This window comes from Pongo pygmaeus, chromosome 1, assembly GCF_028885625.2.
Source record: "Pongo pygmaeus isolate AG05252 chromosome 1, NHGRI_mPonPyg2-v2.0_pri, whole genome shotgun sequence".
Taxonomy (NCBI): domain Eukaryota; kingdom Metazoa; phylum Chordata; class Mammalia; order Primates; family Hominidae; genus Pongo; species Pongo pygmaeus.
This window is the reverse complement of record NC_072373.2, coordinates 95500085-96002676: the sequence shown is the minus strand read 5'-3', so window position 1 is coordinate 96002676 and position 502592 is coordinate 95500085. Positions and strand designations below refer to the sequence as shown.

Genomic DNA, 502592 nt, shown 5'->3' with positions numbered 1-502592 from the left:
CTAAACTTGCAAGATAGAATAATGGATTTTAATGAACAAAAAAATATGAAAACTTAGCTGGGTGCGGTGGCTCACACCTGTAATCCCAGCACTTTGGGAGGCCGAGGTGGGTGGATCACGAGGTCAGGAGTTCGAGACCAGCCTGGCCAATATGGTGAAACCCTGTCTCTACTAAAAAAAATTTAAAAATTAGCCGGACGTGGTGGCATGCACCTGTAATCCCAGCTACTCGGGAGGCTGAGGCAGGAGAATCGCTTGAACCCGGGAGGAGGAGGTTGCAGTGAGCCAAGATCACGCCACTGGACTCCAGCCTGGGTGACAGAGGAGACTCCGTCTCAAAAAAACAAAAAGAAAAGAAAACTTTATGAATTTGAAATTTGGTTTCAGATTCCATATTGCAACTAGTCCTTAAGGAAATACCACTTGTTGACCAGGTGCAGGAGCTCATGCCTGTAATCCTAGCACTTTGGGAGTCTGAGGTGGGTGGATTGCTTGAGGCCAAGAGTTCGAGACCAGAGTGTGCAACAAAGTGAGAGCACTGTCACTACAAAAAATAAAACAATTAGGCCGGGGAGGTGGCTTATGCCTGTAATCCTAGTACTATGAAAGGCCAAGGCAGGCAGATCTCTTGAGCCTAGGAGTTTGAGGCCAGCCTGGGCAACGTGACAAAAGCCAGTCTCATACAAAAATTAGCTGGGTGTAGTGGTGCACACCTGTAGTCCCAGTTATTAATACTTGGGGGGTGCTGAGGCAGGAGGATTGCTTGAGCCTGGGAGGCAGAGTTTGCAGTGAGCCAAGATCAGCCATTGCACTCCAGCCTGGGCAAAAGAGACCCTGTCTCAAAAAAAAAAATTAGTTGGGTGTGGTGGTGCATACCTGGAGCCTTTGCTACTTGGAGGCTAAGGCAGGCAGAACATGTGAGTCCAGGTGATGGAGGCTACAGCGAACCACGATCATACAACTACACTCCAGCCTGGAAGATAGAGTGAGACCTTTGTTAAAAATAAATAAAATGAAATAAAATAAACTACCACTTGTTGAGTTTTACATCAAAAAAGAAAATCCACAATTATCTGAAAAGGCTATTAAAATTCTCCATTTTCCAACTACATATCTATGGAGGGCCAAATTTTCTTCGTATACTTCACCTAAAACATCATATAGGAACAGATTGAATATAGAAGCCAAAATTAGATTCATATTGTCTTTTATAAGCCAGACATTAAAGTAAAAGCAAAAATCGTAAAACAATGTCTCTCTTATTTCTCTTTATTTTAAACAAACAAAAATTTGGCGGGGCCTGTCTCTACTAAAAATTACATGCCTTTAATCCCAGCATTTTGGGAAGCTGAGGTGGGCAGATCATCTGAGGCTGGGAGTTCAAGAGCAGCCTGGCCAACATGGCAAAACCCTGTCTCTACTAAAAAACTAGCCAGGCATGGTGGCATGCACCTGTAATTCCAGCTACTTGGGAGGCTGAGGCAGCTGAGGCAGGAGAATCATTTGAACCCAGGAGTCAGAGGTTGCAGTGAGCCGAGATCACACCACCGCACTCCAGCCTGGGTGACAGAGTGAGACTCTGTCTCAAAAAAAAAAAAACACCAAAAACAACAAAATTTAAAAATATACATTTATAGTGGTTTAATTGTTATTATTTCAGAATTCATAAAAATATTAATGAATTAATATTTTAAATTCTCAATTTTAATATCTTTTTGTTTTGTTTTGATTTTTGAGACAGAATCTCACTCTGTCACCCAGGTTGGAGTGCAGTGGTGCAATTTCGGCTCATTGCAACCTCCGTTTCCCAGATTCAAGTGATTCTCATGACTCAGCCCCCCAAGTAGTTGTGACTACAGGTGTGTACCACCACACCCAGCCAATTTTTGTATTTTTAGTAGAGATAGGGTTTCACCATGTTGGCCAGGCTAGTCTTGAACTCCCGGCCTCAAGTGATCTGCCCTCCTCAGCCACCCAAAGTGCTGGGATTATAGGCATGTGCCACTGCGCCCACACAATTTTTTTTTTTTTTTTTTTTTTGAGACAGAGCCTCTGTCACCCAGGCTGGAGTGCAGTGGTGAGATCTTGGCTCACTGCAACCTCCGCCTCCCAGGCTGGAGTGCAGTGGTGAGATCTTGGCTCACTGCAACCTCCGCCTCCCAGGCTCAAGTGATTCTTCCACTTAGCCTCCTGAGTAGCTGGTTCTACAGGCGCACGCTACCATGTCAGGCTAATTTTTGCATTTTTCTTAGAGACAGGGTTTCACCATGTTGGCCAGGCTGGTCTCGAACTCCCGATCACCTTGACCACCCAAAGTGCCGGGATTACAGATGTGAGCCACCACTCCTGGCCTGTGCCTGGACACTTTTAATTTCTAATATGGTAAATATTCTTAGACATAACTCACATAAACAAAGGCTCTTCGGAGTCCTCAATATTTTTAAAATTGTGGTAAAATAGATAACATAAAATTTACCACTGTAACCATTTCAAAGTGTACAATGCAGTGGCTTTGTTCAACCATTACCATTTTTTTTTTTTTTTGATATGGAGTCTTGCTCTGTCACCCAGGCTGGAGTGCAGTGGTGTGATCTCAGCTTACTGCAACCTCTGCCTCCTGGATTCAAGCAATTATTCTGCCTCAATCTCCCGAGTAGCTGGTACTACAGGCGCCCACCACCATGCCCGGCTAATTTTTGTATTTTGAGTAGAGACGGGGTTTCACCATGTTGGCTAGGCTGGTCTCAAACTCCTGAACTTGTGATTCACCCGCCCCAGCCTCCCAAAGTGCTGGGATTACAGGCGTGAGCCACTGCATCTGGCCTCAACCGTTACCATTATCTAAGTCCCAGGTCTCTCATTGCCCCAAGTAGGAACTTCATACCTAGAAAATAGCCACTCCCACATCCCTCTGCCCCCCAGATCTCGGCAACCACTCATCTGCTTTCTGTTTCTATGGGTTATTTCTATTATGGAAATTTCATACAAATGGAAATATAATATGTGACCTTTTGTGTCTCTGGCTTCTTTCACTTAGCATAATGTTTTCAAAGTTCATCCATGTACTATTACTTAATCCTTTCTATGGCCAAATAATATTCCATTGCATGAATATGCCACATTTTGATTATCCATTCCTCTGATGGACATCTTACGTTGTTTCTACCTTTAAAAAATATTTTTTTTTAGGCTGAGGATGGTGGCTCAAGTTTGTATTCCTAGAATTTGGGAGGCTAAGACAGGAGGATCTATTGAGCCCCAGAGTCTGAGACCACCCTGGACAACATGGCAACACCTTGTCTCTACAAAAATTTTTAAAAGACAAGGCGTGGTGGCTCATGCCTCTAATCGCAGCATTTTGGGAGGCCAAGGCAGGTGGATCACCTGAGGTTGGGAGACCAGCCTGGCCAACATGGCGAAACCCTGTCTCTACTAAAAATACAAAAATTAGCTGGGTGTGGTGGCGGGCACCTGTAATCCCAGCTACTCAGGAGGCTGAGGCAGGAGAACTATATTTCCATTTGTATGAAATTTCCATAACAGGCATAACCCAGAGAAACAGAAAGCAGATTAGCAGTTGCCCAGATCTGGGGCGGGAGAGGGACATGGGAGTGGCTACTTACTAGGTATGAAGTTTCTACTTGGGGTAATGAAAGAGCCCTGGGACTTAGATAACGGTAATGGTTGAGGCCGGGCGCGGTGGCTCATGCCTGTAATCCCAGCACTTTGGGAGGCTGGGGCGGGCGAATCGTGAGGTCAGGAGTTCGAGACCAGCCTGGCCAATATGGTGAAACCCTATCTCCGTCTGTACCAAAAATACAATTCTCCTGCCTCAGACTCCTGAGTAGGCGGAGGCAGGGTTGCAGTGAGCCGAGATTGCGCCATTGCACTCCAGCCTGGGAAACAACGGTAAAACTCCATCTCAAAAAAAAAAAAAAAAAAAAAAAGAAAGAAATTGAAAAATTAGCCGTGCATGGTGATGCACGCTTGTAGTCCCAGCTACTCAGGACGCTATTAAGCAGGAGGATCACTTGAACCCAGGAGTTCCAGGCTGCTGTGAGTGTGTTCACACCACTGCACTCCAGCCTGGGTGACAGAGACAGATCCTATGCCAAAAAACCCCCTTTTTTCTTTCTTTTCTTTTTTTTTTTTTTTTTTGAGACAAAGTATTGCTCTATCGCCCAGGCTGGGGTACAGTGGCGCAATCTCAGCTCACTGCAACCTCTCCTTCCTGGGTTCAAGTGATTCTCCTGACTCAGCCTCCCGAATAGCTGGGATTACAGGCGCATACCACCACGCCCTGCTAATTTTTTGTAATTTTAGTAAAGACGGGGTTTCACCATGCTGGCCAGGCTGGTCTCAAACTCCTGACCTCGTGATCCGCCCACCTCAGCCTCCCAAAGTGCTGGGATTACAGGTGTAAACCACTGTGCCTGGCCAAAAAACCATTTTGTTTAGAGACAGAGTCTTGCTACGTTGCCCAGGCTGAGTGCAGTGGCTGTTCACAGGCATGATCATACCATACCACACAGCCCGAAACTACTGGGCTCAAGCGATCCTCCCTCCTCAAACTCCTGAGTAGCTGGGACTACAGGCACACCACTGCTCTTAGTTTTGTTTCCACCTTTGGCTAGTGTGAATAGGGCTGCTATAGACATTTTTGTGCGGCCAGGTGCGGTGGCTCACGCCTATAATCCCAGCACTTTGGGAGGCCAAGGCAGGTGGATCACCTGAGGTCTGGAGTTCGAGACCAGCCTGGCCAACATGGTGAAACCCTATCTCTACTAAAAGTACAAAACTTAGCTGGGCATGGTGGTGGGTGCCTGTAATCCCAGCTACTTGGGAGGCTGAGACAGGAGAATCTCTTGAACCTGGGGGGCGGAGATTGCAGTGAGCTGAGATCATGCCATTGTACTCTAGCCTGGGCAACAAGTGCAAAATACCGTCTCAAAAAAAAAATTTTTTTTTGTGCAAGTTTTGATTTGAACACCTGTTTTCAATTATTTTGGTTATATACTAGGAGTAAAATTGCTGGTCATAAGGCAATCCTATGTTTAACTTATTGAGAAACTGCCAAATTGTTTTCCACAGCAGCTGTACCATTTCATAGTCATTTTCCATTCCCCGGCCTACTTTCCTTTTTAAAATAATTATTGCCGGACGTGGTGGCTCACACCCATAATCCTAGCACTTTTGGAGGCCGAGGTGGGTGGATCACCTGAGGTCAGGAATTCAAGACCAACCTGACCAATGTGGCGAAACCCCGTCTCTACTAAAAATACAAAAATTGGGCCAGGCGCGGTGGCTCACACCTGTAATCCCAATACTTTGGGAGACTGAGGCGGATGGATCACCTGAGGTTGGGAGTTTGGGACCAGTCTGACCAACATGGAGAAACCCCATCTCTACTAAAAAATACAAAAAAATTAGTCAGGTGTGGTGGTGCATGTATGTAATCCAGGCTATTCAGGAGGCTGAGGCAGGAGAATCGCTTGAACCCAGGAGACAGGGGTTGCAGAGAGCCGAGATCACCCACTGCACTCCAGCCTGGGCAACAAGAGCGAAACTCCATCTCAAAACAAAAACAAAAACAAATATTAGCCGGGCGCAATGGCGGGTGCCTGTAATCCCAGCTACTAGGGAGGCTGAGGCATGAGAATCACTTGAACTCGGGAGGCAGAGGTTGCAGTGAGCTGAGATCATGCCACTGCACTCCAGCCTGGGCAATAGAGCAAAACTCCATCTCAAAATAAATAAAATAAAATAAAATAATTATTATGGGCTGGGTATGGTAGCTCACACTTGTAGTCCCAGCACTTTGGGAGGCCAAGGCTGGTGGATCACTTGAGATCAGGGTTTGAGACCAGCCTGGCTAACATGGTGAAATCCTGTCTCTACTAAAAATACAAAAATTAGCCGGGCGTGGTGGCAAATGCCTGTAGTCCCAGCTACTTGGGAGGTTGAGGCAGGAGAATCATTTGAACGCAGGAGGCAGAAGTTGCAGTGAGCGGGGATCATGCCACTGCACTCTAGCCTGGGCGACAGAGTGAGGTTCTGTCTCTAAATAAATAAATAAATAAATAAATAATTAGCCAGGCGTTGTGGTGCCTGCTTGTGGTCCCAGTTACTCAGGAGGCTGAGGTGGGAGAATCGCTTGAACCTGGGAGGTGAAGATTACAGTGAACTATGACTTTGCCCCTGAACTCCAGCTTGAGTGACAGAAAGATACTGTCTCAAAAAATATATATATATTTTTTAATTCTAGCTCACTATGGTCTCAAACTCCTAGGCTCAAGTAATCATCTTACCTCAGCCTCCCGAGTAGCTGGGATTACAGGCGTGGATTACTCCACGCCCTGCTAATTTTTGTATTTTTCATAGAAATACAAAAATTCACTGTTTTGGCCAGGCTGGTCTTGAACTCCTGACCTCAAGTGATCGCCTGTCTTGGCCTCCCAAAGTGCTGGGATTACAGGCGTGAGCCACCGTGCCCAGCCCCAACTTCATTCTTTTACATGTAGATATCCAATTGTGTTCTCAACAATCTTTGTTTTTAGTATAATTATGTTGTCTTTTTATTTATTTATTTATTTTTGAGACGGAGTCTCACTGTCGCCCAGGCTGGAGTGCAGTGGTGTGATCTCGGCTCACTGCAAGCTCCGCCTCCTGGGTTCACGCCATTCTCCTGCCTCAGCCTCCTGAGTAGCTGGGACTATAGGCGCCCGCCAACACGCCCGGTTAATTTTTTGTATCTTTAGTAGAGACGGGGTTTCATCGTGTTAGCCAGGATGGTCTCGATCTCCTGACCTCGTGATCTGCCTGCCTCAGCCTCCCAAAGTGCTGGGATTACAGGTGTGAGCCACTGTGCCCAGCCTTAATTTTTCTTTTTTTTTGGAGACAGGGTCTTTCTCTGTCTTATGATGCACTGGCATCATCATGGCTCACTACAGCCTAGAACTCCTGGGCTCAAGTGATCCTCCCACCTCAGCCTCCCAAAGTGCTGGGATTACAGGCATGAGCCACTGCCTATGACTCAAAATTTCAGTTAGACTGTAGTTAACAATGTATGTTGGCTGGCGCGTTTGCTCATGCCTGTATTCCTAGCACTTTGGGAGACCAGGGAGGGCAGATTCCTTGAGCCTAGGAGTGCAAGACCAGCCTGGATAACATAGCAAAATCCAGTCTGTATAAAAAAAAATTTAATGTATATTATGTATATGAAAATCAATAAGTAGATTTTAAATGCTCCCATCACAAAAAAATGAAAAGTATGTGAGGTAATGCAGTTGTTAGATTGATTTAGCCATTCCACAGGGCATACGTATTTCAAAACATCATGTTGTACAACATAAATATTTATTTTCTTTATTATTTATTTATTTTCCTGAGACGGAGTCTTTCTCTGTCACCAGGCTGGAGTGCAGTGGCACAATCTGGGCTCACTGCAACCTCCGCCTCCCGCGTTCAAGCGATTCTCCTGCCTCAGCCTCCCGACTAGCTGGGACTACAGATGCCCACCACCACACACGGCTAATTTTTGTATCTTTAGTAGAGACGGGATTTCACCATGTTGGCCAGGATGGTCTCAATCTCTTGACCTCGTGATCCACCCGCCTCAGCCTCCCAAAGTGCTGGGATTACAGGCGTCAGCCACCGCGCCTGTCCAGTGAGCTATTATTATACCACTGTACTGCGTCCTGGATGACAGAGCAAGACCCTGTATCAAAAAACAGAAAAAACAAACAAACAAACAAAAAACAGAAAAGAATTTTTTTTTTTTTTTTTTGAGACAGTCTTGCTCTGTTGCCCAGGCTGGAGTACAGTGTTGCGATCTTGGCTCACTGCAAGCTCCACCTCCCAGGTTCACGCCATTCTCCTGCCTCAGCCTCCTGAGCAGCGGGGACTATAGGCGCCCGCCACCATGCCCGGCTAATTTTTTTGTATTTTTTTAGTAGAGACGGGGTTTCACCCTGTTAGCCAGGATGGTCTCTATCTCCTGACCTTGTGATCCACCCACCTCAGCCTCCCAAAGTGCTGGGATTACAGGCATGAACCACCGCGCCCGGCCAGAAAAGTTTTTAATTATTTCATTCCCAGCCTACACCCTAAATATATACAATTTTTATTTGTCAATTTAAAAAATAATTAAGGCACAGGGCGCAGTGGCTCATGCCTGTAATCTCAGCACTTTGGGAGGACAAGGTGGGTGGATCACCTGAGGTCAGGAGTTTGAGACCAGCCTGACCAACATGGCGAAACCCCGTCTCTACTAAAAATACAAAAATTAGCCGGGCATGGTGGTGCATGCATGTAATCCCAGCTACTTGGGAAGCTGAGGCAGGAGAATGGCTTGAACCCAGGAGGTGGAGGTTGCAGTGAGCTGAGATAGCGCCATTGTACTCCAGCCTGGGAGACAAGAGTGAAAATATGTCTCAAACAAAACAAAACAAAAATAATAATTAAGGCTGGCTGGCGTAGTGGCTCATGCCTGTACCCCAGCATGTTGGGAGGCTGAGGCAGACGGATCACCTGAGGTCAGGAGTTTAAGACCAGTCTGGGTATCATGGGAAAACTGCATCTCTACAAAAAAATACAAAAATTAGTTGGATGTAGTGGCGTGCACCTGTAGTCCCAGCTACTTGGGAGGCTAGGGTGGGAGGATCGCTTGAACCGGGGAGGTTGAGGCTATGGTGAGCCAAGATTGCACCATTGCACTGCAGCCTGGGTGACAGAGCAAGACCTTGTCTCAAAAAATAGTAATAATAATAATAATAAAATTGCTGCTCTAGGATAATCAATAAAAATAGTAAAAGAACGTATAATTGGGCTGGGTGCAATGGCTCACGCCTGTAATCCCAGCACTTTGGGAGGTCAAGGTGGGCAGATCACAAGGAGGAGTTCGAGACCAGCCTGGCCAATATGGTGAAATCCCATCTCTAATTAAAAAAAAAAAAAAAAAAAAAAATTAGTCAGGCGTGTTGGCATGCGCCTGTAATCCCAGTTACTTGGGAGGCTGAGGCAGGAGAATCGATTGAACCTGGGAGGTGGAGGTTGTAGAGAGCCAAGATCGTGCCACTGCACTCCAGCCTGGAGACAGAGCAAGACTCTGTCTCAAAAAAAAAAAAAAAAGACTTTAGTTTGCATGGGAAGTGAATACATTGCCAACATGGTACCTACTGACTGTAATTTCAGTAGCTCTCTCTTATTTCCCTAGCTGGGTGTTTGCATTACACCATGGTACCCAAAGGCAAAGTGGGCCCAGGAAAGAAGAAGCAGACATTTGAAGAGAACACAGAGACCCTGAAGTTCTACCTGTAGATTTTACTGGGGGCCAAGGCCATTTTTCTCCTTTATTTCTAAGGGAGGAGACCACCCCTTATATTGTCTTATGCCCAATTTCTGCCTCCACAGAAAGAAAAAGTGAAAACTAAAAGGCAGAAATGGAATCCACAGGCAGATAGCCAAGCACCATGCCCTGGGCCTGGTACTTAAAAATCAACCCCTGACCTAACTGCTTGTGTTATCTATAGATTTCAGACATTGCATGGAAAAGCATCGTGAAAGTCCCTGTCCTGTTTGTTCAGTTCTGATTACCAGTGCATGCAGCCCCCAGTCATGTACCCACTGCTTGCTCAATAAATCACGACCCTCTCATGTGGACCCCCTTAGAGTTGTAAGCCCTTAAAAGGGACAGGAATTGCTCAGTCGGGGAGCTCGGTTTTTGGAGACGTGGGTCCATCGATGCTCCCAGCTGAATAAAGCCCTTTCCTTCTACAACTTGGTCTCTGAGGGGTTCTTGTCTGTGGCTCGTCCTGGTACATTTCTACTAATACTGCTTGTCTTAATACTCTCTTGTGACCTTAATACTCTCTTGTGACCTTGATACTCTCTTATGACCTTGGTCTTCTCAACTGCTTCATTTTGGGCCTGGTTGGCCCTGGACTTTAGTCTTTAGTGGGCGGATCATGAGGTCAGGAGTTCGAGACCAACTTGGCCAACATAGTGAAATCCTGTCTCTACTAAAAATACAAAAAAAAATTAGCCAGGCGTGGTGGCGGGTGCCTGTAAATCCAGCTACTTGGGAGGCTGAGGCAGGAGAATCGCTTGATTGCAACCAGGAGGCGGAGGTTGCAGCGAACCAAGATCTTTCCACTGCACTCCAGCCTGGTGACAGTGCGAGACTCCGTCTCAAAAAGAAAAAAATATACAAAATAAAATAAAATAACACATATGGGGCAGGTGTGGTGACTCATGCCACCTCAGTCTCCCAGCATGCTGGGATATAGGCATGAGCCACCATGCCTGGCCAGCCTTAATTATTATTTTTGTTTTGTTTTGTTTGAGACGGAGTTTCACTCTTGTATTCCCAGCACTTTGGGAGGCTGAGGCGGTGGGTGGATTACTTGAGGCCAGGAGTTCAAGACCAGCCTGGCCAACATAGCAACATCCCGTCTCTACTAAAAATATAAAAATGAGCCGGGCTTGGTGGCACACGCCTGAAATCCAAGCTACTAGGGAGGCTGAGGCAGGAGAATGGCTTGAACCTGAGAGGTGGAGGTTGCAGTGAGCTAAGATCATGGCACTGCATTCCAGCCTGGGCCACAGAGCGAGACCTCGTCTCAAAAACTAACTAACTAAATAAAATAAAATAAAAAACACATAGGGCCAGGCGCGGTGGCTCACTCCTGTAATCCCAGCACTTTGGGAGATGGATCCCCTGAGGTCAGAAGTTCGAGAACAGCCTGGCTAACATGGCAAAACATGTTAAAACCATGCCTGGTTAATACGGCAAAACCCCGTCTCTACTAAAAATACAAAAACAAAAATTAGCGGGGGTTGGTGGTGCATGCCTGTAGTCCCAGCTACCCAGGAGGCTGAGGCTGGAGAATTGCTTGAACCCAGAAGGCAGAGGTTTCAGTGAGCTGAGATGGCGCCACTGCACTCCAGCCTGGGAGACAGAGACCCTGTTTAAAAAAAAAAAAAAAAAGGAAGAAGGAAATAATAAATCTAAGAACAGAAACTAGTGAAACAAAAACCAAACATAGCTTAGTATAAATTAACAAAGCAAAAAGTTGGTTTGTTTGAAAGAACTAAGATTAATAAACTTTTTTTTTTTTTTTTGAGACGGAGTCTCACTCTGTCGCCCAGGCTGGAGTGCAGTGGCACAATCTCAGCTCACTGCAAGCTCCGCCTCCCGGGTTCACGCCATTCTTGTGCCTCAGCCTCCCGAGTAGCTGGGACTACAGGCGCCCGTCACCACGCCCAGCTAATTTTTTGTATTTTTAGTAGAGACAGGGTTTTACCGTATTAGCCAGGAAGGTCTCGATCTCCTGACCTCGTGGTCCGCCCACCTTGGCCTCCCAAAGTGCTAGGATTACAGGTGTGAGCCACCACGCCCAGCCATAAAATTTTTTTTTTTTTTGAGACAGAATCTCACTCTGTAGCTCTGGCTGGAGTGCAATGGCGCGATCTCGGCTCACTGCAAGCTCCACCTTCTGGGTTCACGCCATTCTCCTGCCTCAGCCTCCCCAGCAGCTGAGACTACAGGTGCCCGCCAACATGTCTGGCTAATTTTTTTGTATTTTTAGTAGACATGGGGTTTCATCGTGTTAGCCAGGATGATCTCGATCTCCTGACCTTGTGATCCGCCTGCCTCGGCCTCCCAAAGTGCTGGAATTACAGGCATGAGCCACCGCGCCCGGCCTCATAAACATTTTTCAAAGGCACAAAGTGCCAATATCAGGAATGAAAAGGGGCTGGGCATGGTGGCTCATACCTCTAATCTAACACTTTGTGGGGTTGAGGCAGGAGGATCGTTTCAGGACAGGAGATTGAGACCAGCCTGGGCAACATAGCAAGACCCTCATCTATAAAAAAGCAACAAAAAAATTAGGCCAGTGTGGTGATATGTACCTATAGTCCTAACTACTTGAGCCCAGGAGTTCAAGGCTATAGTGAGCTATGATTGTGCCACTGCACTCTAGCCTGGGGGACAGAGTGAGACTCTGTCTCAACCACCACCACCACCACCACCACCACCACCACCACCACCGGAAACAAGAAGTAGGAAATATGGGCAGGGTGTGGTGGCTCACGCCTGTAATCCCAGCACTATGGGAGGCTGAGGTGGGTGGATCATCTGAGGTCAGGAGTTTGAGACCAGCCAGGCCAACAAAGTGAAACCCATCTCTACTAAAAATACAAAAATTAGCTGGGGTTAGTGGCAGGTGCTTGTAATCCCAGCTACTCGGGAGGCTGATGCAGGAGAATCACTTGAACCCAGAAGGCAGAGGTTGCAGTGAGCCGAGATCACGCCACTGCACTCCAGCCAGGGTGACAAGAGCGAAACTCCATCCCCAGCCCCGCAAAAAAGAAGTAGAAAATATGAATCTGAAGAGTCCTATATCTGTTAAAGAAATTGGATCTAAAATTTAAAATCTTTCAGTAAAGAAAACTCCAAGCACTAATGACTTCACCAGAGAATCTTCAAACATCGAAAGGAGTCACATTAATCTTAATCAAATTCTTCCAATTCATTTTGGGAGATCAGCAGAACCTTCATAACAGCAACAGAAAAAAATTACAGGCTAATCTCTCTTAGGAACATAAATATAAAAATTCTGAGCAAAGTAGTAGTAACTACACATTAGATTCTAACCATATACTATATTATAATATTAATCTAATTGTAATAATATTAGATTCCAACTGCATATAAAGAGCTTACTCATTACAATAAACTTGAATTTATTCTAGGAAAGCAAGATTTGTGTAAGAGTTAAAAATTTATGATTTTTGGCTGGGTGCGGTGGCTTACAACTGTAATCCCAGTACTTTGGGAGGCCAAGGCGGGTGGATCACGAGGTCAGGAGTTCAATTGAGAGCAGCCTGGCCAACATGATGAAACCCTGTCTCTACTATAAATACAAAAATTCGCCGGGCGTGGTGGTGAGTGCCTGTAATCCCAGCTACTTGGGAGGTTGAGGCAGGAGAATTGCTTGAACCGAGGAGATAGAGGTTGCAGTGAGCCGAGATTGTGCCATTGCACTCCAGCTCTGGGCGACAGAGCAAGACTCCATCTCAGAAAAAAAAATATATATATATAAGTTTTGATTCTGACACTGATGATTCATCATGATAACAGAATAAATGAGAAAAACACATGGCTCTCTCACTGTCTCAATAGATACAGGAAAAGTGTTTGATAAAATGCTATGCCACCTTTAAAAAAAAAAAAAAAAAAGCTCCCACCTGGTGCGGTGGCTCACGCCTGTAATGCCAGCACTTTGGGAGGCCAAGTGGGGGCAGACCACTTGAGGTCAGGAGTTTGAGACCAGCCTGGCCAGCATGGTGAAACCCCATCTCTACTAAAAATACAAAAATTAGCGGTTGTGGTGGTGGGCACCTGTAATCCCAGCTACTTGAAAGGCTGGGGCAGGAGAATGGCTTGAACCCTGGAGATGGAGTTTGCAGTGAGCCAAGATTGCTCCACTGCCCTCCAGCCTGGGCGACAGAGTGAGACTCCATCTCAAAAACAAAACAAAACAAAACAAAACTACAGAGTCTATAGATAAACTATTAACATTAATAAATGCATTTGTAAGATTATGGATACAAGGGTGAATAAAAATTCATTATAATTATCTATTTATTTGAGATGGAGTCTCGCTCTGTCACCCAGGCTGGAGTTCAATGGCATGATCTTGGCTCACTGCAACCTCCCCCTCCCGGGTTCAAGCCATTCTGCTTCCCTAGCCTCCTGAGTAGCTGGGACTACAGGCAAGTGCCAGCACGCCTGGCTAATTTTTTGTATTTTTAGTAGAGACAGGGTTTCATCGTGTTAGCCAGGATGGTCTCGATCTCCTGACCTCGTGATCCGCCCGCCTCGGCCTCCCAAATTGCTGGGATTACAGGCGTGAGCCACCGCACCCGGCCTATATTTCTTCTTTTTTTTTTTTTAAGTGTACTCATTTCATTAGAAAATTGGGTAAACCTCGGATCAGAAAGCCAAAGCAAAATAATTTTGCACGGTTAGAATGTGGTCAAGAAACCAGCTACAATTTAACTGGATTAGACTTCAACATGGTGTTCCTCTAAATAACCTTCATTTAGAAATATTACATTCCTCCAGTATCTGGACAGACAATAAATACACTTCCTTTTTTATTTTATGATTGTGATTATTATTTATTTTTGAGACAGAGTCTCACTGTGTGCCCCAGGCTGGAGTGCAATGGTGCCATCTCAGCTCACTGCAACTTGTCTCCTGGGTTCAAGTAATTCTTGTGTCTCAGGCTCCTGAGTAATTGGAATTATAGGAGTGTGCCACCATGCCTGGCTAATTTTTGTATTTTTAGTAGAGACAGGGTTTTCACCATGTTGGCCAAGCTGGTTTCAAACTCTTGATCTCAGGTGATCCATCTGTCTCGGCCTCCCAAAGTGCTGGGATTACAGGCATAAGCCACTATGCCTGGCTAATAAATACAGTTTTTTCTGTCACTGAGGAGGAAATTTTCCCTCTTGATGGGCCGACACTATTTCGTTTTTGCTGCTCTTTTTTTTTTTTTTTTTTTTTTGAGAGGGAGTCTAGCTCTGTCGCCCAGGCTGGAGTGCAGTGGCACGATCTCGGCTCACTGCAAGCTCCGCCTCCCGGGTTCACGCCATTCTCCCGCCTCAGCCTCCCAAGTAGCTGGGACTACAGGCGCCTGCCACCATGCCCGGCTAATTTTTTTTTATTTTTAGTAGAGATGGGGTTTCACCGTGTTAGCAAGGATGGTCTCGATCTCCTGATCTTGAGATTCGCCCTCCTCGGCCTCCCAAAGTGCTGGGATTACAGGCGTGAGCCACCACGCCTGGCCCACTGCTCTTTTCCCTTTTCCTTTACTTGGTTTCCCCCTTCCATGGAGCTTCTTTTATTTATCTATTTTCTTTTTTCTTTACAGAGGCAATCAAGTTACACAGAGCTTCTTTAATTTCCCATTTAGAAAAAAAGTGCAGCTCACTGCCAGCACTCATTTAATTTTACATAAACATCCTCTTTGAGGCTGAAGCAAATCTGACTGATTTTCAATATGAAAATAAAATATCGAAACTGTTCTTGGAGTTATTTCTGAACAGAGCTAACATCAGAAGTGCCTGAATCATCAGAATTATCTATTTTGGAAAAATCCGATTCATCAAATGAATCTTCAGCCAGCAACTGTTCCAGAATGATGTTAACATCACATGTAGGAATGCTACATTTTCTAGGATTTGACATTTTCAGTGATCGAGAATTACTATATTTTGTAAATGGAACTACCGCTACTAGAAACAGAATGCTATAAATAGAATGATGCCTTTTGTTTCCAAAGATGTGATATACTAGAGCGATGTGAAATAATAATAAAAATGAGATATCGGCCGGGTGCGGTGGCTCACGCCTGTAATCCCAGCACTTTGGGAGGCCGAGGCAGGCGGATCACCTGAGGTCAGGAGTTCAAGACCAGCCTGACCAACATGGAGAAACCCCGTCTCTACTAAAAATACAAAAAATTAGCCGGTCATGGTGGCGCATGCCTGTAATCCCAGCTACTCAGGAGGCTGAGTCAGGAGAATTGCTTGAACCCGGGAGGTGGATTGCAGTGAGCTGAGATCGGGCCATTGCACTCCAGCCTGGGCAACAAGAGTGAAACTCCATCTCAAAAAAAAAAAAAAAAAAAGAGATCTCTCCTGGCAAAGTTATCTCGAGGTAAACACTGCAACCACAAGCACTGCTGGCAAATATTCCTGGGGCAGACAGGAAAAGTGTTAAACACATTTGTTTATCCTTAATTTTTTTTTTTTTTTTTGAGAGATGTGGTCTCTTTGTTGGCCAGGTTGGTCTCTCTCTCTCTCTCTTTTTTTTTGAGACAGAGTTTTGCTCTTGACGCCCAGGCTGGAGTGCTGTGGCGCTATCTTGACTCACTGCCACCTCTGCCTCCCGGGTTCAAGCAATTCTCCTGCCTTAGACTCCCAAGTAGCTGGGATTACAGATTCTTGCCACCACGCCCGGCTAATTTTTATATTTTGAGTAGAGACGGGGATTCACCATGTTGGCCAGGCTGGTCTTGAACTCCTGACTTCAGGTGATCTACCCACTTCGGCCTTCAAAAGTGCTGGGATTACATGCATGAGCCACCGTACCTGGCTCATCCTTAAAATCTTGATGCTCATCTCTGTAGAGGCCAAGGCATAAGAATGTCCCCATGAGTACAAAATAAGTATTGTAATCTGGATACCAGTCATAAGTCTTCTTGGCCAAAGGCTGTTCACTAAACAGTTTCACCACTTTCTTTCTTTCTTTTTTTTTTTTTTAGAAACTGATGTTTATTTATTTTCCATCAACCATTTTTCCATGTTGCTTAAGAGCCCGTGCAAGAACAGCTTAAGATCATTCAGTGGTTGCTCCTACCCATTCAGTGGCCTGAGCAGTGGGAGCTGCAGACCAGTCTTCCGTGGCAGGCTGAGCGCTCCAGTCTTCAGTAGGGAACTGCTGAATAGGCACAGAGGGCACCTGCACACCTTCAGACCAGTCTGCAACCTCAGGCTGAGTAGCAGTGAACTCAGGAGCTGGAGCAGTCCATTCACCCTGAAATTCCTCCTTGGTCACTGTCCACATAGCGCAGAGGAGAATCTGTGTTACGCAGAGCAATGGTAGGTAAGTTAACATAAGATGCCTCCGTGAGAGGCCAGCCCTGGGGTCAGTAACCACAAGAAGCCGTGGTTCCCTGAAGGCTGCCTGGATCTGGTTAGTGAAGGTTCCAGGAGTGAAGTGGCCAGCAATTGGAGTGGCTCCAGTGGCAGCAGCAAACTTCAGCATGGCCCTCTGGCCGGTATTCCTGGAGGATGTAACACTGACATCAGCAGGGTTTTCAATGGCGACGATGGCACGAGCTGCCAGCAGAAGCTTCTCGCAGGTCCTCTTCAGATTTATGATGTAGATGCCATCACTTTTCCTTTTATAGATGTACTGTTCCATCTGGAAGTCAAGATTGGTGCCACCTAAGTGGGTTCCTGCTGCAAGGAACTTCAGGACATCCTCCTCCTTCATTTGCAGGACATCAAGGGCTCCGGACATTGTGAAAGTTTCCCTTTAAGTTACGACGGGGATCCAGAACAATGCCGTATGGACCCCTCTGCAGGTAGCGCTGAAAAAGCAGTTTCACCACTTTCATAGACTAGGAATCAGTAGGCCAGGCAACTTCACCAAATAGCCGGGCATTCAGAAGAGCACGTGTGCAAGGCACATTCTGAAAGGGCAGACTTTTCTTTTTTTTTTTTTAATTTCTTTTTTTAATTAAAAAGTGAACTTTAATGTCAAAAATGCAAACTTGGGGAAGACAGAAAAGATCACACACAAGGCTATCACTTCACATTTGGAAGGTTGCACAGAGGCCCGGCAGAGGCGCTCCTCACTTCCCAGAGGGTGGGGCGGCAGGGCAGTGGTGCTCTTCACTCGCCAGACGGGGTGGAAGCCCGGCAGAGGGCTCCTCACTTCCCAGACGGTTGGCGGCCAAGCAGAGGCCCTCCTCAGTTCCAGATGGGGCAGCAGCCAGGCAAAGGCAATCCTCACTTCCCAGACGGTTGGCAGCTGGGCAGAGACGCTCCTTACTTCCCGGACTGTGGGCAGCTGGGCAGAGGCGCTCCTCACTTCCCAGATGGTTGCTGGCCAAGCAGAGGCGCTCCTCACTTCCCCAGATGGGGCGGCAGCCAGGCAGAGGCCCTCCTCACTTCCCAGACGGTTGGCGGCCAAGCAGAGGCGCTCCTCACTTCCCAGATGCGGCAGCAGCCAGGCAAAGGCGATCCTCACTTCCCAGGCGGTTGGCAGCTGGGCAGAGGCGCCCCCTCACTTCCCAGACTGTGGGGAGCTGGGCAGAGGCGCTCCTCACTTCCCAGATGGGGCGGCAGCCAGGCAGAGGCGCTCCTCACATCCCAGACAGTGCGGCGGCTGGGCAGAGGCCCTCATCACTTCCCAGATAGTTGGCCGCCAGGCAGAGGCGCTCCTCACTAAGGGAAGACATTTCTTAAGCAGCAAGGTGCCAGAGTCCCTGGACCTGACCTTGTTCACCCATGCCAATTGTATTCCTTTTTTTTTTTTTTTTTTGGACACAGAGTTTTGCTCTATCACCCAGGCTAAAGTGCACTGGCACAATCTTGGCTCACTGCAACCTCAGCCTCCTGAGCTCAAGGTATCCTCCCCACCTCAGCCTCCCGAGCAACCGGGACTATAGGCAGGTGCCACCACTCCCGGCTAATTTTTGTATTTTTTGTAGAGATGGGGTTTCCCCATGTTGCTCAGGCTGATCTGAAACTCCTGGACTCAAGTAATCTACCCACCTTGGCCTCCCAAAGAGCTAGGATTACAGATGTGAACCACTGAGACTAGCCAATTAATTCTGTTTCTATATACTATAAACAATTAGATGTTCTTTTGAATAAATAGTGCTGGAGTAGTTGGATATATATGGAAAAAATAAATATTGACCCCTACCTCACATCATGTACCAAGAAAAATTACTTCAAAATGAATCATAGGCCAAAACGGTCAAGGTAAAACAATATATCTTCTAGAAGAAAACAAGACTATTTTTATGACCTTGAAGTAGAGAAAGATTTAAAGAAGACACAAAAGTATTAACCATAAAATTAAAATATCAACAGAAAGAAATTTTATTAAAATGAAGAACTGTTTCCTTTTTTAAAAATGTATTTTTATGTATCTATTTTTTACTGCTCCTTGTAGAGTAGGGCTAACTCATAGGCAGTGCACCCAGTCAGCCAAGAACTGATGTTTCTTTCTTTTTTTTTTTTTTGAGATGCAATCTCACTCTGTCACCCAGGCTGGAGTGCAGTGGCGCAATCTCGGCTCACTGCAACCTCTGCCTCCCGGGTTCAAGCGATTCTCCTGCCTCAGCCTCCCAAGTCACTGGGACTACTGCTGTGTGCCACCATGCCTGGCTACATTTTTGTATTTTTAGTAGAGACGTTAGCCAGGCTGGTCTTTTTTGTATTTTCACCACGTTAGCCAGGCTGGTCTTGATCTCCTGACCTCATGATCCGCCTGCCTTGGCCTCCCAAAGTGCTGGGATTACAGGTGTGAGCCACCGTGCCAGGCCCAGAACTGCTGTTTCTTGTTTTCTCTTTTTTTTTTTGAGACGAGTCTCGCTCTGTCGCCCAGGCTGGAGTGCAGTGGCACGATCTCAGCTCACTGCAAGCTCCGCCTCCCAGGTTCACGCCATTCTCCTGCCTCAGCCTCCTGAGCAGCTGGGAATACAGGCACCCTCCACCATGCCTGGCTAGATTTTTTTGTATTTTTAGTAGAGACGGGGTTTCACTGTGTTAGCCAGGATGGTCTTGATCTCCTGAACTTGTGATCCGCCCGCCTTGGCCTCCCAAAGTGCTGAGATTATAGGCATGAGCCACCGTGCCCAGCCACTGCTGTTTCTTAAAAGTCATCAATGGCCAAGCACGGTGGCTCATGCCTGTAAACCCAGCACTTTGGGAGGCCAAGGCGGGCGGATCTCCTGAGGTCAGGAGTTCAAGATCAGTCTGACCAACATGGAGAAACCTCGTCGCTACTAAAAATACAAAATTAGCAGGCCGTGGTGGTGCATTCCTGTAATCCCAGCTATTCAGGAGGCTGAGGCAGAAGAATCGCCTGAACCTGGGAGGCGGAGGTTGCAGTGAGCCGAGATCGCGCCACTGCACTCCAGCCTGGGCAACAAGAGCTAAACTCTGTTTCAAAAAGAAAAAAAATAAAGTCATCACTGGGTGAAGATGCAGCTTCACTGGCAGAAGATATTTGAATTACACATACCCAAACAATTTACATTGGAATATATAAATAACTACAAATAAATAAATACAAGACAATCCATCTAAAAAATGGGCATAATATTTTAATGGGCATTTCAAAAAAAGATGATATCCAAAGGGCCAATAAATATGAAATGTATTTAACCACTGGGAAATGTACATTAAAACCACAAGTAGACACTGCTACATACTTACTAGAAGAACTAAAATAGAATGGCAATACCAAGTGTTGACAAGAATGTGAAGCAACTATGACTTTTATATTTTGCTGGTGGGATTGTAAATTGGTTCATGCACTTTTTAAAAACTTGTTTTAAATATTTTTTTAAAGCCGGTCAAATCTAGCAGTGTTTTTGTTTTTTTAAGAGACAGGGTCTCATTATGTTGTCCAGGCTGGTCTTGAACTCCTGGGCTCAAGCCATCCTCCCCCCTCGTATTCCCAAAGTGCTAGGATTACAGGCGTGATCACTGACCATGCCTGGTGGGTTCATACACTTTGGAAAACAGTTTGGCAGCATCTACCACTGTATTAGCTAACTACTAAATCTAAAAGTATGCCCACCCTATGACCAGAAAATTCACTTCTTAGGTGAGAGAAGGACGTGCATATGTCCATCAAAAGACATGTTCAAGATTGTTTACAGCAACATTACTCACAGCAGCCAAAATGTCAAAATAGCTCAAGAGTATCAACTGGAGAATAAACACATTTTGTATTCATATAATGAGGTAATATATGGCAATAGAAAGAATGAGCAATAGATAACCCAACAGCATGAATTAATCTCACATTCATTCTGCTGAACAAAATAAGCCAGACACAAAAGGTTACTGTGTGTGTGACTTCATTTATGCTAGAATCAAGACAGGCAAAACAAATCCATGGTTAACCTTTCAGGGGGTGGAGGGTTGGGGGTAGGGAGGAACAATCTGTGATGTCTTTATTAGATACAGAAATGTTCTATATCTTGCCAGCCTCAGTGGCTCACACCTGTAATCCCAGAACTTTGGGAAGCCAAGGCGGGCGGATCACCTGAGGTCAGGAGTTAAAGACCAGTCTGACCAACATGGAGAAACCCTGTCTCTACTAAAAATACAAAAATTAGCTGTGCGTGGTGGCACATGCCTGTAATCCCAGCTACTCCGGAGGCTGAGGCAAGAGACTCGCTTGAACCCAGGAGGTGGAAGTTGCGGTGAGCTGAGATTGTGCCGTTGCACTCCAGCCTGGGCAACAATAGTGAAACTCCGCCTGAAAAAAAAAAAAGAAATGTTCTATATCTTAATCTGGGTGGTGCTTTCCTGGATGTATTCCTATGCAAAGCTTTATTGAACTATGCACTTCACATTAATGCACTTCACAGCTACGTATAATATATTTTAATAAAAAGGTATATAAAAATACTATTTGGCCGGGCGCCGTGACTCATGCCTGTAATCCCAGCTCTTTGGGAGGGCAAGGCAGGTGGATGACCTGAGGTCAGGAGTTCAAGACCAGCCTGATAAACATGGAGAAACCCCGTCTCTACTAAAATACAAAAATTAGTCAGGTGTGGTGGTGCACACCTGTAATCCCAGCTACTCGGGAGTCTGAGGCAGTAGAATCGCTTGAATTTGGGAGATGGAGATTGCAGTGAGTCAAGATGGCACCACTGCACTCCAGCCTGGGTTACAAAGCAAGACTCCATCTCAAAAACAAACAAACAAACAAACATCCCTTTGTGTCCTGTCTCAGACACTATTCCCCATCTCCCCAAAGGTAGCCTGTATCCTGATCCCCAACACTATAGATCATTTTTGCACCTTATATAAATGGAATCATGTAGTATGTACTATTTTGTAACATGTGCCTGTGCGTCTTTTATGTTCATGAGATTTACCATCACATGCTGTATAAAAATAGGTAGTGGGCCAGATGTGACCCGAGGGCAATGGTTTTCTTTTCCTTTTTCTTTCTTTTTTTTTTTTTTTTTTGGAGACAGAGTCTTGCTCTGTCATCCAGGCTGGAGTACAATGGCGTGATCTTGGCTCACTGCATTCTCCACCTCCCAGGTTCAAGCGATTCTCATGACTCAGCCTCCCGAGTTGCTAGGAATACAAGTGTAAGCTACTACACCTGGCTAATTTTTGTATTTTTAGTAGAGATGGGGTTTCACAATGTTGGCCAGGTTCGTCTCGAACTCCTGACCTCAGATGATCTGCCCGCCTGGGCCTCCCAAAGTGCTGGGATTACAGAAGTGAACCACCGCACCTGGCCCTTTTTTAAGACAAAGTCTCCCTCTATCGCCCAGACTGGAGTGCAGTGGCGCTGTGGCTCATTTCTGTAATTCCAGCACTTTTGGAGGCCAAGGTTCGCAGATCACTTGAGGTCAGGAGTTCAAGACCAGCCTGGGCAACATGGTGAAACTCCATCTCTACTAAAAATACAAAAATTAGCTGGGCATGGTGGTGCACGCCTGTAATCCCAGCTACTGGGGAGGCTGAGGCAGGAGAATCGTTTGAAACCGAGAGGCAGAGGTTGCAGCAAGCCGAGATCATGCCACTGCATTCCAGCCCGGGTGACAGAGACCCTGTCTCAAAACAAACAAGCAAACAAACAAACGATCCAACCAACCTCCAAATGGCAGGTGTTTGAGCTTTAGCTCAGCTATCTCCAGTTGTCTTTGGGTAATGGGGGCGTCAAGTGGCAATGTTCCAAGTCTGGCTTATCTTGGGGGAACTAAATGGCTATTATCATTCCCAGGCCTCACGTCTACACTCTGCCCGATTCAGATCAAGGGAGGGGGGTGTCTCCTGTGCCATTCACTGCTCTGTCCTCAATTGAACCAAGCCCTTTGACCAGGGAAGTGCTGTGCCCTGTTTGTGCATGCTTGTGGGTACAGGGAAGAGACAGGTGGAGGGAGATCCCCTGACTAGCTTATATCAACCTGGCTCATTCCTGGAACTTGGGATGGAGTCAAACCCAACAACCCCTGGGCCTGCTCCAATGAAGACAGGGAGTGTTTATCAAAGAGCAGTAACAATTACTACCACTCCTGAGAGCAGATGAGTAGGTTTCAGGCATGGGGTTTCTCTAGGTCAGCAAAAAGCACCCGATCCCAAATGACAGAGGAGCAGTGTGTATTAAATGTGTGTGTGCACATGTGTGAATAATTCAGGGCCCTCTAACCATGAGGCCCAGGAAAAGAGCCACACTTGCCCACATCAAGTCAATGCTCTTGTCTGCAAGAACATTGTTTATTGTGGCTGGAGCCCAGATAACAAGGAGAAAGTGGCAAGAGATGAGGCAGGAGAGAAAAGCAGGGTGACTTCTGGAGAACCCTTTTCTCGGTGAAGGACTTTCAGCCTTATTCTGGGAATAAGCCAGAGCCCTGAGGGGTTTTAAGTGGAGGAGAGCCAGCCCCACCCCAGCTCAATGGCTTTAGGGGTCATTCTTCCCGTGCTACCATTTCCCATGGTTCAAAGATTAACAATGGGGCTAACTTCCAATTTATTCAATTCTCAGGTTATTTATTCAATAATCTAGTGTTCTTCCTCTCTACTTCCCTTACCTCCTTTCAGTACCTTGTTGTGGGTGGAGCTCCAGGAAGAGGATGGGGTGTGGTGCCTGGAGGCGGAAGTGTGTATCTTGATTGTTTAACCTGGGAACCCTGAGGGCAGAGGGCGTAGGGGTTGGGAGAGGAAAGGAAGGCGCTAGGAAGACACTGGAAAGACCCCATAAGACTAGCAGCTCCTAAACCACAGCTAAGCATGTCTGGAGAAGCCCGAATCCGAAAGCGATGAGCAAATGATTAGTGGTTTCATAGTAGGTTATCTGTTGCTGCAGACACACAGGCATTTTTGTACACAGGTAAATACAGGCCTGTTCTGTTATTGACCACACGTTTGTATGAAGCTCCAAACTCATGTGTCCTTCTGTTCTGTTTTTTTGTTTTTTGTTTTTTTTTTTTTGAGATGGAGTTTCGCTCTTGTTGCCCAGGCTAGAGTGCAATGGCACAATCTCGGCTTACGGCAACCTCCACCTCCTGGGTTCAAGCGATTCTCCTGCCTCAGCCTCCCGAGTAGCTGGGATTACAGGCACGCGCCACCATGCCCAGCTAATTTTTGTATTTTTAGTAGAGATGAGCCTTCACTGTGTTGACCAGGCTGGTCTCGAACTCCTGACCTTAGGTGATCCACCTGCCTCAGCCTCCCAAAGTGCTGGAATTACAGGTGTGAGCAACTGTGCCCGGCCTCTCTGAAGTATTATTTGATATTTTTCTTTTGAAGTTTTCTTCTTCCTGCGTAGAATCTATTTCTGCAAATTGCTTTTCAGTCTGCTTTTTGCTCATTTGTTTTTATCTTCCATGTCTGAGGTTTTTTTCAGCTGTCTGGTGATCTTTGACTGATTATTTATAAGACAGGCAAATATCAGTTAAGTCCTTACAGTAAATATATGGTTTACTCAAGTTAGGATTATTTTAGGAGGATTTCTTTACAAAATGGCCATTTACAAAGACAGAGTGTAGGAGAGCTATAACCTTTGGTTGAGAGACACAGGCAGCCTAAGAGAGGAACCCTCTAAGAGAAGAACCAGAGGAACAGATACCTTGATCTCACGCCCCTCCTCCCTCTGGTCTTCTGGGTTCTGTGTTGTCTAGACCAACTGCAAGTCACAGGGTGTGGGGTATTGCTCATGTGGTCTCTTCCTGGAATACCCCCAGTGCAGAGGGCCAGGCAGCGTGGGTGGGGAGTAGCAAAGAGAAAGCTCTGACATGGGAACGAAGGCGCTGATTGGAAGCTCACGTGATGGGCATCTGGACGGGACTGTTTGCTGGGGGAATCCCCACGTCTGGATCTTTAGGTCCTTCCTCTGGGGCCAGTCAGGTTACCCAGAGAAGAATCTCCTTCTAGGAGGGAACAGGCCAGGCTGCCAGTGTTCTGGCCCCTGAAAGGAGGCAGAGGGCTGTGGGTCTCAGCCTGGGGCATTCGGCATACGCAGTCCCTTAGTTCCCTACTTTACAAGCCATAGCCATGCTGTCAAATGTGCCTGGTATCACCCAGTTCAGAGACCCTCTGTTTTATCCTGTACAGAGAACAAGCTTGCAGATTTCTGTGGGAGGGAGGGAGGGGTAGTTACTCAGTAATGAAGGGTGCTTCTCAAACAGCTTTCAACCAGTCCTCCTTGTTTACACACTCACACACTCAGAGACATACAAACTCAGTTCCAGAGGTACTTGGAGCTGCCAGTTCATGAGCGTTTTGAGGATTTTATGAATAGATGGGTTGCTTCTCAGTTTTCACTGCTGGACGTTTAGGATTTGGCCTTTTTTGTTTTTTTTTGAGACAATAGTCTTGCTCTGTCGTCCAGGCTGGAGTGCAGTGGCACGATCTCGGCTCACTGCAACCTCCACCTCCCGGGTTCAAGAGATTTTCCTGCCTCAGCCTCCTGAGTAGCTGGGGCTACAGGCGTGCACCACCACACCCAGCTAATTTTTGTATTTTTAGTAGCGAGGGAGTTTCACCATGTTGGCCAGGCTGGTCTTGAGCTCCTGACTTCAAATGACTCGCCGCTTCAGCCTCCTAGAGTGCTGGGATTATAGGCGTGAGCCACTGTGCCTCGCCAGGATTTGGATATTTCAAGTTGGCTACATCAGTTGTCACCTAAACCCAGAGGGTTTTCTGGTTCCTGGACTACATCTGGAATTTTCAAATCTTCTTTGGCTGAAACACAGTATATTTGAGAGAGGGCTCACAAGAAAGAGGAAGAAAAGGCATCCTGGGGCCAGACAGGTAAGTGTTTGAGTAGATTGTACTTTTTTCTTTTTTTGAAACGGAGTTTTGCTCTTGTTGCCCAGGATAGAGTGCAATGGCGTAATCTTGGCTCACCGTAACCTCCGCCTCCCAGGTTCAAGCGATACTCCTGCCTCAGCCTCCTGAGTAGCTGGGATTACAGGTATGCACCACCACGCCAGGCTAATTTTGTATTTTTAGTAGAGACGGGGTTTCACCATGTTGGTCAGGCTGGTCTTGAACTCCGACCTCAGGTGATTTGCCCACCTCGGCCTCCCAAAGTGCTGGGATTACAGGCGTGAGCCACCGCACCCGGCTGAGTAGATTGTGCTTAACTCTAGAGACCATGGGTTTAGGGGTGGGAGATAGCAACTGAGGTCTAGGTACATGGGTCCTTTGAGAAGTTTATTATCTATTAGGTCCCAATTTTCTCTGTTTTTTTGAGACAGAGCCTCGCTCTGTCGCCCAAGCTGGAGTGCAGCGGCACAATCTTGGCCACATCCGTCCAAGTCCCAATTTTTTATTGCTTCCTATATGATGCCTTAATAGGGTATGTGGAAACAGTAAACTATAAAGTGCTGTACTAATGTGATGCTTTATTTTTTGAATGCAGCCAGAATTTTCCTGTCTTTGTCTTTGCTCATACTGTTGCTTCTGCTTGGCGTTTTCTCTATCTTCTCCCTCACCTCTCCAATCCATCCATCTATACTTAAAGAAATGATATCTTTGGCTGGGTGCGGTGGCTCATGCTGTAATGCCAGCACTTTGGGAGGCTGAGGCGGGTGGATCACAAGGTCAGGAGTTCAAGACCAGCCTGGCCAAGATGGTGAAACCCCGTCTCTACTAAAAATACAAAAACTTAGCTGGGCGTGGTGGCGCCTGTAATCCCAGCTACTTGGGAGGCTGAGGCAGAGAATTGCTTGAACCCAGGAGGTGGAGGTTGCAGTGAGCCGAGATCACGCCATTGGATTCCAGCCTGGGCGACAGAGTGAGACTCCATCTAAACAACAAAAAAAGAAATGATACCTTTAAGGCCCAGCTGAAGGTCAACTCTACTATGAGTCTGCTGCCCTCAAACTAAATGAGAACTTTCAAACTTTAATGATGGCCATTTTTTTCTCACCTCCATTCCTGCCTACCTGTATTAGTAAAGGTTCTCCAGAGAAATAGAATATATATTTATCTTCTATATATACGTATATATATACAGAATATATCTTCTGTATATATAGAATATATATCTTATATATAAATACATATCTATATATGTTATACATATCTTTTGTATATATAGAGTATATATCTTCTCTCTATATACTATATAAAACATATTATTAGTATGTATATATTACATATAAATATATTAATATAATAATATATTACATAATATATATTAATATTTTATATATATATAAAGGAATTGGTTTGTGCAATTACGGAGGCTTGGAGGCTGGTAAATCCCAAGATCTGTAGGGTGAGTCAGCAAGCTGGAAACCTAGGAGAGCTGATGGTGGAGTTCCAGCCTGAAGGGCGAAAGTCTTGACACTCAGGAAGAGCCGATGTTCTGTTCAAAGGTAGGAAAAAGCCAATGTTCTCTATTTCAAAGGCAGTCAGGCAGGAAGAATTCTTACTAGGGGAAGAGTCAGACTTTATGCTCTATTCAGGCCTTCAACTGAGTGGATGAGAACCATCCACATTAGGGAGGACAATCTGCTTTACTCAGTTTAATTATTTAAAAAAAATTTAAATTATTAATTAATTTATTTATTTGGGACAGGGTCTCACTCTGTCACCCAGGCTAGAGTGCAATGGCATGATCTCAGCTCACTGTAACCTCCACCTCCTGGGTTCAAGTGATTCTCCTGCCTCAGCCTCCCAAGTAGCTGGGATTACAGGCGCCCACCACCACTCCCAGCTAATTTTGTATTTTTAGTAGAAATGTGGTTTCACTGGCCAGGCGTGGTGGCTCACAGCTGTAATCCCAGCACTTTGGGGGGCCGAGGCAGGCAGATCATGAGGTCAGGAGTTCGAGACCAGCCTGACCAACATGGTGAAACCCCATCTCTACTAAAAATACAAAAATTAGCTGGGCATGGTGGTACGCACCTGTAATCCCAGCTACTCGGGAGGCTGAGGCAGGAGAATCGCTTGAACCCAGGAGGTGGAGGTTGCAGTGAGCCAGGATCTTGCCATTGCACTCCAGCCTGGGCAACAGAGCGAGACTCCATCTCAAAAAAAAAAAAAAAAAAAAGAAATAAATGTTTCACCATGTTGGCCAGGCTGGTATGGAACTCCTGACTTCAGGTGATCCGCCTGCCTTGGCCTCCCAAAGTGCTGGGATTGCAGGCATGAGCCACTGCGCCCAGCCTTTTTTTCTTATTTTTTTTTTTTGAGATAGGGACTCTGTCACCCAGGCTGGAGTACAGTGGCATGATCTCAGCTCACTGCAACCTCCACCTCCCAGGCTCAGGTGATCCTCCCACCTCAGCCTCCTGGGTAGCTGAAACCACAGGCGCATACCACCATGCCTGGCTAATTGTTGTATTTTTTTGTAGAGATGTGGTTTTGCCATTTTGCCCAGGCTGGTCTCAAGATCTTGCACTCCTGGGCTCAAGGGATCCACCTACCTCAGCTTCCCAAACTGCTGGGATTACAGGTGTAAACCACCACACCTGGCCTAAATGTTAACCTCATCCAAAAACACCCTTACAGGCTGGGTGCGGTGATTTATGCCTGTAATCCCAGCAGTTTGGGAAGCTGAGGTAGGTGGATTATTTGAGGTCAGGAGTTTGAGACCAGCCTGGCCAACATGGTGAAACCCCGTCTCTACTAATGATACAAAAATTAGCCAGGCATGGTGGCAAACGCTTGTAATCCCAGCTACTTGGGAGGCTGAGACAGGAGAATGGCTTGAACCCAGGAGGCGGCAGTTGCAGTGAGCCAAGATGGTGCCACTGCACTCCAGCCTGGGTGATGAAGCGAGACCCTGTCTCAAAAAAAAAAAAAGCTACCCTTAAAACATCCTTACAGAAACTCTCACAATAATGTTTGAGGTATGCCATGGCCCAGTGAAATTCACACTTTTTTTTTTTTTTTTTGAGACAAGATCTCACTCTGTCACCCAGGCTGGGGTGCAATGAATTGATCATAGCCTCGAACTCCTGGGCTCAAGCGATTCTCCCACCTCAGCCTTTTGAGTAGGTATGCCACCACGCCTGGCTAATTTTTTTTTTTTTTTTTAGACAGAGTCTGGTTCCGTTGCCCAGGCTGGAATGCAGTGACAACACTCCACCTCCTGGGTTCAAGAGATTCTTGTGCCTCAGCCTCCAGAGTAGCTGAGATTACAGGCACGTACCACCATGCCTGGCTAATTGTTTAGTAGAGACAGGTCTCGCTATCTTGCCCAGGCTTGTCATGAACTCTTGGGCTTAAACAACCTTCCCACATGGGTCTCCCAAAGTGCTGGGATTACAGGTGTGAGACATCACACCCAGCAATTTAAAATTTTTTGTAGAAATGGGGTCTTGCCACATTGCCCAGCCTTTTCTCAAACTCCTAGCTTCAAGCAATCATCTTGCCTCTGTCTCCGAGTGCTAGGATTACAAGCATGAATCACCATGCCAGCAACACATAAAATTAACCATCACACTGCACTTGCTTGCTTTGGTTGTATTGTAAGGAACTGGGAACCTACAAGCTACTTTCCTCTGACTCTCTTTCCAGCTGACTTCTGGCTAGGTTCTGCAATGGGTGTCCCTGGTGAAAGATTAGAAGGGAAGCTAAAGGAAGAGGTCTTCTTGTTCTCTTCTTTTGGCAGTTCCTCTGACAGTGGCAGCAGCAGGTGGATGTAGGCTCCTAGATTCCTTGCTTCACCAGCACAGTGATTGTGGCCACAGCAGCACAGTGATTGTGGACTCTGGGGCTGGAGGAGGCAGCAACAGTGGTGTGACTTTGGGCTCCTGTAACAACAGCAGGAATGCACTCCTTCCCTGCAAGGTGATATGTGCAGTGATTCCAGTGAGAATCATTGCAGCAGCAGAGGCTCCAGCAGCCTTGATGGCGCAGTCATCATGGGCTTTAACACTTTCTGGCCAGGTGCGGTGGCTCACGCCTATAATCCCAGCACTTTGGGAGGCCAAGGAGGGCAGATCACCTGAGGCCAGGAGTTTGAGACCAGCCTGGCCAACATGGTGAAACCCCATCTCTACAAAAATTACAAAAATTAGCCACGCATGGTGGCAGGCGCCTGTGGTCCCAGCTGCTCGGGAGTCTGAGGCAGAAGAATTGCGTGAACCCAGGAGGCAGAGTCTGCAGTGAGCCGAGATCGTGCCGCTGTACTCCAGCCTGGGCGACAGAGCGAGACTCTGTCTCAAAAAAAAAATAAAAAATAAAAAATTAAAAAATTAAAAAAATAAAAATACAGAAAAATTAGCTGGGCATGGTGGCACGCGCCTGTAATCCCAGCTATTCGGGAAACTGAGGCAGGAGAATTGCTTGAACCTGGGAGGCGGAGGTTGCAGTGAGCTGAGATCGCACCACCGCACTCCAGCCTGGGCAACAGAGCAAGACCCCATCTCAAAAAAAAAAAAAGAAAGAAAGAGAGAAAATTAGACTTGTCTGGGTTCTTTAAATTTTTATTTTTATTATTTATTTATTTATGTTGAGACAGAGTTTCGCTTTTGTTGCCCAGGCTGGCGTGCAATGGCGCGATCTCAGCTCACCACAACGTCTGCCTCCTGGGTTCAAGCGATTCTCCTGCCTCAGCCTCCCCAGTAGCTGGGATTACAGGCATGCGCCACCATGCCCAGCTAATTTTTGTATTTTTAGTAGAGACGAGGTTTCTCCACGTTGGTCAGGCTGGTCTTGAACTCCTCAGCCTTGGCCTCCCAAGGTGCTGGGATTACAGGTGTGAGCCTGTACAGGTGTGGGCTTTTTTTATTTTTTAGAGACAGGATCTTGTTATGTTGCCCAGGATGGACTGGAACTCCTTGGCTCAAGCAAGGCTCACTGTAGCCTCCTGAGTAGCTAGGACTATAGGTGCACACTATTGTCCTGGGCCATATGGTAATTCTACTTTTAATTTTTAAGGAACCACCAAACATTTCCCCAGATGCTGCACCACTTTACACTCCCACCAGCAATGCACAAGGATTCCAGTTTCTCCACGTCCTCACCAAGAGTTGTTATTTTCCTGTTTCTTTGAATAGCAGCCATCATCCTAATGGCTATGGTCTCATTATAGTTTTGATTTGCATTTCCTTGATGGCTAATGATGTTGATTGAACATATTTTTATGTGCTTGTTGGTCATTTGTGTATCTTCTTTGGGGAAATGTCTATTTTAGTCTTTTGCCCCCCACCCCAACCTTTTTTTTTTTAAGGTCTTGCTCTATCACCCAGGCTGGAGTGCAGTAGTGCCATCTTGGCTCACTGCAACCTTCGCCTCTAGGGTTCAAGTGATCCTCTTACCTCAGCCTCCCAAGTAGCTGGGACTATAGGTGTGCGTCACCATACCTAGCTAATTTTTGTATTTTTACTAGAGATAGGGTTTTGCCATGTTGGCCAGACTGGTTTTGCCCATTTTTTAATTGGGTTGTTTCTTTCTTTCTTTTTTTTTTTTTTTGAGGCGGAGTCTCGCTCTATTGCCCAGGCTGAAGTGCAGTGGCAGGTTCTTGGCTCACTGCAACCTCTGCCTCTGGGGTTCAAGCAATTTCTGGCTAATTTTTGTATTTTTAGTAGAGATAGGGTTTCACCATGTTGGCCAGGCTGCTCTCTAACTCCTGACCTCAGGTGATCCACCTGCCTTGGCCTCCCAAAGTGCTAGGATTACAGGCATGAGCCACTGCACCCAGCCAAATTGGGTTGTTTCTTCTTGTTGTTGAGTTGTGGGAGTTCTCTATATATTCTGGATATTAATCCCCTTACCAGATATATGATTTGCAAATATTTTGTCCCAATCTGTAGGTTGTCTTTTGTTTTGTTTTGTTTTTTTGAGATGGAGTCTTGCTCTGTCGCCCAGGCTGGAGTGCAGTGGTGTGATCTTGGTTCACTGCAACCTCCGCTTCCTGGGTTCAAGCAATTCTCCTGCCTCAGCCTCCTAAGTAACTGGGATTACAGGTGCCCACCACCATGCCTGGCTAATTTTTGTATTTTGAGTAGAGACAAGGTTTCACCATGTTGGCCAGGCTGGTCTCGAACTCCCAGCCTCAAGTGACCTGCCTGCCTTGGCCTCCCAAAGTGGTGGGATTACAAGCATGATCCACCTTGCCCAGCCTCCCATATTGTTTTGAGTACTGTAGCTTTATAGTGAGTTTTAACATTAGAAAATGTTAAGCTCTTCAACTTTGCTCCTTTTTCCCAGGATTGTTTTGGCTATTTAGGATTTTTTGAGATTTTAGGATTTTTCCTATTTCTGCAAAAATTGCTGTTGAGATTTTTTTTTTCTTTTACATAGTCTCTCTCTGTTGCCTCGACTGGAATGCAGTGGCACAATCAGAGTTCACTGTAGCTTTGAACTCCTGGGCTCAAGTGATCCACCTTAGTCTCCTGAGGTGGTGGACTACAGGTGTGCATCACCATGCCTGGCTAATTGCTGTTGGGATTTTGATAGGAATTACATTGAGTCTGTAGGTTATTTGGGGTAGTATTGTTGTCTTAACCATATTAAGTCTTCCAATCCAGGAACTGAGATGTCTTTCTATTTATTTGGGTCTTCTTATTTATTTCAGCAATGTTTTGCAGTATTCTATGTACAAGTCTTTTACCTCCTTGGTAAAATATATTCTCAAGTATTTTACTTTTTTTGATGCTATTGTAAATGAAAAAATTTTTTAACTTCTTTTTCTGATTGTTCATTGCTAGTGTATGGAAATGCAACTAACTTTTATGAGTCAATCTTGTTTTCTTCTAATTTTTAAAATTTAATTAAAAAAAAATTACCATCAGGAAGTCATATGTGTTGATTTTGTGTCCTGTAACTTTACCGAATTCATTAGCTGTTTATTTGTATTTGTGTGTGTGTGTGTGTGTGTGTGTGTGTAATCTTTAGCAATTTCTTTTTCTTTTGGAGTCTCGCTCTTTTGCCAGGCTGGAGTACAGTGGTGCAATCTTGGCTCTCTGCAACCTCCGCCTCCTGGGTTCAAGCGATTCTTGTGCCTCAGCCTCCTGAGTAGCTGGGACTGCAAGCGCCTGCCATCACGCCCAGTTAATTTTTGTATTTTTAGTAGAGACGGGGTTTCACCATGTTGGCCAAGATGGTCTCGATCTCCTGACCTCGTGATCCGCCTGCCTCAGCCCTCCCAAAGTGCTGGGATTACAGGCGTGAGCCACTGCACCCGGCCTAGAGTTTTCTACGTATCAGATCATGTCATCTGTGAGCAGAGATAATTTTACTTCTTTCTGGCCCGGTGCAGTGGCTCATGCCTGTAATCCTAGCACTTTGGGAGGCCGAGGCAGGCGGATCATGAGGTCAGGAGATCAAGACCACAGTGAAACCCCATCTCTACTAACAATACAGAAAATTAGCCGGGCACGGTGGCGGGCGCCTGTAGTCCCAGCTGCTCGGGAGGCTGAGGCAGGAGAATGGCATGAACCCGGGAGGCAGAGCTTGCAGTGAGCTGAGATCGCAACACTGTACTCCAGCCTGGGTGACAGAGCGAGACTCTTGAGACTCTGTCTCAAAAAAAGAAAAATTTTTTTTTTACTTCTTTCTTTCCAATTTTGATGCGGTTAATTTCTTTTTCTTGCCTTATTACTCTGGCTACAAATTGTTATATTATGTTGAACAGAAGTGGCAAAAGTGGGCATACTTGTCTTGTTTCAGATCTTAGAGAGAAAAGCTTTTATTCCTTCACCATGAAATATGATGTTAGCTGTGGGTTTTTAAAAATACGGCCTTCATTCTTACTTCCACATTTATTAAATAGAGACCTTGAATAAAGTCATGAATATAACTTTTTATTCATAAAACAATTATTTATTGAGTGCCAACTCTGTGCCTAGTATTGTTTTATGCACTGAAGATAAAGCAATGGCTAGACAGACACAGTGCCCATGGGAATGTGTAGAAGGATTTTAAGCAGAAAAATAACATGATCTAATTTACATATTTTTAAAGCATCCTGGCTGAAATGTGGAGAATAGATTGAAGCACAAATACTTAATGGAAGAAATCAGTGGTTAATACTTTAGAAGTCTGAGAGAGATGGTAGTAACTTGGACATGTATGGTAGCAGTGAATGTGGAGAGAGGCAGATGGATTTGAAATCTCTTCTCGAGGTTGAAGCAACATTGTAAGAACTGGATGACAGAGGAGAGGAAGAAGGAGTTAAGAATGATTCTTAGGTTTCTGACATGAGCAAATGGTGGGGCAAGTCCCTTAGATAGAAAACATAAGGGGAGAGCAAGTAGTGACAGGAAGATGGGGGTCGGGTTTGGATATGTTGAGTTTGAGATGTGTATGAGATCTCCAATTGCAGATGTCAGGCAGGTAGTGGTAGCACAGGGAAAGTTGCTTCTTAAGATGGGAGAGACTAGAGCATGTTAAATGCTGATCGGTAGGATTCACTGGAGAGGGAGAGGTTTAATACAGGAGAAGAGAGGGATAACTCATGGCTTACGGTTCTAGAGAAGGGGGGTAGGAGTAATCCTTGGAGATAATAGCATTAGATGAGAAGGGCAAAATCTGTGCCTTATTTATCTTTCAATTTGTTGTAGTGGGGAGAGGGGCAAAAAAAGGCTGGCACATGGCTGTCATCTAAGGAATAATTATCAGGCTGGATGCAGTGGCTCACGTCTGTAATCCCAGCACTTTGGGAGGCCGAGGAGGGTGGAACACCTGAGGTCAGGAGTTTGAGGCCAGCCTGGCCAACATGGTGAAACCCCATCTCTACTAAACATACAAAAATTAAATTAGCTTGCCCACCAACACTTGTTATTATATGACTTTTTGATTATAGCAAGTTCAAATACTTTATTTATTTGAGATGGAGTCTTGCTCTGTCACCCAGGCTGGAGTGCAGTGGCATGATCTTGGCTCACTGCAACCTTGGCCTCCTGGGTTCAAGTGATTCTCATGCCTCAGCCTCCAGAGTAGCTGGGATTACAGGATTACAGACATGCAGCACCACGTCCAGCTAATTTTTGTGTTTGCATTTTTTTTTTTTTTGAGATGGAGTCTCGCTCTGTGGCTCAGATTGGAGTGTAGTGGCGGTGGGGGATCTCAGCTCACTGCAACCCCCGCCTCCCAAGTTCAAGTCATTCTCCTGCCTCAGCTTCCCAAGTAGCTGGGATTACAGGTGTGCGCCACCACATCCGGCCAATTTTTGTATTTTGTATTCACCATGTTGGCCAGGCTGGTCTTGAACTCCTGACCTCAAGTGACCTGCCCACCTCAGCCTCCCAAAGTGCTAGGATTACAGGCGTTAGACAGCGTGCCTGACCTAATTTTTGTAATTTTAGTAGCAACGAGGTTTTTCCGTGTTGGCCAGGCTGCTCTCAAACTCCTGCCCTCAGGTGATCCGCTTGCCTTGGCCTCTCAAAGTTTTGGGATTACAGGCGTGAGCCACCGCACCCAGCCTTATTTTTATTTTGTTTTTTACCTTTCCTATGGTGCTGAAAAAACTTTTAATCTTTATACTGTATTGCTCCAAATTTATTAAAATTATGGTCAGCCTAATCCATTTTATGGGCCAGAAAATTGTACAGCATGTTTAGAAAAAAAGATTTATGTAATGGTTAATATAAATAAGGTTTTTTCCTTGGAGGGAAATTTCACTTAACAGAAAAATATCGATTCTAACTAATATCCACCTTCTTCCTCTTCTCCCTGGAATGGATGAGGTTATCATATGTACAGATTATTGTCATTATCAGGCTGAGCATTTACTGGGTGCCAGGACTGTATTAAGTACTGTAGGTAGTTTTCTCAGTTAATCCTCACAATAACCCTGTGCAGTAGACACTCTTAATATTCCCATTTTATAGAAAAGGACAGCGAAGTTTAGATAAAATTACAGCATCCAAGGTCCCAGCTGGTCAATGGCAGAGCTAGATTTGAACTCAGGCAGTTTGGCTCAGGAATCTGCTTACATGTCTGTGTCTACATAAATAGCTCGGCATAGACAAATGATTGCTAAAGAGCATGCTAATAATGAATGCAAATGGAACACATGATTGGCAAATGAAGGGTAATTATTACTCAACCCTCATTCTGCACAAATCCACAGCGTAATGCAGCCTCTGCTGGGAAGTGTAAGAGCAAATAGCTCACGCATACTTGTGAAGTCCAAGTTTAGACTATCTTCCAGGAAAGGTAAAATGGCAGGCAGAGGTAGTAACTGCAGGGCCCTAGCTCTGACAAGAGATTACTGTTAACAGCAGAAGCAAACCTGACTGAAACTGTTAAGTCAGCTAGTACAGTAAGTCCTCACTTAACCTTGTTAACAGGTTCTCGAAAACTGCGACTTTAAGCAAAACAACGTATAACGAAACCAATTTTACCATAGGCCAATTGATACGAACTGGAGTTAAGTTTCTACGACATTTCTGGTCACAAAGATGTAACCAAACTTCTAAATAAAGACCCCAAACACTTCTAATATCAAACATTGAAATAAATGTGAGCTATATATACATTTAAGAAAGATTAATAAAAGCAACGAAGAAAATTATGTACCCAGTTATTTCAGTTTACTGTCTCTGTTGTGGGTGGCGGAGCCTGGAGCTTATCACAGCAACTCGGTGCAAGGCAAGAAACAGCCCCAGACAGGACGCTATCCCATCACAGGGTACACACACACACACACACACACACTCTCTCTCTCTCTCAGACTGGGACAGTTTAGACATGCTAATTAACATAACGGGCACATCCCAGAGTACCAGAAGAAAACCCACACAGACATGAGGGGAGCATGCAAACTCCACACAGACAGCGTCCCAGGCTGGGAATCTATTTTTTTTCCTTATTAAAATTATCACTTAGCCTGGTGTGGTGGTGTGCACCTCTAGTCGCAGCTACTCGGGAGGCTAAGGCAGGAGAATCGCTTGAATCCAGAAGGCAGAGGTTGCAGTGAGCCAAGATGGCGCCACTGCACCAGCCTGGGCGGCAATGGAGCAAGACGTCGTCTCAAAAAAATATTATTTCGGCCGGGCACAGTGGCTCACGCCTGTAATCCCAGCACTTTGGGAGGCCCAGGCTGCTAGATTACCTGAGGTCAGGAGTTGGAGACCAGCCTGACCAACGTGGTGAAACCCCTTCTCTACTAAAAATACAAAAATTAGCCAGGCATGGTGGCACATTCCTGTAATCCCAGCTACTTGGGAGGCTGAGGCAGGAGAATCGCTTGAACTCAGGAGGCGGCGGTTACAGTGAGCCGAGATGGCACCACTGCACTCCAGCCTGGGCAAGAAGAGTGAAACTCTGTCTCAAAAAAAATATATATATATATATTATTTCAAAACATTGACCTAAACGATGTCATCGGAGGACCCGCTACCAATGGCCTTCCATGTTAAATCCGTGCAGCTTCTGAGAAGGGGCCTCACAGAGCAGCTAATGACCAAATTCTACTTCAACATCTTCATTTTATGGGTGATATAATGAATTATATTTTAAAAAACATTTGGATGAGCTTCTGTGTCTAGAAATAATATGTTTTGGGAAAGTTTACTTATTTATATTTATTTAACAAACCCTCATATAGAGTTTATCATGTATTGTCACTGTTATAAATGTTTTACATATGTTAACTAATTTAATTCCCATTAGAATTCTATGAGGGTACTTCCCCCCTATTTTTTAGATGACGACATTGAGACACAGAGAAGTTAAGTGACTTGTTCAGAGACAAACAGCTGATAAGTGGCGGAACTAAGATTTGAACCCAGGCACTTTGGCTCCAGAGTTTGTGTTCATAGAATTATATTGTATAGTGCACCAAAAAAAGTCCACTATCTTAAAGGAATCTCATTATATACCCTTTAAAAATATGAGTTATCTTCCCTTCCCCGCCAACTCAATAATGCAATCTGTTTTCTGGATTTCCAAGCATCTAGCTTGTTTAATTTTATAATTGCGATGCTTTATTAAAAATGTGGTAAAATATACAAAACATGAATTTCCCATTTTAACTTTTTATTCATTTATTTAAGATAAGGAAGGTCTTTTTCTGTCCCCCAGGCTGGAGTACAGTGGCGCCGTCATAGCTTGCTGCATCCTTGAACTCCTTGCCTCAAGCTATCTTTCCAAGTAGCTGGGACTACAGATGTGGGTCACCGTGTCCGGCTAATTTTTAAATTTTTTGTAGAGATAGGGTCTTGCTATGTTGACCACACTAGCCTTGATCTCCTGGCCTCAAGCAATCCCCCTCACTTGGGCATTTTAACCATTTTTTAAATGGTTCAGTGGCATTAAGCACATTCACGTTATTGTGAAACTATAACCACTATCCATCTCCAGAACTCTTTTCATCTTGCAAAAACGGAAGCTCTGTACCCATTAAACAATAACTTCCCACTCTCCTCCTACTAACCCCTGGCAGCTACCACTCTGCTTCCTATCTCTATTAATTTGACTACTCTAGGTACCTCATATAAATGAAATCATATAATATTTGTCCTTTTGTGTCTGGTTTATTTCACTTAGCATAATGTCTTCAAGGTTTATCATGTTGTAGCATATGTCAGAATTTCCTTCCTTTTTAAGACTGAGTAATATTCCATTATATGTACATACCACATTTTGTTTATCCATTTATCTTTTTTTTTTTTTTTTTTTACCATTTATCTCTTGATGGACTTTTGAATTGTTTCTACTTTTTGGCTATTGTAAATAATGCTGCTAAAACTATGGGTGTACAAATATCTGTTTGAGTCCCTGTTTTCAATTTTTTTGTGAATATATCCAGAAGTGGAACTGCTAGATTATATGACAATTCTACAGTTAATTTTAATTGTGATGCTATTTATTTATTTATTTATTTGTTGAGGCAGAGTCTCACTCTGTTGCCCAGGTTGGAATGCAGTGGCGCGATCTCGGCTCACTGTAACCTCCGCCTCCTGGGTTCAAGAGATTCTTGTGCCTCAGCCTCCCAAGTAGCTGGGATTACAGGAATGCACCACCAGGCCCGGCTAATTTTTGTATTTTTAGTAAAGATGGGGTTTCACCATGTTGGCCAGGCTGATCTCAAACTCCTGGCCTCAGATGATCTGCCCGCCTTGGCCTCCCAAAGTGTTGGGATTACAGGCGTGAGCCATTGTGCCTGGCCTTATTTTTATTTTTTTTTTAAAGACAGGGTCTTGCTCGGTGGCCCAGGCTGGAGTGCCAAAGGTGTGAGCATAGGTCACGGCAGCCTTGACCTCCTGGGCTCATGCAGTTCTCCTGCCTCAATCTCCCAAGCAGCTAGGACTACAGGCATGTGCCACCATGCCCAGCTATAACTGTGATGCTTTTTAGCAGTTAAAAATCATAACATTCTCTAAATATTACAAGAAGGGGATAAACTTTTATGAACTCTTTCTGAGAATGGTGCTAAACAAATCCCTTTTCTGGGTGTTAACTCACCTGGTGATGCAATGGGGAGCCAGACTGTCATGCTGCCAGAGCCGGGGATGCTGCATTCCTCTACTGTGAAAGTGAGGGTCTCCACAGGCAGGCTGAGGCCCTCAATGGGCCCTGGCTGGGGCCTGACTCTGAGGGATGCCACTGGCCAGACACTGAGTTCTGTTATTAGACCTCTGTCTGTCCACGTAACCTCCTCCCAGGCTGATGAGAAAGCAGGAGGGGAAGGTTTCAGAGAATAAGGAGCACCTTCCTGTAATTATTGATTAACCAGGGGCTGGCTCCAGGGCCAGAGGCCAGGGAGGGGTCTGCAGGTCAGTTCAGCCCTACCCCACTGCACTTCTCAGAATAATCGTTGTCCCTAAAGATGGATTCACATGGTGAATAGAGAATAAAGTGCATAGTTTTAAACTCTCACAGTTGAGAATGGCCCCAACACATCAGCCCAGACCTGGAGGTTGGGGGCAGCGTGGGAATTTAAAAAGACTACTTTGAGTCAGGGTATCTGGGATCTTGACCAGCTCTGTCACCAACTGCCTGTGCCATCTTTACCAAACAACTTCTCTTCTTGAGGCCTAGCTCCTTATCTGAAAAGTGAGGGAGGAGAAGCAGCGATGATGACCAAGTCCCTTTTGGTTTCAAAATAACCTTACATATTTATTCTGTGGGTCTCCTATAGACTTGTGCTTTTGACAAACTTTAAGATGCTTCATCGCTTCAGGTGAAAGGTGAGAGAGGACTTGCTTGCTGGGAGTCAGCCTAGGGCTTCCTCCTTTACAGGAGACGGAGGGTCCCTGCAGGAACACCGGTGAAGGAGAGGGTGTCCCACACACCAGGTTCTGCTCTCTGCTCTCCCCTCACAGACTACAGAACACCAAGTGCCTGCTGCCATGGTCTGTAGTGTCTTTGGTCCTGGGTGCCCACCGAGCCCTTGCTCAGTGAGAGTCCTGGGCCAGGAGCCAGACCTCACCCTAGAGCTGCCAGTTACTAGTAGTGCAGTTTTGAACAAGCCACTTTACCTCTCTTAGCCTCAGTCTACTCATCTGAAAATTGGGGGCAATGCCTCCCAGCATTCAGGATTGAGAATTTCAGAGGAGATTGTGTATGTGAAGCAATTTGTAAGCAGCACAGTTATCTGAGAAGTGTTCTGGCTCAGACAACTAAAGTCTTCATTGTTCCTTCTGTTGTCTGGGTGAGGGCAGGTCAGGCTGAATTGTGCAGGTATGCTTTCTTCTCTTTCTTTTTTTCTTTTTCTTGAGATGGAGTTTCGTTCTTCTTGCCCAGGCTGGAGTGCAGTGGTGCCATCTCGGCTCACTGCAACCTCCGCCTCCTGGGTTCAAGTGATTCTCCTGCCTCAGCCTCCTGAGTAGCTGGGACTACCGGCATGCACCACCATGCCCGGCTAATTTTTGTATTTTTAGTAGAGATGTGGTTTTATCATGTTGGTCAGGCTGGTCTCGAACTCCTGACCTCGTGATCTGCCCACCTTGGCCTCCCAAAGTGCTGGGATTACAGGTGTGAGGCACCGCATCCGGCCTGGCCAGGATTAAATTTTTTCATGTGAACCACAACACTAAAAATTTGTTTATTGCTGCTCTTATCTTACAAATCAGGAAATAGGGGCTCAGAGAGGTTAAATAACTTGCTTAAGTCACACAGCCAGCAAGTGGTAAAGCTGGGATGTGCATGACTACAGAGCACACAGGCTTCCCACCAGTAGATTAGAGAGGGGGAGGTCTGCTTTGGTGCAGAGACAGGTGGGATCTGTGATGCCCGTTCTTGGTTTCAACATTCTTTTAAACTCTCCTATCTGAGCCTAGGACTTTCTGCAGCCTTCCTGTTTTAGGCTGGCAGCTCGCAGTCCCTCTCTGGTTATTTTCAGGTCTGTGTGTGCTACAGAGAGGAAGGGGGCAACCACAGTGGGAACCGCTTTCCAGCCCTGCTGCAACCCCTTTTGAAATAGCAGGCAAGAGGGCTGGTGGCCTCCACCGTGCTCTTCTGTTCCTGTCTGTGGGCATGGCTAAAGCAAACAAGCCCACCCACACCAGCTCCCATCATGCGGTGGGTCAGTGCATGTGCTTGGTTCTGTCTGGCACCGCTGATGGGTGGCTCCTACAGAAAGATCCAGATGCACGGGGTCTGAGGACTGTTTCAGAAGCTCTGTCCCTCCATGCCTGGCCCTGTCCACTTGGGAGTTCCATTAGGCCATGCCTGTTCCAGCTGTCCCAGGATCTTTGATCTGGGTTAGGATCGGCCTGAAACCAAAGGTAGAAAAACACATTCTAATGAGCAGTTGCTGGTCTAGAAGCTTCTCAGCCTAAACTTTATTTCAGCATTTTTCTTTCCCTCCAGATTTAGCTATGAGGCCATCCTATCAGCTTTAGGCTCTGGGGGGATCCTTGAGAGAGTTCCCCTCCAAGGGACGGACAGATGGTCCCCTTCAAAGTCCTCGTGGTTGCTCAAAAGCCAAGTGCTTGTTTCTTTCTTTTTTTCTCTCCTTCCTTTCCTTCCTTCCCCTCCCTCCCTCCCTCCTCCCTTCCTTTTCTTTCTTTCTTTTTTTTTTTTTCCAGACAGGGTCTCACTGTCATCCAGGCTGGAGTAGCAGCCCCTAATCACGGCTCACTGTACACTGGATCTCCCGGACTCAAGCAATTCTCCCACCTCAGCTTCCCTAGTAGCTGGGACTATAGGTGTGCACCACCACACCCAGCTAATTTTTAAGTTTTTTATAGAAATGGGGGTCTCACTTTGTTACCCAGGCTGGTCTAGAATTCCTGGACTGAAGCAATCCACCCACCCGGGTCTCCCAAAGTGTTGGGGTTACAGGCGTGAGCCACTGTCCCTGGTGTTAGTGTCTGTCTGTCAAGTCAGGAGGGCAGCCATGCACGTTCTGATGTCTACTGAGCACCTGGGGCCCAGACCGTGTGTCGGGTGTTTAGGTGCCATCCACAGAACCTTCCTAATAACCCTGGGCAGCATAGGCTTTCTTATCTCTGACAGATGAGGAAATGGAGACTCAGATTCTGAACCGAAGTCACAGACACAGTAGATGGTAGGTCTAAATGGGGACCCAGGTCTATCTGACTGCAAAGTCCAAACTGTTTCCTTGCCTCTGCTGCAGCCTGCGAGGAGCAGCTGGGCAGAAAGACTGTGCCTTTACGGTGAGTCTTCCGATGCCCAAGCCTCACCCCAGACCGATGAAATCAGAATCTCTGGAGACCCGACCCAGACGTTGGTGGGTTTTAGGGCTCCTGGCTGATTCCAGTGGGCAACCGGGCTACCAAGGACTGCTTTACCCTAAGGGTAAGAGGCACATCGCCTCCTCGAGGGCTCTCCAGGTGTGCCTTTCACAGGGTAATCCTGTTCACGAAACCAAAAATCAAAACTAGGCCACTGCCCACTGGTGGCTGATACGCCCTTTTCCCATCAACAGAACCGGGAGGAAGGGCTCTGGTGGGGCTGGCGGTCCCCTGTTCTCCCCGCTCAGGTGCGGCGCTGTGGCAGGAAGCCACCCCCTCGGTCGGCCGGTGCGCGGGGCTGTTGCGCCATCCGCTCCCGGCTTTCGTAACCGCACCCTGGGACGGCCCAGAGACGCTCCAGCGCAAGTTCCTCAAATGTTTTCCTGCGTTGCCAGGACCGTCCGCCGCTCTGAGTCATGTGCGAGTGGGAAGTCGCACTGACACTGAGCCGGGCCAGAGGGAGAGGAGCCGAGCGCGGCGCGGGGCCGAGGGACTCGCGGTGTGTGTAGAGAGCCGGGCTCCTGCGGATGGAGGCTGCCCCCGGGGCCTGAGCCCGCCTGCCCGCCCACCGCCCCGCCCCGCCCCTGCCGCCCCGTTCCCATTAGCCTGTCCGCCTCTGCGGGACCATGGAGCGGTAGCCGAGGAGGAAGCATGCTGGCCGTCGGCTGCGCGCTGCTGGCTGCCCTGCTCGCCGCGCCGGGAGAGGCGCTGGCCCCAGGGCGCTGCCCTGCGCAGGGTAAGGGCTTCGGGCGCACCTGGAGGGCTGGGGCAACTGGCGGCTGGGGGAAACTGCCTTGGCCACCGCAGTCTGGGGGAGGCTGGAGGGAGGAAAGGAGGTGCGACGGATCCCCTTTTCTGTGGCTGCCTTGAGGCCCCGCGGGCACCTTAGCTGTGTGGTCGCGGGTAGTGGCTCTTGCGCCCCCTGCTGCGCTTGCTCTCTTGGCCCGGAGCTCTCCCCGGAATGCCCGGTGAAGCTGTGCGGGAACCCTGCGGTCTGTGTACAGGACTGTGTCCTTGCAAACCTGACTCTCGAGTCTCCTTCCCAGTGCCCCCATGAGCCTTTACACAACCGCGTCCCAGGTGACTCTAAGGGGAGACGGCCCGAGAGGGCGCGCCCCAGCGGGGTGATGTACCCGCCTGGGGAGTCCTTTGTACCAGCGCCCCTCTTCTCCCTCTGCGTTGGGGTCCACCTCGCCTGGTCCTCCCTCCGCCCCCACGGGTGCATGTGTGGATGACAGTGCCCTGACTATGAAGGGACTGACATCATGGGCGCTGAGTCACGGATCTTCCCGCGGCACGGAGTCACTTTGGCAGCCACCAACTCTGGGAAGCCAAGTGCCCCAGTCCTGGGAATTGAGTCGGGAGACTGACAAGGGAGTGAGACCTCCTGGGGCTGGCACGTGCTGGACTGCCCTCTAGAAAAGAGAAGGAGCCGTGAGGGAGAGGGCAGAGGCACTTATTGCTCCTGTTGACTGTAATCTGCCCCTGGCAAACCAGGCTTTTCTTGGGCTCTGGCCGCATGCCCAGCTGCGTGTCTAGTCTCTCTTCTGGAAGAGCTGGGCAACTGGCTCTCCAGAGGTTTATTTTAGGGTCCAAGTGCTTCTTTGAGGACACAGCAGAAAACTAAAGGGCAGCTGACAGACTTCTGGAACAGCTGACGAGGCTGGGGAGGCTGAAGAGGCTGAAGGCTAAGATTTTCAACCACTAGATCACACTGAGTTCCAGTCCTAGGTGAACATTGATCTTTCCCTTTGAGGAGGTGACTTTCCGCAACTAGAGGCTGAGCTGGAGTGTCTCTCTTTGCTTTGTGGATGGTTGTGGTCCTATGATTGGAAGAAAAAAAGAAGGGATTCCTTTTTCAATACACATTTATAACTCCTGCCAGTAACAGCCACTGTTGATTGGGGCACCCATTCAATGTTTTCTAATCCTCCACTGTATCTACATACAACTTTGTTTGAAAGAGGAGACTGAGGTTCGGGGAGGTTGGGATGGCAGGTTGTCAGGCCCCGGTGATGGAGGCCAACCCCTCCCGTGGCTCTGTGCTCCGGTGTGGTAGATGTCTAAGTCTCTCAAATATAGAACTAGATCAGCAGGCAGAGCTGGGGGCATTGGGGCAAGCTGAGAGTCACTCTTGTCTGGCTAAGTGCTGGGACAGAAAAGGCTGAGGGAGGGAAGTGGAGGCCCAGGCTTGCCCATGGTGGTGTTAGAGGGATGCAAGACAGGTTCCAGGACTCGGATGGCCTCAGGAGCAAGCAGGGCTCCCTTGGCTGCCTCTGTTGCTGTCACGCCAGCCCAAGGCTCCTGCCCCAGGGAGGTTACTGTTACTGCTGTAGTTGCCACCACCTATTGCTCCTGAGTGGATGCTAGGCCCTTCCAGGGCAGCCAGTTACAGTCAGTTTTCCATTTCCCTGGTGCTCAGGAAGGATAGGAGAGGTGGTCTCATGGCCTGGACAGCCCATGAAAGGCAGAACTGAGAGATTGGGGAGGAAGTGAAAGTCCTCCCAGCTCAGAAGGAAAACGCAGAGAAGCAGAAATACGCAGCCCCTCTCCCACACCCACACAGACTCAGCCCACAAACTGGAGAGTAAAAATAAAGAAATCGTACAGGAAGCATGGAGCAAATGACTGTGAGATGTTTCGCTTTAGAGAAGTGAGGAGCAGAGGGGGAGCAGAGGTTGGAGTTGGCTGAGAGGGGAAATCCGCAGGTACAGCCTGCGGGGCTCTTAGAGCCCAGAGGTTTGTTTTCCTCGGGATCAGCTGCCTCCCACACACCCTGGAGCTGCCAGGACTTCTCAGGTGTACTCCTTGTCTAAGGGCCTGGACTAGCTGGGACTTAGGCTTCTGCCAGTTCCAACACTCTGGTGTTGGAAGGCTGGACTTGGGTGACTCAAGTTCCCTATTCCTACTGCAATGCAAGAAAATACACAAAAGAAGTATGTATACCTTTAAGTATCTCAAAGACCTATCTCAGCTTCTGAATTTCCTTCTAGGGCAACCTCTTCCTGCCCCCAATACCCACATACATGCCTAGCCTCACCCTAAATCAGTATTTCTCAAAAGCTTAGTTCTGAGCCTAGCATCAGATTTGGTGTGTGTGTTGGGTGAGAGGGTTTTGGTAAACATGATGATTTTTGAACCCTAACCCAGATTTATTAAATAAGAACACCTGGGAATGAGGCCTGGGGCATGTCCTTTTAAACAAACTGCCCCTTGTGATTCTTAGGCACTGTCAGGTTTGAGGACGGCTGCCTAAATGGTGTTATTGAGGAACTGAATGAAGGCCCTCCCCCCTCGGGCTGTCTGTTGCCAGAAATCTCTCCTTGCTTTGGCTTGCTGCTTGTTTATTCATTGCAGCAAACATTTCTTGAGTCCATGTAAAGCCTATGAGGCCTGTGTAGGATCAGCTATGCAGACTCCACCCTAAAAGGAGCCTGAAAATGGTCATGGGTAAATCCTGAGAAGGACTGAGGAACCCCAGACTCTGACCGGGCCACTGGGTACCAACTACCCGTGAACAGATTGTCTGGCTTGGGGTGGGGGGTGGTTAGAGAGAGGAAGTTCCTCTGACTGAGGACCAAGATTCCAAGGCAGCAGGCACACTGATCCTGACCCTGACCCAGCCCTCAGCAGCCGGGGTAAACAAATACTCCCCTCACTGGGTATTTGTAGATTACACAAAGTAACCTAGGTGCTCACTGCTGAAAATATACACTCCCTTCCCCCCTGTCCTGAATCCCGGTCCCACCTGGCCTGGAAGCCACAGACCCAGCAAGCAAAAGAGTTTCCAGTCAATGAATCTAGTCTGGATTGAAGCTGTGCTCTGTAATACGGTAGCCACTAGCCACGTGTACCTATTTAAATTTAAATTATGCCAGCGCAGTGACTCACGCCTGTAATCCCAGCACTTTGGGAGGCTGAGGCAGGAGGATCTCTAGAGCTCAGGAGTTGGAGACCAGCCTGGGCAACAGGGTGAGATGCCGTCTCTACAAAAAGATTTAAAAAATTAGCTGGGCACAGTGACATGAGCCTATAGTCCCTGCTACTCAGAAGGCTGAGGTGGGAGAATCACTTGAGTCCAGTCTGCATGGGGCCATGTTTGCACTGCTGAATTGCAGTCTGGGCGACAGGAGACCCTGTCTCCAAAAAAATTAATTTAAATGAAATCAAATAAAAAACGTAGTTTCTTAGTTGTACTAGTCACATTTCAAGTGCTCAACAGTCACGTTGCTAGTGGCTGCCGTACTGAACAGTGCAGATACAGATCTCTTCCATCATCGTGGAAAGTCCTACTGGACAGTGCTGGGCTAGAGTGCTAACCAGTTTCTTCCAGAGGTTTTCTGTTCTCTTTTCCTTTATCCCCCTCTGCCTTCTGCTCTCCTCCACCTGAACACAGCTCATTTTGTATAGGTGACAGCTAAGGTCTTCAAGCCAGACACATCTCTGCCCTGCACTGCCAAGTAAAAATGATAACACCTTGGGCAAATGATTTAACTTCTCTGACAGCCAGTGTTCTAGAAAATAGAAATAATTGTATTACCTCGAAGGGTGGTTATGAAGATGAGATGAGCTAAGTAAGGTATTAAATAGAGTGTTTACAGAAGTCCCTAGCACACAGCAAGTGCTTAAATAAGTGTAGGTGATCATTCATTCACTCCAAAAATATATTTTGAGCTCCTACTCTGTTCCAGGCACTATTCTAGGAGCTGGAGATACACCGTGAATAAAAGAGACAAAAACCCCAGGCTTAGTTGAGTTTCCTTCTAGTGTGGGAGACTATTAACAGGATGTAAATTAAGTATGTGGCATGCCAGCGCGTAGTGCTAAGGAGAAAAACTAAAGCCGAGAGGGAGACAGACCCCATGTGTCTGTCTTGGATGGGAGGCCAGGGAACGCCTTGCTGAGAACGTAATATTTGAGTGAAGGAAATATACAAATCTTTAGAGATTCCCTATATGTCCATCTTGGGCAGGAAAATTCTTGCCTCCTCTTTAACAATGTGTACTACCTGAGGGTGTGTTATGTTCTGGTGCAGAGGGCTCTGTGGGGACACATGGATGTTCCCTGCCCTGGAGAAGTATCTCTGGGGTAACAAGTCCTCGGCCCTTTAGCTCCTTGAAGTCTAGCAGAGGGAAGTGCTAAATGCCAGGTCATAACTGCAAGTCTGCAGGTGGGATCCTTGAGGGCTGCATTGGCAAGGGGGAAGGTGGCAAAGAAAAGCCTTTTTTTTTGAATACAGGATCTTACTCCTGTAGCCCAGGTTGGAGTGCAGTGGCACAATCACTGCTCACTGCAGCCTCGACTTCCTGGTCTCAGGTGATCCTCCCACCTCAGCTTCCTGAGTAGCTGGGACTACAGGCGTGCACCACCACGTCTGGCTAATTTTTTGTATTTCTTATAGAGACAGGGTTTCGCCATGTTGCAGGCTGCTCTGGAACACCTAGGCTCAAGCAGTTCACCCGCCTTGGCCTCCCAAAGTGCTGGGATTACAGGCGTGAGCCTTCGTGTCCAGCTGGGAGGTTTTTTTGTGTAGTTAATCTGTGTTCTTTACTCTCTTCTCTTGCCTGGGATCTGAAGAGGTCAAAAGTCCCTGGCAAAGGCAGAGGCTTTTCTGCCACTGGGTTCAGGCTTGACGTTAGCTGGACCTCAGCAGCCTCCCCCACTCCTGCTCATCCCTTGCCAGCTCTGTCGGGTGCTTTCTACTCTTAGGAGTGTGTCCCTGAGGCCCTGCATCCAGCCTATTCTCCCCAGCACCTGTTCTCTGAATCAGTTCCCACTCCACTTCCCAACCGCTTTCCCGAAAAGCATCCTTTGGTCTTCCCTCTCTATATGATGGTTACAATAACTGTTACCATTTATGGTGTGTCAACTGTATGCAAGCAGCTGTGCTAGGCCCTTGGCATCTGTGATCTCATGTAATCTTCAAAACAGCCTCAGGTGAGAGAAGTGCTGGCCCCATTGCATAGATGGTGGGCTGCAGGACAAGATGAGAGGCCAGTTTTGCATATATAGAAACAAATGTCTTTTGTTTTCATTTTTGTTTTGAGGCAGAGTCTCTGTCTCCCAGGCTGGAGGGCAGTGGTGCAATCTTGGCTCACTGCAACCTCCGCCTCCCGGGTTCAAGCGATTCTCCTGCCTCTGCCTCCAGAGTAGCTGGTATTACAGGTGCACACCACCACACCTGGCTAATTTTTGTATTTTTAGTAGAGATGGGGTTTCACCAAGTTGCCAGTCTGGTCTCGAACTCCTGACCTCAAGTGATCTGCCTGCCTCGGCCTCCCAAAGTGCTATAGGATTGCAGGCGTGAGCCACCGCGCCTGGCCGCAACGGAAATGTCTACTAGACAATCAAGAGAGGATGCTGATAAGGAGTTGGATATGGGAGTCAGAAATTTGGGAATGAGGACTGAGCTTGAGATGTAAATGTGGGAGTCATGTGCTGGCAGACATTATTTCAAGCCCTGAGAGTGGCTGAGGTCCCCCACATCTATTCATATGCCTTTTGGTCAGTGGAATGTTTTGCAATCCACATCACTATAAATGAATTTCCTCTGTCTCTGAGAGAGGCAGCTGAGGTAGCAGAGAGAAAACAGCTTTGGGGGCAGGCAGTCCAGGCCTGTCTCCCCTTTAACTGCTTCACCAGCTAGGGGACCTTTGGGCAAGTCACTACAAGCTTTAAAGGATAAAATACTTTTTGAGGCCGGGTGTGGTGTATCATGTCTGTCATCCTAGTGCTTTAGGAGGCCAAGGCAGGAGGATCACTTGAGCCCAGGAGTTCGAGGCTGCAGTGAACCGTGACAGCAACACTGCATTCCAACCTGGGTGACAAAGCAAGACCCTGTCTCAAAAAAAGAAAAAAAAGTATGAAATACTGTAACAGACAAAAATGCATGCTTGATAAATGTTATTGATCCTAAGAGCCTTTTTTTTTTTTTTTTGAGACGGAGTCTTGCTCTGTCGCCCAGGCTGGAGTGCAGTGGCGTGATCTCAGCTCACTGCAACCTCCGCCTCCCAGGTTCACGCAGTTCTCCTGCCTCAGCCTCCCGAGTAGCTGGGACTACAGGCACCCACCACGACGCCCGGCTAATTTTTTGTATTTTTAGTAGAGATGGGGTTTCACCATGTTAGCCAGGATACTCTCGCTCTTCTGACCCCATGATCTGCCCACCTCGGCCTCCCAAAGTGCTGGGATTACAGGTGTGAGCCACCATGCCTGGTGAGCCTTTTTTTTTTTTTTTTTTTTTTTTTGAGACAGAGTCTCACTCTGTTGCCCAGGCTGGAGTGCAGTGGCACAGTCTCAGCTCACTGCAACCTCTGCCTCCCAGGTTCAAGCAATTCTCCTGCCTCAGCCTCCTGGCCTCAGCTGGGATTACAGGCGCCTGCCACCACACCCGGCTAATTTTTTTGTATTTTTAGTAGAGATGAGGTTTCGCCATGTTGGCCAGGCTGTTCTCGAACTCCTGACCTCAGGTGATCCACCCACCTTGGCCTCCCAAAGTGCTGGGATTACAGACGCGAGCTACCGCGCCCGGGCTTTAAGAGCCTGTTTTGATGGGAGGAAGGGGATGCTAAAATGTGAGGACTTTCTCCCAGAAAAGGAGAGAGAGGCACTAATGCAGTGGGGATAATAATTACAATCGCTCACATTTTTTTTGAAAGATTAGGTATGTTCTGAAAATAGTGCTGAGGTTTTTGCATTAATTATCTAATGTAATCCAGACAACATTTGAAGTGCCTATGGTTATTATTTCTATTTTATGGTTGAGAAAAGTGAGGCCTAGAGAGGTTGAGAAACAAGCCCAAAGTCACACAGCTAGTGAGTGACTGAGATAGGGTTGGAACTTGGGTATATCTGAATCCTGGGCTTGACCTGTAGACCCCTGCTCCTGTGGACTAGGAAAGAGTTTACTTATTTTTATTAAACAAAGAACTTCCTCTTTTTTTTTTTTTTTTTTGTATTTCATTATATAGATGTACTGAGTTTATGTACCTGGTTCCCCTTTTTTTTTTTTTTTTTTGAGACAGTCTTGCTCTGTTGCCCAGGCTTGAGTGCAGTGGCACGATGTTGGCTCACTGCAACTTCTGCCTCCCGGGTTCAAGCAATTCTCCTGCCTCAGCCTCCTGAGTAGCTGGGATTACAGGCATGCGCCACCAAGCCAGGCTAATTTTTATATTTTTAGTAGAGATGGGGTTTCACCATGTTGGCCAGGCTGGTCTCAAACTCCTGACCTCGTGATCCACCCACCTTGGCCTCCCAAAGTGCTGGGATTACAGGCGTGGGCCACTGTGTCCGGCCACCCGGTTGCCTTTTGATGGATGTTTAGTTGTTCCCTTCTTGCTCTTGCGGCCCCTGCTGTGGGGAATAACTTTGCATATGCCTCTTGTCGTGTGAGTGCAAGTACACCTGCAGGATATATTCCCCGAAGGGGAACTGATGGGCAAAGGCCATGAGATTTGTCCTTGTGAGACAGAATAGAAGTTGCACCATTTTATACTTCCAGCAACATTGTGGGAATGCCTGTGTCCCTACGCCCTTGCCAAAAGTGTGCTATTAACCTGGTATCTACACAGACAATGGCTTCTGTGTGGAATTAATTTGCATTTATCTTATCTGAATAAGATTGTATGGGTTTTTTAATGTATAACTGACATTTGCATAATCTACTATGACCTGCCTGTTCATATTCAATGCCAATTTTATTTTGATTGGGTCATTAATCTTATTGTGTACAGGAGTTCTTGACATATTAACATGTCATACATGAGTTGTATATTTTTCCAATTTTGTCTTTGACTTTTTTTTTTTTTTTGGTGGTGGGGGTGGTTTTTGCCAAGAAATTTCTTTCTTTCCCTCTCTCTCTCTCTCTCTCTCTTTCTCAGGGTCTCACGGTGTCACCCAGGCAGGAGTGCAGTGGCATGCTCATGGCTCACTGCAGCCTCAATTTCCTGGGACTCAAGCGATCCTTCTGCCTCAGCCTTCTGAGTAGCTGGGACTACAGGCGCACACCATCACACTTGACTAGTCTTTGTATTTTTTGTAGAGACGGGATTTTGCCACGTTGCTCAGACTGGTCTCAAACTCTGGGTTCAAGCGATCCTCCCTCCTTGGCCTCCCAAAGTGCTGGGATTACAGGTGTGAGCCACTGCGCCTGGTTGCAATTTTTTTTTTCCAACTAGTTGAATTTACCAGTCTCTTTTATAGCTTCTAGGTTTTGTGTCATACTTAATAACATCCTTCCCATTCCAATATTTTATTTTATTTATTTTTTGAGAGAATGTCAATCCACCTTTATTGGAGGAAACCTTGCACTGTAACTGTTTTAAATAATGTGTGCCCTGCCCCAACCTGTGCCTGGTGGGCTCAGAGGATCGTCTCCAGCTGCTGGGCATACTCGGTGACCTGTTTGGCCAGTTCTGTGGAGGGAATGGTAGTGTCTTCTGGCTCCTGCTGCTGGCTGGCAAAACTATATTAGTTGTTGGGGCCCAGGACCCACCCTCACTTCTTGGTGTAGTCGGTCATCTTTTTGGGTGTGTTGAAGAAGAGGATCTGGTGGCCTCGGTAAAAGGGATTTTCTCATAGGCTTTCTTGATGCACCCGGCGATCTCATCTCTGATAGTGTCAAGCAGGATGTCGATGAAGACAGTGTAGCTCCTGGCGAGGATGTTACCCTTGGCCAGGAACACTTTGTTGTAGCTCCCCTCCATCAGGTATTGCTCCAGGGACACAGGGTTTTTGGTGTAGACATTGGTCTGGATGTCCTTGGCAGGCAGCCACTCCAGCTCCATGTGGAACTCAGCCACCCGCTTTTGGGACAGCAGGAAGAGGAGGTTGAGGCCCAAGAGCTGGTGCATGTAGGCGACTGGGGAAGCTGTTCCTTGTAATCAAAGTAGCAGCATTTGAGCTGGGTCATGTGGCGCTGGAAGGAGGGGATGACCTTGCATAGGATGCTCCACTGGCCCCGATCTTCAGTATGTCACGGGCCGGAATGAGCTACTGTTTGGTCAGCTTGGTCCCTGTGGTTGGCAAGAAGTTGAGCTCCAGAAGAACTAGCTTGAGGCGGCCCAGCTCTTCCCTGCGCTTGCTAAGATTGGGGCTTTTACGGTTCCACTCGCCCTTGAGTTGCTTGTACTTCCCGTCCGCAGCCTGCAGGACAGGGCCCTAGGTCGCCTTGGGCCCGGAGCTCAAGGCACCGGCTGCACTGTTCACCTCCACCCCATTCCAATATTTTAAAAGATTCTCCTTTTCTGATATTGTTAAAAGTTTTAAAAGTTTAAATATTTGATCCATTTTGAATTTATTAATATTATGGATGAGGTATAAAGTCTGACTCCAGCTTTTTCTTTCCAATTGTCACCTGACATCCCTAAACAGTTTATTGAATCCATCTTTCCCCCACCAATTTTCAAAGTTACATTTTAAATCTACCAAATTCCTGTATACTTGGGTTTATACTGCCTCTTGGCATAGTGAGTAGTTAAAAGCACAAATTCCGAGGCCCAATTGTCTGGACTTGAATCCAGGTCACCCCTAATTAGCTATATAACCTCAGTTTCTTCTTCTGTCAAATAGACTATTGAGAAGATCAAGTTAGTTAATCTATGTAGCACACTTAGAAACTGCCTGTATGTGTAGCAAGTACTTAGAGTAAGTTATTTTTTTAATGTGGTAAAATACACATAATATAAAATGTATCAGCTGGGTGCAGTGGCTCACACCTGTAATCCCAGCACTTTGGGAGGCCGAGGCAGGTGGATCATTTGAGGTCAGGAGTTTGAAACCAGCGTGACCAACATGGTGAAACCCCATCTCTACTAAAAATACAAAAATTAGCCAGGTGTGGTGGCGGGCACCTGTAATCCCAGCTACTCCGGAGGCTGAGGCAAGAGGGGAGGCAGAGGTTGCAGTGAGCCACGATTGTGCCACTGCACTCCAGCCTGGGTGACAAGAGTAAGACTCCATCTCAAAAAAAAAAAATAATAATAATAACCATTTTAAAGTATACAGATCAGTAGTGCAGACTAAACAATTTTTTATTTTTATTAGTTCCAAACTTTCTAGTCTCTTCCATAATTTGGTCTCCCTATCCATGTGCCAGTATCGCACTGTTTTAATTATGTAGTTTTAGTTTTTCCTTCTTATTTTTTTAGAGACAGGGTCTCACTCTATTGCCAAGGCTGGAGTGCAGTGTCTCGATCATAGCTCACTGCAACCTTGAACTTCTGGACTCACGCAATCCTCTTGCCTTAGCTTTCTGAGTAGCCAGGACCACAGGTGCGTGACACCATGACTGGCTAATTAAAAAAAAAATTTTTTTTTTTTGGTAGAGATGGAGTTTTGCTATGTTGCCTAGGCTGGTCTTGAGCTCCTCGTCTCAAGAGATTCTCCCACCTCAGCCTCCCAAAGTGTTGGCATTACAGGCATGAGCCACTGCACCTGGCCAAGTAAACTTTAGAGATTAATTAGGGAACATTGATGTATTTATAATGCCGAGTCTTCCTATCTCCTGGTAGGCCTGATGGGGCTTATGATGAGGGAGGAGGAGCTGGGGCAGGAGAGCCCGACATTCAGGTCTCACTGAGGGGAGACGTGCCCATGACACTTCCATTGGAACTGCCTCCTTGATGGTGATGTGGAGTGAGCTGGACCAGTGTGTGCGTGCATGTGTGTACCCAAGCTCGTGGCACATGGGGGTGCGGAGGGGGTGGGGATGGCTCAGCAGTGATTGGAATGCAAGAGTGGGGACTTTGGGGCCTGTATGAAAAAGTGTTATGGCAGAGTGACACACCTACAAAAGAGTGTGGTCAGCATAGGTCTCACACTGGGTGAGTTTTTACAAACTGAACACATGCATGGAACCACCACTCAGAATAAGAACTGAACAGAAGCATCCTCAGGGGAGCCCTGAAATCCCCCTATGCACACCCCTCAAACCTCCCCTTATCCCTCCCAGCTGCTCCATCCACACCTCCACGTGACTTCTTAAATCTTCAGCTTTGCTGCCTCATAGCTAAGGGGGTCAGGGAGGGGAAGCTGGGGGGTCTGTAGATATGGAATGCGGGTGCGTACATCAGGTCCCTACCTCTCCCTGCCCTCCTGCCACCTTCCAGAAGCACATAAAAAAAATCTGACTGAGGGCCAGCCTCCTTGTTATGCTCTGAGACTGTGCTCAGAGATAGAAGACAAGACCCCCTGGGCCATGCTTCTGGGAAGGCAGAGGGCTGCGTGTTAAGCCTGGACCGAGAGTCCCAGAGCCCAGCTCCAGTCCTGGCTACACCATGCACTGTTGTGTGACTTCTGGGCCCTGGTTGTCCTCATCCACCAAAATGAATAGGTTGGCCTGAGTCGTCCTTAAGAGTCTTGTATAGCCTTAAAACAGTGCTCCTTATCTCAGCACCCTACTCCCTGGCTGTAGCTTCTCCTCATTGTCCCTTTCAGGACCAAAATACTGGGTGTATCCATCTGCGGGTACCAATGGCTTTCTTCTAAGGCCCTGCTGCGTCCTGCCTTTAATCTCTTTATTTCTCTATCTGCTCCTGGGGTTAGGTTTGGGCCAGGGAGTGGATTGTTTGCCCTCCTTAGATATCCTTTCTTTTTTTGAGACAGGGTCGCCCAGGATGGAGTACAGTGGTGCGATCTCGGCTCACTGCAAACTCCATCTCCAGGGTTCAAGTGATTCTCCTACCTCAACCTCCCGAGTAGCTGGGATTACAGGCATGCACCACTATGCCCAGCTAATTTTTGTTTGTTTGTTTGTTTGTTTGAGATGGAGTATCACTCTTGTTGCCCAGGCTGGAGTGCAGTGGCATGATCTCAGCTCACTGCAACCTTCTGGTTTCAAGCGATTCTCCTGCCTCAGCCTCCCAAGTAGCTGGGATTACAGGCACCCGCCACCATACCCGGCTAATTTTTGTATTTTTAGTAGAGACAGGGTTTCACCATGTTGGCCAGGCTGATCTCAAACTCCTGACCTTGTGATCCGCCCTTCTCTGTCTCCCAAAGTGCTGGGATTACAGGTGTGAGCCACTTCGCCCGGCCTAATTTTTGTATTTTTTGGTATGGATGGGGTTTCACCATGTTGGCTAGGCTGGTCTTGAACTCCTGATCTCAGGTGATCCGCCAGCCTTAGCCTCCCAAAGTGCTGAGATGACAGGCGTGAGCTGCCGCACACGGCCTTAGATATCTTTTCCTCTAATTAGTTTATAATCTCTGAGAGTTGACCCAGGTTGGACCTTCTTGGACTGGAGCCAGGTGGTTATCTCTGATGCTGCCAGGGGAGGATTAAATGTTTTATCTCTTGAGTTGGTCACACGCGCACATGGGTCTCTGAGTCAGCATTGAGCATTACCTGTTCATGGGTCCAAAGGAGCCTCCCTCCCAGACCCTCTCTCCAGCAGTATACAGTCCATCGTGTGGATGGGAGGAAGGCAAGGCCAAGGTAAATACTGACTCAGACAAATACAAGCAGGTACAAGAAGTACAAATACATATGTGGGGGAGGAGGGAGCAGGGGCCTGCCAGCCAAAGCTAATCATCTGAGAAGAGGGGGTTGCGGACAGGTGGGGCTGGGAGCTGAGTCAGAGAAGGTCGCTGGGCCTCCGGTTAGAGCCTGGGAGCCTTGACTTGCTGCAGCCTGCGGCCTTGCCTCTTCCTGGACAGTGGCCGAGGGTGCCCTCTGAAATGTTAAGGAGAAATGAATGGGCCCAGATGGTGGGGTGACCTGGGGAGGATGCGAGATTTGGAGTCCAAGGGGAGGCAGTTTTAGGCTCTAACTCATCCTATACATGCTACGGCTGTGGGGGAAGGGAGAGAAAGGCCAAGGGCACGACTCCTGGCTCCTGAGCGTCCCCAGTGCCCCATTAGGTTGGCAGCTGCAGTGATGGCGCTGACCCCCCATTGTGCACACCCCTCAAGCCTCAGCATTCCCTTCCCTGGGCCTCTGAAGGGTGGAAAGATGTGAGAAGAGCGGAGAAGAGGAGAGGAAATTGGGAGAGGGGGAGAGAGAGGGTTGTGGGGAGCCCAGAGAAGGGAGCTGGGGGTGGAGCATGGAGAGGTACCTGGGCCAAGGAGAGAGAGCCTTTGGCCAAGGCTCACCTGGGTCCAGCATGGATTCCCTCACGCATGAGCTGTGTGAATTTGGGCAAGTTCCCTAACTTCTCTGATCTCTTGTTGCCTCAACAATGAAATGGGGACAAGACTTCCTCCCTGGCAGACTTTTTGTGAGTAGTGTGCTCTTAGGGAAAGCCCAGGGCACAGGGTAAGTGTCCCAGTTGCTAATGATTGTTATGGTTATTATCACATCAAAGCCAGGAGTCAGTCTCGGTCCAAAGATGGAGAATGCAAGAACAGGTGACCAAGAGCACTGGGACTTGTCCTAGCCTTCGTGGGACCAAATTCTATACTTGTTTCCATGTGGACACAAGGTGTCCACAGGCTTCTCCTGGAGGCTTCTCAGCACCCACCTACTTTTAGATCAAGACCATTATTGCTGACAGGGGACCTTTGTTTCCTCTGTGGCCCCTTCTGAAATCCTATGCCTTTGCAGCCCAAGAAGCTGGGTTAGGCTGGGGGCCTCCTGTGCTGCCAGCTGGACTGGGCAGCGGGGACCTGCGTCGCGGCTCAGAAACCGGGGTGGTGGGATGGGATTAGCAGGCACGAGCCAAGCCTGTGTCCTCAGTGGCAGGCCAGGCAGCTGGTTCACCGCTTACATAAACGGGGCCAGGAAGCTGAACTTGTTTTTGCTGGCAAGAGCTGCGGCAAGCTGCAAGAGAGTTGAGAAATATGTGTCTCCGTGTGCGTGTTTTTCTCTGGTTATTGACATTTGCAAGTTTACTTGAAGAGGGGGAAAAAGTAGAAAAACAACAAAGCTGTTTGGATTCCTGGCACCCAAACTTAGGTCCCAACTGGGGAGGAACCCCACTTTCCCAGAGCTGTGCTGCAGGGTCCCCAGACCAAAGGGTGTCTGGGCCATGGTGGGGGTCCCAGTGTCCCTGGGAGGGGGATTCCTAGGCCACCGGGGCAGGGAGATATGGGCTTGCTTGTTGGGAGTTACTAGGACCTAAACTCTCTTTCCCTTGAGGAATGGGAGGCAAGGGAGGTTGTGGGAATTTTCCCTCCCCTAGAGCTCTCCAGGGAGAAAGAAGCATTTTTCTGAGGGCACTGGGATGATCTGGTCATCATCCTTCTCCCAAAGCCATCAACTATTAAAATAATAAATCCACTGATTAATTATGTGTTTTCAAGCTGAGTATTGTTTGCTTCCTGCCCTCTGAGAGCTAATGATTGGGCGCGATGGGATGCTAGACCGCAGGAGTGGGGGCCTGTGGGGGACCTACAGGTCACAGTCTGAACCCTTATTTCACAGAGAAGGCCAGTGGGCTCTGCCAGGGGCGGTGACATGCCCATGGCTGCCTGTGAGTCATCACAAGACCAGGAATAGAACTCAGGTCACCTGACAGCACAGAGCTGTTTCCTCTACACCAAGGGGCCTCCTGCTTGTGGAGATGTACTTTATTTTATTTATTTATTTATTTATTTATTTTCGAGAAGGAGTCTCGCCCAGGCTGGAGTGCAGTGGTGCGATCTCAGCTCACTGCAGCCTTCGACTCACTGCAGCCCCTGCCTCCTGGGTTCAAGCGATTCTCATGCCTCAGCCTTCTGAGTAGCTGGGATTACAGGCACACGCCACCAAGCCTGGATAAGTTTTGTATTTTTAGTAGAGATAGGGTTTCATCATGTTGGCCAGGCTGGTCTCGAACTCCTGACCTCAAGTGATCCACTCGCCTTGGCCTCCCAAAGTGCTGAGATTACAGGCGTGAGCCACTGCACCCTGCTGAGATGTACTTTATATTAAAGAACAAATCAAGGCAGACTGTACGTTTGTGTCAGCCCAACCCCACACAATTAATAGTCAGTGATTAAACTGACCAGACCAGACCAGGCACCAACACTGACTGTTGAGGAGGAGCTTGGGGGTTTGTTTTTGGGAGGCAATACTGCCTCCTTTTGTGATCTTAGTCCCAGGTGAGGTGCTTCCTTGTCCTCTCTGCAGAATCCCATTCCTTCTTAGCCTGGGCTGAAGGTGCTCCCTCCCTGTATGTGACCCCGGCCTTGGCGCAGTCATTGGGTGCTCTTCCTCCCTCCTGCCTCTGTGCTGCTTCATGATGCACAGGAGCCAAGGAGGGGCAGGGGACAGTCGGTTTTTTCTCAGGGAGATTGGAAGAGAACAGAAACAAGAAGCAATGGAATGCTCCTGTCCTGGAGGCTGGTGGGGCAGCGGGGAGAGGTGGGGAAGCCATTGAGCTTGCACATACTTTTGACAGGCTTGGCTGGTGCCTGCCAATCCCATCCCACCGCCTGGGTTTCTGAGCAGGGGCATGGGTCCTCACTGCCCAGGCCAGCTGGCAGCACAGGACGGCCTCCAACCTAACCCAGGCTCTTGGGTTGCAAAGGCAGCATTTCAGAAGGGGCCACAGAGGAACCAAAGGTCCCCCTGCCTGTGGAGTCAGGCCTGATCTCCTTGAGGGTGCTCACACCCTCCATGTTGCCCTGTAGGTCCTCCTTCCCTCCTTACTGCGTTTCAGATACTCCAGACACCAGCCCTCCCCAGAACTCTCACTGTTTTTTGTTTATTTGAGACACAGTCTTGCTCTGGGTCCCAGGCTGGAGTGCAGTGACATGATCACAGCTCACTTCAGCCTTGACCTCCTGGGCTCAAGTGATCCTTCTGCCGCAGCCTCCCAGATAGCTGGGACCACAGACATGTGTCACCATGCCCAGCTAATTTTAGAGTTTTTTGGTAGAGATGGAGTTTTGCCATGTTGCCCAGGCTGGTCTCAGCCTCCTGGGCGCAAATGATCCTCCCATCTCAGCCTCCCAAAGTGCTGGGATGACAGGCATAAGCCACGATGCCTGGTGACTCTCAATTCTTTTTTTAAATTATTATTATTATTATTATTTTGGAGATAGAGTTTCACTTTTGTGGCCCAGGCTGGAGTGCAATGGCGCAATCTCAGCTCACTGCAATCTCCGCCTCCTGGGTTCAAGTGATTCTCCTGCCTCAGCCTCCCGCGTAGCTGGGATTACAGGTGTGCGCCACCACGTCTGGCTAATTTTGTATTTTTAGTATGGGGTTTCTCCATGTTGGTCAGGCTGCTCTCAAACTCCCGACCTCAGGTGATCTGCCTGCCTCAGCCTCCCACAGTGCTGCGATTACAGGCATGAGCCACGGCGCCTGGTGACTCAGTTCTTAATGCCTTGCACATACTGTTCTCTCTTTATGGAATATAACTCCCTGTGGCTCCACTTATCAAACCCCCACTCATTTATCAAGGCCCCAATAAAATCTCTCTTCCCCCTTTAGAATAATTCATCCCACTTCTTAGTTCCCTCAGTATATTGGAGACATTTATATCAGGTTGGCCTGTATTATAGATAGTTTTAAGTTCTAGGGCTTTGTGAGGTTTAAAGAAGATTACGACATGGAAACGATAGGAAGGAGTGCCAGTGCATTGTAGATGCTCGGTAACTTCAATATGGAGTTTTTTTTCCTGGGTTAGGAACTTCTGAACTTGCACATCATGGGTGCACAAAAATTATTGAATTCTTGAAGAAGGGACAGGCATAGGCTTGCAATCCTGGCTCTAAATGCTGAGCAATTGCTCACGGACAAATGCTCAGTTGATTGTGTGCTCTTTGCTAAATTTCAGTGTGTGTACCAGCCACGCCTTCACCCCCGCCTGCCCCGTCTCCTAGGGCCTACTATGCAAGGCCTGTGTCAGGCTGGGGCGGGAGCATGAGAATGACTGGGCATATCTCCCAGGAGCAGGAAGGACTGCTCTCAGGAGCCCCCTCCTCACCTGGTTCCTCATCGTGTCTCTTCCTTTTGGCCCTTCTCTTTGGTAGGGCCTACTTAGGGAGGGCCCCAGCAGATTCCCAGGGAACAGAAAAACAGTGACAGATGGGAGGAATCAAGGCGAGCCCAGGGATGGTGTCTTGTGTCCACCAGGGAATCAGGCCTACAGGGGAAGGCTGGGCTATGGGTGCAGAATTCAGTGACAGTGACAGTGAGAGAACTCAGCAGTGCAAGGGCAAAGTGGCACTGTCTGGCCTGAAGGTGCTCGGAAGCTGCTTGTATTGAAAAATCCGCCCTCATCCCCCCACATCCCTCAGTGCCCACTGCGCTCTGCCATGCCCTCTCCCTCTTTCCTAGAAATCCTAACTCAGGCAGACCCAGGCTATGTAGCTTGTTTAATTAAATATATATATTCATTATAAGAGCAATACAGGCAACTTATAGAAAAATTCAAAAACTACAGAAAGACACAGGGAAGAGAAAGAAATCACCTCTAGCATCATCATTTGGAGAGGAGGGCAGAGGTAGTGAGAGGACACTTCTATGAATGTTACTTGTTCTGAGAGTCACGCATGAGGCTTCCCCACTGCCACCCGGCTGTCAGGGGTACTGAGTCAGAGATTTGGGTCAGGAGGCAGAGGGCTGAGTGGGTGGGAGAGGAGGGGCGGTGCTGCCCACTCTGACTTTAGCAAGTATATTTTCTTATGGTCTTTATGAGTATTTCTTTGATCATTCTGCATACAGTGCTTTTAAAAGCATAGTTAACACAGTGTTGTTCACAGGTTCTAGAGGAAATATATTTTGAAGCAGGGCTGTGACAGGCAATACTTGCCAATGGGTGGTTTATAATTAATCATTCCCTGTTTTAAAAAATAGTGACTCAGTTTTAAAGATTCAGAAAGCCATTACTCAAGTTCCTTGGCAGAGGAAGTGGCCATTATGTTGCTCCCTGCAGCTCTGCTTTTGTGGAAGAAGGAAAAAAAAAGTATTTTTATTTGGTATTTCTCTGAGCTCCTCAGATACTTTGGCCATTGTTAGTGAGTGCAGGAGCAGAACAGCCCCTGCTATTGTTCAGGCTGGCCGCTAAACATGGCAAGAGCTTCCCGCTGAACTGGGGTAGGGGAAATGACCAGAAAGACATTTACTGGATTTGGCAAAGGCAGAAGCAGAAAAGAGAGCTTCCTCTGGCTCCAGGAGTCTATTTCTTGCCTCAGCGGGCTCCTCTGCCCCCCAGCCTGGGGCCTGCCCATCACACAACACGAGAGGGCACCACTTAGACTCCTTCACCTGCAAACCGTGCTCCTGGGAGTTTTTGGTGCCCAGACCCTGTCCCTGTGGGCACCCCTAACATGCCCTATATTCAACAAACGTTCATTAAGCACCTACTGAGTTCTCTGACGAGTGATGATCAGGATCTTCCAGTGTTGTCACCATGCTTCGGGAAGGGACCTTTATATAGTTGAGGACTGTGCCATGTGAAAAGTGCCAGTGATTGGATGAGCCGCAGTGGTCCTTGACCCTTACCTTAGACCTTCGTGCATCCTGCACTTGTGTCTGTTGCGTGCCCTGTGAATTCTGATTTCTGCTAATCAGCTAATCAGCTGAGGAAGGGATATTGCAAGCATTGCACTGGGAGCAGTTCTCTTTGGGCACTGTTTCCATCTTTGTTCCTACAAGTTTGTCATTTGTGCAGGAACTTGAAATCCGTGTTAGGTTTTATCCTGACAGTTGCTTTATCAAGTGGAAAATGGAAAAGTGGAAATATTGATGCATTGATTAGAAATGTCGTTGCATCTTCCATATGTAATCGCATTCAGGCACTGATGGACTTCAAGATGTGGACTGGATGTGGTAAACTGCTGCCTCCATCAGGTGCTCATTGGAGTTCAACGCACTGGAGCGTGTGTTCAGTTGTGATGTAGCAGCACAAGCCACAGACAAAACCCCTCAGACACCAAGTTAAAGAAGGAAGAGCTTCATTCGGCCAGGAGCTTCGGCAAGACTCACATCTCCAACAACCAAGCTCCCAGAGTGAGCAATTCCTATCCCTTTTAAGGGCTCACAACTCCAAAGGGGTCCGCGTGAGAGGGCTGTGATTGATTGAGCAAGCAGGGGGTACCTGACTGGGGGCTGCATGCGCCGGTAATTAGAATGGAACAGAACAGGACAGGGATTTTCACAGTGCTTTTCTATACAATGTCTGTAATCTATAGATAACATAACCGATTAGGTCAGGGGTCGATCTTTAACTACCAGGCCCAGGGTGTGGCGCCGGGCTGTCTGCTTGTGGATTTCATTTCTGCCTTTTAATTTTTACTACTTCTTTCTTTGGAGGCAGAAATTGGGCATAAGACAATATGAGGGGTGATCTCCTCCCTTAGTGAAGGAAAAGGACACATGTCAAACACGCCAACACCAGCAGTTTCACTCTTAGGGAAGTTCTTGGGCAAGTGCATTGAGTGATGAGAAAGTTGATAGCCACCCTCTTTGATATGGCAAAACACTGGGAATGACCACAAACCTCCCTCAGTGAGAGAATGATAGGGTCACACAACGAAATATTACAAAGCAGTGAGACTGAATGAACTACATGTCAGTGAATCGGAGAAACATATAAATGAGGCCGGGCCAGGTGGTCATCCCTCTAATCCCAACATTTTGGAGGCCCAGGTAGGAGGATTGTTTGAGGCCAATAGTTTGAGACCAGCCCGGGCATGGTGAGTGAAACCTCATCTCTCCAAAAAAAAAAATAGCCAGGCATGGTAGCATGTACCTGTAGTCTCAGCTACTTGGGAAGCTGAGGTGGGAGGATGAGTTGAGCCCAGGAATTAGAAGTTGCAGTGAACCATGATTGTGCCACTGTACTTCAGCCTGAGTGACAGAGTGAGACCCTGTTCCAAGAAAAAGAAAAAAAAAGCAGCCAGGCACAGAGCCTCATGCCTGTAATCCCAGCACTTTGGGACGCTAAGGCAGGAGGATGGCTTGAGGCCAGGAGTTGAAGACCAGCCTGGGCAGTATATTGAGAACTTGTCTCTAGTAAAAATTAAAAAATTAGCTGGGCATGGTGGTGTGGACCTCCCAGTTACTCAGGAGGCTAAGGTGGGAGGATTGCTTGAGCCCAGGAGTTTGAGGTTGCAAAAAGCTATGATTGTGCCACTGCACTCCAGCCTGGGCAGCAGACTGAGACCCTGTATCACACACACACACACACACACACACACACAAACAAAGGAAGTTCACGAAAAGCACCAGCTGGGCGTGGTGGCTCACGCCTGTAATCCCAGCACTTTGGGAGGCCGAGGCGGGTGGATCACCTGAGGTCAGGAGTTCAAGACCAGCCTGACTAACATGGTGAAACCCCATCTCTACTAAAAATACAAAAAAAGAAAAAGATTAGCTGGGCATGGTGGTGTGTGCCTGTAGTTCCAACTACTCGGGAGGCTGAGACGGGAGAATTGCTTGAACCCGGGAGGTTGAGGATGCAGTGAGCCAAGATCGTGCCATTGCACTCCAGCCTGGGTGATAGAGCGAGATTCTGTCTCAAAAAAAAAAAAAAAAAGAAAAGAGAAAAGCACATCACAGCAGAAGACTATATTCAAACCATTTATATGAAGCTCAAAAATGAAGCAAAGTTAAGAAAAATGTAGGGATCCATGGGTGGTGAAAGTTAGGTTGGTGGGCTTTCCTGGGTATTTTATGCTTCATAAATTAACTTTTATGTATGTAGCTTTTACATACATTACATATATGAATTTGCATGTATTCAGTATTATGTAATACATTAAAAACAATGTTTGCAATGCTAAAAATATATTGTTGAAGATTCTGTGTGAAAGCTATACTGTAGTTGCGGCTTTTTATAACCCTTTCAAGCCCTCTGGGCAGTAGCAGTCCACCCCTTATTGTCCTCAGTGGGCTTCACCTTCTAGGGGACTCAGAATTTTTTTTTTTTTTTGAGACGGAGTTTCGCTCTTTTTGCCCAGGCTGGAGTGCAGTGGCGTGATCTCGGCTCACTGCAAGCTCCGCCTCCCGAGTTCAAGCGATTCTCCTGCCTCAGCCTCCCAAGTAGGTGGGATTACAGGAGCCTGCCACCACGCCTGGCTAATTTTTTGTATTTTTAGTAGAGACAGGGTTTCACCATGTTGGCCAGGATGGTCTCGATCTCTTGACTTGTGATCCGCCTCGCCTCGGCCTCCCAAAGTGCTGGGATTTACAGGTGTGAGGCCCAGCTGGGACTCAGATTTCGCTGAGGACCAGGAGAGTACTGTGTGCTGTGTCCTGGCCTTGCAGCAGTGAATGTGTCTCCCGTTTCTCAAGGGCAGGTCTCTGGGATGCCTGATTGTGTCTTCCTCGCCAGTGCCTGGCTGCTGCAGCCTCCTCAAATGTTTATCAAACACAGGACTTGCCCACCGTGGGAGAAAGTAAGGCCATAGGTGTCTCAGGAACCTGCCCAAACTCGCCTGGCTGCACGGTGACAATTCAACCAGCTTTCTTACCCAAGGTCTGTTGGTGACCAGAGAAAACCTTAGATGACCGGCTGCCATGATGGCCTTATATCTGTCCCTTTTCTGCCAGCCTCGAGGTAGAGGGTGCCAGGGAGGAGGGCTCTGGCTCCAGGTGTTAAAGTGAGAGGGAAATGTGAAGGGTATCTGTATAGCTAGACAGGGCCCAATGCCAGGCAGAGCTGTCTCTGCCCCTTTGATGTCTATGTCTCTGTCCCTGGACTGTGGCCAGTAGCCAGTGTGGACTCCAACCTCACCAGCTTTAGGGGTGTTATCTGCCTGGGAGTCACTGATCCTTACTCCCTCCTCTGACAGCCACCTTGGATGGGGTGAAAAGAAGGACAACCTCCAAGTATGAGATAAAAATGCCTCATAAACAAGAAGGGATTTGAAGGCCAGGCAGAGAGCCTTGTGCTGCTTCTGAGTCCCAGGAGCATGGGCGAGGAGGTGAGGTTAGGCACTCAGCAGCTGCTGGTCCTCTCTGAAATCTTTGGCCAGATTTATTGCTACTGCTTGCTAATAAATGGTTATGCATTTGGTTCGAAGAACCAAGTGTGCTTACATGAAAACTGGCTGTGTTCCCTGGCCTGTTTCCTTAGCTGGTTGGACTAATTTGATTGATTGGTTAATAAATGAGTCCAAGGTGGTTGGGCTAATTTTTATCTTAGATTCTATGACTCTATAACTGCTACTCAAAAAAAGTGTACTTGTTCCTTTAATCTTTAATCTCATTTTTCTTGAGTAGTAGAATACACCCAATTTTTTTCAAGGGGTAGAGAATGCATTTTTTTTTTTTAACCTTCCAGTTTGATCCCTAGAGTAAACACAGCATTGCTGTAGTAGATGTAGGGTACTGGAGGGAGCATGGAGCAGGGAACCAGAAGCCCTGGTTCCTACCCCAGCTGTGCATCTGGGCCAGTCTCCTGATTCCTCTGTGCCTCGGTTACCAACTGTATAACGGGCATTCTGCCATGAATACCCTACGATTTGGAAACCTGTGTACGTGTGCACTTGGGTGCCCGGCATTCATTCCTAACGGCATCCATTCATTCACACATTCATCCAGTACTCAGCAGACTCCTGCCATGGGCCAGGCAACGTCCCGGGCACTGGAATATAACGGAGAACAAAGCAGGGTGCCTATTCCTGTGGTGCTTGGAGTCTTGAGGGGAAGAGAGACAAAGAATTCGTAATTACCTGGCAGTGTGTGGGTGACGTGGCGCAGAATGAGGGCCTAGTGGAGCTGGGGGACCGGAAACGATCTTTAGGCCGAGACCTGGAATAGGAGGAATTGTCGTGGGGATGATGTAGGAAGAACGAGTGTGAGGAGGAGAGCGAGGGGAGCTGAGAGGAGGGCTCCACACCTTCTAAGGAGTGGGGAGAGATGAGGCCTCCAAGGACAGAAGGGCCCTGCAGGCCACGCTGAGGAGCTCGGGCTTCATCCTGTGGATGGTGGCAGGCCCTTGAAGGGTTTTCTAATCCAGGGAGTGGGGCGGCTGGATCGTGGCTTCAGAAGGCTCTCCCAGGCAGCTGGATGGTGAAGACCAGGTTGGTGAGGCCACCAGGAGAAAGCTGCCCTAATCCAGGCAGAGGTGACGGTAGCCTGGGCCACTTCATGATTATCACTGAGGCCTCTCGTGGCTTCCTCAGACTAGAACGAAGCCCCCTTCTTCAGTGGCTATGGGCTCACCGAGTGTCTTCTCCCTCCTCCAGAGGTGGCGAGAGGTGTGCTGACCAGTCTGCCAGGAGACAGCGTGACTCTGACCTGTCCAGGGGTAGAGCCGGAAGACAATGCCACTGTTCACTGGATGCTCAGGAAGCCGGCTGCAGGCTCCCATTCTAGCAGATGGGCTGGCATGGGAAGGAGGCTGCTGCTGAGGTCGGTGCAGCTCCATGACTCTGGAAACTATTCATGCTACCAGGCCGGCCGCCCAGCTGGGACTGTGCACTTGCTGGTGGATGGTGAGTTGTGCCTCAGAGCTCCCGGAGATAGTTCCCGTAAGAAATGAGGCTCTGTGCATTCCAGACAGTCCCTGTCTGAGCCTTCAAACTCCCGCCATTTCCTTGAAACAAGAATTTGGGGGAAGGCCCACCAATGTCTGCCATCCAGATGCTGGCAAAGACTGCTGCTGGGTGGGAGTGGGAGCGTCTGACTGGTGGGGAACATTGGCTTTGGGAGTTAGGACTTCTGGTGAACTGGTGAATAGCCTGGGGCCCGGAGTCAGGCAGCCTGGGTTTGAATCCTGCTCCTTCACATACAGCTTAACTTCTCCGCCCTTCAGTTTCATCTTTGGCAAAATAAGGTTAATTTTATTACCTTAACTTAGAGTTGTTGCAAAGGGGGTGTATGTGAATTTGCGTGTGTGTGTGTGTGTGTGTATCACACACATATGCTGCTAAAAAGTCTGCATAGCACATCCTAAGCTCTCTCAAATTAGCTATTCTTATTTTTTTAGAATTAGCAAGTTCTTAGCTCCCTCATACCTAGATAAAGACTTCCTGGAACCAGTGTCCTGTGTGCCGAGCCCTATGCAAAGGCACTTTCTTCCTTGTATCTCTTGTAATCCTTCAGCAGCCTTGTCAGGGAAAGCAGGCTTATCATCATTTCCATCATCATTATATTATCATCAGTTTAATTTATTCATGAGGAAACTGAAGAGTGGCTAGGACTTGCCGAAGGCCGCACAGCCAGGTCTGTGTGACTCCAAAGCCCTTTTTTTCGATCATCCTCTCTCCTCTTCAGACAAGTTGGCCCTGAGGTTCTTCCCTTCCCCTGTCCCGGATCCGTGTCCCAGACTGACAGGAGGACTTTGGTGTCCTTTAATTTCCCAGCTGCGATTTCATTCATGTGTGCCTGAGTGTGGCCAGGGTCCTGACTGGCTCCAGGGCTGGGGCCGAGGGGCCTAGCCACGTGCTCCCCTCAAGGGAGGCTGCCCTGCCTGCAAGGTCAGGTGCGCCCCAGGATCCCCACCCGCCTGCTCACACCTGCAATGCTTTCCTTTCAGTTCCCCCCGAGGAGCCCCAGCTCTCCTGCTTCCGGAAGAGTCCCCTCAGCAACGTTGTTTGTGAGTGGGGTCCTCGGAGCACCCCATCCCTGACGACCAAGGCTGTGCTGTTGGTGAGGAAGTTGTAAGTATCTTGGGCTGAGCTGTGTGCATGTTGGCTCCCTCCTTCCCAAGGCCCCCCAGAGAGGGGCTGGTTCAGGTGATTTCAAAACGTTATCATTAGGAATTCCTTCAGGCTGAGGAAGAGGAGATGAGAGGGGACTGAGATTTACATCTGACTGCCCCCCTGAGCTAGGCACTGTGCTTGTGCTTGGAACCTTGTCCTATTCACTTGACCTTGGTTATCACAACAGCTATGGGAAGTGGGTGTTATTTTTCTCACTTAACAGATGGAGAGACTGAGGCCCAGAGACTGATTAACAGATTTGGGTCACTTAGCTAGTAAGTGGCTCTGCTGGGAATTCAATCCCAGTCTGTCTGATTTCATTCAAAGTCCAAAGATTATGGGCGTTGCTCTGAAAAACACGCAAATGTCCCTGGATGGGGGTAGCACAGCCAGACCATTATCAGTATCTGGGCCCTTGTGGGCGTATCAGGCTATTTCCATGATAAAGGCACGAGAGAGAAAGCGGTGATGGGCGGGGGAGAGGGAGCTTGGGGCCATGGGGCGAGAAGTCACGCCTGCCTGGGGGCTCTGCATCATCACCGGAAGACGGCTTAACGTGGGAAGACCTGGGATGGGTACAGGCATGGATGTAGAGGAGGTGGAAGATGCTGAAAACAAATCTCCTTCTGCAGTTTTGCCGGTCTCCATCGCAGAGCCACAGTCTCCCTAGTCCAGAGGTTTACAATTGAGTTTGAGCTGTCAGTCATCAGAATACAGGGCAAGGAGGACGCATTCCAAGACCCCTAGTGGATGCCTGAAATCGCAAATGGTGCTGAACCCTATATATACTATGTTTTTCTATAGATATGTACTTATGATAGTTTACTTTATAAATTAGGTGCAGTAAGAGGTTAACAATAACTAAAAATAGCATAGAACAATGATAACAATATACTGTAATAACAGTTATGTGAATGTGGTCTCTCTGTTTCTCAAAACGTCTTATTACTGTACTCACCCTTCTTGTGATGATATGAGGTTGTGAAATGCCTGCATGATGGGATGGAGTGAGGTGAATGATGTAGGCATTGTGACTCAGTGTTAGGCTACTAGGACTTTCTGACCATGTGTTAGAAGGAGGATCACCTGTTTTGGGTGACTCTGGGTCACCAAGCCATGATGATGGCGGTGGATGTCAGGACGAGTGATGGGTAGCATGCACAGTGCAGGAATGCTGAACAAAGTGATGATTCACGTCCTGGGCGGGACGGCGTGAAATCTCGTCACACTTCTCAGAACAGTGGGCAGTTTAAAATTTCTGAAGTGCTTATTTCTGGAATTTTCCATTTAATATTTTTGGACCGCAGTTGACCACAGGTAGCCGAAATCTTGGAAGGCAAAACCTCGGATAAGGCAGGACTACTGTATCAGAAAGCCAGAGCAGTGACTTCAACAGGGTGGTTCGGCTCCCACTTGCGTCTGTTTCCATAGAGTTACTGGGCCGCCTGGCAGTCATATTTTTGTTCTGTCCTCTATGATGAAAAGTGCGGATTACCATCTGTGAATGATGCAGCTGCCATTAGCACTGTCAGCTCATGCCCCAAGCCTGGATAGCTTCACAGCCCAGCGAAGGATACACCTTGTTTGTACCTCAAAGGCTTGTACCATAGATAGGATTAGGCAGGATAGAGACGGTGGCTGGCAGCTTCCCAGGCCAGCCTGTGGAAAGCTCTGTCATTTCTGACGCTTCAACAGAAATACTTTTTTTTTTTTTTTTGAGATGGAGTTTCACTCTGTCGCCCAGGCTGGAGTGCAGTGGTGGGATCTCGGCCCACTGCAATCTCCGCCTCCCGGGCTCAAGCGATTCTCCTGCCTCAGCCTCCTGAGTAGCTGGGATTACAGGCGCATGCCACCACGCCTGGCTAATCTTTGTATTTTTAGTAGAGATGAGGTTTCACCATGTTAGCGGGGCTGGTCTCAAACTTCTGACCTAGGGTGATCCACCTGTCTCGGCCTCCCAAAGTGCTGGGATTACAGGCGTGAGCCACCGTGCCCGGCTTGACTGCAATACTTTCCATGTTGACAGCGGGAGTGGGAGAGAGTACAGTGCTTGTCTTCCTGAGCAGCCTCGTGCCTTTGCTTCCATCTGCTTTGAAGAGTCAGCATGGCCACTGGGCGCCTTTGAAGTGAGGAAAGAGCAGAGGAAGTGGCTTCGAGAGCCTCAGGGGCCCCAGCCCCCACTGAGGCCCCACCCAGACCTCAGGCCACTGCAGGCCCTGGAAGAGACAGTCCCCTGGAAAGGGATTACTGGGAGCTCTGCTTTTTCTCTTGTGTGTCTGCTTTCACACCCTTGCCCAACTGCAGCACTGCTCCCTCCTTCTTCCACAGGCATGGGTGAGCTCAGCCTCTGCCTTGGACCAGGCACGGTGCTGGGGCAGTGGGAGGAAGCAGGCCAACAAGACTGAGCCCCAGCCCTCTGACCCCACCTGGGCACACACGTAAAGCAGTCGGTGACCCTGCCTTCGTGGCTGGGTGGAAGCCTGGGTGGTGTTGGGGGAAGGAGGAAAGGGGCTTTAACTTAGCCTGGAAAGGTTGGGTTTGTCCCATGTGCTGGATTCAGCAGGAGCCCAGGGTTCGATCCCAAGTCACAGGTGGCAGACTCGTCACCCCAGCCGGAGGGTGAGTGCTTGACATGGCCTCACATGCCCACATGTGTCATAAGAGGGTGAAGCCTCAGGTTTCCAGGCCAGGTGGGATGGTGGCTGACTCACCTCGAATGTCTTCAGTCACCCAGAATTCTTTTCTGGACTCACCTGCCAGAACCCCTCTAGCACTTTTTGTGTCTCTGGAGTGGCATTTCTGCTGGGTGTCTAGTCATCTGAGGACAGATCTTTTTTGTTAGTGCCTTGAAGGCAGGGTGGGGCCGCTCTTGATTCATTTCTGTATCCCCTACAGTGCCAAGAGCACAGGCCCAGCGGGAGACCAGAGCTGGCCAGCCAACCAATGCCTGAGTGACTAGCTGAGCCCTCCAGCCTAGTTCCCCTCACCCCTCGTGCCAGGCGCTAGGCTACATGTTTATATATATTTGTAAATCCGGCTAGTTTCCTCATCTCTAGATTTTACATTTATTGCTCAATTTTTTTTTTTTTTTTTTTTTTTGAGATGGAGGCTCTGTCGCCCAGGCTGGAGTGCAGTCTCTGTCACTGCAATGTCTGCCTCCTGGGTTCAAGTGATTCTTCTGTTTCAGCCTCCTGAGTAACTGGGACTACAGGCATGCGCAACCACGCCAGGCTAATTTTTTTTTTTTTTTTTTTTTTGTATTTTTAGTAGAGACAGGGTTTCACCAATTGGCTAGGCTGGTCTCGAACTCCTGACCTCATGATCTGCCCGCGTTGCCCTCCCAAAGTGCTAGAATTACAAGCGTGAGCCACCGCACCCGGCCTTATTTCTCAGTTTTAACAGAACCAGCCAGGTGTGATGGCTCACGCCTGTAATCCCAGCATTTTGGGAGGCTGAGGCGGGCAGATCACCTGAGGTCAGCAGTTTGAGACCAGCCTGGGCAACATGGTGAAACCCCATCTCTATTAAAAATACAAAAATTTGCTGGGCACGCTCAGGAGGCTGAGGCAGGAGAATCTCTTGAACCTGGGAGGGAGGCAGAGGTTGCAGTGAGCCGAGATTGCGCCACTGCACTCCAGCCTGGGTGACACCGTGAGACTCTATCACAAAAACAAAACAAAACAAAACAAAAACTTAACCCCTACTAGGTAAGTAGTATTAATATTCCTATTTTCAAATGAGAAAAGGAGACTTAGAGGTACAGGGCTCATAAGTCTGGAGCTGGGATTCAAACCCCGGGATTCCACTTCCCCCTTCTCCCCTTCTCCCCTTCTCTCCCCTCTCGAGTCTGTGCGAAACTGACAGGCGAGCCCTGCCCTTGTTTTGTGTCTAACAGTCAGAACAGTCCGGCCGAAGACTTCCAGGAGCCGTGCCAGTATTCCTGGGAGTCCCAGAAGTTCTCCTGCCAGTTGGCAGTCCCGGAGGGAGACAGCTCTTTCTACATAGTGTCCATGTGCGTTGCCAGTAGTGTCGGGAGCAAGTTCAGCAAAACTCAAACCTTTCAGGGTTGTGGAATCTGTACGTAAGCTATTCCCCATCTCCAGCAGTTTCCTTCTCTTTTGATTTAATACTCCTTATCGACTTCTCAGAGTGGCAGGGAAGGGGTGGTTGAGGGGTTTGGTGAGTTGGTGCCTTTTGGGCGTTGCTTGCCGGGAGGTGTGGCAATGATAAAGCAGGCCCTTGTGGAGCTGTGCATGGGGAGTGAACGGGGCTGGGTGGGGCCCTGCCTGCTGGGATCTCAGCCCACATGGGCTTCTCTACACTATATTTGGTGCTGCAAAGGAGCCATGCTCCCTTTTTCCACAGTGCAGCCTGATCCGCCTGCCAACATCACAGTCACTGCCGTGGCCAGAAACCCCCGCTGGCTCAGTGTCACCTGGCAAGACCCCCACTCCTGGAACTCATCTTTCTACAGACTACGGTTTGAGCTCAGATATCGGGCTGAACGGTCAAAGACATTCACAACATGGATGGTAAATTTATGTTTTACTTCTGGTCAGAGAGGTGCCCCTAGATGCTCAGGCGTAGTAGAAAGGGTACTAGAGGCCAGGCGTGGTGGCTCATGCCTGTAATCCCAGCCCTTTGGGAGGCCAAGATGGGCGGATCACTTGAGGTCAGGAGTTCGAGACCATCCTGGCCAACATGGTGAAATACCGTCTCTACTAAAATTACAAAATATTAGCTGAGTGTGGTGGCGCATGCCTATATCCCAGCTACTCGGGGGCTGAGACAGGAGAATCCCTTGAACTCGGGAGGTGGAGGTTGCAGTGAGCGGAGATCACACCACTGCACTCCAGCCTGGGCGACAGAGTTAGACTCCATGTCAAAAAAAAAAAAAAAAAAAAAAATAGAAAGTGTACTAAAAAGAAAACCATAGGCTCTACTTCCTGCTTCACAATTGGCTACCTTTGTTGCTTTGGATAAATGTTTTAAGCTTTCTGAGCCTTGGTGGTATATCATTTATTAAATGAAAAGGATAATGCCAGGCCAGTCTCCTCTTCCCAGGCTTGTCTGTGAGGAGAGCAATGTGGGAAGAGATTTGGGCTGTAGACATGTCAAGGGTTGTGGCTTGCAGGATTCTATAGTGCATTCGTGGGGCAGGGACTTTCTGCTTCAGCTTCCATGGGCCCTGAGGGCAACCCCCTCTCTAGCAGAGCCTCTGGGGTTGTGGGAGCCTCTAGATGCCTCTGCCAGCTGAAGCACAGGGCTGGCCAAGGCACCAACCTACTGGGGTGCTACCTGCCCAGCACCATCCTGGATCCCTCCCCAGAGTCACTGTGCCCTCGTCCTCAGGTCAAGGACCTCCAGCATCACTGTGTCATCCACGACGCCTGGAGCGGCCTGAGGCACGTGGTGCAGCTTCGTGCCCAGGAGGAGTTCGGGCAAGGCGAGTGGAGCGAGTGGAGCCCGGAGGCCATGGGCACACCTTGGACAGGTACTGTGGTGGGCACTGAGGAAAGAAGGGATGTTTCAACTGTCATTGCATCAGGTATCCATTGCTATGTGACAAGTTGCCTCAAAACTAGTGGCTTAGGCCAGGTGTGGTGGCTCACACCTGTAATCCCAGCACTTTGGGAGGCCGAGGCGGGTGGATTGCCTGAGGTCAGCCTGGCCAACATGGTGAAACCCCGTCTCTACGAAAAATAGAAAAAATTAGCTGGACATGGTGGCAGGTGCCTGTAATTCCAGCTACTCAGAAGGCTGAGGCAGGAGAATCTCTTGAACTCAGGAGGCGGAGGTTGCAGTGAGCCAAAATCGCGCCATTGCACTCCAGCCTGGGCGACAAGAACGAAACTCCGTCTCAAAACAAACAACTAGTGGCTCAAAAACGACAATCATTTATCGGCTTGAAATTTCAAAAATACAGTCAGGCAGCTCTTCTGCTGGTCTTGCCCGAATCAGGAATGCAGCTGCCCTCAGATTGGGATGGTCTGAGGTGGCCTCGGTCACATGTCTGACGATGGTGCTGGCTGGTGGCGGAGGCTCTGGGTTCTCCCTGTGGCTTCTCATCCTCAGCTGCCAGCCCAGACTCAGGGCAGGCAGGTAGGGATCCTACCACAGATGGAGGGATGCACTGCAGAGAAGTTAGCCGTATTTAATCTAGGGCTTTTTATTTTTTTCAAATGTTAAAGGTAGTAATAATTGCCATTTGGGGATTGTTGAAATTAGAGCATGAAAAATTCCAGAAAAATATGAAGAATAATTATTACCAGTATTTTTACTCCCTAGAGAAAACCAGTGAGAACATGTTAGTATGCTGCTTTCCTTTTTCTAGGTACATGTATATGTGTGTGTATTTATATATATAAATGTAATATTCCCCATGTTGTCAATTACGTTTGGAAACTTATTATTTAGGAACTGCCTGATTAATATATATATTTTAAAACTCCATGGAAATTTGTTGTTGTTGTTGTTGTTTTGTTTGTTTGTTTTGAGAGGGAGTCTCGCTCTGTCGCCCAGGCTAGAGTGGAGTGGCATGATCTTAGCTCACTGCAAGCTCCGCCTTCCAGGTTCATGCCATTCTCCTGCCTCAGCCTGCCAAGCAGCCAGTACTACAGGCACCCGCCACCACGCTCAGCTAATTTTTTCTATTTTTTAGTAGAGACGGAGTTTCAGTGTGTTAGCCAGGATGGTCTCAATCTCCTGACCTTGTGATCTGCCCACCTCAGCCTCCCAAAGTGCTGGGATTATAGGCATGAGCCACTGTGCCCGGTCGGAAATTTTTTTAAACTTAAATTTTTTTTTTTTTGGAGACAGGGTTTCTCCTCGTTGCCCAGGATGGAATACAGCAGTGCAATCACAGCTCACTGCAACTTCTGCCTCCTGGGTTCAAGCAATCCTCCCGCCTCAGCCTCCTAAGTAGCTGGGACCACAGGCATGTGCCACAATGCTAATTTTTTAAAAATGTTTTGTAGAGACATGGTTTCACCATGTTGCCCAGGCTGGTCTCGAACTCCTGGCCTCAGGCAATCCACCAGCCTCAGACTCCCAAAGTGCTGGGATTACTGTAAGTGTGAGCCACTGCACCTGACTAAACTTTAAATTTTTTTTTTTTTTTAGACAGAGTCTCGCTCTGTCGCCCAGGCTGGAGTGCAGTGGCATGATCTTGGCTCACTGCAAGTTCTGCCTCTTGGGTTCATGCCATTCTCCTGCCTCAGCCTCCTGAGTAGCTGGGACTACAGGTGCACACCACCACACCCAGCTAATTTTTTTTTTTTTAGTAGAGACGGGGTTTCACTGTGTTGGCCAGGCTGGTCTTGAACTCCTGACCTCGTGATCCACCCGCCTCGCCCTCCCAAAATGCTGGGATTACAGGTGTGAGCCACCGCGCCTGTCCTAAACTTCAAAATTTTAATCAAATTAATACATGCACGTGGCAAAGAAGTAATAAACAGCTTATAATACTGAGCAGTGGTCCCTTGTCCCATGCCTTCCGTTTCTAGTCCTGCTTTCTAAGGAAGCTGCTTGACTCTTTCTGTTTCTAGTTCCTCTGTTGGTGCCCTCCTTACCGCTAAACAACAAGCTTATATGGCTTTTTTTTTTCCTGATAAAACCACTTGAGACATTATCTATCAACGCCCTGCTATGAAAGGTTAGGATTTAGCAGACCTAGAATGCAGGAATCTCCCTGACCACAACCCAGAGAGTGGTCAGCCAGCCTCTGCTTAAATGCTTCCAGAGATGGAGAGCTTACTACCCCTTGTAGCAATCTGTTTCATTGTTCCCAGCGTTTTTGTTGTAGAATGGCTTCATGGCTCACTTTGGGGTCAAATGTTTCTAGCCCTGTGGAGTAGTTGAACCAAATTAATCATTCTTAAATACTTGGCAGTTAGGAAAAAAAAAGAATAAGATACCCATTTATTTGAGTAAGTACGGATAAAAAGGAAAAGGTAGAATTGACATCAGTCCCATCCCTACCCCTGCCACTTTCTCCCAGCCCTGGCCCCAGGGAGAGAAGGCTTTTATCTATGGGCTGCACATTCTTCCCCCAGATTGGATGGTGTGGGGTGATGGCTCTTCCTCCTGCCTGGCTTTGTACTGTGGGGTCCTTGTCCCTTGTCTTTCCTGTCCTGGGGAGAGCCAGAGGAGTATGCTGGTGCTTAGGGTGTAATCCTAGTTAGATGCAATAATATGAAGTGCAGGCTTCCATCTTTGTTGGCACTTTCCCCGTTCATCAAGTATAGGAGGCAGCTTTCTATTGGGCCCTCTCCTCAAAAGCTTTTTTCCTGCTCAGACCTGGACAAGGAGTGGGGCCTAACTACTATATCTTACTTAGGGAGACCATTTTAATAAATCAGTGCATCCTTCAGGGTAGATCGTATTGACCTGTCCATGGTTTTCTTTGATTTGTGTATACTTTGAGCCATACACATTCATTTATCTGAATGCTGAGCATCAGTATGGCTTTGGGGGTCTTTTTAAGGGGGGAAAAATCAGCTCTAACATCGTGCAGAGGACTAGGAATTCCAAATATAGGCTGACCCCTATTTTACCTTTTATTCCAACCACTTAGTTCAGACAGCTTAAAGCTTGTGACAAGCAGCTTAAAAGCAATCTTGTTTTTTTTTTATAAAGTCTCTTCTTCTAAAAATTTTCAAATTGTAAAGTGTACATAAGATTTACCATTTATATTATTATTATTATTTTTTGAGACAGAGTCTCGCTCTGTCGCCTAGGCTAGAGTGCAGTGGCGTGATCTCAGCTCAATGCAACCTCTGCCTCCCGGGTTCAAGCAATTCTCCTATCTCAGCCTCTCAAGTAGCTGGGACTACAGGTGCCCGCCACCATGCCTGGCTAATTTTGTATTTTTAGTGGAGATGGGGTTTCACCATATTGGTCAGGCTGGTCTTGAACCCCTGACCTCAGGTGATTCATCCACCTCAGCCTCCCAAAGTGCTGGGATTACAGGCATGAGCCACCGCGCCCTGCCCATTTATATTATTTTTAAGTGCACAGCTCTGTGGCATTAAGTATTGTTGTGCAACCATCACCACTTTACTTCTCCAGGACTTTTTTCATCTTGTAAAACTGAAACTCAGAATCTGTTAAACAGTAACTCTCCTTTCACCCACTCCTTCCCCCAGCTCGTGGCAACCACCAGTCTACTTGCTTTTTTTGTGAGTTTGACTACTCTAGTACTTCATTTGCTTGCTTGCTTGCTTGCTTGCATGCCTGCCTACCTGCCTGCCTGCCTTCCTTTGTCTCTTTCTTTCTCTCCCTCTTTCTCTCTCTCTCTTTTTTTTTTTTTTTTTTTTTGGTGAGACGGAGTCTTACTCTGTCACCCACCCAGGGCTGGAGTGCACTGTTATGACCTTGGCTCACTGCAACCTCCGCCTCCCGGGTTCAAGCAATTCTCCAGCCTCAGCCTCCTGAGTAGCTGGGATTACAGGCACCTGCCACCATGCCTGGCTAATTTTTGTATTTTTAGTAGAGACAGGGTTTCACCATGTTGGCCAGGCCAGTCTTGAACTCCTGACCTCAGGTGATCTGTCCACCTTGGCCTCCCAAAATGCTGAGATTACAGGCATGAGCCACTGCACCTGGCCCTCTGTCTTTCTTTCTTTCTTTTCTTTTTTTTTTTGAGATAGGTTCTCCCTCTATCACCCAGGCTGGGGTGCAGTGGCGTGTGATCATGCTCACTGCAGCCTTGACCTCCCAGGCTCAAGCAGTCCTCCCACCTCAGCCTCCCAAGTAGCTGGGACTACAGGTATGCACCACCATGCCTGACTAATTTTTGTATTTTTTGTAGAGACAAGGTTTCACCATGTTGCCCAGGCTGCACTCTAGGTACTTCAAATAAGTGGAATCAGAGAGTATTTGTCCTTTGGTGACTGACTTATTTCACTTAGCATAATGTCCTCAAGGTATAACATGTGTCAGACTTTCCTCACTTTTTAAGGCTGAATAATATTCCATTGTGTAGAGATACCACATTGTGTTGATTCATTCATTTGTCAGGGGACACTGGGTTTGCTTCCCCATTTTGGTTGTTGTGCATAATGCTGCTATGAACATGGGTGTAAAATATCTGTTTAGATTCCTGCTTTCAGTTCTTTTGTGTATATACTCAGAATTATAATTGTGGCATCATATGGTAATTCTATTTTTAAATTTTCATGGAAATGCCGTACCGTTTTCCACAGTGGCTGCACCATTTTACACTTATACCAGAATGTATAAGGGTTCCAGTTTTTCCACATCCTTGCCAACACCTGTTATTTTTCATTTTGCTGCAATAGTCCACCTTATGGATGTGAAGTGTTATCTCACTGTGGTTTTGATTTGCATTTCTCTAATGATTAATGTCTTTTTTTTTTTTTTTTTGAGACAGAGTCTCACCCTGTCACCCAGTCTGGAGTGCAGTGGGGCGATCTTGGCTCACTGCAACCTCCGTCTCCTGGGGTTCAAGTGATTCTCGTGCCTCAGCCTCCCGAGTAGTTGAGATTGGCATGCACCACCACACCCAGCTAATTTTTGTATTTTTAGCAGAGATGGGGTTTTGCCATGTTGGCGAGGCTGCTCTCGAACTCCTGACCTCAAGGGATCTGCCCATCTATGCCTCCCAAAGTAGTGGGATTACAGGCGTGAGCCACCACGCCCAGGCTGAGCATCTTTTCATGTGCTTCTTGGCCATTCATATATCTTTGGAGAAATATCTATTCAAATAGAAAGTTCTTTCTTATGTGAACCTAACTCTGGCCTCACTGGCCCTTGCTCTGTTCTCAGGGATAACCGGTGACAAATTTCCTTGTCTGCTCTCTCTGAATTCTTTTGGAGTTCCCAGACCTGCATCTGCTTGGGCTCCTCTTCCCAGGCTGTTACATGAGATGGTCTGTGAATTCTTCACCTTTCTGGCCCCCTTCCCCTGAATCTGGTCCCATTTGTGGATGTCCCTCTTTAAGTTGCTGACACTCTCCTTCTATTGGAAGATGGTGTGGTGGGGGCTGTCTGCCCAGCACTGGGTACGGTCTCCACTTTCCAGCCTCAGGTGGATGTGCTTCTTTGGCATAGACACAGCTTCTGTGGGAGCTCAGAAAGAACAGTCGGTTTCTTCTCACATAAGGAGCGGAAGACTTTGAGCCCTCCACCCTATACATGTGTGGTTTGAGGCAGGGGAAGTCTTCAAAACCCAGTGGTGAATATATCCAAGAAAGAAACCTGCTGCTCCCTCTCTGCTGAGGGCAGAGCAAGAGGAACTTGGATGATTCTGACGCAAGAGGGGGATTCAGGTTGGAAATTGGTGGGCAGTTCTGAAAAATAAGAGGAAGGTTAGAACACTAGATGAGGTGTGTGTTATGGACCACGGTTATTTGGCTGTTAGGGACGCATCAGTGTACTAAACACTGTATCACCCTGTGGGGTGAACTTACCCACCCCAAGGACCTTCAGCTCTCAAGGCCCAGACAGACGGATGCACCTGCCTCCCAGCCTAGGTGTGGGAGTCGTGGCCTTTGGGAGACACAGAGGTCCTGGGAAGCACCTGGGAGTCAGGTTGTATGACATTGGTAAAGTTAGTTCAGCTCTCAGAGCCTCAGTCTTGTCATCTGTAAAGTAGGGATGATAGCACCAATCTTATTCCTTTCAGAGAGTTTTTGCGAGTCTGATGAAAAAATATTCTTTAGAAATGCTAAAGCATACTGCACTTGTAAGGGGATCAGCAATTACAGGACAGTGCTGGTTCTTGGGAGGAGAGTGGGACCAGGGGCATCCCAGAATCACTATCCTGGATGCCATCGTGAACACACTGCACTGGAATATGGAGGAGGAAGTAGAGTGGGTGGTTTGAGAAAGCTTTCCTGGTGGTTTTAGTATGTGCTTGAGGGGGCTGGAGGAGGGTGCGTGCCCCACCGTAGTATACCTAATACATAATAGATGGTGTTCACAGTGCGATAAGGCCGTAAGCAGACTGTTCTGTTGGGGCAGTTTAGAGATAGCAGGAAAAGCTTCACGGAGGAGGTGACAACTGAATTGTGTCTTGAAGGATGTGCAGGAGGGTCCCAGACAGAAAATGGGGATTGTAGGCAGAGTACAAGGGCATGGAGCTGTGAGCAAGGGGAGGGTGGCAGGGAGCTGCTTGGTGAGGCTGACACGTGTGTGGGTGGGTGGTCTGAGTGGGACAGGTGGAGGCCGGCCTTGGTGGGCCCCTGTAGGAGTGGAAGTGGAATGCCATAGAGGGGGGCTCTGGAGCCTGGACTTCAGCAGGTGCTGCCCCCTTGAGGCTGGGGCCTGGCCCCCGCACAGACTGTAGCCCAGGATAGCCTTTTGTATGAAGTTGGGGGTCCCAGGGTCACTCTGTCTTAGCCCTGCTTTGGCCAGCAAGGCCAGGTCACGTCTGTCAGCACCTGCAGCAGCGGCTCATGGAAATTGTGCAGGGCAGGAAAAGCAGGCTGGTAACTGTGGACAGGGCGCGTAGTCGGCGGCTTTCTCTCAAGCAGGAGTTCTGAATTTATCCTCTCCTGATGGGAGTTCTCCCTGTCACATCAACATTGAGTCTGGGGGAATCTCAAAATCATTTTCTTCTTCTTTTTTTTTTTTTTTTTCGGAGACGGGATCTCATTCTGTTGCCCAAGCCAGAGTGCAGTGGCATAATCATAGCTAACTCCAGCCTTGAACTCCTGCCTCAGCCTCTGAGTAGCTAGGACTATAGGCATGCATCACGATGCCCGGCTAATTTTTTAAAAAATGTTTTACAGAGATGAGGTCACCCTATGTTGCACAGGCCTTGAGTGATCCTCCTGCCTCAGCCTCCCAAAGCTCTGGGATTTATAGCCATGAGCCACTGTGCCAGGCTGGAGCCCCTTTTCAAAGAGGGCGTAGGGCAAAATGCCTGGGAAAAGCCCATTAGGCATAAGGGGGTTATTCCTTGCTCCTCACAAATAATCCCTTTAACTCCCTCTCCTATTCCCCAAGAATGGGAATCACACCTGTTGGAGGAGGTGATACCAAAGGTTTGCATTTGCACATGAGGGGGTGCCCTGAAGCCAGGACTGGGCGGTCAGTGCCTCCAGCTACATATTATCTTCTCAAACTCTTTGGCCTCCATTCTGGAGGAGTTTGTTTTGTTCCTCTCTGCAGCACTCCCAAGTGGGACATTCTGGGGTTAAAGAGCCTTGGTTACACATTTCCGGAGAGATTTTGCCCTGTTCACTTATCCATGTGGCATCCCCGAATTCCCTCTCTGCCCTGTTTTCTGCAGCTTTCTGGAACATTCCACTGGGGGCCCCGCCCACTTCCACTGCATCACCTGCCGCTTTGTGCAGAGCACTGGCTCTGGAGTCAGGCAGCATTGGGTCTAGTTGCTGCCCTTGCCCTTGACTAGCACGACCCTGGGGAAGTACCTCACTGGGACTCAGTTTGCTTATTTGTCAAGTGGGAATAATAATGCCTGCCTCGAAAAACCCAAACCCCAGCCTTGCTGGGTTGTGAGGCTTCAATGAGGTGAGAAGCAATTAGCACAGAGCCTGGCACATGACAAGGGTGCAATAAATGCCAGCATGACTGCCTTTCACCGATGTCTCCTGCCAAGCCTGTCTCTCAAGCTTTGGATTCATGTCTTCAACTCGGCCCAGACTTCTGGCCAGATCCTCCCTCCTGTGCCAGGTGCTCAGCATGACCCAAAGCAAACATATCACACCCCTCACAGATCTCCCTGCCCTGCTTGTCCAGGGGACACCCCACCCACCCAGCTACCCAGCCAGGAGCTTGCACATCGCGCCAAATGTCTCTGCCTTGGTTTGGGTTCTTGCCACATCTCAGTAGCATCTAGCAGTCAGCCATTCTGTTGCACTCCACTCTTCGTGCCCCTCTCCACGACCCTCCTCCCGCATCTTCCCCTTGCCTACTCGCCTGACATCCCTGTGCACAACTGGGCGATTCCTAAATGTTGGGATTTCACGGGTCTGTAAAATTTCAAAAACAATTCTGGGGACCAATTAAAGTTGCTCGCTTTTTTTTTTTTGAAATGGAGTTTTGCTCTTGTTGCCCAGGCTGGAGTGCAATGGTGTGATCTTGGCTCACCGCAACCTCCACCTCCTGGGTTCAAGCGATTCCCCTGCATCAGCCTCCCGAGTAGCTGGGATTACAGGCATGCACCATCATGCCTGGCTAATTTTGTGTTTTTAGTAGAGATGGGGTTTCTCCATGTTGGTCAGGCTAGTCTTAACTCTTGACCTCAGGTGATCCACCCACCTCGGCCTCCCAAAGTGCTGGGATTACAGGCGTGAGCCACCATGCCCGGCTGGTTGCCGGCTTTTAATTTTGCTAAGTAAGGACATAAAATGTAACAAGTAAGTAATAAATAGCTATTAGCATTTAACATCACCATAATTTCATAAAAGAAAGGATGCTTGGTCAGGCGTGTTGGCTCAGGCCTATAATCCCAGCACTTTACGAGGCTGAGAGGGGAGGATTGCCTGAGCCCAGGAGATAGAGACCACCCAGGCACCATAAGGAGACCCTGTCTTTACAAAAAAAAGTTAAAAAATAATTAGTTGGGCATAGCAGTGCACACCTGTAATCCTAGCTAAGTGAGAGGCTGAGGTGGAAGGATCACCTGAGCCCAGCAGTTGGAGGCTGCAATGAGCTATGATTGCACTACTGCACTCCAGCCTGGGCAACAGAGTGAGACCCTGTCTTAACAACAAAAAGACTCCCTAATTGCCCCCCATGCCCGCCCCCCCAAATGAGGAAGGGTGAAACCTCAAAATGAGGGGTGCTTTTGGCACCCAGACAGTGTGGAGATGTACACACAGCCTTTTCTGTACTTGTCTCCACTAGGCTTCTCTCCACAGACCATCCCGGGTGGCATTTGGGACCCAGCTGGAGGTGAGTCATTTCTCCTCAGGAGGCTCCTCAGTGAGGTTTATTTATTTGTTTCTTCTATAGGAATAGAGGAGCAGTGATGAGCTGTCTGTTGGGTGGTTTAAAGGCTGCGAGGAAAGGTGTGAAGTAGGGTCCCCTTGCTCAGCATGGAGGAGCTGCCTGGCGCTGCTGAGCCTGTGGGTCCCACGGTCTCTCCTCTCCTCTTCCTGTGGCTTTGTGGTTCATTCCCCCTTTAACCCCAGAAACCTGAGCCGCCAGAGGTTACTGGGCATTCTGTGGGCCACAGGCTGTGCTGGGGGTCAGGACTGAGGGTAGAAATTTTCTTCCTGAAGCATCTGTCTTTAGTATAGTATGCGGAGCCTTTAAAAACCCCTAATGACAGCTGGGCGCGGTGGCTCACGCCTGCAATCCCAGCACTTTGGGAGGCTGAGGCGGGTGGATCACCAGGTCAGAAGATCGAGACCATCCTGGCTAACATGGTGAAACCCCATCTCTACTAAAAATACAAAAAATTAGCCGGGTGCGGTGGTGGGCGCCTGTAGTCCCAGCTACTCGGGAGGCTGAGGCAGGAGAATGGCGTGAACCCAGGAGGTGGAGCTTGCAGTGAGCTGAGATCGCGCCACTGCACTCCAGCCCGGGTGACAGAGCGAGACTCGGTCTCAAAAAAAAAAAGCCCTAATGACTGGGTCTCATTTCCATGGTTCTGAGGCAACAAGCAAGGTGGAGCCTTCAAGGCTCCAGATGAAGCTGACTCTGGCTGGGTTTGGAAAACTGCTGAACTGCATGAGCATCCATGGGCAGCCATATTTTCTATTTAGGGCTTCCCCATCTTCTTCTTGTTTTCTTCTTTTTTTCAGAGATGAGGTCTCGCTATGTTACCCAGGCTGGTCTCAAACTCCTGGCCTCATGGGATTCTCCAGCCTCAGTCTCCCAAAGTGCTGGGATTACAGGTGTGAGTCTGGCCTGCCCGTGTCTTCTTTGTCTTCTGATTTTAGCTTCCATTCTAGCACCTCCATGCCCTCAAGTCATCCTTTAGATACCCTGGGCTATGAGTGTGTAACTGTTCTCTGCTGGGCTGGGAAGAACGCAAAGGAATAAGAAACTGGGTCCCTCCCATGAATTCTAGGTTCAATTCAGGTCGCACTTGCTGTGCAGCCTTGAACAAATCGCTTTCCCTCTCTGGGCCTCTGTTTCCCCTCCGTACAATGGGAAGAGTGGATGCATTCTTATACCTCCTCTGGTGCTGCTGGTATGTGGTTTCCCCCTTACTGGTGACGGCATACTCCAGGAATTCTGGAAACCCTCCCTGACACCGAAGCAGGGTCACCCTCTCCCCGCCTCCTTGCTAGTCCTTCTTACTCCTGGCCCAGCGAGGCTCGTGATTTTTGTGTAAACCATTCTGTGGAATTTTAGAATTCTTGATGGAAAAATGATGAGCTGACAAGAAAATATTTTGAAATCCAGAGCATTCCACTCACTGCCTGTCACGGTTAAGGACCAGGCTTTCGCTTGGATACTTAGCCTCCTCTTGCCTTGGGGTTTCCGCAGAAACACTGTTCCCGTGGAGGGGGAGGGAGCCGTGAGGGTGCCTGGTCCACATCCCTGCTGCTGCAGTGTGTACTAAACCCATACAGGGAGATGAATATTTGTTTGTTATGTATTTTTTATTGCAAAAAGGTGCATAGAAGGAAATTGAAATAGTGCTTATCTCTGGTGATGTGTATCTTTCCATTTTCTTCTTCCTGTGTGCAAATATATAGTATTGTGATATATACTGTATTACACAATAAATAATCGTAAAAATATATTTCTTTAGAAAGTTTGAATCAAAATACATAGAATTTTTCTTGTCTTACATTCTTCATACAGCATTATGTCATGTCTTCAATGTTTTTCTAAAATATTTTTGGACAGACGTGGTGGCACACGCCTGTAGTCCCAGATACTTGGGAAGCTGAGGTGGGAGGATCACTGAAGCCCAGAATTTAAAGCTACAGTGAGCCATCATCATGCCACTGCACTCCAGCCTGGTGACAGAGCGAGACCCTGTCTCAAAAAATATATAATAATTGGCCAGGCACGGTAGCTCATGCCTGTAATCCTAGCACTTTGGGAGGCCAAAGCGGATAGATCACCTGAGGTCAGGAGTTCAAGACCAGCCTGGCCAATATGGTGAAACCCTGTCTCTACTAAAAATACAAAAATTAGCTGGGTGTGGTGGCGGGCGCCTATAATCCCAACTACTTGGGAGGCTGAGGAAGAAGAATCGCTTGAACCCAGTGAGTGGAGGTTGCAGTGAGCCGAGATTGTGCCACTTCTCAAAAAAAAAAAAAAATATATATATATATATATACATAAAATAAATTTTAAAAGTTTCTGCATTATGTAGTTATGTCATAATTTCTATAGCTAGTCCCTTATGGTTGGATATTTGGTTATTTCCAGCATGCTGTTTTTTGTTTTGTTTTGTTTTGTTTTTGAGACGGAGTTTTGCTCTTGTTGCCCATGCTGGAGTGCAATGGCATGATCTCGGCTCACTGCAACCTCCATCTCCCAGGTTCAAACGATTTTCCTGCCTCAGCCTCCTGAGTAGCTGGGATTACAGGCATGTGCGAGCACACCCGGCTAATTTTGTATTTTTAGTAGAGACGGGGTTTCTCCATGTTGGTCAGGCTGGTCTCGAACTCCCAACCTCAGGTGATCTACCCAGCCTCCCAAAGTGCTGGGATGACAGGCGTGAGCCACCGCGCCAAGCCCATGCTGTTCTTTTAAATAACATTGAGATGAACTTTTTTTTTTCTGATGCTGAAGCCCCTGAGACAGGACTCCAGGGCCCATGAATCACTAATAACGAGCCTTTCTTCTGTCCGCAGAATCCAGGAGTCCTCCAGCTGAGAACGAGGTGTCCACCCCCATGCAGGTGAGCTCCTGTTCTTGTAAAAGGGTCAGGGCTGCAGCACCTCGTGGTTAGGAGTGTGGGCTGATGCCAGACCGAATTTGGTTTAAATCCCAGCTCTGTCACGTAGTAGAAATGTGGTCGTGGTGAGTTACCTGTGCTTTTCAAGCCTCTGTGAAAGGGAATCATAGAAATTATCTTGTCCCAGGACTGTAAGGAGTGGAGCATCACTAGCCTGGCATGCAGAACTGCTCTGCGTCTAGCGGCTGCTATTTCATCTCTGAGCTTTTTGGACAACCCTAACGGCTTAGCTTGAGATTGGATTCTGTTTATCTGTGTCCTTCCCCTGTGGACTCCTGGTGTCATAATTTGCCGGAAAGAGGATTACCTCTGAAGCTGCTTTACAAATTCCTTGAGTAATCCAATTTCCTATCCAACTATATCTCCTCCTGTGGCCCTTAATTCCCTAAATGCTAAGCTGGGAGGCATAGCCACTTCTGGAGCTGTGCAGCACAGGGAAGGAGCCTGGGGCTCTTGAACCTTATCCGTGTTCCATGTAGGAACAGCCGCAGGTGAAGCCCATACCCATGGGGCTAGAGTGCTCCCAACATGGGTTCTGGGGAAACTGACACCGACTGAGGACTGGCCACATCCTGCTAAACTGGAGCCTTGCATTTGCTGTTTCATTGGCTCCTTATGTTAACATTACAAGGGAGTGCTTGTAAGGGCTTCTTAACATGGGTTAAGAAGTCTGAGGCCAGGGCTGGGCACAGGGGCTCACACCTGTAATCCCAGCACTTTGGGAGGCCAAGGCGGGCAGATCACCTGAGGTGGGGAGTTCAAGACCAGCCTGACCAGCATGGAGAAACCCTGTCTCTACTGAAATACAAAATTAGCCAGGTGTGGTGGCGCATGCCTGTAATCCTAGCTATTTGATAGGCTGAGGCAGGAGAATCGCTTGAACCTGGGAGGCGGAGGTTGCAGTGAGCCGAGATCAAGCCATTGTACTCCAGCTTGGGCGACAAAAGTGAAACTCCATTTCACAAAAAAAACAAAAAAATAAAAAGAAGTCTGTCCAAGGTGACATAGCTCGTAAGTGATGGAACCAGTGTTCCAGTCATGGTAGTACCTGCATCCTTGCATCGGACCTGTAAGGACAACAGCTGCTTCAGTGTATCCACTGAGCATCTTCTCTGTGCAGGGTGCCATGCCCTTAAGCTTTTGGTGGAGAGGCAGGTGGAAAGAAAGCCCCACCTTTAGCAGGCATGGTGTGGATAGAAAAAATGCAAATAATAGTATTATTGATTTTTCCACTGTTATGGGTGAAATGGAGAAAGGAATGCTTTGGGTGGATCAGGGAGGGCTCTGAGGAGGAGGTAACTCTTGAAATGGTTCTGAATGATGGTGCAATCTGCAGAAACAGGCTGATGGTGAGGAATGTCTCTTTTAGGCACTTACTACTAATAAAGACGATGATAATATTCTCTTCAGAGATTCTGCAAATGCGACAAGCCTCCCAGGTAAGGACTGGGTATTTTCATATTCCCAGGGTCTGAGGGACAGAAGATTTGTCTCTGCAGAAAGTCCTTTCTTATTTGGACATGTCGTCAGAGGATCAATCACAGATCAATCGCAGAAATGTTCTTTTTTTGTTGTTGTTGTTGTTGTTGTTGTTGGAGACAGAGTCTTGCTTGGTTGCCCAGGCTGGAGTGCTGTGGCACGATCTCGGCTCACCACAACCTCTGTCTCCCAAGTTCAAGCGATTCTCCTGCCTCAGCCTCCCAAGTAGCTGGGATTACAGGCGCATGCCACCATGCCCAGCTAATTTTTGTATTTTTAGTAGAGACAGGGTTTCACTATGTTGGCCAGGCTGGTCTTGAACTCCTGACGTTGTGATCCACCCACCTCGGCCTCCCAAAGTGCTGAGATTACAGGCATGAGCCACCGTGCCTGGCCAGAAATGTTCTTTTATTACTTTATATGTTGAACTTTGATATTGTTAGCTAAGATATAATGAGGAGACCATAAGAAAAGTGGGACAAATCACTTTGAGATATTTGAAAAGTGAGATATTTCACAGTTGGCCCACAATACAAATGAATGTGCTGCAAACAAGATTATCGGAGTCTGAAATGGAATACCTGTTGAGGGAAATCTTTATTTTGAGAGCGCTTGATTTCAATGCTTTTGATTCCCTATCCCTGCAAGATCAGGAAAGCTTACCAGTATTTGAATCAAGAAAGATCACAAGATAGATCCTATATACCTGTGTTTGACTAGGTATATAGGACTTATGGAATCCAGACTCCAGAGGTTCAGTAGTTGAGCGGCTCCCCTGATGACTCTTGGGCTTCGTGAGGCAGTCCTTGCCCTCGTTCCCCATCCCTGGGTGGATTCCTGCCTGCACCTGATGCTGGCTGCCTCTGCTACAACAGCCCAGGTGCAAAGCCCTACCATGGTGCAGTGTACCTGTGGAGGACCTGCTAAATACCTGGGGCTGAGCTCTGCACAGCTGGGGACTTGGAGAGGATTAGAGCCATTCCTGTTCTCAAGGAGGCTACAGTCCAGGCTCTGACAAAGAGTAGACTGGTAACTGTGACAAAGACCAGAATGTGAGATGGGCCAAAAGGGAGGCACAGATAAAGCAAAGTGGAATTTAGAGATTTGAGAGAGTGTATCAAGCTGAGCAGTCACAGAAAGCTCATGGAGGAGGTGCCATTTGAAATGGGCTTTGAATGGTATGGGTGGGATGCAAGAGGTTGGGTGTTCAAAGGTTGCTATGGGCCGGGCACGGTGGCTTACGCCTGTAATCCCAGCACTTTTGGAGGCCAAGGCAGGAGAATCACCTGAGGTCAGGAGTTCAAGACTAGCCTGGCCAACATGGTGAAACTTCATCTCTACTAAAAATACAAAAATTAGCCAGGCGTGATGGCAGGTGCCTATAATCCCAGCTACTTGGGAGGCTGAGGCAAGAGAATCGCTTGAACCTGGGAGGCGGAGGTTGCAGTGAGCTGAGATAGAGCCACTGCACTCCAGCCTGGGCCACAGAGTGAGACTCCATGTCAAAAAAACAAAACAACAACAACAACAAAAACAAAAGCTGCTATGGAGGAGGGGACCCTCCAGTCCTCTTTGTCCACCCTCACTGATGATGTTTTTTGTTTTTTGTTTTTTTTTTGAGACGGAGTCTCGTCAAGTGATTCTCCTGCCTCAGCCTCCCGAGTAGCTGAGATTACAGGCATGTGCCACCACGCCTGGCTAATTTTGTATTTTTAGTAGAAACAGGGTTTCTCCATGTTAGTCAGGCTGGACTCGAACTCCCGACCTCAGGTGATCTGCCTGCCTCGGTCTCCCAAAGTGCTGGGATTACAGGTGTGAGCCACTGCGCCTGGCCAGCATTCTCAAATTTAACATGTCTAAAAGAGAACACCTGACGCCTCCCCACCTCTTCAACCCAGATCTATTCTTCTCCATCTTCCCTATCTCAGTAACTGGTACCGCATTTGCTCAGGTGAGGGGGATCGGGCATCCTTCTTCCCTACTCCTCATCCTGTGTCCAGTCCCTCAGCAAGCGTTGTCCTTGTGCTTTGAGACGTATCTAGGAGTTGACCACTCCTCACCATCTCCAGTGCCAACACCCAGTCCAGCCCCTGCCACCTCTCATCCAGCAGGGCTTCCTGGGCTGCCAACTGGTCTACCAACTTCTAGTCTTAACCCCCAACCAACTCTTTTCCAACCAGCACTTAGAGTATCCCTTAAAACACAAATCCAAGCTCTCTCTGGCTCAGTACCATCTCCCCCAGAGTAAAAGTCAAAGTCTTGACAAAGTCCCCAGTTTCTATGGGGAGTCCCAGTGAAGCCATGTGGTCCCCTATCTTTAGACATTGCCTCTCCGTTCTCCCTTTCCTTGCTCTGCCCCAGACACACTGCCCTCCTTGCTCCTCCATACATGCTCTACCTTATGGCCTTTGCACTTGCTGTGTGGTCTGCCTGGACAGGCTTCCTCTGACATCCACTTGGCCAGCTCCTTCCTATCACTCAAGTCTCTGCTCAGATGCACCCTTCTCCGGGAGGCTTTTCCTGATAATTTTTTTAAAAAACATTTGTTTGGCCGGCGCGGTGGCTCACGCCTGTAATCCCAGCACTTTGGGAGCCAAGGCAGGTGGATCACGAGGTCAGGAGATCAAGACCATCCTGGCTAACACGGTGAAACCCCATCTCTACTAAAAATACAAAAAATTAGCCGGGTGTGGTGGCGGGCGCCTGTAGTCCCAGCTCCTCGGGAGGCTGAGGCAGGAGAATAGTGTGAACCCGGGAGGCGGAGGTTGCAGTGAGCCGAGACAGTGCCACTGAGCAAGACTCCATCTCAAAAAAAAAAAAAATTCGTTTGTCTGTCTCCCTTGATTGGATGTAAGATCCATTTAGACACGTGATAGGCACTCAAAGAATATTTGTTGGATGAAAGAAGGAACAAGTATATGGCCGGGCACTGTGGCTCGTGCCTGTAATCCCAGCACTTTGGGAGGCCAAGGTGGGCGGATCACCTAAGGTCAGGAGTTGGAGACCAGCTTGGGCAACATGGCAAAACCTCATCTCTACAAAAAATACAAAAATTAGCCAGGCGTGGTGGCATGTGCCTGTTGTCCCAGGTACTTGGGAGGCTGAGGTAGGAGAATTGCTTGAACCCGGGAGGCGGAGGCTGCAGTGAGTGGAGATCAAACCACTGCACTCCAGCCTGGGTGACAAGAGCGAGACTCCATTTCAAAAAAAAAGAAGGAACAAATATAAAAGATGATGAAATATTAATAAATGAGCAAGCCAAGCATACTGCTTTCATTACACAGCTGCATCTCTCAAGAGACTTGGGACATGCTCGGAGAAACTTTGCAGCCAGTGCCCACTCACCAGTCTGGGCTCGCTGCACTGCCTGACTCCAGTGGGCATCTGAAGTGATGGCTGGCAGGCAGCCTCTTCATCAGCAGTGGATTGCATTTTGGGTAAAAGAGCCTGAATGCTGGGTCCATACAACTGTGACTGCATTCCTAGCAGAAGGAGATGGTTTTGTTTAGATGTGCCCTCTGTCTAGTCCAGGGACTCTGGCAGTGGTAGGAAGAGCCTTTCTGTGGGAAGACATGGCTGCTTGCAAAGCTAGTTTGTTCTTTCCTTCATTCAAAGAAATATTTTGGAGATCCTACTTTGTATTCAGCACTGTGTAAGCAGCTGGCAGTGTTACAGTGAAAAAGACACATGTGGTCCCTGCCTTCAGGGAACTCAGTCTAGAGGTGGAAATGGAGAAATACTGGGAGGGGCACTTGCTCAGCTTGGAGTGGGGTCAGTTCTCAAGGGAAGTGACATCACCTCATCTGAGATCCAAAGGCCAAGTAGGGACTAGACCGCAAAAAGGTGCAGCAAAGGTAGAGAAAGCAGACAGGAGAGAAGAGGGAACGTGTGTGGAGAGCCCTGGAGGAGAAAGATCATGGCTTGTTTTAGAACTGAATGAAGTTCCTATGGCTGGGGCTTGAGTACCAAATGCAGGGACAGGCAAGAGATGACACCCCCATGGAGAAAACTGCTTCCAAATACTTGATTTAAAGCATCCAATTCTCTCTGACATTGTCCTCAAAGGAACTGCCATCAAGGAGGTCCCCAAAGCCTTCCGTTTGTTATACCCTCTTTGTGCCTTGTGGGAGCAGGTGGAATGCCACCAGAAAAGCCACTCTGAAAGTGAGTAGGAGTCCGTGGCTAGCCACAGGCGCTCAGAAACCCTGAGCTTGAGGTGTCTCTCTTGCCAAGTGGTGGAATCCTGGAATCTAGAGTGGGCTTTGTTAAGAAACAAACAAACAAACAAAAAACAGTTAAGCTTGTCAAATGGCCTGTTGGTTGGCAGAGCTGTTTCATTTTCTGGGAGGGGGTTTGGAGGGGAAGGTTCCTTTGAGGCTTTTGACAGCACCAGCTAAGTGGTTTTCTTCTCCTCCTCCTGTTCCTTTTTCTCCATATTCTTCTCTTCCTCCTCTATCTTCATTTTTTTTTTAACCTAGTGCAAGATTCTTCTTCGGTACCACTGCCCACATTCCTGGTTGCTGGAGGGAGCCTGGCCTTCGGAACGCTCCTCTGCGTTGCCATTGTTCTGAGGTGAGATGGGTCCCAGGGGATGGCCCTATGGTGTTCTCATATTTCTTGTCTAGCTTTCCTTTGCCCATTCTGAAATTTACAGTGCATTTATTCATTCATTTATCCATTCATCAAATGAATGCACACACCACAACACACACAGCACCTACTATTATGCCAAGCCATGTTTTAGGTGCTGCAGGAGACAATGCTGGGCAGGACAGAAACAGTCTCAGGAAGAAGCCAGACATGAAGAGGTAATCACTGCTGTGGTAAGAGCTACAAAAAGCTTGCCATGGTAAGGAGAACTGACCTGGCATTAAGGAGGAGGAGGAATTGGTCTAAGAAAGAAGGGGGTTCTTTTTTTTTTTTTTTTTTTTTTGAGTCAGCATCTCACTCTGTCGCCCAGGCTGGAGTGCTGTGGTGCAATCTCACCTCACAGGACAACCTCTGCCTCCTAGGTTCAAGTGATCCTCCCACCTCAGCCTCTGGAATAGCTGGGACTGCAGGTGCACACCACCCTGCCTAGCTAATTTTTCTATTTTTTGTTGAGATGAGGTTTCATGTTGCCCAGGCTGGTCTCAAACTCCCAGGTTCAAGTGATCCGCCTGCCTTGGCCTCCCAACGTGTTGGGATTACAGGTGTGAGCTACCACGCCTGGCCCAAAGAGGGTTCTTAGGAGAGAAGCCCAGGATGTAATATGGTTGACAGTGTGTGCATGCACGTGTCTGTGGCGGGGGCACAGCACGGTTGGGGCAATATGGGGTGGGAAGAGTGGAGAGGTAGGCTGGCACCAGGTCATAAAAGGCCTTGAAAGAGGTGGGAGGATTTTAGGCCTTCTCTTGAGGCTAATGAATGTCTGTTGGAGTTTTTTCTCTTTTTCTTTTTTTTTTTTTTTTTTTTTTTTGAGACGGAGTCTCACTCTGTCGCCCAGGCTGGAGTGCAGTGGCACTATCTCAGCTCACTGCAACCTCCACCTCCTGGGTTCACACCATTCTCCTGCCTCAGCCTCCCGAGTAGCTGGGACCACAGGCACCCGCCACCACGCCCAGCTAATATTTTGTATTTTTAGTAGAGACAGAGTTTCACCGTGTCAGCCAGGATGGTCTCGATCTCCTGACCTCGTGATCCGCCCGCCTCAGCCTCCCAAAGTGCTGGGATTACAGGTGTGAGCCACCACGCCCAGCCTGTTGGAGTTTTAAGAAGAACCTGGGCCAGGCCCTGTGGCTCACGCCTGTAATTCCATCACTTTGGGAGGCCGAGGCAGGTGGATCACCTGAGGTCAGGAGTTCGAGACCAGCCTGGCCAAAATGATAAAACCCTGTCTCTACTAAAAATACAAAAATTTGCTGGGCATGGTAGTGCGTGCCTGTAATCCCAGCTACTCGGGAGACTGAGGCAGGAGAATCACTTGAACCCGGGAAGTGGAGGTTGCAGTGAGCCAAGATTGCACCACTGCAATCCAGCCTGGGTGACAGAATGAGACTCATCTCAAACAAAGAAAACCAAAAAGTCACTCTTAATGCAGTTTGGAGACTGGATGGGGTGAGTGAAAATGGATGCAGTAGCCCAGGGTCTGGGCAAGAGATAATAATAAACTGTTTTAGGATGGTGGCAATGGGTTGGAGAGCCATGAATAGATTTTTTTTTTTTCTTTTTGAGATGGAGTTTTGCTTTTGTTGCCCAGGCTGGAGTGCAGTGGTGCAATCTCAGCTCACTGCAACCTCCGCCTCCCGGGTTCAAGCGATTCTTGTGCCTCAGCCTCCTGAGTAGCTGGGATTACAGGTGAATGTCACTACACCCGGCTAATTTTTTGTATTTTCAGTAGAAATGGGATTTCATCATGTTGGCCAGGCTGGTCTTGATCTCCTGACCTCAGGTGATCTGCCCACCTCCGCCTCCCAAAGTGCTGGGATTGCAGGCGTGAGCCACTGCACCCGGCCTCAAGATATATTTTAGAGGTAGAATTGACCAGGCTTGACAACAGATTAGATGAGAAGGATGAAGGAGAGGGAGGAGTCCAGGATGATCCTCCCATTTCTGGCTTCAGCAGTTGGGCAGATGGTACTGTCATTCACTAAGACTGGAAACACCTGAGGATAGACAAGTCTCAGTGAAAAGTGGTGATTCCACTTTGGGACCCACTGAGTTTGAGATGCCCCGAGAACCTCAAGCGGACACGCTTGGCAGACAACACAGATCGTCACCAGCATGTAGATGGCAATAAGAGTCATTGGGTGGGGGTTGGGGATAGGGCTGAACCCTGTGGGGATCCAAGGTGAAAAGTTCTGTAGAGAAGGAAGTGCTGGGAAAGGGGCTGAGAGGAACCATGAGATTCTGGTGTTGTAAGAACCAGAGGGAGGGAGTGTGCATTAGACACTGAAGAGACACAGTAGGTGATGGAATTACAATGTGAATATGACCTTTCCTCCCTTCCGAGAACCACATACTCAAATGATGAAAATACCATGTGAAGGTATTTTCATGGTAGCTCACGCCTGTAATCCCAACACTTTGGGAGGCTGAGGCAGGTGGATCACCTCATGTCAGGAGTTCAAGACCAGCCTGACCAACATGGTGAAACTCCGTCTCTACTAAAAACACAAAAATTATCTGGGCATAGTGGCACATGCCTGTAATCTCAGCTACTCAGGAGGCTGAGGCAGGAGAATCACTTGAACCCAGGAGGCAGAGGTTGCAGTGAGCCAAGATTGCGCCACTGCACTCCAGCCTGGGCGACAGAGCAAGACTCCGTCTCAAAAAAAAAAAAAAAAAAAAAAGAAAAGAAAGAAAAAAGAAAATAACATTTGAGAAGCACTACACAGTTAAATCCAAGGCGCCTAAGCAGGACCTCCTTAGGAATATTCCATGTATCAATCCAAGAACTTAAAGGTCACCTTTAAATGCTCTGCTCTAGTGTTGTTTTCCAGCCACGGTTAGGAAATACTCATTCAGGCTGAGTTGCACCCTGCCTGCTGTCTCATCATGCCCATTTCATCCCAATCATCTTCGTTCCATTTGGTCATTGGTTTTGTCATTCATTTCCAAGTTTGCAGAAAAGTCAGCCAATAGTGCCTTCAATGAACAAGCAATAATGAAATTTTTCGGTGTTCACAATTTTACTGCAGGAACCGGCTGCTTTTCATAAGCTGAAACCCTAAAAGAAGTCAGGCTGGGTCTTCTGGGCAGTGGTTAATCGTGATGATCTACAAGTGGAGGAGACATTGCACTCTGTCCTTCTTTCTGCATGTAGAGAGCTTTCTACACGTTAGCTCATCAGACCCTGCCAGTAGCCCTGACCTAGCTTGACTACCAAGTGTGGTGTGGGTTGAAAGATTAGCAAGATGACTACTCAAATTGGGTTCAGGGTTGTTTTCACTTTTCTTTTTCTGTTTTTTTTTTTTTTTTTTTGAGACGGAGTCTCGCTTTGTCACCCAGGCTGGAGTGCAGTGGCGCGATCTCGGCTCACTGCAACCTCCGCCTCCTGGGTTCACGCCATTCTCCTGCCTCAGCCTCCCGAGTAGCTGGGACTACAGGCGCCCGCCACCACGCCCAGCTAATTTTTGGTATTTTTAGTAGAGACGGGGGTTCACCGTGTTAGCCAGTATGGTCTCGATCTCCTGACCTCGGGATCCGCCCGCCTCGGCCTCCCAAAGTGCTGGGATTACAGGTGTGAGCCACAGCGCCCGGCCTTCACTTTGCTTTTTCAATGAAGTAGAGAACAAGCCGTCTAAAGGGTGTGTGGAAGATAAGATTCTTAATGAGTGGAGGTAGCTCCTTGGAGGATGCAAAGCCTGTTACATTTTTTGGCCAGTGAGGGGCCATGTCAGCATCCACGGGTCCACCTCCTGCCTACCAAAGGATTCCTTGCCTCACCCTAGGTATACCCTCCTGTGTTCTGGCTCTGTGTCTACATTAGGGCTTCAACAGACTTTTCTCATAACCCACCACAGGCCCTATAGAGTAGAGTAGATATGATATCCATTTGACAGGGGAGGAAACTGAAGCTAAAAGAGATGGTGCGATAACAGCTAGTAAGAATAGGTCAGGCACGGTGGCTCATGCCTGTAATCCCAGCACTTTGGGAGGCCAAGGCGAGTGGATCATCTGAGGTCAGGAGTTCGAGACCAGCCTGGCCAACGTGGAGAAACCCTGTCTCTACTAAAAATACAAAAATTAGCTGGGCAAGGTGGTGCACACCTGTAATCCCAGCTACTTGGGAGGCTGAGGTAGGAGAATCGCTTGAACCCAGGAGGCAGAGGTTGCAGTGAGCCGAGATCGCGCCACTGCACTCCAGCCTGGGCAACAGAAGGAGACTCCATCTCAAAAAAAAGATGAAGAAGAAGAAGAAGAAGGCCAAGAATCAAACCAAAAACTCCCGCTATTTCTATAGGGCCTTAGGGGTCATCTAGTCAAACTCTTTCATTTTATAAATGAGGAAACAGCCTCCAAAGGTAAAATGACTTGCCCAAGGACAAGCAAGAGCCAGGAGTGGAACACACGCCCTGAGAGTCCCTGCCCATGGTCCCCGCCTGCTATTGGCTAAGAGCTGGGCCCAGCTGGTCCTATTGGCCCACCACTGGCCCTTAACATGCTGCACCATCTTGGTGTGTTGTAATGGCTAATAGAGGAGCATTAGGTTGAGAACAGACCTGGTTTGCTATTCTGCTGATGATGCTTGGACACTGGCTGGTTGCTAAACAACCAGAGTCCCTGCAGGCACAGACAGGGCCAGTGCCCTGTGCTGAGAACATGCCAGGAATTTATTTTCTAGCCTAGTGAGTTTCCATTTTCTTCTGTATAAGGCAAATTTGTTTGGAAAGAGGCCAGTTATTTCAAGTGATGAAGAAGCCTTCTATTCTCCAAATCCCCTCTGTCTAGCAAAGAGTATAAACTTAGAAATACTGTGGGGCTCTGGGCTGCCAAAATGGCTGAACCATGGTTACCATGGGATGGCCACATTTACAGTAGGTGAAGTGTGAGAGGTTGACTTCATCCTGCCAGTCTATACTATATTTTTTTGTATAGCCCTAAATATTTTTCCAGCAATATCAGTGATTTTTTCTTTGTTCTTTATTACTCATTCTTTTTTTCTGAATCATAGATGATTTTTTAAAATTTAAATATGCTATTGAAAAGGCTTGCCATCTTACAGGGGCCAATTCCTCCCACCCTATTCTCTGTCCCCCACTGATTCTCTGTATTTTAGGTTATCAGGCACTGGGAAAATAGAATTCTCCCATAGAGAATTATTTTTCTGCATATTTATCTAAAATGAACTTACATCATTAAGTGAGGACTTCTTATGTGTATGCCTATGACTTAAACATCATTTCGTTTTGAATGTAGTGTATCATTCCGGTATTTTAAAATCAGAGCTTCTGCTACCTCCACAGCTGGGGGACGGGCAGAGGGACTTCCATGGTGTTCTGGGCCATGGAGATGGCTGGGTGCAGTGGGCACTGTCTGTGGCCTTTGGGGTAAAAGGGGTGGCACCTTGGTTTCTACATATCTTTCTAAAAAAGAGTGAGAGTTTTGACCATTTTAAAAAAACTTCTTTTAGCTACAGAATCTTTTCTTTAAACAAAACTTTTTGAAGCCCAAATATGTAAAACAGATAAAAGGTGGAGGTCAAGGTGCAAAAGAAGGCAGCAGAGAGCGCATCTGTTTCTTCTTTCTGCCCGCCCCGTGTCCCCTCCAGCCCCCAGGCCCTGCTCACACCCATCCAGGCCAGCTCTGGACACCCTCAGGTTGGCTGGTTTCAAAGTCCTCTTTGAGTTTAGTGATTTTCAGAAAAGAATTCATACTCTCCTTAGAATATTTCAAAAGGAAAGCTCACCTTTCTTTGTTACCCATTCAGTTACTTTGAAAAAAAACTGAGGACAGAGATTGCGTCCATATTAGGTCAATAGGGACTTAAAAAATCTATACACACATATGTGTGTGACATGTGGTTATTACCGGTGATTTGCTAAATAATGACAAATTAAAAAATATATACATACATACATATGTATGTGACGTGATTATTACCGGTGATTTGCTAAATAATGACAAATGGAAAAAAATATATACATACATACATATGTATGTGACGTGATTATTACTGGTGATTTGCTAAATAATGACAAATGGAAAAAATATATATACACACACATACATACGTATGTGACGTGTGATTATTACTGGTGATTTGCTAAATAATGACAAATGGAAAAAAATATATGTCATCCAAAGAGAGCCATTGTTAATTTTCAAAATGTAAATGTGATTGAAGTCTAACAAACATACAGAAAACTTCCCACATCATGTGTACAGCACTATGAAGTGTACACACCCATGTCATTATAATTATAATGAGATGCACGTGGCAAGTCAAGATGCCAAGACACCAGGTTACAGCAGAGAAAGAAGTTTAATCAGAGGGTCACCTAAGGAGGAGATGAGAGGAAAGCTCTGTAGGGTCCAGCCGTACGGAGCTTAGCGGGTGTTCTCCCCGTGTGCGGAGACGAGAGATTGTAATAAATAAAGACACAAGACAGAGAGATAAAGAGAAAGCACCTGGGCCTGGGGGACCACTACTATCAAGATGTGGAGACTGGTAGTGGCCCCGAACGTCTGGGCTCGCTGATATTTATTGCATACAAGACAAGGGGGCAGGGTAAGGAGGGTAAATCTTCTAAGTGATTGACAAGGTGAAGGAAGTCATGTGATTATAGGATAGGGGGCCCTTCCCTTTTAGGTAGCTGAAGCAGAGAGAAGGCAGCATATGTCAGCGTTTTCTTCTCTGCACTTATAAGAAAGATCAAAGACTTTTAAGACTTTCACTATTTCTTCTACCGCTATCTACTATGAACTTCAAAGAGGAACCAGGAGTGCGGGAAGAGCATGAAAGTGGACAAGGAGCATGACCATTGAAGCGCAGCACCACAGGGAGGGGTTTAGGCCTCCGGATGACTGCGGGCAGGCCTGGATAATACCCAGCCTTCCACAAGAAGCTGGTGGAGGACAGTGTTCCCTGACTCCTCCAAGGAAAGGAGACTCCCTTTTGCGGTCTGCTAAGTAACAGGTGCCTTCCCAGACACTGGCGTTACCGCCTGACCAAGGAGCCCTCAAGCGGCCCTTATGCGGGCATGACATAGGGCTCACCTCTTACCTTCTAGGTCACTTCTCACAATGTCCCTTCAGCACCTGACCCTATACTCGCCGGTTATTTGTAGGTTATATTAGTAATGCAACAAAGAGTAATATTAAAAGCTAATGATTGATAATGTTTATGATAATGATTGATAATTTTTCATGATCATCTCTATATCTAATTTGTATTATGACTATTCTTATTCTAACTATTTTATTATACTGAAACAGTTTGTGCCTTCAGTCTCTTGCCTTGGCACCTAGGTAATCCTCCGCCCACACCTCAAATCCATCTCCCCAAGGAATTTGGGGCTAGGGTTGTAAAAATGTTGGACTGGGCCAAAGTGTGGAGATGGTTGACTGGTTGCAGGGTGTAGGGTGAGGTCCTGGGACAAGGAGATGAAGAAGCTGTCTTCTCATGCCAATCCTGTTCTTCTGTGAGGGTCTTCAAACTGATTGCCGGAATTTGGGGTCTGTAAAACATCTTAAGTGATCCTTAAACAAAAGTCTTAGGATCCTAATGTCAGAAATCCTATCTACAGAAACAACGGGGATGCAGATGGTCAGTGTCTAGGGCTACGTGACTTTTTCCAATAAGGCAATGGGCCAAAGTGCAGCCTGATTACTGCTTCATTATAACTATTAATATGTTTCTGTCCAGAACCCAGCATGCAATTTTTGTCAACCCTGTGGAGATGGTTTCACAATCAACACCCAGATCAAGAACACTTAATATTTAGATAAATCTCCTGAGTCTTTTTCCTCTGCCTAGTTTCTTGTTTGTTTTTACACAGCCATGATTATTCTGTATCCTCAGCTCTGCATCCTGCCTTTCACACTTAGCACTATAACATAGGCGTTCTTTCACATTAGTACAAATTCTTTGTAAATCTCACTTTTTTTTTGTTTTGAGACGGAGTTTCACTCTTATTGCCCAGGCTGGAATGCAATGGTGCGATCTCAGCTCACTGCAGCCTCCGCCTCCTGGGTTCAAGCAGTTCTCCTGCCTCAGTGTCCTGAGTAGCTGGGATTACAGGCACCTGCTACCATGCCCGGCTAATTTTTGTATTTTTTAATAGAGACGGAGTTTCACAATGTTGGTCAGGCAGGTCTTGAACTCCTGACCTCATTATCTGCCCGCTTCGGCCTCCCAAAGTGCTGGGATTGCAGGCATGAGCCACCGTGCCTGGCCATAAATCTCACTTTCATTAGCTGTAGTATTAGGTGGATATACCAATTTCTCTTAATCAACCTCCTATTACTCCTAATTGGTGGCACCCAAACATTACCAATTATTTGGGTGTTATTTTGCTTTTATTTTATTTATTTATTTATTTATTTATTTATTTATTTATTTATTGAGACATATCACTCTGTTGCCCAGGCTGGAGTGCAGTGGCATGATCTCAGCACACTGCAACCTCTGCTTCCTGGGTTCAAGCAATTCTCCTGCCTCAGCCTCCCAAGTAGCTGGGATTACAGGCATGCGCCACGACACCCAGCTAATTCTTTTTTAGTAGAGATGGAGTTTTGCCACATTGGCCAGGCTGGTCTTGAACTCCTGACCTCAAGTGATCCACCCACCTCGGCCTCCCAAAGTGCTGGGATTACAGGCATGAGCCACCACACCCGGCCTTATTTTGCTTTTATAAAAAACACTGTGTTGAACATCTTTGTGCATAAAGGTTTTTTTTTTTTTTTATAGCTATGTTCTTTCTTTTCCCAGAAGTAGAATTCCTGGGTCAGAGAGTCTGAATTCTTTGAAATCCAGAGTGTAATGACTGTCTCCTCAGTCCTTTCCTACAGGAGAACTCCATTCAATGACTCAGCATAGCTCTAGTCAGCAGCCCTGCTGGGCTCTCTTCCTGTGTGGTGTCCACATAGTGAAGCCCTAAATAACATTCTGCAGATTGTTTATTCCATTTGGATACCAAGCTAAAAGCCAGTGGCAGATTTGGAGCCAACTATTAATTATTTATCATAACAAGGACAGGAATAACCTGTCGATATAAAAAGAAACCCAAGGAAAATCCCCAAATCTTGTTTTTGACATTGGTTTCCCCTCCTCTTTCCTAGCCCTTCCTGGAGTAACTGATCTTCCATGGAATTGAGGGAGGCCACCTTGTTCCCACTTTGGGGTTAGTAGGCATGTCAGTCACAAAGTGGGAAGCAAGAGGGAGGGGCTGAGGCTTGGGGCACTGGCCACCCTGGCACAGTTGAAGGGCCCCTTCAGGAAGGGGACATGACTGTGCTTTTGAAGATCCATGTCACCATTTCATCTTTCTTTGAGCTGTCAAGTGACTTTTCTCGGTTACTGAGCCCTGGCTTTAGGCCCAGAGTGGAGCACTGTGAACCAAGCTGTGATCAGAGAGATGTCTATCTCCTTCCTGTGTAGCACTGACTTTCCTGTCAGATGAGTCAAATTGTGCCCAGTGGTGCCCACAGATGAGTCTGTGGGAACTCACCAGCATGGTGGGAGTGGACCCAGAGGCGTAGGGAGAACTGGGGAGGTCGGCAACATTAGGAGCAAGAGGAACAGGAGGGCAGTTGAGGGAGCACTGGGACCCTTTTCCTGCTATTACATGGCAGTTGCAAATTATCTGCCTCCTGCCAGCCTTACTTTGACTGAGAGGCCCATTTTCTTTCCCTGCTGAAAGAATACCTTTTTTCTTTTCTTTTCTTTTTTTTGAGACAGAGTTTCGCTCTTGTTGCCCAGGCTGAAGTGCAATGGCATGATCGCGGCTCACTGCGACCTCCGCCTCTCGGGTTCAAGCAATTCTCCTGCCTCAGCCTCCCAAGTAGCTGGGATTACAGGTGCCTGCCACTATGCCTGGCTAATTTTTGTATTTTTAGTAGAGACGGGGTTTCACCACGTGGGCCAGGCTGGTCTTGAACTCCTGACCTCAGGTGATCTGCCCACCTCGGCCTCCCAATGTGTGGGGATTACAGGCATGAGCCACTGCGCCCCTCCTGTTTTTCTCTTTTTTAAGTAAATGGATTTGGGACTGATGATGTGTACCTAATGAACAGCCTCTGGAATGGGACAATTAAGGTACTGTTAAGTGACTTTTTGGTGCCTCACTTGTAAAACAAGTGGTTGCCTCACTTGTAAATTGGACCAATAATACACATCTATTTCCTTGGGAGTGTTTTGGAAACTCACCAACTCTTCAGAGTATGGTGAACTCCCTGGTGATAGAAACAGTCGGGTCGGGTTGGGTCGGGTGTGCCGGCTCATACCTGTAATCCCAGCATTTTGGGAGGCCGAGGCGGGCGGATCGCTTGAGCCCAGGAATTCAAGACCAGCCTGAGCAACATGGCAAAACCCTGTCTCTATGAGAAATACAAAAATCAGCCGGAGTAGTGGCACACACCTGTAGCCCCAGCTACTCAGCAGGCTGAGGTGGAAGAATCACCTGAGCCCAAGGAGGTTGAGGCTGCCATGAGCTGAGATCGCGCCACTGCACTCCAGCCTGGGTAACAGAGCAAGACCCTGTCTCAAAACAAACAAATGAACAAAAAACAAAAAGACAGCTGATAGTTATTGCTCCTTTGAGCTGAAACCTGGGAGCGCCAGGCCACCAGGGCAGCCAGCTATTGGTGTTTCCCACTGTGGGCTTGTCACAGGGGGAGCTAAACATCTGTGTGGTTTGTCTTTGTGTGTTTGTGTGAAGGTTCAAGAAGACGTGGAAGCTGCGGGCTCTGAAGGAAGGCAAGACAAGCATACACCCGCCGTACTCTTTGGGGCAGCTGGTCCCGGAGAGGCCTCGACCCACCCCAGTGCTTGTTCCTCTCATCTCCCCACCGGTGTCCCCCAGCAGCCTGGGGTCTGACAATACCTCGAGCCACAACCGACCAGATGCCAGGGACCCACGGAGCCCTTATGACATCAGCAATACAGACTACTTCTTCCCCAGATAGTTGGCTGGGTGGCACCAGCAGCCTGGACCCTGTGGATGACAGAACACAAACGGGGTCAGCAAAAGATGCTTCTCACTGCCATGCCAGCTTATCTCAGGGGTGTGCGGCCTTTGGCTTCACGGAAGAGCCTTGCGGAAGGTTCTACGCCAGGGGAAAATCAGCCTGCTCCAGCTGTTCAGCTGGTTGAGGTTTCAAACCTCCCTTTCCAAATGCCCAGCTTAAAGGGGTTAGAGTGAACTTGGGCCACTGTGAAGAGAACCGTATCAAGACTCTTTGGACACTCACACAGACACTCAAAAGCTGGGCAGGTTGGTGGGGGCCTCGGTGTGGAGAAGTGGCTGGCAGCCCACCCCCCAACACCTCTGCACAAGCTGCACCCTCAGGCAGGTGGGATGGATTTCCAGCCAAAGCCTCCTCCAGCCGCCATGCTCCTGGCCCACTGCATCGTTTCATCTTCCAGCTCAAACTCTTAAAACCCAAGTGCCTTCGCAAATTGTGTTTTTCTAGGCCTGGGGACGGCTTTTACTTAAACCGCCAAGGCTGGGGGAAGAAGCTCTCTCCTCCCTTTCTTCCCCACAGTTGAAAAACAGCTGAGGGTGAGTAGGTGAATAATACAGTATCTCAGGGCCTGGTCGTTTTCAACAGAATTATAATTAGTTCCTCATTAGCATTTTGCTAAATGTGAATGATGATCCTAGGCATTTGCTGAATACAGAGGCAACTGCATTGGCTTTGGGTTGCAGGACCTCAGGTGAGAAGGAGAGGAGAGGGGCACATAGTCTCTACCATCCCCTGTAGAGTGGGAGCTGAGCGGGGGATCACAGCCTCTGAAAACCAATGTTCTCTTTTCTCCACCTCCCACAAAGGCGAGCTAGCAGCAGGGAGGGCTTCTGCCATTGCTGAGATCAAAACTGTTTTACTGCAGCTTTGTTTGTTGTCAGCCGAACCTGGGTAACTAGGGAAGATAATATTAAGGAAGACAATGTGAAAAGAAAAATGAGCCTGGCAAGAATGCATTTAAACTTGGTTTTTAAAAAACTGCTGACTGTTTTCTCTTGAGAGGGTGGAATATCCAATATTCGCTGTGTCAGCATAGAAGTAACTTACTTAGGTGTTGGGGAAGCACCATAACTTTGTTTAGCCCAAAACCAAGTCAAGTGAAAAAGGAAGAAGAGAAAAAATATTTTCCTGCCAGGCATGGTGGCTCACGCACTTCAGGAGGTCGAGGCGGGAGGATCACTTGAGTCCAGGAGTTCGAGATCAGCCTGGGCAATGTGGTAAAACCCCATCTCTACAAAAAGTATAAAAATTAGCCAAGTGTGGTAGAGTGCACCTGAAGTCCCAGACACTTGGGGGGCTGAGGTGGGAGGATCTCTTGAGCCTGGGAGGTCAAGGCTGCAGTGAGCCGAGATTGCACCACTGCACTCCAGCCTGGGTGACAGAGCAAGTGAGACCCTGTCTCAAAAAAAAAAAAAGAAAAAGAAAAAATATTTTCCCTATTAGAGAAGAGATTGTGGTTTCATTCTGTATTTTGTTTTTGTCTCAAAAAGTGGAAAAATAGCCTCCCTCTTCTCTACTCTAGGGAAAAACCAGCGTGTGACTACTCCCCCAGGTGGTTATGGAGAGGGTGTCCGGTCCCTGTCCCAGTGCTGAGAAGGAAGCCTCCCACGACTACCCGGCAGGGTCCTAGAAATTCCCCACCCTGAAAGCCCTGAGCTTTCTGCTATCAAAGAGGAGGTTTTAAAAAAATCCCTTGCCTCGGTGCCTTCCTCTTTTTATTTAGTCAAGAATTGAAGCAGGACTAAATGTCGAGTTGTAACAACGTGATTAACCACTTCAGCTGACTTTTCTGTCCGAGCTTTGAAAATTCAGTGGTGTTAGTGGTTACCCAGTTAGCTCTCAAGTTATCAGGGTATTCCAGGGTGGGGATATGATTTAAATCAGCCGTGTAACCATGGACCCAAAATTTACCAGACCACAAAACTTTTCTAATACTCTACCCTCTTAGAAAAACCACCACCATCACCAGACAGGTGCGAGAGGATGAAAGTGACCATGTTTTGTTTACGGTTTTCCAGATTTAAGCTGTTACTGTCTTCAGTAAGCCGTGATTTTCATTGCTGGGCTTGTCTGTAGATTTTAGACCCTATTGCTGCTTGAGGCAACTCATCTTAGGTTGGCAAAAAGGCAGGATGGCCGGGCGCGGTGGCTCACGCCTGTAATCCTAGCACTTTGGGAGGCCGAGGTGGGAGGATTGCTTGAGCTCAGGAGTTTGAGACCAACCTGGGTAACATAGTGAGACACAATCTCTATTATAAACAATAACATTTAAGAAAAAAAAAGGCAGGCAGGCGGTTATGGTGGTTCCCTCCCATCCCGCCACATAAAGTTTCTGAGACTTGAGAACAGCAAAAATGCTGTTAAAGGGAAATATTAAGAATGAGAATCTGCAGCAAGGGTGATTCTGTGCCCACAATTCTTCAATTCTTTATACCATTTTACCCACATGTGGTGTTACCAAAGCCGGGCAGAACCATGCTAGCGGAAGATGTGAAATCCAAATAGCTCATTATTGCCAAGAGCTAGGCAGCTTTAATCTCCAAATTGTTATTGCTTTCATTTTTATTGTAATGGAATTGCTTTGTTTTGTTTTTTTGTTTTTGTATTGAAGAGGGTTATTTTCCCTTTATTTTTCATAAGCTAATGTAAATGAAGAAAAAATGTCTTCTCCGGGCTGTAGGCCTGGCTCAGTGTACACAGGTATACATCCTAAGCTCTCTCTGTTCTCTAATCTGTGGTGACTGAACATGTGTCTCAATCCATGGGGCATTTCTACCTGTGTTTCTGCAGCCCCCCCACTGCCTTGAGTCCCCAGCAGTGCTGTTATTTGCCTAACACCTGTAGCCATCTGCCACGCAGCCAGACATGAAACGCTGAGACAGAAACCATTTAGGTTAAATACAACAGCTTATCCTGCTGGGTGGGGAAAGTAAAAAATATGCTGGTTCAAGGCCTAAAGTAAAATGATCAATAATGTTTGTAGCATTAATGAAATATTTTCAAGAAATGTGTCCAGGGGTAGCGCTGGCTATGTTGACGAGGCCTTTGGTAACTCAGAGAGCTCTTGGCCCTGATGGGGACTTGCCCTTGCACTTTCTTTATCAGGCTCTGAGCTCACACTGAGCCTCTGGCATTTCCCTGCTGTCTTGGGAGAAAGGAAACTGGTTGCTGCAGCAGGTTGTGGAATCTGCTTCTGGAACCAGGCTGGAAGCCCACCTGGTAGTGAACAGGGCCCAGCGGGGCAGGCTGGGCATGTTGTGGTCTATGGGTTTGTTTCCTGGAGAATGTTCAGGAATGTCTTCCCGGCTGCTTTGGTGCTGAGCTCTATTATCTCACAGCACGGCCTGAAGGCTAACCCAGGTGGGGAGGATGCTGACACCAGCTCCAGGTGGAGTTGGTGGTCTTAATTTGAAGATGCAGGGGCAACCCGTGACCCTTTGAGGCAAGAGCCCTGCACCTGGCTGTCCCGTGCAGCCGTGGGCAGAGGCTGCACAGGGAGGGGCAGGCGGGCCAGTTCAGGGTCTGTGCCAGGCCCTCCTCGGTGCCCTGTGAAGGCCTCCTGTCCTCTGTGTGGCTGGGTGCCAGCACCAGGGAGTTTCTATGGCAACCTTAGTGATTATTAAGGAACATTGTCAGTTTTATGAACATATGCTCAAATGAAATTCTACTTTAGGAGGAAAGGATTGGAACAGCATGTCGCAAGGCTGTTAATTAACAGAGAGACCTTATTGGATGGAGATCACATCTGTTAAATAGAATACCTCAACTCTACGTTGTTTTCTTGGAGATAAATAATAGTTTCAAGTTTTTGTTTGTTTGTTTTACCTAATTACCTGAAAGCAAATACCAAAGGCTGATGTCTGTGTATGGGGCAAAGGGTCAGTACATTTTTCAGTGTTTTTTTTTCTTTTTACCAGCTATTTTGCATTTAAAGTGAACATTGTAAATGTTTGGAATAAATACTTTTAAAAAATACCCTTGAAATATAATTATTGCTTTGGGCACCTGGGTCATCTAAAAAAAAAGGCTTGCATGATTCATGAAGAGAAAGGAGTGAGGAAGGTTGGGTAATTAAGTAGAACCATTTTTGGGGGGTATCCCCTTAATGCAGGATTAAAGGACCGCTCAAAAGTAGGTAAGTTCAAGGAAGAAGCAGCAATTTCTCAGAAGGCTTTAATTATGAAAGTATTTCCCACACAAGTCCTGGGATTTCTGGAAGGGGTGTGTGGGATTTTGCCACGCTTACATCACATTACCAGGTGGTGGACAGGTGGGGAAGGAAAAGGAAGGGCCATTATTTGTCAGAAGACTGTTTATTGGACCTGGGAGGGGGTGTAGCACTATCACAAAGGCCACCCTGAACTCTTGATCATCAGATAGACTGAATCCATCCCCTACTGAAAAGGATCTTAGGTAGGAGAAACTTGGGACACAGCCATCCACATCTTCCAAACAGAGGAAAAGCCATCATGCGGACTCTTTGTGGGTGAGAGCTGCTGTGTAAACAGCTCAGGGATGGGGAGGAGAGAACCGCAGGGAAGCCTGGAAATTATGTAACTCCACTCAAAGCTGGAGTGAGAGGCGCCGCCTCTGGGCCCCCACCTGGGCAGTCAGAGGAAAGCCACAGGACAGGTGACGGCAGCCGCCATCTCCTTCAGGACACCATGCTCTCCTCTTTGAGGCTGGTCCTTGTCTTGCAGAAAGTGACACAGGGACCAGATGTCACCCAGGTGGCCAGGCTGCGTGGGCCGTGGAGGGGCACAGAAGTGGGCACTGGAGCCAGGATATGGAGGGAGCTGCCTCCCTTTCTTCATGGCATCGCTGTTAGGATGACATGGTTACGGTGCTCTTTGCAGAAGAACTTAGGAGAGCAGATGGTGATTTCTGTAGAGGATGGCAAGGAACATGCAGTTACCGGAACAGCCTCCTAAGAAAGCATTTTTCTTATTTACAGAGGCACAGGGCAACCAAACGTTTCTGCATATCTGTGAGAATTACAGGGCAGGAGCAGGAAACAGTGTTTGCCATCCTCCAGTAGCAGAGGTGTGCTGGCGAGGTGAAAGGCCTTTAAGGCCAGGTGCGGTGGCTGACTCCTGTAATCCTAGCACTTTGGGAAGCCGAGGTGGGTGGATCACTTGGGGTCAGGAGTTCGAGACCAGCCTGGCCAACATGGCGAAACCCCGTCTCTACTAAAAATACAAAAATTAGCTGGATGTGGTGGCGGGCACCTGTAATCCCAGCTATTCTGGAGGCTGAGGCAGGAGAATCGCTTGAACCTGGGAGACAGAGGTTGCAGTGAGATGAGATCGTGCCATTGCACTCCAGCCTGGGCAACAAAGCCAGACTCTGTCTCAAAAAAAAAAAAAAAAAAAAATTTTGCCTGGCATGGTAGTGGGCACCTGTGATTCCAGCTACTAGGGAGGCTGAGGCGGGAGGACTGCTTGAACCCAGGAGGCGGAGGTCTCAGTGAGCTGAGATCACACCACTGCACTCCAGCCTGGGTGACAGAGTGAGTGAGACTCCATCTCAAAAAAAAAAACAAAAAAAAAACAAAAAAAAGAAAGGTTCAAATGCAGCACTGCTGTGTACAAGGGCTGGGGCGAGAGCTCAGAGCAACTCCTTAGGCAGAGTGGTGAGCCTGCGGGCCACAGGGTGAGGGGCCCGTTGCACCATCTTTCAAACACTACCCAATCTCTAATGTCTTTATGGAAGTTCCCATCTTCTGCAGGTGTATGTCACTTAAAAAACAAAACAGGCCAGACGCAGTGGCTCATTCCTGTAATCCTAGCACTTTGAGATGCTGAGGAGGGAGGATTGCTCGAGGCCATAAGTTCAAGACCAGCCTGCTGCACATAGCATGACCCTATCTCTAAATAAGAAAAAATAAAAATGAGAAAAGAGGAAGAAGTACATTTCCTTATATCTACAAAAAAGAAAAAAAAGTAGCCAGGTGTGGTGGCACCTGTCTGTAGTCCCAGCTACTCAAGAGGCTGAGGCGGGAGGATTGCTTGAGCCCAGAGTTCAAGGTTATAGTGAGCCATAATTGTGCTACTGCACTCCACTCTGGGTGACAGCAAGACCTTGTCTCCAAAAAGAAAGAAACAAGCAAACAAAACAACACCAGTTCAGCCATGTCCTACTTCATACCCAGTTTTTGATGACAATCCACAACCTGAATAAAGTTTTTCAGTACTCTGTGTGTGTGTGTGTGTGTGTGTGTGTGTGTAAGCATTCACACTATAGGTGTATGCATTATTCAATTAAGGGTGTTCTTTCTTCTAACTTCAAATTGCTTAATAAAGCTGCCCAATGTCCTGAAAAAAAATAGCTCACTGCATCATGGGAAGCTGCATTTTGATATGTCAGTATGATTTTTTAAAGAATGAAATGTATCAGGAAGCCAGGTACAGTGGCTCACGCCTGTAATCCCGGCACTTTGGGAGGCCAAGGCGGGTGGATCACTTGAGGTCAGGAGTTCAAGACCAGCCTGGCCAACATGGTGAAACCCCATCTGTATTCAAAATATAAAAATTAGCTGGGCATGGTGGCGGGCGCCTGTAGTCCCAGCTACTCAGGAGGCTGAGGCATGAGAATCGCTTGAACCTGGGAGGTAGAGGTTGCAGTGAGCACTCTGTCTCAAAAAAAAAAATATATCAGAAGGGCAACTTTATTCTATTTTGGTTTTTAAATTTGTGTGCTGCTCTATAAGAGTTTTTGAATGATGGAGACAGGTATGGTGTGGTAGAGTCTGTTACCAAAGATAGATGAAGAGAGAAGTAAAAAGCAGAGGAAGCCAGCACCCGCATGCACCACTCACGCAGGCAGCGCGTTTTCCTGCAGAACATAAATGCACCTCGGCGTGCGATGTGGCCAGCTTGTTAGAACCCCATTCCTGGCTTCACCCTCAGGGATTCCAGTTCAATAGTTCTGAGTTGGGCCCCCAGAAAGCTATATAAGCTGCCCAGATGGTTCTGATGAAGGTGGTGATCCATCCTGAGAGTGCCTGGACCATGAGTTCCACAATGAGGTGGATGCTGGGGGTTCCTCATACTTCCGGACCTGGTGGGCTTCAGTGGATCCCTTCTGTGGGTGGGCCTGTGCATCAGAAGGAGGCCAGGTGGCAACCTTCGACCCGGGCAATCACAGTAGCATGAGTGTAAGTTCCACAGGTGATGCTGCTGTACAGCCAGCTTTGAAGATCTCTGTGCTGGGGACCGCAGGGCTAGAGGTAAGATTCACAGCAACATGTTTCAGTGGGTATTAACTAGGAAACAAAAATCTATGGCAGAAAAGCAGTACACCACTGGCCTTACTGGTTACCTAGAAGTTCACAGGCCCTTTGTGGTAGAGATATCTACTAAAATTACCTAATAATAATGGCTGGGCGCAGTGGCTCACACCTGTAATTCCAGCATTTTGGGAGGCCAAGGCAGGGGGATGGCTTGAGGCCAGGAGTTCAAGACGAGCCTGGGCAACACAGTGAGACCCATCTCTACAAAATATTTTTTTTTTTTTTGAGATTGAGTTTTGCTGTTGTTGCCAAGGCTGGAGTGCAATGGCACAATCTTGGCTCACTGCAACCTCTGCCTCCCGGGTTCAAGCGATTCTCCTGCCTCAGCCTCCCGAGTAGCTGGGATTACAGGCATGTGCCACCATGCTCGGCTAATTTTTTGTATTTTTAGTAGAGACGGTGTTTCCCCATGTTGGTCAGGCTGGTCTCAAACTCCCGAGCTTAGGTGATCCGCCCGTCTCAGCCTCCCAAAGTGCTGGGATTACAGGTGTGAGCCACTGCGCCCGGCTCTACAAAATAATTTTTAAAAAACCAGTTAACCGAGCATGGTGGTGCATGCCTGTAGTCCCAGCTACTTGGGAGGCTGAAGCAGGAGAATCCCTCTAGCCCAGGAGTTGGAGGCTGCAGTGAGCCGTGATAGTACCACTGTACTCCAGCCTGGGCAACAGGTTGAGACACTGTGTGTCGGGGGGGCAGGGGTGGAAGGGGAAGAAAGAAAAAAAATAATGGCAGCTGGGCACTGTGGCTCATGCTTGTAATCCCAGCACTTTGGGAGGCTGAAGTGGTTGGATTGATTGAGCCCAGGAGTTTGAGACCAGCCTGGCCAACATGGCAAAACCCTGTCTCTACTAAAAATACAAAAAGCTAGCTGGGCATGCTGGCACGTGCCTGTAGTCGTAGCTCCTCGGAAGGCTGAGGTGGGAGGATCACCTGAGCCTGAGAGTGTGAGGCTGCAGTGGGCTGTGATCACACCACTGCCCTCCAGCCTGGGTGACGAGTGAGACCCTGCCTCAAAAAATAAAAAAATAAAAAAGTAAATAATGGCTACCATTTACTGCCTCTCCACCATGTGCTTTATAAACAGGATATTCTTCCTTAATGTGGCTGCAATGTAAGTATTCTCACCTGTTTACAGATGAGGCAACTGAGGCTTATATTGAAGATGGTGGTCCAAGATGCCCACGCTAGTTAAGAGGCTGAACTAGACTCCAAACCTGGGCCTGCTGGACTGGAAGGCTGGTGCTCTTTGCTTTTGCCATAGGGCTCCGGCCCCCTGCCACTGGTGACCACCTCATGGGCTTCTCTTACCAAGCCCTTTCTCAGGCCAGGTGCCCTCACCCTGTGTGGGGTGTGGTCTGACCCACTCACCCCGGGAGGAGATGGACCTGGTATCCTCATGTGGTTTGTCACATTTATCAGTGTGAGCTGGGGCTGGAGGCTGACCCATGGGAGTCTGAGCGCACATACAAAGGCATGGCTTGGGGGCTCCCATAGGTGACCCTAAGGCAGCGGCAGCCAGAGATGGGTCTCAAAGGAGAGGGGCAAAACTAGTTCCTGACATAGTTAACTCTCTCTGATCAGGGACCAAATCAAGCCACTTCCGCTCCATCTATACCTAGCCACACCTCTGCACTGCGTGAATGGTTTGGTTTTCTCCTGTTGGTTCCTTGGTATAAACTTTGATGAACTTCCTGAAAATCCTCAAATTGTGCTTTATTTATTTATTATTTTTTAGACAGAGTCTCGCTCTGTTGCCCAGGCTGGAGTGCAGTGGTGCGATCTTGGCTCACCGCAACTGCCTCCCAGGTTCAAGCGATTCTCATGCCTCAGCCTCCTGAGTAGCTGGGATTACAGGCACACACCACCATGCCTGGATAATTTTTGTATTGTTAGTAGAGATGGGGTTTTGCTATGTTGGCCAGGCTGGTCTTGAACTCCTGACCTCAAGTGATCTGCCCACCTCGGCCTCCCAAAGTGCTATTACAGGCATGAGCCACCATGCCCAGCCAAATTATGCTTTATTGATGGTATGGAAGCCTTATTACATCCACTCCCTCTGAAAGGATGAATGGTCACCACTCTGTGAGTGGAGCTGCTTTCTGGGTGCAAGAATTCATTCAAGGAATGTTTACTAGGCCACTGTGCTGGGTGTGGGGTACAAGAGGAACTGATGTCCTCCTCCAGGAGTTGGCAGTATGCCTGATCAGCCACACAATTAACAAGCAAATGCTATGTCTGGGAGCAAATGACTAATCTGGTCTAGGGAGTGAGGGAGCAGAGTAGGAGGGTCTGGGGAGGGGGAGGCCTGCCCGGGGGTACAGGGGAGGGCTCAGGGCAGGCGCCAGGTGGGAGGGAGGCTGCCTTGGATGTCTACTATGTTGAGCACCTCTGCAATGTTCTTTTTCCTTTTTCTTTTTTTGACAGAGTTTCACTCTTTTTGCCCAGGCTGGAGTGCAATGGCGCGATCTTGGCTCACCGCAACCTCCACCTCCCAGGTTCAAGCAATTCTGCCTCAGCCTCCCGAGTAGCTGGGATTACAGGCGTGTGCCACCATGCCTGGCTAATTTTTTATTTTTTAGTAGAGACGGGGTTTCTCCATGTTGGCCAGGCTGGTCCTGAACTCCCGACCTCAGGTGATCCACCCGCCTCCGCCTCCCAAAGTGCTGGGATTACAGGCGTGAGCCACCGTGCCCGGCCAAACCTCTGCAGTGTTCTAAGTGCATTTAGGAAGTCACTGAAGACCAGATTCGCTCTTTCTTCTTGTGTACATATTTTTTTAAATGAGCATTGTTTTTAGAATTAAAGATAGCTTTATTAAACAATTATAACCCCTCTATTTTGGAATAGTTCAATCATATTATACTGCCTACGAAAAATTGTTTATTAAAATGTACAAGAAGTAGGTGGGGATCACAGACAAAACAAAATTGGCTGTAAGACAATAATTGTTGATGCTGGGTGATGGGACAGGATGGTTCATTGTATTCGTTTCTTTTTTTGAGACAGAGTCTCACTCTGTTGCCCAGGCTGGAGTGTAGTGGCACAATCTCAGTTAACTGCAACCTCCACCTCCCGGTTGGAGGTGGATCACTCCTGACCTCAAGTGATCTGCCTGCCTTGGCCTCTGAAAGTGCTGGGATTACAGGCGTGAGCCACTGTGCCCGGCCCATTGTATTAGTTTCTAAAAAAGCTTGAGATTCTCCATTTTAAAACGTGCAAGGGTTTTAGAAAGAATGTTTCACTTGCAAGCACACCATCTGAAGCAGTCCAGGACGGCGCAGTGGCTCATACCTATAATCCCTGTACTTTGGAAGGCTGAGTCAGGATGATTGCTTCAGCCCAGGAGTTCGAGATCAGCCTAAGCAATATAGTGAGACCTTGTTGCTACAAAAATTCAAAAAATCAGCCAGGTATGGTGGCGCACACCTGTGGTCCCAGACACTTGGGAAGTTGAGGTGTGAGAATTGCTTGAGCCCAGGAGGTCAACGTTGTGGTGAGCCATGATAACACCATTGCACTCCTGCCTGGGAAACAGAGAAGACCCTGTCTCAAAAATAAAGTAAAATAAGGCCGAGCACGGTGGTTCATGCCTGTAATCCCAGCACTTTGGGAGGTCGAGGCAGGCAGATCACAAGGTCAGGAGTTTGAGATCAGCCTGGCCAACATAGCGAAACCCCGTCTCTACTAAAAATACAAAAATTAGCCAGGTGTGGTGGTGGGCACCTATAATCCCAGCTACTCAGGAGGCTGAGGCTTGGACCCGGGAAGCAGAGGTTGCAGTGAGCCAAGATTGCATCACTGTACTCCAGCCTAGGCGACGGAGTAAGACTCTGTCTCAAAAAAAAAGTAAAGCAATCCAAAATAATCCACACCATCTCAGGGAAAAAAAAAAAAAAGTAAAATAAAGCAATCTGAAATAATCCATACCTTTTTTATCTTTTAAGTAAAATATGTTTCTTGACAACAACATGCTGGTTGATAGTTTGATCAACAAATTGGCTTTTATGTGCTCATCAAGTAATAATTTATCTTTCCCTCAATCCAAGTTAGTAAACCTGTTTATTTATGCACATAAATTAGAAGGCAATCATTTAAAAATGTCATGTAGGAAGTATTTTAAATTTGAATCAAAATATTACAGTGATTCATGCTACATGATTCACAAAGGGGAAGTAATTCTGGTGCTACCTGTGGATTCTGGAAATGATAACCTCATGCCTCACACTGAATCTCCTCAAGGTATGTTTATCAGAACTTAAATGACCTTCAGGACTTCACACTACCCAGTTCTACAGGCAGAGCCTCTCCCAAGCAGAGGAAAGGCTGCCTAGGCCCATGGACACAACTTGCCAGACCCAGCAGAGGATTGTCCTGGAGGTGGAGGTGGATACTGAAAACCCAATTCCTATTTCCCTTGCTCTGAGTCCATGTGCCCCTCTATGGGTAGAGAGCACATTGATCACACAGGTGACCTGAATGTCCAGTCGCTAGATGCATTTCCATTGTAAGATGATAGACTGGCATTTTTGTGTGTGTGGCAAGAAATGCATTAACATAAAATTTACCATCTTAACCACCTATTTTAATTTTTTTTATAAGAGATGGGGTTTCACCACGTTGCCCGGGCTGGTCTCGAACTCCTTTGCTCAAGTGATCCGCCTACTTTGGCCTCCCAAAGCCCTGGGATTACAGGCATGAGCCACTACGCTTGGCCTATGTTAACCATTTCTAAGTGTGCAGTTCAGCAGTGTTAACTACATTCATATTGTTGTGCAACCAATCTCCAGGACTTTTCATTATCTCATGCAGAAACTCTGGGCTGGGCATGGTGGGTCATGCCTATAATCTCAGCACTTTGGGAGGCCAAGGCTGGTGGATCACATGAGGTCAGGAGTTTGAGACCAGCCTGGCCAACATGGTGAAACCCCATTTCTAACAATACAAAAATTAGCTGGGCGTTGTGGCACATGCCTGTAGCCCCAGCTACTTGGGAGGCTGAGGCAGGAGAATTGCTTGAACCTGGGAGGTGGAGGTTGCAGTGAGTTGAGATTGCACCACTGCACTCCAGCCTGGGCGACAGAGCAAGACATTGTCTCAAAAAAAAAAAAAAAAAAAAAAGAAAAGAGAAGAAAAGAAACTCTGCACTCATTAAACAACAACTCCCCATTTCCTCTTTCCCCAGCCCCTGGCAACTACCATTCTACTTTCTATGAATTTGACTACTCTGGGAACCTCATATAAGTGGAATCATACAGTATTTGTCTTTTTGTGACTGACGGGTTTCACTCAGCATAATGGTCTGTGTCAGGATTCCCTTCCTTGTTGAGGCTGAATGATACTCCCCTGTATTGCCAGCGTCAGTTATGGGAGTAGCAAGATAATGAAGCACACCCTGCCCAGTGGCTTCCAGAAGTTCCTGGTCTACAAGGTCAAGGAGCTGGAAGTGAAGTGCTGCTAATGTGCAACAAATTATACTGAGCTGAGATTGCTCACAATGTTTCCTCCAGAACCACAAGGTCATTGTGGAGCCAGCAGCCCTGTGGGCCATCAGTCACCACTCCCAAGGCCAGGCTGTGCAGCGAAGAAAATGAACAGACAACTCAGTCTATGTTTTGTTTTTAAATGAAATCATAAAAAGTGCAAAAAAAAAAAAAAAAAAAATAAATAAAAAGCCACTCTAGAGTGAGACCTGGGCTGCAATCTGGGCTCTACCACTTACTATGACTGACCCAAGACAAGTTATTTCATCATTCTAAGCGCCCGTGTCTTTATCTGAAAAACGAGGTTCCCACCTGGCTGAGTTGTGGCAGATTAAAATGAGACGCTGTATGAGGACAAGCATTTGTTCAGCAGCACACCTGGTGCAGAGAAAGAGTCTATTCTCACTACTTACATCTTGGCCTTTCACAGGGTCAGAATCTAACATTCAACACCCAGGCCCTGGGTGCTTGTAAACATGTGTTCAATCTGAATTCTGAAAACCATTACTCTAATTGCTCGGGTGGTGGGTGGCGGGAGCATTTCTTAACGCAAACTTCCTCTTCTCTTAAACCAGATGGGGAAAAACAATAGGCACTTGTTCCACCTGGTGGCAACTTACATAAATGTTTAATGGAAGTTAAAAACTTGAGATCATGTTAAACAGGAATTTTCAAGAGGAAAACTTTTTGATAGCAGACTCAACAGTATGCCCTTCTAGGACCTCATGTGAATTTATTTGTGCATTTCCAAATAGGAGCTTCCAACGGGGCTTCTCCACCATTGGCTGTGTATCCAAATCACCTGGTACAATTTTTTTTTTTAAATAGGTTTTTGAACTTTGCAACAGACTTAGGGCATCCCACAGATGGTATGGGACATTTGTATTAATAACAAACTGATAAAAACAGAAGCAGAGCCCAAATCTTCTATCTAGTGAGGGATGAGAACCAGTGCACTAACTTCCGACTCAGGAAGAGATGGACCAGGAAATGGAGTAAAACGTCACTGTATTACCATTTTACTTGGGAAGAAAAACATAATAGAAGGACTCTAAATGTGAACAGAGGAAATAAAAGATAGAATCTGCTGGTTATGTTCCATCATGGTGTTTCTATATTTCATTAATGGTGACTGCAAATGAAACTCTGCTGTAGCTCTTACCATGGGAAGTATTTTTCTGAAGGAAGATGATTCTCAGAGCTAACTGAATTAAGCAAAACCACTGTAGTTTTCTTGGAATAATGTTTATTTAAAGTTACATTTCAGAGGAAACCATCTTCAGGAGGGCATGACGCCTATATCGGCTACTGCAAAACAACCAGAAATTTTATAAAATATTTCTGATATAAATTACTAAGGCACTATAGATAGGCACCTATATTACATACAATCTTCAAATATTTTTAAAAGTTGAAACTATGTATTAGTTGATATCTAAAATATTAAAGCCCCTGACAAACTGAACGGCTAAGAACTTGACAAAATGAGATGCCTGTCTCAATGATTCTGTTGCCAGCATATTAATTAAAATACAATTTGAGATTCTAAATTACACGATCCAGCCTCAGTCCAGGGACCTTGTGATGATAGTTGTATTAGGCTTCAAAGCACCCTTTCCGCAGGAAAGGGCATTTTTCAAGATGGCAACTGCTGTGTCATCATTTTCCCTTTTCTGGACTGTATCAGAAATCCTTCAGAAAGCCCTACCCTTAAATGCACAGCGGCTTTTCCCAACTGCAGTTTTCTCTTTTTCCATTAGATGGCAGTAACGCACCATCTTTCTTCACACAGGGTCAGCGATGGAGGGTAAGTTGAACAGAAGGCCCACGGCACAGCAGGCCAAGTTTCTCTAAGCCCAAGTTAGTGGGGTACAAAAATTGGAAATGAGAATACAGAAGAGTGATTCTAACCAGGTCATAAGGCCAAACTCGTGCTGGTTATGGAAAAATAGGAGACAACTAATGAACGAGAGATCTGAGAAGGGTTTCGGTGCAATCCTGCTGAGTGTCAAGGGTGTGCAGGGAAGGGAAATGAAATCGACATCACTGCACTCCCTAGACCCTGGAAGGAGGGAGAAACAAGGGGCTATAACCTTTGACTGAAAAAGGGCATCTGATAGAACAGAAACTAACCCCACTTAACCAGCAACTGAAGAATGCCTCACAGTTATTCTTCTGAATTAATATCAAGATGCATCCAATAACAATAGCCAATAACAGACTAGTAACAGAGTTGCATAATCCAATTAACAAATTAGGACAATTTCCCACCACCTGCCTCAAAAACTCCTGGCTGCCCCTATCAACTACCTGCCCACCTCCCCATCCTGTGGCAGAGGCTAGTACACAAATACCAATTCTGCAAAGTACAGAGACTTCCAACAGCAAAGAATAAAGGCTTTCTAAAATGCTTAAGAAAGTGCTTTGAATAACTTAAAATGACACTTCTGCCCCCAACAGAGAGTAGGTATATCAATATTTACCTTTTTGTATACATATTAACATTTCTCCATTATTTTATTCCTAGCTTAAATACACACAAAGCCAGTGGTTTGCAGGCCATCGTGAGAGATACAACTATGGTATCAAAGTAAATAGCAATGTCCTTTACTCTCTCTTCTTATAGGCCTGAAACTAACCAACTGAACTTGTCCAGTCATCGCAAGCAGAGTATTTTTTTAAAGAAGGTGTGATCAAGAACACTGACACAGCTCTATGGATGCTAAATTCAAGGCAAATTCACTAAAAGACATTCTTCTTACCAGAGAATATCCTGGGAGATGGAATAACTCAAAGTAATGAGGACTACAGGAAAATACTTGTCTCAAGACAAAATGACAAAAAGCCAGAGCATTCAGAGCTCAGAGAACAAGTCACAGAGCTTCAGATCAGCCGGCCAGGGAGGTTTAACAAGGAAGCCATTAGGGACACCCTGCTGGGCCTAATTGTTTTTAGAACATATGGAATTTTGTGCCACCACACAGCTGTGAACTCCCTGGCTCTTGTCAGCTTGTGTCACAACCTCAAGAAGAAAATAGTAGCTCACTAACCCCCCTACCTCCGACTTCCCACTAATTTACTATATTTCTTCTTATAACCTCCTGTACAACTGTAAAGCAACTGGACAATATATAAACTCTGCCTCTCCTCTACTTTTAATTCTATAAAGAATATAGTATGACTTGTCACAGAGAAACAGTATAGAAGAAGCACAATACTGGGCATATGACAGAAACTCAATAAATACTTAATGTATCTGGCCTGTTTTCAAGATGTTATTTCATTATACATTCATCACAGTTGCTGGGTGTGGGCCAAAAATCATTTAGTGCAAGAAGAAAAATTGTATAAAGCTTTTAGCATTTATTAAAATTAGAATAACTGCTGTATTCCCTTTGTAGAATAAGGTTAAGTAAAAAGGTTTCATTTCTAGAATGTTAAACTAAAAATAAGTTTAACACAATGAATAACTTGTATAAAGATAATAAATATTTGTTGAATGGATGCTGAAAAAAACCTTTTAAAATCTTACACTAAAGATAGAGTAAATGAACCAATACACACTGAAAACATTCTATCAGTATCTAAAAAAAAACATTCCTTTTGGTTTTTTGTTTGTTTGCTTGTTGAGACAGGATCTCACTCTGTCACTCAGGCTGGAGTGCAGTGGTGCGATCACGGCTTGCTGCAGCCTTGACCTGAGCAGAGGTGATCCACCTACCTCAGCCTCCCGAATAGCTGGAACCACAGGCATCCATCACCAGGCCAGGCTTTTTTTTTTTTTTTTTTTTTTTTGAGATGGAGTTTCACTCTTGTCACCCAGGATGGAGTGCAGTGGCATAATCTTGGCTCACTGCAACCTCCACCTCCTGGGCTCAAGTGATTCTCGTGCCTCAGCCTCCCAAGTAGCTGGAACTACAGGTGCCCGCCACCGTACCCAGCTAATTTTTGTATTTTTACTAGAGACGGGGGTTTCACCATGTTGGCCAGGCTGGTCTCAAACTCCTGACCTCCAATGATCTGCCCGCCTGGGCCTCCCAAAGTGCTGGGATTACAGGCGTGAGCCACTGCGCCTGGCCTAATTTTTGTACTTTTTGTATAGAGTTGGGGTTTCGCCATGTTGGCCAGACTGGTGTCAGCACTCCCGACCTCAGGTGATCTGCCTGCCTCAGCCTCCCAAATTGTTGGGATTACGTGCATGAGCCACTGCACCCAGCCTACATTCTTTATTAATAAAATCACTGTGTTCCAGTGAGGAAAAGTTCCTCTTAAATTTTTAAAATCAAAGATCACACAACCTTTTGGCTGAGATCTTATCTGAATAAAGCAGCAAAAATTTACTAACCTCTAAATCTTATAGTCAAATATAACTAGTAACTAGAAAGGTATACTTTCCTAAAAAATTAACCAAATCAACATTTTGTGTGTATTTATAAGCTACAAAGGTTAACTTTTCATTGATGACAGTAAGTACATTTGCATATGGGGCAGTTTTGAGACCCAAATGACCAACCCCAGAATACAGACACATCTGCTGAATTTTAATTCTGGAGCCACTGACCACAGTACTCTTCTCACAGTATGCCATTCCCATGGTTTTTTTCACAGTAAATAAACTGGTGATATAAACTCATGATAAATCATAAAGATCCTAATACTATGAATCTTAAGTAATGGTATTTAAGAGAAAACCTCTAGGTCTTTTCAAACACTTCTGTATAGTACAAGGTACAGAACGAGAAAATCTTTGTGGGATTTAGAGACCCAGTTCATACAAATCAGATCTCAGGGTTGCATTTTTAAAAAATTTACTACAAACACAAAGCAAATCTAATTTTAAAGACAAAAATTAAAAATTATTCCATAGCAACTAAAATGCCCAATGATGATGAAACAAAAGACATCGAAGTTCTATGTAAGCAATTCAGTAAAAAAAGTTGTGGAGCTTTGCAAATTTCCAGAATTTTAAAATTCAGAAATGAAATCTTTGTTGTACCTTTTATTCTATAATTCAGAATTCTAATAATGATGCCAATGCCTAATGATATTGGTGATTCTTAAACCTGGGGTATCTTCCTTCCTATTTATGCTTATCTCACTGATTTGCTAAAAAATGAGAAAATCCACAGAGATTGGGAGAACACACATTTTCTTGGAAAGGCTGACCAACAAAATAATCCGTAGGCCACACTCTGAAGTTGTGGATTTCCATGAACTCCAGAGCTGAATTAGGACTTCTGAGGGAGAAAGACAACCTTCTTGCCCGTCATTCACATTTGCTCCCGCTCATTCATTTCCCCAATAACGAGTCCAATATAACATCCTCTTCCAGTCTGCACCATCATGAAAAGCCACGTGGATTTTTTGTTGGTTTGTTTAGAGACCAGGTATTCCAGGTAACAAGTAGGCACATTTCTGGAGAACTCTGATGCTCCTGAACTCCTAACTTAACTTTCCTGAGGGTCACACCATAAAAAGAACACCCTACCCCAGAGCTGGAGGCAACAGCTAAATCATGATTTCTTATTGTAGAACTACTTAGCAAGGAAACAAGGGACAGGTCACGAACAAAGTGTCATGGAATCACTTTAAGACCAAAGACTCGGCCAGGTGCGGTGGCTCATGCCTGTAATCCAGGCACTCTGGGAGACTGAGGTGGGTGGATCATTTGAGGTCAGGAGTTTGACACCAGCCTGACCAACATGGTGAAACCCCGTCTCTACTAAAAATACAAAAAAAAAAAAATTAGCCAGGAGTGGTGGCGCGCACCTATAGTCCCAGCTACTTGGGAGGCTGAGGGAGGAAAACTGCTTGAACCCAGGAGTCAGATGTTGCAGTGAGCCAAGATCGCGCCATTGCACTCCAGCCTGGGCAACACAGTGAGACTTCGTCTCAAACAAAACAAAACACAACAAAACAAATCACTCTCTGACTTTTCAAGGAAGACTCCCATTTTCTAGCAGTTGCCAGTCCAGCCTTGTCCTGTGAGATGCTGGTTGTGCGCTGATGATGCCCTTGCAGGTGCCAGAGGCCCAGGGCTTGCAGTGGCTGAATCTTAGTGAAGCTTGCTGTGCACTGGGTAGAGTAAAGTCATGTGTTCTGCCCCTTTGAAAGGCAACTTTTCATTGGAATAATAGTGTACCACTTCAGGGATGCTGTCAAACACAGCGCTTGTCTGATTCAGTGTGTATTTGTTGTCTTTGGTCTGAGCCACTATGATGTGGACACATCCTTGACTAGTCCTGGAATGAAAATCAAGGAGGAGACATGAATGAGTGGGCTCCCTCCCCACTGAAAACAATTGCAGCCAGATTCACACTAGGTTGATAGGTTCTCATCCATCCCGCAATGGTTCTACACACACAGAAATGCATTCCACACTCTAGTGGTGCTCTCAGAAATTTCACAGTCTAAATGCATGTAATCCTTGAGTGGTTTATCCTTATTACATATGAGTCATCAGGTACTGGAACAAAGAAAACAATTAAAAAGAATGCCAAGTCCCTTCTAGCCCTCAAATTGCAAAACCAGTGCTTACGCCCAAGCACGAGGCTACTAAGGTGAGGTAGAAACTCATCCTCGGCTGGGCACGGTGGCTCATGCCTGTAATCCCAGCACTGTGGGAGGCCGAAGTGGGCGGATCACTTGAGGTCAGGAGTTCAAGACCAGCCTGACCAACATGGTAAAACCCCATCTCTACTAAAAAATACAAAAAAATTAGCCGGGCATGGTGGCAGGCACCTGTAATTCCAGCTACTTGGGAGGCTGAGGCAGGAGAATCACTTGAACCCAGGAGGCGAAGGTTGTAGTGAGCCGAGATTATGCCACTGTACTCTAGCCTAGGCAACAGAGTGAGACTCCATCTCAAAAAAAAAAAAAGAAACCCCCAAAAAACTCATCCTCCTCACCACAGCTAAAAGGACGTAAGTAAGGGTTCTTCTCTTTTTTTCCAAAAAGAACACATAAATAATAATAATAAAAACCATTTCCTCCCCTCACATCTGGAAAGACCATTCCTGGTTGTATAAAATGAAAGCTGGCACCGAAAGCTCAAAGATTTAATCCACAAGCACCAATTTCAGGAACACAGTCGAGCTATTCCTGGTATTGTGTATCTGGTGGCCTATCCCATTTTCTAAGCCATATTGCTCAACTCCCCCGCCCAACTCTGTTCTCCTCCAGCCTGATTGTTTCAGCTGCAGGGGCTCAGCTTCCTCAGGAAGGAAATGCTGTTAGGGCTCTTGACAATGATCCTCCAATATAGGGCCACTGAACTCACAGAGTAGTGAGAATTTCCATGATACACACTCCACCAGGCCTACCAGGCAAAAGTGAATTTTCTGTGTATGATCAGACAGAGGGAGCAACAGGCAAGTCAGCATTTCCTTCTTCACCAGAAGAAACTGGTGTCAAAATTCCAGTTGGCATCTTGACAATCAGGGGGATCTTGATTTATTAAAGTCCCCAATACTAGGGAATAAAAGAAGAATGACTGTACTACCCTGTTAGAAATAATTCTTTTCATCAGGAATTATTTCTCTACTGAGAGGGCCTACTCCAGATTAGGTAATGTAAGGTAGAAATTGACTAATGCACAAAGATAATGCAATAAGACCTTCATTATCATAATAGATAATGGAGGCATTTACCCAATACCAATTTTGCATTCTCATCCAAGTGTCTCATGTTCCATTGTCCAAACAAATGCCTCTTATTTTCTGCAATGCACACCCCTGTGACCACCTTCGCAGTATGTTTTTTTGACTAGAAGACTGTCACACAGTGTTCCTTCCCCTTGGAGATGAGGAAAGCCATGGGGCTTACTTACTTTAGGGCAATGGAGTACCTGCTGTTCCCTGACTCACTATTTCGAACCAGGTAACCAGCTTCTTTGCAGGGCTGTAGTCGACTCTCAGCCTCAGCACGGCTGATGGCACCATGATACCAGCTGAAAAATGGGGGTGGAAGAGGGGAAGGCACCGTGAGTGTCAAAATACAAATCCAGACTGGGCATCGTTCCATAAAGCGTGTTTGAAATGAACTTCTGGCAGAGACGCAACAGCCTGAACTAGATCCTGCTTCACATTCAGAACAGACAAAATGCAGATCTGGGTGATCCCGGATCACAAAGCCTATCAATCATACAAGAGTGAGTTAACGGCGCTAGTGTCATTTGAACAGTTTTCACTCTCTACAGAAGAATAAGACTTACAATGAGCTTGTTGAGATGCAGTGCACTTTCCATTTTGCACAATGCACTGGGCTTTAAACATGGGTTTTCATTAAAAGCCCCATCCAGGCAAGTATTCATTAACAAAAATAATCATGTGAAATGGGCCAATGTGCTCCCTGATACAAAGCTGTCAGTAAGCTCCCAGCTGTTGTCTGTTACAAGGATCTGAGGAGGAGACTCACGGCTGCTTCTCCAGGGGCAGGCCCGGGTCCACTTTCCCTCCCTCACTGTGGTCCGAGAGGGCTGGCTTCAGGATCTTCTGGGTCCAGCTCTTCTGCCGGTGGTGCTGCCTCACTGTCTCCTCCCTGACGGAAGGTCGCTCAGCTCCTTCAAACTGGACTGGAAGGAAGACTCCATTTAACATCACAGGCCACTGGGGTGATCCATGTAAACTTCAAAGGGAAAAAACCTCCTTGCCTGCCTTGGCTCAGGAAAGCAGCATTTTCCCCCTTTAATATTAACTATAATATACTGCAAAATACCCTGGCTAGCTGAGCTCCTGCTGTCTTTGACATCTGATCACACTGCTAGCATCCCACAGACACTTTTTCTGTAAAATATTCATCAGTAAAAAACAGTTTTAGATTATGAGAGGAAACCACTTTAATATATTTCAACATGGACTTTTAAAAAACTTGTGGTTTTGTGGCCAGGCATGGTGGCTCATGCCTGTAATCCCAGCACTTTGGGAGGCCAAGGCAGGCAGATCACAAGGTCAAGAGATCAGGACCATCCTGGCTAACCTGGTGAAACCCCGTCTCTACTAAAAATACAAAAAGTAGCTGGGCGTGGTGGCTCGTGCCTGTAGTCCCAGCTACCTGGGAGGCTGAGGCAGGAGAATCACTTGAACCTGGGAGGCAGAGGTTGCAGTGAGCCAAGATTGCATCACTGCACTCCAGCCTGGCAACAGGGTGAGACTCCATCTCAAAAAAAAAAAAAAAGCCAAACTACTTGTAGTTCTGCTATTTTTAGGATAAAAGATTAAACATAGCTACAGATAATGAATCCTTGCAAGAATGTGTATCATCCTATAAAACCAAACCAACAGTTTTTAATATGAAATAATAAAACAAAAAGAAAAGACAACTCAGAAACAGAAAGACTACCAAATAATACATCTGAGATGCTATGACACCTAGGCTGGAGAGAAGGAGATGAAACGGCAGCACCTGGCACAGGACTGAGAGATGAGCAGTTACCTGAGATGACAACTCAAATCAAACGAAACTGGCTCCAGGCTGGGCATGGTAGCTCTTGCCTGTAATCCCAGCACTTTGGGAGGCTGAGGTGAGAGGATCACTTGAGCTCAGGAGTTCAAGACCTACCTGGGCAGCACAGTGAGACCCCATCTCTAAAAAATTAAAGAATAATCCAGGAGTGGTGGTGCACGCCTGTAGTCCCAGCTCTTTGGGGGGCTGAGGTGTGAGGCCTGCCTGAGCTCAGGAGGCTGAGTATGCAGTGAGCCATGATTCACACCAACGCACTCCAGCCTGGGTGACAGAGAGAGACCCTATCTCAAAAAACAAAAAAAAAAGAAAAAACTGACTCAAATGCTTGCTATCAAATATATTACCTTCTCCCTTCACCCTTTACATTGGTTATACCTTTTTTTTTTTTTTTTTTTTTTTTGAGACGGAGTCTCCCTTTGTCACCCAGGCTGGAGATCAGTGGGGGAGATCTCGGCTCACTGCAACCTCCACCTCCTGGGTTCAAGCAATTCTCCTGTCTCAGCCTCTCGAGCTGTAGCTGGGACTACAGGTGCATGTCACAACACCCAGGTATTTTTTGTATTTTTAGTAGAGACAGCGTTTCACCATGTTGGCCAGGATGGTCTCCAGCTCTTGACCTCATGATCTGCCCGCCTTGGCCTCCCAAAGTGCTAGGATTACAGGCATGAGCCACCACACCCGGCGTGGTTATACTTTTCTTTTATTATTATTATTATTTTTGAGCCAGAGTCTTGCTCTGTCGCCCAGGCTGGAGTGCAGTGGCATGATCTCGGCTCACTGCAGCCTCCACCTCCCAGGTTCAAGCTATTCTTCTGCCTCAGCCTCTTGAGTAGCTGGGACTACAGGTGTACGCCACCACGTCCAGCTAATTTTTGTATTTTTAGTAGAGACAGGGTTTCACCACGTTGGCCAGGCCGGTCTTGAACTCCTGACCTCAAGTGATCCGCCTGCCTCGGCTCCCAAAGTGCAGGGATTACAGGTGTGATGCCCAGCTTGGTTATACTTTTATTTATTTATGTATTTAGTTACTTATTATTTTTTGAGACAGAGTCTTGCTCTGTCGCCCAGGCTGAAGTGCAGTGGCACGATCTCGACTCACTGCAACCTCCACCTCTTGGGTTCAAGCAATTCTCCTGTCTCAGGCTGCCCAGTAGCTGGGATTACACGCACCCACCACCAGACCCAGCTCATTTTTATATTTTTAGTAGAGATGGAGTTTCACCATGTTGACCAGGCTGGTCTTGAACTCCTGGGGTCAAGTGATCCGCCTGCCTTGCCCTCCCAAAGTGACTTGGATTACAGGCACAAGCCACCATGCCCAGCCAGGTGTGTTCTTTCAACGGTCATTTCAGGCATTTCCAAAACAGTTGCACATTGAGAAGAGAAAGGAATATAAAGGTACCCACAAGGAAAAAAACAAATGTGGGGCCGATGCGGTGGCCAGAAGACTGAAGTCACACTGGGGCGGGCCTGGCCTGGCGCCCTCACCTGACAGAGCCCGCACGATCTGCTCCTTCTTCCACTCCCATGGCTGCTCGTACTCTGCCGCGGGCCGCTCGTCGTTCTCGGGCAGCCGGCTGTCTGGGGGCCGCGCCTTCCCCTCTGCCCTGGGCCCCCCTTCTGCAGGCTCGTAGGGAGTGTCATACAGCTGTGGCGGCTTCCCCAGGAGGTCCTTGGAACTCCGTCTTTTGGCCAAGGTCTCTGACTTCAGGCCACCGTCTGCGGGTTCACAGGGACTGTCAAGCAGCTGGAGAGCCTTCACCAGGGGATCTTTGGAACCCCGTCGTCTAATTTCTGAAAAACACACACCATACACAATGTCTTGAAAGCAAAGATGCCATAAAAGCCTGGTCATTAACCCAATTGCCTCAGCACCTCTGTCTGTCTGGCTGAAGGTAGCAGATAACTCAAGATTGCTCCCTGATAGGTTGATTACTTCTCAGCTGTGTTACAAAAGCAAGATGAAGGTGCCTACAACTTCTTCCCTCCAGTTGCCTGAGTCAGATAATGGGATCCACATTTAAGGTGGGAGATTACATCTGAAGACAAGCACACCTCCGGGGTGCCACTTGCAGTTTGTAAACAGTGGCCTCAGGGTAACCTGCTTCATTTCCAGGTTCTGGTGTCTGCTCTGAGTATAGCTCACCTTCAAAGTTTTTACATCTTGGCAGGAAGCACAGATAAAAGAATTGTTATAAATCGACTGCAAGTCAAAGATGCATTTAATACATCTAACTTACTCAGTATTATGGTTTAGCCTAGCCCACCTTAAACGAACATATTAGCCCACAGCTGGACACGATCATCTGACACAAAGCCCATTTTGTAATAAAGTTTTGAACATCTCATGTAATCTAATGAATGCTGAAAGTAAAAACCAGAATGGTTGTATGTGACTCGAAGTACAATTTCTACTGAATGCATATCACTTTTGCACCACTGTAAAGGTTGAAAATTGTAGTCAAACCACAGTAAGTCAGGGACTGTCTGGATATTCAAAGCATTGCTGCATATACACTGAGGGAAAGCATTTATGTGCATTAGTCAGAGTTCTTGACTCCTATGCAGTTTCAATAAACTGGGGGAAGCCAGACACATTCACAAATAATATGTATTGGGCTAATAACTCCAGGATAAATCAAAGTAAAAGAAGTGTTATAGGGAAAACCAGTAGTAACAACTCAGCAGCTAACATTTATCGATGGCTTACCATGTGTGAAGCACTATTCTAAGTGTCTAGTAACTTTCACAATCACTCTAAGATTATGGGATATCATTATTTCCCCATTATTACAGAAGAGAAAACTGAAGCACAGAGTTTAAGGAAATTGTCTAAACCAGTAAGTGCCAAAGCCTGGATTCAGAAGCAGGAAGTTGGGCTCTAGAAGCTATACTCTTAGCCACTACACTTGGATTGACTCCAAGTGGAAGAGAAATGGAAGATGAGTTGACTTTGATAGAGAAGGTCATTTCCAGTGGAGGAAGCTGCATGAGTGAAGATACGGAGGTGGGAACGATAGAGGGCTTGTTCCATAATGGGGAGCTGAGAGATGAGTCTAAAGGCCAGAAGGCCACAAAGGAGAGAGGCAATGGGTAATGGGAGAAGCAGCTGGAAGCATAGGTAAGCCAGGTGCCAAGGTGTAGACGTTTTAAAAGTAAGGACACAAAGTTTAGATGGTTGTGTATGTAAAACAAAACCATTATAAGGTTTTTTGTTTTTTTTTTAGTAGGGAATAACAATTATATTTGTGTTTCACTGGAAGGTAACTCTAACCATGGTGTACAGGATAGAGTAAATCAGAAAGGTATAGTCTGAAATGGGGCATAAAAATAGATGGAAAAAACCATATGCAAACCAACAAACCACTAGCTAGCTAACCAGCCAACCAAACAGCCACAGTGAGAAGGAACTAGCAGTACAGGGTGGTGAGCAGCCTGGGGTCAAGGAGCCTTGCCAGGTAGAGTTAGAGATGGCTGGAGTCTGGACAACCAGAGCTGGTGATATAGAGTCTATATTATAGACCAACAGAAACGTCATTTTTGTGGCTCTTCTAAACGCCCATCAGGAAGCCTTTAAACCATTCTCCACCTGGTCATAGTCAAGGAGGAACTTTCTATATGCAGATATCTCATCTCTTAACACCTCATAAGCTCCCGACTGTCTACTTAAGAAGTGAAGAACACTCAGAACGGCATGGGAGGCTTACATGAGTAGGTCACTGTCTTTCTCCCCAATTTCTCAACACTACCCTGCCCCATCTCCCCATAATCCAACTCTTTGCTCTGACCAAGTGGAACTTCTGCAGTTCCCTGCATACTACACTGTCTTGAGCCCACCGGTGTCCTGGCCATCTTGCAATCCTTTACAATCTAACTCAGCATCTTCTCCTCTCCGGAGAAGGCTTTCCTGCCCACCTTCTTCTCTGATGCCCCACAGAGTTAATCAGGTGCTACGGCTGGACCAACCCACTCTCACCCTGCTCTTCTCCCACTGCATCCATTTATATGTTGATGTGTCTGTATTTTCAATTTGGTGGAGTCTGCCAGGGCAGAGACCACCATTATCTTGTTTAATACTGTAGGACATATCATTGTGCTAAATAATAATTGGATGGATGGATGGGAGGAGAGAGGGAGGGGAGGGAACTCGAGAATGTCTCCAGGCAGGTGATAGTGTGGATCTGGAGGAATATGTCAAGGGGTTAACAAACGGATCGTTGTGAATACTGTGAGAATGAAAGCAATCACAAGAGAAAAGGACGGCAGATTGAAAACGAGAGAGGATCAAAGGCAGAATCTGGGACTCCTTCAGTTAAGGGTGGCTGGAAGGAGGTGCCAGCAAAGAAGGCTGAGGGGTCAGGTGAGGAGGAGGAGGCTCAGGAGACTGCAGGGCCGCAGACACAAAGGGTGGAAAGACTTTCTATCTGTAACTTCAAAACAGGTGTGGGGATGGTCCGTGGAGAAATGCCACTGACTCATTAAGATCTCTATAACAAAAAGAGGGCAACAAATGAGGGAAACGTTATTAAAATCAGGACACCAAATTCAAAAGTGCAAAACTTAGGTATAGGCTGAGGTTATAGTTCTCTGCTGACTAGGGGCTGTCAGCAGCTGTCTCAAATTCTGTGCAGGGACAGCTCATTGAAATCACCCGCGGGCTTTAACACACACTGCTTTAACTACCAGAGGTTCGGATTGGATTAGTCTGGGGTGCAGTGTGGGAGTCAGTGTAAAAATCCCCCAGGTGATTCTAAAGAGCACCTAACCTGAGAACCACTTCCACACCTCCTGGGTGCCCACAGTCCCCATCTTGGTTCCTCGTGCTCCGGAGCCTATCTGTCATTGCTAGCCCCATCCTGAGGAGAAAGGTACTGCCTGTGTCTATCACTTCCACATCAGAATGTAAGAATCGAAAGAACTGTCCCTGGCCCCCACCCCCAGGCCAGGCCAGGTATCTGGGGTTGTCTGAGGTCAGAGCTGCATCCCCTGAGTCCCTGGACTCTCAATCCTACAGCTTTTCTTCTTCATTGCTTACTCCAAATAGAGCTATGGAAAACAAGAAACAAAAACATACTCTGTTCTTAGTTCAATTAAGACAAGGCTGTAATTTTTTTAAAAGGAACTTTTCTAAATAAGAAAAGGGAAGCAGAAAACACAAAGGAGTTCAAAGGATGAATATAGAATACAATTTTTAGGTTTCTAATCATAGTTTACACTCAGTTGAGACCATCTGGCATAGGCTGGGGAAACCCTTTCCCAAGGTCCTCGCTGCAATTCTGCCCCAGCTAAACTAAAAGGAAGAAGAGGTGATTCCAACCTTAAGACAGAAGGAGCCCTGCTCACAAGGACATTTCAATACATTTGGATTAAAATGTACAGGGTGGATGGGCAGTGTTCCCAGCGGGCCTTCCAGCCCAGCTCCCCTAAAATAAAATAAAATGATGTATAGTGATTAGAATCTTGAGTTCTTATTACACATGCGTTTTGAGTTTTTACTTTTGCAATGAGGTCCTTCTATTTAGACAGTCTCCCCACACTTAGAGTTCTGGGAGATACACAAAGCATGGAGTTGAGAATGCTTTCTTGCAGGGTCCTGGGATTAGGCAAAATCTGTAAACTGCTATCATCTTTTGAAACAATGTTTAATTAGGGGAAGAAAGGGCTTGAGCACAGGCCTCCCCTCCCCACACCACCCCCCCTTCAAGGGGAGTAACCTTCCAGTCCATTCCAACACCTGGCTGCCCCCAAACCTGAGGCGCCATAGAAACAGAAACAATCGTGGGGCTGCAAGCCGACCCTTCCTGCAGGGAGAATAGCCCCTGACGTGCAGAGCTGGCTCCAAGAGGAAACGAGCCTGAGAAGGAGGAAATGGCAAGAGGAAGCTACACCCTGGCTGCCGATAGAGGCCATTTACCACAGCAGACAACAGAATGCAGGGGACAGGCAGCAGATAAACACTCATTTGCAGCCCGGGGCTGAAGCTCAGGGCTGACCTGCACCTACTAAAAACACGCAGCTGGTTCGTGTGAAACATTATAGGGGCCCAAAACTTTCCCTTCTCAGTCCCCAACTCGCTGCAGGTAATTATGTCATTCACATGAAAACACAAAAACAAGAAAGTCTTAGCAGAAGACTAAGATTTTCTTTTACTAAATTAATTGTAGTTAGCAATAAGTATTGCCCTATATGGTCCAGAATGCTCTTTGGAAATAGAATTGTCTCTGGAGTGTCTAACTCATGGCTGTATTGACTAGGTATACACCTGCTAGGTGTATTATGCCCAGAATCTCACTGATGCCTCACTAAGGCAGTGACAGATGTGTTACCCTATTTTCACAGGTGAATACACAGAAGCCACAGTCCATGCAGCAGTTATGGTGAGGCCAATTATTACCAACTCCAGAGACCATGCTTTATGCTCAAATGATTTCACGTAAAATGTTAATTCCAATTTCCAAATAATGTGCCTTTTCCCCTAATCCATTTTAACCCATTTCATGTTTCCAAAACATTAAACTTGGAGCCTCTTAAGACTCTATTTTCCTCTTGGAATCAGAAACAGGGCTGTTCGGCAATTTTTTACTCCTATCTTTGATCAGTGCTCAAGCTTTTAAAATTAATATTTTCTTATTGAATAAATCTAAACATCTGAACAAAAGCAGGTACAATTCAGAAACCCTGAAATTTAGCGAGGAGAATAAAGACAAATCAAAACCAGTTTTCATTTGCACTTTTTTCCATAATAGGTTTCTTCTGTTTAAATCATAGGCAACGATGGACATAATAGTTTTTCTTTTTTTTAGAGATGGGGTCTCACTATGTTGGCATGGTTGGCCTTGAACTCTTGGCCTCAACTGATCCTCCCACCTTGGCCTCCCAGAGTGCTAGGATTACAGGCATGAGCCACTGGGCCCGGCCAGATGGAGATAATAGTTTTTTTTTTTTAATGGAGACTCGAACAGTGAGGTTCTCTTAGATTTGACTATTTAAACAAACCAACGAAATCATTTGGAAGTAAAAATAAAATTTTAAAAATAATCTTTGACTGGAGCTCAAAAGCTAAAACCACAGCTTGCTGAATGACATGGTATTTTCAGTTGTGTAATTTGGACAAATTATTTAATCTTTCCGAACCTAGGTTTCCTCAACTGTATAAAGAAACCCGCTGGCACAGTGGCTCACTTTGTGGCTGGCAATCCCAGCACTTTGGGAGGCCGAGGCAAGAGGATCACTTGAGGCCAGGAGTTCGAGACCAGTCTGACCAACACGGTGAAACCCCGTCTCTACTAAAAATATAAAAATTAGCCAGGTGTGGTGGCAGGTGCCTGTAATCCCAGCTACTTGGGAGGCTGAGGCAGGAGAATCACTTGAACCCGGGAGGTAGAGATTGCAGTGAGCTGAGATTGCACCACTGCACTCCAGCCTGGGCGACACAGCGAGACTCCGTCTCAAAAAAAAAAAACAAAACACAAACAAACAAACAAACAAAACACTTTACAGGGTTGTTGCAAGATTTAGTGAGGTAATTTGGCCAGGCTGGTACCTAGTAAGCTCTCAATTTACAGCTGTATGACATCAACTGCAGAAAGAATCCTCATGCTAACTAGCCAATGGGAACTTTTAAAGACCTGTCCGATGCTAACGTTTCAAAGCGGTGGCTGAAACTCCTAATGCTAGATTATGTAGAATATTTCTGCCAAATATTTAGCTAAATATTTTAGCTAGAATATTTAGTTAAATGTTCCTGTGAATTTAGCAGAAAAACAACAGAGGTTTATATTAATATTGCCTTGTATTCAGTCATATCTTTTTATGAACAATCCTTTGGATAAATCTCAGTGATAATTTACTCATAAATTCATAAATTCTTAACTTTTAAAAGTTAAGAGCAAAGTTTTGGGGGGACCCAGGGTTCCTGGGTCCCATAGTGATTTGGCCACAGGAAAGCCATGGGCTTCTCTCAGTTTCCTCTGCCCCTGAGGTAGATGCTGGCTCCTATTCTCAACTTCATGGCACTTATCACGCTTTTCAATGACTTATCTTCTTTGCTGGTGTTAGGTCAGCTTCCCCCTTAGGCTGTGAGGTCCAAGGGCAGAAATCATGTGGGTCTTGTTTCCTGTATGCCCAGAGCTCAGGACAGGGCCTAGTACATAATAAAAAAACCCCCAAGAAATATTTGTTGGGTATTCTAAAACAACATATGGGCAGTATTCTACACGCCCAAGATATTGTTAAAACCAGGCCTGTAATTCCCATTTCACCGGTAGAAAAAAGGCAATGCAGAGAATGGCAACACAGATTTAACCACTCCACAGTTCATTGTGTTCATTAAAATCCTTTCCATCTTCAGAAATGCTGAAACAAGTAAAAAAAACTCTCTATCATTTCTCAAGACAGACGGGAAATTTCCGAACTTGGACTTGACAATCAGGTACACAAGCAGCAAACTGAATAAAAAAGTAAAAGGTTTAAAAAACAAAAAACAAAAGCCCAGCAACAAATCTTTTATTTCTAGCTTCCGATAAACTCACTTCCTGTTATTTTGTCCAGCTTGTAACCTACGGGTAGAATAAGAGGTAGAGTCTCTACACTGATTGAGAAGGTGCTTTGTGATATATATTCTAAATGAAGAAACTTTAAAATCCACGAATACAACTTTTTTAAAGTTAAGAGCAAAGTATACTTAGATCACTAGTTTAGAAAGTTAGTAATTTGGATTTTTAATAAATTTGAATTTATTTGCCAACTGAATATATTAATTTTGTGTTCCTAAATGAATTTATTTTCAGAAATTGTTTAAAACAGAGCATGGAACTTAATACACACTCAAATATTAAATGCTAGCAATTATTATTACATTTATTCCATGTTGGACGATTTTGACTTCTAAAGACAACATTCTTGGTTGAGTGGAAAGGTGCCTCACTTCGGGTGAAGTTTACAGTGGTTTTGCATACGGCATTTCAAGTGTGTCCTGAACGCCATGTGGTGTCAGGGGCAGACCACTCAATGTGGAGTGGGAGATCCGGGTGCTAATTCCTGCTCTGTCTCTTAAAACGTCTCCTTAACACAGGCAAGACCAAATCCCTTTGATCTTGCTTTTTGTCACCCTGTCACAAGGGGAACAGCATTGTAGTCCCCTAGCTTACAGAGCTCTTGTGGGAATTACATGAAAAAAACAAACAAAAAAACCCCCCAAAATTATATTCATTTTTATAAAATCACAGCACATTCCCTCTTATCAGTGCAGCTATCCAAATAAACAGATGTACCGTATAAACTGCCTACTTTAGTTAAAGAGAAAGATAAGAATAAAAACCCAAGGACAAAGAAAGGTGAATCACAATTAAGCATAAAACTTATTTTTTTTTTTTAAGAAAATCCTTTTCCTCAATTTTATGTAAAAGTAAATCCTTTTCCCTATTCCTTTCAAGGCTCTGATGTTTTTTAAAATTCTGACAGTTCATTTTCACTTCCTTTCATTCACAGATTTCATTAGGGGTCACAGTCCAGTGACCTTCAGGGTCACAGCCTGGCCAGGGTACACCCTCCCCACACGGAGGGCCTTATCTCTGTAAGCAGAGAAGCAGGAAGCGGAGCCAGGCTTTCCTGTTCCAGCTCGTTTTCATTCTGAAGACTGTCTTGGCCCTTCCAATGTGCTGCTGCTACTCTCTGCTCAACTCTTCTGAGACTATACTTACAGAACCTGAGCTTGACAGCTCTTCAATCTGTTCTAAACAGAAGAGACAAAGTCTTTCATGTGGGACCAGTTACTCTTCCCAGGCATGAAACCCACAAGAGTCAAATAAGGCTCCCTTGAGTCAGCATTCAGCAATTACATTTCTTATTATGGATGGAAGACTGTTTAAGGAAAACTAGGTGAATACATAAAGTTCACAAATAAATCTATATTATTTTTATTTAAGTATCATTTACATCAACTTAAGAGAATTATGACTAAAAGGGAAAAGTTTGACACTAAGAATGACAGAGTGACTGCTTAGCTCACAAACTGGAATTGTTCTGACTTTAAAAGTTACAAGATTACTCTTTGGTTTTAGGTGGTTTGCCTTGAATGGCCTGGTTTACGGCAATGATTTTTTTTTCTTTTTCTTTTTCTTTTTTTTTTTTGAGACAGAGCTTCCCTCTTGTTGGCCAGGCTGGAGTGCAATGGCACGATTTTGGCTCACTGCAACCTCTGCCTCCCAAGTTCAAGAGATTCTCCTGCCTCAGCCTCCTGAGCAGCTGGAATTACAGGCATGCACCACCATGCCCGGCTAATTTTTTATATTTTTAGTAGAGACAGGGGTTTCTCCATGTTGGTCAGGCTGATCTCGAACTCCTGACCTCAGGTGATCTGCCCACCTCGGCCTCTCAAAGTGCTGGGACTACAGGTGTGAGCCACCGCACCCGACCAGCAGTAATTTATAATTACTGCTTGGTAATTAAATTTTTGGCTCCAATACTGTAGAACTTGTTGAGAAAGTCTTCTACTACAAAATACAGAATCACATCATGTTTGCAGTTTTTGTTTTTTGTTTTTTTTTTTTTTGAGACAGAGTTCCACTCTTGTTGCCCAGGCTGGAGTGCAATGGCGCAATCTTGGCTCACTGCAACCTCCGCCTCCCAGGTTCAAGCAATTCTCCTACCTCAGCCTCCCGAGTAGCTGGGATTACAGGCATGCGCCACCATGACTGGCTAATTTTGTATTTTTTTTTTAGTAGAGACAGGGTTTCTCCATGTTGGTCAGGCTGGTCTTGAACTCCTGACCTCAGGTGATCCGCCCACCTCGACCTCCCAAAGTGCTGGGATTATAGGCATGAGCCACCGCACATGGCCTTTTTTTTTTTCTTTTTGAGACAGGGTCTTGCTTTGTTGCCCAGGCTGGAGTGCAGTGGCGCAATCATGGCTTGTTGCAACCTTCTCCTCCCTAGTTCAAGTGATTCTCGTGCCTCAGCTTCCCAAATAGCTGGGATTACAGGTGTGCACCACCACACCCGGCTAATTTTTGTATTTTTAGTAGAGATGGGGTTTCACTATGTTGGCCAGGCTGGTCTCAAACTCCTGGCCTCATGTGATCTGCCCGCCTCTCTCCCAAAGTGCTGGAATTATAGGCACGAGCCACTGCGCCTGGCCATGCTTGCATTTTTTAATAGATTAAAATCCCTTAAGTATGTATTTGCTTCTTGGTAAGATGTATGACTCCCATTATGAATGTTAAAGCTTCTGAAAGTGGCCCCAAAATGTATATAATCATGTTAAATCTGAACATCATATTCTGAGCAGATCTGCACTCATAAATGTCATCTTGCATAGAACTAGAAAAACTTTGAAGACTCCTGTAAATTCTAAAACTCTGAAGGATACTAAATCATACAGGAAGTTACCTAGATAGTCCGACATTAGTTTGGGGTCTAATTTCTGTTTCTTCAAGTCAGCAGGATCTGGTTAAATTGCTTTATCCCTCTTCCCCAATAGACACCAGTTACTATATTACAACACTCACTGAGTGTGAGATTTCAATCTCTATTCTGTAGAGCCTGCTTACAAACCTGTTATCATTTGCTGTGCATCATATGGTTCCATGTAACCGTCGTTCTCTCCAACTCTCTCTGCATCCCTTTGACCCTTTGTCCGTTTGGCATCATAAGGGTCAGCATAGTCTTCTAAAATGATGACCTGTAAAACAAGAGAGGACAGTTGCTAAGGGCCACCATATACCAAAATGGCAATGGTATCAAAATGGCTACTGACATCTCCTGCATATCCAAGGAGGTCAAAATCTCTATAACCAGTTCCAGATAGCTTTTGCACTTGATCATGTGTCCCAGTTAGACAAACACCTGTTTTTTTTGGTTGTATAGTTGATTTGCAACAATTCATCTAAACTCTTTCACTAATCCCCAAGGCTCTTTGTACCTCCCTTTATTTCTCCAAGTAATAAAACATTTTCTGGGTTAGAGGGTGGCAGGGGTGGATATGGGGAGTGAAGGGCACCTGTGGCTTTACAGCATAAAGGGTATGTGGCTTTACCACATACCCTTTATGAATTGAGTTTTTTAAACTCCAATCAGCTGAGCAGTACAGTCATAATGAGTCAGTCAGTCATCCACCAGCACTGGCTAGGCACTGTGAGGGAGTCAAAATAAACTCAAGACATGCTTCCTGTCCTCAAGGAGTGGATCACAGCTCCAAAGACACAGGCTTCATAGATGAGAAGTAGGTCAGTACTAAACAGTATTGTAGGTGTTCTACGTTCAATAATTCACAGGCAAACTGACTGTCACAGGCTACAGACCAGATAGGGTTTTGATCCCTATCTGGGATCCCCTATTTTGTGTCAGAAAGCATCTGTCTTTCCAAAAACAGAAGGCATGTGTGACAACATGGGTGACACCACCAGAGGTTAGGGGACCCTTCTCAGGAAGGAAGCTCCAGGCCTTGCTCCACAACCTCCGTTACATTCTCCAAAGAGTTTAGAAGTAACACTGGAGTTGGTGAGAATTCAGATACATGAGGAGAAGCGAAGAGGAGGAAACAGCCTGGAAATAGCCTCAGAAACCTCAGACATCCAGAAGTGACAATCATAAAAATAACCAGACAACCACTGCAAGGAACTGTGACTGCGACTACCATTCACTTAATCCATTTTTCTTGACTACCCACCATGTGTACCGCATTTGCAAGATACAGTGAGCCCTTGGCTTCAAGGTGCTTGTGATCTAGTCACACATTCAGGTGGACCACTGAATAACATATGAGCTGGGTCCCCGTCCATCTTTACACAGCTCTCCACTCAGTGCCTGGCTCAGGGTGGGCATGCTGTATTTACAGCATGAAAAAATGAATGGAAGAATGAACAGAAGTGCCCAATGCAGACATACACAGCATGTGTTATGGGTTCTTGACTTCAATCAGGGAGGTAGCATGTTTGAAGCCTGGGCAAGAGAAAATTAAAGCTCCCATGTTAGGAAGTGATTGCCTGGACCGGAGTCTGAAATCTCGATTTGAGCTCTTCTCTCTCCCCCTTTCACATCGGAGAGAAGATAAAAACAACCAGATCAGACCAACTCATCTCAGCAAGAATGGAGGGAGTCCCTTCCTATGTTCACACTCCTTTTCTTAACTTCTCCACATTGGACAGCATCCAGAAAACCTCCAGTGTGTCCGTCGCAGGAAACACCCTCTCTTCTCATCTGTAATTTCCTTGAGAGCATTTCCTTGTCATATTCTGTATCCTCCACAGCCCTTAATGCCCTGTGCTCCTTTTCTCATATGGCTGCTGCACAACAAATGCCCATGGAATGAATGAAAAGGCAGCAGTCTTGGAGATTTGCTGAAGCTCCGAGGAGCCCTTTACTCAGTGGAACTGCAGAAAATGATGGAACTTCCAAATCAATGGAGACTGTTGGTCAACCCATTTCCTGAAGCTTTGAAATGCATCCTACACACTTGAGAGGTTACCATTCCTTATGCTCAAGAAGCATAAAAGTCATACACAAGCCTAGCTTTGCAATTCCCCTGAATATCAAAATTAAAATGAACCACATCTATAAAGGGATCAAATGTAACCAAACAGGAATATCTCATTCAACGACTCTTCTAAACTGCTAACAAAATTCAATGGCTAGTACATTTCTGCAAAGCTCCCCACCTCTAGAATAAGAATTTTTCAAGAATTAAAAAACAGTCTAAGAATTTTAAATGCTCACTTAGGAGTTCCCAAATGGTGGAGGGAGAAAGGACCTTAGGAAACCTATCCTCACTGCCTCTTAGGTCTAAATAAGCCTAGGGCTTAGCAGGTGCCCAGGGCTCCCCTCTGACTGAGAGGTGGTCCAAGGGAGGATGTATTCTTACCGTGTCTTGCTGCTTAATAATCTTGCCCTTGTCCAGCTCGGGCCCCAGGGAGGAAGGGGAAGAGGACGCGGAGGAAGAGGAGCTGGAGTTGGAGCTACTGCTGCTGGGGTAGTTGCTCTTCCCGTTCTTCTCCTGAGTGTCCACCTTGATGAGCCTGTTGATGTAGGTGCTGCATCCCGAGCTCTTGGTCGCACCCCGGTGTGGCTCCTCCTCCGTGGCCCGGGAGTTTTTGCGGCCCTTGCCCGCGGCGGCCTGAATCAGACCCTGCAGGCTGTCGCGGGACAGCCGGCTGTCCTTGGGGCCGACGCCAGCCCTGCCGCTCCCCAGCTCGGCCGCTGAGTTCTTGCGGCCCTTGCCAGGACCCGGCCCAGCGCCACCTGCCTCCGAGTTCTTGCGCAGTTTGCCGCCGCCGCCCCCGGGCTTGGCCCGCTCCGACACGGTCTTCAGGTTCAGGGGGAACTCCTTGAACCACTTGGCCGCCATGAGGGGGCCCCGGCCGGCTCGGCCCAGGAGCGTCGCGGCCGTGGAGCAGGCGAGCGATGAGGCCCAGCCCAGACACGCGGAGGCGCCAGGGGTCGGGGGCCACTGCATTCCCCGTGACTGGGGCGCTGGAGGCCGCGGCGAGGCCCCGCGACGGCTGCTCCGCGCGCCCCCGGCCGGCCGTCGCCCACGCCCGGCAGGGTGGGGTTCTCACGAATCGGGGCGCCGAGCGGGCGGGCGCTAGCCTCTGCTCCGGACACGGCAGGCGACAGGCACGACGCGCGGGGGCCCCGCCCGGGCTCGTCTTCAACGCCTGCCCGGCCCGAGGACACCGTGGCTCTCGGAGGCGGCAGGCGCCGGGGGCTTCCCCCTGCTCTTTCCTCCCGCGGTGGGAGAGGCCAGGCCCACGGAAGCCCCCTGCGGCCCAGCCCACGCTCCCAGGGACCAGAGAGGACCGAGCGGAGGCGGCGGGAGTGTCCCCGGCGCCGCGACGGACGGCGGGCGGCCCATCAACTCCGCGCGCCCCTCCCCTCCGCGGCTGGCGCCTCCCAGCCCCGCCACCTCCTGCCCAGAGCTGGGGGCGGCGGGATGAGCGCCATGGCAGAGGCGGGTCCGGGGCTGCGAGCTCGGGAGAAAGGGGCGGCGGCCGCACGTGCGGATCGGCCGCGCCCCACTGAGCAGAGAGCCCCCTTCTGCTGCAGACAGCCCGCGTCTGCACGGAGCGACTCTCGGCCGGGCACTGCCTTCACACGCGCCCAGAAGTGTCACGTGCGCCGCTCACCCCCGGGAAGGAAGCCCCTCGGCCCGCACAGCGCCAGGCGCCCCTCGCCCACCCCCACTCCGCTCTACTCCACTCTTTCTGCAAACGTTATTTTTGGCGGTAGAGAAGAGATTGCGGGCCGAGGTCTGGGCGCACGGACAACGGTCGACAGCTCCTGCGCTAGTTCCGTTACTCTTCGGTGGCACACGGTCCTGGGCTCCGCGAGGCTCTTCCCGACGTGGCCGCCGGGGATTGGCTGCCGGCAAGCCCCGCCCCGTGCCCCCGGGCTCTGAGGGGGCGGAGCGCGGAGGGAGAAGGCGCGAAGGCTGGGCGTCGCGATCGCAGGTGCTCGCGTGTGGCCCGCGAGACGAGGTATGGCTTGTCGGCCCCAGGTCCCGGGCTGCCAGGCGAGGGTTGGGAGGGAGGGGCGTCGGCAGGTAGCCATGGGAAACGCCCTCGTCCCGATGGAAGGGGGAAAGGGGTCGCTGTTCTCGCGGGGCCGTCGCTCGCTCCCGCCGGGTGGGAGCGGCCCTCCTAGTCCGGATTTGTGCAGGCGGGGAGTGCCGTGTGCAGAACTGTGGCCACTTTATGGGAAAAGACGCCTCTGTCATTCCTCCCTCCCTTCGAAGCCCTTTAAAAACTTTCCGAGGCCGGGCGCGGTGGCTCACGACTGTAATCCCAGCACTTTGGGAGGCCGAGGCGGGCAGATCACCTGAGGTCAAGAGTTCGAGACCAGCCTGGCCAACATGGTGAAACCTGGTCTCTACTAAAAATACAAAAATTAGCCGGGCGTGGTGGTGCGCGCCTATGGTTGCAGCTACTCAGGAGGCCGAGGCAGGAGAATCGCTTGAACCCGGGAGGGGAAGGTTGCAGTGAGCTGAGATCAAGTCATTGCACTCCAGCCTGGGCGACAGAGCGAGACTCCGTCTCAAAAAGACAAAAAAAAAAAAAAGAAAAACACCTTTCTGGTTTAAAAAAAGAAATTTAAACTTAGTTTACTGAACGGAAATCTTTTAGTTTAGCAAACTAAATGTGCTGCAGGGGCTGACCAACACTGAGTCCTCGTATACAATGGAAACAGAATGATCGCGACTGTGGACAGCCTCATTTGTGTGGGTGGTGGTTTGTGAGGTGGGAAAGCTAAAATGAAGAAATGCGTGCTCATACTGACGTTCTTGAAAATGCGTATTGACATTTTTTTTAAAGCTTTATTGAGAGATAATTCACATACCATAAAATTCACCTGTTTTAAGTGTGCACCTCAAGTGTTTTCAGTATATTTGGTGTGTTTACAGTACAACCATCGCAACAATCTAATTTTAGAACATCTCCATCACCCCCAAAAGAAATCTCCCATCAATTAGCAGTCACTCCTCATTTCCCTCTCCGCCTCCCGAGACCTAGACAGCCACTAATCTACTTTCTGTCTATACAGATTTGTCTAGTCAGGACTTTTCAGAGAAGTGGAATCATGCAATATGTGGCCTTCTTTCCCTTAGCATCATTTTTCAGATTTATCCAGGTTGTATAGCATGTATTACTACTTCATTCGTTTTATATTGCCAAATAATATTCTGTTGTATTGCTATACTGCACTTTATTCATTCATCAGCTGATGGATATTTGGATTGTTTTCACTTTTTGGCTATTATAAGCAACACTACTATGAATATTTGTGGAAAAGTCTTTGTGTGGACACATATTTGAATTTCTCTTGAATAGTTACCCAGGAGTGGACTTGCTGGGTCATATGGTAATTCCCTGTCTAACTTTTTGAGAGCCTGCCAAACTTTTCCAAAGTGGCTGCACCATTTTACATTCCTACCAGCAATATGAGGGCTCCTGTTTCTTCATGTCCTCAATACTTGTTAGAGATAGAGGATGTTATCTGTATCTCTTGCTTTTAGCCACCCTGATTGATATGAAGTGTTATCATTGTGGTTTTGATTTGCATTCTCCTAATGGCCAAAGATGCAGAGCATCTTTTCATGTGCTTATTGGCCATTTGTATATCTCCAGAGAAATGTCTAGCAGATCCTTTGCTCACTTTTTAATCGGTTTATTTGTTGTCTTTGTTGGTGAGTTGTAAGAGCTCCTTATGTATTCTTTAGGTCTTTTTAAAAACACAAATAAAGCCTGGCTAACATGGTGAAACCCCATCTCTACTAAAAACACAAAAATTAGCCATCGTGGTAGCGCGTGCCGGTAGTCCCAGCTATCTGGGAGGCTGAGGTGGGAGAATCGCTTGAATCTGGGAGGCAGAGGTTACAGTGAGCCGAGATCGTACCATTGCACTCCAGCCTGGGCAACAGAGTGAGACCCTGTCTCAAAAACAAAAAACAACAACAAAAAAACTACACAAATAGGTTACTTCTCCAGACCGAACAATAGACTGGAAGGAAACTCAGGACTTTGGAATCATATGGTCATATGGTTTGGATTCACAACAAAAACAGGCTTCTCCCATTTGTGAGCATAGATGCTAAGTGATCTTGGCCAAATACTAGGTTATCATCTCTGCATCTCCGAGACTTCATCTGTAAGGTGGGTTAACAATGTCTCCCTCTTAGAGTTTGAGTGAGGATTAAATGAGAATGTGTGTTAGCTGCTTAGCATAGTACCTGGCAGGCCTTAAAGGCATCTTGGACAGATTTATGCTGGGCCTTGGCTTGGGAGGTCTCAGTGCCTGTTCTGTTTCAGAAGCCCATAGGCTTTTCCAGAGACTACCAGGAACTGGGGCTAACATCCTGTATCTCTGATTTTGCCCATAAATCTCTCTCTCCATTTTTATCCATCCATACCTGTCTTTTAATTATCTGAACTACTTTTAGTTCTATTTAGAATTGGTTGCAGCTAAAATGGTTGTTCCCTCCGACAGCTGGGAATAATGTAGAGAAAAGAGTTACTGTTTTATTTTAAAATTTAATGTTTTAATTTATGTTTTCTCTAAAGTACAGGAAAAAAAAATCCCTTTAAAATGACTTTGACAGCCTTGTTATCTGTAGAAAGAGAACCAATGCTCTGGAATCACAGGACTGAGTTACCTCAGTATCTTTTACAATTTTATAAAATCACCTGATATCCTTGAGCTTTGGTTTTCTCATCTGTAAAATGGGAAGATAATACTCACGGAATTGTAGGAAAGTGCCCATAAAAACCGTAAAAATAAACACAATAGCTACCATTTATTGAGTTCTTGACACATGGCAAATACTTTAAGTGCAGTATCTCACTTCACTGCCATGATCTATGACATGGGTGTTTTGATTCTGATTTGACAGATGAAATTTGCCCAAGGTCTCTGGGCTGGACTCACAGATGCATCTAACTCCAAAAGTTCTGTTCTTTCCATAGGCCAGCCACTGTGCGGAGCGGTGTGTGGTTTTAAAGTTGCCCATGCTATCTGTATTAGTTTTCGATTTGCTTTCATAACAAAATACTACAACCTTAGTGGGTTAAACAAGACAAATATTATCCCATAGCTCTGTAAGTCACAAGTCTGACATATGTCTCAGTGGGCTAAAATCAAGGTTTCAACAAGGCTGTGTTCCTTCTGGAGGCTTAGTTGGAGAATCCATTTCCCTGCCTTTTCCAGCTTCCAGAGGCTGCCAGCATTCCTTGGCTTGCTGCCCCTTCCTCCATCTTCAAAGCCAACAACAGTAGTAGAGTCCTTCTCATATCACATCACTTTAACTTTGTTTCTGTTGTCACATCTCTCTCTCTCTTTTTTTTTTTTTTTTTTTTTTGAGATGTTGTCTCACTCTGTCACCCAGGCTGGAGTGCAGTGGCCCAATCTCAGCTCACTGCAACCTCTGACTCCCGAGTTCAAGCAATTCTCCTGCCTCAGCCTCCTGCGTAGCTGGGATTACAGGTGCCTGTCACCACACCCAGCTAATTTTTGTATTTTTGGTAGAGACAGGGTTTTGCCATGTTGGCCAGGCTGGTCTCGAACTCCTGACCTCAGGTGATCCACCTGCCTTGGCCTCCCAAAGTGTTGGGGTTACAGGTGTGAGCCACTGTGCCAGGCCTGTTTTGTCAGTTGATGGGCAACCTTAACTCCATCTGCAACCTTGCCATGAAATCTAATATATTCATAGGTTCTAGGGATTAGGATGTGGACCACTTTTGGTTGGGGGGGCATTATTCTGCTTACCACAGTACCTATTCAGTGGTTATATGATGGTGAACTATCCTGGCATTCCTCTAACTGTGGCTGGTTGGCTTTGCAGGAGATCCTGTTGGAAAGCAACTGCAGCATGTAAGTCCCTTCTTTTTGCTGATGAGCAAGCCTCGCTCCATCCACCAGCCTTCTCTTTCTCCCATTCCTGTCTCACCATGCCCCGGTCTTAAGAGTCACCCCTGGCATCTCTTGCCAGTCGATCCTAACCCTGAGTATACTTTAACTGTTAGTGATTTAAAAGGTCCAGTGGAGGGCTTCCTGGCTTGGAACCAGATTCTGGGAGGAGGAAGGGAAGCCCTTGGTCAGGAAGGGGAATGGAGGTTTATGCAAGGCCCCTCTGCTTATGCCTGGCACATGTTTCCTTTTGTCGGAGTCTGAGCTTGGGAGGTTCGATGCTGACACCTGTGATTGACAGGTCCTGGAACAGTAGTCACCCCCAACTCTCTGCTAAACTGTTTGGGAAGAATGGAGTGTTGGAGGAGCAGAAGTTTCCAGGTAAGTTAGGCTGGGGGATTCGCTGGTGCTGGGACTCTCATCCTGCAACTTGGATTCCAGTTAATGGTTCCCAGTCTGCCCAGTTTCTGTTCAATGTGAAACTTGGTATCTGCCTAGATTCTGCTCTTCCTCCAGTCAGCCACCATGTTTCCTGTCTCATAGTGCCTGTGGCGCCTGCCACTGCTGCAATGCAGACCCTTACTCCCTGGTGCACCTGCTGCTCCTAACCCCGTGCTTCTGTTTCATTTGTGCCTTCTTCCAACTTTCCCTCTACCATCTCCAAAGTGATCTTTCTGAAACCTAGGTCTATTGACACCCTGCAACCCGTTACAGCCCTCACCCATATCACCCAGCCAGTGGAATAAACTGTGACTGCTGTGGTACAGCCTTTCATTATTTCATAGTTTGGCCTCATCTGCCTTTCTAGCCTCCTCTCTCACCACTCACTGCATGCAGTGTGCAATCCATCTGGCACCTAGTCCTGGCTATGAGCAATTTCCCAAATATGCTGAGCTTTTTCGTATCTCCGTGTCCTGGCATGGGCTGTTCCCTCTGCCTGGATTCCCTTCGGCCTCCCTCCTGCATTCCCCTGGGCCCCTGCATGCTCCCCACTCTCAGCTTAGTGTTAACTCCGGAAGCACAACCCCATGGGTCCCGAAACACTTCATAATACCTCTCTCGTTGAAAGTGCTGGATTCTTGGTGTGCCCATGGCTCTAGGTTCCTGCAGAGTGATCCCCTGCTGGGAAGGCAGGGATATGCACGGCCAGCACTTACCATGGACCACTCCTTAATATTGATAAGTATTGCTGAATGATTGGGGACAGTATAGCCATTCAGTGTTCACGGGGGTGGGGGTATGTTTGTAGGGGTGTATGTGCATGGGAATATTTTAACATTGAAGAAAAAGTGAAGCCAGGTACAGTGGCTCACGCCTGTCATCCCAGGACTTTGGGAGACTGAGGTAGGAGGATTGCTTGAGCCCAGGAATTTGAGACCAGCCTGGGCAACATAGAGAGACCCTGTCTCTACCCTGTGTTCTGACTCCTCTGAATCCTCTAACCGTATGTATGCCTGCCATTTAATGCTGTTTTTCTTCTTAGGATTCAAGAAAAGAGAGACAGAGGTGTATGTTGGCAATCTTCCACTGGATATTTCTAAGGTATTTATTCTTCACGATAGGCTGCTTATCTTCCTTGGCCTTCCCATATGACTTAGTAACCTGCTAGTAACTTAATTTCCCCTGTTTTTAAAGATGTTTGAGAGCTATGATAGTGCAGACAGTCACTCGTTGGTGACTAGGGTAACCAATGCATCACAGTTTGCCTTGGACTTTCTCAGTTTTAGCACTGAAATTCTAATCTGGCATCCTGGGCAGTTAGTCCCACTCTTTATCCCTGTATACCTGGATGGTTGGTCAGCCTTCTTGTTATTTTGGGTTGAGGTAGCTTCTTTTTAGGAAGCTTAGCCCTTGTTAGGGCTCAGCTGCTGATCCTTTGGTAATGGGGAGCAGTTGGTTTCAGCCAAAAAAAATGACACCTATTTGATTGTGAAATGAGCTGGTTCGGTCAGTGCTGTGTTAGTGGGACTTAGAGAGTAGAATGTAAGCAATCGTATTTTTGACCCCAGGCACCTTACTGTCGATTTGGAGAGGCCAGACCAACAAACCTGAAATAATTATAAAACAATATAAGTGCTTAAATTTTGTAGTAAGTGTATTTGAAATACAGATGAAAGGAGAATGAAAGTGTGGTCTATTGAATTGAAGCACCACCTGACTTTTTTTTTTTTTGGCATCTACTACATGCAAAATATTGTGCCTGCAGTTTGGCATGTTTAAAGATAAACAACCTAGTCCTTGCCCTCAAGGCGCTCAATCCTGGAAGAAGGATAAGAGAAACTAACCTTTGTGGAACCCCTGCAGCATGCCAGACATTTTTCAAAATTTTCTTAGTCTCCATTTTCCCTTGCTAACCAGTTCCACTCAATCATCTCTGCCCAGTTGTACCTTATTCCTTTACACTATTTACTATATTTTAACTGTCAGGCATGCTCTAGGAAATAAGCTAAATGCTTTATTCATGTGGTTTTATTAAATTGTGATTGTAACTCTGGGTGGTGGTAATGCCCCCATCTTGGAGATGAGGCAGCCAAGGCTCTGAGAGGTCATGTCCCTCAGCTAAGTACACAGACCTAGTGAGTGGTCAGCCAGGAGTGGAATCCAGGCTCAGTTGCTCCCAAGTCCCATGTTCTTTGCTTTGTGCCAAATCATGTAACCGATAAGATATGGAAATAACTCACCAAATAAAAGATGGACCATTATGTTTTGTCTGACAGAGAGAAGAAAATGGTATTGGAGCATAGTAAGTCATTGTGATCCAATAAATGAAATAATATTCAATCAAAGGGGCAGGTTGGGGGATTCCTGGCACCTGATAGACGAGCCTACTGGGGCTGGTTCTCCTCCCCCATTTTGGCAGGCTGGTCCAACCTGTTACTTGACAGTGAAGTGGGCAGAGGAGCCCTACATGTGGTTCCTGCAATGGTCTGGGGAGGTAAGATACTGAGCAGTTCTGCCACCTCTCTCTTCCCCCCTCCCCAGTAGACCCCATTCCAGAGCCTAGCACCTGGGGCTTGCTTGGCCATACTGTCCCACACCATGGTAAGGGAACGTTTCATCCTTGTCCCCTTCACAGAAAGCAGCAGCCCTCCCCATAGTGCCTTCTTTCAACTCAAACTCGGACCAGCCTCATAGGAAAGATTTGAGCTGTGCTTTAGAGAAGGAGTAGGGTTTTAAAAAGAAATTTCTAGACCAGGCATGGTAGTTTACAGCTATAATCCCAGTACTTTGAGAGGCTGAGGCAGAAGGATCACTTAAGCCCAAGGAGTTGAAGACCAGCCTAGGCAACATAGTGAGACCACATCTCTTAAAAAAAAAAAGAAAAGAGAAAAAGAAATTTTGAATGGTAACATTAATGCCCTGTCAAGAACTGTGAAATGGGCTGGGTGCGGTGTCTCACGCCTGTAATCCCAGCACTTTGGGAGGCCGAGGCGGGCAAATCACAAGGTCAGGAGATCGAGACCATCCTGGCTAACACGGTGAAACCCCATCTCTACTAAAAATACAAAAAATTAACCGGGTGTGGTGGTGGGCACCTGTAGTCCCAGCTACTCGGGAGGCTGAGGCAGGAGAATGGCGTGAACCTGGGAGGTGGAGCTTGCAGTGAGCCAAGATGGTGCCACTGCACTCCAGCCTGGGCTACAGAGCGAGACTCCGTCTCAAAAAAACAAAAACAAAAACAAAAAAACTGAAACGTCTGAGATTTTACCCTGATTACAAACTAACAAATTGGCCTGCAGCAGTTTCCAGGTTTCTGGTAGAAGACACAAGAATCTTGGGTCAGAGTTGAACGATCGTCTACTACAGTAGCCAGTATTTTTAAAAAACTTTTCAGGCCAGGCGCGGTGGCTCACGCCTGTAATCCCAGCGCTTTTGGAGGCTGAGACTGGTGGATCACAAGGTCAGGAGATCGAGATCATCCTGGCTAACACGGTGAAACCCTGTCTCTACTAAAAATACAAAAAATTAGCAGGGTGGTGCCTGTAGTCCCAGCTACTTGGGAGGCTGAGGCAGGAGAATGGGGTGAACCCGGGAGGCGGGGCTTGCAGTGAGGCGAGATTGCACCACTGCACTCCAGCCTGGGAGACAGAGCGAGACCCTGTTTCAAAAAAAAAAAAAATTTAAAATATATATAATATTTACATATCTTAAAATTTACCATTAACTTTTTTGTTTGTTTGTTTGTTTGAGACAGGATCTCATGTTGTCACCCAGGCTGGAATGCAGTGATGCGATCTCAGCTCATTGCAGCCTCTGCCCTCAAGGCTCAAGCAATCCTCCCACCTCAGCCTCCTACGTAGCTGGGACCACAGGTGTGCACCACCACGCCTGGCTATTTTTTTGTGTTTTTAGTAGAGATGGGGTCTCACCATGTTGCCCAGTCTGGAGAATTTATTATTTAAAAATGTACAATTCAGGCCGGGCATGGTGGCTCATGCCTGTAATCCCAGCACTTTGGGAGGCCAAGGTGGGCGGATCACTTGATATCAGGAGTTTGAGACCAGCCTGGTCAACATGGTGAAACTAATAATACTAATAATACAAGTATTACTAATAATACAAATTATTACTAATAATACTAAATAATACTAAAAATTACTAATAATACAAATAATACTAATAATACAAAAATTAGCCGGGTGCAGTGGCTCACACCTGTAATCCCAGCACTTTGGGAGGCTGAGGTGGGCAGATCACAAGGTCAGGAGTTCGAGACCAGCCTGGCCAATGTGGTGAAACCCCATCTCTACTAAAATATAAAAAATTAGCTGGGCATGGTGGCACGTGCCTGTAGTCCCAGCTACTCGAGAGGCTGAGGCAGGGGAATCACTTCAACCCGGGAGTTGGAGGTTGCAATGAGCCGAGATTGCGTCATTGGACTGCAGCCTGGCAACAGAGCAAGACTCCTTCTCAAACAACAGCAATGACAACAAAAAACAAAAAACAAAAATTAGCCAGGTGTGGTGGCACACACCTGTAATCCCAGCTACTCAGGAGGCTGAGGCACAAGAATCGCTTGAACCCAGGAGACAGGATGCAAGTGAGACAAGATCGTGCCACTGCACTCCAGCCTGGGTGACAGAGTGAAACTGTGTCTCAAAAAAAAAAAAAGTACAATTCAATTATTAATATATTCACAAGATTGTGCAGCTATCAATCCTAATTCCTGAATATTTTCATCACCCCCAAAATAAACCTCATACTCATTAGCAGTCCTTTGCCTTCCCCCTTCCTCCCAGCCCCTGGTAACCACGAATCTACTTTCTGTCTCTTAAGGATTTCCTATTCTGGACATTTTATGTCAATAGAATCATACAATGTGGAATTTTGTGTTTTCTTTCACTAAGCATGTTTTCAGGGTTCATTTGTGTTAGAGTGTGTCTTAGTACTTTGTTCCTTTTTTGTTGCTGTTGTTGTTGTTTGTTTTTGTTTTTAAGACGGAGTTTCACTCTTGTTGCCCAGGCTGGAGTGCAATGGCTCTAGATCTCAGCTCACTGCAACCTCCGTCTCCCAGGTTCAAGAAATTCTCCTGCTTCAGTCTCCCGAGTAGCTGGGATTACAGGCATGCGCCACCTCTCCTGGCTAAATTTGTATTTTTAGTAGAGACAGGGTTTCTCCATGATGGTCAGGCTGGTCTCGAACCCCTGACCTCAGATGTTCCGCCCGCCTCAGCCTCCCAAAGTGCTGAGATTACAGGCGTGAGGTACTGTGCCCGGTGACTTTTTCCTATTTTAAGGTGCATATCTTCTAGCTGTGTCTACTGAGAGACATTGGAGCTCTGATTACCCAGTAGCAGTAACACTCCCGGCCCATAGATTGTGTTCTTTCCCACTAAAGAGAACCAGGCCTTCTTAGAGAAATGGCTGATTGCACATCTGGAGCTGTTATGCCAGAAAGCCATCAAAGACTATTGAAGTTTGAATGAAAAGACAGAGGTTTTATTCAGAGGTGATTTATTTAGAGGTGGTGTTCTTAATTCTTGGAGTTTGTGCTGAAGTGTTTGCATGTGAAGCAATGTGGTGTTTGAGATTTGTTTCAGAATAGCCTAGTGGCCGGGAGAGATGTTATGGATGAAATGGGAATGGCCATGAATTGAGAATTGCTGAGGCTGCTGAGTGATAGGCGTATAAGGATTTGTAATACTATTTTATCTATTTTTATTCCGATTTGAAAGTTTCCAAATAAAAAGATACAAGGGCAAGCAAAGAGGGCATCCCATGCGCCAAAGACGGACCAATTTGAGCATCAAGTACTACATTTGATTAAAATTCACCAATGATTTTAAAAAGCATTAATTTGTAGTGGTATCTAAAGAAAGAAATAACACTGGACACAACTGAAAATGGAAAGGTAATGGTTCGTTAACATAAAACTTGATAATTAAAGAGAAGGAAGAAGTATTTATCTTGCTTTTCCAACACCAATGTAATAGCATTTTCAGAGCAAACAACCCTAGTGAATGAGAGAAGGTTCTTTACAGAAGAACTCTAGCTCATAAATGCAGAAGAAATGATAGAATTAGAAAATGACCATTGTGCAAATCCCAGTGAGATACCTATTTCAGACAGTGGTTATCTGAGCTTGCTTAATTCATTAGGTAAAGTATTGTTGGGCAGTTTTACAATGGATGGATTAGGATGTTACCATTTGAACTTGCTGACTAATTTTAGCCTCACTAAAAATGAGATAACCAGATATGAGCCCCCTAAAAAGTGATGCAAGATAAAGGCAACCACAGCATTTTAAAGTATTCTGTCCCAAAAACACCTATACTAGTCAAGCTCTATAGCAGATTTGTAGTCAAAAGGAAATATAGGGAATAGAAGACCAAAATAATGCTGCCATAAAGCAGCAGCACTCTTGTCTGTGGAACAGCTGACCTGATTTCTAGAACAAGTCAGTCACGGAAAAATTAAAGTAGATCTGATAGAGGTTTAAGGAGATTTGGAAGAGACTTAGGGGCTGGCTTTGGTGGCTCACGCCTGTAATCCCAGCAGTTTGGGAGGCCAAGGCGGGTGGATCACCTGAGGTCAGGAGTTTGAGACCACCCTGGCCAGTGTGGTGAAACCTCGTCTCTACTAGAAATACAAAAATTAGCCAGACATGGTGGTGGGTGCCTGTAATTCCAGCTACTCAGGAGGCTGAGACAGGTTATTTGAACCGGGGAGGCGGAGGTTGCAGCGAGCCGAGGTCACACCACTGCATTCCAGCCTGGGTGACAGAGCAAGACTCTGTCTGAAAAATAAAATAGAAGAGACTTAGAAATGATAACGAAATACAATGGTAGCCTTTGTCTTGATCCCGTTTTGGACAAAACAACCACAAAAAGACATTTCTGAGACAATTGGTTAGGTTTACCTGTTGATAGTAAGACATTATTGTTTTTCTTAGTTTGATAATGATGTGTCTAGTGAGAAAATGCCTCTTTGAGGAGTAGGCTAAAGTATTTAAGGGTGAGATGACAGAATGCCCAGGATTCTCTAAGACACTGGTGAACAAGGGGTGGAGAGACAGGGGAAACACACGGAATGGGGGTGCTGGTTAAAGCATGGTGATGGGCTTGTGGGAGTTCATTGTACTCTCTACTTCTGTGTATGTTTGGAATTATTTTATAACAAAAAGTTACCTACATCCAGAACCTGGCACCTGTTGTCACGCCACTGCTCGCACCCCGGCCAACCCACTGCTGTCCCACCTGTATTACTGCCAGGGATCTTAGTTCATTTGTTTGTTTGTTTGTTTTTTGAGACAGGGTCTTGCTCTGTCACCCAGGCTGGATTGCAGTGGTGCAGTTATGGCTCACTGCAGCCTTGACCTCCCGGGCCCAAGCAAGCCCCCTATCTTGGCCTCCCATGTAGCTGGGACCACAGGAACACATCACCATACCCAGCTTATTTATTTATTTATTTATTTTTATTTTGTTTTGAGATGGAGCCTTACTCTGTTGTCCAGGCTAGAGTGCAGTAGCGTGATCTTGGCACACTGCAGCCTCCGCCTCTTGGGTTCAAGCGATTCTCCTGCCTCAGCCTCCTGTGTAGCTGAGGTTACAGGCATGCACTACCACACCTGGCTAATTTTTGTATTTTTAGTAGAGACGGGGCTTCACCATATTGGCCATGCTGGTCTCGAACAGCTGACCTCAAATGATCCACCCACCTCGGCTTCCCAGAGTGCTGGGATTATAGGAGTGAGCCACCACGTTCAGCCTCTGGCTAATTTTTATGACGGGATTTAGCCATGTTGCTCAGGCTGGTCTCAAACTCCTGGGCTCGGCCTCCCAAAGTGCTGGGATTACAGGTATGAGCCACCGCGCCCAGCCAGCTCCTCTTCTTGCTTCTTCCCAGCTCCCCTGCAGTCTAATCTTAACATAGCAGCCAGAGTGACCCCATAAAGTGGCAAGCAGGTCTTGGCCCCCCTCCACTCAGAAGCCTCCAGTGGCTTCCCTTCTTATTTAGGAAGAGCAGAGTCCCTTGCGGCCCTGCGTGAACCGCTCCCTGTGCCTGCCTCACTCCTGCCTTCTTCCTTGTTTGCTCTACAGCAGGCTCTCTGGCCTCCTTGCTCAGCCCAGAACCTGCCATAGGGCCTTGCACCTGCAGTTTCCTCTGCTCACTGCTCTGCTTCAGAGGTGGCCTTCTCAGACGCCCTCCCCGGCTCTTCTCCCTCAGTTGCAGCCCCCATTCTTCCTGTCCTTCCTGCTCTGTGTCTCCTTAATACTTTCCACCATCGAACTCACCACACCTGCTGCTTACTCCTCTTTTTTATTTTTTGAGATGGAATTTCGCTCTCATCACCCTGGCTGGAGTGCAATGGCGTGATCTTGGCTCACTGCCACCTCTGCCTCCTGGGTTCAAGCGATTCTCCTGCCTCAGCCTCCTGAGTAGCTGGGATTACAGGCACCCATCACCACACCCAGTTAATTTTTGTATTTTTTTAGTAGAGGCGGGGTTTCACCATGTTGGCCAGGCTGATCTCAAACTCCTGACCTCAGGTGATCTGCCTGCCTTGGCCTCCAGAAGTGCTGGGATTACAGGCGTGAGCCACCGTGCCTGGCCACCTGCTACTTACTCCTCTTAGTGATGATCTCTTCCCCGTAAAAGATGAGCCCAGCAGGGCTCTGCTTTCTGCACCTAACACATTTCTAGCACAGAGTGGGCACCTAATAAGTATCTATTGAATGAAAGAGTGAGAGGAAGTGAAGATAGCATAGATGACTTTTTCAAGGATTTTAGTCAAAAAGAAGAGTAGGAAGATGGAGTGGTAGCAGGAGGGGTGTATGGGGTCTGAGGCATTATGTGTAATAAGTATTAACATGGCGAATTTGTATGCTCATCCAGTGGAGAGGGAAACTGGTGCTGGAAAGAGAGGAGCTGATTTAGCGGCAGAGGCTTCGAGAAGGTGGGAAGGAAGGGATTGGGGCAGGGACAGGTCTTCCACATAGAGGGATGAGTACAGATACGGGGGTGGTGGGAGAATGGAAGTTCCCCTTTGGTTGCTTCTCTTTTCTCAGTGAAGTAAAAATCAGGGTTCTCTACTGAATAGAAAGGATGTGCAAAGTGTGTGCGGTAGTTTTTTCTGGGAGAGTGGGGGGCTGATGATGAGGAATAGGTAGTAGGAATGCCATGAAGTACTGGACACCAGGTAGTGATTGCAGTGATAGACCCTGGCACCTAAGCTGGTTAACGAGCACAGCAGGGGCCAGGAACATTGCACGGTAGCTCACGCCTGTCATCCCAGCCCTTTGGGAGGCCCAGGTGGGTGGATTGCTTGAGTTTAGGAGTTTCAGATTAGCCTGGGCAACATGACAAAACCCCATCTCTACAAAAAATACAGAAGTGAGCCAGGCATAGTGGCGCATGCTGTAATCCCAGCTATTTGGGAGGCTGAGGTGGGAGGTTGGCTTGAGCCTGGGAGGCAGTGGCTGTAGTGAGCCAAGATCATGCCACTGCACTCCAGCCTGAGCAACAGAGCCAGACCCTGACTCAGAAAAAAAAAAAAAAAAAAAAAAAAAAAGGCACAGCAAGGACATTGTAGGTTCGGGTGGGGCAGAACGGTTAGGAGAAAAGGGTCAGAGTCAGGCGTTTGCAGGAGGGTGGAAAGCGGTGGAGTCTGAAGGGTCACAGTACTGGGGAGTGTAGTTGGAGAACCAGAGGTGTGAGCGGGAAAGATAGGAGGGGGTCAGAGAGCGCGGGGTTCAAAGCTGTCATTTGGGGGTGCGCATTGGGAATGACCATGTCTGGGCTGTGCCCTGGAAAGCAGGGAGCTGAGGTGCTGGGCAGGTGGTTGTTGATCCCTCACCTTCTGTCTGCATATTTGTCTGTGGCTTGCTTTGATCATGTCCGTGTTGGCATGTGCAGCTCTAAGCAGTAATTTTGGCTGTTACAATATTCTTTTGTATGAACCTACCACAGTGTGTTTACCTGCAAATAGACATTCCAGTTCTTAGGTTGTACCATATGAAATAGCTGGTATTGGACCTTTTTTTTTTTTTTGAGACGGATCTCGTTCTTGTTGCCCAGGCTGGAATGCAATGGTGCGATCTCGGCTCACTGCAACCTCCACCCCCTGGGGTTTAAGGGATTCTCCTGCCTCAGCCTCCCAAGTAGCTGGGATTACAGGCATCCGCCACCACACCTGGCTAATTTTGTATTTTTAGTAGAGACGGGGTTTCACCATGTTGGTCAGGCTAGTCTCAAACTCCTGATCTCAGGTGATCTGCCCACCTTGGCCTCCCAAAGTGCTGGGATTACAGGTGTGAGCCACCGCGCCCGGCTTTGACCATTTTTTTAATCTGCAAAATCATCAGTTTCACATGGCTCACACTAATATTTTCCTAGTTTTTGCTTCCTCAAGCAGAGCTTCAGTGAACCAGCTTGTACGCATATCGGTGTGTGAGGTGCGAGTGCCTCTGGGACCTGTACCTAGGTGTGGGGCATCAGGGCCACACGGGCCTCACAGCTAGACCAGGAAGGGGACTGACTTGCACTCCCACCAGCAGCACAGGGTTCCTCTATCATGAATGTTTGGTGTTGTCCAACTGTTAAATTGCTGCCAGTTGGATGGGCATGAAATTACTTAGCACATAGGTGAGTGCAGTAACCTCCTGCCTGTCTGGCACAAAGTCAGTGGTCCATAAATGCTGGTGCCGTAACTAATAGCAGGTTATCAATCTCTTAAACCATGTGGTTGGAGGTGATTGACTGGAAGGGATGTGTCTTTAAGTGAAATAGGTTACAAAGCAGAAGGTACAGTATGATTTCATGATATTTATAGTAGATGTGCAGTGTTCATATTTTGGTAGCAGAATTATGGACAATACTTCTAGTTTGCTTATCTGTGTTTTTAAAAATATTCTACAACAAACATTTAATGTCTTTGTAATTTAAAAAATCCAGTAAGTTACTTTTATGATTTAAAATGAGATATGCATGAGGCAATTTTAGCTTAATGTACCAAGCCTCCTTTCAAATCTATAATTGATCAAAACTTTTTTTTTTTTTTGAGATGGAGTCTTGCTCTGTCGCCCAGGCTGGAGTGCAGTGGTGCGATCTTGGTTCACTGCAAGCTCTACCTCCCGGGTTCACGCCATTCTCCTGCCTCAGCCTTCTGAGTAGCTGGGACTACAGGTGCCCGCCACCATGCCCGGCTAATTTTTTTTGTATTTTTAGTAGAGACGGGGTTTCACTGCGTTAGCCAGGATGGTCTTGATCTCCTGACCTCGTGATCTGCTTGCCTCAGCCTCCCAGGGTGCTGGGATTACAGGCATGTGAGCCACTGTGCCCAGCCACATAGTAAATACTTAATGCGTTGAAGGCCATTGTAGCCTGAAAGCAGCTGTAGACAATGAGTGAATGGATGTGCATGGCTGTGTTCCAGTAAAACTATTTACAAAAAAAAGTGGTGGACTGGATTTGGCGCAAGGTCATGGTTTCCTGATAACTGCTAAAATACTAGTTTTCTGTTTTATTTTAGTAATGGTAAAACCTGAGAAGAAAACTATGGTTTTGCACAATATAATGGAAGAAAAATGTAGGATTTGAAGTTAAGAGTCTGGAGTTCAAGTCCTAATTCTAAATTGGCTATATAGCCATAGAGACGTCATTTAACCTCTCTGATCCTTATTTTATGCCTCTGTGCAATGAGTATAGTAATAATGTGTACTTTATAGGGTGGTTGTGAAAACCAAATGGAATAAAGGATATGAAAGTGCTTGGTAAACTGAAAATGCTAAGCACACATTGCTCGTTCTCACAAATTGTTGTTCAGCATCTTTTAGATTCATGTGTAATAAACATTAAATATTTGAGTAAAGCAAATTAGAAAATTTGAATGTAAATGTAATATAAACATGAAGACTGAGAAAAATGAGTTATACAGAATGCATTTCTATTTTCCTAAGCCAACAAAGTGACTTTGGAAGATGGTATAAATATAAATTTTTTTCCAAAATAGGGTTTTCCAGAGAAAAATTGGTTTTCATCAGGGTTGTGAAATTTTATAATCATTAACACTCTTGTGGGGAAGCCGAGAAAGGAGGAAGTATTGAGGGGTGCAGGCAGGAGGTGAAAGAGCTGAACCTGAAGTGAGGCCGTCACAGTGGGCAGCGAGCGCATGTCTGTGACCTGCAAGAAAGCATTTCAGTAGGGCTGGAACCAGCCTGGCGCAGGCAGTCAGGAGGGAGTGGGCAGGGAAGAAACGGAGGCATTAAGTGGAGACCGCTCTTTCTACAAGTTTGGCAGAAAAGAGGAAAAATAGGGTGTAATTCAAAAAGGCCTCAGGGTGGCATAGATGTTATCATAAAGCAGGGGAGGTTGGTGCCTTTGTGGAGACAGCAACCCAAGCCTGCGGAGCAGGACGGGGAGGAGGGGATGGGGTGAGGAAGACGGCCTGAGGGCAGACTAGGAGAGGAGATAAGAAGGGTGTGGGGAAATGTCCGGGGAAGAGGAAGGGAACCATATCCCTGGGCAGAGGCCAGGCAGGGTTGAGAAGCAGTGAGGAGGAGGTACTCGCAAAGCTGCGGAAGTCACTTCTTCCTGGGAGCATACCCTGACCACCTCCTTTCCCTCCAAATCTGGATTAAACGACAGGCCGTGTGCGCCCATAGCCAGCTGTATGTGCAGTGATGAAACGGTGTGTTTACTTAATTCTCTTGTCTGCATCCCTGCTTGACTGGTGAGCTTCACTGAAGACAGGGCTGCGGTCTTTCTTGTCTATCCTACAAAACATGGCACATACAGCACATAATAGATCCTCATTAAGTATGAGTTAAATCGGGTCCAGACTAGCTGGCTGGAGATCTGAAACCTTGAGAAGTGTTGTAAGTTATGTCTCTGGGTCTCTCTCTTTTAAACCCTGCTGTTGTAGGAGGAAATTCTGTACCTTCTAAAGGACTTCAACCCTCTTGATGTCCACAAAATCCAGAATGGCTGCAAATGGTAATGACTGTTTTTTCTTTGTTTTCTTTGGGAAGCAGCTCCTTTCCTCCCTGTCCATTTTGCTAATGTACTCATGTTGCAGACTAGCCCAGCAACCGCCACATCCACACCCACTGTGACTTGGCAAAGGAACATTTGGGAAACCCCCTTTCCATATTTAACCCTGTGACCCAGCAGTGAATACTGTCTTATCAACACAACCCTGGCTTAGAAGTCCAGAGACCTGGGTATATTTTTGGTCATGTCCTTGCTGTGTTTTCTGACTTGAGATAAGTTACTATACCACCCTAAGCCTTAGTTGTTCCTGAAAACCAAACCTACTTATATTTTCCCTTTCTTATTTTCAAGGCAGTAAAAAGTGCTTTGAACGTTTGTTTGTTTGACACAGGGTCTCACTGTCTCTCAGGCTGGAGTGCTGTGGTGCAGTCTCGACTCACTGCAACTTCCACCTCCCAGGCTCAAGCAGTCCTCCCACCTCAGCCTCCGAAGTAGCTGGGACTACAGGTGTACACCACCACATCCGGCTAATTTTTGTATTTTTTTTGTAGAGATGGGGCTTTGCTATGTTGCCCAGACTGGTCTGGAACTCCTGGGTTCAAGCGATCCGCCTGTCTTGGCCTCCCAAAGTGCTGGGATTGCAGATATGAGCCACCACACCTGGCTTGCTTTGAACTTTTGGGGCAGTAGTATTAAAGAAACTCAAAGTCATAGACATACGATGCATAGTGAAAGTCAGCTCATTTCTTCTGCTCCTTAGAGACCCATGACAGTATCTCACACTGGCCCAGCCCCAAGTCTGGATATACTTGTAGCTTGCTTGTGAACAGTTCATCTTCTGTCACTGCAGAGAGAAAGGACACTGCCCTTCCAGCTCGGGCTTGGTGCCTCCCTGCAGCTCTGGGCTTCTCTGGAGATGGGCTCAAAGCCGTCCTCTCTCTCTTCCCTTTTCAGCTTTGCATTTGTAGATCTGGGCTCCATGCAGAAAGTAACACTTGCAATCCAGGAGCTGAATGGCAAACTCTTCCACAAGCGAAAACTGTTCGTGAATACAAGCAAAAGGCCCCCCAAGAGGACCCCTGATGTGATCCAGCAGCCCCGGGCGCCGTTGGTATGTCTTCTGGCCTTTCTGCTCTGGGGCGTTCCATTTTCACCCTTTAGAGCGTGGCTGACTTTGCTTTCAGTGCTTTCATCCTCCTCCAGTCCACTCTGACTGTGGAGAAGAAGACAGGGTCTCGGGTGAAATCAGGGAACTTTTATGTGACCTTTAACAGTCAGAGGTAAGGTCAGATGCAGAAAACTTGGAATTTGTAAATTAAGGAGACTATATTTTTGGCAAGGATAAAAAGGGTCATTAGGCAATTCAGTCAGGGCTTTTTCAACCTGGAATATTGAAACTTAGGTTTTCCTTGTTAATGTAGCAAACATTGAGTGTCTACTGTTTGTACAGCCTTGTTCTGGCTGCTGGTGTGAAGTGTGAGACAAAAGTCAATAAAATCCAGCTCTTCCTGGCAGGGAGATAAACATTGCCAAATATGAGGTATGGGGGGCAGTTAATGGTGGAGGCTGCCTCTGCAGGCAGAGAAGATAAGGTCCATAACTAACCCCTGGGAGCTTCCCTCAAAAGGAGGAGGGCCCATTCTCCGTACGCAGAGGTGAACCAGGAGAAAAAGATCCCATTCTAGAGCCTGAAGTGTTAGTGCTAGAAGCCGACTTGGCTGCACATACAAGGAAATCTGAACAATAGTAGCTTAAACAAGTTAGCAATTTGTTTTTCTTTCCTACAGAAGTCAGGAGGTAGGGAGTCCGGGGTTGCTATGGGGCCTCCATGGTGGTATCAGGGTTCTAGGCAGGAAGAAGGGGAGAAGCAGAGGGCAAAAGGGGCCTGTGTCCTCTTAAAAGATGCATTTTCCAGAAGCCCTGACCACAGTTCTTCTTGTGTTTCACTGGATGTCCCAGTAACTCATGGTCTTAAGTGCACAGATGCTGAGAGATGTAGTTTTAAAAGATAGACACATTGTTGCTAAACTTGGGGTTCTGTCAGCAAGGAAGCAGAGCATGCATATGGCTGGCAGTTAACAAGGTCAGCCACAAAGCTGGAGAAGTTGGAGGTGGAAGCTGAGAGATGGGTTGGAATTATTGACTACAGTCAGATTTTCAGAGGTGGGCCAGGCGCAATGGCTCATACCTGTAATCCCAATGCTTTGGGAGACCGAGGCAGGAGGATGGCTTAAAGCTAGGACTTTGAGACCAACCTAGCCAACATAGCAAGACCCCATCTCTATAAACAGGAAAAAAAAAAAAAAAAGATTGTCAGAGGTGACTCCCTTTGCTAATTTCAAACTCTTTCTCTTCCTTTCTCTATTAAGCCCTCTTTGAAAGGGCAGACTGTCAGACTATACTGCTTAGGAACATTCCTGGCAGCAGTTGTCTGCTCTTCTCTGTGTTATGCCCTTCACTGAAAACTTCAGCTTCTGGCTCATTATCTTTCTGTCCTATTATCATGCAAATTTAGCATCCATGCGGATGATTTGACTAAGAGTCCAGTCGCTTACTTCCTGGACCATTGTATCTTTTTTTTTTTTTGAGACAGGGTCTCATTCTGTTGCCCAGGCTGGAGTGCAGTGGAGTGATCTCAGCTCACTGCAACCTCTGCCTCCTGGGTTCAAGGGATTCTCCCACCTCAGCTGGGACTACAGGTGTGAACCACCATGCCTGGCTAATTTTTATATTTTTTTGATAGAGACAGGGTTTCACCACATTGACCAGGCTGATCTCGAACTCCTGACCTCAAATGATCTGTCCACCTCAGCCTCCCAAAGTGCTGGGATTACAGGCATGAGCCACTGCACCCCACCTGGATTGTTGTGTCTTTAATGATCTTTTCTTCCACTTGGTCACAGTTTCTCATTCCCCTAGCTGTATTTCAGACCTTGTCATTGCTGTAACCATTTCAAGCATCCCACTCTGCGCTGTCCCCCAGTCTTTGCAGCTCTCTTACTCTGGAAGAATGGTTCTCAAGCTTTAACAAGCATCAGAATCAACAAAAGGGTTTGTGAACACAGCTTTCTGAGCCCTAGCCCCAGCGATTCTGACTCAGTACATGTAGGGTAGGGCCTGGGAATTAGCACAAGCTTCAGGTGGTGCTGATGCTCCTGGCCCTGGGACCACATTTTAGTAGCAAGGCTCTACAGCCTCAGTCCAACAGTTGATGCACTGGCACACATAGGCACCCAAAGTCTGCTGACCCCACCATTTCTTCATTATTCAATATTCTGTTTGTTCTCTCATTTCCCTCTTAGCCTAGATTCTATAGTCAATAACTACCTTAGTTCAAACATCTTTAACTCCATTGCCCTTTTCTCACTAGGTTATAGCTTGCAGAACACTAATCCTAGTTGAACCCGGCCCTCTGCCTGTTCTGAACCCACCCTCTGAGCCCCTGAAGACATTCACACAACCTTGCTAACTGGTCTCAGTATATGTGTATGGTCACAGGCTTTCCCACTCTTCCAAACTGACCTGTTTTGGAATTCTCTGATCTTTTCTCCTCCTATGTCCAATCTGCTCTTAAGCCCATCTAATGAATTTTCTATTTTAGATATTTTTCAACTTCCATTTTATTCTTTTTTCCCATTTCTCTGCTGGCCTTTTTCATCTTTTCACCTATTTTGTCTCTTTTTTAAGATTAACATTTTTATAATAGTTATTATAAAATCATTTTCTGCTAATTCCAACATTTGTGTCATTTGTGGATCTGCTTCTGTTGACATTTATCCCTTGATTATGGGTAAAATTTTCAGGCCCCTTTACAAATAGTTTTGTTTTTTCCTGAGACAGGGTGTTGCTTTGTTACCCGGGCTGGAGGGCAGTGGCTCAGTCATAGCTCACTGCAACCTCCACCTCTTGGGCTCAAGCCATCCTCCCACCTTAGCCTCCCTAGTAGCTAGGACTACAGGCATGCACCACTATGCCTGGCTAACTTTTGTGTTTTTTGTAGAAATGGGGTTTCACCATGTTGCCCAGGCTGGTCTCGAACTCCTGGGCTTAAGTGATCTGCCCACCTTGGCCTCTCAGAGTGCTGGGATTATAGCCATGAGCTGAGCCACTGCACCCAGCCTATAGTAATTTTTTATTGTATGTTGGATATTATGGATGCTATATCGTGGAGACTTCTGTTATTGTCCTCTAAATGGTGTTGAAATTTTTCTAGCAAGGATTAAATTACTAGCAGATCTTTTATCCTATTAAGGGTTTTTGTGTGTGTGTCACAGTTAGGATTGGAATGTTTCATTGTGAGCCTTTTTCTTGGATAACATCATTTTTCCTAAGGCTTGGCTTTTGTAGGGTCTCAGATGAGTGCTCTGGGTGCTTGCTAAGGTCTGTCCCCCTTGCTGGGTTGGAACTCCATTGTCTCCAGCACTGTGAGACCTCTGGCATCTGTGTCCTCTCTCAGAGCGCTCTCCCCCACCTTCACAGCAACTGTTCTCTTTAAGGCCTCCCAGTACTTGTCCCGCACCACGGACAGCTTAGGCCTCAACCAAGGACCTGAGGCAGACACCTAGATTCCTTGGACTTCTGTGTGGCTCCTTCCTCTCTGGTCCTCTGTCCCCAAATTCTTGTCACCTAAACTCTGTTGCTGCCCAGTGAGACTGCCACTTTCTGCTTGGGCTCTATTTCCTTTTGCTGTGGTTTGGGAAAATGCCCCCAGGCAGAAGGTCAGGGTGAATGTGGCACTCACGCGCTTTCCTTTGCTCAGGAAACAGCCCTCTGCCATTCACTCTCATTAGTCCTGTGCTGGAAATGGTGAGTTCCTGTATTTTGTCCAGTTTTAGAGTTGTTTAGGGTGAGAGTTAAGTTGTGTCATGCCAGAACCAGATACTGGGAAAGAGAATCATGGCTCTCACCTTTTTTTCTCTTGGGATAAAGATGATTTCCCAGTATTCCCACTGCTTTTAAATTAGAAATAAGTACACAAAAGCCGAACACAAAATCCCCATAAATGTGGACATTTAAAAGCATTCCTATGTAAACAACACATGGGTCAAAGAAGAATTTATAAAGAAACTTAAAAACACTTAGAACTGAATAATGAGGAAAATACTAAAAAACTGAAAAGTTTTGGGATATAGTGAAGGCAATATTTAGAGGTTCGTCCAATCTTAGATGAGCAAAGAAGAAAGGTTGAATATTAATGAGCTAAGAGTTGATTGAAGAAGTAGGTAAAAACATTTTAAAATCCAAATAGGAAGTAGACATTAATGGCCAGGCACGGTGGCTAACACCTGTAATTCCAGCTCTTTGGGAGGCCAAGGTGGGCAGATAATCTGAAGTCAGGAGTTCAAGACCAGCCTGGCCAACATGGCGAAACCCCATCACTACTAAAAAATACAAAAATTAGCCGGGCATGGTGGCGGGTGCCTGTAATCCCAGCTACTTGGGAGGCTGAGGCAGGGAGAATTGCTTGAACCCCAGAGGCAGAGGTTACAGTGAGCCGAAATTGCGCCACTGCACTCCAGCCTGGGCAACAGAGCAAGATTCCGTCTCAAAAAAAAAAAAAAAGAGGCTGGGCGTGGTGGCTTACGCCTGTAATCCTAGCACTTTGGGAGGCTGAGGCAGGTGGATCACAAGGTCAGGAGTTTGAGACCACCCTGGCCAATATGGTAAAACCCCATCTCTAATAAAAAAAAAATACAAAAATTAGCCAGGCGTGGTGGCGTGTGCCTGTAGTCCCAGCTACTCGGGAGGCTGAGGCAGGAAAGTTGCTTGAACCTGGGAGGTGGAGGTTGCAGTGAGCCAAGATTGCGCCACTGCACTCCAGCCTGGTGACAGAGTGAGACTCCATCTCAAAAAAAAAAAAAAAAAAAAAATCTAGCCAGGCCTACAGGCACTTTGGCAGGCTGAGGTAGTAGGATCACTTGAGCCTGGGAGTTGTAGTGAGTTATGGTAATGCCACTTCACTCCAGCCTGGGCAATGGAGTGAGACCCGTTCTCTAAAAAACAAACAAACAACAACAAAAAAAACCCAAAACAACTTTCACAGGTTTTCTTTTTTTTTTTTTTTTTTTTTTGAGACAAAGTCTTGCTCTGTCACTTGGCTGGAGTGCAGTGGTGCGATCTCAGCTTACTGCAACCTCTGCCTCCTGGGTTCAAGCGATTCTCCTGCCTCGGTCTCTCAAGCAGCTGGGACTACAGCCACACGCCAGCACGCCCAGCTAATTTTTGTATTTTTGTAGAAATGGGGTTTCACCATGTTGGCCAGGCTGATCTCAAACTCCTGACCTTGTGATCCGCCCTTCTTGGTCTCCCAAAGTGCTGGGATTACAGGCATGAGCCACGGTGCCCGGCCTAATTTTTGTATTTTTTGGTATGGACGGGGTTTCAGCATGTTGGCCAGGCTGGTCTGCAACTCCTGACCTCAAGTAATCGCCCGCCTCAGCCTCCCAAAGTGCTGGGATTACAGGCGTGAGCCACCGCACCTGGCCTGAATTTTTTTTTTTTTTAGACAGAGTCTCGCTCTTGTCACGAGGCTGGAGTGCAGTGGCACAGTCTTGGCTCACTGCAACCTCCGCCTTCTGGGTTCAAGCAATTCTTCCAGCCTCAGCCTCCCGAGTAGCTGGGATTACAGGCGCCCACCACCACACCCGCCTAGTTTTTGTATTTTTTTGGTATGGATGGGGTTTCAACATGTTGGCCAGGCTGGTCTCCAACTCCTGACCTCAAGTAATCGCCCGCCTCGGCCTCCCAAAGTGCTGGGATTACAGGCGTGAGCCACCGCACCCGGCCTGAATTTTTTTTTTTTTTTTTTTTTTTTTAGACAGAGTCTCACTCTTGTCACCCAGGCTAGAGTACAGTGGCACAGTCTTGGCTCACTGCAACCTCCGCCTTCTGGGTTCAAGCAATTCTCCCTGCCTCAGCCTCCCAAATAGCTGGGATTACAGGTGCCTGCCACCACGCCCGCCTAATTTTTGTATTTTTAATACAGACAGGATTTCGCCATGTTGGCCAGGCTGGTCTCGAACTCCTGACCTTAGGTGATCCGCCTGCCTCTGCCTCCCAAAGTGCTGGGATTACAGGCATGAACCACTGCGCCTGGCCCTGAATTTTTTTAAATATTTGTTGAGTCTATGGATGCAGAAACCACAGATATGGAAGACCAATTGTATTGGCTTAAGGCCAGACAGTTTGACCAATAAAATATAATCGAGAACTCGAAAAGAGGCTCATTCGTACGCAGAAACTGTTATTCAGGTAGAGTGGTAGATCTCTGGGGAAAGGATACACACTTCAGTAAATTGAACTGGGACAATTGCTTATTCATGTAGAAAACTATGAAATTATATCCCTACCTTATCCCACTCACAAAAATACTAGGTGGATTATAAACTTGGCAGTGAAAGGCAAAACTTAAAAACTTTTAGAAGAAACATAGTAGAATATCTTTACGATCTCAGTGAAGATGATCTTATCAGATGTCCTACCGGATATGATCTCAGATAGGATGAGATTTGTCAAGGCATAAAGCATCAGGTGAAAAAAAAAGATGGATAAGTTAAAGACCACCTCTTTGAAAGTTGATATATAAAGCCTCTTTGAAAGTTGATATATAAAGAAAGATAAATTCAAGCCAAGAACTGGGAGAAGATATTTGCAATAATATATATAACTAATAAAGGATCAGGAAAGGTGTCATAAGACTTTGGCCAGTGATTCAAATATGGCCTACTGCCCATTTTTATACTGCTGGCAAGCTAAAAATGTTTTTTTAATTACACTTTTTATTTTGAGATTAATAGCAGATTCACATACAATTGTAACAACAATACAGAAAGATCCGGTGTACTCCTTATCCAGTTTCTCCCCAGTGGTAACATCTTACAAAAACTATCACAACTAGGATAGTAACATTGACCCAGTCCAGATACAGAACATTTTACTTTTTGTCTTTTGTTTGTTCTATAGTTTTTGTTTCTCTGTTTTCCTGAGGCTTACTTGAACATTTTTTAGAATTCCATTTCTTGGCTGAGTGCAGTGGCTTCATGCCTGTAATCCCAGCACTTTGGGAGGCCAAGGTGAGGCCAGAAGTTTGAGAACAACCTGGTCAACATAGGGAAACCTCGTCTCTCAAAAAAAAAAAAAAAAATTTTTTTTGAGATGGAGTCTTGCTGTGTTGCCCAGGCTGGAGTGCGGTGGCGCGATCTTCACTCACTGGACAACCTTTGCCTCCTGGGTTCGAGATTCTTCTTTCTCAGCCTCCCTAGTAGCTCGGACTACAGGCGTGCACCACCACGCCCAGCTAATTTTTTTGTATTTTTAGTAGAGACGGGGTCTCGCCATGTTGATCAGGCTGGTCTAGAACTCCCGACCTCAGGTGATCCGCCCACCTCAGCCTCCCAAAGTGCTGGGATTACAGGTGTGAGATGCTGCACCCTGCCAAAAAAATTTTTTTAAACATAAAAATAATAAATAGACCAGGTACAATGGCTCACGCCTGTAATCCTAGCACTTTAGGAGGCTGAGGCAGGTGGAGACCAGCCTGGCCAACATGGTGAAACCCTGTCTCTACTAAAAATATAAAAATTAGCCTGCTGTGGTGGTGCATGCCTGTAATCCCAGCTACTTGGGAAGCTGAGGCAGGAGAATCACTTGAACCCAGGAGGCAGAGGTTGCAGTGAGCTGAGATTGCACCACTGCACGTCAGCTTGGGCTACAGAGTGCAACTCTGTCTCAAAAAAAAGTAATAATAAAGATAAATAGAATTCCATTTTTATTTACGGTGTTAAGTGCATCTCTTTGTATACCTTTTTAAATAGTTGTGCTAGATGTTACATTATTACATTATATACACATAACTTATAGCCTACTCATTGGTTTTACCAGTTTGAGTACATCTATTTACTTCCCTTTACCTTTCCCTGTTAATAATGCAGTTGTATTTGAAATTAAGTATTTACTCTATATACATTTAGATCCAAGTCGGAAAGAATTATAATGTTGTTTTTTTTTTGAGATGGAGTTTTGCTCTTGTTACCCAGGCTGGAGTGCAGTGGCACAATCTCAGCTCGCTGCAACCTCCACCTCCCAGGTTCAAGCAATTCTCCTGCCTCAGCCTCCCAAGTAGCTGGGATTACAGGCATGTGCCACCACACCCAGCTAATTTTGTATTTTTAGTAGAGACCTCGCCATGTTGACCAGGCAGGTCTCGAACTCCTGACCTCAGGTGATCCACCCATCTCAGCCTCCCAAAGTGCTGGGATTAGTGAGCCACCATGCCTGGCTGGAAAACATTATAATTTTTGCTTCAACTGTCAAATATAACATCGAAAACTCAAGAGGTGAAGGAAGATATATTGGTTGGTGCAAAAGTGTAGTTTTTGCCATTAAAATTAATAGCAGAAACCACAATAACTTTTGCACCAACCTAATATTTACCCATATTTTTTCTGTGTTCATTTTTTTTTTTTTTTTTTTTTTTGAGACGGAGTTTTGCTCCTGTTGACCAGGCTGAAGTGCACTGGCGTGGTCTCGGCTCACTGCAACCTCCGCCTCCCAGGTTCAAGTGATTCTCCTGCCTCAGCCTCCCAAGTAGCTGAGATTATAGGTGCCCGCCACCACACCGGCTAATTTTTGTATTTTTAGTAGAGACAGGGTTTCACTATGTTGGCCAGGCTGGTCTTGAACTCCTGACCTCAGGTGATCTGCCTGTCTTGGCCTCCCAAAGTGCCGGGATTACAGGTGTGAGCTACCACGCCCGGCTTCTTTCTTTCTTTGTAATGTCCCAAAGTTCTACCTTTTATCATTTCTTTCCTGTTTAGAGAACTTCCTTTGGCTGTTCTCCTAGGGTAGGTGTGCTAGTAACAAATTCTTTTCCTTCATCTGAGAATGTCTTAATTTCCCCTTCATTCCTAAAGAATATTTTCTTTTTCTTTTTCTTTTTTTTTCTGAGACAGAGTCTTTGCTCTTGTTGCCTAGGCTAGTTGGAGTGCAATGACACGATCTTGGCTCACTGCAACCTGCGCCTCCCGGGTTCAAGTGATTCTCCTGCCTCAGCCTCCCGAGCCCATGCCCAGCTAATTTTTGTATATTTAGTAGAGACAGGGTTTCACCATGTTGGCCAGGCTGGTCTTGAACTCCTGACCTCGGGTGATCTGCCCGCCTCGGTCTCCCAGAGTGCTGGGATTAGAGGCATGAAGTGTCTGGCCTAAAAACATTTTCATTAGATAAATAGTTTTTTCTTTCAACACTGGAAACATAATTGTACCACTTTCTTCTGGCTTCCATGGTTTCCTTCTTTTTTTTTTTTTAAGTTTTTTTCATTTAAATGTTTTTTTCTTTTGAAACAGAGGTGGGGTTTCACCATGTTGCTCAGGCTGGTCTTGAACCCCTGGACTTAAGTGATTCACCTGCCTCAGCCTCCCACAGTGCTGAGATTACCCAGCAGAGCCTCCATGGTTTCTGATGAAAAATCTGTTGTCATTCAAATGGTTTTTCTCTGCATTCAAGATTTTTGCTTGGTTTTTAGTTTTCAGAGTTTAATTGTGATATGTCTTGGCATTTCTTTGTATCTTTACTGTTCTGGGTTCACTTGCCTTTTTGAATCTGGGTTTTCTCGGTCTACCATCTTTCGGTTGTTCAGACTGCATAATTTTTATTGCTGTGCCTTCCAGTCACCAGTTCTTTCTTCTGGCCCTCCATTCTGTTGTAGTTTACCCACTGAGCTTTTTATTTTGGTTATGGTATTTTTCAGTTTAATTTTTTTTTTTTTTGAGAGGAGTCTCACTCTGTCACCCAGGCTGGAGTGCATTGGCATGATCTTGGCTCAAGCGGTTCTCCTGCCTCTGCCTCCCGATTAGCTGGGATTACAGGGACCCACCACCACGCCCAACTAATTTTTTTGTATTTTTAGTAGAGATGGGGTTTCACCATGTTGGCCAGGCTGGTTTTGAACTCCTGACCTCAAGTGATCCGCCTGCCTCAGCCTCCCAAAGTGCTAGGATTACAGGTGTGAGCCACCACGCCTGGCCTAAAATTTCCATTTTTAAATACTGTTTTTTGCTGAGACTTGGTTCATTTGTTTTAAGGGTGCTTGTCATTGCTCCCTGAAGCATTTTGTCGTGGCTGCTTTAAAATGTTTGTCAGGTAGTGCCAGCACCAGTGTCGTCTCGGCATTGGCAGGTATTATCTTTTTGTGTCCGGAATTGGTGGTTCTTGGTCTCACTGACTTCAAGAATGAAGCCGCGGACCCTTGTGGTAAGTGTTACAGTTCTTAAAGGCGGCGTGTCCGGAGTTTGTTCCTTCTGATGTTCGGATGTGTTCGGAGTTTCTTCCTTCTGGTGGGTTCATGGTCTCGCTGGCTCAGGAGTGAAGCTGCAGACCTTCGCGGTGAGTGTTACAGCTTTTAAGGCGGTGCGTCTGGAGTTGTTCGTTCCTCCCGGTGGGTTTGCAGTCTCGCTGGCTTCAGAAGTGAAGCTGCAGACCTTTGGGGTGACTGTTACAGCTCATAAAGGCAGTGTGGACCCAGAGAGTGAGCAGCACCAAGATTTATTGCAAAGAGTGAAAGAACAAAGCTTCCACAGTGTGGAAGGGGACCCGAGTGGGTTGCCACTGCTGGCTTGGGCAGCCTGCTTTTATTCCCTTATCTGGCCCCACCCACATCCTGCTGATTGGTCCATTTTACAGAGAGTTGATTGGTCTGTTTTGACAGGGTGCATTTACAATCCCTAAGCTAGACACAAAAGTTCTCCACCTCACCACTAGATTAGCTAGATACAGTGTCGACTGGTGTATTTACAAACCCTGAGCTAGACACAGAGCGCTGATTGGTGTATTTACAATCCCTTAGCTAGTCATAAAGGTTCTCCAAGTCCCCACTAGACTCAGGAACCCAGCTGGCTTCACCCAGTGGATCTCGCACTGGGCTGCAGGTGGAGCTGCCTGCCAGTCCCCTGCAGTGTGCCCGCCCTCCTCAGCCCTTGGGCGGTTGATAGGACCAGGTGCTGTGGAGCAGGGGGCGTCGCTCGTTGGGGAGGCTCAGGCCGTGCAGGAGCTAACAGCGGGGTGGTGGGGAGACTCAGGCATGGCGGGCTGCAGGTCCCAAGCCCCGCCATGCGGGAGGCAGCTAAGGCCCGGTGAGAAATAAAGCACAGCACTGGTGGGCCAGCACTGCTGGGGGACCTGGCACACCCTCCGCAGCTGCTGGCCCAGGTGCTAAGCCCCTCACTGCCCCGGGCTGGCAGGGCCGGTCGCTCCGAGTGCAGGGCCTGCCAAGCCAACGCCCACCTGGAACTCTAGCTGGCCTGCAAGCACCGTGTGCAGCCCTGGTTCCCACCCGTGCCTCTCCCTCCACACCTCCCTGCAAGCCGAGGGAGCCGGCTCCGGCCTCGACCAGCCCAGAGAAGGGCTCCTATGGTGCAGCAGCGGGCTGAAGGGCTCCTCAAGCGCAGCCAGAATGGGTGCCGAGGCCGAGGAGGCACCTAGAGCGAGCGAGGGCTGTGAGGGCTGCCAGCATGCTGTCACCTCTCATTTTTTTCATTCCATGTGAAATTTTCCTGGTTCTTGGTGTGATGAGTGAGTTTCACTGGAAACTTGGACATTTTCTTGTTACGTTGCTAGACTAGATTTTGTGTACACCTTGTGTTTTAACTGGCTTCCTCTGACGCTGCTCCCACAGGGGAACACGGTACTGCCTCGCTGCTGCCAGCTGAGGATGGAAGTCAGGCTCCCTACTCAGCCTCTAAGGCAGCAGCGAGCCCCTTGTTACTGCCAGTTCTGGTTTGTGGTTTCCACTGACATCTTGGCGTGGATGGCTTCATTACCACTGGGGAAAGTCTTGACTCTCCACTACACCTCTTCTGACACCACCCCAATAGGGAGAGAGACGGGGCTTTCTCTCTGTGAGGTGGGTATGGAAGTCCAGTATTCCCAAGTGGTTTCTATTGACACCCAGGCAGGGTGGCGGTAGGGAGAGACTGGTTTCGTTATTGGGTGGTGGATGAAATTCCTGGCTGCCTGCTTGGCCCTTTGTGACACCATCAGGATCGGGGTGTTGGGCGACTCATCCCAGCCCCATGAGGGCAGAAGTCTGGGCCCTGCATGCTGTCTTTGCTGGCGTGCGTGGAGGTGGGCTCACCTTGTTGGTGGCGTTTAGCTGGAGTAGAGGAGTTATTATCTACAAGGTTTCTGTCTTCCTAGCCTGTCTCTTTTCTGGTGCTTCGGCTAGAAAGAGCAGGCTGTTGTTGGGGCTTTTTTTTTTTTTCTGGGCGTATTGGTGTTTCTGGGTTGCTGGCCTCTTCAGTGCTAAGTTTGGAATATATAAAGCAAAAGGAAAACCCAGAGAAGTCATCACCACGTTGTACCCTGGGTTCCAAGGTCTCTGGTCAGCCTGTTCCCTTCTCTCCACCTTTCAGAGTCGTCTTATGTTTGTTTTACATGTAATGTCCTGGGCTCTTAGTTGTGTTTAACAGAACTAAGATGAAGTATGTATATTTCATCTTCTCAGAGTGGAGGTTCTAAAAATGGTTTTTATTTATTTATATTTTTAGAGCAGGGTCTTGCTCTGTTGTCCAGACTGGAGTGCAGTGCTGTGATCTGAACTTACTGCAGCCTCGAACTCCTGGGCTCAAGCAATCCTGCCTCAGCCTCGTGAGTAGCTGGAACTACAGGCGTGTACCACCATGCCCAGCTGATTTGGCCTCAAGCAATCCTCCTGCTTTAGCCTCCCAAAGTGCTGGGATTGCAGGGGAGCCGCTGTGCCCAGCCATATATATATATATTTTTAAATTTTCTATTGTTTGTAGAGATGGGGTCCCACTATGTTGCCCAAGCTGGTCTTGAACTCCTGGCAAGCAATCCTCCTCTCCTGTCTCCACTTCCCAAACTGCTGGGATTATAGGCGTGAAACCCCCAGCCGTATTTTTAAATGGGAAAAAAAATGAAGAATATTTCATGACACATGAAAATTGTATGAAATTCAGTTTGTGTCCATGAATCATTCCTGGCATGCAGCCTCAGCCATTTGTTTACAGATTGCCTGTGGCTGCTTCCTCACTGCAGCAGCAGAGTGGACTCATGACAGACAGTAAGGCCCCCAAAATCTAAAATATTTACTATCTGGCCCTTTGCAGAAAAACTTTGCCAGTTCCTGGGTTAAAATCTAGGCTATTTTTTAAAAAACGAAAATAAAAAAATAGGGTGAAAATGCCTGGAAATCAATACAAGAAAGAAACAACCTAATAGAAAAATGAGCAAGAGCTAGGAATAGGCACCTTTTGAAGGTGAAGATGCATAAAAGCCAGGCTGCAACTTTCCCGTTGCTTACCACAAGGTGGCAGTTTCTGACAACACGCAGGTACCTGGTGGTTTTCCATAGCCTGCTCCGATCAAGTCAGCCACCTGTGATGCTCCTGGTTTCCATGGCTTTGCCCATCCTGGTAGAACTATCCGCTGAAGGAGCGGGGAGTGGGGAAGCCCCAGATGCTCACTGTTTTCGTACAAGGGTCAGTCGTTGTTGTTACTGTTTTCTTTTTAATAGATGTTTTCAATTTCTTGTATGCTTCAGTCAATTTCCAGAGTCTTGAAGTGGTTGTTTTTGACAATTTGTCAAGATTTGTTATTGCTTTTTGGGGAGACGATTTGTTGATTGAAATATTTTGTAGTAAAATTGTTTTAAAGAAAAGGTAAAATTAGAAGATAAGCTTACATGGCACAACACACATCCAGGCAGAGTTCAGGTCAGCGTTGGGGAGAGATTATCAAATGATATAAGATAATTTCCCATGGGGGAAGGATGTGAGTTTTCAGATACAAAGCAGCCAATGAGTGCCCAGGATAATGAATGAGAAAATAAAAACCTACATGAAGGCACTTTACAGAAGTATTTTAGAATACTAGGGATAAAGCTTTAGGAAGAGAATCCACATTGAAGGATATGGAATCAGGTGTTGTGATTGAATTCTTCAGGAAAATAATATCCAAGTCCAAACAAGTCAGTCAAGAATAAGGGTAGCACATTGGGAGGCTGAGATAGGCGGATCACTTGAAGTCAGGAGTTTGAGACCAGCCTGGCTAACATGGTGAAACCCCATCTCTATTAAAAATACAAAAATTAGCCAAGTGTGGTGGTGCACACCTGTAATTCCAGCTACTCGGGAGGCTGAGGCAGGAGAATCCCTTGAACCGAGGAGGCAGAGGTTGCAGTGAGCTGAGATCATGCCACTGCACTCCAGCCTGGGCATCAGAGTGAGACTCCATCTCAAGAAAAAAAAAAAAAAAAAAGAATATAAGGGTAAGCCGTCTGCAGTGGTGTGCACCTGTAATCCCAGTGCTTTGGGATTTGGGATTTGGGAAGCTGAGGCGGGAGGATTGCTTCAGGCCAGGAGTTTGAGAACATCCTGGGCAACCCTGTCGACAAAAAATGTGCTGGGTGTGGTGGCACACACATGTAGTCCCAGCTACTAGTGAGGCTGAGATGGGAGGATCACTTGAGCCGAAGGAGTTTGAGGTTGCAGTGAGCTATGATTGTGCCAGCACTCCAGCCTGGGTAACAAAGTAAGACACTGTCACTTTAAAAAAAAAAGGTAGAAAAAGACTTGCTCAGAAAGATAGGGTCTCAAAAAATGTGTGCCCCATGTACCTGTTCTCAGAAAGCTACAAAGGAGTGTGTTCCAACAAAAATGAATCAGTAAGCCAAAACAAGACGGGATCTGGTATCCAACCCAGATCCAAGAGGAGAGAGATGAGAGGCTTCCCAGATTGGCCAAAGGCAGTCCTGGAACAGTCGCTGTGCAGCAGGCAGTCCAGGGCAGAGCAGGACGGGGTGAGACTCCAGGGGTGACATTGGCAGGAAGAAAAATGTAAAATTGAGAGGAGCGGTATTATGAAGAGCCACTGGAGGTTATAGGAAAACTTAGCCAAAGATTCAAGGAAATCCAAGTAAATGGACTGGGGAAAAAGCAGCAGTTAATTCCTAAGAAAAGGTTGCAGGCCGGGCGCAGTGGCTCACGCCTGTAATCCCAGCACTTTGGGAGGCTGAGGTGGGTGGATCATGAGGTCAGGTGTTCGAGACCAGCCTGGCCAACATGATGAAACCCTGTCTCTACTAAAAATACAAAAATTAGCTGGGCGTGGTGGCACATGCCTGTAATCCTAGCTACTCAGGAGGGTGAGGCAGGAGAATTGCTTGAACTTGGGAGGCAGAGGTTGCGGTGAGCTGAGATTGTGCCGTTGCACTCCAGCCTGGACAACAAGAGTGAAACTCCGTCTTAAAAAAAAAAGTTGCTTAAGAATAAAAATAACACATAACTTGATTCAATAGGATTTGCAGTCACATAATAATGAGAACACTGGAGGCTTTGAGCAGGGGGTGACATAGCCAGATAGAACCCATTCACATGTTTTAGAAAATCAACTTTGTTGAAGTATTCAATATACTTACTGAAGTATAATTTACTTAAAGTGAACTCATTTAAGTGTACAGCTTGACGAATTTTGACCAGTATGTGCAGCATGTAACCACTGTCACAATCAAGATAGAGAACATTTCAGTCGCCCAAAAGATTCCCCCTTCAGGGCCCCCAGCAGCCCTCAGCTGTTGTCCATCCTTTCGATGAGATGGAGCTTTTCCAGCATGTCCTGTAAATGGCATCAGGCTGTGCGTGCTTCTTTGTGTCTGGCTTCTTTCATTCAGTGGAATGTTATTGAGATGCATCCATGTGGTTGCACCATCAGCAGTTCTTTTTTTATTGCTAAGTGATATTCTCTTGTATCATGTGCCACCATTTATTCGTCCTTGCACCTAGATTTAACTTTTAAAGGGACCCTCTAGAACCCACTGGAGGAGGCCAGAATGGAGGCAGGAAGACCTGTTTCTGGCAGTCCAGGGAAGAGATGAAAGTATCTTGTCACACCAGCCCTGGGGCCGCCCCCCAAACAAGCCAAGTACATCCCCACCTTAGGGCCTCTGGACCTGCTATTGTCAGCCCAGAAGGCTCTTCTCCCAGGTGTCTATAGGGTTTGCTGTCTCCCTTCATTCCGGGCTCTGCTCAGCAGTCACCACCTCAGGAGGACTTTCCATGAGACAGCACCCACCCCTGGCGCCCTTCATCCCCTCTCTCTGACTTGTGTCTCTTCATCCCTCTTACTGCCAGCCAAAGACATTATTCCTCTTTGTATACTTATTTAGTGTCTGCTGCCCCCACCAGAACGTGGGCTTTGTGGTGGCGTTTTATATTTGTGGGTGACTAAAGGGGGGCTCCCTGAGGAGCCCACACAGAGGTCTTTGTCTTTCATCTTTGTCTTTTTGTGTCTGGCACATAGAAGTGCAAGTGATTAAAGAATGAGAGGGAAGCAGTTGAGGTTGAAGCGGCACATTCGAAATTTCCACCAGGATGGGCCCCTCAGTTGTTCCCAGGTGCAGTTCCCCAGGTTGGTGGAGGTGAGGGTGGGGGTAGACAGCGCTTAAAGAGAGATGGCCCAGGGTTGTGGCAGTGAGCAGACTTGGAGGCTGCAGGTTGGGAAGCTGCCTGTGTTCTGGGTGTCATGAGGCTGTACCCTGCTGAGTGTATGCAAGAACTCCTCCCTGGTGTGTGGAGGGGACTGGATGGATGGTCCCACCTCCAAGCCTTCTGGCTACCAACCTTTGTATTTTTGTTTCTCCTCTCCCACTGCACAGACTCCCCAGCATCACTCTGGAGCAGGCGCACCTCTTAGAACACTTGACCACCTGGTAGAAATGTCCCAGAACAAAGTAAAGGGTTAATTAACAGCTGTTGATTGATCTGGGCATGAGGGTGACCGTGCTTGTAGCAACAATGGAACTTAATTAAAATTAGCTGTTCTTGCAGCTATTGAGGTGCTGCCTTGATCTCTGTGGCTTCCGTGTGGCCACCTTTGTATTACAGACACATCGGAAATTGGAGGTCTGCGTTTAGGTGACGTGCCTGCTGTGGCTGTTGGATGATAATTATGTAGATTTTCCTCTGGAACTTAATTTTACAAACTGTCAAAACGGGTTTGTTATATTTATCACTTAAATCATTAGGGAATAATAATTAGACCAAAAATGATGTGAAATGCTTCCGTATTAATAATCATTTTTAGCTTGAAACCATTAGTGATAACTGGTTTGTGGGGTTGGTATTTAGAACTGCCTTAGGAGAGGCCAGGCACGGTGGCTCACGCCTGTAATCCCAGCACTTTGGGAGGCCGAGGCGGGCGGATCACAAGGTTAGGAGATCGAGACCATCCTGGCTAACAGGGTGAAACCCCATCTCTACTAAAAATACAAAAAATTAGCCAGGTATGGTGGTGGGCACCTGTAGTCCCAGCTACTTGGGAGGCTAAGGCAGGAGAATGGTATGAACCTGGGAGGCAGAGCTTGCCGTGAGCCGAGATCGTGCCACTGCACTCCAGCCTGGGTGACAGAGCAAGACTCCGTCTCAGAAAAAAAAAAAACTGCCTTAGGAGATTCTGAATAAAAAGGCACCTTATGTGCTTGCCTGCAGGGGACCAATTTTTAGCTTGGCTTGTTATGGGTAAAGAAGAGAGGCAGAACGTGGTTGGTTTAGCGAGGAAAGGTTCAATTTGGGTCTCATTGATTGACAGCAGTAGTTAACTTGCACTGAGGACTCACTCTCTAATTGTTTTACTGTATGAACTCATTTAATTACAGCAGTAGGTGCTGTTAACTATCCCGTTCTGCAGATGTGAACACCAGGCAACTCACCCAGACTTAAGCAGCCAATCTCCCAACCAGGATTGGGGTCCAGACAGCCTGACTCTTAAATCCGCACTTGTAACTGCTGTGTTGTGCTGCTTCTGTTTCTTAGTACCAACTGCGTGTCATTGTCCTGAGCCCAACTAAATCCTCACATCAAGACAGGTGGGATTCCTGGTGTGGAAGAGGAAACCAAGATTTAGAGAGTGAAGAATTTGCCCTAGGTCGTTTCTTTCTTTCTTGTCTCTCTTTTCTTTTTTCTTTTTTTTAAACGGAGTCTCACTTTGTCACCCAGGCTGGAGTGCAATGGCACAATCTCGGCTCACTGCAACCTCCGCCTCCCGGGTTCAAGCAATCTCCTGTCTCAGCCCTGAATAGCTGGGATTACAGGCACCCGCCACCACGGCCAGCTAATTTTTTGTATTTTTAGTAGAGACAGAGTTTTGCCGTGTTAGCCAGGCTGGTCAGGCTGGTCTTGAACTCCTGGCCTCATGTGATCTGCCCACCTAGGCCTCACAAAGTGCTGGGATTACAGGCGTGAGCCACAGTACCCAGCCCCTAGGTCATTTCTTATTTGATTCTTTCATTCAGCACATATTTACTGAGAGCTTAATATGCACCAGGCATTTCCTAGGCCCTTGGTGTTACCTCCATGATCAAAGTAATTGTTGGAAGACACTTGTCATTCTTGTTCTTGTGATGTTTACATTCCAGTGGTAAAAGAGACAAACAAGAAAATACCAGATAATGAGTAGCAGCTGGAGAACTAAAATATGATGATGTGATGAAGAGTGAGAGGTCACTTCTTTAGATGGTTCTTAGGGGGGCCCCTTTTGTTGGGTAGTGACATCTCTACTGAGATCTGAATGCCAGCTCAGAGCCAGCCACTTGGAAGACCAGACTAAGAACATTCCAGGCAGAGGGAGGCCTGCAAGTAGCCCAAGGTATGAGTCTGGTGGGTGAAGGGGAGGGGAGTAGGCAGAGAGGTCATTGGGAAGAGGCATCCATTGGTACAGCCTTGAGAGCCAAGGTCAAGACTTTGGGTTTTATTTGTAAACATGATGGGGAGATGTTGGAAGATTTTAACCAGTGATGTCATGTGATCTACTTTTTGTTTGAAAAAGATCACAGTCCTCAGGTGATTGGATTGTGGGGGAAGGTGCTGCAGCAGAGCTCCCTGTTTGCTGTGGCTGTTATTCTGGTAAGAGATGGCGAGTACTGGGGTGGTGGGTGTATGGACCCAGAGAAAAATGTTCATGGCCTCGGGTATGTCTTGGAGGAGGAGGTAGCTTGGCTTGCTGATGAATTTGACATAGGGAGCTTGGGAGAGAGAACTTGGGTGAACTGCTCTGTAGATAGTGATGCGGTAGGCTGAGCACAGTGGCTCATGCCTGGAATTCCAGCACTATGGAAGGCTGAGGCAGGCGGATCGCTTGAGCACAGGAGTTCAAGACCAGCCTGGGCAACATGGTGAAACCCCGTCTCTACAAAAAAAAAAAAAAAAAAAAAAAAAAAGATGCCATTCACTCAAATGGAGAAGGCTAGGCTGGGGAGGGTCTGCTTTATTTGTTCGTGATTGCAGGCTCCTTGGGTGGGTCTGTTGCAGACATGCTAAGTCTGTGTACCTCTTCACTGTCCTGTCAAGTGGACATCACATGTGAGTGGAATTCCAGAGAATGATGAGGGCTGGGGCTGCAGCTTTGAGAGTCTGTGGTACATTGTTGATACCTAAAACCGTTTCACTGGAGATGGCCTTGGAGAGAAGGTGGATGGGGAGAGGACAAGTCCTGGGATGTGCCAGTGTTGAGCAGTGGAACTGAGAGGGCCAGCCAGGGAAAGAGAAGGAGAACCAGATACATGTGATGCCAAGAGATGCGTTTCTGCAAAGAGGCAGCAGAGAGAATACTGCAGGTGGATTCAGAACAGGGAAGGTGACCATTGGATTTGGCAGCGTGACAGTTCGTGCTGAAATGGCAGGGCCATTTCAGGGCCATTTCAGGGAAGCCTGAGAGGAGACGTGAGTGTGGAGGTAAACAGCACAGAGACCATGAAACTGTGGAGTTGCAGTGAGAGGAGCACAGAAAGCAGGAATTGGGGGAGCTGTGAGGTCAGTCAGGGTCTTTCCAAATGGGTGTCAGAGCCTACTTGTTTCCTGTGGAAAAGGCTCACATGGGAGGGAGACAGTGCTGGAGGAGCAGCAGGGTGGGTCTTCAGGGTGGGGGCTTGAGCCAGAGCGGGAGGGAGCAGGTCCACGTAGGGGAGGGATGGCGGGGAGGACAGGAGCAGGAGACGGGTTGGTGGTGGGGGTGGGGAGAAGAGGGCGTCCTGTCTCATTGCTTCCCGTTTGCCCTCTGATGAAGAGGCAAGTTAATGGGCAGGGGTTGTAGGCGTTTTGAAGAAAGGAGAGGACGTGAGGTCCTTTGGAGAGAAGGAAAGTCAAGGCGCATGGGTGGTGGTGGTAGTAGGATAGAAAGGCCTGGATGCAGGGCAGTGGGAAGGGGGATAGATACTTGGGTTTCCCCAGGGTTGGGGGTTTTTCAGGTGAGAACAGTGGAGAGAGGGAGACCAGCATGGGTTGGGGGCTGCAGGGCTGTGGGGAGTGGCAGGGCACCCAGCCCTTTCTGTCCCCACCCAGCCCTGCATCAGTGTGACTGCTACCTCTTCTTTTCCTCCCTGCAGGTAGTGCCAGCAGGGCACCAGGCTAAGCATCCTGGTGGTGCTTTCTGCCCCTGTCTGGGGAAGGCTGCTGGGCAGCTCATTCTGTGACTGTAGCTCCGGATGAGTGCTCCCTGGCAGCAGCCCTGCTCCCTGCCTTCCCTGCTTCTGATCGTCTTTTCTTTGGGTTGGCTCAGGATGCCGTGAGGATGGAGAAAGTGGATGGATGTCTCAAAAGTCAGCTCTAAAGTCGGAGTCAGAACAGGGGCTGCCGATGCTCTGTCTCCCAGTCTACCTGGAGTGATTCAACATAGAAATCAATGAAACAAATGCCACCATGGCTGAGTGAGACCTTTCATTTTTCTTCCCAGGTGTTGGAGAAGGCTTCTGGTGAAGGATTTGGCAAAACCGCCGGTGAGATTCTGCGCTGCCATCCTTTCCCAGGATGTGGCTTTGCAGCTCCTAATGGACCTCTTCCAGCCCCTTCTGCAGCCTCCCTTCCAGCTCAGTCCCCTGATGACCCTTAGTGTAGAAATATCCCTTTTCCCTTTCTTCCTCTAGGATGCTTGCTTGCTTTCATCTTTTCTTTGAGACAAGATCTCCCTCTGTCACCCAGGTTATAGTGCAGTGGCATGGTCATAGCTCACTGCAGCCTCAAACTCCTGGACTCAAGCCATCCTCTCTCCTCAGCCTCCACAGTAGCTAGGACTATAGGTGTGCATCACCATGCCTGGCTAATTGTTAAAATTTTTTGTGAGATGGAGTCTTGCTATGTTGCCTAGGCTGGTCTTAAACTCCTTGCCTTAAGTGATCCTTCCACCTCAGCCTCCCAAAGTGCTGGGATTACAGGTGCAAGCCACCATACCCAGGCCTAGGATGCTTTCTTAATTAAAGAATATCATCCGACTGACCCTTCCCACCCAGATGAGAATCTAGAGACTGAGAAGTGGGAGGGTGCAGCTTCTTGGCCATTTTATGCTTCCTTGGAGGGCAGGGCCAAGGCCTCTTGTGGGTTTGGGGAGTAGTTCCTCTCTGGGTAGTTCTGGTGCCTCCGGAACTTAGTCTTCTGCTTTCTAGCTATTATACAGCTCGCTCCTGACGCTCCTGTTGACCTGTGTGAGACAGAGAAACTGAGGGCAGCCTTCTTTGCAGTCCCCTTGGAAATGAGGTGAGCAAGGTATAGAAAGACTGCCAGGGCAAATGGCGATTACAGACATCCTCTGTCCCCCAGAGAGTGGGGACAAGGATAGTACTGGGGTGGGGGATAGTTTTCGGGAACTCCTGTGTCAGACCCAGGCTGTAAGGCAGTGACCCACACTGACTTATAAAATCAGCTTCCCAGCTGGGCACAGTGGCTCATGCCTGTAATCCCAGCACTTTGGGAGGCCAAAGTGGGTGGATCACTTGAGGTCAGGAGTTCAAGACCAGCCTGGCCAACATGGCGAAACCCCATCTCTACTAAAAATACAAAAATTAGCCGGGCATGGTGGTGGGCATCTGTAGTCCCAGCTACTCGGGAGGCTGAGGCAGGAGAATCACTTGAACCCAGGAGGCAGAGGTTGCAGTGAGCCGAGATTGTGCCACTGCAGTCCAGCCTGAGCGACAGAGCGAGACTGTATCTCAAAATAAATAAAATAATAAAATCAGCTTCCACTTATGTACAGCAAAGGTCTGTGACCGTCCCCTGCCCTGGATGCCATGAGATCATCATGCCTACCATGTCCCCTGCTTTGCTTTAACAGCAGATACTGTTCTTAATGTCAGGAGTGCCAGAATACTCAGTTTGACTTGAAATGCTGTAGGGTGTCACTAGCCATGTGTGGTTTAGGCAGGTGATTGAGTTAGTGGAGCAGCAGGGTGACATTTGGAATGTGCGTAGACGCAGGGGAGGAGCAGCTTTGGGATGGAAGGCATATCCTGCATGGTGGACAGTCCACACCTGCATCATTTAGAGGCTCGTGAATCACTTAGGAGGCCCCAAATCTACCCATTGAGGACTTTTGTCCACCTCTCTCGGAGTTTCTCAATGTGTTTTTGTTTCCCTCTGCTGCTTCCTTTTCCTGAACTCTTCAACCCCTACGCCCCCAGAATGGCCCTTCCTTTCCTCTGTCGTGGACTGGGATTACTTGGGAACTGGCTTTAGCTCCCACCCTAGAGGGGGTGGGCACAGCCCTTCTGCTTAGGGGACTCATCCCCCAGGCAGTTCAGCCTCCTGCAGGACAGGCGTTGGTCCAGTCGTTCCTTTCCTTGCTCCGCTTGCTCTTCCTGCAGAGGTTCCTTCCTGGTGCTGCTCCTGAGGGAATGCTTCCGAGACCTGAGCTGGCTGGCACTCATCCATAGTGTCCGTGGGGAGGCGGGGCTGCTGGTGACCAGTATCGTCCCAAAGACCCCGTTTTTCTGGGCCATGCACATCACTGAGGTATGGACTGGTTGTTGGCCCCCTCAGGTTTCTGTGCCTTCCTGCATGGCCTCCCTGTGGTGGGCATGGTGACGGGGCCAGTCAGTGGTGGAGATGCAGGGTAACTACAGTCTGAACCCCAGGTTCAGTCTCGTTCTGTCTCCCACCTCATACCTGATGGCCTTGGGACAGATTAGTGGTGCTAATGTAACAGGTGACATCCACAGAGGCAGATTTGTAATGCAGTGCAGGCAGTGGGGCCGTTGCATTTTGCACCCCACAGGCTCTGCACCAGAACATGCAGGTGCTGTTTAGCACCCTGGCTCAGGCGGAGGAGCAGCAGCCCTACCTGGAGGGCTCCGCCGTTACGCGCGGGACTCGCTGTCTGGCAGAGTACCACCTGGGGGATTATGGACACGCCTGGAACAGGTGTGTGTCTGGGCAGGGGTAGAGCCTATGGGAGAGGTGTGCAGGGAAAATGCTCCCTTCTTGCGTTCTCTTCCTTTGGGCTCTGGTTTTTTTTCCTGTGGCTTCTTCTCTCAAAATCATCTTTATCATTATTTCCTCACTCAAGGATTGGGGAGAAACAGCAAACTCGCTCTTCCTCCCTCCTACCTCCACTTTCACATCTGCTTTGTGGAGGACTGCTGTGCATGGCACTAGGTGGAATGATTGTCCTCTTTCTCCCTTCCTCTGCCAGGTGTTGGGTACTGGACAGGGTGGACACCTGGGCTGTGGTCATGTTCATTGATTTTGGACAGTTGGCCACCATCCCTGTGCAGTCTCTGCGTAGCCTGGACAGCGACAACTTCTGGACCATCCCACCCCTGACTCAGCCATTCATGCTGGAGAAACGTGAGACATCTTCTACCTTCCTTCCGAGGGTTTCAGGGACAGGAGAAGCCATGGTTGCTTCTGGGACCTCAGCAGGAAACAGCATAGTGGGCGGCCAAGGTGCTTCAGTCTCTCTTTCCACCCAACCCCGGTTTTCAGCATCTGACCCTGGCAAAGCTGCCTCTCAAGTGTTGGTTTTCATGCCTGGGATCTGGAGCCCAAGATCCCAGGAGGGACCTCAGATGCTGCCCAAAGGCTGAGTTCTCTGGAAGGGGAGAGAAGAGGTCAGATTTCCCACCCCTGCTTCCACCAGAGCTGCTCAGCTTTCATCTGTTTTACATACTTTGCGTGTTGCTTCAGATTTCACTGGAAAAGGATTCTGCCGTGGAAGAAAACTAGCACTCGAATGCCAGTGCTAGAGGCCAGAGCACTGCACTCTCCTAATGTGGTTCATTTAGCCTCAGACGCCTGTGGGTTTCTCCATAGGTGGAAATGAAGAGGCCCCTTCTCAAGATCAAAGTTAGGTGAAATGTAAAATGATGAAAGAATGTTTTAGGGGGCAGTCAGGAGAAGTGGAAGTGAAGAAGCATACATACACATACACAGGAAGTAAGATGGAAAAGTTTTATTAAAAAAAATTTTTTTTTTCAGAGGCAGGGTCTCACTCTGCTGCCCATGCTGGAGTGCAGTGGCATAATCATAACTCATTGCAGCCTCAAACTCCTGGGCTCAAACATCCTTCCACCTTGGCCTCTCAGAGTGCTGGGATGACAGGCATGAGCTGCCTCACTTAGCTGAGATGGAAACGTTTTACAAACAAACTAAGTCTTTTTTTTTTTTTTTGAGATGGAGTCTCATTCTGCAGCCCAGGCTGGAGTGCAGAGGCGCAATCTCGGCTCACTGCAACCTCTGCCTCCCGGGTTCACACAATTCTCCCGCCTCAGCCTCCCAGTTACAGGCACACACCACCACACCCGGCTAATTTTTTTTAGTAGAGATGGGGTTTCACTATGTTGGCCAGACTGGTCTCGAACTCCTGACCTCGTGATCCGCCCGCCTTGGCCTCCCAAAGTGCTGGGATTACAGCTGTGAGCCACCGTGCCCGGCCCTCAGACAAACTAAGTCTTGAGATGGAGTCTCACTCTTGTCGCCCAGGCTGGAGTGCAGTGGCGCGATCTCAGCTCACTGCAACCTCTGCCTCCCGGGATCAAGCGATTCTCCTGCCTCGGCCTCCTGAGTAGCTGGGATTACAGGCATGCGCCACTATGCCTGGCTAATTTTTCTTTTTCTCTTTTTTTTTTTTTTTAAGTATTTATTGATCATTTTTGGGTGTTTCTCAGAGAGGGGGATGTGGCAGGGTCATAGGATAATAGTGGAGAGAAGGTCAGCAGATAAACACATGAACAAAGGTCTCTGGTTTTCCTAGGCAGTGTTTGTGTCCCTGGGTACTTGAGATTAGGGAGTGGTGATGACTGTTAACGAGCATGCTGCCTTCAAGTATCTGTTTAACAAAGCACATCTTGCACCGCCCTTAATCCATTTAACCCTGAGTTGACACAGCACATGTTTCAGAGAGCAGGGGGCTGGGGGCAAGGCCATAGATCAACAGCATCCCAAGGCAGAAGAATTTCTCCTCCCAGACGGGGCGGCCGGGCAGAGGCGCTCCTCACTTCCCAGACGGGGCGGCCGGGTAGAGGCGCTCCTCACTTCCCAGACAGGGCGGCCGGGCAGAGGCGCTCCTCACTTCCCAGATGGGGCGGCCGGGCAGAGGCGCTCCTCACTTCCCAGATGGGGCGGCTGGGCAGAGGCGCTCCACACTTCCCAGACGGGGCGGCCGGGTAGAGGCGCTCCTCACTTCCCAGACGGGGCAGCCGGGCAGAGGCGCTCCTCACTTCCTCCCAGACGGGGCGGCCAGGCAGAGGCGCTCCTCACTTCCTCCCAGATGGGGTGGCGGCCGGGCAGAGGCGCTCCTCACCTCCCAGACGGGGTGGCTGGGCCTAGGCGCTCCTCACATCCCAGACGGGGCGGCCGGGCACAGGTGCTGCTCACATCCCAGACGATGGGCGGCGAGGCAGAGATGCTCCTCACTTCCTGTACGGGATGGCGGCCGGGCAGAGGCGCTCCTCACTCCCAGACGCGGCGGCCGGGCAGAGGGGCTCCTCATATCCCAGACGATGGGCAGCCAGGCAGAGATGCTCCTCACTTCCTAGACGGGGTGGCAGCCGGGCAGAGGCTGTAATCTTAGCACTTTGGGAGGCCATGGCAGGCGGCTGGGAGGTGGAGGTTGTAGCGAGCCAAGATCACGCCACTGCACCCCAGCCTGGGCAACATTGAGCATTAAGTGAGCGAGACTCCGTCTGCAATCCCAGCACCTCGGGAGGCTGAGGCGGGCAGATCACTCGAGGTCAGGAACTGGAGACCAGCCTGGTCAACACAGCAAAACACCGTCTCCACCAAAAATACAAAAACCAGTCAGGCGTGGCGGCGCGCGCCTGCAGTCCCAGGCACTCGGCAGGCCGAGGCAGGAGAATCACAGGAGCCGAGGCAGGGAGGTTGCAGCGAGCTGAGATCACGGCAGTACAGTCCAGCTTCGGCAACAGAGGGAGACCGAAGAAAGAAGGAGAGGGAGACCGAAGCAAGAGGGGAGAAGGGAGAGGGGAGAGGGGAGAGGGAGAGGGACTAATTTTTCTATTTTTAATAGTGACAGGGTTTCACTGTGTTGGTCAGGCTGGTCTCGAACTCCTGACCTCGTGATCTGCCCGCCTCGGTCTCCCAAAGTCTTGGGATTACAGGTGCACACCTGGCCAAAATATATATATTTATATAATATATAATATATATTTTATATAATATATATTATATATTATTTTTATATATTATTAAATATATTATTACATATATTAAATATATAATTATAATTATATATATTATTAAATATATTATTTAATATATATTAATATATATTATATTATTATTTAATATATATTATTTAATATATATTATATTATTATTTAATATATATTATTTAATATATATTATTTAATATATTATATATTATATGTAATATATATTACGTATATGTTTATATATAATATAACGTAATATATAATATATATGTAATATATATTATATATTACGTATAATATATAATATATATTATGTAATATATATAATGTATATATATTTAAAGATGGAAAGGCATCTCCCAATTGTGCAGGGCCAAGGCTTCCTGGGAAGCTGGTGGGGCTTGTGCCCAGTGGGCAAGGAGCACCACCCAGAGGTTGTCTTGGGTCGTTGCATGAAGAGGGTCCCTGCTGCCCAGGCTGGGAACAGCCAGGCATCAGGAGCTTCTTCAGGTGACCCAGGGAAGAGGAGCTTCCTGTTTCAAAGTGCAGCTCCCAGCCCGTCACAAGGACCAGAGTCCCAACCCAGAGATAAGTCAGACAAGCGTCAGTTTTCCTCCCTTTATGGATGAGGAAAATACGGCTCAGAAAAGTGAAATGAACTCATACTTAATAGCAAGAAAATGGCATAGCTGGGGATGAAACCTAGATCTGACTCTTAGTGATTCAGTGTCATACATAAAAACAGTCCCAGAGTTTGGGGACTCTGGTTGGATGGTGGGAGTTGCGTGAGGGACGACATCCTGGGGAAAGGTGGGTTTTTGATGAGCTCCCTGCCTGGTTCCGGCATGTAAGAGCGCTTGCGTCTCATGGTGAAAACCTCTCTGGTTTTAACCTTCTATCCAGCCAGAACTCTCAGAGCAGAGTTCAGTGAACATAATTTTCTGTCCCCAGTAGAATTTCTCATTAAAAATCCCAGATCCCTGTAATTATTTTAACAAGTGCCTCCTCCCTTTATCTGCTGTTATTTTGCCCTCCCCCTATGCTACCTTTTCAGCATTTATCATCTCATTTGATCCTGGCAGCAGGGATTTAGCAGGAACTAGCAGAGACTTGCTGGTTGGAGCTGGTTGGCGGCCAGAGCACTTTCCCTGCAGCCCCCGCCTTTTGCTTCCCTCCTTTGCTCCTCCTGCCCAACCCTGTACCACTGAGGTTTTGTTGTTGTGTCTTGTTTTGCAGACATTTTGAGTTCGTATGAGGTTGTCCATCGAATCCTCAAAGGGAAAATCACTGGTGCTTTGAACTCGGAGGTAACTGCCCCTGCATCTAACTTGGCTGTTGTCCCTCCACTCCTGCCCTTGGGGTGTCTGCAGCAGGCTGCTGCCTAGGCCTGGACACAGTATTCACCTGGCATTCTTTTAGATCAAACAAACTGGTTATCTGAGGGGTTGGGTGAACTGGCTGGGGTGGGCCTTCCTTCCCACCAAGGCTTTGTCTTTCTCTTCCAGTTGCACATCCTAAAGTTTGAAGAGTCTAAATAATGGGGTTTCCCTCAGCATGTTCCCTCTCCTGTTTGCCACGGATCCAGAGGCCACCTGCCCTGTCTTCTCGTACCCCTTTCACTCTTGAGGCCTGGGAGGTGAAAAAGGCCAGACTGTGCCCAGGATTGATTTCCATTTTGCTTTTACTCCCAGCTTCCCTCTCAAAAGAGAGTGAAGTCTCATTTGTCATGTGTCTTCAGTTCCCCAACTTGGCATGAACATTTGAACCAAACATAGGAAACTACCATTAGGTTGAAAGCCTGAGGCAGCTGGGATGGTCTTTCTTGTGTCTCTTCTTTGCACCCCAGAGCATGATGTAAGTGGTCCTAACAGATTCTGGATAATGGAGAAGCCCTCTGGCTAGTTTTCCTGGCATTCCATGTAGAATAGGTAAAGAATATTTAACCAATGAGCAAATAAATGTTGGCATGTTTCATGAGTTTGGAGTGATTGATACTTCTTCCCAGCCACCCTTCCACTGCCCTGCCGTGCCCTCTAAAACTGCTGCAGTGAGATTAGAGCCTGCCAGTGTGGGCTCTGGGCCATGCAAACCCTGCCTGGGATATAGATACATGTTTGAAGTGTAGGGGAACGACCTAAGAGTTAGTTTCATTTCTCCTTGCCTTCTAAGTGGAGAGAAGAAAATTGTTTCATGCATGATATAGCCTTGATTCTTTTTTATACTTTGTACTTTATTAGAACCCTAAACTTAAGGTCATAAAAGGGAGTGCTGGGTTTGGCAAGAAAAATGGAGGATTCTCTTAGAGTTGGTGTTATGCAACTCACAGGGGCAGGCATTTCCCTCTATGTCAAGTGAACATGAACCCCACTGTTTCTTCAAATAATTTTATTAGAGCCAAACTATTTAAATAATTTTATTTGTTTCATCCTTTGGTAGATGAGAAAAATACATTACAAAATACATTATACAGAAGACAGCTCACAGTACACATTACTAAAAACACAATCTACATTCCAGCCAGGGCTGGTGGTAAGTTCAGAAGAAAGCCACAGAGGCCTTGAAAACCAGATTTCAGCTCTATGGAATGAATTTTCCCCTTATGTCCCGTCTTTATCTCAACCTCAGTATATGTTTTATTAGCACCCCTAATTAGGTGGGTGTGGGTAGAGTTAGAGCAGCATTGAGTGGGACTGGTGGACTCTCCATCCACCTAAAGCAGCAAACATTAAAAGTCCCTCAGAAGAAAAGGGGTGGGGGAGGGGCAAGAATGGCCAATGTGAAAATTGCTGTGTCTCAAAGCATTACAGAACTGCTCTAGCATCCTACAGTTCCCAGGCAGTTGTCCCAAGTCTGGGTTTTCTGAGACTTGGGTCTTCACTTGGCCATCCTTGGCCTGTCATTTCACTCTTAATGAGAGCTGCTGGCATCGTAGGTCCTAAGAGGCTGTCTTAAGAGGCTGTCTGAGTCCCAGAGCAAGCTTACAGACAAAGAGATGCAGGCAGCACCCGCTAGATGCAAAGTCATGCCCAAACTTTTACAACAGCAAGTACATACAACACAGCACTGACAGTTCCATCTCAGTACAGACTCCCCACCTCATCTTCCCTCCCTGGCAGTTCCTGAGCCTGGGGTAAGGACACAGGTGTATAGAACAACCCCCCTTAAAATGCTAACCCTTTCTAGTAGGACCCACCTTGTGGGCGTGGCTTGAAAGAATCCATAATTTCCCAAGCCAAACAACTTCAGAGCTAGGTCTGTTCTTTTTGATAAAGCCAAATGAAGCAAGAGCGACGGAGGTGAGCAGAGCTTACCAATGATCACCATCAGGTGCTGGTTAGAAGCCACTTTCCAGGAGAGGAACCAATGAACAGCGAAGAGTTGCAGCCACACAGCTGAGATCAGAAAAGACCACATACACACTTGGAGACTGTGTCCCCATCCCCACTCAATTCATTCAAAAGGAATTCTACGAAGCAGCCTCTTGAGCCTCATTTTCTTTTTCTTAGAAATTTGAAAACATCTGTGACTAGAAAAGTAGTCCTAAAAATTAACACCATCGTTTCAGCCTACCACATTGTAGTTTGGCAGGCCAGGCTCTGCATTCCAAGGGGGCAAGTGCTGGTTGCTCCAGAGGCCTTGAGGAGAAATCTAGGGGTGGACCAGGTGTGTGCTTCAGCTCCATGTTTCTCTTGCTTTAGCAGCAAAATGCAGCCTCTCATCTCTACCAAACCAACAGTGGACTCATACCCCTCCCCACCTCCCAAGTAGTTCAGGGGATGGGGTGGGATGTGCGAATAAAAATAAAGATGAGTCAAGACCAGCATCTTCAAATTAACAAACTGTAATTGTTTTCCCAAAGATACATTTTTTTCATACACATCCATCATACACTGTAACCAAAAAAAGCAGTGTACATGAAATAAGAGAAAATAAATTAAAAATCCATAGCATAGGTAAGGAGGCTCTAGTCTGGAGCACAGCTGAGTTTCCAGCAATATAAGGAGGCTCGAAAGTTTCTTTTATAAGAATGCCTGCTAGCAAGGGTTCCAGCAAGGTGGTTGGTTGGTCTGTAAGTCAGTCTTGAGTACTTGAAACAGTTCTGTGTGTTTTTTTTTTTTTCCTTAGCGTTTAGAATAGCCATCATTGTCCTGCAATAGGCAGAGCTATCACGTCCAGGAAAAATGAGGGAGGGAACCACAGAGGCAGCGTGAGATCCAAATACAGCATTCAAAGGTAATTGGTCCAGTGGTGCCTGGGGAGGGAGGAAGGGTGATACTCCAGGGTTAGCCATCTTCCTTTGGGGGTGTGTACCAGCCTGCAAAGAAATGGAATGGTCAGTGAGGTGAAGGTTCAGGCCCACCCTCCCTGTCCTGCCCCAATCCCTGAAGACGTCTCCAGTGGCAGAGGTAAGAGGATATTGGGGAGGGCTATGCTGTGTGGGGAGAGGTGTATGGGAAGCTGAGAGCCTGCATACCTGGAAATGAGAAAGAAAGGGGAATGATGTGCCCAACCTGAGATGATGGGAGTTAGATGAGCTTTTTCAAAAGGTGGTCGAGAAGGGGATAGCACCAAGTTTATCAGTGATATGATCATTTTGGTGTGTTTCTGGAAGAGGTTGTGAATGTTAGCCACCGCCAGTCCCTCCTGGGAGAACTGGGGCAGGTGCTGTGTTAATGGGTGGTTGAGTATCAGAAACCAAAAAGAAGGGGTTCTTGCTCTGTGGCTGGAAGTGAAAACCTGGGTGTGGCAAGTGTCCGAATCTCCTGAGTCCTGGCTCCAGCCTCACCGTTTTTTTCGTGGATCTGCACCAAGGACTTGTAGGACTGCTGTGCTCTTGTCAGACTGTATTGAGACTGGGGAGAGGAAGCCACCAGATCAGGCCATGGCTAGCTGTGGCCTTACTGCCCCTCACCTTCTGCAGGCTGTCACCCAGAGACCCCGGAGTCCCAGCTCCCAGCACTGTGGTCTAGTAAAACACTAAGTACCCTCCACCTTCAAGGTCCCTTGGGGGCATAATCCCATAGTCATCCTTTTCCAGACCCGCAACCTCCCAAAAGTCCTAGGGATGCCCCTAGGGGCCAAGGCACAGTTGTTCCATTGTGGGCACCCTAGGCCCTCTCATCCAATGCCACCAGCCCAGAGGCCTTATGCTCATTCCTCTAAAGAAGGCAGCCTTGGCCTGCTAGTGGCCCCAAGTGTACTTGGCTCCACCCAGCCCCACCGGCCCCAGGGCCAGGATCCTTACTTTGTTGGCTCCAAACTGCACTCGTGCTTTCCCCTTCACCAGTGTGGCACTGATCTGCATGATCACTGACTCTATGGAGTAGGCACTGCTCCAGCCCTGGGTGAAGGGAGGGACAAGGCAAGCAGGTCCGGATGGAGCTTCCAGAGAACCCTCATGCTTGTCCTCTGGGAAATCAGCTGTGTCTATAGGAGGGCCCTTGCCCTTTGCCCCCAGCACTGCCACCACCTGTCTGTCTAGGTCAGTGGGTGCAGACCCAGCCCAGCAGAATGAAAGGGCCACATCATGCCTATCACCCAGCCCGCAGGGGTGTGTGCTGTAAAGCTCAGACAATCCCCGCCCAGGCCAGCCTGGCCAAGGAGGAGAGACAGGCTCACCTGTTTGGTGAGAAGTTCCATGCAGATGGCCCCTCCGCCCAGAACATACCTGCATGAGAAAGGTTAGTCAGCTGTGCCTGACAAAAGCTCCAAGTCTCTTCCCCGCCCTCTGCCAGAGGAGATGCCCTCTTCCGCATGCCAGCCACTCACCCTCCAGAGAGGACTGGAGACACAACCCTGACAAATGGTGGGTCAAAGGGAAAGTTATCCTGAGAGAGAGAGAGACGACAATCAGGGGAAGGAGGCCAGCATCCTCCACAGGACTGTTAGGCAGACTGGGCAGCCTAGGCCAGAGGGAGAGACTGGAAAAGAAAAGCCTTACTTTAAAGGAAAAGTTAAGTAGAATGAAGTCAGCTCCTTCTTTCTCTTTGAGGATCTGGAGATCATTGTGCAAAGCGCTGTCCTGGTCAACTCTAAGAAGCAACAAGCTTGGGCTCAGATGCCTGGTTCCACCTCAGGAGCTTCATAAGGCCTCCCCTGCCCTGGGTGGCAGCAGACCACCAAACCACTGCCCACACCCGCTCCGGGACCCTGAATGAAAATGCTGGATGGGGCTGCCCTGGAGATCCCACCACAGTAGCCCCACTCACACTCCTCCTCAACTTCCTCTCCAATCCCAGAGTCCCCACTCACTTGAGGAGTTTGACATTCCAATCATACAGACTATCATTCACGAGTTCGACTGCATAGTTTCCTGGAAGGAGGGAAAAGACAGGTTAGTAGGATGGTCCAGGTGGTGAGTGGTCTCTAATGCAGACCCCTTTCCCAGACTGAGAGAAAAAGATCAACAGCTCTAGGTTCACCACAGATGGACATGCAACAAAGCCACTGGCTTGAGGAGCTCCATTCTTGGCGTGAAAAGTTCATAAGCACTCCTGGACCCCAGAACCTCTTGGGCCCCTTGCCACCATACTCTTCTTTATGGGTGACTCTTGTGCAGGCCCCTCTCTTGGGCAAACTCACCGCCTTTGAAACTCTGTGATCGGTATATATCCCTGAGCTCCTTCATCAGCCGGTCAGTGGCCTGCACCGAGCCAGACACTGCACCCTGTAAGGGATGGATGACAGGAACATTCCTTGGTCGTGTGGTTTGTAAACACACATTAGACCTTAGGGGCAATCTGGCAGCTTGCCCAGGATTTAAGGAAGGATTAGGCACAAAAAAGGAGTCTGCTCTCCATACTGAGATGCGATGGCCTACTACTTCCCAGCCATTTCCCACCAACCCCTTCACCAGCCTCTCTCTAGAAGGCACGTACATTTAAGTAATCTTGCCTCTGGTTCTTTTTAATTTTCTCTAGGATGGCCAAGTTTTCTTTTCCAATGCCATCATCTTCAGATTTCTTGCCCTCAGCCGGCTCTTCCTCTTTCATTTCATAGTGATCTAAGTCTTCTGTGTCCTGGGGGAGGTGTGGGGTGGGAGTGAAAAGAAAAGGAAAAAAACCAACACAGGTTAGAGAATGACCATCAACTTCCCAGTCCCATTTGGCGAAGAGCCAAAAGTTAAAGTGAGGCAGTCCATCTAGCAGTCTTATAAACGCAACGTGCTTTCCATTTTTAGAACAATTTCCAGCCCCATTCCCTCCACAGTCTAAAGGATGAGGCAAATTTCTTCAGCTCTCAAGCTACAGCAAGGACTTCGGAAATGAGCAGAGCTGCAGCTGAGACCGAGGCAGGGACTTAGCCCTCTTGTTTCCGGGACTGACCCTGCTTCAACTGTTCCTAAAACTCCCTTGGCAGCAGAAACTCTTCCCTAATTCCTAGCAGAAATGACTTGGGCCTGACCCTGTGACTCAAAGCTCATGTTTCACCAGGTGACTATTGCACCCGGGAGTTCTCAGGGCCCCAAGCCTAAAGGAGAAACCTGCATCATTAAATTTCCTCTCCTCGCTACAAATGCAGGGCATGAATCAGGTATGCAGAGGCACCCACTGCCAGATGGAAATGAGAAAGGATGTCCAGAGAGATATATGGAAGAGGTCAAGAACAGAATTAGCCCCTTATTCATCCTGCTCTAAGTGAGCAAGCAGCTAGCTCACTGAGCATAGGGAAGGAGGAGAACCTATCTAGGGTTCAGCCCCTCAGCCAGATGTTGGGGGTGTGGCCCAGAGGGCTGTCCACTATCTGGGAGGAGTAAATTTCATGTCGTCAGCCCTTTGCCAGTCTCAAGAACCTTACAGGGTTATAGAACCTGGGATATTAATCTAATGCTAGGAAATAAAAGTAATCAGAGTGATCTCCCCATTTCTGGCAGGACATACCTAATTACCACACCAGCAGGTAATGTCTACTGAGTGTTTATTACATGCCAGGTTCTGTCCTAGGTGCCGCACATACTAACTCATTTCATTCTTACCATCACTACTCATTATTCTATCATTATCCATTTTATAGATGCAGAAGCTGAGTCTAGTGAGGTCAATTATCATGCCCAAAGTCATAGAGCTCTTAGCAGAGCTAAGATTCAGTCAAGTTCTGTCTAGCTCTAAAGCTCAAATTCCTAACCATGATTTTATATTCTGTACAAGTATGTTTCTAGAGAATATATCAGATAGATTGTTTAGCACTTATCATGTATCGTCTGAAGCATTTTATATATAACGCCTCATTTAATCTCAAGACAACCATATGTAGTAGGTATTATAATCCTACTTTATAGATAAGAAAACTGTAGCTTAGTGAGATTACATAAAATTCCTCAATTAGTATAGCTAGGATGCAAACACAGGTTTGTTGGACTCCAAAGCCATTTGAAATTAACTTACCCAGTATTCGGTTTGAACCGTGTTGCACCTGTCTTCAGTGGTTGGATATGGGTGCCCTGTCTCCTCTACTACACTGGCTATTCCTCCAGGTCAGTAAATCTGTCTTTATTCCTTTGACATTTTTCTCTCTCCAGTTCTAGACTGGAGTTCTGGATGTGGGTACCAATGCTGCTGACTGCAATAGCTTCCAGCCAATGCCACCTCAGGGGGCAAGCCTACCTCAGGCATCTCCTCATCTTCATCTTCTGAAGACACGTCTTCCTGTGTGCACTGCACCGGGGAGGGGAAAGATGGAGATCAGAGCCCCAGTGGCTTGCTAGAATGCAGCCTCCAACCTACTCCCCTGAGCCCCCAGGTCTGGAAGTTGTGCGCCTGCCTGTAATGCTGCCAGTCTCTCCACCAGCCAGATCTGAGTGGAAGCAACAGCCCAGGGAATGGCTTTGCTACCAGCCCATTATTTTTCACCTATCACTGCCACAGAATAAAAGAAAAGCAAAATGGCTGTCTCCGTCACCCACCTCATAAATCCTAGTTTAATTTTCCTAAGAACCCCTCCTTTACTTGATCTTCTTTAGACTGATATTACATTCTTGGTTCTCACCAAGGGGCCTGAGTCCCCAGTGGCCACCAACTGTTATTGCTAGATAATGGTAAAAATACCCCCGCTCCCTTTCAACATTTGGGATGCTGCCCATGAGAGTGAATTTTGATATCAGAGATGAAGCTACCAGTGCCCCATTTAGCAAGAGAAGATTCCCATCTGGAGAAGAACGAGGGTGAGAGTCATAAGATGTGTATGTTTTTGAGAGCCAGTGGGGATGGAGAGAAACTACTGATTTGTCTCAATTATTTACTGAGTACTCTGTGGGGCAACTCTGCACAACAGGGCCCGAGGCTCCTCAGCTGCTCACCTGCTCTGCTGGCAAGGGTTGATCCAGCATCTCCACATCTGGATGCTGAGGGAGGTTATAGAGTTTACACAGGTCGGAGATGATCCTCTTCAGATGCTGCAATAGCTACAGGTAGGGGAGCACAGAGACATCAAATCCTTCCCCACTCCAATCTGGATAAGTGCATGGATGAGCTCTTAGTTCGGGCCCCACACCAATAACCAGTTCTCTAACCCTTATGGGCCATGTGGCTGTGGGAATGAGTCTCCTGATGGACCAATCCCAGAGCCGATGCAGGGTCTCCCTCTGGCTTCAGTAAGCAACTCCCCTGAGAGGTCGTCCCCTAAATGTTTAGCTGTGTACCGTCCACTTCTCAGGATCCCTTTCATAGGATGCCTTTGTGGCATGGGCCTCATAGGAACAAAATGTACCCCTACCCTGTGGCCCCCTCACCAGAGTATTCCCTTTCTTTATGTCCACCAGCCTCTCCAAGACAGCAGCCAAGTTAGGGTCATCAGACTCCACCGACCAAATGGGGGGCACAGCAGGGTATGACTCCTGAAGGGAAAAGAGCAACAAGAGCAATCAAAATGGGTGACTCTGGGAAAAGCCAGTTTTGCCTGTCCTCTTCCCCCAAAGACTTCTAGCCCCTTTGCTTCCCACCCCCACCCCCTACACACACATAAAAGCCCAACTCAGGTCAGCATCTAACCAAGCAGCTTCACAACAAATTCTAAACTGGAAGAAAACTAGCCCCTGGGAAGACCCTTTCCAAGAAGCAGACTGGAATCTTTTTCTTTCTTTCCTCGAGAGTACAAACCAGGAAACCTAGGACAGCCACACTTGGCTAACAGCGAAGGGGGACTCCTCATCTCCTGCACTGCCTATACAAGTTCTAGACTTCAAGTTCTCCCTGGACCCATAACAGTCCTCCAAGCTTGCTTTTCAAACTCCAGAATCGGCTGAGGAAGGGATCACCTCATCACAATGACACTGAAGTGAAAAAAGCAGAGTTCAGTAGGGAAGAAGTATAAAAACTAGACTGTATCTCCAGAACCCAAGAGTAAAAGGGTACTGGCAAGAATCTACCCACACCACTCCCAGAAGAGCCCCTCAAAGAGCAATTCTCCCTACCTCTCCCTTGGGAACCTGCCACCTTCTCAGTCCAGGCGTGGGTTGTAGGGCTCCACATGGCAGGCTGGGAGAAAGAAGCCTACGCTACTGACATTCCCAGCATTCCTGAGCCATGGTGCCGAATGCAGCCTGACCAGATTCCCTCTCTGCCCAAACCAAGGGGGCTAGTTTAGGCCAAGTCTCCTTTATAGCCATGGGGAGTCTGGCTGAGGACCCCCTAAATTTAACTTCCTGCCAGGGACAAAAGCAGTAAATGGCCTCTGGCAACAGAAAGAGCAGCTGGATGGGGGCAAACCTACCCTTAAGGAATTAGAAGCTTAATTCAGGAACAAAATTAACTCTTGAGGTTCCCACACAAACCAAGGAAACCTTATCCACCTCTACTAGGTATCTTAGCATTGCCATGACTCTAATTCTCAATGCTGGAGGAAAAATAATTATCAAAGATGCCCAGGTCTTCACTTAACTAAGCCACTCCTAGTCCTTCAATTTTAACTTTCTAGCAGGAAAAAAGAAAGGAAATGAAAGAGAAATAGGATATACGAGTTTTGGTGGGGCACCAATCAATCCAAACTGAGGCTTTACCTCACCAAACCTTAACTTGGTTTGATTGAGAAAACGGACAGAAAACACCAGTAAGTTGAATTCAGGCCCCCAAGTAGCAGAGAATTCACAACTCTGCCTTTCCCCAGGCTACTCCGATTAGGTCTGTCTGCCTGGATAAAGTACTGTCTGCTAGCATTTCAGCTACTGCTCCGGTAGAGAGAATACCATCACAGCAGGTAACATCAACCAATATAAGTGCTATAGCATGCAGTACCAGACATTCCCAAATTAGCAGAAGCCAATTCTCTGTTCAAGGGATATCTGAGGGTAAACCAGGCAGGAGACATGTAAAGTGTATGCCTAGGATGGAATGACGCTCACAGGGGAGAAATGCAACCGTTACTGCTTAGAATAAATGGGGGTAGCCCTCGCACATCACATCACTATCATTACCAGGAAAAGCAACAACCCAGGGCAAATGGACGTATCCACAGGGAACAGGGAGGGGAGTGGCAAAACTGCTACCAGCTGAGGCAAAAAGAGGAGAGTTAGAGGTTACACCAGAAAAAGAATCCAAAGGAGAGAAGAAAGAGTCAATGAATTGCAAACTATCACTTGGTGAAGTTGAGAGAGCAAGAGGGGTCTGCATGAGGGATGCCTAGGCGGGGATCCCACAGGTGGCAACCTCCTAAGTCAGAGGTACTACTGAGAAGGGGGCATCACTGAAATGTGCAATCAGTTTCAGGCCAGGTCTTTGCAGTTAGGGTCAGTGCCGAGGCCTAAAACCTTGAAATAAGAGTGAGGGGAAGAAAGACGCATTCCTAGTTGGCAAGGTAAAGTTGTGCAAGAGTAGCCAAAAAGAGCCAAAATCATGAACCTTGGGATGTGGGTGGGTTCGTGGAAACGGGTAGTCTAGGCGCCATATGTCGGGGTGTCCCTCGCTATCGGGGTCAATGGTAGAGATTCTGGGTGCACTGCATAACCTCAAGCAGCAGAAACAAATGTAACCTGGAGAGAAAGAGCTGAGCCCTGAGAGGAGCTTCGGCCTCCCAGGTCCTTGGAGAGCAAAAAGCTGGATGGAGTGATCCCGGGTCCCTGACAAGGGGCCCCCAAAAGAGGCGCACGCGAGGGGGTCCTCACCGTGATGTTGCAGTGGATGCGGACAGGATCCCCAGGCACCGACCCCCGTGGGGGGAGATGCGGTCCGGGCGCGGCCCCCGCCCCGGCCCCTCCGGCCCCAGCCAGCAGGAACTCGCAGCTCAGCTCGTCCAGGCAGGCGCTGGCAATGCGGAAGCGCTCGTGGCCGCGGTGGAAGATGGACTCGAGCAGCTTCAGCTCTCGCCTCAGGCAGGGCCCCGGCCCCGGGCCCCCCCCTGGGCCGCCCCCGGCCCCCGGCGCCGCCCCCTGGCCCCCCAGCTGCTGCCCCGGCCCCGGCTGCTGCTGCCCCTGCGGCTGCGGCTGCTGCATCCTCCGCTCCGCTCCGCTCCGGGGCCGGCGGGCCGGGAGCCTCCGGCCTCCGCTCCGGGCTCCGCCGCCGCCGCCGCCGCCGCGGTCCGCACTTCCTGATCCCCCCTTCGCCAAGATGGCGCCGCCGCCACCTCCGGGACAGGCCCCCCCTCCGCTCGCTGGCCCCCCCCAGCCGCCGGAAGCCGCGCGCCCCTCCTCCTCCTCCTCCTCCTCCTCCTCCTGGGCGGCCCCGCCTCCGTCCCCCTCACGTGACTTCCCTGTTCTGGCCTCCTCCACGTGATCTCTCAGTCTTTCCCGCCCCCCTGTTCTTGCCTGCCACCCTCCACATGTGACCCGGGGCCTGGGGCTTGCCTCTGTGGGCGCCTCAGTGCGTGTTTGCGTACGTCGTGCGTGCTTGCGCGCGGCGCCCCTTCGCCTGCGCTCCCCCTTCACGTGACTCGGTGCCGCGTGCTCCCAGGGGCTACCCGCGCAGGACGCTGTTTCCTGCCCCGGGCGCCGCTTCCCCCCGCCCCTGAGCCAGGGCGAGCGTGCCCGGCACTCCATGGACAGAAGAAAGAAGTGCTGTCTTCCCCGTGCAGTCTTTATCCTGCTCCCACATGCTGGTCTTCGGCGCAGGATACCGGAGCCTCTGCTCCCCGTGGGGGTGGGCATGCGGTGTCTTCACACTGGGGTGTGTGGTCGCGGTAGGAGCCGGGGACCGGAATGGAAGAGGCGTGGATTGTCGTCCCAGCCCTGGCTCTGATGGCGTTTTGTGACCTTGGGTTAACCACTTTCCCGCCGAGTCTCAGTTTTCTCATCTGTACAATGGCTCTCATAAGGATGATGCCTGTTTTTCCTATTCCCAGGGAGGTATTCGATGCGAGGACACCATAAAATGAGGAATGATAATAGATCACTGCTGTGTTATGTACAAGTATTAGTCAATATCAGGCCTTTCGCGCTCTTCAGACCCCATGGGTCTGGACGAGTTTGGGGGAAGGACAGCATGGGCTTCCTCTACGGAGTCATGGAAGGAGTGCTGACTCGGGTGGACCCCATTCCCCTTCCTAGGCCTAAATGGCTAACACCTTGTCGCAGTCGTCCTGGCAGCTGCCAGGAGTAGGTAGTGCCTCCAGACCCTCGCTAGGTGGCACTATCACAAAGGACAAAGCTGGCTGAAGCTACAGAAATCCCGAGCTGGCGTTCGTTTTGCCAAGGGCAGGTGTTATTAGCTTGTGGTAAGGCCTAGTCAATTCTGCTGGGCCAACTCAGCCCTTAAACCACTGGTCAGATTGCCCCCTTTCTCTCCCACTTGTACTAAAATGAGCTAGCCTTTGCTGGAAGACTATTCAGTTGCCTCTGCAGAGGCCGCCTTTGGTCACGTTGGGGTATGGATATTTAAAGATGATTACAGTCTGTTCCTGGTCTTCCTGGGGCCATTTATCTGGTTTGGGTAGCCTGAACAGTTTGCTACATGTTGACTTTGTGTCTGTGTGTGCAAGCTGATAGCATAAAAGTCTGTTGTGGGAATTCCTGTTAATTATTTCCTGAGCGAAGGTGTTTTGCAAATATATATGTGTGTGTATATATATATTTATTTATTTATTTAAGACAAGGTCTTGCTCTCTCGCCCAGGCTGGAGTGCAGGGGCACAATCTCAGCTCACTCAAGCCTCGGGAGGCCTCCCACCTCAACCTCCAAGTAGCTGGGATTACAGGTGCATGCTACCACAGCCGGGTAATTTTCGTATTTTTTGTAGAAAGGGGTCTTGGTATGTTGCCCAGACTGGTCTCAAACTCCTGGGCTCAAGTGATCTGCCCATCTCTGCCTCCCAAAGTGCTGGGATTACAGGTGTGAGCCACTGTGCCCAGGTGCAAATATTTTTAAATCTCCCAACAACATTGCAAGGTAAGTATTTTTACCCCTGTTTACAACTGGGGAAAAGGAGTGACTCTGCAAGGATATACAGTCTGTAAACAGAGTTCTTAGGCCTGTCTCCAAAGTCCATGCCCTTGTACCCCACTCTGCCTTTTTTAGTGTGTTGAACCCCAGCTCTGCCAACTACTAATGATGTGACTGTGGGGAAATTACTTAGCTTGTTTGTGCCTCAGTTTTCACACCTGTAAAATGGAGATCTTAAAAGTATCTACTTGTTAGGAGGATTATGTAAGAACACACATAAAGTGCATAAAATAGTGCCTATGGTAAGAACTCAAACATTTTTTTAAAAATCGGGGCTCAGCATGGCTTGTGTCTAGTGAAAGGAGAGAAGGGTAGGAGATGAGTCCAGTGAAGAAAGCAGGGGCTAGATTATGGAGACCACAGTACATTGTTTGAGTTTTATTCAAAGCACAGTGGGAAACTCCTGGAGGATTTTAAGCAGGGAGTGGCATGAGCTGATTTAAAAATTTAAAAGATCGGCCGGGCGTGGCGACTCACGCTTGTAATTCCAGCACTTTGGGAGGCCAAGGCAGGTGGATCACAAGGTCAGGAGATTGAGACCATCCTCACTAACGGTGAAACCCCGTCTCTACTAAACAAAATACAAAAAATTAGCCGGGCGTGGTGGCAGGCGCCTGGAGTCCCAGCTACTGGAGAGGCTGAGGCAAGAGAATGGCATGAACCCGGGAGGCGGAGCTTGCAGTGAGCAGAGATCGCACCACTGCACTCCAGCCTGGGTGACAGAGCGAGACTCTGTCTCAAAAACAAAAACAAATTTGAAAGATCACTCTGGCTGTTCTGTGGAAAATGGCTGTAGGGATTTTTTTTTCCTCCAAAAAAATCATTCATTACAGGTGCCCATATTTGGAGTAGAGTGAGCAACCTTCTCCTTTGACTTGCTCCCTGAGCATAGAATTCTGTCATTGACTCGACAAATAATGTTCTGAGCAGTTAGTCTTTGCAGGAATTGTAGAGGGCACTGGGGATGCAGAGATGAAGAAGATAATGGCCCCTGTGAGAACATTATTTGTGGTACAGAGGAGAGGCTTCTTACGGGACAGTTCCTACTCATTAGTTTTGTTGTATTCTTGCTCCAGCCCTTAGGAGCACACAGTGATGGATGAAGTGGAGCCAGATCTCACCGACAGTAATACAATATGATGAACACAATAATAGGGATCAAGAAGGGGAAGGGCCTTGAAGGGTGATATTATTAATAGGATTAACTCCCAAAAAAGAATGTGAAAGTAAGGGTTTCTTAGGTGGAATGGGAGAACATTCTGAAAGAACTGGGCCCTAAAGTAGAAGGAGGTTGGGAAGAAAGGTCTAAAACAAAGAAAGAATGACTTAAGAAGGGGGCTGGTGCGGTGGCTCACGCCTGTAATCCCAGCACTGTGGGAGGCAGCCAAGGCAGGCAGATAACATGAGGTCAGGAGTTTGAGACCAGGCTGGCCAACATGGTGAAACCCCGTCTCTACTAAAAATACAAAAATTGGCCGGGCGTGGTGGGCGGGCGGGCCTCTAGTCTCAGCTACTTGGGAGCCTGAGGCTCGAAAAATGCTTGAACCCAGGAGGTGGAAGTTGCAGTGAGCCAAGATGGTGCCATTGCACTCCAGCCTGGGTGACAGTGAGACTCTGACTCAAAAGGAAGGGAAAGAGACAAGGAGGGAGCTCAGCATAGGCAAGAGTTGTAGAGGTGTTGGTCATTGGTGCTATCGTCTGAGATCCCAGGGTAACCCTGATAGCCTGGTAGTATCAATGCTTCTGAAAGTCAGTTTAGCAATTAATATTCAAAACACGTTAAAACTTTAACCCAGCAATTACACTTGGAAAGAAAAGGTACGTGCACAAATTTGCCTAAAAGGGAAAACTATGTAGCTGTGAAAAATAGTTATCAAAAATACTTATTGGTATGGAGAGTTGTTTGAGAAATAGTAAATGAAAAAAGATTAGACTGAAGTGAGCTGAAGATTTAAAAAATTTAAAAAAGAAAGGTGGTTACAAAGCTATATTAGTGTGCTCCATTAAAAAAAAATACGCGATTTAGTTATGTACCCAACAGAAATGCATATACAGTCATGTGTCAGTTAATGATGGGATACATTCTGAGAAATGTGTCTCGGTGGTTTTTTCGTTGTGTGAACATCATAGTGTACTTACACAAACCTAGATGGTGTAGCCTACTACACATCTAGCCTATAGGGTCTAGACTATGACTCCTAGGCTACAAACCTGTACTGCATGTTATACTGTACTGAATGCAGTCGCTGCATCCCCCTTGCCCACTAGAATTCCTGCAATTACTGTAGGCAGTTGAAACACAATAATATGTATTCATGTATCTATCTAAACACAGGAAAGGTACAGCAAAAATACAGTGTTATAATTTTATGGGGGCCACCTTTGTATATCGCAATCTGTTGTTGACTGAGAAGTCATTACATGGTACATGACTGTATTTGTATACCAAAAGTATGAACAAGAGTGTTCACAGCAGTATTATTTTTTAATAGTCCACATAGGAAACAACCAAAATATCCATCAATGGTGAAATTGATAAATGATAGTGTATTCATACAATGGAATAGTCCACAGCAATGAAGATGAATGAACTACAACTATATTCAGCAGTGTTCACGATTCTCACTAACATGTTTTTTTAAAAAAACAGACACAGGCCGGGCACGGTAGCTCACGTGTGTAATCCCAGCACTTTGGAAGGCCGAGGCAGGTGGATCACCTGAGGTCAGGAGTTTGAGACCAGCCTGACCAACATGGTGAAATCCCATCTCTACTAAAAATACAAAAAAATTAGCTGGGTGTGGTGGCACATGCCTGTAATCCCAGCTACTCAGGAGGCTGAGGCAGGAGAATTGCTTGAACCCGGGAGGTGGAGGTTGCAGTGAGCCAAGATCACGCCATTGCACTCCAGCCTGGGCAACAAGAGCAAAACTCCCATCTCAAAAAAAAAAAAAAACCAAAACCACAAAAGATTATGATTCCATTTTTCCATTTATAAAAAGTTCCACAGGCAAAGTCAATCTATGCTATTAGAAGACAGGACAGTAGTTATTTATTTTACCTTCAGTCATTTTTTTAAAATTGTCGTAAAATAGACATAACATAAAATCTGCTACTTTATTTTAAAGTGTATGACTCTGTGGCATTCAGTGCATTCACAAGTTGTATAACCATTACTACTGTCTAGTTCCAGGTAAGTAGTCACCACCCCCCATTCCTCCCTCCTCCCAAGGTGTTTTTTTTTTTTTTTTTTGAGATGGAGTCTCGCTCTGTTGCCCAGGCTAGAGTGCAGTGGTGCGATCTCGGCTCACTGCAAGCTCCACCTCCCGAGTTCTCGCCATTCTCCTGCCTCAATCTCCTGAGTAGCTGGAACTACAGGCGCCCGCCACGACGCCCGGCTAATTTTTTTTGTATTTTTAGTAGAGACGGGGTTTCACTGTGTTAGGATGGTCTCGATCTCCTGACCTTGTGATCCGCCCGCCTCAGCCTTCCAAAGTGCTGGGATTACAGGTGTGAGCCACTACGCCCGGCCCCAAGGTGTTGCTTTTGAAGAAGAGAGAGTAACTACTGGAAGGGTCATCATGGGGACTTCTGGATATTAGTTATGTGTGTTTGTTTTTAAAAAAAAATCTAAATGACGGCTATATGGCTGTGTTTATGTTGTGAAAATTTAGCTATACACTTGTATATACTTTGCTGTATGAATGTTATATCTAAGCACATATAGATAAATTTGGAGGGGTGTGTGTGTGTGTGAAATATATTATTGCTAACACTGATTTTTTTCCTGGGAGGTAGGAGTATGAATCCATTTTGTACTTAGTATATTTTGCTGACTTGTTTTCCAATTGGTATTCATGAATACATGTATTACTTTTGTAATAAAAATTTTAAAATTTAAAACATCGTTTTTTTTTGTTTTGTTTTTTGAGACGGCGTCTCATTCTGTTGCCTAGGCTGGGAGTGCAGTGGTGCAATCTCGGCTCACTGCAACCTCTGCCTCCCAGGTTCAAACAATTCTTCCTGCCTCAGTCTCCTGAGTAGCTGGGATTACAGGCGTGTGCCACCACACCAGGCTAATTTTTGTATTTTCCAGTACAGACCGGGTTTCACCACGTTGGCCAGGCTGGTCTTGAATTCCTGATCTCAGGTGATCTGCCTTGGCCTCCCTAAGTGCCAGGATTACAGGCATGAGCCACCACACTCAGCCTAAAACGCCTTAAATAAAGGACAATAACATTGATTTTAAGCCTTTCCCCCCACCTTTTTTTTTTTTTTTTTTTTGAGACAGGGTCTGGCTCTGTTGCCCAGGCTGGAGTTCAGTGACACAGTCTCGGCTCACTGCAATCACTTCCACCTCCAGGGCTCACGATATCCTCCCTCCTCAGCCTCCTGAGTAGCTGGGACTACAGGCACATGCCACCACACCTGGCTAATATTTTTAAATTTTTTGTAGAAACAGGGTTTCACCATGTTGCCCAGGCTGATCTTGAACTCTTGAGCTCAGTCCATCCACCTGCCCCAGCCTCCCAAAGTGCTTGGATTACGGGCGTGAGCCACTGCTTTCCACCAATTTTAAGCCTTTCAAGAGAAAACATTCCTTATCATCAGAGGCAATGGGAGTGTCTCAAACCAAAACTTTGCCCAATTACGCTTTAGCCTCAGGATTGATACTTCTGTATCTGTTCATCACCTTCTGTGGTTCTGGACCTGTCAACTCTTCCTGGCTGCCTTTCTTCTTGGTGAGTATGGCAGGAGTATGTGTGGGAGAGATGAGGAAGGAGGGTGTTCCAGCCCTGCTTGGACACTGGGTGGTTGTGTTCAGAAGACTCACTCCTTGCCAGGCTGGAAGTAAACTTGAAGCAAAAGCTGGGGGATTTGAGAAGAGAAGGTAGACTGGCCTGGAAGTTGCATCAGGAGAAGCCAGAGGCTTTAAGCAAGCAAATGACCCCCTAGTTTCTCATCCCATAAACAAGCAACCATTACAGAAAGAGATTTTTGTAAGAGAAGACTTTCACAGCCTTCCTCAATCATTCTGCATCCACCAAAACTCCCTGTATCTCTTAGGAGTTTGGAATACCTTTAAAGTCATCCTTGTCGTAATGACTTTCTCACCTTTCAAATCTCAATTTTCATCTTCATCCCTTCTAGGTTCTTAGACACTATTAACCTCTTCTTCCTCTGTGCTTCCATCCATAGCACTTCCTTTATATGTCTGTTAGAACAGCCATCACATTCTATAATAATTTGCTGCCAAACTGTGATCTCCTTAATAGCTGGGACTAAGTCTTTTTGATCACTGCATCTTCAACACATATGGTCCACAAAACACATGCAGTTTCCTGGCAAACCACATATACCTAAGAAATGTTGATCTAAATTTCTGAAGGAAGATCTTCTTCCCACCCTCTATCTTTTCCTTAAGTAGAGGGACTACACACATTCCTTCCCTTTTCCTTAAGGCTTTTCTTTACTCCTTTTCTTTGTTTCAAGGTTTCTTTAATTCTTAAGAGATTATTGTGCGCTTACACATGCGCATGCCCCGGAACAAGTGGTGCAGATTTACACCCATTTCCATGTGCGTCATGGGGTCTGTAGTCCTCCTACTTCTCCAGTCCTCTTCTAGAACTTTTCTGCTTCTTCCCTTAATTTCACGACCTGGGGACATGGTAAATAAGTTGCTTTTAGCTGGGCTTCTATTTATTTGTTTAGTTTTTGAAATGGGGTCTTGCTTCATTGCCCAGGCTGGAGTGCAGTGGTGCCATCACGCCCCAAACTGCAGCCCCGACCTCCCTGGCTTAAGTGATCCTTCCACCTCAGCCTCTCAAGTAGCTGGGACTATAGGCACACACCATCATGCCCGACTAATTTTTAAACTTTTTGTACACACATGATCTCATTATGTTGCCCAGGCTGGTTTCAAATGCCTGGGCTCAAGTGATCTTCTGCCTCAGCCTTTGAAAGTGCTGAGATTACGGGCTTGAGTCACCTCTCCTGGTCCCTAGCTGAGCTTTTAGAGAGGAATTTTCCCTACACATTAAAAAGTGTCAGTCCAGTACTAGCCCTTTTCCTTACCTGTTGAGCCCTTATAATAATATGCCAGGCACTGTGTTGATTCATAATCTAGAGAGGCAGCCACTGCCTCAGGTGGATTCATTTATTCGTTGGACATGCTCTGGAAACATATAACAAGATATCTGATCTAGTCCTTGGTCAGGCGCAGCTTCCTTAAGGAATTGACATTCCTGCCAAATGCTTAAAGTTAAGTAGAAGGTGATTAGGGGGAACATGGGTTACAAAAAAGCCAAAGAGAACCATGCATTTAAGTCCCTGAAGTGTGGGGGATGATGGGATGGAGGGATGATGGGATCCTGAAGACCTTGCCAATAGTTGGAATGTGGAGCTGGGGGTAGAGTGACCCAGATGAGGTTGAAGTAAGCAGGGACAAAACAGGACAGAGCCTTGTTGTATGCTAAGTCTGCTTTAGTCAGGAATCTTTTGGTTGAAAGTGACAACAAACCCACTGAAGGAAAAAGAGGGGCTAAGAGTTCAGGGTTCTCATCTTTGGTCTCCTTTGTGTTAGCTTCTCTCTTGATCAGGCCTCTGTGAGTGGTCTCTGATCTCCCTAGTCACACAGAAGCCAACAGCTGGAGTCAAGAGAAGGGGGTGAGGAAGGCCGATGAATAGGGGCTACTTGTCTTTCCAGTATTACCCTCAAGGCTACCTTCTTTGCAGGCAAGTCTAGACCTCCTCAGGTAGACCCTCAGTGGGAGGGCACGAAGCTTAGCCTTTTAGACTCCAAAGCCATTTGCTTTCTTAAAAATAGCAAACCCACAGCCCCCTATCTCTTTAAGGGCCTAAACGCATTTTCTCTGCTGTATCCTCAGCCTACCTGGGGAGCAGGATCATTTGGGTTTGGTAAGAGAAAAAAGGAGGTCGAAAACCCCGGACACTCCTCCTGTCTCCCAACCCTCGTTCTGGCCCTCTGGCCCTCAGTACTAAGCAGGCCCTGACCTACTTGTCTTACTCCTGCTACTTCTTCTCGCCGCGCCTCTCGCCCCTTCTCCGACCATGCTGCAGGTCCTGCCCCCAACTTTAGGACTTCAGAGCTCCTCCACCGTGCCGTGGAGGAACAGCCCTTCTTCCACCTCACGCACACCCTACCAGGGCAGAACCAATCGAAGACTATCCCACCCGGGGACCCTCCCTTTTTTTTCTGGGACCCAGCGTTTCCGCCTCCGGGGCGCAGACTCCTCCCCCTCACCGTCCCAATTGTATTCCCTGGAAGAGAAGCCGGAAAAGCCTCCGCCTGCTCATACCAGCATAGGCGAGAAGCTGGTTTCTCCTCGCAGCCGGCTCCCCGAGGCCCAGGAACCACCGCGGTGGCCGGCACCACCTGGATCCAGCTCCAGGCGGGCGCGGCTTCAGCACCACGGACAGCGCCCCACCCGCGGCCCTCCCTCCGGCGGCGCGCTCCAGCCGGTGTAGGCAAGGCAGCGAGCTATGCCCGCGGCATGGCCCGGCGCTGCGGCCCCGTGGCGCTGCTCCTTGGCTTCGGCCTTCTCCGGCTGTGCTCAGGTAAGGGAAAGACGGGCACTGGCCAGGTTCTCCTACCCCAGCCAACGGCCCAAGACTCGCCGCGCTCTGACTCACCCCTGCTAGGCCGGAAGGTGGGAGGAGGGATTCCCTAGAGGTGGGGGAGTCTGCTGGGGGTTAGGGGAGAGCCTCTGGGACTGCAGAGAGCACCTGGGAGGCTGGACTGGGAAGGAGACATACTCGAAGGAGTAAGTGAAGCAAGAAAGAGATGGAAACCTGGCCAGCGGTGGTAGGGGTGGTGCAGGCACAGAGAGCAAGGAGGCAGGGGATCTCCCCAGGCGTTCTGGGGTGGCAGGAGGGCCGGCTCTGGAGGCGCTAAGATGCCATCTGACTTTTTGTGAAACATTATCTCAAGAAAGGTACCTGGACCAGCACCCCTCCCTGGGCTCCCCATCGTTTCCCATCCCCCACATTGGGCTCCAGATTCTCGTCCCCGCTCAGGGGCAGAGAAGGGGAGAAAACGGAACGGACTTTTCCACCCTCCTGTAGGGTGGGACAGGAGGCTTGGAAGGGAAGAAGCTCTGCCAGGCTGAGGACTAGGAAGGAACTCTCTGAGGGGATGGGGAGGGGTGTGTTCGTGCAGAGTTGCAGAGGGGGATGCATTGTGCCGGAGAGGGGCAGGTACAAAGGGAATGCACAACCGAATGAGCTTTCCACACCTACAGGCCACCTCTGGGGGTGGGCTGCTGTGTGTGTGAAACTTGGGGCTAGATATATGCCTGACCCACAGCTGAGGCAGCCCAGCTATTCCACTCCAACCCAGTGCCTTTAGGGAGAGGGGAGGATGGCGTCGTGACCACAGTCACGTGTCATTACGTGAGGCACATAATGTCATTTGCGCATGTAAATGGTGAACGGGAACAGTTATTTGTGTCCCACCACACATATACTTTCTCCTCCTCAATCGGCAGGAGAAAGGATGTGTGCGGTGGGACACAAATAACTGGGACAAATAACTGTTCCCCTTCACCGCCCTGCAAAACCTCCCTTGAGTCATAGGTATTTGCTGGGGAAGCCATGGAAGCAGAAATCTCAAATTGCCCTCTGAGACCTTGGGGGAAGGGCAGGTCTCCATGAATCCTTGCAGGGTGGGTTCTTAATCTCAAGTCATCTCTGTGGAGCTGTGTGGACTCTTTGGTCAGTGGTCTCAGAGAGGGGCTTTTCTATGAAGACGTTAATCTGGGGCCTCCCTGGAGGTAATCTAAGCATTTTGCAGCATTCTTAGGGATGTAGGGAGATACTGGTTGGGCCTGGATTGTCCCATTTGCATGGGGAGGGTGGGATGCTGGGTGGGCTCTCCTTGCCTGCTTACTTTCTTCCTGCCTTTCCCCTGCCCAGGGGTGTGGGGTACGGACACAGAGGAGCGGCTGGTGGAGCATCTCTTGGATCCTTCCCGCTACAACAAGCTTATCCGCCCAGCCACCAATGGCTCTGAGCTGGTGACAGTACAGCTCATGGTGTCACTGGCCCAGCTCATCAGTGTGGTGAGTGGGGGTCCCAGGTTCTTTGCCCAGCTACTGAAGTCAGCCCCGCCAAAATGTGTTAACGCTTGTGTGCTTCCTCCCCTGGTGTTTCCAAGGCTTGGAGAGGTGTGAGAGGGACCCTGGGTGGTGGCAGTGACCCCACAGGCTGAGGGGCCTTCTCAGCAGCCTCTCTTCCTCCCTGCAGCATGAGCGGGAGCAGATAATGACCACCAATGTCTGGCTGACCCAGGTAAGTGTTAAGTGCTCTCTTCCACACCCCTGGCCTTCTCTCTCCTCCTTTTTCTCCATGTGCTTTTTTCTTTCTTAATCTCTCAAAACAGGCAGAAAGGTATAGAGTTTGGAGTCCTAAACAATTGGATTTGAATCTTGGCACTCACCAGCCTTGTGACTTTAAACATATTAAACTCTCCAAGATTCATTTTCTCATTTGTAAATGTAGATTCTAATACTGTACCTTGGCCTAGCTGTGCAAATTAAATGAGAAAGTACCACATGAGCCACACTTGATGGGCAGAGAACTCACTGTGGGGAAGAGGCTGGCTTTTAAAAGCTCCCTCAAGCCATATGGGCCCCCTCTAGTTTGTTTCCTTAACCTTGAGCCCCGCCCGGAGCAGAAGTTGGTACTGCCTCCCTCTCTCATTTCCCAGGAGTGGGAAGATTATCGCCTCACCTGGAAGCCTGAAGAGTTTGACAATATGAAGAAAGTTCGGCTCCCTTCCAAACACATCTGGCTCCCAGATGTGGTCCTGTACAACAAGTAGGAGCAATGGGAAGGTTGGGGGAGACCATTGGAGGGCTCAGGGAGGGAAGGGGTTATGGGGAAAATAAGAGAAATTACTTATGCTGTGGGAGGGGAGGGACTTATAATAGATATGCAGTCACTACCTAGACAGACAGACCCAGACCAGTGAGGTACAATGTGGACAGCCAAGGTGACCTGGGCAATAACCAGCCCACTCCCAGCCAGTTAGGACTCCCAGTATGTATTTGATGATGTGGTGGGGATACAAACAAGTATTGACAGCCCCCAGCGCCTCAACTGATTCAGGAACAGGCTTTCCTGGAAGCCTGGGAAGGATCAAAGAACTTTAAGGTCCCAGTTTCTCCTCCAGGTTCTGTCCTGTCTCCTGCAATAATCCATCTTATCTCTAAGGTACAAATCCACCTTCCTCAACTGATGGGACCATGCCCTGTCCCCTTCCATTGCTTGGGGCTCCTCACTCTGGCCTCCTGGCTCCCCCGACTTCTCCACAGTCATGAGGATCAACCAGCTTATACAATGTGTGACAAGTAGCAGACATGTCCCCTTCCTCCACCCACCACCCCCTTCTACCTGCGAGGTGTCACACAGGCCTTCTAACCAGGACACTTCTTCTGGTCACTAACCTTCCCCCGCCTCCCCATATCCCCTTCTTGATCAATTCCTGCTCCACCTCTCTATACTCCTGGATGGTTACTCTCAGATCTGGGTGTCCTCTCTCCATGTCTCCCTCTGGTTTTGCTCTCCTCCCATTAGGGGCTGGGTTGATGGGTAGGGAGGAAGGAACGCTTAGGCCAGGGCTGACTGTGCCCATCCTTTGGCAGTGCTGACGGCATGTATGAGGTGTCCTTCTATTCCAATGCCGTGGTCTCCTATGATGGCAGCATCTTCTGGCTGCCGCCTGCCATCTACAAGAGCGCATGCAAGATTGAAGTAAAGCACTTCCCATTTGACCAGCAGAACTGCACCATGAAGTTTCGTTCGTGGACCTACGACCGCACAGAGATCGACTTGGTGCTGAAGAGTGACGTGGCCAGCCTGGACGACTTCACACCTAGTGGTGAGTGGGACATCGTGGCACTGCCGGGCCGGCGCAATGAGAACCCCGACGACTCTACGTACGTGGACATCACGTATGACTTCATCATTCGCCGCAAGCCGCTCTTCTACACCATCAACCTCATCATCCCCTGTGTGCTCATCACCTCGCTAGCCATCCTTGTCTTCTACCTGCCATCCGACTGTGGCGAGAAGATGACGTTGTGCATCTCAGTGCTGCTGGCGCTCACAGTCTTCCTGCTGCTTATCTCCAAGATCGTGCCTCCCACCTCCCTCGACGTGCCGCTCGTTGGCAAGTACCTCATGTTCACCATGGTGCTTGTCACCTTCTCCATCGTCACCAGCGTGTGCGTGCTCAACGTGCACCACCGCTCGCCCACCACGCACACCATGGCGCCCTGGGTGAAGGTCGTCTTCTTGGAGAAGCTGCCGGCGCTGCTCTTCATGCAGCAGCCACGCCACCATTGCGCCCGTCAGCGCCTGCGCCTGCGGCGACGCCAGCGTGAGCGCGAGGGCGCTGGAGCCCTCTTCTTCCGCGAAGCGCCGGGGGCCGACTCCTGCACGTGCTTCGTCAACCGCGCGTCGGTGCAGGGCTTGGCCGGGGCCTTCGGGGCTGAGCCTGCACTGGTGGCGGGCCCGGGGCGCTCAGGGGAGCTGTGTGGCTGTGGCCTCCGGGAGGCGGTGGACGGCGTGCGCTTCATCGCAGACCACATGCGGAGCGAGGACGACGACCAGAGCGTGAGTGCCGCAGGCTGGGACCCCGGGCGTGAGGTATGGGGTCTGCCAGGGCCCGGGTATCTGGAAAGCAGCGGCGTTCTGTAGACATGCAGAGCTAGTAGGAGTGTAGGAGAGGACAATGTGAGTCAGGCCTGTGTTGCGGGCCTGGGTGCTGGCTAGGGCCCTTCTGGGTTGGCTTCCGGGAGATTGTGCGGCCTAAATTGGAGTCGGTGGAGGATGACCTTGCTGCTTCCTGAGGGCTAGCACTCAGGGCAAAATGCCTGAGCTGGGGCATCGTTATATGGGCAGGGAGGCCTGAAACACGAGGAGGCCCTTTAGGGTTGGCAGCCAGCCTGTGGCCGTGACCCTGAGAGTCCCTCCCCACTGCTTGCATGCCCACATCCAAGTTGTTAACCTGCAGCTCTTAGCACAAGTGATGAGTCTTTTGTGCACCCCACAGGCAGGAGGGGGCAAAATTGAGGACAGTAGGAGTGGTGTGTGTTGTGGGAGGGGTGGCGTTGGTGGCGGGGTTAGAGATTCCAGGAGCCTGCTTGTGGCGGAGAGCATGGAGTCCCAAATCAATATCCCTGCTCTTCTGAGTCCCAGGGGATGGCCTCCTGAAATATTTATGGAGATGGGAGTGGGTGAAGGAGAGGGCTTCTTGGCCCCTTCCCCAGGCTTTCTGCACACCGAGCTTTTGGCTTCTTCTACAGGGTTCCCTGAGAGCTTCTTTGAGACTGAGCCAAGAGTTGGGGGGAGATATGATAGGCTGACATCCCCCCCGACCCCGCACTTTGGGTAGGGGACGGCCCCACCTTGTGGTCAGTCTCTGGCTACCTGGCTGGTTCCAGGCTGAGGCTCAGCTGTTGCCATGGTGACTGGCCAGATTTCCTCTAGGACAGCTGCCATTCTGGCTGGGGGATGAAGAAGGGCACTGCGGTGTGGGCCTCAGAGATCTGTTTCCCTGGACAGCAGGAGATGGGTTGGAGCTGAAGCTTGGACCAGGGAGCATACACTAGAGGAGATGGGGTGGGAACCTTAGAGCCAGCTGAGGCCAAGTGGGAGATGCTGGGATTCAGGGACTCAGCAGGCTGTGGTTACCGCCTCCACCTCTCCTGCTGCAGTCACGCATGTATTGTGCATTTACCGAGCTAGGTGCTGAGGATGTGGTGACCTACTTGGATGCTTCACAGGCACCTCAAACTCAACATGCTCAAAACTGAGTATTTGGTCTACATCCTAACCACCAACTTGCTCCTCCACCAGTTTTTAGTACATGGCATCACCATTCACTCAATGGCTCAGACCGAAAACCGGGAGTGATCCTTGATCCTGTCCTTTCTCACCGCCCTCTCTGTCCAATTCATCAGAAGTCTTGTCCTGTCACAACCCCAAAGTCATTCTCAGCTTCTTCCGTTTCTCAGCATCTCCATGCTAACACCCTGGTTCTAGGACATCATCAGCTCTTGCCTGGCCTAGGGCAGAAGAGTCTCCTAATAGTCTCCCCAATTCAGCTCCTGTGCTCCTGCATCCAAACAGACATCTCCCTCTCAGCTCATGCCTTTCCCTCCTTGCCCAGGTCACTGGCTTATCTTTTATTTATTTATTTTTTTGATATGTGTTTCGCTTTTATTGCCCAGGCTGGAGTGCAATGGTGCGACCTCGGCTCACTGCAATCTCCGCCTCCTGGGTTCAAGCGATTCTCCTGCCTCAGCCTTCCGAGTAGCTGGGATTATAGGTTCCCGCCACCATGCCCAGCTAATTTTTTGTATTTTTAGTAGAGACGGGGTTTTACCATGTTGGCCAGGCTGGTCTCAAACCCTTGACCTCAGGTGATCCACCCGCCTCAGTCTCCCAAAGTGCTGGGATTACAGGCATGAGCCACTGCACCCGGCCTGGCTTATCTTGTCTTAAGCAAGCCAAGCTCTTTTGTGGCTTCAGGACCTTTGCACACATGGGTCCCTCTGCCTGGGATGCCCTGTTTTTTTCTTTTAAAAAAAATTATTACAATTATTAACTTTCACTCTACTATTTGAGAGTAAATTGTAGACACTGTGACCCTTTATCCCAAATAATTCAGTGTGTCTCTCCTAAGAACAGAGACGCTCTCTTGCACAACCCAGGTTCAGTGATCGACTGCTGGAAATTTAGCATTGATATCTATATCTCATATAAATTCCACATTTAAATTTTCCCAATTGTCCCAGTGATGTCCTTTGTAGCATCACCCCCCACCCTCATCCTAATCCAGGGTCTCAAATTACATTTAGTTGTCATGTCTCTAGTTTCCTTCAATCTGGAACAGTTCCTCAGCTTTGTCTTTCATGGCATAAACGTTTTTAAAGGGTCCAGGCCGGCTGAATGTCCCTCCGTGTGGGTTTGTCTGATTGTTTCTTTCTTCAGCTTTTTCCTCATGCAGCTGGTTCTCTCTCACTCATCAGACCTTAGCTTAAATCTCACCTCCTCAAAAAGGCATTCCCAGACCACACTCTAAATGATATCTCCTCCTCTTCTTTATCTCAATCCTTTGTTTGCCAGTGTGGAATTTTTAAATTTGTGCTTATTTTTGCTCCACCTTCCTCAGTAGACTGTAAACCACTGGATGCGTTTCTGTTGCTCATTTGCATCCCCAGTGTGTAGCATGGTGCCAGGTATATAACAGGCACAGTTGCCACGCGAATGAGTTCTTCAGCTGCTGACTAAATGAAGATGCTCAGTGGCTGTCTCCCCACCCCGCTGAGCTGGCTGGGCTCCAGATAAACACGTGCACAAAGGCCCAGACTCAGGCTAGAGTGGAGCAGCTCTGAGGAGATGCTGGCCCTTTGTGCAAGCCTTGTGACTGGCTCTCAAACCCACAGACAGGATTATCTTTTTGACCGATTTGTTCACATCTGGGACCTGGTCCTCACCCTCTGGGGACGCGGTGTGGTTGGATGGGGCTCAGTGTGTGATCATAAAAGGAGCCAGGCCGGCTGAGGCAGCCACTTACTCACTAAAGCATCAGCCACTTTACTCAACACTCTGTGTTCCAGATGTTGAGATGACAAAGATGAATCGGGGTCCTTGTTGTTTAGGAACTTGTAGCTTAGTAGGGGGACAGCCATGCAAATTGAAACAATACAGTACAGTAAATATACTGTGATGGAGACGTGTACACAGTGCAGAGGGAACCCAGAGCAGACAGCAGTTCATGCTGATCTGGGGGTCAAGGCAGCCTTCAGAGAAGGTGATGTTTGATTTGGGCTTTGAAGGATATGTAGGAGTGTACCAGGTAGAGAAAGGGAGATCAGGATTTCCAGACACAAAGGAAACCCAAAGACACAGAGACCTGGGAGGACACACTGGGGTTTGGTAGGGCTATGTTATGGGGTGGGAGAAGAAGGAGATAGGCTCATATTTGTCATGGGTGGGTCTTGATTCCAGACTTGGGAGTTTGGATGGGCCCTGAAGGCAGTGGGGCCACTGGAGGCTTTTACTAAGATCAGAGCCATGCTTTAGCAAGATCATTCTGGGATCACTGCAGGAGAGGAGTGGGGTGTGTGTCTGTGTGGTGGGACCCGCTTATACTTGTTTGCCTCCCATCCTGCATCATGTGATCTGGGCCTCCTCCGTCTCCTCCATCCAGGTGAGTGAGGACTGGAAGTACGTCGCCATGGTGATCGACCGCCTCTTCCTCTGGATCTTTGTCTTTGTCTGTGTCTTTGGCACCATCGGCATGTTCCTGCAGCCTCTCTTCCAGAACTACACCACCACCACCTTCCTCCACTCAGACCACTCAGCCCCCAGCTCCAAGTGAGGCCCTTCCTCATCTCCATGCTCTTTCACCCCGCCACCCTCTGCTGCACAGTAGTGTTGGGTGGAGGATGGACGAGTGAGCTACCAGGAAGAGGGGTGCTGCCCCCACAGATCCATCCTTTTGCTTCATCTGGAGTCCCTCCTACCCCACACCTCCATCCACACACAGCAGCTCCAACCTGGAGGCTGGACCAGCTGCTTTGTTTTGGCTGCTCTCCTCCTCTTGTACCAGCCCTCTGGTACAAAAGGAGCAAGGCTGCTAAGTGGAAGACAGATATGGCAGAGCCATCCACCCTGAGGAGTGATGGGCAAGGGGCCAGGAAGGGGACAGGATTGTCTGCTGCCTCCAAGTCACGGGAGAAGAGGGGTATAGGACAAGGGGTGGAAGGGCAGGAGCTCAGACTGCACCGGACTGGCCTGACACGATGGTAGCTCTGAAGGGAGGGGAAGAGGAGAGAGGCCTGGGTGTGACCTGACACCTGCCGCTGCTTGAGTGGACAGCAGCTGGACTGGGTGGGCCCCACAGTGGTCAGCGGTTCCTGCCAAGTAGGGTTTAGCCTGGCCCCATGGTCACAGACCCCTGGGGGAGGCTTCCAGCTCAGTCCCACAGCCCCTTGCTTCTAAGAGGTCCAGAGACCTGCCCCAGATCCTCTTTCCCCACTGAAGAATTCTGCACCCTCTGGACTTTTCTCTCCTTCCTTCCTTTCTCAGGCTCAAGGTGTGGTGGGCAAGGCTGAGTATTAGGGGAGCTTCTGAGTTCTGAATCTCTGGGTGACCTGCTTGGAGTCTCAGGTCCAAATACTTGAAATCTGTGAGAAGTCCAAGTTCATGGGCTTTTGGAACTGGAAGAACTTTGTACAGCCATAGATTCCAACATGAGCCATGTTGCAGATGAAGAAACTGACCCACACGGTGAGACAAGCACAGGTGGGTCTGACTCTTCCTCCCTGCCCTGAGATCCATCTGTCGAGTGCTCTGTTTTTTCCCCACTTTGAACTGACTGGTTACTCGAAGGAAGTGAACTAAGGATGTTAGCTTTAAGCCAACCCAGCCTCTTTGTCCACAGCAGAGCTGAGGTGAACAGCTGGAACCCTGCTACATCCGTGCTGCTCCAGTCTGTTCTGCTCATGGCTCCATCCTTCTGGCTGTCACTCTTCCTCTTCCCCTTCCCAACCAAACCTGAGCAGCTTTGAAGCAGAACTTGGGAAGGACAGGGCTGCTGCTGCCAGCGACACCTCAGAAAGCACAGCCTCGGCTTCCTGCCCCATGTGACCCTGGAAGCTGTACCCTGACTCTGCTGCCAGAGGCCAGCTGGAGGCCACCTGGCTGGGTAGCCCAGGGAACAGACCTTTTAAGGGATCTCCTGCTTGCTTGTGGTCCCAGCCTGGGCTCAATGCTGGGCCAGCAGATGGTGGGTTACAGAGGGGTCAGCCTGCCAAGTGCACCTGAGGGACCTGACCTGACACAAGCCATTTTGTCCCTAGAGCCCAGCTGGGACTCCTGCTTCTTTAGGCAGGGCAGAGGAGGGAGGAGACACAGCACAGGCATAGAGCATGGGACAGGGACCCCTGAGTCTGGATTCAAGTCCTCGCCCTGCTAGTAACTCACGTGAGCCAGCTTGAGCAAGTCCCTTCACCTTGCTAGAGCTCAGCTTCCTTGCCTATAAAATGTAGGTGGCAATGCCCTCTTCCTGAGGTTGCTGTGAGGATAAGGCAGTGCTTGTGAAAAAGTCTAGCGCTGTACCTGGCACAGAGTAGATGCTTCATGAATGTTGAGTCTGACAGGCAACTGGAGCTAGTGAGAATGGGGTCCCCTGACTGTCATGCCAGCCTCCCTCCCAGGCCCACTCTTCCCCCCTCTTCCCTGAGGAAACCAAGTCTCCCTTATCAGGAAGAGCTGGGGGAGCTGGGAGGAACATTACACGAACACCAGAGGGAGTCTAGTGGGTGGGCAGGCTTCTCTCCGCAGCCCCCTCAGCAGTTTCATTCCATTCCTGGGCTGAACCCTTGCCCTGGCCCTGCCACCCTTCTGGGTCAGCACCTTCTGACACAGGTGTGTGCTCAGGGACCCCAGGCTCTAGTCCTGTACTGGCTGTGGAAGCACACCACTGGGACAGGAAGCCAGTGGCTGCAGGAGACAGGCCTCAGCGCATCTCCTCGTCTGTCAGGATGGGTTCACGGACACCTTTTCTTGGTAGCAGGGAGTGTCTGCACTATGGAAACCTCCCCTCTTCTAGAGCAGATTGGGAGTTGCCTGTATTATTCCTGAACCCTCCTTGAACTCATGGTCCTGGGGAAGGCGTCTTGGAACCAGAAACAGCAACAGGAAAGGAGCCTCCCTCTGAAGGGTAGGGTGCCGGCCTGAGGCCCTCCCTCTTTGCTCTCCCAGGGCCTGGGCTACCCCGAGGCCCCAGCAGCTGCTGCTGTGGCTGTACTTGCTTTTAATATTTCCCATACATGGCTGTTGTCCAAGTTAAGTCACCAAATGGTGCTAGAGGGGATGGCAGAGAGCAGCTTGTCCACCTCCTCTCCATGACCCGGTTAACACACGAGGAAACAGGCCTAGAGGTTGTCTGCTGTTTGACCCCTTCTAAGAACCAGCTGTGCTGCATCTACAAAATGAAGATGACAGAGCTAGCTGAGGTCTTCAGCAAGGAAGAAAGGGGTCAGTGTATATGAAAGGGTTACCTGGGCAGTGTCATTCCCTCCATCTCTGTATGCAGCCCTTTGGGGACCATCACAATAAGGAAGAGGTGAAGGCTCTACTGCCCAGGCAAGGTGTTACCATGTGGTGGGAAAGTGTGAACCCTCAAGTGCACTGGGAAGCTTTGGGGAACCAGTCTCTTCCACCCTTGGGTCATGTGTCCCCTTCTCTTGATGTCAGGGAAGCCCCTATGCCTCCTTCCCGTGGTGGGGCTATCTCTGCAGAGAATTGGGTGCCCAGCTTAATGCCGGGCAAGGACTGGAGGAAGCTCCAGACCTGGAGGTGGCAGAGATACTGGATGGAAACCTGGAGCAAGGGTTTGGGAGGGGGAAGTGAGGAAACAGGTTGAGACTGTCTCCATCAGAGATGGCAAGGCCACAGGTGATCTGAGAACTATTTTTGTCTGAAAAGAAGGCATGCACAGGCTGTCTGCTTTTGACAGGTGGCATTGCGGTGGGAGGAAGGCAGCTTCCTGGCAGGGAGATAGAAATACTAGAACAGCTGGTACCAAGTTATTGAAAATTTAAAAGCAAACAAGACACAACAGCCCCCAGGTGGTGTGTTCTGCTGAGGAAGGCTACGGCAGAGGAAGGGCAAGACCGTTTCCCCCAGTGGTCTTGAAACCGGAAGAGGAAACAGGGAGGGCTCTTTGGGTGGTTTGGGGGCCTGGGGCTGTTTGTATCCCAGTATTAGCTCCCGTTACTAAGGGTCTGCTCTGCGCCAGGTCCTCAGCATGCGTTGTCTTTATTCCGCATGACAATCCTATGGGAAGGGGCCTCCACCTACATAACAGAAATGCGGCTCAGAGAGACCAAGTGACAGCTAGTGAGTAGTGCTGGGCCTGAACCCCAAAGTCCACACTCTTGCTGTAGCCGCTGAGGCAGGCAGAAGAGATCCTCGGGAGGAAAGTAAGGGGCATTCAAGGCCTTCTCTGAATCACTCCCCAAGCCAGAGTAGACCCAGTTCCAGTTGTCCCCCTCTGTTTCCGGGCAGAGTCAGGCAGGTGTCATACCATCCCTCCCCGCCCAACCAGTGCTGGCCAGACTCCCATTCACCGACCTTGACTAGACAGTGAACAGCCACCTTTTAGTATTCATCCCAACAGGTCCAGGCGGTCAGTGTGATAGCCACGCAGTTCCTAAGGGACTGTAGGTCTAGGAATCATTAGGACACTCACTCAGCCACCCTTGATGCCCCCATCTTCCCCACACTGCCCTTGGCCTCCCCCATCTGCACTCCTGGAGTATCTGCACTGGTTTAGCCCACTCCAGGTCAGACTCATTAGGAACTCAAGATTCTCGTAAAGAAAGTTGTTTCCAAAGCTGTCTTGTCACTCTATTTGGGGGATGGGAGACAGCCCGCGGGGGCCAGCGTTGGCGAATACAGGAAAAAGGGAGAATGCTGGAGAAACTGGACTCGTGAGAGCTTAGAGACATCACAAGAATCCAAAGAAAAAGTGAGTGGTGACAGTCTGCCGAATCACTGATTTGTTGCTTTACAAATCCACTCAGATGGAAAAGAAATGGCCAAATGACTGGGCCTGGAGTAGGCAGAGTCCAGAAAAGGCCCCCGGAGTCCCTTGTAAAGGGCTGGGCGGAGGTGAGGACCACTCTTCTGGAGGCGGGGATGGCTGGGGTTTCCTCTCACAGCCCCCATGCTCTGGGAAGTCAAGGCTGTGGTTTGCATAAGGTCAGACCTGCAGATCTGGGCCTACATCCTAGAAACAGTATTAAATTATGAGCCCCCTAAATGAAATGCAAGGTGGACAGCAACTGAAATAAGCTGAAGAAAATCCCTCTTGTGCTCCCTCAGGGCAGCCCTACTTCCCAGCCCACTCAGGGAACGTCGTGGGAGGACAGTGTTGTTCCCTCTGGACACAAAGTGGCTGGGCACTTGCCTCAGGCTATGAGGAAACTGTCCACTTTTTAAAAGACCTGGCACTACATTTCTGTCCACGTGGAACCGGAGCTGTCTGAGAACAGAGAGGACAGACGCACTCGAGGTTCCTGGTACATCACAGCAGGCAGATACAACAGCCTTCACTGTCTTTCCACTTAAAACTGTTGGCCAGGTGCAGTGGCTCACGCCTGTAATCCCAGCACTTTAGGAGGCTGAGGCAGGTGGATCACCTGAGGTCAGGAGTTTGAGACCGGCCTGGCCAACATGGTATACAAAACATTAGCTGGCCGTGGTGGCAGCGCATGCCTGTAATCCCAGCTACTCGGGAGGCTGAGGCAGAATCGCTTGAACCCGGGAGGCAGAGGTTGCAGTGAGCCAAGATCGTGCCATTGCCCTCCACCCTGGGCAACAAAAGCGAAACTTCGTCTCAAACAAAACAAAACAAAAAACCAACTGTTCAGCTTACCCAGCAATGTATCTCAGTAGACGATGAATGACACCTGTGGTGGTGTGGTGTTCTGGTCCTCAAGAAATATGCCCACAAACAACATGTCACTGGCCCTTCTAGCCTCAGTTGTTCCTTCTGTGTAATGGATGAGGCAGGTTTAATTGGGACTTAGCCTCACTGTTAGGTACTTTAGATCCTCTGGTATGATATTATTAAAGGGTCCAGGATGAGTCTTCTAGAAATTCTGATGTAAATTACAATGTGAAAAAAGGTACATTCTCTCTGAAATTCAAGATGGAGAGATAATTTGGATGTCATCTATGATGTAAAAAGAAAATGGTCTGTCTCCTAAAACTACAACCAAGCCTGTCCTGGTCCTGGCTGCAACTTTACTCCAAATATGCACATTCCTGGAAGTCAAACAGCTGGTAGTAGTGGGGTTTGGAGGAGGTAGAAAACACCCCTGAAGGAGAGCTGGAATTATGTACGTAATAGGTGATCCTCTCTCAAGGGATGTTTTCCTACTCTGGGCCTTGAAATCTTGCGTCTCAATTCCTGTGGGACAAGATATTTAATAGTGGGCTCTGGCCGGGCACGGTGGCTCACGCCTGTAATCCCAGCACTTTGGGAGGCCGAGGTGGACCTCACGAGGTCAGGAGACAAGATCATCCTGGCTAACACGGTGAAACCGCGTCTCTACTAAAAATACAAAAAAATTAGCCAGGGGTGGTGACAGGCGCCTGTAGTCCCAGCTACTCGGGAGGCTGAGGCAGGAGAATGGCGTGAACCTGGGAGGCGGAGCTTGCAGTGAGCCGAGATCACGCCACTACACTCTAGCCTGGGAGACAGAGTGATACTCCATCTCTAAATCAATCAATCAATCAATCAATCAATAGTGGGCTCTGCTGGGGAAGGGCCCTGCTGGGGAAGTAATCAAAAGGTGCCTGATGAACCCCACCTCACCCAGATGCAAATTTACCCACAAAGGGAGGTTCTTTGAAATGGCTCCTTTCCAAAGGCTGAGGGACAGCCCTGTCCCCCACAGGTTCATGTCAGATGCCACTGGTGCTGTTATCAGAAACCCCAGGGCCACAGGTCCCTTTGTTTCCATTTTCACCTCCCCCAAGAAACCAGGACTTAAAACTTTCTAAGAATTCAGATTCTTGTTTTTTTTATTTATGAGGAATGTATATTGTTAAGTCACTGTTATCAAGGGACACATAAAAGCAGAATCATAAAACTGGACTGCAGCCATCATCACAGTACCCAAGTCTATGCTTGGGGTCTTCCTGACTCTGCTCTTGGAGTCACAACCAAGACTCCAAAAAACCAACAAAGTCCCTGCAATGTGAGTAAAGGAAACAGCTTCAAGCACTGACAATTTTTACAAGTGATTATTCAAGGAATGCACAGTAGCCACAGTTCAGACAAATCAACTACAAAAATCATTAAAAAGAAGAGTAGGGAGGGGCACTGCTTATTAAAAACAAAAGACTGGACAAAGAAAGTGAAGATAACAGTGGGCAGAAGCTCTGCCTCCTCTGTCCTGTGTGACTCAGGGGGCCATGGGGGCGCGGGGGTGTGCGATCTGACACGGCTCATTTCCAGCAGATGTAGGAATTCTCTTCCTACAACAGAAACTGAATACTACAGGCTTGCTAGATAAGATCTTGGGGGTGAGTGGGGGTTCTGATCTTGTGACAGCCTGTGTTCCCAGTTAAAGAAGAGGCAGCTGGCCAGAGCTCTGCTGGAGAATCTAATGCCCAAGATGGACCAGAGAGGCCAAACAACCTGAGGACTCAGCAGGTGACAACCCTGTAGCCCTGAAGAGGAGAGGGGCTGCGCTGCCCTCTGACGCTGAGAACCACAGACCTCTCTGCCCTGGATGTGGGTGCCAAGACTGATTTACTGTGCCCCCAGCAGACCCAGAGCCAGGGAGCAGGCCTTTCCACCCCAGGAGACAGGTGCCATTTCCCTACCAGTTCCTTGGGATGCTTTGGTGTTCTGCAAAGGCATCCTTAGTCTATTTTTAGAACTTGCATTTTCTTATTTTGGTCAATTTTTGGTCAAAAGTACAGAGAGTACAGAATAAAAGCAAAGATGTGAATGTCTCTACCAGACAGAGGGTGAGCTAGTCAGCAGTTTGGAGGGAAATCATCTGAGGGTGCTGGCTCAGCACGTTCCCAGATGAAGGTCTGTCATCTAAAGGAGAGAGGCAGGCTCAGGTCCTGAAGGTCGCAGAGCCTCAGTAGTCCTCCTGTGTGTGTCTAGCTGACTGTTATCGAGGGACATGTAAAAGCAAAATCACAGAACTGGACTACAGCCATCACCACGGCACCAAGCCTATGCTTGGGCTCTTCCCCGTTCTGCTCTTGGAGTCATGACCAACACTCTAAAAGCCAACAAAGTCCCTTCAATGTGAGTAAAGGAAAGTTTCAAGCATTGACAATTTTTACGAGTGACTATTCAAAGAATGCACAGGAGCCAGAGAGCCAGACTCCACAGAGAGGCCAAAGGCTCTGAACACACAAGTCAATGTTCGTGGAGGTGTAGACAAAGGATTCCACCTCACAGAGTTTGAAGACAACCTGCCCTTTCACCCACAACTACTGCTTTCTATGTCAACCCTATAAAGATCAGGTCTGCACCCTGCCCACGAGCCTACTTCTGAAGCCATCTGGAAAAATGAAAGCACTTGGATAAATGGAAAAGTATGCCTGAATTTTAAATATGCTCAATTATAGGTTATCTGTAGCAGTTAAGAATCAACATCTATGGCATTCTTTAAAACACTCCTAATTTACATATGACTTAGTCAACTTCCCTTGGTGTCGCTGTCATGAGAGATATTACGCCAGGTGGAACAGTGACGTAAGCCAACAGGATTTTTTGCCCTTATTCTTGCTAAGTCATGATTATCTGAGCAGAGATGATTTTATACCCTCTAGGATTTGTCCTGGATTTTTTCCTACCAGTTGGCTAGGGTGTACGCCCAGCATTGGCGGGGAAAATTCCTAGGAATGCTTTAGGAGAAGAGGCAGCTGGAAGCTTGGCAATATTCCAAGGCATGCCCCTGCTCCCTGGGAAGTGGTCTGTGTCATCCTGCCGGGTGAAACCTCTGCTATTGCTTGAGCAACTCCCTTAACCCAGTCTGGCTGGTTCTAGACTTCCCGGCTGCCGGGGAAAGGGATACACTTCCAGGGAAGCAGCTTTCCTTGCCTTGCCCGCCCTGCAGCTGACTAAAGTGCAGGATGGGAGGATGGCTGGGCATTATCTGCAGGCTCCAATCACACTTCTGTGGCACTGGGAACTGCAGTTTTCAACTCCTACCCTTACAAATGTTTCACCAAATCCTTTAAGTTCACCTCTTTGCCCTCTGAGGGGGAAAAGGAGAAATTCTGATCACAAGGAAAGACTCTCAGAAGGGAAAGAGGGGAAGTAGAGGGGTCTGCGTAATCCACAAATGAAATGATCAGATCTTGACATGATCAAGAGTTGACTGAAACCTCATCAAGACCACAAGAGGTCAGTGTAGCAAACACAAAGGGAAAGGAAATGGAAACAAATCAAAACAGAACTTTTAAGAGGAAATGGACTGCAGGTGCTCAGTGACTATGTATACTTTGGGTAGAAAGAAAAGATAACTTCTTAGGTTTCTGCCTCTTCACTTGGGGGAAAAAAGGGGGGCCTGGCCAGACCTTGCCTAGCAATCCCAAAGAAAGCAGGATAAATGGGAACCCAAAGTTTTCAGTATCACAAATTATGGCTTAAAAAGAAAAAAAAAGGAGAAAAAAAAAAATCCCCTGACCATGTGATGAGGAATGCTACGACCTACCTCTCTCACACCCTAGTATGACACACCCTAATCCATCTGTCACTGGAGCATACTATACTGGGCAGAGATAAAAGTTCTTTTCCTCCTGGGGTTTGCTAATCCAGTTCCCATAGCCCATATCCTTCAGGCCTTTTTTGAAGTAGTTCTTGGCCGTCTCGTAGTCACGGGCAGCTTTCTTGGCCTCACCATAGGAGAGTCTCAGTAGATCCCTGCGGTAACGGAAGGAGCAGAGCTTCTTAAATAGAAGAAAAATGTTCTTTTTGGAGACCCGGGACAATTCATTCCGTGGCCTAGAGAAACAAAAGCACTCATTATTCACCTGGGACCTGTAAGATAAGGAGCTCACAGTGGAGACACCGTGGGAGGGGAGGCGACTGTCAAGCCCTGAGACTGCAGAGGTATGATGCACCCTTGCAAGTCAGGGCAGAGGCTTGGTCCTGACTGCGCTCTCCTGTCTCCTTACCCATCCACAGTGCCTCTGGTACCGTCCAGGATCTCCAGGTCATAGCCATCAGCCAGACACCAGTTGACGCTTGTCTCCTTAGTCTTCCCAGATTGCCTTTTGGAATCATATACGCTGACTCTGCCAACCTAGGAATCCCAGAAGCAACGGGAGAAAGATGGAAACCTTTCAGGAATAAGATTCTGAAGCAGAGACTCAAGACTCATAGGAGAGAGGAAGTGTGGGGTCATGATCTTTCCCCTGTATTTAGGGTTCTGTTTGGCTAAGACTGAGCACACTCTAGACATACTAACTCCATCTCGATTCAGATTAATTCTAGACTAAGTGAAGAAAAGCCCTTGGCATCCAAAAGGAAGAAAGTTTAAGTTCTTGGGACACCAACCAATGTTGGTGGTGGGCCACTGTGGGCAATGTTCCTCTTGCCCACAGTGTACATTTTTCCTCTATTTACATGACTGCTTGAAAAGGAGGAAAAAGTCAGGGAAAATAGAAGGGGGTTATAGCACCTTGGGGTGGTTGACAATAAAGGGATGTCGTAGTCCATCCTCAAATGCGCTCCCATCTCTTGTCACACGACAGCAAATAGCACGGGTCAGATGCCCTTGGCTGAAAAGGTAACCTGAGTACAAAAAAGAGAAACGTATGTACCTGTGTTTGCACCAAATGCTGTTAAGAGGCAGAGGCATGTGGGGATTTTGGAGGTACAAGATACGGTTGTCAAGAAAGAGAAACAGCTGCCTTGTTAGGAAGCACCTTCTGACTGGGGCTACTAGGATCTTCCTACCACAGCAGACTGGACACTCAATCAATTACTGAGGAGTGAACCATGCTCATTTTGATAGGGGAGACAAGACACCTGGCAATAAAGCATGCAGTTTGGGATTTGGGCACAAGAAGGACAGACCAGTTCCAGATCCCAAGGCAGGCCCCTTACCCAATGTGACAGATTTGAGATAAATGGGCTGCAGGAAGTGGGTCAACAGTGCCCCTTGCAGGCCCAGCACATTCCAGCGTAGGATTTTGTCACTACAAGACATGGTACGGAGTCTCTCCCCGAGCCGAATGCCATCCCACGTAGGCACAATGTCACTGGATTCCACAGGGATCGTGCCTTCTCCTGTGTGAGAGACTTGGGTCAGACCCACAGGTGCCAATGGACCAAACCACTCCCTGGCGTGGTTTTTATCCTCCTTAAGCTTGGGCCACAGGCTACATTCATTCATTCTTCACATATTTCACAGCCCCTGCTATGCGCCAGGCACTATGCTTGGTGCTGGGAAAGAATGGTGAGCAAAACCAAGTAAGATCCTTGTCCTCCTAAAACATCTATGGTGGTGAGGAGATTGAAGGGGAAGAGAATAGACACTAAACCAGTAGCCAGTACATACGGAAGAATTCCAGATGCTGACAGTGCTCTGAAGGCTCTGAGGGAGCTATGACGGAGGACCACAGGGGACACCTCCTGGGACAGCAGCAGCAGGGGAGCCCAGACATGGAGGAGGACAGCTGGAGTAAGAGTGTTTCAGGCACACAGGACAAAAGCAAAGGCCCCAAGGCAGCCAGCGGATTGGCTGTTCAGGGGCCTGAGACAGCCAGTGTGGACGCAGCACATGCGAGGGATGGGGAAAGTGGCGCGAGAGGCCGGGTGGTCACAGCAGATTTTGCTTGTATATGCAGTGCAGTGGGAAACCACTACAGGGTTTAAAAAAAAACAAAAAAAACCGCTTTACTGAGATACAGTTCATATGCCATACAGTTCACCCATTTAAAGCATACAATTCAGTCATTTTTAGTATATTCACAGAGTTCTGCAACTGTCACCACAGTCAATTTTAGAACAGTTCATCGCTCCAAAAAGAAACCTACCCATTGGCGCAGTCACTCATCTCTCCAACTCTCCCACTCCTGGCCCTGGCAACCACTAATCTACTTTCTGTCTCTATGGATTTGTCTATTCTGGACATTTCATATAAATGGAATCATACAATATGTGATCTTTTGTGACTGGCTTTTTTCATTTGGCATCAAGTTTTCAAGTGCATCCATATTGTAAGCATGTATCAGCACTTCACTTCTTATGGCCAAAATAATATTCAATTTATGGATATATTTGATGTTTTATTTATGAATCCTCAGCTGATGGACGTCTGGGTTGTTTCTACTTTTTTGGCTCTTGTAATGCTGCCATGAACATTCACATATTAGTTTCCGTGTGGACACAGATCTCCATCTCTCTGGAGCATATACCTAGGAGTGGAGCACTGGCTCCATGGTAACTGCGTCTATACTTTAGGGTATTTAGCAGGGTTTCAGGACCACCATGATGACTGCTGACGTGGCCTGAACGCAATGGAGTGGATGCGAAGAGACAATAAGGAGACAGGAGAGGATAGGAGAGAAGGAGCCAGTGGACAAGGCAGAGTCAACTGCCAGCTAGACAGGAGGGAACCCCGGCACTTGGCACCCTCATCTGTCAGCTCCTCAGGGCTTGGTTGTGCCGCACTCTTCTTTTCCTCCCTGCTTTCCTGAGGTGATCCTATGCATTCTCATGGCCATGAAGACCCTATAGGGGGATGACTCCCATATTTCTATTTCCAGCCAAGCTCCCTCCTCTGAGCTCCACATGGGAACCCCCACCTCCTATTTGACTTGGGGATCTCCCAGGTCTCCCAAACTAACACATTCAAAATAGAACCCTGATCTTACCACACAGCTCCCTGACCCAGGTCTTCCCTTTCTTGTAAACAGCACCTCTGTGCCCAGTGACTAATGGTAAAATCCTAGCAGCCCTGCAGAGACTTGGGGTCCCTGGACCTTGCAGAGCCTTTTGCGGAAAGGAGGCGGGGGCATGTATCACGCACCGTTCTCCACTTTGGTGCGGAGCTTTCCTTGTTTGGGATTCTCGAAGACAGGGTAGTGGCGGGACTCTGTGCTTTCCATAGCACGGTCGCTGCAGGACTTGTCAAAGAGGGCGCCATCTCCACACGGAGCGGTGCTGAAAAACAGGGGTGGCTGTTAAAACTCACCTGTGGGAAATCTGCAATTTCGTGGGGCTCCAAAACAGTCAGATGTGACAGAAGCAAGGGATGTTTTCTAAGGCCTACCGTGGGAGACTGGTACACGTGAGTCATCTACACCTGAATATGGACCTCAAACCCACAGTGGAGTGTGGCTTATTGTATGAGGTTCGATTTACAGGCCAGGAGAACATTCGGATACCCAATTCTAACAGCCTGGCAGGGCCCACCCTGGCAGCAACAGGAACTGTACAGACCTGATATAGAGATGGAATGACACAGTCTTTTTTATTTGGAGCTTTTCTCCTCCCTTAGCAGGTTCAAATATACTATCCTTTGCAGTCTGGGGGTTGTATTTCATTAACTCACTGTAGAGAAACCTACAAAAAGAAAATCTAGTTAGGAAGGCAGGTTCAATTCTGGGAAAAGCAGTTGCTTCTATAATCTGACCTCCAAATGAGCCAGTAAGGAAAAGCCTCAATGTTGCAGACCTCTCACAGTTTATCAGGTGGAAATTCTCCAGGGGAGACCCCAGCATTTCATAAAGCATAGTTAGCCTTTTGGGTCTCCTTCATTTCTGCTGAGGGCTCCTCGCTATGGCGGCTACAGGGATTCTAGGGCAGAGCAAACTGATTCAAGGACTACAGGAAGCTGTTGCTCCTTTCTAAGTCTCTCCCTTCATAAATTAAAGAAAAGGTGAGCTAGAGGAGAAAGCTGGCAGGGGCATCAAGGTTGTGTAGGTCCTCAAACGGAAATGGAAAGCTGCCTCATCCCCAAGGCCCTGAGGACTAAAAGGTCATTTTGTGTTTTTAGAAAAGAAGATGAAGCAGCAGAGTTAGCAGAAAAAAGGACGGCATTTAAAAACAGGCCGAGTAGTGGGAGGCAGCTCAGGTCACAGAGGGGACGGATTCCATCAGACAGGTTCAAATGGACGGGTGAAAAGCAAAGGCTGCCACTGCCACATCATGACCTGTTCGTCTGAGGGGGTTTCAGAGGCCGTGTCAGAGCCATGTGGGGCAGGGAACTGGAGCTCTCCACAGCTGGGCAGCCAGGCGACCGCTCTGATCTCGCTCACCTGATGAAGCCTCTCCGGGAGATTATTTCTGCATGGCAGTCATTGACAGTTTCTCCTTTTAGGCTGAGAGAATCTCCTTTCACACAGCGATTCCCTAGGAAGGTGTTTAAAACAGAAATAGAATAATGGAAGGAAACCGGTGGCAAATAGGATGAAGGCTATTTGTTCTGAAAGCTTCAAGGCAGAAACAGCCTCAATTTCTCAGATCCTAGACTCCCATATTCTGTCCTCTAGGAACTAAGAACTCATTCCTCACTCTGAATTGACTGTAGCTAAAATGAAGTCTCTTCTCCCTGACTTGGACTTAACATGCATGGACTCCGGGGGAGGATGAGAGGGACCCGCTTTCAGGCGCCACGGGAGGCGGCATGTCTCAGAGCCTCACTCACCTGTTCCCAAGCTGACGACGACACCCATGTCCTCAGAGTCTTTTTTCATAATGATGGCGGCCAGAATCTTGCGGCCGAGCAAGGAGGGCTGGAAGCTGTTAGTCAGAGTGTTGAAGCACCGGTGGCTCAGCATGGCTATCTGGTCATGGAAGGTGCTGCCAGTGAGAGGGAGCTGTGGGGAAAGGAGGCTGTGTCAGCACCACAAAGCTGAGGCTGTGTCCACCATATTCACCGTGGGCAGGGAGATCAAGCTCTACTTGTCGTGTGAGTCATCTTTTCCTTCTTTTACATCTAGTGTCCCAGTTATATGCTCTCTTGAGGCTAAGAGTAAAGCCTAGGAATAACTCGCATGACAGCAAGAGCCACCTCCACTTAGAGAGGAGTTAGGAGGACCCTCCCCCCCCAAAAAAAGGCACCAAAAGTAGACGTCTTAACTGTCTTTGGCTGTGCTTCTGGGGACCTTGAGAGGAGGAGCATAGTTCTTCTGAGACTGGCCCCTGTCACTGGGGTTACCTCTGTGAAACCCATGCGTTCTGCCTTCTCGTTCTCCCCAATCAAAACACGGAGAGCCGCATCTGCTGCTTCCTGCTTGCCTTGCTTCTTGCTGTGTGCGCAGACGGCTGGGAACCAGCGACCCCCAACTTTTGCTTGGTAAACGAACCTTTGGGATGAGAAGCAGAGAATGAAGACGAGTGCCAGACCCTGACAGTTGTTCCAAGGAAGGGTTAGTTTTGCTGAAGATGTGGCCAGTCTTGCAAACATATGGACCCGTCAAACAGAAGCTGTTTCTAAGGCAGCATTTCCTAGATTTTGGTCATTCATGAATCACCACATGATTTGTGCCAGATCCAGGTATTACTTGGACTATTACTTAATATTTTTCTCTAAATTGACTTCTTAGAGCCAGTCATTGTGGCTCACACCTGTAATCCCAGCAACTCGAGGAGCTAAGGTGGGAGATCACTTGAGGCCAGGAGTTCAAGACCAGCTTGGGCAACATAGTAATCCCCCAGGCAACATAGTGAGACCCCTGTCTCTTAAAAAAAAAAAAAAAAAAATTTAGCTGGGCACGGTGGTGTGTGCCTATAGTCTCAGCTACTTGGGAGGCTGGGGTGAGAGGATCACTTGAGCCCTGGAGGTCAAGGCTGCAGTGAGCTATGACCATATCACTGCACTCCAGCCTGCATGAGACAGCAAGATCCTCATCTCTAAAATAAATAAAGACTCTAAAAATGTAAATATCCGTAATACTAGGTATGAAAAAAGAGATAAAAATGTAAACACACTGAAATAGGAAACTTTGTTTCACTACTGTAAATGGAAAACCAGTATCACTTGCCACATATTGAAGGTGGCTGTAAAACAGAATATGATAAAATCATGTTATAAAATTCTGACTAGATACTGTTACCTGCAAAGGTTCTGAGCCTGTCCTTACTATAAAGGAAGATTATGAAGTATGAGGAAGGCTTAACGAAATGCTAGCACCAACTTGGACTCTCTTCTTAAGCAGAAATCAGAAGGGACTACCTTTCTCCCCACGAGTCACTGTTACTTCATACAATGTCTGATTTTTAAAGCGCCCAACTCCATTCCCTCATTTACTTCCTATTAGCTCAAGGGGACTTGACCTGGAGAGGTCATTAGGTCAAGGTCGGCCTTAGGCCAGGGACCCAGGTTTTGCTGGGAGTTGTTTTTTGACCCCTGGCAGGCTTGAGCTAACTCTGGGGTAAGGAATGGATCTTGGGCCCATGAGCTGCGCTGACAATAAAGTGCCCAAGTGGAGCAGGGAGGTGGCTTCTACCGCTCCGGCTGGGAATTTCCAAACACAGAGGGAAGAGCATGGTGGAGCAAAACAGCTTGGAAATGTACCAGACAAGGCATCAAGAATCCTAGCTTTCAACCAGATCCTAATCTACTGGCTGAGAACCCAGCTTTGGATACTCTAACTGCATACAACAGAGGCTTCAGTTTCAAGACTTAGCAGCTCGGGCAGTAAAAGGAATCAACGTTTATGTTCAACCACATGGAGTTTCTCACTGTTCCTTGATGATCCGAAGGAACTAAAATGCCTTCACTCCTTTCTTTGTCCATGCTGGCAGGCTCGTGCAGGCCAGTGGGCTTAAGTTCAGAATGAGAGGGACAGTGGCATGAAAAGAAGATGGTGAAGGCGGTCAGGAGGGACAGATTGTGTAGTATCTTTACCTCAGGGATCCAGGAGAATTTCATGACTGCCCTATGTGTTTGAAAAGAATATGAACTCTTATGTGCAAAGTTTTATATTGGTATGATATATTTACATATATGATAAAGTTTGTTAATTATGCAACTAGAATCCTTTAGAGCTCTGCTATCCAATATGGTAGCCACTAGCCACATGGGGCTACTGAATTTAAGTTAATTACAATGCAATTAATAATTCAGTGCCTCAGCACACTAGCCACAGTTCGAGTGCTCAATAACCACATGTGGCTAGTGGTTGGCCTTTTTAGTGAAATGAGTTCAAGTGCAGACAATGAGTATGAATAACTCTTTTGAGAAGTTTGGCTGTAAGAGAAGCAAAGAAATGAGATGGTACCTGCAGGGAGATATGGGGTAGAGGGAAGGTTTTTAAAAGATGGTCATGGGCATGTTTCAAGGCTGGTGGGAATGATCCAGATGGAGCAGCTGCAGACAAGGAGAGGGGAGACAACCAAAGCGATAAAGTCTTAGAGCAGATGAGAGGGATGGGATCCAGGACACCGGGATGGGAGGAGGGATACGTCCTTCACTCTTGCTGGTACAGATGGAGGTAGGGGGTAGTTTGGTAATGGGAAGATAAGGTATTTCTTGTATGCGTATTGCTATTTTTTCAATTAAGTGTGAAGTAAGGTAGTTTAAAGTGAGGAACAGGGGTACGGGTGGAAATCTGAAGAAAGAGGCAAAGGTCTGAAATGGTTCTCTCAGCAGAGGAAAGAAAATTAAGAAGAAAAATGCTGGGAAAGGGACAAGAGTGTGGAGAGAGGGAAAGTCACAGTCTTTTATTAAAAACCTTCAATGGCTCTCCACTGCTTCTGTGGTAAAAGCACTAACGTGACTAACAAGGAAGGCCCTGGTGGGCCACCCTGATCAACTCTCTAATCTCCTCTAGCGCCAGCCCTCCCTCATGCTCTCTGCTTCACCCATAAGTGCCTCCTCTCAGCCTCTTTGCCAACTCTGCTCTTCTCCCACCATAGGATTTAACAGTGTCCTTCACCTAGAACCCTCAGTCTTTCTCTCTTCATCATCCTTAAAGTCTCAGCTCAGGCAGTACTTCTTGGGGAAGCCCTTCCCCCTTTCCTTCCTAAGTCAAACTGTGCTATAATTGATTCCTGCTGCAACTCCAGCCCTTTGGAATACTTATCAAATATGAGATCTTACATTTCTTTAGGTGACTATTAGTTAATGTTTGGTTCCTGTTCTAAAAAAAAATAGAAGATACTCCATAAATAAGTGTTGAGTAAATAAAGTAGAAAGATCAGTTAGGAGGCTATTGTGACAGTCTAGATGAGACAGTGGCTTGGATTAGAGTGCTGACGCTAGAGGTAGAAAGAAGAGGAAGGGATTTGGGCTAGAAATTCTAAGTGTAACCAATAGGACTTAAGGATGAGTTGATGAAGGAGGTGAAGGAGACAGGAAAAGATGATCCTCAGGTTTCTGACCTGAGCCACTGCGTAGACAGTGGTATCACTTACTGAGCTGGGAAAGACTTGGGGGAAATGAAGTGAAGGGGGCAAAACCCAAGAGTTCTGCTTTGGACATGTCACATTAGGGATGTTAATCCAAACAGAGGTGACAAGTAAGCAACTAGATGGAGGAATCTGGAGCTCCAAGTGGTCTCCAGCATTTAGATATCAAAAGTCATGGCTGTCGCGGTGGTTCATGAGTGTAATCCCAGCACTTTGGGAGGCCGAGGTGGGTGGATCATCTGAGGTCAGGAGTTGAAGACCAGCCTGGCCAACATGGTGAAACCTCGTCTCTACTAAAAATACAAAAATTAGTCAGATGTGGTGGCAGATGCCTGTAATCCCAGCTACTCGAGGAGCTGAGGCAAAAGAATTGTTTGAATCCGGGAGGCGGAGGTGGCAGTGAGCTGAGACTGCGCCACTGCACTCCAGCCTGGGTGACAGAGTGAGACTCCATCTCCAAAAAAAAAAGAAAAGAAAAGAAGTCATAAAATTAGTTAACGTCACCAACAAGTGTAGACAGAAAGGAAAAAAAGACCCAGCATAATTCACATTAAGAAGGAACTAGAGCACATTATTGTACGAGACAGTTAATAAACGTAGTTACTCAATTAGCATTTCTCCTCTCTATGCAACCTTCCTCAACTCCCTGGCAGACCCTGGCAGCAGTGTCCTCTGTGTCCCCATAGCACTCTGCATTCACCTCCGATGGCACATTTCAATACTGCTATGGCTATATGTCTGCTACACACTCAGGGGCAGCAATTTTTTTTATCTTCCATCTAGTTCATAGTAAGTTCTTACATTCTCAATGAATGGCTGACCTGAAGTCCTAGAAAGGATTTCATAGAAGATTTCACAGAAGAGAAAGAGGAAATGAACTGAACCTATCATCTGAAGGACTGTGCTTAAAGATAAGGAGGTGCTTATTGAGAGTGAAGGATATGAATTAGTAGAAGAGCAGCTGGAGGGAGACTGGGCCTCTCCTTTTCCAGATGGCTTAAACAGTGGGCAGATGTGTGTTCTAAATTGGGTCATGTTGGGCAAAGGGCTACTTTAAAAAATTACGTTAAAAGTTCTTACATATCCATGAAGAGTAACAATCTGAAAGAAAACTGGAAAAGGACAAGAACAGGTGGTTCACAGAAAAGGAAATGCAAATAACACATAAATATGAATAAATGAAATGCCATTACTTCTAATTTTTTTTTTTTTTTTGAGACGGAGTCTCACTCCATCACCCAAGCTGGAGTGCAGTGGCACAATCTCAGGTCACTGCAACTTCCGCCTCCTGGGTTCAACTAATTCTCCTGCTCAGCCTCTGGAGTAGCTGGCATACAGGGGCATACCACCATGCTCAGCTATTTTTTGTATTTTTAGTAGAGATGGGGTTTTACCATGTTGGCCAGGCTGGTCTCAAACTCCTGAGCTCAAATGATCCACCCACCTCGGCCTCCCAAAATGCTGGGATTATAGGCGTAAGCCACTGTGCCCAGCTGACATTACTTCTATTAAGGAGAGACAAATTTAAAGTAACAAGATAGCATTCTTATAAGCTTTTTTCCTTAATGACTTTAAAATGGACAAGTTGGATGCCAAACATGTGAAAATTCAAACAGTTAAGAGTGTACAATAAAAGTGTCCCTCCTTCCCCAGAAGCAAACACAGTTGCCAGTTTTTTCGATCCTTCAAGAAAATATTCTAGCCATATACAGACAATCTTCACCTCTACCCTCACTTTACACCTTGCTTTTCCACTTTGTGATAGACCTTAGAGATTAAGAAAACATGCCTGTTGCATGGCAAGAGTGATGCCATCTTGATGCAAAACCACCATGACCACCAATATCTGACTCCTGCATCCCAAGGTGTTGGGTAGCATAAATAATTCCACACAAAGATGTCTACCAAGCCTCCCCACCAGCTAGTGCTCGTAAGTTTCACAAGAAAGTATAAGGTGTGACCAGCTGCATGGTTAACCAAAAAAGCCTCTATAGAAAGCATACTTTCTGGAGGGTAAGTGCAGGGATCCACTGTCTTGCAGCCACCCAAGACATCATTTCTGTTCCTAAGTCCCTATTAAATGTTTACTTCTGAGAAACTGAATTTGTCAGCTTCTATTCAATGAAATACTATGCAGCTATGCAAGAAGTCTGGTAAGTAAAGGAGTCAACGTATAAAACAGAAGATATATTTGTTTAAAAAGACCAAAGGGAAAATGTGCTAGTTATGCATAGCAATTTCTAGGACTCAAGAAACTGGTATAGTCATGTACTGCATAACAGTGTTCTGTTCAATGATAAATCACACATATGACAAGGGTCCCATAAGATTATGATGGAGCTGAAAAATTCTTATCACAAAGTGCAGGGGTCTGTAACCTGTTAGGAACCTGGGCACACAGCAAGAGGTGAGTGGCGAGTGAGCAAGCAAGCATTCTGGTCCGAGCTCCGCCTCCTGTCGGATCAGCAGCAGCATGAGCTTCTTGTAGGAGTGTGAACTGTGCATGCGAGGGATCTAGGCTACACGCTCCTTATGTGTTTACTCTATTTTTATCATTATTTCAGAGTATACTCCTTCTACTTCTAGAAAAATAAGTAACTAAAAAAAGCCTCAGGCAGGTATTCCAGAAAGCAGTGTTACCATAGGAGATGACGGCCCCCATGCATGTTATTGCCCCTGAACACCTTACAGTGGGACAAGATGTGGAGGTGGAAGACAGTGATACTGAGGATCCTGACCCTGTGTAGGCCTAGGCTAACAGCTAATGTATTTTCATCTCAGCTTTCAACAAAAAAGTTTAAAAAGTTAAAAAAATTAAAAAATTCAAAAACAGAAAAAAGACTATAGAATTAAGGATATAAACAAAGGAAATATTTTTGGATAGCAGTACAACATGTTTGTGTTTTAAGCTAAGTATTATTACAAAAGAAACAAAAAATAAAAAAGTTAATAAAATAAATGTAGTTAGCCTAAGTGAACAGTGTTTACAAAGCCTACACTAGTGTACAGTCATGTCCTAGGCCCTCATATTCATTCTCCACTCACTGGCTGACTCACCCACAGCAACTTCTAGTCCTGCAAGCTCCATTCATGGCAGGCGCCCTATACAGGTGTAGTTTTTTTTTTATCCTTTATGCTGTCTTTTTACTGTATCTTTTCGCTGTTTAGATAGACACCAATACTTACCAGTGTGTTGCAGCTGCCCACAGTACTCACTACAGTTACATGCTGTACAGGTTTGTAGCCTAGGAGCAACCGGCCATACCATACAGCCTGTATGTGTGTAGGAGCCCATACCATCTAGGTTTATGTAAATACACTCTGATGTTCTCACAACAACAAAACCATGTTTCTCAGACCGCATCCCAGTTGCTAATGCAGGGCTATGGTAGTATATGGGTCTAGGGAGGGAAACTAGAAGTCTGAGACGGAAATGAGACTTTTCATTGAAATGACTACTTTTTCAATCAGCTTGAATGATTTTTTTCAAGATGGAGTCTTGCTCTGTTGCTCAGGCTGGAGTGCAGTGGCGCAATCTCAGCTCACTGCAACCTCCGCCTCCCAGGTTCAATCATTTCTCCTGTCTCAGCCTCCCAAGTAGCTGGGATTACAGGCACCCGCCGCCACGCCCAGCTAATTTTTGTATTTTTAGTAGAGACAGGGTTTCACCATATGGTCAGGCTGGTCTTGAACTCCTGACCTCAGGTAATCTACCTGCCTCAACCTCCCAAAGTGCTGGGATTACAGGCGTGAGCCACCATGTCTGGCCTGAGTGATTTTTTAATGTACCTATACATTTCTTTAAAAATTAAAACTAGTCAAAAAATTAAAAAGGATCATGCTTACTGGAAGAGTGAACGCATTCACTCTTGGCAGGTCTACTGTCTTCTAAGAGGCCGTGGAGACAGGGCTGGATTTGTTTCCCTCAACTCGCCCCTTCTGTCCCACACAGCTAAAGCACACCCTTGTTTTCCCTGGGTTACAGACCATGCCCAACTGGTGACACATGCATTAGCCAGGACTAGGACACTCACTTGGGCTCGTGAGGAGGTCCGGACTGGTCAACCAACTTGAATTCAGCAGCAAAGCCATGGGAGCGGGCGTACTCCAAAAGGCCACCCACAGGGTTGGTGTTCAGGTATCTCACGAGCTCGCCAATCTTCCTGACCTTGTTGGGCATCATGGATTCCAAGTTATCAAGTGACTCTGAGATCATACCTTCGGGCTAAAGGAGAATCCATCAAACAGACGAGCCGTAAACACTTCAGGAAATGTTGAGGGAGTCACTGGCAATTTTAAACCACTCAGTTGCTAAAAACGACCTGTATCTTTTGAGTAGGAAAACGCCCTACCTGGTTATCAGAAGCCATGGAGTTGGTCGCCTCCCCATGCAGGGCCTTCATGGCTTCCTCTGCGGCCATCTGCTTTGCCACTTTCTTGCTGGGAGCACTCACACTGGGGAAAGTTTGGGCTCCCACTGCAACACAGTATTGGAACCTGACAGGAGATGAAGCAAGTAGAAGGATTAAAATGGTTTTGACTGAGGAGCCTGACCTAGCCTCTGCCAGGCTGCCATCCTCTACTATTGGTAATTTCCTTGAACACATCACCTCTGTGCAGTCACATCTCATGCAGTCACTTCTGCCTTGAACAGCCAGTGTCTCTTAGCCTGGCTGACCCCTTTCAACATTTAAGCATCAACCTAGTTTCACCTCTTCCAGGAACACTTCTCTTGAACATGTGAGTCTATAGACCCACAGGCAAAGAGCTTCTCAGGTCCTGTACCTTTCTGTCCCACCAACAGTGAGTGACGTCCAAGCCATGAACCTCCCTAGTGCTTATAGAGGAGATAGAGGATGGGCCAGGAATTCCCTTTGAATTGCTAATCCCTAATTGTCTGCCTCAAAAGCAGCAACCAGGCCCTCAGAGACCTCCTTTCCCCATTTTGAAACAGGAGAAATTGGTCAATCTGCCATCCCTGAGGAGGCAAGGAAGAAAATGTGTCTCTTTTTCTTTCTGAGAAAACCTCAGCTGGACAGAGGACACGTGGGACATACTTGGGCTCATGGGCAGGGCCTTCTTTGGACAGGAGACGGAATTCGCAGGAGTTCCCCAATTTGTGCATACACTCGAGCAGTGTGGTGACGGGGCTCTTCCCAGAAAATAAGGATGTGGCTGAAGGGGTGGGGATCTGGGACTCTGCGGTCTAGAGAAAATGAGAGACAAGAAGAAAACAAAACTAAGAAAACACTGGTTAGTCCATCACAGAAGAGGGGATGGGGATGGGGGACTTTCTTCCCACCAACTAACTGTCAAGGGGTTGGCTTCCCAAAGTTAAAGGGGCTGCTGGAGCTCTCATTCCGCATCTTCCAAGAGAGGAGACTGGCCTCAATAAACTTTCAGGTCTCTTTCAAGTCCGAAATTCTATAAATCCAATTATGTTGGGACAGGAGCAGAGAGAGGAACTGGGTATGAGAGGAGGAAAGGTGGGCTGGCGAGATAGGGTAAAGGGAAGAGTGGGAAGCTGACTCCAAGACGATGTCAGCTGTTTAGGCTGGGATTGCTTCAAGGGAGTCAGTTACAATTCAGACACTGACAGGGAACTGATATTCTCCCAGATGGCAGGAGGACACCTACCTTCTCTGATTCTTTCTCTGTGGAATAGTGGGGTGATTCTTCTGATTTTCCACTGTCCTTGGCTTTGGCTTCCTCTAGCAGAATTGTCATGGCTTTCATAGCTGCATCCTGCTTGGCCACTTTCTTGCTTCCAGCTTCAGCTGGGGGAAACTCTCGGCCATTGATGACAACCTGGAATTTAAATCTTGACGGAAAGTAATTAGATGTGTGAACAGGAGTCTAGGTCATTCCTTCTGCCTTCTCCAAAGAGACCTTCAACCTGGAATTTTCTGCTACGCTAAGGGGCTTTTCACTTGTGGAGGAGATGAAGGGTAGGCCAAGGAACTCCTTCCTACTCCTTAAGGCTCAGCCCGTCCTTTCTTTTTGTAAACAAACCAGCCAGTGACTCTTTCCCCATAGCTCAGTGAAGCAAACATAGGCACAGATGATAGGAAACTAGCTCAGGGGAAACCCACTATCTCTTAACAACGAATTAAGATAAAACCCACACACACAAGCATGATGAGCAAAAAGTCGCCATTATAGTCTTGTGAGCAACCAAAAGACCTTCATTCTAAAGCAATTGTGGTAGACTGGCCTCCTCAAGGGAGGGTCCTAAAAGATAGTGAAGGCTTCTTATAACCCAGTCTCACACTCCCCACTACCTAGGGGGATCAGGCATCTGCCACTTATCAGTGGCCTGCTTTTGTCCCTAGACCTATATCACTGTAGTTTGTTATGAGTCACTCTATAGCACCGTTTGTCTCAAGCTATTTTCTACATAACAAGGAATTTCCCCTCGTTATGTAGAAAATGAAAAAGCATTTGTTCTAGGCCTCTGGACTTAGCCTAGGCCCCCCTTTGTTCAAGCTTTCAAATGTGGTGAGCTCTTTGCTCAGTCTGGGATTTCATTTAGAAAAGTAGGTCAAATTTCTTATTTCCTAGGTCTTCTGATATATTTGAACATGGCACCAATGTTTCTTATAGTGTGAGTCCAAAGAATGATTAACCACAAAATCCACTGCTTTCCTCCAACTCTGGGGAGGAGGGAGGCAAAAGAGAATGACGGCCATCCGGTCTCTACCCCAAACAATCCAGCTCTGGCCTTGCCAGCTTTTGGACAGACACAACTCCTTAACAGCTCTCCTGAAATGCCAAATTGGTGTCATGAAGACAGTCAAGACAAGGAATAAGGGTCCTAGCCAGGAATCTACACCCCTAGAAACCAGGCTAGGTAAACATAAAGGTCAGTGGAATTCTCCCCCATCCTACTGACTCCTTCCTTGGCTGCAGCTGCAGCCACTCAGCTTCAGTGGTTTTGCTCCCTGTTACGCCCTTCAGCAGCTCCTGTTTTCCTCAATCTGTCCACTGGCCTATTAGGACCTACAGTGCAGGGCCTGACCAGCTATCTGAGTGAGGTAATCGCTGACTTCACAGCTCAGGAGTGGCAGCAAGTGCTAGCCTATCCATCTGTGCAGAGGAGGTGTATAAAATTAGAACCACCACCTTCAATAGGCAGGCAGGCAGGCAGGCAGGCAGCCGTGCACACACTCCTCCATCCTTTCCCCCCAGTAGGCTATGCAGAGGGGGGATTGTGGACCTGCTGCTGCTTAGCAGCACAACCCACCCCCACTCTGTGTACACAGCCTGCCCCAACCCACCTGCTCCTGCACCTCTCAGGAAACAGCTTAGGGAGGAGGAGAAGGCCTACAGAAGGGAATTAAGTCTTCATTACCTCTGCCTTAGGAGGCAGGCATGACATTGATGCATGGAGATCAATCATGTTTTTCTTTTTTCTTTCTTTTTCCGAGATGGAGTCTCACTCTGTCGCCCAGGCTGGAGTGCAGTGGCGCCATCTCGGCTCACTACAACCTCCACCTCCTGGGTTCAAGTGATTCTCCTGCCTCAGCCTCCTGAGTAGCTAGGATTACAGGCAAGCACCACCACCCCCAGCTAATTTTTGTATTTTTAGTAGAGATGGGGTTTCACCATGTTGGCCCAGCTGGTCTCGAACTCCTCACCTCATGATCTGCCTGCCTCGGCCTCCCAAAGTGCTGGGATTACAGTCGTAAGCCACCGCCCCGGCCCCCAAGACCAATCATTTCTTTTTTTTTTTTTTTGAGATGGAGTCTCGCTCTGTGGCCCAGGCTGGAGTGCAGTGGCGCAATCTCAGCCCACTGCAACCTCTGCCTCCTGGGTTCAAGTGATTCTCCTGTCTCAGCCTCCTGAGTAGCTGGGACTACAGGCGCACGCCACCACGCCCAGCTAATTTTTGTATTTTTAGTAGAGACAGGGTTTCACCACATTGGCCAGGCTGGTCTCAAACTCCTGACCTCGTGATATGCCTGCGTCGGCCTCAAAAAGTGCTGGATTACAGGCATGAGCTACCGTGTACGGCCAAAACCAATCATTTCTAAAGAAGCTTCATTACAGCCAACAGAGTCAACCTCCCCCTTGTTCAGCCAAGGTTCTGGCTGGTCCAAGGTCTATATTCCCTGCTCAACATCTGGAGAAAGGGCCAATCAAGGTGGATTTAGCTAAAAGGCAGAAGGGAAGGAGGAAAAGATAGGCGCCACCAAACAGCACTGCTCACAAATCAGCCAAGACTGCCTCAGGAGCAAGAGCACCTGACCCCAACCCTAGGTGCAGTTCCTGGGTGGTCTCTTACCGAGGTTCATGGGGTGGTCCACTCTGCTCTATCATGTTGAACTCACAGGTTTGACTAGCGAACTGGGCATATTCTAACAGCCCGCTGATGGGGTTCTTCAGCTGGCACTCTGTCAGTTTCTTGTAGGGTGAACACCGTGGCAAGCCATGACTGTAGAAGGAGGGCATCTCCATGATGGCTCGAAACTCACCTGGTGCTGCGCGGATGCTATTCAAGTCATCTGGGATGTCATCTGTGGCCCACTGGCCATTTTCAAAGTCAACATACCCTGCTTTTGAGGGGCCATTGTTATGAACAGGTGGTTTCAGTCTTACTGGTTCTGGTCTGGCCTCTTGCCTGTTTTCTAACTTTATGACAGGTTCCTGCCCATTCTCCACTTTTTCTGTGGTTACCATGTTATTTGAGGCATTTGATGTGGGTATATTACAGGTGAGGAACTCTGCGTTTCTTTTGGTCTCAGGGATTGCAGCTGGAGCGGTTTCAGGAACACTGTTCGTATTTCTCTTGATTTGCATCCTCTCTCGCTTCTTGTCTGTCAAATGCCATATGGGAGGGGTTGTCCCTTGTCTATAGACATCCCCCTGCCTTTCCATGTCAATTAGCACGGCATTTATATCTCGGGCCTTGGTGAGGCCAATATTTTTAGCCAAATTCAGGGCAGAGGAGTCAGACACATCGAAGAGATAGTCGCAGATTTTCTCCTTGATCTCAGCCATGTCTAAAAACTCAAGAGGATCTTCCAAGGCAGATATGGAGTTGCTGTCTTCAGGTTCCAAACCTGGGTCTGAGTTTGGGGATCCTTGGCTATGACTATCTGGTCTTACCACTCCACTGTGCTGGTTCCAAGCCTGAGCTGAGACTGCAATAAAAGGCTCAAGAAGATCTTCTGAGACAGATGTGGAGTTTCTGTCTTCCGGTTCCAAACTCGGGTCTGAGTTTGGGGCTCCTTGGCTATGACTATCTGGTCTTACCACTCCACTGTGCTGGTTCCAAGCCTGAGTGGAGACCGAGATTTTCCACAAAGGGGGTGTTCCTGCCTCTTTCTGTAGCTTGCCCTTCTTTGCCAGGGAGTATAAAACTCGATTGATTTCTTTCTTCGGAGCCCCAAGTTTCCCAGACAGATCATGTGCTGTGGTGGCCTTCCCTTCCCCAAGCTCTTCCAGGAACTTTAAGATCTTTTGTTCCTGATCTTGGTTGATACTCAGTTCCTGGAAATGTGAGGAAAGGCAATCAACACCTCTCCGTGGCAGACTCCTGCCACGTGGTGAAGGATGCTGGAACCCTCTCTGGAGACCCTGACTTCCGAGATGCACGCCCCTGGGGACACCCCTGATGTCCACTTGCCTGCCTCTGGTACTGGAGGCAAGTAGTACTGGAAACCTTGGCCGGAGTCCTGGGAGGGAAGGTGGCAGTGACGGTGTCTGCTTTCCAATCACCGGCGCTTCTGGGAGCTGCCCCTTGAGAAACTCTATTTGCTTAAGCAGGAAACTATTGGGGGAAGATCCTGGCCCAGGCTGCTGGTATCTGAGCTGTCTGTGTTCATAGCCTTGAAATGGATGGGAGTAGTATCCGCTGAGGGAATACCCCTGCAGAATAAGACAGTGGAAAAGAAAATGAATTAGGGCTGAAGTGGTGAACCTGTGGAGGCCCCGCCCTTTGCTGCCTGTGAAACAGCCCTTGATGGGCTGAGAAGGCAATTGAGCCATGGGCTTATGACTTGGCTAGGGTGACTTGCCTACCTCCTAAATCCTGCCTAGGGGCCTGCCAACAGGAGCACGGGGGTGGGGGCAGGAGGCAAAGCACGCAGAACTTCCAGGAGTACAGAGGTTCTGAGGCCTCAGCATAACCTCTCCAGCAACCTAACTTACTTTTCCCTTTGACGGAATTTAAGGGAGTTGAGAAGGAAATTTTCTAGTTACCAAAACAATTACCCCTTTAAAATCAGAACAACAAATAAATGTTATTTTGTTCTGAAAAGAAAAACAGAATAACCTGAAATAACCAGAACAATCACATGAAATAACAATAACCAAGGGAGATGGGACTAGGGAAGGGACGAGATGACCTCTCCTTGAGTCAGGCTCACCAGTGCACCCCCTGCCCACCTGTCTCTAAGATCTATCGTTTAGATGACTATGACAAAAGAAGAAATGTGATTGGATGAAACTGAACCCCAGTCCTCCAAGGCTGTAACAGTGCAGTAACAAAAACAATCTGCAGGTGGGAAAAGGCCACGGGACCGACCTCAGAGTCATCTCCGTGGCTCTCCACTGCCATCCCAGGAGGATCAGAATTTGGTTTTCAGGTAGCTGGAGGGTTTCCTGATAAAAATGGCACACTGTCCTCACTCTTCAGTGTGGTACCCAGGCTCAGAAGGGATGCCAGAGACTTTTGCCCAAACCACCCAGGCTCTCCTGGATGTGTGGAGCTGGCAGCATCTGCTCCTCACCACCTCAGACCAGTCCTACCTTCCCTAGCTACCTCCCCATAGCTGCTTCCACCGCACGTTCTTCTGAACCCTGACGGACAGGGCACAAGCAATCCCATGTTCTCATATGCACATTTACCAGAACACCGAGCACCTGTGACCCCTTTCCCCACCCACCCACCTGCAAACCAGTACTCTTCTCCCCAGGGCTGTTCACTGGAGGGTGATGGAGCCAGGAAGTACTTATAAGCCTGGGGGTGTCAGTAAACACCCTGCTTCCTTTCCCTGGGGCTTGCAGACTGGGAGGAGGGATTCTGACAACATTTACTCACACTCACCACCCCCTCCTCAGACTCTCCTGAAGGCTGCACAGGTAGAGGTAGGACCCTTTCTTCCATAACTCTAGCCTTCTACTCTTCCACATCCTGACACACTTAGGGGATTTCAGCATTCTTGTCAATCACTCTCATGGTGTCCCGGCTACAAGGATCCTTAACCCAGTGATCTCCATCCCTACCTTTCTGCCACACAATTGGCTTGTTACTCCTTCAATCTCACTATGACTCTAACCTAGGCCATCACACCAAGACCTCAAATCCTGCAACTCTTTTCCAGTGGCTGATAAACTTTTTCTATAAAGGGCCAGATAGCTCTGCCACTGTAGCACAAAAACAGCCTCACACAATATGCAAAACTTTATTTACAATTCATTTACCACGAAGCTTTATTTATAAAAACAGGTAGTTTGTACCTGTGGGCCATAGTTTCTTGACTCCTGCTCTTTTCTGATGGTGACTTCCCTGTGTTTCTACAACTTTACTCCTTACTCTGGTGGAACCTGCTCCTCGCATGACCCCGGTGAAGCTGCCAGTCAGCCACCCTGATTCTTCCCCACTCTGACTTCACACACCTCCTCACCCCACCTGGATCTCATGGTCAGTTCCCTTCTCCACCCAAGGCCCACTGTCCCCCTTTTCTTCTCCGAAGCTTCCCAGCGGTACTGGAGAAGGACCTTGACTTGTGCTAACAGGGTCCATAAAAATTCCTTCTCTTGAACCTCAGTTGGGTCTTCGCTGTGTGGTGGTCAATTGCGTTTAACAAACATGCCTTAGTTCACTGTGGATTGAGCACTCTTCTTTTAAAAAATTCTCCTCCCACGGTTTGGTGACAGAGCACTAAAGGTCTTTCACCTCTTTTTTCTTCTTTGTCCCTTCTTCCCACCCCTTATAATTTTTTAATAGCTACTGTATTAACGGATCCACCCTTTACATAATCAGTCTCCAAGGTTTTAAGGACCTCTTCTTCCTTTATAATTTATTTCCTAGGTTGCTTTAAACTAACCTAAACTAGCCCTCTGAAGCAACAGCACTCAAATCTACTATGTCCAGCCACTACCTTGTGTGGGAGCTTAAGATCTGAATTTCCAACTATGTCGACAGTCTGTCCACTTAAATATCCTGCCATAACTCAAACAGCACATATTCTGAACCAAATTAATAGTTCCCTCAAACTCAGCTCCTTTTCCTGTAGTTGTTATTGCTAATGGCATCACTGTCCTCCTAGCCTATTAAGGCTAGAAACCTCAGTCATCTTTGCTGCTCGCCTCCTGGCCTCATCTTCTGGATCTAATCAGGCAGTTGCCAAGTCCCGCCTTGTCTGCCACCTCTGTACTGTCTCTTAAATGTGTTTTCTTCCAGTTCCAGCCCCTCGTTACCTCTTACTGGGCCATTGCAAAGGCCTCTAATCTTTCTATCCCTCTACATGCCAATCCAGGTGGCACATCTCCCTCCACAGCCACCTATCACAATTCTGACCCTTTCCTTATAGAGCTCCTTAAGTGCCACTTGCTTCAGGAGACTCCTGACTCCCACCTTCTTCAGCCCTTGGGGTTTCCTCTCCTTGTGCTTCTCCCACTCAGCACCTGTTAAACCATTTACTTTACCTTGTATCAGAGCTACTGGATTTTTTTTTTTTATGGCACACACAGATTGCAGTGTCTGAAAGGTAACTAACATTAGGTGTCCTATAAGTTATACTCAACTCTCCACTCTCAATATTCCCAACACAGTATTGATGAGGGGCTTCAGTTGATTCCATGGTGAGCTCTTGGGGGTCAAGGACTATGCTTCAATCATCTCAACCTCCCTAGCACTTGGCACAAAGTTGATTGTCAACAAACATTTGTTGAATTAATGACTGCATGAACAAGACACCACTATGCAAGCAATCATTTCTTTCTTGTTCCTCTTGCTGCACCCTCATGCCTACCATATTGCTAGGGACAGAGGCAAAAGTGTGTACAGAGTGAGTGCTGGCTCCCAGAGCTGAATTATGGGACTTAGGGGTTCTCCTATTAGCTCTTTGAGTGATCTTGGGGAAAAAAAATTGTGTTTCAAAGTGGCTAAAGTCAGTTAAAAGCTAAATGTTTTTTAAACTGCTACTCTTGGCCCAAATCTGGAAAATATTTTAATGTCTGTCTATAGAAGAATTAAATTATGAAACATTCATTCTATGGAATAGTACTCACACGGTTATTTTTATTTATTTTTTTATTTCATTTTTTTTGAGACACAGTCTCGCTCTGTTGCCAAGCTGGAGTGCAGTGGTATGATCTCGGCTCACTGCAGTCAGGCTGGAGTGCAGTGTGATCTCAGCTCACTGCAATCTCCGCCTCCCGGGTTCAAGTGATTCTCCTGCCTCAGCCTCCCGAGTAGCTGGGACTACAAGCGCACGCCACCACACCCAGCTAATTTTTGTATTTTTAGTAGAGATGGGGTTTCACCATGCTGGCCAGGATGGTCTCTATCTCCTGATCCGCCCTCCTTGGCCTCCCAAAGTGCTGGGATTACAGGCATGAGCTACCACGCCCGGCCAGTTATTTTATTTTTTTTAAATGTGTCATATCTATTTGTATTCACCTGGGGATAATTTAGGAATCATATATTAAATAAAACAACAAAAAGTTGTAGAATAGTATGTACATTATAATTTTTTTTCCCTAAACAAAAAGAGAAAATCCATGAATGTGTATGTGTGCACACAATGGAATGAACACAGAGAAAAGAAAGGAGATGTAAGTTTGCTACAGGATATCTTAGGGCAGTAGGGTTAGAGGGAGAGGAGGAGATTATTAATTTTTCTTTTTGCCCCCCTTAAATCCCCTAAACACCAAGCCACCGTTGAGTACAGCCATTTGGAAAGCTACTGAATAGGAGAGCAAGAAAACTGAGCAAGCAACCCATAGTGATCCCTTCTAAATCTCTCAGCATCACCTCTATGCAAATTACATAACAACTCATTTAACATTCATTGCCTCCCAGATTTCACTTTAATCTGGTCTCACATATTTAGGATCAAGAGATAAGCACTACCCCCTTTGCCTTTACCACACAGGTTCCACAGTGCAATACAATGACACCTGTGCAGAAATGCTTTTCCTTCAAGTCAGGCGTCCTTAATCCTTTCAAAGGAGTGCTTTAAAAATATATATATCTCTCTTAACAAAATTGAGGTATATAATTTAGATAGAGTAAAATTTATCCTTTTAAGTGTATAAATCTATGAGTTTCAACAATCGCCACCACAATCAAGATACAGAACATTTCTATTTCCCTAAAAAGTTTTTTCATGCCACTCAACAATCAATTTCTTCCACGATACCCAGTCCCTGGCACCCACGGATCCACTTTCCATCCCTATAACTGTGTTTTTTTTCCAGAATGTCACATAAATGGACTCATACAGTACGCAGCCTTTTGAGTCTGGCTTCTCGTGCTTAGCGTAACGCACTTGCGAGTCACCCGTGTTGTTACTTGTAACAGTATTTACTACTAAGCAGTATCCCATTATGTGGATGTATTTCAGTTTATCTATTAACCTGCTGAAGGACATTTGTGTTTTTCCAGTTTTTAGCTATAACTTATAAAGTGGTTAACAAGCTTTCTCCTATAGCTTAACGGCCATTTTTAACTCCCAGAAGGCCTTGAGGAGGTGGATAAGGTGCGCTGAGGATAGTGTGCGCTCCTCAAAGTCCGAACGTTGTTCAAGTGGGGCTAAAGCGGGGCTAGGGGGTTCACAAGGGGCCCTAGCAGAAAGGGAGACGATGTGTCTGCCTTGACATGGGCTCAGGCCTTCCTACTCAGACGGGGGCGCATTTTCCCCCAAGCCCTCTTCACGCATTGCTCCATTCTGCAGAATTAATGAGCAGGATACAAATCCACAAATTCTTAAACCAGCAATGCTGCTTGGCAAGACCACACACCCACACACACAAACACTCACAAGACGCACAAATTCCTAAACCAGCAATGCTGCTTGGCAAGACCAGACACACACACACCCACACACACACACTAACACTCACAAGACGCACAAATTCCTAAACCAGCAATGCTGCCTGGCAAGACCACACACCCACACACACACTAACACTCACAAGACGCACAAATTCCTAAACCAGCAATGCTGCCTGGCAAGACCACACACCCACACACACACTAACACTCACAAGACGCACAAATTCCTAAACCAGCAATGCTGCTTGGCAAGACGACACACACACACACACACTCTCTAACACTCACAAGACGCACACACTACGCACTACAACACAAAGCCTGTGAGGTTGTAAACGAGCCCAGACGGCGGCGAAGGTCCAGGGCCGGCCCGGCTTACCTGCCGCGGGTTCATGGCGCCCGCGAGGCATTGCCCGACCCGACCCGCCGGCGGCACGACCCTGGCCCAACCGCTGGGCCGCGCCAGCCCCTCGAGGCCCCCACGCCTCCGCTACTCCGCACTGGAAGTGGCCCCGGGGCGTCGGCACGGGAAACTCCGCGGGTCTACGCGCCGGGCCCAAGATGGCTCCGGTTCAATTTCGCTTTCGTTTCTTCGGAAAGCCTTCCCCTCCGGAAAGTTTGGCCAAGAGGAGGGGCTTGAGCAAATCTTGCGCCAGCGCTTGGTTTCAGGCCGGTTACAAGTCGAACCCCTCCGTTGCATGAGAACTACGGAAGGTACTGTTTTTTTTTTTTTTTTTGAGACGGAGTCTCGCTCTTTTTGCCCAGGCTGGAGTGCAATGGCGCAGTCTCGGCTCACTGCAACCTCTGCCTCCCGGGTTCAAGCGATTCTTCTGCCTCAGCCTCCGGAGTAGCTGGGATTACAGGCGCGCGCCATCACTCCTGGCTTTTTTTTTTTTGTATTTTTAGTAAGAACAGGGTTTCACCACGTTAGCCAGGGTGGTCTCGAACTCCCGGCTTCAAGAGATCCGCCCACCTCGGCCTCCCAAAGTGTTGGGATTACAGGCGTCAGCCCCCGCGCCCGTCCGGTACTGTTTAGGAAAACCGCCGTTTCAGTACTGAGCTCCTAATTCCCCGCACAGGCCCTAGGCAGGAATACACGAATAGAGCAAAAGGAAAACAAAGGCACACAAAACCTCAGGCCAGAAGCAGCATGAGGCCCGGTCCTCCCTCTCTCTGCGCCAGCGCGGTGGCGGCCGCGTCTCCAATGTGGGGGGGTGGGGGGGATGGGCGGGAGCGCAGATCTCGTCAAACGACCAAGGTCCCCACCGTGGGACCTTGTTAATGCTCCTACTATGTTACAAACATAAGCAAGCAGATGCCAGCCAGTAAAAAGTACCAAGAGTAGCAACAGCAGCAGTGAACAATTTAGGATCTAGGTCATAAAAACTACCCAACCAGGCAAATGGTTAAGTACTTTACATGTATTATCTCCCTTAATCTTCACAACAGCCCTCCAAGGTAGGCATTATTCCCACTTTGCAGGTGTAGAAACCGAGGCTTGACTAAGGCCACGCTGCTGCCAAATCCAGGTCTGAAGGCTTTAGTAAAGCTCAGTCTTCAGCGCTTCTCTACACTCATTCAAATTACACCGTTACTTTCAAAAAGATAACTTTTGTTATCTAGAGGGACAAAAGTCAAATTTGCTTCATGGTCAGGCTTCTCTAACTGCTCGATTTTTGTTCAAGGTATCTGGAAAACGATTATTCTAGGGTTCAACACCATCCTCACCTGTAAGAATGTTCTTTCCCTGTGTTTAATCTTAATTTTACCCCCCTGCTTATGAGATTACAAGGCAGTGCCTTTATAGCAGTATCTCCAGCTGATGCCCTTTCATGGTGTTAGTCACTCCAAATTAACATTCCCTTGCAGGCTGGGCTCTGTCTTCCTTCTGGGCCTTTGCACATTCTATTCGTTGGCCTAGCATGCACCTCCTCCACTGCTTCCCGTGAATCAACCTTTCAAATCTACAAGGGAGGCCTTCCCCACAGCAGGTAGTGGGAGGGGAGGGGGAGCAAGTGCTGTTTGTGGTTTCTTACTCCATGCTTCTCGAGTTACTGGGCACCTACCCCTAATAGGGCACTTGCACACTGCGCTAAAAACGCCCCATTCGATCATTTAACAAAACTTTACTAAGCACCTAATTATGTGGCAGATACTGTGTTAAGCACCCAGGATATAACACAAATAACAGCACCATCCTTTAGCTAGTCTGGTAGGGAAGATGGATGCCTCAGTAATCACAATTATCATGTACTTCTTGTTCATATATCTGCCTCTAGAATTGTCAAGTCATCTCCTTGGGGGCAGGAAGCATGTTTTATATCCTTATATTCGCCTTCAGAGGGCTGGTTAGTTGAAAGAATAACAGACCCCTCAATAGGTATAACAATGGGCAAAAACAATCGAAAGACAACTTCACAGGAGATAAAAAATATCAAACATATGAAAAGGTTCTCAACCCCATCACATCAGAGAAATGCACAGTATAGCTACAGTGAGCTACTGTCCATTCACCAGACAGACAGCATTAGCCATCTGATTAGACCAGGTGGCAGCAAGGATGCAGAGCAGCTCCTAGTCACTACAGGAAACCAGTTTACCATTATCTGGTTTCCCAAGAAGTTCATGGTTGCATTATTTGTAATATCTCTAATAGCCCCCAAAGTGGAAACAACCCAAATGTCCATCAAAAGTAAAATGGATAAATGGTGGCATATGCCCATGATGGACTACAATACAGCAACAAAAATGAAAGATCTACGCATGCAACAAGGTAGCTAATTATCTAAATATGATACTGAGTGGGAAAAGCCATATGTATACTATATGGTCCCACTTACAGAAAGTCCCAAGCCAGGCAAAACCGAACTATAGTATGCTCTGCATAAAAGACAAAATGAGGCCGGGCGCGGTGGCTCATGCCTGTAAGCCTAGCACTTTGGGAGGCCGAGGTGGGCGGATCACGAGGTCAGGAGATCGAGACCATCGTGGCCAACATGGTGAAACCCCGTCTCTACTAAAAATAAAAAAATTAGCTGGGCATGGTGGCGTGTGCCTGTAGTCCCAGCTACTGGGGAGGCTGAGGTGGGAGAAACGCTTGAAGCAGGGAGTCGGAGGTTGCAGTAAGCCAAGACTGTGCCATTGCACTCCAGCCTGGAGACAGAGCAAGACACCGTCTCAAAAAAAAAAAAAAAAAGACAAAATTGTGGTTAATTACCTCTAGGGAGAAAGGTGGGAGTTTTGACTGGGAAGAAATCTTTTGGGTACTGGTGATATTCTAGCTCTTGACTTGGGTAGTGGCTACATATGTTTGCTTTCCAATAATTTCATTATACATTTATGTTTTATTCATGTTTCTGTATATATATGCTGTATTTCACAAATTTAAAAGGTAAAAACAAACAAGAACCACAACAAACTCTTGCTGTTGCAATTCCAGTCCACTTCCCCATGTTTTATTTCCTCCGTTTAAGTAACAGGAGTTATATCTTACTTCTGCTTGTCTTCAGGCAAGACAATCTGAAAGCCTTTACCCTTCTTCAGAAATGATCCGGAAAAGCTTTAATCACAACTACTGTGCGAGGGAAGCTGCACCGCTGCTCCCCCGACCCCTTTTAATCTAACATAGGACACAGTGGCGAAGCAGTGAACTCTCCTCAACAGAAGGTCAGTTTATGCCTTGAAAGAACAACAACTCCTACTGTCATTTAATCTTAGCAGCTCAAGTAACTGCAGACAGTCTTATTCATAAACGTTTCATCTCCTCCCCCTCAGTAATTGTTTTAACTCCCCCATGGTTGTGAGGTGATGATGTCTTTTTTTTTTTTAACTGTTCTATTGTAGGAACTTGACGAGTTGGATGAAAGTCTTTAAAAAAATTAACCAAAAGTAATAGGTTTATTTCAGAAAATACAGACAAGCAAACACAATAAAAATCACCCATTGTTAATTCATCATTCATCCATGCCTACCCTTCAAGCGTTTTCCCTGTAACTTCCCCGTGCATAACGGCACTGCCAACACATGGGTGGTCAGTCCTCTCCCAAGGGAGGAGCTCTTCCTATAAAAAATGGCTCACCTCCCCAAGGGCCTGTGAAATGACCCCAGATGTATCTATACCACCTAGGGCTACTTATTAAAAACCACCTAAATGATTAAGAGTTACTGTCTAAAAATGAAGTACTCAGAAACTCAGTATTCTCAGAAGTCTGGCTTCCACATAGCAGTGCCAAGTTCTAGCTGTATAGGTGCATTCAGGGGGTGAGACTTCCCCCACCTATAGGAAAGGACATGCTATTATCAGGGCTCCTGAGTTGGTTTTGTTTTCCAATCCCTGCTATTCTTGCTGTTTAACTATAAGTAACTGTTAGTCTGACTTAGTAATTGTTAATTTGGTTTGTTGTGGATCTTCTGTTTAACCTTACTGTGTGCAGGGATACATGTTTACAACAACAGTCTTTTTTAGTCTATAATTTACTATAACCAGACTTTACTACACACATGGGCTATATCCAATTGGAACATCTATCTCCCTGTCTACTGTAAAGGAGATGTCTGCAAACTCCTTCAGTATTTGCTCATACAGTGATACTGGGACAGAAATGTACTGCCTGTGAATGTATTCTAAACAATTTGCAACATATTATCAAAGAAAGTAATAAATTACTCAGTTTTTTTTTTGTTTGTTTTTTTTGTTTTGTTTTGTTTTTAAGATGGAGTCTCGCTCTGTCACCCAGGCTGGAGTGCAGTAGTGCAATCTCAGCTCACTGCAAGCTCCGCCTCCTGGGTTCACGCCATTCTCCTGCCTCAGCCTCCCGAGTGGCTGGGACTACAGGCGCCTGCCACCACACCCGGCTATTTTTTTGTATTTTTATTAGAGACGGGGTTTCACTGTGTTAGCCAGGATGGTCTCGATCTCCCGACCTCGTGATCTGCCCGTCTTGGCCTCCCAAAGTGCTGGGATTACAGGTGTGAGCCACCGCGCCCAGCCTACTCAGTTATTTTTAAGTACCAGGGCATCATTTTAGAATAACTCTTAGGAAATGTACAGTAAGCAATTCAGAGTTGTCAGGCACAAATTTATTGCCTTCCTTTTTTGTTATCGTTGTTTCTCCTCAATTCTTTATCATTGAGTTTTTATTCCACTAAAATAGTTCCTAACAATCAACATTAATTTTCTTTCTTTTTTTTTTTTGAGACGGAGTCCTGCTCTGTTGCCCAGGTTGGACTGCAGTGGTGCGATCTCAGCCCACTGCAACCTCCAGGTTCAAGTGATTCTCCTGTCTCAGCCTCCCAAGTAGCTAGGACTACAGGCGCATGCCACCATGCCTGGCTAATTTTTTGTATTTTTAGTAGAGACGGGGTTTCACCGTGTTAGCCAGGATGGTCTCAATCTCCTGACTTCGTGATCCGCCTGCCTCGGCCTCCCAAAATGTTGGGATTACAGGGGTGAGCCACTGCGCCAGTCCCTCAACATTAATTTTCAAAATTCACAGTGGCCTCCCACAGTAAACCCACTTGCTTTGATAACCTGTAAAGCTTTTGGTAGAGAAGAGTGAGTTGCCCAACTGGCTGAGTAGTGCTCTGTGGCAGTGTTTATGCTGACATATATTTTCTATTGATGTTAATGACCAGAAATGGCTTTTTTTTTTTTGAAAAATCTCACTCTGTTGTCCAGGCTGGAGTGCAGTGGCGTGATCTCGGCTCGCTGCAACCTCCACCTCCCAGGTACAAGTGATTCTCCTGCCTCAGCCTCCCAAGTAGCTGGGACTACAGGCACATGCCATCATGCCTGGCTAATTTTTGTATTTTTAGTAGAGGTGGGGTCTCACCATATTGGCCAGGCTGGTCGCAAACTCCTGATCTCAGGTGATCCGCCTGCCTCGGCCTCCGAAAATGCTGCTATTACAGGCGTGAACCACTGCTCCCAGCTAAAACTGGCTTTTGAAGTTACAAGAAAGCAAGAAATGCGGCCAGGCGCGGTGGCTCATGCCTGTAATCCCAGCACTTTGGGACACCGAGGTGGGTGGATCATCTGAGGTCGGGAGTTCGAGACCCACCTGACTAACATAGAGAAACTCCGTCTTTACTAAAAATACAAAATTAGCCGGGTGTGGTGGCACATGCCTGTAATCCCAGCTACTAGGGAGGCTGAGGCAGGAGAATCACTTGAACCTGGGAGGCGGAGGTTGCAGTGAGCCGAGATCGCACCATTGCACTCCACCCTGGGCAACAAGAGTGAAACTCCATCTCAAAAAAATAAAAATAAAAAAATAAAAAAGAAAGCAAGAAATGCCTCAGGTACCCCCAGAAGAAAAAGAGGTCTCCAAAAGCTATTAAGTGCCTTTATCCACTCCAGTAAGTTATCTAGTAACAAAGAAAAAAAGTATAGTATTTATCAACTAGCTATATGTGCCAGGCTTAAGTATTATATAATAAAGATATAACATTTGTAATAATATTACATATGTAAAATAATACTAATAATAATGACTAACAGGCCTGTGTGCAATCTTTTGCAAGTATGTATAACTAATAAATGTACATTCAGTCTGATAACTACCCCACAGGGTGACCCTATACAACTTGTGGTTTTATACATTATATCCTGACACGCTTAAGCCGCTTCTCCGATGCTAGATTGTTCTTGGATGCAACACCTGACTGACTTCTGGCCTGACTCTGGCTAGCACAGAGGTTCAGCTACTGGCCTACATTTGGGTTCTATTGATTCGGGACCCAAAGGGGGAGATCTCCCATCTTCTTCTTCCCTAGGATCCAGATCCAGCCTGTAGGGGGCTGCTCTCGGTCCCAGCCTCATGCAAGAGCAATGCCCCCATCTCCATGGCTTGTAGAAAGCAGGAGGGGACAATCACAGTCCTGTCCTGGGCAGGCTCAAGGCAGCCACTGCCCTGACTTCTGCAGTGTTTCTCAGGGAAATAGGCTGATTTCACCAACAGCCAATTTGCTGAAAGTCAATTTGCCAAATGGTCAATTCCTTGAATAACCAATTTATGAAACAACCAATATGTTGCATTTACTTTTTTCTTAATCTCCCTAGTCTTAATTGACCAGTTTTTATTCTGTCTTCTTAATAGAATTTGGAGGAAATGTGCTCTGCTGTCTCCCTGCTGCTGTAGAGCAGAAGATTGAGGAGGAAACTGAGGAGGCAAAGGGGTAAGATGGAGGGGCTTTTGTAGAACTGACTTTCAGTGAACTGGTTTTCTTGGAATTTGACAGAGAGCCATTTTCAAGTGACCACTGGTCTTTAAAAGTGTTTCTTTTAGTGTTGGCAAGTTCAAAAAAAATTTCCATCTACACACACAGAGGAAAAGGCCATGTGAAGACAGAGTAGAGAATGATTTGAAGATGCTAGCCTTGAAGATTAGAGCGACGCGGCCGCAAGACAAGCGATGCCAGCACCCAACAGAGGTTGGGAGAGGCAAGGAATGGATTCTCCCCTACAGCCTCTGGAGGGAGCACAGCCCTGCCAACATGGCCCAGTGATACTGATTTCGGATTTCTGGCCTCCAGCACTGTCAGGTAATAAATTTCTGTTGTTTTAAGCCACCTAGTTTGTGGTTATTTTTTTACAGCAGACAGCCACGGGAAACTACTACAGCATCTTTGCTGGACAGTACAAACCAGGGAGCTCCCAGTCCAGGGCTGCCAGAGGCTTTGCTAGGCAAGATAGGAGTTTCTGCATTTGGGTACATCAAAGGGAAAAGGCCAAAACAGACTAGCTGTCATAGATGTACTTATGCACAGCCATGATGTCCTTTATTTATTTATTTATTTTTTAAGAGACAAGGTCTCTGTCACCCAGGCCAGAGTGCAGTGGTACAGTCATGCCTCACTGCAATCTCAAACTCCTGGGCTCAAGCAATCCTCCTGCCTCAGCGTCTTAAGCAGCTGGGACTACAGGCACATACCACCATGCTTGGCTAATTAAAAAAATTTTTTTTTCATAGAAATAGGGCTGCACTATGTTGCCCAGGCCGGTCACGAACTCCTGGGCTCAAGCAATCTGCCTGCCTTGGCCTCCGGAGTGCTGGAATTACAGGCGTGAGCCACCATGCCTCACCACATTTTTTAGTTAAGCCAAACAGTACAGCCTTCTCATTATTATCCAACAGAATTAGAGCTTTTAGTTTTATCTGATTTTATTTTTTTCTAGGAAGATACCATTAATTTATATTTTTTAAATGATGAAAATAAATCATCTGTGAAAGAAATTTCCAAGGCAATAAAATAAAATGCAGACAAACTTTTAGTAAGATTGTGTTTTGTGATTACAACCTCCAAACTGGTTTCCCCGCATGTACTTTGGCCTCTTTTCTATCCAGTCTTCTCGACACAGCTTGTGTGATCTCTGAAAACCAAAATCTGATCATGTCATGCATGGAATTCAAGAAAATTCTAAACTAGCAATTAAGGGGGGAGGGGGAACACAGGGAGATGGGATCCAAGAGGGGACAAGGGAGGCTTCAGCAATACAGATAAGGTTCTCATTCAGGGGAAGGTGTTAGGTTCACGTGCATTCGTTTCATTGTTGTATTTCAGTGATACATATATGCTGCAGGAATCTTTTATGCATATCAGATATTTACATTATTAACAAAAAAATACTTTGATGGCTTCCTAATGCTCTTAAGATAAAGGCAAACATCTTTACACGATGGCTGCAAAGCCTTACATGGCCTAGCCCTGCCATCCTTCTCCCTTCTGTTGGACCATGCCCCATCTCTCTGTCCCCCAGCCTCCCTGAGCCTTCTTTCCCTCCCTCTAGATTGCCATGCTCCCTCCTGCCACATACTTGCCCCTCTCTCTGGATTATTTCTCCTCCTTTTCACTATCCTATGATTTGCCCTTCAGATCTCAGGGTAGTCAACACTTCTGGAGGAAGAGCTTGAGCTCTAACCCCTACCCCCTCCCATCACATGCTTTCCAGACCCCTTCCTCTCTTTTGGAGCATATTTACACTTGTAATTTTACATTTCTTCATGTGGTTTTTTGGTAAATATCTGTCTCTTTTACTACAAGTTCCAAGAAGCTAGGGCTATACAAGTGTTTTGTTTTCAGCATGCTCAAAAATATTTACTGAAAAACTCAACATGCACATTTCCCTCAAGAGACAGTCCATAGCTTTCAGACTCCCAGATAGATCTGTGTACCCAGAACGAAGGTTAAGAGGCACTGCTCTAAAGACTTTGTTCTTTCCAGTGTTGTACTTCAACTCTGGCTTATGTCTTCCTGACCTGGCCCACTGCCCTCTCCAGCACTTCTGTCTGGAGTTCTAGTGGACAATCGGTATCTCAGAGGAGGGCTGAACTTCCCAGTATGGAATACAGTAAAAAGTTAAAAACTACAAAGTGATGAATCCCAACATGGCTGCCTAGCCAGTGGACTGGACTTCTACCAAAACAATGACTGGGGCACTATTATCCTGACTCATAGACATAGTGAGAGATAACTTATCAAAAACCCCTGCAAGCATCCTGTCCTGCTTGTTGCTTAGACAATGCCTAGTCCAGATAACACTGGCCAATAAGTAGCATTTGGAGACTTTGATTTCCTAATATGGGATGGAGACCCTGAGTTTTAAAAACCTACCTCATCCCTCATTGCCACCCTCAAGGCTTAGATCTCAGAGCCTAACTTTTGCACTCAACTGGTTCTCTGCTGGGCAGTAAACTTCTGCTTAGCATATCAATCTTTGATGCCAGAGTCTAGATTCTTACTTTAACAAAGAAAGTTCAAAGAAGGCAGGAATTGTGGGCAGAGGTGGGATTCTGCATGAAAGTGACCCTGATGATCACCTTTCCCTCCTAAGCTGATTAAACCAACACGAAACCTCTTCCAAACAGGAAGATGTGCGAGGATACTTTAATAATAAAGACTGTCTATCATAAATCAACAGGCAATATCATATGTAGAATGGAACAGTTAGACACTACCACTCAAACGAGAAAAAGGAGGGCTACCATTACCATTGTTATTTTCCTTAATTCTAAGATGCACTGCTTTTTACATCCTAACATTTCTGATATTGGAATATGAATTACAGTTTAAGTATACATTTAATATAGTGCTCCCCAAATCTGTTATTAAATCAATAGCAAGTCCTTATGCTCAGTGGTCTTAAAATAAAACAAACATGGTATTTAACACATGTTAAATATATATATTTAATATCTTTTCTACATATGGAAATTCTTACATATTCTACATTATGAAACAAAAATAAGAGATAAACTATTAAAAAGAAAAATAGATTATTTGCAGATGATATCATCATAACCCTAGTTGATCCAAGAGGATCAACTGAAAAACTCTTAGAACCAATACCAGTCAAGAAATATGGTTGAATATAAGAGAAACATATAAAACACAATAGCTTCTTTATATGCATATGTATATATGCATATAAAGTAAGTATATATTCTTTATATAGTAATATATACATTACTATAGTAATATATAAGTATATATTCTTCATATAGTAAGTATATATTCTTTATATACTTTAATGTTTTATTTGCTATTAAGAATACTATATTCTTAATAGCAAATAAAACATTAAATTAAAAAAAAGAAGTATCTAGGAATAACCCTAAGAAATGTGAAGACCTTACATGTGGAAAATTACAAAACTCACTGAGGAATATATGTCTTAAATAGAAGGACACACCAGTGTCAAATGTGATGGCAGAATACTTTATGAATGCTAATTAATATCAAATTAAATAACGATTTACTGCAAATACTATCAGGTTGGGGCAGTAAGGAGTGGATACCTGACAAAATGATTACTCTAAAGTTCAGATGCAATTAATAGGTCATTGGATGGGAATAAATAAAGTTCAAGTACAAGAACAAACAAAACAGTTTTTTAAAAAGAAGACAGCTACGCTAATTAAACCAAGGCAGCACTGGTATAAAGCAAGGGTAGAGCTTCAGACTAACAGAAAAGAACCACCTCCCTCCAAACAGAGCCTAGTATGTGCAGAAATCCAATGCATGATGAGGAACCAAAAACAGCAGTGAGAAAAAGGTTATTCAACAGATGGAGCTGGGCCAACTGGATGGCTATTTGGAAAAAAAAAAAAAAGTCTAGAGTCTAGCCTTATATTAATATGCCAAAACAAATTACAAATGTATTGAAAGACTAAGTGTAAAAAAATTAAATAAAAACACCAAGAAGCAGCCCAGCCGTGGTGGCTTATGCCTGTAATCTCAGCACTTTGGGAGTCCGAGGCAGGTGGATCACCTGAGGTCAGGAGTTTGAGACCAGCCTGGCCAACATGGTGAAACCCCATCTCTACTAAAAATACAAACATTAGCCGGGTGTGGTGGCAGGTACTTGTAATCCCAGCTACTAGTGGGGCAGAGGCAGGAGGATCGCTTGAACCTGGGAAGCAGAGGTTGCAGTGAGCTGAGATCGTGCCACTGCACTCCAGCCTGGGTGACAGAGTGAGACTCCATCTCAAAAAAAAAAAAAAAAAAAAAAAAGAAGAGGCAGATAATGTTAGTGGCCTACGCTAGAACTACGCCTCCCTTTCTGTGAGAGTGCCCTGATTCTGTCCACTTTCCTAAGAAGGCCAGGTTCCCTCCCCAGCCCCAGAGGAAGGATGTTAATTAATCTAATTTAATCCAGTATTGAGGATTCTACTTCTTTTGTCAGTGATACATGTGATACATTTGTGGCCAGCAAACCACAAAAACAATCTGTCTGGGGCTGTCTGAGAGAAGGGCTCCTCGCTGGGAATAAGTGATGTCCAGAGGATGGCAAGGCAGCGGGCTGGAACAATGCTGGGTTGCTGAATCAACCATCATGGGAACTGTTCTATCTGTACGAACCAACACAGCACTGCTTGAAAGACCAAAACACTCCTGATGATGTCTGAGAGGTGGGCTAACCTGTGATTTTATTGACTTTTTAATAGCTTTCTATAATTTTTAAGTTCTTTTTAATAATAAAGCATGTATCACCCTCAAAATAAGAAGAGGAAGGTTAATAAGAACAACAACAACAAAAAAAAAACTACTTACTGCATGAACCTTCCCTTATGAAGTTCACAGTCTAGTAATGGGAAGAGACATGTAAATAACTGACTAGAACATGTGATAAAACCACAATGGGATGCCACTTCACAGCTACAGAATGGCTAAAATAAAAAAGACTCACAATACCTAATGTTGGTGAGGATATGGAGCAAACTAGCATTTTTGTATACTGTGGGAACATAAAATGGTACAACTAACTATTCGAGAAAACCGTAAGGCAGTTTCTTCTAAGGCTAGACCCAGCATTTATACTCCTGGGTACTTGCCCAAGAAAAATGGCCACAAAAAGACTTGTACAAGAATGTCCATAGAACCAGGGGCTGGAGGATGGGGGAAAAGAGGAGTTGTTAATGAATATAGAGTTTTAGATCTGCAAGATGAAAAAGTTCTGGAGATTTGTTGCACAACAATGTGACTATACCTAACACTACTGAACTATACACTTAAAAATGGTTTAAGGGCCGGGCGCGGTGGCTCATGCCTGTAATCCCAGCACTTTGGGAGGCCAAGGCGGGTGGACCACAGGTCAGGAGTTCAAGACCAGCCTGGCCAAGGTGGTAAAACTCCATCTCTACTAAAAATACAAACATTAGCTGGGCATGGTGGTGGGTGCCTGTAATCCCAGCTACTTGGGAGGCTAAGGCAGAGAATTGCTTGAACCTGGGAGGTGGAGGTTGCAGTGAGCCGAGATCGTGCCACTGCACTCCAGCCTGGGTAACAGAGCAAGGCTCCGTCTCAAAAACAAACAAACAAACAAACAATGGTTTAAGATGGTAAATTTTATGTTGTGTATTTTACTACAATAAAAAACAGGAAAAAAACTGTTCATAGAGCTTTATTCTTCTTAATAGCCCCAAACTGGAATAACCCAAATGTCAATCAACTAATGAATAAATAACTTGATGCATGTTCACACACTGGATACTGACACATGCAACGTGGTTGATCCTCACTGAAAGAAGCCACAAACAAAAGCACACACTGACATGAAATTTTAGAACAGGCAAAATTAATCTAATCTATAGTGACAGATATCAGACATCAATAGTGTTGGCCTTTGGGGGTAGTGGTGACTAGAAAGGGCCACAGGGGAGCTTTCTGAGGTAATGAAAATGTTTTATTTCTTGATTTGGATAGTTAAATGGATATATTTTTGTTAAAATACATTGAAAGGTACACATAAAATCTGTGCACAGAGATACACATAGTTATGCTCCCATGAAAAAAATCTTAGGGAAATAGTGAGGAAGAGGAACTGGAAGAGGCTGAATTCGTCATCTTGGCTACATGCTGAAAAGCTGTTGCCAAGCACGAGTGCCTCTTTAAACCAGACAGCCACACATAAATATCTTTTCATGCAGCAATTTATGGAAACGCTAAGAACACTAAAATTATGATTATCCATATATGTGAATCTTAGTTTTGTCAAGCAAGCTGTTTGCTATTCTGATAAATTATTTAAAAAGAAAAAATATAAGTACAGTAATATAAACATCCTTAATACATAGACCTTTAATTAAAACTGATTTTATTTAAAATATTACACTATTTTCATCAAATATCTTATTAAAATCTGAAATAAAACTGAATGCTAGCTTTTTAAAAGTCATATGTAAAAATGCAAACCATAAAAAAACTAGAATACAGAATAAGGAAAAAAACCTTTTTATGCTCACAAGCAAAAGAAATAAAAAAGAACAAAATTTGTCTACAAAAGAATGAAAAATAGATTTGTATTTTTAATGATAAAGCCAAAATTAGATGGCAAACAATAAACTAAAAAGAATTAACTGCAAATAAAATTGTTTGCTTTTTACCATGAGGATAAACTCATGTTTTTCAGAATATTTGTACATTTTTAAAATCACTTAAACACAATAAGTGAATAGACAAAACATTAACCAAAAATTTAAAAAGTAGAAATAAAAATGGCTCAGTATGGGTAAAAAGGGCTCAAACTTAATTATAATAAAAAATGCAAATTAAAATGAGATGCTATTTCAAATTTAGCTAAGATTTTCCTTTTTTAGTAAAATACTCAGTTCTGGAGAGGAGGGTAGGGTGAGGGAGAGGCACAGTAAGTACTCAGGCATTGCTGATGGCAGTGGAAACTGGTATTCACTTCTTAGGAAGCAAATCAGGACTAAGCACTACAACAGAGTACTGCAGCTAGGCTGAAACTGCCACTTGGATGTTTGGAGTAAGAGCGGGGTTAAATAATAACCCTGTCATTTCAAATCTCTATTTGTAGGAGAAGTACTTTTTTGTTGTTGTCAAAAGAAAGTAAGGGGTATTTTTTCCCTTTCTTCATGTGTTGAGGGGTGGGTGTGGCGTGGCTAGGGTTCCCGCAGATAAGGCATAACATGTAACTAGGAAGATGGATGTGCTCTGCAGGGGCCTGAGGATGTGGGTTTAGGCCCTCCCTGGGAGAGGGCTGAAGACAGACGCTTGAGCAGCCCATGTCCTGAAAAGCAGAGTGGGCTCTGAGCCACTGGTTCCCCACCTGGTTCTGCCGCACAGCATGGCTGCGTTTGAGGGAAGACCAAACAAAGGTGATGAGATGCAGTATGTTATATTTACTAGCTATGGCTGTAAAAACCCGAGGAAAGGGCAGGGACAAGACCTATATCAGGCTGTTAGATAGCTCTACTTCTGGAGGGCGAGATGGACCAGATGCAGAGTAGTCTTATTTCTGTTCTTGAGTGTTTTGGTACTTAAAAAGAAAAAAGTTTTAAAGTTGACAACTCTTGGTCCCCAAACTCCAGTCCAAGAGTGAGTTGCTATTTATAAAGGACTAAGAACAGTGCCTGTCACTTTGTAAGTGCTTAAATAAATGTTTTAAAAATAAATACTCCAAGGAAAGGGCCTCAAAATATGGAGAAGGCCTTAATATACAACCCATCAAAGTTCAGAAAAGTTTGAGAGGAGTGAAACATCACACAGGGTAGAATTTCCAGCTGGAGGCTCCTTGGGCCTGACCTCTGCAGGTTCGAACACATATGGGAAGAGGTGTGCTGCCTTCCTGGGATGCCATGGTACTGAAGTTTCAGATCTTTACAGTGAGAAGCGTATCTATCATGCAGACTGGAATGTTCAACATAATGCCAGCGTTTTCTTCCTGTGGGAAGATTTCCATTCATTCATTTAATAAACATTTACTGAACATAGACTATACGCCAGTATGAGGCACTGTCCTAGGCCTCAAGGTAGTTTTGTTTTGCTTTGATAACAAAGAAAATTCCTTTCCACATTGTTCTCATGAAGCTAATGAGAGACAGTCAATGAGGAGAGACAGGCAATAAATAAACAAATAAATATACAATGTCAGTTATGAGTGCTATGAAGACAAATAATACTAGCTAAGGGTAGGAGATAAGGAATACAAAGCAAAGGGCACTCTGTCCTCAAGGGGATCTCCGTCTAGTGGAGACATGACCAATAAACAGACAATTATCAAACAGAAATAACATCTACAAGGGGGTTGTGCTCAGGTGTTTACGGGAGCAGAGAGAAGGGATGCGTAGCTCATTAAGGAAGATGTCAAGGAAGGCTTCTGGGAGAAGCATGACCTGAATCTATAAGGATCAGCTAGATGAAGCAATGGGGAAGGGCAACCCAAACAGCAGATGCAAAGGTACAGAAAGGACGGAGAGCACATAATGAATGCCACAGTGGGAGTCAAAGTTTGATGGACAAACACAACCTACTGGATTCATTCCAGTTGGAAGGCTCTAGAAAGACCCCAAAGAAGTGAGATAAGAGCACACATGTAAGCACACATGTGTGCATACACACACCCCTGCAGTAGTCATGTGCTGTTTCTGCCTGCCTAGGACCTCTGAACTTCCCCACCCCATAAGGTTATGGAGGGGCAGTTTACTTCCTCATCCCAAGAGTAAGCCTATGATGTAGACCTCTCCAATTGTGGTCTCCCTACTTCCCTGTCAGCAATGGTTAGTTTACAATGCTAAAAGACAGCCATCAGGTCATAGGCTTGAGGTTGCTGACACGGAGCTTTTTCACTATGCATAGAGAAAGCAGCAAGAAGGCTGGGCACGGTAGCTCATGCCTGTAATCCCAGCACTTTGGGAGGCTGAGGCGGGCGGATCACCTGAGGTCAGGAGTTCAAGACCAGCCTGGCCAACATAGTGAAACCCCATTTCTACTAAAAATACAAAAATTAGTGGGGGTAGTGACGGGCATCTGTAATCCTAGCTACCCGGGAGGCTGAGGCAGGAGAATCACTTGAACCTGGGAGGCGGAGGTTGCCGCGAGCCAAGATCATGTCACTGCACTCCAGCCTGGGCGACAGAGCAAGACGAGCAAGACTCCATCTCAAAAAAAAAAAAAAAAAAGAAAAAAAAAGAAAACAGCAAGAGAGAATGAAGTCAATAAAGAAAACGGAGCCGAAAAAGGAAGGGCCAAGAAAGCCCTCATGACATCATTTTAGCCCCAGGATCCAGCCATGCCTGAAGCTTGCCTTTGGACTTTCTAGTTAAATAATCAAAGGGAGGAAAAACTTTTTTTGCTTAAGTTAATTTACACTGGGTTTGTGCCACTTGCAAGTAGATTAATATACAGTCCTTTTGCAGAAGAGCTTCATTCTGTGTGCATGTGGCAAGGCGTGGTGCAGAAGGAAACGGAGGCTGATGTCAGAGGGTCTCACCTATTAAGTCTGATAAAGACGGTGAAATAGGTAGCTTCAAGGTAACCAGAGGGTATAGAAGCAGCAACTAGACCTCCTTGGGTGAAGGAACTGAGGGGGGTGCAAGTCACAGTCTATATGGATGGGTTATATAAATTTTGTATGTTCCTAATAGTTCACTATACAACCGCAAGTCATCTTTAAACATCTTTAAGACACAGAATAGCTCATCAAAAATACCAGGAATATCATCTGTTTAAAACTAGTGTACTATTCCTACAATGAATGCACATCAATCACAGGTCTTTCCCAAATATTTAATTTTGAGACAAACTTAATATTTTGAACTCTTTATCCCTGATGTCAAACAATCATCCAGTGTTCTCCAGAAAACTCAAGCAGTTGTACCCATTAAGGTCCAAGTCTAACAGATGTTATAGCAAAACAAATTGCTGTATCTCAAGAGATTACTACAGAAGCCCAAAAGCTCAGATTCTGTTGTTCACATATTTGAGAACTCTAATCAGTTGGTCACAGATAATACTACCAATCTTGGTCTGAAACAGGGCTTCAAATCTTTAAATCCATGAATCAGAAAAATGCTCATATTACAGTGTGTTATAGTATAAAAATAGCTGGCTTAAGGAGCCTGTGTGTAATAAGCACGGGGCCTCCTGCTGGCAGAAATAACAATGCCTCAGAATTTCTTTTTTCCACAAGCATTTTCCGAATACCTACTTTGTGCCCATCATCCCAGCACTGTGTGCCCATGAGCCTGTCCTTTTTCTCTTGGTGAAAAGGCCAAACCTTGGTTCATATCTGGACAATGCTGAGTAAAAAACGTAAAATAAAAGATAATGTATCATTGGACAATTTGAGATGTTATTCTTGCAGCCAATGCTGGCCCACTAAACTCTGTCTGGGCCTCCTTTCCCCCACCGCACCAGGTTTACTAGTCACTGAGAAAGAGCAAGACTCAAACCACACAGCTGGCTTCAAGTTCCAGCTCTGCAGTTAATTAATGTCAGGACCTTAGCCAAGATTCACTTCTGCATCTGTAAAATGGGGATAATATTTAGTGCACTCAGTTGCTAGAGGGATGAAATAAGTTAGTATATGTAAAGTGCTCAACACAGTGTCAGGTACATAGCAAGTGCTAAAGAGAAGCGAAAGGTCTGGCGCGGTGGCTCATGCCTGTAATCCCAGCACTCTGGGAGGCCGAAGTGGGCAGATCACTTGAGGTCAGCAGTTCAAGACCAGGCTGGCCAACATGGTGAAACCCCATCCCTACTAAAAATACAAAAATTAGCCAGGCATAGGCCAGGCACGGTGGCTCATACCTGTAATCCCAGCACTTTGGGAGGCCAAGGCAGGTGGATCACCTGAGGTCAGGAGTTCGAGACCAGCCTGGCCAACATGGTGAAACCCTGTCTTACTAAAAATGCAAAAATTAGCCAGGCATGGTGGCATGCTCCTGTAATCCCAGCTACTCGGGAGGCTGAGGAGGGAGACTCACTTGAACCCAGGAGGTAGAGTTTGCAGTGAGCTGAGATCGCGTCACTGCACTTCAGCCTGCGTGATGGAGTGAGACTCCGTCTCAAAAAAAAAAAAAATTAGCCAGGCATGGTGGTGCACATCTGTGATCCCAGCTACTCGGGATAAAATTGAAAAATAATAAAACAAAATGAGAAGTTATAATTAATAAAGTGAGTTTTTTGTTTTTATTTATTTATTTATTTATTTTTGAGATACAGTTTTGCTCTCGTCCAGGCTGGGGTGCAATGGCGGGATCTCGGCTCACTGCAACCTCCACCTCCCGGGTTCGAGCGATTCTCCTGCCTCAGCCTCCCAAGTAGCTGGGATCACAGTTGTGCACCACCATGCTGGTCTAATTTTTGTATTTTTAGTAGAGACGGGGTTTCACCATGTTGGCCAGGCTGGTCTCAAACTCCTGACCTCACGTGATCCACCTGCCTCGGCCTCCCAAAGTGCTGGGATTACAGGCATAAGCAACTGCGCCCGGCCTAAAGTGAGATCTTCACCTCTTTGCAGTTCTAGAATTTAATGAAGTGTACAGCAGAGAGATTACGGATTTTGAGATTTCCCCTCCACCACCACCCCCAAGTCTGCATATCATATCTGGCAGAATAGCAAACATCTAAAATAGCAAAAAGTTCCCCTGCTTCTCAAGCAGCTGTACCAACAGGAAACCTTCAGCAAGGGAGCAAGTCCAAGCTCCTGGGTACTGGGCCCTTACTAATAATAGCTAGACACTTCGAATTCTGACACCCCGGGCAAGGTAGATATAATTATCCTCATTTTGTAGATAAGCCCAAGTGGGAGTGGAGAAGTTAAATAACTCATTCAATGTCAAACAGCTGCTAAGTGGCAGACCTGACTCCAAAGTTCATGTCCCCTTTCCACTCTATTTCCCTGCTTCCCATATAGCAAGCATTAACTGTTTGTAAATAACGAACAAGATATTTCAAGATCTTTAAAAGGATGGGAACACGGCTTCTCTGGTAGAGAAAGAAGTCGGCATCACAACTGCTGACAGTTTGACGCCCCTACCTTCTCTGCCCCCAATGACCCGCTCTAGCAATCCTGCTTCCCTCTCTAGCAACAAGACACTGTGTAGGCCTCTGTTTGCAAGTCTCCTCCCGTGGCAGCCTAGACTCTGCTCCCTCCGCTAATTGCATACTTGGGCTCCTCCACACAACATTCAAAATCCAATGACAGCTATCCCTTTTTGGAAGGCAAGTTTTCCAAACTCTGATACCAACACGAAACACTTGGGGCCGGATTACCCTCTAGTGGGGCCCCCAAATCAAGCTAAACAGAGAAGGAAGGGGAGGTGACGCAACTAGGCCTCCTGCACCAGGCCAGACAGGCTGAGCGCGGCGGCCGTGACCCCGCAGTGAGCTTTCCACAGTGGCCTCCTACGCCTTCCCTGTGGAAGGCACGCCAGGGCGGCGATGTTATCTCTGGGATAAAGGGCCGGTCCTAACGCAGTTTGTGGGAGAAGGCGCAGCAAAGCGCCTACCGCGGCGAGTCCCAGGCGCCTCACTCTCCAGTCACTCTCCGAGGCGGGGGAGTCGGCGAGAGGGAAACAAGGGCCTTTGGTACCCAGCTGTTGGGCCTTTGGTACCCAGCTGTTGGGCTCCGGCTGGCACGAGCGCCGGAGCATCCGTGCGCAGCCTCTGCCGCCCACACTCGCGCACACACGGGCGCACACACACGCACGAAAGTACACCGGCCCGGGCGTCCGCCTCCTGGAAGGCTGCCGAGACCGGCCACTGTGCCCCTACCAGCCGCGTCCCCACCCAGCCCTGTGGTCACCCTCAGTGCCCTGCCGGGGCGCCCCCGCGCTTCCACTAACATCAACGCCAGAGACTGGAGAGGCCGCATGGGCCGGGCGTTCCAGCCCAGGCAGGTGTGGCCAAGAAGGACAGAGGCTCTTACCGGGTCTTGTACTTCCTCGGGACACGGCCGGACACCCGGAGGCTGCCAGTGCGGCCGCGACCCTCCCCCCACCCTCCCCCACCACGTAGCTTTCTCTACCTTCAGTCGGGAATCAATGGTCTGGTCGCAGATTGGTGACATCATTGGCGCGCCGGGCGTGGGAGGAAGAACCACGTGATTCAACCTCTTTTGTTTGCGCTCTAGGAAATTAAGGTTTTTGTTGCTACGTCTTCCTTGGTTTTTTACGTTGTGTTAATGCCGCTGTTTTGGGTACGGTGGGGAGTAGGTACATGGGTTTAGGATGCTGCATTTTTGCCCATGGCCTTGATTGAACTCCTTAGTCATTTATAACGTGGTTGGGCCGGAAGGCCTGAGAAGATACGTAGGTACAATCCTCTTTTAAAAAATAGACCACAGAATTAGCCAATAATACATTATAACCAGTAGTCTTTGAATGGCCCGTTTAAATTAAATTAAACGAATTCATTTTTAAAATAATATAATGAACACTTTCTTTAACTTGACATGCTAACCAAGAACTAAAATATTATCAATTAACTTTCATCAACTTGTAAGTGGTCCCCATCTTGTGCCACTGCCTCTCCATCAGAAGTAACTCCCATCCTGAATTTGTGTTTACACTACTATTATATTGCTTTAATTTCTTTTTGCATTTATATATATTACTAAGCAATGTATTTTTACTTTTCTTAGTTTTGTGTGTATTTCCAGACTCTCATCTAGAGGCCTGGGCCTGGTACATTTTTCTTTACTCATCTTTATTGACTGAAGTTACATTTTGTTCATTTTCACTGCTACATAAAAATCCATTATGTGCCATAATTTATCCATTCTCCAGCTGCCAAATCTCTGTGCAATTTCCAGTCCTTTGCTCTTTCCAACAGTGTTGGAAATCAGCATTGCTTTCTGGTGCCCCTGTGCAAAAATGTCTCTTGGGTGTATTTACCTAGGAATAAAATTGATAGGACTTTAGAATGCCAGTATTCCACTGTATATGATAGTACCAAATTTTTATCCAAAGTGGTTGTACCAGTTTATACTCCTACCAGCATCCACATCTTCACTAACACCTCAGATTTCTTGGCTTTTGCTAATGCATGGTCTCAAACTGCCCTTATTGAGGTTAAGCATCTCTTTTAAATATGTATTGTCCATCTGTAGTTTCTCTTCTGTGAAATGTCAGTGTAGGGCATTTGAGGGATTTTTAGGGCTGAGCAAGAAAAAATATATGACTAGGAGGTGGCAGTAGCACACTCAAGCTTTATTTGTGTGAGCTTTGACAGATTTGCATTTAGGGGAAGTCCTTGGCAGCATGAGAAGATCCAGAGATTGGCGGTGGAGAGGAACCATCCGAAAGGGGAAAAGAGAAGGAAACTTCCAGAAGGGAGTGGCCTTACCATGTCCAGGTGATGTTGTTCAGCGGCCTGTGGGAAGTCTCTGTTTCAGAAAGCTCCCAAGGGCAGCAGCAAATTGGAGTCTTCATAAACCATGGATTTATCTTATCTATGACTAAGAGATGTTGGGCACAGTTTCATGAGGTATACAAAGCAGGCAAGCAGCTCTAAATGCCTAAAAATCTGCTTAGTTGGGTTATATTTTAAATGCCTGGATGTATAAACATTTGAGTTAGGTGCTGAAAGGCTTTTGAGGTAATAGATACCAGCTTGCTGTGAAGAAATAAACAATTCAGGGACCCAGATACAGAGGCCGTCTTTGGCTCTTTATATAACAGTCAGTTTGAGTCTTTTATTATTGTTTTAGTGGATTGTTTGCTACATTATTCACAAACTTAGGGCACTGATTCTTCGTCAGTTATATGTGTTGCAAATTTATCCTTCCATATGTGTCTTTTCACTTTGTATTTTGGTAGATGTTCTTAACTTTGAATTTATTAATATTTATCCTGTTTTTCTTTTCCCCTTACCCTAATATATATTTACTTACTCTTACTCCTAAAAATCTTTAAATCCTTATTCTCTCTGGAATTTACTTTTGTATATGGTGTGAGGTAGGGATCCCATTTTACTTTTTACATACAAATGACCTTTATTTTTCCCCAGCTTTGTTTATTGACTAGCCCCACCTTTCCCAACTTTGTTATATATCAACATTCCAGTTACTTATGGGTCTATTTCTGATCTATCTATTCTCTTCCACTGGAAAATTTGTCTATCTTGATGTCAACACCACATTATTTAATTACCACAGCTTTATAAAAAGTCTTGATATTTAGTGGTGCAAAATCTCCCTTTTATTCTTCATCCATCTTCTTTTTTGGGGCTATGCTTGGTCTTTAGTTTTCCCATATTTTAAGGCAAGCATCTCAAGTTGCACACACAAACAAGTTGCACACACACACACACGCAGCAGTAACAACAACAAAAACCTGTTGGCATTGCATTGAATAATAAATAACTAATATAAATTTGGAGAGAATTGACATTTTATGATTCTGAGTCTTCCATAAGCAAGGGATAACTCTTTTTATTAGGTCTTCATTAATGCTTTAATTTGGATTTATTATTCTCTTTGTCCAGATCTTGCACATCTTTTGGGGATTTTATTCCTAGATTCTTTGTAGTTTTTGTTGCTATTATAAGTGATGTCCTTTAAAAATATACTTTCTAATTTTTTGATGATCATATAGAAATAAATTTGACTTTTGTACATTGATATTGTATCCAGCCACAATGCTAAACTCTTGTTTATAGTAATTTATTTATTGATTCTTTTAGATTTTGTATGTAAACAATCATTATCTGAAAATAATGCCAGTTTCCCCCTTTCCTACACCCAACCCTTATTGCTTCTTATCTATCTTAAAGTGTTACACTGGTTTGGCCAGGCGCAGTGGCTCATGCCTGTAATCCCAGCACTTTGGGAGGCCAAGGCAGGCAGATCATGAAGTCAGGAGATTGAGACCATCCTGGCTAACATGGTGAAACCCTATCTCTACTAAAAATACAAAAACTTAGCTGGGCATGGTGGTGGGTGCCTGTAGTCCCAGCTACTTGGGAGGCTGAGGCAGGAGATGGAGTGAACCTGGGAGTTGGAGCTTGCAGTTAGCTGAGATTGCACCACTGCACTCCAGCCTGGGCGACAGAGCCAGACTCCATCTCAAAAAAAAAAAAAAAAGTGTTACACTGGTTTGGGGGAGAAGGCAGTGCATTGTTCCAGTACAGTGTTATTGGAAATAGTGATAGTGGGCATTCTTGATGCTCTTGATATTCAAAAGGGAAACTTAGAATTATTTTTGTATATTTTATGATAAAACATTTAGAATTATATTTTTGTAGGTGTTTTGTAAATCTCCTTTATCAGGTTAAGGAAGGTACCTTTTATTCCTAGTTGAATAAAATTTAAAAATCTTGAGTGGATTTGAATTTAATTTATTTCTACATCTATTGAAATCACACAATTTCTTTCTCCCTTCAATATGTTAATATGATAGATGACATTTATAGATTTTATATTAAACTACTTATCCTTGCATTCCTAGGATAAACAACTGGACCATAAAGTCTCAATTTTATATGCTATTGTGCTCTATATATTCTATGTCTATGTTATATTCTATGTAGGATTTTTGCATTTGTGTTTATGAAAAACATGGACTTGTGATTTTCCTTTCTCATTCTGTCTTGATCTGTTTGGGTTTCAAGGCTCATAAAGTGACATAAGGAGTATTCCCTTTTTTTGTATCCTCTGGAAGAATTTTAATAAGATTGGAGTGATTTTCCTTTCAAGCATCAGTAGAATTCACCAATAAAACTGTCTGGAGCTGGGTGCAGTGGCTCACACCTATAATCTCAACTACTTGAGAGGCTCAAGCAGGAGGATCACTTGAGGCAAGGAATTCAAGACCAGACTGAGCAACAAGACTCCATCTCCAAAAAACAAAAACCAAACAAAACATAACAGAACAGCACAGCAAAACCATCTGGGCTGGGTATTTTCCTTGTGTGAAGGTTGTAAAATATGACTTTGATTTATTTAATAGTTATGAAACTGTTCAATTATTTTCTTTCTCCTTGAGTCAGTTTAATAAAATAATAGGTTCTAGAATTTTTTTCCATGTCATCTAAGGGTTTAAGCTTATTGGCATAGTTATTGATTGTATTATCTTCTTAATCTCTGCTATATTTATAGCTCTTTTTTCATTTATAATGTTACTTGTGGTAGACTGTGTTATTGCTCTCCAAATATTTGCTCCTTTTCTTATAAGAGGACTATACATTTCTACCTAATGCTATGTGACTTGAGGTGACTTTTTTTTTTTTTTTTTGAGACGGAGTCTCGCTGTCGCCCAGGCTGGAGTGCAGTGGTGTGATCTCGGCTCACTGCAGGCTCCGCCCCCCCGGGGTTCACGCCATTCTCCTGCCTCAGCCTCCCGAGTAGTTGGGACTACAGGCGCCCGCCACCTCGCCAGGCTAATTTTTTGTATTTTTAGTAGAGACGGGGTTTCACTGTGCTAGCCAGGATGGTCTCGATTTCCTGACCTCGTGATCCGCCCGCCTCGGCCTCCCAAAGTGCTGGGATTACAGGCGTGAGCCACCGCGCCCGGCCTGAGGTGACTCTTGTGACAGGAGAATGCATACCCAACCAGCTGTCAATGGGCTTGATCATCATACATGAACAGAAACTTTAAAAGATACCATACATGTTTCTACCAGCTTTCTTGCTCTTTTCTCTCTTCCATGAGAATGGCATGTGCGTGATTGGGGACCCCAGAATGAAGAATATATGTGGAGGAGAGCCCAGCAGAGTCAACATATATAGCAAATAAGAAATAAACACAGAGATTTGGGATTTTGTAGTTACCAAAGCATATTATGGTGAAAACTGACTGATAAAAATTATTTGCCTATAACTTCTTATCATTTTTTCTTAGATAAATCATTGCAGAGGTTTATTTATTTTGTTGGTATTTTTCAAAGAACCAACTTTTGTCCTTGTTGATTCTCCCTGTTTTCTATTTCGTTTCTATCTCTAGTTCTGCTCTTATAATTATCCCCTTCCTTCCATTTTCTTCGAGTTTATTCTGTTATTTCTTAAGTTGTGTGTTTAGTTCATTAATTTTCAGCCATGTTTTTCTTGTCTTTAAAAACATTTAAGGCAGTAAATTTCCTTCAAAGCACTGCTTTCTGTATCCCACAAGTTTTGATATGTAACATTTTCATTATTATTCAGTTCAAAAATATTTAAATTTTTATTGCAGTTTCTTCTTTGACTCATTATTTAAAAGATATGCTCTTGCCAGGCATGGTGGCTCACACCCATAATCCCAACATTTTTGGAGGGTGAGGCTGGAGGATCATTTAAGCCCAGAAGTTTGAGACCAGCCTGGGCAAAATAGTGAGACCCCATCTCTACTAAAAAAATAAAAATAAAAAATTAGCCAGGCATGGTAGTCCTAGCTACTGGGGAGGCTGAGGTGGCAGGATAACTTGAGCCCAGGAGTTTGATGCTGCAGCCTGGGTAACAGAGACCTTGTCTCTTCTGACATATTTGCATTGTTATCATAATTTTTATTATACTTTTAGGTCGGGCATGGTGGCTCATGCCTGTAATCCCAGCACTTTGGGAGGCTGAGGCGAGCAGATCACCTGAGGTCAGGAGTTTGAGACCAGCCTGGCCAACATGGTGAAACCCCATCTCTACTAAAAATACAAAAATTAGCTGGGCATGGTGGTGCCCGCCTGCAATCCCAGCTACTCAAGAGGCTGAGGCAGGAGAATCGCTTGAACCCAGGAGGCAGAGTTTGCAGCGAGCCGAGATGGTGCCATTGCACTCCAGCCTAGGCAACAAGCGCAAAACTCAGTCTCAAAATAATAATAATAATAATAATAATAATTTTTATTATACTTTTATTTAAAATGTATTGATGATATTTGCCTAATTGGTTAATTTATAGTCTAGTCTGAGAAATACAAGCTTGATTCTCTCATTGTTAGGTGCAAAATTGATATATGTCCATTATTACAAGATTGTTAGTTTTGTTGTTCAGATATCCTGTATCTTTGCTTTTTGCTTTCTGCTTGAATTACCAGTCACAGAGAAAGGCATGTTGAAAAATCTCCCACAATGATGGTAGATTTGTCAGCCTCTCCAGTTTTTATCAATTTATGCTCCCTGTACTTGGAACACATTTTGTTAGGTGCTTATGTGTTTAGAATTGTGTTATCATTTTGGTGAATTAAATTTTATATCATGACACAGTTATCTCTTTCTATCCCTACATTGCTCTTTGTCTTATAGTCTGTTTTGTCTGATATTATCATGGACAAACCAGCTTTCTTTTAGTGGGTGTTTACTTGTAATATTTGCAATCCTTTTACTTTCAACCTTTCTAAGTTCTTTTGCTTTAGATGTATTAATGTATACAGCTGTATTAAAAAGTCCTAACTGATCACGCCTGTAATCCCAGCACTTTGGGAGGCCGAGGTGGGCGGATCACAAGGTCAGGAGATTGAGACCATCCTGGCTAACACGGTGAAACCCCGTCTCTACTAAAAATACAAAAAATTAGCCGGGCGTGGTGGCGGGCGCCTGTAGTCCCAGCTGCTGGGGAGGCTGAGGCAGGAGAATAGCGCGAACCTGAGAGGCGGAGCTTGCAGTGAGCCGAGATTGCGCGCCACTGCACTCCAGCCTGGGTGACAGGGCAAGACTCCATCTCAAAAAAAAAAAGTCCTAACTGATCATCTGTCTTGTTACTGTTAATTTTGTTCCATGTATATTTATTATTTATTTATTTTTTTTGAGACGGAGTTTCGCTCTTGTTGCCCATGCTGGTCTCGGCTCACGACAACCTCCGCTTCCCAGGTTCAAGTGATTCTCCTGCCTCAGCCTCCGAAGTAGCTGGGATTACAGGCATGCAGCACTACACCCGGTTTATTTTTGTATTTTTAGTAGAGATGGGGTTTCTCCATGTTGCTCAGGCTGGTCTCAAACTCCTGACCTCAGATGATCAGCCCACCTCAGCCTCCCAAAGTGCTGGGATTACAGGCTTGAGCCACCACCCCTGGCCTATTATGATTCTTTATATATTTAGACTTTGATTCTTCCTTTTTTATTTCTATTTGTTCTACATTTTCTAGGTCTCTGGGCTTTTTTTTTTTTTTTTTCGGGCTTTTTTATCTTTTATTTTTGATTAACTGAGTTCTTTTTGCACCTTTCCCCCCTTCCATGTTTTCACTAAAGATTTGTAATTATACTTTATTTTTTTAGAGGTTACTTCAGAAATGTGTCATGTGTTTTAATTTAACAAGGCATAAAGTTTAAATATGTTTACCATTCTCTTCTAGATAGCATAAAACATTTAGAATATTTTAATTATTTTCTTACCTTTTCTGACTTATATGGTACTGTTGTCTAATTTTTTGGTTCTTTCCTTTCTTTCTAACTCCACAAATTAGTAATTGTCATTTATTTTACATAGGCAATATTAGGATTTATATACAGGGAAACAAAGCTAATATGAGGATGTGTTTGCAAAGTAGCTGCCACTAAATGCATCTGGGCAGCTCAATCTATGGGGCTATCCTCCAAGAAGTCGTATAAAGTGTGTCTCGGGAAACTATGCTTGAGGGAATAGTTTAAAGATATCTTCAATCCCTCAACAAACTGCTTTGGGAAAAGAAGAGAGGAATTTCTCTACTGGCTTTTTTTTTTTCCTGTTATGAGGGTTAACTCCTGCCCTTCTGTCTCATAGATATGTGTCCCTGGTGTTTGATGACTCAGCATCAACAGAAGGGTAGAAAGAAGCATGTGATATTGGTATGGAATAAGGTCTCATCATTGTGTGCCTGCATGAAGGTAAATGCAATCCATGCAAAGTTAGTCCTGTGAACTCCAAATATCAGAGACAGGTCTCAGTCAATTTAGGAAGTTTATTTTGCCAAAGTTAAGGATGTGTGTTCGTGACACAGCCTGAGGAGGTCCTGACAACATGTGCCCAAGGTGGGTGGGGTACAGCTTGGTTTTATATTACATTCTATATTAAATTTTGTATATGCATTCTAGGGAGACATGAGACATCAATCAACATATGTAAGATGTACTTTGGTTTGGTCCAGAGAGGTGGGACAACTTGAAGCAGGCTTCCAGGTTATAGGTAGATAAGAGACAAATGCTTTTGAGTTTCTGATTAGCCTTTCCAAAGGAAGCAATCAGATATACATTTATCTCAGTGAGCAGAGGGATGACTAAGTTCTGTCTGTCCTTTGTCCCCAAGGAATTTCCTTTTGGGCAAATTGTGAGGGAGGTGTGTAGCTTTTTTATCTTAGTAGTTATCATTTTTTAGGAATAGAATGGGAGGCAGGTTTGCCCTCAGGAGTTCCCAGCTTGACTTTCCCCTTTGGCTTAGTGATTTGGGATCCTGAGATTTATTTTCCCAACAGCAGTGACTGGAGCTGGATTCAAATGTCCTGGAGACAGGTGAGACCAAGAGAATCTGAAGTGGGGAATATGATGAGAAATAAAGAAAGGGAATGTTCTCAAAAGAAGGAGCAGCATTTTAGAGATACAGATATGGAGAGAGCACTATTATTTTAGTGATATGCAAGAACAGTAATTCATTTCTGACGAAGGAGTCCTATTATATGAACTCTTATAAATGTATTTTTACTTCTGTGAGCCTTTTTTTGCAATCTCCAAAATTTAAGGTTAGAAACACATGAATTTGAATTCCTAACATTGGGAATAATTAGAAATAGAGGAACAGGCTACTGGGAAAGCGTAAAAGAGGTTTGTACCTGTAGATGTTTTTTGCTTGATAGTTTGGGAGAGATAAAGAAAGCCAAGGCAAGGAAAAGGCTTTAGAATGGTCCATCTCAGCATCGCTGCCAGGAGCGGTGCTGAATTATGTGTCACAATGTCTTGTTTTGTTCCAGTGGGTTCTCAAAGTTATTACTGGCAGAATTTTACATTTGAGAAGTTTGAGAAATACCCCGGGTACTGTTAATGGCTTCCTTTTTCAAGTTCACTGAGCTAGGCAGAATAAATAGAAATCACCCAAAGACATTGCAAACCAGACCAAGCCTCCCATCAAGAACAGTTAGGAAAGCTATTCAAAATATTTTTAAAATATCTGTTTGGAAGCATTGGAGAACTACCAAGATAGAAAAGAACTTAGGGGTCAAGATTCTGGAGAAGGGGGAATTCCATAGAGGTGAGACAAACATTTGGCACCACTGAGGTGTTCCTAGTTTCAAAGTCAAACCTGAGAAAACGAGAAGCTGAGCAGAGTGTTTGGAAGTCTCTCTGGGCAGAGGAAACAATAACAGTGGTTCAGGGCTCATCAATAAGAAGGAGTTCTAGTAAACATCCCAGACTTTCTTTTTTTTTTTTTCTTTTTTTGAGATGGAGCCTTATTCTGTCGCCCAGGCTGGAGTGCAGTGGCGTGATCTCAGCTCACTGCAACCTCCACCTCTCGGGTTCAAGTGATTCTCCTACCTCAGCCTCCTGAGTAGCTGGTAAACATCCCAGACTTTCAATTGGGATTCCTAAAGGGCTATATCCTAGGAGTAAGGATGATCCAAAATTGACTTACTCTCAAAGACTGAAATTTGGTTTGAAGCAACTAATTTTAGATTTATTCTGGTGCCATGCCCCTACCTTAACTGTTCTTATAAATAAGAATAAGTCCTCTCTGGGTGAAGATAATATTGTCCAGTACCTCAAATTATTGCTATAATTTTTCATACGCAATGTCCAGCATGTAATGAAAAATAGGCACGCAAAAAAAGACAAGACTGCCAAAAATTCAGTTACAAGACAGACAATAGAAAGAGACCTATGGAAGATCCAGATATTGGAGAAATCATACACATAATTTAAGATAACTGTGATTAATGTGTTCCAGAAATTAAATTACAAGATGCAGAATTTCAGGAGAGAACTAGAGAGTATAAAAAAAGAATCAAATGGAAACTCTGGAACTGAAAAATTCAATAAATGAAATTAATAATTCAATAATGGGTTTAACAGTTGATTAGAAGCAGTTGAAGAGAGAATAAAAGAAATAAAAGATTAGTCAGAAGAAAATATCTAGGCTGAAATATGGTGAGACAAGGAATATGAAGTACATATAAGAGCATAAGAGATGTTTGAGGCTGGCTTATAAGAGATGTTTGTGGCACATGCCTGTAAATCCCAGCATTCTGGGAGGCCGAGTCAGGTGGATCACTTGAATCCAGGAGTTTGAGACCAGCCTGGGCAACATAACAAAACCCCATTTCTATAAAAAAATACAAAAAACAGCCAGGTGTGGTGACACACACCTGTAGTCCCAGCTACTTGGGAGGCTGAGGTGGGAGGATCACTTGAGCCTGGGGGTGAAGGTTGCAGTGAGCTAAGATCATGCCACTGTACTCCAGCCTGAGCGACAGAGTGAGACCCTGTCAAAAAAAAAAAAAAAAAAGGCTAGTATCTTCTACCTAGCTAGAAAAAAAAGACGTTTGAAACAAGGTGAAAACATCTAACATGTGTAACTGGAGTTTCAGAATGAGAAGAGAGAGAATGGAGCAGAGGCTGAAGAAATATTCAGAGAGATAACAGCTAAGAATTTCCCCATACTGTCAAGAGATGTTGATCCATAGATTCAAGAAGTGCTAGTTCAACCTCGACAGGGATAAATACAAAGGAATCTACTCCTAGGCAGATTACAGTAAAGCTGTTGAAAACAAAAGCAACAATTAGACTGGGTTAAATTTTCTTTTTTTTTGAGACGGAGTCTTGTTCTGTCGCCCAGGCTGGAGTACAGTGGTGCGATCTTGGCTCACTGCAACCTCCACCTCCCTGGTTCAAGCAATTCCCTTGCCTCAGCCTCCCAAGTAGCTGGGATTACAGGCATGTGCCACCACACCTGGCTAATTTTTTTGTATTTTTAGTAGAGACAGGGGTTCACCATGTTGGCCAGACTGGTCTCGAACTTGTGACTGCAGGCAATCCACCTGCCTCGGCCTCCCAAAGTGGGATTACAGGCATGAGCCACCGCGCCTGGCCTGACTGAGTTAAATTTTCAATAAAAACTATGAAAGCTAAAAGACAGTGAATTTTAACTTAAAAGCACTTAAAGACAATAAGTAACATCCAAGAATTCTACACCCAGTGACACTACCCTTCAGGAATGAAACAAAAATACAGTTTCAGAGAAAAAAAACCTGAGAGAATTTATCCCTAGAAGAATCACAGTAAAGAAAATACTGAAGAGAGTTATGGAGAAGGAAATGATTTCAGATGGAAACATAATAATTCAGGAAGAAATAAAGAGCAATGGAAAGGGTAAAACTCCAACAATATTTTGCAGATTAAAATTTATAGAAAATTTAAATATATATGACAATAATTTTACCAAAAAAAGGAGTGGGGTCAATACATATAAAGTTCTAAGGTCTTTGCATTGTCCAAATGTGGTAAAAGTACTAATTTTTATTATACTTTAAAAAGTTAAAGATGCATGCTGTAATCTAGAGTAACCATTGAAAGAACAGTAAGAGAAGATAAAACTAATAAGCTAATAGATAAAGAAAACAGGATTTGAAAAATTCAAAAGAAGGCAAGAAGGAGAGAAAAAGAAATACAGAATACAGAAGCAATAAGATAGATTTTAAGCCCAAATATGTCAGTAATTACATTAAACATAGATGGACTAAAAAGTCCAATTAAAGAGGAAGATTGTCACACTGGATTTAAAAAACACACACACAACTATATGTTGATTATAATAAAAACACCTTAAATATAAGGACACAGAAAGTTTGAAAGCAAAAGAATGAAAAAAATATAGATACAACACAAATTCAAAACAAAAGAAAGTAGATGTAGCATAAAGACTTTAATGTATAAAGCAAGATAAGAAGTGAATAACCAGCCTGGGCAACATGGTAAAACCCCATCTCTAAGAAAAAAATACAAAAATTAGCTGGGTGGGGTGGCACATGCCTGTAGTCTCAGCTACTAGGGAGGCTGAGGTGGGAGGATCACTTGAGCCCACGAGGTGGAAGTTCCAATGAGCTGAGATCACACGGCTGCACTCCAGCCTAGGCAACAGACTGAGAGCCTGTCTCAAAAAAATAAAATAAAATAAAATGGAATAAACAGAAATGTTTCATAATAATAATGGGGTCAGCTCACCAAGAAAATACAACAATATAAGATTCTATGTACTTCATAACAAGACATCGGAATACAGAAAGCAAAAAAATAAAAAAGACATAACTAAAATAAGAAATAGAGAAATCCTTAATCAGAGTAGTAGAGTAGATTTCAATATACCTCTCTTGTTAACTACAAAACTATCAGACAAAAAAATCAGTAGGGATATAAATGATTTGAATGATGCAATAAATATTACTGAAATGTTACATGTAGAACATTGCAACAGTTGTTGTTGAATATACATTCTTTTCAAGTACACATGGAACATTTACCAAAATTGACTATATGTTGGATCATAAAGCAACTCAACAAATTTAAAATGATTAAAATCAAACAGAGCATGTTCTCTGGCCATGCTTAAATTAATTTATAAATCAATAATAAAAAAGGTAACTAGAATATCCCTGAACGTTTGGAAATTAGCAGCATACTTCTAAATACCTAATGGATTAAAGAAATCACAATATACAGGAAAAGATATTTTGGACTAAATAATGTTAAGAATAGCTAAGCTTACAAGATGCAACAAAAACTGCCATTAGAGGAAAATTTATAGCCTTAAAATTGAAAATGTGTCAACTGAACCATAGAATATATGTAGAAATAATGACATAGTTTAAAAAAGAAAGCCTGAAAATAGTGATGTAAGTATCCATCTCAAGAAGTTAGAAAAAAAAAATACACACACACACAGTAAATTAAACACAGAAAGTAGAAAGAAAGGAAATGATAAAGAGAGGAGTAGATGTACTGTGAGTTAAATAAAAAATGAAAATAAAAAATAAAGATAAGAGTAGAAACAAATAAAATAGAAAACAGGTTTATAATAGAGACTCAATAAAGGCACAAATTGGTTTTTGGAAACGACTGATAAAATAGAAAAACTGATAAAACTGATCCAGAATAAAAGAGAGGAGGCACAAATAAAGTCAGAATCAGAAAGGGGACATAGCTATAGATCCTATTTAAGAGTAGTAAGAATTATAAATGTTTGGGTTTTATCCCCACAGTTACATATTGAATTGGCGTGGGATACAGCCTGGGCATAGAGGTTTTCAAAAGGACCTTGGAAATCTAACGTGCAGCTGATTTTGAGAACATCGGCTGTAGGGTGATCTGGTTGGGCCATTGTTGGAGAACGCCTGATGTTGGTATATTTGGTTTTTTCTTTTCTCTTAAGCTGTTCAAATTCCCCTGTGAAAAACCTTCCATTTTCCTGCCTAGAGGATATAACCCTGGTTGATAACTTTCTGATAACTGAGCAGAGGAGGAGGATTGAGGGGTCTTAACATTTAACAAATAAGCATTCCGTTTATCCTGTTTTCAGAACAATAACCTTAATCTCAACTGTATCTGATCCCTAACTAGAGGCCTTAAGTTTTACTTTCTTCATAGATTAGGCCTAAGTGTTTCTCTGGAGCAGGAGAGGGGCCAACACAAGGCCTCACAGTATGGAGAAAGGGGATGGATACTCATGCTGTTTCTTTTTTGTTTAAAAAAATCATGTTCTATTCAAGGGGTGGGTACATGTCAGGTTTGTTACATGGTCATATTGCACAATGCAAGGTTTGCGCTTCTATTGATCTGTCTATTGATAGCGAACATAGTACCCAATAGGAAGTTTTTCAGCCCTTGCCCCTCCTGCCTACCTCTTCACTTTTGGAGTTCCCAATGTCTATTGTTCCCATCTTTACATGCGTGTGTACCCAATGTTTAGCTTTCACTTATAAGTGAGAACATTCAATATTTGGTTTTCTGTTTTTGCGTTAATTCACTTAGGATAATAGCTTATCATTGCATTCATGTTTCTGCAAGGACATGATTTTGTTCTTTTTTATTGCTGCATAGTATTCCATGGTGTATATATACCACATTTTTGTTATCTAGTTCCCCGTTGGTGGGCACCTAGGTTGATTCCATGACTTTGCTATTGTTTGCAATTATTATTATAGCACACCCTTCAGTTTAGTTAGGCCTCCTCCCCCTCCTCACCCTTTTCCTCCTCCTTTTTGTTCTTCATAGACTATTTTTTAGTGCAGTTTTTGATTCACAGCAAAACTGAGCAAAAGGCACAGAGATTTCCTGTGGGAAACCCCATTCCCCCATACATGCATAGCCTACCCCCTATTAACATCCGCCACCAGAGTAACACATTGGTTATAATTAATTAACCTACACTGACACATCATTATCACCCAAAGTCCATAGTTTACATCAGGGGTCACTTTGATGTTGTACATTCTGTGGGTTTGGACAGATGTATAATGACATAATTACCATTATATTATCAAACAAAGTCATTTCACTGCCCTAAAAATGCTTTGTGCTCCATGGATTTATCTCTCCCTCACTAATAACCTCCAGCAGCCACTGACCTTTTTACCATCTCCATAGTTTTGCCTTTTCCAGAATGTTATAGATTTGGAATTATACAGAATGTAGACTTTTCAGATTGGCTTCTTTCACTTAGTAATGTGCATTTAAGTTGCCTTCATGTCTTTTCATGGCTTTATAGCTTATTTCTTTTTAGTGTTGAATAATATTCCCTTGTCTGGATGTATCACAGCTTATTTATCCATTTATTTATCTACTGATAGACATATCCACTTATTTATCTACTGACAGATATATTAGTTGCTTCCAAATATTGGCAATTATGAATAAAGCTACTATAAACATCTGTGTGCAGGAGCCTTAGTCTGTTTTCTGCTGCTACAATAGACTACTACAGACTGGGTAACTTTCAAACAATAGAAGTTTATTTGGCTCATGATCCTGGAGGCTGGAAAGTTCAAGAACATGGCATCGGCATCTGATGAGGGTTTTAGGGCTGCATCATCTCATGGTGGAAGATGAAAGGGCAGGAAGGCACACACAAGAGTGAGAGAGAAAGGTGGCCAAACTCATTCTTTTTATTTTATTTTTATTTTCATTTCTTTAGAGATAGGGTTTTGTTCTGTCACCCAGGCTGGAGTGTAGTGGCATAATCATAGCTCACTGTAACCTTAACACCTGGGCTTAGGTGATCTTCCTGCCTCAGCTTCCTGAGTAGCTGGGACTAAAGGCACATGCCACCACTTTTGCCAATTTTTTTCTTTAATTTTTTGTAGAGACAGGTTTATATTGCCCAGGCTGGTCTTGAGCTCCTGGGCCTCAAGCAATTCCTCACTTCTTGGCTTCCCAAAGTGCTGAGTTTACAGCCATGAGCCACTGCATCTGGCCAAAATAATTCTTTTATCAGGAACCCACTCCCATAATAACTAACCCATTCCTTAGATAACGGTGTCCATTCATAAGAATCACCTCTTAAAGGACTCACCTCTCAACACTGTTGCATTGGGGAGGAAATTTCCATCACATGAACTTTGGGACATATTTATACCATAGGAACAGATTTTTGTGTGAACATAAGTTTTCAGTTCATTTGGGTAAATACCAAAGAGTGTGAGTGCTGGATTTTGTATTAAAAATGTTTGGTTTTGCAAGAAACCACTACACTGTTTCCAAAGTGACTATACTATTTTGCTTTCCTGCCTGCAATGGATGCAGTTTCCTGTTGCTCCACATCCTTGTCAGTATTTGGTATTGTCAGTGTTCTTGATTTTGGCCATTCTAATAGAGGTATAGTGGTATCTTGTTTTAATTTGCATTTCCCTGATGATATGATGAGCAGCATCTTTTCATATGCTTATTTGCCATTTGTATATCTTCTTTAGTGAGGTGTCTGTTGAGGTCATTGGCCCCTTTTATATTTCTTTATTTTTAATTGACATATAATAATTCTACATATTGGCTGGGTGTGGTGGCTCACGCTTGTAATCCCAGCACTTTGGGAGGCCGAGATGGGCAGATCACGAGGTCAGGAGCTTGAGACCATCCTGGCTAACATGGTGAAACCCTGTCTCTACTAAAAATACAAAAAAATTAGCCAGGTGTGGTGGCGGGTGCATGTAGTCCCAGCTACTTGGGAGGCTGAGGCAGGAGAATGGCATGAACCTGGGAGGTGGAGCTTGCAGTGAGCCGAGATCACACCACTGTACTCCAGCCTGGGCGACAGAGTGAGACTCTGTCTCAAAAAAAAAAAAATAATAATAATAATTGTACATATTAATGAGGTACATGTGATATTTCAATACATGTTTACGATGTGTAATGATCAAATGAGGGTCCAGTTTTTAGCTGGGTTGTTTACTTTTTTATTACTTAATTTTAATAGTTCTTTGTATATTTTGGATAACAGTCCTTCATCAGATATGTCTTTGTAAATATTTTCTCCTAGTGTGGTTTCTGTCTTTATTCTCTTGACAGTGTCTTTCACAGAGCAGAAGTTTTTAATTTCAACAAAAGTCCAGCTTATTAATTCTTTCTTTCAAGGATTGTGCCTTTGACGTTGTATTTTTTTATTTTTTTTGAGACAGATTCTCGCTGTGTCACCCAGACTAGGGTGCAGGGGCACGATCTCGGTTCACTGCAACCTCTGCCTCCCGGATTCAAGTGATTCTTCTGCCTCAGCCTCCCGAGTAGCTGGGACTACAGACACACGCCACCACACCCAGCTAATTTTTGTATTTTTAGTAGAGATGGGGTTTCACCATATTGGCCAGGCTGGTCTCGAAATCCTGACCTCATGATCCGCCCACTTTGGCCTCCCGAAGTGCCGGGATTACAAGCGTAATTACAGGCCTGGCCTGATGTATCTTAAAAGCCATTGCCAAACCCTAGGTCATCTAGATGTTCTCCTATCATCTAGGAGTATTACAGTTTTAAAAGTTTTTATAGCTCTGCCTTTTGTATTTAGGTTTATGGTCCATTTTGAGTTAATTTTTGTTAAGTCTGTGTCTATATTTTGTGTGTGTGTATGGATGTCCACTTATTCCAGTATCATTTGTTGAAAAGGCTATCTTTTCCCCATTACATTGCCTTTGCTTCTTTGTCAAAGATCAATTGACTATATTTATATGGGTCTATTTCTGGGTTTTCTATTCTGTTCCACTGCTGTATTTGCTTTTTTTTTTTTTTGCTGGTATCACACTTCTTAATTAAAATATTATGGGCGCGGTGGCTCACTCCTGTAATCCCGGCACTTTGGGAGGCCGAGGCGGGCAGATCACCTGAGGTCAGGAGTTTGAGACCAGCCTGGCCAACATGGTGAAACCTCATCTGTACTAAAAATACAAAAATTAGCTGGGCCCTGTGGTGTGCACCTGTAATCCCACCTATTTGGGAGGCTGAGGCAGGAGAATCACTTGAATTGGGGAGGCGGAGGTTGCGATGAGCTGAGATCACGCCACTGCACTCCAGCCTGGGGGACATAGCAAGACTCCATCTCAAAAAAAAAAAAAGTATTATGGGAGGAAGTCTTGAAGTCTGGTAACATCAGTTACACAACTTTTTTCTTCTCTTTCAATATTGTGTTAGCTATTCTGGTTCTTTAGCCTCTCTGTAAAACTTTAGAATCAGTTTGCCAATATCCACAAAATAACTTGTTGAGATTTTAATTGACATTTCATTGACTCTATAGATAAAGGTTCTTTCATTTTTGAATGTTGGGCTTTTACTCAGCTACTTTTTTTTCTTTTTTTTTTCGAGACAATCTCACTTTGTCACCCAGGCTGGAGTGCTGTGGCACAGTCTCCGGGGGCCTCCACCTCCTGGGCTCAAGCAATTCTCCCACCTCAGTTGTCCAAATAGCTGGGACTAAAGGCATATGCCACTACACCTGGCTATTTTTTATTTTTTGTATTTTTGGTAGAGACGGGGTTTCACCATGTTGCCCGGGCTTGTCTCAAACACCTGAGCTCAAACGATCCTCCTGCCTTAGCCTCCCAAAATGCCACGATTACAGGCATGAGCCACCACACCTGGTCTCAGATACCTAATTTAATTATCTTATTAGTCATCATAATTTTTAATGGATTCTTTTGGTGTTTCTGTGTAGACAATATTGTCCAGAAGTAGTGATTATTTTGTCTCTTCCAATTTCGCTTTCGCTCTCTTTCGGTCTTACAGCATTGTCCACGATCAACAGTAAAACTTAGCAGTGATTTCCTTGTCTTGTTCACTCCATTTATTTAGCAGAATTTATTGAACTCCCATTATGTATTAGGCATAGTTTTACCTGCTGAGGATACAGCTGTGAAAAAAATAGTCAAAGTACCTGCCCTGATGAAAATTGTACTTTGGTTTGGAGAAGAAAAAGACAGAAAAAATAAACGAGCATATAATTTCAGGTAGTATAATGAAGAAAAAATCAAGCAGAAGAAGGAGAAAGACAGTTATATTCATTCATTTTGTGTTGCTATAAAGGAACTAACCTGAGGTTGAGTAATTTATCAAGAAAAGAAGTTTATTTGGCTCGTGGTTCTGCAGGCTATATAAGAAGAATGCCATCAGCATCAGCTTCTGGCGAAGGCTTCAGGAAGCTTCCACTCATAGCAGAAGGTAAAGGGGGAGCAGGCCTGTCACATGGTGAGACAGGGAGCAAGAGCGAGAGGAGGAGGTGCCACGCTCTTTTAAACACCCAGCTTTCATGAGAACTAAGAGAGTGAGAACTCAGTCATCACTGAGGGGATGGACCCCAGCCATTCATGAAGGATCTGCCCCCATGACCCAAACACCTCCTACCAGACCCTGACTTCAACTTTGGGGATCCAATTTTGACATGAGATTTGAAGGGGACAAATATCCAAACTATATCAACATTATATCAATTTTCTTCTTTAAAAATAGCTTTATGGAGATATAATTTACACTCCATAAAATTTATCAAAGTACATAATTCAATATTTACATAGTTGTGCAACCATCACTCATAATCTAGACTCAGAAAATTTTCATCAACCCCCAAAGAAACCCCATACCCTTAGAGATCATTCTCTGTTCCCATCAAACCAACCTTTCCCCAGTCCTCAGCAACCACTAATATAGTTTGTGTCACTATAGATTTGCCTATTCTGAATGTTTCATATAAATAAAATTCACAAGATGAGGTTTCTGTTTGTTTGTTTTTTGTTTGTTTGTTTTTTGAGATAGAGTCTTGCTCTTTTGCCTAGGCTGGGGTGCAGTGGCGCAATCTTGGCTCACTGCAACCTCCACCTCCCAGGTTCAAGCGACTTTCCCACGTCAGCCTCCTGAGTAGCTGGCATCACAGGTGTGTGCCACCACACCTGGCTAATTTTTGTATTTTTAATAGAAACGGGGTTTCACCATGTTGGCCAGGCTGGTCTTAAACTCTTGACCTCAGGTGATCCACCCATCTCAGCCTCCCAAAGTGCTGGCATTACAGGTGTGAGCCACCGTGCCCTGCCTGTTTGCTTGTTTTTGACACAGGGTCTTGCTCTGTCACCCAAACTAGAGGGCAGTGGTGCAATATCAGCTCATTGCAATCTCAGCCTCCCCCAGCTCAAGCAATCCTCCCACCTCATCCTCCCAAGTAGCTGGAACTACTGGTGCAGGCCACCACACCCGGCTAATCTTTGTATTTTTTGTAGAGACAGTGTTTCGCCCATTGTCCAGGTTGGTCTTGAACTCCCAGACTCAAGCAATCCGCCTGCCTTGGTGGATTTGTAATCCCAAAGTGCTGGGATTACAGGCATGAGCCCTACACCAGGCCCTATGTTAGTATTTCATTCCTTTGTAATACTTAATAGTATTCCATTGTGTAGATATGCCAAATTTTGTTTAGTCTTTCATCTGTTCATGGAACTTTGGGTAATTTCTACTTTTTGGCTATTATGAATAATGCTGCTACGAATATTTGTGTACTACTTTTTGCATAGATATGTTTTTATTTCTCTTGGAATAGATAGCTAGGAGTAGAATTTTACAGTCATATGATACTTCTATGTTTATCATTTTGAGGCCAGGCACGGTGGCTCACACCTGTAATCCCAGCACTTTGGGGGGCTGAGGCGGGTGTATCACTTGAGTTCAGGAGTTTGAGACCAGCCTGGCCAACATGGTGAAACCCTGTCTCTACTGAAAATACAAAAATTAGGCCAGGCGCAGTGGCTCACGCCTGTAATCCCAGCACTTTGGGTGGTCAAGGCAGGCGGATCACGAGGTCAGGAGTTCGAGACCAGCCTGGCCAACATAGTGAAACCCCGTCACTACTAAAAATACAAAACTTAGCCGGGCATGGTGGTGCGCACCTATAGTCCCAGCTACTCAGGAGGCTGAGGCAGGAGAATCACTTGAATCTGGGAGGTGGAGGTTGCAGCGAGCTGAGGTTGCGCCACTGCACACCAGCCCAGGTGACAGTGGGAAATTCCATCTCAAAAAAAAAAAAAAAAAAAGTTAGCTGGGCATGGTGGTGTGCGCCTGACATCCCAGCTACTTGGGAGGCTGAGGCTCAAGAATCACTTGAACCCGGGAGGCAGAGGTTGCAGTGAGCCAAGATTGCGTCACTGCACTCCAGCCTGGGCGACAGAGTAAGACTCCGTCTCCAAAATTAAAAAAAAAAAAAAAAGATAACATTTTGAGGAACTGCCAAAGTGTTTTTCAAAATGTTGGCACCATTTTACATGCCTACTAGCAATGTACAAGGGTACCAATTTTTCCACATTTTTGTCTGTCTTTTTAATTATAGCCATTCTAGAGAGTGAAGTGGTATCTCATTGTGGTTTTGATTTGTATTTTTCTAATTGATACTACTGATGTTGGATATTTGTATATCTTCTTTGGAGAAATGTTTATTCAAAATTGTTACCTATTGTTTTAATTGAGTTATTTGTCTTCTTATTGAATTATAAGAGTTATTTAATAGTCTGAATTTAAATCAGATATGTTATTTGCAAATATTTCCTCCCAGCTTGTGGGTTGTCTTTTCACTTCCCTCATGATGTTCTCTGAAGCTCAAAAACTTGGTATTTTGATAAAGTCTGAGTTATCAATATTTTTTTTTCTGGCTTGATGTGGTGGCTCGTGCTTATAATCCCAGCACTTTGGGAGGCTGAAGTGGGAGGATCACTTAAGTCTGAGAGTTCAAGACCAGCCTTGGCAACATAGTGAGACCCAGTCTGGATAAAAAAATTTAAAAATTAGCTAGTTGTGGTGGCACATGTCTGTAGTCCCAGCTACTTGGGAGGCTGAGGTGGGAGGATCCCTTGAGCCCAGGAGGTTGAGGCTGCAGGGAGCTGTGATCATGCTACTACATGCCAGGCTGGGTGACAGAGTGAGACTCTGTCTCAAAAATTTTTTTCTTTTGTCACTTTTGGTGTCATATGTAAAAAAAAATATTGCCTTTTGGTCCTATGATTTCTTCTAAGAGTTTCATAGATTTAACTCCTACATTTAGGTCTATGATCCATTTTGAGTTAGTTTAGTGTATGGTATGAGGTAGGGGATCCAGCTTCATCTGTTCAGATATAGATATTCAGTTATCCCAGTACTGTTTCTTGAAAAGACGATTTTTCTTCATCGAATTGTGATAGTGCTTTTGTCAAAAATCAGTTAACCATATATGTAAGGGTGTATTTCTGGACTGTTAATTTTATTCCACTGTCTATCATACCAGGCCCACACACTTTTTTTTCTTGTTCATTGTTAGTATGTGGATGTATAATAGATCTGTATATTTATCTTATAAACTACAATATTGCTGAATTTATTCATTTTAATAGTTTTTAGTAGATTCCTTAGGATTTTCTATATACAAAACCATTTTACTGGTGAAAGAGATAGTTTCACTTCTTCCTTTCCAGGCTGGTTGCCTTTTATTTCTTTTTCTTGACTAATTGTACTGCCTGGAACTTCCAGTACAATGTTGAATAGTGGCAAGAGCAAATATACTTATCTTATTCTCAATCTTAGTAGAAAGACATTCAGTCTTTTCCCATTGAATAGTTGCAAGATTTGCATACATGCCCTTTATCCAGTTGAGGAAATTCATTACTATTGCTAGTTTGTTGAGTGTTGTTATAAAAGAGTTTTGGATTTTATAAAATGCTTTTTTTTGGTATCTATTGAGATGATCATGTGGTTCTTCTTCTTTATTCTATCAATATGGTGTATTACATTAATTTATTTTTGAATACTAAACAAACCTTGTAATCCTGGGATAAATCTCACTTGGTCATGATATATCATCCTTTTTTATAAGTTGCTGGATTTGGTTTGCTAGTATTTTGTTGAGGGTTTTTCATGTATATTCACAAGGGATAGTGTTCTACAGTTTTCTTGTGATGTCATTGTCTGGTTTTGGTATCAGGGTAATTCTGGCCTTCTAGAATGAGTTGGGAAGTGTTCTCTCCTCTTCTCTTCTGGAAGACTTGGTGAAGGATTATTGTTTTTTGTTTTTTTCTTTTTTCTTTTTTTTTTTTTTGAGCAGAGTGAGAGTCTCACTCTGTCACTCAGGCTGGAGTGCAGCAGCATGGTCTCAGCCTACTGCAACTCCTGCCTCCCTAGTTCAAGCGATTCTCATGTCTCAGCCTCCTGAGTAGCTGGGACAACAGGCGTGCGCCACCACACCCAGCTAATTTTTGTATTTTTAGTAGAGATGGGGTTTCACCATGTTGGCCAGGCTGATCTTGAACTCCTGGCCTCAAGTGATCCACCTGCCTCAACCTCCCAAAGTGCTGAAATTAAAGGCGTGAGCCATCGCCCCCCACCTGTTCTTTTTTAAACGTTTGGCAGAATTCACCTGTGAGGCCATGTGAACCTGGGCTTTTCTTTTCTTTCTTTTTAGTAGAGATGGGGGCTTGCTCTGCTGCCCAGGCTTAGACTTTTCTTTGTGGGAAGTTTTTAAATTACAAATTCAATCTCTACTCATTTTAGGTTCCTTTAGATTTTCTATTTCTTACTGAGTTAGTTTCAGTAATTTGTGGCTTTCCAGGAATTTTTCCATTTCATCTAAGTGACCTAATTTGTTGGCACACAGCTGTTTATAACACTTTTTCTAATTTCCATAAGGTTGGTAGATATGTTCCCATTATGGTTTAAATGTATGTATCCCTCCCAAATTCATATTTTGGAACTTAAACCCCAAGGTGATGGTAATAAGAGAGGAGGCCTTTTGCAAAATGATTAAGTCATGAGGGTTGCATTCTCATGAATGGATTAGTGCTCTTTTAAAAAGAGGGTAAAGGGAATGCCTGGGTGCCTTTTGCCCTTCCATTTCTTTTTTTTTTTTCTTTTTGAGGTGGAGTCTTGCTCTGTCCTCCAGGCTGGAGTGCCATGGCGCGATCTTGGCTCACTGCAACCTCTGCCTCCCAGGTTCAAGCAATTCTCCTGCCTCAGCCTCCCGAGTATCTGGGATTACAGGCACCCACCATCATGCCCAGCTAATTTTTGCATTTTTGTAGACACGGGGTTTCACCATGTTGGCCAGGCTGGTCCTGAACTCCTGACCTCAGGTGCTGCGCCACCTCGGCCTCCCAAAGTGCTGGGATTACAGGCAGGAGCCACCGTGCTTGGCCTGTCCTTCCATTTCTTCTGCCCTGTGAGAACACAGCGTTGGTCTCTTGTTGTCCCCTTGCACCATGTGAGGACACAACAAGAAGGTGCTATCTTGGAGAAAGCAGCTCTCACCAGACTCCAAATCTGTTGGTGCCTCAATCTTGGACTCTCAAACCTTCAGAACTGTTCTTTATAAATGTCTGTTCTTTATAATGATCTGATCTCAGGTATTTTGTTACAGCAACACAAATAGACTAAGACAATTTGCTTTTGAACTTTTGATTTTAGTCATTTGAGTCTCTTTCTCAGTCTAGCTGAAGGTTTGTCATTTTTGTTGATCTCAGAGAATTGACTTTTAGTTTTATTGATTTTATTAGTTTTTTTCTCTGTATACCCCATTTCATTTATTTCTGCTTTAATTTTATTATTTCCTTCTGCTTGTTTTGGGTTTAGTTTGCTTTTTTTCATTTTAATTTCTTAAAATGGAAGTTTAGGTTATTTATTTGAAATCTTTCTTCTATTTTAATTTAATTTAATTTATGTATTTATTTTGAGACAGAGTTTTGCTCTTGTTCTCCAGGCTGGAGTGCAATGGCGCCATCTCAGCTCACTGCAACGTCTACCTCCTGGGTTCAAGTGATTCTCCTGCCTCAGCCTCCCAAGTAGCTGGGATTACAGGCGCCAGCCACCATGCCCGGCTAATTTTTTGTATTTTTAGTAGAGACGGGGTTTCACCATGTTGGCCAGGCTGATCTTGAACTCCTGACCTCAGGTGATCCGCCTGCCTCAGCATCTCAAAGTGTTGGGATTATAGGCATGAGCCACTGCGCCCAGCCTTTCTTCTATGTTAATACGGGTGTTTACAGCTATACATTTTTCTTAAGCACTGCTTTCACTGCATTCCACAAGTTTCAGTATGTTGTATATTTGTTTTGATTTGTCTCAAAGTATTTTCTAATTTCCATTGTGATTTCTTTTATTGATTATTTATGAGTGTATTATTTAAATTTCACATATTTGTGAATTTCTGAATTTTGTTTTGTTATTGATTTGTAATTTAATTCCACTGTGGTCAGAAGATGTATTTTGTATATCTCAGTTCATTTAAATTTATTGTGACTTGTGTTATGGCATAGCATATAGTCTATCCTGGTGAATGTTCCATTCACATTTAAATAGAATATATATTGTGCTATTGTTGAGGGGAATGTTCTGTAGATGTTAGGTCTAGTTGGTTTACAGTATTGTTCAAATCTTTTATACCTTTGTTGATTTTCTGCCTGGTTGTTTTAGATAATTTTTGGCACTCTAATGCTAACTTAAAAAGCCACCCCAAACCTCAGTTGGCATACAACAACCCACATGTGGCTTACAAGTCTGTGGGGTTCAGCTAATCTGGGTTGGGCTTCCTTATGTGTCTGCAATTAGCTGTTAGCTGTGGGTTGTCTGAAGGCTCAGATGATCTTAACTAGGCTTGCTCACATGTCTGAGGTTCAGCTGGCTATAGACTGATCTAAGATGGCCTCAGCTAGAACAATTGAACATTTATTATGCTGAGGTAGTTTCTGTCTAATCTTAGTTTGATGAGTTTGTTTGTTTGTTTGTTTGTTTGTTTTTTGAAATGGAGTCCTTGCTCTGTCTCCCAGGCTGGAGTGCAGTGGCGTGATCTCGGCTCACTGCAACCTCCACCTCCTGGGTTCAAGTCATTCTCCTGCCTCAGCCTCCCAGTAGTTGGGATTATAGGCGCATGCCACCACCCTGCTAATTTTTGTATTTCTAGTAGAGACGGGGGTTTGCCATGTTGGCCAATCTGGTGAACATCAGGTGATCCGCCCGCCTCAGCCTCCCCAAGTGCTGGGATTCCAGGCGTGAGCCACCACGCCTGGCTGGTTTTTTTGTTTGTTTTTTTGTTGTTGGTTTGTTTTTTTTAATCATGAAAAGGTGTTGAATTTTATCAGTGTCTCTTCTGCATCAATTGGATGATCATGTGATTTTTGTTTCCCTTATTCTGTTAATGTGGTGTATTGCATCAATCAATTGTTGTATGTTAAACTAGCTTTGCAACCCAGGAATAAATTCCACTTTGTCATGGTATGTAATCCTTTTAAAATACTGCTGTATTCAGTTTGCTAGTATATTCCTGAGGATTTTTGCATCAATGTTCATAAGGGATATTATAATATAGTTTTTCTTTTTTGTAGTGTCTTTGCCTTTGATGTCAGGGTAATGCTAGTCTCATATGTCAAATTAGGAAGTTTTCCCTTCTCTTCCATTATTTGGAAAAGTCTAATAAGGATTGGCATTAGTTTTTCTTTAATGCTTGGTAGAATTTATCAATGAAGCCATGAAGTCCAATGTTTTTCTTTGTTGGGAGATTTTTTAAATTACTGCTTCAATTTCCTTACTAGTTATAGGTCTATTCAGATTTTTATTTCTTCATGATTTAGTCTTGGTAGGTGGTGTGTTCCTAGGAATTTTTCCATTTCATACAGATTATCCAATTTGTTGGCATACAATTGTTCTTATAATCCTTTTTATTTCTATGGAATCAGTAGTAATGTCCCCACTTTCATTTCTGATTTTAGTGTTTTGTCTTTTCTATTTTTTTCCTTAGTCCATCTCACTAAAGGCTTGTCAACTTTGTTGTTCTTTTCAAAGAAACAATTTTTGGTTTCATTGATTTTTCTCTATTGTTTTTTCTATTCTCTGTTCTGTATATTGCACTAATCTTTATTATTTCCTTTCTCCTGGCAGTTTTGGGTCTCATTTGTTCTTCTTTTTCTAGTTCCTTAAGTTGTAAAGCTAGGTTGTTGACTTGATATCTTTCTTGTTTTTTTAATGTAAGCATTTACAACTATACATTTCTCCCTTAGCACTGCTTTTGCTGCATTCCATGTTTTGGTATGTTGTGATTTTGTTTTTGTTTGTCTCTAAGGATTTTCTAATATTCCTTTAGTTTATTCTTCCATCTTATGGTTGTTTAAAGTGTCTATTTAATTTCCACAAATTTGTAAATTTTCCAGTTTTACATCTGTTACTGATTTCTAACTTTATCCTGTCATAGTTGGAGAAGATACTTTGTGTGATATATATCTTTTAAAATTTATTGAGACTTAATTTTTGCCCAAACATATGGTCTATCCTGGCAAATGTCCCATGTTCACTTCCAAACATATGCATATGTTCTTGTTGGGTAAAGTGTTCTTTATATGCCTGTTAGATCTAGTTGGTTTATTATGTTGGTTAAGTCCTCTGTTGTCTTACTTATCTTCTGTCTGGTTGATCTAGCCATTATTGAGAGTGGGGTATCGAAGTCCAACTACTATTGTAGAACTGTCTATTTCTTCCTTCAGTTTTTGCTTTATATATTTTGCTTTATATATTTTGATGTCATCAGGTGCATTATATATATATATTATGCTTTATATATTTTGCTTTATATATTTTGATGTCATCAGGTGCATTATATATATATATAATGCTTTATATATTTTGCTTTATATATTTTGATGTCATCAGGTGCATAAATGTGTATGTGTTATGTTTTCTTACTGTTTTGAACATTTTATTAATGTATTATATTAATATCCTTCTTTGTCTCTTGTAACCTTTTTATAATCTGAAATCTGTTTTTACCTGATATTAGTATAACTACCCTTGCTCCCTTTTGGTTACTATTTGTGTGAAATATCTTTTTCCATTCTTTCACTTTCATTCTACTTGTGTCTTTGAATCTAAAGTAAGTCTCTTGTAGACAGCATATAGTTGGACCAACTGTTTTTATTCATTCTGTCAATCTCAGGTGTCTTTTGATTGGAGAGTTTAATCCAACTTACACTTAATTACTGGCCGGGCACAGTGGCTCACACCTGTAATCCCAGCACTTTGGGAGGCCGAGGCGGGCGGATCATGAGGTTAGGAGATCGAGACCATCCTGGCTAAGAAGGTGAAACCCCGTCTCTACTAAAAATACAAAAAAAAAAAAATTAGCTGCATGTGGTGGGGGGCACCTGTAGTCTCAGCTACTCCGGAGACTGAGGCAGGAGAATGGCATGAACCCGGGAGGCGGAGTTTACAGTGAGATGAGATTGCGCCACTGAACTCCAGCCTGGGTGACAGAGCAAGACTTCATCTCAGAAAAAAATAAAATAAATAAAATAAATAAATAAATAAAGTAATTACTGATTTGGAGGGACTCAGTTCTGTATTTTGCTATTTTTTTCCACGTGCCTTATAGCTTTTTTGTTCCTCATTTTTTGCCTTACTATCTTCTTTTGTATTTATTTTTTTGTAGTGAAATATTTAAGTTTCTTTCTAATTTCTTTCTGCACGTATTGTATATCTGGTGTGTGTTTGTTTGTTTGTTTTTGTGGCTACCATGGGGATTACATGTAACATCCCAACATTATAATGCTCTAATTTGAATTTATACAGCTTCACTTCAGTAACATACAAAACCTCTGCTTCTTTACCATTCTCTCCCCACCCCTTTTGGTTGTTGATATCACAGAATTGTATCTTTATACATTGTGTGCCCCAAAACATAAAGTTATAATTATTTTAAATTTATTAGTCTCTTACATTATGTAGAAAACAAAATGTGGAGTACAAACCAAAGTTATGATAACATTTATATTAATAATTTCTTAAATCATGTAGGCAATAAAAAGTGGAGTTATAAACCATTTTTACAATAATACTGGCTTTTATGATTTCTTATGTGTTTGCCTTTATTGAAATCTTTATTTCTTCATACAGCTTTGAGTTACTGTCTAGTGTCCTTTCATTTCGCCTTGCAGGACCCCTTTGAGCATTTCTTGTAGGGTGGATCCACTGGTAATAAACTTTCTTAGCTTTGGTTATCTTGAGATGTCTTAATTTCTCCTTCACTTTTGAAGGATGCATTTGCTGGATGTAGGATTCGTGGTTAACAGTTTTTTTTTTTTTCTTTTAGCACTTCAAATATATTGGCCAGCTGCTTCCTGGACTCCAAAGTTTCTCATGAGAAGTTCTCTGATAATCTTAATTAGGATCCCTTGTGTGTGACAAGTTGCTTTTTTCTTTCTGCTTTCAAGATTCTCTCTTTGTCTTTCAAAAGTTTGATTATAATGTGTCTCTGAGTGGGTCTCTTTAGTTTATTTTACTTCTTGGGTGTCTATACTCATGTCTTGTATCAAATTTATCATGTGTATATATTTGTGTAACCACCACCAAAATCAAGATAAAGAACAGCTTCATCATTGCAAGGCTCCCTTGTGCTACCCCTTTATAGCCACAACCAGTCCCCCTTCCCCTCATTCCTAATTCTTGACAACCATTAACGTGTTCTCCATCTCTATAATTTTGTTATTTAAGTAATGTTATATAAATGAAATAATACTATATGTAGCCTTTTGAGATAGGCTTTTTTTTCCAACTCAGCATAATTCCCATGAGATTCATCTAGATTGTTACACGTATTAATAGCCCATTCCTTTTTATGACTGAATCCTAGTCCATGGTATGGATATACCAGTTTGCTTAACCACTCGCCCATTGAAGTATACTTGGGCCATTTTCAGTTTTGAGATATTATGAATAAAGTGGCTATAAACATCTGAGCACAGGTTTTGGGTGACTATAACTTTTCATATCTCTGGGATAAATGCCCAAGAATGTAATTGCTGATTTTATTCTTTTTTAGAGAGTACCTTGGATCATCTTGGCTCTTTGCTCTTTCACATATATTTTAGAATTGGCTTGTCAAAATTATGAAAAACACTTTAAAGTTTTGATAGAAATGGCATTGAATCTATGAGACATTTGGGTGAGAATTTAGGATATTGAGACTTTCTAGCCTTTGATAATATTTCTCTCTTTTTACTTAATTCTTCTTAATGTATTTCAATAAAGCATCATGATCTTCTTTGTATCAGTACTGCAATTATTCCCAGGTGCCCGTACCAGTCAGGAAAGACTGGTTGTGTTATGGCAATAAAACAACCAAAAAAGTTTATTTCTTCCTCATGCTACATGTTCATCATGAGTCAGGGGGCTCTATTCCACATTTTAATTTTTTTCTATCTATTTTTTCACCTTCTAAAATCCTTAGAATGTTCCACATTTTTATCATTCTTACTTTGGGGCTCAGCCTGAAAGGGAAGCTACTGTAGAACCTTGCCAGTTGTGGAGGGAAAAGGGAACTTGGAGATGCATGCACTGGCTCTTAGGCTTCTGGCTGGGAGTCTGTCACTTCTGCTCACTCTGCATTGGCTAAAGTAAGTCTAAGGCTAGCACTTGTCATATCATGTCTCTGTGTGTGTGTGTGTGTGTGTGTGTGTTTCTGTCTCTATCTCTCTCCTCACGTACACACACCCTCTCCAAGCATGTTGGGAGCCCTGAGCCAACACATAAGAGGTCTAGCTACCCTGAAGCCACCATACTAGAGAGATCATGTCTAAAGACCTCACAGAAATAGCGAGAGATGCCTCCAAAACTGAGTTGGCAAGTATTCTCTCTTTTTCTATTGTCCATAAAAACTCCTATAAGATTGGAATGATCTTCTCCTTGAAAATTTCATATAACTCACCTGGAAAATAGCAGGGCTTGGTGTTTTCTTTGTGGGAACACTTTAAATACTGGTTGAATTTCTTTAATTATTATAGAGCTATTCATTCTGCCTTTCTAGTCTTGAATCTGTTTTGGTAAATTATATTTTCTAGGACTTTTCCATATCATCTAAGTTTTGAATTATTGGCATTGATTTGTTTATACTTTTATGTTTAAATGTTCACTATAACCATATTTATAAATTTTATCTCGTTTTCTGTTTTCAGTATCGCTTATCTGTACATGCTGTCTTTCTCTGTCTCTTAAATTTTTCCAGAAGTCTTTCAATTTCAAAGAATCAATTTTGGCTTTGTTGATCCTCCATTTTCAGTTTCATTACTTTCTCTACTTATTGTTATTTTTTTCTTCCTACTACTTTCCTCATGTTTATTCTGCTGTTCTTTTTCTGATTTCCCAAGTTGGAAATTTAGCTCATTATTTTTATCCTCTCTACTTTTTAAATTATAAGCATTTAAAGTTATTAGTTTCCAACCTTTTCAGTGTTGAAGTCTTAATTTCAGCAATTTTGTTTTTTATTTCTAGAATTTATGTTTGACATTTTTTCATATCAAGGTCATTTTTATAGTCTTGTTCCTTTATCATGTTTTAAAATCTTCTTAAAAACCTGTCAATTCCTCATTTGTTTTACTTCATATTGTCACGTCAATGCTGAAGTCTTTGCGAGTCTGATTTTGCTGTTATTTTCTCTGCTGACTTTCTTTCTTTTTTTTTTTTTTTGAGATGGAGTCTCACTCTGTCGCCCAGGCTGGAGTGCAGTGGTGCTATCTCAGCTCACTGCAAGCTCCATCTCCCAGGTTCACGCCATTCTCCTGCCTCAGTCTCCCGAGTAGCTGGGACTACAGGCGCCTGCCACCACGCCCGGCTAATTTTGTTTTTGTATTTTTAGTAGAGACGGGGTTTCACTGTGTTAGCCAGGATGGTCTCGATCTCCTGACCTTGTGATCTGCCCCCGTCGGCCTCCCAAAGTGCTGGGATTACAGGCGTGAGCCACCGCGCCTGGCCTCTCTGCTGACTTTCTTATATGGTGTCTTTTCCTCATGTGTATCCTGTAATTTTCATTGTGATCTCATGTTTGTTGGAACTGCACCTGTGAATAATCTTCAAATTTTACATTAAAGGTGTATTCCATTAGAAAGGATTTGTTTTTCTTCTGCTAAGTACATTAGGGACACACCAAACTTGGGACCACTTTACATTCTTGGCTTGGAATTGTTTTGACCAAACAGGTAGCATGAATTTTGGCACCAATGCTTTGTGAAGGACAACTTAATGCTTATGAGTTATTTTGGGGGAGATTTTATTTCATTTTATTCAGAGGTATGTCCTTCTCCTTTATGAGACAGGCTTTTCTTTCTAGTTCATTCTTTCACTGAGAGGATAGCCCCTTGGGGGCCCTGACTTTATGGAAGATTTTACAACCAATTCTCCAGCTTGCAAGGCACTAAGCTTTGCCTTTTGGTTTATAAAATAGTTGATAGTGATAGGTTACTGGGGCTCATAAGATGCCCATTGGAAAGCTGCTGGATTCAGTGCTCATTCACCCACTGGATTTGTGCTGTTGATTTATTTTGGACTCTGAGGAATTCCCTTACTCTTTGCCAGCTCAGCTATGCATAAAAAGAGATTTTTAAAAAGATTTTATTCAGTACTTAAAGAAGTTTTTTTAGTAGGAGGGTTTTTTGTTTTGTTATGTTTTTAATGATAACTTGTCTTCTACGTTGCCAGAATGGAAGTCCCATTTATTCTTCAACCCACTCCAGTCTAGTTTCTATCTCTACCACTTCATTAAAACTGCTCTTGTTGAAGCTATCAACCATCTCCATGTTGCCATATTCAGTGAAACTTTCAGTGTCTTTACCTTATTTAACCTATTCAGCACATTTTATCACATCCTTTTTCTCGAAACATTCAAAAAGTGGTTACAAATGATATTAAAATTCTCTTTATGGCTTCAAAACATATTGTTTATTTCACTGCATCATGATGCATCAACGCTGATACTGAATACATATGTATATTAAGTATTTATTTAATAACATTGGAATCAATATAATTCATGATAAAAGTATTTTCAAAGTCTTTAGGTTCATTATGTGACATCTGACATTTACTCATACAAAATGAGATCAAAGCAATATACTGAGGTTAGAATAAATATATAACTAACTTTCAGTTTATTATGAACATATCTATTCTGTGAATAGAATATTCACAGAATATTATGATGTAATACCTATTATGTAATACTATTAGGATGTGATACCTCTCCTTATAGTAATAATCATCCTGAACCATCAGTAAGTCATTAATATGTCATAACTAGAAAAGAATAAGTTTTTGGTGAGGATATCAATTAATAAGCATGGCTAGCCACTGCAGATAATAAACTTAAAATTCCTTAGGTTGGCATTCAGGTCTTAACTTATTCCTCCAGCCTTATTACTCCCAAGAAAAGTTTACCTTTCCCAACAATATGGTCTAGTTCTGCTCTGAATATGCTTATCTGCTTTTAAAAAATTATTTATAGAGACGAGGGCTCACTATGTCACCCAAAGGGAAGATCACCTGAGGTCAGTAGAGTGCAGTGGCACAATTATAGCTCACTGTAGCCTTGAACCCTGGGCTCAAGCAAGCCTCTCGCCTCAGTCTCCCAAAACACTGGGATTACTAGAGTGAGCCACCACGCCTGGCCTGCTAATTTACTTTTCTACCTATGCATCTTCATTTATGTGCTTCCCTTCCATACTCCCCTCTACTTTTCTCTAATTCTGCCCAATTTTTCATTCTTTCAGATTGTACCTATTAAATTCCTCCACCTTCAGGAAACCTTCCAGGCCATTTTAATAATCATAGGAAGCTCCTGGCCTAGTTCCTAATGGTCCCCACCTCTGGTATTAGTGCTCTTGTATAATCCTCTCTCCCTGAGTGTGGGCTGGACCTAGTGACTTGCTTCTGTAAGCAAATAGAATACAACAGAAGTAATGAGATGTCACTTCCACGACTCCTATCTTGCTAGTACTATCTCTCTTGCTGGCACTCTCTCACCCCTTTTGCTCACTCTAATATCATGAGATGCTTCACAGACAGGCTTACCTGGCTATGACATGAAGGAGGCCTCAGTACAACAACTCTTGGGGAACTGAATCCTGCCAATAACCATGCAAATGAGCATGAGCGCAGATCCTTTCCAGTTGGGTCTTCCAATGAGATCACTGCCTCAGCCAACACCTTGATTGTAGCCTTGTGACAGACTCTGAAGCAGGGCACCCAGTTAAGCCATGCCTGAACTGTGAGGTAATAAGTATACATTATTTTTAGCCACTACACAGCAATAGATAATGAGAACGCCAATGTATATTGAGCATCCCTTCCTTCAAACTCTAAGAACTAATTATCCTTACTGTTTGTTATTATTACAAAAGATATACATGTGCATGGTGAAAAACTGAGACAGTACAAATGATATAAAGTGAACAGTAAAAGTCTTCCCTCAACTTCTTCCTGCTCACCCTCTAGAATAGGCATTATCAATCATTTCATAGATATCCTTCAGAAGTGTTTTAACACAAGTAGGATCACACTATACATACTGTCCTACAATTTATTTCACTTAACACTTTATCTTTCCATATAGATCTATAACACTTTTTGAAATACAAATTATATTCATTGCTTTTTTCTGCTTATGAAAATGATACATGGTCTTAGTTGAAAATTTGACATATACAGAAAAGCATTAAAAAATTGTGCCTCGGCCAGGCACAGTGGCTCACACCTGTAATCCCAGCACTTTGGGAGGCCGAGGCAGGTGGATCACGAGGTCAAGAGATCGACACAAGCTCTACTAAAAATACAAAAATTAGCTGGGCATGGTGGCAAGCGCCTGTAATCCCAGCTACTCTGGAGGCTGAGGCGGGAGAATTGCTTGAGTCCGGGAGGCAGAGGTTGCAGTGAGCTGAGATCGCACCTTTGCACTCCAGCCTGGGTGACAGAGCAAGAGTCTGTCTCAAAAATAAAAAAAAAATACATAAGTAAATAAAATAAATAAATAAAAATAAAAAGAACAAACATCATTTAAAAAGTAAACCCTAAGCCTACATTTAGGGCCATTCTTTAAATTATTCAGGGAAGAAATTAATAATGAAGACTGAGCTGTAAGCAAAATGTCCTTTTATATGAAAAATCCACTTTTTAGGAAAAATAAAAACATCTAATGCAGGAGAAATAATGATAGCTATTGCCTATCATAGATTTGAACTTACTTAATGCAAATGGTTCTAATGCATCATTCAAAGCATTCCCTTATCACTGTTGTATTTAGCCAGAGTAGATTAAAGCCAGTTATTATTGTGTTCTTGGTTTCCAGTTTCTCTTAATGTCCCAAAGGTAAAAAACACAACTCTTCTTAGAGTATTTGGAAAAAGATTTAAGCTAATTTGGTTGCTGGCAGCAGATATTCTCTAGTGCATTTTTATTCCAGGAAGAACCATTTAGTCTATATTCTACTAGAAGTAATGTAGTTACCACAGGGAAGAACCTATTTTACCTAATGACATATTTAATAAAAGTGAAGCCTACTTTATATAACTGTCTTACCATCTCAAGAATCAAGGATGTGTGCAATGAGAGTTTGACCTGTTCAGTTTCATAAACTTCTTAAAGATCAACCCCGATCTCAGCAGTTGTACATGGCTTTAGGGAGGCCAGCCAAGTCTCTGCTCAGTGAATGCGATTGGTGATCAGAAATGCCAGGCGAGGAAAACTTCCCTTGTGCTCACATCTCTTGGCCGGTTTGCTATCCTGAGAATCCCTTTCGTCATATGCTTTTCCATGACTTCATAATAAATGGGTAAAACACTGAATTATATTAGCATAAAAACTGTAGGTATATTTCAATCTATCTTTCAGTTTATTTCTTGTCCCCTACCTCCTACTAATATTTATGACTAATTTTCAAACTGGCAAGAGACCTTGAGTAGCTGAAAGTAGATTTCTAAATGACACTCAAAACTAAAAGGGCAGTGTGGAGTTGCCAAAGGCCTGGTGGCCTCAAATCAGGCCTTTGAGTCCTGACTCTCCTGGGTGACATCTTTATGACCCTCCTGGGTCATGTCCTGAAACCACCTGAGCTTCAGTTTCCCCATCTATAAAACTGGGCTAGTAATATCTTTCTTGCTCACTTCATAGGGTTGCTATGAGGATTAAATAAATAGAAAAGGGCTTTGGAAATGGAAAAGGGTGAGATAAAAATGTTGCTTATTACCCACATAGCATTCTGAACTGTTTCTGAAAATTTCCTTTATTCTTTAGAATTTATACACCTAATACCCTTTGTATAAGGCTCAGTTACTTCTGTGCAAATTCAGTAGAGCAGCTTCCTTACTTAGTTTCTAAGTAAACAACAAGAGCAACAAATGTACAATTTTAGATATCTAAGGGTAATGTGTTTCTCTTATGTGTTTGGAACTCTGTTTTAAGCCAAAGGCCTTCCTTGTTGCCTGCTGTTCATGATAAGCTACATGTTAACAAATAGCACACCACTTCCTGGACAGAAATCTTTTAGTGATCTGCTCTTTTTCCTGGGTGTTGGCATTTTCTTCACAACCCACCTTGGAGTTTGAGATCAGTGCTTCCGTGGGCACGGATTACAGCTTTGGCATCCACTAGGGGCTGGAGTTGCAGTCCTGCTGTCTTTGAGGAAAGGAGCCAGGGAACCAGCTCAATATGCTATTCAGCCACTTGGCTGCCACCCTGGATGGTATGGTTCTTTTATTATGTGCTAGATAGAGTCCCAAAGTGGCTGGGCATTTGGCCCAAAGATAAAACAGACCATTTTGTTAATAGCTGTGTTTCAGCCCATCAGCTTGGGGAGGAGAATCAAAGCTTTAAGATACCATTTACAATAGTGAATCAATATTCATTATATATAGGAATAAAGAAATCTCAGTCCTCTGTGAAGAAAATTATAAAACTATTCAATGACAATTTAAAAAAAACTTAAAAAAAAGATGAAATATGATCATGGATAGGATGATTCACTCTCATGTCAGCTGCAATCCCAATATAATTCCTTTCTCCCTCTCCCTCTCCTTGGCCCCCTATTTCTACTCAAAACGCTAAAGTCCTGTTGGTTCTGCTTCATTTTTTTCCATCAGCCCACTTACCTCCCATTCTAATTTATTTTGAGTCAGGTTTCTTTCTTTCTGAATTACTGAGTCTAATTTCTTTAGATTCATGTGTATTTCTTTTTGAATTACTGAATCAGCCAACCCATCGTTCCAACCCATCGTTGATCTTTCCAACCCATCGTTCCACCACTGCAGCCAGCTTTAACTTTTGAAATGCTCATCTGAGCACAAGTCACCTCCTGTCCACCACCCTCAAGTGACTTGGCATCACCCTTGGAATAGAGCCCAAATTCTGCAGCAAGAGATCTCAGGCCTCTTCTCAGGGCCCTCTCCACTTCCACTGCAGCTCTCCCCAGAATGAAGTACTTTACTTCCCCAGGAGGACCCTGCTCCTTTTGCTAGAAACACTTCTTCCTGCCTGTAGGAAAACAGCCTGTTGCATGGCAAGAGCAATAGTGAAATAGGAGGTGGGACTTGACTCGGGAGTTGGGGCTCAGACACCAGACCACATCGAGGATGCTAAAACAGGGTGGGACAAAAGCAGCTTCCCACAAGACACACCCATCAGTGTGCCATGTCAGTTTACCAGTGCCATGGCAGCACCTAGAAGTTACTGCCCATTTCCATGGCAATGACTCAATGACACGGAAGTTACCTTTTCTTGGAAATTTGTGCATAAACCGCCCCTTTATTTGCATGTAATTAAAAGTGCATATAAATGCCACTGCTGAGCTGCCTCTGAGCTGCTAGTTTGAGCCCACTGCCTATAGGATGTCCCTGCTCTGCAAGGAGCAGTACCTGTGCTACTGCTGTATGTGGCCACTTCAATAAAAGCTGCTGTTTAACACCACGGGCTCATCTTTGAATTCTTTCCTGGGTAAAGCCAAGAACCCTCCAGGGCTAAGCCCCAGTTTTGGGGCTCTCCTGTCCTGTATCAATACCATCATGAAGTAAAACTGCTCTGATGGCTGCTTGACTCCTGCATACCAAGGTGTTCTGCAGCAGCATTTTTAAGTGATGCCTGTAGCATAGATAACCCTTCACAGCTTACCTGGGCCGGGCGCGGTGGCTCACAGTGCCTAAGTGCTGTAATCCCAGCACTTAGGGAGGCCGAGGCGGGCAAATCATGAGGTCAGGAGATCAAGACCATCCTGGCCAACATGGTGAAACCCTGTCTCTACTAAAAGCACAAAAATTAGCTGGGCATGGTGGCGGGTGCCTGTAGTCCCAGCTACTCTTGAGGCTGAGGCAGGAGAATTGCTTGAACCTAGGAGGCGGAGGTTGTGGTGAGCCAAGGTTGCACCACTGCACTCTAGCCTGGCAACAGAGCGAGACTCCATCTCACAAAAAAAAAAAAAAAAAAAAAAATTTGCTTACCTGAGCTCCCCAGTGGTCATGAGTTTCAGCAGGAAAATCTGAGATGTGACCAGCTCAACATGTCTTTATTCTAAAAGCTTCCTGTGCAAAAGGTACTTTTTGGAGGGCCAGTGTGGGGAGCCACCATCTTCTTTTTTTTTTTTTTTGAGATGGGGTTTTGCTCTTGTTGCCCAGGCTGGAGTGCAGTGGCACGATCTTGGCTCACTGCAACCTCTGCCTCTCGGGTTCAAGCAATTCTCCTGCCTCAACCTCCCAAGTAGCTGGGATTACAGGCGCCCACCACCACGCCTGGCTAATTTTTTGTATTTTTAGTAGAGACGGAGTTTCGCTATGTTGGGCAGGCTGGTCTCCAACTCCTGACCTCAGGTGATCCGCCCGCCTTGGCCTCCCAAAGTGCTGGAATTACAGCCATGAGCCACCACGCCAGGCCAGGGATCCACCATCTTGCAGCCACCTGAGACATGGCTTCGGTTCATAAGTTCCTTTAAATATTTCTTTCAGAGAAACTGAATTTGTCAGCCTCTTTCTTCAGAGGCTGTCACCTCCCTTGTGCTTTGACAGCAGATTCACTCACCACAGAACACTGCCCCACTCTACCCCATCTGTTCACCTCTTCCCTTTGTCACCTGATTAATTACGTCTTGCTAATTATTCAGAACTACACTTGGCTTTAATCTCCGCTGATCTGCCAAAGCTCAATTAGTTGCTCTTCCTAATGGCCACAAGCCTCAGTTTCCTTATCTGCAAGGTGGAGATAATAATACGTATACTATATGGCTTTGGTGTCTGCCTAGTAGTAGGTAGGGTGACCATACATGCTGGCTTATGTCTGTTTTCCCTAAGTCTTGTCTGGTTAGTGTCCTCTGAGAATGGAAACCATCTTTAGCCACGTCGTTTAATAGGATTAAGAGATAAGATGGAGTTAACATGTCTTCAATTCCAGGAAATTCTTGCCCAAGAAGATGAAGTGGCAAATTTATCGCAATATAGACAACTCAGCTGGCCTTCATCAGGTTAATAGCCTGCTTCTCAGAGCAGGAGGTCACTCCACTGGCTTATCAAAGGGCTGTTCACTCCTCAAGGCTGGCTTCAAAACCCTCTCCTCCCTGTATCCACCAATCCTAAACTATTATATTAATATCATGAATTTTGCTCAATCGCAGTCGTCCCCCTGCCCCAGGCCCCTGCCTTGAAAGACCCACTTTAACCCAGGCCCTCTAACCCATGTGAATATCCCACCCATGATCTCCTCCTGAGACACTACTAAGGCTGTCAAGGTAGTAGTCTTCCTTGCCCCATTAAACAATACATTTAGCTTTGCTGATAAACAAGTTGCTTTTGTGATCTCTTTGGGGAAGGAGCAGCTGACACATATTATACTCTCAAAAGTATACAGTTTGGATGATAAATTAAATGATTCCTATTGTTGTAAATTATATGTTAACATGTTAATATGTAACATTTATTTTTCTCATTTAATCCTCACAATAATCCTATGAGCTAGGTATTATTATACTAGCATTGTACAAATATGAAAATTAAGGCACAGAGAACTTAAGTAACTTACCCAAAATCATGTAACTACTAAGGGGAAGAGGTTGGATTACAATCCAAATAATCTGACTCCAGAGTTGATACTCGTTTTTAAAAAATAGTTTTATTGTTAATCTTAAAATCACAAATTTACAGAAAAGTTGCAAGGATTGTACAAAGAAATCCACCACAGGCCTGGCATGGTGGCTCACGCCTGTAATCCCAGCACTTTGGGAGGTAGAGGCGGGTGGATCATCTGAGGTCAGGAGTTCGAGACCAGCCTGGCCAACATGGTGAAACACCGCCTGTACTAAAAATACAAAAATTAGCTGGGCGTGGTGGTGGGCACCTGTAATCCCAGCTACTCGGGAGGCTGAGGCAGGAGAATTGTTTGAACCCAGGAGGTGGAGTTTGCAGTGAGCTGAGATCATGCCACTGCACACTCCAGCCTGGGCAACATAACGAGACTCCGTCTCAAAAAAAAAAAAAAAAGAACTCCACTACCAAAATCGCTGGAGAGTAAGTTCTCAACCTGATGTCACTTTATCCCCAAATACTTTAGTGTGTGATTCCTACAAACAAGGTCATTCTCCTATGTGACCCTGCTCCAGCCATCACCATGAGAAACTTGATATTGATATGTAACTACTCTCTAGCCCTCAGATCCTATTCAAGTGTTGCCAGTTGTTCCAATAATGGTCTTTACAGTAGAAAAATCCAGTGCAGAATCACATGTTGCATTTAGGTCCTAAGTGTCTTTCTTTACTTTCTTTCAGTCTGGAACAGTTCCTCAGGTTTTCCTTGACTTTCATGACTTTGACACTTTTGAAGATTACAGGCTATTTTGTAAAATGTCCCTCACTTTGAGTTTGTCAGCTGTCTCTCCATGATTAGATTCAGCTTATACATCTTCGAGAGGAGCATCACAGAAGTGGTACTGTGTCCCTATCACATTCCATCAGGTGGAACAAGATTCTGATTTGTTCCATTATTGATAATGTGTGCTCTGATCACTTGATTTAGGTGGTGTCTGCCAGGGATTTTCACTGTAAAGTTACTCTTACTCCCTTTGTAATTAATATTTTGCAGAGCAGTCAGTATTCCAAAACTATGTAAATATCCTATTCTTCATCGAACTCTTTATTTACTTATTTAATTGATTTGCATCACTTTAGACTCACATTTCCTATTCATTCAATGGGTTGCAATTTGTTATTACTTCATTACTTATTTTTGTTTTATTTTATTTATTTATTTATTTTGCTCGGTTGCCCAGGCCGGAGTGCAGTGGCATCATCTCGGCACACCACAATCTCTGCCTCCCAGGTTCAAGTGATCCTCTCACCTCAGCCTCCCAAGTAACTGGGATTACAGGCACGTGCCACCAGGCCTGGGTAATTTTTTGTATTTTTGGTAGAGACAGGGTTTTACCATGTTGCTCAGGCTGGTCTCCAACTCCTGAGCTTAAGCAATCTGCCCACCTTGGCCTCCTAAAGTGCTGGGATTACAGGCATGAGCCACCATGTCCGGCCTACTTGATTACTTATCTTGATACCTTAATTGTTCTAGATTTGGCCCCTGAGTGTGCCTGCAAACTGGCTTCCATATGATTTTGACATGCTCCATCATTCTTTTCTTTGTTTTTTTTTTAGACTGAGTCTCTTGTTGCTCAGGCTGGAGTGCAGTGGTGAGATCTCGGCTCATTGCAACCTCTGCCTCTTGGGTTCAAGCGAGTCTCCTGCCTCAGCCTCCCAAGTAGCTGGGATTACAGATGCCCACCACCATAACCGGCTAATTTTTGTACTTTTAATAGAGATGGAGTTTCACCATGTTGGCCAGGCTGGTCTGGAACTCCTGACCTCAGATGATCTGCCTGCCTCGGCCTCCCAGAGTGCGGGGATTATAGGTGTGAGCCACCATGCCCGGCCACTCCATCATTGTTTTAAGCAATTTCTTGTTTTGGTAGGTGGATAAATATTTTTTACTTATATGAAAGGCCGAATTAGGTATATCTAAAATTTAATTGCATTTGCTCAAAGGATGGTATTTTGTGTTAAAATGAAATATCCTCCCAGAATTTTAAATCATGTGGCATGAACAGACATAAATGAGAGCATCTATTTCTCAATGGGAGCTCTCACAGAGCGTCTGTTACAGCAAGAGAAATGAATTGGTTCCATGTTTTCTCCATTAGAAGACTATAATTAGAAACGGAGTCTTTGAATAGCATTTTTATCACCCTTAATTTTCAGTTTCTCATTTAAAAAATCCGTATATTTGTTGTTCTGTGAAAAATGTATTAATAGCTCTGCAAATACTCCACTGCCCTTAGGAAAAAGATTGTATATTTAAATAGTCTTGGCTGGGTGTAGTGGCTCACACTTGTAATCCCAGCACTTTGGGAGGCCAAGGTGGGAGGATCACTTGAGCCCAGGAGTTTGAGAGCAGCCTGGGCAATATAGTGAGACTCTGTTTCTACAAAAAAAAAAAAAAAAAAAAAAAAAAAAAGTCCTTGAGCACCTCCCTGCTGTGGCCTCTGCACTGGGGGCGTACTCATCTGCATGCAAGCTCATCTCCGCTATCCTGTAGAGAGCACCTTGGGGTATGGCCTTTATACCTGCCTGGACCCCTCTTTGGGCCTGGTGTGCTCCAGATGCCTGGTAAGTGCTAATTGGACAGATTGGGTGGCCATGCACTGTGTCTCGCTTCTGCCCACAGGATGGCAGCATTTACTCAGGGCTCCGGTCCCACTAGGAGCTTGACTCTGGGAATTCGTAAGACCTGGTTTCTTCCTGAAATGAAAACAGTGCTTTAGGTCTCTTCCTATGAAGGAACCCTCCATAAACTAATAGACAGTGTTATTTGCCCACCCCCTCTTCAATGTGCTTAGTGGAAAATGACATCTTTGAGGTGAATGACATGATGTTTTTGGACTATAGGCATCCATCCTCAAAGGGCTATCTAGCTCCAGAGTTGGTGCTGAGCAAGCAGGCTGAACTCAGCAGCTCATTTTGTGTACAAGTTATTTAATGCAGAGAATTACTAGTGTTATTTAAAGGTAATGGAGGAAAAAGGAACTATTGAGCACTTGCTGTATGCTATATGTTTTAAACCAGGGTTTTTCAAATTGAGTGGGCATCAGAATCACCTAGAAGGACTGGTTAAAACAGACTGGCTTGGCACGGTGGCTCACACCTGTAATCCCAGATACTCAGGAGGCCGAGGCAGGAGGATCACTCAACGCCAGAAAATGGAGATCAGCCTGGCCAACAGAGTGAGACCATTGTCTCTACAAAAACTTAAGAAATTAGCCAAGCATGGTGGCATTTGCCTGTAGTCCCAGATACTCAAGAGGCATGGGTAAGAGGACTGCTTGAGCCTAGGAGGTTGAGGCTATAGTAAGAGACGATTGCACCACTGCACTCCAGCCTGGGTGACAGAGCGAGACCCTGTCTCAAAAAACAAACAAAAAACCACAGATTTCTGGGCCCCACCCCCAGAACTTCTGTGTTGGGAGCAGACCCCCCAAAATCTGGCCATAACTGGCCCCAAAACTAGCCATAAACAAAATCTCTGTAGCACTGTAACATGTTCATAATGGCCCTGATGCCCAAGCTGGAAGATTGTGGGTTTACAAGAATGAGGGCAAGGAACACGTGGCCCGCCCAGGGCAGAAAACGCTTAAAGGCATTCTTAAGCTACAAACAATAGCATGAGCGATCTGTGCCTTAAGAACATGCTCCTGCTGCAGTTAACTATCCCAACCTATTCCTTTAATTCAGCCCATCCCTTCATTTCCCACTTTTTAGTTGATCAAATATCCATAGAAACAATGCTAATGACTGGCTTGCTGTTAATAAATACATGGGCAAATCTCTGTTCGGGGCTCTCAGCTCTGAAGACTGTGAGACCCCTGGTTTCCCACTTCACACCTCTATATTTCTGTGTGTGTGTGTCTTTAATTCCTCTAGTGCTGCTGGGTTAGGGTCTCCCTGACCGAGCTGGTCTCGGCACTTCTGATTTCGTAGGTCTAGGTTGGAGCCTGAGATTTTGCATTTTAAGAAGTTCTCAGGTGATGCTGATGCCGCTAGTCCAGAGAATCACTGCTTTAAGCAATCACATTTAATGCTTAGCAGTCCTTTTAATGGATATTTTTGTCTCCATTTTGCAGATGAGAAAACTGAGATTCAGAAGTTTAAATAACTTGCCTAATGACACACCCTAGTCAGTGGAGGGCTGGAATGTGGACCCTGGTAGGTCTGATGCCAAACTCTTGCTCTGTCCACTGCACTGTTCTGTAAGAAAAAGGGAATAAATCATACTTTGGGGGTTTCTCTGAATCATATGGCTCCAGAAAACATGAAACAAAGCCTAACACCAGTGTAGTGCTTTTAATCTTTAAGAGGTTAGCAATAATAATTAATCTTTGCAATTCATCTGGTATGAAAGTAATAAAGCAAACTGCCAACCTGAAATAAACAGCTGGACTTGTGTGTCAGGGGACATGATTCTTTGGACTATTCACTTAAGATTAAAATGTCTTGGCCGGGTGTGGTGGCTCACACCTGTAATCCCAGCACTTTGGGAGGCTGAGGTGGGCAGACCACTAGGTCAGGAGATCGAGACCATGCTGGCTAACACAGTGAAACCCCGTCTCTACTAAAAATACAAAAATTAGCCGGGCGTGGTGGCAGGCACCTGTAGTCCCAGCTACTCAGGAGGCTGAGGCAGGAGAATGGCGGGTGAACCTGGGAGGTGGAGCTTGCAGTGAGCTGAGATCAAGTGACTGTACTCCAGCCTGGGTGACAGAGCGAGGCTCTGTCTTTAAAAAAAATAATAAAATACAATAAAATTTTAAAAAAAGATGAAAATGTCTTTGGAAATGAAATATTGATATTACAGGTATTTCAGTCACTAAACTCCAATTTTGAAACTGGAATGTAATGTGAAAAGAAAGCGGAAGTGAGTAATTATAAAATCCATTAGCTTGTCCATGGAGAGAGGGCACCGTTTATCTATGGAAATAAATGAGGAAATTAAAGTTGGTGGGCTTTCTCTAGAAGTGAATCAGCAAATTAATGACTCGTCTGCAGGGCCCAGCAATTGTTGAGATGCCAAGGCATCAGCCTGCGATGAGTTGAGAGAATCTGTTCTGTATTTATTACTTGGCAAAACTTTCCTCCAACACCCCCGCCAACTTTATATCAAAAAGTAAAGCCTGATCTCTCAGAGACAGGGATGGATTTTTTCTAAACATTTGGGGAGAAGGGGGAGGACATGGAAGAAGAGAATGAAGAGAGCCAAGCTGGTTAGAGCTGTGGCTTCCAGTCCAGCTGAACACAGTGGTCTCCTCCCTTTGACCAGGCTCCTGCTCAGCTCTTCTTTCTCCTCTGCACTCAGGTCTCACCTGGTTGGTCCAAACTGAATAGGCTTGCTCATGCTGGGCTTTCAAATGCACCTAAAGAGGCCTCCATGGAGGGAGAGAGGTGGGTAGGCAGGAGGCCTTCACATTTACAGAGGAGACCAGCTGTGCTGGCCACTTCCAGTCCCAGGTGAGTCTCACCTGCTACCTGGAGTAGCTGTCTGTAAAGAGAAACTTGGACTGGACATGGTGACTCATACCTGTAATCCCAGCACTTTGGAAGGCTGAGGCAGGAGGATCACTTGAGCTTGGGAGTTCCAGACCAGCCTGGGCAACATAGTAAGACCTTGTGTCTACTAAAATTAAAAAAAAATTAGCCGGGCATGGTGGGGCACGCCTGTAGTCCCAGCTACTTGGGGGGCTGAGGCAGGAGGATCTCTTGAGCCCGGGAAGTCGAGGCTGCAGTGAGCCCTGATTGTGCCATTGCACTCCAGCCTGGGTGACTGAGCAAGGCCTTGTCTCAAAAAAATAAAAATAAATAATAAAGGAAACTTGGTTATTTTAATCTAATTGATCTGAACTTCCAGAGCCTGCCCCAGACCCAAGGGCCCAAGGGTTCCTGAATATTTTCTCCCATCTTCTTCCTCAAAAGGGATTACTATAATCAACCACTTATAAAAGAGACGTGCCTCTGTCTGTCACCTGGCAGAGTGCTAGGAATAAGGAGTGTGGAGCCAGACTGGGCACCAGAGAGGCCTGTGACTCCAGTGAGTGTGACCTACCCTTCCAGCCCACCTGCCGCTGCCCCAGCTCACCAGGAAGATTGCAGGTCAAGGGCTAGGCTTCAGCTGCTCACCCTTGTGATGTGCACATTACGCTTCCCAGGAAATGTGAGCTCACAGGGAAAAACAGAGGCTTTTGAGAAACAGAATGACACGAAAGAAAGACCATAGACCAAAAAGCTTATACAGACAAAGCCAAAAGAATACTTAAAAATACGACTGGGGTCTGGGGGTTGGGAACCATGGCTTTCCCCGGCTTTGATGATGGGGTGTGATGTTGACCCCTGGTCCCTCACTTGTTACTAGCAACTGAGCCTAACACAGGTCCCTGCAGCACAAAGCATGCACCGGGCTGGGTTAGGACAGGTAGCTCGAGCTGCTTCCCGCCCAGGTGGAGGCGGTTGCTGCTCTTCCAGCCAGCAGGAGCTGCCGTCACATGACGTCTACCCTCCAGAGAACGATTTGTCTTCATTGGAGTTGGTTTCTGCTGCTGTTGCTGCTGCTACCTTCGCCAGCTACTTGGTTCCACTGCAGCTCGACCCTGTGCCTCCTCCATTTAACACGTATCCTTTAAAACAAACATATTCTTCAACAAACATATATTCCAAATGTTTGCATTTCTGTTAATTAGAGAGCAGCAGCAAATAGGAATTTTACTCCTCCAACTCTTCTCTCTAGGAGTTAAATTTGAGTAAAAACGACATCATTGACAAACATTGTTAATGAATCTATATACTATCTCATATGAACTGAATGTTTGTGTCTCCCCCAAATCCATATGTTGAAGCCCTAATCTGCAATGTGATAATATTGGGAGGTGGAGTCTTTGGGAGGTAATTAGGTCATGAGGGTGAAGCCCTCATGAACAGGAGTACTGCCCTTAAAAGAAGAGACATAAGAGAGATGCTCACACACTCCTTCTCTTTCTCTTTCTCTCTCTCTCCCTCCCCCACATCAGGGTAAAGCAGGAAAGTGGCTGTCTGCAAACCAGGAAGAGGTCCTTCACCAGAAACCAAATCTTGGACTTCCCAACCTCCAGGACCATGAGAAATCAATTTATGTTGTTTGAGCTACCCAGTCTATGTTAGTTTTGTTACAGCAGCTCAAACTAACACACTATTTTCATAGACAATTTGGAAGTGTCTTACTATATTAAAAGACATATAGACTAGAAATATATATAATATCACATTTAACACATAGAATATATAAAATAAAGATAAGAAAAAAATCAAGCAATTCACAAATTGTAGCCATTCTCTGCCTCCATTTAACTTATTTCTGTTTATTTACTTATTTCATTATTATTATGTTTTTTTGAGATGGAGTCTCACTCTGTTGCCCAGGCTGGAGTGAAGTGGCATGATTTCGGCTCACTGCAACCTACACCTCCCAGGTTCCAGTGATTCTCCTGCCTCAGCCTCTGGAGTAGCTGGGACTACAGGCGCATGCCACCACACGCGGCTAATTTTGTGTGCTTGTAGTATAGATGGGGTTTCACCATGTTAGCCAGGATGGTCTCGATCTCCTGACCTATGATCCACCCGCCCTGGCCTCCCAAAGTGCTGGGATTACAGGTGTGAGTCACTGTGCCCAGCCCATCATCTGTATTTTACAGAACATGGAGAAGTTGAGTCTGGCCCAAGGTTAGGCAGCTGGTTAGCTGCACAGCTGGCCTTTAGACCCACAGTGTTTGGCTCCAGAACCCAGGATCTCAGGTGCTGCCCCACACAGCACAGCTTCTTAGCCATGGCCATGCATTAGAATCACTTGGGAAACTTTGGGAAAAGAACAGTGCTTTATTCCCACCATGGGAGATTCTGACTCGGTAATTCTGGGATGATCCTTGGTAGTTCCGGTGATCCTGATGTGCAGGTTGAGAATCAGTGGGTGTTTAAATAAATGGGAGCTGTTATCATCAGAGTGAGGGAGATAGGGAGGGCTTTATAGAGTGGATCTTGAAGGATGTGGTAGAGTTTTCTAAACAAAATGTAGATAAGAGTCATTCAGGCAGGGAGAACAGCGGGTGCAAAGCCATAGGGAATAAAGGTCTATGAAACAGGTTTCTGAAACCCGATTATGTGTGTGTAAGTGTGAGACAGGGTAACTGAAGAGGGGGGTGGGGGTGAGGAAGGAGGGCAAAAGGCAGAGAGGAGAAGGCTGAAAGGTGGATTGGGGTTACCATGTGACAGGCTTAGAAATCATGCCAAGGCGTGGTGGCAGGTGCCTGTAGTCCCAGCTACTCTGGAAGCTGAAGCAGGAGCATGAACCTGGGAGGTGGAGCTTGCAGTAAGCCAAGATCGTGCCACTGCACTCCAGCCTGAGGGTCAGAGTGAGACTCTGCCTCAAAACAAACAAACAAACAACAACAACAAAAAACTAATCATGTAGGCCAGGTGCGGTGGCTCATGCCTGTAATCCCAGCACTTTGGGAGGCCGAGGTGGGCGGATCATGAGGTCAGGAGATCGAGACCATCCTGGCTAACACAGTGAAACCCCGTCTCTACTAAAAATACAAAAAATTAGCCGGGCGTGGTGGTGGGCACCTGTAGTCCCAGCTACTCAGGAGGCTGAGGCAGGAGAATGGTGTGAACCCGGAGGCAGAGCTTGCAGTGAGCCGAGATCCCACTACTGCACTCCAGCCTGGGTGACAGAGCGAGACTCTGTCTCAAAAGAAACAAACAAACAAAAAAACCCCAAAACAAACAAAAAAAGAAATCATGCCAAGGAATCTAGACTTCATCCCACAGGCAGGGAGAGCCCCTGAAAAATTCTCAGGCAGAGGAGAGTATAATTTGAGCTCTAGATGGTTCTTATTTAAAAGCCCATCTTTTTGGCTCCAAGAATTTTGATATATTGAAGAAAAGAGAGATCATAATTTATAATTAATTTAGCCAGAAGCATCACAGCAATTTTGGTGAGAGAAGAGAGTAGATTGTTGAGTTGAATGCATGGTGGTTGTTATTTCACAGACTTACCTCATTTGGGGGGGAAGGAAGAAAAGAGAGTATTTTCACAGTGCAGGATATGGAGGCACGATTGGGGAGAATCCATTTCTGTGCCGGTCCCCACCCGGTGGAAGATGGCAGAGGGGCCTAACTAACTAGCGGGTTAGGTGGGCAGAAGGGCTGAGAGCTGTGGGGAGGAGCTGTGCACCTGCCAGGGTTACAAGTGTGGGGGGCTCTCTGTAGGGGTGAGGTGGGGAGGCAACACAGCACACACAGGCAACAAGGGGTTGCCACCTCCCCAGGGCCACAGTTTTCCTTAATGTTCCAGGCTTGACTTTTTTTTTTTTGAGACAGATTCTTGCTCTGTCGCCCAGGCTGGAGTACAGTGGCGCAATCTCGGCTCACTGCAACCTCTGCCTCCTGGGTTCAAGCAATTCTCCTGCCTCAGCCTCCTGAGTAGTTGGGATTACAGGTGCCCGCCACCACGCCCAGCTAATTTTTGTATTTTTAGTAGAGACAGGGTTTCCCCATGTTGGCCAGGCTGGTCTCAAACTCCTGACCTCGTGATCCGCCCTCCTCGGCCTCCCAAAGTGCTGTGATTACAGGCGTGAGCCACCATGCCCTGCCTGGGCTCAACTTTTTAATGGTCTTCTTTTAAAAATTCAGATTTCTGTAAAATTATATTGGGATATTTGTCAGTTCTAACGATTTCTTGATGGTTGGGAGGATGATCAAGATTGAAGCAGTAAAGCCTCTTTTTAATCACAGTGCATGATGTGCTTAGATTCCATGGATATAATATGAGCCGTGCCAGCCACATTTTGGATTTGCAGTCCTTGGGACACTATGTTGAGATTTCCAGCCCTCCTTATTTTATGCTGAGAATCAGCTGGAGCTAGATATGGCAGAGACTAGAAATTGCCATCATTAGATGAAAAGAAACAATGGTTAAGTAAGTCAGCTCCCTCTGGGTAAAACACAAAGCTTGAAAATAATAAGCAGCTCTACACAAGCAACATGATGCTTGGCTGTGTGTGCCTGTAGGAGGTGACCTCACATATGTTATCTCATTTAATCTTCACAGCAATCTTCTGGCAAAGGTCCCATCATTATTCCCCTTTTGCAGATGGGGATGCTGAGGCTCAGAGTTGAAGCAACTTTCTCATAGAAGGTTACTAGCTGGTAAGTACCTAAGTCAAGATAAGAATTCTGGTCTACATCCTGGCTAACACAGTGAAACCCCGTCTCTACTAAAAATACAAAAAATTAGCTGGGTGTGATGGCGGGCACCTGTAGTCCCAGCTACTCGGGAGGCTAAGGCAGGAGAATGGCATGAACCTGGGAGGCGGAGCTTGCAGTGAGCCGAGATCAGGCTGCTGCATTCCAGCCTGGGTGACAGAGCCTGACTCCGTCTCAAAAAAAAAAAAAAAAGAAAAAAGAAAAAAGAATTCTGGTCTAGCTGACTCCAATCCCAGGCTAAGCAGGGCTCTTTTTCCTCATGGAAACTTGCAAGGACTGTTTTCTCCTTTGTCCCTTCTCAGTTTTTAGGAGCTTCTGTCTTATGTTCAACATCAAAGTCCTCTGGAGATAAAGCTCTGCTCCTAACTGAAGTGTGGACGTCTTGTCTTCTGAACTCCAGATGGCCAGAGGCTCCAGTGTGCCCTGCAGCTCTGCCAGCTTCACTGGTGTCAGGTCATTCCTCCCACTGACCTCAGATGTGAATACACTCTCTATGCCAGTCAGCCACACTGGACCAGAGGGAAAACTGCATTTTTAGGATGCGGCTTTATTAAGAAATTTTAAAACCATAAAGTATAGCAGGCATACGAAAGAGCGTATAAACACATCCTTATCCAAGTTAAAGGAGAATAAAGTGAACACCTGTGTATTGCCTACCCTGATTGAGAACTAGAACAGTGTCAGGAGCTTAGAATTCCCCTGGCACCCCTCCCCAACCTCATCCCTGTGCCTCCCCCATGAGGTCCAATATGTGTATCTTTAAGCCTATTATTTACTTTTGCCTGTGTTTGAAGATCATACCACTGGAACATGCAGATTGTATGCAGAACAAGCCATCTTCCCTGGCTTGCTTCCTGCCTCAACATTGTGTGACTGAGAGTCACGGCTGCTGATGCACACACCTGTAGTTCATTTATTTCATTTTTGTTGTTGCATCATATTCCTTTGGATGACTCTTCATCCAGTGAATTATTATCCATCCTATTCTTGATTTGGGTTAATTCTATTGGTTTGGGGGTTTTGTTTTGCAAATAATACTGCGTCTTTAGATAGGCACATATTTAACCTGTCTTAATAATGCCAAATGGTTTTCCAAAGTGCTTATACCAATTACACATCAACTAGTAGTAGGTGAGAGGTCCCGTTGCTCCATATACGATGTTTGGTATTGTCTGATTTTCAGGGGTTTTTTGGTCACTGTAGTGGTTGGGAAGTGGTACTTTGTGATTTCATTTGCATTTCCTTGATTGCTAAAGAAGTTGACCATCTTTTCATGTTTATGGCCATTTGTGATTCCTTTACTGTGAAGTCCCTGTTCCTTGCTTTTGCCTATTTCATTTTTCCCTCGGAGGGGGAATTGCTTGACTTTGTAAGTTATATGAATTGCAAACATCTCCAAATTTGTGGCTTGTCTGCTCAGTTAAAAAAAAAATTATGGAACAGAAGGGCTTAATGTAATCTACTCAAATTTGTCAATCATTCCCCTTAGTATTTGAGCTTTTGGAGTCTTCTTTAAGAAATGTTTTCCATTGCCTTCTGAAAAGTATCACAATTTTTCTTTACATTTATGCTTTTAATTCAACCAGAGTTAATTTTTGTATGTAAGTTTAGGTAACTACTGTTCCAACATCATTTATTGAATATTCCACTTTTCTTCCTCACCTGATTTGCAAGGCCAGCTCAATAATAAATCAAGTTTCCATCAATGTATGAGTCTGTTTATCAGCTCTCTATTGTGCTCCATTGTTCAATTTGCCTCTCTCTCCCTACACAAAGACCTCATTACCTTAATTATTAAAGCTTTATGACAAACACCCTTGATATATGGTAAGGCAAATCCTTCCACCTTGTTCTTCTTCAGAAATGTCAAAACCTCGGCTGGATGCTGTGGCTCACGCCTGTAATCCCAGCACTTTGGGAGGCCGAGGCGGGTAGATCACCTGAGGTCAGGAGTTTGAGACCAGCCTGGCCAACATGATGAAACCCCGTCTCTACTAAAAATACAAAAATTAGCCGGGTGTGGTTGTGGGCACCTGTAATCCCAGCTACTATGGGGTTGCTGAGGCATGAGAATTGCTTGAACACGGGAGACAGAGGTTGCAGTGAGCCAAGATTGTGCCACTGCACTCCAGTCTGGGTGACAGAGCGAGACTCCATCTCAAAAAATAAAAATAAAAAATAAAATAAAGAAAATAAAAGAAATGTCAAAGCCTCTTTTGTTTTTATGTAAATTTTACAATCAGTTTGCCGTTTTCCATTAAAAAATAAGTTTGGATTTTGACTGGCATTGCATTAAATTTATAGATTCATTTGGGGAAGAATAAACTCTTTATAATCCTAAACACAGATATTTTTCCATTTATTTAGGTTTTCTTTATTGTTCTTTAACAATATTTCATAATTTTCTCTGTAAGCCTTTAACAAGCCTTTTGTTAGTTTATTGCTAAGCTTTTAATATTGTTGGATGCTATTTTAAATGGTTTCTTTTCTTAAAAAATTCATTTTCCAGCTTCTTATTGATAGGGTATAGAAATGTAATTAATTTGTATACGTTGAATTTGTACCAGCGATCATACTGTCTTATTAATTCTAATAATCTATCTTTAGATGCTTTTAAGTAGATGGGTAGATAAACATAGCAGCTGCCAATAATGACAAAATTTTCTACCTTTCTAATCCTTTTCCTCTTATTTATTTTTCCAGCCTTATTACACCGCTAGACCCTCCACTGTGGAGGGGGTAATAACAGGCATCTTGATTTTACTGGTAAGTATGATGTGTGCTTTAGGAAGATATCATTTTGCAGATGCCATTGATTGTGTTAAGGAAGTTCCCTTTTGTATTAACTTTGTATTGCTGCATAACAAATTACCACAGGTTTAATGACTCAGAACAACACACATTTATTACCTGTTTCCATGGTTCAGGAGCCTGAGTACAGCTTAGCTGGGTTATTTGGTCAGAGTCTCACAAGGATTAGTCAACATTTGGCCAGGCTGCATTCTTGTCTGGAGGTTCAACTAGAGAATATTCTTTTCTCTAAGCTCATTCAAATTGCTGGCAGAATTCGTTTCCTGGTGGCTACATGACTGGTGGCCCTGGCTTATTACTGGCTGTTGGTCACTCTCGGCTCCTAGTGGCTGCCCACAGTCCCCTGCCATAGGCCTTGGCAGTTCACAACAGATTTGTTGCATCAAGGCCAGTAGGAAAATCTCTCCAGTCCATTAACATGGAATCTTATTTAAAAAAAAAAAAAAAGCATAATCTTGGGAGTGACATCCCATCACCTTTGCCATATTCCATTGGCCAGAAGCAATGCTCAGGGTTTGTTTTTTATTTTTAATTTACCAATGTTTAATTAATCTTTTAAAAAATCTATTATTGTTAGATTATTTTTCTTCTTTGGTTCATTGGTAAATTTTATTTTACTTTTCTAAGATTAAAAAAAAACTGTATTCTTTGGGTCAAATTTAATTCTGGTGTACTCCCCCACCTCCCACACCTATTTCTAGATTTGGTTTGATAATAGCATGTTTAGGATGTTTCAATCAACAGTCTTAAGTAAAACTTGTCTATAATTTTCCTTTCTTGTACTGTCCTCATCAGGTTCTGATATCAATCCTTTGCTAGCCTCATAAAATGACTTGGAAAGTGGTCTTTTTCTTTTCTTTTTTTCTTACGCTCTAGGAAAAAAATATGTGAATTGGATTTACTTTGCTATTTAAACGTTTGGTAGAATTTGCCAAAATCATCTAGGCCAGTTTTCTTTGTGACAAAATTTTGATTTTTTTTTTTTTTTAGACGGAGCCTTGCTCTGTCTCCAGGCTGGAGTGCAGGGGTGCGATCTCGGCTCACTGCAACCTCCACCTCCTGGGTTCAAGCGATTCTCCTACCTCAGCCTCCAGAGTAGCTGGGATTACAGGCGCATGCCACCACGCCCGGCTAATTTTTAATTTTTTTATTTTTAGTAGAGACGGGGTTTCACCATGTTGGCCAGGATTGTCTTGATCTCTTGACCTCATGATCTGCCCGCCTCGGCCTCCCAAGGTCTGGGATTACAGCTGTGAGCCACTGCACCCAGCCTCTTTGTGACAAAATTTTGAATCATTCATTCATTCATTTATGGTTTAAAACATGATACTATGATTATTCCATTTTTCTATTTCTTCTTGAGTCCATTTTGGTAAGTAATATTTTTCATTTCCAAATATCTTCTTATCTTTTTAGCATTTGTAGCATCATTCCTAATATTGTTTTGTGTTCTCTCTCTCTCCCTTTTCTCCCTTTCTCTGTTTTTCTGTCTCTTGTTTAATCCTGCTAAAGAATTATCAATTTTATTAGTAAATTCAAAGGAACAACTTTTGACTTTTAAAAAACCTCATCTAGTGTGAGTTTACTTTCTATCTAATTGTTTCTGCTCTTGTCTCTATTTGTATATTCTACTTTATTTGGAAATCTCATGTTAATCTTTCAAACTTCTTTTTTTTTTTTGAGACGGAGTCTCACACTGTCTCTCAGACTGGAGTGCAGTGGTGCTATCTCAGCTCACTGCAAGCTTCGCCTCCTGGGATCATGCCATTCTCCTGCCTCAGCCTCCTGAGTAGCTGGAACTACAGGCACCTGTCACCACGCCCGGCTAATTTTTTTTGTATTTTTAGTAGAGACAGGGTTTCAGCGTGTTAGCCAGGATGGTCTTGATCTCCTGACCTCGTGATCCGCCCACCTCGGCCTCCCAAAGTTCTGGGATTACAGGCGTGAGCCACCGTGCCTAGCCTAATCTTTCTAATCTCTTAAAATTTCATTCAACTCATTTTGAAACATAGCATTTTCATTAATGTTCTGTTTTACATATTTAAATTTTTATGATTTATTCTTTGATTCATAAATTATTTATGTTTCTTAACTTCCAAAGGTATTATTTTAGTTACGATTTTTTGCTTACTGAATTTTATTTATGTATTTATTTTTTTCAAGTTCAGCTTCCACCAGGTATGGTGGTTATTTTTCTTTTTCTTTTTTCTTTTTTTTTTTTTTTTTGAAACGAAGTATTGCTCTGTCACCCAGGCTGGAGTACAGTGGTGCAATCTTGGTTCACTGCAGCCTCTGCCTCCCAGGTTCAAACAATTCTCCTGCCTCAGCCTCCCTAGTAGCTGGGATTACAGGTGGGCACCACCACTCCTGGCTAATTTTTGTATTTTTAGTAGACACAGGGTTTCACCATGTTGGCCAGGCTGGTCTCAAACTCCTGACCTTAAGTGATCCACCTGTCTCAACCTCCCAAAGTGCCGGGATTACAGGTGTGAGCCACCGCGCCCGGCCTGAACTTTGGTATATATTACACTGTAGTCAGAGAATTTTGTTTGTATGGTACCATTCCTTTAAAATGTGTTGAACTTGGCCGGCACGGTGGCCCACACCTGTAATCCCAGCACTTTGGAAGACCGAGGAGGGCGGATCATAAGGTCAGGAGGTTGAGACTATCCTGGCTAACACAGTGAAACCCTGTCTCCACTAAAAAATACAAAAAATTAGCCGAGTGTGGTGGTGGGTGCCTGTAGTCCCAGCTACTCAGGAGGCTGAGGCAGGAGAATGGCGTGAACCGGGGTGGCGCAGCTTGCAGTGAGCCGAGATTGCACCACTGTACTCCAGCCTGGGCGATAGAGCGAGATTCCGTCTCAAAAAAAAAAAAAAAATGTGTTGAACTTGCTTTAGTGTCCATTGTGTGGTCAATTTTCATTAGTATTCAATGTACTCAACGTACAAGGAAAAAGTGTATCCTACAGATTTTATTATGTCATTCGATTTTTCTATATCCTTTTAGATTTTTATTTTGTCTACTTGATCAACTACTTCCTCAGAAAGATGTATTACATTTTCCTGCTATGGTTGTAGGTTTGTCTGTTTTGTTGTAGTTCTGTAAATGTTTGCTTTATATATTTTAAGGCCATATTATTAAGTGTATTCTATATACTTTAAATTGTTATCTTTTCTTGGAGAACTCAGTGCTTTTTACATTAAAGCCTCCCCCTACCGCCCAGTATTTATTAGCTATACCCATATTTTTTTGATTAAAATATACTTGAATCTTTTAAAAATTCACACTTTCAATTTTTCTTTATGCTATGTTTTAAATGTGTTCCTTGTAAATAGCATTTATTTGAATAATTTAAAACATTTGGTCTGACAATCTTTTTCTTTTGCCTGGAGTCCATAACTTTCATTGTGATTATCGAAATATTTGGATATATTTATACCATTTTGTTTCATCCTTCCAATTTGTTCTTTTATGTGTTTTCCCATCCTTTCCAACCTTCTTTTGAATTGATTTTTTTCTCTATTTTTCAAACTTTACTAGTTTGAAAGTTGTAGGCTCTGTTTTAGTTATATTATTGATTATAATTTAAATGAGCAAACTCTGAAGTTATCAATATTTACCTCCCTTCCAAACAATACTACTATGGTCTGAATGTGTCTCCTCAAAAGCATGTGTAGAAACCTAACCCATAATGCAATAGTGTCGGGAGGTGGGTCTACGGGGATATTTTAGGTTATTATGGCAAAGCTCTCATGAACGGATTAATGCCAACTATTAAAAGAGCTTGAAGCTGCAAGTTCACTCTTGTGCTCTCTCTTGCTCTTCCATCTTCCACCTATGGGGTGATGGAGGAAGGCGGCCCTCAAAAGATGCTGACCCCTCAATCTTGGACTTCCCAGTCTCCAGAACTGTGAGCTAATAAATTTCTGTTCATTATAAATTACTCAGTCTCAGGTATTCTGTTATAGCAGCAAAAAATAGATAAAGACAAATACTAAGATCTTAGGTCACTTTTATTCCACTCATCACCCCTTCCTGATTGATAGATCATTTTCTGCTTTAGTCTTTTTTTTTTTCCCAAACCACTTTGGTTCATTTAACAGAATCTCTTGCTGTGGTTCTTTTCTTTCTCCATCACTCGGCTAACTTAGTGGTCAAAGTACACTCTAAAGTCAATTTTGACGTTCCAAATTTTCTTCTTATCCTGCTTAATTTTTGTGTTTTAAACTTTTTAAATGTCAGAACTATTGAAATGGCATTTCTCTTTAATTCTCATTCTGGTTACTCCTCTGGGAGATTTGATGTGGGCCCAGGAGGTTGGTTCTTCTCCACCAGGACTCTTTATGTTGGATATGACAGAAAATTCATCTCCAAATGGTTGCAATATAAAGCAAAGTTACTGGTTCAGGTAATTAGGAGATTCAGTGGCTCCAAGGATATTACTAAGGTGGGGTGTTCTCTAACATCAACAACCAATTCTCTGAGTCTCCAGACAAGAACAGGAGTTCAACAATTCAATTCAATTGTGACACTAACTATCTGGAGTTAGCATGGACCCCACAGGTGAAGGACTCAGTCTCACAAGTCTGCCCTCCACTTCAGATGCCAGTCACAAGTCCTGGCCTCTCATACTTCTGACTGACTGGCTGTAAATTAGGGGTTCTCACAACTCCCTCCTCGGGTTCAACAATTTTCTAGAATGGCTCACAGAGCTCAGGAACATGTTTTACTTATGTTTATGGATTTGTTTTAAAGGATATAAATTAACAGCCAGGAGAAGAGGCATATAGGGCAAGACCCAGAAGGGTCCCCAGGCACAGAAGCTTCTATCCCATTGAGCAGGGGTATGCCACCCTCTTGGCACATGGATGTGTTCACCAACCTGGAAGTTCTCTAGATTCTTTTGTCTAAGGGTTTTTATGGAGGTTTCATCACATAGGCATGATCAATTTTTTTTTTTTTTTTTTGAGATAGAGCCTCGCTCTGTTGCCCAGGCTAGAGTGCAGTGGTGCAACCTTAGCTCACTGCATCCTCTGCCTCCTGAGTTCAAGCAATTCTTCTGCCTCAGCCTCCTGAGTAGCTGGGATTACAGGCATGCACCACCATGCCCGGCTAATTTTTGTAGTTTTAGTAGAGATGGGGTTTCACCATGTTAGCTAGGCTGAAGGTTCCAGGTTTCTAATCAGAGCTTGGTCTTTCTGGTGACCAGCTCCAATTTTGGAGCTATCCAGGAGCCCAGCAAGAGTCACCTCATTATAACAAGAAATGGGTCCTATCACCCAGGAAATCCCATGGGATTTAGGAGCTCTGTGCCAGGAACTAGGGACAAAGACCCAAAATATATTTCTTAGTATGCCACATAATATCCCCATTTCTCTCCTCTCCCCTCTGCCTTTGGTGGTCTTCATCCTCATGTTCCACATGGTGGCCCTCTGTCAACTCCTCCCTCTCCCCTCATCAAGCAAAAGGGTTGCAGCAGCTGCTGACCAAGCAGCACCTCACCCTCCTGGGGCAGAGGGTCTTTTCTGGTTGCTCCGGCTCAAGCCCTGGGCTCTGGGGTTCACTTGCTCCCATTGGCCTGATTTGGGCCATGTGCCCATCCCTTGGCTAGGGCAATGAGGTACTCTGATTGTCTTAAGCCTGCCATGGCCCACCAGAGGTCTGGAAGTTGTATTAACCCCACCCAAGTGCATAGTTGGGATGGGGGAAGGGCAAATTCACTAAAGAAAACTCTGCATGCTGTTGGCAGAGAATTGGGGAATGGGTGCTCTGGAGATAGTGAATAAATGTTCTCTACAGTTTTCTCACATCTTATTTCCAAGTACAGAACTGAGAACGTCAGTTCCTCTTATTGATGATCTGACCATACTCGTCGAGCATTTTCTCAATTAAACTGCCACCAAACAGGGTCCTATGTTCCCAAATTTGTGAATCAAGTAAACATTGCATTGTTATTATTGGAAAAAGGTCTCTAGGAAATCCTAAGAGTAAATTTGTTAAGATTCCCAAATTCTGAAGTTTAGGATGAGTTATATATCTACCTTCTCATTCCAAGAGGTGGGAGGTGAGGAGGGTGTTCTAAGAAAGGGCAATTGAATCACAGCTTACAGGCACTTACAGAAGACCTGACATTTCCCTTGATGAGTGACTGGGATGTGGGTGCCCCATTACTGTATGCATTCGTTCTTGAGAAGTACTTGATTGCTTTTAAGTGATACCCCAGTGTTTGAAAGTAGGAAGCAGAAGAGGTTTGGAAAAGCGTTTTACCTAAGTGAAGAGGAAATCGCCCTCAGGTATTGCATGCATGTTTTCCACCTTTGGTTTTCCAGGGGGGTAGGAATGCATTTTAAGAGATGCTATTAAGTATGACTTGTTCTCAGAAAAAATAAAATGTAAATTTCAAATTCATGCTACAAGCAGATTAAGTTAATTTTGGCTAATCTTCATGTATTATTTGCAGTGGTGACTGCAATGAAGATTAATAACCTTGACCATCATTAGCATAATCCACTGTAATGCTGGATATAAAATCACATCATTTTAATAATCGAATTTAATGTTTCCTGACCAGTGGGGGTTCTTGTAGCTTTGCAAGTATTAGCTGTAAATTCTTTAAACTAAAGGCAGATAACTTTGAAAATGATCAATGCCTCTGGAATATAAAATGCACTATGAATTATTTTAACCGGTCACAATATGCATATCTTTGTTTTCTTTGAGAGATTGCTAATGCGGTGTATGCATTAGCGGTGTATGTGTGTGTTGAGAAGCAGGGGTCTTTTCTTCTTAGCAAACATTTGCAAAATGGATAACCAACTACTTTATGAGGATGAATCAAGAAAGAGCATGGAGAGGCTATGGGCAGGCCTCAATTTACCACATCAGCCCAGAAGGCATTCTCAATGTGGCATGAAAAGTTTCCAGTTTATTTTCTGCCCATAATTCTCCATTTGATTCTGGGCAAATCACTTCTCTTGAATCTCTGTCTCCTACGTGTAAGGCAATGGCCATGACCTAGATGAATGTCCCTAACAGGCATGGACTGCCTTCTCATCTGCATCCGCATACAGTGCCAGCACCTTGTTTTTGACAGCCATACAGATGAGCCTTTTCCTGGATGCCAAGTGGCATTTCTTTCCCTCAGATTGCTCTATTCCCGCTGGCCTGCAGGGGGTGTTCTTACTCAGAGTCTCCTGAATTCTGAATTAGCAGAATTGTCCATTTTGGAAAACTGGGCCCACCTTTGAGTTCTAATGTCCTGTTTTTCCAGCTTCCACAGTTAAGCATGATGTAATAATGGATCAAATTTTCTTTATAATAGGAGACAACATTTTATCTAATGGTTAAATATAGTTTGGGAAAGATCAATGCGTATAACATAGCAGGTTACCCAATTTTTGTGCTTAGGTTTAGTGAGTTACCTGCTAGCAAGGACAATGTGTTATGTTTAATTTTAACTTTTTTCATCTAGTGAAAAATGTCAGAATAGCCCTCCCTCAATCCTCACCCAGAGCTAAGGCCAAAGGAAGACATTACACCCAGACAGACTGTGTGCCAGGAGAAAGCAGCAGCCAGCCAGAGAAATACCGTGTGAGGGAAGAGTAACCTGGCAGCATTGTTTGCCAATGCACGTAGAGCCAGAATGCAGATCAGCACAGTCTCATGGGGCCAGGACTGAAGAGACATGAGGGCAAGATGAAAAGGAATCAAGCTTCGAGTAAATCACCATCTTTATAAAAACCTTGCCCCCTCCTACTCTCTTCTCTTCCCCTCTCCTCACCAACTAGGGGGAGGGGAGAGATCCTGAGGAGGGCTGTGCCTGGCTAGGCACTGGTGGCCTCACCTCAGCAAGCTCTGGATCAGTGGTGCTCAACTTGGGGCACCCCTTAGAACCACCTGTTGTGCTTCAGGGACATGCCCAGGTGTCACCCATACTCTGCTTCTGAGTCTCCATGGGTTGAGAAGCCTGCCTTGGGGTTTTCAAAAGCTTCTGAGATGAGTCTACTGAGACCCTCTGCTCAGCTAAATGGAAGGAGTGCTGTGTGGAACTGCCTGATACTTTACTTGAACATAGTTGCAAGTTTGCCTTATCACACATCAGTGTGTCTAGATATGCTCATTGATGAACAGCCATTCACCTTAGGAGTGGCTCTCACTCTCTCTAGGTGGTTAAAACTGGGTTTGATATTAAGGCCTTCTATGTGTCTCCATGTTGGGCGGGCCAATCTCCTGAGTCAACACTACCATGAAAACCACAGCAGTTCTGGCCTTGCTTAAAGAAGCAACCTTTTCCAGGGGACGCTGTTTCCGATCTAAATTAAGATTTCCTCTTTTAAAAAATCCTGCTTTCACAACTATACACGTAGGGAAAGAAGAAGATAAGATTAAAGGAAATCAGTCACTTGCATTTTTGGTTTTTTGGTTTTAGTCAGTTCTCTTCTTGTTTTTATTTAATGCCATCATATTATATTAGCATATGCTGTAACATTTAAAAATGCCCATTCTCTCTAGCTTCAGCTCAAGAAGGAGTGGGGAAGGCTATAGACTAAGCCCACCTTCAAGGTCACACTTCCATACTTTGCACAGAGAAGAAAATGCAGTCTCCCATCCAGATCCTCAGACCCACACACCAGCCCACCACTCTCATTCCAGATGCCCTAAGCCTGGGTCTGGACACATGTGGTCAATACACATCCTGGATCTTACAAATCCAATGGTGGCCAGCAGTAGAACTGAAGCCTGTAAGTTTTCATTCACTCCTAAAGTGTGCTGAGAAATCCTAGGCTGTTTTTTCCATTTAATTCCTGTAGATGAGTCATTTGCTCCTCAGTTTTCTATGGCCCAATTTTCCCGTTGGAATAATGGGAATAATATGTCATCCACCTTACAGGGCGATGACTAATATATTGGCATTTGAGATCCTTAGATGAAAGGTATTACTGTGTATAAGTATAAAGTACTATTATTTAGTAATCACTGAGTTGGTAAATGTATTCATTCATATGGAGTTTTTGGAGGAAGAGCTTGAAGGAATGACAGCAGTAGAAATGCAGCTAGATATATTTTTGAAAACATTTTTTAGGTCTACCAACTTAGAAAAAGTCCCAGATATTACATACTCCTTCTAAAGCACCTAATTTGCATTTTTATTATTATTATTTTTTGCCTAGAACTACAGAAACATTTAAGGGAAGGAAAGTAAGGGTACAGGGTTTTCAACTTGCGGAAATTCATTTCCCATCTCCTGGCTGCCAAGCCTTCCTACTCACAATTCCACAAATGTGCCTGCAGCTGTGAGGACAGCTGGAGAGATCTGTTGTCTTTCTGGTCACCTCTGACATTTTGCAGTGTCTCTTCTGATTGACACTGTATACAGGGCATGACCTCTCTGACTTGGCCCTGCCTATTATGAAAGTGTCACCATGGGGGCAGAGAGATAGAGAGATTTAGTTGGTTTAAAGAAGTATAATGTGTCCTTGAGCTTTGAGCACAGCAATGGAAACCTGGTGACTCTTCCTGGAGCTCTAGGGACTTCTAACCAGAGCAAGATGGTTCATTACAAGCTGTCACACCACAGAAAGAGAAGACCTTTGGCTAAGGTAGAGAAAGGCTGACTCATACAGGCAGTTGTATAACTGTAGACAGGCAGGACCCATGGAGCTGTGGAGAGTTCACTGGGACTCCTCTGCCTTCTAAGACACAGGTTCCCACCTGATTCAGGGAGAGAGACTTCCCACTAGTCCACCTTCTGTGTGTGTTACCAAAAGGAAGCCATATTTGGAGCTGGTCTAAGCTCCAGCCCCTGCAATTTCATTTGCCTTTCTTTAGTAAGGAACACCGTAACAACGCGAACAAAACCACGCAGAGCATGTGAAGACCGGGCCCTTCTGACGCTGATGTGTGGAGAAAACTGGGCACTAGACTGAACAAATTTTTAGCTATTACCTTATGGGAACCACAGAAATGGATTGAAATAAAACTTACAAAATCACTTTAACCACTCTTATTTATGCATTACCACCAAGGGAAAACAAAGTCACTGAAACAGAAAAACGTTTTCCAAAGGAAAAATGTTCCCTCTTTGGTGACCTGAGAAAGTTGACCGTAACTCCATTCAAAACCTTCAGGCACTTGACTTTTTTTTTTTTTTAATATCCTTTACCTTTTTAATAAAAAGTAAAAAACAAACAAAAAATACATCAATGTTCCGAATAGAACCTCTCTATGTAAAGGTCTCACTAAACAAATAAACATAGGACTAGACAAAAGAAATGGAGCTGTGAATAGCAATATGATATATTATGAAGCATTTATATATGTATGTATATATTATATATGAATGTGCGGGTATATGTGTGTGCACCTATGTATGTATAAATTTGGAAATATTTGCCTACATACACGTCACACACACACATACATATTTATACTGACCTCTTTAGATTGAAGTCCAAGGCACTTTTTACAATGAACAGGTTAAAGCCATTAATTTAGAACATAACTGTTTCTGGGTACATATCGAGTTATGGCGCCAATATCAGAATTCACATCTTTCCTTGCCCACCTTGGAGTGTTTCTTGTTGGTGTAATGAATAAGAGAATTGGCTTTCAAGGAGATTAGCAATGTTTCTAGATGGTTAAACTAACTTCTCTTGCTAGTTTCCTCTAGGGGAGGGGAGTTCTTACTGGTGAGATGCTGAGTTCCTCAAGGGAAGAACACAAGGATCAAGAAACACAACAATTTCTGTACTATGCTAAGCAGAGACTCCTGTAGCCTTCCAGAGGACCTGCCCTGAGGTTCCACCTGATATTCTGATGGCTCTGCTAGTCTGGTCTAAAAAAAAAGACTAAAACTTAAAAATGGGGGCTTTGAGGTGGCTCAAGGATATGGAGTGCTATTTAGGTAAGACTGGAAAAAGACTATCTCTTACTGACTTTATTATGTTTGATGTAGACCATCCAAGTTATACAACCTCAAGTGGAATTTTAAGATGCATTTTTTTTATCCTTATGATCATTCAGGACCTTCAGATCTTCAAATAATTCTGTAAATGAGACTCAAGGAAGAAATAGTTTCATTCTCTAATTATTAACGAGGTTGGTTATCACTACGGTGAGGTGAGGCCAGTGCTTATCAATATTTCTGGTGCATACAGGTCACCTGGGGATTTGTTAAAAGGCCAATTCTGATGAAGAAGGTTTGATGTGGGGCCTGAGATTCTGCATTTCTAACAAGTTTACAGATGATGCTAACGCTGCCGGTCTGTGGACCACACTTTGAGTAGCAAGGGTTAGCATATAGCCATGGACTTGAATTACCGTCAAGAGGTCTGCTTTCCCCAAATGATGAATTTGCATTTGTTTCCTTGATTCTAGATGGAATACAACTTTGAGGGGAAAGGTCAGAATATACTTGCTCTTTATAAATGTAAGTCTTAGTCTGAGCAGTGTTAGAAGGAAAAACCAAAAGAAAAAAGCACTTACTGGGCCAGGCGCAGTGGCTCACTTTGGGAGGCCTAGGCAGGTGGATCACAAGGTCAGGAGATCGAGACCATCCTGGTTAACATGATGAAACCCTGTCTCTACTAAAAATACAAAAAAATTAGCCGGGCGTGTTGGCACGCACCTGTAGTCCCAGCCACTCGGGAGGCTGAGGCAGGAGAATGGCATGAACACAGGAGGCGGAGCTTGCAGTGAGCTGAGATCGCACCACTGTACTCCAGCCTGGGCGACAGAGTGAGACTCCGTCTCAAAATAATAATAATAATAATTTAAAAAAAGAAAAAATCATTTAGTAGCAAAAAAAGTTAAGAAATAAATCAATTACCACCAATACATTCATCAGTCAATTGTAAAATTGAAAATAAGCCAATTTCCATTATCCTGTAAGTAAGTAACCTGATAAAAACAAGCGCCCTGGAGTTCAGATGGCTTTAGTGGAGCTCGGCCTAACATATAACTGAGGAGTAATACAGGCATTGAGAGAATTTAGCTCCATAAAAAGAAAACTTGTGTACAAGTTAGGGCTCAGCTACACAAACAGACTGAAAACAGGCATTTAGACATTTCTCTTTCAAACAGCATGAATACCTAATGTCATTGAGCCCCAAGACTTATAGACCTTTAAGCTCATATAAATTGAAATTTGAGGGATTCCAGCCTTTTCCCAGGAGAAAATTTGTTGTTTTGCACTATCTGTAAATCTATGTGAATTTTCAGGGCTTGGGAAGGGAAGAGTTAAATCTGCAGTTAAATCTGCCCGATGCAACCTGGTTTGCACTTGTACAATATTGCACCAGAGCAACAACAGCAAGTGAGGGTCCCAGGTGAGAAGAGGCTCACTGATTCTAGAAAACCTTTATTCTGTAACCAAACACATCCTGTTTTCATCTAGAAGTAGTGCCTTAGCCATATGAAGGAGGGAACTAAGAACTTCTACATGTATGTCTCAGCTGCTCTGTAGAGAAAGAGGGGTGTAGATTCCATGAGTTGCTTAATTTTGCTACAAAGGACAATATCTCAACGGGAACCCTTTATTTCCTCCCAGCTAGAGGAAGCTAGCAGAAAAGGCAGCCCGGCTCTTTGCTGGCTCTGGCTGTTCATGTCCTGCCGCCTCCTCCCATCATTCCGTTAGGAGCTGGGCTCCATGTCCTTGATAAACGTGTGGGAACCTTGCTCCCTCAAGGGTATTGCCAATTTAGAAAAGCACATCTGCACACTGGACACTTGTTGGGCCTTGTGTAGTTTGGAAAGCCAACCCCGGTTTCATGTACATAGAGAAACTCAGAATGCCTAGGATTTTCAGTATTTTAAGTTACAAGAAAACAGGACTCTTTCTTATGTCCAATTCTGACATTGTCAAAGGAAAACTGGTTGGCTGAGTTTGAAACTTATACAATTTATGTAATGAGGCCTTTGAATTTATATAGAAAGAGCCTGCACTTTTATTAAACCGGCTTTGCACAGCTACTAAAGGAGTGATGGCTTTCAAAATCTCTTCTGAAATGGCTTGATAGAATTTAGGGTAGAATTATTCTTCTACGCTTGGAATAATGTTCTTTTGTCTCTAATACTCAGGCCTTAGAGAATTAGAATATGGCAGTTCGGTAGGCTGTGGTAGGAGGACCCTTGGTCTGGGTGCCCGGCAATCACTAACAGTGATGTGTACTCAGAAACAGTCATTGGGAGAGCAGGCTGACAGTGGACCTGCTAAACACTAGTTTGATACAAAATGTTAATTGAAAGTTACAATATATTTTATAATATATCAATATATTTCATATTTAAAATAAACTGTTATGCTTTCTCCTATCATTAAAAAATAGCAAGCAGTACAGAGGCAAGATGCAAATTCATATTAAAGCTCATCTGATTCTGAATATAAACACTTCAGTTTCTGAGCTTGCCATGAAAATGTTTCCTCCATTAACATCCTGTCATTCTCTTGTTGTTCTCGTGGCCAGTGCAGAATGGAGAGTCTGGGACCAAAATTGAGTTGTTGCGCCATTAAAAAACGTATCTGATGAAGGTGGATCAGTCCTGGTTGAGATTCAAAAACTGAGACAATATGACACAGCTAGAGAATGTTGTTTATTCCTTGTCCTTCTTGTGTGAAGCTGGACGTTGGCTGCTTCGATCTGATTCAGATATATATATATATATATATATATATATATATATAAAAAATATATATGTACTTTTTCTTTTTGGCTATAAATGTCAACATCTCTTTGGGATCCTAACTGCAGGTTGGAGTTGAATTTTGTGCTTTTCCTCCACCAGCTTGGTTGGTCACGATGTCTCTTTTGCTTGTTTCAACACATAGCCCAGGCCCAAGATTACAGCTTCCAGGATACATTTGTCAGGTGTGTAAACAACTGTCACAGGGCACTTGGCACCTAGATTTGGAGGTCATATGTTGAAGATTTGACAATGGTTTTGTTCAGAGGGAACTCCAGTTCACGTTTGGGTGTTTCCAGTAATGGCGTAAGACAAAAAGATCACAGTTATTTTGTTTCTATCTGTATATATGTATATACCATTGCACTGAGTACTTTTTAATAAGCTGTGGTCTGTTTCAATAAAAATCTACATATTACTTGTCTAACAGGAGTTTAACATTAATTTCTATTCATGCAGCCTGGCACAAGCTTTCTACTACCACAAGCAGACAGTTACTATTGCGATCCCTGTAAACTCCTTTCTCAGTGGTGTTAATGATCCCATTTCCCTAATGTTTATTTTGGTGGCAGTAGAGAGGGAAAGGATACTGTCTGGGGCGTCATCAAGCCCACCGACTGCAAGGGGAGAGAAGGGGTTGTTCGTGCCTACCGGGAAGTCACCAGATATAGCTGTCTAAGGTACTGAAATCAAACCCTGCAGAGTCAATAGGGATCCTTCATCTGCTTCTAGCAACTCTTGGGGAAGAAGAATGAATGTAGAAAACTGGGGACATATTTTAGGATTTAATAACAGTAACTTAAAAAGAGTAGTAACCTACTGGTAGTGCAATGACTTCACAGTATCTCAGTTGTGGTACTGTGATGGCAGCAACACCGTTTGTCCTGGGGTGAAACATTGATTCTTAATTTGGAGTGTACTGTTTGTTGAGTTGCACTCTGGAGGAGGAGGAAGGTTCTGGAACTACGTGCTAATCCCATATTTCTCCCTGCTGATTTTACCACTATTTAATATGCACTAATTACTTTTTGGTAACTATTGACTGCATTCAAACGTAACATCAAGGTGTGAACTAGATACAGTCAGTCTGGGCAGCTGTTGATGACAAAGGTGATTTCATTTGTTCTCTATTGAAAATGTTGTACTTAAGAATATTAATTATTCTCTTCATTTTAAGTACAGAGAAATTGATGTATTAGGTGCTTATATGAATTGGCCAAAGATGTGGATCCAGTCTTAAGATTTTTATTTATTCTGATTTTGTATGACTAGGTTTCTTCTTTTCCACGATTGTTTATTCACAAGGAAATTATAAAAATTTAAGGAGGAAATCCCCCAATATATTAAAATCATTACTTCTTCAATGCTCTTCCTGCTTGGCTTTTAATAATAAAAATAGCTTGTACATGCTCAATGCTTGGAATTTACTTTTGCGTACATTTTCTATGTCTCCTAATTCACAAGATTGTTGTTCTACCACTGGCCCCTGCTGAGGTCGGTCAGCGGTGACTTGGGGCCTTCCCCCTCTTGTTCTTTTGGATTGTATTAAGCACTTCTAGAGACATGATGTCATGAAGTTATGTATTAGGAAGATGGCAAGAGCAGTTCATAGACACTTTATGACAATTTATTGATGATGATCATATATATGTGGCCTTTGATCCAAAGGTGAAGACTTTTATTTGGACTTCAATCTAAGGAGGAGTGAGCCCCTAGTCTGGTGTAATTTACCAACTAATGCTATGTCTTGAAATTCCACTGAGATTAGTGGTCTTAAAGTATCACAGTACATCCCTGACTTTACAGTACATGAAGCTTTAATATGGCTTAAGCAATGGCGGGGGTGGGGGTGGCTCTGTATTTCTAATTCAAGTGTCTAGATATTTTAGGAATATTAGAGTGATTTTACCTGTCACTGAGTTGTCAGAAAGATTATAGTAGGGGATCTGCCATTGGGTCAGTCCTCTAGGAGTGGGCAGATCTTGATCAGTACAGTATTGGAGTGAGGTTACATAATTAATAGTTTTTACATATAGCCGATTTTTTTTTTTTTTTTTTTTTTTTGAGACAGAGTCTTGCTCGGTCACCCAAGCTGGAGTGCAATGGCACGGTCTCGGCTCACTGCAACCTCCACTTCCAGGGTTCAAGTGATTCTCCTGCCACAGCCTCTCAAGTAGCTGGGACTACAGGTGCCCACCACCAAACCCAGCTAATTTTTGTATTTTTAGTAGAGATGGGGTTTTTCCATGTTGGCCAGGCTGGTCTTGAACTCCTGACCTCAGGTGATCCTCTCGCCTTGCCCAAAGTCCTGGGATTACAGGCGTGAGCCACCGCACCTGGCTATGTATACCAGACTCTTGAGCAGATAATTAAACCTCCTCCACCACAAAACTTGAAAATAAGGTACAAGAAGGCATGACATGAGAATCCACCTGCCCCTTTTCCCATCTGACTGTGATGCTGAGGTGTGGTGGAATTAGCCAAAAGATGTAGGAAGAAAACTTGGGTGAGCTACACCCAGAATAATTAATACTTAAGTCATCAAGGGTTGATTGTACTTGCAGGAGAACGGGTAACTTTCCCACATAAAGCTGAAATGCTAGTACAGAGAAATAGCCTTCCATTTGCTCTTACAGGATCAATGTGCAGGTTCGATCACTTTTTTTTTTTTTGAAGCATTTTCTTTTGCCAAGAATAAAAATCATGTATAGCTATTGCACTACCAATAGGTCAATTCATGCTACAAATGTCCATGTGTTTCTAGGATGCCAGTGGCTACTGCTACCAGAAATAACTCCAATCACTCCCTTGACTAGTGTTGCTAGTTTGGTCTTTAGGGTTTACCTAAGTGAGTGCATCAATGATGGGTTAAAGTCGCAGACCACAATGAATAAATCACAGTCTGTGCATACTTTTGGCCAGGAAGAGTGGCAGTGGAATCTTGCATGTCATTTGGTTGAAATTAAGACTAAATCTCTATATGTGCACACACCCACACTCACACCCACATGCACACATATCACAGGGTTACAGCAGAATGAAAACGGTGAGTAGGAATCACTAGTTGAAGGCTGTAGGTTTAAATGATCAGGATTGGCATACTCAGATCGGCCCACCAGTGGTCTTCACTTTGTGAAATGGAACTAATGCCACAAGGAAACTGCACGGTTATTTCATCTGTTTACACATCTGCTTATATGTTCAGCTGAACTGTCACTGAAAACAGGAGCACCATTCTTGGGACATGAAACAAGGAGGAGGGGAAACATTCAGATAATCAACAGTTAAAAGAACAAGTAAAAAAAATAAGCCAACAGCAGGTGCGGCACCTCTGGTATGCAAAACAACTAATGAAAGTGTTCAAAGGAATTATCAAGGCAAGCCATTAAGACTCCAGACCATCAAAAGAGCAGCAGCAATAGCAGGAGAGAAAGAGGGTTAGCAAGAGACTAGATCTTCCTGAAAAAGTGGCCTTGGCTCTACAATTATCTACCTTGTGCTGTCCTTAGAAGAACAGGCCCAGTGCTACAGAAGAAAAATCTCCATGCCAAGCCACTGCCTTCAGAATGGTGATGATGTCTTCTTACAAAGGTAAACCCAAGATGACAACCACAAGCAAAAAAAATCACTCTTTTGTTTTACCATCAACAGATGAAATAGTCCATACAGTGCCATTCAGTTTCCCACAGGCAGAAACCAAAGACCTCAGAATGAGAAAGTCATGGTTTTCACGTCACAAATGTTACGTGTGGTCAGATTTTGGAGCAATGAAAACATTTTTCTGTGCCTCTCACTACACTAAATCTTGATGTTTCTGAAGTCTCTTGGAGTTTGAGATGTATTGGAATAGTTTTTTGCACCAAGATTAACATGGCACAGTAGGAACAGGCTACTGACAAATCCATGTCCACTTACTTTACCCACAAGGTTCCCTAAGGGTTCCCTTCATTCTCACAATATTTCATTTTGAGATGACTTAAGGTCAGGTAGAAGGGACCACATAGGCCACTCTTCATCACTTCTCCTCCTAGCTCAGAGGCTCACAAGTGAGGCACGTGGCCCTTTTGCGTTACTAACATCTGGGGCTGGAAACCTGTTGCTGGATAAATACAGCTCAGCAAATCCCCAACCATATTTCTATTCACTAAGGTGTTATTGGATTGCTCCTGTTTGTGCATGTCTGCACACACACGCACAATTTCTTGTCCCCTCCCTCCACACGTACAGACATACACCTGGTCATGTAGTCCATCAAAACACAACTTGTTTGGATGGAAGAAGAAAACTCTGCAGATGCTGTTATTTTTAGAAGCGTGCTTATCCCTCCTGAATGCCAACAATTTTGGCTTGGCATCCATTTCAAATCAAGCAAGGTGCATACCCAGGACAAAGCAATGTGCATTATGTCTGAAGGGATCTGCATCTTTAGTGAAACTCAGAATGTGGCCAGAACTAGCTAACTACCTGAACTGAAAGCACCCCACGTTCAGATTCAGACCAACTCAAAACACATGTAAGGAGTGCCTATTGTATGCAAGGTAAGGTGTCAAGTCCCTTTTTATTTGGATTAAGCTCAAATAAGAAAGGACCTGAAGCGAATGTGGGATGTGTATGTGTGTACATGTACACGTTTGCAAACACACAGGTTTATGTGGGTATTAATATCGAGTGGAAAATCTGGCTTTTTATTTGTCTGTATCTTTTTTTTTTTCAGTCTGATTTGGGTATATCTGTTTTGGCAAGTTGTGGGCGGCTCTCTTTTACTTTTGTCACCCAGAGGCTTCCGTAGACAAAAGGAAAGGAGAGAGGTGTGTTCAAAGACCCCCATGGTGAAGAGCCCATCCCCCAAGCCTGACACAACCCTCCCTCCCAGCGGACCCCTCTTCTGGACTGGCTTTGCTGTTGGCTACTTCAGTGCATCTAACCCCCACCCCCCGCGTGAAGACCTGAGATTGAGCGTGGATTTCTGTTCTCCACCAACTCTGCAGCAAGGGCCCTGCCAGAGGCGTCGCTTCCTGTCATCTCCTCTTCCCGCTCCCAAGTAGAGGCACCTAAACAGAGATTAGATTTCTGGTTTCAAGGCATGTCGGACCAAGCACGCTGAATGAACATGAGTTAGTTAATTAGCTCGGTCTCTCTTCTTTCCGTTCCCTGGTCTGAATGTTCCTTGATGGCAAAGCGACCAGGAGAGAGTTGATTTGCATCTTAAGACCTATGGGTAATGCTTCTGGAGTGGGGAGATTTATTTAGCAACTGCTTGAACTTGTGTACGGGGTCGGGAAGGAGGTGGAGCTGACCCCAATGGGGCTATCGGAGATTGGGGTGTGGGTGGTGCCCACTGCCACGCTGACACCCCGGGCCTCGATGATGGCAGACAGGAGCTGCTGCTGCTGCTGGCGCAGGGTGTCGGCGATGAGCAGTGGCAGGGAGTTGAAGCTGGCGGTGAGATGCTCCAGCTTCGACTCCAGGCTGCCAATCTGCTTCTCCAGGTCTTCGCTCCGGTCATTGAGTTCTGTGATTAAGTCATACATGACGTTCTGCATCTGTGTGGAGAGAGAGAGAGGCGAGAGACAGGGAGATGACAGGTCATCACAGAGGAATCTGCAATGGGAGAAATGAAACGCCCTGCACAGTATGACAGGAGCCACTTCCACACCAGCTGATCTGGTCAAGGAAGGATACAGGCTTCTTTCCTGGGGACGGGGATGCTGAAGTGTGCACATTTTTGTTTTCTTATTACAAAAGTAATGAGTATTAATGACAGCATTTTATTAGAAAATATGCACCAAGGGGAAAAAAGTGGCCCTTTTTTTTTCTTAAATAAAGTGAGTCTCTAAACTGTCTCATGTTCTCACAGGGCCACAACCTCTCAGCTCACATGGCTGCTGGCATCTAATGATTCCAGAGAAGACGCTGGTGGGGAATGGACAGTACAGTGGGTGTATAATTAGTAGGCCAGGGCTCAAGTACACATCTGCAGCTCACTAACAGTGTGCCCTCTGCCAGGCGCCTGGCCTCTCTCAATCTCGGTTGCCTTATAAAATTGGAGTTAATAATAACTATACACAGTTAGCAGTTATTGCATATCTCCCAACCTCTATTTTAACACAGCAGACAGGATGTAAAGTGAATTAACTCTCAGGCACAGTGCTTAGCCAAAGGGGGCTGCTTTGCTGAGGTGTGGCCCTTCCCCTGCCTGATCCACAATGCCTCAGGGTGGGACATCCCTGAAGGGCCACTCTGAAGGGCTGAGGTCTTTGTTGACTGTATCACAGTTCAAACCCTCCCTCTGACCAATTCTGCTTCCCTCACTCCTTGGCAGGGGTCCTGAGGGTGCTCCCCTCAGAGCTCCCCAGTACCCCCCCTGCACTCAGCACTGACTCCCCGTGTTCCAGGGGTGCCGGCCGATTACCAATGCTCCCTCCCCAACATCCTGTGGCCCCCTTGTTGGTCTGCAGAGTCTCAGTCTATGCAACAGATATTTTTCTCCCAGCAAATTAGCAAATGCCATCTTGGCTGTGTACATCTGACTTGGGAACAAGATTCACAAGCGTCTTCAGCCGCCCACGTGTCAGGGAGTGAGGCTCCTGGGGCGGCAATGCAGCGGGCCAGGCCGGTGGTTGCTTGGTCATCCCTGAGGTACTGTGGCTCTTTGGGTTTCTGATGATCTGCCAGTGACACCCCAATCCTATTTCATGTGAAATTTCAGGTTACTCTAGGAAGATATGGAAATGATTTATGCCCCAGGGACCAAAGCAGCAGCAAGTAAGGTGAGAGGAAAAAAGAGGAGTAAAAGAAGATGTGAGAAGCCAGAGAAGAATGAAGGGGAGCGGGGGCACAAAACGCAGTGAGGCCTCCCCAGTGGACTCCAGGCCCCAAGAGGAAATTCACTGGGGCAGCATAAGGAAAGGTCACAAGGTGGCATGGAGATGGCCCCGCTCCCATGAGCTCTGCTGTTGCCAGAGCAGGACACCGTGTTGTGGATGCCCTTGGAGGACAGGGCGACTTTAGAAGTGAAAGTACTCCCTTTATTAATCAACATGACAGAACCTCCTCGAGGCGAACATTCTTCCCGGAATGTGCAAAATCACCCATTTCATTTGACCGCAGGGGCACCCGGATGAGCTCTGGACTCAGAGTCCACGCCCTGGGTTGTGGCCCCCGCGCTGGTGCTCACCAACTGCCTGACCGTGGGATGGTCACTTTGTTCCTTTGGATCTTGGTTTCCTCATCTATATTGATAATCAGAACTACCAATTGCAAAACCTTTATAGTTTACAAAGCATTTTCACAGATATCATCTTATTCGATCACCTGAGCCTCCGATGGTAGGAATTATTTTTATATTTCAATTGAAGTAATTGAAGCAATCGGGGAAAGACTCCAAGCCCTCCCAGCTCTGCCAGCCTATAGGACAGCAATTCAATACAGATGTAATATGTGGAGGCCACATGCCATATTCTTAATTTAGAGAGGACCAAAGGGCAGGAGTGGGAAGGCGCTGAGTTGGGAGGCTACAGCACAAAGACAGAAAAGAGAGAGAACACAGTGTTATTGTCTCCCCCTGTTCCGTTGCTTGGTGACAGGATGCCAGGGGGAATATGGACCAGTGTGACGTGTGCTAAGCTGCTGCCAGGACCTTGGGTGAGTCTCCTGGGAGGAAAAGACAAAGACTGGGTGAATGTCAGAGTTCATCTCCTCCCCAGATCTCCCCACAGGGGTTCTGCAGATTTTTCCCTTAACCCTTTCCTGCACACTCTTTCTTTCCAGGTAACTTGCTCCTGGGTTATTTACGGCTTAGTTCCCCCACCCAATTCACAGGAGTGTCTTTCCAGTTCACTGAGGGGTTTGCTTCACCCGGTCTGCTCCGTGGGCCTCATCTCTCCAAGAGGTCGTGGGTGGCACTGCAGAAATGCAGGCTTGAAAGTTTGGTTTGCCCAAAAGTGGGCGAAGGATATGAACAGACACTTCTCAAAAGAAGACATTTATGCAGCCAAAAAACACATGAAAAAATGCTCATCGTCACTGGCCATCAGAGAAATGCAAATCAAAACCACAATGAGATACCATCTCACACCAGTCAGAATGGTGATCATTAAAAAGTCAGGAAACAACAGGTGCTGGAGAGGATGTGGAGAAATAGGAACACTTTTACACTGTTGGTGGGACTGTAAACTAGTTCAACCATTGTGGAAGTCAGCGTGGTGATTCCTCAGGGATCTAGAACTAGAAATACCATTTGACCCAGCCATCCCATTACTGGGTATATACCCAAAGGATTATAAATCATGCTGCTATAAAGACACATGCACACGTATGTTTATTGCGGCACTGTTCACAATAGCAAAGACTTGGAACCAACCCAAATGTCCAACAACAATAGACTGGATTAAGAAAATGTGGCACATATACACCATGGAATACTATGCAGCCATAAAAAATGATGAGTTCATGTCCTTTGTAGGGACATGGATGAAACTGGAAACCATCATTCTCAGCAAACTATCGCAAGGACAAAAAACCAAACGCTGCATGTTCTCACTCATAGGTGGGAAGTGAACAATGAGAACACATGGACACAGGAAGGGGAACATCACACTCCGGGGACTGTTGTGGGGTGGGGGGAGGGGGGAGGGATAGCATTAGGAGATATACCTAATGTTAAATGACGAGTTAATGGGTGCAGAACACCAACATGGCACATGTATACATATGTAACTAACCTGCACATTGTGCACATGTACCCTAAAACTTAAAGTGTAATAATAATAAAATTAAAAAAAAAAAAAAAGAAAGTTTGGTTTGCCTGATGTCCCCAGGGAACATCAGTCACAGCGTGTCCTGCAAGGTGAGAGGAGAGACAGGAAACACTGCTACTCATGGAAGAAACATCCTGGGGCATCTTGTTGGGCTATTCCTGAAGCTCACAGGTGGGCCCCTAGCCCTGTTTGCTCCATATGACCCTCTTCCTGGCCAGTGCTGTTTGGTCCCAGGGTGGATATGTGGCCCAAATTGGCCAATCATTTCTTCTCTTCTGAGAATTTAGAATGAAGACTAGTAGGGGGCCAATTAGTCTTTACCTGTGGCTAAAACTATCATATGTACTCTCTGAATTGGAGCCTGTTACAGTCTGTCGTGGGGACAGGAGGCAGAGAGGGAGAGAAAGAGAGGAAGAGAGAGGGAGAGGAAGAGAGAGACAGGGAGAGGGAGAGGAAGAGAGAGACAGGGAGAGGGAGAGAGAACTGAAGCAGTCACTTGAACAGAAGGACAGAGAAGAAATGGTGAGAGACCTCCTGGTTGTGGGGGCTTCCTAGGTCTAGTTCGAGTCAGTTCCTTCCTGCAGTCTGGCCACGTGTCTCCTTTGAGGTTTTGCCTGGAATGAGACTCCCTTATATCCTTAGAATAGATTTCTCCATTTTTAAACCTAGTCCCAGCGGGTTTCTGATATTAAAACCAACACACCCAAAAACCTGAGGGAGTTCTCTCCTGCGTGCCTCGTTCCACTCCCACCCCAGGCTCCTAGGAGCCACCCTGCACTCCACGTGAACGCCCTCCTCCAAGGGCACGCAAGCCTGGAGGCTTCTCCCCAAATGTGCCAAGCCACTTACTCCCCGATTGAAGTCCTCACAGGTTTAGGAGGCCCTTTCTTTGGTTCAATCCCTTTATTAAACAAGGCACCTGCCTGTGGCCCAACAGCTAGTGATTTCTCTGATTGCACTCTTTTCAAAGGGTGCTTAATGTGCCTGAGGGAGTTTCTCTTGCTTACCCAGGGAATGTGTTCCATTATGATAATTGACATCTGCTGGAATGTTCTGCCAGCCCAGCCCTGGGCTGTACACTTGATATACAATTCCTATCAAGAGGCATTGAGGAGAGGGGGCTGAGGAGGGGGAGGCCCTTTCTTCAGTGGCACCGACTCTCAGCTCTGCCAGCAGTGCAGCCTTCGGCTCCCTCACCTGGGTGATTTGCAAGAGGAGTTTCTTTACAGTACCTATGGCAGCTCAGGGCCAGAAACAGTGGCAGAGTGATGGCGAGCCTTACGCCCTAGGGCTCTCAAAAGAGAGCTCTCTTTTTGGGTATCTTCATGTTCATTGTAGGCTATCTGCCTCTTGAGAAGTAAAGAAATGCACCCCCACACACACACCACTGCCACCAATTTGAGGCCAGAAAAACTAGTTGGTAAGGACTGGAGGATGCACAAAAATGAACTTCCAAGTATTACAGTAAACCGGTGTGACCTGGGCAGTTAGCATTGCCATCGTTACCGTCTGGTCCTTGCTAGCATGCTTCACAGCCATGCAAACTCAAGCCCAACCTCAGGAGTCCCTCAATGTGCAGCTCATAAAATGAGACACAAAAGGTTTAGTCAGCTCATTAATTTCACGCAAAGACACACCTGAGCAATTTCACTTAAGAAACAAACACCAAGTTTCAAAAGACCACAAGACATACCGGTAGATTGCAAATGGAACAAACTTGAGCCTAGTTATTTTTGAACCAAGCAGAAATTTTTCTTTGCTTGCCTGGTCCTGCGCTGTCCAGTGCAAACCCAGCCAGGACTCACAGGTGAGCCTGAGAAGACTCAGTGTCTGTGTGTTCTAGGGGATGTCTCCAGACGCTGCCACTCACCTTGGAAAGGTCCACAAGGGTGTTGGCTTGGTCACTCAGCTTCCTCTGTTCCATCTTGACGCTCCTCAACCTGTGGGGAAGAATGGTAACAGGCAAGCCCTTCAAGTCCATGCAAAGGTTTAGCCCCACCAGCAGATCCTCCAGCCCTACCACTACCTCTGATTTTGGAACCCAGCATGCAGACCGTGAACCTGGGGAACAACTGAGGCTTTTACTTTCCAGGGGCTTGTCACATCCCCCCAGAAAGCAAACTCTTGTCTCCACGCATGCTCACCTTCAGTCACTGGTTTCTTGCTATTCCCAGATCATTTCCCTGCCTCTATGCCTGGGCTGCGCCTTCCATGTTGAGTGCCTTATTCTCAACTTTTCAGGGGTTCCCCAAACCTCTCCATCAGAATAAATGTTTTCATCCTTTGCTTTTCCACTATACTTTTAAAAACTCCTCCATCACAGAAAGCATCAGCCACGGTTTGTTTTGATTTGAGTTGCAATGCATGGTGTGTGTGTGTGTGTGTGTGTCTGTGTGTGTGCTCTGTGTGTGTGTGGTGTGTGTTCTGTGTGTGGCATGTGTGTGGATTTTGTGTGTGGTTTGTGTGGTGTGTTATGTGTGTTGTGTGTGTGTGTTGTGTGTGGGGGCGTGTGTGTGGTGTGTGTTTGGGGGCATGTGGTGTGTGTGTGGTTTGTGTGTGTGGTTTGTGTGTGTGGTGTGTGTTTGGGGGCATGTGGTGTGTGTGTGGTTTATGTGTGTGGTGTGTGTTTGGGGGCATGTGGTGTGTGTGTGGTTTATGTGTGTGGTGTGTGGGGGGGGCATGCGGTGTGTGTGTGGGGGGCATGTGGTGTGTGTGTGTGGGGGCATGTGCTGTGTGTGGTTTGTGTATGTGTGGTATGGTGTTTGTGTGTGTTGTATGTGTTGTGTGTATGGGGTGTGTGTGTATGGGTGTGTTTGTAGTGTGTGTGTGTGGTGTGTGTTTTATGTGTGGTGTGTGTGTGGTGTATGTAATGTGTGTGGTATGTGTGTGGGGTGTGTGGTATGTGTGGTTTGTGTGTGTGGTGTGTTTGGTGTGTGGTTTGTGTGGTGTGTGGGGGCATGTGTGTGGTGTGTTTGGTGTGTGTATGGGGTGTGTGTGGTGTGTATGTGGTGTGTGTGTGTGCTGTGTGTGGTGAGTGTGTATTTGTGTTGTGTGTGGGGGTGTGTGTGGTGTGTGGGGCATGTGGTGTGTGTGGTTTGTGTGTGTGGTGTGTGTGGGGGCATGTGTGGTGTGTGTGGGGGCATGTGGTGTGTGTGTGGGGTCATGTGGTGTGTGTGTGGTTTTTGTGTGTGTGGTATGGTGTGTGTGTTGTGTGTGGTGTGTGGTGGCGTGTGTGTGTTGTGTGTGGTGTATGTATGGGGTGTGTATGGTGTGTGTATGGGTGTGTGTGTGGTGTGTGTCGTATGTGTGGTGTGTGTGTGGTGCGTGTAATGTGTGTGGTATGTGTGTGGGGTTTGTGGTGTGTGTGGTTTGTGTGTGTGTAGCATGTGGTTTGGGTGTGTGTGGGTGTGTGTGGTGTGTGTGTGTGTGTGTGGTGTGTGTATTGTGTGTGGTGTGTGTATGGGGTGTGTGTGTGTGTATGCGGTGTGTATGTGGTTTGTGTGGTTTGTGTGTGTGGTGTGTGTGGTGTGTGTGGGGCATGTGCGTTGTGTGTGTGATGTGTAGGGGGTGTGTGTGGTGTGTATGGTGTGTGTGGTGCGTTTGGTGTGTGGTTTGTGTGGTGTGTGTGCTGTGTGTGTGTAGTGTGTGGTGTGTATGTGTGTGGTGTGTGTGTTGTGTTTGTGATGTGTGTCATGTGTGGTGTGTGTGTGGTGCGTGTAATGTGTGTGGTGTGTATATGTGTGCTGTGTGTGGGGTGTGTGTGATGTGTGTGTGTAGTGTGTGTGTGTGATGTGTGGTGTGTGTCTGGTGTGTATGGTGTGTGTGAGGTGTGTGTGGGGAGTGTATGTGTGGTGTTTGTGTGTGGTATGTATGGTGTGTGTGATGTGTGGTGTGTGGTGTGTGTGTGGTGTGTGTGTGGGTATGTGGTGTGTATAGTGTGTGTGGGGTGTGTGTGTGGTGTTTGTGGTGTGTATGGTGTGTGTGATGTGTGGTATGTGGTGTGTGTGGTGTGTGTGTGGTGTGTGGTGTGTATGATGTGTGTATGGTGTGTGTGAGGTATGTGTGGGGTGTGTGTGTGGTGTTTGTGTGTGGTGTGTACGGTGTGTGTGATGTGTGGTGTGTGTGGGGTGTGTGTGTGTGTGTGTGTGTAGAATGTGAAAGCTCTTAGAGGTTCTTACTCTAGTTTTTACCTTCCATAGCAGCCTGCCCAATTCCTGGCATGTGGCTGGTGCAGTCAGTGAGTGATCAGACCCAGTTCACCACTCCACTTGTTGAGTGGAACAGAATGGATTTCTTCTGTGCTACCGACAGAGTTGTAGGAGTCCCGCCACTCCCAATCTGGTCCACTGATGGCTGAACTGCTCTGGCATACTCACTGGTGGATAGCTTGGAGGAACTTCCTCTGGTGTTTCCTCACTTTGGCGTGGTCAATCTTCTTTAGCAGCTTTGTGTGTTTATAGATTAACCATGTTTCCCGAAGGACATTGGCTGCAGCATTCTTGATCTAAGGAAGAATAAATAAAGTAGGCTGCTATCAGGTTCATTTAGGTTCATTTTTGTGGTTGCTACTGTAATCTACCTCATAAGGAAACGATTTTGCAATGATCTATTTTCTTAACCAAAATCACGGAACTCCTAGAAAAGATTATTAAGGCTGGGCACGGTGGCTCCCGCCTGTAATCTCAGAACTTTGGGAAGCCAAGGCGAGTGGATCACCTGAGGTCAGGAGTTCGAGACCAGCCTGGACAACGTGGTGAAACCCGTCTCTACAAAAAATACAAAATTAGCCAGGTATGGTGGCACATGCTTGTAATACCAGCTACTTTGGAGACTGAGGCAAGAGAATTGCTTGAACCTGGGAGGCAGAGGTTGCAGTGAACTGAGATCACGCCATACTCCAGCCTCGACAACAAGAGTGAAACTCCATCTCAAAAAAAAAAAAGGTGATTAAAATTCATCTGTTTTTAATCTTGTGTTGGACACTGCAGACCAGAGCTTTAAGTTGGAGGGTCTTTCTTTCTTTCTTTCTTTCTTTTCTTTCTTTCTTTCTTTTCTTTCTTTCTTTCTTTTCTTTCTTTCTTTCTTTTCTTTCTTTCTTTCTTTCTTTCTTTTCTTTCTCTTTGTTTTTCTTTCTTTCTTTCTTCCTCTCTCTCTCTCTTTCTTTCTCCTTCCTTCCTTCTTTCTTTCTTTCTTCTTGATTATTTCAATACTATCTCTTGACTGCTGTTGCTGATGCTATATTTAGACAGGCTGCATGAGCGAGACCTTGAGTCCTGGGGTCCTCTCGGAAAATAGCTAGCAATATACCATTGCTGCCCTTACATGCAGACTTCCCACCTTTACCTGAGATTGCCACTTAGTGTATATGGTACATTGCTTGGGTTCAGAGAGTAAACAGATTTCCTATCAGCTGGAGATTTTAAAAGACTTCTTTGAGAAAATGTCTTTCCCACTGATTGGAACTATGGGTACCAACAAGCCTATTGTCTCCTTTCCCAAATGGCCAAAAACATTTGCACTGCAATTGTACATGTAAATGTAATTGGCACAAAACGGAAATAACTTCAGAGCAATGTCTGAAAATCAGTGAAGATATTTAGGTGTGAAACCAGAGCTTCCTCTTTCCCAAGGCTGGCTCCTTCACTGTGCACTGCAATCACACGTTTCAACATATGACGCTGTCATCTGTTGACATGGAAACCATTGATATCACCAGGCTCATGACTGAGCTGAGACATATCAATGGCATCCAGATGGCAGGGGACAAAGTTTTAATCCAAACACAGACATCTTCAGCAATTAGTAACAAGAGCAAGAGAAAACATTCCTTATTAAGCACATGCTAAGCAGATTTTTGATTAACCATCCCCATTTCTGTCAGTCATGCAGACTGGCATGGGTCCACAGGCCTGGGGCCTGGAAATAAGTAGGCCAGCCTAATAGAAATCAGGTTATTAGCCAGAAAGGATTTTAATAAAATTAGAGAATATAGACCTGCTTCTTCAGACTGACATCAACAGATGGACGTTGTTAAAATACTGAGACGTGTGGGAAGGCTAGGAAACATTGTTTTGTAGGCTGATAACTTTCGTGTGTGTATGTTTTAAAAATTTATTACTAAGGCTGGATTATATTTTTCATTGGCGCTGAAGTGATGTTTTTAAAAGAACAGCTAAGTCTTCTCAGAAATGTCTAAGGGACATAAATATTGCTTTTTAAAAATTCAGTAAAGATCCACTGTGAAAATAGTTTTAAATGACTTAATTGCCCGCCTCTAGTACTTTCTTGCCTGAAAGGAAGCAGGTTGTGGTGGAAAGTTGGAAACGGTGGATGTCCAGGAGAGGACACTGTGGTCTCTGGGGTTCTGCTCAGGGAACTAGGGTGAACAGCAGCCTCCTGGCAAAAAAGGCGGCACGGAAGGGAAGCCTTGCTCTCTGCAGAGCACACATTTAATACTACTTCCCTCCTCTTGCAGGGAGAGGAGGCAATTGGGTGTGTCATTTCTTCAGTTTCCCTAGGCACTTAGCCTCTTAGGAAAGCCTCAGGGAAACTGGAAAGTCTGCAGGTGAATCCCTGCTCTGTCAATTATTAAGCAGTTTAGGAGCAAATGCTTCATTATCTATAAGATGGGAAAAATAAGGAGGGCTGCTATGAGGCAGTGATGATGGTGCTGGGGGCAACAGCTAACATCTACCAGGTGCAGCCACAGGTCTGAGTACTTCATATGTCTAAGCTCCTTTAATCCTCACCACAACCCCATCAGGGAGGTGCTAACATTATCCACATTTTATAGATGAAGAAACTGAGACACAGACCAAGACTAAACAATTATAAGTGGCAAACTGAGTCAGTGTGGGTTTGAATGCTACAGAAAATGTAAAGTACCATACAGATACTAGTTAATATCATCTAGCTCAAACTCCTCATTGAACATATGAGGAAACCACTTCAGAGATGGGATGTGAGAGCCAGAATCACACAGCTAGCTAATGGCAAAGTCAAAACAAGAGCCAGGTCCAGGAAGAGCAGGTTTTCATGCGGACTGAAGGAAAGACAAACAAAATCATTTCCTGTTTTCCAGGATCAAGGAATTGGAAAGAACATTGGATTTTTTTTTTTTTTAAATCATCATGGCCCTCACTTAGCAATGTGACAGAACACGGAGTCCAGGTCCTGCACTTAACATCAGCCCAAATGTAAGATATTGAAGTCACAGCACGGCCCGGGTAGCTGAGAGAGGCAGTCACATCATCTTTATGAGTTTGGAGGGAGGCCTCTGTGCATTCGGGAAAGTGATGTTAACTGCCAGCCCTTGCACTGACTCTGAAATTAATTACCAGCAAACAGCCTGGCACAAAACTAAGTAGATCAATATCTGCGAGAGAAAAAGAAATAGGCTTTTAACTGCATTGTGCTTTCCCAGGTGGACAGTAAACGCTATTGCGGCCAGGGTCTCCCTCCAGTTCACCTGGCTGATTGAGCTAAGCATTGTTGGGGTCGGGAGCAGATGAGGTCACATGCCCTTCCTCAGATTTGCCCAGCCTCCGAAGGGCTCCATGCACCCTTCCTTGATGGAGGCTTAGGTACCACCTGACCTCTCCCGGTGGGCAGAGGCACCAGGGCCAAAAGACGCTCTCAAGGTGCAGCAGTGTGCGAGGGCAGGGCTTAAGATGAAAGCAGCAAGCCAGAAAGAGTGGCTCAAGGTTGGCCACAATCGGATGGGTTTGGGGATGGTTAGGAGAGGACCCTTTGTGGATGGAAGTCCAGCAGTCCTGCCTCCAAAACCCGTAAACAAATTGGCTGATTGTTTTCTGCAAGCCCAGAAACTCTCTACCAAAAAATTGCTTTCACTCTGATTGGGGCCAGAGAATGGGCTCTATGATCTACTTTAGGAAGGGCTCTAAGATTAATGGGCCTGGGCAGGAAAGTGGTCCAATGAAGACCTTGCAAATTATGGTGACAGCTAACATATACTGAGTGCTTACTACATGCCAGGCTTTGTGCTAAGCACGTATGTCTGCACTGTTTCATTAACCCTCAGAAAAACTTGACAAATAGATGTGATCATGAGCTCCACCTTGGACCCACTACTGAACTCTCTGAGACTCTCTTTATTCATACATTTGAGGAACAATTAATGAGCACCTATGATGGGCCAGACATTGTTCTAGCAAGTGAGAGTACCACAGTGAACAAATCAATAACATTCCTGCCCTTATGGAACTTACAATCTTGTGGAGAAGATGGTATGCAGTTTGTATTATAGCATCAGGTAATAAGCGCTTAAAAAACCAGAACAACAAAGCAGGGTCTGGGGCTAGACAGTGATGCAAGTACTCCCTGCATCTGTGAAATGGGATTACTGTGTTGATTAAATGAGAATATACTTAAAACATTAGCACAGATCCTGGCCATATGCCTCAATACATGGTACCTTTGTTAATATTCTCTCCTTCCAATAAATGTCAGCTTCCTTCCCTCTAATTTCCCCAGCCCGCAAGAAAACGTACAACAGAACACACATCTCTTCCTTGAGCTCTTGGCCACAGCATCCCATGTCAATGACTTGCTCTGGCCACCTCTCTGCCCAGGTAACCTGCTACTTGCTGTTACAGAGGGGCTGTCGGTTGCAGCAAGAATGCTTGGGGCAGGAGTACAAGGGGGATGAAAAGAGCACCTTTCTTGGGCACCCTAAGCCTCCAGCAGCCCCAGGAGCCCTGGGAAATTCCAGGAGTCCCATTAGCAGAGCCCCCCAGAGAAGAAATCACTAGCATGCCCATTACGCTGCCAGGAACCCTTGCCAGGGAACTATTCTACTTGGAGGTTGGAGACGGGGAAAGGGAGGCCTGGCCGGTGGGTGTGATTTAAATACATGCATCTTGGACAATTTCTTCACTGTGTGAACATCACAGAGTGTACTTAAACAAACCTAGATGGTACAGCCTACTACACACCTAGGCTGTATGGTATAGCCTATTGCTCCTAGGCTACAAGCCTGTATGGCACATTCCTGTAATGTAGGCAACTGTAACACAAATCACTAGGGGAGAGGAATTTTTCAGCTCTGCTATAGCCTTCTGAGACCGCCTTGGTATATGTGCACCATCATTGACTGAAACTTGTTATTCAGTGCATGACTGTAACTTCAAGGAGTTACACAGGTTGAAATTAGGCTGAGTGATGATCAGATCACTAACGGAGAACCTGCAATCCGGCCCTTGACTGAAGGTGTCCATTACACACAGGACTAGAGAAGGGGGCCAGTTCCTCTTTCCCACTTGCCAAGCCCACTCTCCCCTCATCGCCACCCCATAGACTTGCTCTGGCTTCCCTGGCTGCCCTCTCTTTCATCACTCTGCTTGCACCTCCTCTTTTTCCTCTCCCTGTTCTATTCCACATTCCCTTTGCAGGCTTCTCTGCCTGCCTCACCCAGAGGCCCTCACTGACCGCTTAGAACTGGGAGCTCCACCTCTCTGGCTGGCAGGAAATTGGGTGGAGAGAGAGGAGATGTATTTCCGTTGTTCAAAGTTGGAGCTTGAGGTTCTCCCTGTAGAAATATGGTAATGGGTGGTAGATAATTCTATAATGCTATTTATGTGATCCTCAGGGTGGAGTTAAGCTGGCTTTTCTCTTCAGCAGGTCTGGGACCCTAACCCCATGCTGAGTTCCAAGGAACTGACCGCCCTAAAGCTGCCTGCCTGATGGTCTGAGAGCAAAGTGGATCTTGCATAGGCCGGGGGCCCACCCTCGCCCCTTTCTGGGCCTTTGTCTTCTCATCTGGGTTGGAGTGGCTCTTCCCTAAGGGTCCTTCCTGCTTAAACGCACATTGTTTCTGTGACTGTTGCTAAAGAAAACCTGCACCCAATCTGTCTGGGACAGAACCTTGTGCGTGATGTAATTTATAATCCTCTTCTGGGGAGAATTAGCATTCCTGATAACTGCCCTATTGATTATCTGATCAATTGTAAAGAGATGAAGACTTGTTCTGGAAATCCACCGTTGAGCCCAACCAGCTGTCCATTAGCAGTCCTTAGCTAAACCTTCTATATCTGGCATAACAATGACTACCATTGTTTTTCCTATGAAATACCACTACTAAGAGTAATCTTTGAATTAGCCTGCTGAAGAAAATTTTCTTCTAGCAAGATCATGATCAAACTTTGGCATATGCTTGTAATTAAAGAAAAGTTTTCTTCAGCGTCATTCAGGAGATAGTAGGTGGGGGAACTACTTAAAGGTTTTTGAGCAGGAAGTAATATGTTCAGAGCTAAGCCTGAGAGTCTAAGGAGATCCATGGGGAAGCAGAGTGCAGGATGACTAGGGTGAGGGAGGCCGAAGTGAGGAGAGCAGGTAGCAGGCTGCTGTGATAGTGCAAGACAGAAGATGGCGGCTTCAAGAGTGGTGGGGCAGAGGCCCTGGAGAGGCGGGCATGCGTGAACAGCCACGGCAAGGTCGATTCAGACACAAAAAGTGCTCAGACCCCTGTGGGGTCCAGGGCCCAGAGGAGTCAGAAATGGGGCTAAGTCTTTAGGCCTGGCATCTGGAAGAACACGATGTCAGGAGCACATCAGGGAAGTTAGGAGAAGGAACTAGTTTAGGGAAGTTGTGGGTTTAGTTTTGGTCTTACTCATTGAATTCATGGGGAAGTGTACTTGGATGAGCTACTTGGGGCAAGAAACCCTTGCAGCAAGAAGGAGATATGATCGTCAGCACACTGTGCTGTCTGAAGGTTCTGCTCACTGTGGCTTGATGTGGAGAGTAGGTACCGCAAAGAAAATATCTCCCGTCCATGGTGCCTCCCAAGCCAAGTGTGTCCATAGCAGCCCACTCTGCCTTTTTGTTTCTTTTTCTTTCCTTTTTTTTTTTGAGATGGAGTCTCACTCTGTCACCCAGGCTGGAGTGCAGTGGCGCGATCTCAGCTCACTGTAACCTCCGCCTCCTGGGTTCAAGCAATTCTCCTGCCTCAGCCTCCCGAGAAGCTGGGATTACAGGCACCCACCACCATGCCTGGCTAATTTTCTGTATTTTTAGTACAGACAGGGTTTCACCATGTTCGCCAGGCTAGTCTTGAACTCCTGACCTCAAGTGATCTGCCCACGTCAGCCTCGTAAAATGCTGGGATTACAGGCGTGAGCCACCACACCCAGCCCCCTCTACCTCTTTTAAGAAGAAGTGCTCCCTGAGGGCAGTCAGCCACCAGAGGTTAAGGATGGAGGTAAGGATCACCTCTTACCCATCTTGGTGCCCCCAGAGTACAGAGTGTGGCACCCAGGGAGTGGCCTCTGTGATGGATCTGTTTAGTTACATAAAACAGAAAGATGGGGACATGAAAACACGAAGTGGCAGAAAAGATGGGGCTCTAGTATCTTTCTTCCAGTCCCTCTGTGAATCATGTACTTAAATATTATCTAGTAGCCCAGAGGTTAGCAATAAGTTATAATTATAGAATAACAATGGCAGTGACACTGCGAAGTCAGTGTGGGAAGATCTGATTGAATTAAATACAGAAATGACGTTGCCGCCAGAGTTGATAAGTCATACAAGGAAAGAAGATAAGCATGGGATTCAAGAAAACCAGAAACTGAGTTCTTACCCAGTGCTATCAGGCCCTCTTCCCTCTCTACAAATAAATAAATAAAAATAGCGCTGGCTCTCATGGCAAAGGCTAGGCTGCAGTCTTTAGAGCAAGACAGGATGAATAAACACTAGAACAATTTGGGTATTTTCTATGATTAATAGCTACAATTCCTTTTTTCGTTTTGCTTAGGTCTTTGAAGCATCAAGGTTGCATATACCAGTAAGAGACTGCTTTTATCTGTCAAATCTACTAATTGCCCACTCCGAAGAGGTTGCAATTATGCCACAGTCAACTCCTTCATGTTGGATCTTTCTCTGAGAATTCACTGAGATGTTATGAATAGAATGAGCTTAGCATTTATTTTTTTTTTTTGAGATGGAGTCTCGCTCAGTTGCCCAGGCTGGAGTGCAGTGGCATGATCTCAGTTCACTGCAACTTTTGCCTCCCAGGTTGAAGCAATTCTCCTGCCTCAGCCTCCCGAGTACCTGGGACTACAGGCACGTGCCACTACGCCTGGCTAATTTTTTTGGATTTTTTTTTTTTTAGTAGAGACAGCGTTTCACCATGTTAGCCAGGAAGGTCTCAGTCTCCTGACCTCCTGATCCATCTGCCTTGGCCTCCCAAAGTGCTGGCATTATAGGCATGAGCCACCACGCCTGGCTAAGAGCTTCTAAGGATCATGTCTGAGAATGAGTATTTCTTTTTTTTTTTTTTTTTTGATAGAGTCTTGCTCTGTTGCCCAGGTTGGAGTGCAGTGGTGGGATCTCGGCTCACTGTAAACTCTGCCTCCCAGATTCAAGCGATTCTCCTGCCTCAGCCTCCTGAGTAGCTGGGATTACAGGTGTGTGCCACCACAGCTGGCTAATTTTTGTATTTTTATTAGAGACAGAGTTTCACCATGTTGGTCAGGCTAGTCTCGAACTCCTGACCTCATGATCCACCCACCTCAGCCTCCCAAAGTGCTGGGATTACAGGCGTGAGCCACCGCACCTGGCTGCTTAGCATCTTCTTGACCAATGAGCCACTCCAGCTGGATACAATGGACAATTTCAAGAGGACAGAGGGCAGGCCAGGCATCCCCAGGGGAAGAAAGGTGGGGTTCTCTTGTGAGCAGGTCAAAGTCAGCTCAAACCAGAGCAGGCCAAGGATGCGCACATCCAGTTTCATTTCAATTAAGGTTATGTAAAAGAACCTTCAGAAGTTCTAGTCCTGCCAGCTTTGAAAACCTTCTCTCTGTAAGAACCATCCCTCCTGTGTTGTTTATTTCCTTGAGAAAAGATATTGGATATTAAAGAGACATTTCAACAGATTTAAGTGTTCTCAGAAAAGTGAGATGTTATTCGATTAAAAAGCTACCTGAGATTCATGGATAAGCAATAAATATTTGTTGATTTGATTTTCAGTCCTACTTTTCAAGAAGTGGAATTGAGGAGGATGTTAGAGAATCATTTTTGAAAGATTAAAATTAGCAACCACAGTCTCATCTTCTACAATTATATTGCAGAAAAATTGTTTATTTTCCTGGCATACAAAGGAGCTGGCTTTCCTCAGCTTTATTTTCCTCTAGCGTCTGATCTACTTGGTGAAAAATGGAGAGGACAAAGGAATAACACCAAATACAAAGAATATACTTGGCTTAAAAAAGAAAACCAGGATAAACAGAGAGACTGCTAATGTCTCTACTCTTGGTAAACAGCTTATGAGAAGGCTTTGGAGGCAAAACATCTCCCTGCCCTCACTCCGGCACGTAGTTTCAATTCAGTGAAACCTCAGTAAATTGCTTTAGGAAAATAGATGCAAGTGGATTTGCATTTATGTGTTTCAATAACTTGAATAATTTCCTTAATACTGAGCATGACTTTTGCACCCATTATTAGAGAGGGCTGAAAGAGAGTGGCCAAGTGGCAGGATTCCCGGCAGGCCTTGCTGTGATAACAGCCTTCAATCACTGCCATCGTGATGTGACAAATCATGGCTTTCTTTGGTGCAGCTGATAGCTCAGGGCCATGATGTACCAAGTACAAACACTTGAATGTCAACAACATAAGAATATTTGCCTGTACCAGTTCCTTTTAATGTCTGTTAAGGCTCTTTACAGAATCCAATAAATGTAATCAAAGACCAAACAATCAAACACCATAAATAATTCTGCTGAGAAACTGGAGAGGCCTTGGCCGCTGCACACTCTCCCACTGCCTTCCCCAAGAGCTCGCTCGCAGCTCCCTCTGTCATTCTCTCTCTTTTTGTTCTTCCTTCCTGCCTTTGTCTCTATTTCTAACACATTTTTGCTGCTGTGCAACATTAATCACTGAATATTTTCTCTAGCTTTCAAAAACCCAAATCAAAATTTGGTTGCTCATGGGTCCCTTAACCTACTTCAGTCCTAAATGAAAAAGACTATGGAGGCCGAGACACGGGCACAGGGTTTTAATTCTGTCTCGTCTCAGAAAGAGGACAGTCTTGCAGGAAATCATCTTACTGACCTTCCTTCAGGCTGTAGTTCTAAAGAATTTTCCACAAAAGCTGTCCTTGAATAAACAGCTCCTGCCTTGCCCATTTGGCCTGCTGTTATTCTGGAAGGCTTGTATCTGTCTATTCTAAATGGGCCTTTTCGTCTCGGACAATTCAGTGGGGTGTCCAACTTTCAGCAGCTAAATGGTCTACCCGTTCCTGCATATTTTCAGATTTTCATCTTCCATAACCACTTTCATAATGGTTCAAGTGAGAAACGTTACCCGGAAAACCCAAAAGGGAAAAACTGGATGATGATGTTTTGATGAACAATTTTATTTAGGAATGTGGGCTCTACTAGAATGATTCTTTTTTTTTTTTTGAGATGGAGTCTCGCTCTGTCGCCCAGGCTGGAGTGCAGTGGTGCGATCTCGGTTCACTGCAACCTCCACTTCCTGGGTTCAAGTGATTCTCCTGCCTCAGCCTCCTGAGTAGCTGGGATTACAGGTGCATGCCACCACACCCAGCTAATTTTTGTATTTTTAGTAGAGACGGGGTTTCACATGTTAGCCAGGATGGTCTCGATCTCTTGACCTCGTGATCTGCCCGTCTCGGCCTCCCGAAGTGCTGGGATTACAGGTGTGAGCCGCCGCGCCCAGCATAGAATGATTCTTTAAATGATTTTTTTAAAGGATTAGACTTAGGTACATTTTCAATATACTTTTATAGTTTTAGGTATATTTTCAATATAGTTTTGCCCTTCCTAATGAGAATCCTGAAAATATTTGAGCATAAACAAAAAACATTGCCTCATACTGGGTGATTTATTTGGTATCATCAGGCAAAGGGGCAGGTTATACCATTGTAGGCTATTAATTAAATTACCAGGAAAATTATTTGGCTGCCTGAACCATGCACAGTGATCGAACAGAAGGCAGGAACCCGGCGTATGAACATGTTGTTTCCATTTTGTGTCTGGGGTTCCCTCAAACATGCCCTTTAAAAGCCTGGTGCAAACCCATACGACATGACCATTTGCTTCCTTCCTTCTTTCTTTTTTTTTTTTTTTTGAGATGGAATCTGTCTCTGTCACCCAGGCTGGAGTGCAGTGGTGCGATCTCGGCTCACTGCAACCTCCGCCTCCCAGGTTCAAGCAATTCTCTTGCCTCAGCCTCCTGAGTAGCTGGGACTACAGGTGTGTGCCACCATGCCCGGCTAATTTTCTGTATTTTTAGTAGAGATGGGGTTTCAACGTATTAGCCAGGATGGTCTTGATCTCCTGACCTTGTGATCGACCCACCTTGGCCTCCTAAAGTGCTGGGATTACAGGCGTGAGCCACCGTACCCGTTGGACCATTTGCTTTCTGATTGGCTTCCACTATGGCCTTAAGTCCCTCATAAGACATGGCTGTGTGGCATCTTACCCGCTTGGTGAGCTGAGTGTCCATCATGAAGTTATGAACGTGCTTCTCCGCTTTGGTGAGTTCCAGCTTTCGGGCCACCACGGCCACCACAAGGGCAGTGCAGCCTGCACCCTGTGGGGGGACATCAAGAGGACCAGAGGGGAAAGAACATATCATTAAGAGGCAAGACGAGAGACTCAACATGCCTGGCGGCCACGGGGGTAGTTTCCTAGGAGTGGAGTGGGAACTTGAGCTCTCTGGCTGGTCACGACCAAGGCACAAAAATCTGTGGAAATCTGTCAGGACTCTGATGTCCTGACACACAGAGGGGTCTGCAGTGCCTCTTGGGTTGTGCTCTGCAGCTGACCTCTGGGAGGCTGAGCTAGCCAGTTTCAATGCAGAAGGATGCTGGGTGGCGCCGAGGCTTTGGGGGGTTTAACCAACAGATAAGCACCTGGTCACCTGCCAAACTGTGCAGCGGAAGACAGAGGGGCCAGCACACACGGGCCCTCTCTCCCTTAGGCAGGTCTCCATCCCACCTCCAGCTTTCCATCCCACCGCCAGCTCTAGACAAGCAGGCCTGGGAGGAAAGAAGATAGGCCATCAGCTGGGGTGCAGATGGAACACCTGCCAGTGGCTGAGAGTGTTCCTGAAAATAATCGAATGAAGAGGCAATACCTTTCCCCAGGGCTTGTTTCACAGAGGGTACCCAGGTTGGCACGAACACGTGCACTCAGTGACTGTGCTTGCTCTACACTTGGGCTTTTTCACCTCAAGGTTTAGGCTATGACTCAGCACAAGGAATCGGTTCCTTCCTGCCTTCACCAGGAGGCTCATGAATTCACCACCATGCAGAGATTTTAAAGACACCACCACTTCTGCTGGATCAAAACCAGGATTTTACATGAGCCCGCAGCAGACCCTTGGGATTTTCTGGAACAGCGATCCTAGTCTGCTCAGTAGGTCAATGCCAGGGGAGCCCGGGGGAGGGTGGGCAAGGAAGCAGGCTCTGCTGAGCCCCAAGAATGGTGGGACTCACTTTCTCTCTCCTAATCCTCTGGGTGCATACTTGACTGTCTGGGAAATAAGCAGGGAATTCCCTGCACATTCCAACATTCTCCCAATGCATTTTAAAATCCCCTTCACTAGGCTTCTTGGTTGGCTTGTGAGCATAGGGGGAATTCAGAGACTCACTATCCCCCCGGCTCTTCGGCAGGCAGCGGGAGTCAGCCCCGTCCTTCTGCAAGTGGACTCCTGTCAGAGACCATCGCCCTCTGCCTGCACGCTGTGCCCTGTGCCGCCCTGACCACCACTCATGGAAAGAGATGATGAACTTATTAAAGCCAACAACTGAACCTATATGTCAAACAGTAATTCTAGTTGCCACAGAACCCAGTCTAGCAGTTGAGGTCCCAGAATGGAAGGAATCTGTCAGTAACATTTTTGGATCATCAGGTCTTACAAAATGTGTGAGAAGCAGAAAAGAATGTTTTTCAAAGGTACTATAATCTATAACCGACTTGGAAGGAATGCATATGGGTGGATCCATTCCCTACTCTCTCTTTTAGAAGCCCTTTCTCTCTTTATCCCACAGGCTGACAAAGGCTAGCCTGTGTGAAGTTTCAGTGTGGTTGAAGTTCACAATGCTTTCTCCTCGTTTCCCACAAGGGTCCCCATTAAAACAATCTAGTGTTTCTCAGTACATTGGTTGGCCTTTTCACAAAGTGAAAAGAACCAAGTCTGTGTGAACTTTCCTTTTCTGACCTCATTTTCCTCTTTTGTTCGAGGACGGCTGTGTTTTTTCAGCTTCTGTGACTTACAGGAGACTCTGTGCCCAATTTTCAAAGGATCTGGGCAGTTGCACAGCCTGGTCTGTAGCTGTAATCAATTTAGCCATGCCTCCAAAAGCAAAAAATAGCTTAAAAGAAGCCATCCTAGAGGGAAGATGTGTGCTCCCTTCCCCTCGACCGGACAGAGTGTCATCCCTCTCCTTTATATGGAGTTCCAAAAGTACTTCGGGCTGAAAGCCCAAAAAGAGGGCTCTATCATAGCGTTAAAAATGGAACATCAGATGGAGAGGGTTCTCCCCAGGCTCCATTCTCCCTCCTCTCGCTAGGCCCAGGCAAAACTCTACTTAAATCATCCCTGAAAGCTGGGGTCCAGTAGGCCTGAAGAGGGAGCTTCCCTGTACCATGCTACTTTGGGAATGTAATCACAACAATCAATCATCCACCATTCTAAATTTCCAGGGTCTAGATGGGGTGTTTCACAGCGCTTGCCATGGCCCACACTTTAGCTGGCTGAATGCAGGGGGTGCTTTTAATTAGAAGCTAGAGTGTTTTATCTAAGGAACCATCTGCCTCACATGATGAAGATAAATTTCTCTCTGGAGGCAGGACAGTGGACTAGATGACACTTCCCTGTTTCTTTCAACATAGAGATGTCATGACTCCCTTGTGAGTATTTCTCTAGAGGATGCTGCGTTCTTAACGCTTAATTCCAACTTAAATGGATGCTCTCAGCTTCATTTTTCCATTGACTGGATGTAATTAGGGCAGTCACCAGTAATGACACCTAACCTGGTCTTTTCCATTAAGAGGCAACCTCATAAAAATGGGGCCAGACATCAGCAGCCTTCAGAAAGTGGTGGAGGAATACTGAAGCCTAGACTGCTGAGCCTCTGCAGACTGTGTGGGGTGCGGGGAGGGAAAATGAAGAAGGGAGAGAAGACAATGGAACAGGAGAGGAGGGGAGGGGAGGATGGGGAGGGGGGGAGAAAGGAGAAAAGAAAAGAAGAGAAGAGAAGAGAGGAGAAGAGAAGGTGGGTGCAGGGAGAGGTAAAGCTGGGCAGAAAATGAGATGGGGAACAAGTTGTGTTGCATCCTAAACAGCAACGGTCAAGGGGGGAAAGAGAGAAGGAGGAGGCTGAGGAATAAGAAAAAATGATGGGCTGATGGGATTGAGAGAGGAAGGAAGAACAAGGAGCCTAAGGCTTGAGCCAGAAGTCAATAGTCCATTTTGGCCCTTTAAAGGACATGAAGGAAGTGCCAAGGGATCCCACCCTGCTGTGTCCATCTTCAAGTGGTATAAGGATTGCCTGTCCCCTGGGTCCCCTTTGGGATGCTGCGCCCTTTCACTTAGGTGAGTTAATAGTCTGACAGGCCACAGTGGCAGCCTGGCAGTGCTGTGTCACATGGCAGTGATGCAGGTTAGTTTTAAGAGACACATCACCGTGGGCCTGGCTAACTGTGGAATCTTTGAAATGGCTGGTGGATAGAGCGGGTGTGTGAGGAGGGAGGAAGTGGGACGGGAAAGGGTAAACAGCTGCTGCTATGACTTCCCTGGGGTCAGACTAGGGGGAAGAGCCATGACTCAGCCTTTTGCTTTCAGATATGCCAAGTTCTGAACCACAGGGGACATCAACTGGAGTCCCTGGATGTGCTCTGTCCAACTTCCAGTTCCATGGGGCGAGGGGAGTGGATGGGGTCCACTTCTGATGAGCTGGAACTTCCCAAGGCACGTGGGCGAGAGGGAGCACTGAGTGCATGGAGGGAGGGTGGCTGGGACAGGGTGAACACGCCTAACTCTAGAGATTCGGACCCAAATCTGGACCTAGACTCCTCCACACCAGTCCTCCCACCTCTTGTTTTCAAGAAACATTTTCCAGCTGGAAAACCTTAGAAGCTGGAAAAACAAGTATCCCAAGGGGAAAAGTATGAGGTGTTCTTAACTAAAGAAGCATAAAATAAAATAAAACACAAATGAAAGTGACAAATGGAGGAGGGAAGCCTGGAGGATTTACAGTTGGATTCTGTTTCTGCAACAGATTCCATGCAACAACTAAAATAACATCAATTGGTTTGAAACCAAGGTGTTTCGGGAGAAGCTCATCTTCTAAAACTGACATTAAGCAGATGTCTTGCTGAGCCCTCTTTTTGCCTCCTCCCAAAATGACTCAATTTGTGCTACCTTTTACTTCATCATCACTTTTCCTTGGCAGTTCAGAGGCATCACTCATGAGGCCATTGGGGAAAAGCTCAGCGTCCCTGCAGACATCCGGAAGCTTTTGCTTGTTTGTCCATAACTAATGAAGGGTCTACAGAGTGAGAGTCCAGCTTTAGAAAGAGTCTAGATTGAAACAAAGTTATGCCAAGCAGCCTTGGGGGCTCTGGGGTCTTCCAGATGCCTACAGAATCAGAAGGTCAGCATTGCACATCTTTTAGGTTGCACTGTCATTTCCAATTCTGGATACTAAATATTGACAGCTTTCTCTCTACTGTGTTGTCACCATGATCATGAAAAATCCTTATGGAAAGATGCTGGACTTTAATGTAGCTGCTTTTGTGGGTGAAATCTCTCAAACACACCAGGTCTGTGCCAGCCATGGCAAGTTGTTCAGACAATTATATACCCTGCTTAATGGTTGATAATTACATTGTTACTGGGATTGCCGAGAGAAAACAATGATTAAGACTATTTACAGGCCACACACACACAAATCCTTCCTTTCTCTTCCCAAGCAGGCCTTGCCTTGGCCTTCATGGTGTCCATGGTAACCAAACAGGAAGCCCTACCTTTAGTAAAGGCACTTGCAATAATAATTGGGAGCTATACATAGTGTTGGGAGGTTGGGAGGAGGAGGGGAAAGGATCCTCAGCAAAGTGAAACCCTGGCTAGGAGTGACTCAGCTAGAAAAATCACATTTGCTAGAAAAATGCCACCAGGGTTCCTCACTGTGGCTGACCCCAGAGTGAGGTAACTGACTTTAATTTGGGTGAAAAACACTGACAATAAATAGAGGAAACCTCCCTGTTCCCATATATAGAAAGGTATACATTTATGCACAGGGTTTTGTACAAAAAGAGATGAAAGGCCTGGGCCGTATTTTTCATATGGAAGGTGGGAATTGGCTCCTCATCGTCCGTTTGTTCTTTCCACTTTGATCACACCTCAATCCACAGGGAACAGAACACTCTCTCTGGGGGAGCACTGCAGACCCAGACAGCAAAAGGGGGTGCTGAAAGACAAACAGCCTCCGGACCCCAAAGAGAGGCAGGGGTGAGGCAAGGGTCTCGTCTGTTCTGCTCAGCTGTGCCAGAGTACAGCCGGGAGATGCGGAGTCCAGGAACCAGGAAGCCGGGTCCTTGGGGTGCTGCTTCTTGGATGGGGATAGCTATGTGCTGAGAGGGAGAAAGGCTGGTATTTTAAAATAACAGAGGCTCCCCGCAGGGCCCATCCACCTACTGGCAACCCTGCTCTGTGCCAGCCCTGGCTGAGAGCTGGTTCTGAGGCATAAAGCCCCAGGAGTGGCTCTAAGAAGGAAAGCTTTGGCCTTCGGTGGCATTTCATTCCTTTCTGGTAAGAAGCGTGTTTCCCCGGTTTCCTCGTGACAGTTGGTGCTATGCCAAGACAGACTCCTACTAACCGATGGGAGGTATTTGTTCTAAAGCCTTGCACTTACCCATGATTTATCACAATCCCAGCGCTAAGCTTTTTGTCATTAGCTGCTGTGGTAGGACCTGCCTGCTAATAGGGACCTGCCCTGGACTGGAGTCAGAAAGGAGGAGAGAGCCTGGCCCCTCCTGCTCAGCAGGCCGACTGCCCCAGGCCTTGGTCTGACTGTCTGGTCCACCAATATTAGCCCCAGGAAGCCAACGAGGCGGAGTGGGGTGGGGTGTGGGGGCAGCCCCCAGCCGCTGTGAGGTGTTCACTCAGACCCTGCAGGAAGACCTGCGGCCCTCCCTTTCCATTGCAGAAAGGGGTCACTGCCCTTCCAGAAAGAGGGTCTTCATCTCTCCTGGAGGCAATGGGGGTGACAAATGGAATCTGAGGGATCACTGCAAGGAAGGATTTTCACAAAGGTGTGAGGGGGGCTGTGGAGGGGGGGCTGTCCTTGGGAGGGTTGCAGTCTCCAGCCATGGAGACCCAGAGCCACACCACAAACAGCCTGACCACTTCTCACCCCGCCACCTCCCCCAACACTACCCAGGCTTAGATGTGCTTTCCTCTTTCAGCCTCAGTTTCCTCCTCTGAAGAAAGTGTCCAACCCTGCTCTGACACTGTTCTAGGATTCCAGGACGAAGGCCAAAGAGCAGCAGCTGCCTGTCCTGGACCCAAAGTGCAACAAGGCCAAGGGAGCACTTCACCAACTTGCAACTGAAGGACACTGAGGACACCACCAACACTGACCTGTGTGTGGCTTCTCGTTTTCAAAGCACTTTAACATACATCATTGCATTTGGTCCTTGCACAAGCCGATGGGGAGGGCAAGGCAGGCCCTCCATCTCACTTTCCCCTGGAGGATGCTCAGGTCCAATAGGCAGAGTGCCTGGCCAAGGGTCCACAGTGAGCAGAAACTCAGACCCCACATCCCTCTCATAAGCCACACTGTGATGGCCATGTGACAGGCGAGAGTGTGTGCCTCTGCGAGAGTGTCGAGTGTGGGTAGTAGGGCACTGGGCAGGAGAGATACACCTTGAAAGGGCACAGCACACCTGCTGGGCACCTGGAGATGGGATCACAGCCTTGCCAAATGCCAGTGCTGCAAAGCACTTGGCACTCAGAGCCCAGCCCCTCCATAGGCAGAGGTGGAAGCAGAAGCCTGGGAAAGGCAAGAGCTAGCCCAGGGCCACATGGACAGCCCCGTCCAGGACTCAGGTCCCAAAGGCCGACTCAGTGCTCTTTCCCCAGTCCCTGCTTCTGTGAGTTCCAGCTAAACATGATCAGAAATGGTGCCAAGGTCAGTGGGACCAAGGCATCAGGAAGGAGGACAATAAACTGCAAGCCCCAATGCTCACTGGAGGTGAGCAAACTGGGTGGCTGCACAGCAGTGGGGTGGGCATCAGAGCATTGGGCCAGGACCAGCTTCACCCAGCCCATTTTGAGGGAGCTGTGAATAGACCATTAACTGCCAGGAGTCCAGGTCTCATTCTTACCTTAGAAAAGTCAGCTGAAAAGTGAGAAACCATTGCAGATTTCCCACCTGACGTTTTATGTGTAGGGGACACACACGCAGGTCGGTTAACTAACAGCCACCCCCCGCTCTGCGGCTAGGAAGGCCCCTATGTGCTTGCAAGAAAGAGTTCAGCTCTTTGCCACATTTTGAGGGTAGGGAATGGGCAGAGGCGGGTACTCACCATGATGCCAGTGAGGAGACAGACACCTTTCCCACAGTATGTGTGGGGCACCATGTCCCCATAACCAATGGAAAGGAATGTGATGGAGATGAGCCACATGGCACCCAGAAAGTTACTAGTTACGTCCTGCTGGTCATGGTACCTGCCAAGGGGAAGACAGGAGTTAGTCGATGAACAGCCATTCCTGGGAGTAAGGGCTGTGGGCAAACCTAGAGGGGGGAAGGAAATGAGATATTTTGCTGAGGAAGAGGCAGCAGTGACGGTGGCTCACACAGATCTCTTTAGGCTACTGAAGGGGCTGCGACTGTGCCCACCCAGGTCCCACCTGCAGCCCCCCATCCCGTTGGCCCCCCGCCATGAGCTTGGTCCCAGAGATAAAATGTTTTGTCATGATTTGCACCTCATTGTAGACATCCTTTTAGTGTTGGTAAGATAGCTTTGGATGAAATCATGCAGTAATAAAATTCAAATTTTCCCTTCCAAGCCGACAGTCTAAATGTATGTGGATGTGATTAATCTGAAATCACAAGCTCCTGAACAGGAAAAATGTCAAAAAAAATTACCAAACATATTCAGCGATTTCCTTTAAAAAAGTTGAAGCATCTCAAAGACTGGCGTCTCCCGGGAGTCTGGAGGGAAGCCGTGGTGGCTGGGGCTCTCGTGGAGCTGTCTCTAGAGGGGGCTCTGGGGTGTCCACAGAGGCCTCCCTTTCTGAGTCAGACAGGGGCTTGTAGCTTCCCCGCCCTGGGAGGAACCAACTGGAAACATCAGCACCATTTCCTCTGCCCGGATGCCTATTCCACCCCATCCCCTTCCTCCCTCCCTTCACCCCCAACACCAAGACCTGCTGCATGCCAGGCTCTGTGCCAAGTACTGAAATACAGAAATGAACACCACACAGCCCCTGCCCTCAGGGACTCAGCCCAAGAGAGGGGTTTGCCAAGGAGGCAGACATCTGCAGAGGGGTGCAATCAGGGGGCAGACAAGGTGCCCTGGGGATGGAGGCAGAGGGCAATGACCTTGACCCAAACACATGAGGGTCCACAGAGGTGCCACACGGGAGCAAGGCTTGCATTTTCCAGGCAGGCCCAGAGGAATGGGTGCTCTGGGCAGAGAACCCTAATGAAAGCCCAGGGCTTATACAAAGTGCAGCAAGGGAGCTGGTTGCAGGCTGGGTGGCAGGGCTGGTGAAGGTGGGTCCGCTTCCAAACCATTCTCTAATGGGATCAGCCTGAACAACACACAATAGACTCTGTATTTTATACTGTAGGGCTTCACTTCTTGATAAAATCTCCTCTTAGCCACTTGGAGGCCACTGGATGGGGAAAGCTAAGAACAAAGGGCCAGGGAGACCAAACCAACTAGGCTGGATAGAGCAGAAAAGCCATTTAGGAACCTTCATCTATGGAAGTCAGTTACCATTGGAGCTTCCGTGAGTTAATGCACACAACGTGCCGGGACAGGCCTAGCCCAAGGGGGCCCCCTGGAAGGATTCGCTGCCGTCATCAGGGATCTCCATGCCCCTACAGGGTCTGTGCCCAGCGAGTGATAGGCAAATGCAGCTTTTCCTTCCCTTGGCGTCTTAAGTGAGGCGTGCAGGGCAGGCTGCATGTGTAGGTGCATCTAGAGATGGGCCTGGAAGGAGGCAGGAGCTCAGCCAGTCAGAAAGGAGACAGGGCCATCAAGTCAGGGAGCAGCAAGAGCATGGTATGATGGATACTGTGCATGTATTGAGCACCTACTGTGTGGCTGGCACTTTGTACTCAAACATTCTAATCTCACAGCAGTCTTTAAAGTATTTCCCAGGTAAGCAGCAGGAGGCACAGAGACACTGGGTGAGTTGCCTAAGGACACAGAGGAAGCAAAGCCCGTGCTCTTTTCACTGTTTCACTCAACATCAGACAGGCAAAAGCGACTGGCATGTGTCTTGGGAATAATGAGGAGGCTTCCGTGAGAGGAGAGCACCTGGGCTCCAGTAGCAGGCGACCAGGGGGCTTCAGAGACCAGGGGTCAGATTTAGGAAGGCCTGGAATTCTGGGATAAGAAGCTTGGATTTCATCTTAGAGGCCTTAGAAGAGATTCTGGGTTCTTGAGCACAGGAATGACAAGATAACACAGCTTGCTGGGAAGAATGGTCTGCGGGTGGCAAGCAGGGTGTTTGAAGAGACAGGACACAGAGGTGGGGTGACCAGGCAAGAAACAGGTGTGCAAAGCTGGGACAGAGACGCAGGCCACAGCCTTTCTCACCCACCGGAGCCTGGCCCTAGCAGATTCCCGCGAGCACATCAGTGGTGGGCTCTCCAGCCCCACTTGAGTCCTTGGCCAGCAACTGGGGACCCAGTGGGTGGCACAGCATTAGCCTTTTTGTGGCCGTCTGCACAAGGACATGGGTGTCTGGTACTTCTGGGGACATCTGAAGAAAAGATACCCCCTCCCCAAAGCTCTGATAATGAGATGGCCTTGCCTGCCCACTCCATCTGCTACACTTGCTCCCCAGGGATGCTCTGTTACCACCCTGAGGGCCCCTGGCTGGCTGCATGGGCCTCATTTCCCTGGGCTGGGCCTGCCTTTGCTCCCCTGGCTATCTTTGAGTAGCACAGGCTGGTGGCTCCCAACTCTGATTCCCAGGACTGCGTCTACCCCTGACCGTGACCCAGCGCATCAGCCCCCTCCCAGTTCTGCTGTGACCTTGGAAAGGCAGCTGCCTCCCTGGCCTGCTCACTCTGCCCTGCTAGGCCCTCAGGTCAATGCAACCCCTCCCCTCCCAGCAGGTTGCTTTCTGGCTGGAGGGATGGTGGCAGACCCTATCCTCAGGCCCTGTGCTGAGGCAGTGGTGGAAAATCAGACTTTAGCTTCTCTAAAGCAGCAAGACTCAGTGACTGTGGGAGGGGACACAGAAGGGAGAAGACGTAAAGGCAGCTCCACGCCACAAGCCTGCAACACATAAATGTAATAGAGTCACAGCCAGGGTCCTCAGTTCTTCCGAGAAACATTTCCTGGAAGATAAGTCTTGAGTAAGTTCTGAAGAAATGTGGTTGAGGCAGTTTAGCAGTGAGGAGTTGAGCTGAGCCAGTGATCTTGGGCTGGGCTGGGCTTGCCTGGCTTGGAGCGCCAGCTCCAGAGTTAAGTAGCTCCCTGGCTGTGGGCAAGTGACGTGCCCTCTCTGTCACTCAATTTCCTTATCCGATGATGGGAGGATTAAGTAAAATAACCCACAAGCAATACCAGCACAGTGGCCCAAAGTAAGTGCTCACTAAATGTCAGCCATTATTGTTGCTGAGAGGTTGCAGGTGTTACCAATCTGAGAAACAATAGACAGAAAAATACAGGGGCATGGATTTGCACGTGCAGTGGAGTGGTGAGGCATTCATGAAGATGTCTTGAAGTTTAGGCTGGAGAACTATTTGATACAGATAAAAAAGAAATCAACTATAAGTTCTTGGACAAAGAAAGGACATGAGATACTTAGTATCTGGAAATGATTCTTCTACATGAAAGACTGACTAAAGAGGTCAGGCCCCAGATAAGGAGTGCTGCTAGAAGCTTTGCAGGTGTCCAGGGAGAAGCAATGGAGAGCCTTGAATACCAAACCATGAACTTAGGATTTAATTTGTAGCCTGCCCTCTGTGCACATCATGGATTTTCTTGTGCACGTGGGTCTCCACAGTCCTCCTTTCCCTGCAAACCCTGAGGATTAAACTCGTGCTCCCTGGCTGTTTGGCTGCCCTTAGGATCATGGACCATCCTATTCATATATGGGAGGATGCCAAGGTAAAGAGATTAGAGATCAAAGTGGAATTACATATAAATTATGTTCTTGTGGGTTTCTTTTTTCATTCACCATAATAAACTCCTGTGCGTGCTAACTGTGTGTGCTGAGGAGAGGAGTGAAGATCTTGACAGTGTCCTTCGTTGTTTGTCAGCCTTCAGTGATCGCTTCTCTGGTGGGGGCTACGGAAGATGCTGAGATGAATTGGACATGCACCCTGCTCTCCAGTGGCTTGGAGCTTCGTCATGGAGATAAGACATACATGCAACTCACCAAGCAGGAAGTGATGAGCCAGAAGGCTGGGCTGGTGATTCAGGACTGTGGGAGTAGAGAGGAGGGAGAAAAGGTTTCTAAACCTATTCACAATTTTAGAGCGGTTTACACATGTCACAAACTCACATACTAATCTCGTGCTATTTTTTGCAATAGAAAATTTGGGGGGGGGATAGCTCCATGTTTTTCTTTAAAGGCTGAGGAGGAAAAGATGTAATTTTTCTTTGAGCTCAAGGATAGTTATTACAGTTGCTGTTTTATCTTTCAGGGTGTGGACTATGGTTTTTTTTCACTTCTTAACATGAAATAAATGAGAGATACAAAAGACTATATGACTTGGCAAAGATGGTAGAGACATATGTCTACTTTTGCTCCCTCAAATCCCTTACAGCTCAAAGTTGTTAGTCTCCTACTTTTAAAAATAAACAGGCAACCAGGAATCCCCAGACAGTCAGGAGTCTCTAACATTAAAGACACAGAGCAAACCAGTCAATTAAACAAACAAAAAGAAGGAACTCTGGATCAAATACAGACCACTCACAGAGAGAACTCTTGAAAGAAAAATCCTGTAATTAACGTAAGAGAGAGAAAATAAGATACTGGACCCACGAGACAAGAATGGAATGCTGTATGAAAAAAGTCTTCCTAGAGGGGCTAGAAGATGATAAATCGAGGAAGTCTCCCAAAAAGCACAAAAAGACAAAGAATGAAAATGAAAGAAAATATGAAATTAGGCATTGTGGTGTGTGCCTGTATCCCCCAGCTGCTCGGAGGCTGAGGGAGGAGGATTGCTTGTGCCCAGGAGGTTGAGGCTGCATTGAGCTATGATTGTGCCCCTGCACTTCAGCCTGGGGACAGAGCAAGACCCCTATCATCTCTTAGAAGGAGAGAGAGGGAAAGAAAATATGAGAAAATTAGTGAATCAGTCTCCCAATTCAAACAGTAGAAGTTACAGAAAGAAACAACTGGGGGGAAAAGAAGGAGAGAAGTAATTATTTTAAAAATCATTCAAAAACAAAAATCCCCAGAACTTAAGAGCATGAGTTTTTAGATCAAAGGCTCACTGTCCCCAGCACAGTGGATGAAAATAGATGCACACCAAGGCACATTATTGTGAAATTTCAGAACACCAGGAGAAAGGAGACAATCCTACAGAGCTTTAGGGGTTTTGGGGGAGGGTATAAAAGAGGCCAAATACAAAGAACCAGAAATTACAACAGCTTTGGACTTTTTGACAGCAACACTGGAAGCTAGAAGGCCATGGAATAAAGCCTTCAAAATTCTGGAGGAAAATTATTTCCAAATCAGAATTCCAAACCAGAGACCAGAAATCTCAATTGGCCAAAGTATTAGTTCAGTCTGAGGGTGGGATGAAGACATTTTCAGATATGCAAGGTTGTCACGGGTTTGCCTCCCATGCACCCTCTCTCAAGAAGACACAGGAGGTATGCTTCACCAAAACAAAGAAGTAAACCAAGGAGGAAGACAAGGAATAAAGGTAATGAGCTCAGGGTGATGGTACAGGGAGGTCCTCATAGGACAGGTGCACACCAGATGTGGAGGACAACCCGTCCAGGCTGGAGCAGGTCAAGAGGCTCTGGGAGACACTTCCAAGGAGATGAAATTGATAGGAAACCTAATGTGCCTGAACATCCTGAAAAGAGATTTAGACAACTGCCAGAGTTTGCACTTGAATTAATGACGAATACATAGAAAACTAAGCAAATGAACAAACATGATCATTAACAACTCCAGGAAAAATGAAAAGTTCTGCAGGAAGGGAAAAGTTATCATATTTTTTACTACAAGGCTCAACTATGAATAGAGTCAAATTAGTGTTGACTGAGTAATGTAAACACTGATTACTGCTTTAACCAAAATTATGATGTAATTATAAAAGGAAGATGAAGGGAGAGGAAGAGTTGGAGGGGAGGAAAGGGAGCTAAATTTTCATCTCCCAGAGTGGGAAGGGAATAGATAATACCTAAACAAACCAAAGCATCAAAAGGTAGCAATACACACATATTACTTACAGACATGGAGGTAAATACTAAAATTAATTAGCAAAAGGAGGTAAAAGTAGCTGCCTCTGGAGAACAGTAAATGGGAAGAGCTGGTGGAAGACAGCAAATACCATGGAAGGATTGACTCTACAGTGTATGCACATGTAACTTTGATCATATCAACAGAACACTAAACCAAAGAGAAAGAAAGAAAACCACATGCAACATTAAATGACATCAAGAAACACAGAAAGAAAATAAGCACCATGAACTCACCATCCAACTCCAACCTGTGGGATCTACTTGTGTGTTCTCTCCATTCTCAGTGCCCCCCACCCCAGGATCATCATTACCCTGAATGTCATGTTTATCATTTCCTTGTTTTTCTTCATAGTGCTTCCACATAGGCAGGATTACCTAAGCAATGTGTAATTTCTTTTTTCCCATTTCCGACCTTCATAAGGATGAAATCATACCACAAGAGTATGGTAGGAAGTTTCTAAAATGACCTTGACATCCCCCCTCCTCTTGAGGTCTTCACACACTTTTGCAATCCTTTCCTTCTGAGTGTGGGCTGGACCCAGTAACTGGTTTCTACACATAGAGTATGGCAGAAGTGACAGACTTTCATTTCTGAAGTTAGGTTATGGTAAGATCATGGCTTCTGTCTTGGGTGATCTCTCACTAGTTATCTTTTGGATCACTCTCCCTGGGAGAAGCCACTGGCCATGTCGGGAGGCAAGCCCGTGGAGCGCCACATGGCAAGAGACACAGCCTGCCAACCACCACATGAGTAGCTTAGAAGCAGGTGTTCTTTCAGTCAAGCCTTGAGGTGAGACCACAGCCCTGGCTGGCAGCCTGACAATCTCATGAGAGAGCTTGAGGCAGAGGTACCCATTTAAGCTGCACCTGAATTCCTGACCCACAGCAACCGTGAGATGGTGAATGTCTGCTGTTTTTAGCTGCTAAATTTTGGAGCAAGTTGTTATGTAGCAACAGGTAACTAATACAGTGAACTCTTCTATGAATTGCTTCTTTTCTGTTCAACATATATATTATATTGACATAGGTAGCTATAGTCTATTTTTATTCCTACATTGTATTTCATCATATGAATATGGCATGATTTATTTATTCATTCACCTATTGATGGACATTGGGATAGCTTACAGGTTTTTCCTCTAATGAGAAATACTGCTACAAACATTATTTTTTATTGACTTATTATTATTATATTTTTAGAGACAGGGTCTTACTCTGTTGCCCAGGCTGGACTGCAGTGGCACAATCATAGCTCACTGTAGCCTCGAGCTCCTGGGCTCAAGAGATTCTCCTGCCTTGACCTCCCGAAATGTTGGGGTTACAGGCATGAGCCACCTCACCCAGCCCAAACATTCTTAATCATAGCTCCTGGTACACTGCATAAGAGTTTCTCTAGGACACATACCTAAGACTGGGTTTGCTGGTTTATAGGATATGTACATATTTCACTTCATTAGAAAATGTCAAGTTGTTTTCTAAGATGCCAGTGCCAATTAGGCTTCCACCAGAGGTGGATAAGAGTTCCTGTTGCTCCATCCTTATTAACACTTGCCATTCATTGTGTGACTTTAATCTCTGCCACACCAGTGGGTGAATTGGGATCTCATCAAGACTTGACTTTACATTTCCATGATAAAAGCTTAAGTAGCCTTTCGTATGTTTCTTTGTCATTCATACTTTCTCTTCTGTGGCGTGTCATTCATGACTTTTGTCCACTTTTCTATTGGCTTGTTTTTGTTTTGTTCTCATTGATTCTAAAAGTTATTTATATATTCTAGATAATAAGAATTTTGTCAGTTTGTGTGTTGCAAATATCTTCTTCCAGTGTGTGCCTTGCCTTTTTATTTTCTCTACAGTATTTTTGATGAATAGCAGCTTTAAATTTTACTGTAGGTGACTTTATCATCCTTTAATTTATAATTAGCAGTTATTTGGTTTTTGCAGAAATCATTCCCTCCCTGAGATTGTAACATTTTTACATATTTTAAAATGTTGCCTTTCTAAGTCTTTAATTTGCCTGGAATTGATTTTGCATATGGTGTGAAGCAGGGATACAACTTCATTTTTTTCACATGGGTAAGCAATTATCTCAGTTTCACTTAATGTGCAGACCATCCTTTCTCCCACTAGCTTTCAATGCTCCCTCTGTCTCATAAATTATATGTGGAAGTGGTACTATTTCTTGGTTCTCTACTCTGTTCCATTGGTCTATTTGTCTAACCCTGAAGTTATATTACAGTATTCTCTGTGGCCTTTCCTTGGTACCTTCTCAGGGTCTAGCACATAATAGGGGCTCACTAAAATACTTGTGGACTGACTACGGCCTGTATGCCGCTTTTCCTGTCCCCCTGCAAAAGTGAGGCTTGCTTCAGTAATTCAGTGAATCATGTTAAAATGACTTCAGCTGTTCTCTTCAGCAGATGAAACCTTTGTCAAAGTGGCTGCCAAATTCCTTGAGCTTGGAGTCAGTTCTCACTATTAATAAGAACCGAGCTTCATGACACTAGCTGTGATCGGTTACAGCACTAGGGTGACAGAAAATAAGCCAAAGGGAAATGACTGCCTCTTCTTCCTTATTCTCCAAAAGAATTTGAATACTTTTTAAAACTAGTTTTGTTAAAAAAAAAAAAAAAAAAGGATTCTTTTCACATGGGTCTACATGATATGATGGCTCTAGCCATTTGTCCTGGGTCTGATTTGTTTATTGGAAATTGGCAGGCGTTGAGCCAGATCCTCTGCAGAACTCCAAAGCAGCCAAATGGACTGCTTTGTCCTCGCCTTCCGGTCAATCTTCAGAGTCACACAGTCAGACCTGCCCACTGAGCTGTGAACCCTGTGCTTGCAAATTTCTCCAATGAGGAAGCCAACAACACGTACCTGGCTTGGCCCCCTGGTGGCCTCTGACCCCACCGGTGCCTCTCTCCTCGGAACACTGCCTTCCTCTGGCGTCTGCAGCGGCTCACTGGCCTGCTTTCCTCGCACTTCGACTGTGTCCTTCTTGGCTTCCTGCTCTGACCGCCGCTTCAGGGTTGCTGTGCTCCAAGCTTGCCTTGCACACACGGCTCTCTTGCTCCTGTCACTCCTGCCCTGTCCTCCCTGATGCCTTCTAACTGGCCCTTCAGGACCCACTTCAAATCCCATCCTGACCCACCCAGCCAACCCAAGCTCTTTGCCTGTGTCTCACACATGTGGCATCAGCACTATCCGCCTGCTGCCCACACACTGGCTTGTAGAGAGGTCGCCCAGCTGGCTGGGGTATAGCTGAACCCACAGGTTCCAGGGCCAGAACACCTATGTTTGAATCCGGGCTTTGCACCTTAATGTCTGCATGAACTTATCCTCAGTCTTCCCACCTGTAAAAGAGGTGGGAAGACACCTCACAGAGAGTTACCGTGAGGGTTAAAGGAGCTGATATGTCTAAAATGATTAGAGCAGTGCCGGGCACATAGGTGCACTAAAAAAAAGTGCTATTTTCATCTCGTGTGTCTATGGTTAGCCTTGGCATAGCAGAAAGAACACAAGATCTGGAGCCTAGAGACTGCCTTTCATGCCAAATGGCTCTGTGACCTTCAGCAGATCACTCCACAGACTCAGGGCCTGTTGCTTCTTCGGGGAAGCAGGGTGTAATGATGCCGTCCTGCCTGCCTCGCGAGGCCGCGGTGAGGAGTGAATGTGCACGGGCTCCATCGGCCTTCAGCAAATGATACAGATAGACGCGTGTCACGGCCTCTGCAGGAGCCTCCCACCTGGGGCTTCGTCCTAGTGACAAGGGCAGCCGCACGGATGTGGAGAAAGAACAGGCAGCAGATGCTGCTGTGTAGGAAAACAGAAACTCCTCCCAGCTTCTCCTTTTAATCTTCGCTGTTCTTCTGGGTGGCTGCAGCCCCTTCTCTTCATATGGTGCCTTGCAGCTTAAACCCCTTATATCCAACAAATTCTGTCACCTCTGCTTTCAAAATATCTCCAGAATCGGAGCGCCTGTCATCCCTGGTCTGTGGCCACCCTGGACCAGCCCCACCCTCTCACCTCGTCCAGCCCTACCCTCTCACCTGGACCAGCCCCATACTCTTACCTGGACCAGCCCCACTCTTTTACCTGCTCCAGTCCCACCCTCTTACCTGCTCCAGCCCCACCCTCTCACCTGGATCAGCACTACCCTCTCACCTGGACCACTGCAATAGTTGCCGCACTGGCCTCCCTGCTTCTGCCTGGGCGACCCTTGCCCCAGGCTAGTCCTGTTACAGCAGCCAGAGAGGCCCTCTAAAAAAAGTAAGACAAAAGTTCCTGTATCCCTCAGAAAAAAAGCCGAAGTCCCCTGGGGCCCCCAACCTGGGGGCCTCTCTGAGCCCATTTCACCTTCACCCATTGGCCCTGCCACCTGGGGTTTCTGCAGCTCCTTCACCTAGCCAGCTTTACTCCTGCCTCAGAGCCCCTCACCTGCTGTTCTTTCCAGAGATGGCCCTGACTTACAATGGTGCCACTTTACAACAGTGCAAAAACAATACACAGTCAGTGGAAAGCGTACTTCAAATTCTGAATGTTGATCTTTTCCTAGGGATCTGTGATGCAATTCCCTCTCCTGATGCTGGGCAGCTCGCAGTTAACCAGGTGACTACGAGTACTCTACAAGGTCCTCTACAGGGCACTGTGCTGCCGGGTGATTTTGCTCAGCGGCAGGCTGACGTAAGTGTTCCCAGCACGTTTAAGGTAGGCTGGGCTAAGCTATGATGCTCAGTAGGTTAGGTACATTCAGTGCATTTTCAACTTATGATATTTTCCACTTACTGTGGGTTTATTGTGAAGTAATCCCATCATAAGTCACGGGACATCTGTACTTAGAAGGCTCTTATCCCAGATAATTTCAGGCCTTTGCACAAATGTCAGCTTCTCAGTAAGGTGTTCCCCACCCACCCGGTCTCCAAGTGCACTACTGCCCCATACCCAGCAGGCCAGCTTCTCCCAAGTCATTCTTCTCTACAGCACTTATCACCACCTGACATAACAGATACGTGGCCTATTTTTGTATTTATTGACTGACAACCCCTATTAAAATATAAGGTTCATGGAGGAAAGGACATTTTCTGTTTTGTTTACTGCTGTATCCCTAGTACTCAATAAATATTTGTCCAACGAATGAATGAATGAATGGCCCCACTTCGTCTTTCTCACAAGCCAGTGGGACAAGACCAGCAGGATAAGAGCTGTTACCTGATTTTACAGTGAATCAATGCAAAGCTCCAGTGTGTAACTGACCTAACTAACTTCTCACAGCAACTAAGCGAAAAGACTGGGACTGAAACCCGTATTTTTTCGGCTGCTAAAAATGGCAATTGCAGTGAGCTGGGCACAGGGTGGGGCGTGGAGGCAGCACCTGTGCGCCTGGGCAGGAACCATTCTAGCTTGGCAAAGTACCCGCTCAGCCACTGCCAGTAGGTGATGGCTGGGAGGCTCTGTATGTGACTGGCATTTGAAGCTATTAGAAGCCTGAATTAGAAGCTATTATGAAAGGAAAGAGACTTTCATGGAGTCCTGGGTTTTATTCCCATTCCCAGCTCTGCCTTTGTCCAGGTCCCCAATATAATCAACTTCTAATCATCAAGTACCTTCAGCATGCTAGGGCATGTGATTCCAGCTTTATGGAGAAAATGGGGTGAAATCATCATTTCTTAAGGGTATTATGAGCTCCTTTAGTTTAGGAGCATTTCAGAAATGCTTGAGGCGTGTGAAAGAATCCCATTGAAATTCAAAGGTAGCTGAGGAATAAATGGCTTAGGGTGACTTCAGGGCTATTACTGCTTGTGCCAGTGGGTGAATTCACATCAAGGCAAAAAAAAAAAAAAAAAAAAAAATAGTTCGTTCTTTTCTCAAAAACAATTTCCCTTATAAACATCTTAAAATGTAAAATAAATGGCTTTGAAGACTCAGGGCTGATCACAAGCCTATCAAACCACGTGCCCAGGACACCATATGCATATATAAAGTCACCCCTCCATCCACTTCACCTCTGTGTCCTATTTTTCAAGAGTTGGCTTTGAATTTAGGAAAATAATGACGTTTTCCTCTACCAGGTAATTCAAGGTAACAGCTCTGGATCTTTCCAAGGCAACTGTAAATCTAGTCTTTTATTTCCAGCCCTAAGAACTAACAGCATGGTGCAAGGCCTCCAGTTATTTTTAAAAGGAGAGAAAACCAGCACCACCAGAGCACAACGGCTCCAACAAACAAATGTGACTTGCCGCCAAACAACCACAGCTTGTTCTTGCTCTGTGAACACGAGGGTTTGGTTGGTGTGGCTTTTTCTCACCAAGGTGGTGGCATCTCTGTCTCCATTAGTGGTTTTCTGTAGAAGCTTCTGAGAAACTCTGGAAGAGGTGGGACAGCTGGCTGGTGTCACACAGCTGGATGCAACCTCTGCAGGCCTCAGCGGGGAAGCTTCAACATCAGCACCGGCCAAGCTTTTCTTGGAGTGTGTTTCTCTTTTCTTGGGTCTCTTGGTCTTGCTCAACTTCTCCACCTTGCAAATGGATGCACCATTTGAGGGAAGCCAGCTGCCATTCCTTCCACAGTCCATTTTCTTCTTAGAGGGAAGCACTGTCAACCTCTTTGAATGGTTATTAAATTAAAAACCAGATGGCTCATCTGGCAAATCCTTCTGAGTCAGTTTCTCAATTTGCAATGTTTTCTTTATTCTTATTAAAAAATATTTCCATGTTTCCTGATTTGGAAATGTTTAATAAAATGCATGAAAATGGAGAAAAACAATATGCTTGGAAGAAGCACTGTTCCCATGGGAAGCATGTCTTCCACGGTATCTGGAGGTGGCATGGCAGAGACGGCATGGACAGAGAGTCCAACAGACGGGGGTTTGGATCCCAGCCCTGCCACCTGTTAGCTGTGTGGCCTAGGGAAGGCGCTTACCTGTCTGTGTCTTGGGCTTCACTTCTGTAAAATGTAGCAGTAAAACCTCGCACGGGACTAATGAAAAATATAAAACTCTGCATAGTGCCTGGCACAAATTTTGGAACTTAGTAAATGAGTTCATTTGGTCAGCAACAGGAATGAGCTCCCTACTGTGTGCCTGGCTTGGTGCCTACTTGGGAACTTAGAGATCTAGGAAGGAGGCAGACACCAAGCAACACCAAGGCAAAAAAGGGCCGCGTTACAATGGAGACAAGTGATGCCAAGTTGAGGCACGGGGCCAGTGCACAGGGGACACAGCCATCTCAGAGGAGCAGGTATGGGCTGGGATGACAGTGCTGCGGGTGGAGCAGCAGGCTCAGGAGAAGGCTGAGGTGAGTTGGAGGGAGAAGCAGGGCGGGGAAAGAACTCTGAGCATCTTCTCAAAGTTGCCAGTGCTGGGGTTTACTAAGCAGAACACCATGAACTCACGGGCACAGCTGGCCTGCACTGTTACCTTCGCCCCAAACCCCTCCGTCTTCTTCCTCCTTCTCCTCTATTTTTCCTGCCTTTGCCCCTCTCTGTTCTTTCTTCTTCTCTCTCATGCTTCTTTTTCTTTTTTTCTCCTTTGAAGCACTGTCTCCACCTCCCTCTCATCTCTCCTCTCTTGTTTTCCCTTTCACTCGTTCAGTCTCTCTCCCACCCTCCCCTGTGAGGACCCACAGAGGAAGCTCTGCCCTAGAAGGAAAGGGTTTCTGCCTCCAAGGAGCTGGCTATCCCTTGGGGACACCAGTCTTTGTTTGCTTCAGGTTGATTTTGCTTAATCAGCAAACTTGCATTTTGCACCCACTGGGTGGCCAGATACAGATGGCATCAAATGTCGCCAGGCAGAATCCTGTGCTGTAAAGTGGGGAGGGTAACATCTGGAGTAGGTGCATGGGTCCCCCCAATGCGGGACATCTCTGGAGGGGTGGCAGGTAAACTAAGCTCAACTGATCCCCAACTCTGCTCATTACCTGCCCTCTCCCTGCTGCCCAGGTCCCCTGCAACCCCGGCCCTCTTCCTCCTGCACCTCCTATTTGTGGGCAGTCCCACCAGCTATCCAGCCAGCCATACTAGGACACCAGGCACTGTTCCTGAGCTTCCTCCCCATCACTCCACATCCAGCGAGTCAGCCCGGTGGAGGTTGGCTCCTCTAGCTCTCTCAAAACTGCCCTTGCTCTTCATCCCAGCCACCACTGTACCCAGGGGTGGTGGGGGCAGCATCCTGTCACAGCTCTGTTACTACAGCAGCCTCTCCAGCTGGTGTCCCGTCTTCCCCTCAAATCCCCCTTCCACACTGCAGCCAGGGAAATCTTTCTGAAACTCCAGACCCTCCTCTGCTCCCAATCTACCAGTGGCTCCCCGTCTCCTAGGTGTGGGAAGAGGAGAGGGGACGTTCTCAGCCTCTGCACAGCGACACACTGGGGTAGACAAACAATCTCTCTGGGGCTAACAGTAGTTGAAGGATTGACATTTGTGAACGATTTATTTTTTTTGTTATGGCAGTTTCAAGGCTATCCTGTGATAATATCACTCTCGCTATCTGGTACTCTGATTTGCTTTCTTCAGTGGAAAGGAAGGGCTGGGACTCCAGCTAGCCTGATGGAAATGATTTATAACCTGGGGCACACCCACAGCAGAAGTTGGGTGTCTGAATATCATCTCTCCTGCATCACTGGAATCAAAGAAACAAGTACATAAATAAGGTTGGAAACTGTTGGCTGATAGAAGAGTCATTCCAAAATCCTTAGGCTGGTGAAAAAGGCCCCTGCCTGCTCCTGTAGCCTTGAGTGCACTGTGGCATCTTATGACACCCCAGCAAGCAACTGCTTATTCTCTCCTCCAATCCGTGCTCCCCCACCTCCGAGCTTCGCTCATGCTGGCCCCTCTGCCTGGAGGCCCCTGAGGCCTAGGAAATCACCTCCTCCGGAAAGCCGTCCTGGATCAAGTGCCCTCTGTGGAGCCCCTTCTTCCCCATTCTCCCTCACTTCTCACCATGGGCTTTCGGCCATCTCCACCCCCAGCACCAGCCTCCATTGGTCGGTTGGTTTGTCGGTCGGCAGGCGCTGAGAAAGCTGGTCAGAGCTACTGAAGGAAGCTGTGAATGAACAAGGACTTAGGGGAAAGTGACGTTTAAACCTGGTCTCATCTCACTCCCTGCTGTGGGCCTCTGCTTTCTGTTTAAAGCCGTTCTGGGTCTCTGCTTTCTCTCACAGCTGCTGTCTGTCTGTGGTTTTCATTCAGCTCCACCCGCCCGGGGCCCTCAGTCTGCCGCCCGCGACTACAAGCTTTCTCTCTCCTGGTTGAGCCTTTCCCGACATCTGCCATCAGTCACAGAGCGTGACTCGGAAGCAAAGGGGCTTCACAGTTCATCGCTTTTTATATACAGAGAGAAGAACAACAGTAGTTGGGATTCTTGCAAAATACTTCCTCAAAGATCTTAGAGATGATCTACTTCTCACTTCATTTTATTTCTGGGGCTATCTCTGTGTGGTAGGTAGTACTGGATGCTAATCTTATTTGAAGAGATAACAATAATCACTATCATTTCTCAAGGGCCAATCACGTGCCATGTGGGCTAAAGCTTTATGTGCATTACTGAATTTAATCCTCAAAAAACAAGACTCATAACTGTCACTTCCTATTTTATTGAATTGGAAAATTAGACCAGGTGCAGTGGCTCATGCCTGTAATCCAAGCACTTTGGGAGGCTGAGACAGAAGGATCCCTTGAGCCCAGGAGTTCAAGACCAGACTGGCCAACATAGTGAGATGCTGTCTCTACAAAAAATGAATAAAATTATCAGGGCATGGTGGTATGTGCCTATAGTCCCAGCTATTCTGGAGGCTGAGGTGGGAGGATCACTTGATTAATTACTAGATTAGGAAACTTGCACAAAATAAAACATCAATTGAGTGGCAGGGCCCGAGTGTGTGCTTGGACTTGCCTGCATCCACAGCCCTGTCTTTGACCATATTGCACCTTGGAGGAGCCCTGTCTTTGACCATATTATACCTTGAAGGAGGTGGAGACCTAAAAAGGGAGGGGAGATGAGTGGAGAGACTGTTGGGGATTCTCTCTCTCTCAGGTATCTGATCCTGGATCTGTGTTATAATGAGCCATGCTTCCCAGGAGAGTAAGACAGAGCCAGGGCTGCCCTGTTCAGCAGCATACGTTGTGTACTGTGCAACTCCAAGGAGTGCCAGTCACGAAGACTTCAATGTGAATGGCACCCCCTGGAGGGAAGTGCTGCATAGGCAGTGCTCCTGGCAAGAGCCCTAAAGGAAAGAAGGGTGTCTTGCTCTTCTCAGTTATGCTTTCCAAAGATAATTAAAGGCAGGCAGCTCCCCAGGCAAGCAAATGTTGTGGAAGGCACACAAAGCTGCAGCCTCACCTAGGCAGGGTTAGTGTGGGAAGGACGTGGGAATCACCCTGTGACCAAGAACAAAAAGGAACAGCACAGAAAAAGTACCTTGGGAAGGAATTTTCTTGTTTTTGTTTCCCAGAGCAGTGGGGTTCCCAGGGCAGGACGTGGGAGCTCTGGTTGGGTGTCTTTCCCTGCCACAGAGAAGACAGGGTGCCAAGGAGGAGCCTGGGACGTCAGAGCGAGTGGGAAGAATTCTGATTCAGCAGAGGTTGCAAAGTAGCCCCCAGGGAATCAGAGAGAGAGGAAGATAGAGAAAGAAAGAGAGAGACAGGGATGGAGACAGAGACAGAGGCTGGACGGGGAGGAGTCTGAGGGCAAGGGCACCTGGGAGAGGGTCTGGCCTGAGCATGAGGGGCCTGAGGACAGGGATATGCACAGTAATGCCCTGACCCGGGGCTCCACGGCTGTGGGGCTTGGGGAGACTGCGGGATGCTCCCGGACCACAAGCAGCCTGCCCAGGGAGTGCAGCTGTCCCCGACCTCTCGCCTCTTTCCATAGGCCTGGGCTACCCAGAAAGGCACATTTCCCTGCTTTCTGGGAGTGGGCTCTGGCCAAGTGAAGCATGACGAAGTCTAGGATGGGAGTAGTTTCTCAGGGGCTGGTCCGGCCCCACCTGCTCACAGGCAAGTCACCTGTGCCTTGGTTTACATGATTAACTGAAAATTCTGATACACATCAGAAATAAAGCTAATTCTGAAGCTCGATACTATATGGAGAAAGGAATGGAGACAGCCAGTCACACACACTTTTCCCTCAAGAGGGCCTTTCTTGCTGGAGAAGCTTCTAAAGCCTCGAAGCTGGTGCACCCCAAGCTCTGGAGAGCAGCGGCTGGAAGGGAAGGCTCCAGGCCTGGTGCTCAGGCCAAGGGCCTCCTGCACCCCCTCCTCACCCATTTCCTTGGCCCCAGGAGCAGAATGAAAGAGATATGAAGAGACAGATTGCCTTCAGCAATCCTTTTCTCTGCCTCTTGAACTGAGAGATTCTTACTTGAGGAAAGGAAGGAGCAGGATAAAGAGATGACCCATCTAGAGATGCCTTCTCCTCTGTGGGGTCTGAAGGGAAAAGAGCAAAACCCCCTTCGCATCAACCCTCATAGCTCTGGGCCTCCCTCTCCTCATCTGGGAAGGGTGGGGGGCTGGGTCCACGTGCATTAAGGCCCCTTCCAGCTCTAAGGAGCTGTAATTCTCAGAGAACGTTTTCTTACCCATTTCCCACATAAGATGGAGAGCTACTTAGGTAGGGGAGTGGGCAGCTGCAGCCCTGATCCTTGATAAGGGTCTTAAGAGACCATCTTTGAAGACACAGATGCCCAGGAGGCTTGCCCTAAATCAGCCTGATGGTGATAAGTGTCATGGCTGTGCTTGGGGTCTCTGCACACAGTGGGATTCTCCTGGGGAGCATCAGCTCAGAGGCCCAGGACCCCCTCAGCTTCTGGGCTTTCCTGGGGCGGTGACAGCAGCCCTGGACATGTGGCTGAAGGCCTGGGCAGCAGGGGCCTGCCTGCTGGGTCAGCTTTACCATCAGAATCACTGAGTCTTGGAGCTCCCTCTAGCCCAGTTCACCTCATTCTTTTTAGATAAGCAAATGGAGGCCAGAAAGCTGAGGACTGGGCATCTGGTGTACTTCTCATCACATGCTGCCTCTTTCTAGCCACAGGGCATCAGATGTGTGAGCTTGGCAGAGTCCAGTCCCAGGAGAGAGACCCTTGGCTGGGAGCTCAGACCCGCCCAACTCACGGTGTGACTCTGGACAAGTTGCTTCCCTTCTTTGGGCCTTGGTTTCCTCGTGTGTACAATGTGAGGATTTGGCTAAAGAAGCTCTAGAGCCCCCTCCAGCTCTAAGTCAGGTGTTTTTTTGGATCACATTCTGTCCCCCTTCTGTCTCCCACTCCCATTCTCGGGAGAACTAGCAGCTGGGCTGACTGCAGAGGCAAAAGCCAGGTGTCTTTCCAGACAGGATGCCTGTGGCATCCAGTGTGAACAAGATGAAGCAAGAGTCAGCACCAGTGGAAACCACCTAGCAGCCTTCATCCAGGCTGGCCATGCCTCAGTGAGCTGCAGCAGGTGACTCTCAAGTTACACAGAACTTCTGATGGCTCCTAACCCAAGGCTTTTCACCACTGGACACCTGGGGTGCCTGAAATGGGGCAGGAGAGGGCGTGCCAGTGCCAAGGCTATTATAAAAGAGTAAGAATGGCAACACTCAGAGTCACCATGGAAGCCAACCTGTCTGTCTGTCCTCCTCCCCTAACTCCTCCCCATGACCCCAGAGAAGCTCCCAGAGACTCCTTCGTCCACTGCATCCCCAGCCTGGCTCTGTTTTAGGGGAAGCAGCCACCACAGAAGATGCTTGTTACACGTTGCCAGGCAACAAAAATGCTGCCTGAAAACTACAACCCACCTCTGACTCTTCATAGGACTGGAAACTGGCAGATGAGAGGAGCCTGCCAGGGAACAAAGGAGAAGCATCGAGAGGGAAACGATGAAGTTGAGCAACCACAGAAGGCAAAATGAAAGAGCCCAGACAGTTGTGTAAAGTGCCAGAAAGCAAACAGATGGGGAGGAAAAACTGACTCACTGAAATTAGGAAGACAGACAGAGAGAGGAGGCATGGAGGAAAGTCCTCCGGGTGTTAAGTCCTCGAAAGGCCTCCTTTATTTTTTTTCTTTTTGGCCAAATCTGTCATGAGTAGAGACGAGGCTGTTGATAAGGAAGATGACGATAATGATGATGATGATGATTCCTTAGGTGAACTCTGGTCTACTGCTGACTTCTACTTTTATCCGATGGGTGATTTTTATTAGATATCCCTCAAGCAATGGCACAATTCTCCACAGACTTTCAGAAAACATAATTATCCTCTAAAACGAAGATCTACACTGCCATTAGCACCATCAGCTCACCCAAATATAGGGCCATCAGCTTGTTAGCTGAAGTGATCTTGGGCTCTGGGATCTTCAAGCACTGAGCAGATGAAGGAAGGAAGGAGTGATGTTCAGGCTGGACAGCCATGCCCAGCTGGCAAGGGGACCTCGGAGAATGGGAGTGCTCCAGGTGGAGGACTCTCCAGGCAGCAGCCGTGGGTCAGCGGTGAGACCCTGGCTCGCTTACCTCCCAAAGCCTCCATTTCCTAATTTCTAAAATGGGAAAATTGCTCCTGCCTTGCTTACCTCACAGAGGAGAACCTGCATAGAACGAATGGCCATGAACGAAGACAGTGCTCCTTATTTATTAAAAAATAATTCCTAGCCTCCTACAGAGGCTGGGCACTGTAGCAGACATTATCATACAGACATGCCCTCTGCTGCGGGTGATGCAATTAAGCAACTCCTCACTATGGTGGGGGAGTTACCCCACTGCTCTTGGCCTCAGTTTTTCCATCAGGGAAATGGAGATAACACCACAAAGCATTCCTATGAGGACGCTGCATGTCAGAAGTTTCTCCTCCCTTGGCCTGTGGTCACCCTTGACTAGGCTCCGAGCACCCGGCTCAGACTCACCTGCCTCCAGTTCTGCATCACGTGGCCTCAGGGACAGGCCAGGCACCTCGGGAATCTATCGTCTAATTTCTGAAATAATGAAAAGCCTCCAGACACATTTACTCTCTAAATAAAATCCACAGTTTAAATTATAAACAAGACAATTTAAGAATACTGGTAACTAAGTGGGAACAATTTCACATGTTAAACTTGACAAAATAATTATAAAACTACTACTCAGTTAACTATATTCACATCTACTTAACTCAGTAAGTTTGACAACATAGATGTTTACTTTATTAAGTTTGTTATACATTTTCTCCAAAAAAGTCTAGCCAGTCACCAGACCCCACCCTACCCCTCGAAAACAGACATCGTGGCATTCAAGGACAACGAGCCGCTTCTGCCTGTACTTACTAATAGGCAGTGGCTTCCCACTAAAAATCGCTGTTTTTCTAGAACACCAATCACAATTCCTTTCCTAGGTACCAAACAGCATGACCTCAAAGAAATTAGAAAATGACTGCACAGCCCAAACTGAAAGAAAAACTTTGCATCTTATGTTCTTTCTCCTTTTGTCCCAACATAGCCTCACTCCGTAACATACCTCCCCAGCGGAACACATACCCCAAGAGCCCTGCCACGGGCGATCGGGGTCCCAAGGGCCCAGGCCTCCTCCACCGCCCTGCAAGTCAGGGCCAGGGCAGATCATGAGCCTCCTTGAGTCACCACATCCTCATCCACGAAATAGGGACCGTGGGTTCCCTGTCCTGCCTGCTCACTTCATAGGGTAGTGGTGAAAAACAGAAGAGGATGTCCAGTGTTTTATGTTTCCCCCAGCTGTTCAGGTCTCCTCTTGTTTGAACTTCATAATCCCCTGGGAAGCAGGTAGACCAGGCTTACTTCCAATCTACAGATCCCAAGAAAGAGGCCCAAGAAAGGAAAGGGCTCAGGGTTTATCAGGAACCAGCCAGTCGCAGGCGCTTATTTAATAGAGGGCAGGTGACTTGCCGAGGATCGAACAGCTGGTCCATTGTCAAGCCAGGCTATGAGCGCACGTTTCTGACTCCAGGTGCCATGTGCTGTCCCTTCTATGGGCAATAAAACCTTATATGTAGGAATGCAAAGTATCAGTATTACCATTGTTGCTGATGTTACTAAAATTGAACCAAACTGGTTTTATCATGGGTTGACTGGAATTGCATGATGGAGGGCCTTGGTCACTAAATTTAAAAATATGGACTTAATTTTCTAGAGGTAGCAATTGAAGGTTTTTGAGGGGTAATAGTAGGAACGGTAACTGGAAGCCAGAAAAGCTACTTCTGTAAACTGGTGTAAGATGACAGGGATCTGTGTCAGGGAGGTGGCAGGAAGAGATGACTTTGAGCGACATCGCAGAATAAGAACTATAGACTTGGTGCCTAAATAGAAGGCTGGAAATGGGGCTGGGAGTGGGCATAAGGATGGGGAATGATTTGAGCCTAAGAGATGGTTGTAGCCCAACAGCACGTCTCCTCTTCTTCATTAGTAATAGCGCCCAGGAAGGAGCAATGATTTCCAATAATAAAGATTGCATTTTCCCGCCATGTGGAATGACCAACGGATGTAAATAAAAGTGACATGTGTTACTTCCAGGAAATGTCCTTAACAAGAAAGAAACAACCTTATTTTTTCCATTTCTTTTTCCTGATGGCTAAAAGGTAGGTGGGATGGTGGGAGCTCCAGCAGCTTTCTTGAAGTATGAGAAAGAAGCCATGTACCAAGGATGGCAGGGCAACAAGGGAGAAGGAGCCTGCATCCCTGATGATGCCACAGAGCGGCATACCTGCTATAGACACCTTTCTGGACTTCTTTGGCGTCAGGCAGAACTTCTATTTCGTTTAAGCTATTGTTGTTTTGGGTTTCCCATCACTTGCAGCCTAAAATGAATACTAACGGGTAAAGTTCCTGAGAAAAAGAAGACACAAACAGAGAAGCAGAGAGAGAATTTCGGGGCAACATGATGAGTTTGATCACAGATTTGATGCGTGGGACATCAGTACTGGAGAAGATGTATATAAAACTTGGCCTGGTGCAGGGATGTATTCAAGAACTCTCCACTGCCACCACCGCCCTTCTAAGTCACTTTTGTCTCTTGCCTGGCCTGCTACAGTAGCCTCTTTGGTTCTCCTAGTAGTTTTCTTGCCACCTCCAATTTACTCACAAAGATGCCAAGGTAATATTTTTAGAATGAACCATATTGTATTACTCTCCTATTTAAAACCCTTCAAAGGCACCAGACATGCTTGAGGCTGGGAGTTTAAGACCAGCCTGGGCAACATAGAGAGACTCTGTTGCCAAAAAATTTTTGTATTTAGCCAGGCATGTTGGCTTATGCCTGTAGTCCCAGCTACTCAGGGGGCTGAAGTGGGAAGATTGCTTGAGCCCAGGAGTTAAAGGCTGCAGTGAGCTGTCATCACACTATTGCATTCCAGTCTGGATGACAAAATGAGACAAGAAAGAAAGGAATAAAGGAAGAAAGAAAGAAAGAAAGAAAGAGACAAAGAAAGAAAAGAGAAGAAAGGAAAGGAAGGAAAGGAAGGAATGGAAGGAAGAAGGAAAGGAAGAAGGAAAGAAAGAAAGAAAGAAAGGAGGGAGGGAGGGAGGGAAGGAAGGAAAGAAAGAAAAGAAAAGAAAGAAAGAAGAACGGAAGGAAGAAAGGAAAGAAAGAAAGAGGGAGAGAGGGAGAAGGAGAAGGGAGAAGAAGAAGAGGAAGAGGAAGAAGGAGAAGGAGAAGAAAAAGAAGAAGGCGGCGAAGAAGAAGGAGGAGGAGGAGGAGAGGTGTAGGAGGAGGAGGAGGAGGAGAGGTGTAGGAGGAGGAGGAGGAGAGGTGGAGGAGGAGAGAGAGGGGAGGAGGAGGCAGAAGAAGAAGGCAAAGAAGAAGGAGGAGGAGGGGGAAAGAAGGAAGAAGAAGGAAGAGGAAGATGAGGAGGAGGAAGAGGAGGAAGAAGAAGGAGAAGAAGAAAAGAAGAAGAGGTGGAGGAGGGGGAGGGGAGGAGGAGGAGGGGTTGGGGAGGTAGAGGAGGAGGAGAAGGAAGAAGAACAAGAAGGCAAAGGCAAAGAAGAAGAAGAAGAAGACAACGACAAAGAGGAGGAGGAGGAAGAGGAAGAGGAAGAAGAAGAAGAAAAAGAAGAAGAGGAAGAAGAAGAAACAACAAGTAAATAAAAAGATAAAACTCTTTAAAGGCTTTCCACTGCACTTAGGTTCAACCCCATAACATGGTCCTCAGGGCCCTTCACTTTCAGCCTCCTGCCCCCTTCTGCGGCTCAGTCCCTGCCACACCCTCCCCCCCTTCATCCGTTTACTCTCCTTCCAGTGACTCCTTCCCCCCAGCTCCTTGCCAGCTCAGGGCCTTGGTGCAGTCTTCTCCCTCTTCTCAGAAAGGTCACCCTCTTGGTCTGTGAAGGGCTCATTTCCTCTCATCTTTCAGACCTCAGCTGAAGCATCACCTCCCCAGAGAGACCTCCAAGCAGGCCCCAGATGAGTAGGATCCCTCTCCAATGCCATAAATTTTTTTTTTTTTTAAAAGAATCATTGCAAACTTCTTTTTTCCTCTTTCACAGTATATATCATAGATTTGAAATTATCTACTTTTTGTTTCCTTACTTGTTACCTGTCTTCTCTGGTAGACTATAAGCCCATGAGGGAAAAAATCATGTGTGTTTTATACTTTAAGATATATTTAATTCCTAGGACAGTGCCTGGTGAATAGCAGAGCTCCATACCTATACATAACAGTATTATTATTTAGCAAGCCTCTCATGAGAGCACTGCAGCTCAGAGAGAGGCGTGGCTCAATGCGCCACTTGGGATGCATGGACGCATTCCTGTGAGAGTGCCTGCATTCTCCGGGAGCAAGCATGATGAAGGGAAGCGGCAGAGGACGGAGAATGTCCAGGTAAAGGACAGATCTGTGTAGGAAATAGGGTGTGGGGGGAATCAGTATGAGATGTGTCCAGAGAGCAGGGGAGATCTCAACTTCAGTGCTCAAACAATCTGTTGAGAAATCTGCGAGAGCCTGAGAAACTAACTATTGCTTTTATCAGCAGGAAAACTAAGGCAGAGAGAAATGGACTTCAGGCCAGCCCCCAACTCCCTTGCTAAAGCTGGAAACAGGACAGGAGCCTCTTGTCTCTTTGAGTCCTGGCTGGTTCCCACATGGCTGAACCACCCTTCTGGCCTTACTGAGCTGTGGCTCTTATCTGGTAGTGGCCACACGGAACAAGGGTGCAAGTTGCTCCCTGCAGGATTCAGGCTAAACAAAGCCCTTGCAATTGTATTGAAGAAAAGTTAACAATAGAGCATGGGGCTATAGAATGGAACTGTCAAGAGTGCCCAACCTAAATAGAGATGGGCCCTGGGTCTCGCTCCCTAATTCCCAGGCCATTATGCCTGGGAGCCCTTTGCCCTAAGAATATGGGCTACTCTCAGGCTGCATTAAAAGGAAAATAATGCTGAGGAGATGGGAGGATGCCTAACACTTGGGGCACTATGTTCGTTCTGGGGCCTTCACTTCATGAGGACACTGATGACCAGGGAGGAGAGTGAGCGAGAGGGTGGAGTCTGATCAGAAGTCCTGTGACAACGGTTGAGGAGACTGGAGACCACTGGGTTACAGCAGAGAAGATTCAACCTGACTTTGGATACTCAGGGGACCTTCAGTAGAAAAAGAAATACCCGGCTGCTTCACTGGGTACTCACCATGTGCTAAATGTTCTACACTGTGCTAAGGGCTTTTTGTGAATTATCCCCTTTCCTGGCCCAATGTCGCCTCCTAGTAAGAGCATAAGCAAGGCTCCAAGCCCACATCTGCCCAGATGTCAGTGGCTTAACCGCCCGTCTATGGTACTGGAACTTCTTTTGTGTGGACCCAGAGAACTGAGTTAGGACCCAAGACAGAAACTACAAGTTTTAACCAATATTAACCAATAATAGGAAGAGATTTCTAAGTCAGAGCTGTCTGCAAATGGATTGGATAGTCTTTTAAAGTAGTGTCCCAGAGGCTGTTCAAAAGAGGCTGCATGACTCTGGTCAGGTTAAGCACAAGTGCAAGGTTAATGGTAGAACCAGGGGTCAAACCCAGTTTTCCCACCCTGAGTTCAGGCGGTCCTGATCACAGGATGGATCCTGTGCTGGTGCGATTGCTACTGTGTACTAGGTGTTTTCCCCTTGGCTCAGCTGAAACATGTTTAAGATATTTAAAAGGAGTTTTACTAAGCTCTGTGCCCCCTCTGTTGTGGCAGTGTCAGAGCCCATCTGGGCCCGTTGCAGCATGTCTGGCCCTGTCTGAGAGGGCCCGCAGGGGCTGTGTTACCAGGCAGCTCCCAGGTGCCTTTTGGGAAAACAAAATGACCAGGTGTGTTAGGGCCAGCAGGCTTCCAGGGCCACTACTCGAAGGCAGCCAGGGGACTTTGGCTGCCCCTTAAACTCTCTGTGCAGTGGGGGCAAGCAGGCATCCAGACCGAATGGAACGAGGTGGGGTAATCAAGGAATATGGCATGTCTCACCCATATTCCCTCTCAGCTCAGCCTCTGGGGGACTGGGGCCAAGTCTCAGGGAATAGAGGAGTCTGTATTAAATGGAAGGAGAACATCGTTTTGTTTTTGTTTTTGAGATGGAGTCTTGCTCTGTCGCCCAGGCTGGAGTGCAATGGTGTGATCTCGGCTCACTGCATCCTCCACCTCCTGAGTTCAAGCAATTCTCCTGCCTCAGCCTCGTGAGTAGTTGGGATTACAGGCGCTCACCACCACACCGGGCTAATTTTTGTATTTTTAGTAGAGACAGCGTTTCACCATGTTGGCCAGGGTGGTATCGAACTCCTGACCTCAGGTGATCCACCCATCTCGGCCTCCCAAAGTGCTGGGATTACAGGTGTGAGCCACCATGCCCTGCCAAAAAAAATCACATTTTTAAAAACCCTTCCAGCAGCTGCACTATGTGAGCCAGGAATTCAGGGCTTTACCGTACAGCCTAGGCGGGGGCCTGGAGCTGGCAGTGGAGGGCAGGGGAAACACAGGGGGGTGAAGAGCTGCGCTCCTGAGAGCCAGCCTAGGACACTAAACTCATGGAGAAGGGGCCCTGTGGAGCTGAGGTGCCCGTCCTTTGAGGGAGGGGTCTGCACCGGAAATGTAGGGCACAATGGGATCATGAGGGGCAAACAAAACAACCCCAAAGTTGAAGGATGGAAAAGCTGACAGAATATGGATTTCCTGCTTGACTAATGTCAGCCCACAAATAGATGTGGCTGACGTCACTTACAGGAACCCCTTCCTTTTCCTTACCTCAGCCCCTCCAAGGAGGTGGGTGGGGGAGCGGGTGAGAATGAAGCCCCATGCCCTTAGGCATCCGCTGTGGGAAAGGAAGTCACTTCTCTCCTACACACCCAGCATGGCACTAACTGTCACTGTGCACCTCTTTGGCAGACTTGGGAAGGAATTCATTCCAGTGACAAAGGTCAGATAGTCCTCCCCAGTTAGAGAAGGAACCCTGGCATTTAACTGGGTCTCCCTAAGGCAAAAATCCTGGAGACAAAAGACACTGGTGACTTACCAGCAGAAGAGAGTGAAGGGAAACCCAGGTTTGGTGTAATGCAGCAAATAATTTGGAATAATTTGGGGGTTGACTTGACTGAAAAAATGGAATGGTTTCTCAATGCAATATGGATTTCACTTTGCACCCACAGTCCCAAACTTAGTGCTTCAGAATGCAAATTTTATGGAAATTTTCCTTGCTTTACCAGTTTCTTTTTTATTTTATTTTCTCTCTCTCCCACTTTCTTTCTCCTCTCTTTCTTTTCCTTCTTTCTTTCTTTTTGAGACGGAGTCTAACTCTGTCTCCCAGGCTGGAGTGCAATGGCGCGATCTCGACTCACTGCAACCTCCGCCTCTCAGGTTCAAGCGATTCTCCTGCCTCAGCCTCCCAAGTAGCTGGGATTACAGGTGCGCGCCACCACGCTGGCTAATAATTTCCCTATTTCTTGATTCTCCTTTCTAAGAGATATCAGCCATTACTTATAATAGCTAAGTCATGTATAATTATTTAATATAAAAGTACGAAAAAACTAGCCACAAATGAGCAGTTTAAGTGTCAAAGGGCACAAAAATACTGCCAATGAGGAAGAGGAAAGAACGGCTGAATACGAGATCACAGAACGAGAAAGCGGCCGTGGAGTGGGACTGGAGACTGTGAATCAAGCAGGTGAAATCAGAATGGGATCCCACTCGAGACAGGAGCCAGGAGCTAGCAGCAGCCCTGGAGCCACCGGCCCAGCCCTGAAGCCGCTCCGGCTGTCGCCACAGCGAGAAGGAACCTGAACGCTCTGCTCCTCCACGGCGAGTCCCTGCAGGTGGGGACACCGCCCACCCGGCCCTCCCTGCGCCCCCTGGCGGAGCGAGCCTCGGCCTCTCCCGGGCCCCGGCCTCCCCACGACCGCCCGGCCGTGCGGGAACCACCCGCGGACTCGCGGTCTCTCCCAACAGTACCCCGCAACACCGCGGGGGCGCAGATCCCGGCCGGCCCGGGAGGCTACTGAAGAGCCAGTGGAGCCTGCCTCGATCACATTTCCCCTGTGGAGCTCCACCTGCCCGCACGCCGGCTCAGGCACTCCCATAAGCGGCCGGCCGCAGAGGAGCTCCAAGAGAGGCGCGCGCCCGCGAAGAAGCACTCCGGCCCCGCAAAGGCGCCCCGCGGCCCTGTCCACCAAGGCCACTGTCCGACGGGTCGGAAGAGAGCCCTTCAAGACGGAACTTGCATTGCGCTTGTTAGATGAAATTATATGTACTGAGCCATTCAGCTTTACTTGCCACCCCGCGTTGACGTAAAACATGAGTTCCTATGGAAGATGAGGGGCTTTGTCAAGTGTGTAAAAACAAATGCTACCTCTTTCCATTAAAAATTTATATATGTATATGCATTCTCATTGTTGAAAATACAATAAAAAGTAATTTAAAAAATCACATGTAACATCATGAGAAATCAACTTAATGTTCACATGTATGAAAATCACATGTACACCTTGGGAAGCTGAGGCGGGCGGATCACCTGAGACCAGGAGTTGCAGACCAGCCTGGCCAACATGGCGAAAACCCATCTCTACTAAAAATACAAAAATTAGCTGGGCATGGTGGCGCACGCCTGTAATCCCAGCTACTCAGGAAGGTGAGGCATGAGAATAGTTTGAACCCAGGAGGCAGAGGTTGCAGTGAGCCGAGATTGCACCACTGCACTACAGCCCGGACGACAGAGCGAGACTGTATCTCATAAATAAATAAATATTACATGTAACACAAAGAAATCAACTTAATGTTTCTATGTATTTTCCAAGTATTTCTGCATCTATCTATAAATCGGTAATATCCTACATAATGCTATTTTGTATGCTCCTTTTTCAAATATTACATCATGAATGTTTTCCTACCTTACTGTAATTTTCAAAAGGTTGATTTTTAGACCGGATGCGGTGGCTCACGCCTGTAATCCCAACACTTTGAGAGGCCGAGGCAGGTGGATCACTTGAGGTCAGGAGTTCAAGACCAGCCTGGCCAATATGGAGAAACTCCGTCTCTACTAAAAATACAAAAACTTAGCCAGGCGTTGTGGCAGGTGCCTGTAATTTCAGCTGCTCGGGAGGCTGAGGCAAGATAATTGCTTGAACCCGGGAGGTGGTGGCTGCAGTGAGCCGAGATGGCGCCACTGCACTCCAGCCCGGGCGACAGAACGAGACTCCGCATCAAAAACAAACAACGAAGAAACAAACAAACAAACAAACAAAAACGAATACAAACACGTTGATTTGACTTTTTAAAATTCTTGCTAACTACCCATCATATGGATGTGCCATACTTCTTTAACCATTTAAATCCTAGATGTTTACTTGGTTTCTCATTCTTTTCTATTATAAACTGCACCATGCAGAACAGGTTTGATGTAAATTGATTATTCTATTAAAATAGCTTCCTAGAAAGAGAATTCCTGGATCAAAGTTACAAACTCAAGGCTCCTGTGACAAATTGTTAAATGGTTTTCCAGAAAGGTGGTCTAATTTCCTTCTTGCCCTCAGCATAAGACAACCCCATCCCCCCCACCGCCAACAAGAAGAAGATTCTCCAGCACTGAGTTATATTTATTTAAAATTTTGTCAACTCCAGAGGGGAAAAAGTAATTCTCCTTGTAGTTATAATTTGCAGTTCTTTGATTAGCGGGACTGAATATGTGTTGTGTGTTTTATTTTATTGGCTTTTTGTATTTCTTCCTTTGTAGTTAGCCCTATCTTCAGCCTATTTTTTTCACTGGGGAGATGAGTTCTTCTGATTAGTTTCTAAGACTGCTTTGTGTAATAGGGATATTTACCTCTTGTCATGTTTGCTGCAAATACTTTTTTTAGCGTAACATTTGCTCTTTAAATAAGTTCATATTTTTTGAAGGACTGAAATCTAAAATTGTGTGTATGATGTAATCAAACATACCAGTTTTCTCCTTCATGTTTCTTCTGAGATTTTACGCTTAACAGTTCTTTCTTCTCTCAGGGCTCACTTTGTTTTCTGGAGCTTGTTCATGGTTTCTTCTTTTACATCTGACTTTTTGATCCACCTGGAATTTATTTTGGTGGCTGGTGAGAGCTAGGGTTCCAATTTGATTTTTCATCCAAGCTTCCAATTTCCCCATTACCATTTATTGAATAATCTATTGCTTCCCAGTTGGTTTTCTTTCTCGTATATTGGGTTCTAACATAGTAGGGTTTATTTCAGTGTTTTCCATTAGGTTTCATTGATCTGTCATTATTGATTTTTTAGTAATGCCAGAGGGACTTAATTACTTTTAGTTTTACAATACATTTTAATATCTAGTAGAGAAAGCCCCCTCAATGGTCTTCTCTTTCAAAAAAAGCTAAGCTATTCTCACTTATTCATTAAAACATCCTAAGAATCAGTAGTTATTCTCCATTAAAATTTCTAATTTTGTGTTTTCTTTCTTCTCAATTAAATTTATATTTTAGAAGTTGGCATATTTTGGATTTATAAATTATGTTTTTCTGGTTTTTAAATTCATTAATTCCTATCTTTGCCTTTGTTATAAACTTAATCTTCCCTCCTGAGGTTTGTTTTGTTCTTCTAATGGATTCAGTTATTTTCTCTGTTCATTTTCTTCTGTTTTTATTATTAAAAATGGGGTCTCCCTATGTTGCCCAGGCTGAGGCAGTGGCTATCCACAGGCACAATCATAGTCCACTAGTGGCTTGAATTCCTAGGCTCAAGAAATCCTCCCACCTCAGCCTCCCAAGTAGCTGGGGCTATCAGTGCACACCATTATGCCTGAAAAACTTTAAGGATATTTTTCATCTGAGTACACCTTTGGTCACATCCTGAGTTTTTACATACAGGGTCGTCATTGTTGTAATTTTCTAATAGCCTTAATGGTAGTTTTGAATTCTCTGTTGTAATTGAGGAGATTGCTTTAAAAGTCCCACCAAAAAGTTGTCCTTTAATTGGAGTTTTATGGGCTTGTGGTCAGAGAATACAGCCCGAGCAATTTTTCTGATGTTTTGAAATGTGTGACCAAGAAGTTGATCGATTTTTTAAAGTGCTCCCTGGATGCTTAAAAAGAAGATGTTTGTTTATAGGCTACAAAGTGCTCAATTAATTTAAACATTTAAAAATTCAGATTATCAATCTCATTTTTTGTATAAAATTCACAGTTTTACTGTATATAGCACTTTTATCCATATTAAATTTGGACAATTTAGTGATTTCTGTTTTGAATTCATCTTGGTTTAAATGAGAATTTCTATTCATTTGCCATCTGATTTGTACTTACCTAATAAATCTTTGCTTTTCATTTATTTTTGGGTCCTTCTGTTCTAGGTACTTCTTTTGTAAATTGCATGCAATTAAATTTTGCTTTTAAATCTCATCTAAGAGACATTTACTTTTAACAAGGAGGTAAACACAATTATGTTGATTGTTATAAATTTTAAGTTTGTTTTCCTCTGATCTTCTTTCATACTTTGTATTGAAATTCTTCCTTCCTGCTTCCTTTATTTTTTCTGTCTTAGCTGTGTGGGCTCTGATGTGGCATGGGAGGTATACGTTTTCAGGGTAGGGAAAAGGCTGTCAGGCTGGTGTTGGAGTCTCAAGTCTGCTGGCTCTGTGGCCTGAGGCACATCGCTCAACCTCTCTGTGTCTCAACATCCTCATATACAGAATGGAGACACAATCTCATAGAACTATGGTATGGATTAAATGAAACAATATATGGCTGATGCTATTGTTATTCTTGTTATACTTATAAAATTTTGCCTGTGGTTCCTTTAGGTTTTTAAAAAATATATTTCTCTGATTGCTAAAACTGAGTAATAGGGCTTTATTTTAAAATTCTCCTCTACGTAAGACAATGCATCTGGCATGCTTTTACTAATCCCTTCTAGCTTTCTCCTCTCAAATTTTTAATCTGAGGATTTGCAACCCTCTAATTATTATTGAATTATTGCTTTAATTTCATACATCTACTCTTTCCAGAATCTACTTTTTCTTTGACATTAGAATTTGGAGTTTTGCAACCATGCATAAGTTTAGTCTTGATTTCATGTTTGCCTGTGTGAACCAATGTCTACCTGTCTTTCTTTACAACATTTCATTATTAAGATCTTAATTGTGATTCATTCTTTGGTCAACTGGCAAACGAGTTCCCCCTAAAAGTGTAGGTGGTTTACCTTCTGAGCCCAGAAAACTCCAAGAATGACTTTTGTTCCCCTTTGTTTGCCTCATTCAAATGACAGGGTGGATCCAAATTTAAAATGCTGTGGAACTGTTCTAATGACTCTGAATTTAGGGTTCCTGAGGGAGAGTCAGCTCTGGGATGCCTGTGTGCCTTTAGGATTGTTTCACCTTATGATTCAATAAATTTTCCAGAAAAAGAATGTATCGGGGTATGTCTAGGGGTGGCTCCTCCTGTCCCCCACCTTCTAACTGGAAAAGAAGAATCCGTTTCGATCTGCCTACTCTGATCTACCATCCCCACACACAACATCCCCTTACCTAGGCCAATTCTGAAAATGTTTACTTTGTGTATATTTCTGATTATGCTTTTATCCAAATTATTATCGTTTCTTCCTCTGAAATAACTCTAATTCTTAGATTTCACCTGGATCCTACAGCCTCCAGTTCTGTCCTATTCATCCTTTCTCTTATCTCTTCTGCATTCTGAGAGAGCTTTAAATTTTTTAAGTTTGTCTCCACATTTCACATTTTAAAAAATGTAGTGCCATCAATGTGGATTTTCTTTTTGCTAAAACAATTTTAGTTTTCTGGAACTCTGTGCTTATGTGAACCAGATACATTTTCATTTCACATCTGCCCACTCTTCTCTATCATAAGGATCATATATATTCTGGCACCCTATTAGAGATGCCCAAGACTCTTCTTTCTTTTTCCCTTTTTTTTTTTTTTTTTTTTTTTTGAGACAGGGTCTCACTCTGTCACCCAGGCTGGAGTGCAGTGGCGCAATCTCTGCTTACTGCACTCTTGACCTCCCAGGTTAGGTGATCGCCCCACCTCAGCCTCCTGAGTCTACAGATGCACCACCACTCCCAGCTAATTTTTTTTTTTTTTTTTTTTTTTGCAGAGATGGGTTTTTGCTATGTTGGTCAGGCTGGTCTCAAACTCCTGACCTCAAGTGATCCACCTGCTTTGACCTCCCAAAATGTTGAGATTACAGGCGTGAGCCACTGCGCCTGGCCACCCAAGACTCTTCTAATGTTGCTTTTTGTTTTTCATAATTAAACATTTTTCAAGAATCTTCAGGATTATTTTCCTCTTCCTTAATGCTGCAGGTTTTTCTCAAAGGCCTCCAGCAGGATCCCTGTCGCCTCCCCACCTTCCCCCTCCCCAGCCATCCATCTCTCGGCCTGGCACCAGCAGGGGATTGCTACAGGCTGCTCCTTCCCTACAGGAGGCTAACTTCTCACTTCTCCAGCTAGAGGGCAGGGTTCCTGGGTCTAGCAGGCTTCATCCCATGTGGTAGGCTAACTTTCCTATCCTCTCTAACTAGTCCTCTGATATCATAAACCAGTGATTTGCAGACTTTTAAAATCATGGGCTCCTATCAATTAAAAATTTTTTGAGCGTGCCCTCCTCCATTATACATATATTTATTATAAATTACAGACATGTATTGCTCTCTATCCATTTATTAAATACTAGCCAGGCTTAATATATATATATGTAGAAGTTCTGACCACTTCTTCCAATAGTCCCATGGATCACTGTGCGTGTGCCCCACATTGGAGGTTATAACTCAAACCAAAGCAATCAATGAGGAACCACAGTGCCTGGCCCCACTGTTCCCAGGTTCTGCTCAGTTCTGCTCAGCCTACAGGGTTTAGCTTGCAGGCTTCCATCAACCCCATGTAGGGTGCTTCATCCCTGTAATGACCACCTTCCTACTGTTTTGTTTTTGGGGTTTTTTTTTTTTTTTTGAGATGGAGTCTCGCTCTCTCGCCAAGGCTGGAGTGCAGTGGCGCGATCTCGGCTCACTGCAAGCTCCGCCTCCCGGGTTCATGCCATTCTCCCAGCCTCCCGAGTAGCTGGGACTACAGGTGCGTGCCACCACGCCCGGCTAATTTTTTTGTATTTTTAGTAGAGACAGGGGTTTCACCATGTTAGCCAGGATGGTCTCGATCTCCTGACCTCGTGATCCACCCGCCTCGGCCTCCCAAAGTGCTGGGATTACAGGTGTGAGCCACCACGCCTGGCCATTCCTACTGTTTTCTTGGAGTGGAAGGACCCCTTCTTGGAGGGGGTAGGAGGTTGTGGGAAGGAGATGGGAGGAGGAGAGAGCTGTGGTCTTGCTTCCTGCTGCTGGCAAGTGCAGGCCTGGGTGTCTAAGGCAGGGGCAGAAGAGAGTACAGGAAGGAAGCCTATTTTTATCTCCTTATAATGGGAGTGGTGGCTCTTTTAATGAGAGAAAGAACGGGCCACAAATTGTTTTTCTCCTGCTTTAGGAGCCAGATCTCCAGAATAAAATTTCTCATGAAAATATCAGTATGCCAAAAGTTAACCAGCACAATCAAAAACCTGTTGACAGACTGGAAAGCCTGGGACACTAAGACAGCCTGATGCAGAATTTGGAGCCTCAGGAGGGACCAAAGTGAAGGGTCCAAAGGGTCCGAAGGGAATCCACTCAAGAGGACAGGAAGGTCATTTATAAAGCAGGGCTGTGATAGCAAGGCTCACCCCACTTCATCAATGTTATGGGAGGCCTTGTTGCTCCTCCCAAGGAGATAAACATACGAAGGCGAGCTGGCAGGCCACTGCTCAAGGCACGCTAGGAAGGCTGGCTTCTCCAACCTGCTGCCGCAGTGAGGACCCGGGGCCTCAGATGGTCTCTCCACCAGTAAGGCTGCTTGGCACTTGACAGTGTATAATCAGGAGGTTCCTCCCTGAGAGGCCTGTGGGAGGTGGGCAGGCAGCCAGGAGAATCTCAGAGAATGCAGAGTGCCACAACTGTCAGGCCTTGGAACCCATGATGTAATGCCTCTCCAGGGGCCAAGGAAAACAAGCCCACTGTTGTCACTGCCCTCCCAGCAACCAGGCGCTGCCCTCTCCATGGCACGGCTGTTCTGAGTAAATACGATCCCACTCTCTCTCCTTGGGAGGGGGAAATATGAAAAACCTTTGTTGTCACATAAAAACCAACCCAAGATATGAGAACTGTCTTTTAAAATACGTCTTGCTGTAGAGAGATTTCCATAGCAACTTCAGAAGTGTGTGTATACAACTAGAGATAAGTCCAGGCTGATGAAAGCTACCTGGAATGTGAACAGGCTCTGGGCATCAGCAGCTGTGGATTTTTCTAGAACCAGTCATGCTGCTGTGTGACCCTGGACAAGTCACTTACCCTCTCTGATGCCTAAGGTGATAGAATCATCATTAGATCAGGCTGAGAGAGATCAAGGCATCTTGTCCACACTACCCTGGTCTGATGCTTCAGTTCCCCAAAGCTTCCCCTGCTTCCAGCTTCTGTCCAGTCTCTGGCTGAATAAGTCCTGGCTGAAGGCCTCTGCCAATCTTACTTATTATTTCACATTGGGAAAGACAATGATCATTTAAGCTTGATTCTAAAAATAGTGCTTAGTCTTGGTAAGAGAAGTGCTTTGCCTGTTGCGGAAACAATATATTAATAGGGTAGATTCCTGGGAAACAGTCTGTGAGATGCTGAGATTTAGGGGTGGGAGTTTTATTGGGGCTGCTCTCAGGATCAATACCTCTGGGGTATAGAGGAAGCTCCCGGATGCAGTGGTAACAGAGGCCTTAGGCGATCCCTCAGGGACCCTGGAGCCTGGCTGAGTGTCCTACTAGAAGCAAACGGGGTTGGGCCTTTGAACTCCCACACTGACAAATCCCCTTGGGAGCTTGCTGCCCCCAGGCAAGGGGCCTGACCTGAAGAGAGAGACTCAGTCACAACCCCAGCTAAGGGAAGGAGAGCCCGGGTCCTGCAGGGGCATCCGGGTGAAGCAACATGTCATCCACTACATGGATGTGTTTGAATTGGACATGAAGGCAGCCCGGGAGGCTAGTATGATAACATGGTCAAGACCATAGGCAGCGGAGGCAGAGAAAACAGCGCAAGACTGGGATTCACATGTCAGTCTCAGTGGCCTTAAGACTCTGAGATTGGGAAAGTTGCCAGTAGAGTAGAGGCCATGATTTCCTCGTATGTGCAGGATTCAGCCTGGGTTGGTGACACACACATGGAAGTTCAGAGTCAGAAACCAGTTCAGATTTTGGCTCCACGCTTACTATTAATAGCTCTGTGACCTCGGGCCAGTTACTTTCTATCAGTTTCCTCAACTCTCCCATGAGCCTTCATGTCCAATTCAAACACATCCATGTAGTGGATGACGTGTTGCTTCACCCAGATGCCCCTCCAGGACCCGGGCTCTCCTTCCCTCAGACAAGTTACCTCTCTCATAGATCTATTGTGAGGGCAAGCTAGGATGACATATGGATTTTACACAGAACTAGCACAGGGGTGCAACAATAACATCCACCATGCTTTAATACACCTCATGTTATACCTAAGTCTTTGGTCAAATGGCCTTTTCGCAACAGAAGGGAACTTTCAGAGAATTTCCGATTTGCTCATTGTTCCTCTGTGCCTTGGTCTTAGCGGGGGCTTGTGACCCATGTCTGCAGAGAAAGAGAGAGAGACCCAGTGGCCCACCAGGGACCAGACTAACCCAGCCTCAGCTTGGAAGCTATGGAAGGCCATGCAATATCAAATAAGGTGCATCATCTAAGTACTCTGCAAACTACATTCTTTAAAACAAGCTTATTTTCCAGTGAATAATAGTCACTCCTTCTTGTGATAGGTTCAATAAACTATGAAACTCACTTGCAGGTACTTTGTTGCAAGTTCAGCCATCTGAAATACATGCCAGAGAGCATCTGAGGAAGTGAAAGACTTCAAATAGCTTAAAGGGCTACGCAAATTCGATTACTATGTTAATAGACAACATGGCTTCCATCATTTAGAAAGGAAAACAGGAAGAGTATAGGCCAATATATGGTACGAGTTGGGCTGTTCTAATTATAAGAAGGCAGCACAAAATTCCCAAGAGTTATCAAGGGATCTGCACTATTATTATTAATTTTCACCATCATTGGATTGCAGTACACAGTGCATATATACACCTTGTTTGACTCTAACAGTAAATCCTGTATCCAGCTTTCAGATGAGAAAATTGAGGTCCAGAGAGGTGAAGCGACCAGCACAATGTTGCTCACCTAACAGTACCATGAGGAGTTTGGGGTCGGAACCCAAGCACATGCTTTCTCCATTGGGGGAAGAGTGTCTGCTTACCGGAGAAGGCTCATGAAGCCCTGTGCAGTGTGGTCCCACTCAGAGCAGATGTTGCAATGTCAGCTGCTGAGTAATGGCGAGGTTCTGAATAGGTGAGCATGGTGTGTCCCTGGGGCTCTGTGTGTGAGAAAGGTCTTCCAACACTGCACTGGCTCTCAGAGCCTGAACCTGCATCCTGGAGCCTGAACCCTTGTTCTGCGGCAGCAGAATGCCCTCTGTTTGACCGTGTGTCTGCTGGCCAAAATGCTGAAAGAAATGTCTGCAAACAGAACGTCTCAAAAATAGGTAGGAGATATGGTTCAAGGCACCCATATAGGGTGTGTTAAGGCTAACTCCTCTCCAGACTTCTTTGTCTTGTTTGATCTCTGCTAGGACACTGGTGCATGGAAGATTTGGCAATATAATTGTAAGCGTTGACAAATTAAGGGCGACTACCAGGATCTGTGTAAATTACACAGGATGCTTCACCATACCTCCCAACATAATAAAAATAATCTATCTCAAGCAAACATAGCTTCATTCTATCTCAAGTGATCCTCATTTTAAAATGAGGAAACTGTAGCCCAGAGAGGTTAAGTAACTTGCCCTAGGTCTCACAGCTACTTAGGGGCAGAATCACGGTTTCTAACTTAGATTTAGATTCCACATGTCAAATAGATTAAAATGAATATCCAGGGCTGGGTGCAGTGGCTCACACCTGTAATCCCAGAATTTTGGGAGGCCAAGGTAGGAGGATCACTTGAAGCCAGGAGTTCAAGACCAGCCTGGCCAACATGGTGAAACCCCATCTCTACTAAAAACACAAAAATTAGCCTGGTATGGTGGCGCATGCCTGTAATCCCAGCTACATGGGAGGCTGAGGCAGGAGAATTGCTTGAACCCAGGAGGCAGAGGTTGCAGTTGGCAGAGACTATGCCACTGCACTCCAGCCTGGGCGAGAGAGCAAGACTCCATCTCAAATAAATAAATAAATAAATAAATAAATAAATAAATAAATAAATAAAATGAATATCCAGGACCCCTTGCAAGGAGAAGAGTCATTAAAGGCAGCTCGAGGGTGGTAGAAGGAGGTGGCCTCAGTCCTGCCCTTGAGCCTTGATGATGGCTGTTCCAAGGAGTTGGCATTTTGTTCTACAGCCCTGGATCTCTGTCAGGCCACATCTCCTTCTCTCCCATGAGTAGCTTCTCTGAATGACTCCCAACCACCAGCCTCCTAAAACAACGTTTCCCAAAGCATGTTCCATCAGTACAGTGCTTCTCAAACTAAGGTGCATATGAATCACCAGGTGACCTTGTTAAATGCAAATTCTGACTCAGCCATTCCGGGCTAAGGCCTGAGATTCTGGGAGTTCTAACAAGTTCCCAGTGATGCCAATGCTGCTGGTCTGTGAACCAAACTTTAGGTAGCAAGGTACCAATAGTGCTTTATAATCAAAAGGATTTGTGGGCAAACACAATTGAGAAAGGCTGAACTAAACAAAAATAAATGCTTTCATTACTTCAGGACCTCTCAGAGCCTTTAAAATGCTAATAAGCATTATTAATACCCAAGAGGAATAAATTGCACTGTGTTATATGTGAGTTACTGATGTAACTAGAATGCTTTGATATATTGGTTTGCAAAGAAGGAACAGAAAATCAGGAAAATTCTGTGCCTTTTTCCCACCTTACCTTGGTTCCAATGCTGCAATTCTAGTTCATACTCAACCCCAACTCAGCACTCCCTTCTTTCCCATTGTCTCCTTTCAGGTGTCTGGGTACATGCCTGTCTCCTCCATCAGACCACATACTTCCTGGCACCCCTGCTCCTGCTCCCTTCCCTGTCCCAGCACAGGCTCTGTACTCAGAAGGCCCCAGATGGAATACCTTTCACAGACACGGACGGTCCAGGCAGCAATGATCCACAGAGAGATGCTGAACACGAGCAGCACAGTGCCAGGGCAGATGGTCATGAGCGTCTTCATGACAAAGCGGGTGTTGAAGTTGATCTTGTTGAGGGCCCCGATGCTGCGGGATGAGGCATCGGTGAAGAGCTTGCTGTGCAGCAACATGACTCGGGCGATCAGGTACAGGCGCAGGAACATGGGGATAGACAGGATGATGTCCACATCGGCCTCCGCCCGGGAGGGTGTGTAGGAGAAGGCCAGGCGTGCCGTCCAGAAGAACTTGTACTCGCCAGGAATGGGGTGGATGGCGCACACCAGCATCTCCAGGCTGATGTAGAGGATGCGCTCGTAGGTCATGGCTATCCGCCAGTCATCCGCGCCATTGTCAATCACGAAGAGCTGGTGGGAGCAGAAAGTCCATTAGTGTGGCCAGGACCAGGAAGCCCACAGCAGGGTCCATGCAGGATAGGTGGGACAGGCTGGGGCGGGCTGCTGGGCTCAGGTCAGCCTGACCACCTCAGCATGCTCTTTAGGGGCCTTGCTATGTGGCAAGAGCCCTGGATGGGGAGTAGGGAGACCTGGATTCAGTCTACCTGGGAGGCCCTGGCTAAGACACTTTGACTCTCTTGGCCTCACTTTCCTCCTCTGCAAATCGCTTCCTGAGATATAGTGATTTATAATAAGAAATAATATATTTGGTCTTTATCCTGGTTAGGCACAGTTCCTAAAACCCTAGGAATTTCCAAAGTGATAAGTGTCTTTTGTATGCTAATGAGATGACTAGTGGCTGGGGTCGGGGTGGGGATCCAGGGTGGCCTCAGGATGGGCGCTGGTTGTCAGGGGAACCAATCTGGTGATGAGAGGGTTGGAACTTTCAGCCCCACCCCACCACCTCCTGGGAAGGAAGAGGGGCCCGAAGGTTGAGTTGATCACCAATGGTCAATGATGTCATCAATTATGTCTGTGTAATGAAACCTCCATAAAATCCCAAAAAGACAGTGTTTTGTTTTGTTTTTTAACTTTTATTTTAGGTTCAGGGGTACATGTGCAGGTTTGCGATACAGTTAAACTCATGTTACAGAGATTTGTTGTATAGATGATTTCGTCACCCAGGTACTATTGGGTACAGTACCCAATAGTTATTTTTTCGGATCCTCTCCCTCCCACTCTCCACCCTCAGTGTCTGTCACTCCCCTCTTTGTGTTTCGATGAGCTTCCAGATAGCTGCACACATGGCGGTCCCTGGACACATGGAGGGTTGCGTGCCCAGAGAGGTCATGGAAGCTCCACCCCTTCCCATGCGCCCTGCCCTTTGCTTCGCTCCCATATGGCTGCTCATCTGAATCCTTTGTAAGGTCCTTTATAATAAACCAGTAAATGTGTTTCCCTGAGTTCTGTGAGCTGCTCTAGAAAATTGATGAAAACCTGAGAAGGGTATCCTGGGAACCCCTGATGGGGGTTCAACCACTTGGTCAGAGGCTCAGATAAAACAACCTGGGGCTGGTGACTGACATCGGAAGTGGGGTCAATGTGGCGGGACTGAGCCCTCAACCTGTGGGAGCCAACACTAACTCCAGGCGGACAATCAGGGTTGAGTTATATTGCAGGACGCTCAGCCAGTGTCCATTGGAGAATTGCTTGGTGTGTGGGAACCACCCCCTCCTTTTTGCTGACCGTAAGTGTTCTATGTTGAGCCACTTCCCAAGGTCCCTTCCAGCACACAGGTGCCAAATTGGCTGTTTCACGATGGTGAGAAAGATCAACTCATTTGTATTAGAAACACATCCCTGAGCCCCTGGCAGACCTGAGCTGAGCCCTGTAAGGGGATGTAAAGATGAAAAAGTCATGTTTCCTGCATGAGTGAACTCACAAGGGCTGGCACAGATTCCTTCTCCCCACTCAGAGAAGGGAGCAGCAAGTGTTTGCTGGCAGCACTGTGTTCTCAGACAGTGCAGTGAAGTGTTCACGGCACGGACTCTGGAGCCAGACTGCCTGATCCTAACACTACTGGCTCCGTGATCCTGGGCAAGTTACCGAACCACCCTGTGCCTCAGTTACCTCATCTGGGGATGATGATAATAGCTGCTGCATAGAGGTCGCTATGAGGCTGCAGTGGGTTCGTATATGCAACATGCATGGAATCCTGCGTAGCACCCAGCACGCTATGTAACTATTAGCTATTCTTATTTGTAGCATTATTAATGGATCTGGTCTCAGTCTTTCTGTAAAATGACAGTTGGGCTCAGTGATGTCTAAGCTTCCTTCTAGCCCCAACCTTTCACAAAGATGCTTCCTGCTGTCACCTCATGAGGATGGCTGTTCTCATAAGAATTGACTGAGCACCTGCTGTGTGTCCAGCCTTTGTCTTCTGGTAAGTCCCACTGTGGAGCCCCACCATATTTGATGACCGTGAAAGGGACTTCACATCCTTCCCCTCTGGGACCTCTGTCTTCATCTGAGACTGAAAGGAGAAGCCTCTAAGGTCTTATCCAGCTCTGATGATTTGATTCTTGGAGGGTGAGGTCTGAGATCCGGACATATGTTCGGTGTGGGCCTCCTGTGGAGGCATCTCACTTCTGGGAGGTAGTGGAGTGTTTATCAACACACTATGCCCTCTCTTTACTGGGCCCTTGGCCCTCCAGCAGATCTGGCTGTTGCCTGTCCCAGCTCATCCACAAACACATCCCACTCAAGACTCCAGCCTCATATGCTGCCTGCTCCACCAACAGCCACAGAAAGCTGCTGCTCTCCAAAGCTGGTTATGATTGCCTTTAAGGAGGAGCAAGCAGGGTCCTGTGGCCTAACATGAGCTCAGGATGAAGGGTACCAGCATTAGCACCTCCTGGCCGGGAGAGCAGGCCATGCATGCATGAAGGGTACCAGCATCAGCACCTCCTGGCCGGGAGAGCAGGCCATGCATGCATCCAGGAAAGGCCTGAGCTGCAAGGCCGGAAGAAACTAGGCTGGGTTAGGAGAAATTAATGTTGGGGCCAGGGTTGGATGGAGGTTTTATTTAACCTGGAAATACACCCTCAGCACAGAAAGAGTAACAGAGAGACTGGATCAGCGTGGATTTGCGGGGGCTGGCTGAAAGCCGAGTGAAGCCTTCCTTTCCTCCCTTGCACAGGGAGATCAGGGAATGAGGAACCCTTTATTCTGTCCATTCAACTGTCTCCTTGATGGTCTGGGCCAAAGGAAGCTTCTGCTCTGTTTCAAAGTTAGTCACCAAGCAGCTTTCTCTCCCCAGTTTGCTGCCTTCCTTACAGTTCAGCAGGAACCGAGGACCCAGGAGAGGACCTATGGTACCAGGCCTGGTGTGGGGTGGGTGGGCGATGCTTGCCTTGCTTTTAGCATCTACCTGTGATATGTTTCTGCAGCAAGAGGAACATTCCAGGCAATTCATGGGCCCTGAGAGGCATGGGCAGGGGAGACAGCACTAGGAGGCAAGTCTCTTACCTTGCCAAGCCTCAGTTTCTCTTTCTCCCTGCTCTGTACCCTTACAGAGCCATAATGGAGAGCAGAGGAGACAATGGATTGAAAGGGTTTAATAAACTACAAAGGATAATTTGTTCATTCATTCAACAAACATGTGCTGATGGCCCTCTGAGCAGCCCCCCACCCACCCACCCATGAGAATCCTGAAGGGAAACTACAGGGCACTATGGGAGCAACTGGCTGAGAGGCTCACCTGGTAGCTCTAATCAGGGAGCTGTCATCTCTGAACAGGAGACAGTACCCAGCACAGCACCAGCTGGAGACTCACCCTCCTCCTTCCCCAGTGCAGCTGAGCCTGGGTTTTTCCAGACATAGGTTTCCCCCAGCAATTAGAAAGCCCTAATGGCTGCTCAAAGGGTTCCCTCTGCTTCTAACTGCCGCCCGACAGGCCAAGCCATGGCAACGTGACTGCCTGGCCAAACTCTTCAAATACAAAATTAAAACCATCTACTCTGTAATAAAGAATCGCATCTGGTTACTATAGTAACTGGGTTCACTCTGGGCAGGAATGGAAGCAACGAGTAACAGATTCCTTTGATTGCCTGATGAGGAGTGGGATTATAAACCGTCAGAGCTGAAGGGGAGAATGCACCGGCAGCTCTGCCCAGCGTGACGCGAGGGTGCTGGTCCCCAGCTGCCTCTCAGGTGCCCTGCCTCGGTTGTGGCTTGCTGGTGCAGGGAAGGTGGGGGCCACATGGGGTAGTGGAGCTGGAGGTGGGAGAGCTAGCCTGAAGTCCCCCACATCCAGGTATTAGCCATGTGATCTCAGGCCGTGCGTGACTTCTCCGAGCTTGTTTCCACATCTCCAACAGGGGAACACTGACCTTGGCCCTGCCTGCCTCCTGGGGTTAGTGTTAGGATCCAATAATACAGATAAAAAGTTGGACAGTGCTTTACTAACTGCTCTAAAAAATGTGAGGGATTATTAAGCTGGCTGGCCTGGGGGCACTGGTAAACAGTGTGTGTAAAGAGGGGGTATTTTGAGTAGGGCGTGGGGGAGAGTTTTCAGGCTGCAGGTTAAAAGCCTCTGCTAGACAGGGCTCCACTGCAAGGTTTTCTGCATCTGCAGGGTGGGACGTGTCCCAGAAGGTCCCATTGCTGTCCTACGTGAGGACACTCTATGCTTCCTTCCTTCTGACCCTTGGAATCACAGCTCTCCAAGTGTGGCCTCGCTCCCTCCCGATTCAGAGCAAGTAGCAGATACCCCACCCTGCCGTTTCCTCACTCTGCATCCCGTTCATTCCTAACAAAGCACAATCTCAATTATTGATTTGCATTTGTGAGGTTTTGCTGTCTCTCCCCTTAGACATGGTTCTCAACCTGCTTGCATCACACATTAGAATGACTTGGAGGGCTTGTTCAAAAATACCCATGCCCAGGTCCAGGCCCACCCCAGGCCAAGTAATCAGAATCTCTGGGGGTGGAGCCCTGGCACGGGTGTTCTTAAGGCTCCCAGGTGAGTCTAAAATGTAACCAGGGTTGGGACCCCCCCACCAGTCACAGTTGGAGCTCCGAAGAGACAAGCGCTGTGTCTTCCTTGTTCCCTGTGGCATCTCCAGAGCCTAGCCCAGATCTTAGCTAGGTGTTCAATAAATGCTTGTTTAGTGAATTAATAACTCCCACTTACTGCTCGCCCCTGGACTAATCTTCCCTCTCTTGGGCTCAGCTTCCTCCTCTGAGGAATGAGGGAATAGACTAGACAATCCCCAAGGTACCTCCTGCTCTAAGAAGCCATCATTCTGTGGTTCTGCACAGACCCTCTTGCTGGCACCTCCTGCCTCATCTGTGTTCTCAGTGCACCTGAGCTCTCCAGGGACAGGAACCATGCCTGGCTCATCTCACCCCACTCCCATGCCTGAGACGTTGCCTGGCACAGAGTGGGCAGTCAGTAGAATTTTGGTGAATAAAGGGGTGTGTAGGCGGATGACTGTGTCATATGAAGAAAAGGACAGATTGCCTGTGGCCCTTGTTAACCACCCAGAATGGAAATTCCTGTTGAAAATCCATTCCTAAGCCTGTGACTCACAAAGGACTTGACAATTCATCTCACACCATGGGAAGGGACACCCTCTTATTCCCAAAGGGTGGTTCAACCTGGAATAAACTGTCCCAGGTGACCTCCAAGCCTTAGAAAGTTCTAGAGCAAGTCTGGAACCAGGATCTTGAGTAGCGCTGGATCAGAGGGGCTTGGGGAGTGTGTGTGTGGCTCCACAAAGGACTATCCTCCCCTAGGGCTTAGTCTCAGTCATCCAGCCCTGATTCTAGACCAGCTTGACTGTTGGCCTCTGACGGATTCTGGAAAAGTGCTGAAGTGAGGTGGACAGAGTGTGGCATGGGGCAGGGAGCACTGTGGGCCCTCAAGTGGTCTGTTCTGGGCTGTTCCAGAGCAGGAGAAGCCACAGAGGCCCAGGGCTGACAAACGAGTCTCTTCCTGATGAGGCATAGGTTTGCTCCTTCTACGCTGGCTTCCCTGAATGGGGAAAAGAAAGCCACATTCTCCGAGTCACTGACTCTTTCTGCCTCCTAAGCCTAAAAAAGTGATTTCACTCATTGAGGGTGTGACTGACCTGAAGATGCAATGTGTCAGTACCACAGTCTCTGGTTTCCTGAAAGTTCTACTCTTTCCTCAGATAGTTGCTCTGTCCAGAGGTGGCTCTAGGCCTAATCCCTCTACCACTTAACTGGTGGTTCTGAGAACTTGCAGGATTTTCAGCCGTTAGTATAATTCTGAGAGCTCTGGGAGGGAGATTTTATGCAACAGTGATTCCAAACTTTCCTTTAAGGAGCTTGTAATTAGAGAAAAAGGAGAACTAACTCAACTCAAGTTCAATATAATAATTATTAAGAATCAACAAGGTTAGGCCACTGTGGGTATATAAATATGAATCAAACACATGTCCTATGAATCAGTTCACAATCTCAAGTAGTTCTAGCAAAAGACATGCATGATTTGGATGCAATTTGAAAAGCTTCTTGGGCTAGATAGGGCTTCAGCAGTGCCCGGAAGGCATGCATCAGACACACCAGAGGGGGCAGCTTGCAGAAATGGCCACAAATTCCTCCCATCCCATTCACTTACTCCTGTACATGTGACTCTGCCTGTCTTGCAATCAAGAAGTACAGCCTATTTCTCTCTCTCTCTTTTTTTTTTTTTTTTTTTTCTGAGACAGAGTTTCACTCTTGTCACCCAGGCTAGAGTGCAATGGCACCATCTGCCTCCCGGGTTCAAGCGATTCTCCTGCCTCAGCCTCCCAAGTAACCGGGACAACAGGCACCCACAACCACACTTGGCTAATTTTTTATTTTTAGTAGAGATAGGGTTTCACCATGTTGGCCAGGCTGGTCTCGATCTCCTGACCTCCAGTGATCCACCCACCTCGGCCTCCCAAAGTGCTGGGATTACACGTATAAGCCACCACACCCGGCCAGTACAGCCTATTTCTCAATCCCTTTAGTCTGAACTTAGCCGTGTACCTTGCTTTGGCCAGTGGAACATTAAAAAGTGTGATACAGCAGAGGTTTGAAAAATGTCAGCACCATGAAGCTCACTATAGACACATGGCCTCACTATCCCTTTCACCCCAGCCTGCAGCCAGTACCAGCTGCCAGCCATCAGAAGCCGTCCTAGACCAGCTGCATGACAGAAGCTCACCCAAGGTGAGACCAGCAGAAGAACCACCAAGCTGAGCCCAGCCCAAATGACTGACCCACAGAAACATGACCTAAATTATTATTTTAAGCCATTATGTTTTGAGGTGCTTTCTTATGCAACAAAACTAACATATAACAAAACTAATTCTTATATTTAGCACATATTAGAAAAGCCAGGTCATGTGCCTACCGTGCCCAACATTTTCCTTTTAGATTCTTATGCCACAGCCCCTAGAAGGAACCCTCACCTGTCCCCACCTTCCCACTCCACTCAGTTATATTTGCCGGCCAGTCTTTCTCAAGTAACTGGGTGACTGGATGGGGAGGAGATCAGGGTCAAGGGCCATTCCTTGATGGCCATTCCCCCATCCCCACTCCCCCCATGGACACATCATTTGAGATATCAAAGAATAACTCAGAGCATTTAAAAAGTTATTTTGCAAGCAGTTTAGTTGTTTTGCAGACAAAGTGTTTTCTCAGATGTGAGGAAGTCAGCTGGTAGACTGAATCAGGGAACAAGGGCAAAACGGAATTAATGGGGGGGGCTGCTGGAGAAAAACAGCAGGGAGTCTGGGAACAGTGGACCTTGTTGGCAAATGCTGAGGGTAAATGGATTCGCTGGCAGCTAACAAAGAGATCAGCATGGCATTCCATCTTTGGACGGCCAGCGAGGGGTAGTACAGAAAGCACTTTCAGTTATTCAGGGATTCTTCAGAAGCCCTTGGCTTTCAGCTGTGGGTGTGTCACAGGCCCTCTCCCTTGTCACCTGCACCTCAGGGAGTCCAGGTCTGAGCTTTCCATGGTTAGAGTGTCTCACCAAGCAAAGATGTCATCGCCAGCTCACCACAAGGCCAACGCTGAAAGCTATCTGGCCACCTCAGGACAGGGCCGTTCAGCTGCAGTCTCTGCAGGGCCTGGGACAGGCTGCCTGGACAAGGAGACAAGGACACTACCCAGTGCCTCCAGCAGCCACATGGCACAGCCCGAGCTTCAGACTTGCGAGGCCTCCCCACATTTCCTGCAGAGGGGTAGGCACGCAGGGAAGCTTGCCTTTTTTCTTTTCTTTTTTTTTTTTTTAGGATAAGTTTAGAGTCGATTCATCGGATTCACTCGTTTTTCCCCTCATTCTATTTTGAAAGCCTTGAGACCTTTCTGATTTTTTATTTAAGCAAAATCTGTCATTAAAATGTTCTCAGCTATCAGGCAGGAGAGCGTATTCCTGCTTAGACACTTTCTGACCAACCTGAAAAACTTTCACTCTTGCACAACTGTGAATTTCTCTAAATTAAAGGAGAGAAAATGGAAAAAGCCTTTTTGTGTACTGTTCCCTCTCTGTGGGGAAAAGAACTTCAGGAAAAATTTCCATCATTTAAAAAAACATACACAGAAACAAACCAAGAGGAAAAAAATTACAGATTTTCTTAAGATATATTATTTATATATATAATATATTTTATATTTTATATATATACATACATAAATTTAAACACCCTGGAGCATATATTCTGCATGTACACCATTACTACAGGGGTTACCATGGAAGCAACATCAAAAATCCTGTAGTACCTAATTAGGTTTCCCTGAGGACAGGAGCTGATTGCCAGTGATGAAATGAACTTCTGGGTTTACAGCAATGGTTGGTAAAATTACCAGTCAGCAAATGCTCCATGGAACTAGAGGAAGAAAGGGAGGAAGGTGGGAGTTGGGAAGCAAAGGTAGAAAAGAGGTGGCTGTAAAAGAGGCCAGCCAGTGAACAGGCCTTGTCAAGGAAGTCTATGATTCTACCATAAACAAGATGTTTAGGGCGTTGGGGTCCACGCTACCCTGCTCTGTGTCTAAGAAGAAATTGTCCTCATCGGAAACCATCCCACTCCCTGGGTCATGTGTGATGTCCCACAGTGGCTCTTTTGTCCGGCCAGGATAGGCTTCTCCTGAGTGCCTCGCCAGAGCTCACTTTTTGTCTCTTGCAGTGTATAATGACCACTCATGGGGGTTATGGAGACTGAAGTTTGCTTGGGACTAACAGAGACTAGTGGTGATCATAAATCCTTTCCCCCATCCTCAGTTCTCAGAGAAAGAAAACCAAGTTATGGCATTTGAGGGAGCCATTATTTTTTACTCACATAGCAGGAATTTCTTGATCCCTGACCACGTCACCACTAGGGATAGAGCATCCCATCTCTGGCCACCTGTGTGTGGCAAGTCTCTGGACCTCAGATTCCTCAGTGTAATGTGAAGACTTGGATGCAATTTGTGGTTTTCCATTTTCTCTGGGCTGTGGGGCCATTTCTTTTATAAGATTTTTCATGTATGCCCAACATGGGAAACAGACAAATTCAGAGCTGTTGTAGTTGAAAGGGTAGAGAAGAACATTCAGAGATCAACTCATTCACCTCCTCCTCCAGCCTAGATCTCTGTAGTGGACCTCATGCTCTCCATAGAACCCTTTGATTGGAAATCCTTTGGATGGACCAGCTGGTCTCTAGTTGTAAGGAGAGAAAAGGTGTGATGCTGGAAATCAAGTGTTTGGGGTCTGGTTCAAGAGGTGCTCGATGCACAGGCATGGAGCTTTGCCCTGATCAGCTTATTCACTCATTCATTCATTGAGTATGAGTTGAGCCCCCATTATGTGACAGTCCTTGGTAAGCTCTAGGGATATAGCAAGACAAGTAGACAAGGCCCCTGTCCCTACAGAGCTTACATTTCAGGGGAGGAAAACAGATATTAAACAGGTAAACCATTTAATTTTAGAGCGTGATGCCTGCCAGGAAGAGAATAAGACAGGGCAAAGGAAATGAGAGAAGTCCCAGGCAGCCAGGACAGGGCTCTCTATGGAAGGGACCTCTGAATTCAAAGTGAGCCTTGCAAAGGTATACATTACAGAGGGGACAGCATGTGCAAAAACCCCAAGGCAGGATGGAGCTTAGAGAGTTGGAGAGATAGAAGAAAGAAGACCAATGTGAGAAAGAAGTGAGGGATGATACCAGGTGAGGCCAAGAAGGTAGCAGGACCCATATCATTGGGACCTTGGATGTCACAGAAGGAGCTTCATCAAAGGACAGGAGACCACAGACCCACTCCCACCAGGGCCATGTGCACCACGTCACCACTTTCTGAAAACACACTGCCCACAGGTTAAATATGCACCACAGCTCGGGCCTCCAAAACAAAATATCATAGACTGGGTAACTCAAAAAACAGAAATGTATTTTTTCACAGTTCTGGAGGCTGGAAGTCTGAGATCAGGGTGCCAACACGGTCAGGCTCTCTTCCCGGCTTGCAGGTGGCTGCCACCTCACTGTGTCCTCACATGGCAGAGAGAGGGAGAGGGATCTCTCTTTTTCTCTTCTCCTAGAGCCGCAGTCCTATAGGATTAGACCTCATCCTTATGACCTTATTTAAACTTAATTACCTCCCACAGACCCTATCTCCAAAGCAGTTCCATTGGAGGTTAGGGCCTCAACACATGCGTTTTGGGGAGACACAATTCAGTTCATAGCTATTTCCTTTTGTGTCAAAATTACCCAAAAGCCAGACTGTGGGCCGAGCCAGGTGATTTTGCACATACCGTTTCACTGCAATCTCATAATGTCCCTGTAAGGGAGTAATACGTCCATTTAGCAGATGAAGAAACCCAAACCAAGAGAGGTTCAATCAATTGCCTGGGGCTTGCAGCATTCTGTGTCTTCCAAGTCCCACGCCCTTTCACCTGCCAGCCTGCTAAGCAGGCCCTCTATTTGGGGGCTGGCCAGTTTGGGCTTTACGTTGTCTTCTAAAGAAAACTCGGCCGGACGCAGTGGCTTACGCCTGTAATCCAGCACTTTGGGAGGCCGAGGTGGGCGGATCACAAGGTCAGGAGATCGAGACCATCCTGGCTAACACGGTGAAACCCCGTCTCTACTAAAAATACAAAAAAATTAGCCAGGCATGGTGGCACACGCCTGTAGTCCCAGCTACTCAGGAGGCTGAGGCAGGAGAATGGCCTGAACCCGGGAGGCAGAGCTTGCAGTAAGCCGAGATCACACCACTGTACTCCAGCCTGGGTGACAGAACGAGACTCCATCTCAAAAAAAAAAAAAAGAAAGAAAACTCAAGCCCACCCTCTAAATGCTCATTCTCAGAAGAATCTTTGCTGACCAGAGAATCAATATACAATTAAAATAAACTGGGTTCTATCCCTGGTGTCTGCACCACCTGGGAAACCCACATTGTTATCTGCAATCTAGACTGGGCTCTGTTTGTGGAAATAAGACCACGGCTTTCATTTCCACAGATACAATATCCATTTATCATCTTTCCCTTCCTCCTCTTCCCACCAGTGAACAGGCCTCTATGGAGACCTGGTGATGGGGTCCCTAGCGAGAAAGAGACCATCTTAGTTTAGGAGCCCACTTATGCACCCCCAGCATGTTTGCTAATCAAGAAGATTCCTCTGGACAGGGTTGGGTTGGGGTCAGAGGAGACCAACACAGGGCTTAATATATGTGCCCTAGAAATGAACAGGAACATTGGAGGTGGGGGATTGTGAGCTGTGGGACTGGAAGGAGAGGGGAGGTGGCTAAGCAGCACCTTGGGCCAGTCCCATGAGACGGGGAGGCCGGAGCCCACTGAGGACTAACTGCTGCTAACCACCCATGAGACAGGGACAGTGCTGAGACTGTAAGATCAGGAGCATGTGGCGTTCAGCGCTGTCTTATCTGTTGTGCCACCACCACCTCACCCCTTCCCCTTGCTCCAGATCCATGGAAATGTCGGCTAACCTAGAGGCCTTGGTCATGGGTCCCTCGAGGAGCAATGGGAGCAGGAAGGGTGCCTAAAGGGGTCACTAAGTATAGGATGGAGGTGGAGAATTCAGCAGAAAGAGTTTGGCATCAGATGAGCTGTCAAGAGAGAAATGGAAGTTTCCGAGTCCCCAGAGACCAGTGGAAAGATACTGGGCCCCCTCCTGTGTGGGGTAGGAGTTTGTAACCAATTATATTTAAAGCAGTAAGGCCAAGTGACCCCAGTCAATCCTTGGGTTGCAGTGGCCACACCTTGGTCTCATCATGTGCTCCACCCCAGCCATCTTTACATTGCTGCCAGAGCAAATGTTCTAAAATACAAACCAAATCATGTCACCTCCCCTTCTAGAACCTTTCAGTGGCAACCCAGAGTGTCCAACCTCCTAGCTACACTTGGCCAAAAGGGCCTTTTCCCACCTGGCACCAGCTGGCCCCTCCATCCCCATCATCTGCCACACCCAGTGTCTCATCCCAGCTAAACCAAGTTACCAGTAACCCCTGAGCTTGTGCCCCTCCATCTTCTGTACAAGCACTCCCTCTTCTCAGCTTCTTCACCAGAGACCTCCAGATCAAGCGTCCCTCCCTTCCACAGGTCTAAACTGGTCCCTTCTGACTCCCAGGTGGGGCTGGGTGCCTTCCTCCAGTATTCCCCAGGCCCTGTGCCCCCTGCTTGTCACAGAGCCAATCCCCAAATGGCAGCTGGAGAAGGATGGCCAGACAGTTGGGGAGTGCTAGCCCCCGTTTCAGGGGGGTGGAGGGAGCAGGGTCAAGGTCTCCATTAACAACGGTAACAGCAGAGGCCATGCATTGCAGCCTCACTGTGCACCAGGCCCTGTGCTGTGTGCCTCACAGGCACCATCTCATTTAGTCCTTAACAGGGTTCTGAGATAGGTATTCTTATTTCTATTTTACAGACAGGGAAACTGAGGCTCGGAGAGACTAAGTAATTTACTAAAGGTCATACAGTTAATAAGGGGCAGACCTAGGCAGGCAGCTCTCTTGACTACTGTGTGTGCTGCCCCAGGCTGTGCTAGGAGGGCTTGTTGGGCCGACCCCCGATGTTTGCCTGTCCCAGGCCAGGCCAATAGGTGTTTCTGGTTCTTCGTGTGCCTTGGCAGATCCAGGAGTCAAAGGTTTCTGTGCATCTGCTAAGTCTGGGGTAAGAGGTATCGTTTTCTCAACAGGAAGTTTCTGATAAGTTTCTTTCCTTTTGACACATGGAAGGATCCTGCTGAATGTTTGGGGGTAGGGGAGGAACAGCATCATCACTGGGGCTGCTGGGCCCTGATTGGTTCTAAGTCACCTGTTTACCACTCAGGGAGAAATTCTTTAACCCTGGCTTAGGGGATATTTTTAGCAACTAAAAATAAAGAGGTTTTTGGATCTTTGAACAGCCTAGGGAGCTGAAGAACCGAGGTCAGGACCAGGTGTTGGTGGTGGGCAGAGAGTGTTTGTTTTTTCCCCAACTGACTAAAAGGCCCTTCACCTCCTTCCCAAAGGCCAGCTGCACTGTCAGCCCTTCAAGGGGAGCTTTTCCTGATCTGCCAGTGGCGGTGGCAGCACTTCAAACAGCAACAATCCATTTGGTGTTTCCAACTTGTTGGCTGGGCCCTAAGCACTTTTCTTTTTCTTTTTTTTTTTTTTTTTTTGAGACAAGAGTCTCCCTCTGTCATTCAGGCTAGAGTACAGTGGCACGATTATGGCTCACTACAACCTCTGCCTCCCGGGTTCAAGCAATTATCCTGCCTCAGCCTCCCGAGTAGCTGTGCACCACTACACCCAGCTAATTTTTGTATTTTTAGTAGAGGTGGGGTTTTGCGACGTTGGCCAGGCTGGTCTCAAACTCCTAGCCTCATGTGATCAGCCATCCTCGGCCTTCCAAAGTGCTGGGATTACAGGCATGAGCCACCACGCCTGGCTTCCTAAGCACTTTTTTTTACGTTAACTCTTTGAGTCTCACAATAGCCCCATAAGAAAAGTGAACATCCCCCAGACCTCATAGCAACTAAGTGGTGGAGACAGGATTTAAACCAAGAGGCCACACTCTCATCTATTAAGTTTCCATTCTGGCTGAAACCTCCCTCTTGATCTTCCATCTGAGCCGCATTCCTGTCCATCTGCTTGTCAGCACCCTCACTAAAGCAGGGGTCCTTGAGGACAGACATCTCCTTGGTCACTGTCCTCTACAGTGCCAGGCACAGCGCCCAGGAAATATGGGCCACCCAAACGAATACATAAAGGACTTAAGGTGTCAAAACTATATCAATGTGACTGTAAAGAAATATTTTAATTGTTCACCATTTTTATAATTCTCCTAAGGCAAAAGAGTCTTTTGTAACATATGCACAAGATAGAAAAAGAAATCAAAGAATATTTTTAAAGAACTGCTTATTATAATTTAAGAAAAAACCTGGAAACAACCTGAATACACATCAATAGGGAAAAGCTGAATATATTATGGTACTCATACTGGGGAACATTATGTAGCTGTTTTTAAAAATGAAGTGGATCTATATGTATTGACTTAGAAAATGTTCATGATATATTGCTAAGTAAAAAGAGAAACTTACAGCATAATGGGTATAGTGTGATTCCTCTTTTTTTAAAAAGCAAACACCAACACATAAAAACAAAAATGCCAATATATGTGTATGCATGTTGGTACATTTTTGTATAAGCACACACAAAAGGTGCGTTAATCACCTCTGGCTAAACACTAAATTGTTAACACTGGTACTACTGGGGACGTAGGGAGATGGGAATCAGGGAACCTATTGATTTTTTTCCTTTTGATAATTAGAACACACCTCTGTGTTAAAAGAAGCCTATATTGCTTTTGTAATTTAAAAAAACCCAACAAAGTATTTTTTAAAAGAACTGTCATGGAGAAAGCCACCTGTGGCACCTAATGGTGATGTTTTAAGCATGGCCATTCTTGGAGGAAAAATAATTGCCCAGGTCCTTTCCTGCCCTGTAATTTTCTGTGTAGAGCTTCAAATCCCCCGGGAGCCCCCAGGATTTTATGAATACAGCCCTGCTAGAAGTGTTCACAGCTGAGCTCCTCTCACAAGTCTCCCGTTCCAAGGCCAGCCTCATTACCAGATCCACAGCCCCTCTAACTAAACCACCTTGTGAAAAATAGTTCCAGGGCATGAAGATTAAACAAAGGCACTTATTTCAAGGCCACCTCTCCATGTGCATTCCCATCGTAGGCACTGAAAGCCGCGTTAGTCAGTGGTCCACCCTGCTCGCCCACTGAGGGCAGAGGCCTAGGCTCCCTGTGGAAAGTGGTGGCCCTCCCCATGGTTGAGAAAGGAAAACTGCTCCACTGTTCCCTCCATTTGGGAGGGAGGGGCCAGGGCCAGGGCCAAGGCATGTGGCAGCCACCATCACCACAGCGACTGCTGCTGGTGAGAGCTCACTATGGATCTGGCCTCAGCATGCCAGGTACAGTGCCAAGACCCATGGGGTACAGTGGAGATCAGGATGCAAGTTCCTGATGAACCAGGAGCTTAGACCTGCGTGTCTCCTAGAGATGCGCAGAAGCAAACAAAGATATGGCTATGGAGAGGGCCAGTTTGGTGACTGGGGGCACTGTTTGCAATTCAGGGTCTGTGCTGCTGTGTGGTCAATGCCCACAAGTACTGCCCTGGATCCAGACACCTGGGGCTCTGGCTCTGGGTCCCCCACACTAGAGGGCCCTGCTTGACCCCTCCTTAAGTCACACCACACCCCCTGGAGCCAGAAGCCCACAGGGCCAAGAGGCCTTGTCTGCCTCCACCTTCTAAACGCCCCTTTGGATATCCAGACGCCCAGAGTCCCCTGTCCAAAAAGGCCCCAGGCCTGCTTCCAGGGCCCACGCTGCCACTTTCTCTATCTGTCCTCCCATAGGCTGACACTGGCTGCTGGTAGGTAAGCCTGAGAAGCAGCCAAGGGGTAGCTGGAGGAGGGGGCGGGATGAAGTTTAGATCTGAGGGCTGTGGCATCCACAGTGCCCTCAGGGTCTTGGATTGGGTCAGGAGGGAGGCAAGAGAGGGGCATGCTAGGGTCTGGGACCTCAGGGTCCAGGCGCCTCCACTGGAGGCTGGCCCAGGCCCTGAAGGAAACAGGGATGGATGGGCCTGTCGGTAAACCTTTCTGACTGTCTGGGATATGAATGGCAGGAGCAGCAGCAGCTACATTTTCTAGTTAGTTCTGAGGTCAGGCAAACAGGCCCCTGACACTGCATCTCAGATGGGTTGTCCCACCTTCACACACCTCTGTAGCAGCCACAGGTATCCAGGCTTGCTCTGAGGCGCCTTCTGCAGAGTGCTAGCCATGTTGGAAGCACCGTACAAAGTGGTTGAGTGGCCAAATGTTTGAAAGATGCCTCTCAGAGATTCATCAGGCTCATTAGCATATTAAAGCTTCTGAGACTTCTAAAGAAAAGAAAACTAGTCAGCTTTGAAATGCAGTTTCTCAAACTTATTTGACCTTGACTCTTGTTTTGAAGTACCAGCTATTAATATTTCAAGGAACACTGGGAAATGCAGGGTGTGAGGCATTCAGTGTAACAGACAATGGAGGGTTCATTCCTACAAGCATCTATGGTTCATTTTAACGAAGACTACCATAGTCTTCCCGAGGGGCGCCAAATACTCCCCTGCTTTCCTGAACTGACTCCACGGAGCACAGCCCACACCGCCAAACCCGTCAGCATCCACTCGCGTCACCCCACAGCCTCCTGTGAGCCAGCCATCTTCACGTGCTTTTTAGTTATTTTATTTAACAAATACTTATACAGCGCTTACTAGGTTCCAGGTACTAGTCTCAATGACTTACACATACTAGCTTCTTTATTCCTCATAGCAGCCCTTTTGTGGTGGGCCTTATTATTGAAAGATGAGGAAACTGAGGCATGAAGAGATTAAGTGACATGCCCAAGGTCACACAGCTGGTAAGTGGTTTACTCAGACCCAGGCAGTCTGGCCCCAGAGTCCATGTATACTCATTTCTTATTGCTGCTGTAACACATTACTTAAAACAACACAGATTTATTATATTACAGCTCCGGAGGCCAGATGTGTGGAATCAGTTTCACTAGACTAACGTGGAGGTTGTCCGCAGGGCTGGCTCCTTCCCGAAGATCGGGCGGGGGAATCCGTTTCCTTGCTCTTCCGGCTTCCAGAGGGGGCCTGCCTTCCCTGCCTCATAGCCTCTTCTCCCACCACTCCAGCCTCCTGCTTCACCATCACTCGTCCTGCTTCCTCTTCAGTAGTCAAATCTCCCTCTGCCTCCCTTTTCACAAGGACACTTGTGATTACGTTTAGATCCCACCTGGATAACCCAGGATAATCTCCTCCATCTCAAGATCCTTCATTTAACCACATCCTGCAATGTCCCTTTTGCCAGGATATCCAGGGATTCGGAGCTGGATATTTTGGCAGGGTGGCGGTCGGTGGGGGGTGGGGGGCATTATGATTCAGCCTACCACATTATGCTTTTGACCATTGTGCTAAATCTAGTTTAATCTTCCTAACAATCCTAGGAAGATGTTGTCATTATTTCTATTTTACAGATTTGAAGACTAGGGCTCCAAGACGTCAGCTGAACTGCCAAGTGTCACCCAGGTAGTAAATGGCACAGCTGGGATGGGAACCAAGAAGTGAATGACTTGCTCCTTCACACCTGCCCTGCCATCGGACAGGCGGCACCCAGGACAGGCGGGGCCTCGGGGGATTCCGAAGGAGGTGCTGCTTTTGTTACTCTCTAGACGGAGCCCTCCTGACATCCTAAGCCCACTGAAAACCTGATGTGAGCTATGAATTTGCTTTCCTTAGAACAAGAAGCATTTACAGGAACACACCATGTATTGCAGCTAGTTTCTGGGAGTTCACGAGCCCCGGGTTAGGAATGCTTGCTTTTTTTTTTTTTTTTTTTCTTTTGAGAGACAGAGTCTTGCTCTGTCGCCCAGGCTGGAGGAGTGCAGTGGTGCGATCTTGGCTCACTGCAACCTCTGCCTCCTGGGTGCAAGCAATTCTCCTGCCTCAGCTTCCCAAGTGGCTGGGACTACAGGCATGCACTACCATGCCCAGATAATTTTTTGCATTTTTTTAGTAGAGAAATGAGGATTCGCTATATGTTGGCCAGGCTGGTCTCGAACTCCGGATCTCAGGTGATCTGCCCTCCTCGGCCTCCCAAAGTGCTGGGATTACAGGCGTGAGCCACCATGCCCAGCCAAGAACACTTGCTTTTAAAAGCAGAGTATCAAAGGGATGTTTGCACACCCATGTTCATTGCAACATTACAGATACTCCTTAACTTATGATGGGTCACATCCTGATGAGCCCGTTGTAAATTGAAAATATTGTAAGTAGAAAATGCATTTAATACACCTAATCTACCGAATGTCACAGCTTAACCTAGCCTGCCTTGTGTGCTCAGAACACTTACATTAGCCTACATTTGAGCAAAATCATCTATCACAAAGCCTATTTTATAATAAAGCATTGAATATCTCATGTGATTTACTGAACGCAGTAAACTGTACAGTACTGTATCAGTTGCTGACCCTCGTGATCACAGGGCTGACCGCGGCTCTCTGCCACTGCCCAACATCACAAGAGAATATCATGCTGCACACCACTAGCCCAGGAAAAGATCAAAATTCAAAATTCAAAGTACAGTTCCTGCTGAATAGGTATTGCTTTCACACCATCATAAAGTCGACAAATCTTAAGTCAAACCATCGTTAAATCTGGGACTATCTCTCTATATAGGATTCGGTACTATCTGCAGCTTTAGACATCCACCAGGGGTCTTGGAACACATCCCCCATGTATATACTGTACAGAATTTCAGGTTTGCAGGAGACAAGGGTTCTGGAGATTGTTTGCACATCAATATGAGTAAACGTAACATTACTGAACTATACACTTAAAAATGGTTAGGATGAGGCCAGGCGTGGTGGCTCACGCCTGTAATCCCAGCACTTTGGGAGGCCGAGGTGGGTGGATCACCTGAGGTCCGGAGTTTGAGACCAGCCTGGCCAACGTGGTAAAACCCCGTCTCTACCAAAAATACAAAAATTAGCTGGGCATGGTGGTGCGTGTCTGTAATCCCAGCTACTAGGGAGGCTGAGGCAGGAGAATCGCTTGAACCTGGGAGGCAGAGGTTGCAGCGAGTCAAGATCGTACCACCACACTCCAGCCTGGGTGGCAGAGTGAGACTCCATCTCAAAAAAAAAAAGGTTAGGATGGTATTTTATATTATGTGTATCATACCACTTTTTTTTTTTTTTTTTCCAAAAGACTGCTCTAAACTGAGAGCTCTTGCAGAGCAGAGACCACATCTGGCACATTCTTGCGGCTGGTGCTGGGGAGGAGCTCAACAGATGTCTGCCGGTGACAGCTCAGCAGGTGGGATGGGTGATCTGCTGCCTCCCGCTGGCTGTGGCTAACACTTCTAGAAGCCCTGCACACCGGAGAGTAAGCAACCAGCCCAAGCCTGGCTAAAACCAAAAACAATAAAAGCCTCGAGAACTGAGAATGGGGAGGAGGAAGACAGGACAAAAATAAATCCAGTCACTGTTGTGGTCAAGAAGAGGTGGCTTTCACCCATTCCTCAAAGGAAACTTGAAATGGAACAAAAGGCCCCGATGTTAATTTTAGAAATAGCTTGAAGCCCCGTCCAACATGAGAGTGACTCTGTGCCTCTCCCACAGCTTAAAGTACCTGGACTTTTTGACAGTTGTGCTCCTCTGCTGCCAAATGAATGGGGGTTGTAATCCACTTGAGGATCTTTTAAACTTCACTGCTGTTTGTATGAATTTGGAAGGAAAAACCAAACCTCCTCTGAGAGCTGACTCACATTCCTTTGGGCATTGTGCCAGGCCCTCAGAAATCACCTCATCTGCCAACCCATCTATAATACCCTGTCTGTAAAAGCATCCTTTTGCTTCCACTGGCCAGGAAGTTCGCAAAGGAAACCATGTAATTGCAAGAAAAGCCAAGTCAGAGAGGCAGGTGACACCTGTTTTATGACCAATGAGGGGCAAAGCCATAGAAAGTTCAGAACTGAGAGTGGGTGGGAGCATAAATCCTGTTGCCATTGTGTTAAAAATGGATGGCACTCACTGTGGGAACCTTGAAAGGGAACAGAGTGCCACGATGCTGCTTTGCAGAGGGTCAGGTGGTCACGCAGCATCCTGGGGTGGTTTATTCCCTCCGGGTCACCCCGTCTGCCATGTTCCAACAACCATCCCAGATCCTCCTCCCTCTAATTGGGATCATATTAAATAGCCTTTCCACCAGTGACAGAAGGAGGTGGGCTCTTAGTGGAGCCCACTCTGTAAATATAGAGTAACAACAGGAATCAGAATGTTCCACTGGAAACAGGTGGGACTTGTCCTCCCCATACAGACTATAGAAGATGTTTACAGGACTTTCTGCAACCATCCTCATCAAGTATAATCCCAGAAAAGTAATAGCAAGCTGATGGGTTTTTTCAGGTAATATCCAGGAGACATATTTCTCTTTAAAAGGAAAAGGAATTTGCATGTTTTGTTATGGCGATCCCTTATTCCAGTTTAACTGGTCCCTAAGAGGCTCTAACTACAGCAAGAGGGATTTTGGTTAGAGAGATTGTCAAACCTTGAAGAAGGGTAGAGATGGAAAGAGAGAGAATTTGAGGGAAGATTCCCCCCAAGGAAATGTTTTCAAAATGAAATCTGGACCTATTCATGTGGGAGAGAATGCCCACCCCAGAAGCAGGGGATGGACCTATATGGGCTCCGAAGTTCTTTTCATGCTGTTTCCATTCAGCTGCCTTCCCTTGCCTGTGAGGCAGGCAGAAGTTTGATTTTTTTTTTCCTATCCCTGAAGGTGTTGGCAAAACAGAAAGTTTCTCTCCTTCAGCCAGGTCTCGGGCAACTTCTAGTGTGTATTTCCCCACCCTTTTCATTTCCCAGCCAGAGGAAGGGGAGTTCCTTTGGTTGTGGTCCTCGGTTCTGTACCAAGAGCAGAAAGCTCCTAACCCCAAACCATTGCACTCAGGAATATTCTCACCACAAACACCTAGAAGCCAATCTTTCCACTCCAAATGGAGACGGACAGGTCAATCAGAAAGAACGGGCTATTGAAAAGCTGTAATAAATCATGTGCCAAGTGAGGTGTCAGACATGCAAACCAGGGAATACAAAGTCAGAGAGTTGTAAATGAAGTAGTGGGTTGAAGAGCTAGCAGTGGCCTGGTTCTCTCTGCCCACAGCAAAGGCCCAGAGCGAGCTTGTGCACCACCCCTCCTCTTGGCCAGGAAGGTACCCAAATGTCTGTTCCTTGGTAAGAGGCTGACCCTGAAAAGTTGACACCTGGAGTTTCATCCCTGTATCTTAAAGCAAATGGGGTGATGGGGAGGGATGTGGCGGGGCATGGGAGGGTGGCAGACCCCAATGCAGCCTAGAGACAAAGCCACCAGGCTTGGGAACTAACAGACCCCATTTAAAAGTTATAAACCACCTAAAAGGATTACCATTAATGACAGTGATTAATGTAAACTTCAAACTATCAATAAATCATTAATTATACTTTTAATTTTTAAAAACTCCAACAAATCAATATTAAATCTTATATAACTTATTCACAATGCTGGAGACCGTTACCCAACTGTTGTGGGGGGAAAGGCAGAAATAGAACACAAAAAGCCTGCAGTGAAATAGCTCTAAGAATGGCTGGAGTAGTTAACTTAGCTTGACTTGACCTCGTTAACGTAGTTGACTAAGCTGACTTAGTCAAGGAATACTAAAGACCTGCAGTTGGAAACCCAACCTGCCCCAGATCTCCAAAGTCAGTGTGGAGGCGGATTCATTCCAGGGTTTGCACATACTCCGAGTGGGAGAGCATCCGTCATTCCATCACACTGGATCCTTTCTCCCAGGCATGCCTTTGTTCCTCGCTGATGCATCCAGCCCTCAAATGTGCACAGCACTGTCCCAGGGCTAGAGGTTCTGCCTGGTGGTTTCCTGCTGTGCATAGAATGTAGACAAATCCTCTTCTCAGGACCAGCAAGGCTGTCGTGCTCATCTCCTTCTTGACACATGACCTTTCTGAATGCTGTTCCCTCTGCCTAGAATGTTCTTCCCTTCACTCTATGTCAAGTTAATCCTATTCATCCTCTGACTGGATCAATCTAGGCTCCTTAGAGTACTTACTACAGTTGTAATTTTACAGTCATTTGTGCAATTATCTGACTAATGTCTAGCCTGTTCTGAGGCTATAAGCTGCTTGAGGACAAAGGCCATGTCTGTTTCTACGTCCATGTTTTCCCCAGAGCTTGCCCTTAATCATAGATGCTTAATAAACACTTGATGAATGAAAAAATGAGGCACACCTCAAAGGAGCTCAAGGTCCTGGTGGGAAAGACTCTCTTTGGCTCTCCATGTAAATGACTCCATCAGCCCTCTGCTGCAAGATCAGTCTTGCTTGTGAAGAACTGAGTCCTCTGATGGGATCAGGGACCCTCGGAGAGGAGAAAAAAATTGCATTATAGAGGGTAGACTATTGTTATGCTCTTTATTATCTTTGACTATTGCCTTTCTGGTCTCCCTTTGAATTAGTAGATTATTCAGCTGTCTTGAGGCCCACAAGGAACAGGCATTTTGGTCCATGGTTGATCCATGGACCAAAGGTGGACCTCTGTGGAGGGCTCATTCACAGAGGTGCAGGAGCAGCAGTATGCCTGAGGCTAGGCATTGTGTATGGAGGTGGCACTGGAGGGAGGAAGGACTTTGAGCCCATCTAGAAAGAATGCTGGGATCAATTGGTTATGTCTGCTAGGGTGCAGCATGGGAACCCAGTGGTGAGCCTGTCACACATTGACCAGGCATACTCTGAGGAGGCAGGGAGCTCATTTTCACTGACTTCCTAGAGAGCTCTTTTTCATCCAATCCCTGAGGATGTCTGCTCTGTGTAATAAGGGGGGCTATTTCTTCACAGTTAGTTGTCATGGCTGGATTTCCCATAGCTGGGTGGTTCCATAAGTAGCCTATACTTAGTTACTGAGGCAGGCATAAATTTAGGTCTTTCACATTTACACGGAAAATTCTCTGAAACGAGTCCTGTGAGAGAATGACATCCTAATGTGCCCAGGAAAGCAGAGGGACCACCATGCCCAAGTCGCCCAGCCCCTGTGGTCTGTGACACTTGTGCAGCCACTGGCTAAACAAAAACTGAAGGTCTGGGATTAGATTGCCTTTGCGTAATCTGGGAAGCCAAGTCCCTTTTCTGACTGGCTTCTGAAGAAAGAATCTGGTCACCCATTGGTAGGCTGACTGCGTGAAAGAATGCACTTTGCAAACATAAGAGGGCACACAGGGGCCACCCCACAAAGCCACCTCTGCAGTGGTAGTGTCGAGTCCCCCATCTACGGATCACAATGTGGTAAGCCTTCTCTGAAGGTTCCAGGACCTCCAATTCATGTCTGGAAGTACGGTGGAAGCTGCACATCATTCACTGCTGTGCCACATGCTCCCTGAGCCACCCTTCTGTCAGATGCTGTATAAGGCACGGGGACTCAAAGAGGCACGGGCCTGGACCACCCTCATATAACTCCGTAAATGAGCAGTCATGTAAACAGAGGAATATATTGCATATAAGAGGTGCAGCAAGAGACATCTGTATGCATGAGGCTCCGTGGGGACACTGAAAGTTGGTCGGGGTGGGTCAGGGAGGACAGCTCAGGCTTAAGAGATGAGAACAGCACTTGGAAGGAGGAGCGGTACATGCAGAGGCCCAGAGACGTGGACCTGTGGGGCACAGGGGACTCCAGGTTGACTGGCACAGTGTTCCAGGAGGAAATGGCACAGATGTGGCCACAGAGCAGGGCAGGGCCAATTCTGGAGGGCTCTATCTGCCCCCCCTGGGGAGTCTAGACTGTATTCTAAGGACAAGGAGGAGCAGCCAAAAGTTTTCAGACAAGGGCAAGGTCCAGTGTGTGTGTCTGTTGGATTCCTCACAGCTGTGACGATGGGGTGAGGTGGTGCAGAAAGGGTGAGGAGGTGGGGTACAAGTTAGAGGCTTCCCTAACAGTCCACATAAGACCTGGTGTAGGGGGATGAGTGGAGGTGGCGAATACTGCAATCGAAAGGTAATTTATGCCCATTGGAAAATACCTTGGAAGATACACACTCAGCAGTGACTGAGAAAGAGCTCATAAATTCTTATTGCCGGGTCCACATTTCTCCAAGAGTCTGGCCTCCCAGGACCCTTTTCCTGGTTTCCACCCCAGATCTGAATTCTTGCCCCCCCTCCCCGGTCTCCGTAGCTCTTTGTTATTAGTCTGCCTGCTTTGAATTACAGTCCACAGAATATCATCTCCCACCCGTCTGGGAAGAGGTTGAGGGCAGAGCTGGCATTCCACGTCTCTGTATTTCCCATTGGTGCCAAACATACACACATATGTACAGACATGCTTTCATGCACACAGAGATATCTAGATATCATTTTTTATTGGTTAAAAAAAAATGTAGGTGTAGGGACTGCCCAAGTTACAATTCATCTGGCTGCACAGGCTCACGGTGAACTAGTTACAAATTTGTGGTTTGGGAGACAAGTCATGATTCAACCGATTCAACCAATTGTGTCCATAAAGCGGCTGGGTTCAGAAGTGTCTGAGGCTGGGGGCCCCTGCAGCTGTCAGCATGCCAGCTCACTGGTCGATGTGCACAGCGAATGCTGGCCAAGGTGTACAAGGCACTCCGGTGGCATTGGTCAATAACGGGGCAGGCAATGAGGCAGCGCCCGGAGGACAAGGCACATCTTTTTTTGATTGTGTGGCTTGCTTTCTTGAGGAATGAAAGGGTTTTCCAAATGAAGATAGTAGAATGGAAACAAATGCAAAACCAGAAATGAAAAAGGCCTTTGGGATCTAGGACTCAAATGTATCGAATCCCGGTGTGCTTGTGGACATGGGGGTGCTCTGCTTGGCTTCATAAGGAGCCTGCGACAACTGTGGCCTAAAAAAAGCTAGCCCTGCGACAGTGTCATCTCACTTCCAATGAAGCCAGTCTCCAAAGGGGAGGAGAGGGTAAGACCATCTAGATTATCCACCTCGTCCCTTCCCCTAGAACAGGAGGCAGAGACAGCAGTGAGGCTGGGCTCACAGGCCTGGCCTTGGGGTCCCTTAATGCTCATACTAATGGTTACCATATTACCTGACATTCTGGAGTAGGTTGTCCTAATTTCTGTAGATAATCAAGGATGGTGGAAAAAACCTGGACTTCGGAGTCAGGCAGAGTAGGGTTCGAATTCTGACTCCTCCACTGACTGGCTGTGTGATCTTGGGCAAGTTAAATAACCTCTCTGAGCCTCACTTTCCTGAGGAGATAATACTGTAGTACATAGGGAAAGGAAGTATTAATAGAAATAAATCTCATAATACCAAAATCACTTTCAGAGGTCGCCCTTGAAACTACAACCCTAATTCATTTCTTCCTCCATGACTCCCCATCACTGCCGCGTTCTGTTCTTTGTCTGCATCTGAATTTACATGGACTTATTTTATTGATTCCTTGTTATTGCCTGTCCCTGTGCCTTCCCACTAGCCTGGAAGCTCTATGAGGGCAGGGATCATATCTGTCCTGTTCATTATTGTGTCCCCAGTGCCAGGAACAGTGTAAGCACTCTTTCAATTTCTGGTAAATGAATTGAATGAGAAACACAAAGCTTGGCATATAGCAGATGCTGGAGGAATTCTGATCAGTATGACCCCAGAGACCTAGAAGGACCAGAGGCGTGGACACAGGGGTATGGCTCTGCCTGAGCAAGTCTCTGTAACTTGCTGTGCGGACTTTTAAGTGTCTTCTCTCTCTAGGCCTCAGTTTCCTCATCTGTTCAATAAGAAGGATGGTCTGATGATGATCACTGAGGACTTCTCCAGCACTCTCTGGCTCTAATTGTCTTGGATTCTCCACATGGGCTCTGGACTGAATAGGAGAACAGGAAATCCAGCTCCATCACTGGAGCCTCCATTTGTAACTTTCAGCTCCATGACTGCCATACTAAATCATCCCGAGAGGCCAGGGTACAATTCCTGGGACGGGGTAGATATTGCAAATTTCCAGCAGCAACTGGTAGCCCCACTTCTCCACTCCCCCAACCCTTATGGCCCAGCCACCCTCTTGGACTCACCAAGACACATCTGTTAGCCTCAGACCTGGTTTGAACAAATAGGAAGAAAAGAAGGACAGAAAATAGGTGGGCATTGACCTGTACCAGGCCCTATGCCAGGTGCTCTGACACACATTGCTTGCCTGGTCCTCTCCATAGCTCAGGAACATCATCATCCCCATTCACAGATGAGGAGAAGGTACATTAGTTATACCCATGAAGGCAGCAAATAGCGAGGCAGGACATTCGCTAAGCCTTCTAACTCGAAGTCTCCCACATCGAACAATTTGGTGGAGTTTACACCCTAGGCCTCTTGTCTCTGACTATTAATCAGGCTATTCCCAAGTGTAATTTATGGCAAGAATACACTACTAATTCAGGAGCAGCCTCTATGGGAGACATTGTTTAAACTAATGTAGTAACAAGAGCAAAGAAAAGAGCTGACATTTCTTAAGGGTAATGGGGACCACAGTGACAAACACATCACAAGCACTCTCTGGTTTTGTCACCACAAAAACTCAATGAGTAGGCACTGACACTGTACCTACTTTGCAGATGAGGGGCATGAGACTTACAGAGTGTGTGAAGTCACACAACTAGGAAGTGGTGGAGCCAAAATTCAAATCCTAGTCTCTAATTCCAGGCCTTCCATCCTATCACCTCGCTATACTGTGGGCAGACTGGTGAGACCATCGCTATGAACTAACAATCAATTACACAACACTGACACTTATTGCATTTTTTTTTTTTTTGAGACAGAGTCTACTCTGTCACCCAGGCTGGAGTGCAGTCCACAATCCTGGCTCACTGCAACCTCTGCCTCTTGGGTTCAAGCCATTCTCCTGCCTCAGCCTCCCAAGTAGCTGGGTTTATAGGTGTGCACCACCACGCCTGGCTAATTTTTGTATTTTTAGTAGAGATGGGGTTTCACCATGTTGGCCAGGCTGGTCTCGAACTCCTGACCTCAAGTGATCTGCCTGCCTCAGTCTCCCAAAGTGCTGGGATTACAGGCGTGTGCCACCATGCCTGGCCTAAAGCACACTTTAAATAATGATTTATACTAACACAGTTCTTATTATATGATCAAACTGAAAGGAAAAGAGGTCACTGGTCTCCAGTCTCAGCCAGCATTAATGCCAAATGGATTGGGTCATACTGTGGGATTAGGTCACATTGTTGGATTAGGTGAAGGGCTCAAGATCACTGTCACTCATTGGATGAATGCACAGCAGTGCCAGGCATCTCCGTGTTCTAGCCAGGGCACCTCTAGAGATTGTCCCTGTGAACTGTCCAAAAAGCGTAGCCAGAGTCTCCGGAAAACAAAGGCAGGCTGACCCGCTTTTGGAGCCCACAGAGACTTTCAACCCATAAAGTGAAGCCACCAGGGTTGTGTCCCCTCCCCTGCATAGGATCATGTAGGAATTTGCTGGAAATGCCCTAGAGTGCAGTTGAAAAGGCTTAGCTCCTACTGAAAGCAAGGAGAGCCTCCACTGCCTCCCTCCTGAATCCGCAAGCGCCCTGGGGTGGGGAGACCTGTGCCCCTACAGCGGACAGCCAGCTAGTCGTGGTCTGGAGCTTCTTGGTCAGCATGGTGGCCTCATCCCACAAGAGATCTGGCAGCAGAGCATGGGACCCAGGAAAGTTCACTGAGATTAGTTCTGTAGCTGAGTGTGAAACCGACTTTGTGCTGGGGCAACTGCAGCTCTGCATCCCATGTTGGGAAGCAGCCACACCACCTTTTACTGCCTGCACGGTCCTGGGCAGGTCCCTTGACCTGGCAGCACCTCAGCTGCCTCACCTGTAAACAGAGGTCACATTCATCCACTCATATGCAGGCGAAGGGTGAGACGCATGCATAGGAAACAGCCTCATTGAACTGTAGAGTCCTGAACAAATGTAAGGGAGTTTGATTTTCTTATTTTGGGTCCCAAAGTCATCATTGTCATTGTGCTGTTGTGATGATTCATTGGCTGTGTTCTTACAGAATGGGACATATAAGCAGCTCACTTGGAAATGAAGGGGAGAGCTTGTCCCAGATCACAGCCACAGTCTGGAATCATGAGGGCCACCTGCCCCTGCTTGAGAAGGTGTAAGTTTCTTCCTTCACCCATCCATTCTATCGCAGATGGATTTCCATTGCTTTCCCACCAGGGCCAGGCTCCCGTGCTGATATTGGTACACGGCGGTGGCCCCCGGCCTTGCTCTGTCCTCACAGAGCTGTTGCTCTACCATAGGACACAGATGAGAAGTCCAGAATTGGCTCAGGGGATCTTTCTGGCCCAAGCCCTCACCCAGGAGATGGGTGCTCAGGGCTGGTGATTGTTAAGAGATCCCAGTACAAAGCTCCAAGCTGGCCTTGTTATAACCTGGTGAGGATGCTAGACCCACAGGAAAAACAGACACCACCCCACCCTGAGCAGACTGACACTGGTGCCTCCTACCTGGGCACCAATTCTGATGCCAGCCAGCCTGAGAAAGGGACTTCCTGGGGGCCCATTAAGCAGGAGTTCCTTCCCTAGACTCCAGGCTTCACCGGGAGATGCCTGTTAGGAGGAAACAGATTAGGACTGTATCCACCACCAGGTATGGTACCTCACGCCTGTAATCCCAGCACTTCGGGAGGCCAAAGCAGGCGAATGGCTTGAGCTCACGAGTTTGAGACCAGGCTGGGCAACATAGCAAAACCCCATCTCTACAAAAAATACAAAGATTAGCCGGGCATGATTGTGTGTGCCTGTAGTCCCAGCTACTTGGGAAGCTGAAGTGGGAAGATGGCTTGAGCCTGGGAGGTAAAGGTTGCAGTGAGCCAAGATGGTGCCACTTCCCTCCAACCAGACCTTATCCCCAGCTCAAAAAAAGAAAGAAAAAGATTCTATACACCAAGCTGGCCAGTGGACTCCAGCCCCTGGCCTCCTTTCTTTAGGATTCTGGGGGAGATGAGGAAAGGAGGTGGGGGGAGAGCCTCACCCCCAACACAGGAGGCCCTTCAATTTTACCTGGAAAGCCCTGCTTCTTTTCTCACTGTCCCCAGCTAAAGGGAACCATTTATCCCGGCAAAGTAGAAGAAGGCCGTTTGCATTCTGAAATGAAGTGTCAGCATGCAATGACAGTTAAGGTCCCAAGATACCCCCGGAGTCACTTTTTATTCTTTTCTATCCACAATCATTAGGGGAAAATCTCTCTGCAGCTTCTGTAAAACCCATTCACTAGAGGGAAATAGATCAATGAGAAAGCCAGAGCCCAGAGAGCCTGTGCTGGCGGCTCTGAAGCGAGAACATCCATTCTTCCCCAAGAGCCTACGCCAAAAGGACAAAGGATGATCGCTCCCACCCCCTGAAAGAAGAGCTAGCCAAAAAAGTTCTTTAACTAGGAATCTATTTCTTATCCTTTATTCAGTAAGAACAAAATCTCTTTCTGAGAGTGACATATCTTACACTTCAAACAAGTGCAACTTTTGCCACTTATTTTTAAGTGCACTTGCCTGCCAAAGGGAGAGCAGGAATCCAGGGGGAGGAAGAGGTAAGATGGTGGAGGCACAGCTGTTTCCATAGCTGGCATCTCTAGCCAACAGCTGCAGGACCTGGAAGAGCTTGAAGAGCTGACGCCCCCAGAGGATGCGCAACCCTAGAGTGAAAGACTCGGCCTCCGGGGCTCTGTTTGCTGATGTCAGCACCAAGTCGGGGCGCACCAGGAACGCTCTCAGCAGCCTGATGGGAGTGGGCATGCAGGGAGCAGAAGAGGAAGGGGCCAACCCACAAGAGCAAGGGAATAAGAACATGGCCTCATTCACTTGTTTCTTGATTGGACAATTATTAGCACCTACTGCATGCGGGGCACTGGCAGTAGGGGTGAGATGAAACAGTAATAGTAACAAAAACAATAGCAGCTACCATACTGAATTCCTACCCTGTACCAGTGCTTTCTGAGCATTATTTCATGTAATGGGCACAGCAACCCCTTTAGGAAGGTACTGATATTAGATAGAGAAACTGAGGCAGAGAGGTTTAAACAACTAGGCCAACAGCTAATAAAATGCAGAGTTGGGATTTAAATGTGGATCTATTTGACTCTTGGCTAGAGAAAGACAAATGGTTGATGTGGGCTTACTGAGCTTCTCAGTATGAGCAAGGCACCAAACTGCATGGAGCTCAAGCCACTACCCCGCACCCAGGAGCTCACTCCAGAGCCAGGAAGGAGAGAAGTTTGAAAAAACACAGGGAGCAGGGGTGGGTAAGATCTATTCTCACCCCAAGTGTTCAGTGACCTCAGGGCAGCTGGCCAGGGGCAGGGCCCAGGGAAGTATGGAGCCTAGCCCTGCTGTAGAGCCTGATGTCCAAGCTCAGGGGCTCAGCATTATTCAGAAATCACCAGATGGTAAGAAATCACCAGTGGTGAACAGAGGATGACCCACTCAGTCGTGGTTTAGGAAGACCAACAGCTGCAGACTAATATGGATAACCCAAGAATATGAGGCAAAATACAATTTCTACACTATTAAAGAGAAAAAAAGATCCATTCATCAAAACCCTCCAGCCAGGGCTAGGCACAAGACTTAACCCCAGGGACCTGAATGTTCCCACACAGCTCCACCTACTAACATGGGCGTGCATGGAGCCCCATCTGAGAGGCAGACCCACACAGGCCCAGTGGCTTCGGCCTGGGTTTCCTCTGGCTGTCACTGTGAGGCTCCTTTCCTGGCCATATTCTCTAGCTGCACCAGCATTTCTACTTAGTTGTTCTGCCTGGTTGGAGGGGAGAGGCTGTCTGTCTTTGTGAGGGCCCTTTTCAAACTGTGCATGACACCTTCCCACTCTGGCCTCTCTCGTAGCTCACTGAGGCTGTGCCAAGTGCCTTTTGTTGGGGATGGAGCAATTCACCGTGGAGTCACCTGGGCTGCAGCTGTATGTACTGGGCTTCGGACTGTGGCCAGGCTTTGTGAAGTGGCTCAAAAATCCCCCCAGGCCCTAGACACCAATGAGCCTGAGGGCCCTCCTTCCCTACCCAGAGTCCTAGTGACTCTGGAAGCCTAGAAACAAAAACAGACATTTCTGACCACCAGCAGGGCACAGGGATGGGTTAGCAGGGCTTTCACACAAGCCCCAGGCTACTGTAAACATTTTGGCACAAGCCACACCGGGCTGCAGATGAAAAAGGCCAGCAGTATGAAGCAGGTTGCTCCAACAGAGGCAGTGACACCCTCTGAGCTATAGGTCAGCACTAACACCTGTCATTTGGGGAATGATCTGGTGTCATTATTAGCTCAGTACGCCCTTTATAAATAAACACATTCATCAACATCTGTCTGCCTTGAGACAGTTGTTTTTCTTCAAAACACAAAAACTCACAAGCCCATCAAACATTTGCCTGCCCCACTGTAGTCCCCAGGCAGACACGAGTTCGCATCCTTCACGTGGCATATTTTACAGTTAGAAACCAAGGAGCATTGAGTCCTGTTTTTAAGTGTGTTTCAGCAAGAGGGAATGGGAAACATGCCAGGGTGTGATGTGGCCCCGGGCAGTGCACAGCTGTTCCCACAGCTGGCAGAGATTCCTACAGCTGCCCGCCACACCGGCCAGCAAGCTGATAATCTGAGTGAGAGATGTGTGACCATTTGGCTGGAGGGGACAGGAAGGAGGCATCTGCCCAGGCAGCAACCATTCTCTCTACAGAGCCTCACACACCAAGGATTCACCCCTCCCTCCCTTCCCACTCACCCATGGCCGCCTTACCACATGAGCATTCCCAGAGGGGCATTTTCCATCCCTGCCTGTGTGGGCTTTTAAGACCCCGTCTCCCTGTGCAACTCTGCATCTTCCTTGGATGTCCCTTTTGATTGCTGTCATTGCTCCCTTGTTGGCATGACACATCCTCCTTCACCACCCTCTGCTCTCTGGGATGCACCTTGAAAGGAGGGTAGGGCTAGGATTTGAGGACACTGGCTGTTTTCTTGGAGAAAGCCACCCCGTTCCTCTCCCTGTGAGGGGCATTTGCAGCAGGAACTGGGATGCCACTGACACCTTTCAGATTAATGTGTTCACTCACAAACACTAACACAATTGGCTCAAATTCAGAACTCAGAAAATGAGTCTAAGGGGCTTAACGGGGTGTTACAGCCCACAGCTTCGCAAATGCGGATGGATGGCAGGACAAAATGCGTAAGTTTTTTTATTAGTGCTTAGAATTCATGATACGCCTTCACGACCATGGTGAATCCCCACATCATGAAGTCCGCATCTTTATTATTCCACAGCAAGGTGGTTCCAAGTCAACACTGTATTATATTATTAATTAGCTGTTCACCTATTTGACTCCTTCCCTTCTCCTTACCAGCCCTCTCCCTCCCAAGACCATGAACTATATTTGAAGGCAGAGAACACATCTTATTCTTTCCCATCCTGGCGCTGAGTAGGGAATCGGTGTCTGCTGAAATTAACTGAATCCCACAGGTCTCGGTGAAGAGAAGAGTAGTAGCAATAGTAGTAACATGAGCAAATACATAGTCCTAATCCCTTTTACATATATGAAAGCATTAGTTCTCACACCAACCCTAGGTAAGGGCTATTCTGATCCCTATTTTATAGATGAGGAAACTGAGGCACAGAAAGCTAGAATCGCTTACCCCAAGCTCAGTCAGGAACTGGCAGGGTTGGGCTTCGCACCCAGGCAGTCTGGCTTCAGAGTCAGACCTCCAACCCTCTGCACACACTGCCTCTCAAGCTGAACTGATGCAGACACCTAAAACATAGTGAATTACGTTTTCAAGGAGAGACTCTGTAGAAATATAGCATACACAAAGAGGACATTAAAACAATTCTATTCTGCAGACAGCCGTGCCAGAGGGGCATGAGAGATGCCAGAGGAGAGAATATGCCCCGCTTCCCATGGGAGGGTCCTTCTACACATCTGATGCTGCTCGGCACACAGTCAGGGTTCGAGTGAGGCGGCGAAGAGGAAACAGGGGGACCTGGGAGTTCAGGGAAAAGGCCCAAAAGGTGGGAGGAGTGTGTTCTGGGCATGGTCTAATCAGACTATGGACACAGTTGTCAGGTAGGGGGAATGGCTATGGCCATGGGTTAGTTCAGGGCAATGATTCTCACATTCTGATGCACTTTCAAATCACCTGGGGAGCTTGGAAAAATCCCCTATATTCAATGCTTCCCCTGAGCAATTGAGCAATTGAGCAATTAAATCAGAATCCCCAGGGGGTGGGACTCAGGCACCAGTATTATTTTAAAGCTCCTAGGGCAATTACAAACTACTTTTTCTCAATCCAAATTTGAGAATCACTGGTTCAGAGTCTATGCAGCATTATTCACCAGTCTCTTCTCTGCATTATGAACTAAGACGGTGTGTGGGGATTCCGATGGGTGGGCTCTTTCGATCTCTACTTCTCCTGCTGGGGTCGCTGTTTGGGGCCATTCTGTGGGAATGGGTTTTCTCTGGGTTTCTAGGGGGCCCTTTAGGGTAGTAGTAGACTTCAGATTGTGCAGCCCCAGCTCACATTCCAACCTTGCCACTTACCGGCTGTGTGACTTTGGGTATGTGATCTAATACCTTAGCCTCAGTTTCCTCATTTACAAATAGAGGATTGTGGTAGGCAGAATAATGGCCCCCCAAAATGTCTGTGTCCAAATCACCAGAACCTGTAACTATGTTATAAACAGGAATTAAGGATGCAATAGAATTAAGGCCGCTAATCAGTTGACTTTAAAATAGGGAGATTATCCTGGATTATCTAGATGGGCACAACATAATGACAGGGATCCTTAAATATGGAAAAGAGAAGCAGGAGAGTCAGTGTCAGAGTGATGTGATGTGAGGCTCCCTAGAGCCCCGTGATGTCCGTGAACGCTGCACAAACTAGTGTTTCTACTTCCTAACTCTATTCATGAGAAACAACAGGAAATGGGGCCGTTGCGGGGTGTGGGTAGGAGAAGTGGAAGGTTGAGAAGGGAGGCCCCTAGGGAGTGTTCCTGGTCACCAGCTAAGAAGAGACCGTGGACATTGTCAGCAAGGACTTTGGAGAGCTCATCTCAAGGTGTTGGGTACCCCACCTGCTGCCAAGAACAGGCAAGAGCTGCACCACTGTGCACCAGCAAAGGGCTGGATTTGCAGCGGTGATCTCCTTAGCAAGGAGAGTCCAAAATTAAAGTCACCGAAGTCTCTTGTTTGTGCCAGGCCCTGGTGGGCCCTTTTATCCAGCTCTCTTAGCTGATGCTCACAACATCAGTGTGTGGCCAGCATTATGATCTGTTTATACAGAGAAGGACACAGACTCAGGGAAATTCAGTGATTTGCCCGAGGTCACCCATTAGACGGCAGCAGAGCTGAGATTAGAACTCTTGATTCTAAATCTAGAATCTTCCATGTCATACCGTATTTCATTTTCTTTTCATAAAGGCCTAATTAATATTTCAGTCATTATTGATTCAATCCTGAGAGCATGAGAACACAGCCAGTACAGACTATTAATCTGCATTTCCTCCTTGAGATGTGCCAGCCATAAAAAATGTAGCAGCTTCAAAAACTACAAACTAGAAAGGGGCCTGAAGGAAATTTGGCGCCCAATGAATAAATTTTATGTCAGCTCAGGGTTGTTGTAATCGCAGTTCTGCATAATGTTCACAAGGCTTGGGTTTCCTGCGGTCCCTGAAATCGACCAGGCAGGTGAGGAAGGAAGCAGCCATTCCCCACCGGGGTGCCCAAGGACTCCCACCAAATTAGAATGTGGTCCCAGCCCTGGGAACTAAATTTATCCTGAAAGGACATTCGGATCAGAATGTTCTCTGCTACAAGAGATCCTGTCCCTCATTGTCCTCCTCTTTCTCTTCTTCCAGAGCCAGGCAGTATTGGCTGTAAAACTCAGCCCTGTCAATTCAGCTTGAAAACCACACATACACATGCAGTCAACCCGCAGCAACAGACACCACATGTTTAGATTTGAAAGATGGGAAAGACTGAGGCAAGCAGGAAAGGAGAGGCCAAGGACACACAGAGAAGGTGAGACAAGGTGGTTTTGGTGAAGCTGAGCGCAGGGTCAAAGAGGAAGTGAGAAGAGGAAAAAATGTCCCCGGGTGGCTGTGGACAAGTTCGAGCCCCGTAACCCAACAGCAGCTGGGGCAAGTCATTCCCTCTACAGCGCCAGCTGCACCTTCCCAAGCCACGCAGCTCCTCCTACCTGTCCCCGAGCTTCAACCTTTTGAGCCCACTTAACACTCAGAAGCCCCCTCCCCCGACAAAGTCGACTTTGGGTGATGTCACTGCTGCTGCAGGTGACAGCCAGGCCCTGGGGACAGAAGTCTGCTCTGGGACGGTGGCGGTTTCCAGCCACGCCACCAAACCTGCAAGATTGAATTCTGCAGGCAAAGGAAGGATGTAAACTCCCTGCCTGGGGGAGAAGCTAAGTCCCCGAGGCTGCTGGAGAAGAGTGTATTTTTAGGCATAGGCTTGATTTGTGAACAATAAGGGAAGAGCAAAATTGTAAAATCCTAAGGTTCTTGTGAAGTCTGATCAGTGTCGCTCCTGCTAAACATCCAAAAAGATCCGACAGAGCAAGATGAACTCGGGCTGCCCGCGAGCCCTGGCTCCTGGTGGGGTGGTGTTCAGTCAGTGAGATCAGAACCTCAGCATTTTGGGGTAGGAGGGGTGTTTTTCCATTCCTCTGACTCTTAAACAAGAGTGTACCAGGTGGCTCTCATCTTTAATCCTAACAATCTCCCAAGGAGGGAGATTCATCCACCATTCCTCTAGCCCAACCCTGTACTTTAAGGTCAGAGCAGGTCCCAGTGATTGAGGGGGGTTCAACCTGTACCATAATCTACGCCCATCTCCCACCCCCATTCTTCCCTCTCAGTGTTTGATACAGACCATTGACATTCTCTCCATCTTACATAAAATGCTTTGCCGGTGCAACTTGAAGACAAATTCCCCGGCTTCCTTCTCCCGCCATCAGATCGCCATCCCCCAACCCCTTCTCATAGATAGAATGGGGCTACTACCATTTTAGACCTGGGTGCCTCATCTCTCCAGCTGCTGCTCACCAGGATCTGGCTCCAGCCCCTCTTTCTATTCTCACCTTTCAACATTCCCTTTATGATCAGCTGCATGCCTCCCATTCCCCAGAGCCCTGAGCTTCTGCACTCTTCATGGCTGCTGGAGCTGGTCCCTTCCCCTAGAGGACCCTCAACCCACCTGCACCTGCTAGAACTGTGCCCAGCCCCCATGACCATCTCAGATGCCCTGCACCGCAGCATCCTCATTCCCATCTAGGTGGAACTGCGCGCCGTGCCCTCCACACCCTTGTCCTCAGCACCAGCAGCCAAGGCGTGTGAGTGTCTGCGTGCTTATCTCTCCATTAGATCACAAGCCTGTTTAGGGCAGGGACCTTGCTGTCCCCACGGTGCCTGGCTCAGAACAGCCCTTCAATAGCTCTGTGCTGAATGAATTAATCACCTTTTGTCCAGTCCTCAGGGGAGAGAATAGTTGCTATTTCTAACAGCAGCAGGAAGACAAATATCGCCCTGCCCACTCCCCCGCCTCCCATTCCACACATACACACCCACTGGTGGCAATTTCTCTTTGCTCTCAAATCGATATGGTTTCTAGCACATTCTAGCAAGAAGCACCACAAAGAGCTGAGAGGGACCTTGGAGAGCCCTTAGCTTCCTCCCCAGATGCACAAGTGAGGGATCTGAGGGCAGTGAGGGGCAGGGTCTGTTGGCGATCACACAGCAGGCAGGTGTCGGGGACATACCTGACTCCCTGCCCGGTGCTCCCGCAGAGCCACCGCGTGGCTCTGAGTTCAGAGGCGGTGGCTGCTCTGCACCCGGTGGATGGCTCTGCTGTGTCTGGTTACTGACCTCTGGTTTGTGGCTGTGCCTGATGTAGTCACAGGTCAGCGGTCATAGCCAGGCCCAGCTGCTGCGGCTGAGCAGTGTCTCTGAGAACGTCCAGCCATCATGGCCGTGCCTCAGCACTCTCCTGTGACACAACGTGATTTCACCGAGTGACCAGGCATACGGCTTCACCCTTCCATTTCACAGACTCAGCACTCAGCCCCAGCAGCCAAGCCCCAGCAACCAGCAGCCACGCTTTCATTTCACAGACCGTGAGTAACACGTGACTGGGTCCAGTCTGTAGTTCACAGCTCTGTCCCATACCAGGCACTGTACCCCTCACAGAGCATGGCTCAATAAACACGTATTCTATGAATGCAGAGCAGGCTTATTTGGGGGCTGGGGTGGGAGGGCACATAAAACTACAACCTCACAGGAGGCCACAAAACTTTTAAGATGAAAAAGATTTGCAAATCCTTGAATTTTCTTATTTACTGCTCCTGTCTTTAGTCCAACCAAAGAAAGTTTACCTCCCAGATTTGACTTCCGGTTCAACATTTGTATCAATGGTTTAGATGAAGCTATTATACTCAGGCTCATCAAATGTGGGAGAGCAGGAAGCTGGGAGGCCCCCAAATACATGTTGCTGAGTGAGATGCTGAAAGGCCTGGACAGACTAGAATGAAGGGCCGAAACAGCTGCAGGGAAACGTAACAGAAGAAAATGAAAGGTACAGTTCTCACCTAAAAAGCCAACGCTATTAGCAAGGATGGGAGATTGAGGGGGCAGAGGGTGGGGAGCTGCTTAGCAGCTCATGAGAAGACAGAGGGATTTTAGTAAATATTCAATTCAATATAAACTAACAGGCTACCATGAAAGCTTAAAGTCACTGGCTATCTTCGGCTGCAGTAACAAAGTGAGAAAGCAGGTCGGTGCCCTCTGTACTGACCTGATCCCAGTGGTGTGTAAGGGTCAGTGTGTCACCAGATCCCTGGACTGCTATGGATCAAGCAGATCCTGTTCAGAGTAGCAAGATAAGGGTGGAAACAGGATTATTGACATGATTATGCCAGGGAAGTGGAGGCATTTAATCTAGGGAAGTCCTGGGTCCAGCTTAGGGGAGCTTGGGTGGAAGGCTGCTGGCACCTTACCACAGGAACGGGCAGAAGGAGGGGAAGATATGGGCAGGGAAACAGGAGGGCTGCTGAAGCCTGACCCACCCAGGCCACTGGCAGCCCAAGACACAGTGTCTAAGGGAAAGACCAGACTCAGCCCAGGCAGACGATGGCTTGAGGGTAGAGGCAGGTCTGATCCTGAGGGCCTGGGGACTGTCAGGGACACTGTGGCTCCAGGCAAGCAGAAGTAGAAGTCAGCCCCTCAGAAGGCAGGGAGGCAAGAAAGAACAAGACCCAGTATGGGGCTCAGCCAGGCTTCAAGGAAGACCCTAGCCTAGTTGGGATTAGAAGGGAAGGCAGAGAAACTGAAGTGGGTCCCAGTTCTGATGGCTGGGCAGGTTACCCTGAGATGGCTGCCCTTCTACCTCCCCAAGGGTGCTGGGCCTCATCCTTCAGGCAAGCCTTGGACCCAAGGGGAGGACAATAGGGAAACCAGGAGAAGCAAGGGATTTTAACAGGCAGAAGAGCCACCACAAGGCACAGCCAAGGCGGGGGTGTGGCTGCGATGAGGGCCTCCAGAGCTGCTGCAAGGTTGGACCAACACTGGGTTGCTGTTCAGCCCTAGGCTTGCTAATATTCACCCTTGTTGGAGGGAAGTCCCAATGACTCAGCCCACCTTCTAGGCTGCTTCTAGCCATTGTAGGAACCAGGGGTAGAAGAGTTAATTTGAGGACAGGCCTCTCTCCCCCAGGCAGGGCAACCTGGCTAGCTTTGGAGATGGTCAACTCAAACAGTTGACCTCAAAACTCTCTGCCCTCACTAGCCACATGACTGTGGACACATCTCTTACCTTCTCTGCTTCAGTTGCCTTATCTATAAAGGGGGTATGATAACAGAGCCTGACTACGGGACTGTCGCCAGGAATCACTGAGATGATAAAGTAAAGGCACAGTCCCCAGCACACGAGAGATCAACAGATGGAGGTGCCACTATTACCACCTGTGGGATTACCAACCACTTCCCCAATCTAAACTTGGAATCAGAACCCCGGCCCGTGACGTTAGGGCGATGGGACAGGGTAAAGGTAAGTTTAGGGGCTGACAAAGTGGGAGATGCTTGTGGAGATGATGTGCGAAGAGAGCTCACCACAAGCCTTGGTGGGGGCACCTAAGGCCACATAGAAAATGACAAAGTCAGTTCTGGAGATGGATGGTGGTGACAATTATACAATAATAAGGATGTTCTTAACATCACTGAACCATATACTTAAAAATGGTTAAAATGCTAAATTATAGGTTATGTATATTTTACCACAAGTTTTAAAAAGTGTTTTAAATGAACAAGTCTCAACTTGGACCCAGGTCTACGGACCGCAGGCTCAGTGTCTCTCCCACCATCATGCTAACAGGACAGGTTTGTATGGGAGATGCCTCTGGAGGAAACAAAACTGCTCAATTGAATTGCATCGAATTATTTAATTCAAAGATAAATCAGGGGCAGTTCATCTCTTTTCCTTGTCCAATTGTTGGGTTTTGGAGAATTTGAGCAGTGGTGATTTTGCCATTTTTTTCTCTTAAAAACAGGAAAATGTCATTTTACTAGATTCGTACTCAACAGGAAACTAGAATTATCAGAATTTTCTCGATAGCACAACGCAACAACACTTGTATAGAAGCCTCCAAACACTAAAGATTCGACAGTGCCTTCCAACTTTACAAATCCTCAGAGAGTCAATGATCCTTACCCCAGGAGTCACTGAGTCCTACTATGTACAGTGCTCTTCATTAGGCACAGCAGGGGTGGCTGCAGGGATGATTAGGAAGACGCTGGCCTCCCTGAGCTTAACTGAGTGCCATGTTTCTTAACAGGAGTGTGCACTGGACCCCCTGTGGTGCTGTCAAAACACACATTCCCAGGCAGTGGGGTTCACCTGCCTGTGCAGGACCCAGACATGACACAGGGGATCTGAGGCACACCCCTGATTGAGAACTGCTGCCACGGGGGAAATGATCATCACTGAAAAATGGTAACAACAAAACCAAACAGAACGGATTAACTTTGAAAAAGTCATGGATGACACACCTTGGCACTCTCAGAGAAACAGAATATTCTTTTTTTTTTCTGTTTTTTTTTATACTTTAAGTTTTAGGGTACATGTGCACAACGTGCAGGTTTGTTACATATGTATACACGTGCCATGTTGGTGTGCTGCACCCATTAACTCATCATTTATATTAGGTATATCTCCTAATGCTATCCCTCCCCCGTCCCCCCGCCCCACAACAGGCCCCGGTGTGTGATGTTCCCCTTCCTGTGTCCATGTGTTCTCATTGTTCAATCCCACCTGTGAGTGAGGACATGCGGTGTTTGGTTTTTTGTCCTTGCGATAGTTTGCTGAGAATGATGGAGAAGCAGAATATTCTATTAAGCTGAGCACTTGTTCCCCATGACTTTGGAGAAGTGGGAGTCTGCGTTCACGGAAGGAGGTTGGAATGGACTGCTAAGGCAGGGGACTTGGCCACTTACTCTATTATCCTGAAAACTTTAAGCTGTCTGACCAGGTCCCGTGTGTAAGAGACTCAGGAGGAGTCACCTTTAAACTTTAAGATGTTGGAGCCCAAGAGCTGTCTTTATTATTGTTTTCTATGTCAAGTTTGAAGCTGTGTTTAGGGGACAGCCGGCTCTGTGATTGGGCAGAGGCAAGGCTATTAAGAGAAGGGACAGAAGTTGTTCAGACAGTCCCACAAAGGGCCTCCTGAACACAAACCAGATCAGTCATTGTTACCAAAAACCGCTCACAGCCACTCTCCCGACATTTTCCTCTCCTTGTCACGCAGTGTCCCTCAGACATGGAATTCTGGCTACAATCAGAGTTCTCAGAGATCATCTGGCCTAATCTGCCCACTTTACAGACAACACAACTGAGATTGAGCTAGAACAAGTAGATTGTCCAAGCTCACAAGTGATCAGCATCCCAGACAAACTGGCCCTGGCCTCTCGTCCCGTGTAGAACGGGCAGATGGTTGCTGGGGTGGGAGCCCCTTGGGCGGGGCAGGTGTTATGCTGTTTTTTTTTTTTTGAACATTTTCATTCTCTCAGCTGCCCATGCTGGGACTGTGATTTTTTGTATCCTGAATTACACTGGAAGCTTCCTGAGAAGCATGTCCACGGCCCCCTCACTTCACATGGCCTAGGGTGAGGACAAGTGTGTGGTTTCCAAGGTAACACATAGCTGGGTGGATTCAGCCTCCCGGACCGCCTCCTCTTCCCGGGAGGCTTCATCTTGAGCCCGCAGGGGAGGAGGCGTGGGAGGCCAGGCGACGCACCGCCTTCCCATTCACAAACACGGACTCTTCCCAAAACCAGTCTCCCCTCTGTCCTCCTGCCAGGGTTCAAGGGCAGATGACTCCCCTCCCCCGCCACCCCCCCCACCCCCCCGTCCTGAACTCCTGGAGCTAAGGAAGCTCTTGGAGGACTTGGCAAGAGGTGTTTGCCTGGAAGTCAACAGAACCCCAGCTGACGAGGAGGTCAAGCCTTAACATGCCCGGAGCAGGGCTTTTCACACCTGTTAACAGACACGGCACCGCCCAGTGAGAGCATGATCCAGGATGACATTCCCCAGAGACAAAACAGAAAGTCAATACAGGCAGCCAAGAAACAAGACTTGCTGCCACCGCGAGCACACCCACCCCATCGGAGACGCCAGCCAGGGCCAGGGAGAGCAGCAGGGGGCCCTCACACCTGAGGGACGGGGAGCAAGGGCAGGAAAGCCCCCTCTGAGGCAGAAAGGGTTAAGCCCAAGTGTTTAAATGTTTAGCAAATAAAACCAAAATGTCACACAGAGACTGCCAGGGCTGGTGTAGTAACCATGGCAATCCATGGCCAGTGGCCGATCCGAGTGAAAAGGTGCTAGGATCCAGGTGGGCCTCCCAGAGAGTGGCAGGGAGGGCCACGGTGGGCACGGCCAGCTCACTGGGCAACCCACTGGGACCCGCAGCCCCTTAGGATGCAGAAAGCACAGGCCAGATGCCAGGGCTGTGGGCTTCAGGTCAGGCTCTCAGCCTGTTAGAGGCTCTGCTTTCTCCTTAGAATGAAGAGGGAGTAAATCTGCCATGCCTACCCCAGCTTTGTCATTCATTCATTCATTTGCTCAGCCTACACTCATTGAATAGCACCTACTATGTGCTAGGCACTCTCATGCCTTTGGGGGTCCAACAGTGAATCCAATACAGTCCCCACTGCCATGGAGCCCACAGTCAGAGAAGGGAGTTGCAGGCAAGAAATAGTATTCACAACCAACATAAGACACACAGGGACAAGTAAGAGCTGGTGCTAGGTCCACTCCTAGAAGGGGCACCTTGGGGTCAGGGAAGGGGGATGATGGCCAGAGAGAGTTCCTGGAGGAGGAAATATCTATGCTGCAATCTAAAAGGCAAAAAGGTGAAGGCGGCCAGGCCCAAGGCCTCATAGATGGGAAAACCCTCTAAAAAATACGAAGCGCTAGACAAGATGTGGCCACACCATAGTCTCTGAGGCGCTTGCTAATGTATCAGCCTCTGAGCTTTCTGTCTTCAAACTGTAGTCTACAAGGATTTATTCCATGGTGTTCTGACTTCTCGGGCCCAGTTGGCGGCGTAGCTCCTCTCTCTATTTCTTCCTTTTTTTCTAGCCCCACTGTGCACAGCTGGGCCAGGTAGGAGGCCGAGGCCCAGAGAAGAGCAGCACTCCAGTGAATCCCCATCGCCGGTTGCTGTTCCCTGGAACACATTCCCCATTTTCAATTTCCCTTGTGTGCTGTGATCAACCAGGGGCACACTCATGAAAGTGGGATAGGAGAGGGATGTAAACCTGGAAAAGGAGGCCCCCATCCGGAATTTCCTTGTCGAGGTCTCCTCCCCTTCAGTACGTGTGGCCCGAGCTCCCTCCTTCCATGGGCTCATCACATCTGAGTTAAGCAGTTGACATGCTCAGACCTAGCCAGGCTGAGAAGTCTGTCTGGGGGTCTCAAGATCTCGGAGGTTCAATGAAGGTATTTCTAATTCATCAACCAACCAGTCAGAGACACCCTTAGGAAACCTCTACCAGGTGTCTGAAGAAGGATGGGGACTCTAGCCCCCACCTGGGGGGTTTGGGCAGCCTCCACCTCCCTTTGGAGGACAGGCACAGCTTCCTTCTCTTTTCTTCCTCTCCTGAAACGCTCTGGGCCAGCTTTGTCATGAGCATACAAGGTCTCTGCTCCTGGCGAATACAGGGCACAGCATCATCTGCCCGTGAAACCTACCCAGCCTCTCTGGGAGAAATGCATCACTCCCTCCTCCGTGGCTACTTGGTGTTTCACAGACTCTCATATTATGGCACTTATGACCCTGGGTCACAGTGGATAAAGGTCTAGGACAAACCAGTTTCCAAAGGCAGGAATCAGGTCTGCTTTATTTCTGGATTCTCAATGCCTAGCACAAAGTAGTCCTACAGTAAATGTTTGTTGAATAATTAAATGAATGAATGGACTCACCATTTTTATAGACTGTACTAGGGTTGGAAAATTTAGAGAGGTCAGTACATGCTCTGCTATTATACCTTGTCTCTCAGTGTCAGGACACCTTACAGGTTACATTCAGGATGTGACTTGAGCCTGCTTTCTTTTACAGGGAGAAGGGAGGGTGAGGGCACAGAGCAAGATGCAACGTGAGTTGTCCTGTCTGTTCTTTCAGGGGAAGACAACACTAACTCATTTAGCGGTGGAACCCCAAAGCACCTGGACCAGCAACACCTCCTGCGTTACAGACACCCATGTCCCTGTGACAGCACATTACACGCACCCGGGAGGACACTCCCATCCACAGAGCAATCATGCCACAGGGAGTGAGGCTTCCTATAATTTGTGTCCTGTAATTTCAAGTAATTTCCCTGTCCGCTCAGAAGTCTATTGGTATTTAATGAAAATATCCACTTTTATATACCTAATAAATTAAAAGCCTCCGTTTTTTTTGGTCCCTTGTATTTCAAATCATGAGGTTGAAGGCCCATAGTTTGTTACTACCGTTACGTTTCTGTTGAGTTTGAAGAAGACTGGAAACATCTGAGAACAACGCTAGATCTTGAGGGGATTGATATCCCCAGGCAAGAGTGGATCTCCACCCCATTGATCTCATTGATGCCTTTTACTTTGAATATGGCCAAGAACCACAAATTGAAATTAATGATCTCTGAAGCTCCCATTCTGGGACTGGATTATATGAACTCTGCCACTGCTCTATATCTCATCCTGGGTCACAGTAGTCTCTTCAATTTAATTCAATAAACATTCACTGACTACCTGCTATGTGCCCAGCATTGGCCTGGATGTAGGGACCGCACCTCCCATCCCTGCAACTTTATTAAGGATGCCAGGCTCTGCTCCACGCCTCTGGATGTGAATGTGTCTGCACCCCACCCCTTATTCCATGCCTGGGGCTCTGAGCCAGGCACTTCCTCCCAGGGGCACTGGATCCCTCCCATCCTCCCTTCCTCACTCCTGCCCCAGCTCTGGGCATCAACACCCCTCACCTGGCCCATGATGACGTGCTTCCCACTGTCCTCCTGCCTCTGAAATTGGCCTTTCCTATATTTGCATGCTGCAGATGAAGAGTGCTGTCTAAAATGTAAATCTGATCATCTCTGTCCCCAGCTTGAAACCTTCTCATAGTTTCTGCTGCTGCCTACAGGACATTCCAAAACCCTTCAGCAAGGTGAACAAGTCCCTACGGGTCCTTCCCACCCTCCATAGTGAACTTGCCCCCCTACCCAGGACCCTGTCCTTGAGACATTCCCAGTGTGCTCTGCAGTTCCCCATCTCAGAGCCTTTGTTTACTCTGAGACCTCTGTCTGGGGTATCCTTTCCACTCTGTCAGCCAGACAAACACATTCTAACTTAAGCTAAGGAGTTCTGCATATATTATCTAATTTAATCTGTACAATAACCCTTTCTGGTAGGTACCGGTTCCGGGTGGGTAGGCATATTCAAACCTACCCCCAAAGGCTGAGGAAGCTGAGAGGCTGAAGAAAGGGGCTGACATATCCAGTTTCTCAGAAAGAAACATTTAATAGGGACTTATGAACAAAAGCCACAGTCTCCAGCAGCAGTAAGACAAGATGGTGGATCCTGCACCACAACCCCCTAGTCCCAGGGATTAAATACCAGAGGGAAGGGGTATATGTGCTTCAGAAGCAATTTGCCTAAGGGCAGGACTTACAGTAAACAGTAGATAAAGGAGAAATCTTAGAGGCTTTCCCGAAACTGGGTTAATCGGAAGTCAATATGGAGGATCAGCATCCAAGATGGAGTTGCTGTGGCCTCCACAGTATGGTTATTAGTCCTATTGTACAGAAAGGAAATAGACTAAGAAGGATTAAGTAACTTGCTAAAGGCCACCTACACACTAAATGTGACAAACAGCATGATTTGCACCAAGCTGGGCTGCTCTGAAGTCTACGTTCTCAGTAGAGAACGTTCCTCAAGCCTGGGTCATAACTGAGTTTTATGATTCTGCCTGCTAGCCTGCCTTCCAGGATGGCACCAGGGCCATTCATTACAGCCATAGATTCACTCAAGGCTGGCGACCCCTGGGAGAAGCAATGATGAATTCTGAGTTTCTCATCTAGAGAACTGGCTCCTGTCCTGGGCTCTGCACCTAGAAGAACATTATTAAATAGATGCTGAACCGATGACTGCACTTGGTGGGTCATCAAGGGCAAGGGAGGAGAAGATACTGGGGAAGCAAGAGGAGTACAGAGTTTTGCGTGTGGAGCCAGGGGCTGCCGGTGGCATCTAAAACGTGAGCCTGCAGCCTGGGGAGGGGGTTAGCATGGTCTGAGAGCTGTTGGTGAGAGCTAAACCACAGAAGTAAATGGACTCTCCAAGGGAGAGCATGGTTTTCAGTCAGAGTTTTGGTAAATAAACAAAATGCATTGCTTCTTGTGTTTTCATTACTCTCCCGGACACACTGGCCTGAGGAAAAGAGGTGCCTGAGTCTTTGAAAGGTCTGTGCTCCAAAACGCCAACAGAGAGGGAGACTGAGGAGAGACGGGGTGGGGTACCATCTTCCAACAATGGAGGCTACCACGCGGGAAACCAACCCCTTCTTTTCCCTGCTCCAGAAGCAGAACCAGGCCAGGGGGCAAGTTCCAGGGAGCCTGCCTCTTCTCGGCAGAAGGGCGGGCTTTCTAAAGACATTGGTAGGGCAGCCTCTCCCAGGGGGGCCAGCAGCTCTGTCACGGCAGCACACACAGAGGCCCTGGGGTTCCTGCACTAGGTGGGCACTAGGGTTTAAACGTGTCCCCTCCAAAATTCAGATGTTGCCAATGTGGTAGTGCCAAGAGATGGGGCCTTTCAGAGATGTTGAGGCCATGAGGGCTCCTCCCTTGTGAATAGGATTAAGGCCTGTATCAAAGACGCCCCATGCAGTATTCAGTCCCTCAGCCTCCTACCTTCCCCGCCTGAGGATGCAGCAATGCAGCGCCATCTTGGAAGCAGAGAGCAGCCCTCACCAGACAACTGAAGCTGCTGGCACCCTAATCTTGGACTTCCCAATCTCCAGAACTGTGAGAAATACATTTATGTTCCTTATAAATTATCCAGCTTGGGTGAGAGTTACCCAACAGTGTTTCAGAATTCTTCTTCCTGAAAATCTCAAGCCATCTAAATGAACAAGTAAGAATACTGTTCTAAAAGATACTCCCCCAGCCTCACATGTGTGCTGGGCAGGGCCTGGGGCCTGGGTGTGAGCTTCTGGGGCAAGGCTGGGGAAGATGGGGACATGATCATCTGGTCCCTGCTAAAATTTAGCCAGGTGATCAGGAACCACTGTGGATGAGGAAAGCTGTGAGCAGATTCCTAGCAAAGGTCCTGACATCACCCAAAGGGGAGATGCAGCAGCCACCCCCTGCCCTGCCTGCTTCACAACAGATGAGCAGCAGCTGGCTTTTCCCTGTGGAAGGGTGCTTGCTAAGCACTCCCCTCTGCATAACTTCATCAGTCACACTTGGGATAACTCCTTCCTCCACTCACAGGAAGCAGGTTCTGCAGCTGGCTGAGCAGCCAGACCTAAATCAGAGAATTACAAGATTGGGGGGCTAAGTAACATATGAGGAAACTGAGGCCCGAGACCAAAAAGCTAAGTCAAGGTACGACCAGCTTTGGAAAATAGTTACCTTGAACTCAGCATGCTTTCCATTCAAAGAACGTGCTACAAACGTGCTATACTCTGCCGAGAAGAGTATGCTGTCAGACACTATAAGTCTCTGGAAATGTAAAGATTAATGCAAAGATAACTGTCCCTGAGGTAGGGAAGAAAGACACCCAACAGAAAACTACAATATGGCCCAGTGAGGTATATACAAGGGTGCTCTGTAGGAACCTCCCTCCCGCTGACTCTCTGGGCCCAAACTGTTCCCATTTCCCTCTGGCAAGAGAAGGTCCAGCCTGGCACAGAAAGAACTATACTGGAGAAGTAAGAGGCACAGAGGAAGCTGGTTTTGTGACTTTCCTCAAGTGACGGAGGCTGCAGGGAGGATAAGGGGCTGGGTGGTGGAAGCTCAGGGTACAGGCAGGGCTGGGCCAGAGCAGGAGGAAGCCCAGCCACCTGCCAGTACCAGGCAGTCATGATAGTGACCACCTGGTGGACCCAGCTGGTAAGTGCAAGGCCCAGCTAGAAGCAGTGGGACAAAGGTCACAGGAAAGGGACTGCAGCTTCCATTCTGTGAAAGCCCACTCTGTACTCTACACTGTTCCCAACCCCTGCAAGAGTTCAGCAAAGTGGGTGATGTGGTTCCCATACTTCAGATGGGGAAACTGAGCCCCAGAGTCAGGATTCAACACAACTGATTTCACTTTGTTTCTCCAAATTGTGTCAGGTCAAAATGAATGACCCCCAATAGCATCATCTACTGCCCATGATTAGGGCTGAAACAGAGATTGGCCATGAGCTGGACATGGGACAATGGGTACCCAGCCAGGTTCTGGGCTGTCAGCAACATGACCCTGCTACCAGGCCGGAACTGAGTCAAGCTGCAGCTGGACCAGAACAGGCTGAGAGCTAGGGCTGCAGGCCCTGGACTGGGAACAAGGACCTCAGGAGCATCAGAGGGAGGGACACCTGGCTCTACCCACCCCAATGCCTGGAGCAGAAAGAGGAAGTAATCAGGCTTAGCACCACCACAGTGTGGGGTTGAGGCTGAGAACAGCTCCTCTTCTTCCCCTTCCTCAAGCCTGGGTCATAACTGAGTTTTATGATTCTGCCTTTTTTCTTTGGTGTGTGTGACACCTCCCCACACAGGTCAGGGTGACACATAGTAATACAGTCTCCCTACAGATGAGAACATGGACACTGAGGGACTGCCTGGGTCCCATGGCTGGCTTTGGGTGGGGTGGAACCAGGCCCGGAGCCCAGACTGTCAACTTCTGTCCTGTCTCGGTTCCGTGGCCCTAGTCCTCCCTGCCTGTACTCCTGGCTCCTTTCTGGGGCTGACTGGACAATGGTCTGAGTTAAAGTCCACCACTCTGTCCAATTCAGACTCCATGAAGGAAGCTGCCTGGTGGCATCTGGCACAGGCACAGCCCCTGTCCAAGCACCTGCAACCCTTTAGAGGCTGAAGAGTCCCAGCATCCAGGTCAGTATCCTCTAGTCATTGACAGAATGCAGCCCTGTCAAGGTGGCCTGGAGCCAAGGCTTCCATGTCCCAGCCAGCCACAGTGGCCCCTGACCTTCAGACAAAAAGCCAAGGCTCTCTAGGAGGAGGAGGCACTCCCACCTGCATCCGCACAGCTGCTCCACAGCTACTCCATGCCGAGTAACAAAAGGGACTGGATTTGAACGGTGTTGTTAAATAGCGCTTCACAAAGCACTCTCCTATGCACTCTTCATCCCATCCTTACAACAGCTCAGCAGAGCTGGAATAAAGGCCCCATGTTCTAGATGAGAAGATCGAGACCCAGGAAGGTCACAGGGCTGGCCAAAGACACACCAAGAAAAAAGGTCATGGCTGAGACTTGACCCCAGTTTTTCTGACTCTGAGCTCTGGTCTTCATCAGTCTCTCGCCTGCTGCCCAGATGTGAATCTATCTGTGGTCCTCCAGCCAAAGGACCGGGATGGTTTCCAGATTCACATGCACATGAGGAAAAACATCTGGATAGTTTAGAACTGCTCAGGTCCACAGCAGTGCAGGTCAGCCTGAAGGGCCGGGGGCTGGGGGAAGCTCGTTGTCACCAGAAGATGCTTCAGATCTGTTCCCTCCTGTCTAACCCTCCTGGCCCGGGTTGAACCATCCTCCCTATGTCAGCCAAACTGGAAGTGCACCCTGGAGGCCCAGAGAATGTTTCTCTGGGTACCAAGTCACTCCTGGGCAGCAAGAAACAGAGGCCTTCTCGGCCACAGCAGACTCTTACTCTGTCTAGAAAACGACACCCCCAGCCTGGACCCACAAGGGTGAAGCCCACACCATTCACAAAAAGCAGACTCCTTGGTGGAGTTTGGTGCAGCATACGTGGGGGTACACAAGGCAGGTCTGCCTCACTGAAGGGATGAACTCAGTGGCCCAAGTTCAGAAAGGACAAGAGATAGAAAAGGCAGAGCAATGCATCAGGAGCTCTCCTGTATTCGAGGGCCCCGAATACAGCAGCCTTGCTCAGCATGAAGCCCTACGTTTGTCTCTGGGATCCCCACTTTGAAGACAACTTAACAGTTATTCGAAAGCCACAGGGCAGCCTCGCAATTTCCTCTCCCATTTGTGTCCAAACCAGAAGAGAAGAGCCATGATCTTGGGCACCGTCTTGTAAAATCACCCAAGTAGCTGCTAAGGGAGTGGGTTTTGGGGGCAGGGATGGGCTCGGCTCAGAGCAAGGCCAAAGGATCAGCCGCTGCATGAAGGAGTGAGAAGGGGGCACCTACCTGGACTTCACGTGTGTGGTAGGCGATGATCAAGCCCAAAAGGATGATGGTGGACAGACTGATAAGGCATTTCAGGGCCAACGAAAACATGGAGTCCTGCAGGAACAATGGAGAGAGAGAATTAGGGAGTGCGGGGAAAGGAGCATCTCACTTTATTCTGCGGCTGTGTAAAAGAGAAGGGGTGGGAACACAGGAGGGACTGTTACCAGCCCCTCCTAGGAGCAGGTGTAGCACAAAGTCAGCCTGAGCCCCACAAAAGCCTTGGGCTGTGCCTGGGCTGGCTCTGTCTCAGCAGCTGCCCCCTCTGAGCCTCTGTTTTCTCGGGCTAAGTCGTATTTGCATTCCTGGGATGAACCCTACTTGGGCATGATGTATTATGTTTGTTATACACGGCTAGATTCAGTTTGCTGATGTGTTATTTAGAATTTGTGCTTCCATGCTCATAACTCATATGAACATCATTCTTTGTTGTGCCGCTATTACATGGTTTGGGCATCAATATTACGCCAGCTTGGGCCTCTGTTTTCTCTTAAACCCAAACCAGAGGATTTCGGAGGCAGAATTCTTTCAGGAATGAATTTGAATGTCCCCGCAGCTGCTCTCCTCTCCTGGCTTAGGCCAAGGGCAGGGGAGGGAGGCAGCGACGGCAGAGGAGCTACTGGAGACAGAAGCTGGGAAGCACAGGAGCAGAGAGGGGTCCTGGCAGGAGAAGGACACTGAGGGTCCCTCCTGCTAGGGATTAGGTGGGGGAGGTGAGCCCTGTGGCTTCCACTGCAGCCTTTCAGTCCCAGGGCAGCTTAGAGAACCCAAGAATGTGGTTAAGAGCATGACCTCTGGGGCCAGACTGCTGGGTCCCAGCCCTGCGACAGCCACTTAGGGCTACATGAATGCCCACTCCCCCTCTCTGCACCAGCATGCCTCCTGTGTCAGATGGAGATAATATTCTGGACTACCTCACAGGGCTGTTGTGAAAATAAAGGAGTTAATGTATGCAAAGTGCCCAGAACGGTGCCTGGCCAAGTAAGTGTTAACTACCCTTATCATTTACTTTGCATCCTCTACAAATCAGGGTGTCTGGGTTGGAACTTGGTGTACCTCTGGGCATTTCGAAGCTGGAAGTAGAGATAGCTCCTAGTTCCAAAGGAAGGCGGGAACACAGCCCTGAGCAAAGGCAGCAGATGAGATCCAGGAAGCATTTCCAAGCAGTGACTGTGTGTGTGGCAGCCCTGCACTTGGTCCTGAGTGGTGCACGCCACAAAAGAAACATCCCCTTCCTCAGGGAGTTGGTCATTAGAAGAATGATGCCTGATTGCTGGAAGGCACCTTACAGTTTACAAGGTGGTTTCACGTATTTGTTCTCATCCATCCTCACAACAGCCCTCGGCCTTTTACCTTATAGATATTACAGGCTGAGGCCCAGAGGAGGGTGAGTGGCTTGTGCCAGAATTCAAAGTCAAGGCCTCTGACTCGCAGTACAGAGCACTGCCCACAAGCCCTCAGGCACACTCTCCAATGGGAAACAACTTAGAAACATGGGAAGCATCCATTTAAATAGACCTAAATGATATCTTAAGACAACAAGGTAAGGTAGAATATGATCAATTGCCAGAGTGAAACCTACAGTAGAGCTAGGGAAGCTCAAGGGAGGGAGGCCACTATGGATGGGTCAGAGACAGCTTTCAGAGGCAGATGTGAGGAGCAGCTGAGACCTGTGGAGTGAGGCGGTATGTCCAATATGGCAACCACAAGAATGAGAGGAGGGCTTGGGACTCGAACCCAGGAATTCCAAGTGCCCAGGTCCATGCTCTGGGCCCTACTCTATGTGCTGAGATGGAATGAAAGTGCTCGCCCTGATGTCTATTAATCTCCCCATTCATTTCATTGGTACAGTTCTTGAGGCCCACTGGAGATACAAAGAAAACTAATAAAGTAACTAATTCATTCACTCTTTCACAAAAATTTCAACCACTTCTCATTTGCTGAGTACTTGCTAGATATCCAACAGTGTGCTAGATTCTATATATACAGTGATATACACCAGAAGCTTCTGATCTGGCTTATACACTAACTCTGACTTTCTACATTGCATGGGGTTGTCCAACTATGGGAAAAGGTCTCCATTATTTGCTGTGCATAAGATGATCTACACATAAGCCAGTCTTCTTTTAGCCTCTTCATGTTCCACAGTTCCATGAAGAGCAGCCTGCAATCATTTACTCAGCACACATGTACGGGGGCCTAAGGAGGGCTGGTGCTGTTCTGGTCCAACACGAGCACAGAGAAGGGCAGAACACAGTGCTAGCCCTCAAAAACATTTTGATCTTCACAAGCATTGCCTGATGCCTGAAATGCTACCCAACCACAAGACCCAGATGGGCCTGAAAAGAGCCAATGGTGAATTCAGGAACATTCAGACTGTATTAGGGTAAGACAAACCTCCCTACATGAATCAACTGGGGACAGCTCACAATGTTTTCCAGCCAGAAATGACCATAACTTTCTTTTCAAAGGGGTCTGAAAGCATCTGGGAGCATCACACTTCCCCGGGAAGGATTTGGGATCAGCTGCACATTTCAGCCTCTTATTTATTTCTTTTGGCAGCAATGAATTGACATCAGAATCCAAGTATATTTCCATCATTTTAAAGGAAGCAGTGAAGGGAAAGGGGCCAGATGCTCTCTCTCTCCTTTGAGCCTCTTCCTTTTGTCCTAAATCTCAAAACCTTTACATGAACAGGCAACTCCCACCTGCTTCTTGGTTTTGGCCGGTACAACCTCCCTGGCCAGCTCCAGCCCCGTGGGATGACCAAGCTGTGTGCTGGATCAACAGGGACTCTTGATATCTTACAGATTTCTTTACATTCTCCATCTCATGTCAATAAAAAAATTAACCAACCGCTTTTAATAGCTGAAAACATGTCAAAGAAGTCTGACTGAACTAGGAATGTTTTCTATTTGGTAAAATGTTGAACTAGCATCTTCTCTTTGCTGCCTGAACGTCAATGAAGCTTGAAATTGATATGGTTCCTTGGGGGATGGCAGTGACACAGGGCTGCCATACATCTCAGGATAGGGTACATGCCACACGCATTGCCGCCACTCACTCCTATCTGAGGACCAATAAGGGGCTCGTAGAACAGAGGGAATCCAGTGGTCAACTGGTCAACCCTTCTGCCCCGTGACTCAGAACTTTTCAAGACAGAGTAACAATCCTTAACACACAGGAATACTTAGGAATTATATCCCATTTGATGAGAGTCATTTTTTTTTTTTTTTTTTTGAGACAGAGTCTCGCTCTGTCTCCCAGACTGGAGTGCAGTGACATGATCTCAGCTCACTGCAAGCTCCGCCTGCCGGGTTCACGCCATTCTCCTGCCTCAGCCTCCCCAGCAGCTGGGACTACAGGCGCCCGCCACCACACCCGGCTAATTTTTTTGTATTTTTAGTAGAGACGGTGTTTCACCATGTTAGCCAGGATGGTCTCGATCTCCTGGCCTCAAGTGATCCACCCGCCTCGGCCTCCAAAAGTGCTGGGATTGCAGGCATGAGCCACCGCGCCCAGCCGAGAGTCATTTTTTAAAGCCATTTATGCCTAAATGCCCATAAATTTTCAAGTGGTTAAGTAGATTTGAGATCAAGCAGTGATGGAACACTATGCAACCACTAAAAACACTTCTGCACACGTCTGTAATCCCAGCACTTTGGGAGGCTGAGGTGGGCAGATCACGAGGTCAGGAGATCGAGACCATCCTGGCTAACATGGTGAAACCTCATCTCTACTAAAAATACAAAAAATTAGCAGGGCATTGTGGCAGGCGCCTGTAGTCCCAGCTACTCAGGAGGCTGAGGCAGGAGAATGGCATGAACCCGGGAGGTGGAGCTTGCAGTGAGCCGAGATCGTGCCACTGCACTCCAGCCTGGGTGAAGAGTGAGACTCCATCTCAAAAAAAAAAAAAACACAAAACACTTCTGCAGAGAATATCTGAAGACATGGAGAACGGTTGATGATAGAATATTAAGTGATAAACTCAGACCCCAAAACAATATGTAGTATATTTCCAATTATTTAATTTTTCTACACTAAAAAGTGTAGAAAAAGACTGAAAATATGTCAACAGAATTCCTAAGAGCTGCCTCCATCCATGTGGTCCCTGTTCTGCTCCAGGCCACGAGCCAGCCCTTCACAGATCTCTGATTTCTCACTGATGACAATAATCTGTAATAAAGCACATCTATAGGGCCCCACCATGCAAGGATGGCATCGTCAACCCACTCTTACAGAGGAGAAAACAAGCTCTCAGAAGTTAGGTAACTTGTCCAAGGGCATGGCTCACCATGGCAAAGCCAGGATTTGCAAAAGCCAGGTTTTACACCCAGATCTGTCTGCTTCCAGGTTCCATGTCCTGCCTGTGCCCCAGCACCCCACCTGCTCCAGCAGCCACGCCTTGCTGGCCCTCCAATATCTGCAATGAGGCTTCTTAGAGCTGCTCCAGCCTTTCCTCCCCTGAGGTTGTGCAGAGGGTGATGGAGTGTGTTCCCCAGCTCCTGAGCCAGCCACATAAATTGCTCTCCTGGCCTGCCTTGTAGCTTCCAAAAACAGGCCAGAACTGTAGTGATTATGGTAGATCTTCCCAGAGACTTTGAAGTTCTAAATGTATTTTATTGTTTGGAACATCGCAAAAAAGAGAAATCTATGCTTACAGACAGAGTCCTGGAGGGGCACTGAACCAAACTGAAATATTAGCTTAACTGAGATAATGATGCGCAGGCTCCTTCCCCAACCAAGCTGTTACCCACAAAGAGTATATGTGTATGGTTGTGTGTGTGTGTGTGTTTATACACATATGTGGTCCATTCACGATTTCTGTCACTGGCTGAAACCCCCAAAGGGAAAAGGTGATAGCATCTGAAGTTCATATTTACTGAATTAAGGTCTGATGTGCCTGTCTGACATCACTATGTTTTGTGCATTCAATCTGGGAAATAATTGATTTAGAAATCTTTTCTATCTAATAAGGTCAACTTTTCCTTCAATTTCATGGAGAGGCTCCAAAATTGATTGATATTCAACATCGGCTTATGACTGTGGTTCTGTAATGGTTGTCCTAATTAGATACTCTTGCTAATTAATGCTATGCAAATTAAACCAGCCCCTCTTCCGCTAAAGGGAAGACCGCATCACTGGTCGCTGTTCTCCATGGAGACCTGAGGCTCCTTTCCCTCCACATCAGCACCAAGCCCTGGCCTTCCTCCTTCCTCAGTCTCACGCTGTCCAGTTCTTGGGATCTTTCATTCTTATCCATCATCCTCAGCTCCTATCTTAGCACAGCCTCCTCCTTCCAGGTGGAGCACCCTAATTTAATTGCAAGCCCAGGCGTGGTGGCTCACGCCTGTAAGTCCAACACTTGGGAGGCCAAGGCAGGTGGATCACTTGAGGTCGGGAGTTCAAGACCAGCCTGGCCATCATGGTGAAACCCCATCTCTACAAAAATACAAAAATTAGCTGGGCATGGTGGCACATGCCTGTAGTCTCGGCTTCTCAGGAGGCTGAGGCAGGAGAATGGCTTGAACCCAGGAGGCAGAAGTTGCAGTGAGCTGAGATCACACCACTGCACTCCAGCCTGGGAGACAGAGCAAGACTCTGTCTCAATAATAATAATAATAATAATAATAATAATAATAATAATTGCAGCTGTTGGCCCTCCCAGCATCCTCAGAGCGGCTTCCCAGCCTGGCTCCTACCAGAAGTCAGCTAACAGAATCCTGTTTCAGTCACTAATGAATGAAGTGACAGAATGAAGTCTCTTGGACCCTCTCTCTCCCAGGACTGTCCAACCTGAGACCAGGAGAGACAGCCGATGCTGTCACAGTGGGAAGGGAGACTCTGGAGACTCCAGAGGGCAGCTGGACCTCTGACCAGCCTGAGAAGGGAGAAGGGCCAAGACCCTGATGCTTGCTAGCCAAGACAGCTCTGGAACAGAGGCCCAGGGTGTGTATCCGAGGGCGCAGGGGTCTCAGCCTTCTCTGTAACGAATGCCTGGCCTGGACAAGTTGCTTCCTTCTCCTAAGCCTCAGCCCCCAGTAAAATGAGACTCCTGGACAGAACCTTCTCTGAAGCTCAGTTAAGCCTGATGACCAAGGCGCCAAGCACACATGCCATGACAAACAGGTCATAGGGACATGTCCAACACTCATTCCTTTTTTTCTTTTTCTTAGGAGTTTTCTTTTCCCAGGCATTTCTGTAGATGATGAAATGTTGGGTGTGAAACGGTCAGCCACAAAACCCACTGACACCATCTTCTCCTCAAACACAACAAGGCAAGCTTCCTATTTTTAGTCATGGGGGCTAACGAAGATGTTCCTTGTCTCTTTCTAAATAACATAGGATTTGAAACCAAAAGGCCAGAGTTGAAATCGTGTCTTTGCTACTAACTAGCTGTGTGACACTGGATCGGTCCTTTAACCTCTCTGGGCCTCTGGTTTCTTCTCTGCAAACCAGAACTACCCTTACTTTTCTCACAGCTGTTAGGGGATGAGATGAGATCATGCATATGAAAAATCTCATTCTGTTTTCACACAAAGAGAAGCATGCATTCCCTTGTAGCCAAACACCCCTTCTCTTGCCATACAGATGTCAGTGCAGGTAAACGCAGCTGATCCTCAGTCTGGAGCTGCTCACTGCACCCCCAATATCAGCATTTTATGGCTGCAATAATTTATAAAGATATCCCTGAGGCATTTCAGAAAGACACCTTTGCAATCTGCATAGCCAAACATTCATTCATTCGTGCATTCATACAACATATATTCACTGAGCACTTACCATGAACAGGCACTGTGCTGGGCAATTGCCAAATGCCAGGGATTCCCCACCCCCTCCAACCCCAACCTGCTGAGCCTGAATCCCGTCCAGGAGCTCCCCAGGAGCTCATCCCAAGGGCTGCCCTCTGCACCATCATCGCCCTGTCACCTTGACATCCCATCCTCTCCCTCTTGGACACTCTCCCTGGCCTCTCTGTCCTGCCCACAGTGCAAGGTCAAGAAGAGATGGGCCAAGGGTCAGGTCAGGGGGCCCTGGAGGACACATCAGGCTGGGACAGCCAGGAATGGACAGGAAGCCCAGGCTGAGGGAGAAGACCCACAAGTGGTTCCTTTGCGCTTGAGTGACCAGCTCTTTCCACAGAGAGCTCAAGAATGGATATTAGAGGCCAAGCTCCAGGAATCTTTCCTGCCTGCCTGAGCCCACTGTGTGGGTGAGGACGTCTTTACCACAGGTCCCAGGGGCTGGAGATGGGGCTAGACCTCACTGCCACCTTTTCTCCAGCCCAGTCACGTTCTTACATGAAGCTTCTGTTCTGGGCCCACCCCTCAACCCCACAGCCAGCGGATGCTTGAGGTGGATCCCCAGTGGGCGGAAAGCTGAGACAAGACCATCCAACCTCTCCTCTCAGTCCCAGGAGCCGGCCAGGCATCATGAGCCAGCTGACCCACATCAGGAAGCGGGGTCTGACCTAGACCCGAGAGCAGGTGGCTCCTCAGAGCCCTGTCCTCAGTCCTCCTGTGCCCTCCCCAGCCCCCATCCCTGAACGGGGTCCATGTACCCACCATCGAAGCTGGGAGCCATTACCTGCTTTAATATTACACAGGGTGACCTCAGCACCAGGAACCCCGCTAGTCTGCCCTGGGCCCCACACCCTTCCTGAGGCTAGCCATGCCTGGTGTCCCCCGTCGGCACTGCCCAGCTGGGGTGACCAGAGCACCTTTCACCATCTGACCCCATTTTCCCACTGATGTTGTTCTGTCACCCCCACCAGAGTGTCAACCCCAGAGGGCAGAGAATTTTTACATTGCATTTGTTCACTCCTAGAGCCCCATGCCTAGAACACTGGTCTGGCCCAAAGTAAGTCAATAAATATTAGTTGAACGTTGAATATTTGAAGGAAGGGAGCAAAATTTTTGAGATATGTCAAGCAGGTAGACACTTCCACCCTGAATTTCCAAATTCATCAAAACTAAAGAGAGGTGATGAAAGTAACAGCTAACATTTATTATTCACTTACCAGAGGCCAGGTACTGTGCTAATTTCGTTAGGTCCTCAGAACAACCCACGGCCCCATTCTAGAGATGAGGGATCTGAAGCCTGGAAAGGGTCACATTCCCACTGTCCCTGAATGAGGAAGAGGTGGGGGCTAGATTCGAACCTGTGCTCTCACCACTGATCCAGAGGGAACCTCACGAAGACAGGATGGCAATTGCCGGAACATCACCCTTGCAGGCCCTGCCCTCACCTGTCCCACCTGCTCTCTGAAGAAGCCCCCAGTTGTGTGGCTTTAGTGGTGTGATAGACGGTGAACAGATTGAGGTCAGGGCTTGGGGTCTGCACCGTCTCTGCAGACTGGGCCTCGCACGGGGAAACTAGGCAGATAATACTTGTGGCGTGAAGGAAGCCAGTGGTCTCGACACAAAACTCATAAGGTCAAGTTGCCCTGGAGCATTTCCCTGGATCTGTACGTTGTCACTGCCAGAAGGAGACGGAACCTGATGTCTGAGGGACATCATGCAGTTAATAACAAGGGCATTCAGGTCTGAGCAGAGGGTGGCCTGCTAATGTTTAGTGAAGCCAGCATGATGACCAGGACACCAATTAACAGAAAATGATCCTCCCCGGGCCCTGGCTCTCCCATTGTGTGATGCCCCAAGGAAGGCAGAAAAAGGTCATTTAGGAGACCACGCTCCCAAAATATCAAGTCGGACGGGTCACCCCTTCAGGCCACAAATGTAATTCCAATTAAGGAGATGGTTTCCTTTATAAGGTCTGGGCAGAGGGAAACTGGCATATCATGAATTCTCTACTGTATGCTTGCTTATAATTTATTTTCCTGTCCCACTTACAATATTGGCAAAGATTCCATGCGATTCAATCAAACTTTCTATTACATGTTTGCCACGTGCCAGGCACTGTGCTAAGTGCGGGAGGTGGAAACATACAGGATGAGGCCTTTTTAAAGGCAGTTTGGTCCTTGCTGCTCCTAAGGTAGCCAAAAGCTGGCCCACCTAGGATTCTTGCAGACACAAAGCAAGCACTTAACAAGTGTTTGTTGGGTAAATGAATATGGAACGGTAAATACAGACTTAAACCTTTGGGCTCCATACAAAGGCAGAATGGGAGCAGAAGGGTTTGTAACTCCCCACCCCTACAGGGAGGATGGAGGTGGGATGGAAGCCCATCAAGCACCAATAACCCAGGTCCTTGTAGAACCGAGGGGCTTGGCACCACCACATAGCAATTAAATCGGAATCTCTGCAAGTGAGGTCTCGGCACTAACTTTTAAAAAAAGATCTCAGTGAATTTAATGTGCGGGCCAGAAAGGAGAATTGCTGCTCTGGGGCACAAAGAAAGAAGCCAGGAGGCTGGGGTTGCCCTCACAGCCCTGAGACAGTGTGAAACAGACAGTCATACACATAAGCAATGGAGCTTGGAAGCCATCTAGTTCAGTGCCCCATAAGTCTCCTCTCTAAGATTTCTGGCACATGGCCATCCAGTCTCTGCTTGATTATCTCCAGGGACTGGAAACTCACTTCCTCTCAATGTAGCCCTGGAGAGACTCTATTTTGGATGGCTCTTTTTCAAAGATCTGCCTGCAGTGCTTGGTCCCAGTGAAACAAATGCCTCTGTGAAGTCCTGCTCTGACTTTAGCATCATGGTGTCTATGTCAATGACTTTGACAAGTGAGCCTCTCCCGGGGACACACACTCATTAACGTACAGAACACCAGGAGATCAGCTAGTTCCCCAACCCTCATTCTCCACGAGGACACTGAGGCTGCCTTGCCCCCATCATACAGCATCCTGTTTTGGAGAAAACTTTAGAACCCAGGTGTTGGGGCTCCCGGCCTATGCTCACAGGGGCAGGCAGCCCGGCCCACCCTGCTTTTCCTACTAATGGAAATATAACAACCAGTCCCTGAATTCATCTGTTCTCCAAAAGCCTGTATCCCTATCCTGGAAGTCACCTCCAAGCCTGTCACTTAGTCACTGTTTCCTTCTCCAATAAAAAATGGGCTCCTGATTAGCTTTTAGCCTCTTCTGCTTGTGCAATGTGAGTGCTCTTGGCCAGTTAGCAATTACATTACTCTTGTGGTGTCAAGAAGTCCCTACAGCCTCCTCCGGCTTTGATGAATGCGTACCTGCCACTATGCATCAGGTTCTGAAGGTCCTGACACCATACCTTTATCTCAGGAGAACTGTATAGCATACTGAAGGTCCCTAGTCCCAGCCCTCAAATCTGTCCTGGCATCTGGGGTGTACAGAGTTACAGTGAAACACTTAACCTTTATTCACCCTCCTAGCGCCTCCCAGAACGCTTGTCAATATGCTATCACCATGAGGGGTTCACCTAGCAAATATTTACTGCTCCACCTGCCAAGGATCTGGCCCCCATATATCATCCAGATTGCAGGAACCCCCATTTTCTTAAATGTTCTAGAATATTTGAAACAAATAATTGTGCTTTCTGGATGGCTTGCTTTGAAGTAGTTTTGTTTTCTCTTAGTAAAACCTATCTGGCCCTCAAATGAATAAAACAGCGGGAAATCACTTTGCTCTGCAGAAAGTTGTGGGCTCCCTGTTAGACTGGGTTGCTGACTAGAACCAAACCAGCCTAGCTGGGTTTGTCCCAGGCCTGGGCTTCCCTTTCCCCATCCTGCCCCAGCCATCGCTGACAAGACGCACAACAGATTCCCAGATTCTCTGCAGGAGCTGTGGTCAGCTAATTACAAGGAACTGGCTACATTCATTTCAGATGGCTATAACTTGAAATAACGTTGATTTTCATCACCTGATAGCCACAGAGAGTTATGTGGGTTTTAAAGACACAAAGCAAGGCCTACAGATAACTCCCCACCCTGGGTCTCTCAGCCTTATCACCCCTCCAATTGGCCTTCCCCCTTTCCTCCCTCCAGCCCTTGCCTCTGTCTGCACCAGAAGCTGCTGCAACACTAGGGCCCCAGCTGAACCTTCCACCTTCGTCAGAGAATTCCAAAATGGAGAAAACCACTACTATCCACCTGATGCTCAGAGGCAAACCCGTTTCCATCCCCACACTGGGCAAAATCATCCCCCAACCCCGGCAATGTTTGGGCCAAATGAAAATTTTTAAGACACCCAGAAATCACATATGGTGAGAAAAACAACCGCCTGCAGGCTCCACAGACATCTCTGGAGGCTGTTCTGGAGTTTCCCAGATAAAGAACAGCCTCGTCCGTGTTTCCCAGCCATGCTTCCAGGCTTCCCGGAGTTGCCAGCATTCTGAGGGCAGCATCACCTTCCTTCCACTTCCACACCCACAGCCTTGCCAACAAACGTGAGATAGTGAGTCCTCCACCCAACACTCGACTTAGCTGGAAGAGGCCTTCTAAGCCATCAAGTCTGACTCCCCGATTCTACAGGCAAGCAAATTAAGGCCCAGAGAGGGACTCTGGCCTACCCAAGGCCACACACCAGTAACAGAAAGGGCTGATAATGCCCTAAGCCTTCCAAGGGTGGGGCTGGTGTTCTGCCACATCCTCACTCTGCCCATCCACCAGCTCGAACACTGTCTGAAAGGGACAGGCCCCTGTCTTAGTCCTCTCTCCACCCCTCTGCAGCTACTCAATTCAGGTTTGGGGAGTGAACATTTCCTCCATGACTCATTCAAGGACAAATCAGGAGAAACAATAATTACCTACTCCAGGTTCTCTATCTTCTTTTGGCTTAACAATACAAAAGCTTAAACATAAATAAAGGGAAATGGTCTGGAAAAATAACCAGTTGGCATGGAACTATTGGCATCTCAGGGCGGCATAAGAAGTAGAAATGCTGTTTTTCAGAAACAGCACAGCCGTGAGTTTCCTAACATTTGGCACAGGTTTTTCAATTGTTTGGATGTGATGGACGATGTTGATAGAAGTGGTGGAGACCAAACACAGGCTATTAATAGACCAAACATGGTACTTGTATAATTCTTTCTCTCTCTCACTAGCTCTCTGGCACCAGACTGCTGCCAACCTGCCTACCTTTTACTTTGAGGTGCCATGAATTCCAGCAATGGGGCACCACACGAGCCCCACTGCCTGCCCATGTCCAAGCATCTTCATCTGAGAGCCTGGAGGAAGGCTGGAAGCCACATACCAACATGGGCCACCAGCCTGTACAGGGCTTCAAGGAAACTGCGAGATGCAAAGACTCCTTGGGTGCTGGTCCTGCCTATCACGGGGCATGCAGGAGAGTCTCCCAAGTAGACTATCCATGGTCTAGGGGGGGTCAGGGAACCTCCCAATTCCCCCATGTGTTTATTTCCTCCATTTCTTTCTCCAAGAACATGAGGCAGCCCCATCTCAAGGCGGGAGCTCACTCCCCCTAATTAGTTCAAGTTAGAGCCATTTCAAGGCAGACGGATCTCCATGGTTCCCCTATAGGTGTTGCCTCTAGGAACTCTCCTCAGATTCAAACTCTACAAGGACTTACTGAGTACCTGTTATATGACAGGCTCTGAGTCTACCCATCCATCTTCATATAAGCTCTCACTTAATCCTCACAGGAAGGAACTGTCTCCACTTGACAAATGAGAAACTGAGGCACGGAATGATTATACAATTTGCCAAGGTAACACAGCTGAAGTGTGGGAGCCAGACTTGAAACACACAGCTTCTGATTCCAAGCCCAGGATTGGTAAGCACCACAGCACAGTCCTGGCTGAGACCTATGCCCTGAGCTCTTCACGGAGGAGGTAGTTTGTTTCTGCTCCACTGAAGCCGGATTTGCTACTTCTTTCCCCTGAGCTGCACTTGTTTCCACATCCCCAGAACTCCCGGTCCTGACCAGCTGTCCTCTACCTGCATGGGGTCAGCCACCGAGGAAGCCAGGCCAAAGACTAGAGCTGGACCGTTTGACACCATCACCATCTTTAACATCTATTCAATGAGACTAAAAATCCTTTCTTCTTTCCAGGGTTGTTGTGAGGAAGAGCAGATAATGAACGTGAAAATACTCTCCCAGTCGAGGGTTCCCACGGGCTTAAAACAGCCTATGCAGAGGGCGGCGATACATTCGGGTTTACCCAGGAGAGTCCAGTGTATGCCTGTTATCTGGCATAATTATTACTATGAATGGTAATCATTAATATAATAATCTCGAAAGTGTCCCAGTTTAGACAATGAATCATATGCTCACCCTATATATGTAGTATTTGCTGCCACAGGGTCTGAGAGAATTGGGGCCCCCTTCCCACCCTCTGCCCCCATGCCTGCCAGCTTCCACACCCACTATGTGCACTCCATTAGCAGACACTTTGCCAGGCTCATGGGCAGGCATCATTCTGCTGGATCAAAGCAATTATTAGTAGACAGTATTTTTAGCAAGGTGGTGTCACGGTGCCTGGATTAATTGCAATTAATTATATGTCACTCCTTTAAGGTTTATTTCATCAATTATGGGCAATCACGGCCATGTGCCTTGCTTGCTTTAACCCTTGGTGACTTGAATTTCTTGGCACAGAGGAGGCTGTAACCATGGAGAAGGCTGAATATCAGAATATATTTGCTACTGAGTCACTGTGTCCTGGATGTCAGTTTAGGGCTTTCCTGTTTACAAAGCATTTTCTTGCACAGTTTCCTATTTGATGCTGGGAGGTAGAGAGGACCACTCCTAACCCACAGATGGAAAAACTAAGGCTGGGAGGATTTAAGCAATTACCCAAAGCCATACAGTTAGGAAACCCCACTCTTCTAACACGGGGTTGCCAAAACATTTCCACATTTTCTGTATAGACTGATGAGTGTGACCTGCATGAGAGCTCTTTAGAATGTGACCCTCTGGCATCAGTGGTCAGACAGCCCCATGGCCAGGCATGGGGACAGGATCTGAGGGCGTCTGGAGGCAGACTTGCCAAGGAGGAGCCAAGGCACCTGACGCGTGTCTGCCAGGCAGAGCAGCCCTTACCTTGAGCGTTTCAAGTGGTCCTAATGTCAAGAAACTCCAAGAAGAATGTGTCCACGCCAGAAAAATATGCAAACAAGGACACCCAGCACCTTCCTTCTTTGAGTGTTGAGCAGCCAGAGGAGCAGCCAGAAGGTACCTCGTAAAAGTGAGGAGATGGTAGGACTCCCACAGTACCCCGGGTCCCTCTCACTGTTGTGATAGGAGGAGCCAGAGGAACACCCCACCTGATACTCGACTGGCCTTAATTTGGGCTCCTGCCCCGCTCTATTTTGCCCTACACCGGTTACAGAATATTAGTTCTAAACAGATCTCTGAGCTCCCCTAGTCCAAAGCCTCGTTTTATAGATGGAGAGACTGAGACCCCAAGCAGGGAATGCCCCATCTCTGACCCCACTTGCCAGGGCAGAGCTGAGCAGGGACGTGGGCCTCCCATCCTGTGGGTTCTTGCTGACTGTGGCTGGGAGTCTCAGCCGGGAACTGGGGCGCTGTCTGGAGCGTTTCTCTCACGGGAAAGTTTGCTGCATCTTTTCTTCCATCCCTCTTTCTTACCTCCGCCCTTGTCTCACTCTCCTCACCCACATTTCATCCCTCTTGCACTATTCCTGTTTTCCAGGACCAGGCTTTAAGATTGTCAGCTAAAGGGGCTAGGTCTGAAGGAAACTCGGCTGGAGCCCGAGAGCCACCGCCCCTGGTCTCCCTCTGAGTGGCCCCTCCGGGCTCGGGGCTGCTTCATGGCACAGTCGGGGTCCTTTCTGTCTCTCCGCTCCATCACCTCACAGAGGACTTGGCACACAGTAGGCACTCAATAAATACTTGATGAGTGAATGAAGAGATGCTACCCTATGGCCTGTTCCCAAGAAGAGGAGAATCGTGCAAAACCACCTCCCTGCAGGCCCCATCATCTAGGTGGGGAACAACACTTCCAATTGCGGGGAGAACTCCATCAACTTTTGTTTCCTCGTTCCACTGACTAAACAGATACTTATTTGCTTAGAACCCATTGTTTAAGCCTTTTTTTTTTTTTTTTTTTTTTGAGACAGAGTCTTGCTCTGTTGCTAGGCTGGAGTGCAGTGGCACAATCTCAGCTCACTGCAACCTCTGCCTCCTGGGTTCAAGCAATTCCCCTGCCTCAGCCTCCTGAATAGCTGGGACTACAGGCGCATGCCACCACCATGCCCGGCTAGTTTTTTGTTTGTTTGTTTTTTTGTTTTTTGTGTGGTTTTTTTTTTTTTTTTGTATTTTAGTAGAAACAGAGTTTGACCATGTTGGCCAGGATGGTCTCGATCTCCTGACCTCGTAATCCACCCACCTTGGCCTCCCAATGTGCTGGGATTACAGGCATGAGCCACTGCTCCCGGCCTATCTACATGTAACAGCTGTGATCAAAGACCTAGGAAAACAGCCAACCCAGCCAACTCCTTCTCCTGGTTCCTTACCCTGGGGGAGCTCTGGGCCCTGGAGCACAGAAGCTGGGAAGGCAGCAGAACAAGTGATGCTTATGGGGGAAAACCTGGCTTTCCACTCACAGCTGTTTCAAGGCGTCCTGCAGAAGTGGCTCTGGGGGTCCCTGGGAAGGAAGAGCCAGTCTGGGGCTCCCAGGCATCCACTGCCGATGATGACACACTGAGCCATCAAAGCTTGGGTCAGAGCAAAGGAAAAAGCTCGCACCAGCCAAATGCACAGACATCTCACAGATGTCACGGGCTACCAGGTGGCAACCCCGAAGCAGCTGCCTCTTGTCACGTGGGGGCCAGGTGGATGGGGATTTTGGCCCAAGGGGGTGAACTGTCTCACTGAAGAGACACAGCTGGGCCCAGCCAGGGCTGTGTGCTGTGGGGAGCCAGGTGTGCTGAGGTCAGAGGGGAGGAAGACGCTCTTGCAGGGCTGGAAGAAGAGAAGCCAGGCAGGCCTGAATTACGAGGGCAGGAGTGCACATGCTTCCTGGAGGACTCGCCCCTCTCCCTCCAGCTGCCACCAGCTGCTGACCACGGTGGGACAGCCAGCTGACAGGGGTCAGGTGGCCAGAGGTGGATGGACAAGTACAGAACAGAGAGTGTGGGGGCCAAACAGGAAGGTGGCCACGGGTGTGGAGAACGTCAGGGCTGAGACAGACCTTAGAGTCTTCACATCTTACAGGTCAGGACACTGAGGCCTCGACTTGGCCAAAGTCACCCAGCTGCTAGATTCAGATCTAAAATCTAGAGCTAGAGCCTAGCTCGTTCCCCTACTCCAGGGCTCCTTCTGCTATACCATGTAGATTCCACAGCAAGTAATTTAAGACACAAATCGTGCCATCCCACTCCTTAAATCCCTTCTGCGGCTCCCCACAGCCTCTGGGATGAAGGCAGACCCCCTAAGCAAGACATGATCTGACCCCTGCCTGCCTCTACAGCCCCATATCTCATACTCACACCATAAATTCCAGCCATACCGAGTTGCTCACACTCCTTCAAAATGCACTAGGCTTTCATTTCCCTCAACCTTTCCATGTGCTTGCTGGGCCAGGAACAACCTCCCCGCCTTAGCCTTTCCCGTTCCCAGTCAACCTTCAGGACGGGCTCCCTCTCTCACCACTCCCGCCACCCTACCCTCCAGAGTTGCCTCCGCCTCTGCGCTTCCTCCACCCTGTCCCTTCAGGCCTCTTCGGGAGACAATTCTAAGTGCATTGAGCATCTGCTTACCAGGCTGTGAGCTCTTTGAGTGTGGGAACCAAGTCTTTGTCATCTTTCTGTTTCTCCCCCACCCCCAGCACCTTGCATAGTGCCTGGAATGTGAGAAAAACTCCATTAATGTTTGTGGAATTAATTATCAAATTAAGGAGTGAATGAAGCCTGGGCAGCTTTGACGGTACCTTGTTTCTCCCGAAGCTACTTTACCCACAGAAGGGCCAGTGCCACTCAGGACATCTCTAACCACTGATCTGCCTTCTGCTCTCCCTCCCTCTCCATGTTGGAGGGCAGTCGGGTCACTCCATGGGAAAAACAGCAACTGAGATACAGGGGACCCAAGTAACACCCCCAGTTGTGGTGCTGACACAGGTCGCTGTGCAGTGATGGCAAAGCAGCTGAGCTGGTGACTGAGTTCACTTATCCATGAAACGAGTGCATAACCACGTGCCCACCACCATCGAGTGGCCTGCGATCTGCAGATCTCAGGAAGCAGGGCGCAGTTGTGCTCCCTCCACCCCCATCACTGCTCCAAGGCTCTGCATACCCACACCAGAAGGGGAACAGATCCCATAGCCCAAAGGAGCACTGAGCCTCCAGGAGACCCTTTGGAGGCTCTGGTAATGTGATTTTAGAGACCATCTGTCTTCCAAATTCTGTTTTCCCTGTACAAAATATAAACAAGATACGACACCTGGTTTACATCCCCTAAGCACCACCAGCTGGTAGGGAGGAAAGGTCCCCATGCAGTGAGACAGCAGCAGGGACGAACGTGACCTGGGTTTGGAAAAGACACTACAGGCAATCCACAAAGTGGATAATCCACACCTAGCTGACGAAGGTTTGGCCCAGGCACAGAGAGTGCTCCACAGTGAGTGAGGGTTGCTGGACTCAGAGCCCCGCTCAGCTCTCACTCAACAAGGCTGAGGACCTCGCCTGGGGCGGACTCGGCCACAGAGCATCTGAGCCTTTCCAAAGCAGTCCTCAGCCACCCCCAAGAGCCCTTCTGGGGGCCCTGGCCACTGGTGGAAGTGTTTTGAATGATGGAGCACAGAGACAAACACAGACGGGACAAGGTGCCGGGAGCCACATACCAGAGCTGCTTCTCAGAGCTTCAAATGGCTCTCAGGGGACACCCCAGCTACTAGCTCCTTGCCGGGCCAGGGTGGGCAGAGAGGCCTGCAGGGCAGGGGCTAGGTGACAGAGCTGGGGGGAGTGGCACAGGGAGTCAGGGATTTCTAAGACTCAGCCTGGGAACCTAGCAGGAAAGGCACTGGAAATTGTACTTACTCCATTTGGTTTGTCTATTTGTCTCTTGCAATTTATCTAGTATTTCCTAAAAGGTCACTGGGTGGTGATTTCAATAATGTAAAATTTGTAGAGATGCTCTAAAAGAAATGTACAAATTTCACAGGTTTACACTGGCTTAAAAGCAATATATTTTATTAAAAGTGTCTATTCTAAGTGCACTTTGGATAGGATTTGGAGACTGATTGGTTAGAGATTCAAAAGGCCTTGTGCTATTAAAAGATCCACTGTGTTTTTGGGGTGGTAAAAAGAAATAGAAATCAAAGCATTTGCAAAGGTATGGTTGGTGGATGGAGGAAAAAGCGGCGTGTGAGATCACAAAATCCTTTGTCACCTCACAGTCCCCGAAGCAGGGAGCTGGGAAAGAAAGATGCTGATTACAAGCAGAGGGCCAGGTTTCCTGCAAAGGCTTCCACGTCCCAAAATCTCACAGGCCCCTTCTCACTTTCCTCTCACCGCTCCTCATTAACTGAAGCCAATCCTTGTCATTCAAAGGAAAATAAACAGGGAGCAACTGCCTGCAGAGACAAAGAGTCCTCATATCGGGACAAAACGGCTTCTCCAAGCAGACACCTTTTCCCTCAGCCCCAGTCAGAATTCTCTATTTCTTTCCAAACAGCAAAGCCATTTCCTTCCTGTCAGCCCAGTGATGCACAACTTCCTGTCAGGACAGCTGAGGAATCTGGGGAAATGTGTCTTCACCGCAGACCCCACATTAAATGGAGTGAGAGGCAGGGAGATGAACACTGAAATAATCACCTCCATTTAGTGAGCGCTCTCCACGTGTCTGCATTCTTCCTTTAATCCCCAACAAACCCTGGGACAGCGGTTCCCAAACTTTGCTGCACATTAGTATCACCCAGGGAGCTTTTTAAAATCCCCACACCCAGGTTGCACCTCAGGGCAGTGACATCAGGTCAGAAGCTGGGAGCCAGGCATCAGCACTTTTTAAAGATCCCCAGGGGATTCCAAAATGAAGCCAAGTTAGGGGACCACTGAGCAAGGCACTACTCGTACCTGTTTTATTAATAAGGAGATTGAAACTCAGAGAGGTTAAGTCACTTGCCTAAAGCCACACAGCTTCTAAGCAATAGAATTAGGCTTCTGGTTCACGCCTAGTTATTCCATCATGGAGCCCCCCTCACTCCAAACTTTCTGCAGAAAGCTGTTCAGCTCTATCTACCAGGTACTGTCTCCCTACTACATCCCCATCCCCGAATGAGAGCCCCTGCAGACATCTTTGCTTGCTAGCAGGAGTAAGGATGAGATGTGTGAGCCGAAGGGCCTGTGCAGGGCTGGGGAGAGCGGGCAGAGTGTGTGCGGATGGCCTGTCGGGAGGTCATGGGATCAGCAGGTTCTGCTCCTTCCTGTTCTGACAATGCCATTTAAGTTCTCTCCAGAGCAAAGCCTTGGCCTGGCCTAAGAGGATGGCCACGTGTGAGGGAAATGCACTCGAGAGTGTAGCCACGTGGGTGAGCGAGGGCACGGCAGAGGTGGTGAGGACGGCACACAGCCTGGAGAGGGTGAGGACGGCACACAGCCTGGAGAGGGCGAGCCCAGGGTAAGGGGTGAGGGGAGACCCCCGGGAGTGCTCCAAACCAGAACCTTGGGGGATTGACCCACTTCTTGCTGGCTGTGTGACTTGCAGCGAATCACTTCCAGTCACTGGGCCTCAGATCCCCTCTTTGCCCTGCAATGGGGTGGGACCACATGGTCCAGAGGGTCCTCCCACCCTGGCTTCCACAGTGATCATGGCGGCCCCCTTCTTGGGTGTGAGCAGGTGTGGGTGTGGGAGCAGCTGTGGCCTCATCCCAGGCAGGGTCCACACACAGTTCAGGCACCCACAGAGCCCTGGCTCTCAGAGCTGTCTGGCCAAGACAGGGAGGCCAGTGCACCTATCGAACATACAGGCCGAGGAGAGGGGCCCCGGGGCAGCACCCCACACTTGACCTTCCTGAGTATCCCAGCCATGACCTCCTGAGCTCCACATCACCTGGTCGCACCCCAAAAGTGGGGCAGAAGGGGGCTATAAGCATCTGGGATTTAAAGCCCCTACCCCTCACCCCAGCCCACTGACCTGCAGCCTCCACTGGCCGCTTCCCTAAGTGCCAGACAGAATCTGGTTTCCCTCCTATGGCTCATTCAGGGACACCCCCCCCCCATCTCGTCTGTGAGCTTTCCCCAGCCCTCCCTGACATAATTAAATGCTCAGTGCTACTTCTGTGCCTGATTCCAACCTCTCCCCTTGCATATATTACGCTACACTGTGCTCACCATCTGTTTACACTGCTGTTACCATCAGGGCCTCAAGGGAAGAGTCCGGTTTGACTCAACAGAGGCAGCAAAGCATTACGGTCTGGAGAAGGGGCTTTGGAGTCCGAAGACCTCACTTAGAGCCCCACTTTGCCACTTCCTCGCCGTGTGACCAAGCCTCAATTTACTCATCTATAAAATGGGGCAGTAAGAGTAGTGACCTCATAAAGTTGTCATACACATTACATGAGATGACACGTGTAAATAAGTGGCTTAGCAAAGGACCTGACACTTATAATAGGAGCTCAATAAATGACAGCTATGAGTGCCTTTATATCTCTGACACCTAGGGCCTAGCACAAGCCCAGCCCATAGACATAGATGCTGAAGAAGTATGTTGAAATAAGCTGAATCCCAGCCTGTTTGTAGCCTTGACAGTCTGCTTGGCCTCTCCAGGAGCTAGATATGGTCCCTGCCCCTCCCACCTCCCAATCAGGGCTGGCTCCCTGCATCCATCCACCCTGCAGAACAGTTCCCCTCCCCAGAACAAGAAGCTGCCCCATCCAGATTCTAGACAAAAAAGCCAGCTGCCTGGCTCTCCACAGCTGGTTCCCAGCGTCCCTTCAGCCTGAGCCCCCACATCCCCAGGCTTCCAGGCAGCACCCACTGAGCTCAAGCCTCAAGTATCCTCAGTCCCAACCACAGCCCTCATCAAATTTTTTTTTAATAGAGATGGGGTCTTGCTATGTTGTCCTGGTCTCAAGCAAGTCTCCCACCTCGGCCTCCCAAAGTGCAGGGATTACAAGTGTGAGCGACTGCGCCCGGCCCCTCATCAAATCTAAAGTCCCAAGATTAGCGAGTATGCAGGGAGGCTGGGAGAGAAAAGCAAGAGGCCCCTTACAGCAGAGGCTGAAACCTTTCAAAGCAACAGTGAGAAACACCCAGAGAGAAACCAGGCGGGGTAGGTGGGGAGTTCTCTCCCGGAGACTCCTTCTCACCCTTGCTTCCCACAGAACCTGAGAAAAAGGCACTTGGCAACAGTTAAATTCCAGACAGCACTTAACGAAGTCCAATACCTCAGCAAGACAGACGTTTGGAGAAATAATGACCCAGGGGACTTTCAGGGAAGGCTGTCTGGACATGGAGGGGCGGCTGTGAGATTTAATGAAGCCAGTTCTACACAAGAGTCCAGCACAGGGCACCATGCCCCTGCCTCAGTGACTGCCCCGAAAGTAGGATCGGGGACTGCACAGCCAGGCCACAAAGGGCAGACACCAGGCCAGCAGGGGAAGGCCGAAGAACACACCCTCGGGAACAGCGGGGGCTTGCAGAAGGAGACTCCTCCCAAGGGAGCAAATGAATGTTCCCCATTACACACAGATCTGGGCAGACGCCCTCACCCTCACTCCTTCCCCTCCCCAACCCTCCTCCAGCCCCTCCATTATGCAAATCAAGTGACTACACAGATTTGCATAATTCATGCATTATTAGTACACGTTCTTGTCAGGCTTTTAGACTTTATAAAGCAATTTTGCTACCTTTAATGGAGAGTAAGAGACAAGGTTCTAGAGAGAGATTTTCTGTCCGTCTTTCATTAGACACGAAAACAGTCTCTAAATCTTAAGCCAGGGAGAGAGTCAGACAGAAACGAAGTGACTTAGAGTTGGAAACATGACCAAACACCTCGTTGACACTTGGCCAAGAGTGTATCAAAGGCCTGGGTGCCGGGCACTGCGCCGGTCACACATCCTGTCAACCAAGACTCTCAGGCACTCAGACCATGGAGTAGTCCCCAGTGGGGCAGATGTTATTATTGGGAAGTCACTCCAGGTTCCTGGGAGACTCAGTAACAACAAAACCCCCACTCTGGGTTTGTATCGCTTTTTTATATTTTACAAAGGGCTTTCGCTCTGCTATCTTACTCAGTGCCCACAATAAGGCTATCAGGTTGGAAGGGCCACATTTTTACCCTCATTTTAGAAATGAGGAAACTAGGGGGCCAGTTGCAGTGGCTCATGCCTGTAATCTCAGCACTTTGGGAGGCTGAGGGGGGGTGGATCTACTGAGGTTAGGAGTTCAAGACCAGCCTGACCAACATAGTGAAACCCCGCCTCTACTAAAAACACAAAAATTAGCTGGGTGTGGTGGCGGGCGCCTGTAGTCTCAGCTACTTGGGAGGCTGAGGTGGGAAGATGGCTTGAGCCCAGGAGGTAGAGGTTGCAGTGAACTGAAATTGTGCCACTGCACTCCAGCCTAGGCAACACAGCCAGACCCTGTCTCAAAAAAGAAAAAAGAGAGAGAGAAAAAAAACAGGGGCCACTCACCTAAGATCAAATCTAGGCTCTCTGTATTTTTTCTACTACACCAGGGATGGCAAACCCCTTGCCACTCTTCCATTTCTCCTGCCCAGGATAGACCTCATGAATCAATCAGGGCACTCTTCCCATTGAGCTCAGACAACACCTCAGAATCCTTCCCAACACAGCCCTCCTGGAAGCTGGTACCAATTGTTTCAACTTGACTCCCAGATAAAACCTACTTGCTGTTCCTGACTGTATCCTGCCAACTCCTCAGCATCCAGCCAACACTGTGACAGTGCCACCAGTTTCTGGGAAGTGCCTGTGGGCTAAGCTTAGCCTGGCTGCTCAGCCCCAGGAGCCCCAGACAGCCACCATCAGCCAGCTCACTGGCTCCAAATGGAACCAGATCACCTGCATTTGGGAGCAGATCAGGGAGAGTGACTCCTACACCCCCAGGCCCAAGAGGTCTCTGCTTTTCTCACTGTGGGGGCCCCACTACCCAGGACCACTGAGGCCACCTTGACTAATGCACACCTGCTTCCGACACAGCAGGAGCCAAAGGTGTCTGCTTCTGCAACGGACGCAGCATTGCTGTGTGGCATGGGGCCCTGCAAGGGGTTCAGTCAGGGGAGGGGCCACATGACCAGACCACCCCACCAAACACACACACACACACACACACACACACACACACACACACTTCCCTTGGGCCATGCCCCAGCCAGTCCCAAGGACACACGTCCTTCCCTTGTATACATGCGGAGCCTCCTCCTCTAGACAGATCCTTTTGCATGGGCCCCTTCCACAGCCCTGCAAGGAAACTTGTTTAGTAAATAATAGTAATAAAACCCTAAAAGTGCTGATTTTGATCCTCACACACATGCTTGTTGTCCAGGCTAGAGAAATGTGAATCCTGCCTTCCCCAACACCCTATCAGCCCCGAAGCCTATAGGGCAGCCCTGGCTCCTTTCCTACCCTTGTCAAGAGGCCAGTCCCCTTTGGAAGATGGCAAGCAGCCTGCCAGTCCAAAAGAGTGGGGTGGCACAGCACCCACACCAGCCAACACCAGCTGGCAGCGGCTGCCCTGACTGGGGAGCTTTCCTTCTGGAACCCATCAGCGCTGGCTTCCTGCCAGGCCCAAGGGAGATGAAGTACACCCTCTTCCTGACCACGTATAAAGGGTCTAGATGATGCCTCTCCCAGCCAGAGCCCACAGCAGTTACCTCCACGTTCTTGCCTTACCCTCACTTCACAGCGCGGCACCCTCCCCTTCCCAGTCTCCTGAGCCCCAAATCCACACTGCCATTGCAATCATCAATGCGCTTATTCTCCAAATCATCTCTGGCTTCTTCTGCCAGGCCTTGCTGAGTTCCTTCCTGATATTTACAGCCCCCAAGGCTCCTTTCTGGAGGACCATTAGGCAGCAGCATACCGAAGGGGAGCCAGGAGGGTCTGCCCCCCGGAAGGAGGAGTGTTTTATCACCGACCTTGTTTAGAAGTGCCGGCACATGGCAATAACAAAAACCAGACTGACTTTTTGTTGGTTTTATTTATTTTTCTATATCCTCTACAGACAATGTACCCCTCATTGTCTGCACCGGGAACCGATTGCTCCCCTGCCCCTTGGTACCCCACTGCCATTGGGTGTCTGCAGCCAGTTTCCATGGGGTTGGGTCAGATTTCAGATGAGAGAGCGAAAGAATACACAAAATTGAGCAGAGAAAGCACTGGCTCCAGAAGCTCCACTTCTCGCTGTACTCCACAGTTGGGGTAATCAAGGCCTTTGGGGACTGCCCTCTAGGGATTTACTGTACTTACTAGAGAAGGAATGAAGATTTATTCAGCACTCTCAGGCCCTGGTGCTGTGTATCCATCTAGACCTATCACTATGTTGTGAGGTAGGCATTAGAGCGGCCCCCAAGGCCAACCTCCCATCACCACCACCCACACATGGATGTGACCAAAGCAGGCACCGGACTCAGAGTCTTCCTCTTAGTAAGCGGCAGAGCCAGGAGTTGAGCCGGGTCCGCCTGACCCCTCACCCCCCTCCCTGAGCCCTGGGCCCCGCCCAGGCCTGCCTCCCCAAATCCTCTCTGCCCCCTCCCCTCCCTGCCCTCCCTTGTCCACCAAGCATCTGCCAGGGCCCCTGTGTGCCAGGCACGTGCTGCTGCTTTCACATCCCTCATCTCCTGGAACCCTCCTCACTACCCCCACTGCCCTCGGGGAGCCTGCACGTCTCTCCAAGCCACACCGAGAGGGAAGGGGCAGAGCCAGCATGAATATCAGGTCACTGGCCCCAGATCCAGGGCTCTTTCCTCTCTGGAGCCTGAGCTGGGCCGGCACCCAGCTGGATCCCTGGGCAGAGGCCCAGCCAGCCCATGGGAAATGCCATCACGGAGGAAGGCACCGAGGAACATGGGGAGTCACCAATGACATAAGCAAAGCCAGAGGCTGGGCTGGCCATACTGACCCATGACCCCGCTCTCCTGATGCCACACTGGGGTTGCCTGCAGGGAGGCTGGTGTTTTGAAAAGTTGACTCTGAGATAGATATTATAGTAAGGGTCATTTATGTGAACCACATGATTAGAAGACCCTAGATTTCTTCTGAATATCCTAGGATTTTCCCCAGCCCCTCAAAGCCAACACGCCCAAGATAGAATTCACCATTCCAACTGCTGCCCAGGTCTTCAACTCCTTTAAAGGCAAGGAGGTCTTGCCTCTCCCCACCCATCAAGTCAAGTCCATCATCATATCTTGCCGATTAAAAACAGCGGCCATTTATTGAGCTAAGAACATGACACCCGCGTAATTACACCTGTGTGATGCCCTTACAGCCACCCGTGGGCCGAGCATCATAATGCCCACTTTACAAACACAGACACTGAAGTTCAGGGAGACCAGGCAACTCGCCCAACCGCACAGCCAGTCACTCTCCCAGCTCCGACACGAACCCGAGAGTAGCCGGCTCCAGCATGCTGCTGCTGTCCTCCATACCTACTCCTCCCAAATCTCTGAAAACGAGCAGGAAGAGGGTGTATTCCACCTCCTTTGGGCCTGGCCAGAAGCCAGCGCTGATGGGTTCCAGAAGGAGGCCTCCCCCCATCCCCAGCCAGAGTGGCTGGTGCCGGCTGGTGTGGGCACCGTGCCATCCTGTTCTCTGGGACCAGAAGGCTGCCTGATGTTCGCTGCTTGTCATTCTCCAAGAAAAGGCTGGGCTTTGAGCAGAGCAATGTGGCGAGCGGGCCATGACAGTCACTTCGAGCCTCACACACAACTCAGATACCCAGGATGGAGAAAGGTGAAGCCCGACAAGCTGGCTGCCTCCCCAGACCTCCCCCCATATCTTCCCTTCCCACTGCCCCCAGCTAGGTTCAAGCCTTCATTCCTCCTTCTCACACCTATCGCAGTAACACTGCTTCCAGCTTCCTCTCTCTATAACCCATCCTCCATGCTGTGGCTGGAGCATGCCACTGCCCTGCTCACATACCTTCCACTGTTCCCTGTGCCTTTAGACAAAAATGCAAATTCATCAGCCTAGTTCGTGAAGCCCCCACTACTCCACCAGCTTCACGGGCAGGGGGCTCCATGTCCCTCTCCAGTGTTCTCTTCCCAGCGCTTCTAGGAAAACCTACCTCTCCAGCCCTCCCTAAGAACACATAGCACTCTCCAACTTTGAGCCTCTGCCCCTACTGTTGCCTCGGCTCAGAACATGCATTCCCTTTTGCCTCATGAAGCCCTACCTTCCTTCAAAACCCAGCTCAACCCCCACTTCTTCTAAGAAGCCTCCAGACATTAATATTCGCAGCAGGCCCTTAACGCGATGCAGAGCCTCTCTACCGCACTTAGCACAGTCTGCCTTGCCTCAGAGTTACGGCAGCCCGAACACCCCCTCAGCCTCATCCATCTCTGTGTCACCCAACGTCCCTGGGGCCAGTGCCTGCCACAGAATGGGCATCAGTGAAAGTTTGCCGAGTAGAATGTTCTCAGAGCTTCAATATATTGGTACAGATCTTTCCCCGACAGCAAGCCCCATCTTTTCCTGGGGCTGGTCCTGAGCTCAGAACAAACGTTTGCTTACCGAGGTGGCCACTGGGGAATCCTGGCCCACTCACCTCAAGAGGATTCTAGCAATGCCTGGGCTGGCACACTTAGCTGTTTCTCCCCCTGCCAGGAAATCTGCCACTCAACCAGCTCTGTCTCCCACTCACACAGCACAGAAATAATAGCCCTGCATTTTCCTGCTAATTCCATCTTCCCCAAATGGAGACTAGCTCCACCTGTTCAAGGAAACACAAGCAAGAAGCAAGATGGAGCAGGCCTGGGAGAACAGCCATGTGGCCTCGCAGGGGCCAACGGGGGTTCCTGGGCAATGCCCCCCAAGGCTATTATTCAGTGCTGGACTAGAAAGCGGATTGGCCTGCTGCCTCCCTTTGCCGGCACATCACAGCTGACTAAGCATGCTTCCCATCCGGGTTCCCACTCAGTCCACACCACTGCCCTATTATTGTGTAGACACCACTGCCCCACTCAAGACAAGATTTCCGAGGATGAAAAGACATGGAGACTAGGAACTAAGGAAAAACTTCACTGAGGCATGAGGAGTCAGGACTTGAATTCAGGTCTGCTGACTCCTGGACCAGGCTCCTTGATGACAGAGGCAGCCCCCTTGGGAAAGGGTGAGGGAACGAGAGGACCTGGAAGGGCAGGCTGCAGTTAGAAATGCAGGCTCCATTTTCGCATTCATCCTCATAACAAGCTGGTGAGAATGAGTCATCGAAAGCAGAGTTTCTCAGCCTCAGTACCACTGACACTGTGGGCTGGGTAATTCTTTGTTGTAGGGGGCATCCCTGGCCTCTCCACATTAAAGGACTGTAATATCCCTCTCCTGACTGTGACAACCAAAAATGTCTCCAGGCATTGCTAATGTCCCCTGAGGAGCAAAAGTGCCCCAGTTGAGAAGCTCTGATCTAAAGGCATAGTTAGATCCCAGGTCTTGTGATAAGGGAGGGGACCCCCCACTGTTCTCCCTCACTCCCATTCCGGCAGGCGCTTCTTTCTCCCCTACTCACGCTACTCACCAGGCATCCGCAGCCCATACCAGTTCTACTGTTCCCTCTGCACCGTCTCCCTCCACTCTAGGGGCAGAGCCAGGAGGCCTCACAGGCATTCCTTATGTTGGGCATGTGTCAAGTCACCGGGCTAAGCTCCTTCATTAACATCACTTCACAAAACTTCTCCAAGGCAGGCACCATCACCCCAATGAAACAGATAAACTCAAAGATTAAATCACTGAAGTCCTGCAACCAACAAGGGTCAGGGTCCAGCTTTGAAACTAAGTCAGAAGGCCCATGTCCAGCAGGCCTGGGCTGCCCAAGTGAGGTGGCCTTGGTCTACAGGTCCCAAGACTCTCACCCTCCAAGCCCAGATGCCAGCATCAGACACCAGTTGGGCTAGGAGAGGACCTCAAAAGCCATACCTGCTGCCTTTCCCCACTGTCCTCCCAGTCTTAAAAAGAACAGGTGCAGTGGCTTCCCTGTGTGGTCCGTGAGAGCCCTGGGCCCTCTGCAGGCTTTGGACATTTGGCGACATGGTTGGCGCACATGAGGCTGGTGATTCCCAACATCCAGTGCTTACCTTCTCCCAGCTGGGAGACCTTGAGGAGGTTATTCCACCTCTCCAAGCTCATTAATCCCTTCCCCCAACATCCCTGTGGAGCTGAAAGTGCTAGAAAATTAGGAATGCATATCTTTAGCATTTTGTATCATTTCAGTAAGTTTCCATAAAATCAGGCTTCCAGGCCACGCTGGGGGAGCTTCTGAGCATTTATGACACATTTTTTTCATCAGCCCAGAGCAGGGAGATTTGACCTTGAAATGTGGATTGACTCAGAAAGCCCCTAGCAACTTCCAGTGACCTTCAGGGAGTCAACACCCATGGTGCTGGAGGCACGGATAACTTAGTTGATTTTTGTTTGTTTGTTTGTTTGTTTGTTTGTTTTGTTTGAGGCAGAGTCTCGCTCTGTCACCCAGGCTGGAGTGCAGTGGCACAATCTCGGCTCACCACAACCTCCGCCTTCCCGGGTTCAAGCGATTCTCCTGCCTCAGCCTCCCGAGTAGCTGGGACTATAGGCGTGCACCACCATGCCCGGCTAATTTTTGTATTACAGGTTGGTTTCGAACTCCTGACCTCGTGATCCACCGGCCTCGGCCTCCCAAAGTGCTGAGATTACAGGCGTGAGCCACCGTGCCCAGCCAAATTTTTTTTTAATGTTGCCAGCCATGCCTCGAACAGACCTCTGGAAGGTAAGAGGAGCCATCTGTTCTGGGTCAGGAGCCCAGGCAGAAGCTTTCCACGGCCTCAAGCACCATCCTATGACCTCTTACAACCCCTGGGCAGGTGCTACACGCATTATATCGAAATTGATACACCTCAAACTTAACAAGTCCAACCACAATCTCCCCGTCTTCCCCAAAAAAACTACTTCTCCCACAGTCTTCTCCTTTCAATTAACAGAAATTCCATCCTTCCAGTTGCTTGGGCCAAAAGTCTCAGCCTCATCCTTGACTTCCCCTTTCTCTCACCACTGCCTGCCCCGCACACCATGACCTTTCATCCAATTCATCAGGAATGCCTCCTTTTAAATAGCCCAAGGGTCCAGCCACTTTTTACCAACTCAATGCTACCACCCAGGTCCAAACCATCACCACCCTCACCTGAGCTGTCCCCACAGCCTCTCAACAGGGCTCCCTGGCCCTGGCCTGCCCCCTCCCTGTCTGTTCCAAACACTGCAGTCAGAGTGGTCCCATTAAATATAAGTCAGATCTTGTCACTTCTCTACTCCAAGCCCTCCTCTTGCTCCCATCTCACCCAGGGTAAAGGCCACACTCCTCAGGACGGTCTACAAACCCCTGCAGAGCCAGCCCTGCCTCCCCTGTGACCTCACAACCCCCGCCCACATGCTCCCTCCACTCACTGAATCAGCCTCACAGGCATCCTCTCTGCTCCCAGACCTGCACTGTCCAATGTGAGGACACGAGCCACGTGTGTCCACTGAGCCCCTGCAACATGACCAGTGCAACTGGATTTTAAGTCCATTTCATTTAAAATTAAATATAAAAAGACACTCCATTCTTTTATTGGAAAAATTTTAAGTATGTTTTCAACAAATTGAATGTGTGAATCTATTCTTTTTTTGTTTTGTTTTGTTTTGTTTTCAGACAGGGAGTCAGGGTCTTACTCTGCTGTCCAGGCTGGAGTGCAGTGGCACACTCATGGCTCACCACAGCCTCAACAGCAAGCTATCCCCCTACCTCAGCCTCCCAAGTAGCTAGAACCACAGGCATATGCCACACACCCAGCTAATTTTTTTTTTTTTTTTAGAGAGAGAGAGTCTCACTATGTTACCTTACCCAGGCTGGACTCGAACTCCTGGCCTTAAGCAATCCACCTGCCTCCGCCTCCCAAAGTGCTGGGATTACAGGTGTCAGCCACCATGCCCAGCAAGTCTGTTCTTTTCATTGTAAATTTTATAAACTCTAAATACAGATCAAGTATCTCCAATGAAAACTTAACGTCTGATTGAGACATGCTGTGTCAGAGACGCACCAGATTTCAAAGACTTAGTATGAAAAATAGAGTGTAAAAGATCTCAATAATTTTTTGCATTGCTTGTACATTCAAATAATAATATTCTGGCTATGTTGGGTTAAATTAAAAATATTATTAACATGTATAATTCTACTTTTCTCTTTTCACTATTTTTAATATGGCTACTCAGAAATTTAAAATGACAGCAGTAGCTCCCATTTCGTGTCCACTGGACAGTGCTGTCTACAACACACCAGGCAGGATCCCCACCCAGGGCCTTCACCTTGCTATTCCTCTTCCCCAAGGTGGCTGGCTCCCTCACCGCTTCAGATCCTCCAACAGACATCACCTTTTTGGTAAGGCCTTCCCTGAAAACTTATTTAATTTATTTATTTATGTGTTTATTTTCAGAGACAGGGTCTCACATGTCGCCCAGGCTGGAGCACAGTGGCGTAATCATAGCTCACTGCATCCTCGAATTCTGGGCTTAAGCGATCTTCCCACCTCAGCCACCTGAGTAGCTAGGACTACAGGTGCACACCAATAGACTCAGCTTTTTTTTTTTTTTTTTTTTTTTTTGTAGAGATGAGAGTCTTGCCATGTTGTCCTGGCTGGTCTCAAACTCCTGGCTTCAAGCAAGCCTCTTGCCTTGGCCTCCCAAAGTGCTAGGATTATAGTATGAGCTACCATGCCTGGCCCTAAGCACTTCTTTATTTGTTTTATTTGTGGTTTTTGTTTTTTGTTTTTGTTTTTGTTTTTGTTTGAGACCGGGTCTCACTCTATTCCCCAGGCTGGAGTGCAGAGGCACGATCACAGCTCACTACAGGCTTGACCTACTGGGCTCAAGCGATCCTCCCACCTCAGCCTCCCAAGTAGCTGGGACCACAGGCACGCACCACCATGCCCAGCTAATTTTTTGCTTTGTTTAGAAGGGGTCTCACTATATGGCCCAGGCTGGTCTCAAACTCCTGAGCTCAAGCGATCCTCCTGCCTCAGCCTCTCAAAGTGCTAGAATTACAGGCATTAGCCACTGCACCCGGCTCTGAGCACTTATTTAAAATGACCACTCTCAGCCGGGAATGGTGGCTCATGCCTGTAATCCCAGCACTTTGGGAGGGCAAGGCAGGCAGATCACTTGAGGTCAGGGGTTCAAGACCAGCCTGACCAACATGATGAAACCCAGTATCTACTAAAAATACAGAAATTAGCTGGGCATGGTGGTATGTGCCCGCAATCCCAGCTACTCAGGAGGCTGAGGCAGGAGAAACACTTGAATCTGGGAGGCAGAAGTTGCAGTGAGCCGAGATCACACCACTGCACTCCAGTCTGGGTGACAGAGTGAGACTCTATCTCAAAAAAAAAAAAAAAAAGCTGGGCGCTATGGCTTATGCCTGTAATCCCAGCAGCTCGGGAGGCCAAGGCAGGCGGATCATGAGGTCAGGAGATCAAGACCATCCTGGCTAACATGGTGAAACCCCATCTCTACTAAAAATACAAAAAATTAGCCAGGCGTTGTGGCAGGCACCTGTGGTCCCAGCTACTCAGGAGGCTAAGGCAGGAGGATGGTGTGAACCCGGGAGATGGAGCTTGCAGTGAGCCCAGATTGGGCCACTGCACTCCAGCCTGGTCAACAGAGCAAGACTCCATCTCAAAAATAATAATAATAATAATAATAAATTAATTTAAAAATAAATAAAATAATATGACCACTCTCCTCTCAGAAACCCCTGCACTCCCATCCAGAGTGGTCTTAACAATTGTGATTGTTATTGATGATGACAATGATGAAAGGAAAAGAGATGTCTTTTTCCTGTTATCTAACTCTGGCTGTAAAATTAGTTGGGGCCTTAACAGATTGGGATCTAAGACTTGTCAATGGAGTGAGAAGTTGTATCTTGGAGAGAAGAAGCTCTTCATAACATTCATCATAGCACTTATCACCATTGAACATAATATATAATTAACTTAGATAGTTTACTATCAGGTTTATCTATTAAAATGTAAATTCTTGACAGCAAAGATTTTTCTCTTTTGTGGGTTTTTTCTACTACAGTCATGTGTCCCATAATGACATTTCAGTCAAGGTCCTGTACAATTATAATGGAGCTGAAAAATTCCTATCACTTCGTGACATCTTGATGATCCTGAACCTGTGCCAGCCCAGGCTAACGTGTGTTTGTGTCTCAGCTTTTAACCAAAAAAAATTTTGTAAGTAAAAATGCATCTTTTTAAATAAATATTTCTAAAATGGAAAAAAGCTTATAGAGTAAGAGTATAAAGAAAATACTTTCATGCAATTGTATAATGTGTTTGTGTTATTACAAAAGAGTATAAAAAGCTTATAAAGTGAAAAATTTGGCCAGGCGCAGTGGCTCATGCCTGTCATCCCAGCACTTTGGGAGGCCAAGGCGGGGGTGGATCGCTTGAGGTCAGGAGTTTGAGACCAGCCCAGCCTACATGGAGAAACCTTGTCTCTACTAAAAATACAAAAATTAGCCGGGTGTGATGGCACGTGCCTGTAATCCCAGGTACTCAGGAGGCTGAGGCAGGAGAATTCTTTGAACCTGGGAGGTTGAAGTTGCAGTGAGCTGAGATCGTGCCACTGCACTCCAGCCTGGGCTACAGAGTGAGACTCTGTCTCAAAAAAAAAAAAAGAAAAATTATAGTAAGGTAAGGTTAACTTGTTATTGAAGAAAAAAATAATTTAAATAAACGTAGTTAGCCTAAGTGAACAGTGTTTACAAAGCGTACACTAGTGTACAGTCATGTCCTAGGCCCTCACATTCACTCTCCACTCACTCACTGACTCACCCACAGCAACCTCCAGTCCTGCAAGCTCCATTCATGGTAAGTGCCCTATACAGGTGTAGTATTTTGTATCCATTGTACAGTATTTCTACTGTACCTTTTCTATGTTTAGATACATACTTGCCATTGTGTTATGATTGCCTACAGTATTCAATACAGGCCAGGGAGCAGTAGGCTACACCATACAGCCTCGTGTGCAGAAGGTCGTGCCACCTGGTCTGTGTAAGCGCGCTGCATGATGCTCACACGATGATGAAATTGCCTAATGACACATTTCTTAGACTGTATCCCCGTCGTTGCAACGCATGACTGTATATCTGTGCTGCCTAGAACAATACACTGGCACATAACAGGCATTCAATAACTTTGTCAAATGAATAAAATTATTTTTCCGCCTGGGCTCGCTACTCAGCTGGAAGTTTCTAAGTGTCTAGCATATGGTAGGTGCTTGACAGATGCCTACTGAATGTCAGGCTGATCTGTTAGCAGGGTCATTGGGGAAACTGAGGCAGCCTAGCTGAGTCATCCCACAGAAAGCAAAAGCAAGTGCCAAGGGTCCTTGAGTCAGACGTGGTGCCTCCTCCCGCTGCCACCCATGCTCCCTCTCCCCGCCCTGAGGGACGCTCCCCTGAGCCCAACAGCCTCAGGTACCTCGGGAAAAAGTACATTTCTTTTCCTTTCCATAGACTTTTATTCTCCCAGTGAGAAGACAAATCTGTTTCCCCTCCACCAGAAGGCCTCAAGCCACAGCTACTTACATTATAGTAATTAAATCCCTGCTGCTAGGAGGGTTCAGGAGACAAGCAGGCCTCGTGCCAAGGGCTGGCCTGCAGGGAGGAGGCAGCAGGGAGGGAGGCTGGCCAGAAGGGCCTGTCTCTCAGCTGTCTCCTGAGAGTCAGAAAATCCCCTTAGCCACTATGTCTTCACAGGCTTTCACTTGTGGGATAGGAAGATAACGCCCCCCGCAGCCCACCCTGCCAACATGCACCATCGATGAGGACCTCCTCCAGCTGGAATAGCATAGCTTTCTTCCAGTTCTCTCCGAAATTCCATCTGGTGCTCACGACCTTCCCGCAGATGGCCAGTGCAGGAAACATCCCCTCCTCAGGCTCCTTCTCTCACTCTCTAGATGACAAAACAGAGGCCCAGAAACCAAGCTGCCCCACACTTAGCCTAGAACGCTTCTCCTCACCTGCAACTCAGCTGGCCTTCACAGAGCACTCTATGTGTGCCAGAAACCATGTCCCATGCCTTACAAACAGCAGTATCTCATTAACTGTCATGACAGCCCCAGCGGCCAGGTTAGGATTCACCCCCACGGAAACTGCGAATCAAAGCACTGAGACAGCTTCCCAAAGCCACACAGCCTACAGTAAGTGACACAGCCAGCGCTGTACCCAATATCTGCCTGGCACTAAAGCCTGTTCTCCTAACGCCAGGCTAGATGGCCCATATAGAAGAATCAGAGGATGGCCTGGGAGACAGATATGAGGGAGGATGGAAGAAGTGAGGGTGAGATGGACCTTCAGGAAATGGGGGAAAGGGGAGCAGACAGACGCATGAGACCACCAAGTCTCAGGCTTGTGGGTCAAACCCAAGCCACATGTGTGTGGCCTTGTCTCTCGCAAAGCTCACATCAGACCTGTTGTTACTTGTTCAGTGCCTGCCTCCCCCACCAGCCTGTGAGCTCCATGTCTATTTGGTGCTGAACCCCCAGAGCCAATCAGAACACGCCAGGCGGTGCCCTTGTCTCATTTATTCCTCATGACACCCATTCTCATGAGAGAGAGAAAACATTGTTAACCCCATTCAGAGACCTGGAGACTGAGGCTCAAAGAGGTCAGTTTTCTCAACAAGGCTGCACAGCTGGGAAGCCACAGAGCTGCGGCGAGAACACTAGGACGCATGCTGTTGAGGGCTTGGCTGGCCCCTCCAGGGCCCACAGGAGACTTTCCTCAGCCCCAGAGCCCAGCACGGCACCTGGAGCTTCAGCAAACCCCTGTATCTAAACTGACAGCATCCTCCTCCCCTCCTCCCTCTACCCTTACCCCACTCCATGAGCACAAAACATCCCCTGAGGCTCTGGGGGAGGCTGGCAGGGCACTGAGGGTGGCACAGTAAGGGGCAAGGGTGGGCGGGAGTGGAGAGCTCAGGGATGGCAGGAGAAGCTTTTTGGCTTGAAAGAGCCCAGTCTAGGGTCTGATATGCAAAAGCATGTCTGCTGCACAATGTGAGGGCATCAGAGACACTCCCCTGTGTGCAAATCCAAACTCCACCACCTCCCAGCTGTGAGACTCTGGGCAAGTCACTTAACTTCTCTGAGCCTTGGGTCTGTCATCTGTAAAATGGGGAGAATTATATCTACCTCACAGGGTTGTTGTGAGGACTTAATGAGATGAGGTGTGTAAACGCACATAGTAGGCCCTTAATAAATATTCTCTTCTCCTCCGCCGCCTGTCACCTCTTCACTCCTGAATAAGACCCGGTGTTGCTTTGGAGTCATTCTTATGGAAGGAAAAATAAGTTCCCATTTGACGAGAGCGGTGTATTCCCCCAAGATGCTGTTGACACAGGTTTTCTATATGATCCTGTCCACCCACCAGGAAACCCTCATGACTCAACTCCATCCTAGACTTGCTCTCAGCTTGCATCAATTTCGTTTCACTCTTGAGGGATCTTTCCATCGCTGGCACATAGTGTGCACCCCATCAGGTGTCTTCTGCAAAAAGGGGGTGCCCTCCCACCAGGCTCAGCACCATTATTCTCCCAGAGCAGGGGAAAGCATCTTGGCAGAGCTTAACATCAGGTCCAGCCCAGAGCAGGAGGGGCTGGGAACCATGCGCCCAGCTGTGAGGGACCTTGTATGATCCCAAGGCCACTGAGCTCTCAGAAGAAACAACCAAGGTAAAACCCACCATTGCCCAGCACGGACAAGAGCCCCCTGGGTGACAGCTCTGGCCCGCATTGAATTCTTCACCTCTCCACCCACAAGAGGAATTAAAATACCACCTCCCAAATAAAGAGGCCGCTGCGCAAGGCCACACAGCCAAATAGCCAGGATTTGAATCCAGGTCTACGGGGAAAGCCTGTGCTCTCTTAGGAAGAGTTGGTGGAGAACAACACATCCGGCTGGGGAGAGACCCCCCTGGAGTCTGTAAGGCATAGATTCTCTGCACTCCTGCCACCTGGAGCAGGGCTTGCCACACAGTGGGTGTTCAGGATATGTTTCCAGAAGAGGGATGGGAGAAACAAAAAGAGAGGAGGAACTAAAACCAGGAATTCCAGGATTCCAGCTATGCCCCTGCCACTAACAATGCTGAGTAGCCTTGGACAAGTCACGTAACTTTTTCTTTTTTTTGAGACAAGGTGTCACTATGTTGCCCAGGCTGGTCTTGAGGTCCTGGGCTCAACCGATCCTCCCACCTCAGCCTCCCAAAGTGCTGGATTACAGATGTGAGCCACCGCATAACTTCTGTGGGGCTTGGGGTCCTATAAGAAGGAGGATGGTCCTTTCCCTGCCTTCCTCACAGGGCTGGGAGGCATATGCAGGGATCATGCCCACCCGGGCTAGCACACCTGGCTGGCCCACAGAGATTGGCCATCTAGGGCAGGTATGGTGCCCCCCTGAAGAGGCCTCCCCTGCATCCTCCACCAGTGCCATCCAGCTCTGAGCCCCTCCAAAGGCGGTGGCTCAACCCTGAGCAACATGCCTACCCCAAGCGCTCACCTTGGGAGAAGGTAACATTACCCATGCCAGCAGCTCCAGCCATCCCCATGTATGGGAGCTTTTTGGGGAGCCAACATCTTACCCACTGGAAGCCAGAAAAGAAAGAAAATAGCTAAACTCCAGTTTGTTAAAATCAGAAATCTCAAAAGGGGTTTTGCTCTGCAAAAATCGCTGCTAGTGGAAGCTTGCGAGGAGGCAGGCCGGTGCCAACTCAGGCAAAGGGGCTAGGAGGAGCCACCATTTGCTGGAAGCCCAGAAGCCCCTTCAGTCTTGATGCTCCAGGTGGCATCTTCTAACCACCACTCTAATAAAGGCAACAGTTGCCAGCTGCTGAGACCAAGTGTGTGGCTGGCTCTGTGCTGGCTGCTGTGCTACAGCCAGTAGTTGTGATTCCCTCTTAACACTGAGGAAATAGGCTTTGGGTTCAGTAAGTTCCCAGAGGACCCATCACTGGTGTGCCACCCAAGTCTTTTTTTTTTTTTTTTTTTGAGATGGAGTCTCACTCTGTTGCCCAGGCTGGAGTGCAGTGGCGTGATCTCGGCTCACTGCAACCTCCGCCTCTTGGGTTCAAGCGATTCTCCAGCCTCAGCCTCCCGAGGAGCTGGGATTACAGGCATGCGCCACCAGGTCTGGCTAATTTTCTTATTTTTAGTAGAGATGAGGTTTCGCCATGTTGGCCTGGCTAGTCTCGAGCTCCTGACCTCAGCCAGGCTGGCCACTTGACCAACCATTAGCAAGTGTCATCCTCCCCAGGCTAGTGGATGTCAGTCTCCCCACATCCATTACAAATGGGGACACTGAGGCTCAGAGAGTTTGAGGCACAGAGCTTAAGGAAAACCAACAGTGGCAGATGGACCAGAATGAGCAAGGGCAGCCTCTCCCTGCCTCCCTGCAGGGCCCCCTCAGTTCAAAGCCACTGACAGGTCAGCAAGGTTCGATGGCTCAAGCCAGGCAACAGGTCATCTGCTTCCTCCTCCCTACCTACTGGGTAACCTGGGCAGGGCACCCACCTTTATAGGTCTCTCCATCTATAACCTGAAGCAAAACACCAAACAACTGTCCTTGTAGATGTCACCTGGCAGGCCTGGTATCAGCAAGCTCTAAGGAGTAGGTGCCAGCTCAGTCCCTGCAAGGAGTGTCCTTTAAGCTGACTTTCCTGTTCATTTGACACTGAGCAGCACTCCTGTCCTTTAAGAAAAATGCCCAACAAGCCGACTCAAAAATAACAGATGCCAATTTGCATATTATTTCACACATCATTTGCATGCTGTTCATTTAGTATCATCAAGGTTCTGCTCAGAATACAACTCTGATTACCCTGTGACCAGGGCTTGTGAAAAAGATATGGCTTCCACGAAGGGCAAGCCCTGGGCACGTCCCTCCCCTGCCCAGCTGCTCTTGCTGCCTGCCCCCGGCACCTGGCTGGGAACATCACCCACTGCCACAGCCCTGGTGGTCCAAGCAGGGTGAAAGGGCAGAAAGAACCTTTAGAATTCTAGGAAGCACCCTGACTCAAGTCTTGAAGGGGAAATTGTGTTCTCTTGACGACGCATCAGGCAAGCTGTGGCAATGCTTTTCTTCCCTGCTTCTGTCCCAGGTCAGCTTCCTAGTTCGGCTCTCCCTGTGGCCCTACTCTCTCAGCCTTTTTCTGCCTGGTCATCGTGTGTCCCCCTGACCTTCCTCCAGGCTCTCAGCCTCTGGCCTGGCCCCACGGGTTTATTTTTGTTCTCTCTCCACCTGTCCGATTTGCATGTCCACACCCGGTTAGCTCTGCCCAGACCACAAATTGCTGACTGAGTGTAGAATAACTGGGCCCCATGGGGTAAGAAGGCTCCAGAAGTCCAGCCCAGGCCACCACTGCAGCCCCACCCTCCAGAGAACAGCCCACTTCCTTTTTACTCACACAGATTCACCCAACAAGGTCTATCCAGAAACATGATTGGAGAGCTTGTCACGGAGGGGAGGCCGTTTGGCCTCATGAGAAAAGGGGCATGTTCCACACGTGCTCTCCAGGCAGGGACACCAGTTCATCTACAGCCACCTGCAGACAGTGGAGGGGTGACGTGGGCGCACATGCCCCTCCAGTCTTGATGCTCCAGGTGGCATCTTCTAACCACCACTCTAATAAAGGCAACAGTTGCCAGCTGCTGAGACCAAGTGTGTGGCTGGCTCTGTGCTGGCTGCTGTGCTACAGCCAGTAGTTGTGATTTCCTCTTAACACTGAGGAAATAGGCTTTGGGTTCAGTAAGTTCCCAGAGGACCCATCACTGGTGTGCCACCCAAGTCTTTTTTTTTTTTTTTTTTTTTTTTGAGATGGAGTCTCACTCTGTTGCCCAGGCTGGAGTGCAGTGGCGTGATCTCGGCTCACTGCAACCTCCGCCTCTTGGGTTCAAGCGATTCTCCAGCCTCAGCCTCCCGAGGAGCTGGGATTACAGGCATGCGCCACCAGGTCTGGCTAATTTTCTTATTTTTAGTAGAGATGAGGTTTCGCCATGTTGGCCTGGCTGGTCTCGAGCTCCTGACCTCAGGTGACCCACCCTCCTCAGCCTCTCAAAGTGCCGCAATTACAGGTATGAGCCACTGCGCCTGGCCCCAAGTCCTTAACTATCAAGCCTGGCCACCTCTAAGAAAGAAGGATATCAGGTCTTCAGGGCCTGAGCGTGCGGAACTCTGCAGCCCTGGTGGTTACCGATGCTACCAAATATTCCATCCATCACTGTGCCCTCGCCCTGGGCCTGTGTTCACTGCCTGCCCAAAGCCTCTCCAGACGAGACAGTCTCCTCTTTCCTCCCTACATGCCCCTGTGTGCACCACATGGCAGCAACCTGAAGCTGCCCTCATGCCCGCTCTGCTCCCTACACACTCTGCCCCCTCTCCCCGGGCTTCTCACACACAGAATTGAGCCCCTGCCCAAGCCCCTCCCATCCTGGCTTGTCTAGTCCTTCAGGGACCCCCTAACCTCCTACAGGGAATCCACCCAGCATCCCCAGTCTGAGTCACTGTCTCCTTCCTCAGTCCTCCCAAGCACCAACACCATAAACCACCGTCTGCCTGGGATGGATGCCATCTGGGTGCTGCCTGACACCCCTAAGAACAGGACTCTCCGGACTGTGGCTGCTCATCCTTGTGATGAAACATGATCTGGAATCAGATTGCGAAGCCTCAGCACAAGAAGGGAGTTCAGCTCCTGTTTTTAGGCCAGAGAAACAAGGCCCAGAGAGGGGAAGGGACTCGACAAAGATCACACAACAAGCTGGAAGCAAGAGGCAGAAGCACCTCCCGAGGGGCTCAAAGCAGAGACAGTCCTTTTCCCGGCACTCACCGCCCATGACAGAGCTCAACAGAGGCATGAGGCACAGACAGGGACGCAGGAAAATGGGACTCAAGAATGAAAAAGAAACTTCTAGAACCAGGAATAGAGAAGCCCTTCGAGATCCCTCACTCAAATCCCCAGCAGAAGTTTGTGGTGGGGTTTGGAATAGGGAAATCAGAAGTGCACTGAGACCTGAGCTGTCATTCTAGAACCCTCTCTCCCGAGATGGGCACCTGGAGTGAGTCACTCAACCCTGGGACCCCCTGTGCAGCCGAGTTTTCTCATCCCTGAGATAGTTGGTCATCATGAGCCCTGGGCCAGCCACCGTGACGGTCATGAGGGACCCAGGGGTGAAAATGCCTTGTAAGATGTAAGATGCTGAGCTCATGTGACTGTCCCCCGATAAACAGCCACACAGCCAGTGCTGGAGGAGAAAGGCAGCCTAAGAGAAGAGCAAGGCGGAGGTGAGGGGTGAGAGAGCTGTGTATGGACATGTCCAGTCAGGTCTAGGGGTCCTGCTGGCCCTCCAGGGGTGGAGGGTGGGGGTGCTAGGGGCTGTGGCAGGAGCTTTTGCAGGAAGGGCTTTCGTTTTCCCAGTAATCCCCACACCTACCCTCCTCACAACCTGCCCGGTATCACCCTGAGGGCAGCAGCACCAGACCCCAGAGAGGAGGCATCAAGAACTGACCTTGGGCCAGTCCACAATCTCACCCCGATCCCAGGCCAACCCGGGGGACCCACACTTGCCCTGGCCACCCCTCCAGCACTGTCTTCTCCAGGACCTGCGCCGGCATCTCCCACCCTCCATCGAGCCCTTCCTGCCCAGCTCATGGTAAAATTCCTCCTGTTCCAACATTTTGCATCACGGGTCTCAGCGCCATAAACTCAATTTGTCTCTTTTAAGGATATGGGCAATCTAACCAGCAGCAGCAAGCAAGGGAAAGGGCATGAACTTGGGAGCTAAACGGGCCTGGGTTCTTATCTCAGTGCCACCACCGCTAGCAGTGTCAGTGTGGCCTGGTGACTTCATCTACACAGGGGGCGGGTGAGCACGACCTGCTCCTTGTACTCCCGGGTGTAATGTAAAGCCAGCCCAGCGCTTGCCTTCCCCTCTCCTGTCACTCAGCAACATCCCGGCCAGCCCAGTGAAGTGCTGGGCGACCAGAAAGTAGCGTGGTCCCTGCCCCCAGCCGCTCCTCCCCTCCTTTCCCTCAGATCCCAGCTGAGCTCCTGGGGGTGGAATGACAGGGTCGGGGGAGGGGGCACTTAAAAACCCATTCTCCTCCTCCGGACTTTCCTCACCCGAAGAAAAGGCACTAGAATTTTCCTCCCTACAGCTCCTCGGAACAACATAGTCTCAGAATTCCCCACCCTCATTATTTAAAGAGAAATAGGTGCCTTGCTTTCTTGCTCTCCCTTTGGGGTTTTGAAAGAAAGAGAAGAAAAAGAACTACGAATGAACGTGCTGGCCTGCCTGTCACTGAGCTGAGTAAAGTGGTATTTCATCAATATACAGCCGCCCCTCACAACCCCCGCACACACTCATTTTCTCCCCCAAATGTGCTTCACAAATAACTGCAACAGAGCTGAAGCGCTCTATTCTGATCTTACATTTCCATCCAGGCCCCAGATTCTCTACAGAGGTTACTCAAATTTCTTTTCATTTTGATTTTCTTTACCTTATATTTTTTTAAAGCAGATCTTTTGACCATGGCCTTACAAATCCCTCTTCCTGAAAGCGCAATAAGAGAAATACGAGGCCATCAGCTGGCTTTCTAGTTAGGCTGTGCAGGAGATAAATGCCCCAGCCAGGATGCCCCTGGCGGAGCACCCGGGTAATGCCGCCTGTGGGGAAGGGAAGTCCGGATGTGTGATGAAGTCTTTCCCCAGGACAGTTATAAATAGTGTGATGACACGCAAAGGAGAAGCATATATAAAAAGTTAGCTGTCCCCCTGTGGGTTACAAACATTTGACTCATTTACAGACTGTCCACAAAGATTATAAATAAAGTCACCACCACCCTGGGGCGGGCGGTGGAGAAGGCCATTTTCACGCTGTCAAAAGGCCATTTTCACACTTGCCCTCCTGTGGGCGACACACTCAGTGTGACCTGTGAAGACAAAATGTGTGCCTAGGGCCCTCGGCAGCGGGCTCACAGGCTCTCAGCCAGTCTCCTGTCTTCTGCATCCTGGTCCTGCAGGTCACCCCACAGGGAGGGTCCATAGAAAGGGCTGGACAGGGTCTATCCTACTCCTACTTTTCCGCCATGACCTGAAACACAGGCACTAGTACCCAGAGGCATCTTCTCAAAAATACCAGGACGCTGTGACAGCCAACAACCTATCCCAAAGCAGCATCTGGGTCCAAACAGAAGGTACAGAGCCACTTGGCCAGCCAAGCCTGCACTGCTGCTCTGCCCTTCTGCAGACAAGGCTTCCGTGACCAGGGAGAGCAGAGGATCAGAACTGGTTCCAGTGACACTACTCAATCATCTGGTCTAAAGGCTGGGGATGGACTCAGGGACCTCTTTGAGATCTGCAAAGAGACAAACAAGTTGGCCTTGGCCATTCTCTTTAAAGAGTGAATGGCCAGAGGACCAGGCTCCCCTGGGCATGCGGAGAAGCGGCCTCCCATGAGATTGTCTGAAGAAAGAGTAACTAGAGGTGGGAAAAGAAGACAGTGTGGGAGCAGACAGGGCAGCCTGGATAAGCATCTTCACACCAGCTCCTCTCCGCCACCTGGGTTACCCCAGCAATGAGGCCAGGCAGCGGCCACAGAGAGGAGCAGAGGGGCAGGAAGTCGGTGTGGCAGGCAAGACAGGAGCATGCGGGGGGAGTGGGCAGAGGACTGGTTCTGCCTGGGAGGAGAGATGCAAACCGGTTTCAAGGCTGGGCATGGGGAAGTGGCTTGAGGTTGTACAGATTGGTGGGAAAGAAGAGCCATGCTGCTGCAGCCTCCCCTGAGAAGATCCCGCAGCCCAACGCGGGAGGTCCCGAGAAACGAGCCCCACGGGCCTTGCCAGCCACACAGAGGTACCAGCTCACCCACCAACATGATGGCAGGGTCAGGGTGGTGAAGTCACAGCCTGGGGAAAGGGGAGGGCAGCCAGGCCTTTCCCTCCCTAATTCTTTCTGAACCCAGGGAAGAGAGCATACAGGTAATTTAATGCAATGGAGTGGGTGTGCCCCAAACCAGCTCTAAAAGAAAATAAAGAACACCAAGAAGGACTCCCCAGGTCCTTGCTGATCTACCTGGGTGGCACTGATCGGTACAGATGGCGTGATTAAGACTCTCCATAGAATCTCTAGACCAGGCCTCGTCACAATATCTAAGCCTTCAGAGAGTAAACCTGCCTATTAAAAAAAAAAAAAAGGACTCCTCATTTGGTTCAAGGGTCACCTGGTACCTTTAGGAGCCTATTGGGGCCATCTCAGGCATCTCTCTGACATTTGATCTCCTGTCCCAGGCATAATAATGAGAAGCTCTCCTCTTATCTGAGCTCACCCAGGAATCAAGCCCCACCTCCCTGCTCCAGGCTGATGCCTCCTAGCAGAGCTTACTTCCATCATCAGCACCTACAGGCCTGTGAGGCGGGAGCTGGGGATGTTCTGTCCCGGTTGCTCAACGCCCTCACATTGGCTCCCATTTGCATTAACTGAACATGCTCAGGGCACACGCCACCCTCTTTTTCAAGAGACCCAGGCCTGCATGATAAGTTACTTCCCCAGCAACAGCCACCCGCCAAACATAGGTGAACAGCAAGGCCACAGCCCCACGGAAAAAAAAGCAGAGAATTTCAGGAAGCAGCAGCTCAGGCACAAGGTTAGTTAATCTTCAATCACCTGGGGAAAAAAAAAAGTTTGTCCCCTCCCAAGGGCCTTTGAGTGGGAGCTGCCACTGGCTGGGCAGAATTACCTAATCTGCCTGGTACCCCTAAGGTTGCCTTGTCCATCCGCCTGCCTCCAGACTGGTCAGCAGGGCCAACCAGGCACACAAAGCTCTCCAGCAAAAGAGAGTGTCACCCATCGCTCCCCAGGGTCCACTGAATGTCCCTGAGTTCTCCTGGGCTGTGACTAACCCAGACCATGGAGGAGTGGAGACCACTTCCTCCATGAAACTGGGACACAGATATTCACCTCCCCCCAAGAACAAACCATGTTTAAAGGTGGTCTCTAGTCAGACTCAGTCCCTTCTCAGAACTTCTTCCCTCCCAGATACAACTTCTCACTCCATTGACAAGTCTTAGATCCCAATCTGTTAAGGCTCCAACTAATTTTACAGCCAGAGTTAGATAACAGGAAAAAGATATCTCCTTTCGTCTCATCATTGTCATCATCAGTAACAATCACAATAGGTCGCATTTGTTGAGCAGGCAGATACGTGCCTTACACGTCTCTAATTTAATTCTACCTACTCAACAGCTGGGGAAACAGGCTCGCTAAAGCTCCATGACTTATCCAAGATCACACAAATAGTAGTGGCAGAGCTGGGATTCCAACTCTGGCCCAGTTCCTTGAAATGATCCCATTTGCCTCCAGGAGAGAGGGGTATCTATCTTGGCCCTGCGGTGTCTACAGCGCCTGATACATAGGAGACGCCCAGAAAATACTTGTTTCATAAATGACTCAAAACATGGATGGACAGTGCAGGGATGGGTGAATGAGTGAGCAAGTTAAATGAGCGCTGCTTATCTCAAGACCAGCCCCAAGGCACACAGGAAGTGGCCGCTGAGGCAAGAAGGACCTCTCAGCTGCTGCCCCCTCGGTGCACGCCACTGCTGCTATGAGGGTCCGTGATTCAGAAATGGGGGGAGCCAAGCACCTCAGGTGGCCTCCCCCCTTCATTCACCTAAAATCTGCCTTCCGCATCTCTGGGAAAGCCCCTTTCCCTGAGTTCCCCCTCAGGGGTGGCACCTGCCCCAGGCAGGGAAGAGAGCCCGATCCTGCAGAGTGGTGACCCTCCCGTCGCGTTAAGACAAATGTGCATAGATCCCACACTGGGATCTGTGCACAGCCACTGTCTCTGGGAATAGCCGTTTCCTTAAGAACTCTGACCACGGGTGTCACTGAAAGAGAAGGTGCTGGGATTGCCCCTTCCTCACACCCCCCTTGCATTTGGACCTTCATCAGTTTTCCCCAGTGAGGGCCCCTGGTCTCCAAGGGAGGACTGGAGAGAGCCAGGGCTGTGACCAGGGCAGCTGCCAGTCCTGGCGAGGCTGCCAGCCCCATATCCTGGAGCGCCCAGCAGGAGAGGCGGTTCTGAGAAGGCAGCGAGCAGAAGGACCCGCAGACGCAGAGGCTCATTACAGGGAATGACTAAGTGAGCTGCGATTCGGGGAAACCCCACTCGCTTCTGCTCGCTGAGACTCTCATCCTTGAGCTATTTTGACTAAGGCGGCTTCCAGGTGCTGCCCTCCGCTGGGGCAGCCCACTGAGAGCAGCCGGGTTGCTGGAGGACCCTCTGCCTGGAAGTCTTGGTCCTGGCTATTCAGGTCGTCTGTCAGGTCTGCCCCACCCGTTTCCAGGGCGGGAAAGTCTGCCCATCCCCGATTAAAGCGAGATGCTGGGAATGGGGGAAATCCGATCAGCACCTCCTAGGTTTTTGCGGCTGGATTTCAATAAGGAATGTGACAGTCTCGCAGCAGCTGTGCCCTGCCTGAAACAAGCTCTATTTGAAACCTCCAACAGCTGAACCCCTCCCAGCTACCCGCTAGCCAGCCCGCCCAGCCACCCCGCCCCCAAGCCACCCCCTGCCCCAAATGACAAATAAATAGAAAAATCCAAGCAACAAGCAGGCGCATGCATATGTACACACATTACACACATACACACACACACCAACAAATTGGGGGTGGGGGTATCGTGGAGCCACTTGTCCACCGATTCCCAGGTCTCCAAGCCTTCCAGCCCACAGCAGGAGAGCTCCCTGGCAAGCAGAGCAGAAACAGAAACCCACCTTCCTCCATCTCCATTCCCTCTGGAAGGGAAACCCCCTCCTCCGTCTTGGGGCTGGACTGAGAGGCTGGAGCAGTGGGGCCAGCTCCCCCCTAAAGCCAGTGCCTGCTGTTCTCCATCCGGGCGCGCACTCACACACACACACTCATCTTTATTTATCCCAAGGAGAAGGAGTTGAGGTGGGAGGGGAGAACTGGGGCTGAGCTGGGGCGCGGGCTCGTGGGGACCGCCTGGGAAGCCCTGTCATCCCGTCCCAAGGAGAGGTGCTCCCCCAGCTGATGCCAAGGCGGCGCCCAGCTGCTCTGCCCAGGTAACACCTGTAGCCATTTTTATCAGGAGATGTTTACGAAGCAGCAGCAGGTTTATTCTGAGTCCTCTCTCCTGAGGGAAAAGACCACTGATTTCCTCCACCTATATTTTTACCCCATGCCCTCAGGAGACCCAGGTCATGGATGGTTTTCTATTTTGCCCGAGACTGTCTGAGAAGAGGAGGGAAACAGAAACTTGGGAAGAGATGGAGAAGACAGGGAGAGAAGGGACTTGGGCAATGGTACGGAATCCCCACCCCCCACCCAGACATTTATTTCTTTTTTATCCTCAGGAAAATGGAGTGGAGCAGGGAGGGGAGGAAAGAAGGGGAAGTCGCAGGAACTGGCAAACACATGAAGGCGGAGTGTAATTAATTGGTGCGTTAAGCTGCTAGGTTATGCTTTAGTACGAGTGAGCCAGGAGGAAAAGCGATTTCTCCGAAGGGATTATTTAATCCTCCCTAACAGAGAGTCTGCAAATTAGACACAGTGTGTGGGGATGTCCCCTACCCCCCAGAGGAAGCGAGGAATGAATTCTCCCGGGATCAAGAAGGAAAACCACGGGAAGTTAGAGTGTTCAATATAACTGAGCAAGCGCCTCTCACCACCACCACCACCTCTCTCTCCCAGTCTCCCTCCCAATCTCTCTCTCAATCTCTCTCTCTCAATCCCCCTCTCTCAATCCCTCTCTTGCTACCTACATATTCCTTTTGTTCAAGGTATAAAGAGAAACCACAGCCCCTACCTTTGAGTACAAACCCCAAGAGAGCTCGGTCTCTATCACCATAACAACAATTCCAAACATCCCAAAAATCAGAGCATAGTCACTCAGTCGCTTTCTCTTTTCAAACAGGGCCCTCCTGTGTCCCAGCTTATAGCCAATGTTTTGGTTTTTCCGCTTGTTGGCTTTGGGGAAGGTGGTGCTGCTGGCGGTGGTGCCGGCATGCTGGTGGTTGTGGGTGGCATTAGGGTGATGGAGCAGGGTCTGGTGGGCATGGTTGTCCTCCCGGGAGGAGATGACGATCTCCGGGGGGTTGCTAGGGCTGAAAAGCTGGAGGGGTTGGCCCTCAGTCTCGGCCTCGATGAGGTTCCTCCGGGAGGCGCTGAGGCGGCTGAGGGGCTTCATGACCCCACCGCTATACTTGCAGGAGCTCATGGCGATCTCCGTGAAGGGGTTGCTGTCCCGCCGGTGCACCAGGGGGCTGGCCTGCCGGTGCCGGCTGCCTCCGCCAGGCCCACTTGTAGCTGTGGAACTTGGAGAGTGGCCAAGCAAGTGGTCATTGAGATTGAGCTGGCTGCCTTGCCTGGAGGAAGGGTGGAGGATGGCGGTGGAGTTGGACGAAGGGGGGGCCCTGAAAGCGGTGGGAGAGGAGTGCAGCAGGCCAGGGTGGACGGGCTGGCTCTGGAGTTGGGCGAGCTGAGACAGGGGATGCGGTGGCTGCTGCTGCTGCTGCTGCTGCTGCTGCTGCTGCTGCTGAAGCTGCGGAGGCTGAGGCTGCAGCGAGGGTCCCAGGGGCTGCTGGGGGGCTGCTGGTGGCGCTGGCGGTGGTGGCTGCTGCTGCTGTTGCTGCTGCTGCTGCTGCTGCTGCTCATCCCCAGAGGATGGACAGGGGCACTTGGGGTCTTCATCCAAGTCCCCCACCCCCGAGTCATGGAAGTGCCCAGAAGTGTCCATCTTGGGGCCTGGCTGTATTCCCTGCAGCACAAGCCCCCACCCCAAAGCCACCCTCGCTCCAAAGATGTCCTCAAAAAAAGCCAGGCATCCAATCTCCCCCACCAGTGTCTTGGCTCCCGTCCTCTCTCTTTGGCTTGCTTCGGTTCTCTGGGGCTGCCTGGAGTCCAGACGCTGCCACTCAAGAATGCATTGTATTGGGCAGGGAGGGAGAGCAGGAGGGGAGCTTGGAGAAAGAAGAGGGGGTGAAAGAACTCTCTCAGGAGGTGGTCCTCTAGGAGCGTGTGAGGCCAGGCTCAGCTTCACTCCTCGCTGGCTCAATAGCTTCGCTCGCCTCCTCCTGCCACTGTTACATTGTAAGCCAAGCCCACTTATTAGCAGCTGGTCTCATTGGCTTGGCTTAACTCTCCCACCTCCTCCTAGCTCCGCCCCCCGCATAGGCTCCACCCCAGAGGAGGGGCCTGGCGTCCTCGGCTCCGGCCCCAGTGGCGGCGCAGCGAGGACTGGGAACTGTAGTTTTTGCTCCCCAACCCCGGAGCTGAGCCGCTGTCCTCTTTCCTCTGACAGGTATGGCCACAACCCTCAAGCCCACGGCGATAAGGGATGTTCGCTCACGCTGGGCGATGGGGAGGAGGGACACAGGGCCTCCGAAGGAGGGGAGGTGTGCACCCTGATGAGGGGGCAGACGGAGGGGAAGGCAAACATTTATTAACCACCAGGGTTTACGATAGGTTGTTTCACACATATTATCCAGATACAGTCT

General features: G+C 46.9%; 7 protein-coding genes, 1 long non-coding RNA gene and 2 pseudogenes across 33 annotated transcripts; 3 read left to right on the top strand and 7 right to left on the bottom strand.

Annotated features, from left to right (window-relative positions):
- Nucleotides 1–16411: 16411 nt before the first annotated feature.
- Nucleotides 16412–17149, bottom strand: LOC129018726 (small ribosomal subunit protein uS2-like; annotated as a pseudogene).
- A 25563-nt stretch (nt 17150–42712) lies between these two features.
- On the top strand, nt 42713–118966 carry IL6R (interleukin 6 receptor). 9 transcript variants are annotated; one of them, XM_054460464.2, is made up of 12 exons: nt 42713–43140; nt 66471–66719; nt 67763–67886; nt 71824–72005; nt 72294–72460; nt 73281–73422; nt 82767–82814; nt 83669–83761; nt 85685–85731; nt 87158–87227; nt 91746–91839; nt 98683–99086. In XM_054460464.2, the coding sequence occupies exons 1-12, from the start codon at nt 43056–43058 to the stop codon at nt 98708–98710; spliced, it is 1329 nt and encodes a 442-aa protein (XP_054316439.1). In that variant the 5' UTR covers nt 42713–43055; the 3' UTR covers nt 98711–99086. The 9 variants fall into 9 exon arrangements, with proteins under 9 accessions (XP_054316439.1, XP_054316446.1, XP_063516239.1 ...); XM_054460442.2 differs by lacking the exon at nt 98683–99086 and adding an exon at nt 102630–103850 and having other exon boundaries at nt 42716–43140; XM_063660169.1 differs by lacking the exon at nt 82767–82814 and having other exon boundaries at nt 42715–43140.
- Nucleotides 51765–65783, bottom strand: LOC129011884 (26S proteasome non-ATPase regulatory subunit 8-like; annotated as a pseudogene).
- SHE (Src homology 2 domain containing E) lies at nt 116937–139704 on the bottom strand. Of its 2 annotated transcripts, none has more exons than XM_054460370.2 (6): nt 139027–139704; nt 136722–136848; nt 126658–126963; nt 124123–124279; nt 123536–123655; nt 116937–121949 (listed from the first exon to the last, which is right to left on the bottom strand). In XM_054460370.2, exons 1-6 carry the CDS (start codon nt 139615–139617, stop codon nt 121763–121765), a joined length of 1488 nt encoding a protein of 495 aa, XP_054316345.1. In that variant the 5' UTR covers nt 139618–139704; the 3' UTR covers nt 116937–121762. The 2 variants fall into 2 exon arrangements, with proteins under 2 accessions (XP_054316345.1, XP_054316349.1); XM_054460374.1 differs by having other exon boundaries at nt 116937–117015.
- Nucleotides 139705–140458: 754 nt separating this feature from the next.
- TDRD10 (tudor domain containing 10) lies at nt 140459–187412 on the top strand. Of its 6 annotated transcripts, none has more exons than XM_054460429.2 (13): nt 140459–140638; nt 144496–144524; nt 144862–144941; nt 146044–146102; nt 157923–157993; nt 158945–159101; nt 179729–179771; nt 180435–180525; nt 181629–181776; nt 182039–182184; nt 182456–182610; nt 186672–186742; nt 186941–187412. In XM_054460429.2, coding segments are annotated over exons 2-13 (1056 nt in total). In that variant the 5' UTR covers nt 140459–140638; nt 144496–144522; the 3' UTR covers nt 186974–187412. The 6 variants fall into 6 exon arrangements, with proteins under 6 accessions (XP_054316404.1, XP_054316394.1, XP_054316385.1 ...); XM_054460419.2 differs by having other exon boundaries at nt 144820–144941; XM_054460410.2 differs by lacking the exon at nt 186941–187412 and having other exon boundaries at nt 186672–186820.
- A 1848-nt stretch (nt 187413–189260) lies between these two features.
- On the bottom strand, nt 189261–197984 carry UBE2Q1 (ubiquitin conjugating enzyme E2 Q1). The gene is made up of 13 exons (XM_054460357.2): nt 197530–197984; nt 195163–195267; nt 194731–194835; nt 194039–194089; nt 192314–192454; nt 192018–192102; nt 191688–191748; nt 191377–191467; nt 191205–191263; nt 191055–191103; nt 190681–190776; nt 190222–190288; nt 189261–189750 (listed from the first exon to the last, which is right to left on the bottom strand). Exons 1-13 carry the CDS (start codon nt 197854–197856, stop codon nt 189719–189721), a joined length of 1269 nt encoding a protein of 422 aa, XP_054316332.1. The 5' UTR covers nt 197857–197984; the 3' UTR covers nt 189261–189718.
- A 9085-nt stretch (nt 197985–207069) lies between these two features.
- On the top strand, nt 207070–221856 carry CHRNB2 (cholinergic receptor nicotinic beta 2 subunit). Of its 2 annotated transcripts, none has more exons than XM_054460345.2 (6): nt 207070–207375; nt 208732–208877; nt 209062–209106; nt 209525–209634; nt 210462–211434; nt 215039–221856. In XM_054460345.2, the coding sequence occupies exons 1-6, from the start codon at nt 207312–207314 to the stop codon at nt 215207–215209; spliced, it is 1509 nt and encodes a 502-aa protein (XP_054316320.1). In that variant the 5' UTR covers nt 207070–207311; the 3' UTR covers nt 215210–221856. The 2 variants fall into 2 exon arrangements, with proteins under 2 accessions (XP_054316320.1, XP_054316311.1); XM_054460336.2 differs by having other exon boundaries at nt 210462–211467.
- Nucleotides 221403–268086, bottom strand: ADAR (adenosine deaminase RNA specific). 4 transcript variants are annotated; one of them, XM_054460308.2, is made up of 15 exons: nt 268024–268086; nt 241029–242614; nt 238382–238565; nt 237802–237950; nt 237097–237241; nt 236779–236969; nt 229473–229698; nt 229038–229209; nt 228649–228742; nt 227831–227953; nt 227418–227551; nt 225491–225673; nt 225063–225175; nt 224557–224684; nt 221403–224383 (listed from the first exon to the last, which is right to left on the bottom strand). In XM_054460308.2, the coding sequence occupies exons 1-15, from the start codon at nt 268066–268068 to the stop codon at nt 224146–224148; spliced, it is 3711 nt and encodes a 1236-aa protein (XP_054316283.2). In that variant the 5' UTR covers nt 268069–268086; the 3' UTR covers nt 221403–224145. The 4 variants fall into 4 exon arrangements, with proteins under 4 accessions (XP_054316283.2, XP_063515957.1, XP_054316291.1 ...); XM_063659887.1 differs by having other exon boundaries at nt 229551–229698; nt 268024–268071; XM_054460316.2 differs by lacking the exon at nt 268024–268086 and adding an exon at nt 248131–248803.
- Nucleotides 259275–267992, bottom strand: LOC134738991 (uncharacterized). Its single transcript, XR_010125339.1, has 3 exons — nt 267925–267992; nt 265201–265291; nt 259275–262935 (listed from the first exon to the last, which is right to left on the bottom strand). It is a non-coding gene; the product is annotated as an uncharacterized LOC134738991 (long non-coding RNA).
- Nucleotides 268087–338637: 70551 nt separating the features above from the next.
- KCNN3 (potassium calcium-activated channel subfamily N member 3) lies at nt 338638–502186 on the bottom strand. Of its 8 annotated transcripts, none has more exons than XM_063659627.1 (9): nt 500903–502165; nt 453955–454050; nt 403993–404411; nt 369341–369385; nt 365299–365440; nt 358184–358294; nt 347107–347234; nt 344601–344670; nt 338638–339514 (listed from the first exon to the last, which is right to left on the bottom strand). In XM_063659627.1, the coding sequence occupies exons 1-9, from the start codon at nt 501830–501832 to the stop codon at nt 339218–339220; spliced, it is 2238 nt and encodes a 745-aa protein (XP_063515697.1). In that variant the 5' UTR covers nt 501833–502165; the 3' UTR covers nt 338638–339217. The 8 variants fall into 8 exon arrangements, with proteins under 8 accessions (XP_063515697.1, XP_063515762.1, XP_054316237.1 ...); XM_063659692.1 differs by lacking the exon at nt 500903–502165 and adding an exon at nt 499851–499986; XM_054460262.2 differs by lacking the exon at nt 369341–369385 and having other exon boundaries at nt 500903–502186.
- Nucleotides 502187–502592: the final 406 nt, after the last annotated feature.

What these genes read in the sequence shown, in the direction of transcription:
- KCNN3 (XM_063659627.1), bottom strand. Translation starts at nt 501,832, where the DNA reads ATGGACACTTCTGGGCACTTCCATGACTCGGGGGTGGGGGACTTGGAT. An exon ending in ACCGTCCGTGTCTGTGAAAG is followed by an intron (nt 369,386 to 403,992) that starts GTATTCCATCTG and finishes CTACTCCCACAG; the next exon opens with TCCTGAATCACCAGCCCAGC. An exon ending in ACACTCAGCTCACCAAGCGG is followed by an intron (nt 347,235 to 358,183) that starts GTAAGATGCCAC and finishes ATTCTTCCTTAG; the next exon opens with ATCAAGAATGCTGCAGCCAA.
- IL6R (XM_054460442.2), top strand. Translation starts at nt 43,056, where the DNA reads ATGCTGGCCGTCGGCTGCGCGCTGCTGGCTGCCCTGCTCGCCGCGCCG. An exon ending in TGTGCACTTGCTGGTGGATG is followed by an intron (nt 66,720 to 67,762) that starts GTGAGTTGTGCC and finishes CTTTCCTTTCAG; the next exon opens with TTCCCCCCGAGGAGCCCCAG. An exon ending in CCAAAGTGCTGGGATTACAG is followed by an intron (nt 83,762 to 85,684) that starts GTGTGAGTCTGG and finishes TTCTGTCCGCAG; the next exon opens with AATCCAGGAGTCCTCCAGCT.
- CHRNB2 (XM_054460336.2), top strand. Translation starts at nt 207,312, where the DNA reads ATGGCCCGGCGCTGCGGCCCCGTGGCGCTGCTCCTTGGCTTCGGCCTT. An exon ending in CCTTCTCCGGCTGTGCTCAG is followed by an intron (nt 207,376 to 208,731) that starts GTAAGGGAAAGA and finishes TCCCCTGCCCAG; the next exon opens with GGGTGTGGGGTACGGACACA. An exon ending in CCAATGTCTGGCTGACCCAG is followed by an intron (nt 209,107 to 209,524) that starts GTAAGTGTTAAG and finishes CTCATTTCCCAG; the next exon opens with GAGTGGGAAGATTATCGCCT.
- TDRD10 (XM_054460386.2), top strand. Translation starts at nt 144,761, where the DNA reads ATGGAGGTTTATGCAAGGCCCCTCTGCTTATGCCTGGCACATGTTTCC. An exon ending in AGCAGCCCCGGGCGCCGTTG is followed by an intron (nt 159,102 to 179,728) that starts GTATGTCTTCTG and finishes TTTTCTTCCCAG; the next exon opens with GTGTTGGAGAAGGCTTCTGG. An exon ending in GCAGTCCCCTTGGAAATGAG is followed by an intron (nt 180,526 to 181,628) that starts GTGAGCAAGGTA and finishes CTCTTCCTGCAG; the next exon opens with AGGTTCCTTCCTGGTGCTGC.
- UBE2Q1 (XM_054460357.2), bottom strand. Translation starts at nt 197,856, where the DNA reads ATGCAGCAGCCGCAGCCGCAGGGGCAGCAGCAGCCGGGGCCGGGGCAG. An exon ending in AACCCTTGCCAGCAGAGCAG is followed by an intron (nt 194,090 to 194,730) that starts GTGAGCAGCTGA and finishes TCCCCGGTGCAG; the next exon opens with TGCACACAGGAAGACGTGTC. An exon ending in TGGAATGTCAAACTCCTCAA is followed by an intron (nt 191,468 to 191,687) that starts GTGAGTGGGGAC and finishes GTTGCTTCTTAG; the next exon opens with AGTTGACCAGGACAGCGCTT.
- ADAR (XM_054460308.2), bottom strand. Translation starts at nt 268,068, where the DNA reads ATGATGTCACCAATCTGCGACCAGACCATTGATTCCCGACTGAAG. An exon ending in GGACCACCCCATGAACCTCG is followed by an intron (nt 238,566 to 241,028) that starts GTAAGAGACCAC and finishes CTTTCCGTCAAG; the next exon opens with ATTTAAATTCCAGGTTGTCA. An exon ending in CCGCACCAAAGTGGAGAACG is followed by an intron (nt 225,674 to 227,417) that starts GTGCGTGATACA and finishes TCTCTCACACAG; the next exon opens with GAGAAGGCACGATCCCTGTG.
- SHE (XM_054460370.2), bottom strand. Translation starts at nt 139,617, where the DNA reads ATGCAGTGGCCCCCGACCCCTGGCGCCTCCGCGTGTCTGGGCTGGGCC. An exon ending in TTATTAAGCAGCAAGACACG is followed by an intron (nt 136,849 to 139,026) that starts GTAAGAATACAT and finishes CTTGTTTTACAG; the next exon opens with GTCATCATTTTAGAAGACTA. An exon ending in TGCACAGCAAATGATAACAG is followed by an intron (nt 126,964 to 136,721) that starts GTTTGTAAGCAG and finishes TGTGTTTTTCAG; the next exon opens with AAATTAGACGACGGGGTTCC.